Source organism: Bactrocera tryoni, chromosome 1 (assembly GCF_016617805.1).
Source record: "Bactrocera tryoni isolate S06 chromosome 1, CSIRO_BtryS06_freeze2, whole genome shotgun sequence".
Taxonomy (NCBI): domain Eukaryota; kingdom Metazoa; phylum Arthropoda; class Insecta; order Diptera; family Tephritidae; genus Bactrocera; species Bactrocera tryoni.
This window is the reverse complement of record NC_052499.1, coordinates 71,142,841-71,636,466: the sequence shown is the minus strand read 5'-3', so window position 1 is coordinate 71,636,466 and position 493,626 is coordinate 71,142,841. Positions and strand designations below refer to the sequence as shown.

The 493,626-nt window shown below is 37.3% G+C and overlaps 2 protein-coding genes across 5 annotated transcripts; one reads left to right on the top strand and one right to left on the bottom strand.

The window, feature by feature from the left end:
• The first annotated feature begins 60,609 nt into the window (after nucleotides 1–60,609).
• Nucleotides 60,610–421,907, top strand: LOC120766646. 4 transcript variants are annotated; one of them, XM_040092268.1, is made up of 12 exons: nucleotides 60,610–62,029; nucleotides 119,866–119,897; nucleotides 123,464–123,623; nucleotides 171,387–171,462; nucleotides 222,971–223,023; nucleotides 263,638–263,722; nucleotides 317,232–317,586; nucleotides 367,735–367,873; nucleotides 380,882–380,973; nucleotides 381,518–381,628; nucleotides 420,518–420,787; nucleotides 420,915–421,907. In XM_040092268.1, the coding sequence occupies exons 8-12, from the start codon at nucleotides 367,789–367,791 to the stop codon at nucleotides 421,476–421,478; spliced, it is 1,122 nt and encodes a 373-aa protein (XP_039948202.1). In that variant the 5' UTR covers nucleotides 60,610–62,029; nucleotides 119,866–119,897; nucleotides 123,464–123,623; nucleotides 171,387–171,462; nucleotides 222,971–223,023; nucleotides 263,638–263,722; nucleotides 317,232–317,586; nucleotides 367,735–367,788; the 3' UTR covers nucleotides 421,479–421,907. The 4 variants fall into 4 exon arrangements, with proteins under 4 accessions (XP_039948202.1, XP_039948201.1, XP_039948203.1 ...); XM_040092267.1 differs by lacking the exon at nucleotides 123,464–123,623; XM_040092269.1 differs by lacking the exons at nucleotides 123,464–123,623; nucleotides 317,232–317,586.
• A 9,839-nt stretch (nucleotides 421,908–431,746) lies between these two features.
• LOC120778940 (larval serum protein 2) lies at nucleotides 431,747–433,973 on the bottom strand. Its single transcript, XM_040111000.1, has one exon. The coding sequence runs from the start codon at nucleotides 433,971–433,973 to the stop codon at nucleotides 431,874–431,876; it is 2,100 nt and encodes a 699-aa protein (XP_039966934.1). The 3' UTR covers nucleotides 431,747–431,873.
• Nucleotides 433,974–493,626: the final 59,653 nt, after the last annotated feature.

Here is a 493,626-nt window from a genome sequence, read left to right as displayed (position 1 = left end):
AAATATTACAAAAGAGGACACAAATAACTTAGGTGGAGGTTATATAATAGCCCTATATACTTTACCTATTCTTATTCTAATCGTACTCTTGATTCTAACGTAGTCTTACTCTTATATTTAATTATATGCTTGCTCTTATTTAAACTACTCCCACTCACACTTTACATACTTTCTCCCACTCTACACTCACACGTTCGCCCCCACACTAAACATACATACAACATATTCCCGAACATACATTATTACCTCTACTCTCTCCTACACTCATTAATATTACTTTAAAATAGTTAAGGTTTTAGCTAATAAGAATTTTTGTAAAGAGTTAGTTGAATAAAGACACTTGAAAGGAGTAAAAGTTCAACATCGTTTCTATATAATACAAAGGTTCCAATCAAAAATGCTTAGAAAAAAGCATGATGAATGAAAATATCCATAAAGACCTAGGTATTTCTATGGTAAAGAAAGAAGTAGAAGACAGCAGAATTAAATATATATCTAAACTCCGAGATCACCCAAACCCTTTGGCTAATGCTTTGGTACATTCCTGCGATCAAACACGCCTTAAAAGAAGAGATATGCCTGCGTACTAAGGAGCAACGTATCACCAAAACAGCTCAAACACTTTCTTGAGCTTGTCTAGTTTTTAAATAGATTTAAGATTTTATAACTTATTGTTAGGCTTTTAAAATAAATAGCAGATTCAATAAATATTAAGATATTGCAAAAAAAAAAAAAAATAATTCCCGTCCTGCTATATGGTGCAGAGGCTTGGGCGATGACAGCAACCGATGAGTCGACGTTACGAGTTTTCGAGAGAAAAATTCTGCGAAAGATTTATGGTCCTTTGCGCATTGGCCACGGCGAATATCGCATCCGATGGAACGATGAGCTGTACGAGATATACGACGACATTGACATAGTTCAGCGAATTAAAAGACAGCGGCTACGCTGGCTAGGTCATGTTGTCCAGATGGATGAAAACACTCCAGCTCTGAAAGTATTCGACGCAGTACCCGCCGGGGGAAGCAGAGGAAGAGGAAGACCTCCACTCCGTTGGAAGGACCAAGTGGATAAGGACCTGGCTTCGCCACGCAGCGAAAAGAAGAAACGACTGGCGCGCTGTTGTTAACTCGGCTATAATCGCGTAAGCGGTGTCTACGCCAATTAAGAAGAAAAAGAATAAGATCAATATCCTCCCAACGGTAATGCCATCATAAACATTAAAAATTTGTGATAAGTTCGAAGTGCTTCGTCAATCTATGATCATCACAAAAAACGGCCGCTCTCACCCACCTAATTCTACCACCTTGACCTAACATAACCGATATCGGTAAATGGATTTTAAAGCAATTTTAGTTATCTAGACTTGCATTGTGGGATTTCAAGGTATAACAGATCTAAACTTATATATGCATGTGGGACAATCTATAGTATTTATCTTCAAGCCAACATAGTCGCAGTATATGTATTTGGTATGAAATGTAGGAAGTTCTTTTGTCTGTTATCAAAGCTATCTGTTACGATCTTTTCAAAGAGTACTTAGGTTAGTCGGTTTGCTTATTTCCGCCCGCTATATGATCGTCTTTGGTGCTGCCGTTCAGTTTTAGTATGAGTTGCTTGCGGCCTGTTGTGATAGGAACATCTTAGGTTTGGAATGTTACAAGTAGAAAGCAGACAAATGCTTTTATTTTTATATATTTTATATAGAAACGGTGGAACCTTACTTTTGTGATTGTTCAGTCTTTGCTTTTAGTGTGAATAGCTTCCACGGAACACGGATAGAAAAGAGCCATCTGATACGAAAAAGTTAGACATTTTACTATTCTATTGAGCTGTGAGCAGTTCATTTGAAACTACAATCCTTAAGTGTATAAAGTTGAAACTAGAATTGCTAAGTGTTTAAATCTAACCTAGTTAGATGTACGGATAGCTTTTCTGCACTCATATAGTTAATACTGGGGCTTACGTATTTGGTATCCAACCATAGGAAATCAGTTTCTTATAAAGTAAATTATAACAATCGAAAATATTTTGGAGCGGATCAGGACTATATATTAATTCGATTGTCGATTGCGGTAGAAGAGAAAAAACTTAAAAGTAAAAGAAGTATGAAAAATTTCAACTGATTTTTGATAATTTAAACTTTTTGATTAGAGGCAGCTAAGTGCTGGTGTCATAGGCTGTTAAATTCAGTAGTGATAGGGTTATGCTACGTATGTATATACACTTTTGTTGTTGCCATGAATATTTGACGAAAAATTACGTGTAATTTGTGACTTCTAGTAGTTTGAAAACACATTTATTAATATCGGAAAAATCGGGAATGAAGTTAGGATTGCAAACATACCATTATCTCCATGATAGAGACTCGAGCCCTTAGTTGAGTTTAAAGCCACAAATATTCCATTTCTAAAGCGCAATAAATTTTTAAGGGTTCATCATACTACCAGAGCAAGAAAATAACGAAATGCAATATTTTTTTGACATCTATGAAAATAGATTTATTGGAATAGATAAAATCAACTTTACTACACAAATTACGAGAATAAATGCATTTATGGATTTTTGCTTTTAATGCACACATACGTCAACAAAATTTATAGAACTCTAACAGCACTTGCATATACATACATATATTGTTTACCAGCATAATCACGTGCGTGTGTGCGATAATTTATACACTTTCGAGATTTTTTCGCATTCACTGCTCTATCGCGCCACAAACGCTGACGACAATAAATCTGCTGAAAAATAACATTTAATGCCAATTTGTTGTAGATTGGGATCAGCAACATTGGGTTGACCAAAAATTCTGTGCTGTCTGCCACCGAACGCTTGCAGGCCGTCCCAACGCCTTAGCTCGGTTACAGTGCACATTCAGACACATATCACAAACACACACATAAATAAATAACTATGTATAAGTACATATACATATAATATAACGGAGTGAATTCGGACAGTCGTTCTGCCTTCCGTCGAGAAAGAAACTTTTATGCGCGCTTGAGTGTGTGTGTGCGCGCTCCCATGTGCTTACTGCATTTTTATGTGTGTGTGTGTCTGTTTAGCTCGGCGAACGGAAATTTGGTATTACTGACCGGAAGACGTGCGCTGCCCATAAACCGATTAGCATTAGAAAATCAAATAAAATGCAAACTTTGCATAATTAACTAAAAGTGTTGGAGCAAAAGCAAAAAATACTCCTTTACGCTTACATACATATATGTGTATTTGTGGAGTGGTGTAAGGGCGGCATTAATTCAGCTGCCTTCATTTGTAATTTTCACTCCACAAGTAAGTAATATTCAGTGTAGACGGTGTTGAGGCTCATAAATTTACGTCCCATTTGGTTGATTTGGGGCCATCACTGGCTTTCTGTTATGTGTGTGTACTTGTTTGCAGGTGTATGCATATTTTTATACTCTCGCAACAAAGTTGCTAAGGAGAGTATTATAGTTTTGTTCACATAACGGTTGTTTGTAAGTCCTAAAACTAAAAGAGTCAGATATAGGGTTATATATACCAAAGTGATCAGGGCGACGAGTAGAGTCGAAATCCGGATGTCTGTCTGTCCGTCCGTCCGTCCGTCTGTCCGTCCGTCCGTGCAAGCTGTAACTTGAGTAAAAATTGAGATATCATGATGAAACTTGGTACACGTATTCCTTGGCTCCATAAGAAGGTTAAGTTCGAAGATGGGCAAAATCGGCCTACTGCCACGCCCACAAAATGGCGGAAACCAAAAACCTATAAAGTGTCATAACTAAGCCATAAATAAAGATATTAAAGTGAAATTTGGCACAAAGGATTGCATTAGGAAGGGGCATATTTGGACGTAATTTTTTTTGGAAAAGTGGGCTAAGTTTTTGTACATATCTCGGAAACTACTATAGCTATGTCACCCAAAGTCTATAGAGTCGTTTCCTTCAGGCATTTCCATGTACTGTTCAAAAATGGAAGAAATCGGATAATAACCACGCCCACCTCCCATACAAAGGTTATGTTGAAAATCACTAAAAGTGCGTTAACCGATTAATAAAAAACGTCAGAAACACTAAATTTTACGGTAGAAGTGGCAGAAGGAAGCTGCACCCAAGGTTTTTTTAAAAATTGAAAATGGGCGTGGCGCCGCCCACTTATGGACGAAGAACCATATCTCAGGAACTACTAGACCGATTTCAATGAAATTCGGTATATAATATTTCCTTAACAACCTGATCACATGTACGAAATATGGGTGAAATCGGTTCCCAATCACGCCTTCTTTCAATATAACGCGATTTTGAATTAAATCTGCTGCCTTCTCTGTATAATATATACATTAGGAAATGAAAATACAATTCAATACTCAAAGTACACAAATTGATCTAATCTAATTAATTTTACAGCAAAATAAAAAAATATGTAAATTATTATCACTTTATCATGCGAGAGTATAAAATGTTCGGTGACACCCGAACTTAGCCCTTCCTTACTTGTTCCTTACTTGTTACGAGATGAAATTGACGCAAGAACTGAAGCCGCTTGACTAGAACATAAGACTTCTGAAGCCTTCTGTGAATATTATGGGACATCCTTCAAAAGTACACAGTTTCTTCGAACTGTCCTCGTAATGACGCATTTAGCACATGCCGTTGTTCACCCGCACTCTGCCACTTACCGCCCATTCAATGCTCCCTCTTTCCTTTCCTCTATAGTAGTCAGACACTTTTTACTGGCATTTTTTTCTATAAATATTTCTGACTCCTTTTTTCGGACAGATTTATGGAATTTCTTTCATAATAAATTCCAACTTGCGATGTTTGTTCCTTTTTTCTTCATGGCATTCATTCGCAGCTAACACGCCATGGCTTGTGCATATCTTCGTCGTTCCTGTTACTCGCTGACGGACGAACTTCTGCGGCGAGAGGTAAAAGCCAGCGCATTTGTACGCATTTTATGACGTGGCGCTTATTCACTTTTATTATCCTGCTGATTCTGTCGATTGCTTTTTTTTACGTATCTTTAGTTTTTGTTTTTTGATCTCTCATCCCGATTTGGCGCCACCTATGCGTTTGTTTGTGTTGCCTAGCGGTTAGTTGGTCAGCTGGTTTTATGTTGAAGTCGAAGCAAATAAATGCGGTTGCACATTGCGACCAGCGGGAATGGTGTTGTGTTCCGCAGATAGACCTGGTTTGCATAGTTTTCCTTTTGCTACATTCGCGGCAATTTTTAATTAAAGTGCGTGATATTAAAACCGGCTTGAATATAGTCTAAAATTGCGGAATAATTTTTGGTCTACCAGATCATCTCTCATAATCTGAAGTCTTCTCGTGTACGTCTGACATTGAGCTTTTCATTGAATTTCATGTGCCTACTCAAGTAGATTAAAAAGAAGACCCTATTAATGCCAGCCTGAGATAGACTTCTTAAAACGTCTATGCCCGGTCATAGTATTCACTGCATATGATATGAAGATGTATCCTAATTAAATATGGCATTTTAGAGACTCAGGTCAGTGGACTATTTTCAGGTAAGGTCAGATGTAAGTTCCAACGAAAGGCAGAAAGCTAAAAGATTGTATTGTTGTTCAAAGTTTTACTGGTTTTTGGCCTAGAAACATGTTAGTCGGGGTCTTATAGATGATATAGGGTTATATTAAGCTCACAGGGTCATCTGACTCGAAGTAGAAAAGAAAACTCTGTGCTTTGACGAATATTAAGCGGAAGTAGTTCCTTAAAAGAAGGATAGAGCCACGTGTAGAAGTTTAAGCGAGTGAGAAAAGTTTTCTGAGCACCATTCGCTTAGAAGTGGTCAGAAACGATTTTTTTACATATGACTCAAGCAGCTCACGACTTCCGGCCAAATATCCTCTGGGTAGCCAAAAACATCAATTTGAAGGCGAGCTAAAGTGAGAAGTTGAAACATTCCATGGATGAGAAACCCTCCTTTTGAACAAATTCTACAAGTCACTCATCATCCTCGTTCTGCTATATGGTGCAGAGGAATGGACACTAACAACATCCGATGAGTCGGCGTTACGAGTTTTCGAAAGAAAGGTTTATGTAGTCGCTACATGAGATCAACTTCTCGGTTGCACCACTCCTACTTTCTTATCACTTTCTCCAGCAACACCTACAAAACAAAAAAAGGAGCCCGAGAGGCGCGTATGTCGCCAGAAGCCACTTGTCACAGACGCAAATTCGCCGTTGCACCAATTGAATTATTGATGTGCACACGACGATCGTTTTATGTGCCCGCACCACACTCGCTCCTCGCCGCACGCCGCACATTCCGCTGCAACTTGCGACCACAAGTTGCAATTAAATTTAATGCGATTTTCTGCAAGCAGCAGCGCGTGCGAAGGCGAAAAATGTGGTCGTACCGGAATGCGGTGGAGCCTCGTCTATGCGGTAGAGAGCTGGTGCGACGAGGGGAGGGTGTTTATCGGCAAATGTGACTTTTGTACATTTGTATTGTATGTTTGTGTGCACGCGCATGTGGCGCGTCGTCTCGGAGACGCGAAATTTTTGTGACTTCACGAGTTCACAGTGAAAAGCCAGCCAAATAAGGAGAATCAGGAGGAGAGCGTAAATTGAATAAAAAATTTAACAATGAGCAATGTACAGAGCAAGGCAACCAAAATTAAAATGTCTGAAATGTAACACAAATCGTGTAGCAATAACAATAGCATCGGCAGTGGTATTAACCTATGGGGATGTGTTCGTAGGGAGTCGCGTGGTATTTTGCTGATTCACAGATGCTAAAGGTCTTTTGGTCTCGTGTGAGATACCTTTCTTACAAGGGCTTGATATAACCTTACTTAAAAGTTCAGGATTTTAGGTCTACGGGGACCTACGCTGGCACAAAAGCTAAAATTTTGTGATCTTTCCCTCCGGCAGTCCAGTAGATAACTATCTTTCCAAAAATAACGAACATGCGTATATAAAAACTGTTTTATTCAGTTCTATTAGAAGAATCGTAACTTCGAATTCACAGATAATTTCTTTCTTGGTACCAACACTAACACCAACAACCACGTCAGCCTCGAAACCCAACGAAGAATAACTTTTACCAACAGGTGTTACTTCAAACTAAGTAGGCAATTGAGATGTAAAGTCCTCCCTCGACGAACAAAGACCAAACTCTACAAATCCCTCATCATCCCCGTCCTTATATAAGGTGCAGTGGCATGGACAATGGCAACATCTGATGAGTCGGCGTTAAGAGTTTTCAAGAGAAAGGTTCTGCGTAAGATTTATGGTCCTTTGCGCATTGTCAACGGCGAACACCACAGTCAATGGAACGATGAGCTGCACGAGATAAACGACGACGTTGACATAATTCTGCGAATTAAGAGACAGCGGCTACGCTGGCTAGGTTATGTGGTCAGGATGGATGAAAACACTCCAGCTTTGAGAGTATTCGAAGCAGTACCCGCCGGGGGAAGCAGAGGAAGACCTCCACTCTGTTGGAAAGACTAGATGGAGATGGCTACACTTGGAATCTCCAATTGACGTCAAACAGGGAAAGAAAGAAGGACTGGAGCTCTATGGTAAACACGGTTATTACCGCGTAAGTGGTGTTTACGTCAATAAAAAAAGAAGATTGGAAGAATCGACCCAATAGGGTTGCTACGGAAGCTTTGGAACGCCAGGCATGAAATTTTTAGGAAAAAATGAAAAAAAACGTAAGGTAACGCAACCAAAGACCAAAAATTTCCTGAATTAAGATTTATATGCGTCACTGTATAATGCACAATGAAGACACAGAACCTCAAATTAAATGTAAGAACACGGTATTTCGCTCTCTGCCCAGCTCTAATTGCTGGCAGCGTCAAACCGTAGCTAAGGAGCAAGACAATGCAGCCAAAAAAGAAGAAGAACAACGAAATGATGAAAGCAACGGTTTCCAGCTCCGACACGGATCTGGCGTCTGCCAATGTGACTGGCTGGCTGGCTAGCACGCTAGATGAATTATGCTGTTAACCTCGGCTAGCGTCATAAAAGCAGATGAGAATGAGCGCAGTGTTGACCAAGCAAAAGGCGACCGCCGCGCTGACAAATCGACAGACACGAATTTTAAATGCAGTAACAAAAAGAAAGAAAGATGACAACAACAACAGTAACCACAGCATACAGCGTCGTAAGAACAATAGCAAGACGCGTTGTAAGCACTGCTATTGCGCATTTTAATTACGAGAAATCAAAAGCAGTAGCAGCAGCAACAAAAAAAAGCAGAAAAAACAACAACAACATCGCTTTGGTTACTGCAGATTTACTATGTGCAACGCAAGGCTGTTGTTTGAGGCGGCCGCATCTGCAGCGACGTGCCTTCACAAATTTACTTACACACATTTCCCGCCTCGCCCCTGCGTGCCTTATTATTGTCGAATACATTGTCTTACAATGCCTGCCGTCCGAACGCTGCATTCCAGGCGTACGGTGGCTTGTTTAGCTTTCCTTACGCTGTTGTTCTTTGCCACTTTGACGCTGTTGACTGTTGTTCTCCTTTCTGCTTAGCGGTTGCTCTTGTAGCCTGCTGTTATTGTTGTTGTTGTCACCTTCTTAATTGTTGCTGTTGTTGTTGTCGCTAGCATGCAGTTGACGCTGTGCAGTCCTAGCATCCTAGCAGCTTTTCTATGTACCACCTCCCTACAGGCGTAGACAACTGCATGAAAGCGTGTGTGTTTGTGTATGTGTCCATCGTAAACTTATATGTATGTGTGTGTGTGTGCGTGTCAGTGGCACAACGCGTATTTATGCAGCACATTTGGCCCCATTATTATGGCTTTGTTGCTTTTGTTTTGTACTTTCACAGCCGTTGTTGTTGTTGTTGTTGCTGTTGTCGTCAAGCTATGGGTCACTTGGTGGACTTGTTTGTTTTTCCTATTATTATGCATTGTTCAAGCGGCTTTTTGTTGTCGCCATACAACTCACCGTGTTGACCTGGATTTTGCGTAAGCGCGCCGCGAAAATAATTCACTTTGTGATTTCAACACAAATTTCTGCTAATAAATTTAATTTTCATCTTTCCATAAATATTTTATGTTATTTCGCCGGAGTTTATCAAAGGATTTCTATTTTATTAAATTAAGCTCAAGCGCAGCAATAGTTGAAGGTGGTTGCCAGCTTCATACAATTAACTTCAACTATTTAGCAGCATGTTGCAGCAATCCTTTGGCATATTACTTCAATTTGAAAAACATTTTTGTATATTTTGTTTGTGAATAAGTTAGCTGTAAAAGGCGACATTTTCATAAAACTTCAAGGTCGTCTCCTACTTTGCAATTCAATCTGCCTTCTTTAAGGGGTAGAACTATTGTGGTGCTCCTTCAGATATCTTCGACTTTACCTAGATAAAAAAACGAAGTTGGGGAGAACTCATTCAAAGAAGGGATTCCAAAACCCTTTGATCCGGGAACTCCTACAGCAGAGCCATTGTTTCTAAGCAGGTTTTGTAACCCTACACTTTTCATTGATCTCATAGAACGTAAACAAAAGGGTCAATGACTCCAAATATAAACAATGGTTGTTGACTTGGCCAAATGTAATTAGAGGTTGTGGCTATATGTAAACAAAGGGTCATTAACCTCGTAAAATGTAAACAAAGAGGTTGTTGAACCTTGGAAAAATGTAAACAAAAAGTACATTGGCCTCATGAAATGTAAACAAAAGGGTTAATGACCCCAAATGTAAACTATGGGTTCTAGGCACTGGTCAGAAACGGCGCGTAAATTCCTTACATAGAGTCATCTGGTTCAGTCAGCCTTGCCCCGATATACATTGACATTGTTCAGCAAATCAAGAGACAGCGGCTAGGCTGACTCGGTCATGTTGTATTGACGAAAGAGAACACTCCAGCTTTGAAGGTTTCCGATTCAGTACCCGCTGGGGAAGCAGAGGAAGAGGAAAACCTCCACTCCGTTGGAGAGATTAGGTGGAGAAGAACCTGGCTGCACTTGGTATGTCGAATTGGCGCCAAATATTGAAAAAAAAGAAACAACTGGCGCGCTGTTGTTAACTCGGCTATAACCGCTTATGCGGTATCTACGCCAGTAAAGAAGAATAAGAGTCACAACCCGATAAAATATTACTTAAAAGATACCTTAGCGCCACCGAAAATAGAATGGCATTAGATCTGTGCTCCGACTTCTTTGTGCGTCTTACTAGTGTGGATAGGTGGGCTTCGCTAGAGCTTAGCCATGATGGGCCATCACTTGCTTTTGCACTATCGCAAGATACTTTTGGCCGAAAGTGGTTCGCAAAAGGTTTTGTGTGCTCACGGCCCTCCGTGAGGTTAGGCTTTTCCTAGTTGTAGGGATTCTAACTCGCAACTGCCCTTTCGGTGCCCACGCCAAAGTGCGGAACAGCTACTAAACTTAATCTAACTGTTTAATCAGACTGAGACTAGTAAGCTCGCAAAATTTATATGTAGTTCCTAACAAAGGCATCTCTAACAACAACCAGGGTTCAAAGCACTCAAGTCAGCTTGCGAAAACTCTAAGCGCTTGAGTTTTGAAGTGAATTCTAATTGCAATCGCCACCTGCACTCGGCAATTCTTTGTAATCAACCACATTTCGCCTTTGAGGCCACTGCCACAGGAAGCAATTCAGAAGCGAGAAGGGAGCTATGCTTGATTCACAGGTGTTAAATGGTCACTAAACTTAGGCAATTTTCACTTCCAACACGTTTGGCTGTGTTTATCTTCAGGTGCCTTTGTTTTTTTGTCTTACCTTGCTTGTTTTGCTTTGCTCTATCAATTCAAGTGTTTTGTTTTCGATGAGTTCGAGAAATTGAAGATGAAAAGCCGTAAATCAATTTAGGTGCTCGAACTCGAACACACAAAACACATATAAGTAAGTTGGTAAGGAAGGGCTAAGTTCGGGTGTAACCGAACAATTCATACCCTTGCAACTTAAAGCAAGGGAAGTACTTTCAGGTACATAAGGCCTTTGTTTGTATGGGATCTAGGACGAGTGTTCATTTCATTTTATTTATTCTAAATACTCTCAATTAAGATAACTAACATTTAGATTTTGACAAATCATATGAGAAGTAGGCGTGGTTGAAGTTCGACTTCGCACGTTTTCCCACTGTAACATAAAAGAGGTGTGTATTCCTAACTAAAAGTGGGCAATGTTCAAGTTTGACCCCATATAACCGTTAGGCGAACGAAACTTGTATACTCTCGAGCAGCATGTTGCAAGAGTATAATTACACACACACACCAACGTTTGTGCAAGTTTTCAACGAATATTTGGTGAGTTTTAATCGTTGTTTGTGTGTGCTCTTTTGTACATATATGAGCGTGTATGTGTGTATATGTGTGTGTTTATTTATGTCTGCATTGGCTGCAGCAAACATGAAACTTCTAAATAAATCGAATTGCATTGGAAATTGCTACTGCACCGACCACCGGCCGGCAACGCTCACAAAGAGAAGATCATTGCTGCATTGTTGTTGCAAGCGGACTGCTAACAAAATCTTTGTGGCATCAAATCTAAACTTTCAAGTACGGCCAGTTGAATGTTAAAAGCCCTCCCAACGAATATCACGCATAGTGATGTTGTAATGTGCCATCAGTTATGCAAACATTCACCACACACCCACACGCATATATGCAGATAATTTGTGTAAACAGCCATAAGTATGTATATAAATGTATATGTATACATATTAGTTATATATGCCTTTATGTAATTTTTGGGTTAGTTACTAATGACTTGACTAGTGCAGTATAAACTAGAAGTTCACTTTGTTTTGATGCTTATAATCTCTTTTTAATCTTCTTTTTTTTCCACAATAGAATACTCCTAGAATCCTGATGTATCCGGTTTATATTAATCTAAATATTATCAACTCGGATTTATTTCTCCGAAATTATTTGCAGGTCCTAAGTCTAAAATCTTATAACTAGTATATAAACATCCAACCAGTTTCGAAAAACAGTTATCCAACTTGACATTAACTCATAACAACTAGTCCTTGATTACTTTCTTACTGAAATAAGCTCAGTTGGCCTTTGTAATGGACGGCAGCGGACTAGTGGCATATTAGCTGAGTACTTGTCGGGTTCTTCAAAACTAACTTATGTCTATATAAAGCATTTATGTGCCTTTGTACTTTGCGTCTGCGGGCTTGGGTGCGTATATGCTGATGATGTGTCTTCTAGTGGTTAACACCGACGCTGCTGTCCTCAGAGTAATGCAGTTCAGTTGATTGGCCTGCCGATTCAACGCTCAGACGAGCGTTTGATGGACAGCGGCAATATCGGTTGACCACCAATATGACGCACAGTGATGCGAGACACAAGAAACTGCTGTACTTTTCTAAGTTTAGGGATTCTATGTTGTTAATGTCTTCAATTAGCTTTTTTTGGTAATTGTCGAAAAATTACTAGCAGAATTTTAGTTAAAAATGTTTTCTTTAATAAAGTATGCTGTCCCCAAAAGTTATCCGAATCAATAATACACCTTAAGACGAGTTCTCTGGTCTTATTGGGTCTTTGACTCATCAAACCTTGTATAGTGATGAATCGAAGTAGCACTGGTGTAAATCGTGTAGACTGGCATAATCGTATATGTATGTGTCAATAGTTATGCCATATTTATAACTTTTAACTTAACTTAACTTCTCTTAACTTAACTTAATTCAACTTAACTTAACTTAATTTAACTTAACTTAATTTAATTCAACTTAGCTTAACTTAATTTTACCTAATGTAACTTAGCTTAACTTAATTCAACTTAACTTAACTTAACTTAATTTAACTTAACTTAACATAACTCTGCTTAAATTTACTTAACTTACGTTTTTGTTGGTTTTGGGAAACGGGTTCATAAATATTCAACCAGGTCCATGTCTTAAAATATTCTTAGTTTCTTCTTAATTGCATTAATTTTTTTTATATACATATACATATGCTATGTAATCAAATACTTCATGAAGCCGAAGTTCAAAGCATGTTACTTCATCCCGACAACGATCCTTAGCGACAAGCAAGTTTGAGATATCGAGAAAAAATCCTAATTTTTGCTTGAAAACTCACCACTGTGCCATGCAAATTTTGGGAGAGACATCTGCTTATGCAGCCTTCTAAGGGGTGTTTGTGCGGCCTTGACAGCTGTGTTTACTTTTGCGTTTGATTGAACGCTTTGCCCGGCAGCATCTTTGGGGATAGCCAACGAAGCATTTGTGTATCTAACTAAGTAATATGTTGAAATTCTATGAAAATTCCGATAGAATATTCTGATTTGCACTAATCCGACGATAATTAAATCGCACAATGGCTCTCTACTGCCAGAGCAAAAAGCGGGGGTTTGATTGAACTTTGTGAAAATTTACTTGCACTCATTTGTGGTATGAGTTTGTATGTATGGATAAATAGAGTATGTGTGTATGGATGTATAGAAAGCTTCTTACTAATTTGTTAGTGCAATGAAAGGCAAAGATATCGGAGATTCGATTAAACAAACCTCACTATGAAAATCTTATGAGTGATAAGCAGGGCATGGTCGCAAATATGTATATTTTTTTTAATTATGCCTTTACTATCGTTCATGATTCCAGCAGTGTAAAATGGAGGAAAATGAGCAGTCGCTGAAATTATCGATATAAATAATTATCGATTATTTTCCAAATAAATTATCGATAGATATCGCTGACGTTATTTAGTTTGATTATTACGTTGGGGAAGTAACATTGTTCAAAAGAACGATTTGTATCCCTTTTTGTGCAATAACTATCGATATACTTATGACTAACCGATATTGATAGTGACTGAAGCGAACTCATATACTTCGCTTAATATTAACGACACTCTTACTTTGTTAGCAGTACTTGTATACTTGGCAACGTCATTCATAATTAAAATTACCACAACAACAACAACAAAAACATACGCAACTTGTTTGCTGCACTACTGGCAATTTGACGAACAGAAAGCTAAACTAACTCGAAAGCCACTGATATTGTGGTATTGTTGCAAGTGAATGCATACTCAGGTTACTAAGGACGGAAAAAATGAAAAGTATGTCATTCCAGTTCGATACATGGCGATAGAATTTAGGAGATGACTAAACTGAAAGGTAGCATACTATGCACATATGTACCCGTACATAGTTTCCCATACATTAAACTAACACATAGTTTGTTGAGAGCAGAGTTCACACAGCTAAGAAGAGTTTCTGTTGTTGTTGTTACGCTCCATGGGTAACACTGATGGCAAAAGTCAGTAACGTTCTTTTGTAGAGCTTTTTCGATGCAAAGCAACGTTGACAAAACAAAATCAAAACAGATGAGTTAGTTTTCAACATATTACACCTGGAATTTAGTGTGGGAGAAGCGTTATGTCGTAGTTGTTATTTCCTTAGATGTTGCTCAAAGCTTGCAGTGACAACAGCAACGACGCCTTAAGGCTGAGAGCTGCATGGTGTGCTAAATTGTGGCGTGTGAATTGCGGCGACACCTACCTGAACAAATTATAATGATTACATGTAGCTAGGTAGGTGTAACTTTGTACTCAGTAAGAAATGTAAGGTTATACTTTAGGCTCCTGACAATTTTTTATATTCTTATAGAACCCCCAGAGGTGATCTAGCGACTAATGCCCAGAGCATACAGAAATTATTGAGGGAATACTTCTCCAACCTGCTGAATGGTAGTCAGAGTATAACACCAGGGGATGGCGAACCCGATTCTCTAATCGATGACGATGCAGCGAACGATCCGTGGCCAGACCATGAAAAAGTTCGAATAGCAATTATCCGTCTGAAGAACAACAAAGCGGCCGGGCCCGATGGATTGCTGGCCGAGCTATTTAAACACGACGGTGAAGAACTGATAAGGAGCTTGCATCAGCATCTTTGTAGAATATGATTGAACGAAAGCATGTCCGACGATTGGAATTTAAATGTACTCTGCCCAATCTACAAAGAGGGAGACAAATCTTGAAAAAGACCCGTGAAAAGACGATCGCCAGACATCACCTGCTGCTTTTGACAGCACGAAGTGGAGCAGCCTTAATGTCGCGATGTCTGAATTTGATATTCCCTTAAAATTAATACGGTCGTGTAAGCTGACGTTGCTGTTTGCTGTTGTTAACTCGGCTATAATCGCTTAAGCGGTTTAGATTAAGAAGAAGAAGAGAAGCTGACGTTGAAAAATACCAAAAGCTCTGTTAGAACCAAGCAAGGTTTCAAACAAGGTAACTGCAGAGCTGAACAGAGAAGGTACATTCTTTTATTCAAGTGAACAGCTGTTGGTGTACGCCGTTAATATTGGTATCATTGGAAGTGAAGCCAGTGGGTCTGATAGTGAGAAATTCTAAGAGAATTTTTTTCGTAGAAATTTTAAGAAGATTTCAGAAGTCTGTACCTACATAAAGCAGTGCCCTGCAGTAGTTTACAGAGGACCACATACCTATACGAGCATTTTTCCTTTATTACATATACATAAAAAAAAACAACTATCATACAAATTTATCGGTAGTTCGTAGACCGACAGTTGTTCGTGGGGTCTTTCATTTCCAGCAAGAGCCTCAATATACAAGTAAAGTTGGATGAAAAATCTACTTTATAACCATCAGATTTGTAAATACCGAATTTCTTCAATTATGATTTTGAAAATATTCAATAAAACTTTCCTACAACCCATAAAAAATGTATTTCTGCTCAGACATCTGTGTGTTAAGACCACTTACAGTACGCAACGCACCGTAAACCAATATATTTCCATGTATGTATGTATGTGCAGGAAAATATTTTACTCTGGAGGCAAACAATTTTGAATTGCTTTCGTGTATGCTACTTCTCGGAAAGTATGCATACATATATATATGTATGTGTATGTGTGTGTGTGTGAGAGCAATCACAGTTGGCTCATTGAATTTTTAATTAATTCTAGTCGCCCGATTGCAAGCTTACAGTCCGCTTGCTTACTTATTATCTTTTAGCCTCGGCACTTTTTACCTGGACACTATTTCCTCCAGCATTTCATTTCCTCGGTGCACACCAACAGACACACATACATACACACTTTTGAACTCGAACTTCCAATAGGAAAAGGAGTCTCATTCTTTTGCTTTTTGGTAATTTTTATTACACTGTGTTGGCAATAAATTGAGTCGAGCTGCCGTTTGAGCTCATCAATAGCGTCTTCATATATGCCTGCAAGTGGCCGAAGCCAGGAAGCTCGTTTATAAGGTTGTGTGCCTGCCTGCTTGTGTGTTGCGCGTAAGTTGACCGAAAACGTGCAACCATCAGTTGGTTGCAAGCTCGGTGGTGGAGTGGTGAGGCGGGCGTGCAGTATGTGCACACTGTTGACAAGTATTTGTGCCAAATTATATGAAGTTTGCGTAAAGTTTTTATTGTTCGGCACTACTCACCTTCGCACTGGCAGCGCTGCCACTCTGCCATGGTGAATTGCCAGCTCTTTTATCAAAACAGTTTACGGATATTGTTGCTGCCACGCTGTTGGTGTCTAAAGCCAGCTCTGCTTCAGCACCACCGCCGCTTCAACTACTATCTTAGCAAACCAGTGCCTGCATCTAACCGTAGGTTTTTGGTTTTGTTGTTGTTCTGCTTTGCTGGCAACGGAAAATATTCAGCAAATGTCCCAAACAAAGGCCACTGATTGAGTCACATCGCCTGGGATCTGTGTTGTGTATTGACTTTTTCTTCATTTGACGTTCTTGTTGTTGTTGTTATCATTGCTAGTTTGTTGTCGATGATTTTGCTATTTGTCTCTCGGCTTCCTTGTGTATTTGCAGTGTCATACTTTTATTTATATTTGCTTGCATTGCTGTTGTTGTGCAACAGTTTCTCCTGCTCAATGATTTCGTTCGATTGTTTGATTTTCAATAAGAAATCAACTTGTACCCAACTATCTCCACCTGGCTATGCGGGTCAAAAGCCTTGTTGTTGTTGTGCGAAATGAAATTGCCGAACTTAGAGTGCAAAAAGTCAAAAAAAGAGTCCAATGGGTTTCTTATTTGTCGTCGTAGTTCTCGATTCATTTTGTGAAACTTTGCATTTCTTTCGTTGTTATTGTTTTATTATGTTGTATGCTGTTGAATAACTGCGACTTTGGCAATGAGGTGTCAAGTATCGTTTGATACCATCGAATGGCATTATTTTTTCAAGTACTGCGATACTTTGTTTTGCTGCTTCGTGAAGTGAAGGGTGTGGGTTTAAATAAGGTTTGTTTTTGCGTGCGTTTCGTTGGAAATTTGCTGCTTTATTGACCGTTATATTCATTAATAGTTGGTTTCAAATCGCTAATCTGAATAGTGATATTATATTTTTGCCATCAGTTGTTCATATTATTTATTGATATAAGTTGACGACCATAGATCAAAAGCGCATAGATAATACAAATACTAATTAAGAGCTTACAAACAGAGTCCGGCACTGGAAGTGTAACCAACTTCAGACCGTTCGCGCAGCTGTCGCACTGGAATCAGCTGTTTACAAATTTGCTGAATGACAGTTCGGAGTATTGTTCACAAGTGTACGAAAGCGTTTTGCAAAAAGTGAACGCAGAAAAAAGTGATCAGCGATGGAATTCAATGTGATTGCTTAATATTTAGCTGGAAAATCACAGCCAGCAATTGTTCGTGAGCTCAAACATCTTACATAATGTGAATAAAGTTTTTGTTTATTGCACCATCAATCGTTACAATGATACTGGTAGCATCGCAAAACGCCGTGGAGGTGGTCATCAGAAGACTGAAACGTCAAGTGAGATGGTTCAGAAAGTGAAAAAGCGACTTGAGCGAAATCCACCACGGAGTACCAATCAAATGGCTAAAGATCTGAAAATATCCGATCGCAGCATCCGACGCATATTGAAAAATGAGCTGAAGGTCAAGCCTTACAAGTTCCAAAAGGCCCATGATCTTACACCCAAGCAGCAACAAGTAAGACTTGAGAGAGCGAAGCAGTTCCTTCGCTTGGCCGAAAGCGGTCCGAACATTGTGTTTTCTGACGAAAAATTTTTTCCAATTGAGCAATTCGTAAACTCTCAAAACTCACTCAAACTCTCATCGGTTGGCCACCAGGAGGCAGCACCCGCTACAAATAGTGGTTTGGGCCGCTGTCACCGCAGATGGGCGCTCTTCAATTGTTTTCATCGAGCCTGGCGTCAAATTAAATGCGACATATTATCGGGAAAGCGCGGGTGAACCAAGAATGGCTGAAAAACAACGTTCCGAACTTCATTACGACCACGCAATGGCTCTCGAATTCACCAGATGCGAATCCAATGGATTATTCTCTCTGAGCCATTTTGGAGAACAAGGTACGAAGTAAAAAATACACCAGTCTCGAGATGCTGAAAAAAGCCATTGTCCGTGATTGGGCCAAAATATCGGCAAGTCACATTCGGGCAGCTTGCGATTCGTTTTTTGACCGTCTCAAGGCCATAGTTAAGGCAAAACGTGGTCATATCGAACAAAAGTGAAATGGTACTGAATTTATGATTATTTTCACACATTTTGTACTTTAAAATAATTAAAAATAGTTTTCTAAACCGAATTTAATCTATTAACTATTATCATGACGCATACTTAAAAAATGTTACCTTAAATCCATTAAGGCAACTCACAAGCCGTCACCAATCATATGGAGTAAAGTCAGATGGATGTACAAAAATCCTGAGATTAGTTATTTGGGGGGTACGACATGTTTTCACCCAATTCCATTTATTTTAAGCACACTGTTATGAGTAAATCACACGTTATAATTTTTATTGAGATAACTCAAATATTGACCGATAAATGCAGCATTAAGCCACCGGGAAGTTCGAAAATCCTTATATTCGGTTTTTTGAGGCTCAGGGAAGTATTGACCCGACTGAACCAATGTTTGATATATCTAATACATTGACCGATATTTTCGATCTTTTGGGTCTTGAACAATTTTGGTTGGTTTTGGGAAATTTTTGGTCACAAGGTGGCACACCTTAAAGAAATTATTCGTAATTTTATTCCGTTATATTTATTACTTCTCGCTTTGTGTATTGGTGCAATAAGTGAAAGAGTCAAATGGAGTTTAAATTTCTATAAGAAGTAGGCGTGGTTGTACTGCGATTTCGCTCATTTTCACACTGTAACATAGGAATATGAGAACAATTTCAATCGGTCGGTCGGGTCCTGAGGTATGTGGTTTCACCAAAAGGTAAGCGCCCAACGTCCAATATTTTTCCCTGTTCCTATAAATCCTTCTTCAAACATCTTAGAGGTAAATTTTACCTTAGCTTTTAGTTATTAATTTATCGCGCTTTTAGTAGTTTTTAACAGTACCGTATATGGGGAGTGAGCGGTGTTGTCATATGATTTCATCCATCTTCACACCATCGATAGTAATTCTTATAATTTTTGAGCTGGATAAATTTGGTTTTTTAGCTTTAGTGGTTTCGGAGATGTGTACATTAATATTATTAGAGGGCGGGGCCACACCGACTTTCTCAAAATTCCCCTTAGAGTTTTGTACCGGTAAAAGTATTTCTGGCAGACGTTTGTACAAAAACTAAAATTTCTGTTTTTTTGTTTTTTAGAAGGTTGTAGTCCCTGACACAAATTTTATATACTCTAAGATCATCTGAATGTCCAAATACCTGTACTCATAGCAAATGAGATATGTTCGTACACCCGTACTTTAATGTCAAAATAGTCTCCCTTGAATCTTTTTGAAACTATTATTAATTATTAAATTATTTTATTTTTGAAATTTTGCGTAAACCAGAATAACGTGAAAAATTCGAATGTCTTGTTGCTGCTAGAATCTTTTCGCATATATGACATAGTTCTCTGAAGTTAAAAATCAGCTCTTAGCAACTTTCTTTAAACTGAAGACGTATGAAATTTGCCTTTCGCCAGCATTTATTTTAATTTCTAAAGTTTATTCTCGTCATATATCAAGCAAGCAAAATTATCGCACCATTTGTAAACGCTATCGCACTTGGAAGCACGCACACACACACATACATATACGTACACATGGGAGAGAGAGAGGTAATAAAATTACATATGCACAACTGCCTAAGTACAATTAAATTACCACGTCAGTATAAACGGCAGCAGCAACTCCATCTTCGTCATCATAAACTTCATCACCAATGAACACATATGTATGTACATATATAGTACATATACGCGTGAATACCATGTGATGTGTGAGGTGTTTTGCTTTGTCTCCCCTGTGAATGAGTTCAGTGTAAATATAAATATAAATATGCATGTATATATTGCTCTCTTTATGGGCATAAGTGAGCTGAGATGGGCGTGGTGTCATAACCTTTGTTGGCAACATGAATAATACGTCATAAAGTCAAGATCATCACTCAATGCGCATTTGACTGCTGTTTCCGCAAATTTAAGGCCAACATCAAATGTGAACATTTATGGACATAAAAAGTACAAGTGCTCCTGCTGCTTTATAGACACTTGTTTGTTTATGTATGTGTAAAAGTAAACATGCCTTTGATAGCTCGTGTAAATGTGCACTGGTTCTAAGCAGTTTGCTCTGATTTTCGAAGGAGGAAATAACAATAGGCTGAAAGGGAGTAGTTCCTCTAACCTACAATTCTGCTGAGCATTGAGCCCGCGTGTCCACCCGTGGTCATTTTTTTCTGCACCGGTGGACCGCATGCTGACGAAGGGTTGTGCTTTAGTTGACAAGCTGGTTTGTTTGTTTTTGTTTTATTGATTGTTTACTTAGTTTTATTGATTTTTGCGATTGAGGTGACTTTGTGATATTTATTTTTGATAAACCAAATGCATTTTTGTTGTTTTTTTCTTTTTTTTTTGTGACCACCGGTGGTCACATTGTCATATAATGAAAATCCACGGGTGGTCACATTGTCCCAAATCGTAAAAGCATAAATATCCACCGGTGGTACACGCGGGGCTCAAAGTGACTGAATTCGGTATCTCGGCGGAGCTAATAAACTAACTTTAAGCAATACCAAAAGCTACGTGAGGATCGGGATGACCTTTCCGAGCCGTTCGATACCAAACAATCTATCGAACGACTTTTTCCGCTGTATTGAGAAGACACACCTTTTTATAAGAGTGTACAGCTGATGGCGTATGCCGATGATATTGATATTGCCAGCCTTAAAATCCGCGCCGTTAGTTCAGCTTTCTCTAAGTTGGATAAGAAAGCGAAGCAAATGGGTCTTCTCGTGAACGAGGGTAAGACGAAATATCTCCTGTCATCAAACAATCGTCGCACTCGCCATTGGCTCCCACGTCCCTGTTGGCAGTCATAATTTCGAAGCCGTTCATAATTTCGTCTATCTTGGAACTAGCATTAACACCAACAACAACGTCAGCCTTGAAATCCACCCCAGAATAACCCTTGTCAACAGGTGATACATCGGACTGAGTAGGCAATTGCAAAGTGAAGTCCTCTCCTGACGAATAAAGACCAATCTACAATCAGTCAGAATCCTCGTCCTGCTATATGGTGCAGAAGCATTGACGATGACAACATCTTATGAGTTGCCGTTATGAGGAACGGTTGTGCGGAGGATTTATGGTCCTTTGCGCACTGGGAACGGCGAATACCGCAGTCGATGGTACGATGAACTGTACGAGATATTGACACGCTGGCTAGGTCGTGTCGTCCGAGTAAGTATTCGATGCTGTACCCGCCGAGGAAGCAGAGGAAGACAAAGATCTTCACTCCGTTGGAAAGATCAGGTGGACTGGGCCTGGCAACACTTGGAATCTTCAACTAGCGCTAAATATCGAAAGGTAGAGCGATTGGCGCACTGTAGTAAACGGGTTATAACCGGGTAAGCAATGTCTACGCCAATAAAGAACAAGACGTCTTCAAAATCTTCGAAAAAATATAGAGTTGGATGTCTGACTACGCAACTAGGCCTTTAAAAGGCTTCTTGCGAATAATCAGGAGTTACTCTGTATAATTATTAAACAAGGCAAGGTAATGGTAGAAATCTAAAAAAAATCCTTGAAATACAAAAAAACTTTTTTCGGTAAATAATAACATCCACAAAAAAGCTCAGACATGTAGTGAGTAATATTTTTTGGAAAATTTTCAGTTAAACATTTTTTTTGTTTTTAGTAGCTTCATGAGAGGGATAGATATGTAGGATGTCAACTTATAGTAAAGGATATTTGTATTCTTTCCTGGTGGCCACTATGTATATTCTTAAACAACTTTACTTAAATTCAAAAATACACGTGACGCATTGCCCAAAAACATCTGATGGTGTAAGCTTTATACATTCACATGCATATTTTATATCCACAAACGAAATAGTATGTGCACATGCAAATATTTGTTGATAAAATATTGCGGTTAATTTTTTCTCTCACGCTGCGGCCGCCTTAAGGAGCCTATTTTAAAAATGCTCCAAACCACGGCATTTTCAAGCGCCCCACACACATTTACATGTGCAGCATTTCACCCGAGTGAGCCTGTATATTGTCAGCGTCTGAAACATAACGGTGTACATTACTAAACGACGGCAGGTGTGTTTGTAATTTTTTTGTGGGGAAAATAAATGAATTGTGCTGAAATTACATGCGAGTTTTTATTGAAATAATTCACGGCATATTAGGCATGCCCTCTTAATATGAGTATTTACATGCTGAAACAGGTGGAAACAAGCGATTGCAGGAATTGCTGGCGGTTCTGGTGTAAAATGTGTGTGAAGAAATATTAAAAATTATTGAGGTGTAAAGTGAGCTCAACATATGAACATACATATGTATGTGCAATTGCTATTACGAATATGAAAAAAATAAATTAAAGGCAGCAAATTTATATTTTGAAAGAAGATCCCGAATCTGGCGCCACCTATCGGTTGTCCAGTTGTTGATATTTGATTTTATTGCGAAAGAATGTAATTAATTTTATCTAATAAAATATACAGCACATACTAACCTTAGATGTTTTCGTGAGTTTTGTCCGAATATCATTACTTTGTAGTAATTTAATCATAGAAACCGAATATAGTTGGTGTCATCAAGCGAGATTCTTGGATATTATTATCTGAAAGGTAAACATATCTTTCGCTTGAGCTTATTGACTGCATAGCAGTCTGCAGACGTAGGATACAGGCCCTTGGATTCATGTTTCTACATAGAGATAACATCGCCTCGCTAGCAACTAGCAGTATATTGGAATTTATCAATATGCTGGGGCTAGGTGGGACGTTATGACTAAGGAGGGAGCACAATCATTCAATTTTCATTTATTTATCTTATTTGATTTTATCTGAGATCCCTATTAGGTTCGACCTCTTACCTAAACTAAGGGATTAAACATAAAAGGTACTAGTATTTATCTTGATCTTGAATATAGTATATTCATTATACTATGTACATCTGAGAAAACAGAAAACTTAAGTCTATTTCAAGTTAGTGACGATTTCTGCATGAAGCAAGAGAGCAGAAAATAAACATAGGGGCCAAAATAATAGGTTCGATGAAGCTCCATCAAGACCAAAGTACCTGTGTTTATCGATGGTATGGTGAATTCAATCGAGGTCGAGGATCAGCACAAGACGAACTTTGTGAAGGTCCAAAATTGGTTGTTGTTTCGGAAACTATTAATGCTGTGCGCAAACTGATATCGCAAAATCATCATGTGACGTACCGTAAGATTGAGACCGCTAAAGGAATTATTGGGATCAGCATACGTACATTCAAAATTGTATGAAAGAGTTAGATATTGCAATTTGACAATCGGTAAAAAAAAGGTTCGTGTCAATTGGTCGGTAGTGACAGGTGATGAATAGTGGGTTTACCCGTATGAGTCCGAAATTAAACAGTAGTCGACTGTAGAAGTTATTCAAGCACTTCCTAGCAAATGGTGGCCTGTGTTTTTGAAAAAACGACCATGTGTTTGTCATTTGTCTTTCAAGAAATCAGGAAAACCCACGGCCAAAAACGGACCACTCTGCGCAACGATAATCCGAGCTCTCACACATCGACTGAAACAATTGCATTTTTCAGCACTCGAAACATCAATTTGATGAATCATTCACCGGATAGTCGTGGTTTGGCCACGTATCACTTCTTTTTCCCGTACATAAAACATAAACTAAGAGGTCAACGGTTTTCGATACCTGATGCTTTAAAAAAGCATGTTTTGGAGACATCGCAATCAGATTGGCAAAGGTGCTTCAAAAATTGGTTCAAACGCTTTCAAGAGTATATACATTTTAATGGAAAATATAATTAATAATATATTTGCTTTTCTCTTCTTATCCCGAAATGGGAAAGGCAACCCTGGTATATGTGTTTTTGAGTTGTTTAGCTAGACTAGATTTTGACCCCTATTAGCTAAATTATGAGAGATAGGTGAAGCTTAATCTATATATTAACCAGTTACGAATTCAATTTTAAACATTCCGATGCTCTTTCGTCACGAAACGATGTCACTATTCTAGGGACTGATTTCGAAAAATCTTTTTATCGCGTGGAAATACATGTAATTCTCAGCAAAGTAACCTCTGAAGGCTTGAACCTAGGTCTTTAACTTGATAAAGGCCTTTACGGCCCACTGATCGTTCATAGCACGAGTCAACAATACTCTGTTAAAACCATATCCACTTTTTAACGGCATCCCACAAGGTTCTCCGCTATTTGTGATTTTATTCATTATCGCATCCGACAAACTTCAAAGTCCTTCAGCAGGTACAAAATAGGGAAAACACGTCAGGTGACTTATTATCTATGACTAAATGAAAAGCATTACATCCTTGGATTAATATTTGAAAATAATTTAATTCTGATCAACATTGTATGACCTTAAGGACTAACATTGAATCTCGGTTATATATCAATAAATTTCTAAGTTCAAAATTCTTAGAAATTCATGTAAATATTCTTATTAATACAACCAGAGCTTTGATTTTAACCAAGATGGAGTACGGTCTCCCCATTTACGGATGGAGTGCCAATGTTAACATAAAAAAAATTGAAGACCCCTTATCACGCTACTGTCCGCCGACATTGCCTACATTAATAAGAGGAAAACCTTGTTTTCCTCCATTGTTAATGCAAGACAAACCTATAAACTTGATTCTTCATATACATAAAAAAACAACACTCAAAATAATGTATACCGCAAGCTAATTTCGGAAGAAAGCTCACGCAACTGGTTATTTGCTGATGTAAGAAAATCCAATATGCAACCGCTTTCCCGTCGTCGACATTAATAACCATAACCATGATTTTAGGAGGCCTATTATTCCAAATTCACCGCCGAGGCTTTAAATATTAAATGCATGCTTGTTTGTATGCAATAATACAGGAAAATACGTAATATGTTCTGACAGTCTTCAACAATTTCTGTCGTGAAAACCCTAAACTGTCATAACAATTTAATTACTCAAATTTAGAAGATAATTGTCGCAGAGAAATTGTTCTTTTCTGGCAGCCAAGTCGTCATGGAATTACGTGAAACGAACTTGCAGATAAAGCAGCGAATTCAATAGCCCAGTCTCCCTATCTATTTCACACCATCGTCCGATAAGGACCTCTAACACTACATGTCGCAGATATGTATACAACAAGAAAAGGCAGATAATTGGAAAAATTTTCAAATTCAATGTAAATTGCCTAGGCGCTATATACCCAATAAACACGCCAATTTCAAAATGATCAATTTATGTAACCCTACGAATTAGACACACGAAGCTTACAGCGATAATAAATTCTAAACGGCACTTTGAATAAGAAAAGCACAGCTCTGCTTTAAAAAGTGGTGCGAATTCGGAACGAAACAATGTTCTGCATAAAACGCAGTACCGGTCCAAACATGAAATTCTGTATTCCTGTGAAAGTACATTCGGTGTCATTATGTTTGGAACTCGATTTCTTTTGCATGGTCACCATGGGGACACTTGCAGCGGTCCAGTCGAAGAATCCAATTTCCGTCGGGTTTCAATCACAAATTGGGCGATACCGTTGCAATTTCACTTTCGATATTCTTACAGAGTTCATCAATCGTCGCTGGCTTGTTGGCATAGACCATAGACTTGACGTAGCCTCACAGAAAATAGTCTAAAGGCCATTTCGTGAGATAAGACGTTAATCAAACTTGGTTTTCAATAAATCGACTCAATGTGACATTCGGTTATCATTGAGCGGAAGCGATTCCCATTCACAGTAACGTGCCGGGCTTCATCATCGTGGAAAAACTACGGTTCAATGTAATTTTTTCGGGATACATTGGTCACTCATAGAGTATGTACGAATGTACTTTCACGTGAATACAGAATTTCATTGATATCCCAGACTGTTTTTGCCTTATTTAAAAAAGCTTTTGTAGCAGTCTTATTTAAAAAGTCGCTCTTAAAGTTGAGGCCACTGACTGCCGGGTTCATTTCCCTCATGTATACAATTGACACTTTAAAGTAAGAAGCATAATTTCTGATTAAATAATTAATGCCTCCCTCAAAGCCCGTTGCTAAAGTCATAACTTTTAGTGTTAAAACTGTGAAAAACCTTCCGAATCTACCGAATTTCGGCAATTAATCAGCGTATTCGAATGTTGACGAAAGTCATTGTCGCCAAAACTTTTAAATTTGCGTTTAAAAATGAGCCGTGAAAAAATACGAATTGCAAGCATGAAAATTTGTCATAAATTAACGCTCAATCACACAAGCACCGCACGATACCGTTGCCGTTTAATTAATTGTTTTGCAGGCTTTTGCTCATATGCTTTTTCCTCAATATGCTGAGACGCTATGCACACATACATATATATGTAAATACATAAATATATGCGTTTGCCAAATTTAAGCTAAATTTATGGTGCTTGGTGGGTGGGCACAGCCCGTGGCTGAAACGTGCAACATGCGTTGCCATTTATGACGAACGCACAATCATAAATGTGCCACATGCCGACTGATTGTCGTGCGACGCAGTGTTTTTGGCGCGCTATCAATTGTTGCTGTTGTAGCGTTTATTTTTATTTTTTGTTGGAAACACTTTTCTTTTTGTTGTTAAACAATTTTGTTGTTGTTGTATGCGAGCGCGCTGTCATTACAGCTCATTGGTACTTCGGCGTGCACTTATTCTCGTTGGTGTTTGCGTTCGTGTGCACTTGTTTGTGTATGTGTGTGTGTGTATGATTTAGCTCACGCACATATTCGCCAATAAACGTAGCATAATCGCAGGCGTATAATCATTCATCCAAAGTGAGCGCTCAATTTTATGTTGCCTCGTTTTCGGCGCAAAACTTTGGCACTTCGCGTGAATGCGCCGCCACACACACACATACGCGCACCTCACACCGAAGTGGCGCTGCCATTGCTGGCGTGCATAAATCACAAGAGGCACAAAAGACGTGGAACAATATTGCGCTGTGCCGCTCTGGTTGCTCCGTGTTGCTTGTATAATTTTTATTTGTGCGTCTTGTTTGCTTATTCCTTGCCCCTTAGCCGTTTGTTATCGTTGTTGTTGCTGCTGCTGTTATTACTATTGTTGTTGTTGTTGGCGATACTGTATTTGTTGTTGATGTTGTTGGTGTTGTTGTCGGTGCTATGTTTGTTGTTGGTGTTGCTGTCATTGGTATATTAGTTGTTGTTGTTGTCGATGCTATATTTGTTATTATTGTTGTTGGTGTTGTTGCTGCGGCTGTTATTACTATTATTGTTGTTGTTGTTGTCGATATTATATTTGTTGTTGTTGTCGATGCTATATTTTTTGCTGTTGCTGTTGCTGTTGTACTATATTGCTCTTGCTGTTGGTGTCGTAGTATTTATTGAAGTTTTTTGTTGCTGTTAAAAGCGCATAAAAGTGAAATTGCTTTTGTTACACTTTCGATTGTTGTTGTTTGTTGTTTACGGTTCATGCTGATGCAAGCACACACATACACAAACATGTACGCACACACAGAAAGCGGCATCCAAATGCCAGCAAAGGTTATACATACATCTCTGCGATATTAAATTAAATGTTACCCACGACGTATGAGTGATGTAAAATGCACTCGCTTTTTTACACGCAACAACAAATGATGGCTAACACTTTTATTATTACTAAATAAAATAAAAATGCACTAAATAAGTAAAAAATCGCTATCAGCTAAAGCGTGTATTTAAAAATTTATGCGGAGTTGATGAAGTGGAAGGAAATGTGTGGAAATAAAAAATTCACGAGAATTGGATTTGCGAATGCGTTTAGTGCGCGGCGGATTGGGGGTTGATTGAACGGTTGTGGCAAATTGAATTTTGCATGACACATTTTCATACATTTTCGATATGCTATATATGGGAAGTGAGCAAAAACTTTTAAAAATTGACATTTAGCGCGTAGTCGATTGCGTTTAATGAGCAGCGGCAACAATTTAAGAGCGAAATACCTAAAGCTTGCTTACTCAAGTGTGTGGAGTTTAAAAATTTAGCTCGGCAGTGTGTGTGTGTGTTTACGGAAATGGAATTTATATGGCTATGCAATAACAATAAAAATGCTAAAAATGAAAATAAAAATCTACTGAAAAATAACTGTATACAAGCAATTAGCTGTTAAATCATTTTTAAATACTTCCGGGAGTGAGCAGTGCATTATGATGGCAGTTAATTAAAAGTGTAAGTGTTGTCAATGATACCGTGACATTTTTCATAATCAACAGTTTTCATTTTGCGTTTTCAGATGGGAGAAATTAAGTGTATTATAACGATGCGACAAGCTTTTGTTAGAAAATATTTGCAAAAAAAATGTATTTGAATGGCTCTCTAATAAAAATAGTGGAAAAATAGTTTTTAGAAATCAACTTTGTTTGTATCTCTCTTAAGCTTCAGCTATAAAAAAGTCATATGAATTGTACTCAGTTATAAACATTTTCATTAAATATTTTATTGTTAAATTGAATCTTGATTTTCTAGCGTATAAAAATTTTTGCTTTCGGCTTTTACATTCCACAGTCATTTCCATCCCTTCGAAAGCCATTTATAAGAATTTTATTGTTTTATTTTTATAACATTACCATAGACATTCAAAAATTAAACAAATACATACATGTATGTATATTGATAGTAGCAGAATTATTTTGAAAATTGACTGAAATAAAGCTTGCACGTCGGCCGTCAATGTCAACTGAGGATCAACACTTCAATAAAATAAAAGAACTGGTGGTTGAGAATCAAGGAATAATAGTCAGTAATGTTACTTGCATCGTTAGAATATCGAAAGGATAAAAGAAAACCATTTTGAAAAATCATTTGGGCCAAAGAACAGTAAAAGCACCATTGGCCCCAAAATCACTAAATTTTTCGAAAAACAGCGTCGCGTTAACGTCTGTGAAACAATGCTTTCCGGTTACCAGGATGTCATGAAACGTATCAGTTTTGAGAAGAAAGAAGTTAGGACGTTTTATACTCTTGCAACTTGCAGGGTTAACAGGTGAGAACATTTTTTCAGGAACTGGCAAAATTTTATGTTCCACATTTATTCCAAATTCGCAACAGGAACTTAGGTCCACATACTCGGTATCTGGGTGCTTGAATAGTGGTAGTTCGATTTCGACAATTTTTAGTAAGCTACTACTCGTGCAAAGTTTTATTACGATACATGTGTATATAGGTGCAAGATTTGTATACTGGAAAGAGAAAGAGTCAGAAGGAAAAATACAAAAAAAAATGTAAAAATATATACCAAACCTTTTACGGGCGGGCCCTAGCCCACTTTTTACAAATTTTCTCATCAGTGCTGCTCATCACTGTAGTTACTTGGCTAAATCAACTCAGCTCACCATTGCGTTATACAAACTACATGGCCAACTTAAATTTTTTTGTTCAGGATATAAGTATACATATACTTCTCATTTCATCATATCTGAAAAGTTCACAAATGGTGATGATAATTTATGGGCTTTAGTTAAAATATTGTGTATGCTAAGATTTTTATTTCGAAGACTTGAAAAATAAAATTTAAACAAATGACAATATTTGGCAGAGAACAATTTTCTATAATAGTTGTCATTGCTCTTCTGCCTTTGATGAATTCTTCTTCTTATAAGCTATTCGAGAGCATCAGTTTCGAGCTGGGTTAATTCTTTCGACAAGATGAGTATATTAGCTCAACTTCAAACACTATTTTGACTAGCTAATACTATTGCGTTTCACCATGTTGCTTTAAGCCTTATCCAACAAGAGGATTTGGGGAATAACCTGATTCTTTTCTACCCCAGCGGCCCAATGTTTCTTAAGGTGGATTATTGGGAGCTGTGGAATATGTCCCTTCTCATTCGGCAGAAGGTTGGCCATTCGCATATATAATGCTGCAGAGTTTCATCATCCTCTGCGCATACACTGAACTCCGCCGAATCCAGTTTTTCCAATTTCTGCAGATGGGATCATACCCACAATGTTGATAGGCTCCCTTTTGCCTAGAAATAGGAACTTTTTGGTCTGTCTACCATCAAAATGTGTGTGTTGCAATACCTGAGGAGTTCTCTAGGGTTCGTTGCTCCTAGCTAGGCTGAGGACCAGCTCGTCTGCCTTTTCATTTCTTTATACTTCTATATGGGTACCCATATGGTAATGATATTAACTGAGTTCCTCACTAAACATCCAGTAATTGCCTGCTTTCTTAACCAAATGCAATGAGACTTAGTAGTGGCGCTACGGATGATTTTAGTTGCTGCTGGACCATCAACTAGAATGTTTAGGAACATGCTGGTTAACGCCCACTTTACACTTTCTGTTATGGCCAGAGATTCTGCCTGAAATACCCAATTGTAGTCATTTAGCTTGAAGCTAGATTCTGCGTATAGATTACTACATAAGAAGTCCGCTTCTCTTCCTGCTTCGCCCTTTGACTTGTCGGTGTATATGTGTGTAACCTTCGCCGCAGCAACTGTTCATCATAGAACCATTGACCCAATCTTTCTCTACTGGATAATGCAAACGATGTATGTATTTAGTTGCTCGTAGGTCTCCTTTTCTAGGTCGCATTGTCAGCATAACTCGCCTTTATTAACAAGGTCGAATATGATATTATGCCAGTAGTGACGCCTGGCCTAGCTCCAGTGAGCATTGCCTTCACTTGAATGTATATTGGCCGGATTTGAAGGATGACCACCAGAGTCAAGGGAAATAAGTGGCTTGAATATCATCCTTTTTTGATTTCATCGATATATGTATATTTGTATTGACCACCATTTGGGTACTAACTCAATACTAAGCTACGTGTAGATCTGCACTACCTGAAACTTTCCAAAAACATTAATTTTTAAGTTTTCAGAATATTAAAATAGCATTTATAACTGGACTTTTGCCTCCATGAAACTTGTGATATTTTTTTTAGTAGTAAAAAGTAGTTTTAGCTTGCAAAAAACCACTTTCGTGCCAGTTTCCGATATTTGCGGGCTACTCTACTCTCTACTTTTCTACCTATTAAAATAATTTCTTAGAGACTTCTTAGAGGATATTGTTATGTAAAGAAGTCACTTCCATATAACTATTCTCCGCTAAGCTTTTTTACAGCTTGCACAAGTTATCACTGCAATAAAATATATAAACTTATTTAATAGCAGCCTTAGGTTTCTGTTTATATAAGCATGTCTTCTTGTCGCTTTGCAAATAAAAACTGCAGCAACTTAAACAACAACAACTTCAAACCAGCGCAAACGAAGCGAAAGAAATCAGTAAACAGACTGCCAAATAGACGGTGCAATAACACAACTAATGTACAACAACAACAACCAGTGTAAGCCAAGTGCAAATTTGTTTGAGCGGCAAAAAGTGCTTACTTGCCACATGAGAGAGCCATACAAGCGTGGCCGCTAAGGACAGACGTCGCCACCATTGCGCACACAAAACACAGCGAGGTACAAGGCCAGCAACAGCAACAACAACAGCACTAACATGTGATTGTTAAAAAACAACTTTGACTTACAACTGCTTAAGTAGTGTTGTTGCATGCCCCAATGAACGCCACGGCAAGCTGACGGTCTGGCTGGCTCGCTGGCTGGTTGGCTGGCTGCTAATGTAGCACGTTGCATGTAAGCGCCACTAAATTACAAGTAACTGTAATTTTTTTTAAATTAATACCCACACAAAAAGCTTAGCGTGGCGGCGGCTTATTTTATCTCAATTAAAAGTTGTCCTTCGTCGAATGCTCCAGCGCTGCCGCCCGCTCATTGTGGCAATAAGCTTTGCGCTAAAAATTCTATGCCAACACGGCGGGTGAAAAACTTGCATAGTCGCAGAGCAAAAGTTCAACATTCATGCTTTCAAAGCCACAACATCTAGCTGACGCCGACTCCACCGCCGCCGGTATCACCGCAACCGCCGCTCAAGCCACAGGCAGCCCAAACAAACTGTTGTGCTTTATATGTTTGCCACCGCACTCGCTTGTCGATATTGTTGCCGGAAAGGTGAGTGCTGTTGTTGGTTGTTGTTGCACAACGGTTGATGCACGGTCATAAGGCAGCAAGGCAACAGGGCAACTTGCCACATTGGACTTCAAGCGAAAATGTTCAAGTGCTTTAACGATACGCAACGAGGCGTGCATATTGAAGAGAGTGTGCAAGCAAGTTGCCGCACGTGTGGGTGTATGTACGTTGTAAGTATGTGTGGCAAGTATGAATTTGTGCGCTAAAAAATGAGCAGTGCTAAATATGTAGTGTGTATGTGTGTGGGTGAAAATGTGTTTAAGTGTGCAACTGAGCATCATTAGCATATGAGCTACGTAGCCGCTGCAAGGAATGCTCACTCTGTTGCATGCAACACCTGTCGTTGGGTAAAAATGTCGAAACAAAAAGTTACTCGGCTAAAATGACTGACCAAAAGACAAACCCACACATATCCATGCACACGCTTATAATCGCCGGCACACTAATGAAGGCAAAATGTTGCAAAGAGTAAAGAAAAAACGAAAATTCGTCGAAAAAAGGCGACTCGAGTTTTTCTACAAGTTGCAGCGCACATTTGCAACCTTTGGGAGCCCAGCAACAATTCGTTGCATTCAACTTCGCATTATAACACACACACACACTCAACGCACATAGTCAAGTTGTGCTGCTTGCCACCGAGGAATTGCGCTGTGACACGAACAATGCCAACTGCGTCCCTCACCAACGCCACCTCTTCATTTTAATAGACTTTTAATGCGCCTGCCACTGTAATAACTTGTGGCGCATTGCTGGTAATCTCTACTTAAATTACGGTAAATCGCTGCCACACCCACTCATATCCGCATATGCCACAAGACGGCTGATTGCATTTTTATTATGGCAAAACTCTCGAATGCCTTGCACTTTGACGAAACAATTAAAATGTTACGTATACGCCATGGCCACACTGCAACTGATTGGTGGTGAGTGCGTTATATAATAATACCGTTTCGTTATGGCATTAATTGATGTTTTTTCATGTTTTTATTATTTAAGATTGGCTTCAGAACAACGAGTTCGGAACATTTTACTGTGCTCTCTTAGAAAAGGTCTGCTGCTAGATTATGCCTAACAGGAAGACATCGTTTGCAAGCGGTAGAATATTATCATTATAAGCTTTATTGTTGAATTATTGTGAAATGTTATCAACTTATTATCATTAAAATATGAATTCTGAACGCATCAACTGCCTTTTAAGTTGTCGAAAAACTTTGACCGCGCTGTGACACGAACAATGTGAACTGCGTACACGAATAAAAAGTAGTCGTTCGGCGCCAACTCTGGACCATACGTTGGATGACTCCTCAAAACGATGTTTTGAATGCTCAAAAATGCAGCGATTTCAGTCCATGTGTAAGAACCCGAAAGGTCTTGGTTAAAAAGCGATCCGTCTTCGGCGATTGATTTTTTGAAAGATAACTGGCAAATAAGTGGTTGTGTAGCACACAGATTTTACTGTTCTTTGTTCTAATAGTAAGGTTGCGATATGTCCAGATGTCCAAATTTTGTTGGATCCGGCTCATCTGGTAACCCGCTTAGAGTCGACTGCTATTTACGTTCGGGATCATACACGTAAGTCCACGATTCATTAGGCGTGTTTTATTTGACCAGTAAATTAAGCTATTAGCTAATTTTGTATGGAAGACTTAGCCAACATAATTATGTTGGCTTGTCATAAGCTATCAGTATATTGAACTTGAGTAAAACTAAAACAAATATGAACACTTATTTTCAGTTTTTTGTAGTCTAGACCACAAATAAATATATTTGTATAGTATATTAATATTCCGTTTACAAATTTGAAATTTTAAACTAAATTTTATATCAGCTGATTGTTCTTGTCCGCATTGCCAGCAGAACTCATGTCTAAGCGTGTATAATAAGCTAAATGCATTTTATTTGTTCATAATTTAAATATTAGCTTGTGACAGTCAGAGTCGTTCTACAAGGCACCGCCATCGTATTTGCCAGCCATTTTTCTCGACCAATCGGCATGATTCTTATTTTGAGCGATTGTGTGGGTTCCAACGGGAATAAACGTTCGCGAAATATGAAATGTATGCTGATCCCATTAATGTCTCTAGTATCAATCTCATGACAGGTGACAAGGCGTTAGATTCCGGAACATGAACTGGTTTTGAACGACATTCAATAAATTCGCTTTGATGTTATAGAAGACTTGAATTGAGCGCCATACCATCGAAAAACATTGTTCCTTAAGAAAGCTTCATTAACAAAATGAAAAAACGGCTGCACCGAAACTAATATACCCTTCACAGGTACATTTATTTTAGTAACTATGTGTGCAGTTTGTATGGAAGCTATATGCTATAATAATCCGATCTAAACAAATTTTTCGGAGATTATGTTGTTACCTTAGAAAATAATCTATACCAAATTTCGTGAATGTATCTTGTCAAATGTGAAAGTTTTCCATACAAGAACTTGATTCCGATCGTTCAGTTTGTATGGTAGCTATAGTAGACAGGCGGACAGACGGACATGACCAAATCGACTCAGCTCATCATACTGATCATTTACATATATACTTTATAGGGTCTCCGACGCTTCCTTCTGGGTGTTACAAAGTTCGTGACAAACTTAATATACCCTATTCAGGATATACAAATTGAACTAAGTTTAGAAGTTGTAAAAAAGAATGACGCAAAAAGGTGTGTGATGTAATTCCATTTTTTGGCCGAGGCGGGATCTGTCAACTAGTCTGTTTACAGGTGCTTCGTGATTTTTACTTTTTTAATTCAGTTTTATCAAAAACGCAAGCGTACGAGGGTACAAAGCCTTCAAAGACGGTCGAGAGATCGTTGAAGATAAGCCTCGTTCTGGACGACCTTCGACCTCTTCAACAGATAAAAATATAAAAAAATGAAGGATATGGTTCTTGAAAGCCATCAGGCAAGTGTTAGAGCGATGGCTAGAGAGCTCGACATCTTTCTCGAGTCCCACTCTTTCTCAAAAAGAGTACCGTAAACAGGTCTCTTTGGACATGTTTGATCGTGTGAATTCCGATCCCACATTTATGGAGAGCATTATAACTGCCGATGGGACATAAGTTTATGAGTTTAACATGCAAACAAGTCAACGCTCACAAATCAATGTGATCGTCATTGTTTTGTTTTGGTATTTGTGATTTGAATTTGCTCCAGAGGGTCAGAAGGTCAATAACAAGTTCTGTTTGGTCGTATTGAGGAGTTTGCGTTAGAACATCCGTCGAAAACGGACGAAATAATGGAAGAACAAATCATGGATTTTATCGATATCATCGAGCCACGATTGTGATCGAATAAGTATAAAGCCAAAAACAGAATGAATGCCATCGATCAACCATCGTATTCACCAGATTTGCCTCCGTGTGATTTTTTCTTGTTCTCCGGACTGAAATTTCTGCTCCGTGGAACCTGTTCTTAGCCGATCGAAGAGATAAAACAAAATTCGCTGAAGGCCGTCCAAAAAGTGCTTATGAAAGGTGTCTCAAGGACTGGAAAAATCGTTGGAGTAAGTGTGCTACATCTGTTGGGGATTACTTTGAAAGCGAAAAAATAAATATTGATTTTTATTTAAAATTTCCAGGCATTTTTTTGTCACAATGTATTACAAAAACTCATGACATAATACATATAGAATATAGTTATTATAATCAAAAGTATATTTGATACTTAAATTTTATTTCATTTACACTTTTTATACACACGAAACACCGGAAACAGATCATAAGTGCCATAGAATTTGCGTCTACATAATATTAATATTTTTGATATTATGTGTATGTATATGTATGTATATATTAATTACCATTCAAGTATTTGTCCAGTGCTCTGGCAAAATCAACATATGTATGTTCATTAATATGTTTTCTCCTTATTATTGCGTTAACAGAGTTAGGGAGGCGTTTATTCGCATAACTAGAGTTGATGTCACGCCTTTACTAAATGCTTTGTGACACACAGATAACTGAAGATATATGGAATTATTTTCTTTTCTTTATTATCGAGAAACGGTTATAGTGTTTTTGGAAGTAAAACGTCAAATTTAGTACCAGACGCTTAACTTAGCTGATTTCAAAGTTGTTGCAATTCAAATATGCTCAAGTTGGGATCTTTCCAGGTATTTGATTGAGTTCCTGTCTAGATTTTAGATCTGTATCGTTACGCTATTTTTAACATGGCAAAAAAAATTATATTTATTTATATAAGAACCTTTCAAATATGACTCCCCAAAAGTAAATAACCTAAACCTTCTTTGATATCAAAAGGATTATATCTTTCGAAGCAAATTTGTTAAAAATACCAGTGACTTCCGCAGTTTGCCGCTGTAGTGTTTTTCTTAGTATCACATTTGACGGCAACAATCAACAATATAATTTTCTTGACCAATACTTCGTTCTATAATACTATGCCTTTAACTTCCAACGACACTGTGTCATTCTTCTTCGGCTACTTTAAGTCCTATCGCTCCGTTTACATTTCAACATTTCGACATTTCGATATGATTCCGGCAACTTAAACCGTTACAGCTTAATGACTTTATTTTTGGCTTCATAATTGATTAACAAATTAAATCTCAGCAAATTTACTTTCCGTAAATGCGAGCGAGCGATTCGGAGATCAGAGAAGACAGACCGGCAGGTAGTCGCTCCGCCATTGAGGACGTCAAGCAATCGGCCAGCCACCGACAAAGTTGAAAATAGCACAAAAGCGGAAATAGCAAATTTCTTGCACGGAAATTAAAATACTCGGCGCTGGTTTTATGACCAAACTTTGGCCGTGCTGCCAATGTTGCAACATAGCGCGCACACGCCGTATAACTGTGTATAACTGCAGCAAATTCATTAAGTTGCCCACTGGCATTTCCATAAATTTGGAGAGCTTTCTCGGTGTCTACATTTTCTATTTTTTTCCTGAAAATCATATTCCGAAGAAAAATGATAATGAGTGTGTTGCATGCTGCCGGTCGTTTGTCTACCGACTTACAACGCGTATGCAAGTGCTGCCTACAAGTCGGCTATTGACCATCGGCAGTTGACTGCGTCGTCGCTGTCGTCGCCGTCGTCGTTGGTTGCATGCAACGTGCCAAATTGCCGACTAACTCAAGTCGAGTTTTGGCACAAGGCTGCAGGAGAGTTTCAGAATTTCAAGGAAACATAAAAGTTGCGGTCGAGTCTTTAAGGTCTTCGCTGCTGGTGAAAGGCAGGCAAAGTAAGAAAACTTAAAGTTAAGTATGAAAATAAATTGGAATTTCGAGCAGATTTTCAAATGCTGCTTACTTATTTGTTTAGCTGTTGTGTTGGCGCTTTTGTTCTTATTGTTGCATTTGCTTCTTATAAAACTCGAAACTATAGCGCTCATCCGTTTTGCTGCTTGTTTGCCGCAATGAGTGGTCAGCCGACACACATTCGCATTTATGTGCCACACGGGCACACGTACACACGCATACATAGGTCCCGTATGTTGGCCGCAAACTTTTTGGATTGCTTCAGCAAGTTGCCACAGCAACTAACAACTTGCAACAAATGCAAAAACAAACAATTTTTTAATTGAAAGCAGCAAAAACGCAAATCCTGCAATGCCGGCGCGGCTGAGAGGTTTGCAATATTCACATGCAACATGCAACACAAAGCCGCCATGCAGGCGCACTGCGAACGTAAGAAATGAACTTCCTAATTTTCTTTATTAAAATACTTGAAAACACTTGTCGACAAGACAGGAGACCCGAGTCCTATGCGCCGCACAACCCAAAGCGGCGCCGGCAGAGCGTGGGCAGACGTACGAATTGTGATGCGAGTGGCAGCGCACGCCACACCAGCCAGCTAAGCAGGTGAGCTGAGTGTGTGTGCGCGTGTGTAGCAAATGAAAGTAAATGAACTTCTCCACTATTTTCACTTTTTGCTACGTTTGTACAACGGTAATTGTGGCAGTGGGCGCTGCAGCGTGCGGGCGCGCGTTGTTATGTATTTAGGGGGCGTCATCGAGATGCGGCAATAGTTTTGCGAGTGTTGCAAAGTGTTGTTGCCACATCGTTGTGTTATATTGCAGCATAAATTTCACAAATTGGCGAAAACTTGTTGAAATTTCTTCCAGTTTTTTTTTTCTGTTTTTTTTGTTTTTTTTGTTTTTTAGTATTTTATTAAGTTTGAATGCTGAAGTTGTGTGTGTGTGTGTGTGAGTTGCCTGTGCTGAAATTGTTGGTCAGCCTGCAGTTTGATAAAATATGAAAGCAACTGCTTTCTATGAAAAGTTCTGAAAATTTGTGTAGACTTATCCGCAGCTACGAGGTTGGTTCTTCTTCTTTGGCATTACAACCTTGTGTCGGTCTGGGCCGAGAACATAGAACTTCACGGCAGTTGCCTCTAAGTTTTGCAAGGTCACGCTAGTTGTACGTCACAAGTGCTGAGAGGTCACTATGCACTTGGTGCTTGCATTGGATATATAAGCGTCCTCGCTTAAGCTGTCCACCATTGGGTCTTGAATCGAAAAAGATTTTTGCTGGAGCATCATCTTCCATATGAACGACATGACCTTATATATAATAATATCCATGTCGCTGCAAAGCTCATGTACTTCGTAGTTCCATCATCTTCGACACTCATTGCTAACGCGGACGCTCATCATTGCATCATTAGTCATCTCGGTTAAACATCGTCCATGTTGCTGCGACGTATAATAGAGCGAGAAAAATAAAGACCTATAGGGCGTACCGATCCCAACATCTGTTGGTAAGGGTATTTTGCGCTTGATCTCCAGGCTTAGATTATTGGTGGAATTGTCCGGGATATACAAAGTCCCTAACTTTTTCAAATTTGTAGATACCATAGGTGGTGTAGTAATATTTGTGTGTGGCTGCCAGGTATTTTGTCCTGCCCTTGTTTACCACAAAACCGACCTCTTTCACTTCTTTTTCTATTGTTCAGACTTATGGCATCAATATAATCTGCTTATACGAATAGCATTGTAGTGCTAGAGTAGGCAGTGCCACTGCAGTTGAGATTCGAATTTTTCCATTTTTTCCAGAAATATATTGAAGAAGAGGCATCAGGAGAAACCATCTTGCCTAAAATCTCTATTGTCATCGGACAGCTTGGAGCTGATGGTTGTGTCTACGGCCACTAGGGCTTTATTGTTTCTAAGCCGACTTAGAACTGTTTTCACCCGGCATGTCGAATTTGCCCCTTGATGGATATAAGGTAAAAGATTATAGTCCGAAATTTCCGCAATGCCAGGTCCACAAATATGCGTCAGATCTTCTTCGTCCTCTTTTGAAGAGGGAAACTAAACATTTGCAAATAAAAAAAGACAGAAGTCGTGAGTACAAAGCGCTTGACAAGCTGACCGACAGGGGTAATGCATAATTCTATAAAAAGATGCGAGTGCAGAGATATTCGCGACCGGAACATACGCTTATAAAACCCCAAGAGCTGATCTAGTGACTGATGCTGACAACATATTGAAATTATGAAGGAAACACTTCTAAAGCCTGCTGAATGGCTGTGAAAGCGTAACACCAAGAGGTGAAACATTAAAGCCCAACATTAACATACTGATTGAACCTTATCAGTGTGATTTTAGGCCTGGAAAATAAACAAATGACCAAATATTCACCATGCGCCAAATCTTGGAAATGACACGTAAATAGAGAAGCGACACACACCACCTCTTCGTCGATGCTTTTGACAGCACGAAAAGGAGCTGCCTCTGTGGCGCTATGTCTGAGTTTGGTATCTCCGCAAAACTAACGCGGCTGTTGTAATTTGAGCTACAGAGCTGAATAGCGAGGGACCATCCTTTATAAGAGTGTACAACTGCTGGCGTACGCCGACGACACCGATATTATTGGCCATAACAACCGCGCCGTTAGTTCTGCGTTTTCTAGGTTCTTGTGGTGAACGAGGACAAAACGAAATATCTCCTTTCATCAAAACAAGCAGTCGTCGCACTCACGACTTGTTTCCTACGTCACTGTTGACATTCCTAACTTCAAAGTCGCAGATTGTTTCGTCCAGCTTAGAACCATTATTAACACTAAACACGAAATCCAACGCAAAATAACTCTAACAGGTGCTACTTCGGACTGAGTAGGCAATTGAGAAGTAAAGTCCTCTGCCAGATCTTCTACTCCATGTTTAAAAGCACTTCCAAATAATTCAGTATCTTCTTCGCTTCACGGTCCGTGTTTGTAAAAGTTTGTGTAGCTTTTCAAAGGTTAAATTAGTCTCTTTGTTCACCGGTACTGATAAAATTCAGCTTCATTAAAGCGTTTTCGTACAGAGTGCTTATTTTAGTTCCATCCGATTGGTCGAAGTCAGGTTTACATGTTTAGACGCTTCAGAATACGAACCCTCTGGTCATTAGTCTTCTACTTCTTTCCATTGCCACTCAAATAAAACATAAAAGGTACCAAGGAAATATTTTATAGCCAAAGAATCAGGGAATTATCAAACGACCCTCGTATTAGCTGAGCATGTAGGTGTATGTAGTTCACTTGCAAGTTAAATTATGTGCGTGTGTGCGCAAATTTTTCATGCTGCAGATTAGTTTGTTAAATAGATCAAAACTAGTTGTGTTATTGTTGTTGTAATGTACTTATATGTGTGTGTAGCGGAATATTCACGAAAATAAAACCAAATGTCTTAAAGCAGAACAAGAAGAAGTCTTGATTGCTTTGTATTTGTCTGGAAATATGAAATTCATACAGAATTCCATTCACAGAGAAGTTGATTAATAAAGTTTCAGATACTTTTATCTTCTAAATCTTGAAATATTTGGTTAAAAAATGTGCTGCTAGCTTAATGTGCTTTCCTAAGACTTTCGAACCATTTATTAAAAACTGGTTTAATTGATTTTGTAAAAATGCAGTTTAATTCGATATAACTGCGTCTCACTAACTGAGTCCCCAAAACTATTTACCGATTGCTGGAGTAGTTGGACCTCAAGTATATAAAAGTAACCATGAAGCCTCTAGAATACCTGGCGGCTGCATGGCTTTAGGCTCGGTTTAAGTCGTAGGAGCTCTAGCGAGTTTCTCGTGATCAGCGAAATATATCCTTCACTAATTTGCTTGCTGGGAATTACAGTTGCAATGAAAAATACATCAGCAAAGGCTCTGGAGATTATCCTGGATATCCGACAAAAACATATTTATGTGAAGACGATGCAATTCTTACGTTCAGCTGACTGTTGATTTTATGCCATTGGGGCCAGACTCGACGTCACTTCGGGCGACATACTTGATTATGTTAATGAACTGGCGCTAAATTGGTGGTGCGACCGAGAAAGGGAGATCCATGAAGAATTAAATAGAGAATTTTCTTTGCGCAGTTGAGAAGAATGGATCAATGGGACTGTGAAAACAGTTCCAACAGTGAAATGTACATATATATCAATTGATAAAAGGGTGAAACAGGTACAGGAGTGGCTGCTTCTGTAGAACGTAGCTTCCAACTAATTGACTGCAATTCAGTCTTTCACGCTGAAATTGTTGACGACAAGTAGGCTTTATCTGTAACCAATAAGTTCATAAGTCTTCTTGTGGAAGGTCTAGTGGCAATGAAGGCTCTCCATAGCGCCAACAATAAAAGAAACAACCTTCGGTTCTGCAAGCAGGCAATAACTAATGGACTCTCTTTGGTATCTTAGTTAATATCAGCTGAGTACCCAGTCATATAGGAGAAGAAGGAAACGAAAAGGCAGACAAGTTGACCCACTCGGGGTCTATTACTCGTTCTATTGCTGTACGCTGCCTTAGACCATTCAGCTTTTCTACAGTAATATCTCGAGTTTTGGAAAACTAGCAACACAGAGCATACCAAAAAGTAACTTTGAAGTAGTGTATATAGTAGGCAGATCAACTAACTTCTAATTCTGGACAAAAGAGAACTTAGTAATATTGTAGGGGTTATCACAGGGCGCCAATTCTTAAGATTCCACCTTCAAAAAGTGGATTCGGCGGAATGCAGAGCACGTGCGGAGAAAGATGAGAAGCTGGAACCTTCAGCCGGATGAGACGGAATATTTTCCAAGGCTTCTAATGCTTCAACTTAAGATACATTGGGCCACAGGGTTGGGAAAAAATTAGGTACTAAATCCATTGAGTTGCTGGACTGCACTAATAATGGTATTAATTCGTATTTCGAAAATTTTGCCACAGTAATTTGACAACCGTATTGTCTGGCATTGAGATAGCATCCTTACGCACTAATGAGTCTAGTGTTTCAGTGCTTTGTTGTGTGCTAATGACAAAAGCAGTGATTAATTCTCGGGTAAGAAATGATACAAATGTTGCAAATGCAAACAAGAGGCAAGTATAATTCCCTTCAACTCAAAAATTTCCAAAGCAACCGTGCCACATTTCCATAGCATGTAAGTCCTTACAGGAATCTCTGTGTCGCTTGCTGCAATTTGCTCGAAGCAACAATAAAAGGAACACAAGTCTAGAAATCAACGAAAATCGATTGTTGCCACAGTGCAACAAAGCATTTGCGGGCGAGCTGCAGTGACGATGACACTGCAACAGACATAAGGAGGGACACGCAAGAGAGTGTGCCCGGTCCAGGTAGTCAGATCTGGCTGTGTATGCATGTGTTGCAAGATCTTATTGACTTAATGTGTGACATAACTGGCACAATGTACGTCCGTTGTTGCATTGCATGTGTGCGCGGATATACCGTTACACAGATGGTCACATATCCGCAGTTGCTATTGAACGCATTGTGAATCCCAGCGGCCTGACGCTGACGGCATCGAGTTGAAAAGCGGCGTGTGTAGCAAGCGGATATGGATGCCACTATTGGCCGGCCTACAGTGGACGCGGATGTGTGTGTGCCTTGCGGCGTAATGCAATGCGTTGCGGCTGTGGCAAGTGTCTGTTCCCGTGTTTTTGTTGGCGGCGGTCGAGCGCTGGAAAGAAACAGCGGCTGCTGATGAACTCCACGGCAACGGCAATGTTTACAGGCCTACAACAACTTCCGACAAGAGCGACGACAATGTCAGCTGCTACAAAAAAAAAAAACAAGCAAAACAACAACAACAGAAACGAAAACACACAACAAGGAAGTGGAAAACGCAAAAACTTTGTTTGCTGCCACACTGTAGGCCTATGCTAGCTATAAATGTTGTTGTCATCGTTTTTCGTTGTTGTTGTTGCCCTTTCAATGCGCCTCAGTTATTGCGCGTTTAATTTCAGCTTTTAGGGCAAAAGGCGCTGAGCAATGAGAGGTTGCACAAACAACGCGGCAACGTGCATAAGCGGAAAAAACAGTGGCGACAACAACGACAATAACAACAAAGCGCACACAGTTGCAGGAGTGTGGAATGATATAACACATTTGATGTTTTTGGCACGCATGTGGCACTTAAACAATTTCGTCGCGTTCAAAGTTCTTCGTCAAACAGTGAGTGTGGGGGCCTGTGTGCGCGAGCGAGAGTGAGAGAGACAGCGCTATCCTATAGTCATGTATTGGTGTATGTATGTAAGCCAGCTCACTATCGGGTGCACGGCAATAAAAGTCGGAATTGCTTCCTTGGCACGTGATACACTTTACACCTAATGGACAGTTGCCTTTTTGTTGCATGCCACGCACTATGAAAAACAAAAACAACAGAACTAGTAACTAAATGTGTGAGTCCACAAACGCTTACCTATGCTCATATTGTAACGGTGCAATGGCAGCGGTGGGTGAGGAGAGCTAGTTTTTGACAAAAAAAAAAACAACAACAACAGTTAACTAAACGCAATCGGACATTTTGAAACAAAAACCGGCGATAAAGTGGTAACATTCAATCGTTTGCTTGACGGTCGCTGACTACGTGACCTTTGACTCCGCCGCTGCGAAAGCTTAGCTCGCAAAAAGTTCTATCCATATACATATGCACATGTCTCTATGTCATATATCTGCGTGTATGTGAGCTGTTAAGCTGCGAAAATTGCTAACTGTACCGTTAGCTGTAATAAAAAAAACGAATCTGGAGAAGAATCCTATGCCTCCATAATGATAGTCATATTTGCATGTATTTATGTGTACGTGTGTGATACATATGTATGCTTGACAGGCGACGACACAGATTTGTGTAGAAATTGACTAATGTACCGCGAAACGGTTTAAAATGGAGAGAGTAACATAAAATAGAATAATAAAATTAAAGAGCACACTATTCAACCAATTTTTAAGGTTTTTTGCAGGTTTTATTGTGAAATGAAATAAATATTTTTCATTAGACGAGAAAGAACGACGAACTCCTAATTGTTTGAGTGGAACCAGTCTAGTCTGGCCTCAGGGGTCTACGCCATTAGCAGTTGACCTGAGATCATTCTGAAGAAGACCTATCATAAGGAATGAATAGTCATATTCAGTGATAGTCAGCACCACTTCAGGCAATCTCGGTCGTTGAAACTAAATCAAAAATGGTATTGGCGTGAATAAAAATGCTTAACAAAGTTGTCACTGTGAGCATAGAAGAATATGGAAATGAACTAGGCGATCTCCTGGCGAAAGAAGGTGTGGCAATCAGCTCGACAGGACCGAAACTGATGTGTTTGGGCTTGGACAGGCAATAATATTTTTGGGAGGGTATGCTACATATCGTCGTTAGAAGCGAATTGCTTTTCACAGAGAGATTTTAGCGGGTGTTCCAAGTAAAGGAACTTTTTTCAATATTTTTTTTATCAGATCACGCGTAAGTCGTTCCAAGCTGTCATGTTATTTTCGTTTAGTATTGTTTGCAATTTCACCATGGAAAGATTTATGCCTTAACAAGTCGTTCCATTTTAATACGAAAATTCACGTTCTGTAAAGAATGTATTTCGCGCCCTTCGAACGACTTTTGGTCCTACTGATATTCGCAATGAGACTCATCATTCATTATAAACTAATATTCGACCGAATAGACCACATCCAGCACGCAGTGGTGAAAATATCAGCTGTAGATGAAAGTGTACACGAAGAACGTGGAGAGTCTATTCAGCGCCGTTCGCAGCAATTCAGACTGAGATATGGAACGACTTGGCGCATTTTACGTCGAGATCTTAAATTAAATGTGTACAAAATACAGCTAGTGCAAGTATTGAAGTCGCGAGCATATCACTTTGCTCTTGGGCTCTTGAAAAGCTCCAACAAGATCCGACGTTTTCGAGACAAATTTGGTTCAGCGATGAAGCCCATTTCTGATTCGATGGGTATGTAAACAAGCAAAATTGCTGCATTTGGGTCTAAAAGCAACCTGAAGAAATACAAGAAGTGCCATCATCCAGTTAAAAAACAACAGTTTGATTTGGTTTGTGTGTCCGTGGATTTATCGTTCCACGTTTCTTCAAAAATGATGCCGGTAAGAACGTAGCGGTCAATGGCGACCGTTATCGCAGCATGATAATCGCCTGAAATTGTAGCTCATGATCTCGGCGACATTTGGTTTCAACAAGATGGCGCCACTTCTCACATATAGCGTCAATCAAAGGATTTATTGAGTTAACACTTTAGTAAGCAGATAATGTAACGTTTTCGTACGGTTCACTGGCCGCCAAAATCGTCAGATCTCACACCGTTAAACCCTTTTCTGTGGGAATATGTAAAGTCTAAAGTCTATGCGGACAATCCCGTTTCGATTCAGGTCTTGGAGTAAATCTTCAGGCATGTCATGCGCCATTCAACAGTCGAAATGCTCGAACAAGTCCTTGGAAACTGATCTCAACGGATGAACCATCTGAGACGTAGCCGTGGCCATCTATTGAAAGACATAATCTTCAAAAAATAAATGCCAAAGAATGTTCTTTCTAATGGTAATAAACACTCTCCATGAAGTCTGGGCTTTTTTTTTAAGTTGGGAGTCTCGAAAAGGATCACTCTTCATATACATAGGTCAGTGTAAGCTGCGGTGCCATCTGCATAGATAAGGGATAGCGAAGCACCTACTGCAGGAGCCTTACTAAGCCTCTTGGATATAACTTTGCTAAACGAAGTGTTATTGTAAGAGAAGTGGGAACAATAAACCTTCCTCAAATTTAAACCTTATCTTATCTAAGAAATATGTATCAATGAAAGCTTACATATATTTTCCGGGTTAAGGAGTACCTTTTTAGTAAAATTGAATTGCGCTGAGGGCATAAAAGGCCTCATAAAAATTAATATATAGTACTAAATTTTAAAAGCATTTAATAACTGCTTTTGCTTTATTTGAATACGATCACAATAAAACTTCGATTGTGTTGCATGGTGCTAGTTTTCTCATATCTACTATTAAATACAATATATATATGTTCTTCGCTCGTCTGGAAGTGGAACTCGTAACGCGCCCACAAAAGATTAAAGGCAGCTCCGGAGATTTACTTAAATATAGCGGCTTTGTCGTTAGTGGCGGCAGAGCGGAGTAAGTTATTGCCGCGCACCGCGAGCATGCGGCCACAGTCAGTGCCACAGCAGCCGCGTCGGCTATGCATCATTTCGCGAACGCAGTTTCAACGCATAACACACACGCGCACGCACACAACAATAAGGCGACAAAGCTTAGTAATACGCTTACAATATTCATATATCACATATGAGCCATTTAGGACGCAGCACAATGGCGGGCGCGTCGCTACGCTGGGAGAAGCGGCAGCAGCAGGGCCAGCAACTACAACGCTGCTGGCAAGCGACTGCCAAACACCCTCCCTACTGCCGCCGTGCGCGCACGTGGTTGGTGGGGTGCGGCAAGCAATTATTTTTATTTACTGCCAGCCGCTATGTGGCGCCATTGAAATGATTGCCCCAATACGGAGTTAATTTTTCAGCTGCTTAACGAGCGGAAGTATCCATTTCGTGTGTCTGATTTAAATATGTGCCGCGTCGTCGTTTGGTGTCGTGTCTTCTTGCCACATGTCGTCTACACATTAGGTCTAGTTTTGTTGCTCTCCACATATATTTGCCTATTACAACAATCCAATGTCGTTTAAATGAGCATGACACATATGAGCGTGAGCGTCGGCGCGCGTGTGAGTGTGTCTGTGTGCAGTTGCGCCACTTTGCACGCACATTAAAAGCCATGTTAACTGGCGGCAGCAAGTGTTCGCACACTTGTCGTTGGGCGGCCGGCAGAACGGAAGGCAGCAGTCAGCCGAGGCGGATTTCGCCAGCGTTGCTTTGGACTGTCATAAATGCGCGCGTGTGCGTGCGTTTGGCAGGCAATAACTAGCTTTATGTAGCGTAGCTTTTTAGATAGCAAAAAATATAGAAATTTCAAAAACAAAACAAAAAAAAACTACAAAAGCAAAAAAGTGATATAAAAAAACAGAAGCAAAAGCAAAAGGAATTGATGTTGCAAAAAATGGCAAAAATTATAAATGGGAGCATGACAAAGGCGGAAGGGCGTTGGCCATTTGTTGTTGTTGCTGATGATAATTGTGTCGTTGAACGTACTAAAGCCAGTTGCGTGAAATGCTGTAGTTTATTTGTGCTTGCTGCAGCATCTGCATTGTCCGCACATTGCTCGCTGGCTTAAAGGCTTCACATATTTAACTCTCACCCTCATTCGGTCTTTAGTTTATGTTGCTTTTGTATTCGCAAATAATTGACAATTTCCGGCATTTTTTTATAAGCATTTTGTTTCACATTTTTATTGCGGCCAACTAAGCCGGTGCAAATGTGTTTATGAGGAGCAATTTCAACGGCTCGTTTGCTTTGAGCTTGCGTTAGAGGCCGCTGTGAAGTAGTTTCATTAAAAAAGCAAAACAAATCTTTAACTGCTAAGTTGGGATATCTTTCACAGTTTCTTATTTTATACCATAAAAGAATATAATCAGATCTTCAACTTTATTAGCATTATTCTGTTTGTATGGCAGTTATATGTTATAGTGGCCCGATCTGTAAAATTTTTTCGGAGGTTGTAGAGGTGCTTTAAATAATAAGCTGTGCCGAGTTTCAAGAAGATATTTCGTCTAATGAAAAAGTTGTTCATATAAGTACTGATATTAATAAATCAGTTAGTATGGCGGCTATATGCTATATTAATGTGATCTGACTAATTCTTTCAGAGATTAGAGCATTGCCTTACAAAATAATTCGTGCACAATTTCATCAAGATATCTTGTCGAATATAAAAGTTTTCAATATAAGATTCGGATTTTGGAGGATTAGTTGGTATGACGGTATATATACAGGTATACATACGAGTATATACCAAACCAGAACAATTTATTCAGAAATTGCATCATGAAAATAGCTCATCAAATGCCAATGGTTTCCATATAAGAACTTTATTCCGACCGTTCAGTTTGTATAACAGCTATATGTTATAGTGGATCATTATCAGCGAATTCGACAAATGAGCAGTTTCTTGGGGAGAAAAGGGCGTGTGCGAAATTTCAGATCCATGCTTCAAAATTGAGGGACTATTTTGCGGAAACGCAAAGGTTAGTCGGATAGAAAGACATGGCTTAATCGACACAGCTCGTTAAGCTGATCGCGACAGAGATCTTTAAGTTTTGTCAAAAGAAATATTGAAGTAATACCCAATTCTGACACTTAATTCTTCCTTTTAAAGTTTCTAATCTGACTCCTTCCCAATTCTCCTTGATCACTTGCATTGTATGCACCTTGCTGTTGCAGCTATTAGAACCACTGCAACAAAGTGCAAATGCAAAAACAATTGTGATAGGTTAAGCGTCTTTCGATGCACCAGCAACCAAGTCCAATCATTCTGTCCTCTGACAGTTCAATGTTCAATGGACATTGCCATTGGTTCCGGTGCACCTTGACGGAAGTGCTCATTCGCAAATGCTAATGGCAGCCGTGTCAGTGTCAGCGGCAGCGTTGGGCTCGCCAGCGTCATTAACATGCGGCACGCAATTAAAATGCATTTTGAAGTGTCGTCATCTCGTCGTAACTGTGGAGCCGGCAGTTGGGCTTCATTGAATATTATTGATTTTTAATGTGTGTGGATTCGTATAAGTATTTGTATAAGTTTGCTAGTGTCCATGTTGGTATAGATGTATGTAGGTATATAGCGTAATATACTATATAGTATATATATATTTCTATATATTTCTCGAGTGCTAAAATTTGAATGATTATTTGGCAGCACTCGAAATTACTACACAGAGTTGACCTTCAAGGTAAAACGTACTTAAGGTGAATCTTAATTAGAGAAAAATTCATTGAGTAATTCATTAAAATCTTATATTTAATAAGAATATCGTTATCATTTTGAATAGCCTTCATATATCTTTCTTCTTTAATGGCGTAGACACCGCTTTGATATATCACCGGCATTTAAAAAAAGTTGCTTGCATACTTTGTGCCACCTGCCTACCATAAAAAAAGCACGAAAGGAGGGAGTATTTTATCAAAAATTTTAAATAAATTGTGATTGTGTAAAAAATATGACCTTTTATTTGATTTTCTTGCCGAAAGTTCATGCGATGGAAAACAAAAATTCATTGCGGTAAGACAGGGCGTATGAGTAACATTTTGCATACTATATTTGTAGGGGGACAACTAGGATTTTCGAAAGAGCTATGTCTCTTTAAATTATTTCTTTATTTATTTAGTAATAAAAAAATTGCGAACCTCAACTAACACAATTCTATTATATTTATTAAATTTTTCCTATTTTTATAATTTCTTCAATATGTGATGGCCCAAACCGATTAAATACCCATGTTCAGTGTCGAAGATCATGTTGGTCGGTAGGTGGTGTCCGGTGTACAAATAAATATTTATTAAATATGTAAATATATAATTTTCGCTGTAAAAAAAATAAAGTAATTTCAAAACATAAAAATAATGACACCTTATGACAATTACAGGGGTTTTGGAGAATTTTGTTTCAGTTGTTTTGCAGTTGGGGTTTTCTGTTTTTCTACTCCATATTTGTACCTTACTTTATTTTATTACTTATGCTTCTTTTATTATGTGGCATTGAAATAATCATAACTCTAACACATTTACTACAGCTTCCACTTTTGCTGCTCTTTTCGCCTTATTAAACATTACAACTTTCATAAATATCTTCGAAAGTGATGCTCTCAATAATTTTACGTCGCTACATATATTAACGCCTCATAACCTTAGCCTAATAAAAATATATAACAAGAAAAAACGTTAACTTCGGTCGCACCGAAGCTAAATTTCGGTTTTGAGACTGGAAGACTAACGGAGACTTAGTGGTTCGATATCGGCCGTTCCGACAAATGAGCAGCTTCTTGAAGAGAAAATGACATTTGCAAAATTTCAAAACGATATCTTAAAAACTGAGGGACTAGTTCGTATATATACAGACAGACAGACGGACAGACGGGCATGGCTAAATCGACTCAGCTCGACATACTGATCATTTATATATGTATATACTTTATAGGGTCACCGACGATTCCTTCTGGGTGTTACAAACTTCGTGTTAAACTTAATATACCCTGTTCAGGGTATAATAAAGAACGGGAATCTGCAAATTTCGGTTTGAAGAGACTAAGACTAGAGACTCAAACGAACACACTGTTATCAATTGTAGGCTGTTAGGCCTTGTAGGCTGTTAGCACTCTGTGTGTGTGAGTGTGTGAATTGGTACTGAATCTCTGCGAGTTATTCTTGGTACGTTATATTTTTGGGCTATATTTATCGTACTTATATATATGAATTAATACTGTTAGATGAGGCGTGAGATAAAGTGGATGACGTGGCAGCTCAGTATCGACCAGAAATGCCAAGGAACAATGATTTGAAGTAGGGGGTTGAGTCATTCAATTTTAATTATGCACAATTATTTAAAGAATTATAGCTAAAAACTTCTCTTGACTTTTGACTGAGCTGAAAAGTCAAAAAGTATGTTTTTTTTTGAAATGGAATGAATTCAAAGCGTGGTTAAACATGAAAGTTATGGTATAGATATGGTTAGGCTAGTCTGCTAAGCCAATGAGCCACGCATAGACCAGTTTTCGTTCTTTGCGATATCTGATGGTGTTCAGTTACTAGGTCCATGAGGAGTAGTCATCCTTTAGGATGTCGGCGCTTGATGCAAATTTTAATAGATTCTATGGTCTCATTCTCGATACTTCTTCCAGTGTATAATACCGTGGAGACCCCAGATGCTACAGGGACAAGTGGACAAGAGATGATACAAGCCTGCTTTAGACATTTCCTGCAGTCTTCCCGATCATCCCCACTTTGCGGGCGTGTGTCGACAACAGACAATGACCTGTTGGTATTACGATCATGTTCCTACAATCTCTTCTATCGAGAGCCAACAGAAAATTTGTGTACTTCAATCTACCGTTTTGCACATGCTTTTTGCAGTTTTGCACTCAGGAACAAATTTTATCGGGTTTTGATTTTTTAACCATGCTTCTATCCAGATCGTCGTATAGACAGTGTATGGATTTCTCAATGTTTTTGGGTGCTGGTCGTCCACCATTCTTGGCATTTTCGCCCACTATTGCATTGCCATAGTGCATTGCCAACTTCACTTCTCAGTTGCTTACTTTTGGCAACTGTCTCCACTTCAAAACTTCAGCTTGAAATATAATGAAGTGGACTGGCAACTTAAAAGGCTGCCTTATGTCTAACTCCGGACAGTATGTCAATGAACCAACCCCATCCTCCATCTGAAGAAATGTTCAGAGTGTTGCGCGCAGTTAACACACCCTTACTCCACTCTTTGGGGTAAAATAAAATGAAACCTCTCCACGAAATGGTCCCGAAACAAAAATATTCTTAAATTTTTGAAGAGCTAACAAATACTGAGAATTATTTTGAAGCAAAATACTCTAAAAATGGTATTAAAAAAATATATAATCGCTATAATCTTCGCAGGACAACTTTGTTGAAACGAACAAAATGGGACGCAAGTTCTTTTCTCAACAAAAGCAACAATTAAAAAAATCGGAAAATTCACTTTTGGTAACTCAAAGATAATTAAACCTTTTGACAAATGTTATAGACAGTCTTACCAAAATTAGAAACAAATTTTAAAATGTAATTTTTGTTAATACTTTATATAAAAACTTCTTTCACGCCAAATACTTTCTTTGGGGTTTGATAAATGCTACTCAGGTTCGTATATGATAATTGCTTCCAACCACAAGTATCAATAATTTCCAAAATTTAAACACCTAACTAAACTCAAATATTTCCAAATCAAACCATTTGCTCAAACGCTCACTTTAAGCTTCTCGATAAGCAGACTAAAGCAGTTTATGGGAAATGTGCTGCCACACTAGCGAGAAACTCGTATTTATTTCTATATTTCTGCATGTTAGTAAAAATTTTTAACCGTTATACGAAAATGGAGTTTAATGTCATTTCAATTTCTAGTGGCACCACTTAACATTCGAAATTAAAACGAATGGCTTCAAGAAAATATGAAAATTAAAAATTAAACACACACACCGACATAAACACAACAAATAAATACCTGCTGCTGCAAGCGGCGTAGAAAGTGAAGAAATTATTTAAAAGCCAAGACACACACATCCATGCATACATGTGCGTATAAGTCAGATCTGAAGCTATCAACAAAGTGGAGAGCGCCCATTATATTATCCACGTGCATAAACTGAATGTAAGCCCAACCATAATTTGGCCTATTAACCTGTAAATGAATGAAGAGGATGTCGCACACGAAGGCCTATAAATGCCGACACACATACAAACTCGTACATAAAGTGGTTCCTACACAAGCTCAAGGCATACAAAGCGACATGTGAGCGCTTATATATTTGTATACATATGCATATCTATGTATAAAGGAGCGAGTAACCACTTGCAAATGTACGAATGTTGAAGTATGCAGCATATACGCCTGTGCTTGACGTGCGAACGAAACGGGAAACGGATATTGGAGCCGAAGTGCCGACAGTTGGACATTCGTAGGTCGTAATGACAACAGTGAAAACCGAAGCAAGTTGCTCTTAAGCCGCCGTCAGCTCTCTTTCTCCGTCTGCATGAGCGCTCTTTCTCCGACTTCAAGCGCTCTCTTAACTACATTAATTCAAAGTTCGTTCGTTCCCATGTTGCGCGCTCGCGGTTGTTGAAATGAAAATGAAACGCACCTTATATAAAACTTCAAATCGACGCTTTTCGTTAAGCGCAAATTGCATCGCCTTGTAGGGGGCCCTCTGCGCAGTGCGGAGCCTTCCTTGTTGAAGTGAGCATTTTTGCGCTTCGTTTATTAAATTAATGAATTTGTGTGTTTTAATTAAAAGCGAATGTGTGCGTAAGTGGCATTAGCATACAAGTGCCAACATGTCGACCGGCACTTTGAAATCTTAGCATTAAAAAACTTTGTACACACTATAAGCATTGTAGCTTTTAATTGCTTTGACGATGTGTTTGACAGACATAACTTACAAATGAAATTTAAGGAGACTTTAAATATGAAAATTTTTGAGCTTACCGAATAAATTTATGTAGTTTGACATCATTAATAATCATTAGTTTAAATACTTTGGAATATAAGAAATCATATATCCGTTTATTTCGGATTTTTCTTTTATTTTGGAAAAAATTTTCTGGTATTTCTAACGAGAATTCCCTGGACACAGTATTAAGATCAATAAACTGCTTTGAAATTAGAAAGCTGTTAGGTAGGTTCTAGTCAACAGTGCATTTTCTATAATAATATAATAAAAGGGTGTATACAATTTTTTTTTTTTTTATTTCGATTGATGAGTTTAAGTGAACAATTTACTCGGATATTGTAGCGGTATCTCAGATAATAACCTGCACTAATTTTCCATACGAAGACTTCAGCTGGATCGGTCAATTTCTATGACGAATACTTGCTCCAGCTGTTGGATCTGCACAATTTCTTTGGAGATTATAAAGACGCCTTGAAGAATATTCTATGCCAAATTTCGTGAAGATATCTCGTCTAATAAAAAACTTTTCCTTATTATGATTTGAACCCGATCGTTCAGTTTGAATGACAGCTGTATGCTTTAAATAATAAAATTTAGACTTTGCGACCTATGGGCTATTGTGCCGTCCTCTATTTAACATTTGGTCACAAAGGTCCATCATCCTGAACAATTTCACGAGTCTGCTGGACGCGACTGAGGTGATGTGATGCCTGTCCACGTAGATGGATCTTAGGCCTTGAGCCTGCTTCTGATAATTATTGAGTAATCCAGAATCAGGTGTTCTGGAGTTTCCTGTTCCATGACAGTTTGCGCAAGAGACTATGTCCATGTTGGACAATTATTTCCTGAGCCCGCAGTGCCCTGTATAGAGCGCGACAAGGAGGAGGAATTTATCTCGGCGAGGTTGATCATTTCCGTAAACCTTGCAAGGTAGTATACTCCCAGAAGTAGCTTGACATGGCCGATTCCTGTTGCCTGCTGCCAATGCAGTTCGATGCCTTTCGGTATTTTCAAGCCATCAGTATACCACTGGATAATGCTGCCCTTCAGTAGTAGGTCGAGTGTGGAATTGTTTCACTCCGCCTTACTGCCGAGAGTATCTCTGATCTTCTTTGTGAAGTTAGGCTAGGCGCATATTACAACATCGCCATTATCCAGCGGATTCTGAAATGAGTTGGTACAGAGCAGTGTTAGTGAACTTGCCTGCTCTGTAAGCGTGCTGACTGGCGTTTAGGGGTCCGATTTTCTGCGCTTTCCATCTTATATGGTTGTACACAATCTTTTCCATCCCTTTCAGCATGAAGAATGTGAGATTAATTGGCCTGAATAATTTGGCCAACGAGTAGTCCTTCCTATCTATCTTGGGGATGAAGATTAAGTTCGCTGTTCTTCACGATTCTGGAATATACGCCATCGCAACGCTATCCCTTGTTAGTCCTACAAGGTGTGGCAGGCATACCTTGTTGCAAAAGAGGTGGAAAGATGCCGTTCACCCTTGGTGACTTATAGCTCGCCGGCATTTCTCCCGTCCATCGTTTTCGTGAAAACTTCAGGTTTTTTGTTATGAGTCTAGCATTGATACACTTCCTACCTAAAATACTTACCAAAATGTGACAAAGGCATGCTGAGAACCTCTGTTATCTCTCTTATGTCTATACGATGATTTTCAAAAATTGCATTTTTTAAATTTTGCGATGTTTCGTTATTAACAGAGGCGACTTCTTATGAGACAAGTTTTTAATGACATCACGACCTTCACAGAATGCTTTGTGTCACTCAAATACTTGTTTTCGTGATTAAGTAGACTTCCCAAACCCCTTTTGAAACTCAGATGTCAGATGTTTTCTGAAGGCTAATCTAGTCACTATAACAAAAGAAGTTCTGTTTTCTTGAGTGCGATATACGATAATATCAGCTAAGCCACGGCATTAAAATGTGAAGCAGGAATAGGGGAGTTGATTTTCGGGAACTATCTAGAAGCAGAAATAAGCTTAAAGCAGACTTCAGTAGACCAAAATCTGTATATTTCTCAAAAGTTGTTTGTTAACAACGAGCTGTTGAGAGAGAATATTTCTGAAAACTACCAGCAAAGGACGGATTGTTGAGCTGTTCAGTAGCTCTTAACTAAATTATAACCCAAAATAAATAAAAATTACTTTTGATGACTGAGTTTCATACGATAACTCAAATACAAGAAATATATATGTATATAGAGAGACACACAGTGCCGCACTGTTACCTTTTTCACCTTGCGGTTAAATGCCGCATCTTCCCAGACTGCTGCTCGTCTTATTATGAAGACTAATTTCTTTTTATGTGCGCACGCTCTCGCATCATCATCATAATTGCTTGCCACACATGCGTCAACACTTTCACTAATTTGACGCAGTTGCATGCAACACTGCTGTTTTATGCCGCATAACTTTGTTGAAAGCAGTCGAGAATATCTGCTTTGTCGCTTTGTTGTCACTCACTTATACTGTAGTATTTTGCTTCATTGTTGCTTCATTTATGATATGCTGTTGCTGTTGTAGTTGCGCAAAGAACACAAGTGCATTATATTGTTATTTGATATACGTTTCTGTGTGCGTGTATGTACGCTTGACTACTCATTTACGTATTTGCAGCGCAATGCAATTATGTGTCGAAACGCCTTGATTGCAACACGTGCAACACGACTAATTCTCATTCTCACACTTAGCATTGTTCAACTATTTATTTGTGTTTATACAGTTTTAAAATGTGGCATTTGTGTGAGCAAGTTTAGTAGTGTGTGCTGCAGCTCCTTTGTGTGGCATGAAATTAAAAAATTGTTATCTGTATTTTAAGTGTGAATGCACAAGTGGTATGCGTGACACAATAACAATGTTGCGCATTGTTTCACAAGCGCAAAAATAATAAAAATAAGTAGAAGGGTAACTACGGCGGCACCGCAGCTATAATACCCTTCACACGTGCACTTTTGGAATAGCATCGAGTGTCCTTGTGATAAGACTGGTTTAGGTGCCAGGCCGCAGCGGAATCGCAGGAAACTGCAAATCTGATGAACTGTAAAGCAAGGAAAGACACCCTAGAACCGCTATAGCTAGAAGGGGAGCGGATCGGAGCTCATGTAGGACTTCTATTACCACACAGTAAGGCTTGAAATTTTACCTGACGCCATCCGCAGAAACTGGATGGCAGAAGATGAGGTGGAAAGAACTTAACACTTCCTTTTTGACTCTCCCGCATTCGAGGGTATAGGTTAGGTTATATTAGTCTTGAAGGCCAGTGAGCCAGGCATAGAGCAGTTTTGGTTTTTGATGGAGTTCAACTACCTGGTCCATTACAAGTAGTCATCCTTTATGATGCCTCGATTGAATTTCAGCAGCCCCTGTGGCCTCATTATCGATACTTCTTCCAGCGTATCTTACCGATGCTTACAGCGTAGTCTTGTCATTGCGAGACATGTGCACAAGATATGCTTCATTGTTTCCTGGAGCCTTGCTCTAGATATTTTCTGCAGTCTTCTCGATCCGTGAGCCCCATTCTGCGGGCAAGTGTCACCACCAGAGAATGACTAGTCAGTATTCTGATCATGTTCCTACAGTCTCTTCTATTAAGCGCCAGTAGAAATTTTGTGTATTTCCGATCTACCGTGACTTGACTTTTGCAGTTTTGCACCCAGGTAGCTTGTGTTAAGGGTATAAAAACGTCGAAAAATTTTTACCCAAATTTGTATTTTTTTTGTAAAAATGACTGCCTAAAATACAGTGCTGTTTAAAGGGGTATAAAGATGGCAGAATGGAACCTCTATCCTCCGTTTATACATACCTATATTCTATGTACGTAAGTGTGTGTATTTCAGAACACGCCGTTGTCTGCTCGTGCGTGTGTTCCCCTACAATTGTATTAATGAAAATGAAATACAGTTTTTCTGCAAGTTTTATTCTCCTTTCACTATACTACCTCGTTTGCTCATAAGTATGCGTGCAACTGTGTTTTTCCATTTCTTTTTCCACCTCTTCTTTGCTACGGAATTATCCATTTCATTGTTTGCATTTTTCTCACACGTAAACAACAATTAAAAGTTTTTCCAACGGACAATGGCATGTTCACAAACGCAAGCACTCAGATAAATACACACGCACACACACTCATCACACTGCCGTTCAACTCGCTCATTTACCGTTGCCGCTGCCACCACCCGCGTGTGCGCCAATCCGCAATTATCGCTTAGCAAATCTACTTCCTTTTAATATCTTCGCCAAATGCGTGGAGTGTAAACAAGAAAATAAGTAACAAAGCAAAAACAGCAACAGCAGCAGCAGCAACAACAATTGCCACAGACAGCGGCTGTGGCAACAAAAATAATAAGTAGCAATTCTAGCTTCATCAACGAAAACAAATACAGCATCAGCTTGCTTGCACAACAACGAGCTTAGCGAGCGCGTTCTTCGCAGCGCCAGCACCGTTAGGTATAACAGCAGCCGTAGACACGTCAGCACCAGCAACAACAGCAATAACAATTGCTGCAATGAGTAATGGCAAAAGCAAATCAAAGAATTTTCGTAATTTACTCTCATCGTTTGTGTTTGCTTTAGAGCAACAACAAATGCAACAGTAGCAGCATTAACAGGAACAACGGCAACAACAGCAGCGAAATCAAGTGTTTGTCGCGACGCTTCGCGCCTAAAACAGCGCACATTGATACAGCGCATTCCGTCGCTCTTTCCGATTCCGTTCCGTCGCCATTTCGTTCCGCTTGTGGGTTGCGTATTGTGCGTATTGGGCACTTTTATTGTTATTGCGCCATGCAATTGTGAAAATCATCTCTTCGTATGCTGATAACGAAAATGTCTTCTCTGCCGTTTCATTCGCGACTATTTGGTTGGAAGCGCCGATGGCTTTGCCATTTCGATATTTTGTTAGGCCACAAACAATTGTGACGGCTTGTAGTGAGTAAGGTCTTGAGTTCGTTGTTTAGAGCTGCCAATGGGTTTTAATTTTACAACTTTGGTGGCTGATTGGTTGATATTTTTTTTGCCGTATTTATTTTTATTTATTGCTCTAATCTTCGTTTTCGGGGGAATATTCTAGTCTAGAGGAATGAATTTCGGGTAATGTTTGGAGAGCCGCAAAATTTTATTTACCATTTTTTATTAGTTATTTATTTACATTATAAGAATACAAGGAAAAGAAAAGTTCAAAAGTTATGATCAACTGTTGAGTGGTAGGTGTGAAAAGTTTGGCACGTGACTACACTCACGATTTCAAAAGTATTTTTAGGAATTGTTAGACATGCACTCTGGACCATAACGGGATGCCTCTTAATGTCTCCTATCGAACATGTGCACAGTAAGTTCTATATGCTCCCAGTAAGGGAGCATAATGAACTCCTCTCCAGGCAGTTTCTGTTGGGACATTTTAGTAGAAATCATCCCTGCAGTCATCTGCTTGGAACGAAACCGCCTCCTAGGAGTATCATGAGGGTTTCCCAACTACATTGACGACATAACACAATACGCCGACCAAACTTCGTACGAAACTAACTTCAGAAATAAATTGGCTCCCATTAACGGCAGAGCCACAACAACCTTCACCGACTTAGTCTCAGTGAATGGCGTACTTGGAGTCAAACCGCCATCCATTACAGACAACGAATTCGAGTTGGCTCGAGAATTGAGAGTGACCGTTGCGCAGTTTCGTTCTGGATACTATAACAGATTAAACTCCTACTTATCCAGAATCGACTCCGACATATCAAATATGTATATGTCAAGCATACATCGAGTCCATGCATGACACTAACTACTTTTTACCATGTCCATCTAATCCTACAGATCTGAAAACCCTATCGCTATGATCCGACACCGTCGAAACATCACATTTCCTAGGGCTACCGTTAGATGATAACTTATCTGAACCTTGCCACCCTAACGGGGACTATTTAACCGTTACAACAACAATAACCTACCAGGAGATACTTCCTTACGCGGCGAAACTCTTAATACGTGCTTGTTCTGTTCGACCGTCTGAACCAAGACACCGCCCAGAAGCCACCAGGTTTGACCACTAGACGATGAAAGAAGTTTAGCCTGTGGAACACCCCGCCAGACAACACACGTCGATAGTAACTCGTCAGATGCTTCGAGAGTTTAGTTGTGAGGTTCTTATGCATCCAGTTATAATCAGGTCTTTTACCTTCAAAAATCCGTCGACTTATTTTAGTACTAATCGCTCAATCTCACTAATTTTGTCCCATCACTAATCACATCTTCTTTTCTGTAAATAAACATGGCTTTATGGCAAGACCTCTGCAATTTTATTCTACGCGACACTGAAACTAAAAGACTTTACGCACAAACTAAATTCACACTTTTATTTTATTTATATTTAGTACAACAAAGCAATTATGATTAATAAATTGAATAATCGACACTTCTAATTATGGGCTGATTCAAAAGCTAAATTCAAAACTGCTGTTCCCTTGCCAATTTGTACCCGCTGCTCTGCACTGAGAGCGAATACTCGGCTCACTTTGCCTGCACCGGCAAACGGTAAACGGAAATATGTGTCAAAGAGAAGTTGCGCTCTCACGTAGCGCAAACTTCCGCTCATCACGCGTAGTGTCGCTAAAGCCAGCAACCGAGTGTCAGCATCCGGCGCTCCCACGAGCTGCAAACGAACGCAGACGGCGAGCTTACTTCGTTGCCACTTTTGCTGTTGCTGCCGTTGGTTTCGGTTTCGTTGCACACGTTTCACCAATTGCGCTCAGCGCTCTTGCTCAGCGCACACGAAGGCACTCACAGCGCTGTGAAACATCGTGTGCGACGTCAACACCAACTTCCGTCACAGCATCGCTGAGCCGTTATTGCCAAATTGCGTGCCCTGTGATGCTGCTGGCCGTTCATGCTGCTGTCGTGTCGGTTACAAATCAAACGAATCCTATTGCTCGGGTGTTGCCCATGCTGCCGCTGCCACTAACGATGCTATTAGCGCTGTTAGAGTTCTGCGTTGCTGTGGCTGCTGTTGTTAGCGCCGCTGCTACTATTTGGCTTACCCGAATGCTGCTGTGTCCCAATCGTCAAACGATGTGCTGCCACTAAAAATGAAACTGAAACACGCGTTATGGTATTCGGCTAACGACTTGCCAGTCAGTCTCAAAGGAACTTTTGTGCGGTTCGGTTCGGTTCGGTTTGATGTGTTGCACGTGCAAAATACATATTTCCCAACGTCGTGCGCTCGACTTTTCAGTGATTATTTCGTTGCGGCGCTAGTGCTTGGCCCACATTGCGTACGCGTCCTCATTACGTGCGATTTGGTGGCATTATTGTGACATAAAAGACTTTTTGCTATTAGTACGGTGAATATTGCGCAATATTTTGGCATCAATTGAACGGCGCTCAACGTTTATGTTTGATGTGAAAGAAGTGCGAATCCAATAAGCGACAGCCATTATTAGTTGTCCAGCTGCCTGTGTACTAAGCAAATGTTGTGGCACGTTTTTGTGGCAATTAGTTGTTGGCGCTCTTGCTAGGCCAGCAGCGCATGTGCAATTATTGTAACTTTCCATGAATTTGTAGCGTTTACTTTTGCAAAGCAAGTTTCGTTCGCGTCCATTACGTGTGGCAAGCAGCCGGCTTAGCCAGCACACGTTGCAAGTGCATGTCTCTTTTTTAGCGCTAGTAGTAGCGTCTGTTTGTTTTTCATACCGCCTTTGCTGTCACCGCTGGCGATAACGCTGCTAGTTGCGTAAGCTTTCATTGAAGCGCTTGTTTTGGTTGTATCTCGCCGCTTACGCGCTACTTTAGTGTGTGTTGGCCGCGCGCGTACGTTTTGTATGTTCGCTGTTGAGCGCGCGTGTGTTGTGAATTTACATAAATAATCTAAGTGATTTTCAATCATAATTTCCTTGGCGCTTCAAGCCATTGTTGCTGCCATGACGCGTAATATACTATAGTGTCACATAATTCTCTCTCGGCAAGTAACACACACACACACAAGCAATACACAAATATTTTAGTGAAGCGCGTAGTGACAGTGGCTGCTCGTAAAATGTTTAATATACTCGCTGCGACACCTGACTGGCATACCGACACGTACTAAAGACAACCTATCTGCGCTCCCATTGCGTCCACTACACTTGCTTACAACGCCATCAAACGCGTGCAACGTGCCTGCTGGCTTACTGCTTACTGCTTCGGTGTGTTTGTGCCCGTTGTGCTTCTCGTAAAATATCACCGTTGAACGTGCGCGGATTAGAAAGCCACAAGCGTGGAGGCAAGTATCGCGGTCGCAGCGCGTCGCTGGCTATGTAAATAGCGCGTTGCTTGTGCGCCACTGACTCTACTTTCCGGGTAAGTCCTTTATTTTATGTAGCTTGTTTGTTATTTATTTACGTGTGTGCGTGTGTGCGCGCTCGCAATTTGTAGCAACGCAGCTCTTTACGTGGGTTTTACCTCGGCCGTGTGCAGCTATCTCTGGCCTCTGCATTGACTGTGCCGCGTGTGGCAAGCGAACATTTTAATTTTCTTTCAATGTAATGCCATTTGCTCTTACACTTTTTCCACGCGCGCATAAACATAAACAATCGACCTTGTTATTCTTGTTGTTGCTGCCTTTTTCTCCACCTCCTGCCAGTTGAGTGTAAAATAATTTACAGCGTCAGCTGGTTTTCTCGCAATTGTTTTTTGTACAAACATATACTTTCTGGGAGGAATTTCATTGCGTACGGTGCTTTAGCTACAGACAGACATTCAGACATATAGACATACGTACATATGTACATATATATGTTGTAAAAATAAACAGCAGTCAGTGGTGTTGTGTGGCAAAGCAATTTCGTTGCTAAATAAAATATTTTGCTAAAGGTAATTGGTGGCACGCAATTTGCGCTCATCTCTGTCTGGGTGTGTTTGTGTGTGGTTGGAAGAAGCTTTACTTTGCGGATTTATGATGCGCTGAAGTGTTTGTTGGTATCTGAGATGGCGCTAATGTTGCATAGTGCTAGGCTGTTGTGTGTCTGTTCGTTTGGTTTGAATGTTTGCCCCCAACATTTAGAGAATTTGTAGTCGAGTGACGTGTGATAAGCGCTAACGGCTAACGGTGAGCTGTTTGCCATGCAAATTCTATGCGCCACGACCGGTACGCATGCCGCGCATAATTGTGGCAGGTCCGTATGTATATATACAGTAAGTGTGTGTGTAGCATCGGCGTTTGGCGGTTAGCTACAGAATTGGCGGCCGATAAACTTTGCGAGTAATTATTTTTAATTGTTCAGCTGAAGTTACGTGCAACACGGGCTTTTTATGGGTTTCATGTCAAATATTTAAGTGTTTGTTCTTTTGGTGTTGTACAGATAATTAATTAGTAAGGGTTATTATAGATAAATAAAACGAATTATTAACCTATTTTTTTAATATATTTACAATGGAATACTTATAACGAAACTGATAATAAAATTAGTGAAAAAATATCTAAAGGAAATAAATAAATTTGCAATTCAATGCAAATCTGAAAATAATAAATAATTACACTATAAAAAAATTTTAAGCTTTTTGTGTCATACGAAAATTTATATGAAATTTTGAATGTACTAGGGCCACTAAACAACCATATGAGAACGAAAAACTTTGAAAAAAAGTCTCTTTTAATTCTCCAACAATAACCTGGCAGCATTTCTGCGCTCCATTTCCCTTGATAGCGCTTCTCCATTAAGGAAATTTCTTGAAGAAACCTCTCACCTTGTTCGACACTCACAGCACTCAAATTTGATGAATCCAGCTCAGCGATGACTTTTATTTGATTTCTGTTCGCCAATGAGCTGTCTTCTGTGACCTCCAACATACTTAGTTTTCTTTTTAATAAAAATATATGCAATATGTTTTCCAATCCATGGTGAAAATATACACACTTCTTTGAATATCATAACCTTTAATTACTAGATATTATCGTCCGCAACATAGGTGAATAGATTATAATTATTACCATAAGAAACCACACTCGTTTTTCCTTCATCTCAAAGAGATGGCTTCAAAACACATTTATAGCACGTTCTTATTGCACAAGAATGTCAAAATAAAAAAAACTGTTCCGAAAAGGGTATCGCTTTATGAAGTCAGAATGTGGAAAGGATGCCGTTTTTAGCCGCTACGGTTTATTAAATTAGTTATTTATGGGGTAACATAGGTTAACGGGCTACAAAACATCGATTTTTTGATTGTCTTGTCCTAAATTTTCAAGTAGATCCGTGTAATAGTTTCGGAGAGGCAGCCTTGAGAACATGTGCGCTCGAGGCTATCTAGGCTAAGTGCGCCGTCTTTAAACTTGTTTTTCTCGAAATTGTATTTTTGGAGTCGGTTGGCAAGATTTCTCAACCGATCTTCATTAAATTTTGCACAGGTCTTTGGGTTACAATTCTTAATGACTTGTCGAAGGATTTTTTTCTCGATTACAACTAATTGCAAAAAAAAAAATGTCTTGCCTTAAGTGAACTTAACCCCAAATTTTGGAAATTTTTCAATCCATCTCTAAAACTTATGGAGGACGTTTGGTTTTTGATCTCTTACTAGATTGGACAGCATAATTTCATAGGTTGTCCTCGTTTAACCTTTCGGAACTCAGAGAGAAAGATCGATAATGAAAGGATAGGAACATCGTAATTTGTCATATTGTGTTGTCTGCTTCGTTCTAAAGAAACACTGCTGTAAAAGTTGAAACATTTAAGCTTCAGTTTAATTAAGTTTTGTTCACACGATCATAGGCAAAGAAGTAAGCACTATATCAGAACTATACAAAACTGTTGTTGTTCCATAAGCATGAAAAACAGGAAGACGCAATTTCAAAATGTTCTTAGTAAGGTCTTGTGGAAAGTTAAACAATAAACTTTCATGGTCAGGTGAAATTTACTAAGCGTATTTGTGGTTATGAAAAGCAGCTGCTCCTAATGTTGCAACTACAATAATTTTATGAAATAATAAAGGTTCAAAAATAATAATAATACAAAATTATGAAAAATCATTTAAAAAAATTCTAATGAATTAAAGATATGTTGTGAAAAAAGTACCTGAAATTTGCAAATAAAATTTTTCTCCACAAAATATAATACACTAGAAATACTTTCCATAAGCACATGTTGGGAATAACCTTCAGCTCATTCAGCGAATTTTGTTTTATCTTTTTGATCGACTGAAAACGGGTTCCACGGAGCTGCGATTTCAGTTTGGGGAACAAGAAAAAATCACACGGAGCCAAATCTGGTGAATACGATATTATTCATTGCGTTCTTAATCCGTCATAATCGTCATAATAAATAAATAAAACCAATTAAGTGGCTCGCAAAATTTGTAAATATTACGCAATCGGCAAACCTATAATAATAACAAATTGAGCGCAATAAATAATGCGTTATGCAAGTTATTACTGCAAATAGTTTATTAACTCTTTGCTATCTCATTATTAAAAAATATTTAATGCCGAAGTTACGCTTGACGGAAGTTGCGGCATTTCCCAATGAATTTTTAATTGTTGCAACACTAAATAGAACGCTTCTTTATTATGCCATCCTAAAATAGCACGCAACATACGAATTTTAGAGTTGTTAAGCAACAGTAATGTGGCAAAAAAATTATACAACTTTGCAGCGGACTTTATTACGCACACAACACTGAGCTTCAAATATAGGTACAATTTTGTATTATATTTAATTAAAAACAGATTTCGATTCAAGCTTTGATTGAATAAATTTGATGGACAGGTATGAAATAATACAAATATATGCTTTTTATTATTGGACGCTGTTTACAAATGTGTTTTTTTCTGCGCTTTCCGTCGCCATTACCGCACCGAAATGTAGGCAAACTTTTTCAAGCACCATTTTTTGCCTACTTAATTTATTATCTGCCGTTGAAATATCAAATTCGCTGAAAAGTGTCATGAAAAAATTATTCATATCAAAATAATAATCTTGTACACTTGTTGGCGCACTAATTGGAACTCGCAAACATATTAAGACTATCGGTTACGCGCCCGTTATCAACTATGTTATTGAAAACATTTTGATTTAAATCGCAATAGCATAAAAAAGAAATCAGCAAAGCTTTCACTTATGTAAATAATATACAAACTTACTTAATTTTGGCAATTTTTCCCATTTATATAATCATTGTCCGGTTATTTTTGGTGTACAAAGCAAAAACGCGGTTTTATAAGCTTAAATACTATAATACTCTTATTATTAAGTAAGTGCTAGTAAAGTTTCATATACAATTTCTTCTGAACCAAAAGTTAAAATAACTGTCTGTTATGCATCCGTAAAAACTGGTAATCCATCCATAGAAAGTGGTTATCATGATTTTTCACGACACTTGCGCAAGTCTATTTAATCCGCAGTCCCCATGGCATACCGAGTTTGTGTTTTCGAGGAATTGCAATAAGCACGGTTAGTTTTTCCAGCTGACTGACTAAACCTCACGATTTCTAAATGTGGAAAAACGATACATATATATCTAAAGAGCTAAAATTTTGTCATCAATAATTTAGGGACTCATAAAGTTTCAAATTATTTTTAGAGGTTTCAGAGACTAGGAACAAAAGTGACATTCAAATAAAATATTTTTGTTTTGTTTATTTATGATTTGTTCTTCAATAATCGCTCCGAAGTAAAGAAACTATTATGTTGGAATAAAGAAAAATTTACACCGTATGATTTGCAGGTCACATTTAGGTTAGATTCAGTTAGACGGCTGAATGCAGCCTTCTTAATAGATTACACTTAGTCTGAAGTCAGTTAAAAACTACTGTAGTCGTATATTAAATCTTGACCAAGTTACCTATCACAAATTTGTTTTGTGGTTTTATTTAGTTGGAAAGTTAAAAAGGGCCGCGCAGGAGCGCCAGACTGCAGGTGGACGCATTCTAGAACACCTGATTCTAGAATGCCCAGCTCGATGCCCTAGATTCCATCTACATAGACAGGAATCACATGAGCTCCTGAAATTATTCAGTACTGTACTGCACTGTATTTTTGTGACTATATGTGATATAGGATAGGCCATGTGTAACAGTCCAAAACCTCAATTATTTTATATCTAAATATCTATCTAGGCCATCATTAAACCTATTGTGCTCTTGGGTGGTAACCAAGTTAAGCCTTATACAGAAACTCAGAGGATTTAGTAAGAAAGCTGGTTTTTTCCACTCCAGCTGCCCAATGTCTCTTAAGTTGAAGTATTTGGAGCCATGGAGTCTTTATATTTTGTCTCATCCTGAAAGTTTTGTTCTTACATGTTTATATAATCTAACGCAATGAGGCTTAGTATAGTACATGTGTAAGGATTACTACAGAAGATATCCGCTGCTGTTCCTTTTCGCTCAGTGATCCGTAGGCGTTTATATACTCATTGGTCCATTCTTGTCTACTGGGGAATGAACGCTGTGTTTAATTTCTCATGGATCTCCTTTTCTTGGTAATACCAAAAATTTAGCTCGAGTTCATTAAATTAGTATGAAGCGGATGATACTTGTCAATAGACCAATTGTGGTCAGAAACTTTGGGTCAATGGCTCTGTCGCAGGAGTTTCACATTCGAGGGCCTTTGGAAGCCCAATTCTCAGTGTGTTTTCTCCACATCAGTTTTTTATATAGGATTATTTTTGACAGAATTCAAGGCTACAGTAGTTCTTTCCCTTAAGGGAGGGCGATTGAACTGCGAAGTTTTATATTTCTTGTGAAAAAACTGATTTCTGTTTTCTCTGGTTCGGCCGCGAACCTCCAGTTGGCGGAGATCTCAAAGGCCTTTTCTAAGAGTCGGGATAGGCGAATAAGATTCACCTCGGAATAAAAGACAGCGAGATCATCTGCGTAGCAGTGTTTTACTTATATTTCCGCTATTTCAGCCAGATATCTAATACCATTACATCCAAATTATTTTTCTTGATCTTGGAGGAGCATTCATAGAGGAAGTGTTGAGGTGATTCTATCTCGTTTTCTTCTAAGTAGTTTATGCAACCAAAATCTGGTAAATTTTTAGCCCATAAACTCCAGAACCGACAGAGTTGATTAGAAATCTCGCAACTATTGAAAAGTGAACTTTTCTAAAGGCGAAGAGCTCTCTAGACCTTTTGCGATTTACTTTGGCAACAAAAATTTCCCAGTAGCTCATCAACGCTTACGGAGCTGATGTGAGGTGCAACCATTCAGTAGTGTATTGAAAAAAGCGTGAAGAGCTCCTACTCGTACTCAACCTAGCAAGATCATCAGCTTTGTAGGTTGCTGCAATTACGGCTGATCACACTTAAAAGCAAGAAATTTACATTAAGCATAACAAAGGAGCGTTTTAAACTTCATCAACAGTTTCGCGTTTATCAAGCGTTAAAAATGCTTTTTGTCTCCGCTGAACACTTCTAAAGTTTGCAAATATAATACCTCTGGCATCGAACATTTTATGAGAAAAGTGTATTTGAAAAGTTTCACGCCATCGCCACTGCAGAAAGAAGACAATTTTCTAAAGGCATAAAATTATAATGGCAAAAACAATACTTGCAAACTGTCGATAATTTGAGGTCGCCACTGTAAACAGCTCAATTTTCATGCGCAAATTGTGCAAGCCAGCGTATTTCCTCTAATCACCCGGCGACGAAGTTTTTGTCCCCCCACCAACTTTACGCTTTGACACCGTAAGCATTATCTTTCTTTTCATATTATGCGCCGTCTTGCACCCTCCCCAACCACTTGGCGCGTCATACTTTTCTACTACTTTCTTTTATTGACACAAATTAGCTTTTGTGCTGAGAAAAGTCTTGACGCATATTGCCACCGCACCAGCTGCTTTGTCGTTGCTGTTGTTGTAGTGCGCGCACATATTGCGCGCTCCTTTGCATATGCAAACGTTCCCAGCACTCTGCCCGTCTAGAGATTATACACTACACTAAGACGGCGCACACTTATTTACCTCAAGCTCCACGCTTTGCATAAGTGTGTGTGTGTGCCTGTGTGCATTTGCATGCTTGTCTATGCTCGGTATGCACTTGCTGCTCGCTGCTTACCCCGCCACCATGCGACCGTTGAGCTGAGCGCCGGCGAGCGTTGTTTGGGGCGCATTGCTCTTAAACTTTTGACTTGCCACAACGCATCGGAATGCAACGTATGCTAGACACACATTAAAGCAATAAGAATAACAACAGCGACAAATGGCCAAAAAAGTGGCAAACAACAATGGATTTAGTTGCACTCGCAGCAAAAATAAATTCCTTGCAACAAAAGTCGCATAAAACTGTTCTCCCGTGACGGCGCGCAACGCGCGGCAACTGCGAAACGTGGCTTTTAAGCAAATTTGAAAATTTCTGCTCTGCGAATTCACTTATGCTCATGCACATTGCAGCGCATACAGTCAGCATATGTGTGTTTGTGTACGTGCAGATATGTTGCAAGCAGCCATGCATAAAGCTGCAATTTTGCTGCGGATCGCAGCAATCCAATTCGGTAAGCATCGCGGCGACCTTTCTCAACTTTTATTGTCATTCTGCAATTTCGCCGACTTATGTTACTAATACTCTGCTCTTGTTGTAGTTGTAATTTGTGGCACGTAGTAGGATTACAAAGTGCTGCGCGCATTTTATATGTGGAAACGATTGAGCAGCGATGCTTGGCCAAGGATTTGTTAGTCTCTAGAGGCGGGATTTTATTTATATGTACATATTTTTTGTAAGTTTTTGAAATAATTTCCTTATGTGCCATTATTATTTATAGTATGCTAGGATTTCATCGTGGTCTGCATTGACGCCGAGGTTAAAAGCTCAATCCAGAACAGATACCTTGGACAGCTGATAACGTCGATGTGAGGTGATACCGAAATACTCCTCCATAAGTAAGAAAAGAGACTCCAATGTCAAAAAAAGTTCTTGGGGCTTGCCACAAATTTGTTGAGCCGGCTAATATCAATTCGCCGTGACCGGGGTCGACACCAGTAAACACGAATATCAATTCCCTCTGTATCAACAGGTTCGCAGAAGATATATTTACCGAGAAATTTCAACCTCAGCCTGGAAAAAGTTGGACAATGAAGCGGAAAATGTCAGAATATTTCCACCACTTCCTTCCTACAGCTTTGACTATTAATTTCTTACAGAACCTTTCTAAGAGAAAGTAGTTAGGTGTATCTCTGTCGTTATACTCTAGGATCTCACGATGATCTCGCGAGTTCTGCATAGTTGGTTGGTTAAACCGCTGGCGACTATACTAAGCTCATCATTAAGCCCACTGGTGGTAACAAATTTAAGCCGTATTCAGCAATTCAGAGAACTTGGTAAAAAACCTGATTATTTCCATCCCAGCTGCCCAATATCTCTTAAGTTGAAGCATTGTGAGCCATGTAATATGCCCTTCTCATCCGGCTTAAGGTTGGGCATTCGAAATTTCTCATTTTCTGAAAGTGGGATCTTAAAGGTAGCCTGGTGACAGCCCGTACATTATTACAAAGTTCTCTTTTTACTAGAAATAGCAGCTTATTGGTTTGTCCACCAAATTAGCTATGTGGTATGCCCGGTATTGCTTGTGTCCCAGGATATGAGGTGTTCCACTGTTAAAGGTTCACTGTTTTGAGCAGCTTAGCGGAATTTTGTCATCAGCTGCCCCGAGCAGACATAGTTACCAACGCAAAAGTCAGTGTTCCCACGACAGTCGAGTCTAAGTAACTGGAGCGGACCTGGATTTTATCCGGCTAAGGACTGTCAACTTAACCACATTCCAAAAAATTACTTTGGGAATGTTTTCTGACGCTGCAATAACAACAACAACTGACGCAAAAGAAGTAACAAATTTTGTCAAAATAAAATAGGTTAAATTGTTCCAAAGAATTGGTCGCGGTTCCTTGCTAGAAGACCGGGACGAGCAAGGCTTATTGTTCGCTTTGACTTTCTGCGTATATTTATATATAATCTGCATTTAAAAACAGTGAAAGCAGTGTAACTATTTCAAAAATTAGCTTAAGATGCTTCCTGTACCGACATAACCTCAATATTTTATTGTCACATGCCTTCTCTTATTAGCACGGAATTTGAATGGTTTACTATAAAACTATATCAAGTCGTATCTTTCTGAACTAAAAAACTTTTAAAATCCACTTATCTAAAGTTTCGAACTATCTATTAGCAAGAATATTTTTAAAAATGAAACAATTAAAATATTATTTGAAAATAAACTAGGCTTAAAGCTTTAAAGTCTAGAAACTATACAACATCTCTTCTCATGTTTTCCACCCGTCAACCTAACCTCAATTGCTAGAGTTCATTTTGCAGCTTTCACTAGAATTCTAAAGATAACTACACTCACTGCCCCCAAAAGTCTTTCATATGAAATTGCTCAACAAGGACATCTCACTCAATACAGAGGGAAGAAAGAAAGAAACTATTTGTGCAACGTAACCCATAATTTCTGTATAAAAAGAATAAATAAAAAAAACTTCGATACATAATTCATTGAAGTAATAATATTTATGTGAATAATTCGCACATAAAATCAAACAGCTTGCTCTGGAACATAAATTCTTGAACAAACATACATACAAATGTACCCATTTATTTGTAAAATGTTTTGCCGCAGCACAAACTGTTTGCTTTGGCTTGGCAATTCATTGTAAGCACTCCGCTCCCCGCCAACGACATGAAAAAGGATACTTGAAATAGCACGCGCTGCCTTACAGGTGTATAAATGTATGTATGTATGTAAGCATGAGTGTCTAAACAGGTATTAATTCCTACAATAACAATTATACGCAGTTATTTATATACATACAAACAGCATTGTAATAATATGTGACATCTGCATTGATACAACGAGTCACGGCAGTCAGGTGTGTGAAAGTTCTGCGACACTTGGCGCAACACCAACACCCGTTCGCTTGTAGTTTCGTAATAGTTTTTGGCTTGTCGCTGCTGCCGCCGCTTGTAGTGTTGCAAATATGTCTGTACGCAGAAGTGTAGGGTGTATAGTCGGAAGCGCTTTTGCCGAGGAAAACTTTCGCTATAGATTTTGCAAAAAGGTTTCGAAGTTAATTATCAGAGGCACGTAGAAAATCATATGCCACACACGTAAGAGGTGCACGCAGATACCATAACCAAAGCAAACAATAAATAATTGTGTATGTGCAAGACTAGTCTCATATATCTCATCATGGCAGGCGAACCCAGCAGGAAATTGAAGCAAGTGTCTACTCAACACCTGATTAAACCGTTATTACTGACTTTAAATAAGAAACCACTTTTTGAAAGCTTAAAAGATTTGTCTCGTGATTTTGTAGATTTAAATAGTATTTTATCTAATTGAAATCACTGAATAGTTCAGAAAAACTGCTCCAGTTCTGTCAATTCTTTTTCTTTTTTCATATACACATTTCTGACGGTTTGGACTAATATTTCATGAAAATCCTGTTCTTATTCAAATCACTCATGAATTTCTTCTTTACAATATTTATTGCTCTTGACATTTGCTTTTTCCTCAACTACTGTTTTCTGCCTTATTGTTCTTTGTGCTATTGGTTGGATAGGTCTTCAAGTAGTTATGACATTTCATATACCAAACTCGTCTCAGACCTCAGAGCGTCAACTTAACTTCACAGTGGATTGACACTAGACCAAGTTGGCAGTTAAAAGCCGAAAATAAATTTTTTATTAATGCAATTTTTTTTCATAAATTCTAAAAAAGTAAATAGTTAATATGCAATGACTTGTCTAATGTTTATTACCAACGAAATGTCTTAATATAATGAATTATGCTTATTTCCATTTTAAAAAATTTCTAAAGTGACATCATATACCGTCCTAAAATACAAAACAACGTAGCATAAAAAAATTGAAATTGAGTTTTTATTGGTTACGGTTCACTAAATCAAATTACATATATGTAGCATAAAATTTTCAGCTGCGGCTGTCAGATATACAACGAACATATATATCAGATATATAACCAACATATAACCAATATATAACCATTTTATAACCAAAACTCTATCTTTTCAATATCATTGCATCGTTTTTCCTTGGCCTGTAAACTTATGAAAAGTGATGTTACTTTATTTTGCATTTTAGGAGACTATATGTAAGTTCTAAATTAATTGAGATTCCCCTTCTCGTACTAATTTTCAATTTTATTTACAACTCTCATTGTATGAGTTATCGAAGAGTGCGTAGATAGATTTTAACACTCTAGTTTCGTATGGTAAATAATGGATATCATATTAACTAGCCATAGAGAGCATAAAAGACTTGTGGACTGCTACTTCATAGCCGTTGAGAACAACAAGGACGTCTGTACTGGCATTTCATAGAACTAGAACTCATACCTAAATCTTTCGGGTAAAGTAACTAATTTAGAATAAATATTTTTGATTCCTAACATACTTAATTCGATTAAGTTTAAGTTTATCTAGTGGTTTTGTAACCGAAAATTCAACAAATATTTTTTAAATTTGCTTGATGATGACGCCGGTTCCCATTTTTCCTCTAGTGGAATTATTGGAATACGCGAGTCTATCTCTTTACACAGGCTATGAATTTGTATACCCTTTTATTTGCCATCCAGATTTGTTTTGTAATTTTGTAGATTTTATTAGTATGGCATCTTATTGAAATCTTCTGCTTGAATTCTCTATAATTTAATGTACCAAACACTAACAACAAAGAAGTTATTCTACTGTCGAACTATTCCCTCTAGCTGTGACTAAAGTGACTTTCGTCAGTAATCATTTCTTTAGCAACATTTTGATTAAAACCGCTAATACTCTCATAATTAATCTCTTTGAAATGCGTGAAATAGTTTGTTTGAAATTTGAAGGCGACTCGCTTATATAGAGTATGTTCTTTTGCTACTCGTTTTTAATAGAATACAACTTATAAGTAAGCGATTTGGTAGAGAACCAGTAAGATCTTTTCATAGTGCGAAGAAGAGTATAAATAAAAAATAATTAAATAAAAGTTTGCCCACATACAATAAGTTTTATTTTGGTTCAGCTTTGCCATGTGAATCGCTGCTGTTACGACTTTAAGGGATTATATGGGCTTCCTCGGGTAAAAAACGGCCTTTTTTGAAACATTTTTTTCTGATATTAAATATGAAATATTTTATTAGAATTTTTTATTGTTACAATCACTTACTATTAACAAAAAAGTTCTGAAATTAAAAAAGTATATACTACATATTCTAAACTCGACCATTGCGACGCCATTTCTAGTGACCCCTCGGAAAAAAGATGCATCCGCTTTGCCAGAATAACACCTTTCAGGATCATCTAAAGCGAAAAAATACATGTTTTAGTTAAAACCTTAACTTAGAACTTGGACGAAGGAAAAAAACTTATAATATTTTCAAATAGCTGTTATCTAAAAAAAAAAAAATACTTCGTCCAAGTGTTTAAGGATTGAATCTCAAGGACCTGTATAAAATTTCATAAAGATCGGTTAAGTAGTTCTCGAGGAACCTTACCAACCGACTTCAAAAACACAGTTTCGAGAAACGCGTTTAAAGACCTCGTATTTAGCCTAACTAGCCACGAGCGCACAAGTTCTAAAGACTGTATCCCTGAAACTATTAATTGGACCAACTTGAAAATTTAGAAAAATATTTTAGAGGGGTTGTAGAACTTAACAAGGCAATTAAAAAACCGATATATTGAAACCCATAAACCCATGTAACCCTTAACCAAACTATGTTAATATAACTATACGAGTAGTAGCTCCTATATCTGCTTCAGTATAATACCATCTGATAGCCATTTTATTTTGAATAAATGGCAGAACGTTCGAGTATCTGTTTCACAAAATAGCTTCGAAAAAGACCTGCTATCATATATGTTACGCCATTATACAAAAAATCTATTTAAGCTCTATTATTACGCTGGAGATCAGCAATGAAAGATCTATAAAAGAGATAATCCACACTCTGACGACCTTTTTGTTTTTGGACGAAGAAATGTTCCAGCAAAATAGGAAATAAATTGAGTTTTAAATTAAAGATTATTAAGTACTCTTATTGTTTTTGTATTCTGAAAAGGATTTCGAAAATGCACCGGCTTTTAAAAAGAAGCTTTCCATTTCCTTGCTCACACGGTTAATGATATTTTCACAACTCGTAATTTATATATGTACAGAACTTACATATGTTGCTACGTCAGCACGTGCATGTACTTATGTAAACATCTATGTATGTATGTGCGTTTGCATATTTGTGGAATACCTTTGTTTGCACGTTAGTTCAGGCATATGACTATGACTTTTCGCACAGCACGCACGTACGCTTGCGCTTCTACATAAGTGCTTATGTGCGTGTATGTATGCGTGCATTTGCTTGTGTGCGCAATTATCCTTGAGCATCGTATTATTACTATTGTTGATGTTGTTGTTGTTGCTGCTGCTGTTCTTGTTTATCGGACAGCATATGTGACATTCGAATGGTTGAACCGGTGAAATTGCTATTTGCTGCTGGCGGTGGAAGAGACCCGGTGCCAAGTGCGATGAAAGCATTGTTTCTGTACCAGAGGAACACAGGCACATACCAATATACATATATGCATGCACACATACACATATACAGGCAGGTAAGTGCAGTGGAGCCACGTGCACCGTCGTACTCCACCGGTCGCTCTCATAAACCAGCAGAACTTCGAAGCGTACCCGCAACAAAGGAAGCAGCAGAAGGCAAAAAATAATGTTTGCGAATCAACTGCAAACGCTCTGCTGGAACTCCTGTGATTTATGACAATCGAACATTGTGGTCATAAGCCACGTAACGGTAGTGTGGCAGCAGTCGCCGTGTGCGGCTACTCAACGCTCGGCTCCAACTTAGAGCGCTTTAGTGTAGATTTCATTGCACTCCCACGTTGGCTGTTGGACAGCACTCAGCTCTTACCCCCCCACCATTACCGTTGGGGTCACCCACTATTTGGTTGGAATGTTTATGTGACTTTCAACGCAAGTTGGTTTACTTGTGTGTGGGCTTGAGCGAGTGCGGTGTGTGAATCTCCATGTTTATTGCTGTTTACACAGAAGGTGGCCACAGCATCCGTTTCCGGTTCAGATGTGAAGTGGCAAGTGTGTCTCTGTGTGTGTCTAACTATTGTATACAAACGCAATAATGAAATCGGTTTAAGGTGAGTTGCACTAGTGAATGCTACACGGTGTTGCAAGTTGTTGGACACTTAGTTCTGCGGCGCAGCACAGTGACGCCCCGCTCTTCAGTATTCAGTCTGGCCTAGTGGTCACTTTCACATGAAGTTTATTTAACTTTAAAAGCATGCTAGCTGAGTTCTAGTGCAACTCAAGTTGTTGTTGCAAATTGTATTCAAGCACACTTGCGGTTCAACAACTTCGTTGCGGCGCCAACAGCTGCCTGTGTGGGTTGGCGGTCCCTTTGGGCCCATCATTATACCAGCTGCAGATACATATAGCTTAGTTTCCGTTATAAATATAAGAAGGAAGGTGGCTTGACATCGAGAAACTGTGCAAATTGTGGTGCTGCGCACATACTTATATCTTCTATACACATACACGAAACTTTTTACATCAACACACTCACCACCTGAAAGCTCGCCGCCACTCTTTGGCTTGGTCACAACATTGTCAAGCCATCAGCGCAACAGACATTTCACTTGTGAAGTGTCTTCGCAACTGACACTTGGCAGACAGTCTTGGCGACGACAAGCCGTTGACTTGCCGCGCGGAAGGTAAGCAACGAAAAATGTGAGGAAAAAAAGCACGAAAAGACAATTTCGAAAATTGTTTTTAAATATAATAAAATCGTGACATTTACCTGATTTCACAGATTTTGCATACTCCCACCACTCAGTAAGTTACGCCGACTCTCGCCTCCCCACCTCACCAAGTTGAAGCTGGCTCTCTCCCCAGCCACGTGTCGTGCGTGTTGTTTGCCTTACAATGGAGTTGATTCATTTCAAATTTCCACCACCGCTTTACAGCCTAAATCAACGCAAAAACATTGCTGCGTGGCACGTACAGGTGGGGCATGGCGGGTACATGTGTGACAGCGCTTTGGTCTCGCACGCTTGACATGTGGAAATGAATTCCGTTGACATTCTGTGCTGAAAGCATTTTTCAAACATACGTTTCCTTTGCACACTGCGCTTTGTAGCTTCATTACCGCCGCGAACACACAAACACACGGACAATTTTATTTAGTCACCTACTGCTGTTGACACACACGCGCCTAGGCCTAGGTGAGTCGTTCGGTAGTTGGGGTCACACGTCTGTGCCTTAAATTGAAAACGCTTTTGATTTTCATACTTTGACAATTTTTCAAAATATATAGCGCGTGTTGTTGCTGGTCTACGTAGGTTCTATTGTGGGTATGCGCGACTATGGCATTTTGAGGCAATTCCTTTGCGTTCTGGCCTTGCTGGCTGTCACGTGCTAACAACTGCGCCAGCAAGAGCGTAGTTCATAAATTTATTTTGCAAATTTCACTTGAGCCTTTGAGTGATTGACGCAATTCCCGTTATTTTTAGGCATGCACATTTTTAAAGGCGTTTAAAGAATCCGATGTAATTACACTTCGTCTTACACATTTTTATAACAGTAGAGACATATTTTAGAGAACACTTTTTATCTTTTCATATAAAAATTACGTGTCACATTGTGGACTCCTAAACTACTAAGCCGATTTTAGCAAAATTTAGCACACTGTGTGCAGTTCGAACAAACTTAGAGGATAGGAAAGAAAAGCAATCCATAAATAAATAATACAGCGAAAGCTCTATTGAATGGACGCTCTATTAAGCGAACATCTCCATTACCCATGCACATGCCGGTCACACAATTTGTTGAGGTTTATTAAGTACAAACTATTAAGCGGACAACTCTATTAAGTGAACAGAAAGGCTGGTAACATTGAGAAAGCAGCCTTAAGTTCGTTAATTCTTCTTATGAAATTTCTTTGTCAAGTTGGATTCTTATACCGACAAAAACGGGATCGCTTTTATTCGTAAATAAAGCTTTGACTGTATTGAATAGTTTATTATATGAATAATAGTATAAAATGTATACCACAGTGATGCATAGCCGGATCCACTAGTAAAATATACATTTTGAAAAAAAAAGTTCTAACCTTAAATCGATCAAGATTTTTTCATTGAAGATATTCCTTCAGTAGTTTACTTTATGTCAAGATTTCAATTCATATTATTCGGCTATGTTGGTAAGCAAAACATTAGTAATTGAGAAGCAAAACTTTAGTAACTAAGAAACAAAATATCTATTATTATCTACTTCAAAAGCAAAAAAGAACTCTAACCGGCGTTTGTGTCAAAATTCGTCTAATGTTAATATGTGGTGTATTGCCTTCCCAACTAGATAACATTACTTGAATCTCTGCGACCTATTTTTTGGAGATATTTAAAAATCAAAATGTTGGTATGCTATCCTCGGTCCATTGACGCTCGGGATGTTAGAAATAAAAGCAGAAAACTTTAAGAGGCGAATGAATGAACTTTCTAGGGATTCTATTACGATTCTGAAAAGCGGATCAGATTTATAACATTTTTTGCGTTTGAAAGAAGACAAGCAAGAAACATTGAAACACTTCTTTTTTGCTTGCACCGCCTGTGACAGATCAAGGCTTTAAAACTTGTGAGATTTGCTTTCTCTAAGCAGAGTTGTCGGCGTATAAGATCTGATTATAGAATAGACCTATTTTGTGGAGAAGTACTGTATATACATATGTAATAGTCCAAGTACGATCCCTATTTTGCGGATCCGTGGTTGAACCTATTATAACTTAAAGAGCTGACATTGATTGGTTGCTAAAAAGCTTCAAAATGTTTTTCCGCAAGCCCAACCAGCTTATAGTCAGTAACTCTATCACAACTTAATTGCTGTAAGCCTTTAAAACTTCTATGTTACTGAACACGAGTTCAAATTAGCGGAAATTTCAGTTTGGGGAGCAAGAAAAAATCACACGTAGCTAACTCAGGTGAGTGCGGGGCTTGATAAATGGTATTCATTCCATTTTTGGCTTAAAATCGGTCACAATCGTGGCTCGATGCAATGGTGCACTGTCATCATGTAAACTCCATGACTTGTTCTTCCACAATTCCGACTGTTTTCAACCGATGTTCTCACATCTGCCCCTCCGGACAAGATCATGATGCATCAAACCACGAATATCGAAAAAAAATTAGCGCCACCTTCATTCTTGAGAGGCTTTGGCTTGGTTTCTTTAGGTGTCGACCCGATTTTTTCCCTTCTTGCCGATTATCGTTTGACTTGTTTGCATGTCAAACTCAGGAACCCTTCTGTCATCGGCAGTTATAATGCTCTCTGTGAATGTACGATCCGAATTCGCACGATCAAGCATATCCAAAGAGACCTGTTTAAGGTACTCTTTTTGAAGAAAATTCAGCTTTATCGGAACTAGTCGAGCAAGAATGCGTTTCGTACCCAAAATATCAAACGATATCAATATCGATCGAGGTGTTTCGCCTTGAGCAGCTGCTGTAATCAAACTGGTTGACTGATTGCGCTCATATTTGGTACATTAACTAAAGATAGTCCTACCAACTTAACAAACAACATTTTTGTTTAAATATTGTTTACTTGGGTAATTTAATTACAATTGCCGGGTGCTTTTTTGTCTACATAAGTATGCATTACCTTTATATAATTTCGAAATCAATTACAAAAGTAGTTAGACATTATTTAATTAAATTTCTTTTACTCTCCCTACGTACTTTGAGTCTTCTAGTATCAATACTCTAAATTCTTCAGCTATTATTCTCTTTCTTCAGTTTTATGGCAATAAAATACCGTAATAGACGACTTCTAATATATTATCAGCTATATTTTTTCAGAGGAATGTTAACTGCCTTTATCATTTTTAACCAATCGCTTACAATAAACTTTAAGTTATGACTGCCAAATTTTAGGCAACGTTTTAATGGTAAACATATATAACAATGGCGACAGAAAAACCGTGGGCTACATCTAGGGTTTATCAGAATAAGAGCAGGGTGTATGTCATTGATATATATGTACATATAGGCAAATAATATACATTTACAGAATAAAAGCTCTTCTATAAATGGCAATAAACATACTTTTCATTTTTTGAATTGAGTTAGACTATGAAACAGTTTATCACTTTGAGTCGCTTCTACTTTCTGTGTTCGCAATAACTTCACTTTGCACTGTGTTTCTAAATTCTTCAAACAGGATAAAAAATGAGTTTATAAAATACAGTTAACGCTAATAACTTTTAGCACAAACATTGAACTAAACATTTAGACGTCTATGTTTCGAGCGATTTCACCCTGTGCCAATAATATTTTCACTTTTGAGCAGCTTACCGACTTTTCGCAAACAATATTAATTTCTAATATTTTGCGCGACTGTTGAAAAAGTAAATAATAATTTACAAATTCTTTTAGCCGCAAATAGCGTAGCTGCCATGAGAATTAGGCCAACTTTTAGGCGCGAGTTTGCACCGCCAACTTCTTTACTTAACTTAAACTTTTCGACAATTGCGCTCATTACCAAGTTTCATCATCATTTGCCGACTGCTGAGAGCTCAGCAGTTCAACTCACTCCACTAAATGTAGTCCTTTAGGTTTGTATATATGTCGCATTGTGTTGGGCGAAAAAGTTTCACACTGTCAAATCGTTTCTTTGGCGCAAATTTGCCGCGTAAATAAGTGTAAAAATATTTGCCACTTCCGCTATCTGCTTAACACCTCGTTGGCGAGAGTAGGAGAGTGAGCGAAGGTCGAGCGAGAGGAGCAATGGCAATGGCAAGTGACGGCAGACCCCGCCATTGCAACACCAACACATTTGCAACAACAGAAAGGCGCCTAAATGTGAGTATGTGTGCTGCTGACAGCGCCTGTGTGTTTGAGTGCCGAGTGCCACTTTTTCCAGCGCCTGTTTTCACGTTTTTATTGTACTTTTTCGCGCTCGGTTGCGTGGCGCGCGACTTTTTCCGAAATTGAAAATTAAGTTCGCTCGCACATAGCAGGCACATAGCAGTGTAGTAGACTGTAGATAACGGTAGTTGCTGTGCAATAGTTCCAGCTGAGTATCACTGGGCGTGTATTGGCTACCAGCTGAAGTCTCTTCACTACTATCGCTTTCTGTGTCACAGCTTAACCTGACCTCCTGCTGTTGCTTTTGTTGCAGCCTTTAATGTCAGCGACAATTTCCGTAAAGCAAACAGAAATTCCCTTGTCGTGTTTGGTAAATTTAAAATGCTTCCACTTTCGCTGCATTCGACGGCAATTCTCGTCAGGTAGCGGCGCATTGAAATAGTTTTATATACAAATTCATATATAGAAGCATATATATATGAATGTAGGTGTGCAAATTGTTGGTTAGGAAATGGTTGTATATTTCGCCTTGGTTTTTCGTTTTCTTGCTGTTGTTTTCAGTTCACATGTTATTGTATTGTGTCAGTTTGAATATTGTGAAGAGCGTTGTCAAATTATTCCACAAAGCATTGAAGCGCTTACCTCAAGTATACTATAACAATTGTATAAACAATACTGAATTCGAAACGTTGTCAGCGAACTGAACTATAGCTGTAAACCTAGCAAACCCTTGAGCCCAATAGTAATGATGATAGGAGAGTTTTAAGCGGTTATATTCACTTGCAAGTCAGAAAAACGCATTTTTTTTATAAAGTTTTTTGGAAGTGACATTTAATTTAAAAAATAAATAAAAATAATATAGTTTTACTGAATGAAATGTATTCTAGTAATCAAAGTTTAATATTGTAAAATTTTGAATTCCTTTGATTCCATATCGATCGCCAAACGGACACGGAAAAAGTTGTCTGGCGGTGAGAAAGATTTGTCTTCTTGATATAATTCATCCCGATTGCAATTACAATAAATTCATACAATTAACGATTGGTAAACAAGTTATAATTTTGATTTTTAATAAAGGGGCGGATATCCGAAAAATTTTTTTGCGACAAAATTTTCATATCCTGGCATAAGGGGCCTTTTTTCAACAATATGTTTCACACATAAAAAATGAAATATTTTTTTAGAATTTTTTATTGTTAGGGACATACAATATTAACAAAGAAATTCTGAAATTTTTGGAAAAAAAATATTACATGGCCATTGCGAGGCCATTTCCGGTGACTCCTCGGAAAAAAGATGCGGCCGCGTTGGCAGGACAACTCCTACAGGACCATCTAAGGTGAAACTTGGACTTAGACTATATGATGGCTGGTGCGTTAGAATCTGCTACCTTTATCGATTGCCCAGTGAGAATTTCATGATATTTCATTGATTGGAAGTGAAGTTATTGCGTTTTAAGTGTCAGTATATTTGTGTTATCTGTGCGAAAATGAGCTTCGAACAAAGGCTCAATTGTTGGAACAAGTTTAATAGAAAATAGAAATCAGCCCTTAGCGAAAACATTCCTAACCAATACTTTATAATGTAGGGTATATTTGTACTACTTTCCTTTTTGTTTTACTAGTTTTTAACTGGTTAAGCGGTTTAAGGTAAGGAAAACTTGACTATTGCCAACAAGTTCATTCACAAGATTACACATATATAAAAAATCGATATACTACAATTATATATATACATACATATATATCTATATATGTTATACTATATATGTTAAGTCGGTAAGAAGAGCTGATTTGTCGAGCCCTTCATCAGACTGGTTTGCATCAACACATATTACATTGTTTATTATGAAAAAAAGTCAAAAGCAACAACAAAAGAAATGAAAAATTTTTTCGCTTACTGGGGAATATCCTTAATAGACTCTTGACCTATCGGAACAAAAACACTGCTAATGGAGTTGCGTTGACGCCGCAAACACAGCTTTGAACACATACGTAGAAACACCCACACACAAATATACCCAGTGGCCCGCACTCGGCGTTGCGCTGCTGACCAGTTAAGTGGTTGCCCCTCTCTTACCTCAATATCAATTTTGACTGTATTCACTTTGTTTTTTGTTGTTTTTATAGTTCTATCTACATTTCTGTTTTTTTTTCTTGCATAGGTGGCAACGCCGTTAAATGCCACTAATGGCTGTAAATGTTCTGTAGTTCGCGCGCTAAAAATGCGCCAACTCAAGTAGAAACAACAACTACATATACAACAACAATGCAAAATGTTATTTAGTAGTTTTTTGCATGAACGCTTCTCGTGCGCATTTCTTGCGGCATTTCGCTTTTGGCTAAAAACACGCTGGTTTCGTCTGCTTTCCTAATTTTCGATATGCGGTGTCCCACCCACACACACATATAGATATATACTTTTAGTACACGTGTTCATATATATTTGTGTAGATATACATATATTCAGATGTTTATTGCTTTTGATGCTCTGGCTTCTCTGGTGGCGCGCTGGCAGGTGGCAAATGGAGACAGAAGGCAAAAGCGAATAAAACTTAAACACCAAAATAGTAAAATATTCACACGCATACGTTTTCGCTCATAAATAGCACTTTAAGGCTTAGTGTGCGATGTGCGAAAAGTTTCATTAGAGTTTATTGCCGCTTCCATGCTTGAATTTCGCCTGTGTGTGTGTGTGGAAAAGGCCGTAAATTTCAGCTTTCGCTTTTATTTAAATGCAAAACGCAATTTACTGTTATTTTGTGTGTGTGTATGTATTCTGCAAGGCATGATTAACTTCACACAAAGTGTGTCGAATTATGAATTTAATTGATTATGTTTAGGTTCTTGGCTTTACCCAATTAAACACATTTTCATATTTAATTCATTTGCATAGATTTAATCAAACTAAATCACTTTTTTTATCACGTTTAATAGTTTTCATTAATTATCTCTTATTTGTGTAAAATTTTCCTAAACAAAGAAGAATAACTGCGAAACACTTTCTCTCTTGTTCTTCTTGTTATGTTTGTTATCAATAAATCGATTAACTGTGAGAATTAGTGTAATTAAAAAAAAAATTATCATTACCTTTTGATGCGATTACAGCAATTAAAAGCTAAAATTACATAATTTAATGCAGCATATGTGTGCATGTTGGGCGTAATTGCTGACGCATACATACCCTGTAGGGAAAATCAGTAGTGATGGCTGTGAGATTATTTTAGTTTGAAGGTCGAATAGAATTTCCTGTATATAAGTTATACAATTAGATATCCAAGTACACTCTTGCCGTTGAGAATCTCTTATTAATAACTCTCACTCTGTCATGAGTGATATTCTGCACTAAAAAAATATATATAGCCAGTAAGAAAGCATTAGGTTTGTAGTGATCTCTCATAGATTTGAGAATTTCCTAATTTTCTACAAAACGCGAAGAAACATTAACACCGAAGCAATAAATTCCTCACAAATTCAAAATATTTCTTAAATGAACTTGATTTCGATCGGTTAGTTTGTATGGCAACTATATGCTTTAGTGTTCCGATCTGAACAATTTTTTCGCATATTCCATCATTGCTTTAGGCGATAACTCATGCCAATTTTTGTCAAGATATCTCGTCAAATAAAAAAGTTTTCCATACAAGCACTTGACTCCGATCGTTCAGTTTGTATGACAGCTATACGCTATAGTTGTCCGATATCGACGGTTCCCATAAATATGCATCATCTTAGGGAGAAAAGTACGAGCGCGAAATTTCAGGTCGATATCTCACCGATGGACGACCCTAACTACCGAATTGAGCATCTCTGCAAACACTCTAAATACACTCAACTCAGCTGTTTGTGGTCAGTATTAAAAAAAAAGTAAACTAGAAAAAACCACACTCGTTTCTGAACTGCTCCCAAAAAATACCAGCAGAAATCTCTCACTTAAATTTTCCTGCTGGCCCTTAACGACTCTCAGCTGTGTATATTATCTACATGTATGGGTGTGTGAAGAGGTGTGCTCGCTCATATAACTTTTAATAGCTATCATCGCATTCGCATTAACTTTGATGGACAACAATTTAGGTATTAATTCTATAGGAATGGCAAAAAAGAAAGGAATTAACTTATAGTTTAACTCTTTTTTGTACCGAAAATCCTGCAAATGTGAATAACGGCGATGGATGCCATAAGACTTCATGGGTTCAGATTAATTACATTGCACAAAAAGCGTTAAAAGATACTCTCTTTTTAATTTAAAATAAATTTTGTTTTAAATGCTTATCAGGTGGCTTTTATAAATATTTCATTTTAATTGAAAAGTTTAGCACTATGTGTTTACACCTTTTTTTCTAAAAGCAGCCCATATTGTTGGCTTAAATAAATATTTTGCTTAATTAATTTAAGCTTTGAAGATGTGGATTGATTTGCAAGTTCAGCGGTAATAATATTTTTATTGAAATAAAAACAATAATGAGCTTTTCAAAAGATAATAATATTTAAATTAAAGCTGAGCGATGAAATTGTACCGCTCTTAAAAGTATGCTACATTTTAGCGTAAATACATGTGCTTAAGGCTGGAGTATGCATGCAATGAAAAGAGAGTAAATATTCAGAGGTTTTTGAAATGGAAATATAAGGAGATATTGTATTCACAGAACATTAATGACATAAATAAGAGAGGGTTGCCGTATAGAAGTATTAATCCCCGATTTATTTTATCTTCTTCAAAATATTATCCACTAAGATCTATGCACTTTTACATGTTTCAACCGAAATCGAAGCACTTTTGAGGTATCTAAAAAACATGCGTTCTGAAAGCACCAACCGCTTTTTCAGGTGTCGAAAAATTTTGACCTCCTGGTTTATTTTTTATATACTTATGACAAAAAAAGAAGTCATTCGGTCTCAAGTCAGGACTATACGGCGAATGACTCATCAAATCGATGTTTTGAGTGCTTAAAAATGAATTTGTTTCAGTCGATGTGTGAAAACTACAACTTACGTGGTTAATAGTGATCCGTCTTCGGCGGTTGGTTTTCCTACTTTTCTGAGTTTACTACTCAGTATTTACTGTCCTTTGTTGTTCTAGTAGAATGTTTGCGACATGTTCAGTTTTTCTATTAAATAGGCAACCATTTGCTTGGAAGTGCTTCGTGCGCGAAAAAAGTTTGTTGGATTCGGTTCTTCTAGAAACACCCTTAGAGTAGACTGCTGTGTATTGTCAGGATCGTACAACACGATTCATTATCTACCGCGGCATCATAGATGTGTTTCGAAGCACTGCTATTGCATTTATAATCTTTTCTCTCGACCTATCAACAGGAGCCTTATTTTGAGTGATTGACAAATTGTGTTGTATTCTAGTCCCACTAATGACAATGCTTCTCTCAATCTCACCATAGGTTTCATGATATGACGGAATGCGTCAATAGCTCTAGTCTACTGAACACAGATGTCATAAATGTCAAACAGACGTGTCAAATTTGACAGCTGATTTGACACTTATCCCTCCAGGAAATTTTACGTCTCTAAAACATTACTTTTATATATACATATGTATAACAAATGAAGCTTGAGCTCACGACATTTAAAGACATTCGATAAACTTGTATGAAATCCGCACTTAAGCGAGTAGAGACTAGTGTCATGCCAGGCCATATTAGATATATTTTTTATCTGCAAATAATTGTGACAAGTGGTCAAGTGTCGCCTGCCAAATGAATGCTTCTACAAGTTTTAATCCAACTACAAAATTTACATGAGTTTTTTTTAAGAAGAAATTTCATATTTCTATATATATTTGTTCTCTTCTTGACTGAGACTTGGATCAGTAATCCTCCGCTTGCTAGTCAAGTACAGCAACCAGTCGATTCCCGCCCTTCACACCATCACTTAATGGCATTCTTCTGACAGCCACTGAACTTTTCTAAAATATTAATTTTCTGCTCGGCAATAAATCATTCATCCCTCTAATCGACAGTCATGCAAAAAGAAATCAATAAAATGAAATAAAGTAAACTTTTGCCATTTAATTTGATCACTTACAAACGAAATTTGTCCAAACAATCAACCTTTGTTTGTTTGTTTAGCTAACGTTTATTTGTTTGTCACAGCAATGCATTTAGCAAAGTTTCCAACTCTATTACCAGGTTCAGGCACAGTGTCAGAATCATCACCCCCACCGCCGTCGCCGTCCGGCTTCATGCCGTCCCGTCAATGGCACTAAACGACGACGCCTTATACGACTTTATTTTGTTATTCTTTTTCAATTTTGATTGTGTGTAGACACTTTGCCAAACTGTCTTCCAGTCTTCCATTTAAACTTTATTCTTCCTTTTCATTTCATTGTGAATTTCGAAGTGGAATAAAACATTTCACATTTCATTTTGAGCCAAACTCGCCAACAGCATGACGCTTTTGACATTCTAAACTAACCTATTAAGTTGGACCATTCTTCGTTTTATTAAATTGTGGCTGTGTGCAATTGCATGGTGTAAAATGCCAGGGAAATTCAGAAACTTAGGGGTTTTGTTGTGCCGTCTCCTGAACTGTTGGGGTTCTGTTGATTTGGTTGAATAGGTGAGCGAAGTTTAGGTGTGGTGCGATAAAATATTCTGTGGACAGAGGATTTTGTGAAGTTTATGTGAATGATAGAAATAGAGATAAATAGTGGTAAAGAGAAAAAGTAAGTAAGAGAACAATAATATATGTCTTCCTGTATTTTCAACCAGCGAGTTAAACGTTCCAACAAATATTATAGTCATAAGCATCTTCGAGGAATTAAAATCACTGAGTCTATTAAAGAACCCTTTCATCGCAATTATATAATTATATAATAATTGGATAATAGTTGAATAATTATATAATTACGATTAAAGGGTTCTTTAATAAATTATATAATTAGGTAATTATCTTGTTGGTTTGCGATATTAAGTCGATATTTTTAATTTTAAGTTCTAAGATATATGTTTGACGAGAAATTGCATACCAAAGATCTTCTGCAGAACCTTTCTCTTGCAAACTCGTAACGTCGACTCATCAGATTATGCCATCGTTCATGCCTCTACTCCGTATAAGAAGACAGATATGAGTAGAGACTTGTAGAATTTGGTCTTTGTTCCTTGAGGGAGGACTTTACTTCTCAATTACCTACTCCGTCCGGAGTCGCACTTGTTGCCAAAAGTTACTCTACTTTGGATTTCTAAGGACTTCCGTAATATTAATTGATGGAATGGGATGGTTAGATATCAGAGTTTTCGACTTTTATAAATCACTTCTTTAGTGCCACTGATTACTAGATGTCCAAAACTTTAAGAAGTCTTCAAAAAGAGAACATCATAATACTGAATTGAGTTCTAAATTCAATATTGGATTCTATGAATTGGTTTTATACTGTATTAACCGTTAATTTTTGTGAGTACGATCTTTGTGAATCCATTGGAAACGAGAACTCCTGTGTTCGATCTTATAAGTTAGCAAATCTCTTAGTGGCCAATATAAATTCGCACAGTCGTTAATTTCCGGTCCCACCAGTTCTATGAGATGTTGTTGGAAGGCATGCGCTCCCACGTGTTTAAGCATTGATCCCCCAAATGCGGGACAAGAAGGAAATGTTATGATGTTTCCACTTCTCCAGCTTTATCAGCTGGAGTCCAGTAAGATTCCCAACCTAACAGCATGGGCGTTGATAGGGCAATGACCTGTTTAAACCCCACTGAGGGCAAAGAGGTCGCTAGATCTTTTGCGATCGGTATGGTTTTGCGATAACTTATGGACTCTAAGAAAAGTTTCCTTACGTCAGATACCACCAAAGATGTTTTTAAGCAAAATGCGAGCGCTGGCGTTAAATCGTAAACAAAAACCTTAAACTGTATGTCTGAAGTAAAATTAATATAAAAGTGTACTTGACTGGACTTTCTTCTTCTGACAATGTCAACTAAATTTCCAACTTCTCAGCCAACTCCCAGCCGTCACGTGCCAAAAAATAAAAATTTCAAAATTATAAATACTATGACCACAGCGAGGAAACGCTCAGCGGTCTTTCTTTTAAGTTTAAACTCATTCGCCAAATATCTCCGGAGAAATATAGAAAAACAGCAAAGCGAAAAGAGAAATGATATAACTTAAAATTGCCGCACATAAGAGAGCGAAGAAAAATGAACAACATGTCAAAAGTTGCGACTATGACTGCGACCGGGGCTATGCCATTGCTAAACTGACACTGATACGCTGACTCAAAGGAGTGAAATTTAATTTCTCCCAAGCTAATCTAAGCAGCAGCAACAAAAACAAGCGTTATATAATGGAGAAAAATGTTGACAGGTCAAAAGCGATGGCGGTTGAAGAAAAGCGGGACGAGCTTATGGTACCGCATTTGCATTCAGCACAACAACAATGTGTTTAAGTTGTTTTTGAAAAATGTGTTGGGCGTGCTTGGTGAGCTATGGTGATGCAAACAGATTCTGGTGGTTATGATAGCATGAAAAGTGAAGGGTGATTCGTTTTTTAGTCGTCAGTGGGAAGTGAGATAAATGTTTGGTTAATTGCATAGGTGGAGGTGGAAAATATATTATATGAGCGTTAGGGTAGGTGGAATTTCAAAATCAAATACTTGTTGTGACCATCTTTCGCGACATAAGTAATCCTTACAGTTAGTTTTAAAAAAGATTTCAGAAATACTCAGCATCTGCTCAGTAGTGGTTCCTGCATCATTCTGTAGTCATTAAGATCCTAACCTTTGACGCTTCCCTTAAACGATTTGATTGTATAATGTCTCTTCCTGAGCGTAAATACAAGTATTCACTTCACTTTTTCGAATTTTTCGATATTAGTCGAATTCGAAGCCCTACCGGAGCAAACCAGTGTTCCATTTCAAAATGCAAAATAAATCACAACACTTTATTTTTTCAAAAAAGTGCTTGCAACCGATAGGATTGCTTCAACAGCGTTCGTTTAATTTATCGCTTGTTTTCCTAATACTTAACGGCAAATGTTTTCGGAAGTGCCCACTTCTAATTACCATTTTCAGTTTGCACAACACAGTTTTTTTTTTATTACACATGTGTTTGTGGTCAAATATTTATTTAAGCTTGCATTTTTTTATGCAGCCAAATGCCATTAATTGAATTAAAAGTGTATGGCTAATAAATAATTATTTAAATTATTGGTCGTAAACAGAAAACTAATTAATTTTGCATAGTACTGGATATTAAAATAAATCGCGAACTTCCCGTATTTAATTAAATAAAACTCTTATTAGGAAGGCCAGTAGTAAACGGACTTATATTATCGAGAATAAGCAATCTTTAAAAAACCTTTAATAATTGAAACTTTACTCTTTGTGTCAAAAGTTCTGTACTCAGTAATAAGTAAAACTTTTACGAACCGTCTCATGAAAGCTCTCAAGGACCAGTATTTATCGATGGAATGGTGAATTTAATCGAAGTCGTGAATCACTTCCAGACGAATTTCTTGAAGGTCGTCTAAAAACTATTGATGCTGAAAGCAAACTGATTAGGCTAGCTGTCGTGAGATTGAAAGAACTATAGGCATGGGTGAAATCAGCACCCAAACAGACGGATCAATCTTCACCACGACGCAAGCACTCAAATATGATGTCATGTAAAGTCCTGACATAACAACGAATAACTTATTATGATGCATTCAGAATGCATGTTTTCAAGATTCCTCAACCAGGTGGCAAAAGTGCTTCGATAACACTGCGAAAAATTTTGGGGATTATTGTCGGGGGGGTGAGAAATTCCAAGTCAGGGTGATGGTACTAGGTCAGTATAGAAAACCCCTCAAAGGGTTTGGCGTTCGTATGTGTCAGTTTTTTTTATGACCTTTTAAATTTTTTCTTATGTTATAGTGAACGAAAATTGGGTACCAAATATAGTGTGTAAAGCTGCTATAACCGTCTAATGGATTGGAAAAATAGATAATAGTGGTTCGCGAGTTATGTTAAACTACGTTTTTGCCAAAATGTTACAACTAGGCGAAAAAACATCAAGACGTAGGAGCGAAGTCGCAAGTGCGACGACTGTTTGTTCGATCACAGGAGATATTTCGTCTTGTCCTCGTTCAATACCAGACCCATATGCTTCGCTTTCTTTTCCAGTCTGAAGAAATCAGAACTTACGGCGCGGTTGTTGCGGCCAATGATATCGATGTCATATGCCGGCAGTTATACACTCTGATATAAGATAGTATCTACCATATTTAGTTCTGCAGCTCGAATTATTTTCCTCTTCTCCAGAAATAGGTGGAAGAGGTCGCACGATATGGAGACATTTATAGACATATTCCTGCATATTTATACTGAAAGTATATAAAAAAATTGGTTTTTGTTTGTAGACGAGAGTACTGCCTGAAGAAAAACTGAAACTCTTTTGCTGGTAACTATCTATGATTCGAGCACAAATAATATTGAATGAAGAACTTATAATACTTTCTGAGAAATGAATTAGTACGAAATCTTTTTTTCCGATAGCACTTATAGAAAGAATAAGTGTAAAAGTATAAGGCGACTTAATGTCTTAAAAAATATTTAATACATTCAAATACTGCTTCATAAATTATTTGTTCGGTACACTACATAATATTATCAAACAAGTTTTTTGAGTAATGCAAAGGAAAAGAAATATAGATACCAGTATAAAACAGCAGCTAAAAACATGCCACATATTAATTAACATTTAAATATATGAATACGTGTGAAAGAACCGCCTAAATATGTGTAATCGCAGAGATGTCTGATATATGTATATATGTGTATATATTCCGCTCCAAGTATAAACGCGTGTAAAAGTATTTCATTCAGCACTCAATTTAATAATTAATCTTGCCACACATCAAATTTGTATACACCTTTCAGACGGCATTAATACAGTTAGTACAAGCAGCTTTAACAAAAGTATTTGCGCCAATGCCAATGTACAAACATATCGATGATTATGTTTGCGCGCCGAAACATTCGCTTGGACAAAAGTAAATGGCTGAAAGGATGCTTTGTTGTTACTGATTTTGGTGAAGCGCCTTTTCACAAGGGATTTAATGTAGTATTACTAAAGCCTACAAAAGGCGACGCACAGTCGGGCACACATGTGAAATGGAGTGGTCATATGCACATATGTATATTCATACGGTATTATGGGTAGATGAATGGGACAACAGCGAATTTAATGCGTTAATGCGCATGTAACCCTTTTTTATTGGCGTAAACACGCATGAAAGTGCCTTTCAAAGAGAGTTTTATGCAAACACACAGCCGCGCTCACACAAATATTTTTATATTAATAAAGAGATACTGCTATATTATATAATAATAAAATGGGCGTATTCCACGAAAAGCTCAAGCTTTACTGGAAATAATTTTTTGTAAAATCCAATTCTAAATAAAAAATAAAAAATGTTTGTTTTTTACTTCAATTTTAGTTTTCAATATTGAAGCCTTAAATTGAATTTTGGTTTAGTAATAGTCTGGATTAATTTTCGAGCTTTTTAAGCGTTTAACATGCAAATAATCGTATTGAAAAATTGTTTACATTTGCGGAATTTGTTCATATTTATTATTTATATATAATATTATGTAATTATATGAACAATGTGTAAAATGAAACTCAATATAGCAACGGTTAAATAAATTTCAAATACCAATTTTTATTTATTACTGAGTTCCAGTTAAAAACTGTATGCACTTGTAAAACTTCTACGAAATTTTAAAATACAAGTAGATATTTTTATTTATAAATCACGAATATAAAATTTCAGTTCAGGCCCTATTTTAGGCAGTATTTCGAAAAGAATTAACATCTAATATATTGTAACCACATTGGGTGTGCGCCTTGGCTAGCAGACGCCTAAGTGTAGGCAACGACTTTTTACTTGTATTTATTGCTTTGTCGTATTAAGAGTAAATAGTTCGACAATAATAATTTAAACGAGTAAAAGGATTACAACAACAGTAGTGAACAGTTTTGATTATTTTTAAATTAATTTATACTAAATTTTTTATTTGGAGTGCATATATGTATATTATAACCACATTTAGGTGTGCGACTTGGCTAGAAGGCGCAAAATTTAGGCAACGATTTTTTACTTTTCTTTAATGCTCTGTCATATTGAAAAGTCACAAGTTAAACAATAAAAATTTGAACGATTAAAAGGATTTGATTAATATTAGATCGGACTACATCAAGGCAGTTGATTAGTTTCCATTAATTTGAAATAAATTTCTTCCAAATTCTGATTATAGAGCGTATTTATATACGCTAACATACGGATAAATGTAGGTAATGATTATTTTATTTTTTTTAATGGGTTGTCGTATTGAACATCTAAACTTAAAAATTTCAATTTTTAAGCAGCTGAAGGTAAACAATTTCAAAAATCGTAAAACTTAAAAAAATAGATGTTTGGTTTTCATAAATTTAAAATATTAGTGCTCAAAATGATCTCGTAAATAGTAAAAAAGAATATTCTATATCGTTAAACTTTAATAAATTAGTAATAAAAGCCCCCTTTTTTTTGAGAACTAAATTCTACCAAATTTCGATTTTGAAACGATCTTTAAATAATTTTAGGTTATGTCAATTACCACCCTGACTCTCAGGTACCAACGCTGTAAACAGTTTTGTAATAAAATATTCCAAAGTAGCTGCTTTCACATAAATATTGCCGTATTAATTTCAATTTCTTAATTATTTATTATTTTTTTTTTAATTTCTAACGAATGGTAACTCTGCACCTACACCTACATATCTATTACATAAATCGAATGCAGTGAAAATATCTATTATTTTGTTTTAATATCACATAACAAAGCATCAAATTTTTATTTTCAAATAATTTCCACACGCAACAAGTGGCAACTCTATAAAGTCATAAATTTCATTTTTATTGAAAAAATAGATTATGTCTTAAAATATTAGTTGAGACTATTTCTTCCTCTCGACTTTACTGATAATTAAACCCAAAAAGTGTGGCAACCCTCACCCTTCAACATGGAATATCCCAAATGAATATTACGTACATACGTAGCTTACCCTCATACTACAACTGGTCATTCACTTGTTAGTTGCCTTTCTTGCCAGGCTTGCCTCAGCGTATGCCTTGTTGTTGTTAGTGCAGTCATTATTCCCTGCCGTTTGCTCGCTTTGTTGTTGGGATGTATACGGTTGGCAGTTTGTGGCAGCTGTCACTTTGTTAATTGGAAATACGCTAATGCGTGCAATCCAATCATGCGTCGCCGCCGCCATCATTCGTCAATTGAGGGATTTACATCAACTACATGCCACACATTGTCCTTTCATAAGTGCACATATGTACATGTATACAACTGTATATTCGGGTAATCGTTTGCGTGGTATATTTGTGCCAAGTCACATGGTTTTCTTGGTTTATTCTGTTGAAAGCAAGCATTCATCGCATGGCAAACCGCAAAACTCAACTCTTCATTTGCTTGTAGAAGCACATAAAGACTCTGATATACTATACATACACCATATAAATGTACACAGTTACATGTATATATACACAAATATATTATGTCCATATATATACATATATATATAGATATATATATATATTTATACATATATAGTTGTAACAGCCGTGATATACGACAAAAGTGTGAGCTACCATTATGATACTAGCGCGTACGCCACGACGTATGAGTGATTTTCGCTTCACTTCCTTAATCCACAAAATCCACGAAGAGTTGAGGTTTATTCCGCCCATATATACACACGCTTGCCTTATATATTCGCATGAAAAGGGTGTATTTAATAGCGCTGATCTTTGCTACCTTACCCTACTAACTTATTTACACCCACACGCACACACACACCGCAACTTTCAGCTATCTAGCGGGAATACCTGTCGCCCAGCTGCCACACGCCTTGGCAACCAGGTGAGTAAGCAGTGCGGAAGCCATTTGTTTAAGTCAAGTGGAGTGGTTGTATGCATAGCAGCATACTTGTATGTGTGCGTGTGCGCGTGTGAGTGTTTAGCGTCGGTGTTGAAAGATGAAATCAGTGAAACGCAAACAAACCTTGACCCAGAGCGCAGTCATGCGGCACATACGCAGACATCTTGCGCACTCGCTGCAATAATGTAAGCAATATCGTTCACTGAAAGTGGTGGTGGCGACAGCGGTAGCAGCAACATCTACATACATACATACATCTTAAGTGAAACGCGTTCCAAGTTAACCAATAAATCATATGCCTGCAGCGCGATAACGCATACATACATATATTATATAAATAAATACGTAAGTGTTTTGTGGAATTTCAAAAGGTTAAGTCAATCAGCTCTTTTCACTCACTTTTATATGCTGTTATATGCTCTTTGAACTGCTTTTGCTTCTTTGTGTGGCAAATTGAAAACCCTGTTCCAGTCTGCAGCAGCTTCACAGCGTTGAAGTTTTACCTATTGAGTCTATAGCTGAATATTTTCATGGTTTTTTATTTCAAAACTACTTATCCAGAATCGACCACGGCATATAAAATATGTGTCCAGCCTGCAACGAGTCCCGGCATTACACTAACCACCTTTTTGCATACCCAGCTAACCCAACACATCTGCACCCATCTCACTATGGTCCGACCCCATCGAAACAGCACGTGTCCTAAACCAACTAGCCTCGATGACAACTACCATCTTAACGATGGCTAGATAACCGTTGAAAAAACAACAACAGCTGCAGTAGGAGGTTTCTGAAAAAACTATTAAATACTTTCCATACATTTCAAGAGCAGAAAAAAGTAGTTATCTGGTATACTGAGTTGAGTTCTGCGGCATATTGTAAACATCGGAAGTTCGAAATTGACTATCCGTCTCAGTTAAAAAAAAACATAAGCTTATCATAATAAGCTCCATACCTTCATGCGGAAGTTAGACACTAGCTCAATGAGCTTCCATCTGGTGGCCTAGAAGTCAAAAATATATAATTAAAAACGAATGGATCGCTTGATATACCGTTCTGATTGGGATTTGGGTTAACAAATCTGGGCACGAATTCCATGTTCCTGGATATTCTATCAAAATTTCAATCCAAGGAATATAGAATTTAATGAGAGTTTTTGAGAATATGAGAAATTTTTTAGTGTTGACTAAAAGGCATTTTTCCTTTGAAAATGTGGAATTCATCTTATTCATGAATCCGTAAATTAAAAAATGTTTTTTTTTTCACTTTTTAAGAGGGCTTACGATAATCAATTCCGTTGCTGTTGAGCACTGCTTTGCTTATCCAAAAACCAGCACGCTTTCTGTGTGTTGGTCATGCGGCTGAGTCGCTCACTGGTCGTTTGTTGAAAATGCGCAAATATTTTATTTTTGCAACAGCAGCAAAATTTAAATTATGTTAATACGCATAAAAACACGCAACAACAACAACAAATAAAATTACTTAGCGCTAAAGGCTCGACGCTGAAATAACAATTGCCGCAACGCAGCAACAGAAAGGCAAAATGGCAAGAATTTTCATCCACAAACGAAGGCCGCCCCCACCCGGCAACCACCGTGCCTAGCTCAACCTTCACGTCCGCTGTTCGCCGCTTACGAACCGCTCAAACAACAATAAACAAATTAACAACCAAAGCAGCCGCAATAAAACGCAGAATTGGGACGAACAAGCAACAACAAAGACAACAGCAATATCATATTTATACAATGTTGTGCACCACAAGCGTAGAGACAGGCGTGTTGCACGCTGAGAGTGGGTGTGGCCGCTCGGACGACAGTGCGGGAGTGTGTGTGTATGGGTGTGTGCGGTAGATTGCGCAAAGTGATTAACTTTAAATATTTTAATTTTGTGCGCAATAATAAACAAGCTGACAAGCAACAACAACAGCAACAACTCTTGTAGCAGCGAGCAATAACCGCAAGCAGCGCATGTAAGCTTTGAAGTGATCGACACAACCATGGCGACAACGACATAAAAACAATCAACATAAACATTAACAACAACTATGCACACAGGCACACGAAGCAAATAACCATAACAAATGAAACAACATGATTACCTGTGTAAGTGTTATATGGGTGTGCGTGTGTGTGTTGTTGCTCTGCGTTTTGGTTATTTTTGTTTCGCTTTTATTCACAGTTATGTCCATTGCAGGCAAAAAGTCAACAACACACAATTGTCAATTCCATTGTAAGTTTTGATTATTCGCTTTGCTGTTGTTGTTGTATTGGCATTTGCATTTGTGTGCGTGCACAAATGTGACTGCGTGCAAATGGCGAACGTGTGTCGACGTACGAAGTGCTATTGCAGTTGGCATGTAGACGTGAAACAAAGAGAGAGCATTAGAGAGCATTTATCAGCAGGTGGTGAGAGGAGTTAGATTTGCATATAGAAGGGGGTTAATAATGAAAGTCAGTTCTCACGACAGACTCACTGTCGTCTAGAGAAAATATCTCTGATTTATGTATATATAAATTTGACCCGGACTGACAGCACGAAAACTACATGTTCACTTATTTAATAAAAATTTTCATTATCGCCTTCAAAATAAGCTCCTCAGCCAATGCTTAATCCCGTCTTTTATACACTTGTTATAAGCCTCGGCTTGGAAGGCCTTGTCTTCCCACGAATTTAAATTTTTTTCAGTTTTGGGTAATATTTGTCGCCTCATTCCCTACATTGTTGGATTATTTCGAAGTCATATTCATAAACACACGTTCCTTAACCAGTAGTGATGCCAATGCAGGGGCTTCAGCTACTTTGCCTAATATTCTTTTTGCGTCCCACATTCGACATCGTTTTTAAAAAATATTTAAGTATTCTTGTATGACTCTAGCCTTGACACTCGAGATGTCCATTAAAAAACATCGATGTTTTATTCGATATAATTCATAGAATCTTAGTCGATGTTATGCAATGCATCGAAAAAAACATCGATGGATGTCGGCCATCAATACTTGACACGCTTTATATTCAAAAAATTATCCAAAACATTACCGAAACATTACCTAAACCATAACCCATTGACACGCTTTATACCCAAAATTTTATCCAAAACATAACCAAAGACATTACAAAAATGTGTTAAGTCGCTCTCTATGATATGTTGAGAGCCTCTGCTATCGCTTATACGTAGGTTGCTATATACATATATATCTGGCCTAATAATGTAAATAGGCATATTTATCAACGAAAATGTTTTTTTTTTTTTTATTTTTTTTTTGTCGATTGCTGTTTTGTTTCGAGCTCATACGCATAGATCTATGATCTTATAAACGTCTTTTGAAGCACCGCGATCGTATTTTTTCAGCATTTCTTTACACCAATCCACACGAGCCTTTTTTTGAGCGATTGTCAAATTGAGCGGGATCCAACGAGAACAAACCGTTTTTACGGCCCGGTTTTCATGCAATATCGAATGTATGCTGGTGGGAGAAATGCATAGGCATGCCTCTATCTGAAGGTATGTTACATGACGGTCTTGCATTATCAGTTCACGTACGGCATCGATGTTTTCTGGCACAACGGCTGTTTTTGGACGACCTTCATGGAATTCGTCTTTGAGCGAGCGTTGGCCACGATTTAATTCGTTGTACCAGTTTTTCACAGTGCTATAGGATGGTGCTTCATAGCCATACAAAGATTTTAGTTCATCGATGCACTCTTGTCGTGATAATCCACGTCGAAAGTTGTGAAAAATGATCGCACGAAAATGTTCACGAGTTAATTCCATTTTTTGGTCGAGAGGAATTTTTTAATTCCCTGTAAATAAAACAATTCACGATTAAATGACAAAACGTTCTGAGTGATGTTATGTTAAAAAATGTCAAGCTTTCCAATGGAAATGTCAGATTGCATCTGGCGACACTTAGTGTTGCCCTAGGCCAGAATATATATAGCAGCCGTCGTATGTATAACAGAGATGAATAGACAACTCGCGTGAAGCAAGTTTTCGGTGCCTCTTCGACTTTCACTGAATGCTTTATGGCACTCAAGTACTTGTGTTCACGATAAAGTAGACTTCTCATGACACCTTTTCAATATTTCCAACCATTACGTAGCCGTGATTTCATTCGAAACACAAAATTTTAACCATAATCGTTCATAAATGTTTTTCCATGGTAAAAATCGCTAGACAAACTGTTTACTTCGTAAAAAACAGCTGTCAAATACTCCCTAATTGACACAGGGATATCAAAATCACGAACATTAAAAAGGATTGTACCAATTTTGGAAACATTTTTTATCGATTGGGTTAACGCACGGGGTTAAAGTGGGCCAGTCCGAGTAAAATTTGATCAGATGGTATGTACATGTAAATTCTCTCAGCAGTATTAAGTATTTACTTTAATTAGAGCATTGATCTATGAAAAACTGATGGCAAGATGGTCTGAATATCGATTTAACAATTCCTTGGGAATATTCTGCGAAGATTTTAGCATAATACGGCAGATAATATCAAAAATATGAACGTATTTTGAAAATTTTTTAACTTAGTAGACGCAAAACTTCGAGCTCGTTTTTCTCGAAACGCTTTTTGCAGAGGCCATGAGAAAAATCGCTCTGAAACGGCTGAATCGATCTACTTGAAATTTGTACACGACTTTCCTAGATATATTTGTCAGTATCAAAGTAGTACGACTTTTGATAATAATTAAGGGTTCTCAAGTCACTTTGAAGTATTATTTTTTTACAAAAAAATACTTTCTTTGAGAAGCCACCATTTTGTCGATAATTACAACTTTGACTAGTGTCTCGATCATTCTTCATTCTACTCATACGCATTAATGACAGAATTTCTTTTTTTTTTGGTTTTGAGATAGTAAAATCTTTTATAGTTTTTTTCGAAAATCTTTTTGAAGATCGTTTTTGGGATCAAGGATATCAAAAATTTTTTAAAATGAATAGCCGATTATCAAAATAAATTAACATCTGTAAATATATACTCTTTATTAAAAGTAGGGCTTCTTCACTAATAGAAAAAAATCACAAAAATCGTTTTTTTCGCACTTGCAAGGAGATATGACGCCTTCAGCCAAGTACATAGTAATGAATCAGACTTAAGCAAAATTATTAATCCTAAGCCTTCTTTCAACAATGATTTTTTGTGGATGATACCATATGACATAATCTTAGAACCGTTAACTTCATCATAGTAATCGTTGACACTTGCTCTTTCACAAATGAATTGGATGAATGAGTGTAGCGCTACATCAAGACTCAGACTTAACATTCCGAAAAAGGACTTTAGATCGGCGAAGAAGATTTAGAATGAGATTCGTTCAGAGTTTAACCATTGTCCTTCATATAAAAGAAAGAATATTTCTCAAATGGGTTACCCAGATACTTTTGAATGTGTAACTGGAAACCCTAGAAAACCTCCCAATGGCAAGCGAATATAAGCCGTATCTTCATAAATTTAGGTATCATGTTAGCTAATCTTTAATCTAACCATCACTTATACATATATGATATCACTAACTGAAATACTGACTTCCTACGATCCTTAGAACTTCGAAAAGTACATCGCTCGATATAAATATTTCCTGAATATATGTGTATTGATATATATTTCTTGAAGAGCCAATTAATACTAAAACAATTCCCCAGCAAATATTATTCAGCACTCAAGAGTAAAACAACGCTGCGAGAGTACCTCGCCGCTCTGTGTAAAATTAAAATTTACTACCAATTTGTGGCACAATCGATTTGCTCTCAGCTTTTATGTTTCTATTTACGTTTTCTGTTGTTGTAAGTGTAGTCCCGGCTAAATCTGTTTGCACGAGCAAGCAAATACGCGAGGATTGAGCTCGCTGCGGAGAAGCGAACGACATTGCGGCCGGAAATGAATATAAACTGCGTGACATTCTTGACTTCGTCTTGGACACTCGAGCTGTTTGCTGTTGTTGTTGGTTTTTTATTATAATACTACTTTATTTCAATAATTCGTATGCACAACAACGCTAAGCGGAAGTTATTTAAATCCATTAGAAGTACACAGACGCACAGTCGAGGGGGCAACACACCAACAACAATGAAGCAACCTGAAGACAAACAACAAAAATAATCGCTAACCGTTAGAGGAAAGTACTTTAAACTCATATAAATTAAGGATTAACAAAACTCAACGAAAACAGCGCGATGGCAACGACTCACGCAGCCTTGGCTTTCAGTTTCCAGAGTGTGTTTTCTCTCCCCTCCTCTCTTCGTCTCTTGCGGTGTTCGCTATTGTTGGGCTACACTTTAACGGCATTCTTATTAATTCACCCATATACTGTGAGTTGGAAGTCAGCGGAAAGCAAATAATCATGGGAAAGAGAGAATATAAATGATGCTGCCTGCAGCCCGCCAAGCCCCTAACCACACATGCGATTGTAGCTGACGGCAACGAGGAATCTTCGAGACTTCGCAGTGTGACTAAAGCAAAATGTTTGATTGGAAAAATATTCAAATCACTCAGTGGGTGGCTGAAGCTACCGAATGGCACACCCACACATTCAAACATACTGTATAGTCCACTTAGCCGCTCCTTCTAATGCAAGGCCAGTTGGGCGGAGAGGACACTTATCTGGGATGCTTCGCTCTCCGTTAGTTAAAACAAACTTGAAATCATTGTAATTTTCCAAAGCCGTTTCCTTGTCGTTGCAAAGCCATTTTCGGTGAACGGGGATTAAAATTAGTCTATATGTATGCGTCCTTGGTGGGATAAGATTACACTACGAACTGTTCAAATAAGTGTCCGTGTGTATACTCTTTAAAAACAAAAAGAATATTTTACCCTACTTAATTTTGTTCACCGTTCTGAGATACCTTTTACTGGCGCGCACGGCGATTGCTCGGTGTTTTGGAGAGAATTAATGTATTTGCGCTTCATCGAGCGAATCGTTTTAAAAATTAATTACCGTTACTAAACGAAGTGGCTATAAATATTGTTGCGCTTATTATAGTAAATATATGAGTGTCTGCTGGCGCGTAGCTTCCACCGTATATGTACATACATACATATATCCATAATGTATTGTAAGCTCTAAAGGGGAAATATATGGGTGTCTGGATATGCCAGACAAAATTAAAGTTACTTTTTGTGAGTCCTTTGGGAAAAAGTTTATTATTTATGTAGGGTATATACTACAATTCCGACAAATCAAGAATTTAATCATATGCTTAAAAAGTGGCGAGGGCCCTCTTAATAACAGCTTTAGTGTAAGTAGTTCTTAAACCATTTAGTCTATATAACCCAAATTTTTGAAAGGCAAATCTTTTCGACATCCACAGTGCGAAAATAAGTGAAATCGCATGATAACCCCGCCACTCCCCATATAATGGTTTTGTTGAAAACAACTAAAAGTGCTATAAAGCTGTAACTAACAAGTTCGGGTGTCACCGAACATTTTATACTCTCGCAGGATAAAGTGATAATGGAGATTTCATTATCAGACACTACATATTTTTGAAATACCGTATTTTTGTAAAGTTTTATTCCGCTATCATCATTGGTTCCTAATGTATATACTCGTATTATACAGAAAAGGCATCAGATGTAATTCAAAATAGCGTTATATTGGAAGAAGGCGTGGTTGTGAACCGATTTCACCCATATTTCGTACATGTCATCAGGGTGTTAAGAAAATATTGTATACCGAATTTCATTGAAATCGGTCTAGTAGTTCCTGAGATATGGTTTTTGGTCCATAAGTGGGCGAGGCCACGCCCATTTTCAATTTTTAGAAAAGCCTGAGTGTAGCTTTCTTTTGCCATTTCTTCCGTAAAATTTAGTGTTTCTGAAGTTTTTTGTTAGTCGGTTAACGCAATTTTAGTGATTTTCAACATAACTTTTGTATGGGAGGTGGGCGGTGATCATCCGATTTCTTCCATTTTTGAACTGTATATGGAAATGCCTGAAGGAAACGACTCTGTAGAGTTTGGTTGACATAGCTATAGTAGTTTCCGAGATATGCACAAAAAACTTAGTAGGGGGCGGGGCCACGCCCACTTTTTCAAAAAAATTGCGTCCAAATATGCCCCTCCCTAATGCGATCCTTTGTGCCAAATTTCACTTTAATATCTTTATTTATGGCTTAGTTATGACACTTTATAGGTTTTCGGTTTCCGCCATTTTGTGGGCGTGGCAGTGGGCCGATTTTGCCCATCTTCGAACTTTACCTTCTTATGGAGCCAAGAAATACGTGTACCAAGTTTCATCATGATATCTCAATTTTTACTCAAGTTACAGCTTGCACGGACGGACGGACGGACGGACGGACAGACAGACATCCGGATTTCGACTCTACTTGTCACCCTGATCACTTTGGTATATATAACCCTATATCTGACTCTTTTAGTTTTAGGACTTACAAACAACCGTTTTGTGAACAAAACTTAATACTCTCCTTAGCAACATTGTTGCGAGAGTATAAAAACTACAGACAAACTAAATTTTATATCCAGATTGGTTGCGGCTGGTTTTATAGGAACTGGCATCAAAATTGAGGGATCAGCGTGACTTTAAGTGAATACCTATATTCATTGAAAATGTCGGTTAATCTGTGATAATACATTATAGAATTTTGGAAAAAGTTTTTTCTTGATAATATGTATGTCCCTGATGTTTGGGGTTAAAAACTATGTTAGGTATCTTAATAAAATTTAGATTTTAACAACAGTAGCTCTTTGTGTCTAAAATGGATAAAATCGTATGAAAACTTGCCCTGGCAATTTTATAACTAACTTTTAAAGCATTCGGTTGACTTTATACCTTATATGTTGTTGTTGGGTTGAGGTCTTAAGGGGTTCCATGGATTCCGAAATTTCAAAAAATCGTGCTTTTTAATACTAAAATCTGTCAGTTTCAAGGCAATCGCAGTAAAAGCGTAAGATATTTATCATAGCGGCCAATCAGGCTAGATCGGTCAGTGCTTCAATCTTTGATTGTGTTTTTCACGAACATAGTTTTCAAATTCGGTGGTTACGATTACTCAGAAGGTAGTGAAGCGATCTTATTGAAATTGTGCAATGTTCTTCTAAATAGGATGACCTCGTGATTGATTAGAGAATTTTTTTTTCGATTGCAATACATTTTTTAAGACAATTTTTGATAAAAATGAGACCTATAATCATACTATTTTGTCTGCAACTTTGCAAAATAAAGGTTTTTTTCAACTCCCACGATCAATCATGACCTTTACTCTTTTACTAAACGAAAAAAAATATTTTTTGATTTTAGGTGAATTCCTTCTTTAATATGCTGACCAACGCGAGAAGATGTTTTTGGGCGGTGGCTCTGAAGACCAGCTGCCAATGGCTGAATTTCCAAAAATGTTTTATGAAAAATTCAAAAAATATTATTATTAGATATGTCCAAAAGTTGCTTTTAAATTAATTCATTCAATGTGGCAAAAAAAAATTATGAAAATAGGCATTTTTCAGCCGTTAAAACCCACGTGTTTAAGGGGGGGAAAGAAAAATACTCTTAAATATTCTTTTTATGAGTGGATTGATGTACAGCTGTGGTGAGATATGTTGGTGTTCTGTTGTGGTGTCATCAGCTGTGGTGAATTGAGCTGTGTTTTATTAGGGTGCGTCAGGTTTCCGGGTAGAGTGGGAGCAGGCTTAACTCATTTAAACACCCCGTCTTAATAAAACTTAGAGTACATCTTTTTCTGTTTCTTACAGATCATAAAGCTAAATATCAATAAAGTCGGCTCAAGACTACCCCTGTCTCTAATACATATACGTAATACGTAACGCAAGTTGCAAGAGTAAGAAATGTTGGGTTATGCCCAAACTGAGCTCTTCCTTAATTGTTTATATATTTTTATTTTAACCAAAGAAATACTAAATAAATCCTACCTCTTATCTTTCTATGAGCTCTTTCATTTTGAAGAGTTTTGCGACTTTAAAAAATAAATAAGTTCGGCGTTGAAATATTTTTCTCTTGAATGCAATCCACAGCGAAAATCATCTCCTTTAGTGTTGAGTGCTTCCGCTTTTCCCAGCCATTACAATCATACGTGAATCTCTATGATGCAATTACCTCATATCTATCCATTCAAGTTTAATAATCCGCTTCAATGATGACCTACTAAATATTTCCAATTTAATCCGCCTATAACGGTGCTTGTGTGTATGGCTGAGTTTGGCGAAAACTGTTTGAATGATGAAAAGTGGATGAGAAATGAGCGCACGTTCCTCAAATTGAATTGCCCATTTGTGTGGAGCACACGTACTTGCCAACAACAACAACTACACACTGCCACACAAACACACAAACACACATACACGCACACCGAAACAAACAAACATAAACGTGACTTTGCGAGTATCCAATTCTTACCTTAGCTACTTCATATACACCTGTCGACATACATACACACATACATGTATGTATATACAGACAAACATGCATACAAGCACAAATGCATAGAGACGAACATAGCACCGCTTGGCACTATAAAGAATGCACAGGTTTGGCATTCTCGGCGTGAAACAGCTTCGGAAATTCAAGCGGCTGCTTGCCTGACTATGAGGCCATTCAGGCAAAGCACACTTGTGTGCACACTTACAGCCATACATTCATACATAGACACATATTTGTATACATACTTAAATAACTGCCAGCCTTGCTGCAGATTTGTGTGTGTGTGCTGCAGAGCCGTTGAACGTGAATTGCACTGCTCTGTTACAAGCCATGCCATTTCAACTGTGCTTTGATGAACCAACTCACACACACACACTCGTCCGCACAAGCCATACATTCAAATATGCTCTGATAACACGATATGACTATTGTATGTACGCATGTATGTGCCTCTTTGGTGCGCTTTGGCGTTGCTATTTCAAAAATCTACAACAACAACCGAATGCAGCAACTCAACGAATTGGAAACCTTCGATACACCGATATCGTGCTGTGTGTCGTAATCGATTTCTTTCAAGGACGCCTCTTGACAGTGCCTCACTCGGCCGGCAGCAGCTGCTCAGCGTGTCGTGGCGCGGCATGTCGTGACGTGACGTTGCAAATATGCTGCATGCACGGTTCGACTGCCGTGCTTTGCTCTGCTCGGCTTGGATTGGTGATTGGTTTAGTTTGCGTTTTGTTGCCAGCTTCGTAAGCAGTTCATCAATGCAGCTGCAACTGGAGACACACTCGCACACATACACACGTTGAGGCAAGGCAGCGCCAGCCTTTGACTGCCTACGTGTTGCTTACGAACTCATCGACAGGAAAGCGCATGGGAAATCTCAAACTGTATTTGCTACAAGGTTGCCAACTTTCAAGTTTTGTCGGATGCAACAGCGCACCATGTGACCTTTCGATGCTCTGCACAGCGTGGACAGTTGAAAATTAAAAGTGTGGTAGTTTTGAAATTGCGTGAAGCATTAGTACCGCTGTGCGCTGAAAGAAGAGTTTGGAAACCAAGGTGGCGTTTGTGTGACTTTAAAGTCTCTGAAATATTTAGTTAGGAAAGTTGGCATAACTTTAAATTGGCCTTACGCTGAGAACAAGTTTACAGGTAATTAAACTGTGATGCTTTCGTGGTTAAACTTTAGGCGGCTACAAAATTGCAACATATTAATACATACATTGTGACAAAAAAGGACCGGAATTTGGTTGAAGGCTTACTGTGATTTAGTTTTATCAAAAACCCTAGTTTACGAGTGGTTCAAAGCTTTCAAAGACGGTCGAGAGATTGTTGAAGATATGCCTCGACCTCTTCAACTGATGAAAATATTAAAAACGTGAAAGATATGGTGCGAGAAAATCGTCCTACAAGTGTTAGAGGGATGATAAGACATTCGACATCTTTCGCGAGTCTGTTCGAATAATTTTGGTGAATATTTTGCGTATGAAAAGTACTCGCCCCGATAAAGCGTTTTTTTCTCAAAACGAGTACCGTGCACATATCTCTTTGGACATGCGTGATCGCACGAATTCTGTCCCCAAATTCATGAAGAGCCTAAGAACTGCCGATATAATATGGTCTAATGAGTTTGACATGTAAACAAGTCAACAATCATCGAAATGAAGAATAAAAAGACGAAACGTCGTTTGCTTGAGATCATCCGTCGAAAGTGGCCGGAATTGTGGGAAAACAATTCACGAGTTTTAGATGATGATAATGTATCATCGCATCGAGTCACGATTGTGACCGAATTTAAAGCCAGAAACGCAACGAATATCATCGATCATCCACCGTATTCACCAGATTTAGCTCCGAGTGATTTTTTATGGTTCCCCTAGCTAAGTTAAGGTTGTGGCGTTTGTATTTTACGATGCGCATGGAATAATTTGTATTGACTCTCTTGAAAAGGGAAGGTCCATCGCAAAATCGCTGAAAACAGCCTCATTTGAAGAAAAATAAAATGCCGTTTTACCTTGACAATCCACCGTGTCACCAACCAGTGAAAACGATGGCAATAATTCATGAATTGGGCTTCAAATTGATTCCGCATCCAGCGTTTTGCTTAGATTTGGCCACCAGCAAATATTTTATGTTCTCAAATGTCAAAAGAATGCTCGCTGGGAAGAAATTTACGACAAATGATGAGATGACCGCTGAAACTGAGGCTTATTTTGAAGCAAAAGAAAAATTGAATTGCCAAAATGGTGTCAAAAAGTTGAAAGGTCGCTATAATCTGCGTATCACCTTTGAAGGGAACTTCTTCTTGTTATTGGCGTAGACACCGCTTACGTGGTTATTGCCGTGTTTACAACAGCGCGCCAGTCGTTCTTTTTTCGCCAATTGAAGATTTCAAGTGTAGCCAGTTCCTTTTCTAGCTGGTCTTTCCAGCGGAGTGGAGATCTTCTCCTTCCCTTGCTTCTCCAGAAGAGTACTGCGTCGAATACTTTCAAAGCTGGTGTGTTTTCGTCCATACGGACGACAAGACCAAGCCAGCGTAGCCGCTGTCTCTTAATTCCGATGTTTCTCCTTCTCACTTGTGCTCGCTTTCAAACGGATGTTTTTGGCTACGCAGCGGAAATTGGTCCAAGACTTGTAGTCGTGAGCAGCTTGAGTTATATATAAAAGAATCATTTGTGGTCACTCCCAAGTGATTGGCGCTTAGGAACTTACCTCACTTGTGTGAAATGTGTTTTACAATGGGAGGTTGTGAACTTCTCAATTGATCTATTATTTTGCTACCGAGATCCATTAGCTAGTGTGGAATACTTAGCTTCTCAGCTGAATCTAGCTGCTTTTGAAAATACTTTCGATTAGTAAAAAATGCCGGTTCAAAAATGTTAAAGAGCTTCACACCAAAACCGACAGTTCTCTTTATAGCTCTCAATACAAGCTCATAGATTTATACATTTCTGACTTATCTGTTTCTAGATATTATATTTCTGATGTATGTATATCTACTTATAAGATGATTTTAGTTTTTTATTATACCAAGTCGATCTCTACGTTTGCTTACTGTGACCGAGATCAGATATATTATATCTGTATTTACATATGTTTTTCCATAATATCCAGCTGGGGATAACGTTGTCATCAATTTATTATAATTATGAGTGCCTTGTTCATTTCGATTTCGGTAATCAAGAGGTCTAAGATGAATAAGTGCTTGGCTTTCTGCATTCGAACCTATTTCCAAAGTTGCCGGTTTTATAGACTAACAAGGAGCAACAAATGCCATCGTCTGAAAGTGAGGTTGAAGTTTGGTAGGAATAGGCTAAATTAGTCTATCGCTAAACCCATTTGTTTACTTTAAGTATTAGCTTATGGGCCTCCCATTATTTTTACATACTACTTCTTAAAAATATTTTGCGGGAGCTGATAACATGAAACTTTCTTTCAAAAGCTTTTGATTCTCCAAAATATTTTCCACTTTGCTATTTTGTAGTAAAAGGTCAAGAAAGCTTTTTCGAGAAAAAGTCGCAGAGTGTAAATGAATTTAAAAGAAGTTAAGGTATGTTTACAATGTTTCTTTATGCACTACATTGACCAATTTGGAAGGCCGGTTCTTGTATGGTACATATTTCAATTTGTAAGAAGATTCATAGAATATTTTTATACCGGAAATATCTCTCAAATGTAGGGATGCTCCTTTGATTTGACTTTCGAATGACGAGAGATTTCTAATATCAAGTAACGGTAATGACTGATACTTTAACTGACAACTCCAATACAACAACAAATCGTGGAATTCAACGGAATTACAGTAGAAAGCCTCCGCAATTTTTTATTTTACATGACACTTTGCTCAAAGCCCATCACACCAAGCACGCCGCAGGTGTTGTCACATTACGCCACAGCTTGCTGGTAAATAGCAAATCTCTCAAGTGTGAGTCTGTGTGGCAAGTAGTTGGCATAGCTAACACTGGCGCCACAAGAAAGATGCAATAGAGCATTTCATACACCTTCTACAACAACACGGAGGAAAAAATCATAACACCAACAACAACAAATCCATGTCTTTACAGTGTAAGAAAAAACAGCAAATCAACTTGGAAAAAAGTGAGATTGAAATAGAATGAGGCCGTGAGAAATTCGATGCGGAAGAACAGCGCAGAATTGACGCAAAGCGGAAGGTGAAGAATGGATGGGGATAAGATGACGATACAGAAGACAAGCGACTCGTCTACCGACGCAACGACGCTCGGCAACGAAGGTGTCAAACTTATCCAATAAATGTAATGAAGTTAAACAGCAGCGGTGAGCAGACAGATCGGCGCTGAGCCGGGCAGAGGCAGCGGCAGCCAACCTTGATGGGCAACGCAGCAGGCGGCTTGGTGCAAGGAGCCGGCTGAGGAGCACATTTGCAGGCAATGTAGCTGTTGACAGTGCCAACACGCCTCTTGTTGACATTGTGCTGGCATTACGGATGTTGGTGTTGTACATGCTGTTGTTGTTGTTGTACATGCTGTTGTTGATGTTTACTTGACTTGATGGCGAATGATGCGTTGACAAACGTGGAGGTGCCGCTCCGTCGCGGCTGTAAAACTGAGACGCGTTGTTGCCGTTGCCACACACACGGTTGCTGTTGTTGTTGCCTGCAAGCATGTAAGAATTTTTTCTTATATCCCGAACAGGGTATATTAAGTTTGTTAGGAAGTAAAACCCAGAAGGAAACGTCGTAAACGCAATGAAGTATGCCATATATAAAGGATCACGATTCTTGTCGATTTTGTGTACAAAAAAAACGCAAAGTAGTCCCCCAGTTTTTGAGTTATCGTTCTGAAATTTTGCACGCCGTCCTTTTTTTTCTAGGAATCTGCTCATATGATGGATTTACCTATATTGGACTACTGTAGCATATAGCTGTCATACTAACTAAACGATCGGGATCACGTGCTTGTATGGAAAACTTTTTTATTTGACGAGATATCTTCATGAATTTTTTTGCAGATCATTGCTTAAGACAACCGTGCAATCTCCGAAGAAATTGTTCATATCGAGTCACTATAACATATAGCTGCCATACAAACTGACCGATCCAAATCAAATCCGTGTAAAGAATCTTTTGTATTTGTGAAGGGTATTACAGTTTGGGTACAACCGAACATAATGTCTTCTCTTGTTTTTATTTGTGAAGGGTATAACAGTTTCGGTGCAAGGGAAGTTAACGTTTTTTCCTGTTTTTTAAACACATGGTCTAAGCTTAAGTAAAAGACCTTGTATATTTGCAAACGCGCTTTACACACCCTCACACATACACACAAAAATATGTATGTATTTACTTAAGCGAGCATATATTTACTTAGCAAGTACATATGCTTGTACATTTGGATAAGTTGCAAATTGAAAGAAACGAGCATGCGACTTTAAAGTGTTTTCAGTAGTTGATTTTGCATTATGCATGCAACACAAATACAATGAGAATTTTTAAGACACATCCTCATCACAACAACACCTATGTCATAGTGCTGCTGTTGCTGTTGTTGTTGTTTTGTTAGTGTATGGCATACAGCTGTTTTTTCGAGGATTTTGAGTCGCTTTGCTCTGCACTTGTGCTATAACTTTTCGCAGCGCCGAAAATCTGAGGAGTGTGCGAAAAAGTCCTGCGATAAGCGCAAAAAGTTCGCTCGTTGAGTCTTGAATTTTAAGTAGTAGAAATTGACACAGAAATGACAACAAACATACAAGTGTGTGCATAATGTATGCATTAAAAATCAGATTTGACGCTCAGCTTCACAACGGTGAAGAGGCTATGTGTCATGCCGGCGCTGCAGCAGCGACGAATTATGAATTCTTTAATTTCGAAACTTTTGTAAGACTTTACCTTCAGCACTTTTGTTTATTTATATATAATGAAAGTATATTTTACTTAAGCATACAAGTGTGTGCTTAAGTAGGTACACTGAAGTTACTCTGAGCCGATTTGTGTGGCAGCGCCACTGAGGCACGTGTCCTTGTAATAAATCTGCAGAAATATTTTGATATTTTCTATTAAAAGTAATATGAGAACTAAGTATGATAAATACACTTGCGTGATCTACTTGCGTACTTAAAGGGGACAGCAATGGGAAAATAATAGAATGTAAGTTATGGTATACATATATCATGTTGCTTCCTGAAGCATGCTTGTTTTTTGAGAAACAATAAATTTTCTATTAAAAATATGTATGTATATAAGATTTTCTACTCCGAAAAGTAAATCCTCTATCAACAAGATATTCAAGGCAAACCCTATTCAAATTTTTTATACATCAGTAAATTATGGTTTATTTAATGAACTTGTGAAAGAAAAAGTTTCGAAAAAATCTGAGAAAAAACGAAAAATGCAAACTCCGTATTAAATTTGGATTTCAAAGTTTAAAAATAAGGCCCAGCAGCCTAATAGCGCATTCCATATGAGTAGAGTAGTCGGGTCATAATTTCCGATACATCACCCTATCTCATACACTAAGCCGCAAAACGAAAATGCCGAACTAACTTTGGTGGTCGCTGAAGATAAAAAATTGACCAAAGCTAAACAAATTAAAAACAACACAGCGCCTGGGAGAGATGGCATACCTAACAGAGCCTTAAAGGAAGCCATGACTATAGAACCCAGTTTGGTTCTAAAAATGTACAACGCGTGTATAATAGAAGATATGTTCCCCGACTCGTGAAAGATACAGTGTTTTACTCCCGAAACCTAAGAAGCCACCTGAAGAAACTTCATTTTGTCGATAGTTGTGTATAAACGATATGATTGGAAAAGCTTATGAAAGCATGATAAGATACCGCTTTGAGGTAGCTATTTAAAAAGCCGGCGGGTTGTCGGAGATACAATACGGCTTTATAACAAATTGGTCCTCTATTGACGCACTAAAAGAACTCGCGATACTGCCAAAAGTGCAGTCAATGGCAAAAGATGGACAAGTGGCATATAACAATATAATTAACTTAGATGTGAAGAATGCGTTCAAGTCTTGCTCATAGCACAAGGAAGGTGGAAAAAAATATATCACTCACCAAAAGAGGAGAGCAAGTTTACTTCACAACCAAAGCTGAAGTATTTGGGAGTAATATTAAAAAAAAATTTAAATTTTAATAAACACTTGGCGTATACTTCTGGCAAAATATACCTGTGTAATGCAATATTGAGAATGATGACAGAGGCGATTTCTAAAGCAAAAGCAATGAGTTCCTGTGATATTGTATGCAGCACCAATATGGATATAGCTTCTGGACATAAAATCATATGCAAGACCTCAAAAAAGCAGTGCATATGCTTTCTGCAATCCGAGTACTTTCTGAACGATATCAAGTGAAGTATTAGCCAGCGGGCCGCTTATTGATATTCAGGGCTACCAGCTATGAGGGTCGCCTTATACTTTACGCGGTTATAACCGAGCCGACTATAGCATCTATCAGAGTCGTCTTCAAGGCGATAAAAAAAGGAGAGAACCAACTTCCTTACAAAGTACAGCAGCAGTGACAAGCCTCACCAAAGGACAACGGACCCACATACTGATTTCAGACGTTCATTTATGGATAGATAGTGGAAAGATGAATTGAATTTCCACCTATCTCAAATACTGAGTGGCTATTGATATTTTAGAAATTATCTGTTTGTATAGAGAGCATAGAAGACTTTGAACACGTATTTCTAAGTTAAAATCTACACTCGTCTGTAGTATAATGAATTTTAGAGTTGACTAAATTTGATAACATATATGTTTCAGATTTCCGATAAATGGAAAGCTGTCAGCGGAGCTTCAGCTCTAATTATGACAAAACTAAGAAACTTACAATAGATTAGGAGTCAGTCAGTCCGCACAATAGAAGAGAATTAAAATTATTATATTCTCCCATGGAGTATTACTTAATCTGGTGGTACCGTGGGAGAGACATGAGTTGGCAGTAGGTTAGGTTTAGTGGATTAAAGTTTCGTACTTCGGCTTTCTATGCTTTCCCCTACTACTAATAAAAAAAAAACAACAAGCCGAAATGCTCCACCAGGTCATTGAAAATTGGTTAGTTGGAGATAAACTAATGGTGGTGCCCATTTGGCCGCCATTTTCTCAAATTGTAAATGATATAAGATTATCCACTTAACAAAAAAAAGCGCATTTTGGCCAATTTTTCAAGTTTAACATTACAAGTATGTCGTTCTTATTGGTAGACTCTTTATATCAGGAGAAAAATTAACGGGTCTTCTACTGAAATATATTTTGACTGACTGTTGTCCTTCTCGCCGGATTTCATTTTATATCAAACAAGAAATTCTATAAGGGAAGTGAATGTCATCACTGCAAGAACCCATTTCAAGTTTGCAAAATTGAATTTGTTTATCCTCTCAAATATAATATTTTATTAAAGTACTAAGCCTTCAAACCGTACAAAATTCTATAAATCTAGAATCCATCTCTAGGTTCCCTACTTTTTTAAAGCAAAAACACGTTTACGTCTCAGATGGTCCATCCTTGAGTCTAATTTTCGATGACTCGTTCGTGCATTTCGACTGTTAACTGGCGAGTGACATGCGTGATGTTTTGTTCGACTTTACATATCCCCACAGGAAAAAGTCTAACCGTGTTCTTGACATCTTGAGACTGATCTACAAAAAAAGATATTGAAAAAAGTACCTCTACTCAGATCACCCCTTAGTAGTATGGGGAAGTAACTTGGCTGTCGACTCTCGATAACAAAATTCGATTTCGTGTTCTTGTTTGTAGAAATTTAGGCTGAAGCGATTGTTCCAGAGAACTGTTCTGCGAAATGAATTCAGCCTTATGGTTTGGAACATTCAAATTGGTTAGGTCATTCAATTAAGCATAAGAAGTACATTAGTAGCTAGCTATTTAGTAACATCTGAAGCTTCTTAGCGGTCAAAAATTATGATTCTTAATAGTCAACTCCAAAAAGCTGAAAATTCTAATATATGACAGGCTTTAATGTTCATATTTTGTTAACAAAGTAGATTTAGCACAACTACATCTCTATAACCACGCACACAAATATAAAAATACATATATACATATACATATGTATAAATACATATGTGTTTGTTATTGTGGCACGAGCAATTATCGCTGCTGTGTTTAATTTCAATCTGGGGACACATTTTCGGCCATATGAAGAAATAAAAATAAATAAAAAATTCACCCAATTCCATGGTAGAAGGCAATTTGTAGAGGCGTATTGCAAACTGCTACCGTAATAACAACAACAACGACAACAATAGGAAAACAACAAGTGATAGCCAATTTCGTGCGGAGAAAAAATATTTGCAAGGCTTGATCATTTATTTCGTAATATGATGGCCACACCGAATATTTATTTACCACTCGAACGCACATAAGTATACTTACATCTATACATATGTACAACATATATTTGTTGTATTTTGCTGGTGTGTTCATTTGTTTGCTGTTGTTGTCAATATTTTTGCTAAAATTGAGCGCATTGCCATTTGACTTCTGCGCCATTTATAGGTGTTATTCTTGTTGTTGCTGTTGCCCACACCATTGTTGTTGCCTTAATGTTTGTTCGGGTCCGAAAGGGTCGAGAATTGGATTTTATATGACAAGTGTGGCGATTGTGCTGCGCATGCTGCATGTACTCGCATGTTGTTATTGTTATATTTGCTGTTGTTGTTGCGTTGGCGCTGTAGCTGCAACATCCATAACACGACTGATTTATATTTATTAACAGCAATTTCGTACTATGACAATCGACATATTCGGGATCAATTTGGTCAGTTGGTGCGCTTGTTCTTGTCCATGCTGTTGTTGTTGTTGTTGTTCTTGCTTTTGTTTTCGGGCGCTGTTGTGGCACCATAGAGCAAAGCAGTTTCGCTTACACTTGTAGCGACATATGTACGCGTGTTCTTTGCTCGCCATTGCTGTTGTTGTTGTTGTTATGATGTTCTGCGCTGTGTTGTATATCATGTTGATTGTTGTTGGCCGTAAATTTGCGCTGCGACAGCAACAACAACGGCAAATAGTGACAGCATTAGCCAATAAAGCAATAAAGCGAGTTAAGTGTGTATGTAGTGGGGCACACACACACACACAAACAGGCCACGCATTCAGCTGCTTTTGTATTTGTGGCAAGAGAGCGTGAGCATTTATGTGTGCTTGTGTGCCATAGTGAGCTCGGTCGTAGAGCCATACTAACAACAATAACCTCGACAATAACATGACACTGACAGTTTATTTATCGCCGGACGAAAGCGAAAAATGTTGAAATTGTTTTAATTTTGGCCAATAATGTCGATATCAGTGTCAGTGTGGTGAAACATAGAGTCGACATGTGGGGCAATGAATTGGCCGTGTAGCAAAATGGCCAAAGATACAAAACGATATAGAAATAGCAAGTCATGCCAATGCCCCGAACCGCAGCTGCCAGTAATCAGCAAAAATTTTCCACTCAGTGGGGGGGAGGGTGGTCAGTGCTCAGTGCTCGCCTGGGAAATAGCAATATGACACATACATTAATACAAATAAACAAAAATTAACAACACTCAAGGGCAGTTACTTCATTGTGCTTAAGCGCAAGTGGCAAGTAATGGATGTGTGCTTAAGTATATAGGAGGAAGTGTGAGGAAAAGAAATGTCTACCCAGCTACAAGCTCACCAATGGCGGCAACCGCGTGTTGCCAACGCAACTGCCAGCCGACTAAACAAGCAAGCAAGTCGCACTTAAGAAAATAAATACTAACTTTAAGCAGAAATTACCTCTGCAGACTAGCTTGGGTCGTCGTCTTCAGATTATTCAACTAGTGCCCGTAATGTGTTGTAGTGTGAGGTGAAGTAAACATGTTGGTTTGACTATTGGTTAAACAAAAAATTGGGTCATATAGAGTTAAATAGAAAAAATTAATTTTAATGGGTTCTTTTGTGGAGAAATCTATTTTTATAAGAAAGGAATAATGTGAATTCCTTAAAATTTAAAGATCTTTCAACAGAAACATTATTAAAGTTAGCTTGGACCTTCTTGTACAAATCCCTATTTCGCAAAGGACAGTTCCCTACTATTTTTTACTGCCTCGTGATCAGTCCTTCAGTCAATGTGATCTAATTCCCTATAATTTTGAATTATAAGCGGATTTATAACGTTCGATTGGTCTTTCACCATCTGAAGCAATTATTTTGAATGCTACCAGCTGGTATCCGTGCATGACGGTGGCGGACCCGGATTGCGTAGTAGCATCTCCAACGCCACGTTTGTCAGCGCAGCTTGCACCCATTTCAATTGGGCTCTGCGAATTTTTCCTTCGGGATCTCCTCATCAAAATAGTAACGCGGTTCAGGGCCACAGCAGTAAAAGATTTAGCGAGTGCCACGTCCTTTGTCTTTTGCCTTTCGGTTGGCGGCGTAAGCTCTTCACTGCCATTGCTGACGGTTCAAGCTTCAGTTTGAGAAGAACCATTTTTGTACAATCAATGGATATCTGGAGCTTCTTTTAAAGATCATAATTACCTGTCTCTTGCAGCTGAACCCTTCTGAACAAGTAGGTAGCACGGCGCTTCTCCGTGTAGTTGGTTATCGCTGCGTAATTGACTGGCAGCTCCACTTTTGGTATCTCCTTTTCCTTACTTCTTCGTATCTATACTCTGTTTGATTTCGACTGATAGTAAGGTTTTGGCTGATACTGGTGTTGCTGTCCTCCTGGAGCTAGGCTTAGCGCCAGTCCTACTTTCGAGCTCGCTACGAACGCAGCTCTCTTTTAGAAACTAATAATTCGCTCCTTCTTTTCAGGAGATGTTGACTTCTTTTGTTCTTTATTATTTTTGTTTGTAATATTGGTTCATGTTCTGGACCTTCGAGTGTATGAGAAAATACGTCGGTACGGATCGCAGGACAACTTGTTTCAGCTACTTTTTGTACCCTCAAACAAAGTAAGACTTCTAGTTTAATGTTGTGCTACTGAGGTGACGCGAACAACCCAAAATAAGATACTAGCCAAATACACTCTAAATCTCTTAATGCACTTTTCTCGAAACGCTCTTTCCAGATCGTCGAGGACATTTTTGTGTGTTCTAATTGGGGAATTCTGTGAAACATAACCTAAAATTCTAACTCAACTACAACAATTTTTACCACCACCCCCACATGTAAGGACATTTGGCGCTAGCAATGCATGCGAACGACGTAGAGTGGCGTATACTATATAACTACACGATACTAATACGATACACATCGACTCACTTATGTGCCCATGTGGACCTTAGCAGGCTTCAGACTCGCTGCGCTGCTTTGTGCTCAGTGCTAAGCGAGTAGGAGCAGCAGCTGACACATGTAATAATTCAATTGTGCGAACGACTATTAAATAAGATTGATGACAAGCATGAAGCACTCAATGGGCGCGCTGCCTTACAACTGGCTAACGCTGCCGCAATGCCTGGCGCGCATGTTTAGTATGGGATAACGGTGCAGCTATGCGATAATGTTATGTGAAGCATGTGTGTGCTTGGCGCTGTTAAAAGCACTCGAACTTGCAGTTGTGCGCCCCTAATGTACCGTTTTCTCGTGCTTAGTCGATTGTTTATGTGTGTGAGTGTGTGTTGTTCCCATCATTCTTCACTGGCAGTCACTGTGTCGCCTGGCGTTTTCATAGACTTCTAACTGCTACTTTCGATTTCCAATGCGGGTGTATATATGTATATGTAGGTGCGCGGTTGTGTGTATGTATATTTGCGAAGAAGTATTTATGTCTATTGCCGTCTTTAAGACTGCCGGAGCTTTGCCTCGTTTGAGTAATATAGTTATATGTGTGCGAAGTAGTGTATTAGGGTGGTTTATATGTTTGCTATGACGAATACTTACCGCAAAAAAATAAAATATTTATTTTTTATATTGAATAAGGTAATATATTTGAATTGGTGTAAATTTTGGTGGTGAGCAAATATAATATAAAAATTTTTGTGAAAATAAATTTTAAAAATTAATATTTATAATTTTAATAATTAATATTTATTTACATTTTGACAATTTTAATTTAGTTTTCCAAAGTTTGTTTAATATACACATTACATAAATTAATATATAAAAACTGCTTCGACCAAAACGACCCACCCTAACTCCGACAAATCATTTATATTCGGCAGCCTTCATCTTGCGTTTGTCTTAAATGTCAAATAAATTTTATGTCAAATGAAAAATGATTTGACATTTGGCGATTAATACAATGTTTTTTACAAAAACAAGAACAACACAAATATTTGCAGCATTAAATTCTCCGTCGTTGTGCTCACTCGTGCGCTGGTGTATTTAATGTCGTGTCGCCATGGCGTATACGTGCCCAGCAGACGCTAGCCCAACAGTCACCACTACCAACGCACAAATAATCGCCAAAACAGTCCGCTAAGTCGCCGCCAAGCGTGGAGCGGCGTGCGTACAAATTTTAATGTTGCAATGGCTGGGTGTGAAAAGCAATTAGCAGGTTGTTAAGCGCTGAAATAGGTTTTAATTTACATTTACATTATCTGCCTGTCACCGGAGATTTCTACAAATTATGACGCACTTTGCGATAGTTAGACAGGCCATAATTATTTACATTGCCCGCAGATGAGGGGGGAGTGGGACGTGTCTCGTGGCATAGATTATTTTTTAATGAGTGTAAGCTGTGCTTGTGTGTGCGTTTGAGTGTGTTGAGGCACATAAGTCTTTAAAAGCTTTTCATTTGGCTGACTTTGTAAGGAATGAAGACTGTGTGAGGTGCGACGGAATGTTTTAAAGATTTGCTGTAAAGTAAGTAAATATATGGCAAGCATAGCAACAATCTGAATCACAAGTAAAGTAAGGCTGCTGCGAAGTGGGGTTCGTTGATTAAGAATTAATGGTCTTAGTGTCTAGAATATGACCACACTGAGAGAGTATTACTTTTTAAGGCGCCTATTACTATCGGTTTAAGGTACAAAATATTTATTTGTTTGAGTTTGCGAAGGTTTATAATTACTGTTATCAACTTTAAGGTTAGGATTCTAAAAAAATATTTTTAAGGCATTTCTTGTAACTCATACCTGGATTATATTCCAGTATTGAAAAAAACTAATTGAAAAATCTTTCTCATTTTTCGATGAGTTTAAACGGAATTCATTGGTATTCAAATTCGAAATGGAAAAATATTGAAGAGGGAAAATATTTTTGAGGTTTAAATATATCAATGGATATTTGATAGTGAAATTTGACGGAAACGTAATTTCTAATCAGATTAGAGATAGAGATAGGGACATCAATGGACTGTTGGTGTGGTGAAGGGGATTTTTCACTTTCGAAAACAAAAAAAAACCTAGGAAGCCAGGGCGAAGCGGTCACTTGCGATTGGTGTTTGGCCAACTACTCAGTTACACTTGCGAAACCAATATGTATATTAAAATGTGACGGCACATTTAGACCTTTTGCTACGGGTTAACCTGTTTCATAAACAAAACATTGGCCAAAATAGTAACCAAACTATTAACCAAAATAATAACCAAAACACTAACCAAAATAAGAACCAAAATAGTAACGAAAAGAGTAACCAAAACATTAACCAACAAATTTAGCAATACTTTAACCAAAGCATTAATCAAAATGTGTTGAGCTGATCCATAAGAGATTCTAAGACTCTCAGCTATTGCTCTGATGTCAACACGAAAACTTTTTAGATTTGTTACTTTAATTTTTTCGATGATATGGTTCTTAAGATAAACGGTTGAACGACGCCATGGAAGCGTATTTTCGATGACTTCATGACCTTCACTGAGTGCGTTATGAAAGTCAGCCCAAATCGAATTAACTTGAGACTGCTCGTATTTTGGAGAAATCAATATAAAATTTTTACGACATATTTTAAAGTGGCATTTTGCATTTGTTTTAATCTAAAAATCAAAATATTTTAAATTTTAAATTTTTTCTATTTTTTTTTTATTTTTGTTCCAGATATTATATACTTTTTATGAGGAAAACATGCCATTTGAAAAGTCGTATTTTAATTATTTAAATTTTCTCAAATTTCAGGTGACGTGTCATGGATCTTTTTGAATTGCTGGGTGAGTTGTGCATCTATCTAGATTATGCAGAGTGAAGACTACAATTGGAAGACAAAATATTCTAAGCATCTTTATTTATGCGGGACTGCAATATGCAAAGTATTTGCATTGAAAGCTTTTTTAATATGATAACCATTAATGTAAGGAATTTTCAGGAACAAGTTAAATTTGCAATATTTAAACCATGGCATCAGTAAGTGCTCTTTCTTCTAGTTAAGCATAAGAAATCAATAGTTTTTTGGTGTCTGAGGTTTAGATTTGCTGGTCATAGAGCTTACAAATTTTCATTAAAGCTTTCGCTTAAACTTTTGGTGAAAGTTTGCCGTGTGTACAATTTTGAAATAAATATATAAAAGCTTTTTGGTGACTCAACTTTCAATTTGCGGATAGAGCTTTCATTCTTTAAGCTTTAAATTTTCATTAAAGCTTTCGTTTAAGCTTTGTGGAAGTTTACCGTGTGCACAATTTAAAAAAAAAATATATAAAAAAGCCTTTTGATATTAGACATTTCAATTTGCGGATAGTGCTTTCGCTTTAACTTTTGGTGAAAGCTTTCCTTAGACATAATAATTGAAACGACTTTTAAATGACTATATAACTAAAGCGAGCTTTCATGTTCGTTATGTTCATTTCCGTGTCGTTTGACCATGTCGTTCATTAAGGTAGAATTTAAGAAAATAAAATAAGTGTTTTCTCATAGCTGGCGGCGGAGGAGCATATAACCTTTACAATAACCAAATCGTGACAAAACTAATACTTGAAAAATTCAAATATTTGAGTTTTACACGGTGTCAAACTCAATACATACAAACACTCATTCAAGCGGTGGCAAAATCGCACGAAATTTATCGCCATCAACTAATCCACACTGTAATCCATAGTCCAGTATATATGTATTTCCCAGCCAGCGCAACACGTCGGGATGATAAGATTAGAAGCCATTGAAATTTGCAAAAGAGACAAATATAATATATATACATATACATATAAAATATAGTATGTATTGAAGGTTAATGTGTCACACTCAACTACAAAGTGCGCGCAGATCACTCATACGCCCCAGTGGCTCCATTGAATAGCATGAAAGTGAGCGCCATAACAAAATGGCGATAAAAAATGTATAAAAACAACAAAGCGCACAACTTGAGACACTAGCAAGTAGCGGTTGCGATAATTCGCGTAAATTAGCGGAGGGGGACGGCAAGTGGTAGATTAAGATTGACAAGGGTTTGCTGATATGAGCGATGGGCTTATTACGGTCGAGCGAGCATAACATTGTCATGTATGAAATTTATACGATTGGCATTAGGATGCTACTGCCGACGTTTATCATGCCTTATTGCTTGTAGTTGTAATTGCAAATGCTTTGTAAGCGTGTGTGTGTGAGGTGTGGCACATATACGATATGGATTTTATTGACATGCAGACACCTCAGCTGTAAGCTACAACTACAAGTTCATTGTGCCAACTATTATTAGCTAGAGTTTTGTTGTTGTTGTAGTGCTATTGTCTCTGTCACTCAAACTTGGACAATCCCTTCAACGAGAGCTTAAAGCGATTGCCTAACAAACATATATAAATACAAATGACGACAGCGGGAAGCTGGTCTGCGTATGCACATAAATGTTTGTATATGCACGCATAACAACAACAACTGCAGATAAGCACCACGCTTAGCTGCTCGTCATGCTATCTAAGCCACTGCAGCCCCAAGCAATGCCAGCAGCACGGATGCTAAGCAAAGCGTCGTGTTGCTATTACTTATATGATAACGGTACTTTTGCCTGTGTTTGTTATTGCTAAAGCTGCTGCAGCAACAACACTGCTTGTCGGCCACTTAATCCGCAGCGTTTTATCTATTTGTGGCAACCACACACATACGCACACACACCCTGCCACCACTGAGTGGACATTGGCTGTCAGCGCAGCACACCAGTGGATACGCTGCTATGTGCTGACCATTTCCCGTTGCAAGGGAATATCCGAGTCATGCAGCGTGGCTGCTGTGGCCACCTAATCGCGCTGTGGCCGCTTGTGCACTTTCGAGACTCACGCGAACACTTTCCATCCGTTTAAGTGCGATTTCTTTAAAATGATGAATGACAGTTGGCAGTTGGTTTGAAATGAAGACAACAAAAATAAACACATACGCATGCAAGCAAATATACCCGCATATATGCCATCGTGTCGACGGAGTTGAGAGAATTGCTTGTGTGTATCGGGGTTAACTATGAGTACATGTATAAATGTGTGGGTATGTGCATGTGTGCCGTTATGTGCACTAAAATGACGTTTAATACCGCTATAATCCCACAACAACAACGCTGTCAATTTGAAGTTATGAGCTGCCGCATTCTCTGTTCATTTTAAGAGGGGGTAAACCTATTGCGGCATCTTCTATGAGCTGACGCTTATATGTACATTAGGGTGGAAGAAAAAGGATTTTTTTATTTTATTTTATGAAATATTTATATTTTTTCGCTTGGTACTTAAAAAATAGGTACTTAGACACCATAATTTTTTTGCAGAGTATTTAATTTCATATAAAATAAGAATATATTTGAAAAGAGATATTTTTTCAAGTAACTGGAAGCGAGTTTTGAATTTTTTCTATCTGATAATAAGAAAAAAAGTATAAAACTCCCGGAAGACCTTCCCGTTAAAATTAAAAGTTGGATCGACTTTTCTAGATCTGCCTGGGAACCCATTTTTCAGTGTGACGGCTGAAAAATCGATTATTTTTTTACCCACCCTAATGCACTCATATACATACCTAAATACGCTTGACCGTTGAGAAAGAATACCAGTATGTGTTGGCTTTGATGGATGGATAAAAGCGCTTACATGCTTTACTGCTGGCAGCGTTTATCTCCTCAAGTTTTGTTTGAAGCTGTCGTTCGTTGTGCGACTTAAGCGCATTTGAGTTTAATGAATGAAGCCAATAAAATAAATACATGTCGGATACGTGCAGAAAAAGAAAGAAAGACGCTGAAAAATTTAATGCAGCTTATTTGCTTGAAGCTATAGGGGAGCGAGTGGGGTTTCAAAATTCAATATTAAAAATTTGTTGAATTAATGTTGCCACAATATGTTGCAAATTATAGTAAAGGGGTGATATCCACTTGTTAGCCTTTTTTATCCAGTTGTAAGCCTTTATACTAATACATAAATAATAAACATTTACAGAATTGAATATATTCGAATAATCGGTGATCCATTTTAAAGTAGTTAGATGCCCATGATCCTATAGCGCTTCTCCAGGATGACCTCCGAAAAAGGAAGTCTGTCGGTGAGAAAAATGTTTGTGAGATAGATAGATAGATATGTGAATCTTTGGGAGGCTCATTGTGAAACCACCGGAACTAAGATCTCCTCACACTATAGTTTCCTCTATATACCATTCCGTACCCCTGATGACGTTCATCAATACAAAAAGTTTTATATCTGCAACGGCTTAAACTTCGTTCACAAACCCTTGAACGATAGTTGCGACTATTTGCCTGTATTGAGCTTTGTATTCGCATAGAAGATGTTTTAAAGTCTCCTCTTCTTCTACCTCCCGACAGCTTCCATAATAATCGTTATATGGCGTTCCAAGTCTACTGGCATGTCGACCAATTAGACAATGCCGTTTCTTTTGAACTGGATAGTAGTGGACATGTGCGGCCCATATCCCTTCATGCCTGCATGTAGAGCAAGTTAGGAATTGGTTCCACCGACATTTGGGTAAGTATGTTTATAATATGCTTGTCGAATAAATGTCTACAAGTACACAAAAGCTAAGAGACTACAGTGATTTCAAAGCCACTTGCCTATTTGTATATACAAATATACAGCTGTGATAAGCTCCTTGCCAGAACAAGAAAGTTTTCTTTATTTGATGTTAAGGTCTGGTAGACAGAAGGCGATTTTGCTGGAAAGGTACCACCCACTCGATTATCCAGTTTGTACTCATTTGTATATATGCTTATTCCCGCGTTCCTGTCCACCTCGCCCATTTTGCACCTTTCTTTGGACGGAAAGGCAATATTGGGGAAGGAATCTTTCAGTCTAAGAGCTGACTTCGCCGCTAGTTGCTTACAGAACAAGTCTGTTGCCAGTGTAAAAATAAAATGACAGTAGGTGCATGACTTGGCATTGCTCTTTTCTTTGTCCCTTGTTTGCCATCCATATGCCTTGCAAGATATTCCTTTTTCTATAACCAACATTTTGACAAAAAAAGTTCCAGGAAATTGTAAATAAAACGCATAATGTTTATTTATTAACCAATATTTATTTTGTCGCCTTCAAAGTAGTCCCCACAAGATGTAATGCAGGTTTGTCCATGATTTCCCCAGGATCGAAATACTTTTCATAAGCACTTTTTGGGATGGCCTTCAGTTCCTTCAGCGAATTTTGTTTTATTTCTTCAATAGACTGAATCTGGTACCATAAATCAGGTCTAAATCGGCAAAATCTGGTGAATACTGAGCTTGATCCATGATATTCATTGTGTGTTTGGCTTTGAATTCGGTAACAATCGTACTCTTAAAAAAAAGTGATTTATTATTTACCCAAAGTATCCATCAAAATCATTTGAACATACTCGCGAGCGATGTCGAGCTCTCCTGTCATCTCTCTTACACTTGACGACGATTTCAAGCACCATATCTCTCAGTTTTTTAATCTTTATCTACCTAAAGTAATGATGCAATCTCCGAAGAAATTGTTTAAATCGAGCTACTATAGCATATAGACGCCTATCAAAGATTTTTTTAAGTAATTTTTTGTTTTTGTGAAGGGTTTTTTAGCTACGGTTCAACCATAGTTAACATTTTTTCTTGTGAGCTTTGCATATTTTAACATACGCACATAACCTCCAATATAAATTGCTATGATAATCTGAAAATGGAAAATGGCATAAAAATTAAAATGATTTAAACAAAAAATCGTATGGTACTATGATAGATACTATATACATACGTATATACGTTTGACACACTTTTAAGCACCTATGTACATATGTACACTCTGAAATATTTGCCAAGCTTTATACATCACTGCTAGATATGTATGTCATATATTTCTGTACTTCACTATTTCCAGTCTTCTATCTTATAATTTCTGCAAATTCCATGATTTTTTCCTTTTTTGAGACAAACACACACATATGCACTGTCTCTTACACGCTCACGAAGCGTAATTAATTGGATAACACGTGAACGTGAGTTTTCATTTTGGCGAATTAGAATTCATTGCAGGCGAAGCGTAGTTGTCAGCCAGCCAGCTGTTGGCAAGCGATGTAAGCCAATACAACACACAGTTGCCAGCAAAATGCAAAAACAAAACAAACAAAAAAATGTATCCAAAGAAATTCCATTGAAAGCAGAGGAAAAATGAAAGATAAAGTGAACACGCTAGCAAATCCAGCACTCGCAAGCAAGAAAGCTGCAACACACTATTCATATGCTCGGTGCTCTGATGCTAAAGGTACTTCTTTTTCCAACTGATTTCCGCGCGCAAAAGCAGATAAGCGCGCGCGCTGCCCAGAAAGCACAAAACGGCGAATAACAAAAACAAAATATGCAAGGAATGGCAGGACGCTGTGTGTGTGAGCGTACCTTGTTCACATATACCCATACACCTGCTTTCGTAAATAAAAATACATATATATGCATGAGTGTGTTTGTGGGATTATGTGTGTGTGTGTGCAGCGGCAACAGCTGTGCCGTGAATCAAAGGCGGAAATAGAAAGCCGCCAGCAAAAAACATAGATTCCACCAATATCCACATATCTCTGTGTGTGGGTATAAAAACGCGAGCATATATAATCTTAAAGCCCTTAAGCATGCAGCGCCACAAATATGCCACAATTGGTAGCAAAACGGTGAGCGCCGCCGCTCGTGTGTCCACCGAGGTCGGAGATAAAAATTAAGTCGATGAAAATGAAAATCACGACAAATGGCCGCTTGGCGCTTGCTGGTCGAATGCGCGTGAGACGCTGTTTATTCTAGCTTAGGAGCCCTAATCCGCATGCCACGGCATTTGCAGCAACTATTTGTGTGTTGCTGTGTGTGTGTGGCGCGGTTGTAATTACTTATGCACTCAGCATAATCTGTTGTTGGATTTATGTAAGATAAAAATATATGCGCGAACAGCAACTTGGCCTTAAATTGAAAAATATGCAACGTGTGTAGGAGAACAGTTATGAAAAGGAATGTTCGGACTAATTGAAAGGGACTTGTTGCCGTTTTTTTTTCTTATTTATGACAGCAGAGCTCTCGCTATCAAATTTTAAAGCGCTGCATACTATTCGGTTAGGTTAGGTAAGGTTAGCTTTAATCGTTTATCCAAAGATCAATGGGCATATGAAGTCCTTTGTAAAGACACAAGAATATAACTCCTGTATTCGATCTTATAAATCAGCGAAACGCCTATTCTAACCAGCTCGGTTGGATATCTGTGAGCTCCCAAGTACTTAAGCCTTTATCTCGCCAACGCAGTATTATCAAGAAAGAAGTTTTTATATTTTTACACATCCTCATCTTCCATACAGCTTTTGCAGCTGAATCCGGTAAGATTTTCAACCTTACAATATGAACACCCTTAGGCTAATGGCCTGTTAAAGCTACCACAACTACGGGAACACTAGTAGTCGTCCTAAGGGCAAATAGCTCATTGGATCTTTAATAATCGATCTTGTGCCAAAAGGATCTTGCGACTGCGTATGAACAGATACAGACTCACAATATTTAAGGGATTTTCTAGTTTAGAATATCACTTCCATCTGATCAAATTAGAATATCCACCATCTGATCAAATCTGACCCAGACTGAAAAAAGAAATTTTAATACAAATTTTATTGTAGCCTTGTTATATGTAAACCTCGGCTGAAATGGCCTTTAGCACCTTCAGCGAATTTTCGTTTTTTCGATTTTGGCTTACTTTTGGAGTGCCATTCGCTAGATTAGTAGACATATTTCATGTTTCGTTGCTAGTCATGGTACATTTGATGAATGTAGGGTCCTCAACTACGTTATCAAGCATCTTTTATGCGACCTACCACCTTGTCGAAAAAGGTGGTTAGTTGGTTTTGCAAAAGATTCTGTTCCTTTGGCACGATTCTCGCATTGGCACTCTTGATACCTAAAAAACTAACAAACATGTGTTGATCCGATCCAAAGCACATCTTGAGATCCTCTGCTTTCTCTGTGATGCTAACACGTTTGCCGGATGTACCGTTTGCGCGAGCAGTTTGTTGATCAGATTCCCTTATACCTTCTTCTTCTTCTTTACTGGCGTAGACACCGCCACGCGGTTATCGCCATGTTAATAACAGCGCGCCTGTTGTTCTTTCGTTTCAATTTTTTGGCGCCAATTGAAGATTCCAAGCGTGGCCAGATCCTCCTTCCCCTGTTCTCTCCAACGGAGGGAAATACTTTCAGAGGTAGAGTGATTTCATCCTTTCGACAACATGATCTAGCTAGCCCAGCGGCTGTCTGTTGATTCGCTGAACTTTGTCAATGTCGTCATATATCTCATACAGCTCATCACTCCATCGAATGCGATTTTCAACGTGGTCAACGCGCAAAGGACCATAAATCGTCTGTATATCCTTTCTCTCGAAATCTCGTAGCGTAGACTGATAAGTTGTTGTCATCGGCCATGCCTCTGCACCACATAGCAAGACGGGGATGATGAGTGACTTACAGAGTTAGGTCTTTGTTCATCGAGAGAGTGTTTTGCTTCTCAACTTCCTACTCGGTCCGAAATAGCACTTGTTGGCAAGAGTTATTTTGTATTAGATTCCTAGGCTGAAGTTGTTGTTGGTGTTAATGCTGGTTCTAAGATAGACGAAATTATCTCCGACTTCAAAGTTATGACTGTCAACAGTGACGTGGAAACCAAGTCGAGAGTGCGACGACTGTTTGTTTAATTTTAGGAGATATTTCGTCCTACCTTCGTTCATTACCAAAGTCATTTGCTTCGCTTCCTTATTCATTCTGGAGAAAGCAGAGCTAACGGCGCTGTTGTTGAGGCCAATAATATCAATATTTTCAGCAGGTGTACACTTTTATTAAAAATCGTACCTTATCTATTGAGCTCTGCAGCTCCAATTATTTTCTTCAAGAATAGATTGAAGAAGTCGCACGTTAGAGGGTCGCCTTGTCTGAAACCTCGTTTGGTATCGAACGGCTCTGAGAGGTTTTTCCTTTCTGACGGAGCTTTTGGTATTACTCAACGTCAATTTACACAGCCGTATTAGTTTTGCGGAGATACCAAAGTCAGCCATCGCGGTATAAAGGCAACTACATTTCGTGCTGTCAAAAGCCGCTTTGATACCGACGAACCAGTGGCGTGTCGATTCCTTTTTAACGGGTCTTTTCCAAGGTTTGGCGCCATCCAATCAACTTTTGGAATAATGAAGGAAAGTAAATACTTACCCTCTTAAGTTAAGCCTAATACAAAAAGTAAAGATCAACTTAAAGTTTATTTACAACTAAAAACATCTCTTTAGCTAATGAAGAAAATTGAGGGAAAATTCCAATATCCACCAGCAGTTCTCGGGTATGAAATAAGTAAATCCATCAGTCAAGTGGAGTAAACTTTCAGTTTCTTTGTCTAATAAAAAGGCGAGAAAAAGAAGAGAATGACAATTTCAATAAGCAACTATGCAAGAATTCGTGTTTCCCCTTTAAATTTAAAGATATCATTTTTAATTGGAATTTCGGTGAAACCTTAGAAATATGTACACAATTATCTGCGAGAAAAACAAACTGAAATGTGTCCAAACCATTCTTTTCATTGCTATCTTTCCAGCAATTATGTCAAGGCTAGCGGAAAGCTTGCGAGCAAATGCGTAATGTAAACAAAAGGCTTACTGAAAAATTTTCTATTTTAATGCCACTTGTACTATTTGCCATGCCCTTTGTCGCAACCACTCAACGCCAGCGACCCCTAAAACTCTACACACAGTCACCCACACATACACATACCCACGCGCACCTCAACCTGACGGCCTCATAATAATTGCGCTAAGTGTAAACAGCACGCTCGCACGCATTTGACACAATTTTTGTCTATTTTCAGATCTACTCTCCAGCCCATGCTGTGCGCTGTGTCGCTGTGTGGCGCTGCGGCCTGCGCCGTGTCCGCTTGCGCTCAATAAATCGCACAGTAAACACGCTGTTGAGTTGTAGCGCCATTGTGAGCGGCAATAAAAAAATATTACAACATTCAAATTGGCCATTGTCGTAACTAGCATGTAACCAGCGCACCTACACACACACACATGCATAGGCACACCTGGCCGCGCTCCCAAAGTGCCGCCAGACCAAGGTCATGACACCATTTTGCGCACGGTTCCACCGGTGTCGTTGGAGAGCTCAAAAGCTTAGCACAAAACACATTTTAAAGCCACCACTACTGCTGCTATTGTTGTTGTTTTACTTTTTTCTTCATTTATTGTAGTAATGTATAATGAATTGCTGCAAGTGGTGGGCGCAAAAAAGGGTTATGATCCCCGAAACGCCCCAGACTGGTGTTGGGCTCGGTGGCTGAGTGACATTCATTGCTGTGACGCGGTTGCTCACCTGCCGGGTGCCGCAACTCATACCTTTACTTTGAAATTTTTTTCTTTATACATACATACATATGTATGTATGAGTGTATGCGTGCCGAGCGATGCTCTGCAGCTCTTGGAGGTTCGGCTGTAATTGTGTCTTAATGACGACAAACAATGGTAGGATGTGCTCGCTGGGTTTCCGCAAGCTTGAACAAAACTGCCACCCGCCTCATTATTAACAACAAAAGGAGAGCGCAGAGCGGGTGTTGGTGCTTTTTGTTTTATCGTTTTTATTGTCGTCATTGTTGATGTGCTTAATGTCACTTTTTTGTTGTTGACATTTATTAGGCACAGCATGAGCACCGCACACGGGTTGACTCCTTAACAATGACATTGGGTACAACAAGCGGATGATTGAGCCAGCGAACGAGTGTAAAAATGTGCTCTTTTTGTTGACTATATAGCTCTTAACTTCAAAAAGGGCTCTCAAGTATTTAAAAATTGGGATAATTTTGGTGAATTGGTCATATGACTGCGCAAGTTGGTATTATCGGATTCACATTCTGGGTTTCAAAATGAGCACATGACAGAGGTCTTATAAAACCCCGGAGGTGATCTAGTAACTGATGCATAGATCATACCGAAATTATGAAGGGAACATTTCTCCAAACTACTGAATGGCAGTGAAAGCAACATCGGACTCACCAGATTCCATTGCCCGCCCTTGATGAAGTACAAATAGCAATTTCCCGCCTAAAGAACAACAAAGCGGTAGGGACCGATGGATTGCCGGCCGAGCTATTCAAATACGGCGGCGAAGAACTGATAAGGAGCGTGCACATGCTTCTTTGTAGAATATGGTCGGACAAAAGCATGCCCGACGACTGGAATTTAAGTGTGCTTTGCTCAATCCAAAAGAAGAGATACGCCACAATCCGCCCTATCTACCGTGGGATAAGTTTACTCAACAGGTTTCTATGGAGCGTACTGTGTGAAAGATGAAAGCCTACCGTCAACAAATTGATTGGACCAAATCAGTGTGGCTACAGGCCTGGAAAATCAACTCCTGATATAAAGCTGCTTTTGACAGCGGAATAACTATCGCCAACAGATGTTACTTCGAACTGAGCAGGCAATTGGGAGTAAAGTCCTTTCTCGACGAATAAAGAGCAAATTCAACAAGTCACTTATCATTCCCGTCCTTCTATATGGTACAGAGGCATGGACGATGACAACAACTGATGAGTCGTCGGTATGAGTTTTGGAGAAAAAGGTTCTGCGAAAGATTCTACGTGAACAAAGAAGAAGAAGACATGACAGAGTCAGACAGATTCGGAAATCCCTGCAAGCTTTAACATTATATCGTTACATCATGGAATCGCAAAATGAAACTCTAGAAGCAGAAGCCGTTGGAGGAGAGTGGCAATGAGCTTCTTCGTGGATAAGTCAAGACGTGGGGGAAAGTACTCGCCAGGAACTCGCTTTAAACTTCAGTTTCAGGCTTCCTGACCATTGCTGTGTTTTGCAAGCCGAGGTTGCCGCCATTAAGGTAGCGGTAGATTTACTATTTATCTACTTTGGTTAAGGAATGTTTAACCTCGTTGCCTATGACATCGAATTACTTTGTGAGAAGACTAGTGTAATCGCAGTTAACTGTAAAGCTGACAATCAGAACAAAAATTGAGAGCGTAATCATTCATAATATACTTCATAGGGTCTCCAACGTTTCCTTCTAGGTGTAACTAATATCGTGGCAAACTTATTAAACCCTGTTCAGGTCAACCAAAGATATTTAATGACCCTTGTCACAAGTTCCCAAAATTTGTCGTGAAGATCGATATATTAGTTTCTTGTTTCTATATTTATGCTGAATACAATTAACAATAAGCTTTTTTTTGGCTTACTTCTGCATAGTCGTACATTCCGCAAAATAACTGTTCCGCTTTAACCATATTTTAATTGCACACAAAGGAGTTCAACGGAAACAATGCCACAATGTCTCACTCAATTCAAAACCTAATCTGTTTGCATTATTTAAATGTCGTTCAAATATTTTCACACCAACAACAAAATCCAATGACAAGTAAGAGCCGTTGTGGGTTATGAAGCGCTGTCTCAACTACATTCCATAGTTCACTAACATCAAACTCACCAGCTCAAATTGTTTTGTCTGCCGTGTTTTACCTTTCATTTCACGCGAACTTCTGAGAATTCCCGACGAAATGCACTTCCTACGCATTCACAGTGACGACCTGCTGCCGCGTTGTGGCAGTTAAATGCTTGCCTCAATGATATTGCCCCATTGAAGCTGATGCCACGATGATGATAATTTCGCCAGCACTCAGCTTCACTACAACAACACAAATATCTTGCATATGGGTATGTATATTTGAATAAAGGTGCCGTTAAGAGACGAGGGTTTTGTATCAAATAGTGAGACGCACGCAGTCGCACACACACATGCAAGTACACTGTGCAGCAATAAAATGCGCGCAGGCGGCAATAACGTCGCGACAATAACGAGTTGTTTGCTCATTTATGGCCAACTTCGGTGCTGACGCTCTGTGCGAATCGCTCGCTAGAGTGGCCAACCGCATGTATGTAGATATAGTATAGGAACACATACTTACAAATGTATATAGGAGTGTATGTTGAAGTGTTTGTGAAGGAGTATTTACACATATTTATATTATTACTGCTTTGCTTTTGGTTAGTACTGGTTAGTGAGAGCAGGTATAGGTTATTACGCATTCTTCAAGTCACCAAATAAAAGTGGAAACTTTTGGTGTTCTTTTGTTGTTTTTGATGCAGTTTTTCAAATGAATACCAAGTGTGTTTTCCAATGAGGAAACATTTGCATTGAATTTTTAATTTTTTTTTTTAAATATGGCAACTTATGTTGAGTTGTCACTAATGTGCGATAAAAGCTCCCTTTTCATCGTATGCAACGGGCTTGGTGTTGACTCCGCCTCAGATGCATCTAAACAAGTGAGGCTGACCTAGCCGTGAGCTTGATACGTCTTTGCAGTTATTGACCACGCTGAAATTAATATGTTGTGTCGATAAGGCCAGTAATGCCGCTTCGTTGCCTGTGTATATAATTGCTTTCTGTTTCATTCCCGTAGCTATTCAATAGAAGTTCAGAGGCGTTCTCGATATCTAATTAGTACTTCCGCTTGGGAGATGCTGGCTGAGTTTAGGCGGATAGAAGAGAAAATATTATTGGATCATTGGAGTATGCCCTTGAAAGTGCTCTGCAGTTCTTTTTTGGGGTTAAGGCTCCTGCACCTGCTAAGTATTCTTTTGCAGGTACAGTAAGTCATATACACTTTATTTACTAGTTTTTCAATGGTAACTTTCATATGCAGTTTGGTATCGATTTCAACCTTTAGATATGCCGTAGGAAACAGAAAAATTATTGTAAGGCTAAGGTAGGACACTTAATCAAGTCAATAATATCCTAAAGCATCAGTTTACAAGTTATTGCATAACACTTTAATTAAAATACATTTTCGAACATATTGCCAACTTGATGAAAATCCGAAGAATTTTTTTTGCTTCAAAAGTCATTTCAATTATTTTGATATCAGCGGTTTATAATCGACATATGTATATTTTGCTGATTTTGACCATAAATACAAAAAAATCGAGTTAAGGCTATAAACTTAAGCAAATATCCACGCGTATATATTCGAAACTTTTATAATTTGCTAGCTGATTTTTTTTTTTAATAATTGAAAGTGTATATTATAATGAATGCTAAGTTCTCGATATTCGTTAGTTGTATCTCTGAATACTTTAAAAAAAAGTGAAATTTTTAAAATGAAATTCCGGTCCACTTTTCAGCAAGTGATCTCATTACCTTTCGCTTTATTATTGCTTTTAGCTTGTGCATTGTAATATACTGGAAAACCATACCAAAGCTAATAGAATGAGCCATGAAATCTCTTTGTAAATATTTCTACGCTTAAATTAAAGTCTACTCTAAAGCAATTATACCCAATTTCCAACAACACAAACGTACATATGCAACGCACTGCATAACAAAATCACAACTCCATGCTTTAAAATGAACAAAGGCAACTCTGCTGCAAAAATACATAAATAAAGCGGCGACGGCGAGGAGTAAGAGCAAGAGGAGCGGCAAAGTTTGGTAGCAAAGCAAATACATCAGCGCTAATTGACTTGACTGTTACATCATTAAATTGGCAACACAAACAGCTGCCGGCCGCAAAAGTCAGCAGCTCAAAATTTAAGAAGAAACAAAAACAAATAAAAAAGTGGAAATATAAGTCGCAAGAAATGAAAAGGAAAAATTGCAAACAAAAATACGAAAAAGAATTAAAGAAAAACCAAAAAGAGACGCAGCAGCCGAAGAAAGGCAATGGACAAATAAGTAAAAGCAACAAATAACAACTACAACAACCAATTTGTGTGCTGTGCGGCCGACTTGTGCACGCGTCACTCATACGCCCCGCAGTGCGGAATTTAAAGTGTCCACAAATTCGCCTTAAAGCAAGCGTCAGCCGCAGAGCAGCTCGTGTCGCCGCAGCGCAGTCGCTTGTGCGTCCAGCTTAAGTGCTGCTTTTCTGTTGGCTTGCTGTGGTTCTTTCCTCCTTTAGTGGTAATATTTAAAATAAAGCTGAAGCAAGAAACCAATTAAATTGCGCAAAAAAAGCAACAACAAAAATTAAAAAAATTGTTGAACCAAAAATTTAAGGCGTGAGTAACATGTATACAACACAAACACATACCTATATACGGGCATTTGGAAATATACCAATAAAAATAAATTTGCTGCAAAGCATGTAGCGGTTCATTTTATAAACAACAACAAGAAATTAAATCAAAAGGCAACAGCGAAACGCAAGAAATGCAAATGCAGAAAATACGAAAAAAAACAAAAAAAGAACAGTTAATATGTACACAAAAATAACGGCAACATCCAGTGCCTTCACCGCCACACAATCAACACTGCCGGCCGCAACCGTAACAGTAATAGTAACGGGAATGTGCATGAACGCAACAATAAATTCGCTATGAGCATTATAAATCATCGTGCAACATTTCAGCAGCTCAGTTGTCTGCGTTGAAATTGCCTCGCGTTCGGCGTCCACGCCAGCCAGCATTGCCTGTTTGCTGCTGCTGCGGCTACTTTAGTCAAGTCGGGCCAATGATGTTGCGCTGCCTCTGCCCCACCTTCTCCTATGCTAACTATTGTTTATTGTTGTAGTTGTGGCCGCTAGTTTATTTTCACCTCACCTATTTCGTTGTACACTTACTACTGCTTGCCCACATCCCCCCCGCTTTCTTTCACTCCTCGCCCAGCTGTGATGCGAACATAACACAATCAATTCGTATTTTAAAATTCATGTCGTGTATTGTATGCTCCATTTTTACTGTTAAACATTTCCGTATTTTGTTGTTGTTGTTGCTGTGTACATAACTAGCGGTAGTTTCGTTGATTTAGTTGCTTTATTTGCTCGCTGATTCAGTTTGGTTTGTGCTATAACAGCAACTGATTTGGAAATTGTCATTGTCCGTGTTACAGTTAGTTGCATTTTGTGTCCAAATTTTCATGAGACCGCCCATATTATACGAGTATTGTAGTGTACATACAACGCTGTCTAGAAATAAATTCAGTTTGTTTGGCAATACTTTGCGGCCAACAATGGTTGCCAAAAATTGCAATTATGCTGTTGGTTGCCGGAGTGAGGGACCGTGTAGTTGATTTATTAGCTGTGTGTAGCAAGCAAGCGGTCTGTCGAGCAGTTAATGTACTGAGTTTGAGCGAATGCATGTAATACTCTCATTTGGTATTCCTCAACTAAAGAGCTAGCAGAGACTAAATATGATTTAAGGTGAACCCGTAGTGGTGAAGTTATAGAAAAATACAAAAAGTTTTATTATTTTTGCATATATCTATATATACTAAATATCATACTAAAATTTTAAATAAATATTTAAAATATTTTTTCAGTTTTAATAGTATTTGTCTAACTAAGCGTAGCGATTACTCGAAGACAAGTGATCCTTTTCAAATTTTTCTATATATTTCTCCATAAACTGACCTATTAATTTTTTATCTGATCAAAAATTGATTTGGCAGTCCTAAAATGACGAAAGTTTTTAGTTAATGTAAGGCTCTTATACGAAATCATTTGTTCAATCTTTTACTTTTTTTCGACCATTGGTCATTTTCTAAAAAATACTTTTTTAGGTTTCCTCCACTGAGAAGGCCGAATCACTGTGGAGAACCTTTGAATGGCGTGTGAGCTCAAGTTTACTTAATTTTTCTCCTTCAAAACTTTTTCTTACTGTCTTTTTATTCATAACTAGAGGACCCGTCCACGCTCCACTGTGGCTGATACATAGATAATACCACTACTACCATCTATATGATTTCTATTATTTGGATTATAACTATTAGTTAATGAGATATATGTAGCATTTTTGTGAAGCAACTTGTGTTAGTTTAGAAAAAAAATGGATCATAAAGCATTTCGTGTGTTAACAAAGCATTGCATTTTTGGGGAAAATACTGTTGAATTTGGGCTCAAGGAAATCCACCTTTGAAAAGATATTTGCTAAGCTGGAAACAGGCAAATTAGCGTGCCCCTTAAATCACATTCAAGTTTCAGTTCAGCAGTTCACTTCTTTGTCAAATAATTTGCAGTCTCATAGGCGAAAGTTTAACTATTTAATATTTGAAAAACTATTTTCTGGTGGTATAATATTCAGTGAAGTGCTTAACGAAATCCACAGTTTCACTTTCTTCTCGCCTCTAATCTCGCCTCTAATCCAACATAACTCCAAGATCCAGAAATTTATGTCAAGTTTTAGTTTAAAGATCAGCTTTGAAAAACTGGATCAGAAAAATCGTGAGCTGAGATTACATAAACTTCATTGTTTATAAGTACAATATACTATATACCATACAGATTTAAGCATCACGCCTGGAGATGATGAAGAAGATCAATGAAGAAGTTCGAATAGCATTTGCCCGCCTGAAGAACAACAAAGCGGTAGTGCCGCTAGATTGCCGGCCGAGCTATTCAAATACGGTGGCGAAAAACTGATAAGTAGCATGCATTAGCTTTTTTGTGGACTATGGCGATTAGAATCTAAGTTTGCAATGCTCAATTCATAAAAAGAGAGACCTCACAATATGCGCCAACAGTGGGATAAGCCTCCTCAACAACGAATTTAAGGTTCTATCGATCGTACTGTGTGAGAGATTAAAGCACATCGTCAACAATCAACGTGACTTTGGGAAATCAACAACTGACCAGATATTCACCATGCGCCAAATATTGGAAAAGATCCGTGAAAAGAGGATCGACATACAACACCTCTTCGTCGATTTCAAAGCTGCTTTTGACAGCACGAAAAGGAGCTGCCTTTATGTAGCGATGTCTGAATTTGGTATCTTCGCAAAACTTATACCGCTATCTATACTGACGTTCGGTAAAAAAAGCTCCATCAGTATCGGGAAGGACCTTTTCGAGCATTTGATATCAAACGAGGTTTCAGACAAGGCGACTTCTTCCATGGAAGAAAATAATTCGAGCTGCAGAGCCGAATCAAGAAGTTACAATATTTTATAAGAGTGTAGAACCGCTGAACTACGCCGACGATATTGATAACATTGGCCTTAATAACCGCGTCGTTAGTTCAGCTTTCTTCAGGTTGGACAAAGAGGCGAAGCTAATGGGTCCGGAAGTGAACAAACAATCGTCGCACTCGCCATCGACAGTCATAACTTCGATGTCGTATATCTTGGAACCAGCAATAACACCAAAAACAACTTCAGCCTCGGAATGCAATACAGAATAACTCTTGCTAACATATGCTACTTCAGACTTAGTATGCAATTGAGAAGTTAAGTCCTCTCTCGACGAACAAAAACAAAACTCTATAAGCCCCTAATCATTTTGTAATATGATGCAGAGACATGGACCATGACAACATTTGATGAGGCGGCATTACGAGTTTTTGAGGAAAAGATTTATGGCACATTGGCAACGGCGAATATTGCAGTCGATATAAGATATACATATAAGATATATGTACGACGACATTGACATAGTTAATAGTGAATTAAAAGACAGCGGTTACGCTGGTTAGGCCATGTCGTCCGAATGATTGAAATCACTTCAGCATTGACAATATTCGACGCAGTATCCGCAGAGGAAAGCAGAGGACTCTGGGTGCACTTGGAATCTGCAATAACCGCGAAAGCGGTGTTTACGCCAATTAAGAAGAAGAAAAAGTTATTGTTTTTAGTTTGATTCACTCTTCTGTATTTGGTAGTATGTCGACAACTGCTGTAATATTAAGTAGAAGACTGAGAGATAGGTATTTTTTAGGTTCTTTTTTAAGCCATCAACACTTCCATATCCCTTTCTTCCTTAAACAGTTATAAAATATTGCTTTTGATTCAAAGGGAATAATCTATTGTCATTAATTCTTGGTCTAAAGTAATAAAAAAAGTATAGCAATTTTAGCTATGGTATCTTTCACAGATATGATGATTTCAAAGGCGCTTGATATAATTTCTGAACTATTCTAAGACTAGTAATTTACTCAATAGACTGATTGACTGATTATCTTCTTCACAAATTGTTCTTTTAACTAATAAATCAGTTGGAAGACCTACCTAATATATAGGGAAAGGTTTGATTAATTCTCTGAGCAAGTGGTGATTGAGTGAATGATCATATGGCGTTTCTGTAAGAGTATATCATAACATTGCTTACTTTCTCAAATATACTGTTTGAGCGATGAGCTTCGTGCTCTCGCTAAGCGGGAGATGAATCTTTCGAGAACAACTTAAAATATTCAACTACTATGACCTCTCCTACTTCCGAGACTTTTCCTGTCCAATTATTTGAATTGCCAGTTCTGAAGCCCTGTATATGTCGGATTTCTCACCTCATACCGTACTCCGTATATAAGTACTAGCTCGCATTTTGAGTGCGTAGTGTAGAGCTTACTGACTAGGCGTCAAGTTGGTGTGCGAATTCGTGGAACTTTGGCGCTCGAAAGGTTTTACTTCAGCAATCTCCTGTTGATATAAATAAAGACTGCAGCCAATAAGCCAATATTTATCAACCCGCCACACTCTTCCACCAATGCGACTACACACACAAACAAATGTGTATGTACACATTATATGAAATTGGCTGCCTTGATATATTTTCGTTCTTGGATTTCTGCTGCGCAACCAAAAGCAGCAGTGGACGCCTTGTTAACACCATATAATCTCGAAAGCGAAATCTTAATTTGGCTGTCGGCGCCAGTGGGAAAAAATGGCCGCAACAACAATGTGAACGCAAAAAAGTGGCGAATAAAATGAAGAGAGAATAGAAATCCCACCGAGCTGCTTAAATCCTGCCAAGCCACTGGCTGACAGCTCGGCAGCCAAGTTGCCCACTGATAACGCAGTTGATGACAACGGCAGCACTAACAACAACACTGCCATAATCAAGTATTGTTGCAACAATAACAACACAAACAATAAGTAAATCTCAGAAATAAGCAGCAACAGTCGCTTGGCACACGCTCTCGCTCGCAGACTCGTTGGCGCCGTCGTCGCAGCCACCCGTGGGATGGCAGCACAGCTTCCTGCCCGACATCCTGCTGTGCGCGCGCTCCAGCTGTGCGACAATGAATAAACACAAAGTCTTAAAATTAATCCGAAATAATTAACCAAATAACAATTTCGCAAAGTGCCGTCGCCATCGCCTTCGCGCGTCCGCCCGCTCGGGCCAAGCGCGTGCCAAATGCTTCTACGACGGCAGACGATGTTGCCCCCAAAAGCTCTCGTCGCCGCGGCTGTTGCTTTGCATGGAGTTTGTGTGGGCATTTGTGTGTCTTCATAAACGCCGCTGGATTTCTTTGCCCAATCCACACACACACGCGCACACTCATCCACCATTAGCTGCCAAACGCATAAATAAATTGCAAGAAAGCTTATTAAATACCGAAATAGAGAAATGAAGCGAATATTTCTCCGCTAATGCTGACAGCGTAAAGCGTGTTTGTCGATATGCGCGTGTGTGTACAAATTGTCGTTTATGCTCAAACGACAGCCAGACGAATATATTCCAAACTTCACTCGCCACATTCACATATGTACTATATGTAAGTGTTACCAATCATGGTATGTGTGTGTAAGTAGATAAGTGTGGAAGCGGTAAAGGAGCGCAAAATCGAAACAGTTAAGCTGAGGAGCAGCAGCTGCCACTTGTGCTAATGTTTCCTTTTGATATTCAAAAATGTGAAATGTTTGAGTGCAACTCTTTACGCTCGAATGCGAGCAGATGAAATATGAAAAATGACAGAAATTGTTGGAAAAAGAATAAAAGTGAAGTTAAAGAAATGGCGAAATGAGAAAATGGATTGAAGAAGGATTGAAAAAGGATAAAGCGAACTGTTGAAAGGATTGAGTGCGCGTTTAACGGCGCATTTGTGCGAAAGGCGGGCGAATTATTTGGAGTAGAAAATATTTAGTGCGAAATATGCTGGAGTTGTAAGTAGCTGTTTGCATCGGGAATCTTTATTTAACTTCAGCATAAAATATGCCTTAAGGGAATATAAGTTAAGGGCGATAAAGAAAAGGATAATACTTCGCCATAGTGGCGCCTAAATACATTTGTGTACAGAATCGAGTTTTATAAATATAGTTTAGGTTGGGTTATGCTGGTCGGCTGTCACATCATAATGTATATACAAGTAGTTCTACTGATCCTTAGTAATGCTGGAGTGAGTTTCGGTTTAATTTAACGTATTACAGCGAATTTTAAGAGCGCCTCGATATCTAATTTTAATAATTCCTGTAGTCTCTAGAACTGTACAGCTCCTAGATAGCTGACACGAGTTGTAGATAATGCTGGACAGAAACATAGGGGGTGTACCGGCGGCTCTTCCATGCCTACTTCTCTGCACTTTTTGCACTTTCTGTCGTCGTTTCGTATGTCTATGTGACCTATTATTTGGCCAACAACCGTCCTGTAGTCCTTTCGAGTTCGTGTGAGTGAGCATAGGTGTTTTTTGGGGTCTCTTGCACATGATCTTGGCGTTCCATGAATGCGCATCTCCTTAAGGCATTCCATTTCGCACTGACCCGTCTGTCTGGACTTTCGGAATTTTCATGGCATATCGTTTCTATCAACTTGCGTATTATCTGCAGTGGTTCTGTAGCTAGACGGATGACATTTTGGCAAACTCACCAGTTTTTGTCATTTCCAGTATTTCTCAGTGGCAAAGAATTCAGTACGTCAGCAACGGCTTTTCGGCACTCATTATATCTTCTGCTTCTCTGCTTCAGAGGATCTGACGTAATTTGATGTGAAAGGCGGTCTCAGATGCAGCTCCGAGTAATAGAAACAAACTCCAAATATAATTCATACAAGTTTTTCTTAGTACTTTGCTCCGCCACATTGAGAGACAATGTCAAGCAGTGGAAGCACCATTTTTAGATAAGAGTAATGCTTCTGAGTCTTCTCTTTTCTCATAATGTTTCATAAAGTGTGTCGCTGGAAAAAGTAATCATAGTTGGTTATGTACGTTGAATGATCGGATTAACCAGACCTTCTGATATCCGAAAACTTGGCCGTGTTACGTGAAAATGTGGGGTCAGAATAATATTAACCTCTCGGTATGGTTTAAAACTACTAAGCTCCAATAACTCTTCAACAAATAGCGTGAGACATGTAAACATATTAAGCATTACATCTATTTTCCAATCAGCTGATCCTATAACTTTTACTCTTTCCCACATTTCCTCTCTCAGTATATCTCCATCCTCTTTTCTCAATCTTTCTAATTTAATTCTCCTCAACCTCTCTTGCTTTCTCTCTTTTTCTTAACTCCTGCATCTTTCTACGCGGTCTCCATAGAAAAGAAAAAAATTTAATTGAAAGGATCAAGAGCTTGTCATCCTTAACTCTCATACCAAAATTTTTACAAATGGTACTTAAACACTTGTCTTCAGTTAAAAAATGTATGTGTAGAAATACAAGTCATTGTATGAAGCAGTCATGGCTTCTCTAAAGTTTGTGTGGAATTAAAGCATTTTTTTAATTTTTAGGCATCTAAATTCGTTTTGGTTCGTCTGTAAGCAAATGAGAGTCTTACAAGTTCATTATTTCACTAGGTGGCTTTCAAAATTCCCAAAATGGTTTTAAATCGAGAAGAACATGTCCGAATCATATTTCCGAATTACTGTTGGCAAGATATTTTGAATGCACTTAATATACTCTTTAAAAAAAAATCAAGAGCACATTGGAAACTTTGTTGAGTGTATATCAACGGAAAGAGCACAGGTGAAAACCATCTGAAGCTGGAAGTGAATTTCACGAGTCACGAGTTATTTTTTCAGCTTTTGAAAACACTTTTAGTTGGAAAATATTTTTTTTTATTTAAATTAAGGTGAATACTCTTCTGCTTAAGTAAATTTTAATTGAAAGCTGAAAGCTAAAAGTAAAAGCTAGATTAGAAGCCTCAAAATTAAGGTTAAGAATCAGGAAGCCTTGGATTGTCATATTAAATTGAAGAGATGGTTCCGATTTTTAAGTTGGTATGAAAGCTCTAGGGTATAGTAGGGCTAGTACGCATATATACAGAAGAACAGGTGAACGCACGCAAATATGGATAGTCAGGAGGACATGGCTAAATGGACTCATCTCCTCATGCTGATCATTTACGTATATATTTTATAGTTTCTCCAATGTTTTTTTCTAAGTAATACAACTTAATGTACCCTGTTCAGGGTATAAAAATGGCTGCATTTACATTTGCAAACCTTACAACCAGTTCATAACTTATAATGAATAATTACAAAACAAATAAGCAAACATAAAGCGCCTATCTAACAACAACATGCTGACGAGTTCATCTCTATTCAAAACAACAGTATTCAACCCTTCGCACATCGGCGCATTTAAATTCCGGGAACTCTGCGTGTCCTTTCTTGTCTGCTACCTACATATAACTAACTGTATGTCTGTCTGTAGGCAGTTCATTTTAAGAAAATTGCTTTGCGCATTTCAGCTATTCATCATTTCGTATAATAACTTCAACAAAAGCAACAGCCGCATATGCCGTTAAATGGACGGGTGCTGACTTTGGCGTTGGTTGCGGCTGTGGCGCGTGGTGGCGGCGCTGACGCTGGCTATGTCTGTGGATGCTCCCCATACTACGCTTGTCGTTGTTGACGCCACAATGCTAACTACCTCCATCCGCTATTATGTAAATGAAAATGTTGCAACATCATGCGCCACAATTACAGTTCAATTCCAGCCGACAAACCGACAATGGATGTGAGAATACTAAAAGCTTTGCGCGACGCCTTCGCCCGCTATTTGTAAGCTCTTCAAGCTTAGCCCGGGCCGGCAGCCGCCTTGCGCCACAACGTCATTATTTTTCTGATGTGGCGCCCCCACCAAGCCAGCGGAAGCAGCCGCCCCAGTTGGCGGTGACCTTAGCTTTGTGTGAGTTGCTGGCTGCTGGTGGTCGTGGTGGCGACTGTTGAAATAAATGAAATGTGGCTGGCATTGTCCATCAGCGGCGCCAGCTTCAGCACAGCGCAAAGAGCAGCATCAGCAGCTTGTTGCCACATCCTACACTCCGCTGACAGACGTCGAAGCCTTTTCCGTCGTTTTGGCTTTTACACTGCCGGTTGCCGGCTTATGCTGGCTGGACAACAGCAGCAGCAATTCTTGGAGCGCCGCGGTCGCGCGGTTAAGACAAATAAATCAGCATGCAACGCTGCCATGACGCACATACACACACGTACATAGCTTGCCACAGGCGCCGTGCAATTTCACTATTCAAATAGCATTTATGAAAATGTACTCCTAACAACGGCTAACTACTGCAAAAACAAAAGCTGTTGCAACAGCAACTGCAACACAAACAACAAGTGATGTGTAGCGAACTACTGTGCACGCATGTGGCAAGTAGCAAGTTGCAGAGCAGATAGATGCACAACTTCATTTTGTGTGACAGCCAATGTTGTTGCTGTTGTTGGCGCGGCTCCTCTTGCCGCTGTGAAAGGAGTGACAGGCAGTGCGTCGGTCGGCCTTAGCACGAGCAGTGTGGCATGCACCAGCTGGCAGCTGAATAGATACAACGCAAGTGATTGACTGAATGAAGTGAAGCGCGAGCAAAGTTGCAGACGTCGCCGGGTGATTGCAGCAAATGGTGGAACCAACGTGACAGAGGATGCGCGACGCATGACTGGAGGAGTGACGTAAAAGTTGCAACGATACGTGTCTACATTGCGGCTGCGGGAAGCTGAGACTGCGGTTGTGGCTGAGGCAAGTTGCAAGCTGTAAGTGGCGCCCGAAAGAGAGGTAGGCACGGAGCAGATTAGAAAGCGAACGCAATGCAAGCGAGGTGGTGTGGCATGAAGGGGTATGGTGCGTTGCAGGCAATTGTGGCAGCAGACAAATATGCGAAAAGTTTTCATTCACTGCAACAGTTCGTGATGGGAGTATCTGACAATGCACACGCAACGCCCATTTTGCAGAGTCTTAGCGCTTGCAGACTCTCTTTCGCCATTTTGGCGGGCTCTGCAGTTGTCAGCTGTGGCTTATCCACGCGTTCCAATAAGCTTGCGAGTGATTTGCGGCCTACGCTGGCAGTGTAGCACGCATTGTTGCAATTGAGACGGCAGACTTGAGCTGGGGATTTGGCGGTTGGGGCATATACCCCTGCAGTGCTTCAGTTGGTAGACGGCTTGGGAAACCGCCATTTGATAAATCGCCTTTGATCATCGATGACTTAATAACAACAGACGCTGTAATGGAAATATCTGCCTTGCAGCCGGTGGAAGGAAATGGAAAGTAATCAATGTGGTGAGCGAATGAGATTTGATTTGAGAACGTTTGGCGTTCATATTCAATGAGGCTCTTTTTACGTTCGGTTGATAGAAAATTTTGAAATGAGAATCGCTTAGGACGTTAATTCTTACTTTTATTAGTAAGGAAAGTGACTTCAAGCATAAGTGGTTTCAACTCTTAGAGCAGGCCTTACGGCTTCGTTATCTTTGATGTGCTTCCGAAAAATTTCCAGAGAATTGGGTTCTGGTGACAGGGCCGTAGAGAATAAACCGAAGCTCGAACTAACAGCCCTATTTATAAATTATTGGGGGAAAAAATCAGTGGGCTGCCATGAGAACTCTGGGCCCCGAAGGAATTTTACATGATCGTTCGCCATCCTCTCTGCATCGCTGTCTAATGGTATAGACTTTCTACTGAATCAGAAAAATAAAGAGACACAAAAACGAGAAAGCTAAATTTTTGATATTCGTCAAAACGGAAATCTGAAATATTTGCCAGAATTTGCGATCTCAGTGATCAGAGTTGGATTCGAGAGAGATCACGAGCTCTTCCGTATCTACCAGGTGCCATGTAGCATCAAGTGAAAGTTCAACATAAAACTTTAGGGGAATTAGACAACTTAAAGTAAGGTAAAGTTACAAAGGTGCCAGATAATAATGTTTCTCATGCCCGTGCTTTGATAAGTTTTGACAAATTTATTCCTTTATATAAAACTGAAGAAATAGAAGGAATTAAATCTTCATCTTTTACTGTCATAGACACCGCTTATGCGATTATAGCAGAATTTACAAGAACGCCCCATTCGTTCTATAATTTTGTTGTTTGGCGCCAATTGTAGATTCCAAGTGTAACCTGGCGCTTTTCCGCCTGGTCTTTCCAACGGTGTGGTAGTCTTCGTCCGGAGAACCTTTTTTTCGAAAACTCGTAGCACCGTCTTATTAGTTGTCATCATCGCCCCCTGAACCATATAGTAGGATGGAGATGATGACGTCAACAGTGACGTGGCAGCCAAGTCTCGACTGCGACGACTGTGTGTTTGATAGCAGGAGATATTACCTCTTACCCTCGTTCACTACAAGACCATTAAGCGAAGCAAATGGGTTGCTCTGACTTATTTGTAAAAAGTCGGAAACTTACCTCATTTTTTACCTAAGAAACTTGGAGTTCTCTTTTTTGTTTAGATTAGAACTTTATCGACAATAAATTCAGTACAAAATTTATCATTACATATTCTTAAGTTTTTCGGTGCTATTGAAAAGCGATTTTAGAATATCAAATAATTCAAATGATGATATTTTCTCTTCAGTGTAAAATTATAACTCCAACTTGTTTGCTTTTAGTAACCATGTAAAGGCTTCTTTCATAAACAAATAGCATTAGGTCTTTCGAGCTGTTGTCCAATTGGCAGATATACATTTGCAGATATCTAGCCAGCAATTTTCAGAATCTTGCTGGCAGCCTAAAGGCATTCAGCCAAAGTAAACTTCATTAAAACATGACTTTACAGCTCAAAGTTTTTACCCTTCACAGGTATTGCTTTTCCAATTTCTGTATCTCCATGTAGCTTTGTGTCTTTGTATCGCAGGAATCACTTTACAAAGCGCGAGTACATTGCTGCGAATGTGTGACCATAGTGATTGGCAAAAATGTATAGATCATCCCATCAGAAATTGGCGAAGTAGCACAGGAGCGGAAGCAGGTATGTGTTTATATATCGACGTAGGTGTGTCTTTTTGGATTTGAGCTTATGAGAGTACGCTTGAAGCATGTGAACCTGGTAGTAAAAATTAGTGATGTTTTCGATAACTCCTCATAGCCAGTCAGTTAATTATTCTTCGAACTTGGCTTAAGGGATTATATCCGCTTCATCAGGTAAAGATCCTAGAAATACAAGTTCTGATAATAATTTGGAATTTTTATTTTGAAAGCCGTCGTCTTGGCAAAAATCAACATTTCAACTAGACCCTTAATATTTTCAGCTGTGTTATAAAAAAAAATTTGGAGATTTTTGGATTTGAGAAAATTTGAAGCATAAAAATCTAACTTACCGCCTGACATCAGTTTTCGGAGGTCTGCCTGGGTAATTAGCCACGGGAGCAAGGGAAACCAAATCAAAATTTTAAAAATGAATCGTCGAACCTTAAAGTACTCGCAGTTCTTCTGTTGGTCCTCACTTTGGGGTCATGTTTTTGTTAATATTTTTTTTTTTGGAAAGCAACCTTGATTGATATAGAAATTAGCAAAAAATTTGGGATTGATTCCAACAATTTTGTGCGAACTTAAAAACATGTATACTTTGATAGAGCTATATGCGGTGGGTATATGTTTTAATAATCACATAGTCAAATAGGTGAGAGGTCGTGTTGTGAATCAATTTTGAAAACTAAGGACATGATATTTCCGCTGAGTCTAGACATATTGTTTTAACTCTGACTCCTGTATTTTCTGAAAAGGATTTGCTCTAGGGCTAATTACCATATTGCATTCTAAGATTACATCGAACTAAATTATATCTTGTTCGCATCTCACTTTTTTAGAACAGAACCTCATATATAACTGCTGAAAAATCATCGCCATAAATTGCTTGAACTAATTAATCAATTTTTAATTCGCTATCATAATCAAGGGCTTTGTTGGCTTTCATCTATCTTCTGTGATCTATTTATATGTGATCTATTAAGGTCTTAGCTTCGAGGTTGATTCAACACTAGATTTCCAGGTTGATTTTTGTGTCACAGTTTCTAACATACAAATAGACAAGCTATGTAAAATTGATCTTAAGCTTAAGAGGGCTTTTAACTACTTGTTTTACTGGTGTTATCTAACCAAGATGAACAACCTAGAGGCTATGAGAGTAATCGTCACTATAGCTAAGCCTCTATAAGAATCTCTGCATAACTTTCTAAAACTACTCAGTCCTTCCACGAACTACTTTGCAGCTAACAATGCACTAGTCCATCATCTCTTCTTAAATAATCACTAACTAGCTACATATATTCTTTAGGCTGATGGCAGGTTGAACAAATAAACGTTGATGAAGTCACAGATACACTTTCGTGGGTCCAATGCAAAAATTGCAAGTTGCAACTTTAACAACGAGTACAGTAAGCGTGGAATAACCAGCCGCATTGCTACACTCTGTTGCCAAAGAAAAGTGAAAAGGGTGCTCGTTGGTGTAACTGACTGCATGACTGTATACATGCGTGTGTATGTGTGCGTGCGCGCTACAGTTTCGTGCGATTTACCCTGTAAGCCAAAGATTTCCAATTAAAACATTTTTTGCTTACTCCAAGCATTCATGCCGCCGCTGCACCCGCGGCGCTTCGCTCACTTTACTACAAACTGTCTGTTTGCGCGCGTAAATTAGGGTAAACGCATATAAGGGCGCACATCCGCGCCTGCCCGCGCGCGTTTCCTCTCCTTATTGATGACGGAAGCGGCGTCGCCATCATCCTCTTAACCGTTCCGCATTTCATTGCATGCATTCGCGCATATATTTTTAAATTGATATAAAGTTGGGTAAGTGCATATGTGTGTGTGTTTGAGCGCGTGAGTTGTGTGTGTCTGTGTGTGTGCGTGTTTTATGCCAAATGCGTTGGCGTATTTGCAGCATTATCTGCTTCCTGCGCGGGTATGTCTGTCCTTATGCACATTAGGTTGGTTTTGTTCTCCGTTATATGTATGCATATATGCACACACACATATGTGTGCGGCTGACTGGCGTGCATGTATTGCTTGGCAATGCAATTATGAACTTTAATCGAAAAACTTTTTTCCCCATCATTCATTCATTTTGCTTCATTTTGCTACGCTTGCGCTTGTGCGTGCGCCGCGAGCGTTGAGGTTGACTTTGCCGCTGACGCTGACTATCGCTTGCAAGATAACCACACATCATCCGGCTTGATTTCCGCCGCGCTTTCATTTCGTTTGACTTGCCATCCTTCCTGAATTCGCAATTGTGTTTGCGCGCAGCCAGCGGGTGGCAGGGTAGCGCGCTGTGGCAAATTTGCATTGTATATGCGAAGTAGCTGAGTTAACGCGCACTCACACACACACATACTCGTAGACTGCGTTCCTTCTTTCGCTCTGTGCACGCGCTGTTTGATGAATTCTCGTAGTCAGTTTAGCAGCTACTTTTGGCTGACTTCGGAATTAAAGGGCGCACGCACGCCCACTTTTGCGCGTATCCAAATATATGTGTCTATGTGTGTGTTGGTTGAGCGCAAGGGATTTCCAACGCGCGCTTGTTCCCCGGCTCACCCGCTCACCAGTTTGTATTTGTGTTTATGCAATGTGTATGTAAATGTGTGCTGGGTGCTGTGTGTGTTTGTGTGCGCGCTCAGCTAATTAACTTTGCATTAAATCACAACCGGAATTCATTGCAGTCTGCGCTGGCACCAAAGATTCCGTTTATTATTTTTTCTGCTTCTTTTGCGCGCCAGCGCACACACCCACACGCGCGCAAAGTGCAGTCGAAGTCACAACTGCATTTTCCCTTTCAACTTGCAACGCCGCGTCAGTCAAGCTCGTGAACTGCTAAAAGTTATGCAAACGGCGCAAGTTTCTCTTCTTCTTCTTTTCTTTTATTTCGCTCTTTTTGCATTTGTTGCTTTGTGTATTTCACCCTCTTAGCAATTATATTTTTATTTTCTCCATTTTAACTGTGCACACTTTCTTTTTCCGCTATGCTAGCCTGCATTGCCTTGCTGCTTTGAACATTGCAAGCTCCAATAATTTCAACATAAATGATAAATTACTCCTCCCGTCTGCTTTGCTGCTTAATTTGAGGAAAAAGAAATGCCAAGTTTTTTTAAAGGAATTTTCCAAAGTATTTGCAATAATAATTTACCGTTAACTTATGCACCTACAAACATTTTAATGCCTTGCTTTCACGCTGAAACTTATAATAAAGGCATAAATATATATTGGAAAATATTTTGTTGCAACATCTTGTCGTTTGCGAAAATATTTTGCAAAGTATGTGAGTTGCCTTAAGCAAAATAAATAATTGGCGCTCAATTTTCCTGTTGAATGAAAAAGTTTCGCGCTGAAATATTGAAAAGTGAAATTAAAGGTAAATACTTTTAATATAACAGCGAACTTGGTAATCCTAAAACTGGCTAAACTTAATTGATTGCAGAATCGCATAACAAATTCTTGACGCGAAGACTTCGAACTCAAGTTAAGACAAGCAAATGAAGTTAATTTAAAATATTTTAAGCACTTGGCAACTCTAATTTCTAGTATTTTTCATTGATTTACATGTTTTTGTTACATGGTAACCCTATTCATAAGCCTTACTAAACTTTAACTTGAGCGAGTGCTTTTAGGAAAGCTTTCTGAAATACACTAAACTCAATAAACATTTCGCAATTTCAGTATATGTTTAGTTTTGCGATTTTTCAATAGGTGGCAACCCGAAACCAAAATATTATTAAAATTTATCTTGAAATTTTGACGAAAGACTTAACGGAATGATTTACAACTTGCATAAAATTTTTATAATAGTATTTTCCTCAGTTTTAATTTTGTTAGGTAGGTGGTAACACTGTCTGAAATTTCAGCTAAATTAAAAGCATCAAGAACACTTTGTAAGAGGTTTTTAAAACATATATATTTTATTAAACATTTTCTCACATTTGCCAAAAGGTGGCAACTCGGTCAGGAAATACATATTAAATTTCACAAAATATTTTCGAAAAACTCTACTAAACGTGTTGGTTTAACAAATTTAACATTTTTACAAAATTTTAATTTTTGCAACAGGTGGCAACCTTTAGTAAAAATTGTAGGTGCACAATTTTCTGCAAATTTTATGAAATTTTTTTCGAATTGTTTAGATCATGCACCGGGTTTTAAGCTTTTTGTTTAGACCTCCAGGTGGCAACTCTACAATTAAATATCTTAAGTTTTAAAAATTTTGTTCAAAAATCTTTCCTAAAAGTGCTGGTTTTGACATATTAACATTTTTACATAATTTTAATTTGTCCAACAGGTGGCAACCTTTGGTAAAAATTGTAGCTGCACGACTTCCTGAAAATTTTGTAAAAGTTTTTCCGAATTGTTCAAATTATGGACAGGATTTTTAGTATTTTGTTTAGATTTAATTGCGTTATATAGGTGGCAACACTATAAAATTACTTTTAAATTAAAAATCGCTATAATATTTTGTAAAATATTTTTAAACTATATACAGATTTCATTACACATTTTCTAATATTCAGGTATAGTTTTGTAATGGCAAGGTGGCAACTCGGAACTAAAATCTTTTAATTTTCACTAACTATTTTCGAAAAACTTTCCAAGAAGTATTTGTTTTGACAGATTTAACATTATTACATAATTTTTTTTCAAACAGGTGGCAACCTTTAGTAAAATTTTCGTATTCATGATTTCCTGAACATTTTTGAAAGTTTTTCCGAATTGTTCACATTGTGCATAGTATTTTTAGCAATTAAGTTTAGTTTTAATTTCGTTACTTAGGTGGCAGCACTCTGAAATTTATTCTGAAGTAAAAACTTCTGTAACATTTTGTAAGAGATTTTTGAACCAAATATATATTTTATTAAACATTTTCTAAATTTCAGTTTTATTTTTTTTTATAGGGGACAACTCGACAATAAAATATTTTAATATTTACAAACTATTTTCGAAGCACTTTCCAAAAAATGTTACTTTTGACAAAAAATGTTAGTTTTGACACATTTAACATTTATAAATAATTTTATTTTTTCCAACATGTACTCTTAGTGAACATTTATTCAAAGTTACTTTTCTCGCATATTGCTGTGAGTTTTTTATGTTTTATTTTTAGTTTTGTTTTAAATGTAGGTGGCAACTCTGTTTAAAATTTTTTTATATGAAGATTACCGGTATGATGCTCTAGAATGTGTGTTTTGTAGCAAAAAACACTTTGGACTCTGAACAAAGGCTAATACATACATAAGGCACATCTCAAAACCCGATTTGGGTTCCCCGAATAAATTAAAGCTTTTTACATCAATCTTATATGTATGTCGAATTAAACAAATACGCCCTAGTTTTGGAGTCTTGTTGTTATAATTCCGAAGCGGTATAGTTACTAAAACTCAAATTCCTCTTTAATTTCGATGCAACCGCATCTTCGGTGTAGTTAAACAAGCTCTCTAATAAGCAAAGCTTAACTTTTAGAATCACCGGAGCTTTGTATATTCGCGAAACCATATTTTTTCTGGATATTGCGTAATTTCTTGAAGCATTTATCTGAACGCTCCTAAATCAAAGGCAGGAGAATGCATCAGTGTCATATCAGTGTTAGCTCAGTCCCAAGGTCTTATGATTTTGGATTCATTATTACCTAGAGAAACTTCGTTGGTTGTGATAGCTTTAAACTCCAGCTCACACATAACGCCCAAGAGAGCCCCCAGCTTCTGTAGCACTTTTATGCAAATACAAATCTCTTCAAAAGCTTTTCATAAGAAAGCCCAGAAGCACACGTACTCTACAAACAGGTCATTGAACTTAAGGTATTTATGTACAAGTAAGTGTGTATGTGAATTTCGCTTTCATTATTATTTATGCGAATATTTGTGGATGGAATTCCCTGAATATTTGTTTTGCAACTGACCTTTGACCTCAAAAGCTCTTTGTCACTTGCATTGTTTTCCTCGGAATTTATTTTTAGTTGCTAAATAAATATTATTCCTCTGAATAATTACTAGTCGTAACTATCAATTTCACGCTTATTGATTTCTGGTACGCCTTTAAGTGCCAGGGATCACCATAGCGACGGCAGCAATAACAAACACACCTATGTGGGAGGGTGGGCCTAAAACAAATATTATGCAAGACTAAAGAAAACAAACGCCCGCAATAAAGAGGATAATGAGCATAACAGGAAAAATAAAACAAAAATAAATAAAATAAGGATAGAAAGAGAAAAATTTGCCATAACAGCAGATAAACAATAGATAAACGAAAATGATGCCAGCAGAGCTGGAGCCAGAGCGGGAGGGGGAGCCGGAGCGGAAACGCAAACTAGTAGGCGTATTTGTTCGGAAACACGTTGAACGCTGCGAGCTGTGTAAGCAATCGCGTGTGTGTGTGAGTGCGGCATGCTTATAGCTCATTAAGTTATCAAAGTGTAATTAATCATTTTCGATTGTGAACTTTTGCGCCCCCGGGGCGGCCTTGGCATGCCTACAAGACACCGTTGTCGATTATGTGCGAATTTGCAGCTATCAATTTTAATTAATTACACGCACACGAACACACACACAAATCAACACGAACATGCCTGAAACTAGAAGTTGATCGGCACTTCAATCTCGGCGGGCGGCTGAGGTCACGCCGCAATTTCTATGGGAAATCATCAGACTCAGCGGCGAACAAACAAGAAATAAGCAAATTTTTGATTTAATTATCGAGGTCATAATCATAATTAGATAAAGTACGTTTGGTGCAAGCAACCGCGGGGGGCGGGGAATGCTTTTGGCGGCGAAGCTATTCGGCGAAAATCAGACGAAGCATCAAGTTATGATGCGTGATTTTGTGGGCGCATTAGTTGTGCGAAATCGAACGCTTGTTGTTGTTATGGTCGATATCTTGTTTTTGTGGTGGTGAATTTTTTTTTGTTGTTTGTCTAATGAGTTTTTGCTGCTTGTTGCGTTAAACGCAGCTAATTAATGAGCTATGAAAAAATTGCTGCGCCTAAATTTAGACCAATCAGCGCAGCTGAGGGACCCTAAAAATGTGTTGTACGGGTGTGCGTGTATTTGTATGCGAGGAGCATGTGTGTGCGTGTGCGCACATAATTTAATTGAAATCTCACATTCTGGTTATCATTGCAATGTGCTAATTTGCCAATTTGCTGATGCGCCGCATGATTATGCCGAAACAAAACTACAACAGTAACAACAACAACGCCGAGCGACAACGCTGCGCTGCCTTGAACATCACGCAACTAGCAACAATACGTGTAATAAGCAGAGCAGGAATTGAATTGCCGAGGATCATTAGTCTCAGCGCTGTGTCGTGTTGGCAATTGTCACTTGCGTGACAGACAGCAGCAGTGCGCACTGAGCGCGCGAGGAGCAAGTGGCAAGCGCGGCAAACATGGCAGCCGCCGCAAGAAGCATGTAAAGTATGCCGTACTCATTTCGTGTGTGGTTGTAACTAGTAGTTAGTAGGTAGTACTCGTTGTTGTCGCTGGTGATGTGTTGTTGGCGCTGACGTTGGTGGCATGTTGCATGCGTTGCATAACTATTAACCGCCATTATGGCACGTACGGCGTGGCAGGTCTTCTTTTTTTCGTTTGCATTTCGCTTTTGGTTTGGCACGCGTGCCGAGTTGTTATTACGATTTGTTGCTGTTGTTGCTGCTGTTGGAGTGCATGTCTACGTCATGCATACAAATGCACTTTTTGACAGGCCATCGAGCAGAAGCACATGCCATAAGCAGCACACGAAGTGAAGTTGTGGCAGTAGAGAGTCAGTCAGTTTTCGGTTATCTTAACTTTGCAGCTTTTATCTGTGGAAAAAGTATGTTTTTACAGGAGTTTCAAGTTGATATTAGAAGTTCGCTTGTACTCTATCGCCTTCTGGAAGCAAGCAGTATCAAATCGATTATGATATATCTTAAAAGTCTCACAAAGTACAAAACATATTCTCTTAGAATTTTTCTCGATATTTTTCTGTCTCTCTCTATTCCTTTGTCAAGGAGTTTCTACTAAGAAAATGTATTTTGTTTTAAAGTCCTTGACGAATAAAATCGATTTCATACAAGCCCCTGAGTTTGATCGGTTGGTTGTATGGCAGCTGTATGCTATGGCAGGTATTGTTATGAGGTATTCCCATTTTTTACGCTTGTTCACCAAATTGGCAATGCCTCGTTATGGTGACTGTAAGTACATATATATATACTTTTCCTGGACCTTTATACTAACTCTTATCTGGTCATATTTTGGTCATATCTGTTTCACTATTTTTCATGTTCCTGAATCAGGGTTCCAAATTATGAACAGGTGGAATAGATCTGCGAGTGCGCTTATAACCTTCCAACATTAGTTGACCATATGGAGTCTATTTTGGGCGGCGACAAGACAACAATGCCGCCTGACTTTCTATGTATATGGAAGTTATGGTATCTGTGTCCTCACCTAGTCTTTCAATAGACCTTTAAGGCATTCTCTATAACTAGTACATTTATTTGGAAGATACTGACTTAGTTTGATAGACGGGTAGATAGAGAGATATCAAGATCCTCAGAGAATATTGCTGTCCCTACTTCGCAGTTCATTTTGATTAAATTATAATTCTCCTACCCTACTTAACCTCTCCTCCATTCACGTCTAGAAGATATTCTCATCTGAAAGTTGCTATTGAAACTCAACCTTGGGATACATTCCGAGCTGATTCAGGATATCGCTATATCCATAACTTTTCATGTTCTTCCCATCTCCTTGATTCTTATAGCAGAAAATGTAGATACTTTCCTTATACATGACTCAATTGTGCAGTTTACCCCTGCACTGGCTGTTCTCTGTGTCATTCTAGTTTCCTGATAGTACTTGTATATTCTCTCTTTTTAATGTCGGTCACCAGTCCAGTGTTATATATGTAGGAATTGGTCAAATGATAGCCATATACATATATCCATATGATTGTATTCGGTTTTAAGTTCCTACTCTTCTGCTTGTTTGGTGTGCCATATTTCCTTTGTTAACACGTTTCTCTACAGTAATTTTCCTGCTCAGTTTGGTATCGAACTCGACCTTACATACTTAATGATTGTGCTTAATTCTATATCGTTAAAGACCTCTCTAAATCAAGAAAGGTATTCATTGTATACTGCTTGAGGTGTAATGACTTTTCTTTTACATTTAGCAAGGCAGTTTCTGTCAAGCGAACGTCTATGTATGCATGCTCTGAAGCCGATAAAATTGTCCGATACTATTGATCTGATGACTATATCCATTAGCATTTCTTGGACTATCAGCATGCAGGAGATGAAGCTTATAGGGCTATAATCTTTAGCGTTTTCGTATGTTCTTTTGACTTGTGCTGCTTAGAACACCATCTTGGCCCTTTTCTAATTTCTTGGCTTATAAGATAACCTGATGCTTGCCTAGTATATCCTTTTAAACCTTGGAACTATTGATTCCTTTAGTTTCCTTAGAATTAAGAGTATGATGCCATCTGGACCCGCTGTTGTGTATGGTAAAAAGCTTTTAATGGCATGTGTGACTTGTTTTGGCTGAACAACTATTGTCATTGATTGTTATCCTGTCGGAAATGCGTGACAAAGAGACAATAAGTATATTGGTACTTAAAAATTGGCTGATTCCAATCACATTGCCTGTCTGATTTTTGCAGAAACCGTTTTCAAAGTTTCTATTAAGATTTCCTTAAATATGCTTTGAACAAGGAGCTCTCGTATTATTTCTAGCAAGGCTGCCGACGATTTCAAATAAAGCTTTTGAAAGTGATCAAAAGAAGGGAAATCTGTTTGGGTCTGCTATTTTGCTCTAGTAGTTGCGTTAATTTTGAAGATATTTGAACCTTATTTTGGTATTTATTATAATCTTAAACCCTTCATAGCTTATTATGTGTGTATTTTTGTCAACTGATCTGAAACTGGAAGGCTAATGATCGAAAATAAACTGTTTCGCTTTCCATGGAGATAAAAAGATTTGGTGTAAGTTTGTTGTGATTGTGAACTACTCCCCAACAACCAAACTCTTAATTCAAACATAAACAGTCAACATTCGGACCATTTGAAGGAAGTAATTGTCTCAAAAGCGACCAGCTTTGGCAATTAGTAATTGTGTTCCATCAGGAAAAAAAACCAGCATACACACATTGGTTGTGACTCGCCAGGAGCTCTGTGAGCTACGTTGAGATATACTTATACATCCAACATATAATCCAAAACTTTTACACAGTGACTGCTACATACTTGATCCTTTCTATGCCGAATGTTTGTGCTGGTGAAAATTTCGACTCAAAAGTAGCTCATGAAAATCGCCTTTTTTATTAATAAGAATGACGGTATCAAAGACAGGCTCGTTATGAATCCGCGGAATTGGAAACAAGTCATACAACAAAACGGTGCACATTTGACCTAAAACGCGTCATTCTTACTTTGCTTAATAAAAGCTACAATTTAATGTAATTCTACTAGACCATGCATCTATTTCCTTTCCAAGCGTGTCTATCCTCAAACCGAACGAATGAAATGGCTTTGCAAAACACTGCAGCTCCCAAGGTGATTGTTAAAACTATTCAAAATATCTGTGTTTACAGCAAATTTGTCAAATAATAGTTTATACACAAACAACAACAATAAAAGCAATAGTTATTGTCCATCATTTAGATAAAAGTTAGTTAAACACAAAAACGGACAAAGTGATGCTGATCGAAAGCAATTCACCCTTTTATTAGACACAGTTACATATCTATGTTGGTGTGTCTACATACATACATATACAAGTATATCAATGAGTACATTTGTAGTGCCGATAAAACTTAAATTGAATTTCGAATTTACGACTAAAAACTTTTCCATGTGCTTCTATTAAATGCCATTAAAGTGATATCCATCGATATATTGCCACAGCAACAACAAATATTATTTTTATAGAAATGTATATATGTATGTGTGATGCAGTTCATTGTACATTGTGGCATATTTGTTGGCAGCCGCAGTTATAGGCATTTCTATTTTATCTCTTTCTGATTATTGGCAATTTTCTCAAAACAACAGTTAGTATTGCGCTCAACCTTTCGCAGGTTTTTATTGCGGAATTCGACCGTCATTGTGACTTGTGGAATTCAAGTTGCTCGACGCAATTTCCCACAACCCACACCCGCAGCGTTAATGAAAAATTCTAATCCGCTGGGTGAGGGGTGGCGAGTGCTGCGAGGTAGCAAGACTGTTGCAACAGAAATTCGAAAAAAAAAATGAAATAGAAGTTCGAAAATATTGACTTTTACATATTTACAAAGCGGCATGTCATTCGTAGACTAGATATTTATCTAGGCACATAAATATAACGGGCTTGTGCGGGCGCCAGGCAGCTGGATTAAGCGAGTTGTAAGCGCAGAAGCACCAGCACGCAAATCAAATAGCATGTAGATAGATGAGTACAGTGAGTAATCTAGTGTATCTGTTGTTGGCACACACACACGCATACAAATGCATGTTGGTAGAGGGGAGCTTTATCAATTTGTGTTTTGTATTTATTTGCCGCTTGTTTGTTGCATAAACCAACTGTCGGTGGCTGCCGCTGTATTCTAAACAAATTTTCCAAATCAATATTTGAGGAATGTGTTTTGAATGTGAAATGTGATTGGGTTCATGCCAACACACATACACATACACCCATATTTGTGTATGGTATAGCACCGTAGGCATAATAGCGTAGCTGGCAGCAGGCGGCAGGCGCTGTGACATGCCAAAAATGTCGAGGCAAAATGACAATGACGACAACGAAAGGATTGCGCAGATTGTTGCCACAAATTGTTGAATTGTTGTGCGCCAGCGGCTTAGTGTGTGTCAAACTGACATATGAGTTCGGTGGCAGTAGTTATTTTTGGTGTACACATACTGATGCACTCATGTAAGCATACGAATGAAGTCATGTGTGCAAATTTTGTCTCTCCATAGAGTTAGTTTAATGTAGGCAATTCCTCTGCGGTTCATGTTTGTTGGTGGAAGCATTTTATAATATGAGAAGTTTACGTTTTTTCTTTTGGAATTCTAATTTTGGGGTGTAAAAATTGTTGCTGGGTTAATTAATTTCTCTTAAATCGGGAAAAGCGCGACCAAAGTGATATAGGTGCCACACTGTTAAGCCAAGATAATGAAGTCATGCACTCTAACCTCCATCTAATTTCTCCTGATTTCCTATGGTTGTTCGTTATGCACATTTTCCATTGAAGATCACTTTTATATTTAGCCCTTTAGAGGCGGTCTGTGTCTCTGGATTAGTTAGATTATCAGTTCGACTCTTACGGGGATCTCAATTGGACATTTAGAACGCTGGTCTATATTTATACCTAAAACTTCTATATAATCAATCATAAGACCCTCACAAAACGGCAAATCACTTTGAGCCCATCACAAATTTAATGAGTCAGCTTATATCAGTTTCGCCAATGTCTCCTGGTTTACTGTAGGTCGGACTACCGAGATCTTTAAATCTAAGTCTAGCAAAGCTTGGAAAATAGGGTAGAAAGTGCATAGATGTTTCCAACTCACCCTCCTCTTACAACTTGGAAAACTTGCGTCCGACAAGAATTTTATTGAACATTGTCATTGTTATGAATGCGGTAAAATGAACTTTACTAAGGAAAAGTCGCTCAGTAAATTCCTTGTGTTGTAGTCTAGGCCTAAAGATTTTCGCAGTCGCGCAGCTCAAGCCAGAAGACAAGATGTCAATGAATATCGAACTTGATTCTATTCTGTTGTACCTCCCCTGATTAACTCATCGGTTGCAACCGAGGCTTAATGCAATTATTAGTAAGAACAGACACACCTTCTTAAACTTTGAGCACACAATTAGCGAGCTCAGCACTATTATTGTCGTTGTGGTGTCGGACTGAATACTTACTTCCCAGATTGAGTCTATACTGCGACCTTTATAGCAGCCACTTCTAACTGAAAAATACTACAGTGGTCCGGGAGTTTAAAGCTAAGATGGACGGAGAGCACAGGTAACTTCCCCTCGACCCTTCTCTCCTAGAGACGACTTATCCGTGAAAGAGCTCACTGCGCCTTCTCGCTATTGACCCTTCTCCATCCACATATTGCTCGTCGTTATATGAACAGAGAAAAGGCTACCATAAGTACCCTCCAAAGTTTTGGGGAATGTGATTGAAGGTGGAAAAAAATTTGAACCCCTTCATACTTTTTATGATATTAATGCCCCAGAGGTTGAACTTGTTTGCGGTGGAAGCTTCTTCCCTTTCTATGACAGCAAAATTTTATTAGTGAAAAAATCTTAGAAATATCGCTGATTATATGAAGAAATATTTTTGGTGATAAATTTTTTCCTTTTAATAATAATTGCTACATGAATTCATAAGGTTTACAGGAATAAGAATTCCTGAAAATATCAATATTTTGTATATAAATAAAGCTTGATAAACATACCGCCATTGGAGTTGACTTAGCGTAATTTCCACGACAGGCGGGTCTTAGGAAGTCTAAGTAGTCGGAGCGGAACTGGATTTTTATCCAGCCAAGAACTGTCAACTCGGCACCATTTCTGGAAACTACCTCAAGAAGCTTTTGTGCCGTTACAACAACAATTTAGCGTAGTTATAAAAAGTGTTGCCTACATTTAGGATGAAATTTTCTATAACTCTCTTTAAGTTTGGCTAATCGAATGTGTAGACAGTAAAACTCAAATATACTCTCATAATAGTATTGAATAGCAGACATTTTATGCACTTTATTCCTTCGTCCACATACGCTTCGGTATATACGAAGTTCAGCCGTTCAACTTTATTATAGCTTTCAAAAGCATAAGTTAAACTTATCGTTGATTTCAAATGTAGAGTTTTGACAAGATATTTTAAATATAACTGGTGAAAGAGTTGTGACTGCTTTTACGTAAAAAAAACTATAATTTTTTATAATACAAAATTTGTTCATAAAGAAATATATGTATGTATGTACATATGCTTATATATTCCCAAGTTTCTAGATGATACTCAGAGCCTTAAAATTAAGCCTTTATAATACCTGAATAAAAATTTCACTAAAAACAATTGATTTTGACTAAGAAGGGCATATCCTTTCTGCTAACAGATTTAATGTGTGGTAGCACAGACCATCACTAATCCCACACTACGCTCAATTTCGTTTAGCCGCCAATTTATGCAGTCTATTTTTGACACACATATATACTCCCAGACTCCTTTCATATATTTCCTTTTCAACTTAAATATACTTACTCTTGGAAAAGGCCACATTTAATATGTGAATTGAGATTTGTACAAAATTGATCCTTAAACGCGCCCAGCACCATCCGTAGGGTAAAGATGAATAGACGCCCGATTAAAACTGTCACCACAAATCGAAGCCCATTTTCATTAGTTATGGCAAGGGTTAAAATTATGTATGCACATACAAACATATCGACATCCTAAATGCATGTGTCGCCGTTGCGCCTGCTGTGAGGTGTTGCAAACAGCAGCGATAAATTTTTTTCGCACACAAATAAATTTGGCGCATTAATTTTTAAAGCGCACACGCACAAGCGCCACACAATTTTCGTATACCACATACCATAACATGCAACACACACACAAGCATACAAGCATATGCAAAGTGGCGCGCAGACTGCTGGCGTAAATTCGAAAATCCGGCCGAGCGGATAAATATAGTTACGCAGGTCCTTTGTGGCGCATAAACAACAGTGCCAAGTTCCCCAACCGAGCAAACTGCCACATATGATTGTGTGTGAATGTGTGATATATATGTATATATGTATGTGGCTGCCGCTGCTGTGGGATTTGTTTACAATTGTTGTTGTTTATTGTTTGTAGTAAAGTTTAGTTTCGAAAATGTTTCCCTTATTTCGGGTTGAGTACGTGAAGCAGTAGAAAAGTACTTGCCACATTGGCATTGAAACGCGTCCATGCGAAGGCCAGAGTGGTGGGCGTGAGCGCGAAGTGCACTTGAGTGGGCGTGCCGCTGTTGGGAAATGTATGCGTGATAAATTACGTGCGTGTATTTGCTGCCACATATATATGTGTGAGTGTGCGTGTGGATGCTTTCGCGCACACTTATGACTCTTCACGGGTTTCATGAGTTCGGCAAGTGAGCGTGCCGTGCTGCGCATCCTAAGTGTGGCCTCAGCGCTGCCATTATCAAAGTCCAAAGTCCGTTTTAGCATACAAATTTTTAATGCCTACACGTAGATATGCATACATATTTACGTACATGTATGTGGGGTCATCATTGGGTCCGGAAGCCCCAAAGCGCGGCGCGTGTCTGCTCTCTCTCCAGCGAGTTTGGTTATTTGTGTACACATGTACTTGTGTTTGTTTATTTGTTTGCCAAAATCCTTTCATATCGTACATAAATAAACGCGAGTATAAATAATTGACAAAAAGCACAACAAATATTGGTGAGCGGGAAAATTGCTGTAAAGCAGTGCAAAATCCAAAAATGTGGACAAAGTCGGGTAACCAAAGTTGGTTGCTTTACCATCTGTATAATAATAATGTACAATGAAGAAATTCTTCCGCCACAACACATCCGCTTTAAGAAAAATTTGAAACATAACTTCCAAATTGCTAAAATAACGACAGAAAGCGGGACTGGCAATTGAAGCAAATGAAATTAGGGATTATTAAGTATACTACTCATTGAAATGTATTAAAATGGTTCTTAAACATTATCTTGAGCATATAAAAATAGATGTTAGCCTCAGATTATACTAAAGAATTGATGTTCAATCTCTGTAGTGTGGCCTTAGATTCAGTGTTGTAAGTTCCTTAAATAATGGGGCTGTGTGAGTTGTTGGCCTTTGTGTCGAAGAGTATACGGATAAGATATCTTGTGTGAACAATTCCGATAACACTCATCCATCCATCTGATCAAATTTAACAAAAAACCTACATTTTCACGTACTTCAATACAAATCTTTATAATATCCTTCAAAATCGGTTCCTCAGTCAACGCTTAATCTAACTTCCCAGGCACTTGTTGTAAGCTTCGACTGTTATAGTCCTCAGTGTCTTCAGCCAATATTGATTATTTCAGTTTCGACTCATTTTTGGAGTACCAATCGCTAGAATGTTGGTAAGGTAAGGTTCTCAATTTTTTTTCGTCATCTTCTTGACGTCGCTTTTGAATTAAATTTACATGCTTCATACTTAAAACATAAACCAATATGTGTTGAGCTGTTTTAGTACATGAGTTGTTGAGAACTTCTGATATTTCTTTGAAGCAAACCCAACAGTGGTTAAGCACTATTTCATTAACTTTTCGATGTTACTCTAATTAACAGAGATGGATGGACGATTCGCATGAGTCATTTTTTGAATGCTTTGTGTCACTCAAATACTTGTGTGCGTGATTAGATGGATTCCCCGAAAGAAAGATTTATTAGAAAAATGTAAAAATCGGCCAACAAATATTTTCGCTTCATAAACAAACCGAGCTGTCGGGATCACTTTTACGGTTGTGTTATGTTTCACAATCAGTAACTACATATACTAATATAAAGCTCATTTGACAAGTTTTTGACCAATTTCTCCCCAAATCTCTTACTTGTTCGGGTACTGGCTCCAAGTTTATTGCCTTTTATCAAAAAAAAAAAAAATTTAATATGACAATTAATTTGGTAGGCCAATCAGCCACGCGTAGACCGGTTTGGTCCTTTGCGATACTAGATGGAGTTCACTTGCTATGTCCAAGAGGAGTAAGCATCGTTTTGGAAGCTAGCGCTTGACGTGAATTTTAACAGAGTCTGCGGCCTCACTATCAATACCTCCTCCAGTGTATCATACCATGGGGAACTCAGATGCTTACAGCGTAGTCTTGCCAAGTGCACAAGAGATACTCGTCCACTCATCCCGCGGCTTTCGCAATAGCAAAGACCTCAGCTTAAAATATACTGCAGTGGTGCGGCAACTTAAAAGGTTGCCTTAAGTCTAACTCTGGACAGTATATTCCCGCATCAACTAGTAAGATATTAAGTCTTTTTAAGGTAATGATTTCATCATATTCAACCGAAAGAACCCGACAGATTTTGTAGTTGTATGCGACTTCCAAGCATAGTAGTATAGAGACTGTGTTGTTAGACCAAATAATCAAAACGAGGGACGAAACGAGGGGGGGAATAATTTCCATATAATAATTTATATATAATTCCATATAATAATTTCCAATATCTGAGAGGTATCCACCGATGGGTAAAACCGCTTTTGTAGCCGAAAGTTCGGAAAACAAAAAATATGGGTTTTATTGGGTAAAAACCGGCATTTCTTCAACAATTTTTTCTCATATAAAAAATAAAAAATTTTATTAGGATTTTTTATTGTTACAAACACACTACCGGTATTAACAGAGAAATTCTGAAATATTTGGAAAAAAAAATTTTAACTCGGCCATTGCGACGCTATTCCCGGTAAACCCTCGCAAAAAAGATACTCCCGCGTTGGCAGAATGACTCATTACAGGATTCAAGTAAAAAAAATACGTGTTTTAGTTTAAACATTAACTTATAACTTGATCGAGGAGAGAAAACTGAAAATTTGATTTTTGGCATACATTTTTACTAAAAAAATTATGAAAAAAGATTGAAGTGAAAATTTAGCGACATTTTTTTTTCAAAAGTAGTAGTCGATAAAAAAGTCTTGTGTTCAAATCTTTAAGAATTGTATCTCAAAGACCTGTGTAAGATTTCATGAAGATCGGTTAAGTAGTTCTTAAGTTCTTGTCAACCGACTTCAAAAACACACACTCAGTTTCGAGAAAACGCGTTTAAAGACGTCGCATTTAGCTTAGCTTGCCCCGAGGACACAAGTTTTCAAGGCTGTACCTCCGATACTATTACTTGGATCAACTTGATAATTTAGGACAATACTCTACAGATTTTGTAGAATTTAAAAATAAAAAATCGATTTTTAGACATGGGTTTACATGTTAACCCTTCAAATTTGTATGTCTTATACCCTCAATAGCGTTTATAAAATTTGCCGCAATGTGCGTAAGACCCAAAAGGAAACTTCCGGAACCTTGTAAAGTAATACATAAGTGGTCAGTATGACGAACTGAGTCGCTTTGCCCATGTCCGTCTGTCTATACGAACTAGTTCCTCAGTTTATGAGATATCGACTTGAAATTTTGCACACATCCTTTTCTCATCAAGAAGCTGCTCATTTGCGGAAGCCCCAATATTGGATAACAGTATAATAGCTGTCATACAAATTGACCGGTCGAAACCAAATGCTTGGATGACTTTGTTTTGACAAGTCATTGCCACAAAGGGCATTGCCATAAGACTGCATATAGCATAGCATATATTTGCGATTAAAAGTGACTGAACAAAATCAGGCTAAAGTTCTATGTATACCCCTTAATGCTATAATAAATGCACCTGTGAAGTGTTTGCTAACTTTTTTATGAAATTTTAACTAACCAATTTGAGGTATCAATGACAGTTTGCTTAAATTACAGGAGCATACTAAGCTGCTTTTGGAAAGAAAAAAAACAAGGGTAATCTGTTTGTTTAACTGAGAAACAATTCCTTGAATAAAAATAATCGTGGGTCATGATATCTTTTACCAAACTACTGCCACGACAGTCATAAAAACACTTGAAAGGTACAAATTATTACAAACAAATATATACAAATATATTTATGAAAGTGTGTACATATATGAATACCACAATGTATACATTTGTACGCAAACATAACGGACACACTTTGCCACATATGAATACACGCAAGCTCAATGAAGGACTGATGAACGTCCATAGAGAATTCCAACACAAACAGCCGCAAACAAGTCTCCAAATACACTATAATATACGATATTATATATGTAAGTAAATTTCTAAAAAAGGTAAGCGGCAGCACTTTCGATCTATAGAATGAATGAATGAATGCATGAATTGTGGGACAAGCGAACGAGCTGTCAAAGCACCAAAGGACCCAAAAAAAAGGCTGCAAAATGCGACGAGAGATTTTGATAGAGCCGTTCGGTCGCTTGGCCTGCAAAGAATTTACAAATGCTTAAATTAAGAAAGCTTTACGTTTATTTACACAATAAAATTCCAATAGAAATATGCGCTACACATATGAAGATATATATATTGTACATGTACATATATTTGCTTCTGTGGCAGTGTGAATTCTGTGCGTTAGCGTTGGCTTACAAAATAGTGAAATATTGTTGATGCAACAAGGAAAAAAGCTGTGGAGAAGGATTGGAAAGATTGGAAAAACGAATGCGTGAGCTTTTATGTGTGAACGCGCATGTGTGTGTGCCTGATTTCGAACGTTATGTTTTTGCAAATGTGTGTGACATGACCCTCAAACCATGTGTCGTAGAAACTAAAAAATCTAAGCGTATTCTGTGCATACACACAAATCGAAACACAGACATATAAGCCTAAACCTATACATATTTATAAATATATAAAAATATATACAAATACTCATGCTTTATTCATACACGCATACATACATATAAAAATGAATTAAGCTTTCTATGCGTTGAATCGAAATAGAAATTAAGAATGAGTGCGCTGCACACTGCTCAAGGCTGACAAGTGTCACGGCTGTGCGCCAGGTTGGTTCTATATACAGTTCGTCGCATGCAGCGCTGCCTTGCATTAAGGCTGAGAAAACCTTGTCTGTGTGATTTTATGAAATTTCAGATATATATATATATATATTTATATAAATATGTATATTGTATATTGTATATATATAGATATACATATATGCATATGTATAATTGAACTGGTGCATTTTAAATAAAATCTGTTTATATATATTTAATTATACAAAGCAGTTTACGAGGGACTGACTACGCAGGCGCACAAGAAATGTTGCATACATGTAGGCGCATTAATACACACGCACGCATACGTGATTACTTTTTACAATTGCATTCTGCTGATTGTGCTTGGTAAATCCAATTGCACTTGAAATTGAATAAATAAATGGATTTGAAAACTCAAATTGTGTTTTCAACAATTTTTTATATTTTTAGAAATACAATTTTTCCTTTCGAATTACTGGCATATAACTGTGTTAACTTAAATTAATTCCTTTCTGATAATCAAATCTTGTATACGACTAGATGTTTTAAAGTAAATGTCTTTTTTTGACAATTTTTATTAAATAAAATATCATGAATGTAGTATCTTGTACGCCCTTCTCCCTTTTAGCTTAGGTTAGGTTATAACGGCCCACATGGACCAACAAAGACACATTTTTGTTGAAATTTTTTTAGGATTATATTCGTCTTCAACAAATTTACTTCTTCAAAAGCTTGTGCCACTAAATAATTAAAATTTTTGCTACAAGTATTTGAACTTTATGAGAATTCTTGTGCAGCTTTCTTCTTCTTAATTGGCGTCTTGTGCAACTTTAGATTGGAGAATAATGAACTGAGAATTTTCTGTACAAACCGGCCTTAACTATCTTCTTCATAGTTTCCATAGAATATGAGATTTAAAAATACAAAATGAACTGTTATTTAAACAAGAAACTTTTTTGGAAGTACATTAATCGTCCATTTTAGATTAGTTTAAGTTATACTGGTGGGCTCTCATGTCATACATGAACCTGTGGGTCCCTTGTAATGTCAGATGGAGATTTAGTTTAGTTTAAGCTGAAGTAGTTTGAGCTTTTTGCAAACTTTAAAAGTGATTCGATATCTAATTTGGATACTCTATCTAGTCTCCGAAGCTCCTTGATATCTAAGACGATTCATAAATAAGGCTTCACATGAGCATAAGAGACGTTTCAGCGTTTTTCTCGTGCCTACCTCACTGCACTCCCCTTATGTATCGCAGTTACTTATGTCCATTCAGCTAGCATGTGATTACAGTTAGTTTTGACCAAGCACCTTCCTGTTGTCCTTTCGAGACCATGTGAGTAAAAAACTTGTGTGGTTTTCTACGGGGCTCTTGCACATGATCTTGGCATTCCAGCATGTCCTTAAGGCTCTTTCGGAATTTACTACTGTAACTTGTTTAGTGACTTATGTATGGTTCACTAGCAAGTTGGGTGTCACTTTTAGTAATCTCATCAGCTATTTCGCTTCCCGGAATTCTTTAATGGCCTGGAACCTTCCTCTATTTCAAAAATTTATGTTTTCAACATGTGATCACTCTTTCATTCTGCATACCTCCTAAAAGCTTCTTAAACTTCCAGATAAAGCAATACAAGTTTCAGCAGAGACAGTTGTTGTAGAAAACAAAAAAAAAAAAAAGAAATACGAAAATAGATACTTCAACTTGGCGTTTAAATTATTTTAACACTAAATTTTCTGTGTCTTGATTTTGCACTTAAAAACAGTATTGATCTTTGCACTCACAGAGCTGGTCCACAGTGGTCTCAAAACAATTCGTAAATTACACAATTCGTAAATTTTTATATATTTCTGTGTTTAGCAAAGACTAGGTTATGGTTGTTGAACACCAGAGTTATCGGAAATCAAATATTCAAGCTGAAACCTGTTGAATTAAGGCCACAACAACGGAACGGATAGTACTTAATTGGCTATTCTATAAAGCTGGACTTTCTATATATTAAACAAAGATTAGGTAGGCCAAAAGGTCCTCTTACCGAGCTTTTTTCGAAAGCATAGAGCGCTGTCATGAATTCTATAGACACCTATGGCGAACTTCGAAAAGTTGTTGGGATTATGATCAAGCATTAATAAATTTGCGATAAGTTCAAAATGCGTCGTTGATCTATGAGGATTTGGTGATCTACTTTTAGAAGTTTATCATTCATCGATTTTAGATCAACTCTACCACTTAACCTAATTAAACATAGTTTAACTTTTCTACTAATTTACTATACTATGCATACTATATTTATTAATGCTGCTTTGAACAAAATCAATTTCGAAATTCCAAATCTAAGACTTCGTTTGCGACTTCGAATTTTTATAAATTCTGTATTAATATAAATTATATTCTAATCATTAATAAAAAAAAGTTTAATATGAAATTGGAAAATTTTGACAGAGTTTTATCCAATTTTGCCCCACTGTTCATACCAGCATTGCTGGCAATGATAATGTTGATGATTTTGATGGCGTGTCACTCACGCAGAACGTTCAACATGAAAAATAGCAAAGTTGACAACTGACAAGTGTTGTAGTTGTACTGTCATTGTTGCAACATAAACATTGTGACAGGCATAAAACATGACAACTAAAAAAGTGCGAGAACATTTACAAATTGTAGAAAGAGTAAGTGACAATAACAACAAGTATGAATGAGTGATGTCACAAGAAAAAATATTAAACGATATATGTATGTGTTCTTTTAAGAATAGTAATGAAGCTTACATGTAACTTTAAATATATGTACACCTAATATGTTAGGGTGATCCGTAAATGTTGGTTCAACATTTGCTTGTCTTATTTAAAGTCATATATGTACGTTTTGGGCTGCGACCATTGCCAATAAGTATGCAACATTGCTACCTAACGACTTTATGTGTCTTTAAGGAACACCCTCGCATAGAAAAATTCGTATTAAAGAGAATTTTTACGATCAGAGAAGAAAAGTGGCAGCAATATCGGCAATAAATTGTATATTATCACTTTGTTTACTTTTCAGAAGAAGTTCTGTTGTTATGCAATGGCTATATCTGCTGGTATGGAAACCTCAAATTCTGAAAGTTCTAATGCTTAGCTTTTGTTATATAACCATACCTCAAGAACTTAAGTTTTAAGTGAGAATGGATTACCTCATCATATATATATGTACATAATTTGTACACTTTACTCTGCTTAAATAAGTTTCCGTTAGCCTGAAGCTATAATTTACCCACTATCACGGCAAAGCGACGTCTAAACTCGAATCTGTAGCATCTGAGTCCAACACTCGTACGCACTCACTATTCACCCTCACGCTCTCACAGCTCTTCAAAGATACAACGAACTCGCTTCTCAGCAGTCCACACCGAGTACTGCGTTCCCCCTCGCCGTCTGAGCTTAATTCGTCGTATGCGGCGAATTAGCCGAAAAGTTTGCAAGGCACGTCGCCTTGGTCTCAGCATCAATTTCAGTAGGCTCTGCAAGTTTCTTTTTCGACGCTTGTTTGCAGCTACAAAGGGGTGGCGTGGCGCTGGCTGAGGTGTCTGTAGTTTCGCTTTCATAGAAATTTGTCACTTTTTGGGTTGGTTTGTTTGTCGAAGTGTGTTGTATATTCGCTTTTTGAGCGAATCAGTTTTGCTTTCGTTTGGTTTTTATTTTTTGCGTGCGTTGCGTATTTTACGCACGTACATTTATGTCCTCGGAAATATGAAACGCTTTGTGATTTTTAATGAACTTAAGTGTGCGTAAGAGCGGCAACTGTAAATGCAGGACCATGGCTGGTGTATGTCACATGTGGATCCAACTACATATACATCATTACATATATGTATGTGTGGTTTAATATGCGAAAGAAAAAAATAAAATAATGTAAAAGTCAACAGCGAGACGTGCAACAAAAGGCCAAACAGGAGGCGCATAAGTATTTATACAGCTCCGACGCCCATAAGAAATCGCGGCGAGCTCCAAAATGTCCCGCTTGTTCGTGGTTTTGTATGCGGCACACACACTTTTACATAACTTTACATAAAACCCGCTTATTCAATACAAGTCCAGCCTTTGCTGTGCAACTTTTGTTGCCGCTCCACTTTTTTCGTCCATCCAGTGTGCGCTTTGCTCTGTCAAAGCCCCAGTTACTAAAGTAACTTTTGCGGTGGACGCGCGCAATATCAGTCAATGGGCACTTTTTCAGCTCCGCAGCACACCATGTCGTGGTGGTCACCAATATGCCGCGCTGTGCCAACCTATATGCGTGCCGTCACACCCCCACCTCGGGCACTCGGACTGCTACCCTAATTGGACCGAAATTCAACGACTGAATGTCGCGTCGCGGTTTTGCTTACAGTGCGCCGGCTCCACTATTGGATGTCGTCGAAATGTTGTTCAATCGCTGGCTTGTTGTTGCCTTGTTGTTTTTGGACGTATATGCTATAATACGTGTGTTCGCGCAACCAGTATGTATGTATGTGTGTGGCGGTGGGTTGGTGTGTGTGCGCGTACTAATTAAAAGCATCGATTTTCGTTGGTCCGCTGGTTGGTTGTGCGTCAAATTGGACCACATCCAGCAAGCCAATGCAATAACAGTAACTTTGTTGGCTGACGAGAGTGAATCGAGTATTTTTTCAGTAGAGAAAATTAATGTCGACTTGCTAACTTTTCGTAATAAATTTTAAAATACGTACGCGCCGCTGTAACGGTGTTCTTATTGAGGCAGAAGGTAGAGTACAGAGACTTTTTATCATACTTAAACAGTCTTTAGGGTAATTTTGTTTTTTTGTAGTTGGAAGTAAGCATAACTGTGATCATTCAAGCTTATACGTGCTTTCTCCATTTAAAGTGTGGCTTTAATGTCGTTTAGGGTTAACTTAAAACCCACGTCTTGTACTAAATACTTCGACTGAGTCTGGGTTTTTTCCATCTAGGTTAAGATATGAAAATAAATTTGTTAGTAAGAGATCTACGGCAATCTTTATTATATAGTTTTGGATCGCTATATACTTATATGAAGCAGAAGATAGCGAATCTGGAAAGCTGAACTCTGGAGCGGATTTACCAGCTAATAGATTGCAAAGCTATCTTAAATCTTTTGATACAGTTTCAGTGTTTCTCTGTTTTAAGATTTTCTTTTATTTATTTATTTTTTATTATAATTTTATCGGTTTCCTTCCGCATAAAGGTCTTTAGTTATCAATTTCACAGAATTAGTTTTAGGAATCCTTCTGAATCCATATCGGATCAAAAATTTCAGAGTTGCCGAGTTAAGATAAATCTTCAGTTCACATAATTTGGAACCTTGAGCCTGACTTAAGAAGTTTATTAAAAAAAGTTCGAATGGACGCGCTAGAGATGTCGAGCTCTCTTGCCATTTCTCTAACACTAGCCTGACGAATTTCAAGCGCCATATCCTTCACTTTTTTAATATTTTCATAAGCTGAAGAGAGAGTCGTCTAAAACGAGGCATGTCTTCAGCGATCTTTCGATCGTCTTTGAAGGCTTTGTACCACTCGTAGACTTATGTCTTTGTTAAAACTGAATCACCGTAAGTCTTTTCAAACATTCTTAACGATTCCACACACTACATTAGGTTCAAAATACAAAATTTAAGACAAATTCTTTGTTCGATGTACCGACGTAAGCAGTTGCCGTAACCAAACTGGTTGAAAGATGGTGCCAGTATTTGACATATTAATTAAGTGTAGTCTTACCATCTTAGGCATATTTTAATCAGAAAATTTTATTGTTTTTTTTAGTAACTCCGAATCAAATTTTAATTATCATGATTAATTGTTGTAAATTTCTTTCCTTACAGATCGTGATAGCTATTAGAAAGGACTTTGATCCTATAATCCTTATTCCTGCACTTAACTTAAAGTCTCCTGCTGAAGGTGAGTTCAAAGTCGTGACTGAGGCATTCATTATTAATCAACTCATTAATTAATATCACAAATCTGTAGTATAATCATAACTTCAAGTATGAGTATTGCAAGCTGATGATTCAATTGTTCGCACATTTCCGAAGTATTCAAACATAATCAAGGAGTATATAAACATTAAGGGTATATTAAATTTCGTTTGCTTGTCTAAATTCTGGAAAATTACTTCTCGTTGTGAAAAAATTGGACATATTTTCAAAAAACTCTGAACATTTTTTGGTTGGAAGTAAATAAATAATTTTCAATATTGTTTAACAAACTCATATCCAAACAAAATTTAGTATATGCCACTCTTTTATAATTTTTGCAAAACTTATATTTCTTCATTCTTTATACAAACTCCTTAGTTTCATATTCTATCTTTAACCAAATTTAATCAAGCTCCTACTTACAGGCAGCGCTTTATATTTGTCATTTAACGCAGTTTTACAATCCGTCGACAAAACATTGTCTACATTCAGGATATTATTGAATGAGTTTAACCAGCAATACGGATGAATAGAAAATATATTGAGGGGATTATCTATTCAATCATACTTTCTACACACAACTGTCAAATTTCCAATATCGCTTGCCTGCCAAACTATCACAATTGGTTATCGATTTCCCACTGGGTGCTTTTCACCGTTCCATATTCCAGGTGTTGTCGCTTGCTTTTGATGAATTTCGGTCAACCTTTTTGGTGCAAAGCAATATTTGGCCATTTATTTTAATCTCTATTGCTGCGTTGTTGTTGTTGCGGCTGTGCCGAAAAGTTTTTGTTAAGGTTGCCAGCACTGCAACCGGGTCAGACGCTCATTTATTTGCTAGGATTTGCCTGCATTTGAAAGCATTCACCGAACCGTTCATGCATTCCTCCTATGTCTCTGTTGCCTTTACTAACACACACACACACATGAGCAAACGTTTGTATACACAATTGTGTGTGTGTGTGTTTGGTTAGACGGAAATTTCTCTTTTCACTGGCAAATGCATGCGAACGTTCAAATGCATTCAATTGTGTGTGTATGTAGGTATGTGTGTGTGAATGTGTATTAACATGTATATTTGTTGCAGTAAGCTAGTCACTTTGGCTTTTAGTTTAGTTAGTTAGCACGAGCGTACAATGGGTAAATAGATCTTTCAGTTGCCATATAATACTTGACCACACACATAAGCGCGCACACACATACCAACACAAATTATTTGTTTCTTTGAACTCTGCGCTGGTGTTGATCTACTTTTGCGCTTGTGTAGCTCAGTTTTGAACGTATATGAGCATTTATATAAATAAATGTATGTGTGTGTGTGTGTTCTGTGCATGTGGTTGTGCAATTTTATTTTGCTGTGGCCATCAGTTTGCCCTCAATATCCAATCAATGGCTCAAAAAGCTTTTGTTTCGTTAAATTGATTGAATTGTCTCTGTTACGTGGCTCTTTGTTGTTGTTGTTACTGCTGCTGCTGTTCTTGGCTGCTGGCTGCTGGCTGCTGCAATATTCACTACTACACCGAAACGCACTATGCTGCTCGGAGGAAAATTAAAAATAAAAACATCCAACTAGTTAACACAAATAAAGAATAAACAATTCTGCATTTTGTTAAAATCTAAACAATTGAAATGTGTCTGATATGCCTTTGGTCACTTGTGTGGAAAATGCAAAGCTTTTAGGAAGACTTAAATGCATGTTAAATCGAATTCAATTGGTTGTGGAAATAAGCACCAGAGTTGCTGAGTCAGGGTAGAAATTATTTTGAAAAAATTAAAAATATTCAAGAGAAAGTTTATTTAATTTACAATGGAATTGCTTTCGAAAATATCGAAAGTGGAAACGAATAAATTTTAAAACAAAGCCATGGATATACTATTAAAGCTGTTTAAGAACATTTTTCTATTTAATTGAACGGATACTTCAACGCAAACTAAATCTGTCTGTGCTAAAGATAATAATGGTAACCGAGCTTCAGCAGAGCTTTTGGAAAAAGCTTGCAGTTGATCGAATTAGATTTTCACCAAAAATATTTCGTCTTGACATAGGTTGCAAATATCGATATAAATATGTGTACAAAAAAATGAAATTATAGTTATACCTATAAAGACTTACTCGTATAAAGTAAGGCAAACAAAAAGAAAACTTTAACTTCGGCTGCATCGAAGAAACTTGGATAATACTTGTGACTGCTATATATCTTATTGTACCTACATAAAGGGTGAAATACTACTCTGATCAAATAGAAAGGATGAAATTTTTAATACTTAATTTATACTTCGCGTGTTTTTCGAATCGGTAAATTATTTTTTCTGTAAGTCTATAATACTATAGTGACATCTATGCTAAATTTCACGTCAAAATATTCATTAGTATTTGAGATAAGCGTGAATTCTTCGATTTTTACTATGTCTGAATTTATTGAACAAAGAAGTGCATTGGTTATTCGTGGTGCCGCAACCACCACATTCGCCTGAATTACCCTCGAGTAACTTCAGGCTATTCAGCAAATTCACATGACCACTCCGAGGCCACCGTTTTGACTCAATTGAGGATATAAAAACTGAATCAAAGAACGCTCTGATGGCCATCACGACCGAAGATTTTTCCAAGTGCTATGATGACTGGAAACTTCGTTGGAATAAGTGTATTGCAGCGGGAGAAGATTACTTTAAGGAGATGATGATGGACAAAATTCACCTTTCAATTTGATCAGTATTTCGAATTTCTCTACTCTTTAAAAGAAAAAAAAAAACAAAAACTTCAAATTTATTGGAAAATGTTGAAGTGCTCTCTCAATAAATCAATTGATTGATGCGAGTTTCAAATTCAGGCAGCAAATAGTCGGCTATCGTGGCGCGATGAGTCGCCATATTTGAAAAAATATGAATCGATGAACCCACACGCCCACAAACCACTACAAACTGTTTTTTCTGGATAAAGTGATGGCTCTTGAATCCCACTGGGTTGCCCTTCGTCCCTAATATGGAAATTTTCTAATTTACATACCCGTTGAGCGAGAAATGGGGCTCATCGCTTTAGAAAATTTGGCTCGAAAGCGTCGGATCTGCTTGGAACTTTTCAAGAGCCCATAGAGCGAAGCGATATCGCTTGGGAAGATCGAACGGCTTCAGAAACATCAAATCAACAATTGTTTCTTGAAGGAAAATCAGTAATCGTCAAATTCATCCTAAATTAGTTGAAATCATTATTATGAAGTATATTCCATTTTGAAATGTTGTATAAAACATACCAAACATCAACAACATTTCTTAAATCTCAATAAAAATATTTATGTTACCATACACATACACACATACATATTACGCACAAAGTTTGTTTTCTTTGTTTATTCTCTCTTGCTCTTCTAATGTAGATCATTCACAATGCGTAACCAGCTGCCAAAATTACTTGAGAAATAATGTATTTTTTTTCTTGAGCAATTACTTGAGAGCTGCGTACCAACCTTAAGATCTCAACGTAAGTACGAGTTGCTGCGAACGGCGCCGAATCGACTCTCCACGGTCTTCGTGTACACAAAATTTTGCAAAATTTTGTTCACTGCGTGCAGTATGTGGGCTATTCGGTCGAATATTATCCAACAATTAATGCTGGGTCTCGCGACGGATTATGGTGTTACGAATAGTACGCTCAGTAGGCCGATTATGTTGACCATAAGTTGAGCGAATCGCCGGAAAACACATTCTTTAAAGAACGTGTAATAAAGTTGAACGTTTGTAAACGTTGTTCAGGCGCAAGTCTTTCCGTGATGAAATACCAAACAATATTGAATAAAAATAATATAACACGCGTGATCTTTCATAAAAGGCTATGGAAAAAAGTAACTTTACTAGGACCGCCCTTTATATATATACACTTTATAAGGTCTCCGATGTTTCATAGAATTTCAAACTTCACCGCTAACTTAAGTTATAAAAAAGAGTATATGCTTTACACCACTCGCCACAAGAGTGAACCTTCCCGCCAGGCTTCATAAAAATGGAACTTGGAAAGTAAATTTACAAACATTAGGAATACTGTGTAATTTGAAACGACTTTTGGCTGCTGATCTTATTGAAAATATTTATTTTTTTTGTCTCTATATTTATATTGTGAATTTGTCGCATCAATTTATTTTACTTAAATTTTTCAAATAGGTGGCAACGTTTAAGAAAAATGTATCTAACTAAGATTGAGTTGAATGGATGCCCTAATTATAGTACTATTACTTTAGTCCATCAGTTCTATTGAACCAAAAAATAACTAAGTGGCAACGGTTTTCAAAAAATTTCTTTAACTACCTTATATGCTATTTATAATATAATTTATGCAATTTTAAAGCTATTTAATTCGGTTCATTGCATTTCCAGACTTATATGAAAAAACTAAGAATTTCTTAGTGCTATCGGCTATGGTTCACGGACAGAAAGTCAACTATAAATCTCTCAGTTTCTTGCTTGGTACTATTGACTAGGCTGAATTACATAAAAAATATTATGCCTCTTACATTTTGAAGAATGAAATGAATGAGGAACAAAACTTTAACATAAAATCAAAGGAGTAACCTATTATATAATATGAATACAACCATCAGAAGAAAGTGATAGTTTTTTCTGTACAGAGGAGCCAAAGTGTTTTAGAACCTGTATATAAAATGCTATATATTCGACTGGTTTACTGCTAATGAATTTTCTCAGAAAGAACATAAGTTATTTGGTCTGTTTCGAGGAATGGAAAACTTTAATTCTGAGTTTAAAGCTTTTTATCATATGTATCCCATATTAATTAGGAGCATTACTCTAAATACGGACAGCTCAAGCTATCAAATAGGTGCTCAAACAAAGGCAGTATATGAAATAGATAAGGCTAGAGATTATAGATAGATCAATTTCCTTTTATTTCACGATTTCGCACTATTAGAAAAGCTTAAATTTCTTCTAATAGTTGCTGATAGGAACCATTTTAGGAAAGGGTGCGGTGGGTTACCGTACGTTTCTTCGAAAGTTTTTTCTACGTAACAAGATTATCACTGGATTTTTATCTGACTTAGTGCTATGAATGAGATTTTCTGCTGCCAGCAATAATTTTAGCGCAACAAAGAATGTAGACATTCTACTGGATAGGTTTCTAGCTCATTTGCGCCATGCACTAAAATTAGCTCTATGTCCTTATATTAAGCATTCATTCGAAAATGTTCTCGAATTCCGCAATATTATTCAGAGAAAATTAAAAAATAACATTTTAATTACATCGAAAGCAAATTGCCAGTTGCCACAAAGTACCGTGTCGTGTGGCTTCCTGCTGCTCGTGCTGTGCTGACTGCCGGCCAATCGCCTTTAACCAACTGTTAATTAGCTGTGGTAAAGTTGATAGACAAAATGAGCAGGTGCAAATAACAACAACACAAAAAGCGTATCCGAGTGGAAAATGAAGTCGAACAACATACAAAAGCTGCTCTCACACTCTCCACCGACGTGTATGTTTATGTATGGGTACCTACACACACATACACACGTAGATTATAATATTTTGCAATGGGACCTTTGACTTCATGGCGCTTCAAATGATATTACGAATACAACAAATTAACCCATTGAGGGTCTCATTAGAAATTCATGTGAAAAACAAAACTTGAACACCTCTTTGCCAGGGCAAAAAATTTCACATGCCACAATGGGTTGCAAGCAAGTGGATCGGGTGTTGCCAATTACCTAGCGTCACTTGCAACATAACAAGTAAGTAGCTCAAATTGTCGCTAGATCGAGCGCCGTGTGGCATGTGGCGAGTAGCATAGGTTGCTTAGCATAAAGCATTGCTCCAAATGAACTTATATGAGATGCCTGTTGTTGTTGTTATTGCTAACTAGTCGACATGGCATTGCACGCAGGTGTTTGTGCAACATTAGCACGTTGCATGTGTCTATTTGTCTATTTCACTTTACCCTTCGAGCTGATTAAAAGCAGGTGGCACCAAAGCGGAAAAGCAACAAGAAAGACAAGTGAAAAATAGACACGTAGTAGCGCGGGGATAGCGAGAAACCCAATGACAGTTAGAGGTGTAATGACAACAGCAATAACAACAAAACAGCGCTAAAACGTGCAACAAAGGTGACAATTGTAAGCAGCAAATTGCAAGAGGCACACAGTTGCACACACATGGAATGATGAAAGCAACAATGACAACTACAGCATTAAGTACAAACATATTACACACACACACATACATACATATGTATATACATACACATGTTAAGCCAAATGAGCAACACAAAGGACAACTAGCCAAGTGGGTAAGGGCAAATATAAAGCAGCATACACAACAACAGCAACAATGCATATAACAGTAACCATGTCGGAGACAATGTATACAGCAATGCCGTCAGCAATCGTTGGGCAAATGAGTGCAAGACACGCGAATTTTACAGCAAAATCTTCGTTGGTGCAGCGGGAGGCGTTAAGCGTTATAAGGGGATCAGCGAAAGCGATGAAAGCTGCTGAATGACAGACAAATAATGCTACTTTCGTTGCAAGCGCAATTCGTTCATTTGTTGTTATTGCTATTGTTATTATTGCTGCACTTCATTGCGCGCATTGCTTTTGTTGCTTTGATTGCAGATGTTTCTGTACACATTGTTGTTGTTGTTTTGGCGCTGGTGCGGGCGCTGTTATTGTCAGCACCGTTGGGGTGCTTCGTTTTTATTGTTTATATTGCAACAATTGCATTGCCACACAGATTGCGACATGGACAGGTCGCACAAGGCTTATGTATGGATGGGTGTATGTATGTGTTAGGGTGTCCGTTATTTTCTACGTCTAACTTTTTTTAAATAGTTATTTTCAATTTTACTTTTATTTTCCATTTAACATGGGCTGTTTCGATATATTGCATTAAGCATGTAAACCCACAACCTTAAAACAATATTATTCGAAGTCAAAATTTTCCGCTCTATAAAAATGGTCTGTATGGTTTTGCCAAAATCCACTCGTTTAAATGTTATACGCAGTATAACTTATACATCGAATGACTTGAGCATTCATACAATTGATTTACCATTCCGCGTTGCTCATACGACATGGTGTACTATATGTATACATACAGTACTTTTGATAAATTTAATTGCGTTTAACTTTCATAGGAATGTGTTTTCGGAAAAAATCAGCAGGACCTTTTTGATAGAGCTTTAAATTTCATATTTAAAATATTCCCTTGTCAAATGTAAAAAAAATGTAAATTTTCTTACTTTGATGACAAATTAAATAATCTGAAGAGGCTATTTTTGATGGATAATTTCGGTAGTGCAAAAACTGAAACAGGGTGCGAGGCTATTTTTGTTGTGTAGCTTTGATGAAACAGGGTGTGTTTGCAAAAAGTAATAATAATAAGAACAGCGTCCTAGCTATAATACCCTTCGTAAATACAAAATATTCCTTACAAGAACTTTGATCGCTCAGTTTGTATGGCAGCTATATAATAAAATAGTCCGATATCAACAATTTCTTCAGAGATTACATTATTACTTTAGGCAATAACACAAGCATAATTTCGTGAAAATATCTTCTGAATTAAAAAAAAAACTCCGATATAAGCTTTCGATTACGATGGTTCAGTTAGTATGGTAGCTATGTGCTATAGTGACTCGATCTGAATAAATTTTTCGGAGATTGCATTTTTACCTCAACGAATAATCCATGCCAAATTTCGTGAAGATATCTCAGCATATGAAAAAGTTTTCCATATAAGCACTTTATTCATGTCGTACAGTTTGTTTGGGAGCCATATGCTTTAGTGGCCCGATACCGTTCCGAAAAATGAGTAGTTTCTTGGTAAAAAAGCACGAATGCAAAATTTCAGCTTAATAACTCAAAAGCTAAGAGAGTAATTCTCTTATGAGCAGATGGACAGACAGAAGGTCATAGCTAAATCGATTCTGCTCATCATGCTGATCATTTATATATGTATATAGTATATGTATTTGATAGGGTCTCCGACGTTTCATTTTAAGTATTACTTCGTGACAAAGTCAATGATCCTGTATATGGTATAAAAACATCAACTTGATAAATAACAGACACCCTAGTACACCATATATACATATGTACCATCACCTATAAATAAGTTAGCATGCTATGTGCATACATACATAAAAACATTGGTTCCTGGCAGTTATTTGTCGTCCTGTGACTGTTGCCATTCTTTATTTGTATTTCTTTTGATTTTTGTTGTATTACTCGTTACAATAGTGGCGTTACATATAGTCATTATGTGCTTTGTTACCGCTGTTGCAACATCGATGAACATCATAGCTGCGAACGATTGCGCGCATCCTGTTGTTGAAATTAATGGCGAATGACGTAATTCGCGTTGCCAACCATGCCGACAGCAACAATAACGTTGTAAAGCACGAACAGCAGCAACAACAGCTATAACACTATAAACAACACAAACAAATTATTGTAATGTAAACAATGCAAACCAAATCATCAATGAGCAACGCTTAAAAACAATGCTGTGATGACGTGAATGGCGTCGCTGCTGACGATTAGACCCTACGCTCGATTGATCATCTTCAGAGCCGGAATTTGAGTTAATAAAATAGTGTTGGCTTTATACGTAGTTATTCGATATGAATGTGAAAATGAATGTGATTACTGCCCAAAAAAATATCTCTGGGCTGGAGATATTTCTATATCCCCAAGAGTTAAAGTTGAAAGAAACATCTTGTGGTTAGAAAATAGTTTAGCATCTAGCCAAGTTTCGTTTCATTGATTTTGTAAGAGTTTAAATGGACAGTTTGGTGTGTTCTTGGTCTGGTGGAATTCGTGGTCCGTACTTCTTTCGAAATGAAGCTGCGGACACCGTTATACAGATGGTTAATAACCAACTTTTTATGGCCGCAGTTTGAAAAAGTTGATCTTAGTAACTTATAGTTGCAACAAGACGGGGCTACGTGCCACACAGCCCGTGCAACAACCGAATTATTGTAAAAAGTTTGGAGATTCGATTATTTCAAAAAATTCTGACATTGAATGGCCTCCAAGAAGTCGTGAATTAACACCACTAGATTACTACTTCTGGGGTTAGTTGAAGTCATTGGCCTTAAGTAAGTAGTAAACACGACTCTCCGAAAGCGTGAGAAGTCAATACTCAACGTGCTATTCATGAGACACGAGTTGATTTAGTGGAAAATTGGGTTCATCGAAATCGTTCCCGCAAAAGAAGTCTTAGCGGCCATTTGAATGATGAAATATTCAGAACTTATTTGTATCGATTGTACTTCACATTAAATAAATACATTTTAATTTTTTTTATTAATGAGTGTTTTTTTATAAGAAATCATATGAATTAAATATGTTGGTAAGTTATCAGAGAGAAGCGCGGAAAGCAAGGACTTCATTCTGAGATATCTGCTTCTTGTTGTCGATAAAATATGATCTGTGAAACAAAGCAAGAAAAGTGTTTTGTAAATCAGGTATAATGGATTTGTTATAAAAGTTCAAGTCAAGAAGTCAAATCAGTTGCTCCGAAAAATTTCAAAAAAAATTACTATTATCATATGAACTGTTTAGTTTAAGGCTCTGCTCTATTAGTGTTGATTAAAATTACAAAACTCGCAAAGAAATTGTACTGAGCTCACTATAAGCCACCTCCAAAACCATGGTATATGAACCATGAAGCTTCGGACGAAATACTCAATCAAGAGCAACAATTATGCATTGAGGCAGGCAGCGGGAGTTCCGCTTCGCCAATGCTATGAAGCGCCAGCAAGTCAGTCTACTGTGAATAAAACAAAGAGATACAAAAATAGATTTACGAGAATGTATCCATATATGTATGTGTCTGTATGTGTAGGAGACACAGGATGACACGAATTGGCAAACACATCACACATCATGAACGTGGCCACATGCTGATGGCCATTGACCAACGATCACTGTGCCCAGACCAAAGAACAAAGTAAGTAATCCATATAAGTGCGCGGGTGGAAAAGGCGCCGGGTGGAGGGGTGCCTGGTATGAGAGGCGTATTAAGGCGTCATTCAGTGTTGTTGGCTGGCGCCTCAGTTAAATGTCGGTGGTCACGCCGGTGCCACACTGATGGAAAACACAGAACAAATAAATACCAGCGCACAGACACCGGCGCACGCACACAGAGACAAAATAGCGCGCAAACCTACATAAGAATAAACTAAATAACAGACAGCAAATAGTATTCAATAAAAAATCGCAACAAAAGAAAATTAAACAAATCAAGCGAAGCGCTTGGAAAGCGACAGTTGGCAAAGCACACACACACACACACGCAAGCTCTGACAGATTTGCCAATAAAACAGAGCATTTAAAACAAACACGTAGCCCAACAAGCTGCAACACCAACAATAAATAACCAACAAATAGAAGTGAATGAATGAATGAAACAAAGCGGAGCAAGGTGAAATAAAGCGAATAAAAATAGCGAAAATAAAATTGCAAAAAGTACGCGCTGAGGCAAGCAAATAAAGCGCTCAGCTAAGTAAATAAATTTGCAATTTGAACGAATTGATATGGCAACGCCGCCAATGGTTGGCTGCAGCGGCCGACCGACCGACGGCAGCGCTGACTGACCGGTCGGACGCATTTGCGCGCCTGTGTGTAGGTGAGTGCGCGCGTATGTTTGTTGGAGCATGTGGCATGTTGAATGTTGTTGTTTTGCGCGCCGATTGAACGGATGAACGGCTGAGCGCCTGAATGGTTGAATGGTTCAATGCATAGCCGCGCGATTCAGTGCTTGCGGGTAGTGAGAGTGAAGTGTGGCAACGCTTTGTCAGTGGTCGCCATTCCAGCGGCGAAATACAACAAAAACAAACAACAAAAACTAGCGCGACAAACTAGTAAATAACCGCAATGCATTTGCTACACCTAACAGATAAATAACCGAAAAAGCGCCGAAAAGAAATTGGAAAAATTGTGCAATTTTCAACGCGAGGCGTATTTGGCACACCAAACAACAACACCAGCAAATATTTCTTTTTCTATTGTTTGCGTGTATTTGTTGTTGCGTTTATTTAATTTATTTTAACACTGACGAATTTTGAATTTTTTTGGCAAATAACTTTTGATTAAGCGATTGCCGCATGTTGTTTCTGCCTTTCTTGTTTCCGTTTGTATTTTGCCATATGTGGCAAGCGTGTGTATTGGTATGCGTTTAAATTTATTAAAATGTATCTATTGTGTATTTATTTTGCGGAATATGCAATTCGAAAAATCCTTAATTAAAACTACTACACATTGTCATACGCACCAATGATTTCTGTTTAATAATATTTATTAAATATCTATGTATTTATTCACACACATACACACACGCGTTTGAATATATGTTTTTGTGTAAGTAAACTTATGACATATTTATATATTTTGTTTGATTTCAAATTTTTTGGCAACATTTTGTAAATATTTCGTTGGCCACAAAGCAAACACACACTTGGTGAAAGAGCGTTTAGTAAAGCAGGGAAAGAGCTTATGAAGCACATTTTAGAAATTTAAAACATTAAAAGTCCCTTAGTCTTCAATATTAAATATGCATGGTAAACTGGTACCTGTAGTTGGTCGAGAACTGGTCGAGAAATCTGGAAAGCACACTTCTAGTACTACGGTACCAGAGGTGTACTCTTCACAGTTCTCGACAAGTCACAGGTAACAGTTTATCTAGCATATTATATTTGATATTGGAGGCTAGGACAGATGTGTCAGCTTTTGGCTTGAAAGTTACCGAGTTATGAAACCTTACATAAAAGTCGGAGGTGTCACGCCATTAATATAATATTTGGTGTGAATTTTACGTGAAAATAGTTTTTATGTATTATTTATATTCTTTAGTTTGTGCAACATGTTACAAGTTAATAAAACTCTACTTTTGAGGAAACCCGTCACATCGACTTCCATATGTTCTTGTTCTTTTATAGGAAACGCTGTCTAAGTTGATATTTTTCCTGGTCTTTTCAGCGAAAACTACTAATACATATGTGCTACGCCAAAAATATTGTATCCAACAAAGTTTCACATTATAAAGCTCAGACATAGAATAAATGATTTAAGGGGCAATACCAGTGTAACCCATTAAAAATTAGGATATTTTCGTGATTCTTTTTTTAAAGAAAGTACTCTACATAGTTCAAAGTAAAGTATATTTTTAGCCTTAGTTTAAAGTTCTTTTTTTACAAAAATATTGAAAAATAACAAAGTTCGAGAGGAGGTGCTAAAAAAAAGTTCCCCAACCGAACAAGTGTTTGAAAACTGAAATGTTTCCTACACAATGATCTACGATTTTTGAAAAATATCAAAACTTAACAAAAAAGCAAACAAAAACAACAAAAAGATCGTAGGCCATTGCTTAGTAAATATATTCAAGAATTTTCAGTTTAATTTGAAGTCTATCGTCAATTTTCGTTGAGTTATGATGTCAGCAGTTTTGAAAAATGACTCGTGCTATATGTTTCTACAGAGTGTGATGGGTTGTTTGCAACACCTAAAATTATTCGAAATAAAAATGGAGTTATTTATATACTATATACCATAAATGATCAGATTGACGCGACGAGAGGAGTTAAATTCCGTGCAAGCTGTAACTTAAGTGAAAATTGAGATATCTGAAACTTAGTGCACCTTGTTCCTTGACACCCGATGAGGGTTGGCATTGCAGGTGGGTAAAATCGGACCTTTGGCAAGCTCACAAAAGGCCTTTTATCGAAACATTGTTAACTGCGATAACTAAGCATCACAATAAGATGCAAAGTTGTTATTTAGTACAGCGAATTGAAATAGCTAGCGACATCTGTGATTTTAAAATTGTTTAAAAGTGAGAATGGTACCGCCCTCTTATATGGTCCATGTATATATCTGCTACATCATTATGGGTATATTAAGAAAATTCAATAATGGAAGATCTTTTTGTCATCCCAAAAAAAGCATGAGTTCGCCCACTCCCAGTCAAATGGTTTTGTTAGAAAATGCTTAAGGTGCGATAAGTCTATTAAGAAGTGCGCCAGATCGTAAAATTTTTACACCTGAAGTGTTACAAGTGAACTTTATAGTAGCCGTGTTCAAAATTGGACTCACACAATTTCATCTGACTATATTACTTGCCAATATTCAAATGAAGAAAGAATTAATGTACATATCTGTATAAAACTTTGTAGGTATAGTGACTTTGAGGTATGCCACCTTATGACCACAAATTTACCATTCCAAACCATTCAAGCCCCCATATAACGAATAACTGGGCCCCAGTTCTTACTATTAACTTATTATTAAAATATTATAGAAATTCGTGGAAAATCCTTTTATGATGGTAAAATGCTTTAATTAATATAAATGGCTTAAGTCGAATCAATAGTTCCTTTAGGATTCATATAACTAATGGAAATATTTTCGACCTTCCGGTTAACTTTATACCAAATATATGTACATAAGTATGTGTATAAATGAGTTTCTTTGATAAAATTGATAGCGAGTAGTTTTTGTAGATTCCACCTAATATACGATACCTACCTGATATACGATGTTCAGACTGGTTGGCTCAATTTTAGTTCGCTAAAGGACGTTTTTTGTTTGATTATACAGCCTATTGGAATTATTCCAGTTGTGTGTTTCATAAAATAATCTCTTACTCTTGCATTTACATTTGAAAGCCTTATCGGCTATTTATACTATTGTAGACAAAATACTAAAAATATTAAGTACTTTAAATTTCGCCTGAAAGCCCATTCGTCGAAATATTTTTTTTATGTTGCTATGAATGTCAGTGACATCTGTGTCGAATATCCCCTCAAATAAACATTTCTGTTTAGCATACGCTTGCCTTTCGGAAGTACATAAAGAGTATTCTGCGATTTCTACGATGAGTGAAATTATACCACAACGAAGTTCCATTAAATTTTCTGTGCGGCATCAAATTTCTGTTGCCGAAATGTCCAGAATGCTGGAAAAGGCCTTCGGTGATAATTGTTTGTCGCGAGCAAGTCTTTTTGTTTCCTACAAATTATTTCAAAAGAACCGAGAATGGTTTGGCGACGAATCACGTCCATCGACATCAACTGATGATCAGCACGTGAAAATCGAGAATTAAGAGTCAGAGATCTTACCGTCATCATTGAAATATCGGAAGGATCAGTGAAAACCATTTTGAAAGATCATTTGGGCCTATGAAAAGTCAAAAGACGAAAAGGCAAAATCATAAAATTTTTTTGAAAAACAGCGTTAACGTCTGTGAAACAATGCCTTCCTACTACCGGGATGTTATGAAACGTATTATTACTGCCGATGAGACTATACTCAATCCAAAATCAACGTCATATCAAGTCTAAAATCAAGGTTATGTTAACAAGTGTTGTACAATCATAATTTCTTCCGACCGGCTAAAGGAAGCAAAGAATACTATTTGAGTGTTATGCGCCTTTTGCGCGAAGTTTTACGTCAAAAGAGCCCGAATTAATGAGATGGGGACGACATAGATTTTGAAGAATAATTTGAGAATTTTAAAATAAGGAACAAAGTCTTACTATTTTTGCTCCTAATTTTTAAAAATTATGTTGTGAATTATGACTACCTGCTATAAAATAAGCAATAAATACAAGCCCATGGGTAGTTATAACATATTTGAAATCGACCGATTTAATTAAATGCGCTAAAAGCACACCTACTGCAAAAGCGAACAGGCAATAATTGAACATTTTAAACCAAATCTTCAATAATTAAAATCGTGTTATTTTAATGTTGCATGCCACCAACATCAGCCCATAGTGCCAAAGCATTCACATGAATGTGTAAATATAATGCTCAAAACTGGAAATTAAAGCTGCAAACACACACACACACACAAATATTTGTTTTCACTGCGTTGGTGCGTTTAAAATTAATTAAAATCACAACGCATTGGCATTTGACTTTTGGCCGTCCGCTCGTCGGTGCATATGCACGCCCACCTGACCAAATTGCATGTTCGTTTGTTTGTTTGCCTGTGTGTTTGTTGTTTGTTTATCTATGTCAGTTGCCGCACAATCGTGATGCACAATCGACAATTGCAATGCAACGTGGCGCTAATCTGCTCATTGATGCAACGTCAACCGCAATAGCCGCCGGAGGCGCACACAGAAACAAGCGCACGTATGTGTATGTGTTTGCAACATGCAACCGCCTTGCCACCACATACCACTGCGTTACCACGCATAAATGCAACAACTGGAATAGTTTACATAAAATTTATTACATAAAAATGTGCGTGTGGCAACTAGTAATGGCAATGTTGTAACATTTGTTGCATGCAACAAATAGTGCAAACAGGCGGACATATTACATTTAATGTAAGTATGTGTGTTTGTAATTAAAAGCTTATATGTTGCATGCACACACACAACAACAACAACAACAATACCTAGCACTCATATATGCATATATTCAGTTGCGGTCTTCAAGTATGTGTGCGCGTATGCGATTGTTGGGGCATAAGTCGCCACCACGTGTGTGGCAGTACGCGCGGACGCCATAAATAAATTATTAGTCCGTACGCCATTCGACATTGGCTTTGGTTTCTGGCTTTGGCTTTGGCCTGGCTTCAATTGTAGGTGTGCTGTGTGTGCTGGTGTGGGTGTGCGTCGGCGCGGCTTTTGCGTTGCCACGGAATTATTATAGAAATTACGGATTTGCGTGGCATAACACAACAACAACAACCACAATAACAAATAAACAAACAGTAATATTAATAAAACTCGCGTAATCTTGCATGTGTGCACATGTATTGGTGCCTGTGGTGGCAAATATTGCCAGTATTGCAACAGTGCCTGAGCTGCATGCCGCACTTCACTTTATAATCTGTTGCAAAGCACTTTAAAATGTGCAATTCCGAAAGCCAATGCTCGAGTAAATTCAGCGGAAATCTAAGCGCGGATTTGCCAGTTAAACACGAGGTTTTTTGTAGTCGAATTTATTATATAACAGATATTTGTGTTGCAGGTGCATGTGGCTTTTCTGTGAACCTAATTGTAGAGCATTTGAATAATTTGGCCGTGTATTTTCGTATTTACTCCCCTTAACATTAATATTGCTTTCCTTTTGCCTTTGTGAGCGTTCTCTAGTAAGTTCTAGCATATCACAACATTAGAAAAAACAAAAGCGAGTATAAGAAGGGTTCTTTTGGCGATCTATCTATCTGAAGATGCTTTTATATGAGAGTTGTTCTTACTACATATTGGCTTATTATTGGGTATTTCAGTGTAGAGATCGGAATTTCGAGCGTATTTTGGCGACTGATAAAAAAGATTTCATATTTTTACTAAAAATATTTTGATCATTTGTTTATTAATATTTGAAGAATTCAGAAAATTAATTAAAAAAAATTTATAGTTTTTTATTTTAACAAAAATTTCATTGAGTTATGTGCACTTAAGGTAGAGTGGAAAAAAGCTATGTTCTCGTCGCCATTAGTCGTCGCCTTGGGTAAAAAACAGCCTTTTTTCAACAAATTTGTCCCCATATAATAAAATGGTATATTTCATTAGAACTTTTTATTGTTACGGACATACAATATTAACAAAGAAATTCGGAAATTTTTGGAAAAAGTACTTTAAACTCGGCCAATGCGACGCCATATCCGGTGACCCCTCGGAAAAAAGATGCGTACGCGTTGGCAATATAATTCCTTACAGAATCATCGAAATTGAAAAAATACGTGTTTTAGTTAAAGCCTTAACTTAAAACTTGTAAGAGGGGAAAAACTGAAAATTGGATTTTTGGCAGAAGTTTTTTCAAAAAAATGAAAACTTCTGTGAAAATTTCGCTACCTTTTTGTTTGAAATAAGTCTTATCGATAAAACTCTCTCTTCTAAGTCTTTAAGTCCTGTATCTCAGGGACTTGTGTGAAATTTCATGCAGATCGGGTATGTAGTTCTCGAGAAATCTCGCCAACCGACTTCAAAAACACAGTTTTGAAAAATTAACCACTTCACAAATTTTGCTTAATAGTCCCTTTACGGAAAAAAATTAAGAAGGTTACTTGCCGCCGGGTACTTTTTTTTTGCCTCGACGATAACAATAACTTTTGTCACGGTGAATTTCTTACCTGAAGGGAAGAAATAAGATAGGAACTGATAATTATTACAAGGTTTATCGTAGTGAAAGAGTTTGATTGCTTTCAAGTAGCTTAAGTATACTAAGATAGGCTATGCTAATAAGTGCGCTAGTGAAATCTCAATGACTAAAAGCAACAGCTGTGGTCATCTTAAACAATTATATTAGGGTGGTAGTTTAACAGGTGCTGCGTATTACTTTAAAACCCTTTAATTCATAGTTGGGAAGTAGCTTTTTAGTTGCTTTGCGCTTATATTTTTTTATTTAGTGGGTTCCATATCTTTAGCGAACTCATTAATAATAATAATAATAACTTGAGTAAATCACTTCGTTTGGTGGATGTTCCGTAGAGCTAATTTTTCTCTACTCTTCCTTAACGTTTTAGATTTAATAAACTTCCTTGAAAGTTGCAGGTTTTGTTTCGCATAGTCGAATATATAAGACTCAAATGGTTTTGGTGCTTATGAGAAGATAAGGCACAAGCCATAAAATCATATTTAACTAAAACTAGTTTCCAGGCAAAAAATTTATCTAGTACTGCTAAATATATGAGGCCGTTGGCAAACAATTTATGCAGTACGGCTTAATATATGGATTATGTGGTCACACCAGATATGATACATATATGTATGCTTATTTTCTGTGGATATTTGAACTTCTGAAAGTGTTGCGTTCTATTCGCCGAACTGTCGAGATTTACATATAATCTTCGAGTTTTTGAGTTTAAAACTATATCTGCTTGGCTTACTCCAAGACCGAAAATAATGCAGTCTTAGAAAAAGGCATTCATAATTCCGCTGCGAAAATAATTTTATTGCTTCAAAGCCATAAAAAAATTTTATTTCAAACACATATGTGTATAAACATATTTTAGCAACACATTCATACACAGTTAGGCAAAAAACGCATAGCACGTACGTATGTGTCACACAGCAAGCTCGAAATTAAAAATTCAATAAAAGCGTTGCACGCATTTTACGCATTTGCTCATTCGCCATAACCTGAGATAAGTAAATAAATAACAAATAAACGGCGAATGAAAAATGTATATAAGAGGAGCGGCAGACGCGAGCGCCGACACACTTTTACGTGTTGCGAAATGTTCAAAAATGTGGCAAAATGCCCACAAAGGAGCACTTAACTCAATGTTTTCGTTTGTTGTGGCAAAACACCAACAACTAAAAGCTAAAGCAACAACAGTGTGAGATTGAAACACAAAAAAACACAGAAAGAAAGTGAATTAAAAAATGTACCTTGGAAATGCTGGGAATAAAATACATCAACTGGCCACCAACTGAACTGAAAATGAAAAATGAAATTCTCCACAACCACCACCAACACTAACAACAACGACAACAGTCATAACAACAAAAGTAGCCGCAAACGCATATCAAAAGTTGAGATCGCCATAGCCGTGACTGCCACATTAAAGTGCCAGTGGCAAGTAGCGAATGGTAAGCAGCGGTGAGTGGCATGCAACAAAGAGTACAAAAGAAAGCGCCACTGCAAAAATGTTTTAATAAAAATGTCATGACTGCCGCGGTACGCAGCAAACTGACAGGCAGTAGAGCAGCAACGCGACGCGACGCGCGCCGTACCAAAATTATAATTTCAGCGAAAAAATAACACGAGTCGTGGTGGCTGAGACAGCCATCACTGTGCGCAGCGCGCGGCCGCAACATGAGCGTCAGCAACCCTGTGAAGCCTCCCATGCATACAATAAATAAAAGAAGCTGCCGCGTCGAGGTCATGCAGCATCACAGCCGTGCAAAACGCAAAGCGACCATTACGCGCTGCCTGTCAGTTGTCGCCGCGCTGCCGCTGCCACCAACACCACCACCAGCGTACGCAGCATTGCTGATGTGTTTATGATGAAGCATGGCACTTTGCGGCTGGCAGGCAGGCAAACAGTTCATGCCGCGTGCGCGCCCCACGCGACCTCCCGTAAAGCGTACACTAAAGCGCCGCTTCAAATATGTGTGGCACGTTCAGTGTTTTCAGCGGCAGGGAAATTCGTTTTGAGGATTTACACAAAGCGCTGTGCCACACATATTTGTTGTGCGGCGGCAAAGGCGCCGGCGCGCAGTAAGAGTTAAGGCGCGCGTGTGTTGGTGTGGCTTACGTAAAATTCCACTTTTTATGTTCGGCCTTTTGGCGGAATTATCCGGGTAAAAATTCAACATGTAAAGATTATAATTCAGTACAAAGCAATAAACGAGCGTAAAAATGGGCGACGTGTTGCCCGCCACAACGCGCATCAAACACACACACACGCACAGCTATAGTGGCGGGCGAAAGCTTTAACCAGCTGTCGACATGTACGCTGCGCGCATATGGAATGTGGCATGGTGTGGTGCGCGTTGCACGCCATGAATAATAAGCAACCGAAATTTAAATGTTTTAATTTGATTTGATTTGTTATTTTAAGTGAGGAGATAAAAAAGATTTTGCAATCGCAACATGCGGCGCACAAACGCCCACAGCCACAGTGCACGATAATCTCGCATAATCCCACACCTGGCACGCATTCCATTCCACTTTCGCTTATCTGGCGCTTCTCATGTACGCGCGCCGCTCCAAGCTGTGCTGACAGATAAAATTTGATTTATTGCCATGGCGCTGTGGCTGCCAAATTGGATTCGTTGGGTGAGAATTTAAATTTGCGCTGTCTTATCAGACCACCGCTGAATTCTGGAATAACAATCGAAATCTGTTGCACGAGTGGCAATGCGTGATGAACGCCATTTGATTTGTTTTCTCTCCCATAAATATTAGTTGTTGTCGCAGTCGATGAGCCAACAATTAACTTGACAGCACAACAAATTGTTTTGCAAGTAGAAAATCCGAACAAAATATCAGAAAATATTATGTTATGGAGATGAACCTTTGAACTCCATTAGATTATATAAAATAAATTGCTGTATTAGAAAAGAAATAACGAGATATTTGTCAAAAATATTTACGAAGCGCTGCCATCTATTATAAAAGTTATACTTCAAGAAGAAAAGTTATCTGAGCGCCATTCACATGGGAGAGACCAGAAATAATTCTCTTACATATGGGTTTAACAGCTCACGACTTCCGGTCTTAGACCAATTATCCTCTGGATAGCCAAAAAACATCCGTTTTTGTTGTAAACTCGGCTACAAGCGGTGTTTACATCAATAAAGAAGAGGAAAAGGAAGAAGACGGGTTGAAGATAAATTCCCGCGTTGTTAGGAAACATATACTTAGGTCTCCTTTTTTAATTTTTCAAAATATTTTCAACACCTTCAGTAGCAAAGATATCGATCCCTATCATCTTTCAAATGTGGTTCTTGAAATTTAATTTTACTCATTAACAGTTATGAGGGTGAAACATTCGTCGGCAACTTTTCATTAGCTGCAGCTTTAGGTTTTCTGACCTCAAGACAGTGATGGAATGTCTACAACTTCTTAATTCTAGTATCGAGCTATTTTATGAGTGAACTGACCACAGCTATATTGCTGGAAACTATAAGGTTAACGAGGGTGCTGGGATAGGTTCCGTAGTCTCAAACTGTGAAATAGAAACGGTAAGACCTCCGTTGGCTTTTTGTGGTTTATTACTGGACTGTTGGGCCTCAGACCAGTTCAGCAAGCATTGGTCAACAACCAGCAGCTGTGCTGTATGTCGCAATTCGTTTCGGCCTGTGGTAAATCGAAAGCCAGATTCAACTGTCAATGATAGCAGTTCCAACTGGCCACTGTCCGATCGGGTTTCGTGCAACAAGACAAGCTGTTTAGAGGAAAATAAGACTGGAACGGCTCTATTCATCTTCCTCGAATGGCCCGATTTTGCCAGATGAAAAGAAAAATACCGCGGATCCCGTACATTTCGACATCCAAGTGTAATAGCGAAAATAGAAATAAAAAACCATAGACGATTTATGATATGTTCAGAGCGCTTTGCCGATAGCTAACACCCAACTGGAAGAGTTTTTCCACTGGCTTTCGTCCACTATATCAAGGTATCAGACAGCCACTTGACCTAACCTAACCTAACATAAGACAAAATATTTATTTCTGGGAAAAATTAGGATCTGAATGAAATACAGGATCTGAATGAACTCGCCGTGAAAATTGTCTGAGCCCATCTTAGGACGCAAACAGTTTCACAGTACCAAGTTAATAGTGTAGACTTTTAGTAACGTCGCAAAATAACTTGAGAGTCTTTTAATTCTACCTATAAGATAAAACTAGAGCTATGTAAGAATATGATCTTTCACTCTCTAGCTTTAGATCTTTTTAAATTCGTCGAAAAACTTTCATCATAATAATCTATTTAATTAAAAAAATTATCACAGTGCCATCTGTGATATTATTTTTATTAGGAGCCATGCTTCTGAAAAATTTTTCTATGAAAATAGTCGAGTGTTCTTCTCATCTATCCTTAAAAACTTTATGCTTCCTGCGAGTTATACCAGAGTTAACAACAGAGCGCCAGACATTTCTTCTGTTCCCTATTTGGTCCTTCTCCTTTTCCACCTGGTATTTCCAACGGAGTGGAGGTCTTTCTCTTTCTTCTCTTCTCCCGGCGGGTACTGAATCGAAAACCTTCAAAGCAGGAATGTTCGCTTCCATCCGGACAGCATGACCTAGCCAGCGCAGCCACCGTCTTTTGATTCACTGAACTATGTTAATGATGTTAATACCGTCGTATATCTCGAGCAGTTCATCGTTCCATCGACTGCGGTACTTGCCGGTGCGAACGCAAAATTATAATAAATCTTCCGCAAAACCTTTCTCTCGAACACTCCTAAGGTCCTTTCACAAAATGATGTCATGATTTATAGAATTTCATCTTTGTTTGGCGAGAGAACACTTTACTTTTCAATTGTCTATTTAGTCCCAAATTTCACCTTCTGGCAAGAGGGATTCTGCGTTGACTCTCAAGGATGTGGAACTTGGGATCATGGCTTAAAGAGCAGAAGCTTCAGAAGTCTCTTCATGAGTCTTTCCTAGGAATTCGGTTTATGGGTTCGCTGAAGTCTGAAGTCTATTTACAGGGTCTGTTTACCAGAGGTGAGGCTGCGAGCGGACGCTGGTCTTGAAACAAGCGGCTCGCTATATAAATATGAATATAGCTTTATACTGCTCACCTCGCGGGGTTGTGATATGAGTTTCGGACCCGCCACGTAGAAACCACTCCCAATGAAAAGGAAACAAAAGCCTCCTAAAAACTGTAAGATTGAATAATCTCCTTTTTATCGCATATAATTGCTATAAATACTAGATATCAAAAGAAAAGTTCGACCAGAGCAAATCAGATATATAAGAGTGAGGCCAATCGGACTATAATATAGAGTTTTACAAATTTTTGAAAGTTAAGATTACAGCGCCTCCTAGCGGTTGTTAAAAATTATAAAAAATTAAGTCGAGTTACAAAAAGCAGAAAAATGGCAAAAAATTGTGGTGGTATGTCATTAACGTCTTAGCTTTACTTAAACTAGATTTTTATCCGGCGTTAGCGATTACATTCATACATGTTTTTAGACATGTATGAGCTTTGCAGCGCTGTGGAAAGTTAGCAGCTTTCGCCTTATCAACCGCTCAGCGTCCTTGGTCCACCATTACAAGCGAGTCAGCTAGCTAACGCAGTTTTTATACTCAACAGGCTGAAGAGCGGATGAGGCTGTAAGCAAGTGACTGCCTGAATTCATTTCTAATCACTTTAAGACTCACTCATCTACTGCGCTCATTCGCATCATACTTCGCATTTCCTCAGGCGTGCTACACAAGTGCGAATTTATCTCGACAATTTGCGACACTTGGCCGCACGACGGGTGGTTGGCTATGGAGTGCTGCTAGCTGCGCTATTTTGTACGCGGCTTGTCGTTAATAAGTGTGCGCTTCATTTACCACCAAATCCGCACGTAAGGCGACAGTGGCAATAGAGAGCAATACAAGCAGCAGGCGAATGTAGCTGGATATAATGAGTGTGGTTGTTTTTGTGTGTAGGTTATTTTCATTTTGCCGTTAGTGCAACGCAGCCACTTCATCAGCGTCATCAGCAGTCAGCCACGGCGATGGAGGTTATGTAGAGCGACTTGGGCTTAGTGCAGCTTTCGAAGCAGTTGAAACAAAACAAAAACTTTAATGAAGAAAAAAGTGCTTTAGCACAGACTGTGGCAGCAAAAGCGTCAGCAGCTACAATGACAAGTGCACAGCGTTTTCATTAACAACTTGAAGCAGCGTCTTCGTTACGACAGCGGCAATGGACGTCTGTCGTCAAACCAGACGAGTGGCATGCAGGGCGCCGTAATTGCCACAGTTGAAATGCGGCGCGCAACTGCAGGCGCTGCTTAAGTAAAACAATAACAAGCACAGTATGATAGCGCAGTAAAAATTTAGTGTTGCAAGAATAAAGCCAAGCTCTGCACCACTAAGCGACACATTGCACGAGGGCGCCTACTAAGCACTTGCGTACTTAAGTATCACCGGCGGCATGAAACGAATTACGAGCGAGTGAGGGTGAGAGTTAAATGCAATCAGCGTTGCATAGTCACAAGAAGGTGGATTTTGCGCTGCGCGCAACGCGCTATGATGAGTGATGAAATGCGCAACACTGCAAAGTACCAGATAATGTTGCAAATGCAACGCTAGGTAAGTGGCAAGTAGCGATGAGTTACACGCAAAGCATATGCTCGAAAAACTCAGAAAATATTTTACTTAACTCAATGCGCCGAACTTAAGTGGCACACAAAGCGGCATGCGGCATGTTGGTCTATGCGTTTTTAATTATGCAACATGCAATATACATGGCGTCGCAACGCAGTTACCTCAAAGTGCGGCCACCTCTGTAGTGTAGCAGTGCTCTTCACTGACGCTGCACTCGACTTTCGATTGCGTGCTGAAAATGAAAATGTTGAGAACTTTCGTTTGTTTTTTACTTACTTACTTACCTTCATGGACTTGCAACACTCAAGGGCGCGTGTTTTGTAGCAATTTGCAACTCAGGCGCGTAAAGGTGTTTGTAAGAGAGCGTTTACACTTCCTTCTGTGTTGTGCTTTGTGTGTGTGCCTCTGTGTGCGCCTCTGTGTGTGTGAATGTGTATGTGTGCAAAGAAAATCGATGAAAACTTTTGCAACAGCCAAAGGCAAAATTAATGTTGGCACTCGGCCTCAAAACTTGTTAAAACAACAACTTTTAGTTACGTGCAACTCACTTCCACACCAGAGACTGCTTCGCAGCCAACTGCTAGCTCTTCAGTGCGGATTCGGTTTGGAGTTGGCATCAAGCTTTGGTGGCTGGTGCGAGAATCTGGCGCTCAATTATCAACACGCTTCACCAACGAGCGCCCTGCCACCTGCGCCACCTTCCAATTATCGCAACTGCGGCTTCAGTTTTGCCTGCTCTTTATGCGGGGCTTTGCTGCACTTGTAAGTTGCAACAACTTTTACCGCACAGCTCCCACTGTGCCGCTCAATCTGCAGCATTGCGCTAAAAGCATTTGTAACTTAGGCCCGACTTTGCGCTCTAACGAGCGCTCAAGATCTGCACCGACAACTGCTGCGATTAGTTTGCGCCTTGTGGATGCAGCAGGCAAAATGGCACAAAGTTTGGCGGCACATGTGATGGGGGCATCATTAATGCGACTATACTTTTATTAACGTACACCAAATGCAGGTGGAAGTTATGCCTAACGGTATTGCTGTGGCACTTAGTGCGGAAAAGTATATGCAAATATGGCAGCAGAGTGCGGCATGCCACGCCACGTAGCACAAGTAACCGGTCGATTATCTACAGTATTTGCGAAGTACACTTACATGTAATATAAAAAGGGGCGTGTTGCATACATCGAGGCCTTGCACGCTGCTTTTATCGTGCCACCGTTGCCGCTGTTGCTGCAAAAACTCCGAATCAGAAACAATTTGCCGCGGTGGATTATGAAAATTGCTTAAGAAATTAAATTGCACTTTGATGGTTAAAACCTCGCTGCCTCAGCTTTGGCACCGCGCGCCTTAGTGAGGTGATCCCTTCACGCCTTGTGGTTTTGCGCTCAACCTTAGTTACTTAGTTAAGTTGAGGCGCAGCGCAGTCGCTCTGCGGTTGCACAATTCACCATTTGCGAGTTGCAAATTTGCATTGGCACGTTGCGGCGGCTGCTGTGGCATGCTGTGGCTTCGTTGTTTTGGAGCAGAGTGCGTCTGCAAAGAAACGTGCGGTTGGCTCTTGCTGCCACGCTAATGGCGTGGCAGGTCAAAGTACCGTTACATCTTACACACACACACACACACACACACACACAAAAGTTAGAAAAACATTTGCGCTGTGCACCTCATAAAGGAAGCGGACCGAGTGCAAAAATTACGGAGAAAAGTAATAAATGTGGGGCTTGTAGGCTTTGCGCGTGGCAAATATTTGTGGTGTGCTTCACTTTGCGCCTTGAGCTTTTGTGTGGCATTCTCTCTTTATTTGCGCTGTACAAAAAACTGGCGGGCGCGCCTAATACACTGTGCAGTCCTTTTCTGTCTCGTTTATTAGTGATAAACCTTATTTGAGTTTAGATGTTAAATTATGGCAAATATGTTTTATAATATAACTTTTTTTGTAATAGAGTATAATTATGTTATATCGTGTTCATAGTTATTTCGTTGAAATCCCATGGCTAAGATAATATGGAGCTTTTCTACTTTATTTGTAAAATAATAACAATGATCAAACTATAACCAGTGTAAAAAACTTTTCTTTTCATATGAAAACACAAACCACAGCAAATATTATACAAGAGCCACTAAACAATAATATGTGAATAAAAAAAACTTGACAAAGTTCGGTCTTGTTGTAAGATTAAAGCACATATATCCCTAAAAAGTATAAACACCAGCTGCTTTTAGAGAAATTGCTTAATATGCTAACAATACTTGTGACTTTCGTGAATATTTGGCTTCTGGACGGTGTTTTTAAAGTATTTAACAATAAACTGGCTAGCATTCCTGCGCTCTGTTTCTCTTCATAGTGATTATCCATTAAGAAAATGTTCAGATGGAATCTATCGCCTTCTTCGTCACTCACAGCTCTCAAATTTGCCGGAAAGAAATCCAAATGAGAGTCCAGCATACGTATATTTTGGTTTTACACCCCAAAGATTTATATGTCATTGTGAGTTCATTTATTAAGTTTTTGTAATTTTCCGATTTATAGTTTCTAACCATTAAATTTTCTTCCAAGCTTTTATCCTTTATCAGATGCCGCATTTATGAACTTATAAATATCCCCTCTCAAAGATTTTCCGTGCTCAAATTGGGGAATTTTTCCTTTAGATATACAAATTCACTGCTATTTCCAGTTCAGCTAGCTGGCACAGGCAATTCGGCGTTATGTAGGATGGGTCTGTTGGGCTTAGACAGGTTTGGATACTGAGTAGTAGGTTTATACTTGATTATAAGGCCTTTTGCGTGAAGGCATAACAAGCACTTATGATCCTTTGGTTTGGTTTAAATCATCGGTATAGCAATTGACCCAATTTCTTTAGCCCAGCCCAACTCAACAGCAGTCTCGCACACGTTACACAAAATTTTTTTGGAACAAAGGATTTATCTCGATGCGAAATCCAAACTAGTCATAATAGCACTGTTCACATAATGAGGTGAAATTAAGGCACTAAGATTTAAGAATGATTTCTTGACAAAAACTGTTGGAATAGTTAGAACACTTTCATGAAATGTTTAGGATGTGAAAAACGTGTAAGGTATAAGATGAAATTAAATAAGTATGTAGTCAGTCAGTTACGAGGCAATAAAAAGGAGTTTGGACATTCTCCATTTCGGTTGTTACTCAGATTTAATCGAAAATACAAATTTTTGCTTTTCAATCGTAATATCTAAGTCTAAGAATTCAAGTAAGAAGGCTCAAGGCTTCAAATATGTTATCATACAGTTACTTTCTTTCATGATTTGTTTCAAACTTCAAGATATTCGCTTTTACGACGTCTTTACTAGAATTTTTTATTTCGCCTTGCCTTTGTTCACTACCAGACCCATTTGCTTCGCTTCCTTATTCAGTCTGGAGAAAGCAAAACTAACGGCGCGGTTTTTACGGCCATTGATATCGATGTCAGCGGCGTACGCTAGCAGTTGTACATTCTTGTAGCTTCTCTATTCAGCTCAGCAACTCTAATTACTTTACTATCAAATATAAATTCAAAGAAAAGAAATAATAATAGTAATCTATACGAAATGTCGGACTTGAGACAAACGTCGCAAACAAAGGTCATGAGAGTCAATCACTCTAGCAGAAGCCAAATAAAGATTGACAATTGTGAAATCGAGTATAGCTACTGCTACACCGGAAGCTATAGAGAGAAGAAGGAGCGGAAATAGATACTAAATGTAGAATGCGTATATCAACGATAAAATCACCAAGATGGTACGACCTACTAAGGGCCTTATGCTCTAGAGAGAAGTAAGAAGGAAAAAAAATAATTTTCAGAAAGAAAAGAGAAACACTACTTAGTAGATATGTCTCCGATCACTTTCATTTCATTTGCTTATTAAAACTGTTATATGTAAATTTAGCTGTCCTTAAGTCTCAATAGCTTCAACAGCTAATGGACTTTAGCTCTACCGCACCCACCACTAAGGCAACAGATAATTTCATCGCGCGCTTTTCAAATATTCGCAGATTTTTCTTTGTAAGCATACGTACAAATATATCTACTCAATTATTTTTTATTTTTTCTAAGTATGAGTTTATATGTAGGGCAACAACAATAACGCTTAGACATTATCACAAAGGAAGGTTCTCGTTCAAATGATGTTTGCTATGCTAACAAACATAAATTTACGAAATTGGCCACAAATTTTGCTCTGAACAAAGCAAAGCAAATAAAACCGCAAGACCAAATAATAAAAAATAAGCGAAAAATAGAAATATTGCCACCGTCACACACACACACACATACAGCCATACAAGCCCGCATGGCAAGTCAGTCAATGCGCAGCGCTGGCGCTATGAAAGAGCAGGAGCGGGTGCGGGCAGCCGTGTGTGTGTGTCTGTGCGCCGGTGATGGAGTACAGTAAAGTACCGTTAAAGTACATCACAGTTAAGTGCCAACAAACAAAATCCGGGCTGCTTACTTTTATTTACATTTATGCCGAATTATTATGCCAGAGACAATGGCGCTGACGATGGCTGCCACGGGCGCAGGACACCCAGGACAACGCTGCACTGGCGCTGCGGTGGGCAGCCCGAGTACCAGAATACTGATGTGCACGAAAGAAAGCATTGTCGTAAAACATTTTTTATTGTTCAATTAGCATAATGGGGGCACAAACACAGACGAACAAACGAACCGACAAACGAACGAACGAACGAAGCTAAACGAATGCAGTGCCACAACAAAGTATGACGCCGCTTTAGCGAAAGCCAAGCAGCAGAAACAACAACGGCCACAAATATTAAATATAAAAGGAAAAACAAAATAAAAATCAACAGCGTGTAGGGAGAGATTCGCAAATAGACAAAGTGAGTCGGAAGTGGAAGACACAGTCAGTCCATAACCGGGGGCAGCGCCAGCACTTCACTAACGTAGGGCCGGCCAGGGCCAACGGCAGTGTGTGAAGCGTATAATAGATGTGTGTATGAAGGCAGCGAGGACGAGAGGAGACGAACGAATGCTGCTGGCGACTAGAAGACGAATAGACAGGCTTTGCGCGCTGACTGACTAGTTGGATCGCTGGCAGTTCACCCGGTTGGCTCGCTGCTGGCTGCTGCCTTCAAAGCGCGGTTGGTCAGGCAGGCGCAGACGGGGCGGCGGAAATAAAAAGCTGTGAAATGAAGTGATCCTTTTTATGCTTCTCGTATGCGCCTTTTTATGCTGATTTTATTCTCTCTCCTTTTTTTATGCACACACACATACACATATGTATAAAAATATTTATTTATTTTTTTATATGCTTCGTTGCCATTGATGCTTTGTCATTGCTGCATGTTGTTTTTGTGCTTGTGGCTGTGCTTTGTGCCGCTTTGTGTCTTTTTGAATGAGTGCGCCAGCAAGCAAAGATGACATTTCGATGGACTGTCAGGCCGTCGCATGGACTTAGTGAACTTTTACGCTTCTACACATGTATACTATATATATGTATGTACACATACACATATTTACTTCTAGTAACGGTAGTTTCGGTCTCTGTATGCGTAGGTGTGCGCTGTGAAGACAATGACAGCCGAGCAGTCAGTTAGAATGACAGGCTGTGATGCGCACCGACATCGGTATGGGTTTGTCGTTTGGCTAAGCGCAAAGTCGAGAAGAAAAAAAGTGTATGTCCGTTATGCACGACGCATATTCGTGCTGCTTGAACTGCTTTTGTTTATATTTGCTGAGGGCAGTTGGTTTTTAAATCGTCTCTCACTAGCGGTCAATTGCCGTGGAAGCCAGTGTTTATGAGTGTGAGTGTGTGTCTGTAGTCGGGGGCATCATCATGTGACGGCACTTCGGTTCGGTCAACTGGCTGGGTATTTAACAATTTTCATGTCAAAGTTTAATTGAAAGTTGCCGAAGCAAACGACCGTTAGAGAGAGGGCGGTTGGTTAAATGAATTGTTGCGAAATGGCAGTGACGTTTAGTTTTAGATTGAATCGAAATGTAAATAGAACTGACAGTAATGTTTTAAGATTGACAAGAATGTCGCCAAATTCACAAAAAGTGTGTGGGGCTGAAGTCCTGCAAACTGCTATAAGTATTTATAGCAAGTGCTAGGAGTTGAGCTTTTATTTTAATGAATAATCGCTCAAAATGCTTATATCGGTTGATCTTATAAATTTTGTAATTATTCAAGAAAGCAGTCTTATTACAAAACAACAAAATAAGTATATAAATAATTCAATTTACGTTTTTTGCGAAAAATTTATTCAATTACTCATACAAATATTTGTTGATTAAATTCTTTGAACACACATTTTTTTTAAAAACCTTAAAATTAATATTCTTAAATTTTTTTTAACTTTTATGCATTTAGGAGTTGTTGAAACAACTTGAGGAGATAAGTTTTATCAAAAAAAAAAATATATACTTACCTATTATTAAATGATACTAATAAAAATAAGAAAATTTAAAAATCTTTATTGACTATTGCAGAAACTTTTGAAAATTATAAAAAAAATTAATAGTTGGGAGAAATTCCTTGGAAATAAAAGATAAAATAACAAAAATTTCAGAAAAAATAATTTGTGAGCGATTTTTGGTCGGGCAAAGGAAGGGCAGGAGCGTGATTGAATTTTTAAGGGTTAAAAATGGTATATCTTGATTTCCGGAAAAACTACGAGACCGATAGGAAAAAAGTTGTAAAAAAATGATGTAGATAATGAAAAGGTCTATAATCTTTGTGTACAAACTTTTTTCATATAACCTCAAAATTTATGTGGAAAATTGAAATCACCAAGTTTTAACGCTTTATTTTTATTGTGTCTTATACAAATCTTTTCTTTCACGAAATTAGGTGTAACGTGATTTATTTTATGCCGCAAACGTACAGTTTTTTTTTTTTAGGAATTAGGAATTAAATTTTAATTTATTATTTTTTATTATTTGGTTTTAGGTAAATACATTGTTTTTCATCTTAATGTCTTATGACACTCTAAAATATAATTTGTTTTCTTAAAAATCGACTTTTTTTAAAAATTTCAAACTTTGACTAGCCTCTCGATCATTAACTGCTTTCATCTAGCATATCGTAATAATAAAGTTAGTCTTTAGAGTTGAGCTACTTTTAAACAGAAAATCTTTCTCGCCACCAGATAGATTTTTCCGACGTTCTCTTGCCAAAAACTTCCAGATCCAAAAATTTTCAAAGCTAATCACTGATTATTAAAGCGCATTAAATTCTGAAATTTAAGTTGTATTTATGGATCTATAAAATAAGTGTCCTGTTGGAAAAGAATATGTTTATACATAAATTTTATCATTTTCATTTTAATCATATTACAACCATGTGTAGAGAAAGAATACAACAAACTCTGAAAAATATTTTGCATTTTTCACAAACATTTCCTTGTATAATTATATATGTATTTCATTAGCCCAGAAAATAAATTTGTAAGTTCCAATACTTTTATAACGATTTTGATTTAATTTTGTTTCTGTAAAATTGCAAGCAAAGTTTTGAGCTTTATATGAATTCTCAAACTTTTACCTTTTACGAAATAATAAGTTAATAATTTGATTACGTAAAATGTACAAAAATACAATATTAAACCTTCTACTAAAATATTGCCTACAATTAGGCGCATAACTCCTGATTTAGCAAAGTCTCGCACCAAAATGGAATGGAAACATTGTCATTTATTTTTTCTTTTGATTTATGTGATCTTATAACACAAAAAAATTATATTGGCAAGCATATACTATACTTCATTATTTGTAAATGTTTTTGTTTTAATTATATAATAACATTATAGTAATTTTTTATCATGTATCAGTAAACTGATCTCAGTTTGAAAGTACAGTTGAGTAAATGTATAATATATTTGACCAAAATCGCACAGACTGCATGGAACACTGGCAAAGGCATTTTCCAACGAATCATTTGTCATTACTGCTTCACATAAACTTCAAAACAAAATATCCACTTCCTTTTCACTCATTTCACCGAAATTTGATTGATATCTGGCACTCTAAACTACCATACCTAGGCTGATATATAGTACATACCTAAGTCTCTGTGTTTGTGCAGACTTCGACTTTAATGAAATTAAATCGCAAAAGAATCAAGTAATTTATTTTACTTAACTCGACTTCCACATGACTTGACCACATTGTTATTCCGCTCAGCAACTGGCCAATAATAGTCAGTGCCTCATCCTTAATCCGAGCGCTGTGATGGCTGGACGAAGGTCTCACGCCACAAACTTGTGTGTATTGTAACTAAATGTATGCGGCAACTCGGAGGAATGAAAAATTGGTTACTTTAAGCAACCAACCGCACATAAATATGCCTGTTTTTGTTGTGTGGCTGTCGGTGTGTGCCCTTGTGTCGAACCACCAACGCCACTCACACACATACATTGCCCAACTGATTTCCTGTACTCAAATAAATCGAACGAGTTTTTTCCTTTCGTTATTGCCACTGTGCGACAATTTCCTACCAACATTGTCGACGTTTAAGAGCAAATAATAAATAAATAAAGAAAAAAATCAGAACTTGAAGGTCCTTTTTCCTCACACACACATGGCCGTTTGTATATTTTTTTTGCTCACGTGTGTGTGTGCGTGTGTGTTTGTTTTGCCTTGCGACATTTTGTGAACAAACTTCGCATAATTTCCTATTTAAGAATTTGTTTTCGTACACTTAAGCTATTTGCAAACAAGCTCACCCACCCGACCAACGCATATATAAGCGTACATATGTTTGTGCGCCGCATGGTATGTACGTCCTGCAAATGTCCTGCTTATGGGCGCATAGCGTGGAAAATTGAAAGGCAACATATTGATGGCAAAATATTATAGTTGAGCGCGCTTCTTCAAAGTGGGCGCCAAGCCTAAGCCAATTCACCCGCAATCGAGACATTCACCAACCGGCCAAGGGTCCGAAGCGAAGCAAAAAAGCACACAAAATAAAGCAGCAAATAAACACATGTGAGCATAAAAAGAAAGATATAAATATACAAATATGAGCCGACAAGTAGAAAGGTTGCTGCTCGAGCCCTCGTCCCCCTGTAAGCGTCGTGCTGCGTACAAATGGCCCTCATTTAACCTCATGTCCGTCGTGTTTGCTCACATGACGCGCATACTGTGCGCTTCATAAATGGAAACACTCACAAACCCATTGTAGTATTAGGCATCTCCATGTGTTCACGTGTGTGTGTGTCGGTGTAGTGATGTGTGGCGACCGCAGTTCGATCCGGCTATCGCTTTTGATGTAACTTGAGCGGACGATTGTGCTTTCTAAATGCTCCTCATTGTGCTTTTTTCACTTCATCTTAAGTATTCAGATTTCTTTTTGCTGTTATTTGTGTTATTTCTTTGTCCCTCTTACCGTTTTTCCGCTTTGTTAGTTCGTTTTAGTGTTTTCCTATGGCGTGGCAGTCTCGTTTTGGTATATTCCTTCCGATTATTTTTCTCAAATGTGCTTTTGAAAGAGCGGAAATAGTTGGAATAGTTTTCGAGCAAATGTTTGGCTTTACGGAAATCGTCCAGTTTATTTTTGTATAAAATTTAATTGGAAATTTCAAATACTCATTCACAAACAACAGTTATTTGTTCGCACAAGCTTCGGTATTTGTAGTGAATTTGCTGAACAAAGTGCCTTTTGAAAAGTTCTCGAGGTTGTATGCATGTATGTTTGTATGTGTTTGAGCCATTGAGCTTTGAAAAACTTGTTTAGTTGCGTGTCTAAGTTGAAATAATATGAATTAAGTGCATATGAAAACTAAATGTGACTGGGAAATTGAAAACGAGATTAATAGCAATTTAGCTACTAGTTTTCTGTTTCAAGAGACAACCATATTAACCTTTAGAGGAATGAGTTATTCATATGGAAGCAAGTACTTCCATACCAATGATTACTTGAGTACATAATAAAGTGGAAATAGCATATTAATGATGTAATTAAGAAACAAGTAATTTTTTTCTACATTTTCTGATTTTTATTTAGCATCGTCATTTCACCTTATTTTTAGCTGAACAAAACATCACGTACATAGGTAGGTGGTAAAATATGGCAATTAAAACAGAGAGTCTTGAAACACGGCTAAGGAGATATGATTACCCTTTACCCAGAGAAATACAGAATTCTTTTGTATCAAGGGTTAAGAAATTTTATTTCATACATAAAAGTCTTTCATCCATGGACTTGATTTTGACCTATTAGTTTGTATATACATAGACTTAAATGATCAAGTTGTAGAGACGAGTTAAAATCCGGGTGCGTTTCTGACTCCGTCCATCCAAGCTGCAACTTTAGTTAAAATTAACATATATTTAGATAAAACTTGGTAGACCTGTTCCATGGAAACATAAGAAGTCTGACATTGTAGATGGGAGTGATAGGACCACTGTCACTGCTCTAGATGGTATGATAAGACTTCATAATCCATTTATTGGGACCCATATTAGCAAAATTTGGTAAAACTTTTTTGATAGTACTATGTCAAAGTTCAAAAATTGGGGAAATCGGACTACAACAACGCCTACTTTCCATATAAAAAAATTTGTAGTCCCGTCCGATTCTTTCAGGTTCGTTGTAGAAGTGAAGCACCAGTTAATATAACGGGGTAAAACTTTGTATGAATAATGCTTTTGAAGTGTACCATCTTATGATAAACAGCTTTCCAAATCGAATCGAAAACATTCAAGGCCCTAGGTAGCGAATATGTGAACCCTAGTGCCTATAGTTGACTTTTTACCTAAAATATCGGTCTATGTATGAGATACTTAACTGATATTTGGCTAGGTTGCTTTCTTGATAATAGTATGTTTGAATGCCATATACCTAATATAAAAATTTTCAATTTTCCTGGTGACTTTATACTGCGTATATCGGCCAATATGTGAGTTATCTCGATGAAAATGAGAGAGCGCTGTTTATTAATAACAGGATAATAACTTGGCCTAACTCCTGTATAACATACAATAGAATTTTCAACATCCGGGTGACTTTACTTCATATGATTGCTAATTGTATGTGAGGTGCCTTGATGGAAACCAGAGAGCATTTAATTAGAATGTGACATGTTAATAGCATGTGGTATTGGCTAAAATAGATTAAATCGTTTGAGGATAATTTAGTACAGTTTCCGCATTGATAATCCATTCACGGTTTCGTTGAAAAATGAAGTTTATACCTTTTCTCAACATTTTCCAATATTACGAGCACCTGAAGGTATTTAACAGTCTGCGATCTTTGGTAGTTGCAAGAGAATAACATGTTACCCCCGAACTTTGCTTTTACTTTTTAACATTTTTTTATTCGTCATAGAGTGGTCTACGACGTCGCACTGAATTTCCCATACCATCGACAAACACTGGTGCTTGAGGCTTCTCCGCCAAAAATTTGGTTAAGTTCATCGATTCGCCGTACTGAGTTAATCCACGTCGAAAATTGCAAAAATAATCGAGTGAAAATATTTTTGATTTAATGCCATGTTTTGGCCGAGGTGAATATTTTAGGTTATTGTTAACAACGCATATAGCGTTTGTATGTCAAAACGTTCTGTGTATAAATCAAATAAATCAAACTTTACGATAAAGTTATACGTTGCTAGAGTGCAGCACTAGAGCTGCCAAATCACGAAATATAAAAGGCAACCTACGTTTATGCAGTCATACTTGTACCAAAACTCACCACTGAAATCAAATGTCCGGATATTGAAAGCATGCTTTAGTATTGCTTCATTTAAACAGCTGACACTATAAACTGCTTTGAGATCAATTATTCTAAATTATCAGTTTAAAATTGCCTGCTTTGAAGAACTCATTTGTTGTATCATGTGCTATACGTCGAAACCTATTGCTTAGCATGAAAATATATTTCGAAATTAACATCACTATCTAAACTTGCGTCCATCTTTGCGTTAGAATGTTCTTTGCGAAGTTTGTAGCCTTTTGGAGTTCCTTGATGACTATAACTGACTCATAATGAAAAAAATTTACGAGTTTCTTAGTAAATGTCTACATTATTTGTTGCTGCATATACGAGTCTTACCAATTTTATGGAAGCGTTTAAAGGAGGATAAAACTAAACTTTTAATACTCAAACACCTTCCACAAAACTATACTTAATTCTCAAACCATAAAATCTAAAAACAGCTCAATACATGTATTTGTTCATCTGAAATTATCATAAGAAAGCACGTTTCGCCATCAAGCGCTATTAGAACAAAGCTCAGACAAAACAAAATTTTAATAAGCATAAATATATCATACAGAAACTGCCGGCTAATTTGTCACAATCGTGAGAATTAGATACAACTGCTCTGTTATCTGCATTATTCTGGTTTGATGTGTGTGTGGCTTGGTCTGTTATATTGGAGCACATTGCCATTGCTCATAAATTCACTTAACTACACGGCCAATTGGTTTCAATTTGACAAAGTGCAACACCATACACATACACACATGCTGGCAAAAACGCAGCGCGCCGAAATGAATACGAATAAAACTCATTTTTTTTTTTTGTAAGCACTCAGACATACACATATGTACTCACGTTCATTGCGCCGTAAAAAGCGGTATCCAGAACACATGTAAACAGTTAGCGCGCGCCGGCAACAAAAACAATGCGCATTTCTTGCGCCAAATGGCCGCTTTTTGCACCAATTTTGGTATCCCCTGCCAGTGTCGCTCTTCCGCGCCCCTCCTTCGTACTAATCTACCACTCACATTCGCTTTTGGCTGTAATTTGTTTTCCTCTGGCTGACGTTTTTCGACTCGCCGCTGCCAAAAAGCTTCTTCGAACTTGCTGTTTACATTTGTACTTCTGTTTGTATGAGTGTGTTTGTGTACGAGCGGATGCAATCTGCTTCGGTTCTTGTGCGCTCGCTGTCAGCTGTTTGGCAGCAGTTGGGTACCGTTTTTTGCGGCGCGTAATTGAATGGCGTCATGACAAATACGAGAATTGTCACATCACATTTTCATTTCGATTCGTTTTTTGCTTCAAATATCCACTGGTTTTTGGTTTTGGGAAATTGATATGGCTGTTTTTTTGAAAACTTCAAAGTCAATTCTCATTTGGTGTTCTCGGAGAAATCTTCTAGGAATTTATAGGATCTGGGTTCATTATTCATGCCAAAATTGTTTATTTTGATACGCAAAAGCTTAGCGAGTGGCGCATAGAACAAACAATTGGTATAAAATACATAGACTGGCATAATGAAATACAAATTAAATATCAAGCCTTGCTTTTAAAGAGAGCGATTCTAAAATTGCTAACAGAGAAGTGGTAGATCGAAGAAGCAGTTATTGAAAACAGAAGGGGCGTGTATAATCAAATAGAGATAGCGAGCAAATAAGATACTTCAATGAATGGGATCTTACTGGATTACTTTGGTTGCGCACCATAAGAGCTGGTTAGAAAAAAAGAAATTATTATAAAGAAACTTTTATTTTTTATGTTTTGATTTCAAAGAAAATTTACAATTACTTTTGTAACTAAAGTCCTCGGCTTGGGAGTCATGTGCTGTACCCGAATCGTGATCATCATTGTTAAATCCATGCATTGTCTATACGACGATCGGATACTAGCTGGTCACTGTCTGGTTGCAACACACGCCCGAAGAATGGGGCTGACAGATCGAGAAGACTGCAGGAAATGTCTAGAGAAAGGCACCAGGAAAAAAAATGGAACATTTTTTGTGCACTTGTCTCGCATTGGCAAGACTACGCTGTAAGCTCCAGGGGTCTCCACGCTATGATACTCTGAATGAGGTATAGTGAGGCCACAGAATCTGTTAAAACTTGTCGTAAAGCGCAGATATGCTACTACTACTACTACTCCTCATGAACCTAGTAACTGAGCTCCATCTGGTATCGCAAAGGACCAAAACTGGTCAGGTTCCAAAAGACTTTCTCTAATTTTTCTTTTTTTAGTTTTGCAGTAAAAGGACCTCACCAGCGTTGATTTACATCTCCCAAGGTATATGCTTTGAAAAAAAAAACATCATCAAATTGCTATATTCTTCTAAAGACAATAATCCATGCCAAATTTCTTGAGGATATCTCCCCGTATGAAAATCTTTCTTTACAAGAACTTGATCTCGATCATTGAGTTTATATGGCAGCTATGTATACGCTATTGTGATGCGATATTGACGGTTTCGACAAACGAGAACATTTTGGTGCGCAAAGGCCAAAATTTCAGATCGATAACTCAAAAGCTGAGGAACTAGAACTGTTGAACGAATTTGACTAAATTGACTCAGGTCGGCATCATATGGAAAGCCTTTTCATTTGACGAGATATTTCCAAGCAATTTGGCACTGAGTTTTGCTCAAGGCAACGGTGGAATCACCTAAGAAATTGTTCAGATCATATGCATTACGAACTAAACGATTATAGCTTCGCTGCAACTAAAGTTATAATTTTTTCTGTTTGTTCATAGAGACAATTCCATGTCTCTTTCAGTACGAATACGAAAGCTGAACTGTTACGTACTGAGTCTAACCGATTCCACTCGTAAACAAATCAGCTAGTTATTTTTTTGTTTAGCTAAACCGATTTTCGAAATACTTCACAATAGAAGGCACATAATTTAATCAAACCCTCACTTTCTCTCTAAATGATCGTAAACCACGAAATCTGTATATACATTTGCGCAGATGGATTTGAAGGAGTTACTCATTGAGATATTGGTTCGGTTCGGGTCCAAAGGGTTTATTGAAAAGTGTGTTAAACTCATTAGAACCACCCATATTTTGAAATCGTTACCTTTCATAATCAAATTTAGGCTTATACAGGTCAAACGTGTTTTCCCAGATTACAAATTGTGTACGCCTACAACACATTGGTATTATAACTTCTAATAGCCGCTGTGGTATACGACAGAGTCGACAGTTCTGCAGTAAGAAAATACAGTTTTTGCAACATTCTACATCTAACAGAACTTTTAGTAGAAACCGAATGCCTGGATGGGGTGCATAATTAAATCAGATTACATTTAAAAATTCCATTTATATTTACCGCCTGTCGCGACACATAAATCATGATTAAAACGCTTAGGGCGACACAACTCCAACAGTGACACCGCCACTGACTCGGATACCGACTGCGAGTCTGACTACGCTGATGAAATGCTCTTTCCGCTTAGCGCTATGTAAATATGTGGCAACGAGCTACAACGAAGAGTTAAAGCGTGTGGCACGAGTGTAACCGTATTGAGGGCTGGAAAGCGGAAAAGTTGCTCAACTCGTTAGCTGGTTAAAAGTGGCAGGGTTGTTAGTATGTGGAGGATAGGAGGATATACACAGATTGCGAAGTGAACCGCTGGTGTGCAGTGCAGGTGGAGTTGTGTAATGCCGCCAGCTGGTTGACTATGTTGCCTACCGCGCCCAATTGACTCGTTGGTTGGCTCTTTTTTCCGTGGCCAACAAATAGCCAAAAGCATAATGAAATGAAAATAGGGAAATGGAATTTTGAAATATGGTGCAAGTGGGGGCTGTGCAGCTTTGTGTGGCTTCTCGTGACTTTTTGCAATCTCTACAGCTTCCGCCTATTGTGTGGTGTTGTGGAGTCAGGTCATCGCAACATACAAACACAAATAGATGGCAATCGCAAACATTGCTATATATTTCATTTTTGGTTATCTATTTTTAGCCATTATTATTATTTTGTGGTTGCGCTTTTGACAAATGCGATTCAGTTTCAGTGACAAACCAAAAAGTGTGGCATGTAGGCAAATGGCCATGGTGGCGCAGTTGAGGCGGGTCAAAACTGAAAGTTGACGCTTTGAAAGTGACAACTCATATCCTTTATGGCAAGCACAAAAACCACAAAGGTGGCAGGGCGGGTGTGCGCGGCGGAAGCGTCAAGCGGAACATCGACCACAGAAGTTGCAACAAAAGCAAAATAATGAAATAGCATGACTCGAGTTCAGCGTCTATCAAGGAGGAAAGAAAGAGCGGTATGAAGAGAGAGGAGATGATAAAATAAAATATTTAGCTGATTCGTGGAAAAATTACGGAGAATGTGGAAATAAATAAAATACAGCAAAGGATTGTGCTGCAATGAAAATAGTGACTACAATCAGACGCTGACTACAATAGCAACAAAAGTGACAAATCAGTAACAGCATTTAAAAAAATGTGCACAACAAAAAAGTAGAAAGCAGCAAGCTGGCTAACAATTGTGTGAATTGCAACGACCTTCATGCACCGTGGCGTATGAGTGAACAAAAGTTCGGAATTATTCTTATGTTGTAACACAGTATCCATTCTAGAAACCATATACTATTGCTTATTTCTTCTTCTTCTTCTTAATTGGCGTAGACACCGCTTACGCGATTATAGCCGAGTTAACAACAGCGCGCCAGTAGCGGATATTCCAAGCGAAGCCCGGTCCTTCTCCACTTGGTCCTTCCAACGGAGTGGAGGTCATCGTTCCATCGAATGCGATATTCGCCGTGGCCAATGCGCAAAGGACCATAAATCTTTCGCAGAACTTTTCTCTCGAAAACTCGCAACGTAGACTCATCAGTTGTTGTCATCGTCCATGTCTCTGCACCATATAGCAGGACGGGAATTATGAGTGACTTATAGAGTTTGGTTTTTGTTCGTCGAGAGAGGACTTTACTTTTCGATTGCCTACTCAGGCCGAAGTACCACCTGTTGGCAGGAGCAATCCTGCGTTGGATTTCCAGGCTGACATTGTTGGTGGTGTTTACGCTGGTTCCAAGATAGACGAAATTATCTACAACTTCAAAGTTTTGACTGTCAACAGTGACGTGAGAGCCAAGTCGCGAGTGCGACGACTGTTTGTTTGATGGCAGGAGATATTTCGTTTTGCCCTCCTTCACTGCCAGACCCATTTTCTGTGCTTCCTTGTCCAATCTGAAGAAAGCAGAACTAATGGTGCGGGTGTTGAGGCCGATGATATCAATATCATCCGCATACGCCTGCAGCTGTACATTCTTATGCAGCACGAACTATTTTCTCCAGAAGCTTATTTAAGTTTGAATAATCCCGACTCCAGATGCAAATTTATCTGGATTTAATATATCTTAGTTTGGGTTATTTTCGGAGCTTCCATCTTCAGTTGGAACAAAATTTTACATGAATATTAGTTATTGATTGAAAAGTAAGTTTCTTTGAGCATTGATGGAAATAATGAAAATTATCCGATATTACTCAATTGATGTTGTGCTGAGAGCTCCCTGTAGCCGCTTTCTCTAAACATAAGCATTGAAACTGGAAATGAACAAATGAGTTGATCTACTGAGGTTCAGAAGCAAGATTTTACTCTTACAAACTATTACAACTGTCTCTGAAAATAAAATTTAACTCAAGCGCTAATCAGGAAAGAAAAAATATAGGGAATAAGTATTGCGATTCATTTCAAAGTCCAGTTAACCAAGTTACTACCATAATTACCTCCTGGTCATGGTAAGGCAGAATGATGTTGAGCACAACTATCAGCTTCGTTAAAATCTGGAAGGACCTCTCCGACACCAGACGAGATGTTAAAAAGGCTGATTCATTCTTAAGTGTCCTCTTCAATTTAATCCTGGAAAGAGCGATACGTGCTGCTAATCTGAAACGCAGGAGCACAGAATGTAGTACTAAAAAGATAGCGGCAATTAGCCGTGACTTTTCCAGCCTAGAAAAAGAGGACACACACACAGAGATTCATCGCTTCTTGGGAACAATGTCCCTGAATTGCTGGTGGCTACAAATTTGAAAAAACTATAACAAGTAATAATCTAAGCCTGAAGATCAAGTACGGAATTACTCTTGTCAACATTGGGATCAATGGGGAATTAAGAAGCAAATCCCTTACTCAACGAACAAAAATTAGGCTCTATAAGTGCAGAAATATTGGCGATGATGAAGAGGGACAATGGCGAAGAGGTACGAGAAAGGACTAGCAGCATTCATGAGACGTGTTCTTCGTACGACATTCGGAGGCGTCCTAGAGTGCAATGAGTACGGAACAAGATGGAACGAATGCTGCTTCGAATTGATACTCATGAGTGGATCACAGAAGGTAGATCATCTTCTCATTCAAAATAAGGACCAAGTGCATAGAGACCACAGCCAATACGGATTTACAACTGGCGTAACAATGCAAAGGGTAGAGACCGATTCATGGTTGTAGTTGAAAAGAAGATGAAGAACTGAAAAGAAAAATCTCACTGATGTAGTCTTCAATCAGAATTACTATATTTTTCATTGGCCATAAAATGAAAATAATATAGATTTTAGCCATACTTAGAGCTAATACTTAACTTACATATCTAAAGACGGCCCGTTTCAGTTATATACAATTTGCTCTGAAGCCGTTGTAATACTTAAAATTGGATAAAATGACACAGGAGTGATAGAACAATATTATTTGGTAAATATGTTTTTAAGATACGAGCAAATAATCCTCGGCCACTGTGCGGCTTTGCAAGACGCTCACAGATGCCAGAGATAACGGAGCATGCACTGCTAGCATGCTGGCAACAATGGCGCGCCAGGCAAAGGACAAACGAGTATGCGAAAAATTTATCCAATTTGGCAAAAATTTGGGTCAGCAGAAGGAAGTCCAACAAAAAAGAAAAAAACGACCAAATCATAATGATAGAGGAAGATTTGTACTGCACACGCTGGAGAGAAAGAGCGCGCGCGTGACGAAGCTTTAAAGCTCAAAGTGCATGGTAAGCAATAATTCGTTCGTGCAGCGTCAAGTGCACGGAGTGGTGACGCCACGATGGCGTAATTCGATATCGGATTGCACGGGCAGCACACAATAAAAACCACCACCCCCATTCCCCCCCAACAACAACCAAATAACAGTAGTTTTAATGAAAGCAACAACAAGTAATTTTGCACCCAAAGAAAGCAAGCGCTATGAATTGAAGGTAAGTTGTGAGCTTGTGTGAGCTACGCGCTGCAGCTGAACATATCGATTGCCGTTACGCAGACAGCGTTGCCAACCACAAACTATTTGCTCTGGTAATAAACGCACGAACGCGGAGCGTGCAACGTGCAATAAATTAATATGGATGCGGTGTGGCAAGCGAGTGAGTGCATCAATAAACAAAAATGAAGGAGAAAATAAAATAAGCAACTATAACAATAACAACAATAACAAGGCGAGGGTCACCAAAGTCGCTGCAGCAACTTGTTTTGTGTGTGGCAACAATGGCGCAATAAATATCATCAATATAAGGCAGCAAGCACCAGTGAATTGCAGTAGCGACATCACTACAAAAACAGCAACAACAACAAGCTATATTTAAAATGTGTTTAAGTCGCTTGACGCTGCTTACCCCCCCTCCCCTGCCTTCGACTGCCACTTTTACAGCATGTGGCACGTTGCAAAATTTACGGCAGATTACAGGCTTGGAGCGTTGCATATGTTGCAACCTTGCCACAAAATATGCGCAAATAAATTTGGCTGTAAAAAGAAAGCAAAAAATCGACAGGAATATAGAAAAAATATTAAGAAAGTATGCGTCTACTTGCCACGCACTATACCAATATACACACACTTGCAGCAAGCAAACGTTTACGTCCCAGCGACGCGCTTATAATATACAGCTTGCCACATACACCACTTGGCTTATTTAAAGTTGCCACATTTGCATACAAATACCCAAACAAATCAAGCATAAATATTAGTAAGACGCTCCGCTGCTGTGCTTGCGGCTGCTGCTGCTTCCGCTTCTTCTTCTTCTTGCCACTGTCTGCATTCTCTTGCCATATTTTCTTTGCTGTGCAACGCCTTCGCTTTGGCGTAGACTGCTGCTTGAGTTTATGCTGTTCCTTGGCATTTGCGGTGCACTCACAACCATTTGTGGCAAGCTATGGTGGTCGCACTAAACACGCTTTCTCCTTGCACTAACTCGTTGCACACTCAATTTATCATTTCACCTGCCACCAGCACACAAACACATACACTCTGCCAAAAATAAGTGTACATAAATTGTGGTCGATTTGTGGTTTGCTGCGTCTACTTGCCACATGCGGCGCTTATGCTTGATTGCCTGCACCAAAGTTGGGTAAAAAATGAAAGCCGTATAGAAAATATACTCGTAACCTATGCTGATTGCAACTTGCTGCAGCATCAGAAAATTACAACAACAACACACACGCAGCGGCACACACATATTTGCAACTTACTTGGCATGCGATCACCAGCAGAATTTTGTTGCAATAACTTTCGCTACCTCATGTGGCATACAAGTAACGCTTGCTGCTTGGCTGTGCAACACTTTAGCACACACAATGCAGGTGTTGCAACAGTGAAAGTGGCTTGTCGCAGTTGATGGTTGCCACTTGTGCTGGTTTCCGGCAACGAAGTAAGCGATAAAATCGTCGCAGTGAATGCATGTAGCGGCAATAGACTTGCCACACACAGTTACAACGGTATTGCAACATAACGCATGACAGTGCAACGCATCGCATCGCACATCATCTCTAATGAAATCCACCGATATGACAGCTCGTTGCTAACGCATTTAGTGTTATTGTTGTAGATGTGTTGTTGTTGTCGTAGTTGCATTACTTAGTGGCATTTTATCGCCACTACACCGTTGTCACATGTGCGCGCAATATTACGTGCGACGTGACGTGCGGCCCTTTTCATATATAAATATATACATACTTGCAACATGCGTGTGTGTGTATGTTCATGTATGTCTATATATGCATGTGTATTTCTGTGTGTTGCGCGTATAAAGTTAGTTGAATCGTTCAACTTTCGCATGGGTTGGTTGTTGCAAGCTATGACGTGGTACGCATGCATGTGTGTGTGTTGCATGCATTCAAAGGACTTGCTAAAGTGGCAAGTGCGACGGGCAAGAAAGTGGAGTCAAGTGAATTTCATAAAGTTAAATTGGATTCAATTTATGTGTGTGTGTGCGTGGCTTGTGGTATTAAGTTAGTTGCATTTGTTGTTAGCCGTTCTCCTCAGACTGACAGATGTCAAGCGACACACGTGATTTGCGGTGATTTGTAATACATTGGTATATACATTATATACAATATTTTTAAGTTAAAATGTAGAAATGCAGGTGGAAAATGAAAAAGTGAAGTTAGAAAAAAGACGCAGAACAGAGCTTATTGCTGCGTCAGAGTTTTACATCAGAGTTTTGAAAGACTTGACATTACGGAGACAATGAAATTGGATCTTAGTGAGGGTGGCACTAAAGCAAGGTGCTCAGATGCGCTACAGTAACTGCAAATGAATTCGGATAAACAGAAAAAATTTTAACGTACCATTTTCCGTTAGCAACCATCATATCCCGCTTTATATACATATTATGGTGGCAACCCCATTTCACTAGTTGTGAGATAAAAAGTCTTCCCAACACTTTTCAAGCGATCATTCTATCAATTTTTTATTTGAAAAACATTTTTTAATATTGTCGATTCCCTTTTTTTGTTAGGCGGCAACTTTAGATAAAAAAATTAAAAGATTTCTAACACATCTTTTGCTGGATAAAAATACTTGATTTTTAGGACGTAGAAATAGCAATAATTTCTTCTTGTTTGCATAAGTAACTTTCGTCGGGGTGTTTGCATCTTTTCAGATCCAATAGCCGAATAATTTCTAACTGTGAAATCCTTAAAAAGTTATGAAAGAAGTTAGAAGATGAAAGACAGGTAGCCTTCGCGCTGTGCGTTCAGAGTTACGCTAAATGACTGGGGGCCTTCACGGCCTGGGTAAACACCTATCGGACCTGGACCAGGACTGAAGCTGTGGGATTTAGTTGAGCTCTTGGCTGGTGGTCTAGGTATTCCGTCACCTAGAAATGATACCCTGCAGAAACGGCTGGCCGGTTTAAGGCTGGAACCACTTTCGTCCTTTTAAAACTCGGCTTGGCCTCGAAGCCGGAGTTAGAAGAAGACAACGATGTGGCCTTCAGTCTCTTCGACTAAACAACTGAACATTGAAATTGATGTGCTGGTCGGCATTGAAGGCATTGTTTCATAGGAGCTTGGGTCTAAGCTCGCTTTGGTCTTTTAACAGACCAACTACCACTAAATGCGACTACCTTTCGAGATTTAAATAGCTGCTCTAAGTGGTTATCCAATATATATGAATAACAAAAACAAAAATAAAATAAAACGGATAAGGGGGGAAATAGGCCGGAATCGATCTTGAAATTGGACAGAGCCCCGGATGGTACGGAATCGCTCTCTCGGAAATACAAAGAAAAACCCTCCTTTTTAAAAGGGCGGCTGGAGATGGCAAGCTAGTCAGCAGAAGCCTGTCAGCTGGTACGGCTAAGAAGCCAGTTGGAGTCACTAGCACCAGCAGAGGGTGCTCTGACAGGATTATGATGGGTTCGGGGACCACAAAGAATTTGACCTATCTTAACACTGTCTATCATATAAGACCTGAAATTTAATTTCGAATGATGACAACCATTCCCACAACAGTCCCGATTTTTATGTGGACTTCCTTTTATGGACGGGCAGCATTATTAAAAATATTGTTGAATTTTTTTACCGAATATGATACACAACCAATGTGTGGACTTAATATCGGTAAGCTGATAGCGATATTGAAATAATCAAAACATAAAAGAAAGAGAGAAAACATCGTGTAATTTCCTTTTTCCATTGTGATGGCTCTTGTTGGCCTATATAGAATGGACCAAGTACTTCTTCTAGCCTAGATCCAGAGGGGGTTCAGAACCTCCCAGTTGAAAAGATTGGTCACTTTCCCCAAATGTGCAAAATGTATACTTTGAATAAGCAAACATAAAAAACGCATACGAATATCAATTTAACTGTAAAATGCGAATCGTGCGCTCAGTAGGAAAATTTCCGTGCCCTTTACCGTTAGAACCAAAAACGAATAGGTTCAAATTGCGCTTATTTCCAACTCTGATCTCTGAACTAATCTTTATGCAGTCGATTAGTTGATAAAATGTTTCGGCACTCCAAATTATCCTGCCAAACATATTCTGCCTATAACTGCCATACTACGTATCGACCATTAAACACACCTATTTTTGTTACAAAGTTATAGTGTCATCATACCTTAACGACGTAAGTTCAAGAGCCCTATAAAAACTTTAATGCTGTTTACCGAAATCCATAATTCGTGGCAAGCAAGTAAAATATGTCACTACTTCCCCGAGCGATATAAAAGTTAAGAGCGTCCCTCACCTGCGACGGATTCTGCTCATATTTCGAAACATCTTAAAGTTGTTATTGTCGTGAGTGAGCATAAAATTGCGATTGGCGTTCGTAGAGCGCACAATTTATGGACCGTAATAAATCGCTAAGTCACTATGTGTCACCTACAATTATTGAAGCTCTGCTTTTTCCCGGCTTACCTATTTCTATTGCTGTAGCACCGCGTCGGCGTGGCGGAAAATGTTGCAATTACAATAAAACGCATCATTAAAATGCTGATGTTGGGCAAATTGCGTAAGAAAGTAAGCGAAGGTGCGTGCAAAAACAGGGAAGTGGATGTTCAAAGATAAAGAGAATGAAAGCAAACAAGAGGTGAGAAAAAACATTGACGGGTGCCAAAGGAATAGAGCATAAATTTGCACCTCCTAATCAGCAAAGCGCGACGAACAAACAAACCGTCGACGAAGAAACGAGTGTGCGCGCGAACGACTGACGACGCAAACGAGCAATTCAATTAAAATATGGCTGCCACGAGTGACGTGCAACAAATTTACACTTCCAAGTACCTGTCACGGAGTTGCCACTCACCGGCACGTCTAGTATACGAGCGTCTTTCGGCGCTGTAGAGAGCGAGCGCTATGTGTTCGGATGGTTGAGTGCGCGCTGTGCGTATACTTAACTGTCAACTGCGGCGCTGCGACGCTTGCCGCTTTCACAGTTCGTCAATTTTTATAGCAAACGCGCGAGTGAGCGTCCATAAACACGCGGACAGCCGTAGCGGGTATGGGCTCCGCACTACGGCTGACAATAGCAGCAGCGAAATTGAAATTGTGGCAAGGTGCGGGAAAATGTTTGCGACAAAATCGCAATGCGGCGCCTTATGTAATTCCATTTTTATTCAAATTTTGTTGCGCGCTGCGAATGATTTGATGTTGACCGCGCGCAAAATAGCTTTCCGCTAACAATTTTTATTAAATTTATTTTTCTTTTAAATACCTTTTCCTGCTGTACATTGGTGTGTTTATGCTGCGGCATCAGATTTTATGCCATTTCTTTCGTCGTTGATGTGGTGTGAGGAATTGCATTTGCTTATTAACGCGTTAAGTACTTCTTATGGGTCACACCAATGGCCTTTCCACTAAAAGCTGTAAAATACCAAATAATTTTGAAATCGTTTTTTATTATTTGTTTCTATGTTTCGGTTTAAAATTACAATATTAGCGCAAGGAAACTCCAAGCTCATTTGCATGCAACGCCTGAGAAATAAAATAATAAAAATAAAATTTAAAAAAAAGTTTGTAAAAATGTAAGATAAGTTAGGAAGAGATTTGAATTTATTTTTTCTTTTATCAACACGAAATTTTGCTGTCCAAGCAGAAATTTATGCAAAAGAACTGCTCTTGAACCCTCAGTGGGGACAATAAATATTTTTGGTGTGATTGCGCTCAACCCTTTTTTATACCCAACGCAAATTCTGTATTTAGTAGAGAAATGTTTTGTGTAAAGGAGAACTATTTTTCGACAAAGTAGTATGTCTACCGATTTTCAGTTTGAAAGACAGTTCTTCAATATCACTGTTAAATTCAGTACTCTCTATTGAACTGCTAGATCATTAATTAGGCTTAAGGGGTTACATGAGTTTACGGGTTTCAAAAAAATTTATATTTTTTTATTGTATTATTAAGTTTTACACCTCTACCTCTAGAATATTGTCCTTAATTTTCAAGCTCATCCGAGTAATAGCTTCGGCGATACCGCCTTGAGTACTTGTGCGCTCGAGGCTAGCTAGGCTAAGTGCGAGGTCTTTAAACATGTTTTTCTCGAAACTGTGTTTTTGAAATCGGGTGGTAAGCTTTCTCGAGCCATACTCAACCGATCGTCATTAAATTTTAAACAGGTCTTTCAGGTACAATTCTTAAAGACTTGAACGAAGGATTTGTTTGACTACAACTATTTGAAAAAAAACAATGTCACAAAATTTTCACTGAAGTTTTCATTATTTTTGTAAAAATGTCTGTCAAAAATACAATTTTCAGTTTTTTCCCTTCGTCTTTAGTAGTTCTAAGTTAAGGTGTTAACTAAAACACGAATTTTTTCACTTCAGATGATACCTTAAGGAGTTATCCTGCAAAATTGTTGAAAAAAGGCTATTTTTTACCCGAAGAAACCCAAGTAACCGCATAAGAGAGCTTCTCGATTCTTAAAATAATTGGATATCTGAAACTAATTGAAAAACTCAGCGGTTAAGACCATAAAAGCCAAAAGCCTATAACTTGGATAAACCCTAATTAGGGTAAGCACCGTACTATTTCTCTCTCTCAGTGGGTGGTTGTTTTGCCATACATAAGGAATCTACTAAAACTGTCCCTACTTTTGCCTTCTTGTCGATCTTTTTTAGAAAGAGAAGAGCTTTGCACTTACTAGTACTTCGCAGCTTAAAAACTTTTCAGTATATAATCTTGAGAAGTCGAGGATGATAGTTGACATCTAAGATTTTATTGATCCTAAGAAACTCGGAAGAAAATATTCAAATTCAATAATGATTGCTACAAAAATATTATTGAATTTAAAAAACTGGATAATAAATTTTCACAACCTTCTTCAAAATATCAACAGATGTGTGGCCGTGTTGAGTTATGAACTTTCCAACGTTGTTTTCAAGGAAAGAAAATCTTATACTACCAGCTCAAAACTGCCTCAGTCTCATACGTTAGATATTTCGTGCCTGGTTATCAAATTTTAGTCGAAATTGTGGAAGTTGGAGCCAGGCTTCAGCTTTATGTGTTGGAAATCATATTATGGATATATTTTAATCATTTTTGGGTTCAAATATACTGTATAACGTTGATTTATGACCAAATATATCATATATTGGCAAATTAAAAGTGAAAATTTTCTCGATCTGGTTTTGGGGACATAAGGGACCCTAAAAGAAAAACCGACCGAAAAGCTAGCAGATCAGTGATCTAAACTCCTTCAGTTCCTTCTCATATGCATTTAGAATTCTGCTAACACAAAGCTCACGACGATTGACCAGGTTTCACCACGGAGGTTGATAGAACCAATTATTTCATCTTTCACATCGTTTTAAGTTCCTAAGTGCCTTTACACCGTTAAGCGCCGGGTAAAGCTAATTTCACTTCAAACGCAAAGCTGGCGCAGCGAAAGTGATTTATTTCCACTTTTAATTTTTTCCAAACCCTTCTTTTTATTCATTTGGGTGGCAAAATAAATTATTTGGGGCACTTGAACGCCTTTGGCTCTTTTTTGAAATTCAATACACATGCCGAAAATCCCTTTTGTTGACACCTAAAGGTGAGACCTTAACCTTTTTGAACACTTACCTGACAAACGTACACACACACAAGCAATTATGACACTTCAACACCAAAGAGCAACCCAACTTGCTGCCCGCCAAATGCAACGAAATGCGCCCAGCGCCCATACAGCCTACCCTTAGGGAATTCACTCGCAATATTTCCGACACTGAGGGCGCTTCAGGATATGAATCTTAAATTTTTTGATAAGAAATTTTTTCACACTTTACCTTTATTGTCCTTTCGTTGGATAGTTTGATGTATTTTTTTTTGCGTTTTGCCTTTCGTTTTCTTGGCTAACGGCGGGAATATGAATGCATTAAGACATCTCAAATGTTGGTGAAGCAAGTTGGCGTAAGTGGAGGGGTGTGCGCAGTTATACGTAGTTGGGCAAATGTTCGGCACTGACACTGACTGCATGCAAATTTCTCTTATTCTCATTATTGCGCTAAATTTAACTCGAGCTGTGCGATCCTTGCTCCATACTACTAGTACTGCTGGTAGACAGTGTAGCATCTTGAAGAAGATTTCGCCTGCTCATAACCCTTGTACTCTGCAGCGCCATCGCACCACTTTAGTGGCATTCGGCATTGTGCATTGAATTTGAATTTGATTTTGCAATATCCCCATCATGAATTCCAATGCCTCGAATATGCTTTATGTAAGTGTGTTTGTGTATGTGCGGGAATTTGGCTGGCACTGAACGATTGACAGCGTGCAAAATAACTAACGGGAGTTTTGGCGTTTGTTTGCGCTTTTCTTACTTCCTCCCCTCTACCGTTCACTCACTTATATGCAGCACTCTCTTTTCACCGCCTCCAGCCGCCTTTCTTGTGTTGATTTTGCAATTGTGTTATGCTGAATAATAGTTGTTATTGTTGTTTTTGCTGTTGTTGCCATCATTGTGAATTCATAAATGCGCAGGAAAAGATGCAAATGACAGCATTAAATAAATTCCAACGCTTCAATTGTACAAATGCTACTCGCATTTCGACGCGCACAAATCTCTCGCTGCGCATTGAGAGGGGGAGGGGAGCCGCGGCGGTTGCTTTGGGAAATGAATGGCTTCGAATTGTTGGTTAAGATTTGACTCATTCCGAATAGTGTTTATTTTATGAGTGCTGACAGTCCTTAAGTGTGGCTAGCAGCCGGAGCACTCTGCGGCATAAACTCTCCCAAGTGGTTGCCTTAATGGATATTCGCATTCTTAGCATAACATTAAATATTCTAATGAATCATTTTTGCATTGTCCCTACAAAAATAGAAAACTTGAAAATAAAAGCAGAATTAATAGCAACAAAAAGTAATCACATATTTGATTTTAATTGCAGATTTGGCGCTGAAAAGGATCAACTAAAGGTTCGCTCCCTTTAAAAATTGATTGGTGAGTGCGTAAGGGCTTTATAATTCATCATTTCAAACGAAAGTATTGCAGAGGAATACAATGGAAGGTTATGATTCTTATGACGGCGGCGCTTTAACAGCTAAATTTTTATTTTTCCGCTTCCGAAATAAAATTTTTTGTATGAAGAGGGTACATAAAGTTTGCCAAAAGTTTGTAGCACCCATAAGGAAACGTTGGAGACCCTATTGAATACATATTTATGCATAAGAGTGGTCACAATTCGTCTGTTTGTCTGATCTGTAGTTATGCATACCAGCCCTTCAGCTTGCGAGATATCGATCTGAAATTTGGTACAGGTCTTTTTCTCACCAAGAAGCTTTTCATTGTTCGAAACCACCAATATCATATCACTTTAACATGTACATATGTTATAGTCCAGCCCATAATTTAATCAAAAGTAAAATTAAAAAATGGTTTCAAGTCCGATCTTCTGTAAAGATAAGACTGGAAAACTGATAACAGACACATAGAGTATGAGCACTTCCGAAATTTTGGAGCGAACACTGCTCGATACTGTTAAAAAGCGAAATCAGTGCTGCAACGAATGAAATAAAACACACACCAACAAATTACCATCAAAAGAGGAGGTGAAAACAGCTCTAAGGCGGCTTGATAATAACAAAGCCCCAGGGGCCGATATACATACATATTACCTACTAAGCTGTTTAAAGCCGATGAGGAGAACCACATGTTCCAGTTGCTAAGCATGATTTGATTAGATGATCGATTGGAATATGAGTCTAAACTCAATCTACAAGAAGAAACATCCTGCCGCGCTAGTTATCGCTGGTTCAATCTTCGTGATATTGCATATAAGGTTCTTAAGGCACTGTTGTGTGGAAGACTTAAACCCATTGTAAATCAACTGTTTAGTAACAGGGTTTCACAATACGTCAAATCCTGCAGAAACACTCTATCAAATAGATCAATTTTTTTTGTTGATTTCAAAGTCACTTTTAACTGCCTATTCTACGCCATGCCTAAATTTGAGATCCTTGCGAAACTCATACGGTTATGCAGAACGACTTTGGTGCAACCATCAGCTTCGACAAAATCGAGAAGAATCTCTCCATGTAGGTCGATATCAGGTGATTCCCTCTCGTGTGTCCTTCTCAATATAATGTAGAAAATATTGCCACGTACCGCTAATCTGAACCGGAGTGGCACTGGCTAACAACAGACCCATAAGCGCAGTATTTTCCAGCCTAAAAAAAGAAGCGAAAGTGGTTAGGCTATACAGAAAGTTTCCTCGCGTCATGAGAACTACGTCTCTGTTGGCAGCTATACATTTGAAAGAGTTGAGAAGTTTTATATCTCACAACCAGCATAAATTCCACCAATAATTTAAGTCAGTCGTCGAACAACTTTTGTCAACAGGTGCTACTTTGCGATCGGTAGCCAATTGAGACGCAAATCTCACCCTCGACGAACAGACATTTCCTTCCATAAGTCTCTCATTATTCCTGTCATATTATACAGCACAGAAACTTTAAAATAGACGATGGAGACGAGATGAGAAAGCACTAAAGCTTTGGTGAGAACCGTTCTTCACAAGATACGGTGCTTTACGGTGACATGAATATAGTGAAGCGCATTAAAATCCAACGAATGCGTAGCTTGGGCCGAAAAGCGAAAAGTTCCTTTGACTCGAGACCCAATAAAATTAAGGGTGCCCACGCATCAAAGGGGATGTACAATTGGTGTGGACGCGTAAAGAAAAGAGGAGGAAATAGTCATTTGGCGAAGTTTTGTGTTTTTGGCCCAGATCGACCCAAGGTTGTAGGCCAATGAAGAAGATAGCACATAGCAGCCATACAAACGGGCAATCGGAATCAAATGCTTGTATGTAAAGCTAAAGAGATGTCTTCTCCATAAAAATTAAGATAACAAAGTTCTTGTAAGGAATCTTTTGTATTTGTTAAAGGAATTATTACTTTAACTTTAACTTACTCGTTAACATATATCTTTGACTCTTATCTTCTTATTATCTTTTTGATCGGCGTTTGACCAATTTTTAATTATTTTCAAATCATAAATTATGTTGGTCGTTAACTAAGCTTTATTCGTGTTATTCTGAATGGCTTTGTAAAGGATAGACTTGAATATTTTTGCATTAATAAATGGGCCCTTGTTAAGCCACCTGCAATTTTTCGACAAATACATTGTAAATAAATTATTTACTTATTCTTCAATAGTTATTTTTTCGCCTTCAAAGTAATCCCCACCAGATGTAATACACTTATGGCAACGAATTTTCCAGTCCTCGAATCACTTTTCATAAGCACTTTTTGGACAGCCTTCAGCTCCTTCAGCGAATTTTATTTTATTACTTGGATCGACTGAGAACGGTACCCACGGGATGGTGCTTTAAGTTTGGGAAACAAGAAAAAATCACACGGAGCCAAATCTCGTGTATATGGTGTTTGATCAATGGTATTCATTGCGTTTTTGGCTTAAAATTTGGTCACAATTCTACTCTTTTTGAAAAAATTCAGTTTTATAGGGACGAGTCGAGCAAATAAATATCTACCAAAACCATTCGAACGGACTTGCGAAAGATGTTGAGCTCTCTTGCTATTGCTCTAACCCTTTCCGCACGATTTTTAAGCACCATATCCTTCAATTTTTTAATTTTTTCATTAGTTGAAAAGGTGGAAGGTCGTCCAGACCAAGGATCAATGATCATTTGACCGCCCTCGAAGCCTTTGTAGCATTCATAGGCTTGTGTTTATGAATTTCCATCAGCCTTCTTTAACATTCACAACGATTCCGCACACGAAATTTGGTTAGAAATATAAAATTTGATACAAATGCTTTCTTCGATATTTTTATCCATTGGAAAAATTGCAACGCACTACTGAGGTGACCGACTTAAGCTGCTGCTGTAAACAAAGGGAATGACAGATTGCGCTCATATTCGGTATTTTGGACAGTCCTATCGACTTAACCAAATTCAATTTGAAATATCATTTACTGTGAAAATTTAATTACAATTTCCGGTAGCTTTTTTGTCTCAAATATATCCAATATTATTTTGTTACATTAAATAAAATTAAATTTAAAAAACCAAAATAAATAACCCTTCTTTTAAATAAAAAATTACATAACCAAAATATTAGTTCCACATAGCTTATAAGTTTTCAGGCAAAACAGCAACCAATTGCAATATAATGATAATTTCCGCAGCTGGAAAAAAGAGGTAGAATTTTATGTACAAATTAATGAAAATAACAAAAATACTTTTTGAAAAAGGTTCACATTTATGTATGTGTTTTGACAATATTTAAATAGTATTTCATTATTTATTATTGGAAAATTTATAAATTTTTTTGCTTAACAAACGAAAATGAAAGCAATTCTTGGAAATGACTCACCAACAAAAATATTAATCCCCGTATTGCCACCTGATTTCCTGGAATAGCAATCTGCCTCGAAAAACATTTCGATATCTATACGCTAAGCGTGGCAGTGAATAGCTAGCTATGTACATGTATTTAAGAATATATAAACATTTATTTATTTGAGTAGTTGTATGCACTTGCATGTTTGTATCATCATTAAATTGGCTATGTGACTACCCGTTATATGCCACATCGGTATGATTTACAGTAATCGAGCGCTGCTGAAGAGTTCAATCATGAAAAATATGAAATATTCATAAGAGCAAAGCTGGATTGCGCAATATGCCATCCAAGCACCATTTTGTCGTTGCTTCAACAACAAATGCACATACATGCCATATATACATATAAATGTTATATGATATAAGTGTGCGCTTATGGCAGTTGGCTTGCATGAAATTTCACGAGCATAAATTTCGATAAATCCGTTACAAATTTCGAGTGCGATTTTGCTGTTTCGCTGCTTTTTTGGCATCAAACGCCAGCAAAATTTGTGTACATATATGTAGAATTATCCTTTAGAAACACACTTACATACATGAACATATATATTTATAAGTATACTTTTAGCTAAATTTCAAATTTTGCATAAGTCTTTTGTAATTCATACATGGATTTTATGAAGTTGTAGGTATATTGTTGTATCAACATGTGTACTATGGCAGGGCCCATGGCCTATGTGTGCGTGTGTGCGTCTTTGATCAGCATGCATTCAGGCGCACAGGCTTGCGTGCAAGAAAGTGTCGCTCGTTCGCCCACTTACTTGCTTGAGTGAATTGTCAGCTTATTCAAGTGGAAGCGGAACTCTAGCACTCAAGACTATGTGTGGACGCTATAACGGCATATATGCGCAAAAGTTTATAAGAGGAAATGGTTATATAAGTAAATGAGTGTGAAAATATTTGCAGAGTTACCCAGTTAACCAAATTGGTTTGTGAATAGCTTGCAGTTGACTCGAATCGAACGCCTTCAATGATGATATCTTCAGAGAAAGTAGAGATGGGCATAAAATGTGGGGCGCTGTATTAGAGTACATAATAATATTATGTACCTTCTTATATAGTTCCTGTGTCTGTAACTTTTAATGCTATCTGCGAACTGAAGGTTTCTAAGCTCCTCCATGTGAAGATAATACTTTCATCATACTTGAGTCACTTGAAAACAAAGAAAAAGTTTCATTAAATATAAATAAATAAATAAGTTTCCTACAACCTAGAACCACGGCCCTTAATGTGAGCATCCCTATTCCCTCAATGATATGCACATTTGAATAAGCCGTCTCAGCACTCCATGGTCGAACATTTATCCTTATAAGAAAGTATAACGAACAGATTATATAAAGAAACTGTTGCGAGGCTTTAAAGTTACAGAAGAATATTAATTCGAGTTACAAAGTGAAAGCAAAGTTTTTCTTACTTGGTTTAGTTAGTAGAGAGTAGTCTACAAGCCTATTCCAATAACACTCTTTGGTATCGCCTTACAACATTTCAATTATAGGTTACTGTGGTTTATTCGTTGCATTATTATAAGGCTGATAAGGATTCACACAGCTCTGACGTTTTCAATGGAAAAAGTTCTGTCTAATACAAAGCAAGAAGTTGGAACATATTTTGTTTTAACCCCGCATTTTTTCAAATTCAAGCACATTATGGCAAACCTCTTTCGAGCACTCAGCGAGAGCCCTTAAAGTTGTAATGTGGATAGAGATTTCTGTCAGGCCTAATAAATCTACATTTACGTTTGGTTAGGTTAAGTTCAGGGCATCGCAGTTAGATTACCAAAGTCTTTTGGAAAGTCCTACAACTCCTGTAATCAAATCATATTAGTCGACAATGTGACTTGATTACAATATAGATCTGCCTAGGTGTCTTTTTTTCAATTCTCAGCTCAGCGGTAGCTTCTTAGTGTTTAAGACTTGAACTAGCAAAGATCGGACAGTCAAGAAGAAAGTGTTGAGATGTTTCTCTTCTTTCGAGCAGCTTCTAAGACTAGTTTTCGGTAAGATGACCAAACATCCCGTGTGGACGCCGATAGGACAAAGATAGGTTTGTGTGCCTAAAATTAAGGAAAGTTTAAGGTTACTGGGAGAGTAGAGCTCACTAGAAGTCTTGCAATCACTTTGAGCCCAAAGGAGTTTTTGAAAGTGCAGGAAGTAATATTAGCATCGTGACCAAGCACCTGGGTGGACCAGCTATTACGTAACATAACTCTAGACTTAATGATACCTTAATGCTATTCCGTAATGCAACTGTAGATAAATTAATGATACCTGAATGTATTGAGGAATATTGTAAAAGCACTCTTTCTTTCCAAGAAATATTTGGTTTCATCGGGTAAATATTTGGAAAAAGACTTCACAAGAGCTGAACTGCTTTATGGAATTATAATTATTCTGTCTAATGAAAATCCGCTTCGAATTCGAATTCATTTAATTGGTATCTATATTCAGAGGCTCGGTTATCCTTCCATAACTGATATATTTTGCTCAACCTAACTTGAATCTTCTTTTGGTCATAAAGCAGCCAATAAGGCCAAATTTCTTGCTAAAGCCGGCAATTGTGGCCAGGTCAAAAAGAGCTTCTGGTGTATCTGTGGTTAGTAGCGGCACTTTGCATTCTATTGCCCTTGTCATGGAAAACTTAAGGTACACGAGAAGTTCATTATGAACTTGTCCCAAGTACCAATTTCGGGTAAAATTTTTGTGTTTTGGCTCGTGGGGTAACCAGTTGAGTAAGTCCTTGCTACATATTTCTTTAGTTATGCATTCAGCTTTTTTTAGCAACAACAACATTAAATTTGCCTGCCAGCAATTTGTGTTTGATTTTTATGGCCGCATAAGGAAGTGCAGTTTATGGTTGCATGAAAGTGGAAATGGAGTGGACGCCAAGTAAGGCAAGGCAGGGCGAAGCGTTCGGCTGCCGCTCATTGACAAAAGCAACTACCGTTTTGCGCAAATCTACAATAAACGCACACACACAGCTGCAACAACATGCCCGGGAGTTTACGTGCTGCATGCCACATATGTAAATATACGGTCGTATATGCCTGCTTGTTGTTGTTGCGTAGCCTATCGCTTTTTAAATTCAAATTTAAATATTTTTTTGCTTTCAACTTTTTGTTATGTAATTTCATCATGCATTTTTACATCACATTCGGCGCTTTTTTTGTCAGCGGCAACGCGCAGTGCCGCACAACCACCACGGTAGTGATACGAACGGACGGACGGATAAGAGCGTGGATGTTGAAATTGCGTATGTAAATTTTTGTTGCCCCTCGTCGCTGAAGTGGCCAAATGGGGCAAGAAGCTGCTGGGATCTGCAAGTTATGCTGACAATAAGCCGTGGTGCTGTGTGACACTCGGCTCGGCTCGAGTCGCATTGCATGAAATGAGTTTGGTGACTGCCACTCCCTTACACGTTGTTGTAATTGTTGTTGTTGGTTGTGCAGACTCATATTCCCAGCCATAAATGTGTTATTTTTATATGTGTATGTTAATGACGTTCAGTGGAAAATTGTAAGTTGTCGCTATGTTGCCACATATGTTGGCCGTTGTTGCCACAAAATGAAAAAAGGGCAGCAACAGCAAGAAAGAAGTAAAAAAATATATTGCAGATTCAACCGCTTTGTGGTTGTGTGTGTGATTGTAGCTGATTGCAGTGGCTGCGGCAAGATTGCCTTTGCTTGCATGTGTATTTGTATACTTATATATATATGTATGTATGTATGTGTTGATTTCGCGCGTATATGAAGTTGTGACTGCACCATTAAATTAAAATGCAACTTGGGCTGTGTGTAAGCAAACGCAGACAGTTATGCAAGCACGCACACTCACACATATGGTTGTCACTTGTGGCAAGTACTGCACTTGCAGTGCTGGTGTGCTCGCGTATACATTCTAACTATCAGCGACAGCGTTTACATTGGACCTCAAGCACCGACGCACGGTTTTATATGCACACACAGTCGTAAATTCATGCGCCAACTTGGTATGTGTATTTGCAACATCACACATATGTATATTTACAGTTTAAAATGTCTGCTTTTCATTAGGCAATCTTGCAGCGCTTAAATGCCAGTTGATGTTGCAAGTTTATTTGTGAGCCAAAATTTGGCCATTAATCGTGGCGTTGACTTGAGTTGACCAATGTAGATGGGTGGTTTATGGCCTCTCTTGGTACATGCGAACCCGCATAAAATGCAGGTTTCTGCGCTCCTCAATGTTAGAAAGTCATCGTAGATGCTTCTCTAATATTTACCGGTGGTTAAATAAAAATAATCAGAACTGAGATCGTTTGAAGGACGGCATTGTTTGGAAAAATGTTTTAAAATAAGACAAATATTAACGTTTTATTGAAATTTGTACGACTCAAGGAAAATATGGAGAAAATAAATAATTAAAAGTGGATTTGCGATGGACATTTTCGAAAATACTCGACTCAACTCACATTCAGTAAAAAATTAAGTTCTCTCTTGCTTACATGTTGCCGTTCAAAACTTGTCATACGCTACCGGGCTGGAAATTAGTTGTATATTTTTTGAAAAGTTCTTTTAATGATTCATCCTAGCCGAAATAGTCAATGCTTCCCTTTAAAGTACTCAAGCAAGATATAAGCTCTTCAAAGTAACACATATGTATATTAAGTAGCCAAAAAAATCTTTTCGTATGTCTTATCAAACTTCAACTTATTTTTTTATATTTATACTAATACATAAATAAACAAATATGTACCAATTTGGGTGACCAGTTTTTGCAATTTTTGCGCTAGAGACATTATTCCATCAGTGTAAAACTTTCATCAATGCAAATCGAAATTTCCAGAACGGAAGCGAGCAAACCATTGTTGTGCTGCTAAAGCATCGTCTCCGTAAACTTCACAAATTTCATTGGTGGCTTGCGAGGCATTTTTTCCCTTTTTATACAAAAATTTTAAAATACAGCGAATTTCCTTATTATTTTCACTCATGTTTGAGCAGCTCTAACTTTTTTTCAACTTCCCCGAATTTAATTTTTTTTTTTAATAAAGTTTAAAATCTCACCTTTTCAACACTATGTATATGGTATGGCAGAATGTGATTGGTAGCACTGGAGATATACGACTGCAGCGACATCTATTGACAAAATACGAAAATACTTTTCGACTACCGATTATGTATATTTTACTCAATCTGCGCTGACAAATCTGCTCTCAATCATGAACTTCAACATCTTTCGAGAAGCACTTCCAATGGCTACATTGGACTCTTGGCACGAAGAAGATTTTTTACTTTCGAAAACAGAAAAAAGTCACAGTGAGCCGAATATGGTTGCTAAGCGATGAGTATAAATTCATTTTTACCAAAAAACAAAAAAAAAAAAACTGTAATACCACTACTCAACAAATCCGGAGGAAACTTTTGCGACTGATGTGGTAAGAGGTCGTAATAAGGACACCTCAACCTGATTACGAAATTGAATTCAATAATTGTCTACTCAAAGTCGTTCTTGCAAATTATTGTGGCAAATTATTGAGCATTGACATGCTTCTTACCCAAAACATTTACTAAAATGTTAACCTGAACATTAACCAAAATATTAACCAAAACTTTAACCAAAACACTAACCAAAACAGTAAGCAAAACATTAACCAAAATGTATCGTCGATCTATAAGAGATGTTGAGAGCCTTTCTTCTATATTTGATGCCAACACAATGATCTTCAGGCACTGCTTCTTCAACCTATTCGATACAGCATTGAATTATTAAAAGAGGTGACTCACATGAAGCACTAATTTACTTGTATTTATGCTTTTTGAATGACTTTACCATCACCTTTGTCACCTTCAGAATTTTCAACGATTCTTTAGACGTGATTCCAGGGGAAACATAAAATATTACTTATTTCCGACCGATCAGTTTGTTCGACAGCTATTTCATATAGTGGACCGATATCGTCGATTCCGACAAATTAGCAGCTTCTTGGAAAGGAAATAAGATGTGCAAAATTTCAGATTGTTTTCTCAAAAACTGAGGGACTAGTATCACCTACGTCTGCAGTACAAGCACAAACAGGTAAACTCAGAATCCTCAAGTATGAAGAAACTCCGAATAAAAATACAGAAGACAAAACAGAGTTTTATAGAAAACTCCAAGGCTCTTTGGAACCGCTTGTGGCTTTTATTTTTCATCCAAACAGAGCAAGTATAGTCTTAATTTATCATTTAAATCTCAACTGAGAAAATTTGTATTATTTAATCCTGTTTAAAGTTCGCAATTGGATAACTGTACGACAATTGCGCAAACCAAAAAATATTTGGTATGTAAGTTGTAACACTTCTCGCTAATGAAGACGTCATTGTTGCCACACATACCTACCACCTTCTTTCACCTTAGCCGCACACAACTCTTCGTCATTGTAATAGGACTTGTGCAGCGTAGGAAGTAACAAGCCGCTCTCCAGCGGCACAAAGCATGCCCCAACGCGACCTGTATTTAAAAACGGCATAAAAACGTTCTCACATCACTATTTAACGCGCTGCGGATGCATGCCACGCTGTCGGCTACTTCATTACACACATATTTGGACACCCTCGCTTTTACTTGCCTCGCAATTAACGGCATACTTGCGCTGCACTATGATAGCCCCTTTAAATGTTGCATAGTTTCAGGCGTGCGCCAACAAGGCCAACTCACACCTAACTACCCACACTCACACATGTAACAGCAGCGGTGCTTACAAACAATGCCTACGCACACATGTACTCTAGCTACCAAACTTTATGTTTTCAGCTTGTTGCACGCCCTTATGCTGCCACACCCTTTGCGTAAACGCTGCACTTAGGCATATAGACATACTTGTATATGCTCTGGGGTCGTCGCTGCCCAACCGCCATTGTGGCCGCTTGCAATTCGCTGCTTTTACCCAAATTGTATAGTGTGTTTTTACGAGTTTGTGTGCGTGCAGCGTTTACACTCTCGCACAGTTGCAAGTACTTGCAATTCATTTCAGTTACTGTTGTTGTTGTTGCTGTTGCTACTGTGGCATTGGCAGTAGCAGCTCTAACCAGTTGGTACTCTTCGTTAATTTTCTAAATGGACTTTTTTTCCACCAGTGTGTGGTCCACCATATTTTTTGCAAGTTTATGCGCCTGCTTATATGCTACTCATTCGCACATCCGCACATGCACGCAAGTACACACACACACATTCAGGAGTGTACATGCAGCAACATAAATTCTTCAATGTGCGCCAGTAAGTGTGTGCCTGTGTTGGCGTGCGTTTTGTAAGTGTGTGGCAACGCTTCTGGCAGTGACTCGCATAAAAGCTTTTCATTTTTCAACTTTATTTAAAGGAGCTGCTGCTCCAGTTTTTCACTTCACATGCTGTCGCATACTCCACTCGTACTTATTAACAGCAACAGAAACAACAACAACAACAGCTGCAGCCATGAAAGCAACAATAACGGCAACATCAACAACAACAACAGCAGAAATGGCAACGACGCAGTGCATAAAAGAAATTTGCTAAATCAACAGCAGTAATGAAAACAAACAAAGCTAAAACAACAACAACATCAACACACACACTGCTTATGTGTCTCACTCTCGTTCGGTCTAAATGCTGCGTCATTATATCCATACAAATACAGGACACAGGCTGCACGGGTGTGTGTTTATGAGCGCTCAGCAAATGCAAACAACTTACAGTTTCAATTCCAACGGCACATGACCATACTGCCTCAGTGCCCCATTGCCGCATAGATGACTTTGTGCGCTGACTTCGTGCGCAGCGTGCTCTGTTTAAACGTCCTAAGTTAATGTGTCAACATCAACGCTGTGTTGTTGTTGTTGCAGCTGCTTGTAAGCCAGAGTACTAAATTAAGAGTACTTTTAAACAAATATTTTCCTTTTCCGAGATAATATCGCATGGTGGGGTGATTTAGAAGTATTTCTGCTATAATTAACGAGTTTTATCGTAATTAACACCGAAGAGAAACTTATCAAGATGTTTAGCTGGGCAGTCTATACACTTTAAGATGAGGCTTGTTTTGTACGCATCAAGTAACAAGTACTCACACATATCTGTGAGAGAAAAATGCGTAAAATTTTGCCTTTTATCTTTCTTTCTGAAGCTAAGTATTGCTACAACTTAGTGTGTGTTGCAAAAAGCTCGTCCAATCAGCACTATTAATCTTGAAAAACTCTTTTCAAAGCTGCGTAAAGGAACATTTTTTGTATATGAGAATTTTATACTTGTATATATACTATTTTTTAATAGTACTTCACAATCTGTATAATTTTTGTTATGATAGTAAAAATGTAGCTTTAACTTCGCCACTAGAAGAAATAGTTTCGTTTTAATGTAAAATTTTTTTTTTAATATATCAAAGTAGTTGCAATGAAAAGACTAAAGAAATACTAACAAACAACTTGAATATGATTTAAGCATATAGTTATCAGTATTACAAAACTACTGTGAGAGAATTGGTTAATTTGAAAGATCGCTTGAGGTGTTTGAGTCATCTTGGTGGTTCATTTCTAGAAGTTAACATGGTTTCTTCTTCGTTGCAATGCTGTAGCAATCTTACTTTATGTGCTGCAATTTTTAATATTTTTACTGTTTTTTTAGAAAAACTTTCCACCGCAGCTTAGAGTATCGTCTGCAGGTCATTCGTGAATAGAATATAAAGAAGAAGGCCCAACACACTATCTTGTAGAGCTTCTGCTTTTATTTCCTTTGTCTATTCGTCTCCTTGTTTAACGTAGAGATCTGATAAATATGATTTTAAGATATCATTATGCTATTTCGGTAAATTCAGTTTCAAAACAGTTTTCTGAGACAAACTTTAAAGAACGCTTTTGCAACATCCAAAAACACGGTAGAATATAATTTATTTCCTCAAAGGCTTTTTCAATAATGTGTGTAAATCTATGGATTTGATCAATCGAAGAATTTTTAGCTCGTAACTCTAACTTATGCGTTGGAATTATGGTTTTTCGTTCTATGATTTTATTAAGAAGTTTTATGAGAACTTTTTCAAAAAGCTTCGATATTATCGGTAGCAGTGATATGGGCCTGTAAGAAAATACTTCATATCCTGATTTTTCTGGCTTTTGAACCATGATAACTTCAGCAATTTTTCAATAAGTTTAAACGTATTTAAGATAAAAAGCCCCATTAATAATTTTGATAATTTTTACTATTCTTATTGGAGGAAGCTGTTTTAGAACTTCGGTAGTAATCAGATTATAACTGGGAGAATTTTTGTTTTTCAGATTCTTCGCGTGCTTGACTAAAAACTGGAGAATAATCTACGTAGAATAATTCGTTTATAGTTCAATTTATTAGATCTGAATAAAATTGCGTGAAAACTTCTTCTGGGTATACTGAATCAAAATGAATGGAATCTATCAAGTCATTTTCTCTAGTCACAATGTACCCTATAAAGTGACTTTCGATTTTCCATCTGCCTTCGACATAATATGGTTTAGCGCTAAATGTGTTTAGAATGAGTCTAGACTTTGATTTATAAGCAACATCTGGACCCTCTGATTGACATTTTTCTGATTTACCCAACATATACAATTAATATTAGTTAGTTTTTACTCAACGAGTTTCAATATACAGTTTCTTCACTCTTGATTGTAAGTACTGGCTTTGATCCCTTTTAAATAATTTTTTAAATAATTGCGAGAGTTTAGAACGTTCGGTTAAATCAGAGCTTAAAGCCAAACTTTTTTTACTTGTTTTAATATCATGAAATATCCAAAAAGAGCGTAATAGAATGTGTTAAATTATAACAAGCGAAATCATCTCCTCGTGCAGCAATTATAACCAACAAATTGACCTTTACAGCCACCTCAGCTGAACATGAGCGATATGGCAGAAAAGTTTAAGAGCATATTACTGCCACTTGAACGCACTCACCATTACTACAACTGCAGAATAAGAACTCGAAAATTATGGCACGTCCACTAGCAGCTAATGCAACTCTGAAGCGGAGAGTGTATGTACGTTTCGAGTAGGCAAAATGCCATAAATACGAGTGCAGGCAGATTTGAATACTTCAAACGCAGCGAAACGGCGAATTAGACACCTACCCGGTTCACGTTGGGTAGGCTGTAGGTCAGCTGCCATAGCTTATTGCCCAACTGTCAAAGTCCGCTGCACAAAGGTGAGCTGCCATAAAGCGCCACAACAACTCTTATATGACGCACACACATGTGCATAAATTTGCGCATGAGAAAGAACATGTGTTCGTTTACGTGCCACATATTTATGCAAGCAACTCTGCGAAAACACAGTGAAAGTCGAACGTTTCAACTTTCGCTTGTGATTTTACCTCCGTTGTTGGCGGTGTTTCATTTTACCTGCTGCTGTTGTTGCTCGTGGCACACAATCGGCGCTGCTTTCGTTGCAAGTGTATGTGACGTTACTGCTGCTGTGTGAAGCGTGTAGTGCCCGCAAGTGTAGCTGATCCCCGTTTCGAACCTGCAATTAATTTGCTTTGTTTTTCCGCTCGACCAAGCGGTCGAAACGACTACTTGACTTCGGCTGTTCCCCGTCATTCAATTTTCACGCTCGTCGCTTTTTATTTTGCTCCGAATGTTATTGTTTCGTTTACCGTTCGCTGGCTGCTTGAGTGGTTTGGGCGTTCGCATACACTATGTGAGTGTGTGAGTTGAGAAGTACCCCGTAGGGAAGCTGATAATAGCAGAATATGTTGGGATTAACTCGGAACTAATTTAAGTTAGAAAAATTTGTAATACTCTGATATTCCAAATGTATTTTTGAACTCCTATATTTATGTATATGAATACAAAGACTTTTTTATGGTGCTGAGTATACTCGAAGAATCGAGTCGAACTATTTGGGAAGTAATATAATTCCCTGCAGAGTATACTGTATGACTGAATGCATGAGTGAATACTTTGACCGATTATCTAATGATATTTTCTTCTTTGGTAAATACTTATAATGTACTTTTCTGAACTTTAGAAAATTCTTCCGATACTCGCTTATAATTTTATTAATAATATTATTCGCTCTATAAACAAATTCTTCGCTCAATTTCTTCCTTGCCAACAATCCAACTTATCATACGTAGTATCCTAGCGCACATGCAACCCCATTTCATATTTATCTACGCATTAAGTAAACTTATTTATGCCTTTTGATGCCATAAATATGCCTAACTACTTCTTATGTTTTTGATTATTTCCTTGGCAAATATGGCATAAAATAAACGCACTAGCCATGTTACGTCAGCTGCCACACACCCACATACGAAGTCAACCATTTGCTGCCCACACAATTGCTTGGATACCGAATTTAAAGTAAATTATTTCCTTTATGCGCATTCATTAGTCACATGACTGGTGTTTAAGCAAACCCTGTGACGGACATTGCTCGCATGAACTGTGGATTAAATAACAAATTATGCGGTTATATATAGGAGGCGACTGTTTGGGCTTATAATTGGGCAGCAGTGGTTTGTTGTAGGCATTAAGATGTTCAAGCATGTGGTCGAATATTGTATACAATGCTAAACACGAAATTGAGGGACTCTTTGCTGTTCAATAAGTTTTGTTGTTCGATAAAGATTGCTACTAGCCCGAATTTTTTTGTTTTGCTTTGTTGATAAACTCTTCATATGAACATATGTAAAATACAGGATATGGTTTTTGAAGTTTGTTGATTGACTGAGAGAGATTTAGTAGAGGCTCTACATATACATCTCATTAGGCAGTGTAAGCCTTATTTGAAGTGAAATTTTCGATTTTAGAAAGCTGCGTGCACAATGGCGCCGCATTCGCTAACAATGGAACAAAAACACATTCGAATGAGACTTTTTCAGCAACATTTCGAGCGGCTTAAAAAGGATAAAGTGGATTTTGTGCGTCGATTCATCACTATGGATGAGACTTGGGTCTATCACCATGATCCTGAAACAAAGCAAGAGGCTGAGGAGTGGTGTGAACCTGGTTGTTCGGCTTCGAAACGAGTTCGTTTCTGGAAATCGGCCAAGAAGGTGATGGCATAAATTTTTTGCGATGCGAGAGGAATTTTGTTTGTGGATTACTTGCAAACTGGTATAACAATTAATTCTGAATATTATTGCAATTATTGCAACCTTGGACCAGTTGAAGGAAAAAATTCGTGAAAAAAAACCTCGGTTTGCAACAGAAAAAAATCCGTGTGACAAGAGCATTTTGACAATGGCTAAAATCTATCAATTAAAGTTGGAATTGTTGGAGCATCCACTGTATTCACCAGATATGACCATTTATTTCCGGAACTAAAAAAATGTGTGCATGGTAAGCGTTTTTCATCAAACGAATGAATCATAACGGCTGTGGAAGCGTATTTTGCAGACTTTCCGGATTCTCATTTCAGAGATGGGATTCATAGATTGGAGGATGTTTGGAGCAAGTGTATTAATGTTCAAGGAGGTAACGCTTTCTTCACTTTGTTTCATTTTTATTAGGAGTGTTTTTTATGTGGCGGGTCCCGACCCCTCGCTCAACATTTGGGAGGCATGATGGCCTTCTAGCTTTAGCTCGCCTTCAAACGGATGTTTTTTGGCAACCCAGAGGATACTTGGTTCAAAACCGGAAGCCATATGTAAAAAAAAGAAAAAAGAAGAAAGATATATGTAAAAGAATAGTTTCTGGCCCCTCTCAAGTGAATGGCGCTCAGAGAACATTCTTCACTTGCGTGAACTTCTACACCTAATTCCATCCTACTCATTTTTTGCTATAAGTTTTTTATTTAACAAAAACTTGAATAGAAGATTCACTCGTGATTTTTTTTTTAAAGTCCAAGGAAATTTCGACCCTCTGATTATATAAAAAAAATTTTTTTTATTTCAAATATCTGTGATTTCGTAGCGACAACATTTTGTTATGTTTTTTTTCTTTTGCACTGAATTTTATCTTACTTTCATTGTGTTTCGTTTCAAAAATTTCGATTCTGGTCTATATAATAATATTAAGAATATTCTGAATTAAATTATAAATTTAAAATAAGTGGTGACCCTTAACAAAACTATTTCTCTCAGGAATATTGGTTATAGCTTTTTATATTGAAGTAACATATCAGCCATTTTATCAATGCATTTGAATTAAAAATGTGTGTCAGATGGTAACTCCTTTTTAAAAGTACTTAAGATTAAATTGACTTCAATATTCCATAGGTTTTTTAATAGTTAGTAACCCCCAAAAATATTTCCAACTTATTAAGAAAGGTAGCAATTATCAAATGATAATTTTTTTAACTGCAAGCTTTCTATAGTAACCTCAGTTTGCCTTTATCTTACAAAAATTTTTAAAACTTTTTTTAGTTAAAAATTTCGATTAGGTGGCAACATTAAGGTTAAATTAATTCAGTTAGTTTATGTAAAAATAGATGCGCATAATAAGCAGTTTTCGTGTATATTATTTAATTATTCTGGCTCCGCGACGAAAGTGATTTTTTTTCTATTATAGAGTATATTGGTAGTAGGCTAAAAGCTTTAGGCCAATTTTAGCTGCATTTATTTTGGAATATTTTTCCAAAAATGTGTTCCAAAAGTTTGAGTTAGGAAAGTCAGAAAGTCTATCCATATTCAATATCAGTACCAAAAACAAAAAAAAACAATTTCAATGGCATGCAGCAACACTTCGGCTGATGGATATACGCTGCAAATATTTCAAATATTTTAGTGTTTTAATTAAGCATTTCAATTCAACTGCTCCAATGACTGCAACACATTTGACCCTCCGGCCTGGGCTGCGGATAAATGACCGGCGATTGTCGATGATTCAGTGGGTTGTTTGTTGGCTAATGGTGCCAATTCGTTTATCGTGTTGTACGCTTCTCTCGCCGGAACGGAAAAAGGTAAACTTCGTTGGCATTTCTTGTTTACTTAGTTTAAGAAGTATTTCATTTAGTGAAGCGCGTTGAAAGCAGTGCTCGAATATTTCCAAAATACCGTTATAAATTGCCATTTGAATGCAGCTATTGGTGCTCGCGTTGTTGTTTTATCGGTGCGGAAATATTTTGCTACTTTACACAATCTTTACTTGTTGTTGTTGCTGTTAATTAATGTCATTGTTATTGTTTATGTGTGCGCTTAATTACATTTCGTCAGGTGATTAAAAGCTTAATAATTGTTTTTGTTTTTGTTTCTGTTTTGTAACCGTTTTTCTAATGACACTGTAATTACAAGGGTTTTCGAAATGCCTGGCAAGCACTTGCTACACCCCACCTCCGCTCTAAACTTCACTGAAATTTTTTACTCCTACCTACTCTCGAAGTGCTGGTTTTAATGTTGCTTCTGCTGTAATGTTGCTTTTTTCGGTCCACTGCCGATAGACGGTGGCGTGGCTTCATGTTCCACGCCCTCATTTTCGCACACACACCCACACACTCACAGGTTTCTGGAATTTAATTTATGTGCTTAGGTTAATATCTCACATTTCACGCGTTTTCCCGTGCGCCTATTTTTAATTCCCTTTTTGTTTACATTTGTGTTTAATGCCCTGGTAATTACTTTTGTTCGGCATGGCGTATACGCAACATTTTAGAGTCCTGCGAATTATTGCCGAAATGAAGTTGATTTCTTTATTCTTCTGTATTTGTTTGTGTTTTTTGTTTACTACGTGGTTTTGTTTCATATGAAGCTAAAATTATAAATTAAGCAAAAGTAATGTAAGGGCTCACATACACACAAACCGACATATATACATATAAGTAAATATATCATTGAATATCAGAATCATACCATGAACAGGTTATATTGAGTTCGCCAGGAAGTTGATAACTCCCAGAAGGAAACGAGATAGATACTATACATTTTATATATAAATTGTCAGCGCTATGAGCTGAGTCAATTTAGCCATTTCCGCCTGTCTGTCGTCTTTATTTACGCGAAATAGTTACTCAGTTTTTGAGATATTGCTCTAAAATTTTTCACACCTCCTTTTCTCACAAAGAAGCTGCTCATTTATTGGAAGTACCGATATCGAGCCACTATAGCATATAGCTGCTATATTAACTGAACGATCGGAATAAAGTGTTTGTATAGAAAAATTTTTCTTTTGTCGAGATAATGTCATGAAATTTTGCAAGAATTATAATCTAAAGCAATCATGTAATATCTGAGGAAATCGCTCCGATTGGTTCACTATAGCATAAGTATAACTGCCATACAAACTGAACGATCGAAATCAATTTCTTGTATGAGAAACTTTTTTATATGATAAGATATTGTCACGAAATTTGGTACAAATTATTATCCAAAGTAATTCTTATGTAAAAATTGTTCAGATTGGACAACTATAGCATATAGCTGTGATACACAACTACGGAGCAATTCAAATTCCTGTCTAGAATCTATATTAGTTGTGAAGGGTTTTACACCTTCGGTGCAACCTTACTCTTTTCTTGTTTTACAAATTATTAGGGTCGTTTATTCTCACTCCAGACAAGATGAATTTGAGAAATAACTGTTGCTGCTCTTATAGTGGTTATGAATACCTTATGTGAGGTCAAATTGCTGAAAGTTGTTATCATAGCTTAACAAGAGATGCAAAAAACGATCCCTTATATTGAAAGAAAATAAGAAAATAAATTTGTTGTAAAATCCAGTAATCTGCGAAGGGTTTCGCCAAGTGTATTTATATAACTCGGGTATGAAGTATTTATGTTGCTGTTGTTGACTTTCCTTATATGCAGATTTTTTCAATAAATGATGCACTTGAGGTCTAACAAACAAGCTTTGGGGAAGTGAGAGCAAGAAGTTTTCAATGACGAAAGCTTTTAAGGGGTTATATACAATTAAACGGCTGAAAATCGAGAAAACTTTTGAGTTTTATAATCCAAAAATTTGTACACAAAAAAACTGTATTTTAAGTCTTAATTTTAGTAAAAATATTTAATCGGAAAAGAACTACAGCTGATTTCCGGGAGCTCCTCCCAAAAAAAAAATGTTTTGGGGTGACCACGATATCTCTGAACTGGATCCTCTGAAATTAAAAACCAAATTGATTTCGTAAAAGTAGTGTTAAATCTAGTAACTAATCGAAGGAATAAGCAATTTAAATTTTTATGACAAAATGTCGAAAATATTCAACTCAACGATATTAATTTTTTATGTGTTCTTAAATATATCTACATTAAGAAAAAAATGGTTTTTTGAAAATTCTAACTATATCCAGTCCCTAAAAAAGATAATCTATGTCGCAGAATAGCCATCACAGCTAGTTGCTAAGATGAAAATTTCATATCGACATTTATCCATGACTTGGTTTCAATGTAGCGATTCAATATAATTAATTTTTTTAAACTAAATATATGAAAATTAAAGAAATTTTTGTCAGAAAATATAAATTTTTTTGTTCGAAACAATTTTTATGCAACGAAATATTCGACCGTGGCAATGTTCTCGCATTAAAGGCTTGCCACAAACACCAATGTATGCGTTTAATGTTAACCTATTAGCAGTAATTACTCACACTAAGAGAGAATAATGAGAAAGGCAGCTAAAATTTGTTAACTAATTTGTTTTTGAAAATATTTACGAAGTGGTACTCCCTGCCACTTCGCATTAATTTCGGCATACATACACACGGACATATATACACACACTCATACATACTCGCGTAGAACACTTTGAATAATTGGCATTCACTTACTCATTCAAATGCCATGATCAAAGGCATTTTTCACATTTCACATGCACAAGCCCATCGACAGCAAGAACAACAACAACAATATCAACAATGGCGCACATAGCATGAAATATGCTCGGCATACACACGAAAAAGTTTGAATTATTTTAATTGCCCACATTATTGGTGCAATCATGCTTACCGCCCGTTGTGCGCAGCCATCACCGCTACGTTTTTACCGTTAGTGGGGAATGAGCTGCGTAATTCGCCCACACTCAAGTAGTGAGCAATGCCATTGGCCGCTCTCCCGTACTGCCGCCAGTACGGCTGCCAGTTTCCTTATTTGCGCGGCAAGCAGGCAGTCAAGCTGTCAGGTTGCAAGCAATTGCCGGACGGCAGGGCGGGACGTGCGGTAAGTTCAGCAGTATGGGATCAATAAATCTCTTGATAAATGTCCAATTTAATTTCGTCCTTTTCATCTTCAACATAAATAAAGTCCTTATTTTTTTAGTTGCCCCTACCACTAGCTGGCTGCGCGTCCACTTCCGACATGCGTCCGCTTGCTGGCTGCCGCCTGCCCGTCCGTCTTCGTACACAATGCGTTGCCTGCCAATTGCGTTTGCTGGCCTCTTATTGCAGCAGTTTTTGATTTTTCCTTTCAACGTAATTTAATTTTTCTTCCGTTTGCTTTTCAACGTTCGTTGGCCGTGTGCCGTTACATACTCGTATGTATAAGTGATTTTCCTTGGTTCTTTTAATATATACATAGTATATTCCATTGGTAATTATTCGACATGTTTTGCAACTAGTTCTGAACTAGTCACTTACTTACTTCGAAAGTGTACACATACAAGTTTTCTTGACTTTTGTTTCACCGGTACTGCTAGTCTCCTTGTAACAAACATTTCCCCCATAAATATGGGGTGAATATAAAAGATCCTTCTACAATTTATACAAACAGAATACAACTTTTCAAGAAGGAAATCTTTTTCTGATTAATTAGAGAGAGATTATAAAAAATATTTCTATATAAATTATGCATATATAATATTAAAACATTTTATTTGCTAAAAATATGGACAAGCATGAACCGATTTGGTGGTAAGAAAATTTGTTTTTGTAATTTTCAGATCTCTTACCTTTGAACTGCTCAAAAATGCTTGGCTAGTTTAAGAAAGAGCAACTAACTCAAGCTATATAGCTCAAGATAATATATATTGGATCAAATTAAAACAAAAACAGCAACAAAAATCAGATTTGTAAATAATCTAATACTGCTGTACTGTGTCATTAAGAAAATTTAACTTAGTTTAAATATCACTGGACAAGTGGCAAAGAGTGGGGGAAAGAGTAAAGCAAGTACAATTATTGATTACTAGGCTTTAACTAGCAGACAACAAGTGAAGTAAAAATAAACGAATTTTAAAAAAGATTTTCTAAATTGTGACTAATTTCGTCCTTCTTCGTTTTTAACACTACTAGCGTAGGTCGGTCTATTTCGAGAACATAAAACTTCGCCAGTTGTCCCTATTATTTGCAAAGTCACGCCAGTTGTACTTCCTAAGTAGACAGATCGCTTTGCACGTGTTCCTTTAATTTGATGCTCTTGCTTCCATTGTCCACTTATGGGTGTCGAATCGAAGGACATTTTCCCTAAGCATCATCTTTCGTGCGAACGACATAGTCCAAGCAGCGCAAACGTTTGTTTTTATACGCATAACTATATCCATGCCGTCGAAGAGCTCATGTGGTTCGCGGTGCTATCTTCTTCGATATTTATTACTCATGCGGACGCCTCCAAAAATCTCGCAGGGAGCAGTTTTCTCTAATGCTTCAAGTGCCCTGTCATCTCGTGTCGTCATCGTCCATGTTTTTGCGCTGTATAATAGGACGGGAATAATGTGAGACTCATAGAGTGTAATTTTTTTTCGTCGAGAGAGCATTTTGCATCTCGATTGTCTACCGAACCCTATGTAGCACCTGTTGATAAAATTTACCTGCACTTGATCTTCAAACTTTGACTATTGATCGAATTTATGCCAATTCCGAGATATACAAAGTCTTTAACAGGTACAAGTATACCTGTAACGCAGTTCCACAGTTGTTAAGAATCTTTGTGTTTGGCCTCCAGGTACCTTGTATTCTACCTTCCTTCACTACATCATCAACCTGTTTCGTTTTTTTTTTTTCTAGGCTAAAAAAGGGTTTACTCTTGTTAAAGCCTGCAATGTTAATATCATCTGCGTACCCCAGTAGCATTGTATTTTTACAGTAGACAGTGCCACAGCGTTATATTGAAAGAGTTTAATTGAAAAAGACGCACGAGAGAGGATCGCATTGTTTAAAATCTAATTTGGTATCGAACGGCTCGCAGAGGCCCTTCCCGCTGTTGACAGAACCGATGGCAGTGCTCATAATCATTCTTCATAACCGTATGAGTTTCGCAGGAAACCCTAATTTATACATAGCGTCGACTAATCAGCTGCCGTTAGTGCTGTTGAAAGCGGATTTGAAATCGATAAATTGGTGATAGGTTTTGATCTACTTGTCAAGGGTCTTATCCAGGACTTAACGTATTGTGGAAATCTGGTTTAAAGCCACACTGTTAAAAGACAATTTGGAATAAGTTAAGGCGTAATTAAAAGGAAAGTGGTAATGGTCAAAAATTGAAAGTAAGCCGATTTAAAAGTGATTACACTTTTGTTAGTCATGTAGAATTAACAGCAATGGTGACAAGTTTTTTAGTATTATAAGTGGCACGCCTAGCGTAATATTAAAAAATATTTATGTTAATTTTAGGATTGGTTATATTTTCTAGAAATAATGTACTAAATTGTATCTAAAACCGTTTTTGAGTTATAGCCTTCTAAAGTACAACAGCTCAGTTCGGTTAATTCAATCAGTTCCACGAGTTTATATTTTTCACAAAACTGTATTTTTTAAATCTTTATAAGTTATATCTTGGGGACAAGTTATCCGATCAGCAACATATTTTTCCCATGTTCTGTATGTATGTAGTTTTCTATACAGTGACCTACAATTTGTTTGATTTGTTCAAAAATCAAGTTTTCGCAAGCCGACAACGACCAAAATGTTGGGTAAATTAAACCTTTTTCTTTCTATACCCTGAACAGGGTATATTAAGTTTAACACGAAGTTTGTAACACCCAGAAGAAATCGTTGGAGACCCTATAAAGTATATATATAAATGATCAGTATGTCGAGCTGAGTCCCTTTAGCCATGTCCGTCTGTCTGTCCGTCTGTATATATACGAACTAGTCCCTCAGTTTTAAAGATATCGTTTTGAAATTTTGCAAACGTCATTTTCTCTTCAAGAAGCTGCTCATTTGTCGGAACGGCCTATATCGGACCACTAAAACATATAGCTGCCATACAAACTGAACGATCGGAATCAAATGCTTGTATGGAAAACTTTCACATTTGACAAGATATATTCACGAAATTTGGTATATATTATTTTCTAAAGCAACAATGTAATCTCCGAAGAAAGATTCGTTAACTATAGCATATAGCTTCCATACAAACTGAACACATAGTTACTTACAGAAATGCACCTGTGAAGGGTATTTAGCTTCGGTGCAACCGAGGTTAACGTTTTTTCTTGTTTCAATTTATTTTTTTTTGGACCGTAGGTCATTTTTCGAAAAATATCTTCCAATACCATTTTTTTCATAATTGAAGCAACTTGAAAAATATTAAATTATTTTCTTAAAAATTTGAGTTTAATATTTTATCTTTATTTTTTCTAATTGATATGACATTTTTTGGTTTAATTCCCAATATTTGTCTTTTATAGGCCTCTTACCCCTTAAATTTATCAATCTTATAGTAATTCCTTGCGGAGTAGGTACAAAACATTAGAATAAATGTTAGAATATTTGAGTTCTGTCAATCTATAGAATGTAAAATAAAAGAAGATCCGTAAATTGGTCTATTTCAGGAATAAAGCAGTAACTTTCTAGCAATTTTCAACTTGCTGGGATATAAACATATACATACATATATTATATCCATTTTAAATCTCAGACTCATGTCTTGTAAGTTTATATATATAAATATGAGTGTGCGTATGCTTCAACACGTGAGTTGGGTGTGGTGGTGTGGTAGTCTGACATCCAAAGGAGCAATACTCCCACCAAACAGTTGGCATAAATCAATATGTTAGCCACTACAGTGAAATTTGAGAATATGGCAACGTTAAATGACATTCGATTTTCGGTTGTGCTTTCAGCATTTCTCAGCTGCTTCGATAATTGCGAAAAATTGAACGCACACAAGGAAGGTAATAAAAAGCATGGCAGAGAAAGGCTTTTGCCTCTAGTCGAGCGCCAACGAATATCAGGTATTATGTGGCGCAGGCACAGCTTCCACTCTCACTTGATATGTATGTAGCTATAAGTATATTATAGTATATGAAACGTCTGCGTGCACTAATGTAATGTGTGTGCGTGTGTAAGTAAAAGTAATCGAAACGCAGATCTGCACCGAAATAATTGCTCAGTAAGATGAGGCAGCAGAAAATGGCAAAAAGATGAATGTATCCCAATGATCGAATGTATAGATAAACCAGTTTCTTATTTGATTTCGGTGTTTTATCTCTTTTCATTTTTATTATTTATACCTTTTTTATTTTTCTCTTTCACCTTCAATATGAAAAATGAGAACTTTCCAAGAATGTAATAAGACATCATTAATCCTAGTCCACATTGATTATCAGCGAATACAGATGTATACATAGCGAAGGAAAAGTAGAAGTAAGAAGGAAAGCAAGTAAAAGGACCTCACTCGTATTAACTATTTCAGGAGCCCAAGCATTTTATTTGCCAATATGAAATTACTGCTTTGGAAAGGTACTTGAGCTACGCGGGCAAAAGTTTGCTTAATTGGTCACCTTATCAAAGAATAATTAGAGTAGAACATTGTTCAATAAATGACATTAATAATAGATGGTGAAATGGAAATTAATGGCATTGATAAGAGCATTGGCAGCTAACAGACTCGCATACTCGTTGGCGTTCGTCAAAACTGCTGAAAGATATTGAGTTTTCAATAATGAGCGTGTCTTAATTAAAAATTGTAATCGATAAGGAATTTAGAAAAAATAAATGAAAAGTTGAAAGAAAAAGACGCATGACAAGTGACAAGCGACTTCTCATAGTTACTGTAATTGACTGCAATTGATGAAGGTAGGAGGGTTGTAGTAAATGTTGAAGAAAAAAACAAGTCCGCTTTACTGTACATTGGAATTATTTGACCAATGAAAAGAAATTCATTATATTTGTATTATATTGAAGTTTTTAATGATCATAGTTAGAATGATCCGACTTAGATTAAATATTCAAAAATTTTGTTTACAACTTGATATAAATTTGAAGTCAACTTGATAATGTCACTTTCATAGAATGCCTTGTCCTTATTGATAAAAAACTATGTTGATTTTTTCACCAGCAAACTCCTTCGTCATAGAAAGGAGCAGCTACTAATCACTTGACGCCATGTTTGGATGCAAAGGTGGTGACATAGAGGCCTCCCAACGAAGGTCCTCAAGCTACTTGTGCGCCCATATCAATGTGAGTGGCCTGGTATTGTCTTGTGGGAACATAGTTCTTCTAAAATTGACCAAAGCTGGCCGTTTCTAGGCGACTGCATGCTTTAGATGATACATTTGTTGAACGGACACATATAAATTATGAGTTTGGGAGTTTAGATTGGCTGCTCATAATGTTAGTACCCCCAAACACATATTAAAAACATCCTGACCATCAATCCTAGCTTGGCCACTGACTATTCGCCAGGTCAGTATGAATCGACCAGGATCTTTTTTAAAAGTGATCCACTTTTCCTCAACAGGCATTTTATTAATGAATTAAGTTTATCGCGATTTGGCGGTGATTCGCAGATTTAAACTCGGTTTTTGAGGTCTTTTCTATGTGGCACACATGTATCGTGCTTCTTTTTGAATTAAGTTTAATTCAAACTATTCCAAATTATTGTTTATGTGAGTGATTCCTGAACCAAAGCTTGCGACAATGGCCTTCTGGAGCGGCTTTTTTAGAACCCGGCTTGGCTTTCTTTTTTTTACTTTTATCGAAGAGAAATTGGTAAATTTTTTCGACGGTGGCTATTTTAGACGTATGCTCAAGCAATATCGAGTGAAGAAATCACAAAATATCCCGAAAAGTATCTTAGTATGGAATCTAATTTTTCTCTCAGCAAAAGGCGTAATCTTATTGAGTTTAAAGCCATTTATGAAACCAAACACAACATTGCATTATTCAAAGTGGAATATCGCAATGCTTTTACAATGAAAAATATCTTTTCGGCATTTCTGGGCGAAGTATACGGTAGCAATCGAACGTTTGTACAAAATAAGTTTAGGCCTAAGAGCATGTGTTTGACTGTGACAAGCACCTTGATTGCAAGTCTTCTCTTCAAGTGTAGTAGTAAGTAAAATATGATTTATGGTTAGGCAAGGTAGCTTTAAGTAAACAAAAGTCTTACTAAACATACTTAGTGGCTCTTGCCTCTTTGAATCCACTTTATCCAAGGGAATGAGTATTTCAAACAGTTTTACTTGTTAACCGAACCGAAGTGACGAATTTTAATGTCACAACTTTCTCCGAAACAACATTCTTCATTTTCGAACACTCTTCTATGATTGGCTGATCGTAATTCAAGTTTAAAATTCTACCTAGGGTTGCGCAAACGGGTAGCAAACACTATTTATATATTACAGATACATTGCGAACCAATATTGCCGTGTTTTAAATTCAAAAGTGTCAAAAATTCCAAACATTTTACCATACGCTGCTTTAAAACAAATTTTACTTTCACAAAAGTTTCCTTTTCTACATCCCCACATACATATGTATTCAGTGCATTTATTATCACAAGCTGACATCTGTTATCTTACACTTAAATACAAACACAAAGTGCACTGTTATGTGTCACAGTGGTGTCCAGTCTGGCGACATGCAAATATCTTCACACACAGATTAGAGCAAGTCGAAGAGGCACGCCGCCTTCAGCATTCCCACCTGCCCGGCGGCTTAGCCGATGACCCAAATTGCAGTAGGCAATACTAAACAAAGCGACGCCAAGAGTATGCAAACTAATAGCAATATCAATACGAATACTAATACTCAAATAGCAAGCAAATACCAACACCAATACAAATACTATGCAGGAAGGTAGGCGAGGACTTGCGTGTGTGAGTTAATGCCACTAATATGTCCTTAATGCGCACATATGTAGTGTCTATTGAGGCGAACTGCAAACGTTCTCCAAGCCACGCTACCTTGGACGCAACGAGGTAAAGCACACATCGACACGTCCTGGCGCTCCTGACGTTCACGTTCACGGCGTTCGTCGATGCTAGTTGCCTGGTTGGCTGAGTTGATTGAGATTGGTTTGTTTATTGTGTCTGTACGATGTTGTGTTGTGGCATTGTTGGTGGTGCAGCATACACCATCGCAGAGGTGAGCTTCATGCGTCTGTGTGTGTGTAAGTGAAAATGTCTTCGCCAAACTGTACATACACATTCACAACTGAATTTATATATATGCATATTATATACATTTGCAAGCGCTCGTGTGCCAAATTCAGGCTAAGACACACACATAAACACATAAGTATATGCAGCCATCACTAGCATATGCCAAGTCAACTAACTGACTAAGTAACCGACCAACGGCAGCAACCAGCGGCTGCGGCAACAACCACACACTCGCCAAACCGTGAATCGTACGATGCTACGCTTGTTGGAAGAATACGAAAGGTGGCAGCGCACGCGCGGGGTGCAGTGTTGCAGCCACTTTGGCGATTCATGCATGCCGCTATTGATATTGAGTGTCAGCCGGCAGCTGCCTGCCGCCTGATGCTGCGGGTTTTGATTTATTGATTTCGGTTGCGCTACCAACCCCCCCGCCGCCCGCGTGTAGCATACAAAATAAGCTAATATTTGCACAAAGCGCGATAGCAAAAAACACAAACAAAAGCAGGCAGCCAGCAGTGCAGCGAGCACTCGATGTGGGTTGTTGCAGCAATACATGGCGTATACGTAACCAAGGCGCGCGCTCTCCATTGTGTGGAGCCCAGTCGTTCAAAGGTATCGCATAGTGGCGGGCTGTGTGTGTGTGCGTTTGTCGCTATGAGTTGTGTAGGTATGCGGCACTTGTAAACAATGCAACGTCTCGGCTGCATGATGTGGGCACACGGCTGGGTGGCGCTGCAAGGAACCGCGCGGTTGTGCGGCAAACTTTTCAAGGGTTTTGAGTTGCAAAGAATTTAGTATTGTCAGCTGAGCAAGTGCATAGACGACGAACACGGCGATAGCAACGCTTTAGTGCTTTGAATATATTAAAGGCGAATAAATTGAATTTGATGGCAACAAAGCGTAAGGGAGGGGTGTGTGCATGTGTGGTTGTTTTACATGATGGCTTGGCATTCAAGTTATTAAAATAACCGCAAATAGTTTGACAAAATTGGTGAAAATTTTAAATTTATGACAACGAGACATAAAGGGGGTGTTCCGTGTATTGTAGAAGTGAATTTAATCAGTTTAGTGGCAAGCATAATGGATTTTAAAGAGACACAGTAGTATTTGTGGTATCATGCTTCACAAGTGTATTAAGTTTTAACCAAAATATTGGTAGCGAGAGTTTGTGTATATTAATATTTGCTGAAAATCAGTTTAAGGAGCGATCAAAGAGCGTTTGTTATTTTCTTTTTATTTTTTGTTTTTAGCTGCCAACCTCATGTTTGAGTTACTTGAACTAATAGGGCTTGAAATTAAGCTTTGTATTGTGTTTTATTCAGAGTAGAAAGGAAATTGTCTCAAAACGATTTTACTTTCACGCAAAATAGTAAATATATATCTAATGTCGTGCTGCAAGCAGTTTTACATCAGTCAAATTAATTTTGTATTCTCCACTTATCGTTTGAAGTCTAAAAACCCTATTTTACTGTATTCAACCAAGTATAAAAAACATATGTAGTAGGTTGATGCACACGACCCATAAAAAAATGTTATATATTTCGCCTTAATCAAGGCCTCCATAGTTTAGGATACATGATTTTGAGGAAAAATCGTTCTTTCTTATCTTTAATGAATCCATAACCCATGCATAAGAGATTAGTTTCTGAGCAAAGTTTATTAACTTGAGTTGTCAATGACTTCAAAGCTTCATTAAGTGAATCACAGTCTTATCTTATCTCATCTGAATTTATCTTATTTCATTCCATTTTATCTAATCTTTTGGGTGTTTAACATTATACGCCCGTTTTTACACTCTTACAATATATTGCTACAGAGTATTATAGTTTAGTTCACCTAACGGTTGTACGTATCACCTATAACTAAGCGAGATAGATATAGGGTTATATATATAATATATAATAAATAAATGATCAAGTTGACGAGAAAAGTTGAAACCCGGTTGACCATCTGTCTCTCCGTCCATTCGTGCAACCTGTACCTAGAGTAAAAATTGGGATGTATCGATGAAACTTGGTATGTGGGTTACTCAGACCACTGCCTCGCCAACAAATCGTCATTAACCGAATCATATAAAGTGCCATAACTAAGCACTAAATTAAGATAATTAGTACGTAGCATTCCTTTCATATTGTTATGTATGTATAATGGTATGTCTGTATGTCAAAAATGGGTTGAACCAATACTTCCCTTAGCCCCTATATACTTATAATAAAGACTGTCGGAGTGACTTTGTACCAAATATATCGGCCAACATGTGAGTTATACCAATGAAAATAAAGGAACGTTTTTTACTCATAACAGTGTATCTTTGTGCCTAAAACAGATAAATTTGAGCGAAAACTTGGCCTAGCCCCTGTATAACTAAAATCAAGATTTTCGAACATCCAGCTGACTTTACTCTATGTGACTTACACCTTAAAGTATTTTCCTGGCTTACCAGCAGTTGTCAAGCTGTCTTTCAGCGAGTTTACAACATATTACCGAGCATAGGTATGAAGGAAGAGTATTGCTTCGCACCTCTTGATGAAATTTTGAAATAAAATTTTTGACATCTTAGAAGTTGTTGTCTCGAAAAAACTTCTGCATCATTAAAAATTTGTTCATATGTAGAAGAATGCTTTCATGGCCATTGAACACGTGCTATTAAATAAGGGGCTTGCAGCTCTAGAGCTTGATTTGCTAAGAAGTCGACTGAATGGAATATCATATGAAGATCGCTTCAATAAGTCTTGACATTGATCTGATCGATATATACATTTCTCTTGAAATATTTTTTTGTTTTCTAAAAGAATTTTTCTCCAACCAAGCAAGGGCAACCCCTTCTCATCAAACGTAGACGTGAACTTTGTAACAGAATTCACGGCTGAACTAAGTACAGAGTAATGAATGTATCTTATTTTGTCTTCCTACATCTTGAGTTCTCTTCAAACCCTGATCTTCACTTAACTCATATGATCATAATTCTTCTGAACTTGAGCTAACATAATAACAGCCAAAAAGAAATCTAAATTAGTTGTTAGCACAATAACAACAATTCCACAATCACATCTGGTCCATGCCATTTCGCAGACAATCGCCTCCAAGAAATATGAGCTTTGGACTCCCTTACGTGCAACATATTTAACGTTAAAGCTATCTGTGGCTACGCGTGGCTTAAAATGTCCAACTTAAGGCATACATGTAGGCGTGTATAGCCTTGCATTTACCTACATATACTCATATGTAAGCTTTAAGTATGTGTCTATGCCTCGGCAACTTAGCAGTACACAGCGCGTGTGTGCTGAAGTGTTAGTGCGACGATGAAATTCTGCTGTGTTGTTCTTCAAGTGGATTTGGAAAGTTTCTGCAGCGTAAACGCTTCAATAATAATGGGCAAAATTTTCTTAAGGAGCACCTGGCGCGCTTGGTACCGTTAACGGCTGCTGTTGTTGCTGCGGCGGCGCGGACCAACACAGCTGCTCGAACAGACCAACTTGCTGGTCGACTGACTGCGGAGCGCACCTGAGCGATTGCTTGTTTTGGTTGACTATTTTGCCAGCGCAATTTGCACGCATGTGGATATGTGTGTGTGTGAGTACATATTTTGTGTTTGAGTGTTTGCGTGTATGTGCCCTTGCAGTGGTACAAGTTTTCGGTGCTTTAAATGCCAATACGCGCAAGTGCCAGTTTGACTGCTCGCTCAAGCGTGCACACTCAAACTCACACACACATACATATGTGCTTTCGTGTGGTGTATGTGTGAAAACTCAATCTTGCGCCACTCTGTGCGCCAGCAATGTGCTTGTAATTGAATAAAGCAACAACAATTGTCGCAAATAGAGACTAAGTTGCGAGAAGTGTTGCTGTGCGCCGGCGAGTATGGACTTGAATTTCTCGTTATTATTATTGTAGTTGTTGAGCGAGCGTATGTAAGAGGATTTCCAGAGAAGTTGACGATGCCTCCATATAACTTTCGACTTGGCCATGGCTGTCAATGCAAAACCAATAGGCGGCAGAGTGCTGAGGGACAGCCAAAGCTCTTGCTTGAGCGGTATGGAGTGCGGCACAGCCGGTGCGTGTTGACAACTTTTACCACTATTTGAACAGCAGGCTTACTGCACAGCCGCCAGCTTGGATAAGCAGCAACATGCGGTGGGTCAACCCCACGGGCTGGGGGCATATGGCTTGCGGAATTCAGCAAGTCAAAAATTCGTGATTGAGACGCCAACGCGTTTTCGATTTTAGTTGAAACGAAAAAAATAACAAGCAGCAAGTTGTTGCTGCCGACAGCGCCGCATAGAAATAAGCAAAGTAAGAAAATTGTTTTGCAGAAATTCGAAATTTCGGCAAAACTTTCCACTGACACTCATTCACACACACACACCCTTACTTACCACCTTGCCACGTGTGCATGTGTTATCGCACTGTTGCGCCTATAAGCACACTGTCCTGCTAACATGCAACCTGCCACACGGACGCACACGCCATCACATCGCAAATCGTCTGCGCCGTCATCATCATCGTTTTCACTTCAATTTAAAGTTGCGAACTTTCGATTACTTTTTGTTTCGTTTGCAGCAGGCAGCTAAGCGAAAAGGCAACCGGCGCATAGTCGAGAAAACAAAAGCAAGCAAAAAGACAACACTCACACTCGTATCTTGTTGCATGTTGATGGCGACTTGCCGCAGGTGAAAACTGTCGTCTGTTTCGTTTATATGTTTTTGGTGTTTGCTACAAAGCGATTTGCGACTTTTTCATTTGTTTTGCGTTTACAGTTCCATTTTATTTTTTCATTTCCGCTTTGAATGTTGCGAGTTTGCTGCCTTTGTCGCTAAGTGTCCGCTTCAAATGCTCTTCGTCGCGAGTTGAATTCAATATATTTTTCCAGCCCATGTGGTGCTGAGAAAAGTTTATGTGTTTTGGAAGATACACTAGTCAACATATAAAAGTTTACGTTTACTTTATTAATATGATTATTATTATTATTATTAGGTTCTCATTTTGTTGAAATATTTTTTATTTCATTTGAACATATCTGCCCATAAAAATATTCATAAGGCCGCCAGCTTTCATGTTACCTAAATGGCTCAGATCCGAAACGGTCTCAAGATTTCCGAAGCATTTCGCTTTTGAAACTAATTTCGAAATTCGAATAAAACTGCCTATACATAAATTTAGGGGGTTGTACTTGTGCACACAATCTTTCTACATATTGTCATCTAAAATACAATCCAGTGCAGCATCCAAAAATAATTGAAAATCGCTGTCAGATATAATAACCAATTTGTAACCGTTTTATACCCGAAACTCAAATTGTTTTTTTTTTAATATGAGTGTCTGATAACCAATATATAACCGTTTCATAACCATAATACTAATTTTCTTTCAATTGAATCGCTTACGCGATTATAGCCGAGTTAGCAACAGCGCGCCAGTCGTTTCTTCTTTTCGCTACGCGGCGTCAATTGGATATTCCAAGCGTAGGCAGGTCTTTCTCCACTTGGTCCTTCCAGTGGAGTAGAGGTCTTCCTCTTCCTCTGCTTCTCCCGGCGGGACCTGCGTCGAATACTTTCAGGGTTGGAGTGTTTTCGTTCATTCGGACAACATGACCTAGCCAGTGCAGCCGCTGTCTTTTAATTCACTGAACTATGTTAATGTCGTCATATATCTCAAACACCTCATCGTTCCATCGAATGCGATATTCGCCGTGGCCAACGCGCAAAGGACCATAAATCTTTCGCAGAACTTTTCTCTCGAAAACTCGCAACGGAGACTCATCAGTTGTTGTCATCGTCCATGCCTCTACATCTTATAGCAGCATATGGAGTTTGGTTTTTGTACGTCGAGAGAGGACTTTGCTTCCCAATTGCCTACTCAGTCCGAAGTAGCACCTGTTGGCAAGAGTTATCCCGTATTGGATTTCCAGGCTGACATTGTTGGTGGGACTTACGTTGGTTCCAAGATAGACGAAATTATCTACAACTTCAAAGTTATGACTGTCAACAGTGACGTGAGAGCCAAGTCGAGAGTGCGACGACTGTTTGTTTGATGACAGGAGATATTTTGTCTTGCCCTCGTTCACTGCCAGACCCATTTGTTTTGCTTACTTGTCCAGTCTGGAGAAAGCAGAACTAACGGCGCGGGTGTTAAGGCCGATGATATTAATATTATCGGCATATGCCAGCAGATGTACACTCTTATAAAAGATTGTACCTATTCGATTAAGTTCTGCAGCTCGAATTATTTTTTCCAGCAGCAGGTTGAAGAAGTCATAGCCATGGTCGTCATCAAAAGGGGGTCTCTCATCCGGGGCTGGTTGCTACTTTTCATTGGGGATGTTTTTTTACGTGGCGGGTCCCAAGCCCAGCGCACAACCCTATGTAGGGGATGTTTCGCCTTCGAATGGATGTTCTTAGGCTACCCAGAGGATACTTGGTCAAAGACCGGAAGACGTGAGCTGCTTGAGTCATATGTAAAACAATCGTTTCTGGCCACTCCCAAGTAAATGGCGATCAGGAAACTTTCCTCACTTACGTGAACTTTTACACATGACTCCGTCCTTCCAATTGAATTGGTTTCTGTTATATCGTTTTTCCTTCGCCAGCAAACTTATGCAAATTTATGTTACTTTATTATGCACTTTAGCTGATGATATATATTTTTTATCTAGGGATCGAAAATATAAGATATTTGATATTAATTACGTCTTTTAAGGCCACTGAAGTGTACATTTTTCAAAAAAACAAAGCTCGTTTTTTGTGTAGGCGCCATTTTGTCAAAACGTATCATTTTGACTAATGACGATGGTTACCTGTATTCGCCCATAGTAATACTAACATTTTTTGGGTTTTGGAATTGTCATAATTTTAAGCATTAAGCAGAAAATCTCCCTCAACACCAGACACTTTTGTGTGAAGGTTGTCCCAGGGCATCAAAGGTGGCTTAAGCGGACAACGTAACGCTTTTGGTAAACTGAGAATTCGTAAACACCCTTGTTTATATTAGTCATAAATTCTAATAAATCTGAGCTGGTTTTTTTTACTAGGAACACAAAATACTGATATTGGGAGGCCCTATTCTCTATTCGTTGGACAGGATGAAGTACTTGGGGCTCATGGGGATGAATAGGAAGTTCTCATGGAAATCAAATATCGAAGAAAGAGTGAGGAAGACTTTTTATTGTTGCAGTCTTCTATCGGGAGCTCTTCATCATAGTTTAAAACTACCAAACCATTATTGCGTCTTTCAAGTGCAGCTTCCCTCTTAGAGGTGTGTACAAGAATTCTCTGATAGCAGAGCAGCAATACTGGCTTTGTCCAGAAATGCATGACATCGTTAGCAATGACATCATTATTCTTTTACTTTAGATTAATCTATATAGATGTCCGATCACCCATGAGCTTGGTGGGAAGATTAGCCTTGAGAAATTACATGGGTTTTCTTGGGGAAAAACAGCCTTTTCTTCAACAATTTTTTTCTCATTTAAAACATTAAAAATATTATTACCTTTTTTTATTGTTACAAACATACACTATTAACAAAAAAATTCTGAATTTCTTGGAAAAAAATATTTTAAGCTCAGCCATTGCGACGCCAACTCTAGATAACCCCTTATAGGATCACCTAAAGTGAAAAAATACGAATTTTAGTTAAAACCTTAACTTAGAACATGAACAAAGGAAAAAAATACTGAAAATTGGATTTCAGCCAGACATTTTTACAAAAAACTTACAAGTATAATTTCAGTGAAAATTTTGCGACATTTTTTTTCAAATAGTTTTAACCGACAAAAAGTCCTTCGTTCAAGTTTTTGAGAAGTGTATCTTAAAGAGCTGTGCAAAATTTCATTAAGATCGTTTGAGTAGCTCTCGGGAAATCTTTTGAGAAACACGTATTTAAAGACGGCGCACTTAGCGCACAATTTCTTAGCTGTATCACCGAAACTATTACTCTGATATACTTGAAATTTTGGTACTGTAGAATTTATTAAGACCATAAAAAATTCGATTTTTTGAGACCCGTAAACCCAAGTAACCCCTCAACCAAATTTCATCCGACTGAAAATACGTCGGTTATTCGAGGACATTGGACATTCTAGAGTGCCAATAGATAAATTATTGTGATAAAACTTAACCAAATTCATTAGAAACTGAACAGCTTTTTATTTCACCGTATGGTACTCTAAGCTCAATATAATTTTGAAGAATATTACTACTATAGTCATTTTAGGTTTAATACTTAGATAAAACAATAATTAAGACGCCTTATTGTAGACAATCGAAAATTAAAATATTAAAATGTTGCCTACATTCAGGCTGATATTTGCTACATATATTTCAATTGTAATATTTTGTTAACTAGTGTAATCGCAACTACTAAGAGTTTTCGCTCCACGCGCCCGGTTCTAAAGCACTCGCTATGCAGATTAAGTGTCTAAACGCAGTGCGTAATTGATACGGCTAAGCAAATATATGCACACGCAAACAAACACACAAACACACATACATACTTACAAACTTATACAAAAACACCTACACACACTCGCGTTTATGTAAAATACACAAATTACGAAAGGCATAAAATTACTGTAAAGGCGAATGTGAGGCGTGTACTATGAGCGCCTTGGCGTTAACTTGCCAGTAAAAACAAAAAACACCAACAACAACCACGAAATGCGTTAAACAAATGAAAAGTGCCAACAAACTTAGACATTAAGACCGCTATTATGCGACTTTGAATGTTCGAAAACGAAAGCACCTCACAAGTATAATCACTAGCATGTGGGGAACGGGGGTGGGGGCAGAGCGCGGAGTGACCGAAAAGGTCACATAAATTACACCGGAAATTGCGATGCCGCAAATACTCGTAACTGCAGCACAGCAGCTGCCCGACAGATAGCAGGTACTTGAACGAGAGTGAGGATAGCAGCGGGGCCACGAAGCGGTTGCACGGCCGCCAGCCAATTTTAATGTGGCATTTAAAGAGCGTTAATGGAAATTTATGGTTTATTTGAATTTACTTTCCGTGGCAGGTGTAAACAAGTGCGAGGGAGCCAAAATTAAACCAAACAAAACATAATAAAACTCGAGAGACAAGGTGCCGAAAAAAATAAAGAAACAAACAACAAAAAGGCAACAACGGAGAAATTAAAATGAAAATGAAAATGAAAATGAAAATGGCTTCAATTTCAGCTCAAGCAAAGAGCGGGCATAATGCGATTAAAAGCATTGCTCAAGTGATAAAGTTTAGCTGCGATGATGACGCTGATGATGCGGGCGCTGGTGTGGGTAGCGCTGGTGGAGCGCGAGTTTAAAAAGTGGGTGTCTATGTGTGGCTACCGTGTGTGTGCGTGTGCGTTTGTGTGGAGGCAAAGTCGTAAAAGGGCAATTGTTGGTCTTAACTGTTGCTGCTTTTATGCCGAAGAAAGCGCTAAGTACTAAGTTAAGTTAAGTATTTAAAAATCAGAAAAAATCTTTTCGAGTATTAACCATTAAAAGCCCATAACCTGTTGGATTTGCATAAGACAAAGTTGAGTATCACAAAGCACTAAGTGCTTTAGTATTTGTGCATCGTCTATTGCCTGCTTAATGCAAATATGCTAAGTTTAGAGGCGGAAATTAAGCGGATAAGTGTGCGCACTCCATAAATATTTGCCTGACTTTTTACAATAAGAGTCGCTAAAAACATTAACAAGTTTATTGTTATTATTAATTTTATTATTAATATTATTTGTTTTTATTCTAGCGACTATAGTAGACGCTCTGCACTATCTGTTCAATTCACGAATGATCTTAATTTCAAATAGAAGATCCTCAAACAGAATTCTGAAATAAGACCACTGCTTCTTCTTATATCTACACAAGCTTTGAAAGTAGAATTTCAGGTATATGCTAAGCATCTATAACAAAACCTGGAGGGTGGTTACTCAAAATACTTGGTGAGCTGAGTCGATTTAGTCATGTCCTTCTTCCTGGCCGGTGCTCATGCCTTCCAAACGGGACCACTGGACTAAGTATAACTTCATTGAATACATTTAAGTCACCTAAAATGTATGGATTGACTTTCCACCTTAAGACTACCTCCAAGTGTGGTTTTCAGTTTTTCCCTTATACTAGAAAACCGATGGCAATGATAGAGTACATGTCCAGAGTCTTCTATACACTCCGTACGCGTCGGACAATATGAACTAAAATCAAGATGACATTCTAAAGCATCCATGGCCGCTGAGTGTTTGCCTCCGATAGAAATCCAAGTCCTTATGTTGTCTATCTAGCCGAGAATGTATAGTATATCCGGAATCAGTCTGTGGGCCCACCGTAGATTGCATGAAGTTTGCCACCGTTGCTGCCACATTGTGATGCTTCTGATTCTCTCCTCTCTTTTTGCTGCTGTAGACCTCTCCGATAATTGGAAATATGCGCGCGAATTTGTCTCCCTCGATGACAATCGGCGCCATACTGGCTAATACCGCAGCAGCGTCATTTGATATGGTTCGGAAAGCACTTATCACGCGTATTGTAGAAAGCCTATGAGCTGCGTTAATGGGTCCAGCATATGCCCTTCTGTGTGTCCGCCTGTCCATCGGTATGTATCTGTATATATGAGAACTAGGCCTTCAGGGTTCGAGATATCGAACTAAAATTTTGTACACGCCCTTTTCTCACCAAGAAGCTCCTCACTTGTCGGAACGGCCAATATCGAAGTACTATAGCATATAGCTGCCATACAAATTTTTTTCTGACGAATGTATCTTCAAGAAATTTTACACAAATTAGAATAAAAAGCATTGCTGTGATCTCCGAAAATAGTATTCAGATCTAACAACTGTAGCATATAGCTGTCATACAAATTCGTCAAACTCAAGTCCTTGTATGGAAAACGTTTTTATTTGACAAGGTATTTTCACGAAATTTTGAATGGATTATAACCCAAGATGATGCTATAATCTCCAGAAAAACTGTTCGGATCGGACCCATATAGCAACAGCTGTCATACAAATTGACCGATCAATCTTAAGTTCTTATACGGAAAACTTTTTCATGTGACAAGGTAACGTCATGAAATTTGCCACAGATTATTACCTCAAGTAACGCTAAAATCTCCTATGATATTGTTCAGATCGGACTACTATAGCTAATTGCTGCCCTGTTAAATGACAGATGAAAATCAATATAAACATCTTTCTTCAACCTTTCACGCTATAAAAAAATGCACCAGTTAAGGTTGTTATAGCTATGGTGCAGCCATAGCTATCGTTTTTTTTTGTTTTTGTATCAAATTTATAGGCACAAAGAAAATCAGTCCAACAATTTATTTTAAAATAAATATTTGATGAAACTAGCAGTAGTTAAGCATTCATATTTTAGTTCGAACTCTTTGTAACACTTCTCATTACATATTCCCCTTTATGTTATAACTACCACATGTACGAGTGTGTGCGTAAATATGTCAGATCGAACTTCTTCGACAATTGCAGAGGTGGCATGCAAGCTGCTCTTTCTTTTGTCCAAATATTAAGAATCCTTGCCTCTTCTTACGGCGGCTGCTCTCCAGTGGCGGAAAATGACAATCGCTGGCCGCTTGAAGTGCGCTCCGCCTCTCGAATTCGAGCAAAGCAAACGCCAAATCGCCCAGGCTATCGTTCGAAGCATCTTCGCTTTTGCTACGAATGCGCTTGTAATACAATGGCGTTGGTTGTAGTTGGTGTTGGCTTTTGTGAGTCAACAATGCAGAAAATGGTAAGACATGTGAGCGTGAGCGGCACCATTTCACACATGAAATACTTGCACACAAAAGCCGAACACTTACACATATTCTGCAGATTTTTAATATCCACACGCACAACATGGTTACGTAACCTGCCGTAAAACATATAGCGAGTGGCTAGTATCTGCTGAATTATTTCTCTTGCTTCTGTCACATGCATTACCTTCTTCTTCTCTATCTCTTCGCCTTTTCTTAAACGTTGTGTTTCTTATCCTTGTCTTTTTCTGCAGTATTCCGCTGGAAATGGACCAAAGTCAACTTGACTTAAAACTGCTTGGGCTGCCAGCTCTGCCGTATGCAAGTTTGCAGTTGTTGTTTTACGTTTTATATACTATATCTCATGCCATCTCAAAAATATTTGTATATACATATAATTCAACTATATAATCCACCGGTGTTTCTGTTGAGTACCACTTAGTGTCCTCCTGTTACTTGTATGACTCGCAAGTGGAAATAACAACAACCAAAATGCTCAGATCTACTTTTTTGGAGGAATTAGTGAAGTGGCACTTATCTCTTTAATATTAGGAAGATGTCTTATTCATAAAGAAAGCGGAAGAGTTTGGAATCGATTCGAAAAATTGACAATAGCGGAATATAAGTATTTCGATCTTGGAAAAAAGTAAGAAAAATACGTTAACTCCCGTTACACTGAAGCTACAGAAAACTTTCCATAAAAAGTCTTAATTTTGATAGTTCAGTTTGTAAAATGGCGGTTTCTACAAAGAAAAAATCTTCCTAGGGAGAAAATGACTAATGCTAATTTCTGATCGATATCTGAAAAACTGCGCGACTAGTACGTGTATACCCAGGCTACATAGCATATACATCGATATTTTATGGAGTTGTTTCATGTTCTGGGTCTTACAAACTTCATGACAAACTTTATATAGATTAGGTTAATCTGATAGGCCAATAAGCCATGCATAGACATATTTTGGTCCATTCGTAGACCAGTTTTGGTTCTTTGCGATACGAGAGGGAGTTCAGTAGCTAGGTTCAAGAGAAGTAGTCATCCTTCAGGATACCTGCGTATGACGCGAATTTCAACAGACTCTGTGGCTTCACGATCGACACCTCTTCCAGTGTATCATACCATGGGGAGCCCTGATGCTTACAGTGTAATCTTGCCATCGCGGAACAAGTGCACAAGAGCTGCTTCATTGTTTCCCTGGCACCTTGCTCTAGACATTTCCTGCGGGCGTGTGTCCCAACTTAATATAATTTATTCAATATATAAAATAAGACAACAACAATGCATGGTTAATAAATGATTATTTTACTTTCTTTCCTTCCAGCTCCAGTGACAACTGCATTCTACACACATTTTGGAGAATTTCTAAGACTAACTAAACGTATAGAGATCTTTACTGTAAAACTCAAGTAAGTATTCTATTTGTAATCCGAATGTATATTTGGGAGAAAGTTTCTACAATATTAGGCATGTTAGGTGAGGTCAAAATAGTGTATTAAATAAAATTGTTCTTGGCTTAGAAACTATGCCTTGTCTGTTGAACCCCTAGTTTAAAATTTCAATAAAACTTGATTTTTTATTCTTAAAGGTATCGATAGGCTATATATTCATAAATAACATACTAAAATTTCAAATCGATACCTCTAACAGTTTTTGAGTTACAGCCTCCTTAATTGTAGCCACTCAGTTCCATCTGGTAGGGATTATTTTGAAGGCGGCAAAATAAATACTGATGTCTAATGATCTATCACCTCCATAAATCATACTTTTTTAGTACACTCATGTCGCACCGGCTTGGAGGCAGAGTAAAATAGAATACGAGTATAGATACAGTTGTCTTTGGAGTGTTTAAGTAGAGATTATATATAGTATATCATAGAATACTTAAGAGTATCGCACGAAGATCTCAATACGTATTAAGAAGTTCTGAAATTGGATTGGAGTACGAAAGCAATTATTAAGAATAAATGGCTTATGTCAGTTCAGTGAAGAAGGTAATGCCACATGATTTTAGCGAAAGGTGCTTCCCATCTCTTTTAGTGATAGATTAATTTGCCTTTGCCCTTTTTCTTAGTAATTATCCCTTTGCATTACGTATTTCGCAGATCCAAAAGACTCAGAAGTCATAATTGTGAATATATTTGAGGCATAGAAATGTGATCAAACAGATGACCGCTGCTTTGGCAATGCAATAGCCAAACTATGCGCTACTTATAACTCCTACGCAGTTATGACAAACGCTTTTAGCTGCACACCTTTTCTTCCTCTACAATATTTTTTTGACTAATCATACTTTGAATTTTGCAAAACTGCCTCGCCTTTTGCGGCCTAAAAGAACAATAAAGCAAATGCAATTGTACGGCGATTAGCGTCTTAAGGCGATTTGGCTGCTTTGCTGTCGCTCACATGTGCTGTTATTATTTTTGGTCGACAGCTTTTTCATTCTCTTTGCGCTTATCATCGAAGGCATGTCGCTGTCCCGAAAAGTGGTTGTGGATTTGCAAATGTTTCGCTTTTCTCATTTTCAGTTTCTTTCTGCGCTTTTGCTTAGATTTTCCACCGCTTTTGCTTTGCGGCTCTCGGAATGCGTGTGGCATATGCAATTTTCTGCTGACAGTCGCATTCTTGTGTTGCTTTTCTCCTTCAAGCCACGTTTTCTTAATAGCTAATGTCGAGACCGCAACCGCAAAAACGCAAAAGTGCTGCCCATCACATGCATTGGGCACCGTGCAATTTCAGGTTGTTGTTTCTCTTTTGCGGTGCATGGCTGTGCATGAACTTTGTACTCCCTCACTTTTGCATACAATTCTTATTTTGTCGAGCTTTGAATCTGCCTAGTTTCTGCCTTCATCTCTTCTACTCTTATTCAACTCTCTTCAGCTTTGTGCCAGCATTAGCGATGCGCGCAATTAGCAGCAACTACCAAGCCGTTAAGCAAAGCGAAAGCGAAGTCAATAAACACTCATCACTGGCGAGCATTACTCATACGCACTGTGGCATTCGGTAGGCTGGTTGGGTGCCGAACTCTCGTAAAACATTTCTTGTCAAACAAAAAGCGATTAAAACTGCTATAAACTTAAGCGCATAAATGGCGCAAGAATATTATCAGCTCGGTTATTGCTTGCGCGCTCGTTGTTGTTGCTATATTTGCGTTGTCTTCGTACTAGGCGTAGCCTGCTTCTTTTAATATTTCCTCCAGCAAGAATTTTGATTAACATTTATTGGCTTCGCTGGCAGAAAGTGAATCTTCGAGGTGTTATTTCTGCTTCTTCTTAAGCTTCAATGCGAGTTTTATAGCGGCATAGTTTAAGCGAACTTCATGTACTTTATATTAAGTCTTCTTAAATATTCAACATCGGAGCACGAACACAAATTCGATTTTCGTTTTAAGAATACTTGTATGTGTACAATAAAATAGAAAATTTAATCAGTTGCTTCCGAAGCATCTTAGGTTCAGTTTAAAGTTTTCACTTATGTGCTTCTTCTTAATTTTCTTTCCAGTTGCCTGCCATTTCTTCTTCTTTTTTATCGATTCCACAGCACTTTTCGTCGTTAGTGTGTTCATGTGTGGGCATAAACTCTATTTTATTGACTCTTTCAGCTATTTACAATAATTTTTACTCACCAAATCGGAGTTTTCATGAAAAACATTTTCCTTTAACGCGCTTTAACACAAGTTTTTTGGTTTTTATGGAAATTCAACTCTCTTTCTTGAAATATTTCGGCTCATTGTTATAGAAATTGGCTAGACTGTGAACGGTAGTAAGTTTGCGAAATAAAACATAATATAAAATTTGTTCATAGAATGTAAATATATTTAAAAATAATCTCCAAAAGCTTGAAGTTGATAGTTTCTGAGATATGAACGTATTTGTAAGGGTTCTTTCAAATGCACACCACTGACAGTGCGGTACTGGGCCACTTCAGCGAATGATTTTGCCTTTCTCGAGCTAGAATCAACTCGTTTACTAATGCTAGCCTTTGCACCCATACCAAACTTCACTCCTGTCCTTGTGTTGGCTGTGCTCAAGCTCGCTACAGACTATGCATACTTCTCGAAATAACTGGTTCCTTCTGGCTTTTTATATGAGATCCGAACTCCATTAAGTATTGGAGTTTTGGTTCATATTTTGCATCTACCAGAATAAGGGAAAGTATGGCAAATAAGGCTATCTACAGAGATTAGCAGATATCCATAAGCACCTTTCAAAAAGCGATCATTTAAGGTTTCTTGCCAGGTTGTCCTTTGGAACAGATCTCGTGATCTCTCGATCCAACCCCTTTCGTAAGAGTAAGACTCTTCATCTGAATGCTGTGCTATAGAGAACAACTAATATGTCAGATCCAGTCGCCACACTTGGGAGGGGTTCAGCGAGGGATTTTTGTCAACTCTCATTATCTTACAAGTATTTTATTGGCCAGCACACTATATCTCAAATTAGTTGCAAACCAGGAAGCTTGTGTATGACCTAAATATTTTCCAATAAAATTTTAAGTGATATTAGTTAGTTAACTCTTATACACCGGAAAACAATTGCAACAACATAAACTTGTTTGCTGTAATGTCGCATCAACAACTTACGACATAAAATATTGTTAATGGCATGGTTTTAAGAATTCGGCAGGCATGAGCCCTCATGCCAGCGGCAAAGTCATAAGCTCGAAAAGAGCTCCTGAACCAGCCAATGAAACAAGTAAAGCGCGCAATGCAAGCCAAATGAAAGTCTCGCCGTGAGCTGCTGTAAGTGGTGGGTGATCGGGTAGTAAAAAAAGGCGCTATGGCGCTGCTTATTTATATAAACATGTTTATAGTCGTATCTCAAACGCCATATATTAAGCTTGCTTTTGGCTGTCACTCATGATTTTGCAACAAACATATTTCAGCGTTTTTACGAGGCGATTCGCTGGAGACTATCACTGCCTACAACATGGCTTGCCCGCCTCTGCATTACAAGCCGGCCATAAATGTGGCATGTGTCACACGGCACAAACATATGGCCAAGGACCGACAACCAAACAGTTAGGCTGTCCGACAGCCAGCGGGTGGAGCAGCTTAACAGCGCGAAGCAGACAAACTGACAGGCTACTCAACTAGCGGATAGTCAGCGAAGAAAAACCGACAGCTAAGGCCATCAACGGCTACACGACTGGGGAGGACATTCCAAAACGAACGAACGAGCAGACAAGCGCAAATCTGGCAACTCCATCACATGCCGACAACAGTGATCGATGACGGCGCGGCAGCAAGGCGCTCCTATACAACCCCGAAACCCGCGCACTTTTAAGCTCACTTACTTCGGGTTCACTTTGCCGTCGATGGTGGGTGGTCCTGTAGCAGCGGATTAGAGGAGATTTTGTGTCACTTCGCCATTTGGATTTTAGCCACCATCAGACAATCTTTCACTTTCACTCATATCCACCCACTTACATAGAAAATATGTATGTAAGGATTTTGGTGCTCTCCAGAGTGCGATGACATAAAATTTATTAAACGGAAACATGAGCAGCTTAAAATCTTGTTTCTAGTTAGTTTCCGTTGTCTGTCTGTCGTTGCAGCTTGAAACTCTGAGCGCTTTAACTCTTCACACAACTACTGGCAGCTTTGCTGGGCTATCAGTTGCTGACATCATCGGCAGCTGCAGCTGTCCTTGCTTATTCACCTAGACTTTTCACTTCCGCCGGCATCATCAGGCGTGTACAAGCCATTTTATGATTCGCTATGCGAAACTGTATAGCTCCATGTATGTGCACACATACAAGTATATACTCTACATCTGTACATACTTAGATGAACACGTCCTTCGATTGAATCGCAGCAGCTTTGGCAGCCATGCATTAAACCACTCTGACTGGTCAGTTGTTGTTGATAGCGTACACACCATATGTACATATAAAGTATATCCAATGTCGTTGTTGCCGTTAGTTTTGATTTTATGTGCAAGCAATATAAAGTTTCCGCCGTTAAAGTTAAACGGTATACTCAGTTGATAGCGTTATCCTGTAGGAAATTTTTCTTTGAAACGTCATTGAACCAAAGTAGAAATGAAAATGAAATTCTCAAGAGATACTTAACTTAAATTTCAATTGTTGTGTAAAATATGAAGCCAATTACAAGTACCACCTATCCCCTGAATTGATAAATTTCTGGCATCCTAATGAAGGAACTCATTCAATAATAAGCTCTTAGTTTCCAAAAAGTTCCACAGTGCTTTGAACATTACCTACATCGACTGGCGATAACTGTAAAGTGTTTCGTAAGTTCAGTTCTCAAGCAACAGCAATTTTTAACGTCTTAAGGGTTTGCTTTACGAAGAGCTTGATGAACATCTTTTAAAACACATTTTGTTTTGAAGAAATGAAAACAATCGCTATAAGGAATTTAAAATTTCCATCAATTCAATTTAAATCAGTAAAGAAATACTCTTTTTGTGGAGAATTTTAGCTCAGTTAATTCTAGTAGCAAATTATCATGTCATAAACAAGTCAATGGTTCGACCAGTCTAGAGCAGCTCATAGTGGATGAATCGTTGACAATCCCACCAAACACTCAGCATAACCTTCCGATTCGTCAATCCTGGCTTTGCAACCATTTGTTGAGCTTCACCACGCTTAGACCGTAATCTTTTTCACACATTATTGTCGTATTTGATCCACTTTTTTTTTATACTCTCGCAACAATGTTGCTAAGGAGAGTATTATAGTTTTGTTCACATAACGGTTGTTTGTAAGTCCTAAAACTAAAAGAGTCAGATATAGGGTTATATATACCAAAGTGATCAGGGTGACGAGTAGAATCGAAATCCGGATGTCTGTCTGTCCGTCCGTCCGTCTGTCCGTCCGTCCGTCCCTGCAAGCTGTAACTTGAGTAAAAATTGAGATATCATGATAAAACTTGGTACACGTATTCCTTGGCTCCATAAGAAGGTTAAGTTCGAAGATGGGCAAAATCGGCCCACTGCCACGCCCACAAAATGGCGGAAACCGAAAACCTATAAAGTGTCATAACTAAGCCATAAATAAAGATATTAAAGTGAAATTTGGCACAAAAGATCGCATTAGGGAGGGGCATATTTGGACGTAATATTTTTGGAAAAGTGGGCGTGGCCCCGCCCCCTACTAAGTTTTTTGTGTACGTATCTCGGAAACTACTATAGCTATGCCAACCAAACTCTACAGAGTCGTTTTTCTTCAGGCATTTCCATATACAGTTCAAAAATGGAAGAAATCGGATAATAACCACGCCCACCTCCCATACAAAGGTTATGTTGAAAATCACTAAAAAGTGCGTTAACGGACTAACAAAAAACGTCAGAAACACTAAATTTTACGGAAGAAATTGCAGAAGGAAGCGGCACCCAGGCTTTTTTGAAAAATTGAAAGTGGGCGTGGCCTCGACCACTTATGGACCAAAAACCATATCTCAGGAATTACTAGACCGATTTCAATGAAATTCGGTATATAATATTTTCTTAACACCCTGATGACATGTGCGAAATATGGGTGAAATCGGTTCACAACCACGCCTTCTTCCAATATAACGCTATTTTGAATTCCATCTGATGCCTTCTCTGTATAATATATAGTACATTAGGAACCAATGATGATAGCGGAATAAAGCTTTACAAAAATACGGTATTTGAAAAATATGTAAATGACGTATAATGAAATCTCGATTATCACTTTATCATGCGAGAGTATAAAATGTTCGGTGACACCCGAACTTAGCCCTTCCTTACTTGTTTTCTCATACTATTACCAATCGCTTCAGAAATGGTTCAATTTCATTTCGTTTCAACAAAAAATTGCAGATGTTAATTCGGTCCATTAAATTTTTCACAGAAAATTCATGTTGTACCCAAACATCCAGCTTCTTTTCGTAGCCAGTATTTTTTAAGTGGTTCAAAACCGTTTGATGATGAGTGTTAAGGTCCTTAACGATGTCATGGCTGCTATGTGTCGGTCCTGGTCAATCTTTTCCATAATTTCATCCACTTGACCAGAGCGAGAGGCATCTTTCACATCAAAATTTCCAGAACGGAAGCGAGCGAACGATTGTTGTGCTACACGAACTGATAACTTATGCTGCTGATGTCTCCGTAAACTTCACAAATTTCATTGGTGGCTTCCGTGACATTCTTCCCGTTTTTATAAAAAAAAAATTTCAAAATATAGCGAATTTCTTCATTATTTTCATTAATTTTTGAACAGCTGTAACTTTTTTCTAACTTTTTTTGTAACTTCGCCGAATTAAATTTTTTTTGGGTTAAATGAAGTCTTAAATCTCATCTTTCCCACAGTATATGGTATGACAAAATGTGATTGGTAGCACTGGAGACATATGACTGCAACGACATCTATTGACAAAATACGAAAAGATTTTTTCCACTGCCCAATATATGTATGTACTAGGATGTTTTTTAAACTATTAATTTTTTTCAATCTCGTCACGAAATTTCCTTGGAAATACCCTAAAAAAATTCTATGAAAATTTTAGCCCTTAATATAAACATTAAGAACTGTACCAAGGCATGTAAAAATTTTACATTGAAACTACACGACAATCGTGACTTTTTATCTTTAAATTCCTCCAGCTCAGAGGTATTTTATGGCATCGCTTTGACTTTAGACGCATATTTCTCAGAATTGTTCACTCTACAAAGTGCCCAGTGCAACAAAGTCGTAACTCACACCGGTGAGGGAGTACGGCGCTCTAACCAGATTTTTCCACGTAATTCGCATTTTTTTGTATTTATCTCGTAAATGACAAGAGCTGCAGAAAAAGTGCACATGAAAACCTTGTAGGAAATTTTATTTGCTATAAAAAAGGTCCAAGGCCAAAATCGCTATCATTAATACTTCTCGAGATATTCGGCTTTTTAAATTAGGCTGTATGGAATTTTCATAGATTTTTTATTACATACTATCTATGAAAATTCAAAAATTCAGTTATTAACTTTTCCCAGCAACAACATGCTCATGAGAATTAAAAATTAAATACATTTTAATAGAGACATTTATCTCAACTCATCAAAATGGATTTATGTGCACTTAATGAACGTCACGTCAGACTAAGAACCAAATAATAAGCAAATAACTAACTTCCGCCTCAAGCGCTGAGCTTCACGGCGATGATGAATATGCTGTTAGTCATGACTTTTCTCTCAACAAAATTTTATTTTAGCTCATATTATGTAACTGTTTCTACCAACAACAATTTGTGGCTCAAAATAATACCAATTTATCTATGCGCAAACAAAGGGAAAGTGGCACACACACAAACACAATCACCCAGTACGTTCGCTAAGTGGAAGAACAGAAACCAGATGCTTGATCAACATCAGTCAACAGAAACAGAATTCAAATAATTTATTTGTAATACCCACTTCTAAGTATTTATAGAAGCACGTCAATTTGCAAATGCCTTTCTGTGCGTAATTATGTACTATCTGTAAGTGTGTGTGTGTGCGTTGGTGGGAATACAGTTTTCAGTTTTGCTTAGAATGAATTCATGCACCACTGTCACACTGACACGCTGTGCCGCATTTCGATTTATGGATTTTGCAAAACTTTAAATAGACACGCAATCGCTGACATATAAACACGCAAACACGCAAACACACACACATGTATGTGAGCAAAGTTTTGCTGGCTGCACTGCCTGTCACTTCAGTGGTGATTTCAAGCCTCAGCTGGCAGCATGACAGACGGCCAACCTGCTATGCCGTCCGTCTGCGCTGCGCTCATATCTGACTGACAGATTGAATGACTGACACATCGTTCAGTTTCATCACGGCGTCACACTAGCTGGTTTTTCTAGTTGGCGCTGGCGCTGTGCTGATATTAAGTGTGGAATTTCATATCGGCTGACAAGACTAAATGATGTCTTCAGTATTGCCATTTGTTGTTGGTATTTTTATTGCCGACAACATGTTGTGCTGACTGATTGACTGACTGACTGCCTAAGCACGCCTTGCTCTCACCATCACATGTACTTATATCCTTCAAAGCTGATATTTTTTGTTGTTGTTGCGGCTATACTCCTCATATCTTTGAGCAGCACGCACACACACCCTATTGATTAGTTATTCGTGTCTGTTATAAATTTTCAAATTGATGTCTTGTAGATTTTACTTAATGCCACAATGTCTGCGCAAACGAACGGTCGCCCTTGCACACACACACATACATACATACATACTTATGATTGTATAGAGATTGGTCTGTTCGCAAAACACCTTCAATATTTATTTGGATTTGATTGTGGTGGCGGCCTTGTCGTATTAACCTCTCCTGAGCAGGTTTTCTCATTTATTTTATATGCGGATTTATATTCACTTTTCAATTGAAATTGAGGTTAGGTTAGGTAAGTGCTTTCACTTTTGGTTGCGGGGCTCCATATCGTCTGCTTGCCGCCAGCTGATAAGTTCGTTCCGTTGGTGGTCATGAATTGGGGTGCACTGATGAGTTTTTGAGAGGTTTAGCCTTAATTCGTACATCCTTTTTGCATATCTGTGCTGAGTGCGGTCGCACGTTAAAAACAGTACACGGCGGGGAAAAAAGACTTTCATATCTTAAGGGATTCAAAGCTGTTTAAACGAGTTTAGCGTTTGAGTGATTATAAAAGTTCTGTTGATTTTTACGGTGTTAAAATTTTTTAGCAAGCTTTGGTATGCCAGTAAAAACCAGACGCTGTTTCAGTTATGTGAGAAATGCTTTTTGTAATTTTATGTTTCGGCTCTCTTTTGCACCAAGATTACCACTTTCGATTCAAAGAGATTTATTTGCTTTCAGCAAAACTTGGGAAAAATATTTCCAATTGGACTTTGCATTTTGAAAAATAGTAGCACTTAACAAGGATTGTAGTGAATTTCTGGTAATATATCCAAAACCATAACATGAACTTCGATATTAACAGTTGAGAGATGATTTTTAACGTGAAAAAATTCTTTAGGTCGTTTCTAGTACAGGTGAGGGAGAAAACACAGGTACTTTCTTCGTCAATGTTCAGCCTTTGCTAGAGTGAGGCTCAGATATTTCGGTAAAAAAAGAAGACATAGCCGAAAGTGCAATAGATACAAAGCGCTTTGTCGAGCTATTGGGCTCTAGTATATAGGAGTTTTTAGGCACCACAACGAACCGGCGTTCTATGCTGTCCGAGTGAGATCCTTCTTACGATCAAACTTTTAACCTAACCTAACCTCAAAATTTGCCTCTTAGGATCGATCTTTTAACCTAACCCCAAAGTTTCCGAGAAATTTCATTCCTCTATAAGAAGCAAGCACATAAGACACATTCTACCTTGAAGAGAAAGATCTTGTATTTTAAAATTCCAGCAGAAAAGTTTCGTTCGTTTTTCAGCTTGGGAATCTTTATTCTGTGTTATCTCTCATCGACTTTTGGATATTCTTTCAAATTCCTTCTTTCGTTCAAATCATAAATGTGACGTAATGGCATTAGTAACGGTTTTTTGGATGATAAGCAAAATGGCAATCTGACCTATTTCGATGAATGATTCCTTTTTGCGACATAAAAACCTATCGGTTTTACTAGATTTATACTTATGGCTTATGGAAGTACCAGTGGACCTTTACAATTGCATCTCTGTTAGCTTATAATATATTATATTGTACAATAAAATAAAAAAAATATTATCAAAGTTGAACATTTTGCTGGTGTCCAGAATATAGTCTAACAGCCCCAAGCTTCCAATGTTATATTATATATTGCTACAAAACAAGAAACTATTAGTGATGTAAGGCCAGCATTCTGTTCAAATAGTCAAACAAGAACTTGACTTTAATCAGCCAGTTCTTATCACAGTTGTAAGCCATTGTGGTCCGACATCGGCGTGTGTAATCTCTCAGGGCGATATATTATGTCAAAAATTTAGGGAGTAGTTAACGTATACACAGAAAGACAGATGACAATACTAAAAAAATTCAGCTCGTCACATTGATCTTTTATGGTATACATGTAGTTTAAAAGGTCTCCGACGCTTGCTTCTGGGTGTTAAAAACTTCCTGGTAAACTCTATATATAATAATCAGAATATAAAAAACACGCTGAAATCTGTGTGAAAAATGCTGATATCGAAATTATGTTATACAATTTTTTCTAAAGCTTTTTTATAAACTTATTTTTTTGCAGTGTACCAAACCAAAATACACGAGAGTATTCTAAATTCGGTCATGTGCTTTCACCTTCTTATCCACATACATATGCACACAGCTTACCCAAGCTTCCACCTAACGTCGACACTTTATTACATTTGTATTCGAACACGCCTGCCTGCAAGTTTAAATTAAATTCAAATCAGTGTATTCGGTTACATTCGCATCCTTTTGACGTGAAGATAATTGAATGGGATCAGAGGTGATTTTCCTTTTGCCAATTTAATAAGTAACACATACAGAAGATAGTGTCAAAAGGTGCATGGCCAAACAAATACTAAACACATACACACACCCACACAAAGGTAATGAAAGACATATATCCTATCATAACGGTATGGGTAACTGTAGACCGGTGTGTGAGGGGTGGCAGAGATAACAGTTGATTTTGCCGAAAGAAAGAAATATTGTGTTGGACAAATATTTCATTGCTTGAACGAGCAAATGAATGAATGAAAGGTGTTGGGTACCAGGCGGACGGACATGTGGGCCATATGTGAATGTACATGTCCACAATTGAAATGTGTGCATGTATGTGCGTGTGGGTTGGTCAAGGTGTTGAATTGTGCTATCAGTAGATAACGCAATATTGCCTCAAGGTGTTTGCATGGATTTGTTTTGCCAGTTGCATTCATGCCATATCTGATTGCTTGTGAGTGTATGTGTTCTCGTGTGAATTGCTTTGTTTGCTTTGAAATTTTGGTATTAGGGCAATCATTATGAAATTTGAGTTTTCACAAATGTGTGTTTGTTTCGTCAAACTGCGATAGGTATTTGCTGAGAGAAATCCACGAAATAAATACGGTTTTATCAAATGGGAAGAGAGCATTTCTTAATGAAATGATTTTGTGTCAAAGCAAAGCAGTTTTAATTAAATTTATGAAATTCCTAATTGGTTTTTCGGGCAAAGATTTGCAGATATTTATTTTGTTTTTATAGAAAGGTACTAAAAATATTTTAATAGTGCTCTGGGAGACTAAAATTATTTGATCTTATATTAAATGTAGATGTTTTTAGACAAGGTTTTTATATGTTCTTTGTATTTGTCCGCCTTAGCAATAAATTGAAGCCTCTTTCTTAACTTATCAGTGAATTTCTTGCATTGTTAAAGACCATTGCCGATGATAAGATTTGTTGGTAACATTTGCGATGATCTCTGCAGCACTCGCCACTTGAACAAGCAACATGTTAGGATCTAAGTCCATTGGTCTAGATAATCTCTCAATAAATTTCTTTACCTTCGAAGAGTATGTATCTCGCCAAGGCTTTGCTTTTCTCAATACGATATAAGTAGATATGTGCGACAAGTGAAATGTTTTCATATTTTTTCTAAGAGATTTAAATTTTTTTTACGGTCCACATCAATTATTATTTTGAACTATTGTAAAAAGAATTAATTAGATTCTGAAAATCCGTTTCTTATAGTTAAAAGAGGAAACAAGATCAAGCTGGTTAGATTAAGAGATCATTTTTAACAGGGATCTAACTTGTACAGCTTGGAATGCAGATCCGTTACGGTACCTACGACTTTTAAACTGTAGATCATAAGACCCTCAAAAATGGACAAAAGACCTTGAATCTATCACAAAGCTGTTGAAACGGTTAATGCTACTTTCTGCTATGTCTTAGCTCACTGAAGTTAAGACTTCTGATGTTTAAACCTCAGTCTTGCAAAAAGCGGTCATTAGAACAGAAAATGCTGTTTACTCTTCACCCTTCTTCATGCAGTCGCTCGAAGTCCATTGGTCCAGTGCTTGAGCGAAGGCCGATGGAGATCCAACTCGAGCTTATTCTGTTGTGAGCGGTGCAAGGGGACCACCTCTGGCTAACTGAAAGGTTTTGTAGTTACGAGCGATTCTATTATGACCCGGCATTCATGCGATTCTGATTATGAAGTTGCGTGAAGCTATTCCTTGATCAGCTTTGAGTGCACAGTTCACGAGCTCAGCATTATCATTTTTTCTCTGCTGCCGGAGCACACCTTCCTGAGATAGGCCGTATTTCTTAGCATTACATTTGCTGCTGTCTTAAAAGTAGCCTCTTCTGATTGAAAAATATAGCAGTGGTTCGGTTGCCTTGACGGAGAGGTCCTTACAGAAAACTACTTTTACTGCCTCTCTGTCTAGCTTGCACTCGTTCGTGAAAAAACTGCGCCTATTTTCCAGCCACACCTTTCCATTCACATAACCCTCGTCGGTTTGTGGTCAGACAAAAAAGCCACGAGATAGAGATCGGGCCAAGAACCAGAAAAAAAAGGACTTCGAATTTAAATATATGTATATATTATTATATATATATTTCGAGTTGATACTCATTTTTTTTTTTTGATGTGTAAAAAGGGTTCCAAAGCTTAGAATTTCACTTGCCAAAAGTTTCTTTAAAAAACATTTATTACAAGCACCGTGTTTATCTATTTTTATCAATAAAGAGTCGCTTAGACTTCCCCTCCCCGTCATTGTCAGATTTACATGTTTCATATGAAATGCTAATTAGCCCCTGGCGGTTTCGTGAGCTATAGACTTAAATACCTTTTTATTTTATTTTTTCAATGTAATTTCTTCTCTTCATTTTACGCCACTTCATCTCTTTCCATTCGGCTACATATAACTAGTAGATACGACGGTCGTATTAGGCACTTAGAAGGTTCGCTTGAATTGCGGGTTCCCGCCGTAAGCTGCTAGAGTGAAAAAGCTGTTTGGTGGGCGGCTGGGGTCAGTTGTCAACTTAACGCACCTGCCTACGGCGCTGAAACTGTCAGCTGTCAGCTTTTTGATACTATGTTCTGCGTGCTTGAATAGCCTGCACCTAAGGGATACACAAAAACTAACAAATATTGTTTATAAATTTTTATAGATGCTTGTGGTTGTGTGTGTGTAAACTTACTGGTCACTTTATTTACTGTAAGGTTTTTACTTCAAGTACCATTTTTTGTGTTAACTTACCAAACACGCGCAGGTTCTTATTTTAGCAAATTTCGTTTCGTTGGAATTTTAATGTCCTTAGTAAGTATTTGTTTACTTTTTGGCCTACAAAGTGAGCAAGATGGTCCATTGCAGCGGTTTTATATTCTTGGGACTCAGTTTGAAGCGGTTTTTTGTTGTTTGTGCATGCAAAAAAGTTACTTTTCATGTGGCGGACTTACATTGCGTTCAATTTTCGATTTTAAATTTATTTTTGTTCATAATGCTCTGTATATATGTATAAATAAAAACTTGTGTACTTGTATATGTAATTTTTATTATTATAATTTTTTGTATACATATATATCCTATCTTTAGCATTCACGTGATGAGTTTTGGGTAATTGCATGAATTTTTGTACAACTGTAAATTTGAGTTGAATCCTTTTAAAATAAATCCATATACTTTTTTCGCTGACATTTTTTTCTAATTTATTGATTCTCGACCTTTTTAAATATGTATTGCGTAACAATTTTCCACCGTATATAATTTAAAAGCCACTTTACATCGTAATCTTAGCAGGGGTATTTGCGACTTCTCAGCATAACCTAAAAGGTACATAAATCACGCAAAATAGCCGATGCAGGCAATATTTTGCTATAAACAAGTTATTTTAGGAAGACATCATAAAACACAGAAAATTATGTTAATCAGTGCAGAAAGCAAACACAAATCTAGGAGCATCAACAGAAAGGCGCACAGGAATAGGCGGCGGAGTGGGAAGCAAAACCGCAATAACGCAAACATAAAATAAAAGATTTGCTTAAATAGAAAGCTGAAAGCGGAGCCGCAATGTTAGCCTCCGCACAAATTCTTCTACATGATGTCAAATGCAGCCGCAAGTTTGCGTAAATATGATGGCATGCAAGGTGGTAACGAGCGCACTTGCTACGCAAGACTGGGCCTCACAGTTTGACCGCGTTTATTTTCTAATTTTTATGTCGCTCTTTGAAGTGGCAGCGCAAATAAACAAACGCTGCTTTTATGTTCTGTGGGCACATATTGTGCGCGTTTGCCTATTTCCGTTTTATATACTCAATGCGCGCCGTCATGCGGGCGGCGCTGTAATCAAGTGGGAGGCGAAAAGGCGACCGCATTTGTGGCGGCGCTGAGAAATCGTTTTGCATTTATGCTTTGCTGCTTTTACGAGCCGCAAATGGAATTGAGTTGTAACTACGAGCTTATGTGACTTTTAGTGTACCGAAGTACACGTACCATATAAGAGTAAAGACTTTTCTATTTTCTTAAATTTGGCTTTCTTGTTGAGTTTTAAATTTTTTTTGAATTTATTGTTGCTTCACTACTGTGTTTACAGGAAAGATTATTATTGCTATTATTTTATTTTTAGTTTTAGTTTCATTATTACCCTTATCATTATTATTACTTTTACCGTTTCAATTATTCTGCCATTACCATTTTAAGAATCATTATTGCTATCGTAGTCATTAGAGTTATCATTATTGTTGTAACTAGTATTACTATTACCAATATAATTTTAAATACCATTATCTGTATCATTTTTGTCATTTTCATCATTAGCATTACCACTAGCATAACCATTACCATTTTTCTTACTATCATTACCATTATTTATTACATTTTACTACCTTTATCATAGCTATTTATTCTTTAAATTACCATTACCTTTATCATTACAATTCCCATTATCAATACCATTATTAATATCACTGTCATAACAATCATTTAGTCATTAGCATTATCAGCCACATTACCATTACCAATATAATTACAGCATTATGACTACTTTTTCGTAATTTAGTGTTATTTCCATTATTAGCATTACCCTTGTAATCACTCTTACCGTTACCAGTATCCTACTATTACCATTGTAATTAACATTATCGTTATTGTTGACATTTCCATTACTATTACCAATACAATTGCAAATAACATTACCATTCTTATTTCCAATGCAATTGTTACCACGATCATCTTTGACATTGTTGTCATCGTCATCATTAGCATTACCATTACCATCATTACTATTTTCATCACGCTTATTTATGATATTTTATTAGCAATAACATAACCATTTACTCTTTACATTACCATTAACCTTTTCATTACAATTCCCATTATCAATGCCATTATTAATATCACTACCATTGGAATTATTTTGCATCTACAATTAACAGCACTATTAATATTACTTTGACATTATTATTTTCATTCCATAGTTAAATAAATCCATTGCGATTACCATATCATTACTTCTTCATTATTACTCTCATTTTTCATTTTCAAATTTGTTTTTTGTAAATTTGTCGTGTATTTGTATTAGTGAGTGGAATTTAAGTTTTTTTTTATTTATATATCTACTTGTTTACCATTCCTTTCTCATTATAATTTTAATTACTTTCCATTATTACTTTCACTCAATGGTTATATAATTTCTTTGCAATTACCAGTCATTACTTTCGAATTACTATTTTCATTCTGATTACCATTACCATTATCATTACTTTTTCATTATTACATTCATTCAATATTTACATAACTTCATTACAATTAAAATTACCATTGTAATTACCAGTCATTACTTTGCATTACAATTTTCATTACTATTAACATTATCATTCTAATTACCATTACAACTACAACGGTGGAAAAAAGTTGAACAAATACATCAGTATTTAGTAAGAAGAGATTTAAAAACTAACGAACAATAAAATATTACTGCAATGTTTTCCCTAGTAATGATAATAATTACAATGAACCCTGAACAAAACTATAACAATACTGACGCTTTTATACTGAAATATCTCCTAAAATCAGTCATCAAGCAAATGCAGAATATGTCATATTTTAATATGTCTCAAATATATCACTAAGTCGTTGCAACAAATATGTGGCAAGCGTCAAGTCGTAAGTGCCTAACAATATGAGATGCAATACAAGCTAAAGCAAGCAATAGTTAGATAATAAACATTTTACTATTACAACAAAAGCGCCAACAAAGGACTTCATTTGAAGCGAAATTGGCTAGGCTTACGGCTGACCGCTTGCCGGTGCGCTACCTTTACATCTTATGGTGAGCTTTTCACTATTTTATTTGGTCATAAACGAAACCATATTCGTGTGTCTGCGCATCCACCACTTCGTGGGTTTTACTTTCACTTTTTATGCTTTTTTTATATATTTTCTATTTGGAAAGCTGTGTGAGGCACTACGAGGTACAACACTAGACTATATGTGCGTTGTGAGAGAGTTATATATAAGTGCGGTGCTGCCACAGCAACATGCGCTCTATTGTGAATCTTTTATACTTTTGCTTTTATTATTTGCTTCCGTGCTGCGAACTCCTTTGAGTGCTTGTCAGGAATGGCGAGAAATCGCTTTCATTAATGGTTACTTGAGGGTCTTCAAGGGTATTGCTATGAACATATAAATACAGGCACATATATACCATATATATATGTATATATATATATATATTACACACATACATATATAAGGCAAGGATTTCAGTTTTACTGACAGTTGCTAAACGTGGAATCTTTTTGCACACTCGCGCCAACATGTAACGAGAATAGCATATTTGTATGTACAACAAATTGCCCAACACCAATCTTTGATTCTTTTTGTGTGCTTTGTTGTTGCATTTGTTTTTGTACTACTTATTGCCTTTTCTTCAGGCACTTAAGTTGCCTTCTTTTCCACTACACTTCATTGCCACTGTCGCACTTTAGGCTATCGCCAGCATCACCGTCACTGTCACCACTACCACCATATCGACCATCCCTACTGCCACTACCACTACATCTACCATTCGTACTGCCACTTCCACCACCACCATCATCATCAATAGCATAGTTGTTTTTCGTGTTAGTCGCCCGCCTGCTGATCGCCACTTACTTTGGTTACGTATACGCCCCGTAGGCGCACTATCACCGCACTAAGCTCAGCTGCGCCACAAGTGAACGCCAAAAAAGTGAAAAAATAATATTCACTGCCACTTGCCAAAGAGATTAACATGATGTTTATCTACGAAAATGTTTCGAGTGCTATTGTTTGTTGTTGTGACTATTGTTGCTTGGCGCTTTTGTAACTGCCTTCGTCTCTGTGTGTGTGTGTGTGTGAAGGTCATTTGCAGTCCGCTCATGCCTAAGCACCTAATGACAACTTAAGTGGCCGCAACGAGTAAGTCATATGCACTCGCATATACATCAACATTTGCCAATGTGTTGGCGGTCGTGCGTGTGTTTGGCCATGCTTTAGCGTTATGTGCGTTAAGTGGCCTGCATGCTGGCGTGTGAGTGAATTAGTGATGAAGCTCAAGTGCTTGGGCATGGGTGTATGTGTGTCTGGCTTATTAGTGCGTCTGTCGGTTTCACTTAATGCTGATGACTGTTGACCGCAATTGCCACCTCATCCTTTATCCACCTTCTGCGGCTGACACTTATCTGCGTTACGGAAAGAATATAAACGAGTTTTCTTGTTTATGCGCTCGAACACGGCACTGGTACGTGTGTGTATGTGTGCGCTTATGTTGTAATTATTCTTTGAGTTTTCATTAGACGCGCTCTCTTCCGCTTCTCTCCTACCTTCCACAGCATTTCAACTTCATAAAAGCGTAACTACGCCAAACTATGAGTTGCGTTTGTTGCTTGGTTAAAGTCTAACTTTTTATATATGTTTATGTGTTATTGTTTATTGTTGGTTTTCGCAAGTTGTTGCCATGAGTATACAACTTCGTTCTGTGGCAAATTGCCTGCTAATGTGTTTGTTAAGCATTATTTTGTTGCCGCTCGCCAGTTGCAGGTGTAGCTGATGACCATCACCATGGCTCTTACGCTTGGTCAAATATCGCTTTAGCCATTAACTGTTCTCGCACATATGCTTTGTAGTTTGCAATGTTTTGTGTGTGGCTGCGTGATTCGTTAGTAGATGAAGTATTTCATAGTTCCATGGCTGGCTGACGGTTTAATTGTTTAAATTCAAATACAAAATTCATTGAAGCACTCAGTCCTAGCGTTAGTTGATGTGAATTATTTCAGTTGATAGAAAAATAAAAAAACTGACCAAATTTTTGATAGTTTTGAAAATATTTGATATTGCCAGCTAAAATTATGACCCGACCCTCTAACAAGTTTAATGCACATATCTCTAAACCTAATGAAGCTACAACAACTAAATTTATGGTATGAGAGGGCTTTGTGGGAGTCGTTGTGAAAATTGGACTATAACCTTCACACCACCCCCTTCCCATATCTTGGCACCCTCTAGACATATTCCTATGTCACAGAACGAAAATGTCCGAAATTGACTACAACCACGCCTACTTCACATAAAGCTCAATTTTAAATTCTATTTGTTTATTTCATTTCCAGTACAAAAATCAGGAAGCAATTAATACAACAGGCTAAATTAGTATACTAGTTAACGTATGCCACAATATGACTCAAAAATTGTCAAAATTCAACCGAATATTCGAACCCTATTATGTATAGATGACTCTTGATCGAAAATATCGGTCAATGTATGGAATATACAACTAAAATTAAGAGAGAATATTGCCCTTGTAATAATACTTCTGTGCATCAAAATTGGTTAAATCGGGTCAATACTTCCCGGAGCCACAAAAACCTAATATCAAGATTTTCGAACTTTCGGATGGCTTTATGCAGCATATATCAGCCAATATGTGAGTTATCTCAACGAAAATTAGAAAACGTATTTTACTCATAACAGTGTATCTTTGTATGTAAAAGAAATAAAATTGGCCCTACGCCCCATATAACTATTTACCAGGATTTTCGAACATTCGGCTGACTTTGCTCCATATGATTGCTGATTGTAAGTGAGGTACCTTAGTAAAACCCTGGAAACGTTTTCTTAGTCGGGCCGATATTACCCCAACTCCCATATAAACAATAATGAATTCTTGATTACTAGAAAGTTGATACATTTTTTTTAAATGCCGGTACTTAAAAATAAAGGTCTGCTCTTCCACCAATTTTTAAGGTTTATCGAATTTTTAAAAAATATTATAAATTTCAAGTTTATAATTTTTTAATATTATGTTCGTGCAATATTTCAAGTAAATTGTCTGATGAAAACTTGAGATATTGTGGTGATTGCATCAAAACAATTTTTTTCTGGAAAACGCGTTTAAAGTTTTGTCCGCAGCTCAAATCAAAGTAAAGGTAATTTGAATTTTGGAAAATTCTTTTAAGCAGATAATTTTGAAACAATTTCCAGTTGTGTGGCTGAAATATAAAAGTCGATTTTTTTGAACTTAAAACTTGAACTTATCATAATTATTTTTATTAAGGTGTCAGTAGGATAATCTGGTATGTTTTTTTTTGACATTTTTTTTCATAGAAATTTTTATTCTACAATAGAACTTTTTTCACATTTCATAAGGTATATCTCGGAGTATATAAACAAGTTTTTTTGGAGTTTTTAGATGGCATCTGTCGGAGAAATGGCAGGGTGAATGAGATCCGTTTTTTCACTGGCGGACACGATTTCTTATGGCTGGATCATCTGAAACACAAAAACCCAATTTATTCTTAAAAAGTACGTGAATGGTTATCGTACCTACTAGAATCATAAAAAAATGTTGATAAATAAAAAAGTAATTAAAGTCATTAAATTATAAAAAATATAGCGACGATAGCCGGGCGTTTTGGAAACATTAAAAAAAAGGTGCGTGGAGCCCCAACGCGCGGATGAAGTTATACTTCTTAGTGATATTCCAAGAAATGCATATTATTTTGTATGAAAGAAAACTAGAAAACTGAAATGCACATTTTATAAATTTATTGTGCACATAAAATGAAGAATAAAGCAAAGTCTAAATGAAAGAACTTTGACTAGAAAAGTAGTTCTGTCTCTTCGTTGTACTTATATGTACATATATTTGCATACATTGCCAAATAAATAATGCGCAAGCATACAAACATACATATGCGTACACATATGAATATGTCACCACCACAAAATTGATCTTCACAAGACAATATGGCAGCCAAATTGGCGAAGAACAAGTGTAGTACATTTTACAACAAAAACGATTTCATTCATGAACGCAAGCGCAAATTCCACAAGCGATCTCGCTTAATTCATAAAAACAGAGGCCGTAACATCTCCCCGAGCATGCCTTTGCCAACAAGTCGTCTTTTCGCGAAGATGGCAAAAGCCAAAAATCATAAATTGCACAACTTTCTGGTGCTTCTCGCAAAAATCTGCGTCGATATGTATTCACGATCATACGTATACATACACACATATTTACGCATGTTTGTAGGCGAAGCTGCTACAGCGCAGCAAGGAGTGACAATCGGCGGCCATTACTTTACTTATGCCATAGAAATTCTATTGCTACGAATATGGAAATGACAACGAAATAATGCAAATATGCATATTTCTAAAGGTCATTAATTTCTTTGAAGAAATGAAAGGAATGAATGATCCTGAGAAGTATAGCCTGAACTTTTCAACGGCCAACGCAGAGCATTTCAATCAAAATATACGCAAAATAGTTGAGAATTCGCAGAAATGATAGACAAACGAAAGAAAGGGAAGCATAACTTCAATAATGCACAAGCATACAAACATACATATGCGCAGCAGCAGCAAAGAAAGAGGTAACAATCGGTGATCCATTGTATATTTCTTTCATGCATAACCAAACCATAATTAGGATAACGGAATACAAGTGTCAATGGTGGTGTTGGTGGTAAGCTTGAAAAGTTACGACGAGCACGTAGGTTCGAATCCCAACAGAATTTATTTTTAATTGAATATGTCACCAACCAAAAATTGAAACATTGTTCTACAAAAACAACAACAGCATAAGCATGGCAACATTGTGTTGTTGGTAGAAAAGCCTAGCTGTGCCGAAAGAAACGAACAAACGATCGCCGATTGTCACCGCTTCGCTTGCTGCTCGAACATCTTCGCAGACAAGGTTGCGTAGATTCATATTGAGCAAGGTTAGGCAACCTGAATCTATCGCAACCTTTTCCGAACTCGTATAAGAAGTATAACTTCAAAAAAATCAAATCGGTTGATTGTTTTGAGAAAAAAGCATTTAAAGTTTGAGGTGTGCACTCCGAGCGATCCGAACGTTGAGCGGTATTATTATTTTTGGGCCTTTTTCGAAACTTTAAAATGGTAAAGTGGGTTTCTATATTAATTCTAAGAGTATAAAGGGTAAAAGATTACCCCACTGACCCCTTAATAATTCTACATTAAGCTATTTGTAACATTTATAATATGTATATTTCTTATTTTCAATTACCTCCCTATCAAACTTATTTGAGGTTCAAATGAAAGCATTTTAAAGAAGCACGCTTTTTGTCTTACAACTCTTTAAAAAACAATATTTGTTCTATACTTCTTACAAATTTTAATTTAATAACCACAAATCACATTACATTACATTTAATTACACAATCTAAACCGTCTACTTTACCCACACACAAGAGTCAACACAGCTTTGTGGTCGTGCAGGGCGTATGAGTGATGTATGACTTATATGAAATGCTTGAGAGGTGAATGAGATAAGTCATTTGGTAAACAATTGTAACACACTGCGCTAAAAACACATGTAATTAAAAAAAAAACAGCAACAAAAACAAAAACAACAACAACAAGTGGATGATATTATATCAAATATAACAACACAAGTGGCGCTGAACTTCTGAGCCTTCATTGCATATTTCGGCTGGGTTGTAATACCTACTTGTGTAACAGTGTGCGTGTGTGAGCTTGACAGCTACACCGCCGCTGCTACATTTGATGACGCCAAATCTGTTTGGTAATCACGCGTAATCAGGAAAGATAAATGCGCATTTATGAAAAGTGGTGTCAGCAAAAGAACATGGCGCCGCTGTAGTCAAGATGAACACGCAAGCACAAACACACACACAAGCACAACTGCTCATTACACACGAAAGCATGTCAGAATGACAGGAAAGTCAACGGCTTGTGTCATATTTGTAGTGACTGCTGAGTTTTTGTTTCAGCTTATGTGTGTGTGTGAATATGATAAATTAGGCTCTGCAACTTGGCAGCAAAAGCCATGGCAAAAAAGAAATGTAAATGCAAAGTAGCTTGCTGAAAGATAAGCAAAAATTTATATAAAATATATATATGAAACTAAGTTGTACGGGAGAGGCCTCAAAGCTAAACATACACGGAGTTATTTATATATGTACATACACTTATATATAAGCAGATGTGTTTGTATATACCTGTAAACATCAGCGATGAGTGTGATTATGTATACATGCATATCTAGCCCAAGTTTTTGTTTATTTTCTGCGCAAACAACAAAAACAAACAGCTGACTTCTCTTCCCCTTTGCGACTTCATCAAAATCAAGCGTTTGCCTTGCTCATGCACACTCACACACAATGACGGATATACACATCGTCTCCTGTTGTTCTTCTAAAGAGTTAGCTTTACTTTGGCATTGTTGCTTTTGCACTGCTACTTATAATGTCAATGATATGCAAACATGCCGCGTGGCGTAACTTGCTTGCTTATATTGCCCTATATTGCTTGTGGCCTGGCGTATCTGCTGCCTTCAGCCCACGAAGTGTGTAAATTTTTTATATTTTCCTTTTTGGCAGTTATTAAAAATTAAGCGACATTTCTTCGGTACTGAGCATACTTACGAAGAGAGAATGGAAGATCATGAGGTTGCACATATAAGCCATTAACTTTAATTTGCAGGAGTTAGATTTCGCATTTTATGGGTAATTATTCAATCAGAGCTAATGTAGAGAACTGGGAAATTTTTAAACATTTACTTTTTTAAGTAAAGGCGATGGAAAGTTGAGAAAATAATACGTAAAAGGAGAGAATACATTAAAGTAAATTAAAGTACCCCATCATTATATTTTTTTGTTAATGAATTATAGTGGCAACCCATTTTTCTTACTTGTTCTGGTCATTTGCTTCATTAATGGGCACAGCTAGTCCATAGTTTGAAAAATGAAATCGACATCTTTTTCATATTTCGTTAGGTTATACCTTTCGAAATGACAAACTAAAGTTTTAAAATGATAAACCAAGTGGGTTTTGCGTTACGGCCCTTTAGAGTGAAAGCGTCAATGGTCAACGAAAAATAATTAATTTCTTTCTTCAAAAATGTTAATGCGTATTTCTGAAGTGCATATATTACGGATCCGGAAAATATTTTACAGATAATTCTGACTCAACTTCAGCTTTTTCTAAGAGGCAATGGGTCTAAAACGGGTTTCGGACAGCGATTTTTATCGCGAAGTTCCTTAAGGATCATAAAAATTTGTTCATCAATTTTTGACATAACCGAATAAAATTAATACGTAAATGCATTTTGACATTATAGTGATCATTTGTCGCAATCAGTCAGATCGAACAACTATATAACATATCTCCCAAATAACCGATAATTAAAAATTGTACATTTCGACTTAAGAAACGTTCAAAATGATCCGTGGAACATTTTCTATATACGAGCTTTTTTAGAAAAAATCGGCCCGCTCTAAAGTATATACAAATGTACTCTGAAGATTTTAAAACCATTGATGCGACAATAAATTAATTCTAAAAAACATTTTTAAGGATTTATAACCAGTTGGCCGACCTTAAGGAATACCACAGAAAACTTACCACAGAATACTTACGCACTTAAATACATTTTTTGATCAATGGTTGGCATTTATTTTTGCTCGGTTTTTGAATTGAAAGCTCAGAAATTGTATCACTAGCGCTGCTTTATTTCACATAATACACTTATAATCTAAAAAGATTATCCTTTCTAATGCATAGTATAACCTAAAATTGTTTTTTAGTGCCTGCAAAATTTCTTTCAGCGCCCATACCTCAGCAAGTACTGCATTCTTAACTTATATAAGGTTACTTTTGCCAATCAACGTCTTAGCAGTTCATAACCGTTGGCTGTCTACAGTATTCCTATCACATTAACACATATACAATATATGTATATTTTTTTAATATATCTCTAAAAGTTAGGCGTTAAAAGGGCGAAATGAGCAGTGAATTATCTTTGCCGCTCATCAAAAGCGCTTCAAACTTTCTGCCTCAACATGGAAACAAAAACAAGAAAAAACGTTAACTTCGGCTAATATACCCTTCACAGGTGCATTTCACTTATACCAAATTTCGTGAAGATATATCGTCAAATGAGGAAGTTTCCTATGCAAGCATTTGATTCCGATCATCAGCTGTATACTATAGTTAACCGATCTAAACAATTTCTTTGGATATTACATAGTTGCCTAAGAAAATAATCTATACAAAATTTCGTGAATATATCTCGTCAAATGCAAAAGTTTTCCATATCAGCACTAGATTCCGATCGTTCAGTTTGTATGGCAGCTATACACCCGCGGCCAAGCGTAACTTACCATTAAGAAATTTCTAGCGAAAACGTGTTCTATCACTCATTGTAACGGTACTTGTTGCGGTAATGGAATTTTTCCGTTAAGTTTTAACGAAGTGATCTCTGACTTACACAAATATGAAATATTAAAAAAAAAATAAGTTCTGTCTGTTTGGGAGGAGGAAATTTCAAGCAGTGTTTTGGAGAAACTTGTTGGGTCAATGCCTGCTCGTATCGAAGCTGTAATATCCGCTAGAGGTGGACCGACGCCATATTAGATTTCCTGTTATTCTTTTGAATATGTTGTAATTCCATTTTCAATTGAAATTAAAAAATGTTGTATAAGTTATTACAAGAATTAGTAATAATGAAATCAAAGACTTGTGTGCAAATAAAAAAAAGTTGTCTCAATTTAATTTTACAAATGGGCCAGGGGATTAAAGTCAACAGTTAACCAAATATATTCGAGCCATCGATATATTCCCCGTATTCTATTAAATCCATAAAAAAGTTACCCAAAGAACGAAAAAAATTTAAAATAGTGAAAAAATATCAAGTGGTAAGTTACGCTTGGCCGCGGGTGTATGTTATAGTGGTCCGATATCGGCAGTTCCGACAAATCAGTAGCTTCTTGAAGAGAAAAAGACTTTTGCAAAATTTCAAAAAGATATCTTAAAAACTGAGGGACCAGTTCGTATATATACAGACAGACGGACGGACGAATATGGCTAAATCGACTCAGCTCAACATACTGATCATTTATATATGTATAAACTTTATAGGGTCTGCGACGCTTCCTTCTGGGTGTTACAAACTTTGTGACGAACTTAATATACCCTGTTCAGGGTATAAAAAATAATTTGTATATACTCATACATTTATGTACACACGTAGCGCTATTTAAAAGCGCAAAAATTATTTATGTGAAAGTGAAAAAGTTTCGCTCATCAAACAAATGTGTCGCCAAAGAAGCTGTTGCAAAGTGTAGCGTTCACCATTGCCTCCGCGCTATCGCTAATGGTGTTTACTTGCCGCGCCCTTTACTGCGCAGCCGACTTCCTTGCCGCACGCTTCTGTATTCCGTTTGGCTTTGATAACGTTAATAAAAAGTCTTTTAATCCATTTCGCAGCGCAAACAAAATGGCAAAGAATCATGTGACACACATACTTACATACCACCAAATGCTGTAATGACTTTGAGTGTGTAAATGTGGAAGAGTAGATAAGCTTCCGTGTGTCGATATGGCATGTACTAAATGTAGGCATAAAACAAACGGTGTAAGTGGTTGTAAATATATGTACTATATAATTTGATTTAATAAATTTGTATTAAGATTTATTGGCTTTAATTGAAAATAAATAATTAAAGATAATGAAAATTTAGTGCCATTAACCTTAAACAAGAAAATATACATTCTTTCATTTCGGCTGCACGGAAGCTATAATGCTTTTCACAATTCCATGCCTTATACTCGTAGCAACTATATATTGGTTAGTCAAAAAGTCGTTTCGTATTTCTAATCAAAATTCAACTTATCTTTTTATATTTATAATAATGAATTAATAAACCTATGTACCATTTTGGTCGACAACTTTTTGCCATTTTTCTGCAAGAGACAATATTCCATTAGTGTAAATTGAAATTTCGAAATTTCCAGAACGGAAGCGAGTGAACCATTGTTGTGCTACGCGAACTGATTGAAAAGACGTTTTCGACTACCCAATATATTATATGTATTGTACATATATTTAAATCTCAGAACGCAACCGCCCAAAGGAATACATCGAATGGAAAGCGTTTTACTAGATATTTTTTGAAAGGATGAAATGACAGCCCTTGAATCCCTTCGTGGTTTTACATTCCCATTGAGCCAGTAATGGGCCTCATCGCAGAACAACACTTGGCCAAGGGGCTTCAGTTCTTACACAAACTGTATTTTTACGCTCTCAATTTCAGATCTCGACGTAAAATGCTTGTCCTTCCCTATGTTAGTCCGATTTACTGCGAACGATGCCGAATCGACTTCCCACAGTCTTCGTGCGCACTCTCAGCTACGGCTGCTATATTTTCTTCACTGCGTGATCTCTTCGTCGAATATTAACCAATAATAAATGCTGAGTCTGAAGATGGGCGATGGTATTGCGGGAAGTACGTTCAGTTGACCGATTCTGTTAACCATTATTTGATCGGAGCGCGCAAAATTCATTTTTTACAACAGGTGAATTTTCGTTTTTAAGCTAAACGATTTATAAGCTTTGACATAAGCCTTTCCATGATGAAATGCCAAACAAAAATACTATGAAAGCAGTTTTATATTATGGGATTTCTCATGTTTCCTTCTGTGATCTGAGATAATCCCAATTCTTGAGAGTGTCTTGGAATCGAAAAATTGCGCTCTTCGGCAGCAGTAGCCTGAACTGCAGCAATATTTTTATAACTTTGAAAGCTTCTGCGTCTTTTTGGCACTTGCACATTATGTTATGTCTTCAACAATTACAAAACATAAAATGCCAAAAATTCACGAAAAGTTGCTATTGAAGTACGATTATTTAGAAATCATATCATCGCTATTGGAACGCCCAATATATATATTTACTTTTTTTATTCTTCCTAGTAGACTAAACATTCCATGTTAAGAGTAAAAAATCTTTTGCTATCCAGCGAATTCTAATTCTAAGATTCAGCAAACAGTAAGTTAATTTAAAATGGGTTAGATTTTAGTTTTTCCCATATAAATAGAAAGCTGATAATGAAATATGTTTTTAACGTTGCAATCATCGTGAACTTCCACATACTTTTCGTGAGCTTTGCTGTCAGCTTTCATGCAAGTTTCCATATAAGCTTTTATGTAAGCTTTCTTATAACCCTGTGAGATTTCATGTAAACTTTTATGCATGATTTTATGTAAGCTTTCACATTTTTATAGCTTTTCCAAGACCAAGATTTCTATTTACAATTTATTTTAGTATCTACTACTAAAATATAAAATAATACATATAAGTACTATATTAGTCTATATCAAAATATATTTTCAAATAAACACATTACAAATAAAGCATCCAAAAAGTCATATAAAGATTCTGGTATAAGATAGTTTGTAACACCTTTTATTCCACGTGGTATTCCAGTCCAGAAATAAAAAACTCGATTTTTTTATCGTTCATAATTTTAACGTTTAACTATTCAGGAATATGTCTACAAGCGGATTTTTCTTAATTTAAATTGGAGAGAAAGAAAATCTACACCCTTCTCTTTCCAAAAGAAAACATATTCAAAAGTTCATTCTCTAAAAACTGCAAATTAATTTTTATGCAACCCCTTCTAATAATTAATTCTAAACTTGGAGAACTTTTCCTTGCTTCTCTCCGCTTCTCTACATTTTTTTCTTCCATTCACTTGCATTTAATTGCTCAATTCATAATCTTAATAAAATATGTTTTAATCTGCATATTGATTTTGTTCTTACTTTCCCCACTCAGTTGCACGTCTCTTGGCTCGTCACTGTGCTTGTTCTTCCCTTCGTTCCGTTTGCAGCGTTGAATATTTATACGGCGCTCTTTTGCAATGCTTTCATAATTTTCTTATGCATATACACAATTCATTATCAATTTATTTTTACTTCGTTTCTTTTACACAATTTGTGCGGATTTTCCTTCACTTTTGAAGTTTCTCTGCCACCAACGGAAAGCTCACTGCGCTGCATTGTGTCGATCTTCTGCTTCGTTTACATTCATTGGCGCTTTCGATGCTTCATTTGCCGCCTTCTTGTAGGGTGTGAGTGCTTGTAGTCAGTATACTCATCATCATCATCCTTATCATCTTCAACATTCTCATCAGTTATGATTTTCTTTTCGGCTTGTATGCAAAGCGATTGGAAACGTCCTGGGTACCAATGGTCCTAAAAGTACATTGACTATATGTGTGAATGTGTTTATGTTCTCTTTCTGATATATATATACATACATATATTTCGTTTCTTAATCAAGTATTTGCAGCACCCTCAATAGCATTTGATCACCCCAAGTGCACTGGGGTTACGTAGCTATGTTGGACTACAACAACTTGCTGCCTCTGCATATTAAACTCGCCCCTTTTTGGCTTCGAAAATACACAAACGGAATATAATGAATTTGGAATTTTCCAATTTTTTGAGACCTTTTTTACAAACTTTCCCATTTTTGGATACCTATTTTTATTTTTTCTTTTTAACAATTTTATTTTTATTTTATTTTTGTATATTTTTTTCTTATGTTTTTTAATACTTCTTGTTCTTTCTTTTTTTATTCTGTTGAATTGCTGAACACTTCTTACTTTACTTTTTCATTAACGTTTATTAAAATTGGCAACCCTACGTTCCCATTTACTTTTAAGCCAGAGAAACTTTGCTGCGTCTTCAAAGTGTGTTACCTGCTTGCTGTTGCTTTTGTTGTTAAGTGAGTGCTTTATTCCAATATGCCAACGTATTCACTCATCTAACCGTATAACGAAAAATTATCTAACAACAACAACACTATCTCCCACCTAACTAACTAACTCTCGAAACGGCAGCGCTGAACTTGCACTACTTGCCACACACGTCGCTGTGTTGCAACTTTGCAATTAATGCGCGGTATTGGCAGTTAGATTGAAAATCACTTATAAAAATGTTTACTTGTGAAGCGAGTGGAGGATTCGCAATGATACCTCCGCTCGAAAGTTCAAAAGTACTAGTGGTATTCAGGAGTGGGAGCTGTGGCATCAAAGAACGAGTAAGCAAAGCGCAGAAGTTGTTGCAACTTGATAAACTTTGTAATTTACTTTACATTTTTTTCGTTTTCTTTGCAAATCGATAATTGTAAATCATCTAATTATATCGCGTATCAGCAGTTTCGCACCCTACTCTAAGACACAGACACTTATATACATATATAATTATATATATCCATGCACAATTTCCAGGTTTCGTTTCTTAAAATGGAAACCCGATACCCTTTCTTTCCTGCTTTACCACCAAGAAGTTAATCTGGGATTTTCTAGCGCTCCGCATATACGAGTATTGTACCCTAAAGGAAATTTGTAACTATAACCTGGTAATGATATAAATCAGAAGCCTCCTCCGTGAACAAAAAAAATGGTTGTAATATCTAGAGCAATGAGTAAGTTATTTGCTGATATGTTTAAGAATTACAATACTGACGGAATCAAAGGCTTTCACTTTTAAATTGATTTTAATCGACTGAAATATTGAGTAACTTATACGCGAGCTAGTCCCTCAGTTTTTGAAATATCTAACTGACAATTTGCACATGTTCTTTTCTCTCCAAGGAGGTGTTCATTTGTCGGAACTGCCGATATCGGACCCCTATAGCATACAGCTACCATACAAACTGAACGATCGAAATCAAGTGATTGTATGGCAAACTTTTTCATTTGTACAGATAGCTTAACGAAATTTTGATATGGAATCATTTTTTAAGATAACTGTATAATCTCCGATAAAATACATCAGATCGGATTACTATAGCATATAGCTGCCATACAAACTGAACGATTGGAATTAAGTCTTTGTATAGAGAACTTTTGTATATCACAAGATATCTTTACAAAATTTGTCAAATATTACTTTCTAAGACGGCGCTATAAAAGCTGAAAAAATTTTCTACATCGAATAACTATAGCATATAGCTGTCATACAAAATGAACTGTCAAAACCAAGTTCTTGTATGAAAACTTCGTTATTTGTGAAGGGTATCCTAGCTTCGGTGCAACCGAAGTTAATGTTCTTTCTTGTATCTTGTTCTGATTGATTATGCCTTTCGATAGCGTTGGTTTACCACAAATATTATTTCGATGTTATACGTCAATACATGAAAAGCTTATAAAAGTTAGTAAAGTTCGATTTTTGCTTTCACTTCATTATTTGTCATTTAATATCTCAAATTTCTAAGCCTAGACACATTTATAAGCATCATTACTATTTTTTCCTACAGGGTATGCACAAAATGGCATCCATGTTGTTGTTGGCTTATCTTGCTCTTGATGTGCCGTTGGTTGTCGAAATTTATGATAAAAATTATTGAGAGTTTATTAAAAGAATTTTCAAGTAGAATTTACAGTAATAATTTATCATTAGCCGTGCATGTATACGTAGATACGAAGATTCAGCCAGTAACGTGGTAATATTACACACACACGCAAACACAAAAACAAAAATAAATGAATCGCAATTGTGGAATAGTCGTAACAACCTTGCTTGGCCATAAAGAACATACGTGTGTGTGTGTGCTATGCACAGATAATGAAAGATTATAAATTTTGTTGGCATATATATTTAAATACTCTGCTTGAAGCTATATTCAGTGAGCTTTATTGAGAGGAAATTTGCTTAAAATACATAAATAAATAAGCTTAAATCTAAACTTACTCGCCCAAATATTTATCTCTCGCAACCATTTTTGTGATGCAACCTACTTATTCCTTTTGCATTTTTGATGCTTCCGAGTGTGTGCAACAAAAATGATTCACAGGAAGTAAATTATTTCTGTTGGTTAATGAAAAATAAACCGTGTTACATTGAAAGTAACGGAGATTAATTTTGATATTAATGTTTGATGACAAAGAAAAGCGTATATGAATGAAATACATTTTGGCAAGCCTTGAAATCTTAATTTAGTCGGCTACTCTTTGCATATACATATATACTTCTAAGACCTGAGATAGATTTAGAGTTGATATGTTTATCTACTTAACCGCGCACTATGTGGAGCTCTTGTGAATATTAAAGCCACTTCTTATAATAATTTTTCAATATTCACAAATTAAATTATCTTTTTGGATAAGTACCGCCTTGCCAAGAAAAATCAACACAAAAATGGAGCACCCTATATTTAAACGGTTTCATGTTTCTATTCATGCAAACAAAGTTGCATATATTGTATGCTCATATAAACTTCCGAGCAGTGCCATAAAAATGCATAAATATAGAGGTCCGTATATAGTGGCATTTCCCCCATTTAGTGCGAGCAGTTTCACATTTCACGGAAATCTGCTAATAAATATGAATGACTTTTGCGGTAGTAACAACGTTGAGGTGCGCCGCAGCTTTTGAATATTTATCTTTATATGCTTTTTGACCAGTTTTTAAATGGCTGCCGGAAATGTTGTAGCAATATTAACACATTTATAGTTTTGGTTTATGTTTCCTTTGCACCGTTAGAAATGTGTTTGGAGTGCTTAGGGTACTGTAACGGATGGCATACAACAGCTGGGAAGTTTTTTTAGTGATTATAGTTGGTAATATGGCAGAAGATATAGTGAGCTTGACATTAACAGGAAGTAAGAATAAGCGGAATGCAGTTTATAATAATTACGAAAGGAAATGGCAATTGGGTAATAAGATCAGTCAGTGTAAAAATAGCAGTAATTAACAGTTGTTTTAGAAAATTTGTTAAATCTAAATCTTGTCTAATCTTCCATCTACTTCGCCTATCGGTCGAGGATTTATTGAGGATTGAGGACGTTGCACTGGTCAAAGTAGCAGCAGAACCACGGGGTTGTTCCGAGGGAGTTTTAGACACCGTGGTTTTATAATGGGTCACATAAAGGCCTACTTGCATCATCAGACATCTACTCTTCCTTTATTAACTTCAAATATAGTACACACAACATATTCTAAAACTGTATTCAGTATACAGAGCTCATTTAGAACATTTTGGGATCGATATTAGAAATTGATACTTTGTTATCTAATTTTAAATCCTAGATTCTCTCTTTATTTTAACTAAGTCCTTTATTTTCCCTTTAATTAAATCGTTAAGAGCGCCTGTCATTCTGAATTTTTGAAGCTTAGTAACTTCAAAATATTCCAGCATTAAACAAGTAAACAATGAAAGCGCAGGTTGAAGCAAATTTCACTTTCGTAAATAAACTGAGACCAAAATCATCATCCATATTACTACAGGAGCTTAAAAAGATAACTACAAGCTTTGATATATTTTGATACATATTGAGGGGTTTCACATAGTCTCATAAAGTTATAAGTTATAACGATCCGAAAACATAGCATTGAGAATTGTAATTGTGTAAACACATTTTTGTATGGAAGCCAATAATAATTTTTTTAAAATAGTGTAAACATTTATAATCTTATGATTTTACGATGCTTTATGACAGGTTGCGATAGATATAGATGTATAAATATATGCCTTATGCATATCTATAAATATACACACTGTCTTTCCAGCAGTCAGACACCAAGCAATAATTGTTTACAACTTTGTAAGCAAAGGATTTGTGGCCTTAGCTTGCGGTATATAGTTTTATATGTATGTATGTTGGTATATGTGTAGCTATGTGTATTTTTGCACAGCTCACAAAAATATTGCGAATGGCGTGTATATAAAAAAGGTTATATACATAAATTCTCTGAAAAATGGGATCTTCGAAACTTCTACGAAAGTCTTTCCTAGTAAAAGCGCTTAATGGTAATGGGATGTTCGAAGTATTACCTGTTGGCAAGAGTTATTCTGCATTGGATTTCGCGGCGACATTGTTTTTCCTGTTAATACTAGTTCCAAGATAGACGAAATTATCTACGACTTCGAAATTATGACTGTCAACAGTGACATGGGAGCCAAGTCACGAATGTGACGACTGTTTGACGAGAGAAAATAATTCGTGTTGCTCTCGTTCACTACTAGACCCATTTGCATCGCTTCCTTGTCCAACCCGGAGGTAACAGAATTAAAGGCGCGATTGTTGAGGCCAATGATATCAATATCATCGGCGTACACCAGCAGCTGTACACTCTTGAGGAATATTGTACCATCTCTATTTAGCTCTGCAGCACGAATAACTTTCTTCAGCATCAGATTGAAGAAGTCGTACGATAGGGAGTCGCCTTGTCTGAAGCCTGATTTGGTATCAAAGAGCTCAGAGAGGTCCTTACCGGTTCTGACGGAGCTTTCGGTTGAGCAGTTAACCCAGTCATAATAGTTTTCCGGGGATACCAAATTCAGACAAAGCGGCACAAAGGCAGCTCCTTTTCGTGCCGTCAAGGGTAACTTTAAAACCGACGTAGAGTTTGTGTCCTCCTTTTACGAGCATGATGTATATCTGCTCGGTTGTTGATTTTCCAGGGCTGAAGCCGCACTGATAAGGTCCAATTTTGCTGAGAATAGTCTTTAATCTTTCACACATTGCGCTCGATAAGACCTTATATGCTCTTATCCCACGGCTTGTCCCACAGTAGCTGACGAAGATTGTGGGTTCTCCCAGTTTGTAGATTAGGTATAGCACGCTTAAATCGTCAGGCATGCTTTCGTTCGATCATATTCTACAAAGAAGCTGATGCATGCTCCTTATCAGTTCTTCGCCGCCGTGTTTGAATAGCTCGGCCGGCAATTCATCGACCCCGCCACTTTGTTGTTCTTCAGACGGGCAATCGCTATTGGAACTTCTTCATGGTCGGGCAATGGAACGTCTGCTCCATCGTCATCGATTGGGGAATCGGGTTCGCTGCAATTCAGCAGGCTGGAGAAGTGTTCCCTCCATAATTTTAGTATGCTCTGTGTATCAGTCACTAGATCGCTTCTGAGGGCTCTACAAGAGTAGACAATAATAGTAAATATTTCACTACTTAGAAACTTTATCTAAAATCAATAAGTATATAGTACATATTATACGTAGGTTAAATTTTATATTTCAGAATTTAGTAACCCCATTAATGCAAGCTGGAAACTCATAACTTTATCGTAAAGTTTGACATTTTTTATGTTATTCATACTCAGAACGTTTTGCCATACGAGCGATCTTTATTTACAGTAACTTAAAATATTCATCTCGCCAACATTTTCGTGGGATATTTTTTACTTCCCTCGATGTCGATTAACTCAGCAATATGACTTCAATGAACTGAATTATGTTTCAACAATCAAGGACCAGTATTTATCGATATTTTCGTGGATTCAAGTCGTGAGATGGAGACAACTAAACTCTGAGGTCAAATATTTTATTTCTCAAATTTTCCAAAAAATATTACAACTTCTTCGTGTTCACTGGGTCAGAACTGAAAAGTTGTATGCATAATTATCAACCATAAGAACACACAGACATGTGCAACCAAATTTGTATATATATAGTATATGTATGTATATATATATCTATAAACCCAATATGTTATGTATTTTCCCCAAAAGTTAAACGAAACATTAAATGTCAACAACAAACTTTACGTGCAAATTACAATTATTTATTTACTTTTGCATAGATTTTTGTGGCTGACGACAGCACAACTCACACACATACACACACATGGTCCGCATACAAACATGCCGCACGTATTAAAACTATAAGTCTGTAATTTAAATTCAAATCCTCTACTCCGCTCTGCCTCCCCAGCGATGCATACAAAACTTCACTTTTCACTTTCGAGCCATTCAACATTTTGAATGTCACTGTAGTGTAGCCGCCACTGTTGTGGTCAGTGTTGCTTTTATTGTTACTACAAAGTTGCTGTTTGCTTCTCATCAAAAATGCATTAAACAACAACATGCCTTGCATAGAAAGAGAGAGACAGTGTTATCAAAAGCAAGAACAAAATCAGCAAACAAAATGAACACCGAAAGCACAGTGCAAAATGCAAAAATACTGTCATACATAGCTATACTTCCATAGTTACGTATATACATATGTATGTATGTATATATGGGTATGCAACATGTTTATATGTATGGTGGAAGTGTTTACATTGAAGTTGGCACTTTTCATCCGCTGCTGGCCATTGCGATGAGTGAATTCGTTACAGCAAGTCCAACTATTCTGGATTTTGTAGAAGTGTGTGTATGTATGGTGGATTGTCTTTTGTTATACAGGGTGACTCATTGCTAAAAAGTCTTGATTTTTACTAGTTATTGTAAAAGCGATAAACTAATTTAAAAACCCAAAAAAAAAACTGATCGAACTTCGATTGCATCGAAGACTTATATAATACCTTTTATAAATAAAAGAGGTTTCCATACAAAAAAATGTATATGATGTAGCGGTCTGAGCAATTTGTTCAAAAATGTACCGTTATCTTAGGCTGTAGTCCATGACAATTTTTGTGAAGATGTCTTCTCAAATAAAAAAAAATTTCCATACACGAACTTCATTTTGATCGATCAATTGTATGTTATAGTGCCAATATTGGCGGTCCACTATAATAGTGGTCCAATATTGGCGGTTCCGACGAATGAGCAGTTTTTGTGAGAAAAAAAATCCTTGTGAAAAAATTTCAGATCGCTATCAATAGAGCTTAACTTTGATATAGTGGAAAAGGTAGAGATATGTAAATGGCTGTATCATACATACATACATATTTAATCGCGTCTCCAACGTATCAGGTTTTAAAAATATTATGTCCAGCTTTAACTCTTGAACACTTATAAGGTATACAAGATGCGTTCCAAAGTAAACAGTAAATAAATAAACTGAACAAATGTTTTTTTTCGGCAAAATCAATTTACTTTATTCAAAATAGTCTCCTTCGGCTTCAATACAGCTTTTTGCACGGTCCAAAATCATGTCGAACGAGTATTTTAGCTTGATGACCGGTATGGCCGCCAGTATGGCAGTGCAAGCCTTTTGAATGGTCTCTATGCCTGCATAACGCTTTCCTTTCATGGGCAAATTGCATTTTTCCGAAAAGGAAGAAGTCGCACGGTTCCATATCAGATGAATACGGGGAGTGCTTAATGGTTAAAATGTGATTTTTGGTCAAATAGTAGGTCACAAGCGTCGATCGATGAGACGGCGCATTATCGTGCAACAAACGCCAATTTTCATCTTCGCGATATTCGGGCCGAACACATCTAATACGGCGCACCAAATGCGATTAATCGATGTTTTGGAGATGTTCAATTCCATTTCCATAAATTTCAATGATGACTTTGGCTGATTTTTGTTGAATTCACGCACAGTTTCGATGGAATATCCCGTGATCACGGATTTTGATTGGCCCAAATGTTGTCATGTCGTCATTTATGTCCTCACGGCCACTTTGAAAACGTTGAAACCACTTGTGCACTCTGCTACGGGATAGGCAATCATCGCCATAAACTTGTTTCATCAATTGAAACGTTTCGGTAAAAGTTTTACCAATTTTAAAACAAAATTTAATTTTGGCTCTTTGTTCGAAGCTCATTTCCGCACCGATAACACAAACATACTGACACTTAGAACGCAATAATCGATCCAGTCCTGAAATGTCCTGAAGTTCTCACTGGACAATCGATAAAGATAGGAGATTCTAACGCACCAGTCGACATATAGATGGCGCCACCAGGGGAACTAGATTCAAAAAGTCCTGTTTACTTTGGAAATAACGTTTTAGAAGTGTCTCAAACTCATATATTACAGCTAAGATACGAACCTGAATTCAACCTATAGACATAGGCGTGGGTTTCCTTGGGTAAAAAACAGCCTTTTTTCAACAATTTTTTCTCATATAAAAATTTACTTGAATCTTTTATTGCTGCAAACATACTATTAACAAAAATATCTTAAATTTTTGGGAAGAAATATTTTGAACTAGGCCATTGCGACGCCATTTCCGGTGATTCCTCGGAAAAAAGATGCACCCCCAGCATAACTCCTTATAGGATCATCTAAAGTAAAAAAATACGTGTTTTAGTTTAAATCTTAGCTTTGAACTTGGACGAAGACAAAAAACAACTGAAAATTGAATTTTTGGCAGACCTTTCTACAAAAAAATTTAAATTTCGTTGAAAATTTCGAGAAATTTTTTTTCAAATAGTTGTAATCAAAAAAATCCTTTGTTCAAGTCTTCAAGAATTGTATCTCAAAAACCTGTATAAGACTTCATAAAGATCAGTTGAATAGTTCTCGAGAAATCTTGCCAACTGACTTCAAAAACACAGTTTCGAGAAAAACGAACTACGAAAAATACGTTGCTGTAATTAAAAAGAGACCTTTTTATGAAATTTTATTGTTGTTAATTGTTAATCTCCAACTCCAAACTATATCTGGATGACCAAAAATACTTCGTAAAAGCGTTTGATACGAGATCGCAGCAAAACCTTGATAAGTCAATTATTTTTTTAGCCGGGTTTCAAACCAACATACAGCAGAGCCTTGCACCTAACCTTATTCTAAGAGGTAACTATTATTTTTATTTTGTTTAATTAAAAACGACGAGAGAATGAAACGCTTGTAACTTTGGAACTATGTCATTATTATCTTCAGGATTGTGAGCTCTAATATCTGCATTCTTGATCCAGCAAGTAATTCTTTCTGCGCCTGAGTTTGGTTTTAAGCTTCGCACACATGAGCAACTTCCCGTAACCCCTTATCATAAAAAACTCTTTGTTTTTTGCAAAACATCTACACTTTACCCGAAAAGTTTACTTCCCTAAGCTTGAAACCCCATAGGATAGTTACGTAGAGAGCTGTTGAAAGCCAAACAAGCTCAAGCAAACGAGCAAACCTTTACAGTTCCATCTTCATTTAAGCCAGGCTGTTAAATGAATTTGAAAACACCCTGCACTCTCCACAGCTTGAAATATTTTTATATGCATAGATGTAGGGGCAGTTTGTTTGCGTTTTGTGGCAAGTGCGCATAACTTCAGGTTTGCTTTGGCCAATTCACAGCGATGGATTTGTGTCACAGCAATGTTTCAAATGCCTCCTAGCGCATCAGTTATGCCAAGCGGCAAGTGGACTGTGGAAGCTAGAGATTTTGTGAACGAACTGCTGCCATTGGGTTACATTGTTGCAATCTTACTATTGCACTGAACTCGTTAGTTGTTGTTGCTGTGGCTCGACGGCTGTCAGACCGCATTCATTTCAGTTATTTGCTAGATTTTTCATTCCGCGCGCATACACACAAGCTTGTGTGAGTGGGCTATAGTTGAGCGCTGGCTCTTCTCCGTGGATCTCTATGCTCTCATATTTCATCGCTTTCATTTTATCTGCAGCATTTTTATTCAATTCGTTGTTTGTATTTGTATTATCTATGATTTGTAATCTAAAATTTTTGCTGCTAATATTTACTCAGATAAAGTTTTCACTTTTAATCCAAACACCCACACACCCTTTTCCGAGCACAAAGGGTCCTTCCGTGCTGAAGTTGTTGTCGATGATGAACGTGTTTGCAGAGTGAATGCTTTCATGGTTACTGATGGCGTTAGAATTCGCCAAGATTAGCAGCTTTTTTAGTATCTGTTGAAGTGTACATCAAGTATGTGTGGCACATAGCGGCAATATTCGCGTTCTTGTTTGTACTTCATATTAATCCAAGTTGACCAGTTGACGGAATAGATGTTTGTCTCATGTTGTGTGAGTGGGTGTAACTTTCGTTCCAGAAAGGTGTGGAGTTTCGGCTATAATAAGAAAGAGACATTGGAATATGTCAGAAGCTGTTCGAGGGATCCTTAGGTAATTAAGTTAAGGGGTTATATTCACTTGTGAATTGAATATACACATATTTAAAAATAATTTCCCAAAACTTGATATGATTTCGGAGATATGAGGGCATTCGTAATCACATTTTAACTTAATGTCATCTGCTCCAAAAACTTTAAACGCGCTTTACTCAAAATGCTGCTTACAGAGTTTGGGAGAAAAATTTCTACGAAACGGCTCTATTGATTTGAAATATTCGCACTTGTCTTAAAAATCGAAAAATTAAAAATCGTATTCCCTCAACAATTAACGGATATATATCTGGTATATAACTGTTATATAACATTAATTGTCGAGGGAATAAAATGTTGACTTTTCCAAATTTTTAAGCCATACTGAAATATTAATTTTTTTCAGAAAAAATTATGTTTTTCAGTGTTTTTGTTTTTTTTTTAATTTACTAGTCCTTAGATAATTACAGTAATATTCTTTTCTTTTGAGTTTTTGATATGAGAAAATCTTAAGCTGGAAAATGTTCTTCACCACTAGATATTTTTCGTTGTAGATCTTCATGGATGCCGGCTACAGAATCGAAAATGTTTCAATCATCAACCAAAGTTCTTTCTGCAAATACCTCTTCTCAAAGAAAATGTTCACAAAACCTTTTTTTGGGTCTGAACTGGAAGGCTACCGTAATTACCATACTTTGAGATAACTACGGAAAACAAAATTTCACGTTTCGAATCTAGAACTTAAAATAAGATTGGTTTTGAGCTCGCAAAAGTTTTTGCCTTAGAAAGAATTAGTCACCCTAAAAGTAGGCAATGCTCTACATGTATTATAAGGCGATGAAAACGTTGCCTACATTTAGGCTGAAAACGGATGCAGTTCACAATTTTCTAAAATAGCAGCATTTCCAATTAAAATGCTTCTGTTGGCTCTTTGGCTAAAATAACATTCTCCATCAAAAAAAAAAAATAGAAAAATATTTCAGCAGCTGTAATATCTAACAAATTATGAACATTTTTACAAAACTTTGCTCTGCTTTTTACAATAATTTGTTGGTATTGAATAATTTATTTTAGACAATCTTTCAGTCAACTGAGTCTTTCTTGACCCGTAACGATTCGTGGAAATAATAATTATTACAATATTTCCAAGTAATAAGTGCAGATAGTAGTCATTTCTGATTATACCCTTTACTTAGTACATTAGCTAAGTCAAGTATTTTTATAGCTTACCAGCTCATCTCAGGCAACCTAGTCATCATATCCGCGCATGAAATTGCAACAGCTCTCATTTTAAATGCAAACATCTCTGCAAGATACTTTCCTCCCGCCAAACTTTAAATACGCTGAATTACTCGCTCTTTGCTTTTTCACTTTGCCGTCTGCGCGCTTGAGTCCACCGTATGAGACTCTGTGCTTTTTCGTTTCTTTCTTATTAAGTAATCTTTTTAAGCCTCGAAGCGTTTTTTATGTTCTTCACTTTTTAAATTTTCTATTTTTGCATTTCACTTCAACTCGCGTAAAGTTTGTTCGTTTCTGCATTTCTGATTTAGTTCAAAAGTTTAACTTGAAAACATTTTTCTCATACGAGTGTGCGCGCCCCAACTCTTACAGCCGCCGTCGGTACTTTCTCCACACGACTATACTCCTTGCAGACTCTACTCCTTTGGCAGCATTTACCGCACCGCAGCTTCCGTTTACACACTCTGCATATACTAAGCCGGCCTGCGCGTGTATGTGTATGCGTCGTTTCCTCTGCTTCGTGGAGCTCATCGCCGCGCCCACTTCCGCTGACTTTATAAATATATCAAGTGAAATGTTAACGGTTTTATCTGCTCGTGTTTGAGCAGTTGATACCCTTGCATGCTAGCCTCCATCTTTATGGTCTTACATTATGTTGCTGTTGTTAGTTTTGTTTTAATTTTTCTATTATTTCTTATTTTTGTTGCCTGCCGCCCTTCCATTTTGCCGCTTGCCATACCCGCTCTACTCAGCTGACTCCTACTCTATTCATAGCTATAATTTATTTCTGAAAATAATACGCCATTAAAAAGTTCAGCCAACCGAGTTACCCTACGCTACAACCACCATGCTCATCGCCAACAACAGCAGCAGAACAGGCCTTCCTCGGTAAGATGCCAGCAGAGTGTGGTGCCAAAGTCAAGGCGCGTACTCGCTATAAAATGTTGCCGCAGCTCTGGTCGTAGGAGTGGCGCTTGGCGCAGAGTAGGCAGACGCATGTTGCATTTTTAATTACATGCCACAAATAATAGTGCAAATTGCGGATGAGCACAGGGCGATGAGCGATGTGCTCTAAGCAACAACCCTTCACAGGTGCATTTCTTTTAACACAAAGGGGCCTAAAAATATATTTTTCTTGATTCTGATAAGTTAGTGTGTGCGGCAGCTAAATGCTGTGGTGTTCCGACGGGAACAACACTTTGGGCGGTTCTAGCATTGCTTAGGCAGTAATATATATCAAACTTCTAAAGATATCTTGACAAATAAATGCAAGTTTTCCATACAAGAACTTGATTTTGGTGCTCTGATATCAGGGTTTCCTACAAATGAGCAGTTTCTTGAGGAAAAAAGACTAATATTTCAATAACTAAGGGACTGATTAGAGTATAAACAGATGAACAGACAGACAGTTAGACATTACAAAACGACTAAGCTCGACGAGCTGATCATTTATGCATACTTATTTGTCTCCATACTTAATCTCTGACATACAACATTTACCAATGGAAATGACGACCATGTCTTTTTTTACGAATTTGAGTAAAATTTTGTCAGTGTGCCTTTTATGCAATTTCATTATTTCTTTGGTACAACACTTGGAAATGTTCCAATTTATTATGCAATTTCACGCTTTCCGTTGGCTACTGTAAGAACACTTCGCGTAAAATACTGTCTTCTCAGATGAGGCTTATTTCGTCATAATGTTGACCAACTTTTTTCTTGGAATGTCATGAAATTGACACGAAATCTCTATTTACAACAGGAAGGTGCACCGCCTAATGGCGCCTTAATTTCCAGAAACGGAGATCCATCTACCGGAAGCCAATGGCGGCTCTTGAACTGGTTTGGCAAACACCTACTTGAACTGGGAAAGAAGGTTAAAAGTAAACTTAGAAAAAGAAGCAAACAACTTCACTTCAACAGAGCCAGAAAGGCATCGAAGGCATAAAAAGAGTGGAGAAGATTACCACGTATGGTTTACGGCTAACACCCGAAAATGTGATCAACATAGGGCAACGCATGCACATGTCCCGCATTGGTAAGGCTACGCTGTACGCATCTGTGATATTCACGGTATGATACACTGGAGGAGGTATTGATAGTGATACCACAGTAAATTCGAGAAATGGCCCTTTCAATTAGATCATCCGATTTTGGACGGACGGACGGCGGAGATATGCAAACAGAGCCGTGATAGCCATCTCGTCGACATTTTCATCAAATTAGAAATCATTTTGACCAAATTTGTAAGTTTTATTTCATTTTCACATCACGTCGGGTTGAAAAAAACAAGGTTTTCTAATTGATTTTTTTCAAATGAAAATAATTGGTTCATCCACGCCAAAATGTAGGCAACAGCGGAGCAAAATAAGCTTGGCCATTACATATGCCAAACACAAAAAAAATTAAAAGTCACTCATTATCCCCGTGCTACCATATGATCCAGGGGCATGGACGATGATAACATCTCGGCGTTACGAGTTTTCGAGAGAAATGTTCTGCGGAAGATTTATGGTCCTTTGCGAATTGGCAACAGCGAATATCGCATTCGATGGAACAATGAGCTGTTTGAGATATACGACGAAAGAAAGGGATCTGGCTACACTTAGAATATCCAATTGACGCCAAACAGCGAAAAGGAAAAACGACTGGTGCGCTGTTGTAAACTCGTATATAACCGCGTAAGCAGTGTCTATGCCTCTACAGAAGAGGAAATTGTAAATGAAAACACCCAAAAGTATATATATATTTTTTTGGGAAGTATATTAGTTTATTTCCTGAAATGATGAAGAAAATGGGGCAAGAAGTTAAAAAAAAACCTGTCTCACCGAGCCGGAAAAGTATGTTGCATGAAATCTATAGTGCATTCTGGTAAAAAAATATCTGCGATGAATGCGTACCGTTATATATCCAACCTGAAACGCCACTAGTCATCTTCTGTGCATCTAAGTACTTGTATGTATGTGTATAAAAATTTCTGGTTGTCTATATATGTATGTACGACTTGAAGTACTTCAGCGGCGGAGGTGAAAACAATGCCTAAAATGATTGCTCATAACTTTCCAGCGAATTAAATGCAACTTCCACATGTCATTTCAAGTTAGAGCAAAGGTATGAAAAAACAAAAACAACAAGGACACACCAATGTGGCAAAGTGCTTCCTAAAAAGAGTAGAGAACAAGTATGGCGACGTTTCCTCGCAGCAACCGGCTAAAGTGCTGCGCGGCGGCTTAAATTACAAAAGGCTGTATTGTTGTTGTAATTTCGGTGTCTGTTGGCAGCGATTGCTTGTGGTTTGCCGCCATGGCAGTCAACTTCATTTCAGTTGCGTTCATATTCTTTCACTAAAGTTGTTGTGTAATTTCAACTTTCTTATTGTTTTTGCTGTTGCTGATGAGACACTTATTATGCACGTATGTGTGTGTGAGTGCTTAGTTATTTTTGCAACGCCACTAGTATTTATGAGCGTATTTTATGCGATGACAAACGCATAAAGTTACGTTTATGCCATAACTGTGCTGCAAATGTGGCAAAAGTAGTAACTTAAGTGGCAACAACACCTGCAGGTCGCGCCACAAGCCCACCAACGCCATGCCCTTGCAGCACGAATACAGTGCTCGGTAAATCGCGTTGCATGTGTGTTTATGTTTTACGTTTGCGGCTTTGCGGTTGTCGCTTAACGTGCCACACCCTGGTTTTATGGTGTTTGGTTTTGTTGTTATTGTTGCTTTTGTTTTTACTTTTTTCAACACTTTAACCGCAGACGCCAAGCGTTGCTTTGTTTTTATTTCAGCTGTTGGCTTTATCTGCTTACCTATTTTTTTCTTGTGTTGTATGCCACACGCGGTTGCTGTTTTTTTTTCTTGCAGTGACGTTACCACGTAGTTGCCTAGTTGTGCTAAAAAAACAAAATCATAAATTCTTTCACAAGTAAACTGATATTCATTTTCATGTCATACACGGCAGCGCTGCAATGTTGCAAGCCACAGCGCAGGTAAAAATATCACCACAACTTCATTGTTGCCACAATCCCGTGTACACACACACATAATAGCTGACATAACTGGGAGAAATCTGCGCTTGCCACAAAACTGAAATATCACAAGTTTTGTTAGCAGCGAAAAACTTTCGGAATTTTTATCGACTAACAACAACTACAATAGCCATAAATTGCGCGCTACTTCCACAAACCTGCTTATATAGTACAGAGTTGCATTGGGTCGAAGTTGCTGATAAATATCTGTAGTTTATCAAAGCAATATTGCAAGCAGCAGCATTATAAGTGTTTATCAACACCGAAAATAATAGTCGGAGGACTAAGCTAACATTTGTGGCACATTTTTTGTCGTTGGCGGCAGTACAATTTTCCGCTTGAAAGCAGTTAACAGGAAGTGAAGTTTTCATATTTCTCAGTAATAACGGTAAAGTTGAGCTTGCATTGCTTAAAAGTCTTAAAACATGAAAGGCGATTCGGCTCCTCCAGATTTTCTGGGAATGACTAACTTCCGTAGAGCTCATGCAACTGATAAGTTAAGAGTTTATCCCTAGTAACGTACATGTTTGTTTTTCTAAAAGTTTTTCAGAAAAATCATCAGTTTCGAAAACAGAAATAGAGACCCCGATCTTGCTTATACTCCCTGCTGCGATGCGATGACTCCCGTTTCGTGTTTGGCCAAGATATCATACACAAAGATGCTAGAATGAGTTGGTGCAGTATCTTGGTGAAATATCCATTAAAAAAAATCGGTTTATTACAGTTAATTCCTTCATGTATTCACCTCAACGTCCCAGCAATATTCTCCATTGATCATTCGACTTTACTGAATGTATTCATGGTAAAAATTCCACCTCGGTAATTAAAAAAATTATGAGCATCATTTTGATTTTGAAGAACTTTGTCGTAGGTTTTTCGATTACCAGATTTCACATTTCATGTAAATTGGTTTTAAAATGTTGATAATACCAATGATAAATTTTTGTGCGCGGTTTCCTCAAAAAAGCAGTTAGGGATCAATATCCTGTTGTTAATTGTCATTTATTGGTTAGGTTTCCTTCTTCAGCTGCTCCAGTGTCTAATCTGCGAATGAAATTTCCGAGTCCTCGAACATTTAGAGACTGAGCTGATCAATCAATTGACAACCAGTTCCTTCTCTGGCAAATTCTGTCCACAAACATCGTCAAGAATCTCGATTGAGCTAATGAGGAGACTTCGTTGTGAAAAGAAAGCCAGAAAAGTAGGCAGGTCGTGTCAAATTGGGTAACAGATATAATCGAATTTAAGTATCGGTATAGTTATACAATAAATGATAATAATTGTCTTAAGTGTGATGCAGCAGTGATACGTTTTGCTTTTATCTGTATAATCTGTATTGAGTTACTGTTAAAATAGGCCAGAGGTCTAACATCTGTTAACCGCTGAGGTTCAGCCAGGAAACCGGTCAATGAAAATAAAGCAATGAAAGACGTCTACTTCTGTTAAGGAAGCTGCCTTAGCTACATTGGCCCGGTACTCCGTGGTTTTTAATGAAACATTAATAAAGAAAGGTTTGTTAAGGTTAGCGGCACATAGATCAGGGTAAATTAAGTTCGTAACGATGTTTGTAACATCGTAAAGGAAACGTCGGGAACCTTACAAAATCTAAGTATATTTAAATAATTGGCATAACGAGCTGAGTCAATTTAGCCTTGGCCGCCTGTTTGCCCTATATATAAGCGAACTAGCCCTTCAGTTTTTGGAATGTCGCTATTGTTAGGCATTTCATCATTGAAAAACTTACTCCTGAACAACGTTTATTAACCTTCAACTTTTTTACGAAAATTCACGTTCGCGCGCTTAGCCCAACTTAGGATCAACATAATCGCCCTGCTGAGCGCACTATTCGCAACACCATCACCCATCTTGAAACCCAGCATTCATTATTGGATAATGTTCGACTGAATATACCACTTCCAGCACGCAGTGAAAAAATTATAGCAGCCCTAGCTGAGATTGTCCACGAAGACCGTGGTGAGTCGATTCGGCGCCGTTCGCACCAACTCGGACTAACTTATGGAACGACTTGGCGCATTTACTTCGAGACCTTACTATAAATTGAAAGGGTACAAAATACAGCTTGTGCAAAAACTGAAACCGTTTGGCTTTCCCAAGCGACATCGCTTCGCTGTATGGGCTGCTGAAAAGTTGCAGAAAGATCCTACGTTTTCGAGCCAAATTTTATTCATAGATAAGGTCTGGTTCAATGAGTAAGTAAACAAGCACAATTGTCGCATTTGGCACGAAGAACTACCTGAAGATAACAGCTGCCATTTCATCTAGAAAAAACAACTGTTTAGTGTTCTTTGTGTGCCAGTGGAAACATCGGTCCAAATTTTATCAAAAATGATGCCGGTTAGAACGTAACCGTCAATGGTAACCGTTATCGTGATAACTGACTATTTGATGCATGGAATTGAAGCTCGTGATCTTGGCGAAATTTGGTTCCGTCAAGAAGGCGACACTTCCTCCTCCATCGCATCAATCAATGAATTTATTGAGAGAACACTTCAGTGGGCAGATAACTTCACGTTTTTGATTGGTTACCAAGATCGTGTGATTTCACACCGTTAAACCTTTTTCTGTGTGGATTTGAAGGTTTAAAGTCCATGCGCACAATTCCGCTTCGAATCAGGCCCTGAAGCAAAGCACCACGTGTGTCATGCGCCATTTACCCGTCGAAATGCTTGAACGTGTCATCGAAAATTGGATTCAACGGATGGACGCAAGGGATGGACTATCTGTGACGTAGCCGCGGCCAACATTTGGAAGAGATAATTTTTAAATTATAAATACCAAACAATGTTCTTTGGAATGATTATAATATTCTCTTATAAATTTGAAGTTTCTGTGTTTTTTCTTTGAAAAAAAGTAGGGAACCTTGGAAACAGATCACCTTCTGTAACCAAATTTTGTATATGCCAGTATCTTCACGAAGTTTGGAATGCTTTATTTTCCAAGACAACGCTACGATATATGTAGAAAGTTTTTTAATCAAACCATTATAGCATATATATTTTTTTTTTTTTGAAGGCTGTGCTAGCTTTAATGCACCGCAATTTAGCGTTTTTTGTTGATTCTGGTAAATTCGAACTTCGTACATATTTCTGAGCCCACAATCGGTTATTCATAGAAGATACCACCACTAAGTGTTAAAAATACATATCTACGTAGATATTCTAATAATAAAAATAAATAATACTAACTTTTTATTTACTTGACCTGTGATTTCCAAACAGCATTACATAACAATTATTCTGCCAGCAAACAAAAAATGTTCAAAAACAAATGTAATAGAATTTTTTCGAAGATAATGCGTTTCAAACTTTGTGACAGACTGTGTGAGCGCATAAAAATGTGGCAATATTTCTTGTACAATTTATGTGCAGCATTGCAAGTTAAATGGGGCACGAAATTGCAAATGTGAGCGCTTTTCCGCTTCGCATCAAAATTGCCTTGGACTAAATGCAAAGTTTTACAGTTTACTAGAAGCCATAAAAAACGCTATGCACACACACACACATATAAGGGTTGTATGGGTTTCTTAGGGCTTAGTGCGTGCTTGTAAAATATCTAATGAGCGACTTGCTGGCCACATGCACACACTCACACTCACACAAAACACAAGAACACGACTATGCGGAGATTACCTTGCGCCAGTTGCGCTGCACTCGCTCACTTGGCCTGATGTCATTTCGGGCAGTGCCGCAACTCAATTAAATCCATTAGCATTTTTAGTTGCAGCAAATGAGTGACAACAACAACTACAACGCGCAGAAAGCAAAGAATTTCAAAGAAAAACCAAATATGCAGGCACTTTCATGTGTTGCACTTCCCTTGCCTGGAGTGTGATGATGCCACATATATGCATGGATGTATGTGCATGAAACGCCACAAAAACTAGCTGCCGCCTATGTGACTGCTGTTGCTAATGTTGGCGCTGCCAGCCGTGGCATGGATGTCACAAAGGCGACATTGTTGCAAATAGCGGTAAAAACAACACCAACACCACCAATTACTGTGGCAATTTGAATTATGCAAATGCAGCGTTGCATTCCTATACACACACACACTCACACATAAGCATGCTGCAAGTCACAGACATTGTCGTCAACGCTTTTACCACCGCGTTGCACCACATGTTTTACATTCTTCGCTCATTCAAAATATGCATTTTTTGCTTCCACACTGTCTTGGCGTTCGCCTTACCTTTTGCCGCGCCGCGCGCCCTCTTTGTTGTTTGTCTTATGCGACAGCGGCGTGTAGCGTCTTCATTCGTTGCATTTTCCAATTTCATTGTGCTTAGTCGAGGTCGCCGCTTTCCTCCACACACACACACACACACACAACCGTTCTTGTAGTCGCTATGTGTACATAGGGGCGTGTCTGCCGCAATGCGTTCTTGCAACACGCCAGCATGTTGGCGAAATCTTAATTACCCTGAGAATTTGCATTTTACGACTCCTTGAAAGGCATCGTGTAAAATCTAAATTTTGCTAAAATTTCACTGTGGCATGCGGCGTTGCAAGTTGTTCGCATTTCAACTTGCTGAAGAGACGCTACAGTGGTGGGCTGTGTACACGGGTGGCACCATGCTTTCGCAGTGCCGACGCAATTTAGTTAGTTAAAGAGCACTTTGTGGCGAATGAGTGCGCTAAAGCAATAACGGAGTTTAGAGTATGAATCGCAAACAAATTAAATTTTGTTCTGTCAATTAAGATTGGATGGGGGTTTCCTTTCAAAATTAATGATTTGTGAATTGCAATTATTTTGAAGAATGCGGTTAATATTAATTAGAATTTCGGTTAACAAGTTTACAAAACAAATTTTTCTTTGAACAAATACGCAAATTTTGGAATTTTTGTAATTTTTATTTCTTCAATTCAGAAACCCCCTTTGGTCCATGGAGGACAACAACTTCTTTAAAGATCATCACATGATCAAATGTATAGTTTATGACTTTATAAAGGACATACAGACAAACATTAATTTTTATACTTATGGAACAAGAAATGCCTTAAAATACCCTCTACAAATTCGATTTTTAAAAATTTTCACATTTTCGCCAGCTCTTCGAAGTTCAAAATAATTCTCAAAATGTAGATCTACTAACCAGTCAGAATCACGCTAGATGAGATATGTAAGGATGCATTATCATAGTAAAAAATCCATGAATTTTCTAAACGGGCCAAGTACGAGAAGTTCTCCTTTCTGACCGTGTGAAACAAATTAATGGTAAACCACTTTTCCGCATTAGTCAAAGAAAATGATTAAAATCACCTTTTATTTTTGATAGACTTTGACGCGAATTTATCGATTTCGGCTCATTCTTTGCACGCCATTCATTACATCGTTGAACAGCATCAACGTCGTATTCATAAACCCACGTTTTGTCACTGTTTAAATGAGTTAAGCATCCACCTCCTCTACCCGGTAAAACTGGCGCATCCTAATGCTACAGTGTAATTCACCACGGCTGATGACACTACTGCACAACTCAACACATCTGTACGCCAACCCACTTAACAAAAAGGATGGGCATCGGGAAAGCAGGCTCACTTCGTTACAAACCATTCGCTATCAACATTCGACATATACAAGCCCCACTTTTACTTTTCGATTCGATACTGCGCCGCACATCAACATTCTTTTTTTTCGATCACCAAGTTTTTCCGTTTGCAACACCTATCTCGCGCGCTACAGTTTGAACTTCGACCGCACGTTATCCGGCACGCTATCTACCTACGCTGCATTGGTTGCCTAAATAATTGAGATATTTAATTTTAAGAAAAGGAACCTTTGTATAAAGTTAAATTCCTCTTAAATAAACTATATTTTATACTACACACTTAAGTGATAAGGTGTTTTCATTTCAAATGTGCGTGATAACCATTTAGACAATTTAGTGATTCCCAAAGTACTAATCGAGATACATATGTATCTATTTGTTACAAGATTAAATAGTCACCAATAATCAAGCATTTGATGCATTTAAAGTCCTCATCCTAGTTGTCAAGCATTTTAGTAGTATTCTCACTATGTAGCGTTTCATACGCAAAACAATAACCAAAATGTGCTGAGCCGTTCCATAACATAATAATAATAAGATGCTCCAATGTCTCTCTGAAATCCACATAATGTTTTTCAAGTAATTTTTCATTATTTTTCTCGATGTTATCTTCAAATACACAAATGCAGGTATGACACGTTTGATCCAAGTTTTCGATGATATCACGACCTTCACTAAATGCTTTGTGCCTCTCAAATTCGTGATAAAGTAGACTCCCCAAAACACTTCTCCAATATCTTTGGTGATTCCATAGCAAACAGTTATTTCAAACTATTGTGAAGAGCCCACTAATGGACACATGGCGATGAAATTTCACAGAGAGATAAACAATCTAGTTTAAAGGACCCAGGCGCATCAAATTTTTATGAGGTTAGGACTTTAAGTTAAAAAACCAATATATATATATATCTGTACATATATGTATATTTATTTTTCTACACCAACGTTTCAATGATTTTTAGTTTTTGGGAAAAGCAAAAGTCACACGGAGCCATTTCTGGCGAATATAAAGGCGGGCTTCGTTAATCGTTACATTTTTGCGCGAAATTTTAAATTTTAAAATTTCCTTTAACTGGTTTGGAGTATTCTTCAATTCTCAGGGAAGAAGCTTTTTTATATATCTAACGTATTTTATTCCACGGAATTGCTTGAACAGTTATTTTAAAATAATAATCGCAATTCTAAGCCGAACTGCTTAAATTCTTAACGAATTCTTAACGTCCTCTGATAGTTAATGTGTAAATTTGTTGCTCCGCGAACATAAAAACATATGAGCTCAAAATTATTATACCTTTAACTTCTTTTAAACATTACTTAATATGAATAGCGATTGTGGCTATAAAGTTGATATAAAATTTTATTTTTGCATACGTCACTGTAACTCATCACTAGCTGTATGTCAGATAATCACTTATCAAACTTGTGTACGACAGTTTAAAACTGATATATCGCTGTTCCCGAGCCCTTATAAGGCAGAATACTCGCTGAATTAATGCAACGATAGAGGATTTCATGCAGTGCTAACCCAATTCGCAGCTTGGAAGACAGGTCAAAAAGTTTTTAGAATAGTAACAGCTTTCATGACCCTGAGAAAAGCGTGCCGTCGGAGTATAAACGCTTTCCCTATGTCACCCATTATTATCTTGGCGGAACGTGGCCTAACAACAAGGACAAGGAAAGGGTATACGAAATAACGATGCAACTAATTCCAAAACTGATATACACTCTAAATGCCTCCTTACAACCGTAATTTACGCGTCACAACATAAACGCAACTTCAGGCTAAAATCCACTTTAGGCCGCTGTATCAAATACGGAAAAGACTTAAACATATAAGCGCCCCCAAAGTACAAGGAGGTCAACAAACAGTCGGAGTGGTTAATAAAAAAGAAACTATCAACTTGCCCGTTCACAACTTCAAAAATACCAGTAATTTGGTATTTTAGAAACTCTTCTTAAAGTTAATGAAAACCTATAAAGAAATTTACACAGACGAATTCAATAAACCCAGCTCTGGCACTCACCAAATCAAACGGGGAATTTATTATAGGCGGGATTCTTTCTTTTTACTTATCGATATTTACAGCTGAGGCTTTTGACGTTTTCAAAGCCCTAGAATGTGCGATACATAGCAAAGGCAAATTTGTTATATCGTTCAGACAGCTTTTCTTGTCTATCTGCTGTTTGTAACATCCGTAGCACTGCCTCACTTATTTCGAATATTCGTGGCCTGTGTAGTCATAAAGCTGCACTACTCCTGGTACCAGGATATGTTGGTATTATTGGAAATAAAAAACTCCAGTTTAGCAATGATATTTCAGAAAATAGCTGCCTACATTTTGACGCAATGATATTAGATTTTAGCCTTCAAAAAAGAAACGTTTCAATTATAAAAAAGTTATAAATAGCTATAGATCGAGCAATATATAATGAGCTTAGACTTTGCTTACTAAAACTTGAAAAAAATTTAAAAAATGTACCAGTGTATTCAGCAGTATATACAACCCGCATTTTTGGCGCTATGAAATCATTTGCATTGTTTTCGTGTTGTGCAACACATGTACTTATCTCACAAATACACGCACACACTTTAATGGCTGGCCACTCAGTCAAAACACTTAGCCGGTAATTACAGTGCATCGTGCTCGACGCATTGCCGCAATCTCGAACAAAAACAAAACCAAATGTGTAAGTATAGTTAGGCGTATTTACAAATGGCAAGCCCACCTTAGGGCGCACTCACATACATGTGTGAATGCGTGTGTGTGCCGACAATCTGAGATAAGAATGAATGAGAGACTCAACAGCTATTTAGCAAGCCAACGGGCGCCTAACCACCCACTTCATCATAGGTGATACCTGCCGGCGTGAACATAGGAACACACATCTCCTGGCCTTCGCACACACACACACACATACACACGTAGGAACACAGCCACTGGCTTATCGCTTAATTAGGCACAGGCAAACAAAGAAGGGCGCAAAAATGAGTCCAAAAGAGGCAAAAAAAAACACAAAGAAGCCAAACAATCTCTAAAATATGCAGACGAGCTGGAAGTCAAAGCACACACAAAAGTTTAGCATAGAATTTTACACAGATTTCTCATTCATGAAATAAGCACTTCAATCGCATTGCACCCACACATTGACTTATGCGTTTATGTTTTGTGTGTTTTTTGCTTTTGTACTTACAGTTATGTGTGTCCAGTTGGTTGAATGGCGCTTAAGCTGTCTCGCATGCAGGAAGTGGATGTGAATCATTAACAAGTGCAACAACGGACAAACAACGGAACGCAAACACGCACACATATATACTTACACCGGCACTCATATACACCAACGTGTGGCAAGTGCGGAGCCTTGGGCGCCACTCCGTTATATCTCTTTTACGGCGGCCCAGCACGTAGGCAACTAGCCAAAGCCACCTCCCACGAGTGAGCGAGAACTTCGCCAGCGCAACTCTCGGTCCGCATCAAGGACACACACAGACACACAAATTGTGGTGTGTAGTGCAGCTTTGCAGCGCTCATTTGCCATTCCACGCAGCAGGTGAGTTTAATTATTCGCTGAATTTTCAGTTTTGTATCGAGTTGTAGCTCATTGCCGGACTTCTGTTCTGCTTTTATCTTCATTTTATATTACGTAGTTGTTGTTGGGGTTAACGGCAAGTTGCTGTTTCAAAATTATATTTTTCGGTTTGCTCGTTTGCCATATTTGCTCTGCATTTTTGCGCCGAAATGTAATAAAACTACGGTCAGCAGGCAACACGGGCAATGTCTTGTATTTGTATTCACCGCGCTAATTAAACGCGGAAATTCGGAATTTAATTCTTGGGCTACATGCTGGCCATGTTTACTCTGTGTACGACCAATTTGAAAATGGTTCGACATTTTTTTAAATTTTTCTTGAAAAATATAAACGCATAAGAAATATATTAAAATACACAACATTGACTTATATTTACATACTTTTTTAATGAAAATTAAGATTAAATGTTACGGTGTCGCTGTCCACCGTGATATTTTAATAAGCCGCAATCGAATTTTGACGCAGTTAAATGAAATATCGAATGAAAACAAGACAAACGTTAATTTCAGTGGCACCGAACATATAATACCCTACACATAAGAGTATTCGATGGATTTCGTATACAACTTAATTTTGATGAAGTTTGTACAACAGCTGTATACTACAGTGGTCGAACCTCAATAAGATATTCGGAGATTATATATTTCGTGCCAAAATCCGTGAGGATATCTTAATAAAACCCAAAAGTTTTCTACGTAAGGATTTTAGCACCAAAAACTGCGGCACTTATTCTTCCTTACTGGCGTAGGCACCGCTAACGCGGTTATAGCCGAGTTTACGACTGGGCGCCCGTCGTTCTTCCTTTTCGCTGGTTGGCGCGAATTGTAGATTGCAAGTGTAGCCAGGTCCTCCTTCACCTGGTATTTCCAACAGTGTAAAGGTCTTGCTCTTCCTCTGCTTCCTCGGCGGGTACTGCGTCGAATAATCTCAGAGCTGGAGTGTTTCCATCCATTCGGACGACAAGACCTAGTCAGCGTGGTCGTTTTATCTTAATTCGCTGAACTGTGTCAATATCGAACACCCGAATTTGCCGTCGCTAATGTCCAAAGGACCATAAGTCTTCCGAAGAACCTTTCTCTTGAAAACTCGTAATGAAAACTCATCAGATATTGTCATCGTCCATGCCTCTGCACCGCATAGCAGGACGGGAATAATGAGTGACTTATAGAGTATGGTTTTTGTTCGTTGAGAGAGGACTTTACTTCTCAATTGCCTGCTCAGTCCGAAGTAGCACGCACCAGTTGGCAAGAGTTATTCTGCGTTGCACTTCGAAGCTAATATTGTTGTTGGTGCTAATGCTGGTTCCTAGATAGACGAAATTATCCACAACTTCGAAGGTATGACTGTCAACAGTGACGTGGGAGCTTAATCACGAGTGCGACGACCCTTTTTTTGATGGCAAAAGATATTTCGTCTTGCTCTCGTTCACTATCAAACCCATTTGCTGTGCTTAGGGAGGGACTAGCTCACGTATAAATAGACAGACGTTAAGAGAGATATGGCTAATCAACTCAGTTCCTCAAGCGTGGTCATATATATCTCAACTAAGTAGCGAGTTCACATTTAAAACCGGGGTCTCTCACTCTCCATGTACTTACTTTGGTTCGCAATAACTTCACTTACACAACATTTTTGAGAACAGCAAGCACACTTAATTTCACTGTGGCGTACGGTAGCTCACTTAAACCTAAGCGTTGGTTCACACACGACACCTTTTTTCTCACAACTCGTAGTTTGTAGGGCAAGTGGCGACTAGAAAATACGAAAGGATGGAAGAAAGGAATGCAAAAATTGCACTACTCGTGTTACCGGTCCCGAAATTCGCTAGCGAACAGAATAGACTACGCCAAAATAGAAGTTACAGACAGTGAGCAACAAAAGTTTCCACCTCTAAAATCGTACTAATGAGTCACTCATTCACTGCTGGGTCACTTTGCTTTAGCTGGAGCGAACTTTACTTTGTTGTTAGTTCAGAAGAAGCACAGTTTTGGGCAGAAGTATTTTTTAACCCTCCGAGAGATATGGTTGCTGTATTTATTGATGTTGTTGTCATGCTGCGCCATAGAAGAATTTCTTGATTATCCCTGTTTTATGAATATTTAGCTGCTGAATTAACCACCGGCATTATACAGATATGCTCAATTGATATAATTTCGACACGGAGTTTATACCGGAGTCGGGGCATAAGGAACAATTATAGCACTATTTTTTTCGGTAACTTGATCGTTTTAGTGTAAAATATTCGTTAGCTTTTGGGTTGCAAAAACCAAAAATATAAGTTTTTTTTCTAGCACAGGCTGGCCCAGCTTTCCCAAAATCACAAGATGGTATTTCGAATAGAATACGTTTTCAAATCGATGTACAGAATTGATCACTATAGCATGCAATACAAGCTGAAAGATCAGAACTAAGTTTTCGTAAGGAATTTTTGTATTTTTGAAGGGTACTTTAGCTTCTCGGCAACCGAAGTTGACGATTTGTTTTGTTTTGAATTTATGTTGAAAATCTGTTATTTATTAGTTCCATCAATCATTGAGATTTGTATATATATAAGATTCTATAGCATTAAATCCTCCTTCTTGAATTTAAAATTTATCCTGAATTTAAATACATTTTTCTGAAGAACACTCTTCCAGTTTACATAAAAAAAAATACAACAAATCTGCATCACACTGATTCAATCACTAAAGGCAAACTCTGCGCTCTTTGCAGCTTCAACAAGCCTTTAATTATACTTGTTGTTGTTGTTGTTTGTATAACTTTTACAATTTTTGCTTTTGCTTGCGGTCGTTGCTTTTGTAAATTAGCATTCTGCATATTAAAAACACTTGGCACAGTTTCTCACTTCCCTGTGCGCTGTTCCTCTTAGCATCAGCCAATAACAGATTTAAATACAAAAACAACAAAAACTTGCCTATTTATTGCAAATATAAACGAAAAAAAACTACCAACAAAAGCAAACAGGGGAAAATTATGATTTTTTATTAAATAATCTTGTCTATGAGTGTCAAAACAACAACAATAACAGCAACCAGCAAATACACAGCCACTTCGTTTTAATATTAAATGCTGAGTTTTCTTTTGCACTCGCTTTTCCAGCTTTCGACGTATCTCATTAACTTTATTGCAAGTTTAATGCAGCAAAATACAACGGTAAATTTATGTGTTAAATTGCGTTGTTGTTGTTGTCCTTGCATTAATTTCATGTACACTTTCGCAGACATTGTGTACCACGTATATAAAGCCATAAAGAGAAAAGCCTCTCATAAAATGCACATAATAAAAGAAACGGTCGCTGCCGCCACACCGCTGAGGCAAGCGCAGAGCCACACACACACACTTACATACAAACACACTTATAAAACACGAAATTACCGCATGTGTCACAGGTTGGCGGGCGGTTGGAGAGTCTCCCCATTCCCAGCGCATAATTCGATTGTCTTCTGAGCAAAGTGCTCACACACATACAAACATATATATCAGTGTGAACGCCTGCTTATACCGTGCTGTGTCGGCTGCTCCGTTGCTCTCCTGCCGGCAGTTAATCATCCGTTTCATTCATTTTAATGTGATTGCGGCGCTTATTAATTGGAAGTTCAATATTTTCCAATTTCTCGGAACTCTCAATCCGTAATTTATTGCATTTGTCAGAGAGTAGCTCGTCTTAATGCTTTTATTGCTCAATTAATTGGAGAGCGATTTACTGTGAAAATGTGAAAAAGAAGTGGAAATCAGCTGCTTGCATTTGCAGATAGTATTTTGAAGTGAATGTTACATCCTTGATTTTCATGCAGGCCAATTTTTCAATTCCCCAATTTACTATCACTTTTTGTAGGGAAGATGCGATCGCAGAGAGTAGAGAGCAGAGAAAAAGAAAACTAATATGAGGGAAAAACAGTCAAATTCAATGTGAGCTTTAACCATTTTTTGTAAGCCCCTTTGCTAGGCTTAACATCTTTAAAGTATTTAAAGTGTTCAATGTTGAATTGATTTTAAGTATAGCTTATGTTTATAAGGCCTTATAATGCGTGTAAATTAAAAATGTTTTTAGGGAATAAACAGTCTAAAACTTTCTAGTCTTATTCATTCAAATAATAAAAGTCTTGTTTTTGAATTTTCGATTGTCATTCTTAATATTGACCTTTACATTTGGAAATTATTGGAAAATTCTAACTGCACAACATGTCGTCGCGATCGATACTTTTTCGTCCTTTTGTCATCCTAATAAATATTTGGATCAAAGAAAATAGAGGCAACAGAATATTGAAATTCTCTTTAATATTAATTAAAACTGATAGTTGCCGGTAAAGAATATAAGCCGGTCGAATGCCACACCAAAAATCCGAAAACGGACTACAAGGCAAGCATACAGCCAAATAATTTCGCAAAACAACGAAGAAATGATCCCTAAAAATTATAATATAATCTTAAAATAAGTATTCCTCCCCATAATACATTTGCCCCTATGAGACAATGAACATGTGGTCACAAAAATTAGATAATAAGTTAATAACTCCGATGAGTTTATAGTTTGATTAGCTGAATAATCAGCGTCTTCCTTCCGTAACAGTCGACGCCAGAAGGCATTTGCAATCTCTGAAATTCTAGGATTTATCCAATTTCTTCTGAGAACTGCGAAGAATCGGTTGAATGTTCGACGAGAACAGCTCAATTCAATGTAAACAAATCTAATGACTGAGTATTTGAAAACTGAAGAAACAGTTCCAAGTACTTTACAGAGAACGGCAAAATGATGCCAAATCTTTTACTCTGTTTAGGAAAAAGCAAACTCAGTATAATATCTTAGACCGGCGTAGGGTTATGGTTCATTTGCATTACTTTTGATATTTCGAATCTATTTTAAAAAGTTTTCATCAAACATACAAAAGTGGGAAGAAAAAAGCAAAAACTTCACATTTGACCTTTCATTGTGATACTAGAGTTTTGGTTTCCACGGCATAACTATGAACCCATGATTCTCCACCAGTTCGGGGTCATCACGTACTGAGTCCAGCATCATCTGAGCAATGTCAATGCGACGCACCTTGACAGCATAAGTAAGGCATATGAGTACCAACAAAACAATCTAAAATCAAATACAAGTAACCCGTGAAAATTCAAAATTCGTGATAATTTTTCTACAAACCTCGTGAGTTAGTTACCAGAATTGTCATTTTAACCTCTTAATAACAAGTAGGTTTCAAAATTGGTGTAATTTTTAAAGATAAGTACATTTTTCTGACATAATTCGATTTTATTAGTCAAGAAGGAAGAAGGATACACGGTTTAAAGCAATACTTCCACTTTTCGTCTCATACTCGGTCCTCTTGTGCTGAACTCACAGTTTGAACGTTCCTTATTTCGCACAACACTTTAGCATTCTGCTTCATGAGAAATATTTACTTCACTTTCCTTCGTGTCATTTATCCCAGCTATCCCAGTTAGACGCGCGAAGCTTGAACAAGCCTCATCGCATTTTTCAAGATAACAAATGTATTGGTTTCTTTCCGTTCTCTTAATTTCAAAATCATGTTTATTTGCATAAATAAGTTAGAACATAAGTTACAGTTAGTATTATTCCAAGAATTGGTGGAAAAATGCGTACCCCTAGCACTCAAATATATAAAAAAAAAACCTGCTTCTTCTCTCTTTTTCGTATAAAAATTGGTTTGAGGTTTCATAAAATGAAGCTAACTACGTCTGAACTCAGCCGAACCTATCCTAACCTAAGCCTAACCTTACTTATTATAATGCAAGAATATTTACACCATTAAAGAATGTGTTACGATGTTTGTAACAACCTGAGTCTGAGGCCTTATAAGATTTATACTATACATAACTGATCAGCATGATACACAGAGTCCGATCTGAAAGCTTACACACGTCTCTTTTTTACCTAGACGTTACTGATTTGTGAGAGCCGAACGTATCTATAAAGGTGTAATGGAAACTATGAAAAGTACCCTCCATCAATTTTGCGGATAAACCAAAGTTTGTAATGAGTTTATAAAAAGTTCTACTTCAAGTTCAAGACTTCTAATCCACTATTGAGAAAACACAACCAGTCATGCGCGCATAATGCAAACAGAAGAGGAGTTTTGTGATTTCAAATACAAGAAACTTCAAGTTTTAATTTGCGAGACGCCGAGCACGCTAACCCATTCCTTAAGCAGAATTCTACATTGAGTCTCAATATTACAACTTTACCTGCATACATACACTTCGTAAACGCAGAAACTAGCGGCACAATATCAGAAGTACAGTTAGTTATTACTACTGCCGTTGAGACGCCGGTGAAAGGTCGTTTCGTAGTAAAATTGTATTCGGTTATCAAATCTTTGCCGTTAGTTTACGAAACTTTTCCATTTGATTTTCCACTTGATTTAATTACTTGAATGAAACTGTAAAATTATTTCCGCGCAGCGAAACAACAAAAAAAAAAGAAATTATATAAACTTTTCCTCACTGAGCCACTTAAAAGTGTTGAGAGAGCAGCATTCATTGTCTGGCAGCTACCAATGAGGTGGGAGGGGTGTGTAATGAACTTGAAAGAAAGCTAGTAGACAGCGGCACGCAGTTGGCTTTTGGCATTGCCAACCACAGAAACGCGCATAATGGCGGATTAACACGTCACATGCGTGGCTTGCCAGACGTCAGAGATTTCCGCCCACCCAGCCACACGCCCCGGCAACAACCTGTCAGGCACACGCCCAGCTGACTTTTTTCCACAAACTCACACACTCTCTCATACGCGCCGGTATTGAGTATGATGCATGAGCACTCAAGCAAGCGCCGAACGTGGCGTGGCCCGGCGTGGCAAGTAGACAGTGAAGGCGGCATAAATTAGACACGAAACAAGAGTTGGCTAAGTAATGCGATACTTGGCTCAATGGCAGCAGCTGAACAGTTGCGTAGCTAGACTGAAATAGTCAGTTAACTTTCAGCCACTCTGCTCGCCTACCACATACACACATATGTACATACACAAATTTAATGGTGGCGTTAAGCACTATATTGTGTGTTGCGTGAAGTGAGTGGCTGTTGCGTGGAAGAGGCGTACTTGCCGTTGTTGCATGTGTACGTGTGTGCACCAAAGCGTCACTAATATGTTTTGTTGTTTTGTTATCTGCTCGGATTTATTTACATAACCTGCGGCCTAATGTTGGCAAACATACTAACGCATACAACTACATAGATTTGTATGTATATTTCTTCCACACATCCTTGTAGTTTATTTTTAACCCGTTATCCATACTCATCCCTACGGCGCCAACTATTATATAAACTTGCTTTTGTTTTTGGTGGCTCAAATCTGCCAAAAGCAAGCATATTTATTGTATTTATTTTGCAAACTTCTTCTCGTAGTTGTTTTTGTATCTTTCTTTAATTAATATTTACTTGCGTTAAGCAAATGTGGTTGCGTTTTGGGGTTAATTCGCTTAAATAGCGTAATTAATTGCAGACTCGATATTAAATGTTGCCCTTTAAACGATTTGCCACTTTCGACATTTGGATGTAAGTTCAAACACGTAAATAAATGCAATAAATATTTGTGCCTCAAAATAAAATGCTTTTGGTATACAACGAGATGTTTATGTGTGTGTTATTTCAGTCAATATGAATTTGTGTTTACATATAATGAGAATTTTAGAATTAATAAATGAATGCCGACCCGTTTGTGGCCTACATTTTGGCGCAAAGGTAAAAATAGTACACAATATCGCAAAATTCTACACTTTAAGAGAAGCAAAACACTACTTACTGCTCATGTTTGATATACCATATACATACATACAATAGATTGGTAGGGAAGCTAGGCTTTCAACTATTAAAATATTTGTGAGTCGAGAGTAAAATACTCAGCAAAAGTCGTATTTGATGTACACCTTAGCTTTGACGCTGTTCACTCTTTTGTTCTTCTTAGAACATATGATTTCATCTATCAAGCGTGAGTTGCGTAGAGTAAGCGAGCCCAGCGTGATCAAGCTGTGCAGCAAATTTAAGAGACCGCCTGGCATGATTTATGGGTTTCCTCGCGCTAAAAACGGTCCCTTTCCAATATTTTTATATTTTCATAATAATAATATAATAATTTTACTAACAATAATAATTTTACTAACAATTTTTCATTATTCCAAAGATAATATTTATAAATATTTTATGAAATTTTCAAATTATTTTAATAGGTATTGGACGAAGGAGAACTAAAAAAGTTAAAATTGTATTTTTGGTCTTCATTTTTACAAAGATTTGCAGTTTTTGGAGAAAGTAATACTTAATAATTTAAAAAATCTTTGTTTCGAGACCTTTAAGTTATATCTCGAAGACCTGAGTAAAATTTCGTTAAGTTGTGTTGAGTAGTTTGCGAGAAATGTTGACAACCGACTTTGAAAACTATTTCTCGGATCATCTTAAGTATTTAGGACAATATTCTAGAGATGCTAAGGAATCAAATAAGAATAGAAAAAGGACTTAATTAAGAAACCAAAAACAATTTTTTGAAGTCATAAAACCCATTAAACGTCCATATTTTCACATACCATTCAACTAATATTTACTAAATAAACTCTTGAGTTACGTAGCTGAGCCGGGGCTACATTATTTTAAAGGTTTTGGCAAAGGCTTTCAGTTTAAGTCCAGATCAATTCAGAAAGCACTTACATGTTCAGGAACAAAACCAATTCAAAGGGTTCTGATAAGATAATCGCTCGAACCAACAGTAAAAGTACAAAATATAAGGGAACACTAAATATAATGGGTTAAAAAAGGCGATTTTTGGGAATTAAATTAATTAATTGGATACTGTATGAATTATTTCATAATTTTAAGGGAAAATTTATACATATTTCATGAACAGTGAGGAAAATGTTTTAAGCAAAAATTTAAATATTTTTCGAGTTACAGGCGACCACTGCCAGTAGAAATAAATTCAAAAATTTCCAAAATGGCGGCATTAGAAACCAAATTTTCTGTTAATCGGATCATTTGTCTAGGACTAATCACTCAGGCTGATTTGAAAAATCCAGGTTTGGGAAATAACTCATTTAATTGAATTGTTTATAAAACTCAAAAATTACTTGAGATAATAGTTGGAATTTTAGTATGTTATTTTAAAGATGAAATTAACGAAATATGACGAAAATCGATTTTTTTTTCACGAGGCAATTTGAACCAAGTTTTGTTTCACGCAATACTTTTTTGGTTTTTAATTATTTTTTTTAGTAAAAATATGTAGTAGTAGTAGGTTTGAGAAATGGTTTGAGCTCTTTGTATTAATCATAAGATTCCATTAAAGTTATTTAAAAATACATTCGCATTCTTGGAATATATATACTATTTAATAAACTTATTGTAAAATTATCAATTAGTTAACTAAAACTTATGTCAAATAATAGCTAGCAGTATTTTAAAGAGGTTTTTCTTTAAAACTGGAAATTTGCTTTTTGTGAGAATTTGTTTATTTCGTTTCAAATAGGCTTTGATTAGTGCAATTAAGGTGTTAATTCAAATAATTGTCAAATGAAAAGTTTTATTTTTTCAACGCAAAATTTAATAATTATTATCTATATACTTCATTTATACAATTTTTAATATTTTCAATAATGTGACACATTTTTAATACTGTAGTAATTTTTCTCCTTTTATTGCTTAAAATTAAATTTTCATTAGACGCATTTAGTTTTTAATTTCGCATTTTTTTTCCTTATTTGGTTGAGAAGTGCAATACATTTGAAATTTCATTACTGTGTACTTATGCAAATCAATTAGTCGCCTCGGCGTCGATACTGAAAAACGCTATATATTTTCCAATGACGCCATAAAAAGCGGAAAATATTAAAAAGTTATAAATGAATTATGCAAAAAGTTATGAATACACATACATACATCTGCATAAACATTTATTTTTACGTTGGCTTGTGATTGGTTTTTTTTTTTACTGTTGGTGAGTTGGCAGCAAAATTAAACCAAATAACTACAAATAATAATTACTGTCAAAATGTTCATAAACAATTGCTTATTTTTAATTAATTAGGCATTCGCGCACACTGCTTAAGCTGTACATGCATGCATGTGTGTATGTGTGCGTGTGTGTGTGAAGCAATGCTTTGACACACTTAAGTACATGTTACTGTTGTATGGGTTTATACCGGGCAGTGAAATTTACTGGTCTGAAATGGTTTACTTTTTAACTAGTGTTAAGAATAAGCTACCTAGTCAGCTGACTGTTCGATTTCCCTCACGAAACCGTTATTTTGTATGTGTTTATATATTATAAGCTGTTAGTAGACAACTTTTGTTATGAAAGCTTCAAACTAGTGCAAGATATACCGGAAAGTGACTAGTTAAATTGTATTTAAGAACAGAAATTTTTGAATAAAACCTCAATATATGACGTATCCGAAGTTAAATTAACACATGTCTTGAAAGTTTATTCAGATCCTTTTTGAACTAGTTTTAGACTTATTTCGAAAATTCTAGTTCCTAAATAGTATATTGGTTCAAGGCAATGTGTGCATATATGTATATATACATAAAGTTATTTATGTAATACAAAATTACAATTAACAAATAAATTGTTGACAATTCTCTCATCTGCCTTTGAACTTTTACTTAAAACAATTAACATACATGTTATTATTTTTTATTCAATCTACTGCAATTGGAGTTATTTGGTTAATCAGAAAGCAATTATAATTGATTTTTTTTAACGCAAAAATTACAAAACACATATAATTTGCAGACAAAATAAATTTATATACATGTATATGGTTTTAATTTTCTCTGTTATAAAGAGTTAATGGCGTCTAGTTGACTAAGTATTTTCTTGTTTGGCATTTTATCGGACCCAATGAAGGCAGCATTAGATTTGGAGCCAAAAATATTGATTTCAAATGAAAAAGCCACAATGGGGGCTTTAGTCCTATAGGACATTGCAAAGCTCTGATACTAATTTGGGACGGAACTTCGGCATTCCTGATAGAAACTGATATCTACTAATATATGACTATTCTTCTTCTTTACTATTAATATATATTATTACTATTCACTGCTTACGCGTTTATAGTCGAGGTACTATTACTAAAAAATACGGTGATCCATTTCGAGGTTCCTACTTTTTTTTAAATAAAAAGTACAGAATTTTCAAATTTAACTGCGAACTGTGTATTATTATTCAAAAGTACATTCTTTGGCATTTATTTTTTTTTTAATTTTCTCTTTTAAATGTTGGTCGCGGCTACGTCTCATATAGTCCATTCGTTGAGTACAATTTTCGATGACCTGTTCGAGCATTTCGACTGGTAACTGGCGAATGACACGTGTGATATTTTGCTCCAAAACCTGAATCTTAGCGGGAGTGTTCGCATAGACTTTAAATTTTACATATTCCCACAGAAAAGAGTCTATCAATTTTTGAAGAAATATGGACCGATGATCCCATCGGCTGACAAACCACATAAAACCGTTGTTATTTCTGGATGAAATGGCAGCTCTTAAGTCTCGTCAGGTTTCTATTCGTCCGAAATGCGGCATTTTTGCTTGTTTACATAGCCACTGAGCCAGAAACCGGCCTCATCGAAATATGGCTCAAGAACGTTCGATTTTCTTGAAACCTTTTAAGAGCCCATAGAGAAAAGCGATGTTGCTTGGGAAGGTCGAGCGGCTTCAGTTCTTGCAAAAGCTGTGTTTGGTATTTAAGATTTCGACGTAAAAAGCGCCAAGTCGTTCCATACGTCAATCAGAGTTGCTGTGGACGGCGCCGAATCGACTCCCCACGGTCTTCACAAACACTCTCCACTACGGCTGCTATATTTTCTTCACTGCGTGCTGGACGTGCAGATGGAGCAAATTTTAAGTAGACGTCTTTGATATTGGAAAAGCCGCGGATCTCTAATGCATCTACGTGGACAATCAAGTAGCAATCAAGGCTTAAACCTCGTTTCGAAGTGAAACTTCACTTCTTCTGGGTGGTAGGTTACAAAGGCCTCGAGGGCAATAAGATAGTGGACAAAAATGCCAAGAGTTGTGTACGGATGTTACCCGAAAAAGTGAGAAGCATATGAAGGAATAACGGGATGCCATGAAACGGTCTAGCTGGGTGCAAAAACCGCAAAAGTCTCGGGTAAAACGGTATATCGGAAATAAATAAAGTTACTAATGGTATTCGATAGAGCGGACTGTAGCAATATATATGCAATACTCACATAATCTCTTCTGCACTAGCTTCGTACTGGCAAGACAATGCTTTAAGCATATGGATATCCCACCGTATGAGACACTAGAGGCCACAGATTCTGTTTAAATTTGCATCAAGTGCTAAAGGAAATTACTCCTCATAGAGTTTTAATAGAACTCCAGCTGGTATCTTAATGAACCTTAACTGGTCTATGCGTGGCTTTTAACCTACCGACTTATTTTATAAATTTTTTATATTTTTTAATCAAAATGTTTAAAACCCCCTTCTTTCATAATACAAATAGTTTCTGTCACGAATTTTCAACTTTCTTTTATTCAGTATGTGTCAAGTTTCAAATAAATAATAATTTAATTTCAGATCCTAAATCATTCTCTTAAATCTCCTTGAAGATGGCATATAAAGAAATACTTTTTTTATATTTGAAACTTCGCTATGGCTGTTTTGTTTATCAAAATCTAAAAATCTACGTATAAAGATTAAAAAAATTTAACGAATTTATTTTGCTGCTGAAAATAAAATTGCCCAAAATGTCTAAAAATGTAATAAAATTTTTATTAAAAATTCATTTCATCAAAACAAGAAATAAATGCTCACAAAATGATTTTAATATTCGCTCCGCTCAAGAAATTGATTACCCAATTAAATGTCTCAATAATTTTTATTACACATGTGCGCTCACACAGTCAAAGCAAATAGAGTTAACGGTTATAATGAATAATTCAAATGTCAAATAAAAGCGCCATGAATAAATTATGGATTATTTCAATTGAGTTTGACACTTATTATGAAATGAGCAAATATTGTTCACACCAAACACACACACACCAGCACAAACGCAAACAGTGCATGCAAATATTATACGCATACAAACGCATGTGTCAATTCGCTTGTAACGCAGCTCCCACCCTGTATTATAAAATTTTATTTGCCCATTAAAATGTATATCTGTTTAACACTTTTTGCCACAATTTGGATTGTCAATCGCTTTTCGGTCACACAAAGTGCAAAAGCAAGCCAAAAGGCGCTTACTTGTGAATGCAAAAGCAAAAGCAGCGGATAGCTAATAGAAACGTCAGTGTTGGAATAGGACAACATTTAGTGGCATATTCACAAGGGACTTGTACGACATGGCTATGTGTGGTGACAAGTGTGGCCAATCTGGTGAATATGGCGAACATCAAATCTACAATTGTGACAACGAAAAACGTCTACAAAGTTTTACTTTGCTCAAACTGAGATTTTTATACTCGAATGTAGAATCGTGGATGTTAATATGTATTTTGTGTAAAATCCGAGGCAAGGTAGAAATTCATGAGCTCTGAGGTTTAATTTTTGAGTGTGGTTTGCTAGTTATAATGTTGGAGTCTCTATGATGAATATTATTATTTTTTTTATTTAAAAATAATTATTAATGTTGTTCTCTACTAAATTTTTATCTCTCTTTCTCTCAATCTCTCTTTCCTTGATTATTTTATAACAGAGGAAAATCTTACAGATAGAGGAACAAATAGATATGTTTTTAAGAGGCAAATTGTGTGCGTGTACGTAGATAATATCTGAGCAACTTAAACTATGATTTATACTGACTTTCTCAGCATATATTCCAAATAAGAACGAGAGGTGTAGTTCTATAATAATTTTGCTGCACCAGCTAGAGTTAAAGAGATCCAATTGAGGACTGTAGAAAATACTTATTGTAAGCGAAGTATAAATCTTCGAAGCAAAACATATGATCTCAATTCATAGAGTCGAAAGCAAGCAGGGTTATCTTGAAAACTAGTTCAAAAAAAAAATTGAAAAAATTGGTTTTAAACCGATTAGCTTCTCTCTACAGGGGCTTCTAATTCGCGATAGCAGTTAGCGCGATAAAACTAGTAGATATTCACAAGCATTAACAACTCGGTCGGCCATTGGCCTTTGCTGAGCGAAGGAGAGAAACGCAAACAGTGGGATCAAGGATTACTGTGTTGCTGGTGGTGCATTAATATTTTATTAAACGCCTAACAAGTCCCCGCGGTTTATTTGATGCCACACATAAAAGGTCACTAGAGACAGCGCACGCCGAAGCAAACCGGCAACGCTTCACTGCCCAACAGTATGCCACAGATGATAGTTGCGTGCCAAGCAGACTTATAGACATTCATAAAGATACCTACATACATACATATGTATATACCATATTCGAAGCACTATGCGAACGCGAGCCTTAAATGCCGAGAGGCTCCAAGGGAGTTCTCCGTTTTCGATTTTTCATCCGAGCAAAGCATTACGATGTCAGCTTCCGTTTCTATCTCCGTTTCCACTTGATCCGAATGCCACACATCGCATCAGCGGCGCATGAAAACACATGTTGGCGGCTCGTGTGGCAAGTTCCTTATTTTCACATGCTATTTGTGGCGAAGCTGCAAGCGCCAGAAGTGTAAACAATTTTGACTTTGTAGATGTCAAATGTTTTTAACCACCTCTTTATCATCATTATGTTAACTACACACTCTTCTGTCTAAGTTTTTCGTTTTTTGTGGCTCTCTGTGCAACTTGCCACAGCAGCTGCGGCTTTGCATTTCGATTACGGCGCATTCAGCGAGACACCTCGGAGTGTGCCGTGTAAATGCTATCAAATTGTAGCACTATGAGCGCCACCTGTAATGTGCAACCAGTTACGTGCAACATGCCGTATGCTGCATGCCACGTGCACTTAAAATATCAAAAATATTTGTTCTCATTGCATTTGATATTTTTATTGTTTTCTCATGTGACTACAAGTTGATTGCTGCTGCTGGTCCCACTTCTTATATTGCTGTTGTTGTTGTGGCTGATATTATTTTTATGAATGTTGCTTGCTACATGCCACATGTGAGATCATTTCATGCCACAACGAATGCCATAAAGTAATGGAAAATATTCTCGCAAACACAGGCGGGAAGTGCAACTCACATACATATGTCATATATAATAATATTATAAGGGTGGAACATTTTGCGAGCGTCAAACGGTATTTGAAAATTTCTAAAAGGAAATGAATATTTCGCTCTTAAATATCGATGAGTCATATCCAAAGCTCTCCAGCTCTTATGTTAGATCAAATTAATGCCGCATTTGTATATGTCTAACATCCAGGGTAATATCTCTTTTTCGATAGTTAATTAATTATTAAGGTCTGTGACTACGAATACCTATTTTATTTGTAGGAGAAGGCAATAAGATTTAAGTCTAGAAACATTCATAGAAAAATTAGCACTGCTTTTGATTTATTTTAATACTGTGGCCTGTCCTAACTCACATATGACAAAGTGTTACCGAAGTAAGGGGTGCTTTAGGATCACAGTGACCCCATTTCGGTTTTATTATGCAGTATTGCTCACAGCTCGCATTTGATTTTCCACCTTACCACTCATTGCTTCTTTTGACCCCATTATTTGGACTAGACGCGCTGCGTGAAAATAATACCCTGGAGCTACAGTTCAGGCGTTATTATTTTTATGAGGCACATAAAGTTGTGTCAACTTACGTAAGCTGCGTTTACCTGGGGGTAATCATTTAAATAGATAAAGATTAGAAAACGCATAGAACACTTTTACTGTCAACGCAATAAAATATTCTAAAGTGAACAATACTTAAATCGATACTGTTATAAAATTGTTCAGATCGGATCACTATAGCATATATGTAGCTTTTCAAAGTGGCTGATTAAAAATAAAAAGAGTTTTTCAAAATGAATTCTTCTTCTTTGCTGGCGTAGACCCGGCTTACGCGGTCATAGCCGTGTTCATAACAGCGTGACAGTCGTTCTTTCATTTCGCTGGTTGACGCCAATTGGAGATTTGAAGTGTAGCCAGGTTCTTCTTCTAATTCACTCGGCGGGTACTGCTTCAAATACTTTCAGAGCTGGAGTGTTTTCGTCCATTCGGACGACATGACCTAGCCAGCGCAGCCACTGTCTCTTAATTCGCAATTTCATCCACTGCGGTATTCGCTGTTGTCAATGTGCAAAGGACCATAAATCTTTCGCAGAACCTTTCTCTCGAAAACTCGTAACGCCGACTGTTCAGATATTGTCATCGTCCACGCCCCTGCACCATATAGCAGGACGGGATGATGAGTGACTTGTAGAATTTTTGACTTTACTTTTCAATTGCCCATTCCAGACCCATTTGTGTTGCTTCTTTGTCCAACCTGGAGGAAACAGAACTAATGGCGCGATTGTTAAGGCCAATGATATCGATATCATCGGCGTATGCTAGAAGTAATACACTTTTGTAGAAGATTGCGCATTCTCTATTCAGATCTGCAGCGAGTCGCCTTTCGAGCTGTGTACACCGTTATATGGGTTGTTGAGGAGGCTTATCCCACGTGGATAAATGCTATTCGAACTTCTTTCAGCAGATTGAAGAAGTATTCCCTCCATAACTTCAGTGTGCTCTGGGCAAAGAAGGTATCTTTGGCACAACGGTTAGAAAATTCAGCCTGATTAAACATCCTCCAATTGGTTGAGGGTGATCGACTTTACCGGGGCCCGAAATATGGTTATCTGTAGTACTATTTTCCAGCAAGAAAAATTCAGCAAGCAACTTGGCTGCCCCGGGATCGAAAAGCCGCCAACCAAAATGAATGTTAAAAAAAATTTGCAACTAAAACCTCCTTCAGTTTTATTCCCATTTTGTAGCTAAATTTTCTTGCCTTAAAATATTCAAATATATGATAATCTATAGAAGAAATGAAAAATTTGATTTTTTACTTTTTTCAAGTTTAATTTGTTCAACGTAAGGCATTAGTTTACTACAAAAATCACAACACTTCGCCGAAAAATACCGTATAGCTCATGAATCATTTAGTTTCCAACCAATCCTCTTGAATCACACACGAAATTACGCTTTTCCTTCACCAACGAAATTCGAAATTCCTACCAATGAACTCTTGGCCCCAAACAAATTTATTATAACACAAAAGTTTGGGCCACGTCATCGATGCAGTGATAACTGCTGTCCGCAAGGGGGCAAACAGCCACATTATCTTCGCCTGAACCGCAGTCATTCACGAAAAACTTCTTTATCTGCAAGCAGCAGAATTTTCAAAAAACAAAAAAAAAAACGAAAATAAAATAACAATTCTGCTGTCACACACACATACACATTGGTGTACTATGTAGTATCCACCCGACTGGTCAGCGCGCAAACAAATTTTGTTCGCAATAAATTTCTGTCCGGTTTTATCTAAATGCGCTGCGATGGACGTTGAACGAGAACTCGAAGTAGAACCAGAATAAGAGTGGAACAAGTTCTTATTTTCATAAATGTCGGCGGCGCATTGTCTTTGTGGCAGCGCTGACAACTGAAACGACTGCAGGCGCAAGCCAAACTCATATGTAAGCGCCACTCTAACACACATATAGTATACGAGTACATGTGTGTATGTGGGTTAGTATATGTATGTATGTTTGTGCGTTCGTTTGTATTAGTTACTTAAAAATAGCTTTTTGTGCTTTCGCTTGAACGACAGCAATGCCAAGCCGTCTAAATGCCGCTCAATCTCGGTTTGCGGTCAGCAGCGGTCAAAGCGCTCAGCGTACGCACACACACATATGTATATATACAAATATATATTTTCAAAGGGTCTACTGTGACGTAACTGGCCCATTTTGCACAGTCCGTTGGACAGCTTGAATCCGTTTGGAAGTTCAAGCCCCAAATTGCATGTCTGTGTGCTTGTGTGTGTGAAAATCTGCAATTCAACTTTCCACTTTTGTGATTTATTGCAGCGTGTGGCAAATGCACATTCCATGTACAAGCGAATTAGTGAGAAAAATGGGAAGGGCGGGAAGTTGAGGGCATTTAACGAAAGATGGTTGAAAATTGACGGAAATTTTATAAAAACATATGTAAATATAATATATAATATATAATATGTATGTATATATAAATGTGAGTTCGGAAATTAAAAAAATGAGCCAATTATTTAAAAAAATGTGACAATTAATTCAAAACTTAAAATGACTTAACATAGAAAAATATTAGAAGGTAACTTATCATAACATGGCAGAATACAACTCAACATATCATAACTTAACTTACCTTACCATACCTTATCTTACCTTAGCTTAACTTAAATTAAATTAACTTAACTTAACTTAACTTAACTTGACTTGACTTCTCTTAATTTATCTTAACTTAACTTAACTTAGCTTAACTTATCTTAACTTAACTTAACTTAACTTAACTTAACTTAACTTAACTTAACTAAACTTAACTAAACTTAACCTGACTTAACTTAACTTAACTTAACTTAACTTAACTTAACTTAACTTAACTTAACTTAACTTAACTTAACTTAACTTAACTTAACTTAACTTAAATTAACCTAACTGAACTTAACCTAACCTAACTTAACTTAACAGAACAGTACACAACCTAACATAATATACCTTATAACAAATGTAGCATAGCATAATGTAACATAAGATAAAATTACATAACAATTGTGACGTTACATATCTGCACAGAATATTGTTACCAATTTTTTTGCTATACAGTCCAACTAGATTTTATTTAAATAAAAAATGTCGAATTGCAGTAATGCAATCTCCATCCACTTTAAATTAAAGCTCTTTATTAAGAAATCTCAAACTCTTGAAGATGCAACCAGACCGCATCGTGAGGCACCATATTAACTAATATCAATACACCTTAGTCATTTTCTACAATTATTTTTTCGTAAATGACACCAAGCACTTTGAAATGTTATACCACTAACCACGTAAGTTCGAAGAACAAACTTCGTCCAACCACGGACTTACTTCTCACCCACAGCCAACCATCTCACCACGAACTTGCTTCTTCCGCAGCACTTGCAAACAACGTCCCTCATCTTTGGGGCTTTGTAATTCTACATAAGCTATCGTCCGCTCTATTTAATTCCGCTTGCAATTCTTTTGTCGAGTTGCATGCATCATGCCTCTTTGCTGCTGTTTCCATTTCTTCTGTTTCTGTTACTGTGCCTTGCTTTGCTAACTTACTTCTTACGCTTTCGCAAACAACTTTTATTTCATATTTCACTGTGCACTTAGTTTCGACAAAAGCAGTTCGTTTAGTTTTACTTAAGTTCGTAATTTTATTTCTTAAACTTCGACATTATTTTGTTCTCCCTTTTTTTTTTGATTGCACTCTTTTATTTCTCATTTTGCTTGCTGAAAACTTTACTTTTCACTTCGTTTTCGATCTGCGCTTAGTTTCAACTCGTTTGTGTTAGAAAATTTTGAGGTTAGTTTTTGCAGCGCGTCGACAGAGAGCGCAGCGCAGAGCTGCAGCAGAGTGCAATGAAAGCGGGAGAACGAAAAACAATCACAATCACACACAAAAACTATTGCGGATGGAGTATTAAAAAGTTTTAGTGAATTTTTATTTTTTTATTCTCACTCCTGCTTTAGCATTTTTGAAAATTCGAAACGTTCAGCGTCTTTCTTTCGAATTTCTAGTCATTGCTTGCTACTTGTAACCTTTGCCTGCGGCGCCACGACCACCCGCCGGTCATTGTGCGCGCTTATGAAAACGCTCTATGTGCGACCATGCGTGGCATGCACATGCTAAGTAATGTAACGGCACACAATGAGAGGCGCTGTCGGGCCTCCCGCGCTTACCGCCAGCTGTCAGCATGTCATTCGCATTCATTCGCTGGCTTTTCGACAAAACGCACACCACCCACTGCGTATGAGTGATCGCAAATATTGCGCTGCTGCGGTGGTTATACCCAAATGTAGACGTTGGTGGCCTCCCAACGGCAGCCAACTCGCCTTTCGTTTGTGTTGATATCCTAATCTGATGGATTTTTCGTTATGCTTGCAGAAAGTTCTGACTTCACTTTGCTCGCTTATTCATCCCAACTTACTTTTGTTTCAGCTTCAAAATTCTAAATTTATTTGCAAGTATTTTTGACTGCTTTTTCTTGTGCGGCTTTACACAAAAGAATGCAGCAAAAAGTGTTGCACATGCCAGTGATAAATGAAAAGTTGGAGTGCGCATCTAAAATCAATTTTTATGTTCAACAAATTTAAAATGTTTTTTATTCCAAATATATTTCTTATGTGCTCCTATTCTTGATTTGTAATTGACCACTCACTGCTAATGCTACTCAGCAGTCACTCAAATAATCAGCTCCGCCACTCAACGTCTCTTGACACCAATCCTTGCTATGTTCACCAATACTTCAGCACCGACTCGCCACCAACTCGAAGGCATTATTATACATTAATGGCGGCATATTCGCGAGTTTCGAGAATTCCTGATCAATTCTCCAATTTGAAGCGCGCCACTCGTGTACCTAAGCAGCCTTATAAATAGCTTCGTGGTGCCCGTTGGTCTAACACTTAACCGCCTTAAATAGCTGCTGCTCTTCAACTACACTATTACGTACACCACTCACACACATACACTTACTTAGCTGACATACAGTTCTTAGCTCATATACACACACTCACACGAACCGAAAGCGTGCATTCCTTAAATCCTTTCGTTAGCGGCTTGTGGTTGCGCGCCACTTTGTCATGCTTTACACAATTTAGACAACTTGATTTGCCTCACCTTCCACCGACACACCGCCCACCACTCACCACTCGTAGCGTTTAATTGTGTTCTCCTTATCCACAATCCACTCAGCTGAGTTGCCAAAGCGTTGGTAATCGTGGCCTGTTCTCCATTGCCGCCGAAAATATTTTTGTGCTGGCACTTTGGCCGCGAATTAATTAAGATTCCTTAATTTTGGCAACTGTCGGTGGTGGATTAATAACGGTAACAGTAAGTGCCAAATTTTGGTCAGAAATGTGTAATGAGTTGTGTTAGCTGATTATTTTTTTGAGAAATTTCTTACAAAAAAAAGAGAAATTATTAAAATAGTTGTAGGCAAAAACTTAGTCCCACTATTTTAATCTTTTTACTCTATATTTAGCAAGCATTCTTATTGGACCCCAGAAGCGTTTTCCTGTTATAGACACATTACTATTAGTAGGAGGATGAGCTTAGAAAAGATATGTTGACTCAATCGGCTTAAAAGCGGACACTCTTTGGAATAATATTCTGACTATTTATTATCTCAAGGTAGATTATTATGGTTATACTACTGACTATATAGAGGTAAATGATTTTGTGCAAGTGATATAGGTCTTCTTGATCTGTGAAACCAACCAATTTTACTTTTCATAAAAGTCATAAGATCTGGTTGCCATAAGATCTCTTTAAATTTCATTAAATGAATTGCTATAAAAAGCAAACGTAAATACAATTTCTTTCAGGCGCACTCATACTGATTGGTAAATTTCACATACCCACACTAATGCAACACTTTCTTTCTGCTTCTATTTGTTTTCAAACATTCTTAAACTCTCCAGAGCACTTTATGTAATTCAATATCGGCCATCCATTAGTGTGTCGGACTGATTACTTACGCAAGTAAGTTTTGTTGGCTAAAGCAGCGTGCAAAAAACTGTCCAGTGCAAGAACAACAAAAGCAAAAAACAGCAACTTAATCATTTTCCTCAGCAGTTTCATTGTTCAGCTACAGGCCTTACGAATGTGTAAGAAGGATATCCGATTTAAGACAATTTGCCACTTTTTCGAGTTTCGTAAATATTTGCTGTCCAATGCATTGCGCCAATACACTCAAGCAAAAGTAAAAAATTACACGTACACATATGTAAGTATATTTGTATTTTTTATATGTGAGAAACAAAGAAATGCTTAAGGACCAAAAAGTAGAAAATTAACAGAACGTCGCAACTAAAACTATACGGGACCTGAGCAAATAGAACTAAAGAGCAAATAGTGGAGAGAGGGAAATAAGTACAGTAAAAGTTAGGACAATGGTGAATGTTGCATTAGCACTCTTAATAAAATTTAGGTTTTGATTTCGAAATAAATATAATTATATTTTGAATTCTAATTTCAATTTTAATTTTAAGTTAAATTTTATTTCAATTTTAATTTTAATTTTAGTTTTTTTTCAATTTTAATTTTAATTTCAATTTTGATTCTAATTTTAACTTTAACTTTAATTTTGATTTCAATTTTAACTTTTATTTTAATGTTAAGTTTAATTTTAATTTTAGTTTTAATTTTAATTGTAACTTTTATTTTATTTTAATTTTAGTTCTAATTTTAATTGTAATTTTTATTTTAATTTTAATTTTAAATTTCAATTTTGATTTTAATTTTAGTTTTTTTAATTTTGATTTTTGATTTCAATTTTGATTTTAAATTTCAATTTTCATTTTAGTTAAATTTTAATTCTAATATTAAGTTTAATTTTAATTTTAATTTAATTTTAGTTTTATTTTTAATTTTAATTAGTTTTTATTTTAATTTTAATTTTCGTTTTAATTTTAATTTTTACTTTGATTTTAATTTTAAGTTTAATTTTTATTTCAATTTTAATTTTAATTTTAGTTTTTTTCAATTTTAATTTTAAGTTGAATTTTCATTTTATTTAAATTTTAATTTAATGTTGTTTAATTTTAATTTTAGTTTTAATTTAAATTGTAATTTTATTTTATTTTAATTTTAGTTTTTATTTTCATTTTAATTAAATTTTTAATTCCAATATTAAGTTTAATTTTAATTTTAGTTTTAATTTTAATTTTATTTTAATTTTAGTTTGAATTTTAATTGTAATTTTAATTTTAATTTTAAATTTTGATTTTAATTTTAGTTTTTTTAATTTTAATTTTTAATTTCAATTTTGATTTTGATTTTAATTTTAAATTTCAATTTTCATTTCAATTTTCATTTCAATTTTAATTTTAATTTTAGTTTTTATTTTAAATTTAATTTAATTTTTAGTTTTTAATTTCAATTTTGAATTTTATTTTAATTTTGATTTTTAATTTTACTTTTAATTTTAACTTTTATTTTAATTTTAAGTTTAATTTTCATTTTAATTAAATATTAATTCCAATATTAAGTTTAATTTTAATTTTAGTTTTAATTTTAATTTTATTTTAATTTTAGTTTTAATTTTAATTGTAATTTTATTTTAATTTTAAATTTCAATTTTGATTTTAATTTTAAATTTCAATTTTCATTTTAATTAAATTTTAATTCTAATATTAAGTTTAATTTAAATTTAAATTTTAATTTTAATTTAAATTTAAATTTTAGTTATTAATATAATCTTGATTACGATTTTTACAAAGTCTTAATTTTATTTATTTTTAATTTCAAATTCTCCAAATAGTGTAGGTATATTGTACTCTACGAGTTATCAATTTTCAAAATTCAATTCCAAAAAACAGTGTTTGTTTGTGTAAAATTGTGGTTAAGTCACTGTGCCTTTCTGTACTCACTCCACCTATTACACATGTACATAGTACTATGTGCGCACACATCCGTTGCAGAAATTTTGTGGAATTTCTTTGTATTAAACTTTGCTTTGATTGTTCGGCTTTGTGCTGGATGTTGGCTTTGTTGTTGTTGATGATGCCTGTTCAGTTGTCTCTTCCTGCTAACTCGTTGCGATTTTCGGATTTTTATTTTCAAATGATTTCTCGAATTTTGTTTTTGTGTTCAGCTTTTCCGGTATGTTGCTGCTGTTGCCACTGCCACTTTCTTTGATGAGCATCAAAAATTCATGAGGTTCGCAGAATATGACAGCGACACAAGCAAAACAATGCATTGTATGATGGCAAAGCAAAGCAAAGCAAATGTGTAGGAAATGAATGAGAACTGGAGCATTGAGCCAGTAGATCCAAAGTGAGTTGACATTGAGAATTGGGTATGCAAAATGAATAAAAACTAAGAAATGAAAAAAAATTAATAGAAAACGGAAAAAATATTGCCGCACGCCAGGAACCCAACCAATTTGCGATTCCTTTGAGTCATTACACAGCGCTTCCGATTTGCACAAATGTCAGAAAGCAGCAGCACTCCGCCAAAAAAAAAGAATTTTTTAAAGAAATTTGAGATATCAAAAAAAAAATCATCAAAAAAACATCACAACCATTTGTGCACGTGTCACATGTCGCTCTGCAGCTGCGCGCCGCCAGCTAGCGTTTGCTTACGGCAGCTTTTTGTCACAGATTGACGCCATTCTAGCACAGACTCTTAGCGAAGAAAGTGCGCAAGCACACAAACGCAAGACGAAGGCAACCAGCCGGCAGCCTCGGCCACTAACTAGCATTTGGCGTACAGGGCGTATGAGTTACAAAAATGCACTCGCTGACACATGGATGGGGCTGTGTGTGCGGCCCGCAATCAGGCTTTGTGCCGCAATTTTTTGATGAGCTGTCTTTGTGCTCCGGCGCAAGCATGTAATACTGGATTATTGTAGCCGGCAGCGGAAGGATGCGCACGAAAAAATTGAGAAAATCGGTGGCTCGAGGCTGCGTATGCCGATGGTATGCCACAGAAATTTTTCTCCTTTCTTTCTACACTTCCTTAGTCACTGTACCGCTTCCTGCCGCCTTCGAATAATAAAAAAAGATGAATGAAGTATGTATATTTGCATCCTCCCCAATACTGTCGTCTTGTCATTTGCTTTGATTTGTCGTGTTGCTGCTAACAAACCCACCACTCCTGCACTCACACACACACACGCACACAGAAGCGCATATGACGTCGGAGTGTGCGGTACGTTCATATGTGGCGCGCCGCAGTCACATGGAAACGATTAAAGCAACAACTCCAGTGACAGGCGGAAATGTGAAATGCTCCGCTGTTGCATGGCCTCTCGAGAGATTCCGATTTCGGCCACAGATTCATCATCGCCGTCTTACAATTACTTACATGGCTGCGGGGCACTCGCACGTAAAGTGACAGCAGCAATGGCAGCGGCTGTGGCAGTGAGTGGCGTCCGTCAAATGCGCTTGAGCAGCTAGCTGCCTTGTTGTTGTCGGATTATAGTTGCTTGCTTCGATTTCGGCTTTTTCGCTTTTTTCTCAACTGATGTTTTTGGTTTTTAGTTCTTCTTTTCCGCTTTCTACATTCACTTCATTACTTTCTTTTTCGCCTTGTTTCTTTGTCAAATTTTCTGCTTTCCTGCGGCATTTGATTGATTAGAGGCGAAGGTTGAGTGGCGTGGGAAAAAGTATAACTGTTTGTCGTTGTTAGGTGAGAGCATGCACATGTGTGTATGTGTGTGTTTGCAACGGAATGTACTTTTGATTGAAATGTCCAGCGGCGGCAATTTTGTGAATATTGCAGAAAAAAAGTGGAATCAAAAGAAATGCTGGGTTCGGTGTGAAAATCGCGAAAGTGAGCTTAGTTTGTGGCATCCACCGCTTGATTTCATTGTTGCAGTACAACAGCTATTAATAACCGCTTGGTGATTGCTGTCATAAACGCTGGCAATTCTCGTTGAGTCGGCATTCAATTGTCTTTGACAATGAATCAATCAACTCTAGTCGCTATGCGGGCACGGCGAAAGTGTTGCAAGTACGTGACAGAAGAGAGAGGAATTTATGTGAAATAGAATTTATGTGTATCGAAGATTTGAACGATTTGAACGATATGTGCGTGTATAGCGATTATTACAAATTTTTGGTATACTCGGCGGATCTATATATTTCCATGAAGGAAACGTCGAATATTCTTTAAATTATATCGTATGTATGTATAAATGATCAGGGTGTCGAACTAAGGCAATGTGGTCTTATGCGTTTTTATGTTTCGCTCTGACGTTTTGTACATGTCGTATTACCTCTAGAAGCTTTTTATTTAACACTATAACTGTAGCATTGAACTGCCAAACAAACTGATTGAAATCAAGTCCTTATATGGAAAATTTATTACCAGCATACTCATGCTCCACGGACTGAAATATATAGTAATCACTTCGGATTCACCGTGATTGAAATTCATATAAGTGACCCACTTTTCACTTCCAGTAACTATTGACTTCAGAAACGGATAAATTTGCTATTTAGCAGTGAATCGCATACGGATATTCGATCCATGCGATTTTTTTAGGTTAACCCATGCGGCACCTACACATCGAGTACCTTTTCCAAATCCAATTTTCTATTCTTGCCAATGGTGAAATAGTGCTTTCATGATGGTTGGACGGGAGGATTATAATAATTTTATTATCGGAACAGAACTGAAGAAACCGGACCTTAAACAAACCTTACACTTTCAACCGAAGATCTAAAATATGTTGCATATTCAATGTATGGAATCCATCTTGTACACGTGCTCATTGTCAGAAACCCTTCTGAGACATTTATTTTACGAAATCTTATTTTGACAGATCACTTGTGAGTCATGTCAAGCTGGCATGTTATTTTTGTTCAATATTGCGAAAATTCACGTTTTGTATCACTCTTCTCGAGAACTATCATTAATTGCTGGATAATATTCTACTGAATGGACCAGCACGCAGTGAAAAAAATATAGAAGCCGTAGCTGAGAGTATACACAAAGACTGTGGGGAGTATGAAACGACTTGACACAGTTTACCCTTAAATTTTAAGTGGAAGCGTTCAAGATACAGCTTCTGCAAGAACTGAAGCCTTTCGATCTTCCCAAGAAACATCGCTTCGCCTTATGGGAGACACATTTTGTGCAACGATGAGGTCCATTTCTAGCTCAATAGGTATTTAAACAAGCAAAATTGCCATATTTGAAACGAAGAGAAACCTGCAAAGATTTAAGAGCTGCCATTTCATACCGAGAAAACACGGTTTTGTGTGATTTGTGAGCCGGTGGAATCATCGGTTCATATTTCTTCACAAGTGATGACAGTGAGAACGTAACCATGAAAGATACCGTTATTGCGCCATTATTTGTTCCCTGAAATTGAACCCTGTGACCTCTGCGATATTTCCCACACATCGCATCAATCAATAGATTTATTGAGAGAACACTTCGATGAGCAGATAATCTCACGTTTTGAGTCACCGTTAGCATTTTTCTAGTGGAGAAAGGTAAAGTCTAAAGTATATGGGAAGGAACAAAATATCGCGAAGGTCATTCGCAAGTTACCAGTCAAAACGAGTAATCGAAAACTTTGATTACTGGATGAATCATCTGTGTCTTAGTTGTGGCCAACATTTGAAAGGGATAATTTTCCAAAAATAAACATCAAAGAAAGCTCTTTCGAATAATGAAATACATTCCCCAATAAATTTGACATTTCTTTGTTTTTTGGTTCTTTAAAGAAAAGGGAACCTCGAAATTGGTCTCCTTATACATCGTACGGGTTTCAACAAACATCATGATTCGACAAGGGTAGACAATATTGATATCATCGGCCTCAACACCCGCGCCGTTAGTTCTGCTTTCTCTAGGCTGGACAAGGAAGCACAGAAAATGGGTCTGGTAGTGAACGAGGGCAAAACGAAATATCTCCTGTCATCAAACAAACAATCGTCGCACTCGCGACTTGGCTCTCACGTCACTGTTGACAGTCATAACTTTGAAGTTGTAGATAATTTCGTCTATTTAGGAACCAGCATTAACACCACTAACAATGTCAGCCTGAAAATCCAACGCAGGATTGCTCTTGCCAACAGGTGCTACTTCGGACTGAGTAGGCAATTGAAAAGTAAAGTCCTCTCTCTCGACGAACAAAAAGCTAAACTCTATAAGTCGCTCATAATTCCCGTCCTGCTATATGGTGCAGAGGCTTGGGCGATGACAGCAACCGATGAGCCGACGTTACGAGTTTTCGAGAGAAAAGTTCTGCGAAAGATTTGTATGGTCCTTTGCGCATTGGCCACGGCGAATATCGCATCCGATGGAACGATGAGCTGTACGAGATATATGACGACATTGACATAGTTCAGCGAATTAAAAGACAGCGGCTACGCTGGCTAGGTCATGTTGTCCGGATGGATGAAAACACTCCAGCTCTGAAAGTATTCGACGCAGTACCTGCCGGGGGAAGCAGAGGAAGAGGAAGACCTCCACTCCGTTGGAAGGACCAAGTGGAGAAGGACCTGGCTTCGCTTGGAATATCCAGTTGGCGCCACGCAGCGAAAAGAAGAAACGACTGGCGCGCTGTTGTTAACTCGGCTATAATCGCGTAAGCGGTGTCTACGGCATTTAAGAAGAAGAAGAAGAAGATAATTTTTTTACGGATAATCGAAATTTTTGCGAAAATTATTTCACATGCATTGTGCATCAATTACATAACCAATGCTATAATGTTACTTAAGCCACGTAGATAATGCTGCCGGCATGCTTGTTTTTCGCATTAGTCGCAAACAAAGGACATTTTTGTTTTGTTCAAATTGAAATTCGCAAACACAATTTGCTGAGCCGGCAGCAATACACAGGTAAAATTTAGATATGGTTACCATAACAGCCAGTGTTAGGGTTGTCATTCATGTCTGCTGGGGTGCTAGCTTTGTTAGTATAAAGAAGTGAAGGGAATTTTTAAAAGTTTATTACACTTAATATGAAGAAAAATTTAAAAAAGGTCCAACTTTCCAATTTCCTACTTTCTTCTGATTATTATCTTTACTTGAGCTACATGCTATTTCTGGTAAATAATCAAGAAAAACTAAACTTCTTGGAAATTTGTGGTGTGCGACTTCGAAAAAGTAAGCATTCATACAAAACACTGTATTTTTTATTGTAGGCTATATTCATATCATACTATGACCTTTTTTAATTTATGAGAAAGAAGGTGCAATAAATTTTGAAAAATATTTCAAAAGAGTTTCCTTTCCTTTGCTGAATAAACAAAAAATATGTGGTGTGTGACTTTGATAAAATATCAATCAAAGTATCATGCCGCCTATTTCCGGGCCTTATTAATATCTTTCTATAGATTTTAGTTATGACAACTAATTGAGCTTAACGAATGGCCCTAATGCATATACTTTACTCTTATTAACCTACATACACATATGCATATGCGTGCGTTATCTTATTATAATAGAGCAGTGCTCATGTAATGGTCCAACGGCGCCAACGGACATAACCAATTCGCTGACTCGCTGACTAGTTAAGCTGATTTACTGAAACCGATAAGCGCCAATCACGCCAAAAACATTTATACATATTTATACATATATATATGTATATATGTGTGTGTTGTAATTCTCTACACACAAGCGCTGATGTGAGTGGAGATTGCTGTCGCTTACGGCTTTTGCATCGCATGCGAATTGTCAGTTATTAACTCAACTAAATGAGGCACATTGTCGATTCCCAAATGGTAAATAGATTCTGGCAAATTGGATACAATACAAATCGTACAAACAATTGCTCTACAGAGTAATAGTGAAGTACATGCGCATACACGCACGCACGCAGGCACAGATATAATCAGACTCGTAGTAAAACAGAAGCAAATTAATACAAGTCAATTGGCAACGAATTGAATTGAAATGAAATGAAATCAGGAGAAACCATTGGCAGCTACTAAGCCGACTGCTACACACCTTGCTTTGCTATTTTGAACGCTTTCAAGCTTGTGCATGTTATGTGATGTGTGCCAAGAATACGAGAATATGGCATGCGATCTCTGATAACTGATACGAAGGCACACGCACCCATACACATATGAGCCTCCATCAACAGTCGACAATCGATTCGAAGTTACTCCGATTGTCAGGCGTACATACACACCTATGTTAAAAGCATAAAGTTGACTTGTATGTGTTTGTGTGTATGTGAGATTGTGTCAGTTCACTTGTCGCTGACAAAGCGATTTGCCGCAAATTCTGCTTTCGATCGATCGATAACACATACAAATAGCAGAGAGCAACGCAGCGCTGTTACTTTCCAAATAGAGCCTCAACCACACCCCTTACACTGTCTATCGTTAACCAGCCGCCATACACATTATGCTGGCAAACGCCAATCTCCAATCTCTCGCTGGCAATCCACTTCATTTGTCCGATTTCATTTATTTCAACAATGGCTTACGTTGTCAACATTTCGGCATCGACATTTTCGGAAATGTTGTCAATTACGAATTTTGATTGTGTTGCCCTGTCCAACACGGGAAGCATATACAAATTTATTCGATCACCCACTAAGCTGCGTTGTTGTTGCTGTTGTTTTTGAAATTGTAATGTACGCTTAGTTGATATTTTTTCGTGAATTTATTCGATAATTTGTTTTATGTCTAAAATTTGCCAAGCGCACTTGATTTTAGTGGAGCGCCCAACGTGGCGTATACGCAACTTTGTTTGAGTGGAGTTAAAATATCATAACAGCGCGACAGCAGAGCCAATTGAAATGTCAAAGTGATATGAAGAGCCCTGAGCTAAATTGTAACAACATTTGAGGTTTTTGTTTGGGGCATGGAAGTCAATTGATCTACCTGAGACCCATCAGAATAGTGTTATGAGCATTTTGAAATAATTTTTTCTTGCGAAAGGAAATTCTAATCTGTTTAGTGCTTTGTAGGGATCATCAGTTGTATTAATATTCGAATTTAAGTAAAAATTTAAAATTTCAAAGGACTGCGATACATCATTCTGGATGGCCGTTGAATAATTTCTTCTTTAGATTTCTCATCATTTTCTATGGCGCTAGAAATCATTGGCTCTGAAATATTCATTTCTATCAAATCATCTGTTATAAATCCGGCTGACCAAATCTCATTATCCACCTCATTATAATCTGTAAAAGTAGCATGTGAAGCGAAAAATATGCGCGGCGACTTCTACATGAGTTTACAAAAGGGGATTGCCCCGAAAAATGTGACTTAGAGAATCACTTGTCAATTTAGGAGTTCGAGTTATGGAAAACTTCAAGTTAGTATATTGCATTTTAAAAAAACTTCGAAGTCGCTGGAAATTATATCGCTCCTAAAGGGTCTAAAAGTCTAGAGCTATGTCTTAGTGAGAACCTGAAAGTGATCATAAAGTTAAACGCGTTCAATATTTGTTTCTCAGCAAGTTGTTTATATGGAATAAAATATATGTATATATGATCAATATGCCTACTAACATAAGTATACAATTTAGACACAAAAGCTAGAACTACTCGAGCTTTCTACCTAAAGGTATTTTATAAAAACTGCTAAAAGTGCGTTGACACTCACGCAAAACGTCACAGAAATTCGTATCAAGATAAGAAAAAGAATTTTTTTTGAGATATATGGTTACTTATTTGAGTGTAAAACTAATGATAGCACATTTTGTACTTTTGAGTGAGTTTTATTTATCTATCTAGAATACATCACTAATGCCCACGCCGCAACTCACTCGGCTCACTTCGGCTGATATCTCTACGACTTGCAACGCGAGTTTTCAGAAAAATACGAAAAAATACCAACAGATAAATTGACTTTCACTGGCACTGCCTGACGTACGTGGGCTCATCGGAAACTAACGGGATTTATCAATGGCTAATTGTTAGTTACTCGTTCGTTATTTTTCCAGCCAAAATATTTGTGACAGCTTCAATCTTCAAAACTGCCTAGCTCACCGGGCACCCTTGTTTATCGTTGAAGTTTACGCATATCTTTTGATCTATAAATTTAAATCTTTAAATGCTGCCATGTATCAATACCACTTCAAGGCTTTTTCAAACAAATTAATTCAAAGTGTTAAGAACATATAGACATTGTCTTCTTCTGCTAGATTACCTACCCCTAAAATATAAACATGCTAATCTCACTCTCATATGGTCGAAACTTCTGAATATGCTAACTACATAAATCAACTCTTGAAACACTTTATAGCAGTTTGGTAATTAAAATCTTTATTATTAACCAAAAAACTAAGGAATTGGAAAACAACATTTCTTAGCTATAAATTTGCCTATTATTCGACCTTGATTTGTCAGATCAGAAAAGAAAAATGCCAAAAACAATATGCTAAGCCATAAATACAAGAAATTTCAATATTCACACACATCTTGCCTTCTTTGCTGCTCTTCTGCCATTCGCAGCGGCTTCATTTTCAAAATAATGAGCAACGCAACTAAATACCGTTACACGCATATATACACATTGACATGATGCGTACCTAAGCCAAAATTATCAGATAAAACCGTATCGAAAGCAGCCAACATGCAACCATAACATTTAGCAACAGTAACAGTAACAGAGGCGAAAACCACAAGCAGCATTCAAACTAAAGTGGATAATTAAAAAAGTTACCGAGCGTAATAAAATAACTTTTAAGCAATTTCAACATTTGTCCGAAACTTTACCGCCACACTCCTTTCCACTTCGCTCCACAGCAATCTTATTGCCCGCCTCCCAGCCTGTCAGCCTCCTGGCTTGCCTACAAACCTACTATGTGGTAGCGGAGTGATGGTTGGAGCCGCATTTTGTGCGCTGCGGTTAACTTTAGACTTAATAAAAGGCAATAACATAGTTTATTATGGTTTAATTAATGCTACTTCGCATCCAAATCACTCAACAAATCTGAAAATTTTCTGAATGCGAAAACAGAAATTGTCTAATAAAATTATTTTTATAGCCTAACAGTAATTTCTTGCCCTCGTGAGCTTGTCTGTGTGTGTGTGTGTGCGTTTGTAAGGTTGCTTGTGCGTATCTCTGGCGAATATTGGGGGCATCAGAGTCGAGTGATCCTTGCTGCGGGGCACGCTTATCCTTACATTAATTACACAAACATTTTTATGCGCGTGTATGTGTGTGCGTATGAAATACTGTTTTTGTACATGCACATATAACGCTGTATATGTAGATATGTACATATATCATGCTGTGTACATATGTATACCTGGCAAGCGTACTCAGTTGTGTCGTAATGCGTAGCTTGCAGTTAACTAGAGTGGAAATTATTATAAATTATTTGCTGCTCCAAAAAGAATACGAGTTGCCAAAGTAAAAGTTTGCGAAAAACGTAACATTCGTCCTAATTTGTTATCTGAAAAGTAATTTTCATATTTGTTGATATGTTGCAATGCTTCTTTGAAATATATGAATATACTACTATATATACTTGTATAAAGCATACTGAGATTCAATGGGTATGAAAAGCTAACTAAAGTCTAACTCTTCCGATTTTAAAACTTTTTTCCACAATTTTGAGCTCCTACCTTGTTAAAGTTTCAGTTTTTTAGTTACAAAAATACTACCATGACTAAAATTATAACAAAAACGCTTTTGATATATAGTAAAACATGCTAATATTTTGAACTTTTGTCGATTCAGCCGGGTCATCAAACGCATATTTATGGAAGCAGCATGTGCTTTTCTCTCTAATTATGCACTTTTGATTGCCATTATCATTTTTACTTTGATTTTGGTAGCTCAACGACTTATTACAAGATCGAAAAAAGTATTTGGAGTCAAATGCATTCAAAGTTTTATCTGCTTCTACACTTCTAGACCTTGTAAGAAATGTTCACCTAAACGTTATATATACTTGTATAAAGTCACCCAAAATGAAAAAAGAAACGTATCATCAAAAAATCGAAATACTAAAATCGATACACTATATCATATTATATATATATGTGTAGAATAAAAATTTCGGCAACGGCTATCAGACATAACCAAGATGTAACGAATATATAACCATTTTATAACCTAAACACAATTCTTTTTTCGAAATGACTGGTTTCTATTATCTTGCTTTTCCTTCGCCTTTTAACTAATGAAAAGTGATTTTACGTTATTTTGCATTTTTGATGTCAATATATAGTATTCGTCGGCACTCGTCATTGCGTATAAGCTCTCTCCAAAAATATTGAGGTTTCTGCCAGAACTTGGTATTCATATAACAAAATTAAGGTTTCTTTTGTTATGGTGGATGAAAAAATAACCCACTTACTACCCATTTATTTAACCATTAAATACCAGATGTGGGTATGATACATCTTTAAAATATTTTTAGAAATTTTTTCCAGAACTAACATGATTGTATGTAGCTATCTGTATTTCTGTCATTTCGCCAGATCAATTACCGATTAGAGCTTAGATAAGTTTATGTACGAGCCACTCCATCAATTCGTGACATGGTTTTGTACCCATATCCCGATCAAGCAAAAAAATTATTATTTCTTTTATTTTTTAACGACCTGAAAATTTAGTGCAAAAAATTTTGAAGTTATACAATTTTATGTAAAACACTCTCAGCTTTCTGATAAAAATTTTTTCAAAATCCAAAAAAAAACATTTTTTTCCAAAAAAAAAAAAAAACAGTTGTGTGCTTTTCCACCAACTTGTTTTATAAATTTTGCATAAGAATCAATGTTCAAAAATATGGGACTCTGACCCCATGAGCAGTAAAAAAATACAAAGTTGTCGCCATATGGCGCAGGCTATTATTTCCTAAAGCTATTTATACTTGTCGGGGAGGAAAAAAGCATGTGTGTGTATAACGAAAATTTTTTTTGCTGTTCATGGGATCAGAGTCCCATATTTTTGAACATTGATTCTTATGTAATATTAAACGAGGAATCGAATGGAAAAGTCAATTTTGAAAATTCGAGTAAAAAGAAATCCATTATTCTTCCATTAAAACGAGGTTTGGATTGGCATCTTTAGGCGATCTTCCACCGATTTTTCGATAACATGTGTGTTGGTAGTAATTACGTACTTGGTGCCAGATTCAGACTATAAGGTTGATGCATGACAACCTTCCAACCAATATTTCATAGCATCTGGCATTTTAGTATCGATATGTGAGACTTAGCGTTGTCCTGTGGGACGAAATTCCTCACCTATTGCTCAAAGCTAGTGGTTTCTGTGCGATTGCTTTCTTTCGACAGTCAAATTGTTGACAAGTGAGTTAATAGTATTGTAGTTTGAGCAAGCCGCTTTTAGTAAATGATTCCCTGCACACTACATACCAACACATAGCAAACCTGACGTATTTTCTTTGTGCTGGTGTACATTCTTGACGTTTGCTCAAATTTTCTGTTACCACAAAAATATGGTGCTTTTTAGCTCACTTAAACTAAACCTGCTAAAAGCATCTTCGCAATTACCTACATACTTACAACATTATATCAAATACTAATAAGCTTTATTATCACTAAGCCCTTTTACCTTATAGGTCCTTTATAAGTTGTGCTTAATTTTTATGCCGCATAAAAATTTATTATAAAATCCTTCAATATTTTTCTTATCTCCGCCTGGAAATTTCAAAACAGCAAATACAACTCGCATTAAAAAGTTTCAATTACTCGCATAACACAGCAAGTGTTTCTCTTTCCATCAAAGCATTACAATATTATTGTTTGTTAATTAAATATCTCCGCACATTGTGTCCGCCTGCTCTTATCACCGCTGCGCTTCAATATATGGCCTTCGACCTTTGATGCTTTTGTGATTTTGATTGCCATTTTTCCGGTCACGCAAAGGAGCAATTTGTGGGCGTTTTATTGCCATACCGAACGCTGCCTTTATTTGCTTGCCTCACACACAGTCTTTTGTGATGGTGTTGAGTGCGTGTGTGTGTGTGAGCTGACGGTGCATAGTCATTTGTGTAATCTAAAATTTGCCTTCAAGCAAAATATTCAATAATAAAACTGACATCTCACATTTTTAATTGCGTTCCAAGTGCGCACCGGATGACAACTTCATTTCATTGAACCGTTACAGGCTCCTCCTGCTCTTCCCCTGCTTGTAGAGTTGCTTTGCCTGAATTCTGGTGTTTACTTTTGTTGTTGCGCTGGCGACTGTTCCGGGTATTGGAGGTTTTGAGTACCAGCACGTTGTTGTTGGCGCTACTCAGGTCCTCGAACTTAATCAACGCCAGTCGCCTTTGTGTGCGCACCACTCAGCCACCGCCCCAATAACCGACCGAGCGACCACCACCTGCCACAGCAATAATATTTAAATTTAATTTTAATGCTCACATGAGATGCCACTCCGGCAATGAAAATATTTTCATACAGAAAATTCCGGATTCTGGCTGCAAAAACATAAATATAACAGAGGCGGTTGGACGAGGCGGGTCGTGGGGTTGTGTCATGCGGTTGTCGTGGTTGGGCGAGACCACTCACACAGACACACATACACATATCCCGACAAGCATTAGTTTGTTTATATTGCGACACAGAAGACAAGTTAAACCGTCGCTCACGAATGATTGCTCCGCCACTCTCACAAGCCTCACCAGTCCCACCTGCGTCAACTTCGTTTCATCTCCGACTGTTTGCGTTAATTTGCGCTTGCATATTTACTCTTTTTCAACCGGTTCGGTGGGAGTGGTGGTGGGAGACAGAGTGTGTTCGTGTATGGGGTGTGCTCGCCAATGTTATTGCATTTATAAATGAAACGTAACAAAGCAAAAACAACAACAATACCAACAATAAGTGGTCTGAAAATATTTTGGTTTTATATAAAAGGTGTGGTTTAAGGCAGCATAACCTCAATGCCGGCCAAAGGATGTTCCTCTTAAGCACTCAATGCTGAAGGTGAGCTTTGCATGTATACATACATATGTGCATGTGTATGTGTGGTGCTAGTGCTGTCGTAGTGAGTTAGTGTGTGCGTGAAAAATGTCTCAATTTGTTTTGGGTGCAAATATTTTGCGACTGCATTGCCTTGTGGTTGGGGGTGGCATGCGGCCTGAGCGGTCATATTGTTGATTGTACACTGCAGAGCAATTTGACATGCAAAAACCACAGAGAAGCAACCGAAAACCGAGACAACCAGCCTATGATGATTCCCAGTTGTTATGTGAAAGGGTTGCTCGTTTTGTGTTTGCTGGTGGTTATGGTTTAGGTAAATAAAAATTTGTTTAAAAGGCGATAGAATGCGTTTTGTAAATAAACTTTGAATTTATATTATTCATTATATTTTGATTGATTTCTAGCTTTTGGCATAATGTGTGTTGAAAACGGTAATTTAGGTAATATAATAGAAACACCAGACTTTTGGGTAGCTCCACATTTGACAATTCTCCCTCTCTTAATGGAATAAAAGTAAAATCGTTACTTCACTTTACAATTTTGATGGCAGAAACATACATTTCCTAGAACTGTTTGAAAAGTTTAGACTTGTGTTGTTGGTTAACGGTATATCGAACTTGCAGCCAAAGCTGTGAAAATTAGTTTGCTATGACCGGAAGCATTAACCGTTTTCAAGCCCCGCCAAAGCCCCCGCCCGCTTAGTATCGGTATTATTTTAGCTAGTGACTGAGTGGATTTTGCTTCTTCGCTAAAGGTACTTATTTCAAAGCCATTTCATTGGAAAAGAGCGAATATGGTTGAATTTGGCAGTGGTCCTTCTCGGATAAAAATCTGGTTAAGTTGAACTGTCTGTCAAAGGAACGCTACTGTGACACGACTGATAAAAAACCAAATTTTCACCGATTTTAACTGAACTCTTTATTGTTATCTTCGAAATAGGCTCCTGAGCGAATACAACTACACCAACGTTTAATCCAATTTTCGATGTGTAAACTTTTTATTTGTCTGTCTTGGGTTTCGGGTAATTTTTGAAAGCTATTTGCTGGCTTGTTGTTGAGTTTCGATGTCATATTCATAAACTGACGTCTCGTAATGAGTAATGATGCGTTTGACGTATGTAGAGTTCTCAGCCATGTTGTGAAGCATTACTTCTTTTTTTCAGTAGGGGCAATCAACAGAAAACGGAGTGCGGAACTTCAATCCGCCAAACCTAACCCAACACCACCACATTCCCACGGAACCACCCCATTAAATATTACTTCGTGGGAATGATAAGACATTTAAGTCTTCTCTATGGAACGGACTTATGTACGACTAAACTGCTCTATATGTTTGTTTTAGTTTTGTCATGATTGACCTGATTGAGGTTTGATACAATTCTAGCATTGACACGTTTGAACACGTTGAATCAACACAAAAGAGATCTTTACATCCCTTATAATGCGTCTGATGCCAACATGACGATTTTAAAGCACTATTTCTCTAACTTCTACGATGTTGTCGTCATTAGCAGAGGTCAATAGACGACTCGCATTGAGGCAAGTTTTCTACGACATCACGACTTTCAGTGTATAATTTGTATCACTGAAATGCTTGTGTTCAAGATAAAGTAGACTCCTTAAAATAATTTCACTATTTCGCATTAGATGGTCCACATCAAGTTTCCATTGTTTAGGAAGGCAAGTTTTGTCTATGTCTCCATGAATCTTTCTGAACGAAAAAAGACATTATCAAAACTGTAAATAAAAAGTTGAAATAAAAAAGCGACGCTACTTCTTGGAAGATCTACTATCTCAAACTATTTATCCTTGAAATACATCAATGTCTTCCGAGCTTTTTGGTAAAAGTAGTTTAAAATGAAGCAATAGGCCAGTTTTTGCCTTTCACACAGCCGGATGCTCGATCAGCGATAGACTCACTTAACGATGAGCTATTATGCTTGCTTGTGTACTTCATTTTGTATTTTTTCTGAAGATTTAAATTCATCAGCTGATTGCTGCTTTATCAATGCACACAACCAATTTCATAGCCTGGACAACAATCGATAGAGTTAAACGCAACCACATTTACAGTCTGTACAACAACCCATAGAAATAATATATGTATGTATATTCCAGTTTCACTTCGACTTCACTTCGATTAAGAATTATTTAGCAACATGAGATGTTTATTTTGTACAGTAAATCGATCTAAATTACCGCTTTAGTCGAGCAAGGGCCAATTAATTGATCAATTAACTGCTGTGCGAAAATATTACACGGCTATTACAATATTTGATACAGATATTTGATCAAATGGTATATTTTATTGAGACAGCATTTTCGGTACACTCAATCAATTATTCAGAGAACCATCTTTCGAAGAGTCTTATTAAATTAGTTTTGGCTAAAACTATCTCAATGTGAAAGTAAAATTCGAAATGAGTCTTCCTCTTCTTTTAGTAGAACTAAGATCGTCAAAAAAGGGTGCCCAAATGATTCACCCTGTCAATGTAGCTCGCAGCATATAAAGTTATGTTTGTGTGTATATTTACCGTAACTAAACTACTCTCAAATAGACACAACGGAATTTCCGATTCAAAAACCGAAAACTATTTGCAACGCTTTAATGTGCACAAGGCGACATTTGATTGTAACGGGCCCGAAGCGTAAAAGTAGAGATGTCGCTAGGTTGACTACTTCTTTGCTGGTTACCCAGACACTCAAGGGGTGTCTGTAAGTTGTGGTGGATTAGGTTTTAACTCTTTCATTTCCAACGAAAGCTAAATACACTAAAGGTTAAACACACATGCATATATGCATAAAAGTGTGTGTGGGTGTGTTTGTGCGCAAATGTAAATATGCAATGACGAAAATTGGACAATCATGAAAATTAAAATCGAAAATGTTGAACATTTGTTGAATTTTTGCTGAATTTGTATTTGCACAACTTCGCTTAGCACAGCTGGCGACATGATGATGTGCACACAACTCACACACAGTTACAAGTATTTATGTTTGTATTTATATATAAGCAACCATTGATGCCATGCTTCGAAGAACACAAGAAAACGAAATAAGTACTAGCGCATAAATGTTAATTTTTGAATGTGTGTGTGTTTGGGTGTGATTTTCGTCTAAATCAAATTTGATTGTGTGCGTAGTTTTTGCCTTCGGTTGTGTTTGCACACATAAAGTATGGCTTAGCTATCAATTGAAAAACACATTTGCACTTGGGAGATTAATGCAAATATTTCACACAAAAACAAACACACGCACATATATATATATATACATATAGAATAAATGTAAATATTACGGTAAATTGTAAACACATCAATTTGTGAAATATTTGTAGATGTGTCTACATTTTCGAACCATTTGTTGCACGCTTAGCGAAATGGGAGAACATGTCGTCGGTCTGGTGTTGCGTGGTGTGCTGTGTAAGTTGTGGATTGCAATTGCAATTTGTGCTTAATTTCAAATAAATGAAGTGTTCACTGGCATGCGAAATGAAGACATTTTGAGTGACAGAAGTATTGAGGCTGCAAATTCCCTGTAGACTTATGAACTTTAAAATCAACTGCTTAGTGATAAGCAATGAAATGTGTGTTTTTCATGAGCAAGGAGAAGAATATATTTTAGTTAATCATTTACAAAATAACATTGATACATTAGAATGCATTTCAGATGGAAAAGGAGAACTCGACACTTTCATCTTTTAGCATTTATTTTTATCTTAAATTGTTAGTACTTGCAAGAACTATTAAAATAGTATATTCTAGAAGAAGAGGGGCTACTTTCAGCTCTTTTTTATGAATAAATTACACTTAAGCTTGCCATAATTGTTTAAAAGCTATACGCTGTTAAAGTTAACATGAAATGTACTGTGCATTCGTACAAGTACATACTAGTAAATTCTATGTTGCTCATACGACATGGGGTACTGTATGAGCGCTTAAGTTGTACTGCTTATAATTTTTGGAGAATATATGTTTTGTATAGCGCAAAGTTTCAATTTGCTCAAAGTTATGGACTTAGTTGCTTAAAGTAAATTATTAAAAAATCCAATTTTATTATGTTAATGGGTTGAAATTGAAAATATGCCGCTTTTTTACTTTGGATAAATTTTTTAAAGGGTTTTCTGTTTTTTTCAACAAAATCAAATACATATTTTAATAGAATTTTTAATTGTTGCAAGCATACACTGTTATAAAAGAAATTCTGAAATATTTGGAAAAAAATATTTAAAACTGAAAATTAGATTTTTGGCAGACATTTAAAAAAAATGAGGTGTTGTAGAATCTAATAAGATAATAAAAAAATCGATTTTTTGAAACCCGTAAACCTATATAGCACCTAAGACAAAAACTGAAATTTCAGGGGCTTCAGCAAAAGTAAATCTACTTAGAAAATACCGGATATATTCAGATATATTAGAATATGGCTTAAGAGGTGCATTCCAAAACTAACGTGAATTTTCGTTCTTGTTTTTTATGTAAAACATAGTTATACAATTTTCTACATTAAGTAGTCCCAATTCGATATTATGTTATGCCAGTGCTTTCCCTAATCGTTAAAACATTTCTTAAACTCGATTTCTGAGATGGCCTTTAGCAATTTCAGCGACTTTGTCCTGTTTCGTAAAACGATGCTTAAATTTTTGTTTATGGAAAAGGTCTGAGGAAGACGACGACATGGGTTTCGGTCTCTTCGACTAAGCAACTCAACACTAAAGTTGTTGTTATGAAGTCATGTCTGGCGTATATAATAACTGGGAAATCACTAAAATGTTGTTTTTAGCTAATAATTCACGAACTAGCAACGAACTGTGAGCTTTTAATAAACGAAAATCGCCAAGCTTATACAAACAAGTATAATCTTAGCGGCTGTTGCAGACAAAGCCAGCAATAAATTCCGCTGAAAATGTTGCATAAGACCCGAATTTCAGTTCAGCAATATTTCAACTCTTCAAATATAAATTATTAAAGAACAACATTTTATTTGAATAAATCTATTCGGTCGATATCTGTTTTATTTTTTTATTTTTGTTTTATTTAGAAGACTTCAACTCATTACAACTATCAAGCGTTTTGAAAAACGTGGTTTTTATGGGCATAATTTCGAGAAAACACGCACCGATCTTCAAATCATAAATCAGAAGTATCCGCGATGGGAGAGTTTTGGGAGAAATTAGTGTATTCCTTTCATTAATAATCAAACACTATTTTTTGAGTACGTTTTAATCAATCTTCACTACAAATTAATATACCGAGGGTAGGAATCAAATTTTTTGCTAAGCATAATACAAGCTCTAAGGCAAATAATTAGAATGCAACTAAGAGACTTAGGATTCTTTAAATCTGGTGTAATGACCCTTAACAAAGCTTATTATAAGCGCTGTGAGAAATACAGATTTATTTCAGTTCAATGTTCCAATGGAAGTTCTCAGAGTTCACGAAACTTTCGGATTGAAGTTCAGTCTACCTTCGTGGATAAATTTTGGGCCTAGTTTTGATGATGGATTACAAAAAATGGTACATGTCGTTCGCGGAATTTCCTTTCATGGCATTAACTGATTCTTAATTTAAATATAGAAAAACCATAATCTTTTTTTTATTAATCTTTGCATCACACGTCTTTATTGCTCATGGATTTCAGCTTAAGTACCTTGAAACTAAACAAGTTTTCTTCAATTTCGAAAACTTTTATAGTTCTGTTACAATATTACCAAGACTTAAGAACCCAATTTTTTGGAAAAGGTGTTTAGAACTGACTAAGCGACGTCAATACTCAGAGCGAGGTCGCATTTGGGGATCGATATTTCGTAAACTAGCAGGATTTCGATGAAAGCCTTTATGTCCACATTAGAAAAGTGCAAAACAAAACTCGATTGCTACAAACCTATCAAGGTAGGCGACTGCCTCTAAGTCTTCACAAGCTTATGGTACTATCTACTCTACTTGCCTATTAATACTAAGGTTTGTCTAAATGCAGTTCATTAAAAAAATTTCAATAATGAAATGCTTAACAAAAACTCTGCATTTTGTTCGGTTATTTCTTGAAAATCGGGCAGCTAGTGTTGCAGCCTCAAACAACTACATAACATAAATTTGGTGCTTTCCTATGAAATATTTCCATGATGGTAGTTCTCTCATAATATACACTGTAGAATCTCCCAGTTTAGTCAAGGTCGACTAAAGTCTAAAATTATAAAACAAATAATAAAGGAAGCAAATATAAGAGCAAGGAAATATTTTACAAATTCTGTTAAAGTTGTGCACTTATTTGCATTAACAAAGATTTGTTACACCCTCTATAATGCCGGCGACATTGCAGACACAAGCCACTCCTAGTGGTATTTTGCAAAAGATCCACTGCTCCCGACATTTTTGAATGCATAAATAACTACAGTTTAACATTGCAAATACCACGGAAGACTTTCTGGTAAATCGCGCACTCTAACCCGCTCTTGTCAGCAAATATATGCCAAGCATAACTCGCCACCGGATAGCAAGAACCAGTAGTCAAACACCTGGCACCGTTGCTCGCTGGCAGCTGGGAGTAGAACTCCAAAAATATTTGCATAAACTTAGGCGCCGCATTTTAATTCCAAGCGCAAAACACTACGGAGCTCAGTGCAACTGTGCTTTAGCTGAAACTGAGCGCAGCGCTTTGTTGTTGTTATATGCACGCGTACATACAAACACATTTGCATGCGGCAGGAGGGAGAGTGGACTTGTCTGTAGCATAATTTTGGCCGCAAAGCGCAAATTGTCAATGCCCTTCAACTAAAAAAACAATAAAAAGCAAGAACACAACGGCTGCAGTCAACGCTCTGTGGCATGTATTTATGTTTCTGTATGTGCGCTGTGTCTAATTTCTATTTGATGTGGTTGTTGTTGTTGCTACATGCTTGTTGTCGTTTGTCGCAAAATACTTCAGGTCGCCGCTGTTGGTCGTTGTTTGGCATCCGAGGGTCAAGTCATGTCACAGCATGCCACCGCATAGCATTTAACCACACTCAAGCAACAAAAACAATAATAATAACGGTATGTTGTGCACACACATCTAAACTGGCAGCTTGGCCAACGAACCGACAACAGATTTCTCTGTCAAACAAACCGCAAAAGAAATTTGAAATTTTAATGCAATTTAAATAAAGACAAGCAAGCAGTGACAGCAACAGCAACAACAACAACAGAAACTAAACATATAGAGGCGAAATAAAAACAAATTGAAACAAAGAATGAGGCAGCAGCCAGACAGTGGAAACGAGACGACACGCACACACACACAGAGCAATGCTAATATTTAAGTCACTCATACGCCATGGCGGACAATAAGGAATGTGCGCTGCCGTGAAGAGATTAAGAGACGCATAGCATTCATGCAACACAAGCAGACCGTAAAACGAATAACGGCACAGCAAGTGAGGTTTGCTGCGCCCATAGAGTAATGCAACTGCTTCTTCTTCATCTTCGTGGTAAAGTTCTTCTCTGCACTGGTGTCAGTATTGCAACAACAAAAGTCTAAGACAGCTTAAATGTTGTCAATAACTGTGCAACAACAAAAAACCGATTGTTGACGAAGTTCCACACTAAAAACCAAAGAAACAATGGCGATTGTGGCAACTGTGGCGGCAGCAATAGCAACAACAATAGATTACAGCAGAAGCAACGCCAAACAAATAATGGCCAGTCCGCCAGCGGCAAGCTTATATAAATACATACAAACACACAATTTGTGGCAACAATAAAATAAATTGCTTAAATGAAGTAAATTAACACAATAACAGCAAATGCAATGACAACAACAACAATAACGATTGCGCTGTGACAACTCTACGGTCTTACTTTACTTTAAAAGCTAACTGATAGTGAGATAGTCAGCCTGACAATGGCATACCGAAAACGCAGCGCAGAGTGAGGAAGCGGAGGAATTAGTGGGCATGACAGCAATATGAGCTGCAGATATTAACAGTTATTCAGCAAACAAGTTGTGGACTCGTTCCATCGTTTGTCTTGTATATGTGCATGCCTCTAGCAATAACGGCGCTCAGCTGCTAACAGTTAGTTCGCTTGCCAATCTTCGTTAAAACAGTTATATTAATGTTCTGTGTGTTCGTAAGGTGGCTTCGAAGGAATTATTTGAAAATGTTTATCCACCCAGTTTCTGGAAATGTCGAGTATTTTGTTTTTAATTTGTTTTAATTAACGTTTTGATGACAATTCATAGAGTTGGTTTGCGGTGGATAACGAAGAGCAAACTACGTACGTTTGTATTTATTTTAAAACAGACATAAATGAGTCGAAATTTAAAGAGTATACAATTATAGTTATTTATGAAAGAAATTGAGTTATAATTGATAAAGTTCGAAGAATAAGATTTGATCAGGTTAGTCTGGTAGTTCAATGAGACCAGTTTAGGTCCTTTGCGTTACCAGATGGAGTTCAGTTACTAGGTCCTTGGGGAGTAGTCATCCTTTAGGATTCCTGGGCTTGGCGCGAATTTCAACAGCCTCTGTGATTTCACTATCGATCCCTTACTTTTTCACCCAGGTATCTCGTTCCATCGGGGTTTGACCAAATGTTCGAAAAACAAAAGAGAAAAATTAATTAGTTTTATGCAATTGCTTTAAATTTTTAAATTGAGAATTTCCGCTTGCGGTTTTTCAATTTATGTTTCAGAAAAACATATTCCGATATATACTCAAGATCATCTTCCGTATACAAATTTTTATATAAACCAAGCAAATATTTTTTAGAAATGTTATAACCATATCTTTTTCGGTGAATCTCTTTCCGAATATTTTCATAACAGCCAAAATTTTCTGATACTTTAATTTGTATGTAAAAGTAATATTTGAGATAGGCGTCGTTTCGTGAGGCTCTAAAAGTGAATTCTTCGATTTTTACTATGTCTGAATTTATTGAACAAAGAAGTGCGATAGTACACCATCTCATACTCTATTGGTTATTCGTGATCATTTCGCCATATTTTCATTTCCATTTACCCTCGAGTTACTTCTGGCTATTCAGCAAATTCACATGACCGAGGACACCGTTTTGACTCGATTAGGGATATAAAAGCTGAATCGAAGAAGGCGCTGATGGCTATCACGACGAAGGATTTTATCAAGTGCTATGGTGACTGGGAAATTCATTGGCATAAGTGTATTGAAGGAGATGAAATGGACAAAATTCACCTTTCAATTTGATCAAAGTAGTATATCTTGAAAATCTTTACCTTTTTTGGCATGGAATTGCAATGGTGAAAAATATTTGTGAATCGACTACAAGCTCTCCTTTTAAAATGCTGCTCTATAAGCTATTTTAAGTATAAGCTAAACTCAAATAAAATTCTATCCAACGAAACTCTTTGTTTCTAGTTAGCCAAGATATGCTGTAAGTTTTTATATAGAAGTAACACAGTAACAGCAAATGAACTCGAAAGTTCTACAAGGATACAAATATACTCAATTTAGAGAATGGTCTACTAAAACTGATTTGCTCGGCAGTAAAAACAGGAAAACACGTTTACTGCGGCTGCACCGATGCTACAAAACCCCTTACAGGAGCACTTTTATAGCGCACAAGAGCATGAAAATATCAAAATCTTGATTTGATCAATCAGCTCTACCTTCGATACTAATTTATGTAAAATATTGCGAAGATATCTTGTCAAACGAAAAAAAATACCATAAAAGAATCACAGCGTAGCTTTTTGGGGAGGAAATGATATGGGCGAAATTTAAAATCGATATCTCAAACATTCTTGTCCTTCAATGTATCGCGTATTAACATACATTCCTTACTTTTTTAAAGAAAAAACACAGAAATCTTAAAATTTAATGGGGAATGTTTATTATAATTCTAAAGAGCATTTTTTGGAATTTATTTTTAGAACAGTAACTTGAGTCCAAATTTCGTTGACTCGTTCGAGCATTTCTATAAGTCACTGGCGGAAGACACGAGTGATGTTTTGCTACAAAATCTGAACTTAAGCGGGATAGCCCGCATAGACTTTAGAATTTACATATATCCACAGGAAAAAGTATAGGATGTGATTTCACATGATCTTGCTGGTCAATCGACTGGCCAAAAACATGAATTAATCTGCTCACTGAAGTGTTCTCTCAATGAATACATTGATTGATGCGATGCGTGGAAAGTGGTGCCGTCTTGTTGAAACCAAATGTCGCCAAGATCAAGAGCTTATTGTATGCGTTGTTCTGACGTAAGGCTTTCCATGATGAAATGCCAAACATTGCTAAACAAAAAATTTGGATTATAGTGAAATATTGTGATCTAGATATGTAGATGAAGTGTAAGATATTTTGAATACTTCCATGATCCTACACATCATTTCACTTATTAAGAAATAAAACTTGCTTCACAAGCAGTGATTTCTGGCAACTCTTTTATCGAACACACCAGAGGACTACTTGAGTATAGTTCATGCTATTTGAGGCAAAGTTTTGGCTATCTTCAAGGTGTTCATCAAGGATCCCAGCAAATTTATTGCTGCTGCTGAAAACACGGAAGATGCCAAAAAGGATGAGTCGGAGTCAGAAGAAAATTACGATGTGGATTTCGCACTCTTCGACAAAACAGCTCAACACTAAAACTGAATTAAATATTGTGCACACTTAAATCCACGTCTCAAGATAATCGAACTCACATAAATGAGCATAAAAAACTCTTGTGAAAATTGTCGAGAATAGGTTTGAATTTATTCATTGATGAACTGCAGCTTAGCTACTTGATGCTGGAATATACACGAAAATATGGAATTTATCGTTGTTTAATGGGTAGATAGAAGATACTGTAGGAACATTATGGGAATACTAACTGGTCAAAGTCTTGTGGCGACACATGACCGCAGAATGCGGCTGACATAACGAGAAGACTGCAAGAAATGTCTGGAGCAGGCACAAAGGAAATAATGGAGCATTTCTTATGCACTTGTGTCGCATTGGCCAGACTACGCTGTAAGCGTCTGGTGTCCCCACGGTATGATACACTGAAGGAGGTATCGATAGTGAGGCCGCAGAGTGTCTTAAAATTCGCGAGAAGGATGACTACTTCTCTTGGACCTAGCGATTGAACTCCATTGGAAAGAACTAAAAATGGTTTATGCGTAGCTTATTAGCCTACCAAATTAATCTTACCTAATCTAACCATAATGGGTCTAATCATCTTTTCGCTCCCATATTTTAAATAAAATGGCCTTATAATAATAAATAAAACGTCTATAGTCTATAATAAATAGAAACAAATGAGATCGTGTCGTGGTTCTAGATCTGCACAGTATTTTTTCAATTTACAACGGTTCGACCAGTAACTAATGTGGGTTAAGCGGAATTTCTGCCATTTCTGGACCATTCGCAATTTCTCGAATATCACTGTTTAATTCTTTTCTTCAAGGGCTTGCCACAAAAGAATTTTAAAAATAAAAATTAAAACAAATAAAAAAGATTTCAAAAGCAAGTATGTCGAGGTTCAGCGTATTTCTGCCGCAAAGAAGAGCCAAGCAAAGGCAGAACTAAGCGCTTTGGATTCGAACAAAGTACATAAGAAGATAAAGGCACAAACAATGTATGTATATAGTATATACATATATATCAATGCATACTTACATATATTTGAAGAGCACAATTGACGTACTGACGGAGTCTTGCACAAATTTGGAAGTATAATGCACAAAAGAACGCATGTGTGCGTATGTTATGTACACTCGCGCTATAACTACATATGTATGGGTAAATATAGATAGCGCACTTGCTTTTGGTTTAGTGCAATTCGCATAGCAAATGAAGATTTAGTGGTCATGTGCAGTGCTTTCGACTGCATTTGCACTAGTTAGGACAATAACTTTGTCCGTTTGTCCGTTAGTCACACATAGCTGTACACACATACATATACTCGTATCTATAGAGAAATAGCAAATCTACAAATGCATTTATAATACAAACATGCAAGCTCGTGAGTGGAAAAGCAGTGCATCTTGTATAAAGCATATGCGCATAAGTTAGTGCCTCTCTTCATTTTATATACGTACCTATGTAGCATACCATATTTGTACTTATATGTCTACGTATTTAGTTACGCTTTGTGTATTTACTTAGCTGGTATTTGCTTTGGCTTCCTTGATGCCTTCTGCTTTACGCATCTTATTGGTCTGGTCATTAGAATTACTCAGATTTGCTATTTAGATTATATTAAGTGACAGCCGACGGATGATGGTTTTTTATAATCTAACTAATGCAGACCAGAATAGTTGTTTGGAGGCATGCCTAGCATTGAAAAGGAAACTCCAGTGCAAATGCTTGTAGCATTACTTTATGATCTCATTTTCAATTAATACCAAATAATGGACTTTGATTTGGTTGATTTAATTTCTAAAGCGTCTATTTAGACACTTTAAACTAAATCATTGTGCTTTCATAAACAATATTTGTACCGATTTTGAATCTAAAGAATCTGAAGACAAAACAAAAGTAATTTATTTCAGTTCTCCATTTAAAAGTCAAACAGTCTCTATATGATACAATTTGGAAGGTGACATTCCGTTCAGGTTTGGGATATCAATGAAATTCTTTACTCCTGTGAAAGTACATTCAATGCCATTATGTATGGAATTCGATTTATTTTGCATGGCCACCACGAGCACCATAGCAGAAGTCGAGACGCTGAACCCAATTTTCGACGATTTTCAAGCATAAATCAGCCAATACTGCACCAATTTTTCGTTCGCTATTCGTGCGAAGTTCATCAATCGTCGTTGGCTTGTTGGCATAGACCACAGACTTGACGTAGACTCACAGGAAATAGTCTAATGGCGTCAAATCGCACGACCGAGGCGACCATTTCGTGAGATAAACCTTCACCAAAGTTGGTTTTCAATAAATCGATTGTGACATTCGCTGTGTGGCTCGTAGCGCCATCTCGTTGGAACTACATATTGACCACGACTATGGTGGTCAAGCGACTAACTTTCTTGCATTTGTTTCATCTTGTAAGGATGTCGGCCAAGATCTTTTCGCAAAATTCACCACAACGACGTCACAGAGATGCCCAGCGCTTAAGAGACTTATTTGGGTCTTCCTCAATTGATGCGCTAGCGGCAGAATGTTCTCGACATCACGGGCACATCTTTGTCTCACTGGCACGGGAAAGTTTTGTACTGTACCTGTAGATTCAAATTTTTCCACTAGGCGCTCAATTGTTGATCTGACAGGACAATTATGACGACCATAAATTGGACGTAGTGCCCTTAAAGTTGAGGCTACTTACTCCGAATTTCGCTAGTAAATTTTAATAATTTCTACTCATTGCTGGATCGCGCATCGTTCCATGATGAAATAGTAAACTTTACCTAACAGAAATGTTAAAAGAGGGAGAAAAGGTATGTCGTTCTTTGCTGTCCCTATCGGTCTACTTTAGTAGCGTCACTATTGAAAACCCCGTTACTTCGGTTAAGTTAACGATTTTTCTCGTATATTTTTGTTTTTTTTTTTTTTTGATTATTCTTTGCCGATTTTTCCATAATCTTAATAATACTTATCCACACAGGCATACAAAACATTCATAAATTCTAAATGTCTCAACATAAGCTTCATATTTATAACCTTCTCCCAATTTCACTTATTTTACAGTTAATCTGCAACCTAACGTCCCTTCTTCACATCTTAATCAGGCACAAGGCAATCATGTCTAAAAGAGAGCGACTATTTCACGAATGGTTCAATCTGTTCGCACTGATCTGGATGATAATCACCGACATATGTTTTAACGGTAAGTAACAGTAATTAAGCATTTACATATTCATCGTGCATAAATTATGCACACAGTTACCAATACAAAGTAGCAAACAACATTAAAGGAATGAGAGAAAGCAAAAGAGCGCGCGATAAATGTGTTAATAGACATTTAAAATATATTTGTTTTCCTTCGTTGTTTTACACAATTTCGAAATGCAAATTGTAAGCTGCCAGCTGCTGAAATAATTTACGAAAACAAGCTTTCACACATACATACATATGCAAATGTGTTGCACTTACTTGCTTTTTATTCTCGCAGATTTTTTTAATCACCCTTTGCGCAAATGAAATGCATTTATTTATTTGTATGCCATTAAAAATCCAAATATCGCAATTTATTAAATGCGTTACCCGGGCCAATAAAACAGGACTCGAAAAACACACGGAAAAGCTTAAAATTTTATATTGGGAAAAAAATTGGTGAATATTTATATGGAAAATTGAGTTGTGAAACATTTGCCGAGCGTCGATAAACACTCGACAGCGCGAACTTGGCAATAACTTCACGCAATGCAGTGCATAAATGTCAGTAGAAACTACCGCATTATTGCTCTGGAGGAAAAAATGCTGCTGCAATAGTGATGAAGTGGCTGCATTAGGGTCCGCAGAGCTTTCCTTTCTAAACCTTATTCATTATATTCTTAAAAACTTTTGATTTCAACTCCAAATCGGATTTTTGGCTTTAGAATTCAGCACTTTACTCAGCTACAATTCTCCTCAGCTGAATAAGTGCTGACAACCAAGAGGCTTCAAATGCCTAGTTGGGAGTTATACTTATGATGATTGCGATCATTGATCGAGTATAGAAATATTTCTTTTGAATTTATAAATTCGGCAAATAACCACTTCCAATACAAAAGGAAATTATGCCAACGGTTTTATCACATAATACGCCGAATTAAATCTCAGTCTCGGATAGGCTATTGAAGAAATTTCCTGACTCACATGTTCAAATCAGAGATTCGATGAGCTGATTTAAAAGAAAGTGAGAGTCAGAAGCATCTATTGCATGGTCGAATAATTAAGAGAGTAGTAAACTTCTCTTTGAGGAAATAAAAAATTAATTTTTGAACAACAACACTTCATCACTTCAACAGTTCACTCGGCATTCTTCAATACGTTTTCGCTAAGAAAATATCGTCCATTTTAATATAAAGAGAGCTGTTCAAAAACTTTTTTTCTTGAAAAGCTTTGAAATTAAAGAAAAAACTATTTAGAAGGTATGTGCAAGTAATGTTTGGACTTTGATTAGAAGGTTGAGTTTCTGCGGCCAAATTTATACATTACAAGGATATTTGTCGGAAACCTTAAAGCATAAAAGCTTCGAAAATTACTAATATTCGTCCCTTAACAAATTATATAAATTGATAAAATTTAAAATTTGAATATAACATGGCCTTCCACTACCCATCATTTAACCTTTAAAGCTCCCTGGTTTCAAGAGACCGGTGCAGAAGCCTCGATAAAATGATACAAAAGAAAAAAAAATCGTCGTACTCATTACTATGGACGAGACTTGGGTCTATCACCATGATCTTAAGTCAAAACAAGAGGCTAAAAAGTGGTGTGAGCCTGGTGATTCGGCTTCGAAACGAAACGGTGTCATGTCCGGAAATGGGGCAAGAAGGTTATGGTATCAGTTTTTTGGGATGTGATAAATTTTGTTTGTGGATTACTTGCAAACTGAATATTTTTACAACCTTTCGGACCAGTTGAAGAAAAAAATTAAAAAAATACGCGGTTTGCAGAAGAAAAAAAACCTTTTACAACAAGACAATGCACCGTGTCACAAGAGCATTTTGACAGTTAATTCCAGAACTCTAAAAATTCATGCGTGGCCAGCGCTTTTCATCAAATGAAGAGATTCACAGATTGGAGGATCGTTGGAGCAAGAGTATTAAGGTTCAGGGAGATTATACTGAATAATAAAGAGTATTTTGAATCATAAAATTGTGTCTTTCTTATCAAACGAAAAAACTTACTGAACAACCTGGTACGTACGTTGTATACGGGAGTTGGAAGTATTATCGACACAGTTATATCTATTATTGCCAACACTAAGTGCACCTTGAATACGACACATACTAATAAAATGTTCCCAGAGATCCATTAAGTTACCTCAGATATCATTACTAATCTTATGGAGTGAAGTCAACCGGATGTTATATGTTTGTTATATGGTGGCTAAGTCAAGTTTTCACCCAATTTTATCCATTTTAAGCACAAGGATACACTATATCAGTAAAACACGCTCTCTCATTTTCATTGAGAAAGCTCACACGTTGGCCGATATATGCGGTATAAAGTCAAATGAAAATTCGAAAATCGTTATGTTACGTTAATGGGGGTTCAGAGAAGCATTGATCCGATTCAACCCATTTTCGACACATAGATAAACTTTTCTCTGGAAAAGATTGTACCCGAGTTTTAATTATATATCTTACACATTGACCGATATTTGTCGTAAAAAGTCAGTTTTAGAAACTAGGCTATAAATATTCGATAAAGAAGAGCTTGAATAGTGTTTGGTGGTTTTAAACAATTCATGGTCTTAAGATGGCATAGGTTGAAGGTATTATTCCTGCAAAGTTTTATCCCGTTATGTTTGTTGGTTCTTGATTTGTTCACGAAAGAGAAAAGAGTCAGATGGAATTTAAAAATGTGTTATATGGGAAGTGGGCGTGATTGCAGTCCGATTGCTTACATTGTCGCATTGTAATATAAAAAATATTAGAAAATGTTACTTATCGAATTTGGATGAAATCGGTAGAGCGGGTTGCGAGATATGTCATTTTACTTAATTGTGGGTGGTGCCTCGCCCATCTTACAATTTTACACTGGCTCGAATAAAACACTCTCATACAATTGCGGGTGTAAAATTGAATTTATCTGGGTATTTAGTTATTAATTTATCGCGTTTCAAGTAGTTTTTAACAGTACCGTTCAATAGGGAGTGAGCGGGGTTATCACCCATTTGCACACTGCCAGTAACAGTTCTTATGGGAATTGTTCTAAGCACATTTGGCTATTATAATTTTTGTCGTCTGGGAGATACGTACACTAAACCTCTTAGAGGGCGGGACCATTCCCACTTTTTCAAAATTTTCACTACTGTAATCCTCTGAACCAAATTACAGTTCTATATCTTATTTTATTGCTTAGTTATGATACTTTATAAGTTTTCCTTTAATAAAGTTTTGTGGGTGTGGCAATGGTTCGCTTAGCTTTCACATACCTAATATAAAGATTTACGAACTTCAATATGTGCGTTATCTTAATAAAAAAGGGCTTTTTCCCTATAATGGTGTTCATTTGTGCTTAGATTAGATAAAATGGAATGAATACTCGCTGTAAACCCCCTTTTACTAACAAGACTTTTGTACTTGAAGGCTTTGATCCTTGTGAGTTGCAAGAGTATAAATGTTCGGTTATACCCGCACTTAGCTCTTACTTACTGGTTCGGAACAATTCCTCCGACCCCCTCTCTTCCTTTTCCCAGCCTCAGAGGAATAATTTCGTTTGCGATGGATTTCATCCTAGTAAGTTTGTTTTTTTTTTTCTTTGAAATAATATTTCACATTAATTAAAAAAGTTAAAGTAATCTAAAACAACATGAAAACTGCTAATGGTAACCACACCCTAATGTGCTTTCGTATGGAATTATTTTTTATCTTCATATTGACAATTTCGACAACAACCTCATCACTCTTTATATTTGCTGTTGTTGTTGTTGTTGTCAGCAATGCGGCAGTTAATTTAACTTTAATCACATATTGGGTTATTTCATTTTTAATTGTGTTCTCAGCCTTATTTCTCCCCACACACGGCCGCTGTTGTTGTTTACTGATGCTGCCAAAGTGATAACAACAACAAACTTTTTATTACCCAATCGATGATCATAAAAATGCAGAGAGTTGAAAAAATCGAAGGAAAAAAGGCGCTATTAAAACGGACCGTTCGGGGGTTGAGGAAATGTAGGGAATTCGTGAAATGCAGCATATGCAAATTTCACACAACGTCATGGGAGGCGAATGGAACCGGTGGCGACTGGTCAGGCGAGCAACTGTCGGCCAGACGGATGGCGGGCGGACACGCAGACATAAGCTGCTGCAATTGAGTTATAAAAATGCAATGATGCACTCTCAGCGGGGGAGGAGCGCGAAGCGGATTGTCTCCTTTATTATTTATGTGGCGCTGCAAAAGGCGGCTGGCGGCAGGTGGTTGGTCGTGCTGGTTGTATCCGCTCGTACCTGTTGTTGAATGGTTGTTGGACTGCGGACTGTTCAGCCTTAACCTCACTAACCGCTCGTCCGCATGTCGGCTTGCTTCCATGTTCGCGCATAAGCTGAAGGTGGGTAGCAATTTCAATTATTGCGAAACACTGATTAAAAAATGCCAATAAAATGTATGCCTTAAAGGTGTGAGTGATAAATGTGATTGCACACACAAAGCCGCGAATAAGTATTTCTGCGTTCTCCACAAATTCAAATGTATGAAAAGCAAATGATTGAACTTTTTTCGGAAGTAAAACTTTTTTAAAATAAAATTATTTTACGACAATGATAAAAGGCATTGAATATAAAAAGGAAAATAATTCTAACAGAGCAAAAAATCACATGCAGTGGACTAAAGCAAAATTCATTTCTCAGAAATTTATAAAATTTTCACAACAATTTGGTCTGGACTCAACAGTGGAATCAGTTTAGACTACGTGTTTCGGATATCAACACAAAAGTGTCAAAGCAATATTTATAGGATATTTATATCTGTGAAACAAACTCGTGGCAAATTAGGAAACGGTATCGAAGGAATCCAGGAAAGTCGTCGTAATTTTCGAAATTTAATTTACAAGTCCCAAAATTTTAATCTAAGTAAGTCCTTTAAAAGTAGGGGTACTGATGATGTACCATTACCCCTAAACTAGTCTTCTACCACTATAAAAAGAGTAGTGGAAGATGGTAGAGCTGAAACTGGTAAATTCGTTCTTCGCAAGACTGGATGGACTGACTGGACGCCTATGTCAACGTTTGATGGTGCGAGCTGGCTCAATGGGATTAAGATTTTAAAATGTAAGCTGGAGCTCTCACTTATATTTGTAAAGGATGTGCTTGTGAAGCTTAAAAATATGTTGGAGGGACCCGTTCCAGAAATGGGGGACCGTTGTTGCATTCCGTCCACACCGAAAGTGAAGGTTTTTATACATGCTAGGTAGCTAGTACTTTTGTCTCAAGAAGCGCAATCCGGCAGCCAACAACGAAAACACAGTAGAAGAGAGAAAGGTGGAGAAAGTTCTAGGGGAGATCCTAGAAGCAATACAAATTTAGTATACCCTGAGGAGGGTATGGAAACTTAAATAATAATTATATTCTCCAAAACTTGGTGCGTCGTTTAAAATTATACATACTCATGTTCCACCATTAGTCTTAAAAACTAAGCTTAAGAATAATCTTTTGCTTTTTCTTGTCGTTGGTTCCTTTATCCTTTTGGGGACTTAATATCTACTAAGGTGTCTCTGTGTTAATTTCTGGAAAATAATATTTAACTCGACTAAACTTGTAAAAAATGCAACCCCTTCACGCGACTACAACTACTTATAAAATATGCATGCATGTATGTCTGCACTTGACAGGCCAGACGATACTAAACTGTCACATATTGACATTCTTCACATATTTTTTCATAATTACCGCAACTTTTTCCACTCAGATTCATTTTCAATTGCTGTCTCTCTCGCTCTCTCTATCATGATTCAAGTCTTTTCTTCTTTGTTCTGCAATTTTTTTCGCTGAGTGATTGTTGGCATGCTGTGGTGCAACGCTTGATTTTATTTTTGCAGTGAAGAGAGTTTTTAAATTTTTTATTTTAATCTCTCGCATTTTATTTTAATCTTTTTCATTGCCTTATTTCATTATGATTTTTATTGCTGTATTGGAGTAATTAAGTTTTGTGCGCCTGCAAGTAGCGTGAAAAGCGCACAATTGAATTTGTATTGTTCTGCACATGCCACAACGGCCATACACACACACCAGCAATTTTCTTCTTTTCACACTCTACTTCGGGGAGGTGTGCGCGCGTGAAATTAATACATTAAGTGTACAAGCAATTGCATTAAGTCGCACACACGGACGAATACTCATATACTCGTATACAAATAGACTCACGTGCATGTACATACACACGCTAGTTGCCACATTTGGTAGTTGCTGCTGTTGCATCACCCTACATTAGCTGCATTTTCACAATGTCTTTTATTGCTGTTGTTGTTCTTGTTGTTGCTGCTCGTTTTTATCATTGCTTTAAATTTGTCAATAATGAGAGCGGCCAATTTGTTAAAATGTGGCATGTGCCACTGTGTTGCCAGCGACATTTGCTTATTGCATAACGTGTCGCTTAATGAAGGAATCTGCATATTTTTATCACTCATTATTTGTACATAAATGAATTTGTGTACTTGTGGCATGTGCACCGTTAACGCGATTGTCACAACAATTTACGCACTCCCAATGATGAGTTAATCCATTATATGGACATATGTACACAAATATAATTCCCCCATGTGTGTATGTGAGTCCATATGTCAGTGAGCGCCTGAGCGATTAATGGCTGATAAGCTTTTGTCAAATATACTTTATGCACATATATATTTTTGCATTAATTTAATTCAATAGATACACATACGACATGATCCTATCTGAGCAATTTGCTTTTAAGCAAACAAAACTCTTTTACAAAACCAGTTTAGGAAAAATAAGGAATGAATTTGAGAACACTAACTTGAAATATATGTATATAGAAAATATTTTGCAGTTTAAGATCTAAACAATGATCCATTTCGAGCTTCCCTACTCTTTTAAAGAAAAAATGCAGAAACTGCATATTTAATGGGAAATGTTTATTTTCATTCGAAAGTGCATCCGTTGGCATTTAGTTTTTGAAGATTATCTCTTTCAAATGTTGACTGCGGCTACGTCTCAGTTGGTTTATTCGTTGAGTTCAGTTTTCGATGACTCATTCGAGCATTTCGAATAGTAACTGACGAATGACACGCCAAAGGCCTGTATCGAAGCGAAACTGTTCGCATAGACTTTACACTTTACATATCCTCACAAGAACGAGTCAAACGGTGTGATATCACACTATTTTGGTGGCCGACCGACCCAAAACGTGAACTTATATGTTCACCTTAGTGTTTTCTCAATAAATTCATTGATTTATGCGATGTGTGAGAACTGACGCCGTCTTGTTGAAACCAAATGTCGCCGAGATCACGAACTTTCGATTTCAGGCATCAAATAGTCGGTTATCATGGCGGAATAATTGTCGGCATTGACAGATATTTTTAAAAAAATATGGACCCATTATTCCACCGGCCCACAAACCACACCAAACCTTGAATTTCTTTTTTCTTGAATCTCTTCAGTATCTTCGACCTAAATGCGGCAATTTTGCTTATTTACATACCCATTGAGCCAGAAATTTCATCATGGCTTCATCGCTGAACAAAATTTGGTTCGAAAACATTAAATTTTTTTTGGAACTTTCCAAGAGTCCATAGTCACTTGGGAAGCTCGAGCAGCTTCGTTTCTTGCAGAAGCTATATTTTTTACGCTTTCAATTTAAGATATCGTCATAAAACGCGCAAAGTCGATAATTATACAGTCCGAGTTGCTGCAAACAGCGCCGAATCGACTCCCCACGGTCTTCATATATACAAGTACTCCCGGCTGCTATATTTTCTTCGATGCTTGCTGGACGTGATCTAATTTTAATTTGAACGTGATTTTTCGTAATTAAGTTAAACTATTTCTAAACTTTTTTCAGTCGTAAGTCTTTCCACGATGATCAGGATGGTAATGATCTTTGGATTAAAATGGGTTTTTTTAAACATAAAGATTTGAAATCAAATTTAGTAATTAAAACAAAAAACCAAAATGAAGGGTTACTGTGGTTTTCCAGTTCTTCAATGACAAATCCAGGAGACAAAGCCCTTAAATATCCCAGACGATATTGCTAGACAAAAGAAAGAAATATTTCAACGTCGCTCTCATTCTTACTTCTCTCAGCATGTATGTGTTAATTATGCCCCTTGTACTCGCAGGTAAAGCTAGTAAGTTGTGACATGCCATTAGGCCAACAACCGTCCTCTAGATCTTTCGGTATCGTCTGAGTAAAAAGTGCGATTGTTGTTTCTGGACTTTTGTACATGTTCTTGGCGAACAGGCATATTCGTTTGGCATCCTATCTCGCCTCGCTCGGTCTGTCAGTCCTTCTGAACGCTTGGATGAACAACTTTTTGTACGCTAGCACCAAGGAACACATTAAAACTATTTGAAAACAAGTAAGGAAGGGCTATGTTCGGGTGTCACCGAACATTTTATACTCTCGCATGATAAAGTGATAATCGAGATTTCATTATCCGTCATTTACATATTTTTTAAATACCGTATTTGTGTAAAGTTTTATTCCGCTATCATCATTGGTTCCTAATGTACTATATATTATACAGAGAAGGCATCAGATGGAATTCAAAATAGCGTTATATTGGAAGAAGGCGTGGTTGTGAACCGATTTCACCTATATTTCGTACATGTCATCAGGGTGTTAAGAAAATATTGCCTACCGAATTTCATTGAAAAAAAGCCTGGGCGCAGCTTCCTTCTGCCATTTTTTCCGTAAAATTTAGTGTTTCTGACGTTTTTTGTTAGTCGGTTAACGCACTTTTAGTGATTTTCAACATAACCTTTGTATGGGAGGTGGGCGCGGTTATTATCCGATTATACAAAAAACTTAGTAGGGGGCGGGGCCACGCCCACTTTTCCAAAAAAATTACGTCCAAATATGCTCCTTCCTAATGCGATCCTTTGTGCCAAATTTCACTTTAATATCTAATATTTATGGCTTAGTTATGACACCTTATAGGTTTTCGGTTTTCGCTATTTTATGGGCGTGGCAGTTGGCCGATTTTGCCCATCTTCGAACTTAACTTTCTTATGGAGCCAAGAAATACGTGTACCAAGTTTCATCATGATATCTCAATTTTTATTCAAGTTACAGCTTGCACGGACGGACGGACAGGCAGACGGACGGACGGACGGACAGACAGACATCCGGAATTCAACTCTACTCGTCACCCTGATCACTTTGGTTTATATAACCCTATATCTGACTCCTTTAGTTTTAGGACTGACAAACAACCGTTATGTGAACAAAACTATAATACTCTCCTTAGCAACTTTGTTGCGAGAGTATAAAAAGGCTGAGCTGGTATTATCGATCGAATAACACCACACAAAAACTAAACGTTTCCTTTAGCCAACAATCTCCATGTAAACCTCATCTTCTAGCTCTTAGAATATTATCCGAAAAGTGATTTAAATTTTATGTGATTTTTTTCACTTTCATTCGGCGAGCCTGCGACATATTGACTTTCGTCTGCGCTGCGGTTAGCGGCAATGACAGCGCTAACGGGACTACGCAGAATTGGCTAATAGCTGCTGGTGAAGCCACTTAATTATGTGTCAAGCGCAGCAATGCGTCGCCCATACACACACACATCCATGCTCCCGCGTGTTCGATTGTGCGTGCGTTGGACGCTCTCTGGCTCTGTTAATATTTTATTATGTTAATATTTCACATAATTTGCGTTTTTCCGCTGGGTTTTTGTGATGGCGCACATATTTCATTAAGCTTTTTGTTTGGCATTTTGCGCTATTTAGCACGTTTTTGCAACTAGTTTATTTATTTCGCGCATTTATGTTTGTATTTAACGGTGTTGTGTTTGCATGTGTGTGTTTGTATAGGAATTGTCAGCCGTTAGTTGTCTGCTTTTAATGTGCCGCCACACTGGCAACACCAACAATGGCGCAAAAGCTGCTGTCATCAACGCTGCTTACACACCCATAATTAAATTGTTTGTAGTGTTTTTGTGATTTTATGCGTACGTGCGTGCATATGCGCTTATAAAATATCTTGTTTGTGTGCTTTTTTTTAACTTTTTCAATATCACCGGCCTTTGTTAGCATAGAATAATATAAATTAATTTCCGTCATTTAAGCTTAATTAATTTCTATAATCGCATATTTTGTTATCGTGCGCAGCTGGCAAAAAGTAACGGCATATTTTTGCATGCTGAAGGTTTGGCGACGATTATGGCAAATAAATAATATTTTTTTTTATATTTTTTCCGCAAACAAATTATAGAGATTTTCAGATAATATGTTGATTTTCAATATTAAAGTGGTTTTCAAATGAAATATGTTGGTTGAATAGTTAAAATCGTCGACTGTTCAAAGACAAGATAGATTTGAAACGTGAAAAAGGATGAATCCATCATTGGAACTTAAGGGGCTATCCGGACAGCACCAATATTTTGTGAGATAAATAACCAAAGACTTCTAACTAATGTCAAAATTTGCATATTAGGATCTCTCGAATTCAACAGTAATAGCATGGAAGCCCAGCTACCTTTTCATGTTTATAGAGTGATTGACACTTAGAATCGTACAGAGAACAAAAATTCAAAAAATGTTGCAAAGAACTGCATTTATTCATATTTGAGCTTGTTATTTAACCATAAAGAGAAAATAAATATATTAGTTAACTTAGCGGAAGAAATATTTAATGCCCTCAACTCAAAAATTTGCATGTCACCTAAAATACAACAGGACATTGTATTGCAAAATATTGGAAAATAAGAATAAAAAAAATTGTGTTTAATATTTTTTTGGGCCGCCTTTGACATTTTTCAACATTAATCGTTTTTGGCACAGAGTTGACTAACTTTTTACATGTATTGACGCTAATTTAGCTCCACACTTCCTTAAGGGCCTTCTTGAGGTCGTGTTTGTTAGATATCTTTCACTTTCGAATTTTTATTTTAAATTGATGCCACAGTTGCTCGATAATATTCATATCCGGAGACTGCGCGTGAGTTTTTAATAATTTTTGACAGTTATAGAGTGCCCATGACCGTGCATTAAAAGAGTTGTTTTAAGGGTCGTTGTCCGCGTAAAGCTTAAAAGTGTATCGGATTCCCATTTTCTCAGCACTTGGAAATAAATTTATTTCGGGAAAAGCTATATTATTCATAATATCGTGGCTAAAAATCAAATTACTGGCTCCGTGTGCTGACATACACCCTCACACCTCACGTGTTCTCCTCCATGTTTGACAGTCGTACGCAAATTAGCTATTTCAATCTTTTTATTTGGGTTTCCTCACACTGTTGGTGTGTTATCTGATGCAACTATGTTGAACTTTGATTCATCCCTAAAAATAACATCATTACTGTACTTGTTCAGCTTAGATTGGTAGAGCGAATTGTTATCGTTTGCGTTTATTGATAAATGGCTTGTTTCGAGTAGTTTTAGTATTAAACCACTGACGTTCTTTTTCAAATACATTTAAAACTTGTTGTTGATTTTTGGGGCTGATTTTCTTAGGGTTTCCTTCACTTTACGTTTTAGCCATTTCTCGTCATTAGGTGTCAGCTTCTTATTCGACTGGGTTTTGACTTTATTACAAGGTGAATTCCAAAGTAAACAGGACTTAAAAAAAAACAGAACAAATGTTTTTTTCGAAAAAATCAATTTATTTTATTCAAAATAGTCTCTTTCTGCTTCAATACAGCTTTTTGCACGGTCCAAAAGCATGTCGAACGAGTATTTTAGCTCGTTGACCGTTATGGCCGCCAGTGTGCCAGTGTAAGCCTTTTGAATGGTCTCTACGTCTGCATAACGCTTGAATTTCAATGATGACTTTGGCTGACTTTTGTTGAATTCACGCACAGTTTCGATGGAATATCCCGTGATCACGGATTTTGATTAGCCCAAATGTTGTCATGTCGTCGTTTATGTCCTCACGACCACTTTAAATACGCTGAAACCACTTGTGCACTCTGCTACGAGATAGGCAATCATAGCCATAAACTTGTTTCATCAATTGAAACGTTTCGGTAAAAACTTCACCAATTTTAAAACAAAATCTAATGTTGGCTCTTTGTTCTAAGCTCATTTTCGCACCGATAGCACCAACATACTGACACTTAAAACACAATAACTTCACTCCCAATCGATGAAATGTCATGAAATTCTCACTAGACAATCGATAAAGATAACAGATTCTAACGCGACATATGGATGGCGCCTCCAGGGGGCGCTAGATTCAAAAAGTTTACTTGGAACATATTTACTTTGGAACGCACCGTGTAAATATTCTATTACTTTCATTATGCATTTTTATGATAAACTAAATGGTGCTGCGAGGTATATTCATTATTTCTACGAATTCTGCATAACTTTTTCAGTTTTTCACTCTTTCGATCACTTTACCGTGTTTTATTTAAACCTTCCTTTCATGCGTTATCCTCTGATTATAATAAATAATTAAGTTATGTAATTGTATCAATATAAATTGATTCGCTGTTAGATAACATTCATTCCAAATCCATTCATGTTTCAGTGTTTTAGAAATAAAATCAATGTTTTTACTCATTAATTAGAGATAAAGAGAAAGAATACTTGAAATAATTTTTTTTAATAGTTTGTATTTATAACTATAAATTATCAAAAATTATTTTAAACAATTAATTAACTACGATATATAAATGTATAAAAATAAATTAAATAAGGGTGGCAACTACTTAAAAAAATTAAGAATTTTTTTTATGCTTTTCGTTAATTGATGATAAAATTCGGTGCTGCTTATTCAACACAAAATGCTTATTTTGTAAATTTCTCTAATAAAACTCTGTGTTTTGTTTAAAATGTGTGGCATCCTGACCCATTTTTTAATCAATCCTCAGCATTTATAGTTGGTCATAATAAAAGCTTGTTAAAAAATAGTATTATATTTAAATAATTACATAATCAAAAACATTTGCAAACTCTAAATTAATTAAATTGTAACATATTCCGAGTTTATCTTTTCTTTTCAAAATAACACAACTCATTGGTTACTCATACGCCGTGCATCGCAACGACAGCGCACTGTTTAAAGGACCTGAAGATATTCGTGCCGGAGGCAGTTATAATGGGCAACGCAGCGACGCTCTCATGCCAATACGATTTGGGGCAGGTATGTTAACATTAACCGTTATATACTATTTGTTGTTGTGAACGCTGTTGTTTAATTCCCACAGATTTGTACAGATAAATATTTGCGCAATTTTCCCACAGCAGGTGTGCCATTTCGTTGCACTTGCAATACCAACATGCCCCCAGCAGGCGACAATTATTGCAGTGAGCACTTAAAATTTGTAAACCTAACTTGCTTTGTGCCATAAATATTAGGCACCGTACAGCGCCGCTGCCATCAGTTGTCACTTGACAGTTGCCACTGTGCAATCTGCTTGGAACGCTGCCGTCACCCGCCATTCATTACGTCCATATTATTTTATTTAGAATGTCTGGCATGCTGTTCACTGTGAGCTTCTCAATTAAATTAATTGCACGGTAATTCGTCTCTAATGCCACTTACCACTTGCCTGCTGGCACACACTGCCTCGACACCAGTACTCTTCACCCCCGCTGTGTGTCTATGTTTGCGCTTCTTTTTGCACTTATTTATTAACTATTTTTGCTCTATTTCTCACTCTCTCTCTCACGCTTTCTCATTGCAGGCTGCTCTCTATTCGGTTCGCTGGTATTTCGGCACTGAGGAATTCTATCGCTATGTGCCCAAGGAGTCACCGCCCACGCTGGTCTTTCCGGTGTCTGGCATTAATGTCGATGTAAGTCACAGCGATTTTTTCTCAACCACCAACAACAACCATACCTCCTTCTCATCTCACAGCTGGTATACTATGCTGTAGCGCTTCGGCTATTACTCTAAGCAAAGTATTACTTAACTTTCTTTTATTAGTTTTATGCTTCTGTTGTTGTTGTAAAGCGATATTTGTGTCGTTGGCAATAAATTATCATTTTCATGCGGCGACACGTACGACAGCAACATTGTCAATAACACAAAAAACAAGCGGGAATGTAGGAGAAAGGCTTCACTGATTGTGTTAATGTATGTGTATGTGTGGTAGTGTGTTGTTGTGTCCTTGTGATCACTCGGCGTTTTTGCTTTGTCTGTGATGGAATGTGAAAATAAATCGTTTGTTGTTTTTGGCCACTTGGAGCATCTTTCTTTGTTGTTGTTACGTCTTGGTATGCACATTCCTTGTGACATATTTTCTAGCCCTCCCCTGCTCTGTCCTTTCAACGGCCATTAGCAGCTCTTGCTAGTTTTATTGTTGTCATTCAATGTGCGCCGTTATTTGTTTCCTAGCAGAAATATGCGCTGAGATTCTGCTTTCATTGTTCTTAATTGCAATTTGCGTTTGTTAATTCATAAAATGTTTGAAAACCTGAATGCGGGCCTTCATAAATATCACTGATATACGAGTATTTTTTGGTATATCCTGTGAGTTATATTTTTATTTATATATATCAAAGTTGGTGTGTGGTTGAAAACTGTACTCTACGAGGATGGCCATTCATATTTCGGGATTAGGGAACAAAATCAAGTATCGATCATCGAAAGTCACTTAATTTTTTTTCAAAATATTCTCCATTAAGATCTATATACTCTGGCATGCGTTTGAACCAATTGTGAAAGAACTTTTGCCACTCGAACTGAGGTATCTTCAAACCAAATAAAAATTTATTAGTTTATCTTTTAGGTACGGAAATAAAAAAAAGTCATTCGGTCCTAAGTCAGGATTATACTGTGAATGACTTATCAAATCGATGCTTTCAGGACTCAAAAATCCTGCGGTTTCGGTCAATTTCTGAGAGACTTCATCACCGTAGTGAAGAGTGATACACAAATGGTTGTGATTACCACACAGAATTTACTGATCTTTTTGTGTTTTTTTTTTCAAACATTTGCATGGAAATTTTTGTTTCAGTCAGTCTGCCCACAGCATTAATAGTTTCCGAAACAACAATTGAATTTTTAGAGACAAATTTTCCTTGGAGTGATCTACGACCTCAATTGAGTTCATCAATAAACAGTGGCCTTTGAATGAGCTTCACCGGCAAAAATTGAATTAAGCCCATCGATGCAGTGCTGCTTAATTAATCTACTTCGAAACCTGTAAAAATTTATCAAATTAATTTATGCGATTTAATTCCATTTTTTGCGATTAGAATATTTTAAGTTACTGTAAACAAACAAAAAGGGCTCAAATGTTAAAATGATCTGAGTATGTACTATATACTATATACTATGTGATTACTCTTAATAATTGAAATATATACAAATTTACATATGATACTCTGGAAGATTCGAGGTGTTTGAACCACCTAAAATATGAATCTTGTTCCTTAGGTAACAAATAAATGCGTTTTGACTATTTTCACGATAAGTAAAATTCCTTGAGTCATCCTTGAATCCTTCCTTCCTTTGAAACAACGCTTTCCGACAACCAGCATGTCATGAAACATATTATTACTAACGATGAGTCTTGGATCTTATGATCAGAAAACAGACAAACAATCGGCCGAATATCGTGACAAAGGTAAGCCTACACCAACCACGTCAAAGCATCAAAAATATTAACGAATTCCTTCCGACCGGCCAAACTGTCAACAAGGAATAGGGAGTGTTATGCGTCGTTTGTGCGAAGCTATTCATAAAAAGTAAGGAAGGGCTAAGTTCGGGTGTCACCGAACATTTTATACTCTCGCATGATAAAGTGATAATCGAGATTTCATTATCCGTTATTTACATATTTTTCAAATACCGTATTTGTGTAACGTTTTATTCCGTTATCATCATTGGTTCCTAATGTATACAGAGAAAGCATCAGATGGAATTCAAAATTGCGTTATATTGGAAGAAGGCGTGGTTGTGAACCGATTTCACCCGTATTTCGTACATGTCATCAGGGTGTTAAGAAAATATTATATACCGAATTATATATTCGTTGAAATCGGTCTAGTAGTTCCTGAGATATGGTCTTTGGTCCATAAGTGGGCGAGGCCACGCCCACTTTCAATTTTTAAAAAAGGACTGGATGCAACTCCCTTCTGCCATTTCTTCTGTAAAACTTAGTGTTTCTGACGTTTTTTGTTAGTCGGTTAACGCACTTTTAGTGATTTTCAACATAACCTATGTATGGAAGGTGGGTGTGGTTAATATCCGATTTCTTCCATTTTGAACTGTATATGGAAATGCCGGAAGGAAACGACTCTATAGAGTTTGGTTGACATAGCTATAGTAGTTTCCGAGATATGTACAAAAAACTTAGTATGGGGCGGGGCCACGCCCACTTTTCCAAAAAAATTACGTCCAGATATGCCCCTCCCTAATGCGATCCCTTGTGCCAAATTTCACTTTAATATCTTTATTTATGGCTAAGTTATGACACTTTATAGGTTTTCGGTTTCCGCCATTTTGTGGGCGTGGCAGTAGGCCGATTTTTCCCATCTTCGAACTTAACCTTCTTACGGAGCCAGGAAATACGTGTACCAAGTTTCATCATGATATCTCAATTTTTACTCAAGTTACAGCTCGCACGGACGGACGGACAGACGGACGGACAGACATCCGGATTTCAACTCTACTCGTCACCCTGATCACTTTGGTATACATAACCCTATATCTGACTCTTTTAGTTTTAGGACTTACAAACAACCGTTATGTGAACAGAACTATAATACTCTCCTTAGCAACTTTGTTGCGAGAGTATAAAAAGAGGCCGGAATTATGGGCCGAAAACTCTTGATTTTTACACGACGATATTTTACCGTCACATAGTGCATCTCAACAAACAAACTCAAGCTCCGTTTTGAGTCTGTTGAAGACAATTATGGTGAATCGCTACGCTCGTTGAAGGCCATTCCGATAATTAACTATTTCGAGGATTGGAAAAAAGTGTATTTTGACCAAGGCAACAACAAGTGTTTTGGTCGTTGTATTCCGATAATTAAGGAGATGTTTAAATAAATTAAAATTCGATCTTTTTATTATTTTTGCAGTTTACTGCTACTTTTTATGTAAAACAAAAGATGCCCGTGGCGATCATCTTGAAAAAGGTGAAAACTAACGCCGCAATTTCGGATTAAACCTGTTGAATAAAACCTGAAAGAAACAAATATGAAATATAAAACTTCTGTTTTTGGGCCTTGGAGTGGCCTTTTAAAACCTATTATTTTTATTCAAATTTCCAAAATCTGATAACTAATCGTAATTAAAAACTTAAAACTATGAACTATTCTTCGAATGCTGTAAACATAAAATCGTTTAATAATGTCATGACGTGCATATATTCGTCGCAAAGTCTGTTCATTACCACGTCTCGATGATCCATTGGCTCGTCATCCAGCTGACCATGCCCGAATGATGCTTGTAATTCAGCCAGTGCTACCCAAGCTGATTGTATCGTTGAATGTGCTGGCACTCGTCTTCGTCTTTGCTTTAACCTATTTATCACGGCTTCGAAAAGCTGGGGTAAATATCTTCTTTGTGGAGGTGCCACGGGTACAACTGCTGCTGCTAGCGCTTGTTGCGCTGTTGGTGGACGTGAGCCTGCAGCTGCATAACGTATTGTTGTTGGATAATGTCTTGTTGTTGGTGGAGCTGCTGCTGCTGCATAACGTATTGTTGTTGGATTATATTTTACTAGTTGTTGTTGTTGTTGTTGTGTGGTTTCTGGTTGCGCTGCTGCTGCATATCGCTGTGGCGTTGGTGCTTGTATTGTTGTGTCTGGAGCTACTGTATAATGTATTCTTGATGCATTCATTATAGAATGTGTTGGATGTGTTCTTTCTGGTGGTTGCACAGTTGTTGGTGTGCTTCTGGCTTTGGGCACAAATATTGTTGGTGTTTGCATACTTGTTGATGCATTGCTTGTGATTGGTGCTTCTGTATTTGCACCTATTGGTGATTGTATAACTGTAGGTGCAATCGTTGCTGTTGGTAAACGTGCTATTGTTGGTGATTGTGTAGTTTCTGGTGCTGGTCCATCTATAGTGGCTGGTGCCACTACTGTTGTTCGTGCTTTTGTTGTTTCTAGTGATTCTGTTATTACCACCGCTTTTATAAGTGTTTGCATTGGTGAGGATGTTCGTGTTGTTGGTGTTGCTTGTAAAGTTGTTGGTTGAGCTGTTCGTGTACTTGTTGATGCGCATATTGTTTCAGCTGCTTCTGTTGTCGCCTGTGTTTCTCTACTTGTTGTTGCAACTGCTGTCATTGGTGCTTGTACAGTTTCTGTAGCTTCGGTTGTTACCGGTGATTCGACAACATTTGGTTTATTCAACAGAAGCAAACCGATCATGGCATCTAGTTCTTCAACTGATTTTTTTTGTTGACTTGCTCTGAGATGTTCCTTCACATGTTGATTGAGTTTGGTAGCGATTTGTTCGTTATTTCCTGATGTCATTTTGGTAGCCGCTGTTGCTTAGAAATCGGACCGCTAATCTCAAGTGAAAGTGGTGACTGATGTCAATCTTCTGCGCAGCCGCACTTTTATGCGAAAGAACAGTGGTATAAGAATAGCAGATACAGAAGCGCGCAGGTAGAGGACCTAAACAAGCATTGTTCTGAGGCACACCGCACAAAGTCTTTTGTTTCTTTCTTAAACTATTTATTTTAGTCTCTACGTTTGACAGAATTAGTAAACATATTATTTACAGAACTTGTAAAGGGTGTCCCAAAATTACCCCATGATTGGAATTAAATACAGTTGACGAAGTGAAAAGACTGTATATTTTATATGACATTTTCGCACTGTGGCCGCCAATCTTTCATCATTTTTGAAATATTGGTATGTAATGGAGACGCGTTTTCTTTTCGCATAACGCTCCATATTTATTAAGTTTAAATTATCAGCAGACGATGTTTTTGCTATACAAATAGCGACAAATATAAATCTGGCACTAATTTTGGGACACCCTGTATTTAATTCCTACCTTTCGTTAATTTCGAGGCACCCTTCAAAAGTTTTGTTATTCAAAAAAGGCAGAATATTATGCGATTACAGAAAAGGTAAGTCTTAAGACTAAAATAATAACGGATAAACAGCCTCAGTTTTGCCTTTAATTGACTTAAATTCAAAATCTTTTGTCTTTATTTTCTTTCATTCAACAAACAATGCTTCAAATGGGTTCTCCTTCAGTATGGAGGGAACTTTTTAATAGTTTAGTAATATCTGCCCGCAACTCGTCTTCCTTCTTCTTTATTTTGAGCTTCTTTACGGTAAATTGTTTTGAATTTTGTGAATGCAGGGAATGTTGCAAATTACATTTTTGTGTTGTGGTGTTTAACACTGAATCTCATCGACTTAAAATCTTGGTAATTGGGGAGGAAAAGAATCCACGCTGCATTAAAAACTAGCAGTGCCTCATCGAATACAATGGTTCAACAACCGCCTGGATGACGTCGGCTATATTCAAGGAATGGTTTTCTGAATCATTTTGCCTGCAGGTACTGGTACCTTTGGAATTTTGTGAAAATTTTTCTAAAATTAGGCGTTTTTGAGATTAAATCGTTCCTAAAGGAGAAAAATTTGCCAATTAAAGGCCGTCTAGTAACTCTTAACTACAGCTGTCTAGCTAGCGTCAGATACACGTACGCGAATGACGATAACGAGCAAGATTATGAAGACTTCTTTCATAGGCACTTAAGAAAATTAAACCAAATGAAGGTGTTGAAGCTTTCTACATAACAGAACAGAGGCTCATCAAGGTGTAGATAAAATAGTTTGCATGTGCTGTGACCGCTAATGGAGAAACCAGTATTTCAATTGTAAGAAAAACAGAAAGAATGTGTAAAAATAAGAGATAAGCTTGATGAGCTGATTTGGTGTAGCCATGTCCGTCTGTATATAAGCGAGCTAGTGCCTCAATTATCGATCACACGTACTATAGTATATACCCTGCAAGACGGGTAGCTGTTAGAAAACGTGTAAGCGAGTTGTTATTGTTCACTTTTGCATTCGTTAAAATATTTGTTACTTTTGTTCAGAGAGTGGGAAAAAAGTTGTTACTTTTACTACTACTACTATTTAATGTTCAATGGTTATCTCGCTCTCACCAATGACAAATATCGCATGCTGCCTTGTTCTAACAGAATACATACATTTGTTAGTAAATCTCTTCACAGTATGTTACGGGTAACAAATTCTTTTGTTAGTGTATAGCTCACCTATGCGTTATGGATGACAAAAAGTATTTGTTACCCGAATATCTGTATTATTTTGGTTATCAGTTTGCTACCTATAACATATAAACATGTTAGTAGGAATAAGCATTAACAATATTATTTGTTACCCATTTGTTACTTCTAGCAAATTCAATTCTTTTAAATAAAATTCAGTTTTTTTTTATTATTTCGCTTTATTTAATAATAAAATCAAAATAATCAAATATTCACTTAAAGTAATTGCGAGCTCCACATAATGCTCGTCCTCCAAGTCACCGGTGATGCGACTAATTGAACGGTGCGTCTTTGTTATACGCATCCAAATGCTCCAAATTATTTCTGTAATATTAAAAATTTTAATTACACACACGACATTCAATTCACAATGCTTACCTTTTTCTCCTTGTTAAGCTTTTTCGTTTCCTCTATATAAAAGAAATTAATAACATAAACATTTATATGTATAAGAAATTAATTATAAAATATCAAATTATGAAATAACGAACTTACCTCTTTAAAATACAAAATAAACTGCGCTTTTCGTTTTCTTCTTCTTGAAAAATTGGGCATTCGTCTCTCCTATTCTAGCAAGTTAATAATACAATATGTTTAGAATGTCGATAATTTTTGTCTATCTTACTTCTCCCATTCAATTGAAAATTCCAGAAAATGTAACTGTGTTAGTGAACAGCTGAATACGTTTCAATATGTTTGTGCAATCTGTTACCTCCGTCTTCCAGGGTACATGCCTGTCATATAGCACAAACGATCTTATAGCTGCCATTGCTGGTGAAAAGAAAGTTTTTGGATAGAAATCTTTTATATTTAACAAATTATCATCTCTAAATTATTGCACGGATTATTTATTATAGCAGATAGTGCTATTATTATAGAGGAAATTGTTCAGATCAGACCACTATAGCATGTAGCTGTCAAGTGAACTGATCTGTTATAAACAAAATAAAGATATTTTTATAGTATATCCTTTTGTGAATTATGATTAACGTTTTGGTTTATTTTATATATTTTCTTATAAATAACTGGTTTTTCAATAACAGCACTACTAAAGTTTTTTTAAATAAATATTAATGACATTTTTTATTCCTATGAAAGTTCATTCGATGCTTCTATGCATAAAAAAAAAACAATTTTCGACGGTTTTCAAACATTAATCTGCCGATACTGCTGCAATATCACGTTTAATATTCGAATGAAGTTCATCAATCGTCGCTGGGTTGTTGGCATAGATCATAGACTTGATGTAGTCCCACAGGAAATAGTCTAACGGTGATGCCCAACACTCGAGAGCGACGCACGAGAAACTTTTTTAAGTCTTCCCCCAAAAACTGACGAAGAAATTTTTATAATCTCTGAAAAAAAACTTCACCTTAAAAATCACCAGCCCGAAACAGTTTTTAAACTCATATTCTCTTAGGTAAAGTGTTTCAGAATGATCTGTAGAACATTTACCGCATAAGCGATTTTATAGAACAAAAAATCGAAACGATCTAGTATGCTCGTATACACTAGAGCTTTCCTTTGAAAGTAGTTAATATCAGTCAGAGTCTAAAATGTGGAGTTTCGGCAGTGCTACCTATATTTGATTATGCAAGAATTCAATTTCACTGCGTAATAAAATTGTTTTTTTTTTTTTTATACACTCTAAATCGAACTTACTGTTAATATGGGATTCTTGTGAGTCAACTTTCATTTCTAACGCTTTCTTGCTTTACAAATTTTCGCAACAAAAATGTAATTTTCATATTCACAATTCCTTTTCATGAATTTCAATATCGCATGTCAAATCGTAATTAAGCTGCACAATACACCCATAACCGCATATTCACACATACAGTAATTATAGCCAAGGGAGAAGAGCGCTTGCCATCGCAACTCGACAGTTGCGTTAAACGTTTCATTAGTCCGGTAATAAATGGCAAAAGTGCCAATTATGTCCATTGAACATTTATTGATAAATGTGCGCCGTGCAATGACACAATAAAAGTTCTACAGCTACAACAACAACAACGGCGACGATGGCAACAATAATTGTCATTAATATAGACAATCACATTAAGAACAGAAGTTAAGCAAACAACATTATACGAAGGAGCAGCAAAAAGTGCGCACCAGGATATGCAAATATTTACCTCAGCAGCCGCTTTCCGCGCCACCGGAGTCGCATCTCATTTATATACATTCCTCCCCCATTAGCAGCAGCGCACAAGTGTTTCATTATTAAGCGAATGCGAGGCTTCGCAGCGTTGCTCATGAGTTCAGCTGTGGAAGTGCAATTCAGAATTCATTCGACCGCTCATAATTGCTTTCTCATTTACAACGGTGAAAACACGAATCTCGCACACTTCCTGTGTTCTCGCGCGAGCGAGTTACATGCTTTTTGCTATTGAAAGTTGTTCGATTCGGTCGGCAGCGTAGCTCATTGCCATTTGCAGCGGTGGATGACTGCTTTGTTGTTGTTGTTGTTCGGCAAATAATTTTGTTTCAAAAGAAAAAAAAACTGCAACAACACGTTCTACAAGCCCATAAGTAGGAAAAATAAGGAAAAAGCAAAGAACAAACAATCCGAGTTTTCATTATTTTTATTTTAAGCGAAAAAATATTTGTAGACATAATGATTTTCTCGCGCGCCATAATGAGCATAATGAGCGTTCTTTGTGCTGGCGAACTCCTTTTTTTATTAAATTTGTGCCACGTTTTGCTTGCTCATTGCCTGGTTGAGAAAGTTTCACCGCGTGGTGGTCGCACGCTACCTCGATATGGTTTTGGAGTGCCTTTTTGTTTTTGAGCTATTGAGTAGCTCAGCTTTTTTGTTATGAAAACACAAATTTGTGGAACCAAATATAAAGTGCGGTTTTAAGGATTGATAGAAAATGTTAGTTTTTGCCAAATTGTCAACAGCGAACGCTACTCCGAGAGTGTGCATGTGATCCAAAAAATCATCTCACAATTCTATGAAGACAACAAATATGTCATTCGGATTTGGTAGCGACTGGAAATATTGCTGAAAAGACGAACGGTGTCGAGTTGCAAGTTCGTGGCCACATGCAAATCTGCGCTTTGGTTACTTGGAACTTATTTTCGTAGGAACGGCCATTAGATTTATCTTCGAAAATGATAACAAACTATTCGATTTCGAATACGAAAACTCTCTATTTTTGGGCAAATATTTATTTTTTTTTCAAACATTGAATTTAAATATCCCGAACTAATAGATACATTTTTTTTATTTTCAAAAGACGACACGCTATTGTTTAAAAATGTTGTGTTCTCTATTTAATGCCGCTTACGGTGCGTTAGAGATTACTAAACGATTGCCTGAACCCGCTATCTAGATAATCTAACCATTTCGAGAAAAGGCTAGATTGGGTACCAGGCTGTAGCGGAATCATAGTTAATTAAAAAGCTGACGAGTTGACAAGAAAAGGCCCCGCTATCAATAAATTGAGAATGGGTTCGAGTTGCGCTCTCTTCGTGCGTTCTAATACTGCGTAACTGGGTTTCGGCAGAGTTTCGTTCTAGCTTTAGGCTACCTTTAGTTTTGGCGCCTATCAAAAAATATATATTGCTCAAAGTGGATCGGAAATTAAGGCTAGTCTGTATTAGGGGTTCTGTCTAGTGATTGCTTGAACTTAACGGATGACAGTTATAGAAGCTGTTTGGAAGAAGAAAAGGATCTAAGCAATACACTCTTGATGGTACCTCCTTTGGGAGACCACGGCGGAGTAAAACGCATAAGCAGATTTACTATATGTTGGCCTCAAGGCGCTTTGTTAGCATAGAAGATCTGATAACAGCAGTTCTAATTTGTGACTACACAAAGGATTGTATTTAGTAGTCCAAGTTCGAAGTACAACTGAAGGATAATTAATTGAATGTGACCTATATTAACCTAATAAAAATTGTTGGAGTAATTTTACCTATCCCTAGTATTGTGTGCCATTATATAACCTGACGTATACAGAATTACATCTTAGAGAGCAGAAGAGGACAGATCCAAAACAGAGAATTCTCTAGTCACGTTTCACTGTTTGATAATTCCGAGCTGTCCAAACTTTCAATGTAAACTGAATAACAGGAATTCACACAATCTGATATAATTGCTGCAACTAACCAAGACTATTCTTAAAGTAAATTTATTTCTCACAACTGTTTACTTTTCACCACTTTAAATACAATGGAGTTTTCTAACCCCCGTTGGGGCTCACAATTTTTTGCCATTTAGGCTACATTACTAATTAAATATTTATACACAGTTAAATTTTTGTACCGAAAGCCCATGGGATAGCACCCTTTGCAAATAACATTTCCTCTTCATGCTTGAAAGTTACCCATTTTGAACCTTTTTTTTTTTTCAGAACTTCACAACTAATTAGCATTAATGGGATTTCGCTCTAATTATATGAGCTCACTCATCTCGAAAGTACATATGTATATACATAACGGGCTGATACGCACTCAAATAGCACGCACACATACATAAACACCCGTAAATCAACTGCTTAAGTACTATTTACCCTTTCTTTATCTACGTCCCGCCCACCCGCTCTAACTGATTTAGCCCGCTAACAACAAAGTAAACTCAATCCTTGAAAGTGGAACAGCAAAATTATCGAAATTTTATAAAAGCGAAATGGTGTTTTTTCCCTTTTGCAGTGCTCTTCGTTTGGCATCGCACTGTTGCCTCTTTCTGCTGTTTGTATTTGTAATCAACAGCAGTGAATAAATAGAAAACGAATTAAAGCTTCGCTTCTTTTGCTTTCTTTTTAATTAACAGTTAATACAGAGAAAAATAAAAAAAATCTCGCAAATGTAATGAAATATTTCGGACGAGCGTCGTTGGCGAGTTGGCGGGTTGGTAGAGCAGAGCGCACCAGTTGATTAGCAGCATAATTTACGGTTATTGCAATTGAATGCTTGGTATTGGCGCCTATATGAACTAGTCGGTTGTTGAGTGCGGAAAAAAGTAAAGAAGCAAAACAATTCAAATAAGGGTGAATATTCAATTATACCCAACTCCTTCAACTGCTTAACACTTGTATTTTTGTATTTATTGTATTGTAGTGATTATTCATGGTATTTGTAATTATCCAGTCCCTTATAAGGCCGCGAATTTTATTTTCGCCAAATTGTTGAATTTGATATACATTTTTAGCTAATTTACGACATGCAATCAACAGCAAAATATATTCGCTGTGTTTTTGTTTATTTTTACACACCTCAACACATGGCAGATCTCATACGACCTTGAGCCACTTGCGGATAACCTAAATGTGAAGCGCTAAATTTTGCACTTTCCACGCTCCCTTGATATTTTTGATATTTATTCACATACCTGTACGCAATGTATTGCAAAGGTCCTTCTGGCACCTTCTCTAATAAAGGTTGCATAGAGCAGAGTAGCTGAAAATGGTTGCACCGCCCATCGAATAATGCAAACAAAGGACTTAAATCGCTAAGCAGATTCTTTTTTTTTTTTAAGAAAATTATGATTTTTATACCTTTTTGGGTGTACTTGTATATTTCCGAATTCTTTGGGATTTAGTTTATCTGCATTTTCTTTGTTTCTCCAAATTTCCAAGAAGGTTTATGACTTTTATTCATATTTTCAATTAATACTTATTTTCAGAATTATTGATTTATTGGAATATTCATGCACGTTTCTAAAAAATTTACTTCATTGAGAAGAGGATAAGCATAATTTCACAAAACATATTTTAGGTATTAGAAACACATATTCATATTTGTTTCATTATGAATGAAATGCACAACATAAAGTAACTTAGGTTAATATGAGCCTCTAACATAATAATTTTTTTACCTTCGGATTTTCTCTATACTGCAAATTTTAAAAAGAGTGACAACTCTCCTCAAAAGCTAACTTAAATTAATAGCTTTTTTTATATCTTATTTTTCTGAAGCTGCATGTTATTGGACATAAAGACAGTACGCAGGTTCTGAATCGAAAAAGGTGATTTGAAAAAGTTGTCCCATCTAAACAATTTCTACGGTGATTGTAATGGCACCTAAGCTTTTAATCTGTGCCAAATTTAGTGAAAATATTTTCTCAAATAAAAAAATTTGTCTATGCTATAGTTTTCCCGTCTGAACAATTTATTCGCAGATTATAATAATGCCTTGGATAATAATTTTAGCCAACTTTTATGAAGATATCAAATAAAATACTTTTCCAAACAAGGGTTCGAGGTCCAATACGGTAGAAACAACGTCCGGTGTAGTTAGCGTGGGTACCCGCTGACGGCAGCCTAACCCCACGGCGCTCCAAAATACAGCGGATCATATCAATGCGTTGATCAGCGCCCGGAAAATGCCAGGTATTTTTCAGTACCAATTGGTATGGTAGGGTTCGAGGCTCACCTCTGCCGTACTACTCTGCCGGCACCCGGTTGTAATGCAACATCACATTCAACTTTGAACGCCCTCCTTACTGCCTGATGTATAACCACTCACTCGTTCAAAGTTGTAGAAGAAAGTGGCTGGGTGGTTTCATCTAACATAAGGTCTTTTAAACTCTCAATGTCCAGTAAGAAGTCCTACTATTGCGAAAATTTGAACTTTTCTAAGAGCAAGAAGTTCAGAAGACTTTCTGCGATCTACTCTAGGTCAAAAGGAATCGCACAGGACCAGCGCCTGCTAAGTGCACGTGGGATCAATTGCTGCAATGCTAGAATACAAGTCGCCAATCGAAATCCATCTCGGTTCCATTCCAATGTGAGCGGGCCAAGGGTACTCTCTCTGGTTAGGGCATTGCTTCAGCGACGTAGTGATCGAAGTTTTAATTTTAAGCTGAAGCAACGTGTACAAAATGGCAGTAAGTACTATTGTTGGTAGTTTGCAGTGCACAAGCTAAGCCGATGAGATACTCTCTTTGGACACCTTCAATAGTCTTAGCACATGTAGCACATTCGAGCGCCCTCCACATAGCGAGTATACCATAGAACATTATTGACTTGGCCACGGTCACCAACTTTGGTGAGAGTCCACAACTTTTCTCTATAGCTCCTCTACAGCAGTATAAGACAACCGATTTCTTTCGTACCTTCTCATCAATATATGGTATCGATGAGAGTTTTCTATCAAGAATAAGATCTAGATATTTCACCTTGATCTTCAGACTGTCCCCATATTGACATAACGGCAAGGTTTTTCAATAACGTTTTTAAATTTCAAGTCGATTAGAGTATAAGAAATCTAAATTTTAACGGGTTTTACTCAACACTCACGTCTTCAAAGTCGGTGTAGTTCACAACTCCAGATTTTCTGCTATTTAGGAGGTAACGTTTAATTTGTTTACAACAACAAATTAGCCAATTTTATTTAAAAAAAATTGTGTCCTTCAGGACATAAATAGCCGGTTTGAAAGCTTATCTGCACAATATTGCTAGTATCACTGTAAATTATATATTATATTAGGTATTTGGTGGCATACTATGTTTTAACCGAATTTTAGTTTAATGCCTTTGTAATGGAAGTTGCCAGTTTTCCGTAAGATTTTCAAAAGATTTTGATTCACAGAGTATTGATTTTCAAGCAGAATAGTTCTAAAATTCTCTTGCGTTATTTGTCAACATAAAAACACAGCGAAATTTCTAATTACACTGTCAGCAGCTAATCAGTACTATGTTGATAATACTGAAAAAATTGAAATATTTTAATTACAAATCGTAAATTGCGCACAGCTGCAACGGCGAATACCTTCATTTAACATTTGCCATACAAAAGAAGTGAATTTTCTTTGTGTTTCCCCAGAAAATAGCAGAGCTAATGTTCATTACTCTAAACTATCTGCAGTACATGCCACTCGCTTCTTGCCTTGCCTTTGCACGCAGCCAATTGACCGAGCAGCTGAAGCGCATTGCAAAGTTTTTATCATTGCCTGTGGTAATAGTATGCTTTTTTCAGCGACGGCAAGCTTGTTAAGCCAACGCCAGCCAACCAGCTCAGTGCGCCGAAACCCCGACTCACCACTCAACCGCTCGTAGCTTATGAGCGCCAAAGTTTTTCTGCACTTTAACTTTAATTATGAAATTTTTTAACAACAATATTTTGAGCTTTGTATTCTACTACAACAGCAGCAACAACAAACGCACCCAATCATTGGCGTTGAGCGAACCAAGCGTAGAAAGCATATGCTAGGTTTACTCACAATTTGAAGAAATTACAAGAAAGTGCAAAGGACATGGCAAAAGGATGAAGGAGACTTATTGAAAATTTTACAGAATTCATGATTGATTATATAAAGTGAGCGAAGAATGTAAGCAAGCTGAAAATAGTCGACGGAAACGGATGTAGCCGAAGTGGGGGAGGTGGCGAGTGAAGCGAAGAAAAACTGCAGCGAAAAAAGAATAAACCAACGTGTTGAAGGGAGAAAAAATTCCGGGACCTTCCGACTGAAAGGGCTTTACTGCTAATGGTGTAATATATCTAGACGTGCATCCGCACTCCGTCAAGCTGAACGCTGCCATTGGCAATAACGGATGAGGATGATTTAAATTGTCCACATTGTGTGCCGTCATTTCGAGTGCGTAAAGAAAGCGACGAAAAAGGTTTAGAGCGAATATGTAAGCAATGTAGCAGTGAGCGGAATTCTGCGGATGCGCCAATGGATGCAGTTAAGCTACGCTTTCACCGCTGCATGGGATATGAGTAATGCAATAGGGAAGGAGAGAAGCAGCAAAATGGCAGCAAAAGAATTCCGGCTTTGTGCATAAAAATGGAGTAATAAAAGTAAGGGGAAAGGGAAAAGGGAAAAGCAGCAGAAGTGAGTTGTGTTGAGCTGCAGCAGCTATCATTGCCAATTGCGCGAGACGCGCTCAGCCACACTCCGCTGATTAATAACAGTATTCAGACCCTGTAGGAAAGCTAAACTAAAATTTTGGTTTCAGAGCTGTCAAAGTTTAATATTGTGTTTTGTACTAGTCTGATGCGAAAAAACACCGCTTAAGAAGAAATCTGCGAATAATTAGGTCCTTACGAAAGATGATCTAGAATGTTTTTTATGAAACATTAGTCTAATCAGCGTCGCGAGTTTTCGAAGAGACTTGTCTCTCATAGGATTCTAAGATATTATGTCTATATAACATATCAAATATTGATAAGGCACATAAAAAAGCAGTTATTTTGGTTTTGAATGTAAGCCCTTTATAATAAGCACCTAAAATGCCGTCTCTTTAGGGTTTTTTTTATAATCTTATTAAATTCTCAACACCTCTAACATATTGTCCTAAATTTTCAACTTAATCCGAGTAATAGTTTCGGAGATAAGGCCTTGAGAACTTGTGCGCTCGATGCTAGCTAGGCTAAGTACATCGTCTTTAAACGCCTTTTTCTCGAAACTGTGTTTTTGAAGTCGGCTGGCAAGATTTCTCAAGAACTACTCAAGATATCTTCATGAGATTTTACACATGCCTTTGAGATACAATTCTTAAAGACTTGGACGAAGAATTTTTTTTCGATGACAACTCTTGTAATGTAGAATGTAGTGTATTAGGCATTGATCAAAGCGCTGATACTAATTTTAGCATAACTTTAGGCGTCGTTATTTTGTTGCTCATTAAACTAATTTGAGGCAATAATGGTTTTAGAGACACCTACTGTGAGCAGAAAATTCTTCAAAAAGATTTCCTTACATTTTTTTCTACGGGGTATGCATACATAATTGATGTGTATATAAAATATGTAAGTAATTTTGTATGTGTGAGTGAAAGAATGCGGGCGCACCCAGCCTTGGCGAAGTGAAGTTTGAAAGTTTTTCATTAAAACGGACATTGCTATCAAGCCAGTAATTAAGAATAATCGAAGATGCGGCAAGGCATTTGATGCCAGCGGCGGCAGCGTAATGCGCGCTATATAATTTTCCGCATATGTGTGTATGCGTGTACGGGTGTGCGGCAGAATGGCTAGGGCAACGTCAAGTTTTACGCTCATTGATTTGATTAAAAATGATTAGCGCCGGATGAGGAAGACACCACCACCGCTGCTGTTGACCCTGCCTGCCTGCCTAGCCAGATATATCGGAAGCCGAAGGCTATGTGGCCGCGGCCATAATGAATGTGCGTTCTCTGCTGCCATTCGCTGTTTAAATACGCAGTAATTTAAAGCAGCTTTATCACAATTAATTGCAGTTAAATAGTGCGCTCTACAAGGGATAACTCATTCGGCAGCTATCTACATATATGTATGAAAGTGGATGTGTGCGTGTTGGTATGTGTCTTGATCAACTGCTTTCTCGTAATAAAAAGTATATATATGTATGTATATATGCTGAGGTCCTAAAGCACCTGCTGTGCCTGACGCTTCCGGGTCATCACCGGTTCTCACATTGAAATTGCAGTAGATGTGTGCGTATATGTTGGAGATTGCAACTCTTACACACACACACACACACACAAGTACACTTACATCTGAAGCATACTTGCCTACAAACATGTGATATGTGTCAAGCTCTTTTTTATGGTGTTTTTTGCGCTGGTTTGTATGTCTACTGAAACACTTGACTTTAAATCTCGCGGCTGTCAACGTCACTGTCAGCTACAAATTGCGCGCATATAAATGTCAAAAGGCTTTTCTACATGTTTGTTAGTGTGTTTACACTCATTTTGTTGCATGTAAAAATATATTAAAAAAAAATACTTTAAAATACTCTGGAATTTGTTAAACTTTAAGTGTTTAATTTTCTTGGATTGAAAATGTCTTAAGGTTTTCAGAGTTAATATAAAAGTAAGTAAAAGCAATTGTCGTTCCTCGTGAAACTAACGTAAAACCCGGGTTCTACCACCGTTTCATATAAGATGCTTACAGAAAAAATCGGATCCCCTAAAGTATGCTACGCTGTTTGACTGCTAAATATTCCGAAGAGTGAATGAATGAAGATCACAAAAACGTTATACCATGTGATGAAAGGGGAACATTGTGACACTTTTTCCGATCGAAGTATTGTGTGCTTCAAAATGAAATTTTCATACTTGCACTTTAGACTTATTGTACTATGATATCACTTATATTGTTATTCTTCGAAAATAATCAACTCAACTAAATTGGCGTGGCTTTTTTGTCACCGATTTCTTAAAAATTGTTAATGCTCCAAGTTCTTAGCTTCAATATTTTTATTAGATTTGTATTTCAATGTCATAGGGTTTCTACAAAAAAGTTACCTTCGCTCCTAATTTTATGCTAACAGTGTCTTTCTTATTATTTGTGGTATTCAAAGATAAGTATGATCCATATATTTTCAAGAATTTTCGTAAATTTTGCCAATAATGAAACTCTCACAATCTAAAAGATGTAATTACAGTCTCTTACTTTATTTCTCTCTGAAAATAGAACAATGAGAGATAACTTTTGAGAAGCAATATCCGCGACATTCTTTCTTCATGAAGACTGACTGTTTCTTACATAGAAAATTTTAATAACCAGCCTCTACAAGAAGAAGATAACAGCACTCAATGGTAACCAAGCAGTATATGAAATCGTTCACAGAAATTTGTTTGATACCTGACAGCGTCTACTAGCGTTACTGTGGGCAAAAAGTAGTAAGACTTTTTAATCTAATTTTGAGCGAAAACCCATTCGTGGAAATATTTTTTTCTATATTTGTATGACTGTCGGTGTCATCTGTGCTCAAAGTCACATCAAAATAATCATTAGTGTATAACATGTGCTGTCTTCTTGAAGTACGTAAAGTATATTCGGCGTTTTTTTATACCCTGAAAAGCATACAAGTATATTAAGTTTGCTAGGAGTGTCGTAACAACCTATAAAATACGTATCTAAATAATTAGCATACCGAGCTAATTCGTTTTGGTCATATTCGTCTGTTCGTCAACCTGTCTGTCTGTATATAACAGAATAACCAGGGTTATTAAGATATCGAACTGAAATTTTTCTCCCGTTCTTTTCTCTCTAAGCTGCTCTTTTGTGAGAATTGCGGTATCAGACCACTATAGCATATAGCTGCCATCGGAATCAAGTTTTTGTATTTAAAACTTTTGCAATTGACAAGATATATCCACGAAATTTGGTATGAGTTATTGTTCATAAAAATAATGTAATATCGGAAGAAATTGTTCAGATCGGTTGACTATATCATATAGCTTCCATACAAACTGGACACATAGTTACTATAAGAAATGTACCTGTGAAGGGTATATTAGCTTCGGTGCAGCCGAAGTTAACGTTTTTTCTTGTTTAGGCAATATTTCGATGAATTTCAACCAAACCACCAGCCGATTCCATAATCAAAAATAATATTTCACTGTATGTGCTGAACGGCTGTCATAGTGTTTTCCACTGCTGCTGCTGACAGCGGCTTTCACTGATTTAGCTGCCGTCGTGTTTGTAACTGTTGCTGTATGGCTATGTGTCTACAACGGCTATCACTGCATTACCTACATGCCAACAAATACTAGCAAGCATAAGTTGTTGTACTCAAACGTCACTGTGACGACTGTTGAGATCACATGCCTGTACTTGTTGTTGTTGTTGCTGTCTGTCATGCGACATTCAAGTGCATTCAGTCTGTCGCTTGCAACTTTATCGAACACACCCGCGCACACTAGAAACGCAACGCGACAATGTTGGAAAATATAACGGATTTAAAATGAGCGAGCGTTAATCGAAATGCAGGAAGAAGACGGCGAAGCACTTAAGAGCAAGTAAGTGTGTATGTGTGGGTGAAGGCGAAAGAATTGATAGTGTGTACTTGCTAGATACAAGCAGATGCGTGTATGTGTATGCGCACTTTATTACTTACTTATGTAAGTGCATATTTACATGTGTGTACGTGTGGGTGTTTCCTGCTGGCAGCGACAATGAATAACTCGCCGTCGCCACTCTTAGCGCCTCGCTTAACTCTCTTGCGCCGCGCCGTGCTTTTAGCGCAAAATTAAAATTTAAAATAAAATTTAGTGACAAACGAAAAAACACACACACATACAAACATTTGCAGACTTAAGCTCATGTGGCACGTTCGCGCTTGTTTAAGCAGCCATAGTTAAATGAAAATGCTCTGCAATATGCACTGAGCGAATAGCGCAACTGCCATTATTGTGGCATTCAGCATAATTAAATTTCCCGCTCGTTTTGCAAATAAACTTTTCGACAATGAAATAATAAATCAGAATTATACCCGTCACAGCAATTATTTCGCGCGGCTTTTGTCATATTTTATGTTTTATTTCAAATGACGTTAAACGCGCCCGCCAATCAACATATTTCTCGTCATTATTTATAATGCGGCAATTTCATTAATTTTGAGCATTTTGAGCATTTGCAGCTTGACACTGAAATTGCGACACATTCGAATTTTGTCTGAAATTCCAAAAATGTGACTGACGGTCGACGGTTGAAGGCAAATGCGGCAAATATTTATCAAAATGTTATAATTATACATCGATGCACATAAAGCAATAAAGAAAGCAAATATTTGCCTTTCTAATTTGCACGCCCATACATAAATACATAAATTAATAGATTTCTGCGTATAATTAAAGTCTCATTTGAAGTGTCGAAATTTAATTTGGGCATAAAATTCAATGATTATTTAATTATAATTTAAGTGACACTGTGTTTATGCTTCAATTAACAGTGTAATATCCAGTATTATTTTTGAAATAAAATACAATTTTTGCATTCAACTAAAATGAGTGAAAGTGAAGATTTTCACCCACGACGGTGGCCGCTGACAGTTGTCGCAAATCAAGTGATTATAGTCATTAATTAATAATGGCAAGTTTCAGACCAGTTCAAAACGCAGTACTTATCAAATAAAACAAATAAAGAAGAGCTAAGTTCAGGTATAATTTGCAAGGATTAAAGCCGGAGTAATACTTTAAGGTACATAAAGCTTGTTAGTTTTAAAGCGAGTTTTCACCAGATTTTATTAATTCTAAGCATAAATATGCACCGTTATAAGAAAAGCGCTATACCTCAATTTTATTTTCTTGATATATTAATTCATTCTTGATTTGTATGCTGGAAAGTGAAAATCCCAGATGGAAGTTGTTATTTGGGAAGGTGGTATAGCTGAAGTGAAATTTCGCCCATTTTCACACTTTATTTCAAAATGGGCGATGTTGCAACCAGTCTCAAATTCTTATCCCGGCTCCTACAATACCTTGTCATACCATCTCAGGGGTAAAATGTAATTTAGTATTGTTTTATTGCGGTTTTATTAGTTTTTAACAGTATGGAGAGTGAGTGGGATTATCTTCGGATTTTATCCATTTTCACACTGTCGTTAGGAGTTCTTATTTTAATTGCGTTGGGCGAATTTTGTTGTTGTACTTTTAGTGGTTTAAGAGATATGTACGTTAAACTTATTAGATGGCGGCCCACTTTTTCAAAACTCTTTTCCCTAAGGTGCCCTTTGCCACTGCGATCCCATGTGCTAAATAACAGTTTTATATTTTAATTTAGTGCTTAGTTATGACAGTTTATAGGTTTTCGATTAATGACGTTTTGTGGGCGTGGCTGTAGTCTGACGCCCATCTACGATTTGCTATTTTTTCCAAATAACGCGCATGCCAAGTTTCATCGAAATATATCAGTTTTTACTCAAGTTACAGTTTGCATGACCGGACGAACGGACAGACAGACAGTCACCCGGATTTCAACTAGTCTGGTTATCCTGAAGAGTAATATATATACATGCATATATACGTATAACCGTTGTGTGAACAAAACTTGTATACTATGTAGCAACATGTTGCAAGAGTACACGCATGTTGAAAAATTTAACAGCCCAAGCATAGGGCAAAATAGACAAAAACTTTTTGGGAGAAAATAAACGCTTTAAGTTGCGCTTCTATCCATTATGGTCTAGGCTTATGTGGAGTATGGCATTAAACAATTTTTTTACCTTTCTCAATACTAATATTGATCTGCACTTACTGTTTCCTACAGAAAAATTTGGGCTTTATAACGTTTGATAATTGAAAAACAAGGCTAACACCAAGGCTGGTATGAAATTAATATCGTATAGAAATTAAAGAGACATGTGTATGAAGAAATCGAGCGAAGTGCCTATCTCGAACGCCACAAATGATTTTCAATCCGCAATCAATTCATTGACGCGGTTTTCTTTACCCTGAAATACAATTAGAATGTCATTATCTAATACTTAAGGCTACAAAGAGATTTTCGCTTCGAATGTTATAAATTGTGTTTTCAAGTTCATAGTAAATACTATATTCATAAATATAAAGTGCTTTCCAAAATAAACAGGACTTTTTGTCCATCTATATGCCGACAGGTGCGTTAGAATCTACTATCTTCATCGTTTGTCCAGTGAGAATTTCATGACATTTCATTGGAATTGAAGTTATTGCGTTTTAAGTGTCAGTGTATTTGTGTTATCGGTGCGAAAATGATCTTCGGCCCGAATATCGCGAAAATGAAGTTGGCGTTCGTTCAACAGATAATGCGCCGTCTCATTGATCGACGCTTGTGATCGATTATTTGACCAAAAATCACATTTTAACCATTAACCACTCCCCGTATTCTTCTGATGTAGAACCGTGCGACTTCCTCCTTTTCGGAAAAATGCATTTGAGTTATGCAGACATAGATGCCATTCAAAAAGCTTGCACCGGCAAGCTAAAACACTCGTTCGACATGCTTTTGGATCGTGCAAAAAGTTGTATTGAAGCAGAAGGAGACTATTTTGAATAAAATAAATTGATTTTGCCGAAAAAACCATTTGTTTTTTTTTAAGTTCTGTTTACTTTCGATCGCATCTTGTGATAAAAAGTTATAACAAACAAACAAACACAATAGTGTAGTGGGCAGACTTATTCGGTTATTAAGAATTGATATAAACTATCTCTTTAATACAAAAAATACCACGTGAACGTCTCTATTTACGATAGTGACATAAGCTTCTTCAAGAAGTTTTACCACTGTCGGATTGCAGAGTAAAAATTTCTGCCTTGAGCTCGTTAATGATTCGATATTTCCTAAAAACACTTTTGATTTCCCAATTACCGCACAGAAATAGTCAGTCGGCGTCGAAACTTCTAAATGATCGCAACTGGATATCTAAAACATCAGACATTTACGGCCCTTTTCTTGCAGAAACTTAATAATATGTTTCACAGTGTCACATCGCAGGCATTCTAACAAGAGCTTGTCTATGTATTTGTGGAGAGACATAAATACCCAAAATGTTGTCCATGCTTTGCAAAAAATATATTGGTTTGTATAACTGGTTTGTAATTTACAGTGACTCATAGCTTATTTTACCCATTGCACTGCTAACCTTTGAGAAAATATGTTAGCGAGTAGTTTGGGTTTATGTTTTAGCCAATAGAACTTACGTTGTACGTTCGCGTTTATCATGGAAGCACGTGTTACAATGATGAGAAAATGCGAAACTATTGAGTAATGAGAACTGATCCTTCAGCAACTCAAGAATATACTTTCTCGCTGATATCGTAATATACCAGAAGGCAATCGCATAAGACAGACACATTCTAAAGAAAAATTTCCGTTCATCTGATGATCTGGTTTTTTTCTCAAAAAGTAAGCAAAACCTACGATATCGGCAAAAAGTTAGCAAAACTACAAAATAGGAAAAATTCTTTACCTTAAATTCTTAAGCATACTTGTCTCAAAGTGCTGAAGATTTGTGTATAGCTCCCACTTTCTTCTTTAAGCAGGATAATATTGCGAAACATGCTTCGGAAATTGTTCGAAGGTGGCTCATGGTATAACTGATCTCACGTAATGAAACGGCCTTCCAAATTACCCGTTTTAAATGTTATTGAAAATATGTCAGCTATTTTGAATAGAAACAGCCGATAATGCTATATTTCGAACAAAATTACATAAAATTGGCCTTAAAAAGGGAATGGCGGACAATATCTCCTACAGCTACGAAGAAGCCGGTGAAGTCTATGCCGTCAAAAAAGAGGACACAGTACCCAGTTCAGAAAAAAAGGTATCCAATTAACACAGAAGCATAGGATAAATGCAAGAGAGGACCGCTCTGAGGGGAACTGGAATACCATTCCTAGTTTCGGTGAAGAAGAAAAAAGGTGTTTGTTTGGTAAAAAGTTTATACTTTCTATAAACTACAAAGTTAGTGAAGTTGTACCACACATTTTCAATAGTATATCCTTCGAAATCGCGTCATTGACACAAGTATAACTGAATCTTTTACTAAAAACACACAAACATACGTACAGTAGTAAAACAAAAGTAAGTGATGAAGTTACTTCAAGCGTAAGATGTCCTGTCGTCTGTCGTTCTTATTATGCAATATATGTATGCTGCTGTTGTTGATTTAACGGTTACAAGTTTTAGAACGCGCTCTAGTGAATCCACACACCATGCACCAGTGCAAGCAAAGCGCAACACACTCGCAACACATTTTTTTTTCATAAATTAAATTTAACAAAAAACGAAAATAAATTAAAATGCACGCGCAGCTGAAGTGCAAAAACTCAGGCGAGAGCACAAATGCAAACTTATCTAAAACACACACAAAGGCGGGCGGGAGAGTGAGCGGCGCATAGCGTGCTTCCTGCGCGCAAACTTCCTTCGCTACAATTGTTTGTGTGCTCCGCATATATTTATATTGCGTTTCTATTGTTGTTGTTGCATGTATGTAGTTGTTGGTTTTTATTATTGTTGGCAAAGTTGTTGACATCGCCGGATGTGGCTGGAATTTTGCATTAAGTGGAAACTGCGCGCCGCTGCCGGCGTTTAGTTGCGTTGCGCAGCAGCAAGTCTGAGGCAAGTTGCAGCGAAGCGTGCACCGCTCAGCGTTGAGCGTGTGTGCAACACACATGCGAAGTGAAATGTTGCCACTTAGAGCGTGTGCGAAACTTTTAGTTTTTCAGTTAAAAGCGGCGTTGTTATTGTTGTTGCCACTGCCGCCACTTTTGTTTAGCTCATGTGGTTGGTAATTGTTGAAACAATAAAAGGAGCAGCAACAGCAACGACAACAACGTGGTGGTAGTGAGCAAACTGTTGGTGGCTTCCTCGAGCGGCAACCAAACCGCCAAAGTCAAATGTCTACAAATGCCATTTAGCATTTGGAAATTATGTTGGCTCGCCTCTGATTTACGTACATTCATGCACATGTATGCATGTCTGTGTGTGCATGCATGAAGTGTACGTGTATCACTTGTGTGATGTGTGGCGCTCGCCCGCAAGCAATGTCATCCTGCCCGGCGCAATTTTCCGTTCGTCGTGACACTTTTTTTCTTATTATTTCTTTTTTCGCTCTCTTTTTGCAATGCAAATAAAGAATGCGAATTTAAAATGCATTCCAATTAATTCTTTCAGCTCATGGTTGTCGCACTTAATTCCTTCCTGTCTTAGTTGAAATGCAAAGTGTTATGCGCCCCTGAGTTCCATTAGAAAATTAAAAATTCACCAACAGCGCAACGTTCAACTCTCTTCGTAATGGAACGCTGTAGCGAATTAAATGAGCATTTTTTCATACTGACCGCATTAGTGATACAAGAGTAATTGGAGCTCATGTGGCCACACAGTGCGTCGCTTGTTTGATTCCACACAGAATAAAGACATGTTATGTAAAACTGGGTGCTCAGTTGGACCCATCAAGCACTGACTATGGAGAAATAACTTGTGAAGACTTCAGTTATAAGAAATAACTCAGGGCTACTAATTCTTAACTTTTATTTTACACTTATTAGAACTACTTAAACCAATAAAATTGTTATAAAGCTCCTGATTATTTCGCGTGCTTTGTAAAGGTACACCAAGCTTTGAAAAGCTCTAACAAAAGCGCTTTCAGTCTACTCAGATTTGTATCAGATTTTAGAGAGGCAATGCTAGACGTTTGCTATTTTAGTCATTAAACGGTGTTGTATCCTGTTATCTGGTAAGAGGATTTCTTTCTCTGTAAGCGGAAAGTCTCAGATTACAGCCAAAGACACATAAATAGTTTTAATTAAAAATTTTTTTGAACTTTCATTTACGAGCCGTTGATAAAAAGCCTATGTTGGAGGAATAAATATCATATAAATCAAGGAGTTTGAAGTATTGGTTCTACAAATAAGCAAATACTCGGTGTGGAAAGAGTTCTTTATTGAAGTTGGGTAATAATTTCGTCATCGTTGTAAGATATACCAAAAATGCCGTCCAGTGAACATGTTTATTTATATTAATTCCTCCTAAACGCTTATTAATGCTTCTTCTATTAAACTTTAAGAAATAATGCCTTAAATACCTGTATTCACTAACGCTTTGCATTCAATGATGCTGATACTCAAGGAAATACATCTACTTGCGAGTCAGGAAAAAGAGTTTTTTGCGCGACTTTTTTCCAAAAGGCTTTTGATTTAAAAAATACATAAAAATCAAATATTGGGCTTTAATTTAGTACTTTAATAAAGGGTGAATCATCTTGAAAATTTTTTGATACTCTTGATCTTATAGTTGACCTTCAGGAGAACATTCGAAAACAGGTATATAGCGGCGAGAAAGATTTTTCTGCCAATAATATTTACAAATCCAAAAACTTACAAAAAAAACGTTCGTTACCTAACGTATATACAGCTGTGTTCATTGAAATAGCAGTGCAAGAGAAGCGAAAATATATAACGGTTTTTTTTGCATATTCCTTTTTTTAGTTGATCGCTTGCACGTTGTTTTTGTAAAATGGAATACACAGAATAGAAAAAAGTAAAATCCCAGTTAAATTTGATGTGTTTGGTGCTCTTTTTTGATATTTTTGCGAATATCCACAACTTTTTGGCTGTTCACTGAAATAGCAGTTTTTAACTTTTCTCAACAAAAAGTGCCGATAAAATTTTAAATTTGTGAATAATGAGTTCGATTAAGTTTACTATTTAATTTAAAATGACAATACACTAAAACGGTAAAAAAATTAGATTTTAGTGGGTAGAGGACCTCACTTCTCCAAGGAAGATAGGCTTTGATTGTTGAGCTTAGAAAGGAGGGGAAAACATATAAAGAAATACAAAATCGTTTATAATGTTCAGCCAATATGGTATACAATGTCATAAATTATGAATTTAAGTCCGAAAAACGTGGTGCCCTACGCAAAACTATAAACTTAGGGGACCGACGCATAGTGCGTTTCAGCAAAAACAATCCTTTTGCATCCTCTAGGGAAATAGAAGCGGAGCTTAAGTTGGGAATCAGCGACGTAACCATTCGACGACGACTGATGAATGAAAATTTTAATACGTGAAGCCCACGAAAGGTGCCTTTACTTAGTCAAAGACATATCAAATCCCGGTTGGAGTTCGTCAAAAGCCATTGAAACTGGCCAATATCAAAATGGCGCAACATCCTTTGGAAAGATGCGTCCAAACTGTTCTTGTTTTGTTGAGCAAGCTCTAGACAGAATGTCCGTCAACCACCAAACACATAGTATATTCCAAATTACACGATCAAGAGAGTAATGCACGGTGGCTTTAAAATTTTGATATGGGCCTGTTTTTCCTATAGCGGTGTGGGCCCAATACATATGATCAATGCGATCATGGATCAAAATGTGTACGTGGAGATATTATGGAACGTTATGCTGCCATATGCCATTTGGAATATTCCTTAAAAATGGACATTCCTGCAGGATAACGATCCAAAACACACCAGCAAATTGGCTAAAAATTGGCTCAGTCAAGAAGAAATCAATTTGATACCATGACCATCTCAATCCCCGGATGTCAACCCCATATAAAACTTATGGGGAGACGTCAAACGCTTCGTTTCAAAGCAATCCCCGTCTTCTAAGCCGCAGCTTTGGCAGGTTGTTCAAGAGGCATGGCCCATATTCCTCTTAAGCGTTGCCAGGACTTGGTCGGCTCCATGCCACATAGGTGCGAGGCTGTAATAGCTAATAAAGGATACACAACAAAGTATTAGGACAATACAAAATGCTATTTAGTATAATTAAGTGAATTAACGAGTTGTGTTGATTTTTTTTCAATATTTTTTGTTAACACTGCTATTTTACTGAACAGCACAAATTACTGCTTTTATTTTATTATTGATTCATACTTAAAATATATAGATTAAATTAGCACAAAAGAATTTCTAAGTCATGTAAAAATAAATAATTTATCACTTCTAAAACAGTTTTTATTTCATATTGGTCTTTATAATAAAATTTGTCCATCCAAAACACACAGGTCATCTGCACTGCTATTTCAATGAACACAGCTGTAGTATATCTTAAAAGGTCGTGCGAAATTTTCTTGTTGATTGGTTCTGCCGTTTCGGAAAAATGTTTCTCACTTACTCTGAAATTCCTATTAAAACTAAGCTAAAAAACTTTTACGCTCACATGTCCGAAAATATTTGCCAAATTCGAAATATTCGAAATAAAACTGTAAAAAGAAATTGATATTGATAAATTCACAGGTGGACTATGAAAAAAATTTTTGAGAAAAATTGAAAAAATTGCCAAAATATATAAATATTTTACGGTTTCCTTACCGTGATTCCTCTCAAATCGCTGGAAACAAAGGTAATCGAAGCAATAATGATAATTTGCCGTCATTACAGTTGACATAATGAGAACCCCACATTATATGATATATGACATAAATACTCTTTCCAGTAGGTGCTACTTAAGTCTGAGTAGGCAATTAAAAAGTAAAATCCTTTCTCGACGAACAAAGACCAATCGCTACAAGTCCCTCATGGTTTCCGTCCTGCTATATGGTGCAGAGGCATTGACAATGACAACATCTTTCGATTCAATAGCCGCCAATGGAAGCAGAGGAAGAAGAAGACCTCCACTCCGTTGAAGTAATCCAGCCACCTTGAATCTTTAATTAGCTCCAAATATCGAAATGAAGAAACGACTGGAGCGCTATTGTTAACTCGGCTATAAGCGCGTAAGGGTATTTACAGTAAAGAAGAAGAAGAAGGCATAACGCATGTCATTAGCGCTGGCTAATAAATATATAGAAGGCACTCTTATGCTACCTATCAGGCATTTTTGATCCGAATTCTTTACTTTACTTAAAGAAAGTGCAATGCAAATATGCATCTCGACTATGAGGAGTTTGTTTGATTTCAAGTATATTTTATATGGACCATATTTTAAACTATTCTGGAACTTATTCTCTAATATTTTTAACGAAATTTCTTTTTAATCTGTTATTTACCTTAGAGTTTCGTCGATACAAAAACTTTATAAGAATTTCTACCGACAGTTTGAGAACGGATGAAATCGGAGGATAATCCCGCTCACTCCCCATACAATGGTACTGTTAAAAACTACTAAAAGCGCTCTAAAACAACAACTAAATCCGTCAGAGACATTCAATTTTACCATCGAGATGGTACAAGAGAGCTTTATGAGAGTCGAATACCTAATATAAAGATTTTCGAACTTCCGGGTGACTTTGTACCGCATATATCAGACAATATCTGAGTTATCCCAACGAAAATTAGAGAGCGTGTTTTACACATAACAGTTTATATTTGTGCCTAAAGTAGATAAATTTGAGCGAAAACTTGGCCTAGACCCTATAACTACAAATAATATAAGCATTTTTGAACATCCGGTTGACTTTACTCTATATGATTGGTTTCACCTTAAAGTATTTCCCTGGCTTTAATTCCTATAAGTTGCAAGAGTATAAAATGTTAGGTTGCACCCGAACTTAGCCTGTCTTTACTTGTTTTAATTGGTTTTTTTGAATAACGCTATTTCAACTTACTAATTCCCTCAAAATATATTCATCATTACTGTTGATTTAAGAAAATTATTGTCATTTTCTTTTAATTTCCTTGATTGTCTTTAAGAACAGGCCCTTTTCAATTTTGATAACTTCCGTACATAAGTTGAGCGATCATAAATCATAATTTAATACAAATTACCCTCGTCTTTGCTATTTAAAATAATTCTTTATTTTCATGCAGGACAACTTCATTCACGAACTACTTACATATATGTAGGTATAAACAGTATTCTAAATCAAAAACACTCACATGCATGTACACTCTCAACATGCCACATACAAGAGAAAAATTCTTCAGAGCATTTCCGAAAACCACTTCCGTTCAAATTATAATTTTACACTTTGCAAACTCAAATTTTTCAACAATAAAAATTTCCGGCTTTGCAATTATTGTGTGTGAGTGCAAAGCATTATATGTTTATATGTGTGTGTGTCCGCATATGCAAAATATATACACAAACACATTTACAATTGCAATGCTTCGTTGGCGATCACCGCACCACAACCACACAGGAAACCTCTCATTGAATAAACTCGTGGTTGGTTGTCTTCTGCGCTCAACACACACATACACTCACTTGCATATATCCGCCTCCCCAACGCACCAGCGTCACCACTGTGCGCACCATATCAGTGGCCATTTGGCAAATCCTGACCAGCGCTGGAGCTGGCGGAAACTTTCGGCGACATAATGTGGCACAGTTAGGCCGGCAAGAGCGAAGCGGCAGCGTATATATCAACTCGAACGCCACCAACCCGCACACGCACACATGCATGCACATGAGTTCAGTGGCAACATACGAGCTGAGATTTATGGTTGTTTGTGTGCCGGCGTATGTGTGTGTGTGTGTCCATTGTAGATAGGATGTATTGTGGTGCGGCACTGTGTTGCAATAATTCATAAAGTGTTGCATGCAGCTAGCAGCGGTGGTTGCAAGTGGACTTTTGAGTGTTGCATGGACGTCACAGCCATGGGAGTGGCGTTGGCAAACGAAGCGTGACGGCGCGCTGTTGCTGAATATCTTCAACCGAAATTAAAACTGTGCTGCCACGCACACATACCCAAACACATATGTATATGTGGCACACGTGTGAATATTTATATGTATATTTAATTGTGTGTTGCATGTTGCAAGTTACTTGCTGGCCGTTGCCAGTTTACAATTCGCTCATAACTCTTTGTTTGCCTTTTTGTTGTTTGTGTGCACACACATACACATACATATATTAATGGCTGTCAGTGTGTGTTATTGCCAAAAATGTTGCACTCACACACACTTATTAATTTGGAAACTTGCAGTTTCACTTTCGTTGTTTTCGTTGCACGACTAAAATTGTCCTTGCTCTCTTTGTTTTTATGTCCGGTTGGTTTTTGGTCGACCACGACTGTCTAGGAAATTCCGAGAAGATTAGGTATAGGCTTCGATTATTTAGGAGAATGCTGTCGAGGTAACAATCCTTCAGCAGTCGAGATGACACGATCAAATTTGCATGATCGTAACTCCGTCGACTTTTTATTCGGTTCCGATAGCTTTACGAAGCTGCTTTACCGTTAAAGAGATAAATCGTTTTTATTTATAGATCCTTCTCAAGTATGCAGTCGGTTCCACCCGAACATGGTCATCCCTAACATGTGGTTGTTGCACTTTTTACCGTTATACTCGTACTGCTGTGATTGCTTTTGCTCTGGTCGCTCTGGCAGCGCTGCAGTTAAGTTATTACTTCATAAAACCGGAATCACCGAAACAGCAACAAAAAAAAATACCAACATCGGCACTAATATCAACGTCCAGAACAACGGTGGACGCTTCAACTTGGTCCTGAATAACAACAACACCAACACACCCAAAGTTAGCGTCAGTATCAACGACAGTAACGACAACAACTACTGTAACAACAACAACAACATTAGCAAATACATTGCAACATCACATGTTAGCGACAATAATAAATAAAACAGCGACGAGTGTGACAACAACAACCACAATAGCAGCAACAGTGCACCTTAACTCCACGCTCGTTGCGCCGGTTTCAAATGTTGCCAATTTGCCGTTATGTTTTTTCGGCTTTTTCGCAACGCATTTGCATTTTTTACTCGTCCTTTTTTTGGAATTTTTTATCCTTTGTTTTTATTGCTTGTGTTTTGCGTGTTCTTTATTGCTTACTCAGCAACTGTAAATTAAAGCTTAGAAATGTGGCACACAATAATTCTGCTTTTTGCAACAGTTATTACAGTTATATATATGTATATAAGTATGCTATTTTTTTTACTTTTGGGCGCTTCGCTATTGTAGCTGATGCCGTCGAAATGTTGGCATTTACGGATTTGTGAGTTAATTTCGACACAAAAGTAGGCCAATGATAAGCTGAGGGGGGAATGCTATGCGCGTCCACCATTGTATATGCAGATACTTGTATATATGGTACATATGTTTAAAAACACACAAATTTGTTCCAAATTGCAGTTTTCATTGACAGTAAATTTGCTTGTCGAAAAATTGCTGACGTTAACTTGTTTCTTGTCAATGAAATCATAATTTATTGCTTTCAAGGCAGCTAATGAAGCTGGGCTGTTTGATTTTTATTTCAATTAATTGCTATATTTAATATTCTGGTGGAGTTTATATCAGGCTTATAGCCACAAACATTTTCTACATTCCAACAAAAGTATGTCCAAAGAAAAACAAATAAACGTTAATTTCGATGTTATAATACACGACAAAGTCTGCGTAGCGCAGTGTCAGTGTCAGTGTGTGAAAATTTTGAAAAATGTTTTTGTCGCATTATCGGATAGGATATACATACAGTAATAATAATTCTCTCAAATTTTAAAATCGAAATTCAAATTATTACGGTCGCTACAGCGTTTCTTGTCGAAAGGGAATCTTTAAACGCGTTTTTCTCATAATGGTGTTTTTCAAAACGGTTTCTAATTTCAAAGGAAGAGTTTCGAAGATATCTAGTTTTACACAGTTTTAACGTCATTCCATTTTGTCTAGCTTCCAAAAAAAACTCTCCATAGCGCGATAGGGATTTTCCTACAGATTAATAATTTTTTGGAAATTTTTGTTTTGGATCAAAACTGCGGTCACAATTGAGGACATCGTACAGGACCATTTTTTACGTGTTGGTTTAACAATTTATTTAACTATTATAGATCCAATAAATAAACAAAAACCAACTATTTTATATTAGTCATGAATGTATTTATTAAAAAAAAAAAAATCGCGAAAATCAGTGATTTTTCGAAGGGTCACTCTGAGACGATCCCTTAATGGGGAAAATTTATTATCATTCGAAAGAACATTATTTGGCATTTATTATTTGAGAATTATCTCTGTCTCAAATTGTCTATCCGTTGTGTCCAATTTTCGCTAACTCATTCGAGCATTTCGACTGGTAAATGGTGATGTTTTTCTCCAAGGCCTGAATCGTTGCCGGATTGTCTAACGGTGTGATATCACACGATCTTGGTGGCCAATCGATCGGTCCAAAACGTGAAATTATCTGCTCACCGAATTGTTTTGTCTATAGATCAACTGCTTGATGCGTTGTGTGATAAATTGCGCCGTCTTGTTGAAAGCAAATGTCACTGAAATCACAAGCTTTAATTTCAGGGATCGGTTATCATGTTACGATAACGGTCGACATTTACGGTTACGTTCTCCCCGGCTTAATTTTTGAAGAAATATGGACGAATGATTTCACCATCCAAACCAGACCAAACCGATGTTTTTTCTGGATAAAATGGGAGCTTTTAAATCTTTTCAATTTGATCTTTGCATCCAAAGTTCGGTTGTTCACATACCCATTGAGTCAGAAATAGGCCTCATGGATGAACAAAATTTGGCTAAAAAATGTCGGATCTTCTTGGAACTTTTCAAATGCCCATATACCAAAGCGTTTTCGCTGGGGAAGCTTTAGCGGCTTCAGTTTTTTTACTTTTGTATGCTTTTAATTTAAAATCTCGACGTGAAATGCGCCAAGACGAATGGCGCCGGGTCGACACCCCACGGTCTTCGAGTACGGCTGCTTTCTTCGCCGCGTGCTGGACGTACCATAGTCTATTCTGTCGAATTTAAACCAATATGACCATAAGTTGAGTGAAGCGCGAGATACACATTCTTTACAGAGCCTGAATTTTCGTAAAATAACTGAACGATTTGTAAACGTTGTTCTGACGTAAGTCTTTCCACGATGAAATGCCAAACAATCGTGTTATCTGTTAAAAAAGTTTAGTGAAAAAGGTACCTCTACTTAGATATCTTGTTATTTATAGTAAATAAGCTTCAATAATGATTCGATCTGAACACTATATTTAGAGATTTTAGCATTGTCCTGAACAATAGTTCATGCCAAGTAATGTCCTTGTCAAATAAAAATTTCCCATATTGTTTTTGAGATTGTTGAGGGTTGGAAAACAATATAGCTGTCGGACTATACGTAATTCCGATGTCTAGTTCACTTGACTCAAGCAGGCAACTCTTGCCGAGCCTTGAAAAAATAAGATTTTAATTTTGAAATATTTAGATTAAGGAACTTCTGAAGTTAGCAAACGATGCGGCAGCCAAACGGGAAGCCTTTAAACAAGTATTCATGCCTTTGTGTGGTTTGAAATGTAAAAGTGGCACTGTTATATACGATATATAATTCTTTAGTATATGTACTATCCAAACCAACAAATCGAATCACTTTACCTAAACCACCTATTATCACTAGCTTCGGTTAATCATCTTTCCATATAAAAATAAATATTTCACTTTGAAATTTTCAGCGCTTAATAACTAAACTTGAGATGTGCGAAGGTGAAAAATTAATAAATATTGTACAAAATATCAATTTAAACAAATGAAAATTAAAAATTAAAAAAAAATGTTCTGCTTAGACCCAAAAGTGTGATTAGTCAAAATAGAGCAAAATAGAGCAAAATATTTAATTTCAAAATTAAAATAATGAATAAACAACTACAAAAAAGAAAGAAATCAAAAATGAGCTTATACATATGTATGTTAATTTCATTTACCGCTAATGAATGATTCGCATGTTATCAGCAACCAGCAGCTAAATAAGCTCGACTGCTGGTGACAACTTCGACAAGCGGACGGCAGCTGCAGCAATAATTGCTTAACAGCGCAGCAGTTGTCAACCCGACAAACAAGCACACATATCTGCACACATACATACATATACATACATATGTATGTATGCACATATATATAAGCAATAAATATGAGGCTTTTTGCTGCAAACTAATCTCCCAGCCTGTTAGTTCATCAGTTGTGCTCTTCAGTTGTAATTCAATAATGGAAATTAGCAGAATTTTTTTCCGGCCACTGGCTTTGCGAATTTCACTAATTTTGCTTTACTGACCACGACAATGATAATTACGCTTTTGGGCTTATCAGTGTATATTGCCACACACACTATATATAATATATTTATAATATATTTTTGATTGCATATTTCAAAAGTTTGCCATTGACATCCATATGTCAAATTAAAATCGAACAAATTTAATCAACGCACACATTCGCATTTCAATATGGCACACACATATGTACATATGTAGATGTATATGTGGGTATGGCATGTAATTAAGTCGTGAGCAAATGCGAAATGCAATGAAATTGAATGCAGTCATCGGTTGTGGTTGTCCGCAGTCGAGTTCTACTGAGGATTTATCCATTGCCCAGAGTAATAATTTGTATTAAGCTCTCTCTGTGCGGTTTCGTGTTGAATGTGTGGGTGTTGCTTTATAAATGCAAGTAGCCCTATTTGCGACGATATTATTTTGTTATATTAGAACTAGTCCCTGGGTAATTAGTTAAGAACTATTACCGTGAGGACACGAAAAAAGTCTCACTTGGGCAGCTACAGGCGATCTTTTCTAGTAGGTTTGGGTCAAAGAGACCGTCACATATCAACAAAACGCCTAGAGCCTGCCACATATTTATTGAGCGAGCCAGTATCAATTCCAGTCAATTAGTCATTTGCTGAGCTATCGCGAGGTCCATAGATCAAGCATCCCTATGCACGAAGACAGAGGAACCTCTGCTCGTTCCCATCCTGTTGTAATTACTGATGGAATTTGCGTATTGATGCTTTTGTTTACAATTTCCAACGATTCCGCTGCAGTCAAACACCCAGACAAGTTTAATATGGAAGTAGCTTGATGTTAACGCTAGCGAGGTCATGCACTCCTTGCCTAGCAATTCACAGCCAGTGAGTTCAAGACTTGCAAATGAGGTCTGCTATCGGAGTGGATGCATACCTAAAGCCGTCGGTCGGAGAAATACATCAGCTGCTACCTTTATGGCTGTCACTTCTGCTTGAAAGACACTTAAAGCCAGAAAAAATTCTTGATTGAGAGCTAACGATAGAAGACTTGATCCCAATCTTATGCCTTAACTTCTACGCCTCTTCTCCAGCGACTTTGCCCAACCCACATATCTCTCGGTGATATGTGCGCGGAGAAGATGCCACTAGGAATAGGTTCTGCTCCTTTCTTATAGGATTAATATTTGTTGGTCGAATATAGGCCACGTCAGACACTTTTAAGTAAAAAGTTCGATTTTGAAACAAAGCGGACCAAAAATATTCTTGTCAGCGATAAATTGATTATAAATTATCGAAACGTTCATCTACCACAAGCGCACTTGCTACTGGGTATATTATATGAGGCGGTTAACCAATACGAACAGCATTCTAATTATACATTATTTAACGCAGAGGTATCACATATGTACACACCGATTATACAAATTAGAATTTCCATATTGATTTAAATATATGAATATATCTATATATCTATATGCATATTAAATGCAAACATACATACACATTGCTACCTTGACTATATGCGGGATCGTGAAAAATAGATTAATAGAAATTAAAAATTTGTAAATTGATATTTAATTCCCTTTACCATGGCTAATTAAATATTCAATCAACTGAAATTTTTAGATGCATCAGTAGATGATTTCTGAAAAAAATTGCTATTACGAGAAAACATATTATTTATAAATATGAATTATATGTATGTAATACATATAGCCTAACCTATGTATACATGGTTTTATATATGTACATATGTACATATGCAGGTGTTGTTTAATAATTTATTTAAAAAATCTGAAAATTTTCGGTTGGAATATTTGATTAAGCAATAAAATAACCGTGATAAAATAATAAGGGGGACAGCTTAACTCTGTTTGCGGAGGCGGTTAGAAATAAGTCTCCGAAACGGCTGGACCAATCGACTTGAAATCTGCACTCGGCTTTCTTGCCTTTGTCAGTGTAAACTGAAACATTTAAAGGGTCAGTAGTGTAATCTGGCATGTTTTTTTGGCCTTTTTTTCATAGAAACGTTTATTCTCCAATAGAACTTTTACCACATATCATGAGGTATATCGTGGAGTATATAAACAAATTTTTTCGGAATTTTTCGATGACATCTGTCGCAGAAATGGCAGGGTGAATGAGATGCGTTTTTTCACTGGCGGACACAATTTCTCACGTTTGGATCATCAGAAACACAAAAACCCAATTTATTCTTGAAAAGTACGTGAATGGTTATCGTCCCTACTGTCATGAAAAAAATTCAAAAATTGATGCCTGTCGTAAGAGGCGACTAAGATCCTGGCCACTGAGTCCAGGGCTGTATGGAAGCTAAACTGGTCGTAGCTTCTGCTACAAAGGTCAATACCAAAGACTTTAACCTGAGTACCACGGGGAGCAGTAGCCCCTGAGTTCGCTCCAGTCTGCTCGTGGGTTTGGCCCCGCTGTGGAGATTCGCAGGCTGTGGTTAAAACCCAAATCGCGGGAAGAACTGACTTTGTCAATCAAATGTGGAGTTAATTGCAACCGGGTGCGGACCCAAAGAGTACGGCAAAGTTTTAAATGGGCCTCGAGCCTACTACCAAGGTGATTAGTGTGTCCATGCCACACTGCCGATTAAAGTACTGAAAATCGTTACCCAGTTTTCAGGGCGCTGATCGACGCATTGTATTGATTCGTTGTGCTTTTGAGCACCGCGGAGTTAAGCTGTCGCCAGCAGGATCCCACGTTAAACACTATAAGACGTTGCCATGAAAAAAGGTTGATAAATAAAAAAGTAATTAACGTTAAAGTTAAAGTTAAAGTTAAAGTTAAAGTTAAAGTTAAAGTTAAATTTTATGTTAAAGTTAAAAGTTTAAAATTAAAAATTAAAAACCAAAAGCTTGCTTGTATGCATTTTTTACATAATTTTGAGGTTGAACCATCCCCCTCTTCCTCTTATCGACATCAGATCGCCTATAAACTATTTTTTTTTTTTTTCGTTTATGTTTATCTTCATTTTCCAATGGGTTTCAACCTACTATGGTTAATTTTTGCTTTAAACAAATATCGACCCGGGTCTTAATGACCTTCTTCAAAAGAAATATTTCCTTTTCCAACTGTTATTTGCAATTCTCCTCCATTACCGATAAATTAATTAAGTGTTGTCTTTTAAATATTTGTACATATAGATATAAGTATTTTTGTGTATGTAAATGAAAGCCATTATATTCTCCCCTTTAAATGTAAGAGTTTATGGAAAAACCAACAACAAAGACATTGTTTATTTTAATTTCAACTCAATTAAGCTCAGCAGCAAATTGGCAAATATCAACAACTAGCAGGCATAAAATTTTCAATTTTCAGTTGTTGTTCTTATTATTGCGCACATTGACACGTGGTGACAAAAGCTCTTTGAGCTGGCATTATGATATTCTTGCGTCTTTGTTGTCCTTGCAGTAGCTCATGGCTAGCGGCAACAACAGCTGCAGTAAAGTTGATGGAGCAGAAGCCGAAAGTGTCCAGCGGAAAGGGTTCAGCGGGAGACGGCGTGGGGATGGGAAAATTGCCTGCAGCTTATTTCAGTGTGACCGAACATTAATAACACTATTATTGTAAAATTATTATTATTATTATTGCAGTAATGCCTGCTTATAACAACAGCCATTGTATTGCTGCGGTAGCTTGTGGGCCGTTGCAATTGCAACACACATGTAAAGTTTAAACTTTATAATTAACTAGCTGATGTTCTTTAGATCAATGTATGCTTTTAATATTAAGCCACTGCTAGGGACTGATGGATAATTTAATCAGTTGGAGACAGAATTTTTAGTAATTCGACTATTCCTATACATACATACATACATATATATACTGGCAGTGTGGAGTGAACCCATAACAGAAAATGGATGATTTCGAATACGAAGGAAACTGAAAGGTTATCTTATTCGAAGTCCGAAGTAACAACTGTTGGCAAGAGTTATTCTGCGTTGGATTTCGAAGCTGACGATGTCGCTGGTGTTAATGCTGGTTCCAAGTTAGACGAAATTATCTACAACTATCTTCTCTGTCCCTATATAGAGAATATAAGTTCTAAACCACTAGAACTTCTTGTAACAGACTCTTCCTTTCCTATTTTTTCTTGGCCACCGTCAGCAACTAAGCTCCCTCGTCTTTGCTTAATAAATTCATCTCACCGAAATTCTACTTAACTCAATCTCAGTCATAAGGTATTGATTTTCTTCCCGCCGAAAAGAATTATAAATCCGCCACCCAGTCCGTTGACTTTGACAAATCAAGCACTGACTGCGAGAAAACTTTGCAACAACTTTCATTAAACTATTTTTTTTTTTGCTGGCAAATAGCCAAAGATAAAAAGTTTGTCATGCCACGCTTTTGCCAAAATAATTAACTTACACGCGGTACTCTCTCACTCTTTTCAGCTCACAAACTCAGACGCCACTTCGGTAACGCTGAAGGGTGTCAACCGCGAACTAACCGGCAACTACCAGTGCGAAGTGTCCGAAGATGAGCCGCTCTTCCACACCGACATACGCGCCGCACACATGCAGGTCATCGAACTGCCCAAGGATGAGCCGGCTATGCAGGTGGACAAGAAGGTCATCACCATGAATGACAATTTCAAGGCTGTCTGCACGGTTGGGATGTCATATCCGCCAGCCAACATAACATGGTATATCAATGGACGCAAGGTGAGTTGACAGTTGCGAATGTAGACGAAGTTTCGAGGTTTTCAATTTAAATTTACAATAAATTGTCCAATTAAAATATAATACTTATATCTTTTAACACGGATCTATCTCTCTCGGCACATGACAGATTTACAAAACACCCTTTCAACGCATCAACCACGTCGCCTTCGAAGGTACCTCCACATACTCCTCGCTAGAAATCTCCCCCCACAGCCAAGTGCTGCAAGGTTTCTTCCAGACGGTGCCCAAATACCAGACGACAAGTATACTGCTGCTATGCGAGGTCTCCATACTGCATGTCTTCCATAAGAACGTGCAACAGCGCCTGCTGCTGAGCGTAACGCCGCCCACCACCATCTCGCCCAACCTACTCGGCCTGGAGGGTTCGAAACGCATCAACGGCGATCCAGACAACTCGGCGCTCACAGGCGGCGTAGCCAGTAGCCACAACAGCAGGCGACGAATAGGAGGCGTGTTCGCGATCGTCGGCATGGCATTCATTGCACTGATGGCGGTGGGCGTGTGCCATGGCGCTACAATGGGCGCGCTCGCCGATGATACAATGCCACCGCTTGCAACTCGGTTCGCTGGGGCAGCGGCTTCGTCGAAGCGCCAGGCGGTAGTTCTCGCGACGTCCGCGCCATTGGCACCAAGCGTGGCAGCAGTGCAAAAAGCTGTGGCTCAGCTGTGACCTCAAAGCAGCGTATATATTAGTGGTGACAACCTCAGTGATGGCAAACAAATTGCAACAACTACAAAGTAAATAAATAACGTCGTTTGGTGGATGCAAAAACAACAAAACGCAGAAATGGCAACGGCAGCGGCAGCAGCAGGCGTTATGAAGGCTAACACGGCATGCAAACTATAACAGTAGAGAAATGTTAATTTAATGCAACAACAACAACAACATAACAACAAAAACCAAATCAAAATGGCAAACAATGGAAATTGGTTTTGCACATGAAATTTAATTGTGAAAAACACCACAAAAATAGCAGAAAATTGGAAAAATTAAACCTAATATTAAGCATACAAATAGCGGTAAATGTAGCAAAGCAACAAAAAATTATGCAAATATGTCTGGTATAAATGAAAACAAATAAAAAGGCGTAAAGTAAATAATGAGAAATAATTATAATGAAATTAATTTATATATTTGTTGACGGCAATAAAGATAAAACACTACAACAACAACAACGCTAACCGCAGTAGTGCGCATGCGTCATATGCCCGAAGAAAAGCCATAATAAATAACAGCTAACTAATAAACACATAAATATAAATTGAAAATAATTAAATGTAAATTAAGTTTTTAAGCAGCAAAAACAAAAACAACAACAAAATGTATGTTAAATAGCAAAAGAAATGCGTTAAAAAGAAAAATCAAAAAGAAAATCCTTAAATGTGTTAGTGTGTAAGTCTTGGCATAATTGGGGCGCAGCAGCATCTTCGCTGATTACAGTTATTGCAATTACACAAAGGCGCTATTCACGCTTTCTGTATGTATGCACAAGTGTACGCATAACTTATGGAGTATTAAAATCAAAACTTTCAAGCAAACATTTATTGTAGTTTTAAGGCTTACAAAACCACAAAATGTTGCTGCAAAGTGAAATCCGGCTGAAAAGCCGCTTATTTACACAGCAACTTGAAAATGTTGGTGGGCGACATTGAAAGCGACAAAAAAATTAAAACTACTGCGAGTACTTGTTTATATATTTATTTGATTTTATATGATTTATTTCGGTTTAATTTTATTTTTTTTATTTTTTTGGTCCTTACTCTTCCTGGTTTTTAAAAATGTTTTGATAATTATAAAATGATAAAGTTTTCCATATTAAAACTTGATTCCGATCGTCCAGTAATTATGACAGTTATATGTTACGTTTATCGATATGATATGTTCTTAACATTTTTTAAACAATAATAATTGACAATTTTCTTGAAGATGTCCCGTCAATTGAAAAAGCTTTCCATACAGACACTTTATTTCAATCGTACTGATTGTATGGCAGCTATATGCTATAAATTCTTGGGCAGGAAAGGACGTGTTCAAAATTTCGGTTTAATGGCTTAAACACTGAAATGTTTCAATTAATTAAAAAAAAAGAGCAATCATAGTAGGACTTTGTTCTTAGTTTTAAAATACTTAGTAAATACTACATTCAAATTTTTTCTCATCCCCCTTAAAGTACTCATGGCCACTATACTCTTGTGCCAGCGTTTCTTCCAAACCTCGAAACAGTTGTTAAAATAAATTTCAAAAAAATTCAAAACGGTTCCCCTGGAATTGTTCATTAAGTTAGCTGAATAGCCAGAAGTCACACGGAGCTAAGTCAGGCGAATAAAGCAGCTGCGGCACGGTTGAAAATTGGGTTGGAATTTGGTGAAAAAGCCAAGAGTTTTGAGCCCATAATTCCGGCTTCCTTTTACGAATAGCTTCGCAAACGACGCATAATACTCAATTAGTATCCCTTGTTGACAGTACGGCCGGTCGGAAGGAATTCGAAGTACACCAAACCTCGATAATCGAAAAAAACTGTCAATAAAACCTTGTTTTTGGACCTGTTTTGACGTGATTTTTTGGATTTCGGGTCACCACTATATTCGGCCGATTGATCGTCTGTTTCCGAGTCGTAAGCATAGATGCAAGGCTCGTTGCCAGTAATAATAAGTTTTAAACATCATGGTAGTCGGAAAGCATTGTTTCACAAACGTTGACGCGACGCTGTTTTTCGAAAAAAATAGAGTGATTTTCAAATCAATCGTGCTAGCATTTTTCTTACGCTCAAATGGTTTTCATTGATCCATCCGATGTTTCAACGATACCAGTAAGATCTCTGACTGCCAATTGTCAAAAATTTTCTTATTTTATCGACGCGTTGAACATCAGTTAATATTGATGATCGCCCTATGTTCGTCGTCAACTCGTATAAATCGCCGAATTAATTTTATGTACTGTAGAAAGAAAAGCGTATACTAAACACTAATGATTATTTTGATGTGACATTTGAAAGATGTCACCGACAGTCATATCAATATTATTTACCCACAGGAAGAAAGTTTTCAAGTGGCTTCGAATAACTCTTGGATTTAACATAATTTTTTTCTTTAATCAGTCATTCCTTATTTCATGTATGGTATTCCGGCCCGCAAGTGGACTAAAATACAATGATGTGCTAAGTCATGTTCTTTTTGGTCATTTTACTGATTTTATACACTCTCCTGCGAAATTTTGGAATATGGTATCTGGGAAAATAACTGATGGCATTTGGACTTATGGAAGTAAAGGGCGTTTTTACAGACATACTATATAGTTTTGATAAATAAAACGAATAGAAATAGAGTTAATTATTTCAGCCAAAAATTTAGTTTCATTTGAAAGATAAGGGTTTGTCATCACGTTTTAAAAATCATTTCGGACAAGTGATCGGCGCGGCTGGCTCGAATAAATTCCAGCCGAGGGGCAGAATTTTCGATCACTATTTCCAGCAATTGGTTTCATAAGTCTGAGGTAAGGCGCCGAATATTCTCTTCCAAGGCTTCAAACGTCTCGAGCATATCAGCATAAACAAGCGACTTCAGATATACATATATATGTATATGTATATTCACACCAACAACATCTAAATCAAAAACTAACGAAAAAGTCATTGATCATGGTCCAATAGCGTTCCCCATTGACAATAACATTATGAACGTCTTCATTTTTTAAAAAATATGGACCAATCATTCCCTATATCTAGAGCATACCAGAATTTTTGTTAAAATCTCTACAATATATGTACACATGTATAAATTTATTACATTTTCAATTGTTGGCTTTACTAATCAGTAAATTGTAATATTTAAAAGATCTCGTAATAAAACGTTCTCAGTACGGTTTCAGCACCTGTCAAAGATATATAGATACTAAAAAAATGAAAATGCGTCATATTTTGCTTTACTTCGAAAAAGGGAAAACGCAAGATAAGCGGCTAAAAATGTAAGTATTGTCTGAAGTCCAGTTGCTTCGATTCTCTCTGGTAATTTTAATGTCAAAGATGTACCTCTTTGTGAAAAATCGATTGTCCAAAGCATCAAGAAAATGATGGAAATCCTCAAGTCCGCCCGTCATGTGAGCACTGTTTCAATTGTCCAGGAATGGAAAATTTTACAAACAGCGTTAGGAGAGGTGGAGAAAGATGCTCGCTGTACAGGTGCTGCTTTAGTAGTCTTAAAATAGCCTCATAAATTGGAATTCTATCTGCGAATTACTGTTGAATAGCAACAAAATGTATCCATTTCTGAAGTTGATAGTTAGGTTATGAAAAGTGGGTCGCCTACAACAATGTCAAACAAAAGCAATCGCGGTCATATCGCGAGGTGCGACCCCAGTATATACAATATATTTTACGGCAAAAGACTTGCTTGGTGAAAAAGTTGCCTCAAAAGTTGTTTGTGAAAATCGCAATTTTCACCAAGAGAGACGAGTGTTTCTGTGAGAGTTGTTTTATGAAATGTTTTCAAAATGGCAGGAAGTTAACGTACTTAGAGGCGCATATTTGATCTAAATGGGATCGTTTTAAGAATGTCAAATAAAACCTTAAATTTAATGCAAAAATAATGGGTTATTTTTGTTAGATCTTATAAAGGGTGATTCATTTCAAAGAAAAAATACAGAATTTGAAAACTTTATGGGAATTGTTTATCATTATTCCAAAGAACATTCCTTAACATTTATTTTTTGATTATGATCCTTCAAAGCATATTTTATTCTTGTTCGGAGAAATGAGTTCGAATGTTCGTTTCGGTCACGACATATGATTAAATACTGCCAATTTTTAATGGGACATGAATGAACATAAATTTGGTACTGAGAGCAAAAGTTCTTTAAAAACCTCCACATTTATTTCAACCATCTTTTTCCTTAGTAACAGCTTTGATATTTTGTTTAATATCAAAGTTAAAATATAGAAAAGTTCTTAAAAGGAATATGATTTTGAAGTCAATGTCGCCGAACCAAATAAATCTTGCAAGCAATTAAACAAGTCAAGTACATTTAACTAAACATATTTAAATAAAAAAACTACACACAATTACATACATACAGGCATACTTATGTACAACATACTATATCTACGAATAAATCAAATTTATACGAAATGACTTTAGAACTGCTCATATGTAACTAACTTAAATCAAAATTAAAAAAAAAATAAAAAGAAACACAAAATCAAACCATTTTTTCATGCCAAAATAAGCTAAGCAGCAAAAATACACTCACTACATATGAGAGCATATACCATAAATTACAATGTGACTAAGCCAATATTAATTTTACGCTCTATTTTGGACATGTAAATACATAATAAGCCTATACAAATAAACACACACACACACATGAACGCTTTGTAATGCATTAAATATACATTGAACATAATTCAAGTAAATACATAAGCTCCGTTCACACATACACACAAAAAAGCAAAACATATGCGGGCAGTAAGTATGTGTATGTATTATATAAGTATAATGTATACAATTGGCTCACTACATATTACCTAAGCGCTCAAATAAAAATACAACTGTAAATTGTATGCATAATAGCTGAAAAGCAGCGACTAAAACAGTTAGCAAATGTAATAGTAAAAACAACAAGAAATATTTTTAATAAAATATAATAGAGGAATAATCGTTTAGCCAAATTTTGTACTAATTTAATTAGCCTTATGACCTTTGTACATATGTAATCAAAATAGACGACCTCAAATTGTTTGTTTTTTGTTATATAAATCTGTATTGTTGTTGTTTGCGCTCGTTTTCAATTTTGTTTAGCATTCAGTAATGTGTGATAAATTAACTAATATAATTTTAATTTTAATTAATTTAGTGCTTTTGTGAAAAAAGAGAGTGTGGAAAAGTATTATAAATTAATTTCATATAAATAAATGAAAATGCATTTGAAGTGCGGAAAGTATTTGATATGCTCATAAAAGGTTGCTAGTGCAACCAATAGATAAAAGAGTGCTGACAAATAAACGTGAAGTTTATTTTTATTTTGAAATATTTTTTTTTTATAGAAATATTTGTTTATTATTATTTTTTTGTTTTTTTTTTTAATTCTTTCCACGTCACGAATTTGTAGAAAAAAAATTTAAAATCTTTTCCGAATTTCATTATCACATTTACTCTCCGAAAAATCAAAGGATTATAAGCTATTTAACCCGGGAAGGGCTTCGCTATTCTGCCCCTGTTTGCAAAACACGATGATTTTTAGTCAAATCGACTATCAAATCACGTCCAGGGTTGAGGAGGTTTTCCAGTCTAGAAAATTTAAAAAATCGATTTCCTTTTTCATAATTTCATGGTTTAGATATGCAAAAATATCTCCCAAAAAAGATTTCTCAAAATTCTCATATTTCCGAAGTTATAGCTATTTTAGCGTCGTGCCAACTAAAACGATTTAATCTGCCAGTTCCGCACTGACTCGTGCTTATTATAGTGAACTATTACCAAAGCTCTGTAATAAATGTTGAGCTAAAAGCTGTCATGGAAGTATTTACTAATTCACAGGCCATGGAAATATATTTGATTGATAAAATCCAAAAATAATGGTCACTTGTACATATATATTAGGAATTTTGCATATTTCGTCTAAAGGAACGGAGTTAAGAATCACAATATATCTGAAAACCTTTCTTCCCTTCTTTTGCTAGTTTTAAAAAAAAGAAAATGTCTATCAAAAAGTTTACCTTCCATGACAAAATGATTTTCTTTAATTGTTTCAGGAACGAAATGAGTTTTAACCTTAAATTTGATTTTTATTACGGGTTAAGTAAAACTGTCTGTTCTCACTAAAAATAGCATTAAGCTCGCTTGGTACTAATGGACCTCACATGAGCTTAGTAGGCGCTGTTCAACGACTGGTTCTTATGTGACTGTGAGATCCTTTTCGGTCTAGAGTAGAACGCAGGAGATCTGCTGAACTACTACTACTTGCACTTAGCAAAGTTTATCTGGCAAGGGTTCTCACTGGACACTGTCCAGCTATTCATGCGCTAAAAATCTTTTTTGGCGCAAGTTATCAAAGTTGCATGGAGAAGCGTTAGGTGGAAATATTCAGACACTTTCTGCTCCATTATCCAGTCTTCGCAGGGCTAAAGATGAAACATCTCGGCAGCCTTACCTACGGCGAACCCAGAGACTTACTTTAGACGAAACTGACATTAGTCGTCTCAACGTATTTGTGATAGGCTTCAAGTGCTTTGTCGTTCTGTAAGGGTCTTATGCTTTATTTTATTTCGCAGCTTTAAGTAACACGTTCTAAACTGTCTAAGTGAGATCCCAGTTAGGAAAGCGGTCGTAACCTAATCCAACCCAAAACTCGACTTTTGGTGACAAAATTTTCATTTTCAATATGTTAATATGAATGGAATACTAAAAGCTTTCGCTACGTGACGCTCTCTTACAAGTTTTTTCTTAGTTAAGGTTTTGTAGCGATAATAAAAATATTTCTGTTTTAGGCATGAGTAACTGATTTCGTAAAGAATATTTGCTTAAGATTATTCACTTTCCAATTTAGTTTTTACTTTAACTACTGTTAGCTTAATTTGCCGATGAATATAATTATATGTAGTAAATGAATACTGATAACATAAGGCAACTTGCTTTCATACAGTGTACTATATTCATATATATATTTATAAATAAATAGATCTGTAGTATAAATGAATAACTTATGTATATAAAAATGGCTTTTGAATTCTCGACACTCATACATACACGCATAAACATTTACTCTTAAAGGAGCTTTCATACTGTGAAAAGTAAACTTGACCCATGGTTGCAGCTCAATTAAAATGGATTATAACAATTCACAGCAAATTTGAGAAAGAAATATATATATAAGAATTGAGATGAAAGCAAACAAGATAAAGTGTAAAAATAGTTATTTTGTAAAAAAAAAGATTTTTTGTTGCAACTATATGTTTAGCTGCATGTCAGAGAGGCGCTTTGAAAGTCCAACAAAACTAAAATTGCAAATACTAAACGAAAAATGCAAAAACAAAAACTTAAATACAAATAGAAACTGAAATGCATAGAAACAATAAGAAAAAATTATGAAAAAATCAAAATTCAAGTTAATTAAATCAAAAATACAGCAGAAGCTGGCGGCAACAAAGGCAAAATATGTTGCAAACAAATTTTAGTTGAATTAATGTTGATAGATTAGTAATGTAAAAAAAATAATAACAGGAAGAAAATATTATTGAAAAATAGTATAGAGCTGATGTCAATAAACGTAAAAAATAACCAAAATATTTGTTAAGCTGCAAAATGTATAAATAAAGGCTAAGACAAAACTAAAAAAAAATAAAAAAACCAAAAAACTAGGCTAAATGAAAATAAAAACAATACTAAATTAAATAAGGATAAAAAATGTAATTTATTAAGAAATTAATAACAACCAAACAAAATTAAGCGTAATACAACAACAAAAATAATGTAGTAACTAAGAAGCTGTACTGTAGCAATTACCAGAAAAAAAAACAAATAAAATTAAATAAAATAAAAAATAAAAACTTAAAAAAAGATATAAAATAAAAATAAAAATAAAAACAAAAAATAAAAAATAAAACTTTAAATATATATATGCTAGTATATATTATATATACGTAATTACAGGAATATGATACACAAAAATCGCAAACAACAAACACATACAAAACAAGCTACAAAAAGCACTGGACGCAAATAATTATTTTTAAGATAATACAATTTTAAATATAAAAATATAAATATAAAAGTTTAAAAACGGACAAACACTTTTCAAAAAACAAGAATACATTACAGCATTAAAAGTATAAAAAACAGCAACAAAAAGCATACATAAATTGTGAATTTGAAAATTGAGTACAGTGAGCTCCCCCTGAGTTGACCAAATTTACACCTAGAGTTGTCCACGAATATATAGTATATATATAATACAAATGTTAATTCACGTAAAATAAATAGGTAAGCAAAGCAAAAGTACCGTTAAGCAAGTGAATTCGGTAATAAGTGGAAAGCAACAGTTTAAGTAAGACAAAATGATGATTTAAGTAAAGGCATATTAATAAAAAATAAAATAAATAAATGAAGTAACATACAAAAATGACAAAAGAAATGCTGCATTTTATATTTGAGAAAGACATTTTTAAGGTAAGGTGCACTTTTTTCTGCTTATAATGGTTAATAAATATTTCCTTTCACTTTTGCGAAGTTGTTTTAGTAATTCGAATCATACAGACCTTTTCCACTAATGTAGATTGAAAAGATACCTGTAAGCTATTCGCTGCTTTGAGGGAGAAAAAGGTGCACGAAACAGCTAGGCTCAACAAAAAAAGTCATATGGGCTCAAAAGACTTGAATGAGTTCTTCCATATTTCTATTTTGCAGTCTTATATTTAATGGGTCTTCAAATTTACTGCGAAATGTTAACTATTATTCAAAGAAAAATCTTTGGCATTTACTTAGTCGGTTCATTGACGATTACGTTCTCATCGGTATCATTTTTGAAGACAAATTACACCAAACCGTTGCATTTTCTGGATAAAATGACAGCTCTTGAATCTCCTCAGGTTGCTTTTTAGCTATTTTGCTTATTTACTTACCCATCGAGCCAGAAATTAACCCAACGGCTAAATAAAATTTGGCTCAAAAACATCGAATCTTTTTGGAACTTTTTAAGAGCCCATAGACCAAAGCGATATCGCTTGGAAAAGTCGAACAGCTTCAGTTCTTGCACAAGCCGTATTTTGTACTCTTTCAATTTAAGATCTCGACGTAAAATGCGCCAAGTCGTTCCATATATAAGTCCGAGTTGTTGCGAAGGGCGTAAAATTTACTCTCCACGATCCTCGTGTACACTTTTTGCTACGGCTGCTATGTTTTCTTCACTGCGTTGCGTATAGTCTGCTCAGTAGGCCGGTTATGTTGAGCGAAGCATCCGAAATACATTCTTTACAGAACGTGAATTTTCAAAATAAAATTGAACGATTTGTAAACGTCGTTCAGGCGTAAGTTTTTCCACGATGAAATGCCAAACAATACTGAACAAAAATAACATGACAGCTTGCGACGACTCACTTGTGGTCTGTCAAAAAAAAGATATTGAAAAATTATCTATATTGAGATCACCCCTTACTAAAAATACTTCAGTTGGGAAACAGTGATGCAAAATTATTTTAATACCTTGTGGTGGCACTCCAATGGTTCACAAATAAAATCTACTACCGACTTCTTTTTCATTGCAACGCGTAACCCATCAGCTGCAAACACTCATAAATACACATATGTATTTGCCAATCGGAGGACTCATAAGTGATGTTAGGTTTGCTAAACGGACCGATTCTTCGTGAGGCCATGAATAATCTCACTTGGACTGCTACAGATACCGGGAACTTTAAAGTGTGGATCAAAAAGACGGTCAAATACAGCTTGCCACAAATTTATAGAGGTGGGTAATATTCTCAAACAATTTCTATCTATTCCAGCCCATTCTCCGGGTTCGTAAAAATGTGTGGCAACCGAGAACCTTCAAACTTAGTCTAGCGAAAGAGGTGAAGTGGGACAATTAGGACATCTATCACTTGTGCTGATGTGAGCTTTGCTTAAAGAGTAACCCCACAACTCTTGCTGAGTTAACGCGAAGCCCATGGATCAAGCGTGCCTATGCACGAAGACAAGGGAACCACTGCTCGTTCCCATCTTGATGGAATTTGAGTATTGGTGACTTTTCTTGTAAGTTCATTGGCTTTACAATTTCCAACGATTTCGCTGTGGTCAGGCAACCAGACAAGTTTTAAATGGAAGTGGCTTAATGCTACTCTTTGTGAGGTCATGTACTCTTTGATTAGCCTTGAACTTACTGTAAGCGTGGATTTATCTGTAAAGTAAAGGCTGACACCGATCAGATTAATATTGATACGCTTGAAATCATTTTTATAAAATGTTAAATCGTTTATTTAGTTAAAAGTAGTTCGAAACTAAGGAACACATACATATATCTGAAGTGACTGCAAAACGTTAAAAAAGGTATATAAACATTATATTAAAGATGTGCTTAGACCACATTTGCGGCGTCTTCCTTGTGATAGATGACCACTGGTTCGAAATGGAAGTTATCCACATCAAAGTAGTAACCATGCTTGACGGGACGGTTGAATGGGAAACCGAACGGCAATGAGTCCACCCAACGAGCGCCAGAACCAATACCGCACGAGATGATGGGATCGTAGCCGGTGTGCTGTTTGATGGCTGGTTCATGATATGGGTACACCATGAAGAACATTTGGTATGGCATACCACCCTTCTTGCCGATGGGCAACATCAGACGTTGTGGCACACCACAGTGAGCCTCCTTCTGGTTCAAACCGAACTTGTAGTCCGAGTTGGTGGCATCCATAACCTTCTTGTAGAGTTCCAAGTAGGGAGTTCTATCCTCCACCCACCAGGAGAAGTCGTCAGAATTGCGTGTGATTACATTGACACCCTCCACCAAATCTACGACAAAGTGTTCTAATTCAAAGAAGGTCATGTAGTTGCTCTCAATGAAATGATATTTATCTTCCTCTTGTCCTGGTCCGATGAAGACCTTAACGATAGCCTTTTGTGCCTTATCAGATGTAACATCCAATTGGATTTGGAATGGTTTGTGATTCAAACGGTATTGACGTGCTTTAACCACGAAGCTTTGACCATCTTGTTGCGAATTACGTCCAAAGTTCACTAGGGGATCAGCGCTGTCCTCAGCTGGTATTTCAACATTGACAGCGTTACTGATGTCGGAATCGAAGTATTCAAAGTAGGTGGTCAAATGATCGGGCATTTGAACTTTGTTAATCTTGACACCCTCGAAATTGTAGTCCTTGACGGTGTATTCGGGGAAGACCTCAGCCAAATGCCAATAGAAGTGAATTATGTCTTTGATGATTTGGAAGTTGAGTGGATCACGTAAGGCGGTTTCGTAGTGCATGAAGGTGTTTGGCAGAGTCTCTTCGTATTTGCCATAGTCATTGCCATCATTGACGATCTGCTTGTAGTAATAGCTCAAACTGCTGTAACGTACTCTATCAATGCTGTCCACATTGCCTTGTAAGATGTTTCCCAACTTGTTGACGGCCTCGATATGATCCTTGTGCTCATCATGTATGTAGTCCATGATACGCTGGCTAACCAAGTTTACAAGACGTATGTATTCTAAATTGTAGTTGTGATAGAAGCTGTAGCCATTTTCGCGGTTAGGGAAGTTTACGCCGGAATAGTAACGTAAACCGCTGTAGTAGCCATTGGGTATAGATTCGTACATATCGAAGTCCTCAATGTCACCCAAATCGTGAGACAAGCGTTCCAAATAGTAACGAGCCAACAACTGCCAGTGTGTGTAGATCCAGAACTCACCACGACGATCCTTATTCAACTCCAAACCCTCCACACCTTTAGTCCAGAATGGATAGTCCAAGTTGTAGTAGTAGTAGTAGGCGTTGAGACCAACATCCTCCAGGAAGTAGGCGAGCTCATGATCGCGGTGCATGTTTGAGTAAACATTGCTGTAGTTCGACTTGATGGCAACATTATAGATGTTGTCCAACTTCTTAACATTGTGGAAGTTGTGCATTCTGTAGCGCTCAGCGGTCTCAATGGTCTCCACATCGAAGAAGTACCATGGCTGAATTTCGTATATGGCAGGATAGACAATACCTTGCATGTCGGCGCGATGCAGACCAGCAGCTGTCAAAGCATAGACGAACAACTGCTTGTTCACATGCAGACGTGCCCAGAAGACGGCATGTGTGAATGTGGTCCAATCCTTGGCGAAATAGAACAAACGTGCCAAGCCAACGGCATACTCCACATGGCGCTCGTACATGATGCTGAAGACCTCATCATCATGCATTGGCTTGTGTTGCCACAGCTCGAAGAATGGCTCCAACAATTCGTGTTTATGATAATCGGCAACATGTTCCCATGGTTTGTATTCATAGTAGCTGGTGTCGTACTTGGTCACCAGCACATCATCTTGGTAGATATGTTGCAAGATTTCCAAAATGAACTTTTGTTTAATCAAAAAGTCCTTGTCAGCAGTCTTCGACTCAATATTCTTCGATGAGACGGAAGCGCACAGCGCCAAAACCGCGAATGCAACCAAAGTGTACGACTTCATCTTGCGAAATCACATCGTTTGGCTGCCAGCACAGGCTTTTTATACGCAAATAACTGCACAAAGCTGCAGCCTTCCCGCGCCCAGCAAAAGTTCCTCTGCAAACAGCGGCTGGCAGGGGAGATGCGGCGACGCTGGCAACATATGCTTATCATCAAAGCTAATAGCCTTGCAATCAGCCGGTAATACTGCTGTGCGGTAACCCGACACTTAACCTCGTGTAGGCACAAAAAAAGCAACAAAAAATTAATAAAAGTGCAGCGCAGATCGCCTACCATGTCGCTCGAGGCGGCAGCAGATCGACTTGAAATCGGCGCTCGCCTTGAAGTCAGCGAAAGCCAACGAAAGCGACTCGGGTGTTGATCTAAGTCGAGCTCGTATTAGAAATGCATGATAGATGTGAATGTGTATGAGGGCTGTGAAGGTAAAAAAGATTATTGCAAGGTGTGCATCCGCTTATCGGACCTGCTGGACTAGCCGCTATGTTGCGCAAACCTTGAGTGCTTATCACATTGTTACTGAAACGAAAAAAAGTTAATTTCAGAATACTATCGTCAAGTGTGTTGGCACAGCACTCGAAAGTGCAAATATGTGTAACGATGATGCAAAATAGTTAAACCGAAATGGCAAAAAAGTTATAAAAAATATAATAAATAATAGGAAAATGAGAAATATATATACATATAAACACATACATATATACAACTAGGTAGCAACAAAAAACCGTTTAAAAATTGTGCAAAAAGGAAAACTGTGTCCAGCAATCACTTAATTGCCACTGAACTGTCAACATACACGCACACCGACGCAGTTGTTGTTACTAACAGTTGATGGAAATTTACAGTCATTTAATGGAAACTAACCAAATGTGCCAGTTCTACGCAGTAATTGACCTGAATGCGATTGCAATCGTGCACAACACGCACTGTGTGGCTTGTGGGTGGGTTGTGTTTGGGCAAAATCACTGCACTGCGCTTTTCTTTGTATTTGTGTGTGTGTGTGTGTGTACTTGGCTACTGTTGCCGAGTGATTTTGCAATAATCAATAATTTTTTATTTTGTCGCTTTTCTGCTCTGCAAATGTACTTAATATTGTTATTGCTATTAAGTGCCTTATCGGCGCAAAACCCTTTCGCTTCGAATCGTAAACAAACAAGTTAAATTGAAACTATCAACTTAATAGCTGCAAATGAAAACAAAGCGCCCATATAATTGCTGGCATACATTTTTTTTGCATACGCACGTGAGTATATTCGAAAATAGGCTGAAGTCCAAACTACTGAATTGGCTTTATCGTTGGCGCCGCTATCCAATTTTAGTATAAAATGCTTCGAAATTTAAGAGTTTTAATTTTTACAATTTAGATCTACAAACTGGCAAATTAAATGTTTAAATATAAAGGCCTTTTATTATATAATATTATTTACAAATACCCATAAATTTTGCCATTCGTTTGAACCAAAATTTGAAAAATCACCATCTCTCTTATTATTATATCGCCAATATGGCTTTAACGCTTCACCTGGTGCTGTTGAGCTGCTGTAGAAATTTAATCAGCAATAATTAAACGGACCAAATGAGATACCTATTTTGTTAACAAAAAATTGTCGGTATTGTCGAATAAACCTTCACCTCCTAGGCGATCATTTAGTAGGTTGAAATAAGTCGGAAACGAAAAATTAAATAACAAGTATTGAGGCAAAAATAATTAACGGGCAATCTGAAGTCGGGAAAAGGAAAGGAAACGTGGAAGGGGCATGTTATATAGTACAGCTTTTTATTCTACAATATGTCATATAACGCTTTCCTATAGAACTTGTAGCACATCAGATCTTTCGTAAATTATGTTTTTCTAAATGTTTGTTATTTGATCTTTCGTTTCCGATGGGCTTCGTTCTACTCAGATTTTTTTGCTTTCAAAATTATCTTCTTTATTCAAAATTATCTACCCTGGTGTAAATATCCTCTTCAGCGAAACACAGTATCTCAATATGTTACTTTCTTGCAAGAAATCAGACCGTATTCATCGGACTCTACAATTTCTTTCATCAAGCTCCAGGAATGCCATAGAAATCGAACTTCTATTATCAACAAAAATGAAAAATTCATAAGATTACAAAGAAACAATAGAGGAAACAAAACATGTTTTATTATCTGAAACATAAATAAGCTCAATGAAACAAAAGTGGTCTCATATATTTATGATACGTGGGTTGCCTTTTATATTTCGGAATTTGTCAAAACTAGTGTTACAATTGGGCAACCCACAACTTAATCGTAAGGTTTGACATATTTGATATATATGCTCAGAACGTTTTGACATATCACCGCTATTTATACACTTTACAGTAATTGAAAATATTCATCACTGCCAAACACTATAACTTAGTCGCTATAATATTTTACAACTTTCGACGTTGGTTAATCAGCAATAGTGCATCGATGATAAATAAAATTTTTTGCGATGAAAATCTAACAAGGACCAGTGTCAATCGAGATCATATATCACTCCAAGACGAAAATCGTCAAGGTCTTCCAAAATCAGTTTTTTCTAGAAACTATTAATGCGAATAGTTGTCAGCTTTTTTTAAAAAACTGGACATCTTGCAATCATATCACTATAAGTGTTAGACAACCATTTGGTAGCCGGTTTTCTTTCAAGAAATCAGGAAAACCAAGCGTCGAATACTTGTTTAGTATACGCTTGTCTTTCCGAAGTACATAAAGTACATTCGGCGACTTTTACGACGAGAAAAATTATTCAACAAAGAAGTTCCACTAAATTTAGTGTGCGGAATCAGAATATGCACAAGACATTCAATGATGATTGGTTGTCGCTAGCAAGTGTTTTTGATTGGTACAATTGTTCATAGGGAATCAACAACGCCTTGACGACGAAGCACGTCTAAGAGGGACGTCAACATCAACTAATAATTAATACGTCAATAAAATAAAAAAATTAACAGTCAGCGATCTTACTGGCATCGTTGAAATATCGGAAGGATCATTGAAAGCCATTTTGAAAAATCATCAAAAATGAAAGTACGATTGGCTCCAAATCACAAAATTTCTGCAAAGAACACTTTCGCGTGGAACAATGCTTTCCGGCTACCAGGATATCCTGAAACATATTATTACTAACGATGAGTCCTGGATGTATATTTACGACTCGGAAACAGGCGATCAATCGGCCGAATATCATGGCAAAGGTGAGCCAAATCCGAAAAGCCAAGTCAAACCAGTTCAAAAATTAAGGTTTTGTACACAGTTTTCTACGATTATCGAGGAGTGGTGCAGCCCGAATTCCTTCCGGCCAAAGTGTCAACATGAAATACTATTTGAGTGTTATGTGTCATTTGTATTTAGCTATTCGTAAAAAGAGGCCGTAATCATGAACTGACAACTCTTGGTTTATACACTACGATAATGCACGGACACATACTGCATTGATTCTTCATGCGTTTCTCGCCAAATTTTCAATCAATATCGCGCCGTAACCACCGTATTCGCCTGATTTATTTGTTTCCGGCAATGAAGAAAACTCAAACCACCGCTCCGGGAAATCGTTGTGAGTCAATTGAAGACATTAAACCCGAATTACTATGCGCATTGAATACTTTTCCGAAAATTTGCTTTAACAACTGTTTCGAGGATTGGAAAAAACGTTGGCAAAAGAGTTTGGGCTCAAGATGGACAATTTTTTCAAGGCTTTTATGAAACACGGTTTCGATTATAATAATGTACTCAATGCTAATAAAATTAGAAGGAAGAAATTTGTAGGATCCATGTTCTACAACAACAAATTGTTATATTTCTACCTTTTCAACATGTTGCTACAGACTATAATAGTTTTGATCACCTAACGGTTGTATGTATCACCTAAGACTAATCGAGATAGATATAGGATTATGTATATATAAACGATCAGGATGACGAGGGGAGTTTAAATCCGGGGGACTGTCTGTCTCTTCGTCCGTCCATACGTAAGTCCGTCAGTGTAAGTTGTAACTTGAGTAAAAATTTAGATATCTTGATGAAGCTAGGTCTGCGGGTTCCTTAGTAAAAACAAGCAATTTTATCAAAAATACCATAGCGACTTAAATAGCTTTTGTTGTTTATGGTATATGTCCGTATATAAACTATGTAGCCTTGTAAGCGGAAAGCTCACATTTAAATAAAAAAAAAAAGTTAACTTCGGCTGAACCGAAGCTAAAATACCCCTCACAGGTGCATAGGATATCTTAAAAATATTTTATGCAAGTAGTGCGACTAAATTTTGAGAATTTTATTTTTCACAAAAAAACAGGCTTCTCTTTAATCCGGAACAAGAAGGCCTAACTCTCCGCTTCCGTTTGGAAGAATCTGACAGTTTTGGATTTATGTTAATTTCGAGCGTATTACAAATTTACGATATATGAAAATTCGAAATATATTTTGTTGTTAAAAATCTTGCATTTTACATCATATAAGAGATAAGGCTTAAAAACGAAAATTTTTTTTGATTTCCTGTGAGCTAATTTTAATCTTTATGGGCACGTTTCATTCATCGGCAACTTTTCAATGATTTCACCATAAGGGAACCGAAGTCTTTAGACAACATATATTTATAATGAGTTATTATTGTATATAATATGAAGTAAAATGTATAGGGTGCTTTTTAGAAATCAAATATTTAAAAGAATTGCAGCTGCCAAGTAAAGTGATTTATGATGATAAATAGCGTTGGCAACCAACTTTCAGCAGCTTATTGACACCTGGAAGGTTGAGTTGCTGGAAAAGTGGTATTCAATTCGAACCACAGGGTGGTTTGAATAACATTTAGTCGCCATAAATATGAGCGCTTAGAAACAACCACCATAACTTTTCAAACAAAATGAAAATATAGGAAATATTCTTAAGTTTTCTTATTGTTCAAAAACAAAATATGTATGCCTCCCAAAAAACCCCCGCTACATATATATACATAATGTAATATATTATACATATATTTAAGTCATCGTGCAACTGCTGATAAGCGCAGAGTGCGAGCTGTGCACACATATTTTCGATTTCAAGGTTGCTTGCAGTTAGATATGGTAATCCGGGTCACAAGACCAACGCGGCGTCTAAACGTAGAAACTTTTTTGGAGTATAATTTCAAAAGTACCATTGAATTGGTTCAGATTGTTCGCTAAACCACAACCAACGTGACTGAAACTAGTAACTTTACTAGAAATCTCGCACCCGACTAAATTGAGGCATATCAATACTTATGTGCAAATTATTTATTTTAATCACCGTATATTGAAAAAAACGCCGGTTTAAAGGTTGGCATTTAATCATTTCGAAAACGCATAAATTGCTTGTTATGTGAGCGTTTCTTGGCGCTGGCGTGACGGCGTCTATCGAAGCATATCATCCGTAGGCAATTATGTTTTAAAATAAACAAATGTTATCAGTGCGAACATTGGACATACACACACACACATGCTGACATTTGAGTGGCGATGATTATGCTGCTGAGTTCAAAAAACTACTAATTGCTTGGGCAAAAGTGCGTCTCATTAAAAAATTTAATTGATTTCAATTAATATTCATAATAATATTAATTAAGTTGATAGCAAAATGTTTCTTCATATGCGAAATGTATATGTGTACACTACCGTTGAAAATACTAAAATATGTAAATGTTTTTTTTTAACTGAAAAAAATGTAAAGGAAAGTTTTTAAAGTTGGGTCTAGAAAAAACTCCAAACTACAAAGAAATCTTCTAAGTAATTAAAAAAACCTGTTAATCAAGAAGTAAAGAATTTTTCCTAGAACAATAAAAACAGCGTTGCTATATCGATATCACTGTGCTGAAAACCCTGAAGAAGAGAACCCAAAGACTGAATTCCCTAAAATTTGTTAAATTCCTTTTAAAATGCAATTATTTTAATTATTTTCACAGTGAAATGAGTTTTTTCTGCAGTCGGCCTGTTTGCCGGGGATTATGGCAGTAATGAAAATTACCTTAACGAAGGCTCTGAAGGTCGATACGCGGACATGGGATTATACTCGACTTTGTTACCGAACTCGGACTAAATTGGTAATGCGACCAGGAAAAAGAGTTCCATGAGGATCGACAGTTCCAGTTTAGGACCACGATCGGGTTTCTACTGTAGCATCCAGACATTGACATTGGCTTAACAGAAGGTGCTAAATGGGCTTTAACCTAACCAGCAAGTCCTTTAACCTTCAAATGGGGTGCCTACGTTATGTTATGCAAGGAGGCAATAACTATGCTCTCAGTGGAAACTCGGTATAAATCATCTGGGTCCAAAGTCATACAGAAATAGATGGAAATGAAAAGACACACATGTTGTCTCGCTCGGGAAAGCCAGGAACACAATACTCCTGAGCTACTCTGCATCTTTAATCTCCTTCCAAGGTTGTTTGAAACAATGGACACTACTGCACTTGCAACACTGAGCATATCACATAGGTACTGTTGATGGTGAAAAAACAAAACTCTTCTACTTTTAGGAAAAAGCTGCATCCTCCACTGGTGACTACTGGACAATGAGTGTCGCTGGCTCTGGTCTATTTAAGTCATTAGATATTGCAGGCAGGCGGCACTTACTTCTAGGCAGATTTTCCACTTCTACTGCGATGGACTTCTCGAAGACTCGGATCAAGACTTTGAAGAAGTGTGTGCATTAAAATGTATATATTTTTCGGAAAATTCATGCAATTCTCAGCAGGCAAAAATTATCTAATATCAAAATGCAGCTTATTTCATAATTACGGCTATATCTAACTACAACAATGTATAGTACTCGATTTCATAGTCCTCTTTTAAAGCCTTAAAGTTGCTGTCTCATTCGCTACGCTTGCCAAATAGTTCATCGAACATTAATGCCGAATGACTCATTTCCAAATTTCCCTACAAGGATGTCATTTCAATGTATTTGCGCTGTTCAGCGGCAGCTGCTTTTCTGCCATCATTATAATGGCGCAAGAATAGCGAAATCGTTAAATCGTAAAAATTCGTTGCGACATAAAATGTAGGAATATTAAAATTTGCAAATGTAAACGCACACAGTCGCACGCACACACACTTACTTGCCTACATAAATCCTTGCAACATGGCCAAATTTATTACACGCTAATCTCTTCGTATGTGTGTGTATAAATGTATATGTTTATGTGTGTGGAGAACAAATTACAAAGTTATTGTTGTTGTCGTGGTTCTATTATTACAGCCTGCATTTCCAACGCTGTGTTGCCATTTGCCAAAAATGTCGCCATAAAAGCTTTGGAAAAAAACTGCAGAAATGAGAAACCCCGTTAAAAATAGCGTATGAATATTGGCGGCAGGAATAAGCATTACAATTTGGCGAAATGCACTAAAACAGCATTTAACAATTACTACGCCTGCTCTCTCCGCAATCCATGCACTGACCAAGCGCCATTCAAAAGTAGGAGAATTCATATCTATAGGGTTGCCTTGCTTACTCCCTCCTTCTGTTTGTTCAAATGCCTGGAAGAGCGGTTGGCGTCAGTAATGTTGGCGACGCATTTTCATTTGCAACTTATAAAACGCCCCCGCATATTGCTGTCATACTTTGTGCCTCCAGCATCAATACAAATGTCAAGAATGTTGCCTGCAACAACAAATCAAATAGTCCTCCTAACAAAATATCTCTCAAGAAGATATTTCTAAATTTCATCTTGAAAGTGGAGCATATTACGCGCAATATTTCACATAGTATAGGGGCGTGGCAAACGCCCAGTACATTTGCAATATTATTTGCGCTGAATCGTACTGAGACAACAGGCGGTAAATCAATGCAAGAAACTGGCGCAAAATTCTGAATAAATTAAATGCAAATAAGTGACAACAAATTCTGATTGCGGTTTCAGTAAATAGAAAACAACCCCTGTTTTTATACCCTTAACAGGGTTCGTAAGTTCATTAAGTTGTTATGACTTTTCTACCACCAAAACGAGAACGTAAGAGGCCCTATAAAGTATGTATTTAAATGTTCAGCGCGACGTGCTGAGTCCATTTAGCCACGTCCGTCTGTATCTCCATGACTCTGTCTGTAAATATGAAAACTAGTCCCTCAGTTTTTGAGATATTTGCAGATTTGAAATCTTGCACCTGTTCTTTTCTGCCCAGCTCATACTTGTATGTCGGAACCGCTGATATCGTACCATTATAACACATAGCTGCCATACAAACTGAAATGCCAAATTGGCATGAATTACTCCCGAATCTAATCTCCGAAGAAGTTTTTAGATCGAGTCTCTATAGCATTAAGCTGCCACACAAATTGAACGATCACAGCCTTTGTAAAAAATCTTTCATATCTTTAAGCTATTATAGCTTCGGTACAATCGAAGTTAAGGATTTTTTATGTTAATTTACTTCTCAATCTCTCAAAAAAATTGGCTTGGTCCAATACAAGACGAGTGTTGCACATTGTTATATACAGATAGAGACAATGATCGGAGAAAAATTTAGGTTTTTGACAAAATAGCGACTTCTCGATTGTTCGTTATTTGAAAAAAAATTTCCATTTGAAAAGGGCTTAGAAAAATTTCCTTTACTGACTCTAAAAACAGCGAAAATTGTGTAGGGCTCTCATGTCTGCGAAAATAATTGCCCGGTCGACTTTTTGTTTTTGGAAAGTAATCATAAGTATGCATAGGAAACTCGACCAATAGGGATGATGTTATTTTGATCTAACGGAGTAAGTCGAACTTTGCGCAGCTTCGTTCTGGATAACGTAGCAGGTTAAATTGCTACTTATCCAGAATCGACGTAAACATATTAAATACCAGCTCTTTGCATGCCCAGCAACACAAGAGACCCCGTCGAAACAGAACGTTTCCTGTGCTTACCGTTGGATGACCTCGATGACAACTTATCTAAACCTTACCACCCTATCGGGTACTAGATAACCGAAAATTGTTCAAGATTATTACGTAGATTCACGTTTTCCGAAAAATTCACAAATTCACGTTCATCAAAAAATTATCCTCTCAGTTGAGGTACATTTCCAGTTCAATGGCTTCGTCAACAAACAAATCTGTCGCTAGTTCAGGAAATTCAGGAAATGGAACTACATACCGAAAAATTTACCGACGCAATACTGTAGACCGAATCAGCTGATACGACCGATCTTATGAGTGCCTAATATAAATGAACACTCACCACCACTTTTACCTTCCATGTACGTGGATATTCGAAAAAATTGAAATTTTCTCGTAGAAATGTGTTAGCTTATTGCTCTCTTTCAATACCGGGTTACTAGTCTCTTGTAGTAATTTCAAAATAATCTTAAATATATTTGAAATATTCTTAAGCTAACTCGGACGAAAACAAGCCCAACGATTGGAATTTAAGTGCGCTCTGCCCAATCCACAAAAACGGAAGCACCACAATCTGAGCCTCCTCAACATCGCATATAAGGTTCCATCGAGCTTACAGTATGAAAGATTAAAGCCCACTGTCAACAAACTGATTGGACTTTATCCGTGTGGCTTTGGGCCTGGATAATCAACAACCGCCCAGTTATTCACCATGCGGCAAATCTTGGAAAAGAGCCGTGAAAAGCGAATCGACACGCTCCACCTCTTCCTCGATTTCAAAGCAAAAGAATTGCCTTTATGCCTCGATGTGCAAACTGACGTTGAGTAATACCAAAAGCTTCATCAGGATTGGGAAGAACTTCTTCGCGCCGTTCGATACCAAACGAGCTTTCAGACAAGACAACTCCCTTTCATGTGACTTCTTCAATGTACTCTTGGAGAAAATAATTGGAGCTGCAGAACTAAATAGAAAATATACAATCTTCTATAAGAGTGTACACAGTGCACTATTAGTTTTGCTTCCTCTTGAATGGATAAGGAAGCGAAGCAAATCACGATTAGGCTCCCACCTCACTGTTGACAGTCATAACTTCGAAGTTGTAAATAATTTCGTCTATCTTGGAACCAGTGTTAACAGCAACAACAATCTCAGCCTCGAAATTCATCGCAAAATAACTCTTGCTAACTAGTGCTACTTCAGACTGAGTAAGCAGTTGAGATATAAAGTCCTCCCTCGACGAACAAAACCAAACATTATGAGTCACTTATTATTTCTGTCCTGCTATATGGTACAGAGACATGGACGATGACAACATCTGATCAGTCAACATTAGAAGTTTTCGACAGAAAGGTTCTATCAAATACCGCAGTCGATGCAACGATGGGCTGTACAATATATTCGACGACATTGACATGGTTCGACGAATTAAGAAGCACTGGCAGTGCTGGCTAGGTCTTGTTGTTAATTGCTTATATTATAAATGAATTACCAATACCCTTATTCTGCAAATAATTCTAATTTAACTGTTGTGATTCCTGGGAAGTAACTGTGATTTCTAATAGAAAATTTAGTTCGCTAAATGTGTGTTAGTGGAGTCCAAGAACTTTTGTAAGTTTGAAAATGCTTTGTTGTGGTGGAAAAAATACTAATTGTTCCATAACATAAAGTGGTGAGCCAATTTACTCCAACACATTCAATGAATATGAGCTGGTACTTTGAGTTATATTAAAAAAAAAGATATTAAATTTTTTCACTTAATTCATTATTAACCTCTTTTGCAGCAAAGTAATGTATCCTTGACTTCTTTGGCGCGTCCAACTTCCCAAATTGAGAATGTTCCACGAGTACCAATTTTGTTTGCATTTACTTAACTTCAATTACCTAAATCCACTCAATGCCTTTTCAATTCTTCCTCACAACCACAATTAATTACTTCGCCCACTCATTCATTCAGCACTTCAGCACTCTTCGCGAAGTGTTCGCATTTTTACCTATTCCTTTATTCATTTTCGCTCACTCGTGAACCTTGCCCAATGCTACTACGCGCGACCTAGGCATATTGTAGTTGAACGCCAAGGCGGTGACGACGGTGACGGCGGCGTCGAACGGTGGGACGTGTAATCCATTAAACAATCAACAATGCGCCGAGAGAAAATATTCGTTTAACTTGAAGTGACTTGGTAACTTGATTATTAACAGGCAGATTAAAAACTTTTAATCTGAGTGCAGCAAATTGTTGTTAAAAGGATTTCACAAAAGCAACAACCACAGCAACAGCAGCATAAGCAAAAACAATATGAGATTACAAACGGGCTTTTGGGGGCGGCGGCGGTGATTTCAAGGCAAGGAAATTGAATAGTTGAACGCGTGGAATGAGAAGAAAAGAAATTAAGCAAGGAACCTAGAAAATCCACGCCTTCTTCGTACTTGTTACAGCTACAACAACATGTGTTGCAAGAAGACACAATTTGCCGCGGTGTAGCTGGCAGTGCTTGCCGTAATCGCCGAAGTTTATTGGCTCAGTAATGCGCCGTTATAAGGAAGGTGCTGTTGGTGTTGTTATCGTTGTTGTTTTCTATATATACTCGCTGCTTTTGTTGCCATGACTTGCTGTGCTGCAACACTGTTAACGCCGTAAAACAATTAAGCACAGCACCAACAACAATCGCCCAACAACAACATGAGCTTAAAGTACAAAGGAAAATGCTGCCGTGAAAGAGGGGCAGAGTAAATGACACAAACGAAAATGCTAACAATGTGTGTGCACCGCTCATATTAGCTGCCACAGAAATGCACGCATTCACACAGCGAAATACATACATACACACGTACACACATCCAATAAATATTGGTGAAAACAACAATTAAGCTAGTTATTAAGCACAGAGGAGACAATAAAACAGTTAACGGCACAGTAAATTAGCAACAACAAGTGCTGGCGGCTTTATAAGACTCCTTGCTTTGTTGTTGTTATCTTTGTTTGCTTCCGCCTTGTAATCCGCGAATGTAAGCAGATTTCATCTTAATTCAACGCAAAATTAACAAATTGCCTGGGGCAAAGGGCACACAGCAACAGAAGCAACAATAACAACAACAGTAAAACAACAATAGCTAAAACAACAAGGAAATGCTGCAAATATGTTTTGAGTGGTACAAATATAGAAATTCTACCGTGCATATACATAAAACTAGAAGGAAGCAATTTGTAGGAACCATGTTCTACAACAACAAATTGTTATTTGTTCACTTAACGGTTGTATGTATCACCTAAGACTAATCGAGATAGATATAGGATTATGCATATAGCATATAAATGATCAGGATGAGTAGAGGAGTTGGCTGTCTGTTCGTCGGTCCATACGTCCGTCCGTCAGTGTAAGTTGTAACTTGAGTAAAAATTGAGATATCTTGATGAAATTTGGTATGCTTGTTCCTTAGAAAAAAATATCGAGTTCTTAATAGGCGTAATCGGACTACTGCCACGCCCACAAAACGCGTTTAAACGAAAACCTATAAAGTGTCATAACTAAGCACTAAATTAAGATATAAAACTGTAATTTGGCACATGGGATCGTAATAGCAAGGGCATCTGTGGGCGAAAAAAATTGAAATAGTGGGCGTGGTCCCGCCATATAATATGTCTAATGAACATATCTTCTAAACTTCTAAGGCTACGGCAACTAAATTCGCTAAGTGAAAATATTATGAGAATAGGTAAATAAACGGCTGAAATCGGCTGGTAACCCCAATCACTCCCCACATAACGCTACGGTAAAAAACTACTAAAATCAAGAAACATCAATAACTAAATACGCCTGAGGCCTTAAATTTTACCACACACTTAATATCACAAGGCTTCAATGGAGTCGTGACCGAAATTGGACAATGGGCGTGGCAAAGCCCACTTTTAGGTGAAAACACATATCTTGGGACCCGTCTAACCCATCTCCACTAAATTCGGTGTATGACATTCTACTGACATTCTACTGACATTCCTATACTACAATGTGAAAACGAGTGAAATCGGATTACAACCACGCCTACTTCCCATATACCACCATTTTAAATTGCATTTGATTCTTTCAATTCCCATCAGAATAAACCTTCGCACTAATAAGTAGTGCCCTTGAAGTATGCCACCTTATGAAGTTGTATGTATGGAGCCAAAACTGTTCAAATCTCCTGGATACCGAATATGTGGACCCCAGACCTATAGTTGACTTTTTACCGAAAATATCGGTCAACGTGTGAGATACGTAATTAAAATTCAGAGAGAATTTTTTCCTGATAGTTGTATGTCTGGGTGCTACAAATGGATTAAATAGAGTCAAAACTTCCCTTAGTCCCCATATGGAGATTTTCGAACTACCGGGTGACTTTACAACGGATATATTGGCCAATACTTATGTGAGTTATCTTAATGAAATTGAGAACACGTGTTTTTCTGATGACGGTGAATTTTTATGCTTAGAATGAGTAAAATTTTATGAAAACACGCCCTAGTCTTCGTACTTGTATACAGTTCAAAACAGTTTTTGAATTGAAATAATGTATAGAAACAACCATTTGTAAACTGAGATCGAGGTAGAGACTTTGAATTGGAACTAAGACTGTATTATATCGTTATTTATTATTGTAAGTGTTACATTTAACACAGTTTTATACTATTATTAAATCGGCTTTACAAGCTCACATTATTTGGACCTAAAGCAATGGTGGAAAATATGCAGTTATCGTCAGCTTTAAAGTAATCGAATATATTTCAAACATACATCCAGAGAAACCAAGTTTGTTCAGTATCAAGTACCTTCGCTGATTTCTTTCGTTGTTATGTAACATAAATGTATGCTTTACCCAAACTTCAAAAAACGTCTTTGTAATAACAATCCAAATGTAATATGAGAATCATAACTAAATCAGTATTTTAATATACATAATTGTGAATCTGTGGATTTCGGACAAACTGATGAAGCTGTTGTCTTTATTTGTTTATGAAAAAAATCAGGGGATCTATTTTCTCCGCATATCTGATTAAACATTTTTAGTTTAGCCCATTTCCTTAACAAATTTAAACTTAATCAATTTATTACATTCCATTGACGTTTGAAACCAAACCCAAACTTTGTTTGCTATCTCGAAACCCAATAATAAGCCCCGCAACATTGCTTTCGTTTCGAGATTATTTTTAGTCAATCTCACGCGATTTATTCAGCATTTGTTTACCGACTCAGCTCACGTACCCAAGCGTGTTATCAGCTACGTGCACAACAACATCAAACGACAGCTGTTCAATTCGAAAAGGCGCTTATCGCTTGCAGTAAATATTATTTACATATAGCATATGTTTATGCATTCAACTACATGCTAATTAATTTAATCTTTTGCTGTGGCAGCAGATATTTTTTATTGAAATCAATTAGTTTTAAAACTATCATTAAATAGTTGTGTTGAACAAATGGTGAGCTCCTTCTAGAAAACAGGTGGGCTGATAAGCCAGACTCAGCTTTGATTTCGCTCCTCTTTTGTTGGCTTTGAATTTGTATTTATTGTATAACTATATTACTTTATTTTTAAATTTTTTATGCGCTTAGACCTAAGATGCAGTGTGTTTACTCTGTTGCCAGTCAAGTGAGCGTTTGCATGTGTATTACGTGTAAAAAAATTTGAAAATATAAATAAACGGCAAATAAAATCTATTCGTACATGACAACAAGTCAGTAAAGGTACATTGGCAGTGGAAGAAACCACAGTAAATTCAGGTATTAAGGTGGTTCTAAAATTTCCAAAATAAATCTTGAAATTTTGTATTTTATGCTATATGAATTGCCGGCATTTAATAGATATAATTATATACATGTACACATATTAGGGTGTGTCAACTATTTTTTCGGTTGGGTACATTTTTTACAAAACTTTGAGTTTTACAATTAAAAAAGTTTTTTTCATTGAGTTCTGAAATTTATAAGAAAACAATATGTTTGTCCTAATATAATAATAAGAAAAAATCGAAAACTGAAGGGCGGAGGTCGTTCCCGCTACAATTAAGAGCTCATACTTGCAGAGATTTTCTTCGAGGTGTCTAAGGACCTATAGAATTATCATAGATGGTGCGTAATAAAATATCTATGAAAATCCCATACAGCCTTACTTAAAAAGTCGAATATCTCGAGAAGTATTAACAATAGCGATTTTGATCTCGCGCCTTTTTTGTTGCAAATAAAATTTCCTACAAGTTTGTCATTAACATTTTTTCTATAGCTCTTGTCATTTACGATATATGTAAACAAAAATGCGAATTTCATGGAAAAATCAGGCTTAGAGCCCCGTACTATATCGCCGGTGTGAGTTACGACTTTGTTGCACTGGACACTTTTGTAGAGTGAACAATTTTGACAAATATGCGTCTAAAGTCAAACCGATGCCATAAAATACCTCTGAGCTGTACAAATTTAAAGATAAAAAGTCACGATTGTAGTGAATTTTTATGTAATGCTAATATTAAGGGCTATAATTTTCAGGGATACACCCTAATATGTTATCTTTTACGAATTTGATCAAAATTTGGGAACTAAAACTTTAAATTTCTGACATTTTCTTTTCATTTGGACCTTTTAGTGTGCCCTTTGATCAGCAATTCTCGGACTCCGAATATATTTTGATAAGATAAAATCTTTCTTAGAAACGCTTTAGAACTTTGGAGATATTACTTTATTCAAAAAGTTTTAAAGAGCAGATTTTTCCTAAAAAATTTGGAATTTGAAAATCAAAAGATTTTTCAAAAAAAAATTCCATAATTTTTATTACCACCCTCACGCAAGCTTCTTTTAAGAAATCGCGTCTCTAAGCAAGACAAACAAAAGCAAATCTTACTTTCCGAAATGAGCAATGCCTTTGTTGTTGTTGCTGCATAACAGCGGCAGTAGCGGTTTACACAGTGCGGCTGCATTGTTTTCGCAGAGTTACTTTGGGCTGCAGTTTACCCAAGATAGACACAGCGATCGGCTGAGTACGGCAAGCGCCGAGAGGAAACTTGAAGTTGACACACAATGTTCGACAGGCAATTGCTTGTGTTGCCTCCAGCCGAGTGGCGAATGTATGTAGTGTCATTCGAGTGCCTTCAAATGCACAAAAACAACAACAATAACTACAGTAAAAACAACAAAGTAAACGCGAAGTGCTTATGTTGAACACAACGTCGCAGCAAAGAGAAAAATAAGCAAACACAAGCAAAGCAAGGCAAGCAAGGCAAAGTGAATGACTCGAGACGTTGCAACACGCCGAGGCACTTGAAAAATCTACGGAAGTGCAAAACTCTGCTCTGTGGCGGTGAAAATGGTGAAACTTTTGGTAGCTGACACAGCAAAAGTGTGCGAAAACAAGTGGCTGACGGTTCTTCTGCGGCTGGAAGAGTGCCGCTCAAGAAAACACACAATTTGCATTTGACGAGAGAGGATTTCTTTTAATTTTGCATTGAGTTGTAACGTGCAGTTGCAGCTTCTCAATGAAAGCATACATTTTCTAGAGAATTTAACTTTGAGTTGGTCGTGGTTGGAGGGGGGAGTTATTGCGGCGATTGTGGTAACCAATGAGAGGCAGAGCGCCATTAATGGCGAAAATGTAAACAAATACAAAATTAATTGCGTTTCTGAAAAAGCAACAACAAATATAATTGCAATAAAGCAACAACAAACATAGTTGCAGTACAACTACAGCAAAAATAACCATCTAGTAATGATGACCACAAACGTTAGCAAACAAAAAGGAAGCGTAATTACAACAAAGTGCGCGCAAATTAGTACAACAATATGCGCAGTGTTGCAAAAACAAACCCCAAATAGAAATATTCGCTGCCTCATACTTTTCTCCAGCTCCACTTATACGTTGCGCATACGCCCCGGTGTGTCATTACTTCAGCATATGAACATAAGTATGTCCCTGTTTCCAAGTCTCCTGCTTGTGCTTGTGTTTTAAAAGTGCCGATATGTAGCATCATGTACAGATACATGTTCTTTGCCTTAACTGCCGGTGTATTTATTTGCTGGCTGTTGAAAATTTTATTGTAAACATTAACTTTGCCCAAGTGCTAATTAAAAATTTAACATTAACAAGCTGCACAAAATGTGCGCTGCAGAAATTGTTGTGTTTTTTTCTTTTCTTTTTAGAAGATTCTCGTGATTGCGGCCAAGTAGAATTACCACACCTGCAGCTTTTGACTTTTGCACTATTTAATTAGTTGCAGCAGAGGCGGTGGAGTTCAAAGGAATTTCAGTTGAGCTCATACGAAAGGGGTAAAACTAAACAGGAAAGTATACAAAGTTTAATCAAATAAACTACAACTCAATTTTATTATTTTAAGTTATTTAGTATAACTAGTAAGCCAAAAAAAATTTATTATATTCATATAAATTACATAATAATTTTTAAAGCCAAAATTATTTAGAAACAAAAAAATTTTGTATGAAGAAACTAATTATTTTTGTAAACTATTTTTAATTTCCATTAAATTTAAATAAATGCAATTAATAGAAAATTGATAAAGTCGATTTTGAATATATTGGTGCTCTGAATTCTTGAAAATATCAACGATTTTATAAGATTTGCTGTCACTTATATTTAAATATATATTTCCATTTAGCATTAAAGAAATCTGAAAATATGAAATTATATAGAGATATATTTTTACTAACAGTTTGGTTAAAATCGTAGTTAACATAAAACAGAAGAAATTTGAAAACATATGTTATATTTATTTCAATAAAACTGCTTTTATGGAAATTTCTTTTATATATTTTCAGTTGAGAATCTTATTTTAAGAACTAGCAGTAATCTGCCATCACCTGGCGATCCCATCAAACTCCATATCTATCTACCATCACTCTTAGATAATGGTGAAACCATTTTCTCTATTTCTAGCTATAATTTCGTTGATTATACGCAAATATATCCAGATGATTGCTAAGGTAGTCTAATTTGGTATTCATATTTGGAACGGGAGTCTGAAAGTTTGACCGATATCATTCACGTTTTCCTCATAATTTGGTGCTTTATGGTTACCTAAGTAATTTTCTACTACCAATATTAAACTTTTCCGAATTTTAATTTCCGGAACAGTCATAACCTTGATAAAAATACTTGCGTGTACCTTTTATTAATTACCAAACTACCTTCAAATTTTTCCATACCAAGCTTCGTAACTCCTTTATCAAGCGGTAACGCTAGCAGATTATGGATGGTGATTGTTTTTTTTTTTTAAAAGAGTACCGTAAACGGGTTTCTTTGGATATGCTTGATCGTGCGAATTCCGATCCCTCATTCGTTGAAAGCTTTATAAGTGCCGATGAGATATGGGTTTGTGAGTTTGACATGCAAACAATTCAAAAATCATCGGAATGGAGAGGCGAAATGAGCCGAAACCAAAAATCAAGGTGATACTCATTGGTTTCTGCGACATTCGCGATTTGGTGCATCATGAATTTCTTCCGGAGCAACAGACGGTCAATAAGGAGCTCTATTTGGCCGTTTGAGTGAGATATATCCATCGAAAACGGTCAGAATTGTCGAAAATCAATTCATGGATTTTTCACGATGATAATGCCCCATCGCATCAAGCCACGATTTTGACTGAATTTAAAGCCGAAAACGCAATGAGTACCATCGATCAACCACCATATTCACAAGATTTGGCTCCGTATGATTTTTTCTTGTTCCCCAAGTTAAACTTGCCGCTCCATGGAACCCGTTTTCAGTCAATCGAAGAGATAAAACTAAGTTCACTGAAGGAGCTGAAGGTCTTTCCAAAAAATGTTTGTGAAAAGTTTCGCCTTTATTACAATGCAAGTCGGGAATTTTTGTCACGATCTGTTAGTAGCTCTATGGCAAAATACTTGTTTTTCGTATCTTAGAGGTATTTTCTTCTTTAACTTGTTATGACTACCTGACAATTGTATAACGTGAAAGTCAATTTCGTCGTCTGCGTTATGGATTTCAGGTCTATTGCTTCTAGATATATTCTTCCCCTCAAGTTCGGCGATACTTGCTGTCAGCCTTATCGTTTTTATATTGGTATTCGATATTCTAGTTTCAATTATCAAAACCATAATTGATTTTAAGGTAAAAATTGTTTTTATCAGCCCACACCACACACACAGAGTGAATAGATCTGTGGTTGTGGCAAGTAAACTTGGTGCTGCAATAAACATTTATCAACCAAATGCCTGTCAACGCCTTGAGAAGCGAGTACTTTGCAAATGTCTCACGCCTCTTCCTTCAACACTCAACACCGCACCTCTAGTAGTATCTACCACACATACTTGCATACATACATACATGCGCTATTCAAATTCTTCGATTGTGTGCCATGACAATATTTGATTTATTTTACAGCATTGCCGTCACTTTGTACAAGTTCTTTCGACTCTTCGCTGAACGGTGAATTTAACCAATTTGTGTAGCGAAATCTCCACACACTCACATGCACAGTACTCATAGTGCAGTCACTGCATTCGGTAGCATGTTGCACGTAGCGCCGCCACATTGTAAGTAAACACGCACTATAGACTTTGGGTGCAACACGGCGCAGCACAATAATGGTTTGGCGAATTTTCACGTTTTCCTTGGCTGTGCCTGCAAGTGGTGCTGAATTGAGTGGTGCTGCGTGCGTCTTGAGACTTTGACTTCCGTGCGCTTCACTACCCGCAGCGGCTTGCCGCTTGTGCAAATTGTTAGCGCAAAAAATTTCGAACACGAACTGACATGTGTTTACTCTTTCATATTCGTTCAGCTCCTTTATTTACCTTTTTTCCTGGTCGGTTTCCGTTCCAGCGCCAAAAAGAAGACGCCAGCGAAGAATCTCTGCATTTCGATATCAATGCCGCTTCTTATTTTGCTGAACCTCATGAAATTTCACATCTCAAAGCTTTATTTTTATTGTTATTATTATTTTATTTTTACTTATTCTATTATTTGCCAACTTGTCTCTTATTTGCCTTGTGCTCACTTTATTTCGACAAAAAAATTGAAGCGCACATGTTTTCCCAACAGTGTATTCGTCTTCAAGCTGTCGATATGTGAGCCATGGAAGGGGTTGCCATCGTGTGATTTTGCCTAGCCGATCATAAGCCTGTACTAAATTCTGGCGCTAATTATTTTTTTTAATCGAAGGCCTTCAGATGTATATAAAGCTAACCGCAGTTGAAACTCTCTAGTTTAAATCGCTTTAAAGCATTTGCAACAACAGTGTTTGAAAGAATAAAAAAACCAAATTTCAAAAAATTTAACTAAATATAAATATTGAATTGACTTAGCATAGCATAACATAAGCTAACTTAAATGTACTTAACGTCACATAACTAAAATTAAATAAACTTAACATAATGAACTTTACCTTAATTTTCTTTGATTCAAAAATAATAAACACATTTCTTTCCTTTTTGTTCTTCTCCACTCTTTCTTTCGTTAACATCTGGTAACTCCGCTGTTCATGTTAAAATTTTCAACATATTTGTTCGTAAATAATCGCTCGCACACTTGAGTTGCGATGTGTGCTTAACAGTACCGAAAGTGTGTTTATGTGTTCGCCCAAAAGTAGGCTTCCTTTGTCGAACTTTTCATGCAACACGCGGCGTGAAGCAATATTTTTTGGAATTTTCTGTAGCATGCATTCTGCATAATCAGCAACTCTTGGCTGCTTGTTGGATTCTACCCATTTTTTACCAACGCTCATGCCTCCGCGCCACTTCTGCACCTCTCGAACTGCTTTAAATGTAATTATTAAAATAAAATTGCGCAGATTCTGAAGCGCCATGAGCACGGAAGGAAAGGAAGAAGTAAGGGAACGATTGCAGAATTAAAACAAAAACACAAAACAATGTAAGAGGCTTATACCGAGTATTTTCTCAAGGCTTAAAGGTGATGTGCGATTGTATAAATTTGAATAAAGTCTATTCCATTAAAATTTTTCTCGAAATTTGTATCACCTTTGTGAACCATATCTAGAAGCACCGACTGATGAGCATTCATATGTGAGTCTTACTAGCTATCGTTTAATTTTTGAAAAAGACTGTTGACAACCCCCAGACATTTTTTTATCAATTTCATGGAATAGAATTTAATACAAAAAAATTAAACAAGTGGCAACCCTTTCAATTGTGTCTGTCGAGTTTAATGCCAGCATCGCAGTATTTAATCTTTTTCAATTTCATTGAAATAAAAATTTAAACATGTGGCAACCCTATAAAATATATGTATATCTAATGCAACTACCTAAACTTATCAAGTTTTATTGCCTCATTGTAATATTTAAATTTCCCATCAATTTCATTGAAAAAAAATTTAAACAGGTGGCAACCCTATAAAATATACGTATGTATATCTAATGCAACTACCTAAACTTATCAAGTTTTATTGCCGCATTGCAATATTTAAATTTCCCATCAATTTCATTGAAAAAAAATGTAAACAGCTGGCAACCCTATAAAATATACATATGTATAACTAATGCAACTACCTAAACTTATCAAGTTTTATTGCCGCATTTTAATATTTAAATTTCCCATCAAATTCATTGAAATAAAAATTTAAGCAGGTGGCAACCTAATTAAATTTTTTAATCATTTCATTGAATTAAAATTTAAACAGATGGTAACCAGATGGTAATACTAGTACCTAAACTTGCCTAATTTAATATTAATATTTATTTTTCTTGAAAAAATTAAACAAGTGGCAACCCTTTAAAATATATTTTTATGTAAGTCCTTTAAACCTTCGATTGCTTGTTATTCCTCTCAATAATTATTTGAACTTAGCATTTTAAATTTTATTGGGTTGTTATGAAAGTAAGAGTATCATTATTTCTTTTTACTTATTATATAGTGCTATGTCTATACAATTACAATATAAACACATATACTACTTACATATACATATGTACATAGGTACATACATACATAAGTCCCTTTTTGAGCAAGTAGTAACCGAAGAATCGCGCTCAAAGAATACACGCGTCACACACACAAAGGTGCCAAAGCCAGCTGCGAGCAATAATTTAACACTTTCTGTATTTTATATTTTGTTGTTGTTATAGTTACAACCGTTGAGAATTGTTTGCATTACGGACGGCGAAAGGAGTATTTTTACAGTGTGGGCTCTGGAAATGCCGACACCAAAGTCTATCCTCCGGCCGTTCACGTAGCGCCGACCGCGTTGTCCAGCGCGAAATTGTTGATTTCCATTTAATGATGATTAATTGCGTAACAGCAAGGCAAATTTGCATACTATCGGGCTGATTTGCATGGCATACCTACTAGTGTGCATAAAAGGATTTAATGATATGCGGAAATATTTGCATTTATATTTATCATACGTCACAGTTTATGAACAAATTTATTATAAATGTACAGCGCTCTCAGTTTCACTGAATTAAGTGAGCTGCGGTTCACAATTTTCTCCTTTTTCTGAATATTTGTTTTCAATAGTATACTACGCCTTTTGATTATTCCACAAATGGTATAATTTTAAGGATTTTATAGGAAACTTTTTAATCACGAAGTTATGCAACGAGGTTTGACATTTTATAAAGAAAGATTCGTCGAAACAAAAATTGCATCCAGACCACGTGTACATGCCAATGGGTAAGCGGTTAAAACTATAACCTGACCCATGACTACAAAGTAAAATTCGCTTAAAATTGACAACTACATATAATATATATATATGTAAGTATGTTTATAAGCTTAAGACTCCCTAATAGTTCCCGTCCAGCTTACGATCTACTATTTATCAATATGATTACTTCTTTGTCACCGAGGACTCGAATGCAATTAGAATAGCAAAAAAAACGAGAAAAACCAGAATTAAAGAAAATATTCATGAAGAAGTAGAGATCCGACAGCATGGAGGAATTGAGGAAATCAAGGGACTTGTCGCAAAGTCGAGAAAATGGGAATAGAGAAATAAGCAAAACGCATAAAATTATGCTTCATTCTAATAAAAAACGAATAACCACAGATCTCAAAAGAAAAGTACTGAAATAACAAAACTCAGCAGAAGGATAAAAGAAACCCGCAGAAGGTGTAAATAAACGATGAATAAGAGAGCGATTGGCAATGACGAGCTGCATGCAAATGCCACAGCAGTAGATGGACGACTCAAATGCAGCAAAGCCGGATGTACTTATTGGCGCATTTGCACAAGAGAGTAGGCAATTGCTCTCATCAGGTGATGGGTTAGAAGTTGGATAATTTTTTTGCAGTATGTCCATAACACCACTTCAATGTGCGGAAATGTGGTCACCGCAAATTTGTTGTTGGTAATCATCGTTTCTTAAACCCAATGGAATTCAAATGTTAGGGAGAAGTGCAAATCGTGGAAGAAATATGATTAGCAAATTCTTAGAATACTTGGAAAGGTTCTTACTTTTGCTCTCATCACCTTTGAAGCTTCGGAGTTACCAATTTAAACCTCTTGGCATTATAAGCTTTAAGCGAAAGTTTCTTCACTTACAGAGAAAGTTCTTCGATGTAACACGTATTTCTTGAATTTGTGTTAAGGGGCGCGCCTAAAACAGGTAGTCTTTAGGAAATAAAAAATACTGTATCAATTGTTTAAAAATTTTAAAAGTTTATTTATATATAAATATTTAAAGAATTACAGTACAGATTTTGAATGAAAACAATTAATAATTTTCAATTTAATTTTCACGTTCCAACTTTCTCCGTGGCTGAATTAAAAAAAAAAATGTGTGTATGGGATTTTGTCGAAAAAAGTTTAATAGATAAATGGCAAAACTTTAGTCTTGAACTGTTTAGTAGAAGAGTCCGAAACCCATATCGTCGTCTTCTTCTGAGTCCGACACCTTCTTGTTGGTTTCTTTCTTCTTTTGCGGTTTTAAAAAGTTGAATTTCGCAGACAAAATTTGGCCGGTAAATATTGATATTTGATCAGATAAAATTAGATTAGGTGTTTGTATAAAAAAACTAAATGCAAAACAAGCAAAAAATTGTATTAATCGAATCTTTTGTATTAAAGTTGTAATCACTCAAAGGAATTCAAAAAGTTTACTTGTCAGAGCTGATTGATCTGAGGGAATATATTTTAGAAGGCTGCAATTCAAAACCAATTTTAGAAGTTGTTTAAATTTTTTTGCATAATTTACCAATATATATGTATGTATATTATTTAAGGAGTTAGGTTGGTTTCAGTGGTACAAAAAAATGTATTTTTATTATTTTTTTTAATATAAACAATCATATATTTCAAATATATTGAAAATTCAGCTGTTGAGACCTCATCTTCCTGGGTGCCTCACAAAAAGAGTGTTGCGGCGTAAACAACATAACGTAAAATTAAAAAATCAAAAATATTCCGTTAGCGCATATGTATATAAATCTCGTGTTTGAACGAAGGAAAAAAATGTAAATTTTAATTTTATCTCTGATTTTTGCCATTTATTGGCTTAATAAAATAAGTTGTAATGAAAAAAATACTGGTCGAATAATAATTAATGGTCTAGAACCCTCAAATTAAGGGTGTTTTCTGGATTTTTTTTAAAGGTTTAAAAAAAGAGCAATTGATTAAAAATTTTTGCAGTTTATTTGTACACTTATGAAAAGTATAGAAATACTTTTTAATTAAATAAAAAATTTGTTAACAATACTAAAAATGGCGTCCAAAAAAAGCTATCTTAAAAAATGACTCCCGGTGCCGTTGTTGATTTTGACTCTTCAGAACATCTGAAACATAAAAACCAAATAAATTATTAATTAGTAGGAGCGCAGCTATCGCTGGAACTGCAACCAAAAAAAAAAATTTTAATTAAAAAATTTCGCGCTTTTGAAGTTCAGATTCTGAAGATAGCTATTTTTGGACCAGTTTCAGATCGAAAAAAATCGAAGTTCTTAAACTTAAAATTTGATCGTAGTTCCAGCGATAGATATTGATCTTATAAACACCATATTAAAATTTCAAGTGATTCGGATGGATAGTTCTTTTTTCATCAACGGCACGCCGAAAAAAGTAGTTTTGAGATAAATGACGTACAATTTGAGAAATTGAAATTCATCGAGCCCCTCGAACGCGCGCTACCTGCTAAAACGGCTGTAGAAGCTAAAATAATCTGAATATCCTTCCAAAAATTTTACAGTATATTCTTAAAGGACTATACTTTCGAACTATCAAACAAAAAAAAACGATTTTTTCAAAATTCTAGACCACCGGGACCCCTTAAGTTTCTGAATGTACATAAGTGGGTCTGATTTTGGGTTGAACTTGTTATCGTTCTGCTTGAGCTAAATTTTTCTACTTTGATTGTAAAACAGTGAAACATGGCGGAAATGCTGAAAATTCGATCCTCCATTTTCGAAAGGGGATAAAAAAACTATTCCTTAAAATCTAGGCTAAATTACCAGAAACAAGCTTTACTACATCAGCTGTTGAAATATATGGAGGTAATGCAGTGAAGTGCGCAGTTGACTGCGAAAAAATTCACTAGGATCAGCTGCTGTCATCAAACGATATTTCTTAGTGAATGGTCCAATATAAGCCATTTCTCTCACCTAAGATACCTTCTGATCAAATTTAATCCGGACTGACAAAAAAAGTAATTTTCATGTATTTTAAAACAAATGTTTTTTACTGCCAGCAAAATAGGCTCCTTACCCAACACAAATATGCCAACGTATAGTAAAATTTTCAATGCACTGATTGAAAGCTCGGCTGAGATAGCCTTCAGTGTCCTCAGCAAATTTTGATTGTTTTGGTTTCAGCTCATGTTTGGAGCGCCATTCGCTAGATTGCTGTACAATTTCAATATCATATTCATAAACCCATGACTTATCACCAGTGCAAACGTTTCACGAATCTAGGCTTTTCCGCTACTTTGTTTACTGTTTCTTTAACCTTTTCGATCGAATGATGATCATTAACAGTGGTTGGTGCACAATTCACAAGAAGGACCTTTTTTTGACTTCACGAGCTTCACATAAAGCTTTGTGCTATATAACTACATACATATGTTCGAGGTAAAGTGAACTCCCCAAAATATTTCTGCATTATTTTGAACGATTTCGGTACAAAAAAATTTCAAGCAAACTCTTTGTTTTGGATAGTTTTTTGTTTGTTTTTTGTCACAGTGAAAATCGCTAGACCAAATGTGTAGACCAACTCAAAACACAGCTACAAAGCATTCAGTTAACAATTACTAGAAAAACTGCAGCAATATTGGAATAGTTTTTTTTTTTAATCGATTCGGCAAGCGCGCTTAGTTTAGGTCTGTCTGGGTTAATTTTGATCAGCTAGTATTATAACATATATGAGTTGCCACATAAAAGTGAAATAAAAATGCTGGGCTTGAAAAAATTACCGCAAAATTTTTCATTTCATTCTTCTGTGACTGTAATTTTCTCTGCTTCTTTTGCCATTACAATTCGATTGCGAAATTAATTCCAGTAAGCAACCGTATAGAGCACTTGAGTTTAACTGATTATTTTTACATTGCAACCTTTAAGTTGCTCATTAAATTGTAGCACAAATATTTACCGCTTTCGCCTTAAGCGAAGCAGGCAAATAGCAGTGGCAAGAAAATCCAATTAAAACGTCCATTACAACAATTGAAGTCGGTCACGCCGAGAATGGCGTACGCCAAGCGGAAGCAAACGCAACGTAGATGCCGGCAAATGATGTAAATAACGGCACATGCCGATGCGCACAAACGTAATCATAAATAAGTTTAATGCTTTTCTTTCAATATTTAAAAATGCACTTTCGTTAATTAACAGATAAGAAAAATAATAACAATTACAACAACGAAAATTACATATGTGCGGCAGCAGCGCAACTGCAGCAACAATAACAACTGCAGCAGCACTCGGCAACATAATACACAAAATGCAAAGAATAATGGAAGAAAACCTGCGCGCGTGCTGCAACCGCCGCTGGCGACATATGTCACGTGCACAGCGACAGCGGAGAGGCAGGGCTGCCGTGCCGCGCCGCATGCGTGGCAGGCCGCAATTTCTGACAAATATTCAAAAATTATTTCATAAATTCGCAGCGCAAACATGCGCATATTTTAAGGCGTGCAAACGGCTTTTTGCATTTATGCGCCACACAATGTTGCCACAGATGTTGCGCGCGCGCGCGATATAAATGTGGCGTGAGTTGTGGTCGCTGCCAAATTGACTTGCAATTCTTCTTTTGTGGCAATCAGTAAATTCGTGCGCCTTTTTTTCCTATGTTTTACCTTACTTATTCGCTGCTGTCGACGTGTGTGCGTGCGCAAGTGTTGGCGACATGTGTGTTGCACGCATGTTGTGCATTTAATTACACCACTTGCGCTCGCCGCTGGCCGCTGGCCGCGCGCCGAAGCAACTGACGCCATCAACGCGCCAACAATCAAGCGTGTAAACAGCGGTAAATTCACAAGGCAGGTGGAAGAAAAGAAATCCAGCAAAAAGGAGGAAAAACGCTACGGTGGCGAATGAATGTAATTGTGAAAAATCTCCAACTCCAGCAACAGCGGCGTTGCATGAAATTAATTGCCTCCGCACGCAACTTCTTGCACATTCTCGCGAACATATCGCCGTGCTGCTTATGTTTCCTCATTGTATGTCTTCCATCCATTTTACGCTGGCTGCTGTGGCTTCTTGCTTCTTTTGCTTCAGCATTGACTTGTGTTAAGTATACGTCATGTCATCCATCGAACGGCAACACAAGCGCGTATTGCCTTTCAATTTCGGTTACTGCCTTACGTTGCATAAATACCACATCCGCAGAAGCTTTGCTGATCTGTAGCGTTCCCTCCTTTTCTGCCGACAAGGCGGCCGCTAACGATTTTCTTGCATTTATTTCTTAATTAAAATATCGATATCAGTGATACTGATGATATATACTTGCCAAATTTAAATGAAAAAAAGAAATCTGTCATCTGACATTTCAACGTAATTGTTTAGTTTTATAAATACAAGATCAAAGAGATTTCAGCGTCACATGAAAGACTTTCACCCTACTACAAACATTATATACTATTTTGAATACTGTCGCTTCTATAGAAGTGCACAGTTTGGTAGGGTTGCCATGTGATTTCGAAATTTTAACAAATTCAATTGTCTTATAAATTTGCCTCTATAAATATATGCAATGAATTTCAATACATTCGTTGACATTTTCAGCAAATTCGCGTGTAGAGTTGCCAATAGTTATTAAAAAGGTTAATTGCAAGGAAAATAATACAAAACAAAGGACCTATTTCGTTACCTAGTTCGGTTTGAAGCATAAATACACTGTTGGTGTTAAGTTAGACGCACGTTTACTTGCATTACAATTCTTTTAATATTTATTATTTTAATAGTCATTAAAAAAAGTTGATATGCAAAAACATTGGGTACTTAATGTACTTTAAATATAATATTCAAATGATTATTCAAACTTAAAAAAATTGTGTTTTTGAAACATTTTCTTAAAGCTACTTTAAAAAGTTACCTTTTTTCTTGGGAAAAAATGAATTTCAGTAATGAGTACTGCCTCCATTGTGTGTAATAACTACATGTATCCGGTCCTTCATAGAATGATACAGGGAATCTATGTAGGTCAAGGAAATCGTGCTCTAAGCACCGTTAATAGCTGTAGTTAATGTTTCCTTATCTTCATATTGCTTTCCTCCTTCGTATATCTTCCGTTTTAGCCAGCCTCAAACATTTTTAATTACGTTCAAATCTGGGGAATATGGTGGCCAGGTCATGACATTAACTTTTTGACTCCAAATAAAAGACTTTACTACTCGAGCGTTATGAATAGGAGCATTGTCTTATTGAAAATTCCATGGAATTGTTCCAAAGAGATCACTTAATTGTGGAAATGCGGACTCTAATAATCTTTTGAAGCGATCGCCGTTCATCTTCTCATCGAAAAAATCATGTTGTTCCATAAAAAGTGATGGCACCCCCCACCATGACTCCAGCTTCTCGGCTGTGGTGGTGACTTATATATAGGAAATCTTTACACAAATCGTGACAGTACTAAGCTATCAGAGTCATCTAAATTAAAACGTTTTTCATCAGTAAAGACAACTTGAACAGTCCACGTCATGAAGTCATTCGCAAATCGAAGCCAAGGAAATTTAAAGAGCGCTTATTTCAATGACCAACCCAAAACGCACGAAACCTTCGATTATACAGTTATTTTTTCGCAAATCAATCAATCATGAGCAAATATTTTTCGAAAAACATTCGAACTTTGATAAGAAAAGCATTTTGGACAATAAGAACAAGCATGATTAGAATTATATCAATTTATTAAAAAAAAGCGTTAGCGCGTCTATCCAAAGACCCGTAGTGTATACAAATATTAATCTCTTGAAGCATCAATAAACACTTGCAAATCCAAAAAGAGACTTAATAGGGTACAACGACAAGAAGATACATTTTTTCGCCTATTTACTCGTATTTCATGTATTTTACAATATTTTTAATATTTTCGTTTTCTTAAATGTCAAAAAGTAAACAAAAAAATAAGAATTGACCGAAGATTGCTCAATTTTAACACAAGCGCCTTTGATTATCGAAAAGGGTATATTCGGCAACTGGGCAATTGAAAATTTCCTTAACGGTACCAATACCACAAATGCTTCATTGAATGCTGTAAGGTGAAAGAATCATATGAGATTTAAGAATATCTTGTATGGGAACTAGGAGTGGTTTTAGTCCGCTTGCTCTCATTACTGTAGTAGAATGTCGGCATAATGTTTTGCATAAAATATGGTTGAAATTTTTCGAGAATATTTCATTTGACGTTGAGAGCCACCACGCCCATTGTACAATTTGTACACCGATGCTATGAAAGACTTGGCAGTGACAATTAATACTTCTGACTTGTTTACTGTTTCTTAGTTTTCAATATAAACTCATTATATTTGGAGTATGGGTATGATTGTCATCTGATTTTAGCTGTCTTCACAATACTTGAGGAGGAAAAAAAGGATTTGTTCTCTGCAATGTTAGCAGATTCTGCTTTAGTGGTTCATGAGATTTTTTTTTACATTAAACTTATTTATAGGAGGCACGGCCATGCTCACCTTCTCACATCACACACTGGAAATGTATATGATAAACCATTCAGAGGGAATCACATGACATCTAAACGTGAGGAAAAAGCTCCTTGTTTTCCTTTTTGAAAAGAAGCCATTTCTCATTATAAGAGAAGCCAAAAAAGGTTTTATTCAATGAGGGATAAGATATGCAGTGAGTTCAAAAACTGTTGAAGTATGGTAAAACAATATTGCATTGCACCTGCTGCATAAAAGATGTTTCGAACTTGTTCAACTTGTGTGCAGACTTCATCTATGGTTTGGTGTGGTTCTCTTTGAGCAATTAAACGTTTTTTCGCAATCGCTATTAAATTTTCGATGAAGTCCATATTGGTATATTAAAATATTTTATATATCAGGTGTTTAAAAACCTTTGGCATAAGTATTTTTTGATAGCTTATTTTAAACTTCTTTAAGATAAGAATTGTTATGAAACAAGTACCAAAATATGTTCAGATAAGTGACTAATATTATTATCAGATCTGAAAGATCTGAATTGATAATTGATTGATAATTACTTGTCACTCTAAAAAAACTGGAAACAACTTACTTAACCATTGTTCAAATTTTCTATTTGGTTTAAATTTAAAAAAATAAATAAATCTTGCACTTTGCACAGTAGCTTCATATATATAAAAAAATTCAGTGAAAATTCTTCGCACCTAATTGTTTGTCTTCAAATAAAACTTATAGATTAAATACTTTTAAAGTGATCAGCTATAGCGAACAACACTCTGGCCTCGTTTATATCGCTTCACTTCCTCACAGACAAATGAATTCCAAGTAAATCCGTTTACCTGAGCTTAAGAGATCGAGATCGAGTCAGACATCTAACAACCGCAGCTAAGCAATACATACTCATACATGCATATACATATGTATGTATAAGAATGTATCATCTTTCGTGAAGTGTCTACACTACTATCCAGTGCCCACTAAGAAGCCGGAAGTGCCCAGCTGAGAAGCCTATTGCACGAATATGAGCCTAATTCCTAATAAATATTTCACACTACCGAAGGCCAGCACTGAAACGCAAAGCTAAGCGCACAATGTGCCAGCTAATGCCAATGTTTGCCGAAATGCATATACGTATATACATACATACAGCTACATGATGCTGATATATTTAAGGTGATTTGGTGTTGCAGTGCTTTGTTATTCGGCAACTGTCTTGGTATCTGCACTTTGTGGTTGCATGTGAGGGCTAATTTGCAAATTTCCAATTATGTGGTCACACACACAAGCAGCTGCATAGAGATATTGCAGCATGCTGCAAGTTCAAGTTGCCGCAACAGCAAATAGTGTTGTAAATTCTATTATACTCAAGGAGCGAGAAAGAAGTGCCGATAATACATTAGGCTGTGGCGCCGACTAATAATAAAAATTATCAGCGGATTAATGTCTGTCTCATATACACTATTGTCTGCGGCAAGTGCGTGCCTGTATGTGCATAAACATGTGTCTATGCTTATGAAAATTACATTCTGCGTTTAGTGTATGCCATTGTGTGTAGCCTTTAATCATGGCTTTATTGTAATTGAGTAGCAAATAATGCAAGTGCAGCGTGCAACGTGCAACATGCAAATTACTAGAATGGCATGGCAATAAATGGCAAACAATAGCTTCATAACTGTAGTTCCAACAACAATGCTGAGACATGGCTGAGATTTGCACAAGCCAAGCATAAATATATTACCGCCTAATAATATGCTACAAATGAGAGTGCATATTCATAGCACACTACACTTACACATATTTAAGCTCGTATAATGTTGTGAGCGCATACCCAGCGAGCAAAATTAGATAGAAAGTTAGATGCAGAAATAATTATTTTTTATTAGTAAAATTTTAAGGCAGTAAACATAACAAGTAAGTCAGAGTCCATCCACCTCTCGGGTGACGTTAACGGCTCTGAGTGGGGACCTATTTAACCACTATAAAAAGTCGGGTTGTAAATGGAGGTCGAAACCGAGTTCTAGCCCCGGGAGCGTAAGATAAGATTCTAAAAAGACCTACATATGTAGCAAAAATCTCGGGTAAATCTAGGTCAGTCCCAATAGGGAAGGAGAATACTGGGCAAGTCCGTAGAAATTTACCTACTTCAGACAAAAATAGCGCAACCGACGGAATCACCACTACCAGCAGCGTACCTGGAATCACGGGCAACTTTACAGGCATAAAATGAAACAAACAGGAAACGCAGCACACTCTCCAAAATACAGTAGTCAGAACGACGTTAGGCGTTCAAAGTCTTAGTACGATACGATGACGGACGCGATTGGTGGGTTATACGGCTCTAATGAACCGAGCAAACTTTTCGGCAAGCCCTGATATTACACAATGCAGAGTCTCTTGGTCTCTCAAGGAGTCGATGGGAGCCTATAGCTTTGAGATGATGCCTCTAAGAATGTAATTAGATTGAGCCGCTCTGGAATTTTGGCCACCGACGCAGGTAAAACAAGAGCTTGCTTTCTTATACCTTAAACTATAATTGCTCGTAAAATGATCTGTGGTCAAAAAGAATTATAAATTGACCAAGCAGCGGCGTTTTTATTTTAAGGTTCGGTCGTTTTTAACCTGCCAAAATTCGATTTTTGATCAGATGAAAAATTGATGAGACATTGTATGAAGAATTACTACTGTGATCAAATTGAAAGGTGAATTTTGTCCATTTCATCTCCTTCAAAGTAATTCCCTCCCACTGCAATAGACTTATGCCAACGAATTTTCTAGTCACCATAGCACTTGGAAAAATGCTCCCTCGTGATAGCCATCAAAGCCTTGAGCCAGAGGCGAATGCGGTGGTTGCGGCACGATATTAGTTGAAAATTTGGCGAAATGATCACAAGTAACCAATGCAGTATGAGATGGTCATTAGCGCACTTCTTTGTTCAATAAATTCAGACATAGTAAAAATCGAAGAATTTACTTTCAGATCTTCACGAAACGACGCGTATTCAAATACTAATGAGATTTTGCATAGATAAAGATAAACCGCTGGAGTTCAGAATTTGTCTTGGTATATGGTTTCTGAAATTCGTCAACTTGCCATATCAAACTTTAGTAGTGCCGAGTTTAAGTTTCAAATAGAAACAAAATCATTTTTCCAATTTATATTGTTCGATTTCCTACTGGGTTACTTCAAGTCAACTATTACTAAGCTAGCACAACCCACATGATAACATTGTATATATATAAGCATTTATATATACCATTATGCCATATAGTATGTATATTGTTGTCTTATCTATGGCATGCAAAGATGCATTTAATATCTGCCACTTGGAATTTCCTTTTCCTCTGCGATATTTGCGGCTTTTGTAGTACAATTACGAAGTCAGAGACACCAGCAAGAATTTCACTTTGATTTTATTGTTGTTATTGCAGCCAGTTGTTGCTTCATGACTTTGTTGCTGATGTTGCTGTTGCTGCCGGCTTATTAACAGCTTGCCGCAAGGCAATCAACAAATCGGAACGTCTGGTGTTATTGAACTTCCTAATAGGAGGCAGCACACACACAAAGCCCAACCGAAATATAATGATTTTAGTGCGAACTCCGTGCGCCAAATGTTTATAGAGGGCTGTATGCGAGTGTGAGTGCGTGTGCATGGAAATGATATTAATTTGCAAACACATGCAAATGTGTGCGTGCAAGAGCTTAGCAAAGATGCGGAATTGGCTTATTTTGGTTGGCATGAATGCATTTCTAATAAACTCTGCGCTGGCAAAGCCACTTCCAAAAGCGAGGCTCCACTCGCTATTACTGTTGCATACACACAGACACGCACACGTGCAAGCAAGCTTATGTGCGCATTTAAGCTAAACATTGCGACTTTATACTTCGCCGGGGAAAAGGATTAAGTGCGCAGCCAATGCCACGCATTGAATTTGCTGATGTTGCAAGTTTTGTGTTGGCGCTGCAGTGTGCCGCCATGTGTGTACTGCAACAACAGATGTACGGCAGCGTTGCCACAGCTTTTGGTGATTATGTGAAAACATTGCGTTCGCCTACAAAGCGCCAAACCTGCTCACAACGACCATACACACACACGCATACATATCTATGTGTACACGCAACGTGAATGCAGCATGTGGCATTTGGCGAACGGCAAGTAGCATTTCCATGCTTTTGACTTCCATTGAGCAAAAATTAATCCGCATTGTATCGACATTCGGCAGCAACAGCGGCAGCAGCTGGGCCAAACAATGCCACCATATGTGGCTGCCAAAGCACAAAGGCATTAACACACACAAGCCCGCGCGCACAAACACATAAATGTGCCTAATTATGCGCGCGTATTGCCGCAGACGCGACTGCGCTAAGTTGACAAGTTCATGTGCTCCCGCTGCATTTCTGTTCAAGTGAGATTTATGTACCCCAGACTTGCAGCAGCAACAAATCGCAGTTGAGTCGCGCCACCACGACCGGCATTGGTGCGTAACGTTTAGAGGCACGCCTTGTGAGTGTCGGCAGTGGCAGAAACGTTGTTGCAACACCATTACGTTGAAGATATCGCGTTTGCATGCTGCTAAAGCGAGATTGATTTGCAAAATGATGGAAGTTTATTGGCTTTTCAACTTGCAGCGGAATGTACTCATGTCGCGAATTCACAAAATATTAAGGACTTTGTAAGAACTATTAAGAGAACTACCTAACTGAGCATTTAATTCCAGAAACTCTATTAGTAATACTTAATTTATTGTGCAGCGATGAATAAGAATTGTTCTAGTCGTACTTAATTCTTATAAGGGAAAAATTGTTAACCCAGTAACCTCCACGATTCCCAAACGTATTTAAAAAAATAAAATTCGAAAAAAATTCACATAAAATAAATAACAAATAATCCACTTACAAAAGACAAATAATATCGGAAAGGTTCTGAAGGCTCACCGTCAACAGTCTTGAAAAGTTAACAGATTTACACGCCCTCCTTATCCTTAATATTGCGAATTGTTTGTTAGGATTATTTGTTTGCATTATCGTGTTCAATTCACCTTGCCAAGGGATCAAGCATGTGTGCGAAATTTAAAAAAAAAAAAAATATTTTTTTAACTTTTGGTACACTATGATATTCGGTAACTTAAAAATACAAGACCCAATTTTGAAATGGATATTTCAAATACTTTTGACGTTACCGTAGTAACCGCTCAGTTTAATCAGCTCTGTGAGTTCGGCCTTGCACTTTTGCTTACGAATTTGCTTCAGTGATCACTCGAAAGCCATTTTCCATAAAAGGGCCCACTAAATCAAATATCGAGTTTTGGCAGGCCACAAACGATAAAAGTTTTAGGGAGGTATTCAATTTTTTCTGGACTCTTTTTTGTTTCTTATCAACTAACCCGAAAAGATATTAATTCTTTTTGTTTAAAAATTTGATTATGTAAAATTAGAATATGTAAATATACATATATACATACTAGGGTTGCCCTTACCTTAATTGATTTGGTATTAAACAACTTAACCTAATATTAATAATGGAAAATCGATTTATTACTTTTTCATTAAGATCTATAAATTTTTTTTGTGTTTGAACAAATTTTCAGAGTCCTTTTGCCACTGTGAGTAAATAACTGCAAATCGTGCGTACTGAATGCATCAACCAGCTTTTCAGGTGTCGGCAAACGTTGACCATAAATACGCAGTTGCTACAGTCGATGTGTGAGAGCTCGCATGGTCATGGTTAAGTGATTGGTCTTTGACAGTTGGTGGTCCTAATATCTTGCAAGACAACTGTCAAATAAATGGCTGTATGTCACTCAGAATTTACTGTTATGCATTATTTCAGTGGTATGGTTGCGAAGTATTCAGGTTTTTCGAAGCAAACGAGCAACCATTTGCTTGGAAGTGCTTCATGCGCGAACAACTTTTGTTGGGTTTGACTGACCTTAAAACACCCTAACAGTAGACTGCTGTTTATTTTTGAGCTCATAAGTCAACCGTCACGACGTCATAGACACGTTTCTAAGTAGCGCCATCATATTTTTAATATTTTTCTTAGCCAATAGACATGAGCTTGTTTTTGCTCTGTTTTTTGAGTGGTTGACAAATTGTGTGGAATCCAACGTCAACACATATTTTTTTGCAGTCAAATGCTTATGCAATATAGATTTTATGCTGGTCCCATTAATGCCTTTAGTTATCTCTATCTCACGTTAGGTAACATGATGATCTCGCATTATATGTTACCGTGCATCAAAGCGTCAAAGGCTTCCGGAACAACAACTGATTTTGCATGATCTTCATGAAATTCGTCTTCGAGTGATCAACGACCTCGATTGAATTCACCATCTATACCATCCCTAAAGGCTGGTCCTTGATGGAGTTTCATCGCTAAAAATTTAATAATGTCGATGCAGTGCTATTGAGTTAATAATTAATAAATTTTAATTTTCGAAAAATGAGTATTTTTAGACTGACAGGACTGGGAGTAATTGTGTAAGATTTTAGATCAGGTTTTAGAATAATAATATTGGTTCTTTGTGTTAGACTCCGCCTTATAAATTGTGTGAAGAATAGAAGCAAATTTTGGCACAAAGTCTTGCACTTAATTTTTCAAATAATACCATGATGTAGTATCAGATATGAATATCAGAGTATCCAGCCAACTCAGCATCTATTCAAAATCCGACATTTAAAAGATTAGGTCGTCCAATACTGAATAGCTGAAGTTGCTGTGAGACATGGTGCGCCGACCTATCCTCCAGCTCTGTATTTAGTGGCTAGGGAAGGAAGTAGATCGACATTGCTCACTTTGGAACCAATTTCTCTCGTTCAAATCTTCCACATACAAATATAACCAGCGCTACAGAATTAACCAGTTTTAGTATTAGGGAAAAGAGAATGAGATATACTGATTTTGCTTTCAATATTCAGTTTATGAAAGAAGATTCTTACATATCGTGATTACCATATTTGATAAGTAGAAGCTATGAATAAAATAGAACATGGAACTCCACGAAAAGTATTTTTCTTAAATTACCTTAGCGGTTTAACAACAAAATGGTATCTCCTACAAGCTCCTATAACCCAAAATTGCAGAATACAAAATTTCACCACAATATTTGCAAAAATCTTGCTCCATATTACTCGTAATAAACACTGGAAGTAAATTAAAATCAATTCATATTTGCATTTTCCAATAACAACTTATTTCACATAATAACAGCAAACCAATAAATTTTGATTTTCTAATTACGCAGCTTAAAATTACAGATTAAATTTCAATAGCATATCCACTTAGTCAACCATACTTACGCTCCATTTGCATTATCTCGTTGCCATAGCCATGGCCAAAAGCATATCTGTGTGCCTACACACATACACACACATACGTGTCGTTTAATATACATTCACGTATATTCTAATGCTCGGAAATGTCTTTAAGTAGTCGTGACTGTGTACTTATGGGAGAGCACTTGCGACGCTGCTTACACAAACTAATTAAATTGAAGAGACTTCTAATACTGTTTGTCCTCAATCAAGCGGCGAGAGTGACATACGCACTCACATACACAATGTATATGTATGGTTGTGCATATGAGTATGTGTGCATATTTTCCTAAAACGCCCACAAACGAATGCTTAAGGATTCACTAACTTATGCTGGTACTTAGGTTCGGCTTATTGATGGCTATGTGTGTGCAATAGAACGGTTTGATTTACAATGCTCCAAAAAAAACAGTAAAAGCGCATATGTGGGAAATGTTCTACGGATCATTCTGAACAACTTTGCTTCAGAGATTATGGGTTTAAAACCTGTGTCTAGACAGCGATTTTTTATGTGATTTTTAATTTTTGAGGATCACACAACTTTGTTCGTAAAGTTTTGAGATATCCGAATGAAATTTAATGTGTAAAGTTATTTTGATATTCTATTCATCATGTGTCAGAATCGGTCGGCTATATATTCTATACAATATATATTCTATACAACCGATTATTCAGATTTTTTAAACTTCGCCTAAGGCGTTGGATCGAAATCAATTTTAGATCCATAGTTTCTTAGGCAAAGTTGTTAACGATGATCCACAAGAAACATTTACCGCATATTCGAACATATAGGAAAAAAATCGACCCGCCCTTTTATGCAAGCATTCATGTATGTATATATACTCGTGAAAGCTACTTGTTCGTAATGGTATTGTTGCTACTAAAGAATATCCTGCGACGAATATTTTTTAAAATCCAATAAATACTGATGTCAGTGCAGCAATCTATGATCTGCGGTGCTCTACTTCAGTGAAAAGTAATTTTTATATTTCACAGAACTCACGTCTATAAATTACCTGCTTGCAGCTTAAAGAGCGATATGCACATATAGAAATAAGGCCCTGGAAAAATTTGTATATTCGAATACATAGGAAGGACCCCAATGGGCCATAGCAAGTACTTGGAATTCATCATAATGCTATGCTAGTCCTTGTGAAACTGGGAAAGGCACAATAGACCGCAAGTCATAGTGCTCCTTAACTATATCTATGGGTTTCACTTCGTCTCGAGTTCTCATTTTTAGCAAAGAACATAATCTATAATTCCATATCAAATATTTGCATTTTCACTTCCATTCATTCCTACTGGGTACATATCTCAGTACACTGAAGTCCTTATGAACACACCTACTTTATACATATGTATGTATATGCTCAAGTTTGATTCAATGACTGCAGCTATCAACAACTTTAGAAGTGATTAAAAATGTTTGTAAAATCAACAAACAACAACGATTTATAGCAAACAAACAGCGACGAAGCAACAGTTTACAAGAAAATCGACTTGAAGGTACTTAAGTACTATATAGTATATCATACATACAAACATATTATATGTTAACATGTTTGAGAAGTGTTTGGCATGTGCAAAGTGAGCTCTAGAAATACAGTTATGATTTGTGTATTTAGGATGACCTTATTTATATTTTAGCCAAAGTAGTTGTAGGTGTATATATGTTTATATTAATAATCGATGAGGAAGTTTATATGTATGTGTTTGGGTGAAAATTAGGACTTTAGAGTAGACTCTAACTTATATTTATGAGAAAGTCTAGCTACGCTTAACATACCTTTAAGAAAAGTCAGTATATGGTACATATATTAAGAGAGTCTACGTCAATAAATAAGAAGAAGAAGATATTAAGCGCAATATCGTTAGGAAAGAGTAGTTTATACAAATCAGCTTAAATATTTTGCTAATTTGCTTTAGTAAAACTGTTTATAGTAGAAAGTATACACCAAGCTGTGACCAATAAATCACTAATAATGTATATTATTCTCAGAACACTTATGGAGGATGAAGTCATGTGTAGAAGTTCACGCAAGTGAGGAAAGTTCTCTGATCGCCATTCACTTGGGAGTGGCCAGAAACGATTCTTTTACACATGACTTAAGCAGCTCACGACTTCCGGTATTTGACCAAGTATCCTCTGGGTAGCCTATCCGTTTGAAGACGAGCTAAAGCTACATAAGGTTGAGCGCTGGATTTGGGACCCGCCACGTAAAAAAACACCCCCAATGAAAGGAAGCATTGCTCTTGCCAACAGGTGCTATTTCGGACTGAGTAGGCAATTGAGAAGCAAAGTCCTCTCTCGACGAACAAAAGCTAAACTCTATAAATCGCTCATAATTCCCGTCCTGCTATATGGTGCAGAGGCTTAGACGATGACCGCAGGCGATGAGTCGACGTTACGACTTTTCGAGAAAAAAGTCTTGCGAAAGATTTATGATCCTTTGCGCCTTGGCCACGGCGAATATCGCATTCGATGGAGCGATGAGCTGTACGAGATATACGACGACATTGACATAGTTCAGCGAATGAAAAGACAGCGACTACGCTGGCTAGGTCATGTTGTCCGAATGGATGAAAACACTCCAGCTCTGAAAGTATTCGACGCAGTACCCGCCGGGGGAAGCAGAGGAAGAGGAAGACATCCACTCCGTTGGAAGGACCAAGTGAAGAAGGACCTGGCATCGCTTGGAATATCCAATTGGTGCCACGTAGCGAAAAAAAGAAATGACTGGCGCGCTGTTGTTAACTCGGCTATAATCGCGTAAGCGGTGTCTACGCCAATTAAGAAGAAGAAGAAGAAAGACACTTATCTTACAAAGATTTTGTGAAATTTTTAAAGGCAAACATTCAAAACTCGGCCATTACGGCGTTATCTCCGACAGTACCTCCGAAAAAGATGCTTCTGTATTGACAGCAGAACTTCTTCCAAGTAGAAAGAAAAATTAAGTGTGATAATTAAAACCAAAGGCTCGGTATTGGACAAAGAAAAACAAAAATCTGAAACACGGAAATTTTGTTAAAAATTTCAGGACGTTTTGTTTTTTCGATAATTTTTAATGAACAGAGTAAAATCCTTTGTTCAGGAACTTGCAAATTACATCTCAAAGACCTGTGCAAGATTTCAATAAGATCTGTTTAGTGGTGCGCAAGAAATCTTGACAATCGACTAAGAAAACAAAGTCACGATAAAAATTCGTTTCAAATTTTAAGTGACTATAAAGCTGATAATGCTGTACGGATATCTCCATAAATTTTAATCAGATTAGCTTTAAAATTAATGGCAATATTCTACAAATATGTATTACGGATATTAAAATTCTTGTAACATCTTAAGTCATCTCACACATGGCGTTATATTAAAAAAAAAACATATATATATTTGCTTATAGTTTGATTGATTATGATTTTGAAAATAACATACAAACATTTTAAATCAACATCTCAAATAGTTTTTGAGTTATAGTCTTCCAAAGTGTAGCCGGTCAGCTCAAACAACTCGAATAGTTTACCTTTAAGTGTTTCGATGACTACGCATTTTTTCTGTATGTTGTGTATATAATCTCCTTAGATCTGATCTGATCAAGAATTGAGCATTGGTATGCTAAAAATTACCCAAACTTTGGGTAGAAATCAACTTTTTGTAAGCCCGCCATTTTGTCACTTTTTGATTTTTTGCACCTAAGGATTATTGTACAGAAAATATCTTCTAGAGGTATTTTTTATCTATGGAGAAAGCCGAAATCACCGCAGAAGTTTGTTTGAGCCATCGGAGGCCGTCAATTTTGCTTCCTTCTCTTCCATATTATCACCAATTATATCAAAATGGTTAAAGAAGGGGCAAGGTGTAGCCAAACATTGTAGTCTCCCATAACTAATAAGAATTAGAAACAATAATATTGTTATAAGGACCTGTGGAAGTGGTGGACCTATTTTGGCACCGAACTACAAATACTTCGAAGATATTACATTCAATTGTTTTTTTTAAATACCTTTTACACGGACCAATACATATACTTTTCATTCCAATAAATACATTATATTTTTGTGAAATAGTGAAAAAATGTATTCCCATTCCAAAAACGAATAATGTTATTTTAAAACTCTATGGTAATTCTAAAAATTCTATAAAAACATTTATTTTTTTAACGATACTTCTCCTTCTAATGTACGTAGTTAGCGGAATGCACTGAAAACGGTATTTCTTTACTATAAAGATAGCCCTTCCACCACGAAAAGAGGAAGGAAACAAATTTTTATTTTTTCTAATAATCTACTATCCAATCTGCTCATAAATCATATTAAATTAAAGATGATGCTCGTAAACCATTTTTACCAGCCATACCCAGATGGACTTACATCAGGAGAAAAAACAGCTCTTCCAAAAGATCGATATTTTACCTTGACCTGCTCGTATGGATTCGTGTGTTGTCTTGCTGAAAAAAGAAAAACTTTTGCGGAATACTGTGTACATAGGGTAGCAGACTTGCTTCTTATACTCCCTGGCACTCGGAACTATTCATTCGACAAGAAGGGCATGCCAATGGTACTGACCCAGAATTTGGAAATGCGCCCCTACCATAAGTAGGCCACCGCCGAAATTGCGCTTTGAAAAATATTTCAGCTCTTTTCGTAAACCTCTCCAGTATCCCAAAAAGCCGTCTGGACCTTCAAGATTGAACTTTTTCTCATCGGATAAAATTACCTAGGGCCAATAGTAAAGTTTTTTTTAAGCGAATTGTCTACTTTGCCGCAAAAGTATTATTTAAAATTATATTTTTCTTAATCTTACCTGATGCCTGTCTTTATTCATGTGATTTCGGGCAAAAATGAGACGAAAGGCTTTATGATGTGGTTTCAAGAGAAGCGCTTTCTGCATTTACTCACGTACATTAATAGGATTTCGTTTCACCGTACGCCAAATTGTTATAACAGATGCAGAAATTTGGTTCTCTCTTTTCACTTTCCGTATTGACGAGATTTTATTTGATAACTGTTGACAAATTTCTCTATTTCTATTTGCTGAGGACGTTTTCTGACTGTAATTTTCTTAGCTATTCACCACCACCTTTACCGACCTTCCCAATATCCGAGCAATGGCGCGATTGATCAAACCCTGACCATTCAAAGCTTCTATAGATCCTCTCTCTTTATATATGCTTTTGTGCTTCATTCTCCTATTAGCTAATTTCGATACAAAGTAAGACCACTTGTTGGAAGGTATCACCATCAAAGTTCAAATTCGTGAAATGATTTAGCCTAACTTCATCTATATCTATATCTATATCTATATCTATATCTATATCTATATCTATATCTCGTTTAGCTAAGCCTTAAGTGTTTTAATACAATCTCATTGCGAATAGACCCAAGATGACAACCAAGAAGTGTGAGCTTTTCACCCACACGAAATCATCGTCATCATCATTTGCGCTACTCGAGATTTGATGCAATTGTAAGTAAACATAATTTTTGCTGGATTTCCTGCGGCTGTTTATTATTCATCGCTTTTGCGGTTGATTTAATCGACAATTAATGTAGTCACTGCGCTCGGAGTTTTGCCACACAGGCCGCATTGCAGACACTTGCCACACGCTTAGATACCAGTAGATCTTGTAGATCTGGCCCATCATTAGTTCAAACACACGCACACCCAACAACTACGACAACAACCGTTACGCACGCACCCAAGCTACATGCGGAGCCACACCGGCAAAGCTCATAAATATTTTTTGCCTGCGGTTGTTTTTTTGTTATTGTTGTTAGCTGTCGGTATTTGCGTAGTCCAATGCGTGTGGCATGCTTCAAATGGCAATGGCATTAGCTACGGCAGTGGCATAGCAATCGACAGCTGTAGCTACCGAGCCGAGCTTGCTGCTTCCGTGCCATTTCCTAATGTTGGTAATCTAAGTGTTGCAAATGTGTGTATATGTGCCACGCTGTAGATGTATTTGTATGTATATTAAGCATGTGTGTGTGTTTGTGGGGAAGTTGTTGCCTGTCTTGAGCTATCTGTTTGCCTTTGTGATTTCTATTGCCACAAATGTTTGTCCCATTGCTGCCACTCAACGCGCAGCCAGCTATTGCCTCAACCATTTCAGTCTTAATCCACAAACCGGTTGTGTATGTAAGTATATGCGTGCTGGCAGCTAATTCGATATTGAAATTTATATGCGCCCGCGTAGTTATCAAGCTATTTGCTGAATGCACCCTTCCAATGGTCGTGCCACGGACGTTAGCGCACGTTGCATTTCATTGCATTTTCAGCCAGCGACTCCATGGAATGCCGCACGCATACATGTATATGTACACAATAATGGAGAAATGCAAACAATGCGCAAAAGCATTGCTCGTGTTTGTGAGTATGTGTGTGAGTGTGTTGGTAGCGTTGTGCTCCTTGCAACACGCACATCCCAACTGCAATGAATGGCAGCTTGACGTGGCATCTAATTTCGATTGGCACTTCGCGTCACTGCGTGCGCACACACATACACACATACATACATACATGGTAGTCATGAGCCGGTTTGAGTGTTGAAATGCTGTGCAATCGGAAATAGAGTTTTTCTTCTCGATTGATAGACGTTTGTGAAGTCAACGCGCTGCTCGATACTAATTGAAATAAATGTGCAACACGACTGCGTCCATTGTTGTTGCTTTTTAGTGGGTGTTCTTCTCCTTTTAATGGTATCATTGTCAAGAGCTCTGGAGACATTGATATTCATTGTGTGCAAATAAAAATTAAGTGAATTGTTTAGTCATGAACATTAAAAAATTGATAGAGACTAATGAAATTCGAACACACACCTATGTAAGTATGTAAAAGTACAGAGAAATAACTTGTTGCACTTATAACGGATAATTCCAGCAATTTTGTATTCATGACATACAACTGCAATATTATTTTGCAAATCCACAATCCTGTATCAAGCAAAAATAATTTATATAAGCTATACTTCAAAATTTGTATTGTAGAAAGTTGCCACCTGATTTGAAATAACAATTGGTTGATAATTAATTTGGGGCTTAAAACCACTGCCAAATATCAGTTCAAATTTTTTTAAGTTTAGAAAACCTTGCGTTTAATTATAATTGGTAACAAGGTTGCCACACTTAGGAAATTTCCAAAGAAAATGTCCTAAATGTAAAAGTAATCAAATACTTGTATGAAATTAAGGTTTTCTCGGAATTCATAATTATTTTAAAACGAGAAAGAAACCGAAGCTGTAATAACCTTCACAAACAAAAAATATTATTTATTCTGCTTCTTCTTTATTGGCCTAGATAACGCTTACGCGGTTATAGCCTTGTTAACAAACGCCATTTTGCGCCAATTCGAGATACCAAGTGCCGGCAGATTCTTCTCCACTTGAGCTTTCCAACAGAGAGATCTTCCTTTCGCTCTGTTTCAATCGGCAGGCACTGAGTCGAAAATCTTCACAGCTGGAGTATTTTCTTTCATCCGGAAAACATGACCTAGTCAGCAGCAACAGCTGTCGCAGTTTCTTGATTCGCTGAACTATGTCAATGACGGCGTATATATTGTACAGCTCATCCTTCCATGGACTCGCCATTACCAATGTGGAACGGACCATAGATCTCCCACAGAACCTTTCCGTCGAACACTTCTACGGTCGACTATGAGATGATGTCATTGTTCATGTCATCGTATCATATACCAAGACGGGAATGATGAGGGACTTGTTGAGTTTGGTCTTTGTTCATCGGAAGAGGACTTTAACTGCCTACTCAGTCTAAAGCAGCACCTGCTGGCGAGAGTTATTCTGCGTTGAATTTCGAGGCTGACTTTGATCTTGGTGTTGATGTTGGTTCCAAGATAAATGAAATTATAAACGACTTCGAAGTTATGACTGTCAAAAGTGACGTAGGAGCCAAGTCACGAGTGCGACGACTGTTTGTTTGATGACAGGAGATATTTGGTCTTGCCCTCGTTCACTACCAGACCCATTTGCTTCGCTTCCTTATACAGTCTGGAGAAAGCAGAATTAATTGCGCGGTTGATGAGGCCTATGATACCATTGTCATGGGCGTACGCCAGCAGCTTTACAATCTTATAGCTGATGGTACCTGCTCCATTTAGCTCTGCAGCTCGTATTATTTTCTTCAGAAATATATTGAGGAAGTCACACGATAGGAAGTATCATTGCCTGAAACCTCGTTTGGTATTGAACAGCTCGGAGCGGTCCTTCTCGATCCTTCCCGAGCTTTTAGTGTTGCTCAACGTCAGTTAAGGCAGCCGCATTAGATTTTCAGATATACTAAGTCAAGATGTAGCGCAATAGAGGTAGTTCCTTTTTGTGCTGTCGAGGGCGGCTTTAACTTAATCGACGAGAATATGGTATGTGTCGATGAGATCTTGCAAGCGACATTAAGGAGCCTTATCCCACGGTTGTTGGCGCAGATGTGGGAATCCCTTTTGTGGATTAGTCAGAGCACGCTTAGGCTCCAATCTTCGGGCATGCTTTCATCCGACCGTAACTTGCAAATAAGCTGATGTACATATGTACCTTGTCAGTTCTTCCCCACTGTATTTGAATATCCCGACCGGCAAAACCTTCGACCCCCGCCTCTTTGTTGTTCTGAAGACTGGTAATTGCTATTTAAACCTCATCGTAGTCGGGCAATGGAACATCTATTCCATCGTCATTGATTGGGGAATCGGATTCCACATCTCTAGATGTTACGCTTTCTCTGCCGTCCAGCCGACTGGAAAAGTGTTTCCTCCATAACTTCAGTAGTTCTGAATATCAGCCAGTAGATCACCACTTTGGGTCCTACAAGAGTAGGCACCGGTCTTGAAACCTTCCGTTAGTCCCCATACCTTTTCGTAGAATCTCAAGTTCTTTATTCTCACTCATATTCTTTACAAGAATGTAATGCGATCCGATCTGAGGGCCAATTTCTTGAAGATATCTTGTCAAAAAAAAAAGCTTTCTATGCAAGCACTTATTTTTGTTGTTCCATTTGTATAGTAGCTATTTGCTTTAGTGGTCCGATACCAATGGTGTCAACATATGAGCGGCTTCATGGGAAGGAAAAGACATGTGAAAAATTTCAGATTTATACCACAAATATTGAGTGACTAGTTCGCTTGTGTGCAGAGAGACGGACATGGCTAAATCGATTCAGCCCGTCATGCTGATTATTTTTCTATATATATTTTATAGGGTCTGCGACGCTGTAAGTTACAATCTTCAGAAACTTAGCATGTTCAGACGATAAAAAATCAAATTAAGCCCTGACATATCAGTCCCCAAGCCTAGTTGTATGTTTTTGCTATTAAGAGTCGTTATATGAAAAGTGGTCATGATTATTACTTGATGTTCTCAAATATCAGCATGATACATATATCACAGCTTGAGAAATGCCACCATATGTGCACAAAACCTTCTATAAAGCGAATGGTAGTAGATCAATAACCCTGCTTTCGAACATAGCCTTCAAGAATCTTTGATTTAAAACAGAATTCACTTATGTATTTTCTTAATATTAACACCGTTTTCCGCAACCTTCTCAATTTGCTACCCCCTACGAGTATGGCTCAGCAAGGTGCAACAGCTCTCACGATCCCGGCCGTTCAAGCAACACACAATGGCGTGCAATTTATACACTGACACGCCCTCTACAATTACCCACCAGCAACCGCCTACTTTCTGTGTAGCGCAACGCTGTCACGCCCACACATTTGCACACATGCATTACGTATATACAAATTTTATTTGTAGCATGCTACATCATATAGCGAAGTATGTGTGCCACACGAACATCTTCCTTCAGCGCTGCCACATAGCAACACTAGCACAAGACGGACTACAATTTCACCTTGGAATGTTAACTGCCGCCCAGTTGCATGTAAATACAAAACAATGGCCGTGCTCTTGCTACACCTTGCGGTTGTTACATTACTACAACGCTGATTGTTTGTGTTTAAATGCATGGCGGCATTTGACGGTGGCACAATTGTAGTTGCAGATGTTCCTAAGTTTTTGCTGATGGCGTGCTCCTAGTTGTGGCATTCAAGCCAAGCAGCCAGCCATCCAAAGAGCTACTAATGTGCCAGGCCATTAGTTTGTGCTACATGTTGCAGCTGGCAGAACTCGGCTCCAAGTTACATGCACACTTACTTATTTATATATCTACATATATATCTATATTGGTATATACATATATTTGGTATATACTATATACAAGTATTAGCTATATGTGCAATTATATTCATACTTGTTGCACGCTATGCGCAACACTCTAAATGCCACAATGCAACAACTTACATGGAATTACGACAATACCTTCTTGACTGTCGCAGTGTGCACGTGTCGGGCGAAGTGGTAAGGAAAGCTGCTGCTACAAGCGAAAATAATGAGGCAGGATGCAACCAGCGAGTGTGTAGCGAGTGCTTCTTAGATTTATTGCAGAAGGGAGCATCTTAATGTGTCGTAAACAACCACTTTAACTAACAACAATGCTATTTTCTGCCACATTTTGTGCATTTAATGTAAAATATATCGAAATCGACAATATTTGCGTCAAAACTATTATTTTATAAATTATTGTTGAAAGTTTCATACTTTCAACTTTATACGGTGTTGCATTTAAGCCTGATATACCCACATAAACACAAAAGTTCAACTTAACGACCAATGATATTTATCTATTTCTGGAGTCATTTTCAAGGCAGTTGAGTCGAAAACTCAACCAAATGATCTTAAGAGTTAAATCCGACCAAGCCTAAGACGTCAGAAGCGATCCCCGATATACACTTTCCACTTGAATATGCACCACCATTATCATAAAGTCCTAAATATTGTATTCCTTGTTAAATCAAAACATAACTTACTAAAAAATTGCCCTAAATCTTCTTTTGCATGGTATTGTTAACTATGTCATATGCACGGAAAAGATGGATTGCCAGCCGAGCTAAACAAATACGACTAAAAAGAACTGATAAAGAGCATGCATCATGTTCTTTTTAGAATATGGTCGGACGAAAGCAAGTCCAACGATTCGAATATATGTAAGTGTGTTCTGCCCAATCCACAAAAAGAGAAACCCCACAACTACGCCAATTACCATGGTATAAGCCTCGTCAACATCGCATATAAGGTTCTATCGAGCATATTGTGTGAAAGATTAAAGCCAGTCGACAACTGACCAGATATTCACCATTCGCCAAATCTTGGAAAAGACCAGTGAAATGTGAATCAACACTTACAACCTCTTCATTGATTTCAAAGCTGCTTTTTAGAATACAAAAGGAGCTGTTTTCATGCTGCTATGTCCCGCAAAACTAATATGGCTGTGTAAACTGACGTTGAGCAATACTAAAAGCTCCGCCAGGATCCGGAAGGACCTCTTCAAAGCGTAGGTGTGTAGTTGTGAACGAGAACAAGACGAAATATCTCCTGTCATCCAACAAACAGTCGCGACTTGGCTTCCACGTCGCTTTTGACAGTCATAACTTCGAAGTCGTAGATAATTTCGCTTATCTTGGAACCAGCATTAGTACCAACAACAATGTCAGCAGCGAAAACGACTGGCGCGCTGTTGTAAACTCGTCGATAACCGCACAAGCGGTGTCTACGCCAACAAAGAAAAAAAGTACGGAAAAGATTTGTTAACCGAACTCCAATGCCAAAATTATTTTGCAAAATTTCGTTCCTTTAACTTTGATCTTGGGGTTCCTGCAACACCTCTTGAAGCCGATGTGGATAAAATGAAGTCCTTGGTCGATCGAAAACGTCGAAGAACAACAAAAGAAATTGCGGAAAGATTGAGTTTATGTGTTTTATTGAGGTTTTACACAATAAAATGACGTGATTTGAATTAAAAATAAAAACGAAACTCCTTAGTTAGCTACCCAGTTCATCTAAATGTTCTAAAATTTGAGATTTGAGTTAGTTTAGCTCAAACTCCTGTAAGGTCCAGCAGGTAAGGCTAAGCAGTAGTGAAATGCAAAACGACAGCGGAGACTGAATTTGAAGCGCCTTTCCTCACCAACTTATCAACTTTACTGCTACCTGCGATTTTCCGGTCTCATACAGTTTTATCCTATCTTATCGCAATATCTAACTCAGGTCGGGAAATCAATGATTGGCAAGAATAACTGTATGTTGAGTTTCGTAAGTCCAACAATACTGAAAAGTTTTTAAAGTTTTAATCACTAAGGAGCCCACCAACATGGAGAGTTGCGTTGTCAGGATTGAACGGATCTTGAATTGATTTTGTCTTTGAATACCTAATATTACATACTGACATATGTACAAGTACATACATTTATAATAATACGGTTCAACATGGAGAGCCCTCATCCACATGTACCGTTATTTAATCAACTAAAAAATTGGCATAAGAGTCACCCCACCATGTTGCATACACTTATCCTTAATCTAGCATGTTAAACCATTAAAGGGCAATGAAATGTTTCAAGCTTTTGTAAAATTATATTAAATTTTCCTCACATGCATGTAAATATGCATATCTACACATATAACAGTATTCTTCAAACGAAAACAATGCACATAGAGGGCACCCAAAACCAAACAAAGTACTCTAGTCACATTCTACTCTGGTTACTCGGGTGATTGAAAATCGCTTTGGTAACGTGTTAAACAAATTTATTATTTGTCTTCTATTTGCTTTCGCCATTGTTTCTGCCGCAATACCAACATCCAACATGCCTGCCTCAATCAAGCGTGCGAGTCAAAGCGGCTCGGTAGATTTACCCTCACCCCAAAAAGCTGCCTTCGGTTGCCTGGTTGCCGGGCTACTAACAACAAGCCATAATAACAACAGCAACAACAACAGCAAGCGGCACAAAAAAATACGCAAGCAAATTTTCTAATAAAGAAAAAAATACACAGAAAATATTCCACAATTTGGCACACACTGTGGCGCATAGGCAAGCAGAAAATTCAAATTCATAAACACAAACAAATCGAAAAAGCATTGAAGTAGAATACAAAATCAACAAAAATCAAGAAAAGCAAATAAAAATAAAACTGGAAAAATAAAAACAAAACGAGCTGACAGTACCGCAAGTAAACAAAATGAATTGTGAAAAACAAAAACTTCAAAATATAAGCAGAAAAGACAATAAAATAACATAAGTGCAATAAAAATATAGCATGCGACGAAAAATGGATGATGTGATATCAATGTCTGTAAACTTTGATGTGATGTGTGGCAAAAAGACACATTGAAATCGGCGGTTGATGAAAATGTGTCCAGCTTTTAAGTAGATGTGAAGAAAACTAAGTTAAACGGTTTTGGAAAATAAAAGAAAAACATGAAAATACACACAATGAACACGAAAGATAATGCGACATTTCTGAGAGATATTAATTAACTTTGTGCTGGTGTTTGTCAAACAAAGAAATAAGAAAAAAAGGGGTTTTAAAGTCATCTAAAAGGTGAATGAGTGGCCATCTCGACCTTCCCACCCAAAAATGTAATAATATAATAATAGAATAGATACAAGGCTCATAACTGTGAACCTGTTTTTATGTTGTTTCAACATCTTGCCACATAATATTTCTAATATTCTAGGCACTTAAAACTAATCGAGATAAAGAGAGAGTAATATTGAATAGTAGAAAAAGTCTTTTCGTATTTTTAATCAAACTTCAACTTATTTTTTGTTTTATATTTATAATAAACTTTAATGATCATCAATGTGTGTGGTCTAGCGTTGTCCTGATGGAAGACGAAGCCTTTTTGTTGATCAGTTTTGGCCGTTTTTTTTTCGATTGCTTGCTTCAATTTCATCAGTTATTGACAGTAAAATGTAGAATCAATTGCTTCAACATGCTTGGACCATGATCTTTCTCGCACATTATTGTTGTATTTGATCCACTTTTCGTATCCTGTTACCATTCGCTTCAGAAATGCTTCGATTTCACTTCGTTTCAGCAAAGAGTCGCAGATTTTAATTCGGTCCATTAAATTTGTTACAGACAATTCATGTTGTACCCAAACATCGTGCTTCTTTTTGTAGCCGGCCTTGTTTCAAAACCATTTGATGATGAATGTTAAGTTTCTTAGCGATGTCCTAGCTGCTTATGTTACGATCCTGGTCAATATTTTTCATAATTTCAGCGACTTTTTCCACGATAGGTCGACCAGAGCGAGATGAATCTTTCACATAGAATTTTCCAGAACGGCAGCGAAGCATTGTCGTGCTACACGAACTGATACAGCATCGTCTCCATAAACTTCAGAGATTTCATTGGATGTGACCCCGCTCCCTAACTCCTAAATTATTCGAACCATATGATACATATATAAAACAAATACCATTCAAACCATACATCCAAATTGGCAGTGGACAAATTTTTTCAAAACCTCTTAAGACAGTGTAAATGTAGGTGAATGATAACCACGCCTACTCCATATATAACGGTCTAGTTGTTTCACATTCCAGTTTGCAAAAAAGCTCAAATTAGTAAATCGAGATAAAACTTTGCAAAAAAAGTAACTTTAGGGTGGCTATCTCCATTCAAAAAATTGTCAAAATTGGCCCAGAAATGCCCAAGCCTCTAAAATCGATCAATGTGTGTGATTTGTAACTGATATTCGGACCAAATCCTTTCCTGATAAAAGTATGATTAGATATAAAAATTGATTGAATTTGGAAAATACTTCATCTAGCCCGCTGACTTTATGTCGGTCAATATGGGATCTGTTACACCCGAACTTAGCCTTTCATTACGTATGATTTTATTTTTTTTTAACTTTTATATCTCAATCAGCCTGAATCGCTAAATATTTAGCGAGTTCAAAATTTGTTAGGCGGTTATTGTACTGCATTTTCCTTTACTGCATTGTTGCAAAGTTCTTTATTGACTTGTCATCACTCATAGCACCTTGCAACAACTGTTGATGCATTTAAATTTCCTCATCGCTCTTCCAATACAATGTTTTTCTCGTCAAATGCTTTCAAAGCATTCATGCGTATGCAAATTTTTTATCCACTCTATGTGGAAGAGAGCACGTTTCTACTTCGATGTCACTGCAATGCGTAAAGACCTTCGTAATATGGTAAATACGCGTGATATTGACTGCAAAGAACACGCTTCAATTTCGGTAACACTTTGACAACATCCAATGACAATTTCAAAATCTTCATTCGTTATCCAATGGTTAAACCATTACATACATATGGGGTATTCCATACCAAATCGACCACTTTTGAACTCGACCCCTTTAGATTTTGCTGAAACTTATCCATCCTTTTCTACCCTTTGAAAAACATTTTTCAGAATTTTTTCAAAATTTTTTTTCCCAACTTCAAAAAAGTTATGAATTTTTCAAAAAAAATGGATTTTTTGTTTTCAAATAGCCATAACTTTTGTAGAAATTGACTTTTGGGGACCTTCTTTTTTTTGAATTTTTGTTTTTGAATGAATTTTTCGAAAAAATACACGAAAAAAATTTAACACGATCAATTATATAAAATAATCGGTTCGCCATTTTTTTTTGTTTTTTTTTCCTCAAACAAAACTTCAATTAATTTGACAACTATCCCTGCTAATCCCGGATTAGGCCGATTTTTTTTTATATTTTTTTATTTAAAAAAAAAAGGTAAATTTTCAAAAATGACAAAAAAAAATTTTCCGTAAACTCTATTTCTATCATCCAAAAAAAAAATCGATTTTACTTAAAAAAAAACCGATTATTTTATATTATTGATCGTGTTAAATTTTTTTCGTGTATTTTTTCGAAAAGTTCATTCAAAAACAAAAATCAAAAAAAAGGTCCCCAAAAGTCAATTTCTACAAAAGTTATGGCTATTTGAAAATAAAAAAGCCATTTTTTTGAAAAATTCATAACTTTTTGAAGTTGGACAAAAAATTTTGAAAAAATTCTGAAAAATGTTTTTCAAAGGGTAGAAAAGGATGAATAAGTTTCTGCAAAATCTAAAGGGGTCGGGTTCAAAAGTGGTCGATTTGGTATGGAATACCCCATATGTATGTAATTTTTTGTATGGACAGATATTCTACGAAATTAGCAAAACATTGTATTTTCGATTCAGTCGTAAGTAAGTGTCAAAAGAGTGCGCAACTCCCTTTTCCTAACTGTTTTTACCAATACCTGTGTTAACTCCGAAGTCAAACAACGAGAGGTTCACCCGCGTTTGTTCGAAAACACCGAATATGTAATTACTTGTAACTCGACCGATCTCGTTGAATGAGGAATTTTAGATACAAAATTTCTCGAGAATATACATATGTATGTATACGCGCTGAATATTTTTTAACAAGTTGTTTGCCACCTTCAATTCGGCACTATTTCAATCGTTATGTTTGAACTCGTATAATTAATCTCTTAAATTCAATAGAAAAGATTGGCTGTAACTGCACACATAGATTTACAGGTCCTTTGTAATGCAAGATCGGGGTTCATTATTAATAAGAGGTGAAGTTTTCGTTCTTCAGGACGTCAAAGCTTTTTGCTAAGTTTAGTAGAGACTTAATATCTAATTCTGATACTTTTTATAGTCCCTAGAAAGCGAAACTTTTAAATATCTTAGCCAAATTTTAGGTAAGCGCGGACATGAGCAGGGTAGGATCCAGCGTCTCTCTCATGTCTACTACTACATGTGTCATCGTTAGTAATGCCTCGACTGCAGAGAGAGCACCACTGGACTCTTTTCACCCTCTCTTCCCAAATTACTCTCAGGTTCTTGGTACGATCCCTAGAAGTAAACTCTGCTCCATTAATCCTCAAGGGTTTTCACGACGGGAACTAGTTCCTCTTTGTAAAGTATACCATATCCGTCTTACCGACATTTACCTGTAGGTTAGTCGATATTTCACTTTGCTTTATGAAAACAAATCTCTGGAAACTAGTCCCATTACCAAGCCGAGACGTTGATGGCAGCGACGTTCATCGCTCACGCTACATCCTAAGAGGATTCTCGCCGATAATATGAACCTTGGTACCTTGGTACTCTTAACAAATGTTCCCTTCACCCTTTTTCTTCACCACCCTTTTCGCTTTATTGAGGTTCCTTTTAGTTCTGATAATAAATTTAAAATAGACACGTATATAACAACGTATCAACAACTTAACGAAATATGAAGCGAAAACTGTTTTTTATTCAACCCCACTCTCTCTCTGTTTCAGTTCGATTTGCGTTACCTGCCAATGTGGCATGTGACAATCGATAGATTTTCAGTTTGATTTACATTTTGATTTACATGTTCTACGAATCGCACCGATTGTTACTTACACCGAAAATAACAACGAATACAAGTGATTGCATTGGATTGATTTTATCCTGCTTTCCATTTTCAGCTGCGACAACTTGCAACACATTTGTCATCTGCAATCAGAGCTGATCTGAGGATTCCAATTCGATTTGTGCGAAAGCAGACCACAACAACAATAACAACAGCCAACGGTATTAGCAACACCCGCAATATTGCAACAATAATCTAGCCACTATGGAGTCACACATGGCTGTGGAATTAGATAACCGGCTGCTGTGGCTGCGTTACATCATCAGCAATATGGTAGGCGTCTACGATCCCGAAAGTGTGAATGCATTGATGGATAATCACGTCGAAGAGTTCACACACTTTCTGAACGATAAATGCCTGAGAAACTCCGACATAAAATTGCTGTTGCTGACGGTGTGGCGCACCTACTATGACAAGATGGTCGAGAAGGAGATTACGGTGCTGGAAGAGGGTGAGTGTGGTGTGCGGGTTTGATAATGAAATCATATGGGGAGGATTAACTGTAACTTTGAATGACTGTATGTGTCCGAGCAATCGTATTTAAATGCAGTCTATTGTAAGCGTAGAGCCCATATGTGCCACACGAGCCACGAATGCAAAATTTGTTTTTAGTTACGACGCCACTCTGGGTCTTAAGTTATTATGGTGGTTGGAAGATTTGTTCACCATCGTCTTAGTTGCCCATTGAATTTCTTGCCTGCAACAAACTCAAGTGTTGCACAAACAGATAGTGCGCTTGGACCACAACTGAAGAGTTGAGCCGCAACTCCAGCATGTACGGCTTCCTTCGTTCGCACAAACACACATCTACTGCACACATATGCACGCATCGTGTTGCAAGTATGCTGGTCAGCAGCAGTGGTCGTGTATCGCTACATTTAGCACTCGCTGAAATAGACATTTCCCGTTAGGGCTACACCTGAAGGTGTTCAATGTGAACGCCTGTTGAGGGATTTACGCTGATGAAGCTCAACACTGACCAAACACGCAATTTGCATTTGCACACACTTTCCCCCCCATTCCGTATACAGTTGTATGTGCAACATAAGACGACATGTCCATGCAGTTGCAAGGCAATATTTGCCAGGCCGTGTTGTATAACTCAAATAGAGCAGTAAAGCAGGTAAGACACATGTGCACCGTAAGGAAGTAGAGGGCACCGGCAGGAACACAGCTAAGTATGATAGACAGCTAAGTAGTTTGAAGACAGCAGACTCGAAGCTTGCACGTCAAAGATGACGATAGACTGCAGCTGACAACAACAGCGCGCAACAACAATTGGATAGCTGCCAGCAGCTGGTAATGGCAAGCAGGCGCGCCGCATTAATACCAACACTGCAGGTGCCACCGCTGACAGTTGTCTTGGCCCAGTTGCGCCAGTGTGGCGCGCGTAGCACATTTGCAACATGCCACAGCAGGGCAAACTTACTAGAGTCTCACACAGGCAGCTTTGCGAAAATAGCAACTCCAATTATTTACAAGTGTTATTTGCGCGTGCAACAATGCGCTGCAACAACGGCGCATAAACATGCAACTGCAGTAAAATCTTCGCTCCAAGAAAGCGGGTTGTTGCTGGTGGTGGGTTTTCGACAGCGCTTTGCTGGAGGGGCGATAGGTAGCAAGTTTGTGGCAGTTAAGGGACGCATTACAACAGCTTAGCAACACATCGCTGTTATTGAAGTTATTTGTATACATGTATGTATGAATGTGTGTGTGTTTCTTGGAAGACGCAATTCCGCTAGCGAAACAGTTTCAGCCACCGGCTGTTCTTGTCGACCGGCGGTGCTAAGCTGGTTGTACACGCTTTGTTGTGGTATTGTGGTTGACTATAACTGTTCATCAAAGAGGCACTTGCTGGTATAATAATATACATACTTGTATACATATTTGTATTTATATTCGCATTTACCAAGTACCCCACTAATTGTTGGGTTAGCTTGTAAATTAGGATCCAAGCATTCAACAACAATTAAATTATTTTCTAATTATATTTGGGAATTTTGGTAAATTTGAGAGTGTTTAATCATGCAGTAAATTTAACATTTTAAATTTTCATCGCTTAATTGCGTTATTAGGTGTATTCGATACACCACTGCGCTGCTCTCATTATTTCAATTCTTCTCTATTATAAAACGAGCAAAATCGTAAACTTCGGTTGGATCGATATATGTATGTATTATCCTCAAAGATAGAAAAAGTTCTTTACAAAAACTTGATTCCGATTATTCTATATATATATATATATATATATGCTATTGTTGTCCAATCTGAACATTTTCTTCGGATATTGTATTTTCTTGATATTACCTTAGGTAATAATTTTCGCAAAATTTCGTGAAGAAAACTCGTCAAACGAAAGAGTTTTCAATGTAAGCACTAGATTCTGATATTTCAGTTTGTATAGCAGCTTTATACTATAGTAATCTGTTATCGGCGCTTCCGACAAATGAGCAGCTTTTCCGGGAGAAAAGATTGTGCGCAAAGTTTTAGATCGATATATAAAAGTGGTCATATGGGTTTCCTCGAATAAGAAACAATCCTTTTTCAACAATTTTTTTCTCATATTAAAAATGAAATATTTTAAAAGAATTTTTATTGTTACAAACATAAACTATTAACAAATAAATCCTAAAATTTTTACAAAAAAGTATTTTAAACTCGGCCATTGCGACGCCATATCCGATGACACCTCGGTAAAAGTATGCATTAGGTTGGCAGGATAACTACTTACGTCATAATCTGAAGTGTAAAAATATGTGTTTTAGTTAAACTGAAACTTGGACGAAGAAAAAAAAGCGGAGAATTGGTTTTGTGGCAGACATTTTAACAAAAAAATTAAAATTTTTGTGAAAATTTCGTGACACTTTTTTTCAAATTGCTGTAATCGAAAAAAAAACTTAATCTCCCAAGTCTTCAAGAATTGTATCTCAAAGACCTGGGTAAAAGTGCATGAAGACCATTATAGGGCATACAGCGTTATACGTGTTTCAAAGATACACTCTGAAATTTTTCGAAAAAAGCAAAGTTGTTATTTTTATTTAAACCAGATCTCCAATGGCGCTTGAAAAGAACACCTTGATTATTCAAGACTGGGAAGTTGAAATATCTAAATACACATATTTGCGGTGAACCTGACAGTTATGTTAAAATCGAATTGCACGCCGATCTATTCTATATGGTCTGTTGAACCATATATTGAGTTTTTACGAATCACAGCGTTTACAACTGTCCAAGTGGGATCCAACATTTGGTGCATGGATAAGCACTACGACCTAACTTAACCTAATCTAATCAGGCTTTATTAAACTCATTTTACCCCAAAAAGCTGGAGTTTAAGGATAAGGTGTTTAAGAACAATTTTCAAATATTCTTATTAGGTTGTTTTAAGAACTTTGAGTCAAATTGGACATATTTTTCTCTTTACTATCAAGATAATGTAATCGTCTAAGCTATTTCAGTAAGTAATTTGTATTGGCTATAACCGCGTAGCGTTATCTACGACAGTATAGAAGTAAGGAGTTTGTATCATATGTCAAAGAGTGATCTTTAAAGTGATTTGGAAAGTTTTTTTAGAATAAAAAACTTCTGGTTTATAAATAGTGTTTAATGCAAAACACGATAATGTAAAATAAACCAGAGCTTGCGAAGTAACAAAAATACACAAACATTTTTCTGAAGAGAGGGTAGGTTATAGTACATTACTATTTCTTCTTGCAAAGTAAGAATTACTTGTAGCAGTTAAAGCTTCTTTAAAGTATATTAACCACTCGTATACATACATATCTACATTTTTGTGTCCCTAGTAATTGAGCCACCACCACCAAGAGTTTCAAAACCAGAAAAGGGAGGCAAAAAGAAAGGCAAACCGCCACCCAAAGGTAAGTTAAAGCATACGATTAAATAATATTACCAATCAATACAAATACAAAAGAAATAATAAAATATATACATTTAAGTTCAATAAGAATGTATTCACATTTACATACATATCTTTCATTACGCAACATTTCTCAAAAGGCGGCAAAGGCAAACCAACTGCTGCTAAGCCAGCAGCTCCAGCAGCGCAACCTGCCACGGATGAAGAGTCACCCGGCGAGACTGGCGGCATCACCGATACCGATGGTGGCACAAGCATGGCGCCAACCACAACAACAGAAGGTGGTCATACGACAGAATACGAAGGCGAAAGTCCCGATGAAGGCATCCTAAGTGCTGTGAGCTCAGTTAGAACAGGTAGGAACATAACGCTTCTATCCAAAAATTATTATTTTATTAAATATTAAAATGTTTATACAAAAATACATATAGTATTTACAAAAATTCCAGCGAAAGCTTTTTCAAGAATTGTAATTACATGTTTTTTATAAGTTTGACGCTCCTAATTGTATAAGGCTCCAGGTCTTAAATTAAACGTTGAGAAGCTAAAAGGCGGTATATCCACTTGGAAATTTCTAAAATCAGAATATGCATATATTTGAAAATAATTTGCGAAAATTTTATTCGGCAAAAGATTTCGGAGACATGAGCGCAATTGTTAGAATATGCTAACTTAGTGCAATCGGCTCCCAAATCTTTTGAAGCGCTGTTTTCACAGTTGGTGAACAAATTTTCCCCGAAACGACTGAACCGATGGACTTGAAATTTTGACAGAGCTTTCTTAGATACACAAATATTTGTTAAGTATGAACGAAGAAGTAAAATTTTCGATAATAATTTCTATTTTTTTAACCATTCTGAAGTGTATATTTTTTCACAAAAAAACCACTAGTTTTTTGGAAGCCGCTATTTTGTCAAAACTCTAAATTGTCCTGTTCCTCGAACATTATTTTTTCTCATACGTATATAAAAAAAATAATTTTTTATTAATATAATTTTAAGGAGAAAAGTCGTCCTCACTGCTAAGCAATTTTTCGGAGGTCATTCTGGAAATCGACTATGGGTTCAAGAGCATCCAAATTTTTTCAAATAAATCGTATAATATTAAAGTGAACTTAAGTATCTTTTTTACTTATAAAATGAAATGCCTAATCAAAAGACTTCTCGACTTCCAAGTGGATATAATGCCTTCAATGTTTAATTTTGTACAGTTGAGAGCAAAGAAAAAATTGCAAAGCCTATGCGTAACTTTTTCTTCAAGCATATACGACCAAATACAATAATAATACTCAATTACAATCATAGAAACAAGCTTAGATTTCCATA

What these genes read in the sequence shown, in the direction of transcription:
- LOC120766646 (XM_040092269.1), top strand. Translation starts at nt 367,789, where the DNA reads ATGTCTAAAAGAGAGCGACTATTTCACGAATGGTTCAATCTGTTCGCA. An exon ending in CACCGACATATGTTTTAACG is followed by an intron (nt 367,874 to 380,881) that starts GTAAGTAACAGT and finishes TCGCAACGACAG; the next exon opens with CGCACTGTTTAAAGGACCTG. An exon ending in TGTCTGGCATTAATGTCGAT is followed by an intron (nt 381,629 to 420,517) that starts GTAAGTCACAGC and finishes CACTCTTTTCAG; the next exon opens with CTCACAAACTCAGACGCCAC.
- LOC120778940 (XM_040111000.1), bottom strand. Translation starts at nt 433,973, where the DNA reads ATGAAGTCGTACACTTTGGTTGCATTCGCGGTTTTGGCGCTGTGCGCT.